Here is a 576,716-nt window from a genome sequence, read left to right as displayed (position 1 = left end):
GCTTCCAGCAGGTTTCTCAACCTTCTTTCTTCCCAGATTTTAAAGGAGGGCAGGGAAGCACGGGGGAAGGCCAATAAACTGGCGTTCGAGATACCCATGCCCAAGTCATTTTCCTGCCCCATGAGAGCATGGTGCAATATGGCACCCAGCTTGGCATCTCAAATGGTGACAACCAGCCCCACCCAAGCCCCTTGCTCTTTGCACTGGATTTGCTCTGTATTATATGGCTGCACCCCCAGTTCTGACCAGAAAGAGACCTTCCTAATTAGGTGTCCTGGAGACCAGTGGTAACTGAGTTTCTTATCTGTCTTTCCCACCTCCCATGCTCCTAGGGTCCATTAACAGCCATGGTCTAGAATTGTGAAGGAGAGGGGCTAAAGCCAACCAACAAAGTGTGTCAACATCCCTCCCAATTAGCCCCAATTCAGAAATCCAGAACAACCCGCATGTGAAAACCACGTGGCTGACTTTCTACTTGTAAAGCTGACCTGACGATTCAGTCTTGACTTGATCCAGACTCTCTCTCCCCGTTCTTACTCCTCCCAAGTCCATGCAGACACGTTGTAAAGAGAGAAAGGCAGCTCTTTAGATACAACGAATGAGATGCTCAGGAAAGATCTAGCCAAAAAAGATGATACTGTATTTAACAGGGATTATTTGGGGAATGTTATGTGGGGTCACTCCTCCAGCTGTATGTGTCTCTTAAGGTGTAATTCTGAAGTGCATGACATGCCTTAAAAAGAAAGCAGGAAAATACATAGGCCAGGGGTGTTTATGACCTGTGCGGTCACGCCAGAGACTCTTTGAAAAATGAGGTTTTCCGAAGACCTTTACTCTAATGGCAAGAATAAAAGAGCTTTCTTTTTTCTGGAAACCTCAAACAACAGAATAGTTCTTTTGAGGTTTGTGGTTAGCCCAGCTCGTGGTCCTTCATGGGCACACGAGAAGCCTGTTATTAGGAGCAACCTGGCTTTATGGGAGCTTATCAAAAATTAGCACACACACAAAGCACTTCAACGCTTGGTCTGGCCACGCAGTTGACAACCAAGCCCAGAGCAAGCAGTCTGGAGATTAGTCTTAATTTTACGGCCAAGTCGGAGGGCCGTAGGTCTTTGAACACTCCTTAGCGGACCGTTTATGACACGGGAACAAAGGGTATCTTACCTTGTGTAACGACTGCAGTGACTTAAAACACATCTCGGGAGCCATCCAATTTCTACAGTTGAGACTTTTTTTTCCCAGGGAGGCTGGCTGCACCTGCCCGCTGCCAAGACCGCCCACTGCATAGAGGTAGAAAACCACCTCCCTCCCCTGGAACCGTGCCCATTCCGGATGAAGGAGGCCTTAGGTTGGCATGTCTTAGCTTGAAGAACCAGGGACAGGGCTATTTCTGGAGCCGTCCCCTTCCTAAGATCAGAAACCAGTTGGGGGAAGCTTTGGGCATGGGTATTACTCAAGGTCTCCTCCAGAGAAAAGGGAACTTTGTGGGTGCGAGGGGCGGTGGGGAGGGGAAAACACACATAAGCAAAATTTTCCATTCTAACCATTTTTCAGTGTACAGTTCAAGAGCATTAAATATATTCACCTTATTATACAACCATGACGACATCCATTCCCAGAACTTCTTCATCTTCCCCAACCCCAGCTTCTTGTGCATTAAACATGAGCTCCCCACTTCCCCTTCCCCAGTCCCTGGGACCTGCCATTCTTTCTCTTTCTTTTTTAACTTATTTTATTTTTAATTTTATTTATTTATTTATTTATTTATTGTCTTTTTAGGGCCACACCCGCAGCATATGGAGGTTCCCAGGCTAGGGATCAAGTTGGAGCTATAGCTGCCGGCCTACACCACAGCCACAGCAATGCAGGACCCTTAATTCACTGAGCAAGGCCAGGGATCGAACCTGTGTCTTCATGGATGCTAGTCAGAGTCATTTCTGCTGAGCCACGACGGGAACTCCTATTCTATTTTTTTAATTAATTTTTTTTCTTTTATTTTTAGAGCTGCACCTGCGGCCTATGAAAGTTTCTGGGCTAGGGGTTGAATCCCAGAGCTGCAGTTGAGGCCTACGCCACAGCCACAGCAACACCAGATCCAAGCCATGTCTGTGACCTACACTGCAGCTCATGGAATACTGGATTCTGAACTCACTGAGTGAGACCAGGGATCGAACCCACATCCTCAAGGACAGTATATCAGGTTCTTAGCCTGCTGTGCCTCAGTGGGAACTCCCCGCTATTCTACTTTCTGTCTCAGTGAATTTGACTATTAATTCAGAGCAATGAAATTATATACTATTTGTCTTTCTTTTTTTTTGTCTTTTGTCATTTTAGGTCCCTACCCGTGGCATGTGGAGGTTCCTAGGCTAGGAGTCTTATCAGAGCTACAGCTGCTGGCCTACACCACAGCCACAGCCACACGGGATCCAAGCTGTATCTTCGACCTACACCACAGCTCATGGCAACGCCAGATCCTTAACCCACTGAGCAAGGCTAGGGATCGAATCTGCATCCTCATGGTTACTAGTTGGGTTTGTTAACCCCTGAGCCATGATGGGAACGCCACTATTTGTCATTTTGTGACTGGCTTCTTTCATTTTCGTAATGCCCTAAAATTCATCCACGTTGTGTCAGAATTTCACCCCTTTTTATGGCTGGATAAAACCTCATAGAGTCTATCTACTACATTTTGCTTATTTATTCATTCATCTGTCAATGGACATCCGCCAAAAAAAGAACTTTTCATATTATTAGTTTGTGCATGGGCATGACTTATTCTAAAGAGCATTATGCAACTTACCTAAATATTTGCCCAATCTCTTTAATCCGATGGAAAAAATAGACCATGAAAGACAAAAGTGAATAGGCAAATAGCACGTATTTAAGTAATACCAAGTATGTAAACAGGAGTGTTATTTTCCCCCATTTTTTTTTTTTTGTTCTGGAAGAATATTCAGGGTACAGAGTCTACATTTCAAAAATAGAATTTATGAGTCTAATCATATTAACTCAACAGGGAGCAGAGATGCCAAAACAGCTCTGTGAGTCATTCCTTGGATTCTAAAAGGAATTAGTTTCAGACAGGAGTTTTCTCTTCTTTGAGGTTTGTTTTAAGAAGTTCCAAAAGCAAACAGAAAAATAGCAAAATGCCTGGAGCCACAGATCTCAAAGCAGCTCTTCCAAAGAGCAGCCCTGATGCCTGAAACCAGGGGCTGGCTCTGGCCGCAGGGGAGTCCGTTCCTTGGGTGGTTCAGGCTTGTCAACCCTCTCCCCTGTGTTGTGGCTCATGAGAGACCTCTATTTGATTTAGGAAAGCATGATGCAGAGGGAGGTGGGGGTGGGTGGAGGAGGGGAGTATGAGAAAGGACACAAAAGGATCCAGTGGTTTTGAAAAGCCATCATCTTTTTTGAAAATAAGTCCCATTCAGTAGCACAAGATGATTTACTGATTTCCCTGTTTCTAGTTATCAGCCAAAGTCAAGAGCAAGCTTAAATTGAGGGCTTCAGTGTGTTGCTGCAGAATTACATCATGTAGCCACTGAGCGAGCCAGTGTTAGCTGCTAACTTCCTGGTCTCGGAGGCACCCTCCCCTTTTCCTTCCATGGGTGCCATCTTGGATTTTTGTCTTGTGTTTAAGCCATCGCTGAATTGTCTTAATGGCTCATCCTTACCCAATCCCTCTGCTGGGGGTACAAAACTCCTTTGTCAGGAATAAACAAGCCCATGTCTACACCACCACAAACACCCTGGTAAATCAGAGTGGATACACTTTGGGTTGTCCGAAACCTGCAAACAACAGAGAAGGTATGCTTTGGTGACCTCCATCTTCTAATCTGGGTAGGCCAAATGTGCTGCTAACTTTAGTGTCTTCTTTTTTCCATGATCAAGTGAGTTTAGTGATCAAATAAATTAGGGAAATATTGGGTTAACCAATGAGAAATATGCACATTTGCAGTAAGACTCACCAGAAATTTAACGTGCATTGGGAGTCTCCAAGAGACTGATAAGAGGTGACACATTTTCCAAATGTATTTAATTATTAAACCCCTGTTATCAAGGAACACCTGGAATAGTATTTCAGAACGCACTTAAGAAAACCCCAATTTGAAAAGAATCTGAAAAAGATGGCTGTGTGTACTTGTATAACTGAATCACTGTTGCACAGCAGAAATTATCACAACACTGTAAATCAACTATACTTCGAAAAACTCGAAAAAATGAAAAAAAAAAGAAAACCCCAAGGTAGATATCTGTTAAATTCAGTAATTTAATACCCTGTCTAACCCACAGTAGGTAATCAACGTAATACCAATAATGCTTCAGGAACCACATGTTCAAGGCATCAGTAATCCTGGATTCTCTTTCCCCACCCATCCTGAGGTCTCTCGATTTTGGAATTAAGCGTAGTCTTCATTTTTAGGTACAGGGAAAACAACAGAGAGGGAACGGGAGAAAATGGTGGACTTTTCAATGGGAAAGTTTGGGAACTCCTGTTGCATGAAAAAAAAGCAGAGGGAAAGCAATGAGCCATGAGGATGTCCTGGCAGAGGGGCAGATCTGGGCAGCAGAGAAAGGCTCAAAGAACTGAAAGGTGAGACCCTGAGAGAAGAATGGAGAAGGAGGGTGGGAAGAAGTAGTACTGTGTGTGGCAATGGAGTCTTTCTTTGGTCTGTCCAGAAGCTTCCTTTGCTCTTTGCTTTATTCTTTGCCTGCTGGGTTGTTTGATTTTTGAATCAGAAACTGTCCTAAGCCTGGCTGTGGGGTACCAGCAAATCAACCTGACTTACTGCGAGTTTCACTGAAAACAATACAGTTTACTATTATTCTTATCATCATCCATCCATAGGTAGGTCTTGCTTGCTCTTCCCAAGATTGGAATTAGAACAATTGATCTAAGTATTGGCTACCGTGATTGAGTCAAATGCCAAAGACCCGGAGTCCCTAATCTATAGTGAAGAACTGGCCAAGGAAAACCAAAGCCAGATAATCCAAGGGATTCCCTTTCCCAGGGTCTTAGGCAGCAAGATGAGTGTTTGTTTCTAGCAGGTAAACGTCACAGGTCTCCTCCAGTCACAGCCCAGGTATCTCGATGCAGGAACACCTCCAGGGTAGTCAGAGCAGACCCCAACCTGCACGGCTGTTTCTCCTCCCTTCCCCTACTGTGCAGACTGGTGCTTCAGCCATGGTTAGATTCCAAGAGTAAGTCTGAACCCAGGGGTTCCTCCCAACTTTTTGAACTCAAACAAGTGCATTTTGTTTCTTGCTTATAATTTCCGCCTAAAGCATCACTGCAGGTGACCCCAAGGCCTGCTTTGAAATCAGTCTCCAAAGCACAAAAGGATTCTTTTTGCACCTTTTTTCTTCAAGGGACTTACAAATCAAGATCTGATAAGCGCAGTTGATGATTAAACATAATGAGCTGGCTGCAGGGAGGGCTTTGATTTGCTTTGACAAAGGCTCTTTGAGCTCAGTTGAAAACCAGAATCTGGCTTTTTTTTTTTTTGTTTGTTTGCACGTCTCAGCCTTTTCAGTTGGAGACCTTGATTGAAGCCTTCAAAGGATGGAGGTTTGCTGGAAGGTTCTGTAAGTTGAGGCATCTGTCCTTGGTGCAGATGGCTGAGGGGTCTACATGAATGGTCATCTGGCCACCTTGGAGAGCACCTGGTGATGGCCTCGGTCAAGGGCGTTGGAGGAAATGATCTCTATATGATGTATCTTTCCATATTTTATTTTAAAAATTAGAATAGGTTTAAAAAAAAACAGAAGGGGTCCAAGAGGAGGAGGAATATCAGAGAAGTGACATTATGATGCTTTAATCCTGGAACAACCAGTTTCGAGTGGACTTTCTAGCAAAGGTGGTATCAGATAGATTTTTCCTTTCCTTATTTATCCGTGTGTCTATTTCTGTCATAACATTCCCTGGTGCTGACATGGGAGCTTTTTGAGATGCGCGGTCATGGGCACCCCTAACCAGAGAGGCTGACATAGCCAGCGCGGCGGGGGTGGGGGCAGAGGGCTCTTTAAACAAATCCTCCCTTTGTTTTGAAAGTGAGACATGGCAGGGGAAAAAGAAATCAACCAGCTTAGAAAGGATCATCTTAGAAAATAAGAGTTCGCTGCCCTCCCTCTCCACTGCGGTCTAGCGCCACAGAAATAACCATTTTAAACGCAATTTTCAACTCTTTCTGTTCCTAGTCCTTATGATAATTGCTGCCAGGTTGCTAAGTAAAATATGTGCACCAGTGGGAAAAAAGACCCGTTTTGGGCAATACCTATAGACTTGTTGTCATGGGAGATGAAAATGTCCTTCTCTCCCACCAGTGTAATTATTACACAATGTGGGTTTCTCAACTGGTTGACTTTGTAAGTTAAACTGATGGCGTTGTGGCCTCTTCAAGGGTCTCTTAGGTCCTCTGTTTGCAAGATTCTGGTGTGAGTGTGCCCTGACTTAGCTCTCCCCTCCCCCTCCTCCTTCTCCCCTCCCAGCCTCTCCCCACCCACCCTTCCCCCCGCCCTAGGTATCTCGCTGGCTTTGGAACCCTTGTCAGCTCTCACTTACCCCCTTTGTAGAAGCCAGACCTCTTGCCCTCCCTTCCAAAGAAGAAGTGAATTGCACAGCCTAACTTCTCTTTCGAGTTTCCTGGCTTAGGGCATTTGGAAAGGCCTAGAACATACCATTTCAGCAGATGGCGGTGATGCACGTGGCCTGAAAAATGCACTCCAAATCCTAGAGAACAGGTGACATGAAACAGCAGTTCCCAGCTGGACAAGGACGGCCCCAACCCAAGAAGATAACGTGTGGTGATCATTTTGCAGCCGAACTGACGGGAAGGGAAATCTCTTTTGTTCAAAGATAGTTAAGGGCTAGACGGCCGTCCTTCCCCAAATATTTACTGAGCTGGTTCTGACTGTGTAGAATGCATTTCCCTTTTTATTGTGAGCTTTTTTTTTCCCCCTAAAATTTTCAGATGCTTTTACATATTTCTAATTCCAGGAGTATTTATTCAGTGCACTGTTTCAAGATAAAGTTCTCCAGAAAGGGATGCAACAGGCCACGGCCTGTGTTGGGTGGGAGGCTGCTCGCAAGCACCTCTGGTGTTGAAGCAGAAGGCGGGGAAGGCCTTTGATTTCTTTCTGACTTCCATGTGGACCAACAGGCCAGGAAGACTGGGGGCAGCTTGGCTATAACATAAGCTCATCTTCCTTCAACCCTTCCTTTCCTTTCCTCCTCCCTTTTTTCTTTGATCAATCCTCTTTCGAACTAAAAGATCTAGAAAACAAAACCCAACTGTTAACAGCCTTGCAGGCATCCTTTTGAGTAGCTGCAGTAAATGAAATAACCAAGGCATCATGGTGTTTCCTCCCCGATGGTACATGTTTTTTCTCTTTGCTGACTTACGATCCATGTAGGCTTCTTTAGGGAGGTGCCTGTCAATGTCCTTGGCCCATTTTTGTAGTTGGGTTGTTTGTTTTCTTACTGTTGAGGTTGTGAGTTTCGCGTATAATTTGGCTAACAGTCCTTTCTCGAATGCGTCTTTTGCAAAGAGCGTCTCCCAGTCCAGGATGTGTCTTCTCTTTCTTTTGATGCTGCCTTTCACGGGAACAGAAGTTTTTCGTTTTACTGTAATCCAGTTGATCAGCGATGCCTCTCCTGGATCACGCCTTTGACGCTGTACCCAAAAAGGTCATCGCCCCCATACCCAAGGTCGCCTGGATTTTCTCTTATGTTTTCTTCTAGGGGTTTTATAGTTTTGTGTCTTTCATTTAGGCCTGTGGTCTAATTTGAGGTAATTTTTGTGAAGGCTCTAAGATCTGTGTCTAGATTCGTTTGTGTGCAAGTGGAGGTCCAGCTGTTCTGCACCATTTGTTGGAAAGACTGTCTTGGCCCCATTGTGTTGCCTTTGTTCCTTTTGTCAAGTCAGTTACTGTATGACATGGGTCTGTTTCTGGGCTCTGCATTCTGTTCCATTGACCTATCTGTCTGTTCTTTCTCCGATACCACACCATCTTCATTACTGTAGCTTTAGACTTGAAGTTGGGTTGGTTGAATCCATCCTCTAACTTTGTTCTCTTCAACCTTGTATTGCTTCACTCTGGATCTTTCTTTTATTGCTATTTTTTGCCTTTTTTTTTTTTTTTTTTTTTTTTTTTTGCTTTTTGCTTTTTAGGGCTGTACCTGCAGCATATGGAGGTTCCCAGGCTAGGGGTTAAAAAAATCGGAGCTCTAGCTGCCAGCCTGCACCACAGCCACAACAATGTGGGATCCAAGCCACAACTGCAACCTACACCTCAGTTCACAGCAATGCTGGATCCTTAGCCCACTGAGCGAGGCCAGGGATCAAACTGGAGTCCTCATGGATATTGGTTGATTCGCTACCACTGAGCTGCAAAGGGAACTCCTTACTCTGGATCTTTTGAGGTTTTCCTTTTGTTTTTTTCTTTTAGGTTTTATTGAAGTATAGTTGATTTACAATGTTGTGATAATTTCTGCTGTACAACAAAGTGATTCAGTTACACATATACACCCATCCATTCTTTTTCAGGTTCTTTTCCCAGATAGATGATCATAGGATATTGGGTAGAGTTTCCTGTGCTAAACAGCAGGGCCCCTCTGGCTAGTTATTCCATATACCTCCGTGTGCATATGTCAATCCCAACCCCCAGATGATCCTACCCCCTCCCTGTCCCCTTTGGTAACCAGAAGTTTGTTTTCAACGTCTGTGAGTTGGTTTCTGTTCTGCAAATAACTTCACCTGTATCCTTTCTTCAGATCCCACATATAGGCGATATCACATGATGTTTGTCTTTCTCTGTCTGAATGGGTCTTTTGACTCTCCACATAAAATTTATCATCATTTGATTTTTCGAAGGTGCATAAAAAAAAAAATCCAGGGGCAGAGAAAACTGCCTGTTAGAGCCAGAAGTTTGCACGTGACCGCTCGTTGAATCTTTACAACAGCCTACCAGGGAGGTATTCTCGTAGGTTTAGAGATGGTGGTGACAAACCTAGAAGAGGTTCACTAGCAAGAGAACAGCAGAGGCCGAATTTGAACCCTCGATACTACAACCAGTTGCCACTGAGAACACCCAACACATACCTTCACACAAGAACACGTAACTAACTCCACCTGGTTGTGCAAATAATATGAACTCCTTGCATCCATCTGCGTTCATTCAAGCTCACGTTCAAGTCACTTTGACCTAAATACAATGCACCTGTTAAATGGTGTCCTTGAAGGGACACCCTGCCTAGTACTGAAAATGCCCACAGCAGCATATGGAAAAGGGCATTAGTTCCTAATCCCTGTTGAGGAAAAATGAAAATGGGCATACATTTCCGGTGAAGGGCTCAGAATAATGTCCTGGGTAATACTCATTCTTTCTTCTGAAGCTCTTCTGCAGGCTGTGTCTAGCTGCTTCTCTTGCAGTGTCTCTTTCTGGGTTCAGAGTTCTTGATCTTCTCTTTAATGTTTTTTAAAAAAATAGGTGGGGAGTTCCCGTGGCTCAGCGGTTAACGAACCCGACTAGCATCCATGAGGACGTGGGTTCCATCCCTGGCCTCACTCAGTGGGTTAAGGTTCTGGCTTTGCCGTGAGCTGTGGTGTAGGTGGCAGATGCAGCTCGGATCCCACATTGCTGTGGCTGTGGTGTAGGCCAGCAGCTACAGCTCTGATTGGACCCCTAGCCGGGGAACCTCCATATGCCACCGGTGTGGCCCTAAATGACCAAAAAAAGGGGCGGGGTTGGTTTTCTGTGCTTCACTTAATATGCTAAAATAATCATTGAGCCCTAGGACCAGCAGCTAGCCCAAGCTACCAATAAAGAAGCCAGTCTCATTTGTGTTGCCCTTGGCTTTGAGTTGCAGGGTTTCTTCTTTTAAACTTCTTTGTAGATGTGTGGATCAGGAGAGGGATGGGGTCCCAGAAAGCTGCCTCTACCAAGTAAACATTCTTTTTAAAAAAGTTTTTTTCTGGTCTTACCTGAGGCATGCAAAAGTTCCTGAGCCAGGGATCAAATCTTCACAGCAGTAAGCAGAACCATAGGAATGACAATGCCAGATCCTTAACCCACTGAGCCACCAGGGAACTCCCTTCCTTTTTTTTAAATTTTATTTTTTTTAATTGACGTGTAGCTGATTTACAATGTTTATTAGTTTCAAGGGTACCTCAAAATGATTTTGTTATACGTATATAGAAATATATAATTTTTTCATTATCAGTTATTATAAGATATTGAGTAAAGTTCCCTGGGCTATACAGTAGGTCCTTGTTGCTTATCTGTATACAGTAGTGTGTATCTGTTAATCCCAAACTCCTAATTTGTCCCTCTCCTCATTTCCCCTTTGGTAACCATAAATTTGTTTTCTATGTCTGTGAGTCTATTTCTGTTTTGTAAATAAATTCATTTGTATTATTTTTTTTTAGATTGCACATATAGGCAATATCATATGATATATGATATTTGTCTTTCTCTGTGTGACTTCATTTAGTACAATAATCTCTAGATTAATCCATGTTGCTGCATATAATGTTCTTTTCCATAGTGAGACAGTGAGCTCCGTCGTCTTTCCAGTTCTACGGACCAGACCCGCTGAAGCCAAAGCCTGTTGTACATCACTCCTTTGGAGGGTGGAAGGGTGCCTGCTACTAAATAGGGGTTTAGACTAGGAAGATGTGGTATATACACAATGGAATACTACTCAGCTATTAAAAGAACAAAATAATGCCATTTGCAGCAACATGGATGGAGCTAGAGACCCTCATATTAAGTGAAGTAAGTCAGAAAGAGAAAGACAAAAACCATATGATATCACTTATATCTGGAATCTAATATATGGCACAAAGGAACCTTTCCACGAAAAGAAAATCATGGACTTGGAGAACAGACTTGGGGTTGCCAAGGGGGAGTGGGATGGACTGAGTGTCTGGGATTAATAGATGCAGACTCTTGCCTTTGGAATGGATGAGCAATGAGATCCTGCTGTATAGCAGTGGAAACTACGTCTAATCACTTCTGAGGGGTCTATACATGTATGTGTAACTGGGTCAACATGCTGTACAGTAGAAAATTGACAGAACACTGTCAACCAGCTATAATGAAAAAAAAAAAAGAACTTCCAATTTATGCGAGTTTTCCCAGTATTCTTCCCATCCATGTGAGCAATATAAATTTCCATTTTTTTTGCTTAAATAAATAAATAGGGGTTTAGGAGTTTCCATGGTGGCTCGGTGGATTAAGAACCTGACTAGTATCTATGAGGATGCCGGTTCGATCCCTGGCCTTGCTGAGTGGGTTAGGGATTCAGTGTTGCTGCAAGCAGTGGTGTAGGTTGCAAGTTTGGCTTGGATCTGGCTGTGGTATAGGCCGGCAGCTGCAGCTCTGATTTGACTCCTCACCTGGGAACCTCTATATGCCACAGGTGCAGCCCTAAAAATAAATAAATAAATACATACATACATAAATAGGGGTTTAAATTGGGGAAGAGGAACACTCAGAATCAGCCACCCAGAAAAAAATAACTACGTGGGAACGCAGGTCTTTGAGGGTCTTCCACGTGAGAAGATTCCTTTCTCTCCCACCAGCATCAAACCCACCCCCCAGTGGTGCGATCACGTGGTGGGTCTGGCTCTCAGGTGTGGACAGAGCCATCCGTGTGAGGAGCTGGCAGGCGCTCTCTGTCCCATGAATCACTCCTGCAATGACAAGTGGGTGGACTGAGGCCAGGAGCCCTGCCTCGGCCCCACAGGGGGAGCAGCAGAGCCCCCGCCCCCCGCGCCGCCATGCCCCGAGACCCTCGCCGTGGGGCCCCCTCCTCACAGAGGTGGAGGCCAGCCTGGCTCATGGCACTTGGCTGCAGGCAAGAGGCCAGCAGGCTGTGTCACCTGAGAGGTGACCTCACATGGGCAACCTCCAGTCCCTGCTTTTCCTCCTTCCTTAACCCCAGCATCCGAGGGCGGTGCCGGCCTTCTGACCTCACCTGACCTCCTTCCCCAGAGCCACGGGTCAGAGCCAGGGCTGCTGTCCCCGCGGCTGTGCCACTGGCCTCACCAGGGTGGGGTGGGGGTTGGGGAGGGTCATTAGTTAATGCGTGTGGAGCTCTCTGAAGATGCTGAGTGCTCCAGACATGCTGCTTCTCCCCGCCCCCGCGCTGAGAGAGGACAGGTGCTGGATGTCCCCGCAGACTGTGGCTCCCATGGTCCCTTCTTTTCTTTGCCGTGGACGCCTAATGGCCTGAATAAATCATACGGCTCCTCTCGTTCCTGACAGGTGGTGGGGGAGAGGGAGAGGGAGAGAAGCGGGTGTGTGTATGCGTGTGTATCGGTGTGTGTGTGCCTGGGTGTGTGTGTGTAGTCTGTATGTGTATAGTGTGTGTATGTAATATGTGTGTACGTGTGTGTGTGTGTATCTGCGTGTGTGATGTATGTGTGTGGTGCGTGTATATGTGCGTTTGGTGTGGGTGTGATGCGTGTGTCTGGTGTGTGGTATGTGTGTATCGGGCTGTACCTGTGTGTGGTGTGTATGTGGGGTGGAGCGTGTGTACTTGTGTGAGTGTGGTGTGTACGGATGCGTGCGTGTGTGATCTGCGTATGTGTGTGTATATGCGTCTGTATGTTTTTGTTGTGTGTGTGAGGATGTGTCTGGCGTGTGTGCACCTGTGTGGGGTGTGTGTGTGTGTCAGATTGCGATGTGTGTGTACCTGTGTATATATGTATCTGTGTGTGCTGTGTGTGCACCTGTGCTCTGGTATGTATGGGGGGGGGGTGCCCGCGTGTGTGGTGTGTGTGTGTGCGGTGCGCGCCCTCCAGGCACCTGCGTGTCCTGGTTGGGCGGCGGGGGAGGGCGGGATGCTGGTGGGAGCGGCGGCCCTGCTGTAGGTGCTGTGCTCCGCGCAGCCTTGAACTTTTGTTCCCAGAACGCCGCCCCCGCGGGGCCGCTGCCAGCGCTGCCGCCCACGCCGCTCAGTCAGGCCAAAGTGAAAGGAGTTAGCTTCCAACTGACAGGGAGTTCTGATTTATTATTTTTTTAAACAATCCCGAAGTGCTGCTGCTCTTGTCTTTCTCCCGATTTCTGCAGCCCTTTATCCGCATCCCCCTCCTGCCCCAGAAAGGGTCGCAGCCGCCCTGTGCTCCTCTGGCCACCCCGTGCGCAGGTGGGTGGCTGCTGTCACTTCCCACAGATGCTGCAGGGGCGGTGCCTGGAGTTTTTCCCCCCCCATGAAGCTCAGCCTCCGGAGGCTGGACTGCTCGGTAAATGGGGCCTTGGAGGGCAGAGGGCAGCGTGCTGCTGCCTTTCACACAAACCCAGAGCTGCTGCTGCAGAGCAGCGCTGGTGCCCCCCTTCCCCAACCCGACCTTTCCTGCACCCACCCACCCTCTGGAAAGCTTGGCTGGTGACTCCAGAGGCCAGGGCTGGCCCTTGACAGCCACCTTCTGCACCTCCTTTCTTTATTTTTTGTTAAATGTTATACTCCATTTATATTTATTATGAAGTATTGGTATTTTCCTTATATTGTATAATATATCCTTGTAGGTTATTTATTACATATATACAAGGGTTTTTAAATTATTACTCAATGAATTTTATTACATTTATAGGTGTACAACGATCATCACAACCCAGTTTTATCACATTTCCATCCCAAACCCTCAGTGCATCCCCCCAGTCCCCAACCTGTCTCATCAGGAAACCATAGGTTCTTCAAAGTCTGTGAGTCAGTATCTGTTCTGCAGAGAAGCTCATTGTGTCCTTTTTTTAGATCACACATGTAAGTCATAGCATTTGATGTTGGTGTCCCACTGTCTGACTTCATTTAGCATGATAATTTCTGGGTCCATCCATGTTGCTGCAAATGCCGTTATTTCTTTCCTTTTAATGGCTGAGTAATATTCCATTGTGTATATATGTACCACTTCTTCTTGATCCACTCCTCTGTCGATGGGCATTTAGATTATTTCCCTCTCTTGGCTGTTGTATACAGTGCTGCAATGAACACTGGAGTACATGTGTCTATTTAAGCCATGGCTTTCTCTGGATAGATGCCCAGGAGTGGGACTGCTGGATCAAATGGTAATTCTATTTTTAGTTTCCTGAGGAATCTCCATACTGTTTTCCACAGTGGTTGCACCAGTTTATAGTCCCACCAACGGTGTAATGAGGTTTCTTTTTCTTCACACCCAGCACGTACTGTTTGTAGACTTTTTGATGATGGCCCTTCTGGCCGGGGTGAGGTGGTACCTCATTGTGTGTACCTCCTTTCTGCTTCAGGGGCCACAAGTGCAAAGGCCCCCTGGGGCTTCTTTTCCAAAAATTCAGATATAATCTCCATGCCATAAAATTCACCATTGAAACCACTCGAAAATATACAATTCAGTAGTTTTGAGTATAATCACGAAGTCCTGCAGTCATCACCACTAATTGTGACAGCAGTTTCATGACCCCACCCACCCCCCAAACCCCAAAAAAAACCCTGTACCATTCATCAGCTGCCACTCTGGTCTCCCCCTCCATCTGCTGGCCCTGGCACGCACGCACTGCTTTCTCTCTCTGTGGGTTTGGCTATTGTGGATGTTTTGCATTAGAGGAATCACACAATACTTGTGATTGGCTTCTTTCACACACCAGAATATTGTCAAGAGCCACCCATGTTGCTGTGAGCCAATGCCTCATTTCTTTCCGGGGCTGCTGGATAACCTGCCTCGAAAAGGCCAGAGCACGTGGTGTTTATTCATCAGCTGATGGGCAGCTGTGGCTTTTAAGCCACCAAGCTCCTCCTCCCCAAGATTCTGTTGTCTGCTCTTGGAATCCTCCAGTAGACATGGTGCCATATGCCCATCATCTTTTTTTTGTTTGTTTTTCTGCACAAATATCCAAAGGATACCTGGGTTGGAATATTTGAGTCACAGCGCCTGGCTCTGCCACAGATCGGAGGTCTCCATGGTCCCTGGCACCCCTCTGCCTCAGTTCCCTCCTCCGTCAAATGAAGGAATTGAAGCACATGTCCTTAGCATCTCTTCCGGCGCTAACATTTTAAGATATTTTAGCAAAGCCATTAGCATATTGCCGTTTGAAAAAAGGTAGAGAAAAGCAAGCTGCTGACTGTAATGATTAACCGCATCCATAACAGAAAATGCTTTTTAAATAATAACCTGGGTCAAGCCACCGAAGGCGTTTGTAACAGGTTTCCAAATGGCAGAAAATTACTGTGAGTGACAGGGACGGAAGGACAGGTCAAATTAAAACGACAATATATAACAGGAATAGGGAGTTCCCGTTGTGGTGCAGTGGAAACGAATCTGACGAGGAACCATGACGTTGAGGGTTCGCTCCCTGGCCTCGCTCAGTGGGTTAAGGATCTGGCATTGCTATGACTGTGGTGTAGGCTGGCAGCTACAGCTCTGACTCGGCCCCTAGCCTGGGAGCCTCCATATGCCAAGGGTGTGGGCGTAAAAATACAAATACACACACACACACACACACATACACAGAAATAAATATTAAGTGTAGTATTTAGCTCCAAACCTCAACAGAACAGCTACCAGCTGGGAGAAAGGAGGCCAAACAGTGCCCATTTTACAAAGGGCGTGTTTAGTTAACTCTAAATCTTATTACGAGACACCATGCGGTTGAGCTGTCCAAAAGGCCAGGTCATATTAATAGGAGTACAGTGGCTGAAACAAGGGAGGTGATACTGGTGAGCCCACCCCTGGTATGGCTGCCACATTCTCAGAGGAAGGCTGTAAGGAAAGGAAGCCTGGAGGAGGCTGACCAGATGGTGGAGCGTTCCAGAACCCTGCTGTATTAGGAAGTCCAGGGCTTTGGTCTGCACAGAGAAGCCAGGGAACACTTCAAACGCATGAAGGAACATCCCAGGACAAAGCCAGTTGACCTGGAGGGTGACTGGAGCCATGATGGTGGATCGCTACCCAGGGCAAGAAAGAATTTGGTTGCAGCAAAAGTCACGGAAATGTGGAGAGACAGACCACCTGCTGAGGGGCATTGCGGTGGAGCACCCACTTATCAGGGGCAGTGGCTGGGGACCATGGCCGGACTTCAAGGATGCTTTTCACGTATGGGATATGGATAGGTGGGTGGGGTCCAGAATCATGGGAGTCCTCTGTCACCAGGAGCTGCCAGTCAGAGAACCGGCTGGCTGCCTGGACTCTGAGTTTAGTCTATTTATGCAAATGCCTTGTTCTTCTTAGTCCCTGAAACTCCCAGAAGTAAATTACCTGCCGAGGCAACTGTGGATTAATCTGAGGCAATCAGCTATCTCCGAGTCTACCCAAGCCCACATTTGCATCAGATAGGGTGATTCATAGCAATTTGAAGTCAACTTTGAAGGCTGGGTTCTTCCTGAAACACCAGCTGGGTTGCCCTTGATGACGGATCAGGCACAGGGCTGGGCTCAGCATGGGATTGGCCAGGCCGGTTGGCGAGGCTGCCTTTTGCACCCTGAGAACTTTGGTTGGAGGGAAGGAAGCCTTGTGGCTGCTTCCTGGTCCCAGGTCTGGAAACCCTATAATGTCACACAGCTGGCCATGTCTCCACCCAAGTTGCCTTGGGCGTCCTTCTGCAGGCAACGCCTGTGGCCCATCAGCAGATGGCCTTGTCATATTGGAGCTGGCCCATGGTGGTCGCAAGGTCTGTGGTCACTTCATACTGACCCCGGTGGATTCCGTGATCCTGGGGCCCGGGTCTGGTTCTGCAGGTGCAAATGTTCCAAAGAGGGGTGCCTTTCTTCTGACACAGAAGTCCTTAAGTTCCAGAGTCACACATGGCCAAGGCGAGGTGACACTCCTTACCCTTTGGGTACCACACTCCCCACGGCATCCCAGATGCAAGTAACAGACACAGCCTGCGTGGGCTTGGGGGACAAGCCCGGCTGCTTTTCCTAAGGCGGGAGGCTGGCTATGGGGCAGATGTGCATTTCAGGAAGCAGAGGACCCCCTGCTGTCGGTTCTGTACAGCCCAGGGCTGCCTCGGCTCTTAGCTGGGACTGACTCAGCCACCTGGAGGCCAGAATCACACATGCCTTCCTGTTTAGCAGACAAGGACGCCTTGAACCCTGGAAACAAAGCAACAGGCATGAGAGGACTCATTAGGCAAACACGGAGAGAACCTAAACGGGTGGCAGCACAAAGATCAGGGAAGCCCAGGCTCTCCTGGGAGCTCCCTGGGATCCTTGAGAGCAAGTGAGACCCGGAGATTTGTGTCTGGCCCGCGTCTGCGAAGTAAACGCTGTCGCAGGCTGTCTGGGGGCGTGGCCGAGATGAGGGGACGGACGGGGCGGATTCAGCTCCATCACCCGTGACCGAGACCTCCTCCGGCCTGGAGCATCTTGCTCAGAGGTGCAGTTCCCGCTAGCTCCGGACACACGGTTCCCAGTTCCTGGCACCGAACTGGCTTTGGGACGCGTCCAGGAACATTCCTGCTCTCCGTGGGCCTGAGTCTTACTTACCATCGAGCAGTGCTGGTCCACAGCAAGCCTGTTCCTTGTTGGTTCCCGGGGACCCGCCCCGCTGCAGGTGGACCTGGGAGGAGAGGTGCTCGCTCTGAAATGTGAACCCTGTGGACGCAGGGCCAACCGCCACCGCCCTGCACGGCACACGTTCTCATCTAAACGGACCTCGGCTGCAGGGTTTGGGAGCGGGAAGTGAGGGGTGATTCTGACAACCTTCCGCTCCCTCCTCAGGAGCCCGACCGCTGCGTCCTCTTCCCTCAACTCTCCCAGAGACAGAGCCCGCGGAAGGGAGGGCAGCAGGCAGGTCCCAGGACCCAGGGGGCTGGCTCGGAACCTCTGCCCCAGACACCCTATCTTCCTGCCTCCACCCCTCCCAGGTCTTCCTCCGCCACTTTCCAGGCTCCGTCCCTGCCCCCACCTTTCTAGTTCCCCTTGCCTTTGCTTTCCTGCTGAGAAAGAGAAAATCCAGGAATCTGGACTCAGACCCACGTTGCCTCCCCTCCTGGGGGATCCATGTGGCCTGTTGCCAATAGGGGGTTACCAGGTCGGAGAGTTTCAGTGCTAAAACCAGGACAGACCCTGGCAAATCAGACGGTTGCATCCCCCCTTATCAGTTACTCCCTTGGGGTCTAGAAGAGTGATTCTTACAGTCTCTTTGGTCCTGGATCTCCTGAGAATCTAAAGGCCATGGGTTTCTCTTCCATAAAACATATAGAGGCCCTTAGACCCCATACCGCACATACATCTTCAGGGATGCTGAGGTCCCCTTCACAATTCAAGGGGGAATTTGGGGACCCAGGGACCTGTTCAGAGGCCCAGAGTAAAGATGCAGCACCGGGGAAGGGGGTTGGGTGCTGTGGCCAATTGTCTGGGCTCTGGGGACAGACAGATCACGTGTCGGGCCAGGCTCTGCCTTGTGAGCTGTGAAACCATATTTAAGTGTCCTAACCTCCCCAAGCCTCCCTCTTGCGTCTGTAAGACTGGAATTAGACCTGCTTCATGGGGGTGGAAAAGACTGTTAATAATACACAAGCAGTGTGGAATCCAGTGTCTGGCACACACGGATTCATGCACGCACCAATCTGTCCAGCACACACTGATTGAGACTTAGAGGTTATCTTACTAAGTAAGCCTGATGGAGAAAGGCCAACAGCGTATGACAGCACTCGTATGTAGAATCTAAAACGTTATACAAATGAACGCAGTTACAAAGCAGAAAGAGACTCACAGACACAGCAAACAAACTTGTAGGTACCCAAGGGGAAAAACTGGAAGGGATAAATTAGGATTTGGGGATTAACAGAGGCACACCGCTATATATAAAATAGACACCAACAAGGACCTACTTTGTAACAGGGACACCTGTGCGAATAGGTTATAGGAATAACCTATAATGGATGAGAATGTAAAAAAAATATTTATATAGTATAGGTGTAATTGAGTCACTTTACTGTACTCCTGAAACTAACATCCCATTGTAAGTCAACTCTATTTCCATAAAAATTTCTAAAAAACATATGGAGCTGCTATGTGCCAAGAACGCTTTGGGGTTAGAGATCCTGCAGGGAACAAGACAAAGTCCTTGCCTTGGACAGCTGACATTCGAGTAGGTTAAGTCTTAATCAATAGTAGATGTTTTGATTCCTCTCATTATTAGCAACAGCTGGATTCAGAACTTAAGCAAATACATCCACTTTTAAGTGTACTCATGGCTGGGAAAAGCCTCCTGCCTACCTTTATTAAAACACCGTAATGGCCTTTTTTCCCCCAATTTAATTTAATTTTTGTTTTATATTGGAGTAGAGTTAATTTACAATGCTATATTAGTTTCAGGTGTACAGCAAAATGATTCAGTCATCCATAGACCTATGTCCATTCTTTTTCAGATTTCTTTTCCCATATAGATTACCACTTAGTGGCCTTCGCACTTTTATATCATATTTTTTTTTTCCTACTGTTATTTGAAAGTAGCCAATCGGAGCCCTCACTGTCACATTTGTAATGAGGAGATTTCACTTCTTTCTTCCCATAGGTTACTTTAGGCCTCCCGTGACCTCTTGCTAAACTGTGATTTGAATCAGCAAACAGTTCTCATTCATCAAGAATTGACAAGGAGACCCACTGGGTCACTGAGGCCCTAAATAAATGCTGTAGGCACCAGCCCACCGACCCAGGCAATTCAGTCTAGGGTCTTAATAATCTGATCATTTTCTGTATTCTGGAAAATGATCAGATTATTTCCTGCTTTTCCTGCTCAGCTGAATGCTGTGGCCCAGAGAACAATTCCCACGGTTCTAATTTCAAGCTTGGCTCCATTTCCTCCAGGAATTCTGGGTGCTCCAGAAGCCAGCAAGGGAGGGGACAGTCCTGCCAGGCACTGGCCAATGTCCTCCTGCAAACGTGGGCAGGCGAGGCTGGCCTGAGGGCAGGATGGCAGCTGGAGAGGGTCTGGCCTGAGGCCCTGGCTCGCCTTTGTTGACGTCGGAGCCTCAGAGCTGGGCTGTTGACGTGTGCTGACTGGGCTGGCTGTTTACTAGATTGTTTTTTAACAGCTGCACTTCCAGTAAGACCTGAGAACACGCCACGACACCCTCATTTACAGCACTGAGCATGTCACTCAGGCAGCGTGTGGGCCAAGAAAGGGAGAGTCCAGGAAAGGTGAGGTTAGCTGGCAGTCAGGAAAGTCACCTGACATGGGGTAAACCAGACGGCTGTGTCAGCGCTGCCCGGGGATGCGCTGGGGGACTGTACCTTGGAGATGGTCCATTCAAGCAGAATTTCTTCTTGAGAAGGTCCACGTTGCCAAGCACCTTGGACTGGTTGTAAGAACTGGCCTGCGGTGGGCTGGCTTCCAGAGTGACACGGGCAGGTCCTTTCTTGTCCCTACCTAGCCTGAAGGCTGTTCAAGTCACTGATGCCTTGGAGGGCAGAGGCACAGCCCAGGGGTGACGTGGGGGCTCCTGGGTTCTCGTCCTCCGTCTTCCTGGCCTTGGGACTGTGCGAAAGGCCTTCCCTTGTGAAGACGCAGGCTTGTCACGTGTTAAGCTGAGTCATTTGTGTCCCTGTCAGCTCTCGGTGCTGTTCTGAGCATTTGTGTGATAAAGCACGCAGAACGCTTAGCAGAGCAGCAGGTGCCTGTGAGCCCTCAGTCCCCAGGAGCCCTTATCAACATCAGCTCCAGTGAAGAGCCTCGTGGAGGACTCGGTGTACACGGAGCACTGAGCGCTGGCCCGGGAGGTTCTGAGGTCCCGTCTGGCTGGAACATTCCATACCTGTGATCTAATTAAAAAAAAAAAAAAAAAAAAAAAAAAAAGCCACTAACTCTCTTTCTTCTTCATGTTGGAAGTTAGCAAAGCTCCATTTCCATGTCACTAAGATTCCACAAACATAGTCACCTTTTATTTATTTATTTATTTATTTATTATTTATTTATTTATTTATTTATTTTAGGGCCGCACCCGAGGCATATGGAGGATCCCAGGCTAGGGGTTGAATCAGAGCTACAGCTGCTGGCCTACGCCACAGCCACAGCAATGCCACATTCGAGCCATGTCTGCAACCTACACCACAGTTCACGGCAACGCTGGATCCTTAACGCACTGAGCGAGGCCAGGGATCGAACCTGCAACCTCATGGTCCCTAGTCAGATTCATTTCCCTTTCGCCACAACGGGAACTCCTAACTCTTTATTTAACACCATCTCCCTAAGGCAAAGGTCAAGCTGTCCATTTGGGAGGAAAGATGAGGACGATGATAATACCAAAAAAATAATATAAACTCCTCTCTTCTAGGCATTATCAGCTTGAAAAGCATTTTCTTTTAAAAAAGTGCTCGTTAATATCTGCAGTTTTTGTTTTGTTTTGTTTTTTGTCTTTTTAGGGCCGCACCTGTGGCGTATGGAAGTTCCCAGGCTAGGGGTTGAATCGGAGCTGCTGGCTTATACCACAGTCACAGCAGCTCAGGATCTGAGCCGCGTCTGTGACCTGTGCTGCAGCTTGAGGCAATGCCAGGTCCTTAACCACTGAGCGAGGCCAGGGATCGAACCTGCAGCCTCGTGAATACTGCTTGGGTTCTTAACCTGCTGAGCTACAGCAAGAACGCCAATGTCTGTGTTTTTTTTTTAATTGAATACTTTAAGTTATTTATTTTTGGCGCACCCGCCGCATGCGGAAGTTCCAGGGCCAGGGATTGAGCCTGGGCCACAGCAGTGGCAAACGGGATCTTTAGTCCAGGAGGCCACCAGGAAATTCCTTGAAAAGCGTTTTCACGTGCTTTGTGTCATTTGGATTCTCCCGACAGCCCTGTGAATGTGAAAGGGACAAGTATTCCCAGGAGTTGCTGGTGAAGAAACAGGCTCAGAGCCACTAACTATAGTAATGTGGATAATCGGGGCAGAGGAGGGGACGAGACAGCATGTCCTTTGCCCCCAAATCCCGCGTCTTTCTACAGCAAAATGGTATGTATAGTGGTTGGCTTTTCTCAACCTGGAAAAAAACACAAAGGGGTTTATGATTTGTCTTTTCCCGTGGTTGCTTGGGAGGCTCTGGACACCCAGTCCAGGTGCACTATTTGGGGGTGTGCCTGTCACCCCCGGCAGGGGACCCACTCCAAGGCTGGGGCTGCCCTTTCCAGGTGCCCTCCTCCAGGAAGCCCTCTGCAGCAGCTGCCTCCCAGGGAGGGGGTCCTGCTTCAGGTGTCAGCATTTCATTCCCTTCGGGGCCAGGCTGGCGGAGTCCTTCAGGAGACAAGAAATCCATGCGGAGGCCAGAGGTGCATCCAACCCAATTCTGCAAGGAGCCAGGGAGCTATCAAGCTCGGCCACTGGAGAAGCGCGATGTGGTTACAAAGGCATCTGTGGCCAAGGGGACCTATAGAACCACCCAGACATTTCTTTTAACTGGAAATGACCAAGCCAGGAACGACAGGGGCAGAGACCACGGGACAGGGATGCGCTGCCGTGAGGCCTTTGCGGAAGCGCCCTGCCACGCCCTCCTGCGCAGATCCAGGACCTGGGAGGGAAGAGACGCAGGGACAAGTTCTATCAGGCGGCAGGGGGCCCTTCCCGGACGCGGTTGGCGTCCTGGACCCGCAGCCTCCGCCTCCTCCTCGCTCACACGTAGCAGCTTATCTTGGGTCTTGCTTTGGCTTAGAAAGCCTTTAATCTCCCAGGATCGTTTTAATGGATCAGCCTCTATTTTTATTCTTGGATGGCAAAGTGAATTGGAGACTCAGCCGCCGACTCCGCTGGACTTGTGGAGGCCTGTCCCCAAGCACTAAATTCCTTGCAGCTTCCAGCAAGTTAGGACAGAGCGGAGAGGCTGAAATGAGAACACCAATAGGGGGGGGGGCTGCTCTTAGCCGCGAGTCTGGTGCATAGTAGGCATGTGGCCTATATTTGCTGAAAACAAACCTTGAGGGGGCCCCTTCATTTGGGTTTTCTTGCCCTGCTGCACAGCATGAGGAACCCACGGCCCCGCCAGGTCGATTTCTGCATTGAGGGGCCCAATGCCTATGATTTTCCCAAAGTGAAATATTTCTGGATGTGGCTAGGCTAGACGCCATGGAACTTTCTAGGCGTCATGCTTTTCTTTCCTGTGTGTGGTCACTCTCCAAAGGGAGCCCTGGAGGATGTAGCTATTCTGTTGAGTTTATGTGTCCTTTTTGCCTTCTTTTAAAATATTTAATGTGTTTATTTTATTGTCTTATTGAAGTGTAGTTGGTTTCTAATGTTATGTTGGTTTATAATGTTGTGTTAACGTCTATAGCTGAATTACAGCAAAGTGATTCAGATAGACAGACAGACAGAATATAAATATAGAATATACAAGAATATACATACATATATGTGTGTATATATATTCTTTTTTCAAATTCTTTTCCCTTATAATTTATTGCAGAATATTGAATAGACTTCCCTGTGCTATACAGTAGGTCGCTGTCAGGCATCTATTTTATACATAGTAGTATCTGTTAATCCCAATCTCCTAATTTATCCCAGCCCCCCCCCCCCCATTTCCCCTTCGGTAACCATAGACTGTTTTCTGTTTTTTTTTTTTTTGTCTTTTTGCTATTTCTTTGGGGCCACTCCCACGGCACATGGAGGTTCCCAGGCGAGGGGTCGAATCGGAGCTGTAGCCACTAGCCTACACCAGAGCCACAGCAACGCAGGATCCGAGCCGCGTCTGCAACCTACACCACAGCTCACGGCAACGCCGGATCGTTAACCCACTGAGCAAGGCCAGGGACCGAACACGCAACCTCATGGTTCCTAGTCGGATTCGTCAACCACTGCACCACGACGGGAACTCCCATAGACTGTTTTCTATGTCAGTCTCTCTCTTTTGTAAATAAATTCCTTTGTATCTTTTTTTAGGTTCCACAAGTGATATCATATGATAGGTATGTCTTTTTCTATTTGCCTTCTTCTTGATGCTTATCAAAATCCATTCTGGACCCTGGAGAAATGGGATGTGGGTTGTTTCGGCTGCCAGAGTGCGGGAGCTGGGGAGTTACTGGAAACCCGTGGGGTTGCGAGTGGGGAGGCGCTTCTGTTTTAAGCTGTCAACACCCTCTTCAAACTGAAGCCTGGCGAGTCAGACTGTTGGGAAGGGGAGCGAAAGCAATGTGTCTTGAGTGGGGGCTGAAGACTCAGAGTCTGGGGCCCTGGGCATGTGGGGTGGTGTAGACAGGTCACCATAATCCCAGAGGTCCTGCAGAGAATGGCTGGCCATAGCTGTGGTCAAACACAGAAGCCCACGGTCCCTGTCTGGCTCACGCAGTCCTGTGACAGTGCTGAGGCTTGACTCACACACCTGCCACGGCTGCCCCTTCTGAAGGCAAATGCTCGCCCGTCGCTGAGCAGAGGGAAGCCTCTTTCACCTGTCCTTGGTCATGGATGACCATGCCTCTGTGAGTCAGGATTTTCCAGAAAACAATGAGATATGTATGTATATCCATATATGTGTAAAGAGGTTTTTTAAGCGCATTCACTCATGCAGTTAGGGAGGGCTGAAAAGTCCCAAGACCTGTGGCCTGCAAGCCACAGACTCCAGAAGAACTGGTGTTTCAGTCTGAGCGTGAAGGTTGAAAAAGGCCAAAGTTCTAGCTCACACAGTCGAGCAGAAGGGGCTCCCTTTTTTTTTTTTCGGTCTTTTTGCCTTTTTCTAGGGCTGTACCCACGGCATATGGAGGTTCCCAGGCTAGGGTCGAATTGGAGCTGTAGCCGCCAGCCTACGCCACAGCCACAGCAACGCAGGATCCGAGCCGTGTCTGCAACCTACACCACAGCTCACGGCAACGCTGGATCCCTAACCCACTGAGCAAGGCCAGGGATCGAACCTGCAACCTCATGGTTCCTAGTCGGATTCGTTAACCACTGCGCCACAATGGGAACTCCTGAAGGGGCTCCCTCTTATTCCATGTTTTTATTCCACTTAAGCCTTCAGTGCTTTGCATGAGGGTTACCCATAGCAGGAAGTGCGATCTGCTTTACTCAGTCCACTGATTTCTTTTCTTTTCCTTTTTTCTTTCCTTTTTCTTTTTAGGGTCACACCTGTGGCATATGGAAGTTCCCAAGCAAGCGGTGGAACTGGAGCTATAGCTGAGGCCTACGCCACAGCCACGCAACACCAGATCCCAGCTGCATCTGCGACCGACGCTACAACCATGGCAACGCTTGCTTCTTGACCCACTGAGTGAGGCCAGGGATTGAACCTGCATCCTCATGGATACTATGTCGGTTCTTAACCCAGTGAGCCACAATGGAGCTCCAATCAACTGATTTAAATGTTAATCACATCCGGAAACATTCAGAATAATATTTAAGCAAATATCCAGGCACCCCAGGACCCCATCAAGTTGACACATAAAATTAACCAAAGACCTATACAACTCCCATCCTCGGAGAGACTGAGTTCTTGGAGGTTCCTGCCCAAACCCAGGGCGGCTGTTGTGTGGGCTCAGTGGTGCCCTCTGAGTGGTCATAGAACTAAAACTCTAAGCAGGGACCGTAGCCATTAGCAAGGGGGGGTGGGGGTTATGGCCTCTTTTGTGGAGACATAGATGGAATCAGTTAGTTGGTACCACAAGGAGAAGCAGGAAGACATCCAGAGAGAAGTGGAGACCAATCAACAGTAGGGGATCCAGGCTAACGGGAGTGCCATGGGGGAGATCCAGGGGTGCCTGGTGCCAATGGAGCAGTAAGACCACACAGAACCCGGAGCTGCCTTCCCTTGTTCATCCTCTGTGGGGCCAGGAGCACCTTCGAGTCCGTTCCCCACACGTGTCCTTTAGCACCAAATGGTTCCTGGAATAAACCACAAAAGCCCAGTTCTCAAGGTGAGCGGCGTGAGTCTTTCCATCACCATAAAATGAGATGATGCTTTATCCACCACACTCGACCATTGCACGCCAGTGACATGATTCTGTTCGACTTTTCAGATTGATTGGAGTCCAGGTTTAAGAAGAGCCTCACTCACACCCTTTCTGCTCCGCTTCCTTCTTTTGATGCTGGGTAAGAGAAGCAGAGGGGGGAGGAGGTACAGGATGGAGCTGGAGATCCATGCACCTGCTCACAGATTTCATGGGATGGAGACACGCGGGATCAGGGCTGCTTTCGGCGGCATTGGTTTCCCATTTGCTTTCACAGGCGCTCCCACCACCGAGCTCCCTGATCTGGTCTGTGATATTCTGCACAGCACTTACTGGTCTCCCCCGAGTGGTGGATGAGTGGGTGGGAAAGATGACCTAAATGCTTACAAGGACAATATTATAGTCATTAGTTATGTTAGCTAGAGGAGCATAGAAATACATACTCTTATGCACTTGATACATATTTTTCAAGCACCTGCTCTGTGACAGGCAGGGTCCTAAGAGCTTGGAAGATGCCAGTTGAAGGAAACAAAGATTCCTGCCACGGGGCCCTTACCTTGTCAGAGGGGAATAGGCAACAAACAATAAATATAAGAGGTAACAATATGATAAATAGTAAGTGTAATACAGTAAGGTAAGAAATAAAATAAAATGAGTAATTATCAAGGTATGTTGACGATCTGAGTGCGCTGGAAAGAGCAAATCTAGAACAAAGGAGAGGGCATAGACCTGGTCGGTGGCAGGCAGATTGCAATTTCAAATAAGAATGCAAGGTCAAGGAGTTCCTGTCGTTGCACAGCAGTAACAGCCCAACTAGGATCCATGAGGAGTGTGGTTCAATCCCTGGCCTCCTTGAGGATCTGGCATGACCGTGAGCTGCGGTGGAGGTCGCAGACGCAGTTCAGATCCCCCATGGCTGCGACTGTGGTGTTAGCTGGTGGCTGCAGCTCCGATAGGACCCCTAGCTTGGGAACCTCCGTATGCTGAGGGTGCAGCCCTAAAAAGACAAAAAGACAAAAAAAAAAAAGATGCAAGGTCAAGGTCAGCCCCACTAAGAGCATGACCTTCAGGAGAAGGTTTGCACATGGTGAAGGAGGGCATCTAGGTAGAACAGCCACTGCCAAGGTCTAAGGCAGGAGCAGCTGGTATGTTAAAAGAATCACAAGGTGGCCAGTGTGCCTGGAAGCTGGAGGGGAGGGAGGAGGTGGGATACTGGGACAAAGGGGAGAGGGGTCTGACCATACTGGGTGTTGGGGAGAAAGAGAACAGTCAAGGATGGGGATGAGCCAAAATAACCCATAAGAGGTGATGGTGCTGCATTAGTCTCACCCGGATGGAGTCAGTGACTCTCCTGGTGGGGGAGGGGAGCTGTACGTCATTACACCCCCCACCCCCAGAAGGTCTTAGCAAGCAGGGCTCCCCTCTTTAGAACATCACTCTCTGAAGGAGGCAGCAGTGCTGAGGGGCAGTGCAGTGTCTTACAAAGGCAGGAAAGGCTTGAGGACCAATGCTGTAAACACATGGAAATTAACGAATGAATATCTCTTCTTCCCTGCTGGGTGCAGCTCCCTTCCAAATTCTTTATTTGTATCATTTATGTTCTATCAAAGTATCCTTTCCAGAAATACACTAGACAACAGTGGTACAATGTGTTTTAAGGCTTTTAAAGGGTGTATCTTAACAAAGCCAGGTATGAAGTATTCCAGTATTTTCCCTGTGTTGGTTTCAGAGCAAGGAACTAGTGGAGATTTCACCGCTTTCAGGTGGAGCTGGCCTCTGAGGAGCGGTGACTATGTGATGGGTAAGTATCTTAGTTAATGTGGTTTTATTCCTCCGGGGGTAGGATTATGCGGTCATTTCAAAACTCACTGAGAACATTCTCTGGGGCTTCATCTGGTGGTTCTAGTGTTCTATCTTGCACACTAATTACATTTTTGGATTTAAAATGCTCCTCTTTCGAGCATTTGCCAGCAGCTGTTGAGGTTCATGATGGGTGGTGAGTTATAACGGTTCTGAGGCCCTCTGGCCTCATTGTGGCTTCATCGTCCAGGGCTGGCTCCTGGCCCCCTCGAGGGACCAAGGGGACATTTTATGAGTGAGGTTGTGCACCATGGTGATATTAACATGTTATGCATGAAATGTTGTGTGTCCCCCTCCCCCAAATCCATGCCCCAACCCCCAATGTGATGGTATGAGGAGGTGGGGCCTTTGGGAGGGATCAGGGTTAGAGGAGGTTCTGAGGGTGGGGTCGCCAGATTAGTGATGGGATTAGTGCCCTTAGAAGAGCCGGGAGAGGCACCAGACCTCTCCTCCTTGGGAGCACACGGCACGGCGGCTGTCTGCAGACTCCTGTTATCCTCACCAAGAATGGAATCTGTTGGCACTTGGATCTGTGCTTCCGGCCTCCAGAACCGTAAGAGATAAATGTTAAATAATAAGCCACTCAGTCCACGGTATTTTGTCACAGCAGGCTGAGCTCACGACGACAGCAAGCATGAGGCTTTTTGTTGTCTTTGCTATGAAAACTCACAAAGCTTGACTGTTTCTTTTTTTTTTTTTTTTTTTTGGTCTTTTTAGGGCCACCCTTGCAGCATACGGAAGTTCCCAGGCTAGGGGTTGAATCAGAGCTACAGCTGCCAGCCTACCCCTACACCACAGCCACAGCCACGCCAGGTCCGAGGCAAATCTTCGACCTACTCCACAGCTCACGGCAATGCCAGATCCTTAACCCTCTGAGCGAGGCCAGGGATCGAACCTGAGTCCTCACTCATGGGTACTAGTCAGGTGTGTTACCACTGAGACATAACGGGAACGCCCAAGATTGACTATTTCTCTGTTTACCTTTTCTGACCATTTTTTAAAAATCGAAGTATAATTGCAGTATCATGAGATGGACCGCTCTCAAATGTCTAGTTGGATCAGTTTGGACTATTGTCCACCCATGCGGCCATTACCTCTATCAGTGTCTAGAGCACTGCCACCATCCCAGCATGGTCCCCTCTCCTCCTTTCCAGTTTGCTACTGGCCCTCTCTCATGACCTCGTTGGCAACCACTCTCCGGCTTCCAGCACCATAGATTAGTTTTGCCTGTTCTAGAATTTCAAATGAATGGATTCCTCCAGCATGTGTCCTTTGGGTCTGTGACTCTGTCACTCAATGCGATGTTTTTGAGATACGTTCACAGCGTTGCATCCATCAGTGCCTTACTCCCTTTTATCGCTGAGTGGTATTTAATGTTATAAATCGCCACAGTTTATTCCTCCTCCTGTTGATGGGCCTTTTGGGGTTGTTATTGTAAATAAACCATTTTGCATCTATCTTTCTGCAGACATGCTCTTATTTTTCTTGGGGAAGTACCTGGAAATGAAATTGCTGCGTCGGAGGAGATGAGGGCTCAACTTCAAACAAACTGCCAAACAGATCTCTCCCGCGGTTGTGCCGTTGCCTTCCCTCCTAGCAATGGATGGAGTTCCAGTTGCTCTACCTCCTGGCCAACATTTGTTGCTGTCCGTCTTCGTTAACTTTAGCTGTTCTCGTGGGTGTGAAATGGCATCACACCGTAGTTTTAATTTTCATTTCTCTGATGACTCATACAGTTGAGCAGCTTTTCATATGCTTACCAACCTTTCATATATCTTTTTTTTGGTGAAATGTCTGTTCAGCTCTTTTGGCCCTGCTTAAATTTAAGTTATTTGGGTTTTCATGTCATTTTGTAGGAGTTTGGCTATTTATTTCCGTAAGTGTCTTTTTCCCTGGTTACTGTCTAAATTCCTGAAGCTAGTTTACCAAATTTCTCTGCAGTGCTCACCACAATTCTTTGTCCCAATAACAGGTACTTAATATTTTTTGGATTGTTGGCAAGGATTAGGCTCTGCCTGTACAGTGGCACAACCTGTTGATTTTATGAAAACAATTCAGTCAAGTCGACATGTTTAATTTTTTTTTTGTCTTTTTAGGGCGGCACTGCAGCATTTGGGGGTTCCTAGGCTAGGGGTCCAATCAGAGCTGTAGCTGCTGGCCTACACCACAGCCACAGCAATGCCAGATCCTTAACCGACTAAGCAAAGCCAGGGATCAAACCCTTGTCCTCATGGATACCAGTCAGGATCATTAACCGCTGAGCCACGGTGGGAACGCTGATGTATTTAATTATTTGACTGCATCTTTTACTTTTGAGGTTTTTTTAAAAAAATTTAAATATCATTGATTTACAATATCATGCTAGTTTCTGGTGTGATTTATATGATATATATATTCTCTTCATATTATTTTCCATTATGGCTTATTCAATGATATTGAATATAGTTCCCTGTGTTAGAGAGTAGGTCCTTGCTGTTTATCTATGTTGCAATTTTCAGATTTTGAATTTGACATTACTCTTCTCTAGTATCTTGACCTTTGGCAAACATTCAGTATACTTATTTCCAAATGTTTAAAGCCAATCTGGCATCTACTTCTTGAGTTTGGAAACTATAATAAACTTTATAGTTAAAGACTTAGGAAGAGCTGAAGTTTTCATGATAGGTGGTCTCTTCCAGAAGTTAAAATATTTATAGTCTTGAAAAATAGAACATTATGTACTATCATTGTATGCTTTTCTCCTCTTCTGAAGTTTGTGAGTCATTTCTTAACCAAGACCCAGAGCCTAAGGGGCAGAAGGAAAAAATATAAATACTTTTATTTGAACACAGAGGAGGAGAGTATCAACAAAGAGGCTATCTGAAGCTTTTAAAGTCTTGTCTCCCTTCCAGTTTTGTCAGCCAGAACATTATAAATGCCTGTACTACTTTGAAAGAACACCTGCAATGATGTCATCTTCATCTTCTTAAATTAGTTTCTAGGCAGCCTGGCCAGCTCGGGAAAGCCGGAGAAATATTTCCACTCCCATCCATTTGAACTTTGTCCCAGTCTCTTTGCCCTTGGGTATTAGCTCGTGTTTTAGAGAAGCTCCTCAGACTGATTTGCAGAAGCACAATCTTCATTCTCAAAAATTATAAACAAGCCAACAAATGTATGATATTTCACTGATTGATTTTAAACTCAAGTCCATTCAACACATCAAGACATTTTGGATCTCAAAAGTCCTATTTGCTTGTTGTGGATAATATAGCATAAATGTATAAATGTATTTCATTTTCTTTATCAAAATGAAAATGATCTGATAATCCATCTCCATAAAAATAATTATTATTAAAATCTCTTAGGTTTACTTGGAATCTTTCTTATTTTTATTTTCCTGGAATTTTATATCATCTCTATTCTATAAAAATGAATCATCGTGAATATACTCTTATGGTTTTTTCAGAATGATTTTCACACATCATTACAGATTTTTAATGGCTGTGCTTGTCTGTTTTTAATGTGCTTCTGTCCATGATGTTTGTGTTGCATCTCCATCAAGCTTCATTGTTTTCTTCATGTTGTTAATAACTCTTTTCCATCCGTGAGAGTGCATTTTCTGTTTGCTTCATGTTGGTATATGGAGAAGCTGTTGACTGAGGTACATTTATTGCTTTTAAAATCTGACTCTTTCGCCAAGCTTTCTTTTAAATTCCAAGTATTTCGGAGTTGATTCTCTTAGGCGTGTAGGTTACCTAATAATATCGTTGATAGAGAATACATTTTTGGCCTCCTCTTTTCCAACAATTATAGCTCCTAGTTCGCTTTCAGATCTTATTACGTGAGTCAGAGCCTCTTAAGCAACATGAAATACTAATGCTTGAAACAGACACGCCTGCCCTGGTTCTGATTTTAATTGGAATATCTTCAGTGATTCACTAGCAAGGAAGATGTTGGCTGTTTGGTTATATAATTATTATGGTGTGAAAGAAGAATCTTTTCATCTCAGTTTTCCCTAAGGATTTTTTTAAAATTCGGGAACGTGTTTTGGGTGTTATTTAATGCCCTTAAAGCCACTATTTAAAGTGAGTGCTCCTGACGTAAAGTATTGTAACGTCAGATCTCCTAACATTGAACCCTTTTGCAATCCCTGGTTAAGAAAGGCTTTCCTTGATTATGATAGAAAATTCCTTTGAGATGCTATTTATGGAGTTCCCATGGTGGCCCAGCGGAAAGAAACCCAACCAGTATCCATGAGGATGCCAGTTCGATCCCTGGCCTTGATCAGTGGGTTGGGAATCCAGTGCTGCTCTGAGCTGTGGTGTAGGTCACAGATGCGGCTCAGATCCAGTGTTGTTGTGGTTGTGGCACAGGCCAGTGGCTGCAGCCCCAATTTGACCCCTGTCCTGGGAATTTCCATATGCTGCAGGTGCAGCCCTAAAAAGCCCGCGCCCCCCCCCCAAAAAAAAGAAAGAAAAGAAAAAGGAAAGAAGAAAAAAAATTAACACTATTTACTTTTACTTTAATTAGGATTTTTAAATTACTCCTGTGTGAGGCTGGTTTATAGGTTTTTGGATTTGGGTTTTGGTTTTTGTTTTTTGTATGATCTTTGTTAGTTGCTGGAATCAGGGTTAATGTACCTTCATGAAATATATTGTGTTTGAGATTGGTAGATGCAAACTACTACACTTAAAATGGATAAGAAATGAGGTCCTGCTGTACAGCACAGGGAACTCTATCCAGTCTCTTGGGATAGACCAGGATGGAAGATAATATGAGAAAAAGAATGTATATGTATGTATGACTGGGTCACGTTGCTGTGCAGCAGAAATCAACTATACTTTAAAAAAAGAAATAGATTGTGTAGCTGTCCATCTTCTTCTATGCTTTGGAACACTTGATATAACCTAGTACCTGAAAACTTTCAAAGAAACTTTTGAGACACATTACTTGTGTTTTTGTGTGTATTTTCTTCCATGGTTAGAACTCTATTGACAGTTTAAGTTTCTTCACAAGGTCAGTTTGGTGATAAGCCCAGAAAATTATGCCACCATCCCCCTCCCTTTAAAGATTTACAATTATATTTTGGTCTTTTTGGTTTGGGTCTTTTTACGGCCAAACCCTCAGCATATGGAGATTCCCAGGCTAGGGGTCGAACCAGAGCTGCAACCGCCAGCCTAACACCACAGCCACAGCAACGCAGGATCCAAGCTACGCCTGCAACCAACACCACAGCTCACAGCAATGCCAGATCTTTAACCCCTGAGCGAGTCCAGGGATCAAACCTGCGTCCTCATGGATAGTAGGCAGGTTCAGTAACTGCTAAGCCACGATGGGAACTCCTCCAATTATATTTCGCATGGAATAAATAGAATGTCACATTTTCTATCAGCTTCCTTGTCACCTCCATTGAATCTTTTATTATTATTATTATTACTCAATGAATTTATCACATTTGTAGCTGTATAATGATCATCACAATCCAATTTCACAGGATTTCCATCCCACAGCCCAAGCACATCCCTCCACCCTCCAAACTGTCTCCTCCAGAGACCTTAAGTTTTTCAGTGTCTGTGAGTCAGCATCTGTTCTGCAAAGAAGTTCAGTCTGTCCTTTTTTCAGATTCCGCATGTCAGCGAAAGCATTTGATGTTGGTGTCTCGTTGTATGGCTGACTTCACTTAGCATGATAGTTTCTAGGTCCATCCATGTTGCTAAAAATACTGGTATTTCATTCATTTTAATAGCTGAGTAATATTCCACTGTGCATATGTACCACATCTTCTGGATCCACTCCTCTGTGCATTTAGGTTGCTTCTATGTCTTGGCTATTGAAAATAGTGCTGCAATGAACATCAGAGTACATGTGTCATTGCAAGTCATGGTTTTCTCTGGATAGATGCCCAGAAGTGGGGTTGCTGGATCAAATGGTAGTTCTATGTTTAGTTTTCTGAGGAATCTCCATACTGTTTTACACAGTGGTTGCACCAGTTTACATTCCCACCGACAGTGTACTAGGGTTCCTTTTTCTCCACACCCTCTCCAGCACTTATTGTGTGTAGACTTTTGGATGATGGCCCTTCTGGCTGGTGTCAGGTGGTACCACACAGTGGTTTTGATCTGCATTTCTCTAATAATGAGCGATGTTGAACATCTTTTCATGTGGTTTTTTTTGCCATCTGTATGTCTTAAAAAGCTTTTTATTAAACAAATTTGGAGAGGATAGTAGAGTTTACTCCTGTTTCCTGTCCTCTGGCTTCAGTATTGATCAGCTTTATTCTATCTGTACCCTCATTTTTTCGCTCCCTCACTGCCACCCTTCCTCCATTATTTTGAACAAATCCCATCATCATCATTTTATCTATAGCTTTTCCAGCATTTCCCTCTAAAATATACTCTGAAAAACAATGAGAATATTACTACTTACCTAAAGCATTAACAATAACTTCTTACTATCCTCAAATATTCTTTCAGTGCTCACATGTCCGCAGTGAACTTCAGTATTTTTATGATTTGCATGAGTCCCTATCTTACCATCGGTTATGTTTCCTACCTTTTTTGATTCTATGTTTTTCTCTCCCATTCTTTTTCTTGACATTTCTCACCTCGAATTTCATATTTGCCTTCTCTTGATTATATTTGCTTGAAAGTTATTTATTGTTTTGCTCATTGCTATGTTTGCTTATTTCCCCCTCTTTTCTTGATGATATTTACCTAGAATTTCTCTGTTGCATTTTTCATTTATTTTTAATTTTTTTGTCTTTTTTGTCTTTTGGCATATGGAGGTTCCCAGGCTAGGGGTCCAATTGGAGCTGTAGCCACCGGCCTACGCCAGAGCCACAGCAACACAGAATCCGAGCCACATCTGCAACCTGCACCATAACTCAGGGCAACGCCAGATCCTTAACCCACTGAGCAAGGCTAGGGATTGAACCTGCAACCTCATGGTTCCTAGTCACGTTCGTTAACCACTGAGCCATGACGGGAACTCCCTGTTGTATTTTTTTAAAGAAGCAAGTACACATTTCATTATGTTAGATCTAACACTATAAACTTTGCCTCCTCCTGCAAGAGATATTTATATTATTGCAATTTTAGTTTGTTTCATTTCCTTTTCTCACCAAACCTGTTTATCTCTTTATTGCCTCATCTTATAATCTTGGCTCATCTTTACATTGTTGGGTTTTTTTTGTTTGTTTTTTTAAGAAACCGATGTTTATTTTATTATTATTGTTGTTTTTTCTTTTTATAGCCACACCTGTAGCATATGGAAGTTCCTGGGCCAGAGGTTTTAATCAGAGCTACAGCTAAGGCCTATGCCACAGCCATAGCAACACCAGATCCAAGCCACATCTGTGACCCACACTGCAACTTGCAGCAACGCTGGATCCTTCACCCACTGAGCGAGGCCAGGGATTGAATCCACATCCTCATGGATAGTAGCTGGGTTCTTAGCCTGCCGAGCCACAACCAGAATTCCTAATGTTTATTTTTCATCAACCTGATTTCTGTTGCCTGTGGAAGGGCAATGAGGAACACTCAATGGTTTTTCCTACTCATTCGGTGGCTTGGACTGCTGGGGCAGGCTGGGCATTCCCAGCCAGGGAACTGCTGGATGGGCTCAGAGGCACCCAGGTACCTTCAGACCAGCCTGGGACCTTGGGTGGAGGAGCAGTAACCTTGGGAGCTGGACAGTCCATCCAACCTTTTCAACAGAGGCCTCCCCCCCTCTTTCCACCTCTCCATGATCTCTGTAGAAGAAGAGATCTGGTATGACCTTCCATGGGTGCTCCAGGGAGATGGTGCCACATGTGTACAGAACACCTTGGGCCAGGGTCCACCCTTTGGACCCACTGAATGAGCTCCAGGCCATTTTCCACACATTTTAATCCCTTCTCAAAGCTCTCATACATTAAAATTACTCCTCTCCTGACCCCTCCTCCCCACCCCTGCTGTGTCACTGTGTCAGAGACTCCTGTCGAGTTAGTGAAAAAATTTGCCCCTCACACAGTATCCTACCTACCATCTTTCTGTTTTTTGTTTTTTGTTTTTTTTTCCTTCTTTTCTTTTTTCTTAGGGTGTAACTGCAACACATGGAAGTTCCCAGGCTAGGGGTGCAGCACTTGTCAACACCCACTGAGCAGGGCCGGGGATCAAACTTGCATCCTCATGGATACTAGTTGGGTTCATTTCTGCTGAGCCACAATGTAACTCTATCTTTCTGTTCTTAATGCTTATTATTTCTCTTTGACCACAGCCTGTTCCTAGATTTTTGGTTTTCTGATCTTCTTTTGTGGAGGTACTGCCTTGTTTCCTACCAAGGATGGAAAACCATTTCCAAGATAACTTATTTGTTTTGTCTGTAGGAAATCGTTTTTAGAAGTTTCTTCGTCTTCTTCTGAGTCTTCAGGATAGTTGTTTCCTTCAGTTTTTTCAAATATGTTTATTCTAATTGGTACCATATGGTTTTTTTCCCTTTTAGAAATGAAGTATGCTTCTGGGAAGAAACATTTATCTAGACTTAAGGATGGAGAGCAGAGAAACCTGTTACCTGCCCTTTCTTTGTTGATGAGATCTCAAGTCTCGGAGTGGCGGGTAACAGAGGCATTCCCTTTAGTTTAAGAAGAAAGCGGTGTATCAGATGGTTTTACGAGGCTTACAGAATCTCAGTGTGACCCAGAGCATGAGACTTGATTGCTACACAGTCAGAAATAACGGCAGCCAAGGGAAATGCCCAACAGTGTATGGAACTTGCTCAGTGGAAACCCCGCTGCTGTCCCCACTTACTGCTCAGGACCTGCACTGTTAGGAACTAGGCTTCAGAAACTGCTAGAGCTGCCCCAGAAAAACCAATGTGCCCCTCCCCTTGCTTGCAAAGAGCTGAGTTCTCTGAGCTGGCCACTGCCTGACATTGCTTGCATCCTCCTAGTATCATGCAGGTATTTATTATCAGAATTTAAGTCACATACAGAATTTAAGTCTTGGCTCCTACAAGTGAGGTTTTTTAGTTTCGTAGCATCTGTTATCCTCAGCAAAGGAACGTAGGAATGTCATTGGAGTGAGCCTATGAAAAATTTACTGCACTAAACAAGTTTAGTGATAGATACAGTGGGTCTGTTCACAATCCCAGATCCAAAAGGTCTTCATTGACGGTGGCTTTGCTGCATAGGAGCTGGTCTTCATAATACGCTGCTGATTTCCTAGGACACTGCACCAAAGAGGAATATAAAAAACCCACAGTTTTTTCTCACACTGACTCTAGGACTTCTCCTGCCTGAACCCTCTTCCACCAAACTTTATTTTCTCAAAAGAAAATATTTTACCAGCAATTTCTCCCCAAGCCCTCCATGCCATAAACCTCCAAACCCACTAGTTTTTTTGAGACTTTCAGTTTCTGGGAGGAAATATAAATATGTGGGGATTAAAAAAAAAAAGGAGAAATTAAGTCTGACCACAGCAGGGTAGAGGACCAGCTGCACCATTTGTGGTTGAGTATAGATCCCGGATGCGTGAGGAGGAAACAGAACTGGCACAAGGATTGCCTTGGGTAAATCAGTTGATTTGTTTGAAGGCATTTGGACTAAATTACCTCTTAGTGTATTTCTAGGGATAATGTCCTATGACTATACGAAATTAGTAAGTCATTCATCTACATGTTAGAAGAGGTTTTTTTTTCTTTCTGGACAAAAATGATGTGTAACTTTCAACACGTGGTGCTAAAACAACTAGGTATCTACCCGAGAAAGAGTAAAATTGGAACCCCATCTCACAACATACACAAAAATTAACTCAGGAGTTCCCTGATGGTCACTGGGTTAAGAATCCGGTATTGTCACTGCTGTGGTTCAGGTCACTGCTGTGGCACAGGCTTGATCCCTGAGACCTTCTGCATGCTGTGGGTTCAGCCAAAAAAAAAAAAAAAAAAAAAGCATGAGATTTGAATTTATTCATGATATGCTCATGGCATAACATATAGTCTTAGCTTCAGTTAAAAAAATTAATTAAAAAAAGAAAATAAGAAATTGTATTTCTAAGTTAAAAGAATTTTAAAGAGCAAGCCAAAAGAAAGCAGAAGAAAGGAAATAATAAAGACAAAAGCACTAATGAATGAGCTAGAAATAAAACAAGATAGTAGACATAGTAATTCAACTATAGTACGTGGGGGAAAAAAACAAAGAACAAAGTAGACAACCTGATTTAAGGAAAAGAGAAACTATAAACACACACATGACAAGGGGGAAATAATGAATAAAGCAAAGGAAGTCAAAAAAATAATGAGAACTACCACTGGCCACGAGGAAAAACAAAGCTCAGACGGACCGTTCCCTGTGAACAATTTGAAAACTGGACATGATAGATTTGAAAACTGTTTCCAGACTTTAGACGATAGATAGCAAGGTACTATGATCCCTACTAGTAGAAAAACAAAAGAGATTGCCTCAACTTTCTACCTCCAGGCATTTTTCAGATGGTAGGTGTGGGGGAGGGGCAACCGAGACAAAGCCTGGTGGCCTCAGGAGTTGAAGAGATAGAGTTCAGGGAGGCTATGGCGACAGGAAGTCAAAGGGCAGAGTTCCAAACAGGAGGGATCTACCCAGAAAAAAAAATGCTGCAGAAATCTGCACAGGGACTCTCTGAGCGTTTGCTGAGTATTAGGCTGCTTCTGGGTACAGTGAACATTGACAGAAATGGGCAGAGAATGCCCAGGTGTGGCAAGCTGACTGAGTACCAGAGCCACACAGGAAAGGAAAGGAATATTTGCATTCTGATCATCAGAGTGGAGGGTCCTTGGTAACCACTGGGTGCATTCACGGAAGACCCCAGAGCAGTCACACCACGTTGTTAGGACTGAACCCTTGGTGAAGTTACTCTAGACCTTGCCTAGCAAAGCTTAAAATGTCCAGGCTTCACAGGGCTCAGTCTGCTGTTCGAGTAAATTTGCTCTTTCTAAAACAACGTCTACCTCTCCATACAGGAAGACAATAAAATCTCGATACTAAAACATAAGTCCTGTAACTAGGAGAAATAATCTTTAGCAGGAAATCAGAGTTACATTAGGAGCGATAACTATATTTCAATATTTCAAGGAAAATATAATGGAGAGAGTAATAAAGACATTTAAAAAAACTAAATGGAAATTAAGGAGCTGAAGCATACAATAAAGTAAATTTTAAAAGCATTAGTGGAATGAATTATAGTATATTAGATACTTCAGAAGAAAAGATTAATGAACTTGTAGATATGACAATGGAATTTATACAAATGAAGCATCAAGAGAAAAAAGACTGAGAAAATAATGAACTGAGCTTCCACGAGCTGTGCACGAATTTCAAGCTAACATGATGGTAAATGAAATTCCTCAAAGAAAGGAAGGCAGAAAATTATTTGAAGAAATACTGTCTCCAAATTTGATGAAAATTAAATCAGAGAAGCTCAACAAATCCAAAGTAGGATAAACACACACACACACTCAATGCACACAAAACACCATAAAACATCACAATAAGTAGCTGAAAACCAGTGATAGAAAAATTCTTAAAAGCAGAGAGAGGAAATGGACATATGTACAAAGGAACAAAGGAAGAAGATGACCGATTTCTTGTCAGGATCTATGCAGCCCAGAAGACAAAGGAATCGTATATTAAAGGAAGAGAGAGAGAGAATAAATTCTGTCAACCTGTAATTCTATGTTCAGGGAAAATAATCTTTCTGAAAATGGAAATATAATAAAAATCTTTTTCAGACAAACATAAGCTGTAATAATTCACTTCCAGGAGATCTGCTCTACAATAAATTAAGCCAAGTTCTTTGTATTACAGGAATGTGACACCTGTGACCACATGAAAGTTTGAAGCTATATAAAGAAATAGAGAGTGCAAAAAAAAAAAAAAAAAAAAAAAAACCCCGCAAATATGTGGTAAATATAACTTTTTTGCCTCATTTAAAAATGCTTTTAAAAGATAACTGAATATTTAAAGCAAACTATATTATAGGTTTAATATTATGTGAGAAATAAAAGGTGAAAAATAGCACAAATAGCAAGGAAAAGTAGAAGCAGAATATTTTAAGAATTGTACATTATACATGACAGGGTATAATATTATTTCTATATAGATTGTGTTAAGTTAAATATTGTGAACCTTAGAGCAATCACTTCAAAATAAGAAAACACAAAAAGTTATAGCTTATCAGGCAATAGTGCATATAAAAGGAATAGTAAAATATATATATATATATATTTAATCCAAAAGAAAGTAGGAAGAGAGGGAAAAAGAAACAAGACAGGGATCAGACAAATTAAAAAAGTAGCAAGGTGGCGTTCCCGTCGTGGCGCAGCAGAAACGAATCCGACTAGGAAACATGAAGTTGCGAGTTTGATCCCTTGCCTCGCTCAGCCAGTTAAGGATCCGGTGTTGCTGTGAGCTGTGGTGTAGGTCGCAGGGGTGGCTCAGATCTGGCATTGCTGTGGCTGTGGTGTAGGCGGCAGCTGCAGCTCTGATTAGACCCCTAGCCTGGGAACCTCCATATGCCGAATGGCCCAAAAAAAAAGGCAAAAAGACAAAAAAGTAGCAAGGTGATAAATTTAAATTTATGGTAATGGTAACACATGTAATAACACTCCAAAGGCAGAGCTTCTACGATAAAAAAAAGAAACATGAAGCTATGTGTGGTCTATGAAACACCTACTTTAAATGTGATAACAGGAGTTCCCATTGTGGCTCAGTGGTTAATGCATCCGACTAGGAACCATGAGGTTGCAGGTTTGATCCCTGGCCTCGCTCAGTGGGTTAAGAATCTGGCATTGCTGTGAGCTGTGACTTAAACAGATGTGGTTTGGATCCTGAGTTGCTGTGGCTGTGGCGTAGGCCAGTGGCTATAGCTCTGGTTAGACCCCTAGCCTGGCAACATCCATATGCCATGTGTACAGCCCTAGAAAAGACAAAAAAAAAAAAAAAAGTAATAACAGTATGTAAAAGGATGGAAATACACTCACCATGAAAACAATAATCAAAATAAAGTAAGAGTGGCTCTATTAACATAAGAGAAAATAGACTTCAGAAGAAGAATTATTAATATGGACAAAGAAGAATATTTCATACTGATGGAGGTCAATCTGCCTTAAGAACTAATCTTTAATGTGGACAGATACAATAAATAAAGCAAAAACTAAGCACTAGGCAAATCAACAATTTTAGTTGTAAATTTTAGCATTCCTTTCTTAACAATTTATAAAACAAGTAAACAGAAACTCAGTAAGGATATTATTCACCAACTTGACCTGTCATAAAAATGTCTACTCACACTGCAAAATATCCATTCTTTTCAAATGTACATTGAACATAACCCAAGATAGTTCATGTGCTGGGTCACAGAATAAGCTTCAACAAATTTTAAAAGGATTGAAATCATTCAAAGTTTATGCTTTGCTTACCGAAACAATTTAATAAGAGGTCAGGGATCTGGCATTGCTGTGGCTATGGTGTAGGCCAGCAACTGTAGCTCCAATTTGACCCCTAGCCTGGGAACTTCCATATGCCAAAGTGCAGCCTTAAAAAGCAAAAGAAAAAAGAAAAACAAATCAGCAACAGAAGAATATCTGGAAAACCTTCAAATATTTGGAAATTAAACAGCATACTTCTAAAATAACCCAGGGGTCAAAGCAGAAACCACAAGAGAGATTAGGAATATTTGAACTAAATAAGAATTAAAATACAACATAGCAAAATTTGTAAGATATAGCTTTAAAAAATGAATTAAGGACTTCCTTTCGTGGCTCAGCCATTAACGAACCTGACTAGGATCTATAAGGATGTGGGTTCCATCCCTGTCCTCTCTCAGTGGGTTAAGGAGCTGTGGTGTAGATCACAGACAGGGCTTGGATCCCATGTTGCTGTGGCTGTGGGGTAGGCTCCAAGTCGACTCCTAGCCTGGGAACTTCATATGCCTCAGGTGTGGCCCTAAAAAGAAAAAAAAAAAAAAAAAGAGAATTAAGCTTCCATCTTAAAATGCAGGAGAAGGAAAAAAGAAAAATAAATACAAAAATAGGAAATAAACATAAAAGTAGAAATCAATGAAATAAAAAAACAATAAATAACCACATGAGCGAAAACCACGTCTCATCTTTGAAAAAAAAAATTACTCAGTGGAAATACAGTATTTCTGATGTTTTAAATGTTATTTTTAACAAGCAAGAAAAAACCCAAGCATGATTCTAATATGTAGAGAAAATTACGTGATACTTCGGTATGTATTCTTCCAGGAATTTTTTTCAATGCTTAAATTTATATTTTTTCCTAAAACAAATATTGAACATGTGCTTTGTAAACTATTTGTTTCACTTAAATGTATGTGATAACCAGATTTTTGTGCCATGAAATACACCTATTCTTACTTATTAATTTCATGAAAGAATTGAATTTAATAAATATTTATTCAAATTTCTTCTTACAGATTAAAAAAATAATGAAATTCATAAAACTTCAACTAGACTTACTCAGAAAAAAAAGAGAGAAGACACAAATTACCACTTCAGGAATGAAATGGAGGCATCACTACAGATACTATAGCTTTTAACATGATAATAGAAAATAAGAGCAATATGACTCCAACTACTTCGATAATGTAAATGAAATGATAAAGTATTTGTCCCACTATTACTTTGGTTGGATTTAAGATAGTCCTTATTTTTAAGATAAACATGCAGAAATATCTGCCATTTCAAATACTCAAATGGTTCCGCACAACTTTGACAACTGGCGAGTTGAACTTTTGAATCTAATTGGTGGCTGTGAGAATGTTCACCCTTTTCTTCTTTGGTCTTGTCTGCGTATTCGAACATGTTCGTAACACAAAGTTGGGAAAAAGAGATCAGGCATCAAAGCTTTCAGCAGAAAAGCTCTCACACCAGATTCTGCATTTGAAATCGGCCCATGGTAGGAAGGGCAGAGTTTTGCCCAGAGGGCGGTGTTGTGAACCTTCCCTCTGTGTCAGGAAGAAGCTTCTTGATGGGGATGCTGGTGGACCCTGGAACATTTTGCAAGAGGAACACGGAGAAAAGGACCTAAATCACTGGGCGACCAGTCTTGCCCTTTCCCCAGGAGCAAAAGCCAACAAAAATATGTAGTAGCTTAATCTAGAGGTCCAGCTACCAACAACAACCTTTAAAGAGCCTCGGGGGCAGTCAGCCATGGGCCTTGCTCTGTAAACAGAGGCCTGACATACTTGATCCCTCCCAGAGGTTGGAAAAAGAGGGCTTGGCTCACACAGACATGAAACTTAGCCTAATTGGATACTAATTACTCATAAGAGCCTTGTTTACCCAAACGTCCCGTAAACCAGTTTGGTATGAAATAAGAGCAGGCAGAAGGAAGCAGAATCACTGCTAGGAAAATGACACCAATAGGCTTATTCAATCCCGAAAGTCCTTTTTTTTTTTCCAGAAATGTGATTGCTAATTGCACAAGAATAAACAATACATGAGTTGATAAATGCCGTGTTAAGGGCTGAGAACAACTTTTCTCCATTCCAAAGGAGCTGTGTGTTTACAGTGAGTGAAACTGAAAGTCAGAATAGTTGGCCTTCCAGAGTCACAAGGGATGAGACAGGCAGAATTCCCCGTGTTTCCATCTTACCGCTTTACGAGGAGAGGATCTGTCAAGGAACCGGACTATCGCTTGGTTACCATTTTCGTCAAGTATAAGGAAGAGGCCTGGTGATGTGAGTTTCCTCTTGGCCTTGGGTCCTGGCTGATGTTTGGGCATCCAGCCACCCTCTCCATCTGGGCCCAAACCTGCGAGGGAGCCACGGGGAGGAACAGCATCAAGACTCTCTTGCGGGATGAAATTGAACCACTTTCTCCCCTTTTTCTCATGAGGACTTTGTTCAAGAAGTAGAGCATCTCTGTCATCGATGCTGTTATAGACACCAGGTGCAGTGAAAAGAAGGCAAAATAGATCACTACTTTTATGCAGCTCACTTTGTGATCGATGGCATAAAATCAAAAATACTTATTATTATTATTATTATTTTGGCTGCACTCACGGCATGCAGAAGTTCAGAAGTTCGCCAGCCAGGAATCGAACCCACACCACAGCAGCAACCTGAGCCATAGCCATGACAAGGCCAGGTCCTCAACCTGATGAGCCACCAGGGAACTCCCAAAATTATTTAAATAAGAAAAGAAAGATGTGAGGAAGGCTTTGGACTTAGAAACTGTGGGCTTTCATCCCAGTTTTGTAGCTTGCTTGCTGAATCATGAGACCTTTGCACCCCCCCACCCCCTTTAGACCTCAAGGTCTCATTCATTGGAGTGAAAACTTGACCAAATTCCCAGTAACAACCCTTCCAGCCTGACCTTTGTAAGGGAGATCTGAGTACGGCCCAGTGGAAAGAATGTGGGCTTTGGAGTAAAACACTTGTGTTGCTCACTTATTAAATCTCTGATTTTTTTTTTTTTTTTTTCTGTCCATACCCATGGCATGTGCAAATTCCCGGGCCAGGGATCATTGAAAGCCGAGCCACTGTTGTAACCAGAGCCACAGCAGTGACAACACCATATCCTTACCCTGCTCGCCACAAGGGAACTCCTTAAATCTCTGACCTTAAGTCATTTAACCTGTCTGAGTTTCAGTTTTCTTGCTGCAAAATGAGATGACGTGTGCTCACATGAGCTCCACCTCCGCTCCTGATACTCCCTCCTACCTGGCTGGTCCCCGCCAGGAGTTTACGTGTGCACAAGGTTTTGCAGTGTGAAGACAATGATAGTTTTGGTTGAAGTAACTAAGAAAGTGGGCAATGTCCCCCCCAGCCTCACTGTCAGCCGACGCCCAGCTCAAGAAGGTTCACCACCGAAAAGGCAGCTCACACCCCTCCCTCACTCTGACCGTCTTTGGTCCGAAGAACTGGAAAACATCCTTCAAATGAACAAAATTTCTGCTGGCACACACATTCACTATCCACGCTCAGTTCACGGTCCTTTTGGAAAATGCGTCCATCTGAACCAGTCAGGGCCACTGGCACGCCGCCCGTCCTGGCTCGGAGAGATGTAGCAAGAGGTGCAGAGGCAGGGCAGCGGTTGCCCCTCGAGGTGGGCATGGCAAAGGCCGGCCCCTGGGGCCACGTGTCAGGGGATGGCTCCCTGCGACCACAGTCAGCTCATCCCTCGGGCCTTAAGGTGCGCCTTCGAGGGCAAAGCTGGAGCAGTGGTCCAGCGGAACACAAAATTTCTCGTCAATGCCAGAGCATGCTCAGTGTTTAACCACGCAAGACTGGGATCCAGAACTTACCGAGAATCTGCACAAATCACTAAGAAAAAGACAAACCAACCAATGGTAAAATGGGCAGACGTCCCAAGCTGATGCTTCACAATAGAGTGTATTGTTGCGGGGGTTGGAGGGGGGGTGCTCCGCAAACGGAGGCCCCGCAGGCCGAATCCCACCCCCGCCCCGCCCCGCCCCGCCCATTTTATAAATAGTTTTCTTAGCACACAGCCCTGCCCATCCACCCCCCTACAGTCAATGGCTGATTTTCTCCACAGTGGGCTGAGTAGTTGGGGCAGGACCATGTGGCCTGTAAACCAAGGCTATTTACTCTCAGCCCCTTCCAGAAAAATCTGCAGATCCCTGTAGGAGAAGAAATCCGAGAGCCCAGTAATCATGTGAAAAGTGCCAGCATCATCAGCCAAGAGCAACGTGCAAACCGAACCCACAGTAAGACACCCTCGCACACCCGTTAGGGTGACATTCAAAAGACTGATGGGTGTGACCGTGACCTGAGCAGCAGGGGCTCTCAGACATGGATGGCCGACGTGCAGAGGGCACCACCTTGGAAACCAGGTCTGCTGTGTCCTCTGCAGCTAAACCCACGTGTCTCCACGACCAGTGGTTCCTGGGCGCATGCGCTCCAGAGAAATGAGGGCTCTGGCCACCAGGAGACCCGTGTGAGTTTGTTTCTAGCACTTTCACGTGTGACAGCAAGAAGCGGTCTTCAGTTGAGGGACAGAGTGAATAAATGGTGGTGTGATCACGCAGTGGGACAGTACACAGCGGTCAACAAGGGTTGCCCCAGGCAAGGACGCGTCACAGACACAACCCTGAGGGAGAGGGGCAAGTCCCAGCCTGCCTGCTGCGGTTGATTCCATCTGCAGGAAGTTCGGGAACACGTGGTGCTGGAGTCCGGCCAGGAGCTGCCCCCAGGTCTCAGGACAGGGAGTTGATGGGGGGCTGGTGATTGACAAGGGGCTGCTGATGGGGCCTGGAATGTTCTGCATTTGCTTGGGGAGGTGTCACATGCTGGAGACATACATTAAAGCTCACTGAGTGGGGCTCCTAAGGTTTGTGCATCTGCTGTGTGTGCATCTGCTGCATCTGAATAAAAAAGAAAAATACGAAAGACAAAAAGACCAGAGATCCTTTGGAATGTAACTCTTAACCCCAGCATTGGATGCTACAGAGCGAAGTTTTAACTAGAATTCAAGCTGTGACATCCCCTAAGGTGTGCCGTAAAAAGAAGGAACATTTCAGAAGGTACTAAGTTCCTCCCCATCCCCTCTCACCAAAGCTGAGGACACTGACTGTAAGTTCACCTGGCCTCGGCCTGATACCTGATGCAGACGGGTTTGAGGTGACCCCTGTGGGGTGTGTGACTCATACTGAGGAACTATATATTTGCACATGTATATATGTATACATATACATCGTCATATATATATATGTCTTTTATCTGCCTTCTGTTTTTTTGTTTTTGTTTTTAAGAGCTACACCTGCGGCATATGGAGGTTCCCAGGCTAGGGGTCGAATCGGAGCTGCAGCTGCCAGCCTATGCCACAGCCACAGCCACGCCAGATCCGAGCCACATCTATGACCTACACCACAGCTTGCAGCAACACTGGATCCTTAACCCACTGATCGGGGCCAGAGATCGAACCCGCATCCTCCTGGACACTATGTTGGCTTCTTAATCTGCTGAGCCACAGCGGAAACTCCTCTGCCATCTATTTTTAATCAATCTTGATTGATAGACGGGCTAAGAGCTGTCTTATTGTCTCATTCCCTTAAGAGAGACAAAGGTGGGTAGGGATTTTATTTTGGCTTGCAAGTTCTGTGTGACGCCTGAAATATTTAGGAGGCATGGGAAATAGACTTTGCCCACTAGTTCCAGTCTTAGAACTGCTGGAATCTACCAGGTTTTTTTCATCCTGACCTCGTGATTCAGACTGGAAATTTCATCAGCAGTGGGAACAGGAGAGAATATTCAAATAGAAAAACCAGCTGCAAATTGGCCCATCATTGAAACTAATGACAGAATCGTATGGGTGCGTATTTGCCAAGGTTGACATCAGATGCTGATATGGGATGAAATGGCAGAAAAATGGAGCTGGCAGGTGACACGAGAGCTCCCTGGACCTGTCTAATTAGGCAGCTTTTCTTCCAGCATTGCTGATAACTTCTGGGGCTGAGGATGGGGCTTGCATCAGGACCAACTCCTGCCTTTTCCCTGGGCAAGGTTGCCCGGGCAGCTGTAGGCTATGTTCGGGCAGCTGCTGCAGCCTCAGCCCTGTGGATGCTCAGGAAGATGTGGCCTCAGGTCTGGGTTTCCAAGGTCCAGGAACAACCCTCAGTCCGAAATCCAGACAGCACGTGTTGGGGACAGAAAAGCCTGGGTCTCACCCCTCATGACCCTTCTCCCCCCCGCCCCAGGGAGTGGCGACGCCTCCCCAGAAGCGAGATGCTTCCTATACACACAGGGTGGGAGTCCCGGCCCCAGCCCTGCTCCCAGGATGTGAGCCTGATGGATCATTGGCCAAGGCTGAGCCTTGCAGTGTTCCCTGGGGGGTTTAGAGGCCAGATCAAAAAGAGTGCCCCTCCCCCAGGGCCCCCAGGGAGGGTGCAACAGTGGTGGACAGAGAGGATATTTCGAAACGGGGACACTTGTCACCGCTCTTACACTTGTAAAGTATGAGCTCAAGTGTTGCCAACAGCTCCTGTGAGCTGTCACCTCATCTGTTCTGAGGGACTCTTTGATTCTGAAGAGTGTTCTACTTAAGACCGAATTTGCTATCAGCCAATTATTACAAAATATGACCAGCAGGATTCATTCATCTACAGTGACAGAAACTCAGCTCTATCTGGCATAAGCCTCAAAGAGGACTCAATGGCTCAAGGCACTTAGGAGACTAGGATACGAGGCATCAGGAACAGTGGGATCCAGGATCCAGCTCCCAGGACTCTGGCTCTCTCCGGCTTTTGGCTTCACTGCTCTGTCTGCTGTAGCTTGTTCTCAAACAGGAAATCTCTAGAAGGGACGAGATGGCCTTCGGTGCCCCGAGATTTCAGGATTCTTGGTGCTCAGGATTTCGGACTGAGAGAAGTCCCTTCTTTCTTGGCATCTGTATTAATCTGTGAAAGAGGCAGAGGTCTCATGTCTGCCCTGTGCATCAGGCATGGAGGTTGTTCCCAGGCTGAGGAGGGCAGGGAACGGGGCGGAGATGCAGGGGGCTGCCCAGCATCTGGCTTCCACTGTGATGCTCAGAGACCAGCCTCCCAGAGGAGGGGATGTGTTCCTGGTTGCCTGGTGAGACCTGGGAGACTGTGAGCAGCAGAGGCTGGAGGAGACCAAGAGCCTCTCAAATCCCCTGCAGGCTGACCACCTTGCAACTCTGAAAACCCAAGAATGTCACCTCAATAGCCCGGAGAACGGGCTGCCAGTCACCCTGGCCATCCCTAGGGGACAGGCACTGTGCATGGGCACAAGCTCCCTCCAGGCTATGCCCACGGGTCCAATGGATTAAAAAATTATAACATGTTCCCCCCCCCAGGGGTCCTTTGTAAGACAAGAGCATCTCTGCACTGAATATTCCGGTCAATCAAGAGAAGGCTTGGTCGGGAGCAGATCTCCTCCTCCCTCAGCATCTGTTTCTCAGGAGGAGCGCGGGGAGGGGCAGGACCAGGGCTCCTCAGTGACGCTGCACCTTCCTCGGGTCCAGGCTCGGAACCAGGGTGAGTTCTTTCCAGTCCTGACTCTGCCGCCCCCGGCTTGGCGATCACGGGAGGACCCAGAGACACGATTCTTCAGAGTCCATGAATGATCTTGAATAGACAAAAAACCCCATGATGGTTTATTTTCACTAGCTGACAACCAAAATTGCAGCGTTTTGTCGGATAGAGGCTACCCATGACAATGGCATTAGCAAGACTGGAAACCTCACCGCCAGCTGCAATCACAGGTATTTCATATGTGTTGAGGTCGTTGAGAAATCTTGAAATAACCACTTCTGCGCATTACCGCTTCGAAATCACTTAATTTACTAGACGTGCTACTTATTCTGCAACATGTTCATGCAGAAGCAGGTCAATTGCAACTATATTTCGAGATGTGTTTCACCGTATTTGGTTTTATTTGTCAACCTGCAAATGGTATTTTATGTATGGGAGCCCAGGACACTCTCTGTGCCAGCACGGTGCCATGAGTTTTACAAGTGTTATTAAGAGAATTCCTGCAACCACACTCTGAGGTGGGATGAAGAACTCGCCCATTTAACAGATGCAAAGGTTGAGGCTCAGAGAGTGGATGCATTCCCCCAGGACTCAGAGCCGGAAAGAGGCAGAGTTGGAATTCAAATCCAGCAAGTCTAGCCGGGAGCCTAGCTCCCCTCTTTGACTGTGAGGTGACAATCAAGCTCTGGTCCAATGGCGGGGGCAGGTGTCAGACTTGTTCCCACAGCCGGTGCATCCCCCAACTGAGTTTACAGAAAGGTGTGAAGAGGGCAGATTTTGAGGGAACCCGAGTGCCTTGATGGGGGATGGGCAGGAACAAGGGAATCTGCCTCAGGCTGTGCCCAGGGACCCTTGCCGTGTTTCCCAAACCTTCACCATCTGTGATTATTGGACTCCCCTTAGACATCTGATATTTGGTATTTTTTTAAGTAAGTCATCAGACACTTGAAAATGGAGTTCCCTGGTGGCTCAGAGGGTTAAGAACCTAGCATTGTCAATTCCTGGCCTGGGAGCTTCCGATGATGCACGTGTGGCCAAAAAAATAAATAAATATTTTAAATATAACAATACGGAAGAGATGCAATGTTTCAGGTTGGTAATAATCTGAGTTTCTAGTCGGTGAAAGAGGTGATAGTTTCACTCTTCCACTGTCATCTCTCCATCCCAGTTGTTGATAATTTGACCTCTTCAGAGATTTCTTTCCTCTTTATTTTTTTTTCCTTGTGATTAGAATGCTTCAGGGGTTTTTATTTTTATTTTTATTTTTTTTATTTTTTATTTTTTGTCTTTTTGCTGTATCTTGGGCCGCTCCCGCGGCATATGGAGTTCCCAGGCTAGGGGTCGAATCAGAGCTGTAGCCACCGGCCTACGCCAGAGCCACAGCAACTCGGGATCCGAGCCGCGTCTGCAACCTACACCACAGCTCACAGCAACGCCGGATCGTTAACCCACTGAGCAAGGGCAGGGATCGAACCCGCAACCTCATGGTTCCTAGTCGGATTCGTTAACCACTGCGCCACCACGGGAACTCCAAGGGGTTTTTAAAATTTATTTTTATTTTCGTTGATTTACAATGTTCTGTCAATTTCTGTTGTATCTTTTCTGACTCTTTAAACCGAAAAATTCTAGCCCACAGTTAAAGGTGCATATTGAAAGGCAGTTCTTCTCATTTCACTGGCCTCACGGCCTTGACCCCAAACTCCACCCGCTCCATCTCCTGCCATTGTTTCCTGGCTTCCGCACTGTCACAGCTTAGAAACCGTAAATGACAAGTTTCTTTTCCAGACATCCTTGGGCCATGGAAACCAGGCCTTGCCATCTTCCACGTGGGAGCACCAGGAAAAAGGCTACCCCGCTTTCCCCCTTCTTCTTCCTTTTTTTTCTTTTTTTTTTTTTTTGCTATTTTTGGGGCCACAACCCCCAAAATATGGAAGTTCCCAGGCTAGGGGCCAAATCAGAGTTACAGCTGCCGGCCTAAGCCAGAGTCACAGCAACACAGGATCTGAGCAGCATCTGCGACCTACAACACAGCTCACAGCAACACCAGATCCTTAACCCGCTGAGCAAGGCTGGGGGTCGAACCTGCATCCTCCTAGATCCTTGTCAGGTTTGTTAACCGCTGAACCATGAAGGGAACTCCATCCCCCCTTCTTAATAACTCTTTTTCTACGTATAGATTTAGAAATCTTTTCTCCGTGTACACAACTCGTACATACATGATTTTTATTTTTTTAACGAAATTTTCTCTTTTTTGGGTATTTTCCTTAGCTACTGAAGTAATGAAATTGACTTGTCCCTTGTAATTGTAGTCTTTGTATATGTGTGTATATGTTGTGTGTGTGTGTGTGTGTGCATGTGTGCGGGTGCACATGTGACTGCCATCAACAGAAAACTTTTATTTCTGAAGTTCTCAGTGTGGTGCAGGGTTAAGGATCCAGAGTTGCCACAGCTGTGCGTAGGCCACAGTTGCAGCTCAGATTCAGTCCTTGGCCTGGGAACATCCATACGTCTCAGGTGTGGAGGAAAGAAGAGAGCATCTTTATTTTTCCTTCATGAAATTGAAAAGTGTCAGAGTTCCTATTGTGGCTCAGTGGCTTACGAACCCGACTGGTATCCATAAGGATGTGGGTTGGATCCCTCACCTTGCTCAGTGGGTTAAGAATCTGGCTTTGCCACAAGCCATGGCACAGGCCACAGATGTGGCTCCAATCCTGTGCCGTTGCTGTGGTTGTGGTGTAGGCCGGCAGCTGTAGGTCCAGTTCGACCCCTAGCCTGGGAACTTCCATATGTCACAGGTGCGGCCCTAAAAAAGAAAAAAAAAGAAGAAGAAAAGTGTTTAAACATCAAACAGTATTTTAAACAAAATAACAAAGTTTAAAAATATAATGAGGAGTTCCCGTCGTGGCGCAGTGGTTAACAAATCCAGCTAGGAACCGTGAGGCTGCAGGTTGGATCCCTGGCCTCGCTCAGTGGGTTAAGGATCCGGCGTTGCCGTGAGCTGTGGTGTAGGTCACAGATGCGTCTCGGATCTCGTGTCGCTGTGTCTCTGGTATAGGCTGGTGGTTTACGGAAGTATTGTGACCTGACCTGTGTGGACACCTGCAAAAAAAAAGGATCTTATGCCAAGAAGTTTGCAACAACCAGTCACGTCCCTTTAAGAGAGCTTTGCGGGAGTTCCCTTAGTGGCGCAGTGGAAACGAATCTGACTAGTATCCATGAGGAGGCGGGTTTGATCCCTGGCCTTGGTCAGTGGGTCAGGGTTGGCATTTCAGTGAGCTCTGGCGTAGGTCGTAGATGTGGCTCGGATCTTGTGTTGCTGATGCGACCCCTAGCCTGGGAACTTCCATATGCTGTGGGTGCGGTTCTAAGAGGCAAAAAAATAAAAAATAAAAGTAAAAGGGCTTTGCTGAAAACTTTCAGGGAGGTCGGGGTTTTTTAGCATGAGCCACCCATCTCCTTGCACGGCACTGCAGTGAACATTTCTCTGCTCCAAACTCCAATGTTTTGGGATTTGTTTGGCCTCCATGGGCATCAGGCACACGAACTTGGAATTAGTAACACTTGGAAGGGAGTGACCCTTCTCTGGGGTGACTCAGCGCCCTCATGAAACCCTATGTCTTCGGCTCAGTTGTCTCGAGGTGGCCCCTGAAAGAGTCCAAATCCATTAGGTCATCTCAGAGGTGGACATCTGGGGAGGGGGGGAGTCCTCTTCTGGCTCAGCTTTCCATCTTTTATTCCATTCAGCCTAGCATCTCCCCTAACATCTTTCCTAGCATGTCTCCTAGCATGTCTCCTAGCATCTCCTCTAGCATCTCTCCTAGCATCTCCCCTAGCATCTCTCCTAGCATCTCTCCTAACATCTCCCCTAGCATCTCTCCTAGCATCTCCCCTAGCATCTCTCCTAGCATCTCCCCTAGCATCTCTCCTAGCATCTCTCCTAGCATCTCCCCTAGCATCTCCTCTAGCATGTCTCCTAGCATCTCTCCTAGCATCTCCTCTAGCATGTCTCCTAGCATCTCTCCTAGCATCTCCCCTAGCATCTCCCCTAGCATGTCCCCTAGCATCTCCCCTAGCATGTCTCCTAGCATCTCCCCTAGCATCTCCTCTAGCATGTCTCCTAGCATCTCTCCTAGCATCTCCCCTAGCATCTCCCCTAGCATGTCCCCTAGCATCTCTCCTAGCATCTCCCCTAGCATGTCTCCTAGCATCTTCCCTAGCATGTCTCCTAGCATCTCCCCTAGCATGTCTCCTAGCATGTCTCCTAGCATCTCCCCTAGCATCTCTCCTAGCATCTCTTCTAGCATCTCCCCTAGCATCTCTCCTAGCATCTTCCCTAGCATCTCTCCTAGCATCTTCCCTAGCATCTCTCCTAGCATGTCTCTTAGCATCTCCCCTAGCATGTCTCCTAGCATCTCCCCTAGCATCCCCTAGCATCTCTCCTAGCATCTCCCCTAGCATCTCTCCTAGCATCTTCCCTAGCATCTCTCCTAGCATGTCTCTTAGCATCTCCCCTAGCATGTCTCCTAGCATCTCCCCTAGCATCTCCTAGCATCTCCCCTAGCATCTCCCCTAGCATCTCTCCTAGCATCCCTTCTAGCATCTCCCCTAGCATCTCTCCTAGCATCTCCCCTAGCATCTCTCCTAGCATGTCTCTTAGCATCTCCCCTAGCATCTCTCCTAGCATCTCCCCTAGCATCTCTCCTAGCATCTCCCCTAGCATCTCCCCTAGCATCTCCCCTAGCGTCTCTCCTAGCGTCTCTTCTAGCGTCTCTCCTAGCATCTTCCCTAGCATGTCTCCTAGCATCTCCCCTAGCATCTCCCCTAGTATCTCTCCTAGTATCTCTCCTAGTATCTCTCTGGCTCAGAGCCTCCTTGTCCTTCCCCTGGAATGCTGCCATGACAGGCTGGTCCCAGTCCCTTATCCAAGAGGGATAGGAGACAGCAGGCAGCCAAGGCCAGTGTAGGGGTGCTGTGGGGGTGCCAGGGCTCCAGCTGCAGGGGCCCCTCAGATAGGGAGAACAGAGGCTTGGTGGTCAGGGGAGGAGGTGGCCTCCTCGGGCTGAAGTGAGAGTTGTTTCCTTTTTTCTTCTTAATTAGACCTTTTAAAAGAGCAATTTTAGGTTGAAAGGAAAACTGAGTACAAAGTACAGAGAGTTCACTTCTACCCCCTTGTCTCCCCCATGAATAGCCCTTCTGCTGACATCTAGCTTTAGTCTGGTTCATCCACTATAACCAATGCATTATATTTTTTTAAAAATTTTAAATTATAGTTGATTAACAATGTTCTGTCAATTTCTGCTGTACAGCAAAGTGACCCAGTTATACATATGTATGCATTCTTTTTCTCATATTATCTTCTATCATGTTCTGTCCCAGGAGATTGGATATAATTCCCTGTGCTGTACAGCAGGACCTCATTGCTTATCCATTCTAAATGGAATAGTTTGCATCTACGAACCCCAAAATCCCAGTCCACCCCACTCCCTCCCCCTTCCTGTTGGCAACTACAAGTCTGTTCTCTATGTCCATGAATTTGTTTCTGTTCTGTGAATGGGTTCATTTGTGCCATATTTTAGATTCCACATACAAGTGATATCATATGGTATTTGTCTTTCTCTTTCTGACTTAACTTCCCTTAATATATGAATCTCTAGTTGCATCCATGTTGCTGCAAAGGCCATTATTTCATTTTTTATGGCTGAGTAGTATTCCACTCTGTGTATGTGTGTGTGTGTGTGTGTGTGTGTGTGTGTGTGTGTGTGTGTGTGTGTATACCCCATCTTTTTGTTTATTTTGTTTTGTTTTTTGTTTTTTTAGTGCCGCACCTGCAGCATGCAGAGGTTTCCATGCTAAGGGTCAAATCGGAGCTGTAGCCTCTGGTCGACGCCACAGCAATGATGGATCTTTAACCCACTGAGCGAGGCCAGGGATTGAACCTGTGTCCTCGTAGATACCACTCAGATTCATTTCCGCTGAGCCACGGCAGGAACTCCTGTACCACATCTTCAGAATCCATTCATCTGTCAATGGAATTATTGGTGCATGATTTACACTAGGTTACATTTGTGTTGTACAATCGGTGGGTTTTGACAAAAGCCTAATGTCCTGTATGTACCTGCCACTGTAGCGCTGGACAGAATCATTTCACTGCCCTAAAAATCCCTCAGTGCTCCTCCCTTGCACCCCTCCCTCCCCCGAGCCCTGGGATCATTTTCTTTGCTCTGTGCTCTGCTTTCTTAATATAGTGATTTCAACTTTTCAATATTAATGTGAACAAGGTATATCTGTCTCCATTGTTATACTCTTAATCTATCCGTGCTTTTATAGTTAAAATGGGGTTTTTTGTAGACAACACAAAATCGAGTCCTTTTTAATCCACTCAGTCTCTTTTAATTCACATATTTAGACCATTGACATTTAAAGTGATTACTGACATATCTGAATTAATATCTACCACTTTTATTACTGTTTTTTCTTTGTTGCCCTTGCTTTTTTGTCTTTAATTTGTTTTTTCTGCAAGTTACAGGAATAGTTTCTATTTTATCTTCTCCCTTAGCCTATCAATCATACATCTTTTACAAACTTTTAATAGTTTCCCTTGAGTTTGCTGTGTACATATACACCCGATCCAAGTCCACTTTCATGACTCGTGTCCTCGGGATCCACTTTTGCTGCTTTTTTTTTCTTGTCCTGCTTTTTAGGGCCGAACCTGTGGTGTATGGAGGTTCCCCGGCCAGGGGTCCAGTCGGAGCTACAGCTGCCAGCGTATGCCACAGCCACAGCAATGCAGGATCTGAGCTGCATCTGCATCTACACCAGAGCTCACAGCAATGATAATTTTTTTTTTTTTTATCTTTTGTCCTTTTAGGGCCACACCTTCAGCATATGGAGGTTCTCAGGTAAGGGGTCTGATCGGAGCTGTAGCCTCAGGCCGACGCCAGAGCCACAGCAACGCTAGATCCAAGCTGCATCTGTGACCTACACTACAGCTCATGGCAATGCTGGATCCTTAACCCACTGAGTGAGGCCAGGGATCGAACCCACATCCTCATGGTTCCTAGTCAGATTTGTTTCCACTGCGCCACAACAGGAACTCCAGCAATGATAATTATTAATTACCTATTTGCATTGTGATGAAAGATGTTTTCAATACCCAGTTTGGTGGCATTTAGTGAATAGTGAAAATGTTTCTGAAGGGCTTTACATGGAGATGGATCGTGGCTGATACACAATATTTTTGTTCATTTTCTGTTTACCATTGGTCCTCCATTTCTCTCTCCATCCTCCAGCCAACCCAGGCCATGGCCCCCTTGAATCAGCATTTCTGGCCCCATGCCGGGCAAACACACATGCGCGTGCTGAGCCCTGGTTACATGCACTTGGAGTATGAAGCCATAGGCGTGGAAACAACGGACGAGGACTTGATGTGGCAATCCTGGGCTGTTTTGCTATCTGAACATGCATTTGGTAGACGAGGAGGCATCAGTTACTCATCGCACATGGGCAGAGGTCATACCAATTCCAGTTGCAAAGGTGTCAACACACCAGCTCTTACCAAAAATGGTCTTTCCTCACATGTTAGGTTTCAAGCAGCATCACATGTTCTAACCCTGCCCAGATGATTCAAAAGAGTTACACAATAAGGGGTTTCCTCCTTCCCTGCCTGAGTCTTACCCTCTGCTCTGCTCTGCTCTTAGAGAAAAGGCAGATGAATCTCTGGTCCAGGCTCTGGATGAGAGAGCCGAGCCACTGCCAGCTGCTGATCAAACAAATAAGGACAGTGTGTTCTCTGGTGGGAGGTTCCCAGATCATTAAAATTTAAGCCAAGAGCAGTCACGGAAGCCTGGGAGAGCCCCTGGGTAGTAGTTATAAGGACATCAACAAAATGTGGGTGGTCACCTCGGCAAGAGAACACCAGGAAACCGAAGACCCGGGTTTGAATCCTGGGTGGGTCACCAAAGGACCAGCTGTTTCTCAGGGCTTCTTCTGGAAAAAGAGCCGTGACCGTCAGGAGCCATCTGTCCTTGGCAGAACCCTTCCTGGAAGGCTTGGTCATGACTTAAATGGAGCCCAAGCCACTGACACCCAACAGTCTGACACCAACAGCAGGTGCATCCACCCACTGCCATCCGGGAAACAGAGGCACAGAGTAAGTCACGTGCCCACGGTCATACACAAGTGCACCACAGCTGGGTGAGATCTAAAACCCAAGGTCTGGTTCCGAAGCACAGTAAATCCTCCTGCCAATTAGATGTTTCCAAAAGCGGTGATGAAACAGTTTGCTCCCCTCCCCGCCCCTCTCCTTGGACCCTGCCCACCTCCGCTGGCCCCACACCCTATACTTCACGCACCCAACCCAACAGCCCCATCAGGCTCCCGGTCACTAGGTGCTGTGGGTGCCCACCGTTGGTGGCTCTCCGGTCACCAATATGAGGAGTGGCCAGGACGTGGGGAGGAGGGCAGGGGCTAAAGGCAAATTAGTTCTGCTTTTTTTCCACCATGTGAAAAAGCTGTAAGACAAGAACCTCATCTCATTTTGACCTCATATTGACTATTTAGGAAAATATTTTTTTTTTTTTAAATAGTAGTGTTTAAAATACTTTTTTTTTTTTTTTTTTTTTGCAGGGGTGGGAAGGAATTTCCCTTTATGGCTCAGTGGAAGCAAATCTGACTGGTATCCCCGAGGATGCAGGTTTGATCCCTGGCCTCACTCACTGGGTTAAGGATCAACCATTGCCATGAGCTGTGGTGTAGGTCACAAATGCGACCTGGGCCCCATGTTGCTGTGGCTGTGACCTAGACCAGCAGCTACAGCTCCCATTTGATCCCTAGCCTGGGAACTTCCATATGCCTCAGGTGCAGCCCTAAAAAAAAAAAAAATGAAGAATAAATAATAAATAAAATATACATGTTTAACAAGGCTTGGAATTTGAGTGGAACATGGAGAAGGACAGAGTGAGGCTGGAAAGACATTGACAGGGTCCCCTTTAGCCTGTGTGAAGGAAACTTATCACAGAGACACTAAAAAATTCTTTGGAGGGTGGAGGCACGCCCACCGCATGTAGAAGTTCTCAGACCAGGGATCAGACCTGTACCATAGCAGTGACCTGAGCCACAGCAGTGACAACACTGGATCCTTAACCCACTGAGCCACAAGGGAACACCTCTCCTTTTTTTATGGCAGACTTCTTTATTATTTTATAAATTTTTAAATTTTTATTTATTTATTTATTTATTTTTGTCTTTTTAGGGCGACTAGGGGAAGTTCCCAGACTAGGGGTCAAATCGGAGCTACAGTTGCTGGCCTGCGCCACAGCCACAGCAACACAGGATCTGGGCAGCGTCTGTGACCTATACCACAGTTCACTGTAACGCCAGATCCTTAACCCACTGATCGAGGCCAAGGATCGAACCCACATCCTCATGGATACTAGTTGGGATTGTTACCACTGAACCACAACAGGAACTCCTCATTACTTTTTTAAAAGTGTCGTTGATTTATAATATTGTGTTAGTTTCAGATGTACAGCGTAGTAATCCAGTATATTTGCAGATTATATTCCACTCTAGGTTATTATAAGATAATGAGTACAATTCCCTGTGCTATACAGCATATCCTTGTTGCCTCTCTGTTTTATGTATGGTAGAGTGTATCTGTTAACCCCATACCCCTCCCCTTGTAACCCCCCCTTTACCCCTCCCCCAACCGCAAGTTTGTATTCTCTATCTGAAAGTCTGTTTCTGTCTTGCATATACATTAGATTGTATTATTCTTCAGACACCACATAGGTTACAGCATATGGTATTTGGAGAATTATTTTTTTGCTTTAAATAAAAAGTGCTTCCTCTCAACTGGCTCTGAAAGGGTAATATTGGAAATACAGACACTGGATTAGTGAGACAAAGGGAAAATGTTTATCTTCCCACCTCCCTGCCCCGCTTCGACTCCTGTTGTTCTTGGTGAGAGTCTCTGATTTCTAGAACAGTCCTCAAAGTGAAGTCCAAAGACAACACCCTTTCAGGGGGTATCCTCAATGTCAAAATATTTTTATAACAATTAAATATTTGCTTTTTAAACTTTGTTGATGTCTGCACTGATGGTGCAAAATCAAAGGCGGGTAAAACTGCACTGGATCATAATGCATTTTTTGCCAGGTACTCGCAGGGGAAAAAAATACCAGTTTTCTTTAAAACTATCCCTGAGGAAGTAGTAAAAATTAAGTTTCTTAATAAGTAAATACACATCTTTTTCATTTCTGGGTAATAATATGGAAGGTACACAGTTCTAGTGCTACTGAAGTAGACTGGTTGTCCCGGAAAATGCAGTGGTGTGTTTGAGTTGCAAGCTAAACTAACCACCTCATTCATAAGCACCATTTGTATTTGAAAGAACTGATGAATTACATTTATTCAGACTTGTGTATTTGACAGGTATTTCAAAAAGTAAATGAAATACCTTTTGGAAAAGGTATTTAAAAAAAAAAATGGAGTTCCTGTCATGGTGCAGCAAAAGCGAATCCGACTAGGAGCCGCAAGGTTGTCAGTTCGATTTCTGGCCTGGCTCAGTGGGTTAAGGATCTGGCATTGCTGTGAGCTGTGGTGTAGGTTGCAGACACAGCTCAGTTCTAATGTTGCTGTGGCTGTGTATAGGTCAGCAGCTGTAGCTCTGACTGCACTCCTAGCCTGGAAACCTCCATATGCCACGGGTGTGGCCTTAAAAAGCAAAAAAAACCAAAACCCAAAAACCAACCAAACAAAAAACCCTTAGAATATCTGTTGCCCATGATAAAATTTGAGCTTTCAAGTGAAATTTTGAATTTTTTGAAAACTTGCATCTGCCACTGTGAGCTTGATAGCTTCTCAGGGATTTTTTCTGGTGAAATTAGTGGTGGTAGTAACTACTGTGATAGTTTGATAGTGTATGTTGAAATGGGTCAACATTTTGAAGCAATATTTTCCGATGACTAATGCGTGTTACAAAATCACACACGGGTAAAAGATCCACTCAAAGTGCAAGACGGATCAACGTAATTTATTGCAATCATAGGCAAGTTTATTGATACGGTTTCATATTCTAACAGCAATTAACCTTTAAGAAACTATCATTTGTCGGTTTAGGTGTACTATAAAACAATATGCCATTATCAGCTCATAAACACTCCTCCCTCTTCCAATCACAGATCTGTGTGAGGCCTCATTTCCCTCAAAATGTATCACAACAGACTGATGCAGAAGCCAGTATCAGAATCCAGCTCTTTGCTATTAAACCAGACATCAGAGATTTGAAAACATGTGAAACAATGCCATTCTCACTTTGGGGGAAAAATTATTTCTCCGAAAAATGTGAATGTGGACATGTTATTTTAAAAAGGAGCCATATTTTAAAGTTTGTTTTAATTTCTAACATTGATGACCAGTGGTGAGCTGGTAAAACCAGCTCCCTGAGAAGGGTTGGGGGTGGGGGAGCCCCGAGTTGGAGTGTTTGCCAGTTTCCATGGTGTAAATACTCATTCCGACCAAGTTCAAGCTACCAACACCTCACTGAGGCAAAGTGGGGAAGAGGCCTGCACCATTAGCCTGTGGCCAGTGGGTGCCAGGACGCCAATGATATAATCCACCTAGTTTTTGGAATCCTCAGATTTTGGAGCGTGAAAAGGAGGCCCAAGAATGAATGTGAGCACAGGTGTCCTGGGGCCATCGCCTTTGTCTTTGGCAAGTCACCTTGGCAACGTCAGCGCTCTAGGAGTCCTGGCCTCAATTACAAAAGTTCCTGAACTCCACATCCTCATGTTCTTAATAGAAACATCCTAAAATCTACCTCTGCCAAACTTTGAGCAAAGACAAGCTGCCTGCAGCTTTCTACTCTAATCTCTCCTGGAAAGAATTTTTTGCTTTAAGAAACACTTTTGGGGAATTCCCTCAGGAAGGGCTCACATTTGGCTCCAGCCTGATCCCGATTTACCAGGCGATGGGTATGACCAGTTCCAGGGAGATGTGACGCTGAGCGACAGAACTGCTGAGTGGCCAGAGGCTCTGGCCCCAGCACCCCCACTCCATGTTGGGATGGGGACAAAGCATGAGGACCCTTACGAGGAGGAGTTTATATAAACAAAATACTTTATTATTGGAGAGAGAAAAAGCCAAATTACAAAATTTTTATACTTAAGTTCTGTTCTTTACCACGCCAAAGGTTGACAAGGGACTTTTAATGTCCCATAACTCTTTGAGTTGAACCACATGAAACTGCCAACCCTGTAGATAAAACAGACAAATATTGGCAGTTTCACAGGGTCCAACCCCACGTAAAACAAGCTGATGGCTGAGATTTCTTTCAGCAGCAAGATATTCCAGTCACATGTCTGTTGATGTTTTAAACAGATGTCCGAGAGATAAACAGGTCCTGCGTGAGAAAAACATCCTGTGCTTAAAGACATGGGAAGGGATCTTGGGTCAGGACTGAGACCGAGTCACCCCCGTGCTGGTTCTGTCCTTCTCGCTTGCCCCACCACCCAATGCCCCGTTCCCGCTCATCGCATGGATGGTTCGATCCTTCTTTGCAGATGTCACTGCTGGCCCACTTGTCCCTCATGCTGCTAGGGAAGGCCGTCTGACTTTGAAGTCAACTCGACTTGATCATTCGCCAAAGCCAGGAGCACATACTGACCCAGGGGTTCCTCTGGAACGACTACAAAAGTCTCCACCCTGTTCAAGGCTGAATGATCCCAATGCCTTTTCTTCCCCATCTGCTTACCCTCTCTTTGCCTCCGGGCATTCTGTGTCTGAGAAAATAAGAAAACAAACAAGCAAGAAACTGCAGACTCGAAACAGAAAGCAGCAGCTGGGTATCCAGAAAGCCCAAGACGCGACAGGTGAACAGGATGGGACAAATCATGCTTCGCTCACATCCAAGAGGTTTAATAAAGACTCCCCCCCACATCCCGAACCTTCAGCTCTGTACAATAGGTTAACTTTACATGGCGCTGAGATAAAAATAAAACTTTCTTACAAATTCCATTTTTTTTCCCCAGTGAATTACTTTTGCAGTAAAAATAGCTGCTACATAAATCCCTCCTGATCTCTGAAAAGGAGTCGCCGGTTTCCAAAAATAGTATTCCTATTTTAATCGTACAGAAGACGTTGGGGTGCGGGGGTGGGGCGCTGAGAGGAAATGGCTGTGATTGGGGGAGGTTAGTCGTTGGGAAAACAGAACCGAACTAAAAACGAAGTTTTGTGTAGAAACCGATTTAAAGGCATGCATAGAAATGGAGAACATGTGCCAAGTGTCAAGAAAAATACTGCTTTATAGCTTTTACTTTACAATTGAAGGAGAGGAGAGAGGCCGGACGGGCCCCCAGACAATAACATTAAGTTTCTTATAAAAATTCCCAAATGTACAAAGTCCTTGCCATAGATAATAACCCAGGCAAGCCAAAAAAACAGAACACAGGAATAGTAACCCTCTTAGACCTTATTCCTGTACATATAATAACTGTTAATCATACACACTGTACAACCTGCCTCAGCCCGCCCTTGGCGGGTTAAATGTTTGCAAAATGCCATCTGTGCTCTTGAAAAATGGAATACACACGGGATGTCTGCCTTCTTCGTTCACATACAGTTATATAATTATTTTAAATTACAATATACAATTTCTGTTAAATAGGACTGTTAGGGGGGGTTTGGATACCAACGGTAAGATGACCGTCCTATATACAAACTAACTTCTGAAATGGAATGAGTGGTCCTGGCACCTTCTCCCCCTCTGAACCACAGAGACCTCTTTTGCGTTTGCGATTCCCGGCGGCCACAGCAAAAGAAAATCCAAAGAAGCATGTGCGTCCACGACCCGCTCGCTCCTTGGAGAAGCCCCACCAGCCCCAGGGATCCTGTTACAACGCAGTCTGCTGGAGCCAGGCCGGCGGCCCAGCGTGTCCTTCGAGGCCACTCTAAGGTAAGAGCATCATAAATACTGTGTCCCTGTCAGCAGGCTTTAGAAGCGAGAACCCGCGCTGCTTTCGGCGAAGGACCGCCGTTTCGGATGAAATAAGGCCACTGCTTCTTGGAGACCTTGCCGGACGCATCGATCCCGCCGTTTAGGGTCCGTGTGAGATGGGTGAGGACCGCCCCGGGCGGCCTCAGTCCTCCGTGTCCGGCTGGACGCCCAGGATGGCGTGCAGCTCCTCGGGCGTGAACCCCAGCAGGTTCTGGAGGTCGCACACGAAGCGGTACACGTAGCGCTTGCCCGAGGTCTTGTGGATGATGTTTTTGTCGTAGTAATAGCGCAGACCTCGGCTCAGCTTCTCGTAGTTCATCTTGGGCTTGTTTTTCCTCTTGCCCCACCGGCGGGCCACCTGTGGGGAGGATGAAGATGGGTTCCATCACTGTGGCAACAAGACGAAGTGAATGACCTTCCCCCAAGAGGCCTTTTTTTTGGCCTATGAACGTTCCCAGGTGAGGGGCTGAATCGGAGCTGCAGCCGATGGTCTACACATACAGCCATGGCAACACGGGATCCCTAACCCACCGAGCGAGGCCAGGGATCGAACCTGCATCCTCATGGGGACTAGTCAGGTTTGCACCCTCTGAGACACAACGGGACCCCACGATGATTCTGATGCATCAGCCTTGAGGCCTCGACTGCTACAAAAGCTCCACAGAGGGACTGTCTGCACTGGTGCACCTGCTGCGGCTCTGTGTTCCCCGCTGTTGCTCCCAGGATGGACGGAGGTGAGCCCAGCCACAGCTGCGTCTGCTAAGGCCTCTCCCTCAGCAAAACCTCCAAGAGCCAAGGGTTCAGAATCCGGAAGATGCTGTCAGGTCCTCCCCCCCTACCCCCCGGGTTTGCATGGCGATCACCAGCTGCTGAGTGCAATGGGGACCCTGAGACACTGCCTCCCTTAGCTTCCGCTGCCCCAGGGAATCCGGGAGGTGACAGACGGTGCACTCTTGGTGCCAGAGACCAAGGGCTCCCCGTATGCTGTCTTGGAGGGACCTGTATGGGACCTGTCCACAGCTTTCTCCTCCAGACGCGGCTTGTGAAGCCCTGCCCAGCTCAGCTGAGGAGCTGAGCCCAGCCCTCGGGCTGGCACAGAGTTACTAGGGGCTCAGGCCTCCCAGAAAAAAGGACACATTTCCTAGGACATTTTCAGAGGGTCAGGCAAGAGCCTCGATTTATACCTTTCACCTTTAATCAGATGATGGAGCAAGACGGTGAAGCCTGCCCGGTGCTGTGTGCATCACTGGGGGACCCTACACTGTTTATCACCGAAACAAAAGACCGCACTTCATGTTTCCCAGCAGCCAGGAATGCATCCTGTAGAAGTGTTCTCATCTGGACCCTGGTGAACCCTTTCTAAGGGCCAGAGAGTTGAATCTGGGAAGCCCCAGTGATGCAATCAGGTGTGCGAGCCCGGAGGCCAATTTCCCAAGCTCTGGACCTACCTCATCTGGGTCAGCGAGCTTAAACTCCCATCCGTCCCCCGTCCAGCTGATGAAAGACTGGCAGGATTTGTCGGAGAGCAATTCTAGGAGGAACTGCCACAACTGGATAGGTCCACTTCCTGCAGAGAAGGGGGTGGGCTAGATGTTTATCTCTAGATTTAAAATACAGCCTGGCTTTCGTCCTCCTACTGAAATAAGGGATGAGAGGCCTGGCTCTGGACTGGGTGCCAACCTCAAGGGGTCATTCTGGGTGCTGGCGACGGTCTCAGGTGCTTGAAGGGGAGGAGGTCAGACCCCTCCCTGAGGCAAGGGTTTCCTCCACCTGGAAAAGAGGTCACTAGGCCTTCGATTGCTGGGTTTGGTCTTTCTGGGGAAAAAAAAAATTCTGAGCCACCAACTCTAGGCATCAAAATTCCTCACCCTGTTTAATTGCTTCTTATGTAATAACTGTCCAGGTTTACTACTTGAAACTAGCCGAGGGACAGGGTGGGGGAGGTTGAAGGGGCCTTTCAACACAGAACAAGGCATGTCACTTCTGGAATCTCATGCTGGGCTCTCCTGCCAGATGATGGCGGCCAAATTGCTTAAGCCGAGACTTGGTTTGCTCAGCAGTCATGTGGGCATGTGGGCTGGTAGCTACAGCCTCACCACCTCTGTCTGGTGAGGTATATGCTCTGCCACGGGCTCTTCATATATTTTTTTTGGCTCTATCCTGTGGCAGGAAGAGGTTCCCAGGCCAGGTATTGAACCTGTGCTGCAGCAGCAACCCACTGGATCCTTAACCCACTACACCACCGGGGAACTCCTATCTTTTCCCGATTAGCATTTAGAATGGCCGCCGCCTAATGAAGTGAGTACGGCTGTATGGACATTTTAAACATACGAATAAGGTGGGGACTTCCCACTGGTAACGAATCTGACTAGTATCCATGAGGTTGCAGGTTCAATCCCTGGCCCTGCTCAGTGGGTTACGGATCCAGCATTGCCATGAGCTGTGGTGCAGGTCACAGATGTGGCGTAGGCCGCAGACGTAGCTCGGATCCGGCATTGCTGTGGCTGTGGTGTAGACTGGCAGCTGCAGTTTGGATTGGACCCTTAGCCTGGGAACTTCCATATGCCGCAGGTGTGGCCCTAAAGAAAAAAGACTACAATGGGCTTAGTGGCTAGTGAGTGCCTCGTCCTGGATCACAGGCCTGTCCAAGAGCCGTTCTCCAAGTCACAGAGGCTATATCATCAATACGTCAGTGTGGGAGTTTCTTCCTGAGCCTACGTTAAAATGGGTTAATACCACTCACGCCAGGCTGTTCTGGGGTCTACTGACCATCCGCCCAGTTAACCAAAAAGAGCTGGCAAGCAACAAATGGTAACTAAGAGTGAAATGAAAAACACGACCACCACGGCTGTTTCTTTCCTTATCAGGCTCTGACGCCCACGCAGAAAAATTCCAGCAGTTTCCACACGCTGAGCATTTTAACGCCATTTCCATGGCTGTTTGTTTTCCATGACAGAAAAAAAAAAAAAAAAAAAAAAAAAGCAGGCCCCCTATTCTTATTTTAACCTACTGGATTTTTTTTAAAGTAGATTTTTTTCTTAATCCCCAGTGGCTCCATTTGGTCCAAATATGGAAGAAAAAAAAAAAAAGCACATTTAAGGACACAAGAAGCAATGAAAAAAATTTTCTAATATTTTCGCTTAAGTACTGAAAATATCTGGCTCTAAAAACAGCTTTCATATTTGTCCCTGGCCTCGAATAGCCCGTACCCAAACCTTCAGGACGAGACGGACTGGAGAAGCGAGAAGAGGTAAGCAGTGGCTGTGTTATGTGAGGCGGGCTCTGCCTCCCTCCCCGAGCCAGTCAACATTCTCAGAAATTCCTGGCATGGCTGAGTCAGAGCTTAAGCCTCCGAGGCCTGTGGCTCCTCGGGAGCACTTACATTCCAGGTGAGGGAGCAGCCTGGGGGTTCTCGAACACCCTCCCCCCAAGACAGACCGGAGTCATGTCTCTCTTGGATTCAGTATCGGATGCCCACACATACAACAAGGGGGAACAACACAAGGTGGGCCAATGAGCAACGAGCATCGCCCTGGGTACACAAGGCATGGGGCTGGGCAGGTGCAGGGAGGGGGCGGGGACCTGGGGCAGCGTGCTCACCTGTGAAGCCGGCCAGCACGGCCGCAGGTATAACTGGTTTGCCTTGTTCCACCGGGTCGCTCCTCTCCTGGATGTAATCCTTGAAAGACATGGTCGGCTTGTTGAGGCAGAGGGACTGGCTGCAGTCGTCCTCGAAGCTCTCGAAGGAAGGGACCCGCTGCACGTCCAGCAGAGATGACTGGCTGGTCCAGGACTGCAGCAGCGACTCGGAGCTCTCGAAGCTGTCCGCACCGTTCTCGGGGGCATCGTGGTCTCCGGGCTTCCCTGAGAGAGAGAACCACAGGCTCTGACCCTCCAGGCCCCCGGGATGCCCGGCGCCACCACTTAGTGATGATGGTGGCTTCGTGGCCACCAGCCCCTTTCAAGCTGGTGTGGAATCTCCTAGACTTTGCATGAGGCCCTTAAGCTGAGCTGCCTATTCCTGAGGACGCACAGACCACCCAAGTGCATCTTCCATCAACCGTAGGATGGAGGCACTAGTGTCGCTCCAGAGTGGGGTGCTTGACTGCAAGAAGGGGCCACTGGCCACCACGTCCAGCCACGTGATGGTTCTCAGACATGACAGTGAGCAGAAGACAAACACAGGAGGAAAGAGAAGGTGCGACTGCACTTACACCAGGTTCAAGGACGGGACACACCACGGTGATAAAAGTCAGGTCAATGGCACGACCTTGGGGTGAGGCTGCTTCTGCCTGGGAGGGGGTGCGAGGGAGCCTTGTGGGGTGCGGGCTCCCTCTCCATGACAATCTGGGCGGCTGTCACACAGGTGTGTTGTGGATAAAGTCTACCTGGGCTTTGCGCATGGCATACGTGCATCTCCCTAAAAAGAGATCTGTCACCTTCCAACCCTGTCTCCCCCCGTGTTCCCCTGGGTGGAGGAATCTGGCTGCAGGAGCAGAGACTGTGTCGTTTACCCGACACCCACAGCCCAGCCTGGGGCCCGAAGCCTGTGAGGGGTGCGCTGGCTCTGACAGTGACCAGACAGAAAGGTCCCTGACCTCCAGTGGCTCAACACGGGAAGACTGGTTAAGAAGCTCATGCCGCCGCCCAAGCATGGCTCTGGGAATTAAACCAATGGCCCTGTTGAGAGGGGCGCTTGGAAGCCTGGATCTTACCAGCACTGCTGGAGAGCAGGTTCAGGCTGCTGCCGGCGAAGTCCTGGCTGACGGAGCAGTAGTTGACACTGACGGTGCTGAGCCGGGCCTTGGGGAACATCTGAAAGTCCTGCTCGGGACCGAGTGTGCTGGGCGCGGAGGATGCTGGACACAGGCTGTCCAGGAGGCTGCCTTTGGGGTAGTTCTGCGTCTGCACCCCATACGGGGTCTGCTCCACCCCAAAACCTGGAACAGAACCACCGACGGCAGTGCTATTAGGTGACATGACGTGAGGACCAGAGACACCTCCACACACCCAGCCATGCAGCCCTGCCCACTCCTGCCTTCCCTCTGCAAGACCTTGCTGGAAATGGGGGTTTCAGTGGGCAGGCTTCCCACGAAGCCCTCCTCTTCTCAAACTCCTCATCCTCTTAGGCAATGAGGCTTTTCCCAAAATGCCTGCAGCATTTCTGGACCCTGGGGGCATGGCTCGCGTGACTATCCCTACATTTCTCATTTATCAAGGGCTTCCGAGTGAGCCCCAGGATCACAGGGGCACCACCACGTTCAGCTCCCCAAGAACCTGAGGCTCAGGCAGGCTGAGTGACTTGCCATCCGGTACGTGATTCGTAAGGGGACATCTCCAGCCACCTGCCCACACCGGCTGGGGACCACAGTCACCTACACTCGCCAGGGTCCACCACCAGCAGGAAAGACCTGAATTCCACGACGCCTCTTTACATGCCAAAGTTCAGAGCAAGTTGGGTTTTGCTGTCCACACACTTCCCGTATCTGCCACCTTTGTTTGTTATGCTCATCCGACCACAGGAATCAGTTCCCTCCACTCTGCCCGATTAGTTATAGATTCCTGAGACCAATGCTGCCCAACACAAAGATAACCCAAGCCACCAAGGCCAGGTTTCTAGTAACCACATTAAACAAAACCAAAAAAGAGGAGTTCCCATTGTAGTGCCGTGGAAACAAATCCGACCAGGAACCATGAGGTTGCGGGTTCGGGTTCGATCCCTGGCCTCGCTCAGTGGGTTAAGGATCCCGTGTTGCTGTGGCTGTGGTGGAGGCTGGCAGCTGTAGCTCTGATACGACTCCTACCCTGGGAACCTCCATAGGCCAAAAAAAAAAAAAAAGAAAGAAACAGGTGAAATGAATTTGAACCTTTTACTTGACCTCAGCGATCCATTATCATTTCACCATGTAACCAGAATTTTGAAAATTATTAAGGAGCTGCCTGCGTCCTTTGTCCAATACTGAGACTTTCAGATCCGAGGGTGTGTGTTATATTTTCAAGGTGGACCAGCTACACTTCACTTGTTTAGTGTCTGGATTTATGGGCACCGTATGGGCAGGTGAAGGTGCCCTTGGACTTGCCATCAACCTGACAGGAAGACCTAGAACCAAGCTCCTAAGGGCAGAATTGATTCCACTGACCTAATGAATTGCTATTAATCCACTGAGGCACGGAGTTGAGGGGTGAATTTTCTTCATACTGCTCTTCTGTCTTTTCTTGGTTTTCTGAAAAAGAAACCCAGGAGACATAAGACTGGGGAAGAAAGTTCCTTTCTGGATTACTGTTCTACAGGAGTTTCAGCATAACCGAAGGCATTGAGCACTTGACACTTCATCGGATAGCGTTCCACGTCATCGGGTTATTTACAAACACAAGAGACAGAGACGGGCTTTCCTGTAATGAGAGTAAGTCTTCCCAAATTCACGCGGCCATCAGCCAAGGAGAATGTTCTATCGCCTCATGTGAGAGATCCAGATGGTGCCATCAACAAAGGGTTAAATGCTTGGGAAGTGCACCTGAACCTGGAGCTGGACTCCAGGTTAGTCCCAAGGACGGGGTCCTGTCCTGCTGAGGCTCATGACCCACTGGCTCGAACCCTGACAGTGTGTCCAGGGTGGTGAGCGCGACAGAAAGAGAAGTCAAAGCAGTGCCATGGGGGTCTGAACGGGGACCACCTGCCCAGGAACTTGAAAAGGGAAAAGGGTAGCACCCCCACCTGTCTGCTTACTTCCTCCACACACACAACCACACACACACACACACACACACACACACACGCACACAAAGACTCCCACACTGAGAAATGGCAAAAAGAGTCCAACCTGCCTGCTGAAAAACAGATTCACCAGAAACTTGTCCCATCAATCAGTCTTGTCCAAATTCAGGAAAAATTTGAGTCTTTAAAAATAACAGAAGCCAGAACTAAAAAAAGCTGGCAAATGACCCTAAGGTCGTTTTAAGAGTCTCAGTCTGTTATGATCATTGAAACGCGGAGTTTAAAATCAATTAAATAAGAAATAATTTCCTGAACCCTTCTAATGGACTTATTTTCCTGTATTTTTGCCTTGAATGACCCCTCACGATAATGTTTTTTTGGTTTTCCTTTTAAACTCAATGAACTTTCAACATCGCTCTCTTAAGGTCTAAATCAAGACTTTCTATATGATGAGAGTTCCTTCCTCAAAGGCCAGTTTCTGCATATCGGTGTGTAAATCTGTATCAATTCCTTCTACATTTGTTTATGAAAATAAAAGAAATTCTTGGTCTTAGGAACAGTTACTAGAAGAGTCAAGGGCTATCTGAAGAAAGGCTCCCTTTCACTGAGGCTGACTTATCTCTTAAGGCTCCATAAAGTGACCACAAAACACAAGCACCCTTGCCGCCTCCACAATCTGAGCCACACGTTCACCTCTGATGCGTGACATCTGGCAACAACGAGCACCTGGTGACTCAGGCTCCTGCCTTGTGGCTAATGCTCCCCACACACGTACTTAAATGGATCAGAATCTGGAATCACCACCACGAAGCTGACTCACTCCAATGGCACCTGCAGACAGCTTTGCCCCACATCACTGGAAAGGCTGACCACCCCCCCCCGCAAAGCTGGAGAGCACCGAGCGCCCCCCCCACCCTTTCCCTGCCACGCTCATCCCACCAGGGAGCCCAGTCGCTGGGCAGATACCTTTGATCATCTGCTCCAGATGCTCCCAGAGAATGTCACCCACAAAGTCAGGGGCCAGCTCCAGAAAGCGCTCCTTGCCAAGGTTACACAACACCTGGCCGGTCATGCCAAACCTCTGCAGGTTGACGTCCACCAGACTGAACTCGTTGGTGGCCCAGAGAAGCCACTGGCACACCTGCTGTTCGGTCCACAGCCAGGGATCTACCGGAGAAGGAAGAACAAAAGGAGACAGTGAGACCAGACGCACTCCTGGTTTACCTGCAGAGCCCAGATGGGCACCAGGGTCCAAGGAAACGAGTGAAACACCCAGGAAGAGTCTGAGGCGCTGAGAGCATGGCTGGATGAAGTGTTCAATTGGATGGGTGGTGAAATGAAGCACTGGCTCAAAGGACAGACATCTCTGTTCCTCTTTGCAAGATGCCCTACACAAATGCTTGAAATCAAGTCATCCCAAGCCATGGGGGTCTCGGGGCGTCCGCAGAGCACAAGGCAGGTGCAGAAAGCAGCACAGGAGGCAGCACTTACTCTTTGGGATGCCGAGGCGGCACTGCTCCTTTTTGAAGCCACTGAAGGTAGCTTTTAAGGCTTGACTCATCACAGCCTTGCTGCATGGGGTCAACAGGGGCAACTCACAGTTGGTCGAGTCTGCAAAAGAAACCCCACGGGGACGTTAGTTCAAGCTGGCAACACAGGCAGGACTGAAGGCAGAATATCCTTGTTTTTCAGGAAGCACAATTCTGATCTCCAATCTTCAGCATCATTTTGAACTTAATTTTTTCTTTTTAGGGTTGCACCTGCTAGCCTACATCACAGCCACAGCAACTCAGGATCTGAGCCGCATCGGTGACCTACGCTGCAGCTTGGGGCAATGACAGATCCTTAACCCACTGAGCGTGGCCAGAGATGGAACCTGCCTCCTCACGGACCCTGTGTGGTATTCATAACCCACTGAGCCACAACGGGAACTGCAAGCATCATGTTTTACAAGAGTATAAATATGAACAAAAAATGCTTTTGACTTAAATTGAGACAACATTATACATCTCATAACCACACATTAAAAAAAAAAATCTAAAAACTCGAGTTTGATTTTGCCAAACTTCATAAAGCAGTGATGGCTAGGTAACATTCCTATTTAAGATGCTTCTTAAATTTTAGACAATGGAAGAAACTGCGTAGGTTTTGGCCAAAAGGCTTAGGGGCTTGTAAGCGGCTAATCTGGAAGTGACTTCCATTAAACTCAGCCGCCAGCAAAGGGACCTCGGGCATCACACTTAGCACCCGGGAAGGTGACACACCTTCCGTTTTTACTGAAAAACAATCTCCTCTGGATTCCCTCGGCAGTTTCGAGAAGGATACATGATCATCACATGAGGGCACGCTTACGTAAGCGTGTGTTTTAATTAATTTTCTGGGCTGTTTTTCTAGCACCTAACTTCACGTGTCCAAATAATCTCTGGAATGCTTCCAACTAATAACCCCATCGCAGTGATGGCAGAGGCATTCGCGGATGTGCGAGTCCTTTAAAAAGAATAAACAACGACATGAAGAAGTACAGAAGCCGATACAGACGGGTCAAGATGAGCAGGAATCATTTGTCGTCCCCAGGCTCGGAGTGGGGGAGGGGCAGATCTGGGAACCCAGGATGGAAAGCTGGGGTGCAGTGTAATGCCCACTGGTCTGCTTTGCAGGGTGGACTGGGAGGTGAGGATGGGCTGGCTGCTGTGTTGAAACACCCCAAGGGCAAGCTCAGGGGCTCCCCTGTCCCTTTGCTCCCAGCAGGGAACTCGCTCTCCTTGGGGGGGGCGTCTGGCAGGTGACACCCACCACAGGCATTAAAAAGGAAAACTGCCTTCTCCCGGATCCAGAGCCTCTCCCTGACTTTCCCTACAAAGATTCAAGACACCAACTGTCATCTCTCTATTAACTGAACCGCTAAGGGACATCACGCTCAATTTGTCAAGTCCCGAGGAACAAATTACCGTGAGAAATTGAATCCAAGCCTGTTGGCACTTCTTGGAGCGTTTGTTCTTCATTTAGTGGGGGGAAAACGGAGAGCAGGGACCCATCCAAGGTGTCAAAGGCAGGCTGGCGCTGCAAAGACAGAGGCAAAGAAGGCTGACACATGACGGTTCAACTCAGTTAATGACCTGTCTGAAAAGCGGTCCATGCTTTTGAGAGGGTCAAATCAATCCAAAGGATTCTATCTTCCTCTAGGTGACTTACGGGCATGTCTTCGAGATTCTGCAGGCTCGGTGCCAGACCACCAAAATAAAGTGAGTATCGCAGTAAGGCAAGTCATACAAATATTTTAGTTTCCCAGTGTATAGAGACGTTATCTTTATTAAGGCATCCTTGTATCTAAATTATGTCAGAAGAATATCCTTATGTTTCAAAAACAATGCACATAGATAATTTGAAAAAGTCCTCCCTTGCTAGAAAATGCTACCATCGACTGAGTCTACAGAGAGTCAACCTTTTTGCTGGTGAAGGGTTTGAAACATTGTGAGAATCACCGAAAAGATGACACACACAGAGACACAAAGTGGGCAAACGCTGTTGAAAAATGGTGCCAGTGACTTGTGGACGGCAAGGTTGTCACCAACCTTCAATTTGCAAAAGATGCGGCAAAGCCAGGTGCAGTCTAACACTTTGGTACCCCTGTAATCACCTGCAGCATCAGAATGACGGAAATTTCTTTGTAATGGTCTCACCAACTTAAATGAATACATTCCGTCAACAAACCTAAACACAAGGAATCTTCCAACAGGGCCGGGAGGGACCTCGAAGACCCCCATGGGAGAGAAGCTCCGTCTGGTTGTGTGTATCAGAAAAACGACCCTTGGGGAGACAGTTTCAGCCCACCGCAGCTAAAAAGAAAGCCAAGTGACCAAAACTCAAGAAGCAAAGGACAAAATACATTACTTTATCTGTGGAAGCATTTACTCTGAGATGTTGACCGTAAAACACGAGCACAGAGACTAAAGTTCTCCCTGATCTATTTCAATGGTGCAGAAAACTGTAGGACAATTGAGAAGAGTCCTGAAGGTTTAATTTTATACAAGTCAAGTCTGATGAAAAGGACCGCCCCACCCCCACCAATCAAAAGGGGACAATTTCCAAAGAATGTCAGTTGAAAGTAAACCCACCTCCAATTCAGGGGCAAGAGAAGCACACAGAGAAAGAGAAGCCTGGAGCTGAGAGGATTTCAAACAATCTCACAGCCAGGAAAATTAAAAAGCCAGGGCAGAGTTCCCGTCATGGCTCAGTGGTTAATGCATCCAACGAGGAACCATGAGGTTGCAGGTTCAATCCCTGGCCTCGATCAGTGTTGGTTAAGGATCCGGCGTTGCCGTGAGCTGCGGTGTAGGTCACAGATACAGCTCAGATCCGGCATTGCTGTGGCTCTGGCGTAGGCCAGTGGCTACAGCTCCGATTTAAACCCCTAGCCTGGGAACCTCCATATGCTGCAGGCGAGGCCCTAGAAAAGGCAAAAAGACAAAAACAAACAAAAAAAAAGCCAGGGCCAGCACCGGGCTTCTGGAAGCCAGACCATTGTTTTTAATCCTAGACATTGAGTTTTCTAACTTTTTTTTTTTTTCGTTTTAATTAGCATTTATCAATGAAATAGCCTTTAACACAAGACGGATTTTTAAATAACAGATAAAGGCCTGATTCATTGTTGCCTAACTTGTGGAAGAAAAACGTGAAGAAAGGTTAAATTTTTCCAATATAAGCTAGAAATCCCATGTCATGTGTCATGCAGTGACCCATCCGTTGAGTCATCAATTAAAAAATGGGTAACACATTTACCAAAAAAATGGTCTGTGTGCTCTCCTTTTAGCAATGCAGAACAATGAATGAAACATTACATAAGAAGAGCCCGCAGAAGCTGGGGCTCCTCCCAAGCCCTGGAGACAAGGATGTCCCAACGGGCAGGAGCCCAGCCCCCAAACCCAAGGCCAGGATGTCCCCTTGCTCAAGACCCCATCAAACAAGTGCAGAAACACTCCCAACCCAGATTTTCAAAGTAGCTTAGAGCAGCGCTAATCTTGGTGAAAGAGCCCACAGATTTTTTAAATTCCCACGAGCATCGCCCAGGTGACTAAGAAATGCCTTTCCTTTCCCGCCTGTACACCTGACAGTTCTTATTTGAAAACCAGGAAGCCGAAAGTCAAGGCCAACTCCTGCTGCGTATTTCAACCCATCCATTTCAGCAAAGGGTGTCTTCTCCAAACCCAGAAATCACACGGGTATCGTCAACCTCTTCTCATTCAGAGGAGACATTTTTCTCTCTCGAGGTGTCATTTCCAACTTCCTACCGTATGGTTTCTGCCACACTCCAACCAGCTGATCAGATTACAGCAAAAAAACCCTCACGAGCCTCAAGTTTGATAAACGTTAGGACACCTGCACCAATGTCTTGCCTCTTTGGGCAAATCGGCCAAATAAAGACACGCAGAGAAAAAGACAACATATACCAGAGATATGTGATTGCACAAAACACTAAGCTGGGGAGAGACCATCAAAAATGACCATGTTGGCTACACCACACTCAACAAAACCATCACGTCTCACTGGCACCTTTGGAGAAGGCACATGGGAAGTTATCAGTTGGTGCTGCTAAAAGAATGTTCCTCAGAGGAACGGAGATAGAAGCTCCAAAAACTCTGTTGATTATGCGGCGGAGAAGGTGCTTTCATGTTTAATCTGTTCATTGGTTTACATAAACGGGACAGGGCCCGCCTGCCTCTTCGAAGCGATTTCATGTCAGCCCTTCAACAGCCCTTCTTCCGCCACCCAAGGAAACTTCTGGGTGGAGAGAACGGAGAGCTTCTCCAGCTTTGTTCTCTGGGGCATCCATACCCTCTGTCGCCGGATGGGAGCCTGAGAAATAAACTTCAAAAGCCTCACCATCTACAAATTAAATGGTTTCCTATCTCCAAGGCCAAGGCAAACAAGCATCAGGCCGCCCATTTTACAGACCTGAAAACTGAGACCCAGAGAGATTAAGCCAACCGTCTGGAGGCACACAGCCAGGACATTACAAAGCCAGGGCTAGCGCCGGGCTTCTGGGAGCCAGCTCATTCTTTTTTCTCCTAGAGACTGAGTCTTCTAACTTCTTTTTTTCTTAAGTGTTAATTAAGACTTGGTCACTCACCTTGAGTGTCGCTCTATAACTGTTAGACACTGGGGCCACCTGGTCCATGTTCTTGATGCCAAAATCATTCATCTTAGAAAAGAAAAGAAAAAAGAAATACAGGCGTGTCAAAGAGGCAACACATCAGGTCCATTTTTAGGAAGCTGCAAGGGCCACATCACATTCACAACGAATTATGGATGGCTTGAGTCCGTCAACCTCTAGGCCCTCACAGGCCTTTCAAAACTGAATGCCAGGAATTCTTCTCACAAAGGGGATGCTATTTAAGTCATTAAATTATAATGCAGAGACTCCACTGAATGCCACTTAGATTTGAGGCACACAGATAAGGTTGCCTCCTGGAAGGCAGGTGAGCGAGCCCAGGGAAGGGGGTGGACCTGCTTTTCACGGCCAAGGCCAAGGTCAGCTCAGGGTATGGGCCTGGAGGGCCGCCTGGGGGTGGAGAGGCGGGCCGTGGGCCACCTCCCCTCGGCACCAGGGGCAGTCAGCTCCATCTGGGAGCGTGAGGGCAAGCGGCAGGGAACACCTGCCACCAGCAGCAGCTCTGGGGGCAGATCCGGATCCAGGAAGGCCTGCTGGGAGACCCGCCTCGGGAGGCCCCTTCCCCTCTCCACGCTGGGAGGAAGCACAGGCCCAGGAAGCAGATAAAAGGGAAAACCACTGCCTGAGACCAAACCCTCTCGCCGGGTCCCACATCCTCCTGCGCTGAGTACACAAGCTCAAAATATGTCTCTTTGACGTGCTGCTTAGCTGTGCATTTCTGCAGGAGGAAGTAATACCCCTCATGGATCTGGGTTGATCCGAGACCTGCGCTGACCCGTGGGGTAGCCGCCAGACACACGGGGCTACTGAGCCCTTGGCACAGGGCTCGGGCCAGCTCAGGTGTGCTGGGCGTGGAAGACACAGCCTGGATTTCAAAGACCGCGTAGCAAGAAGGAAAAGATCTCGGTGCTAACTTTAGCTTTGTTGCATGTTTATGTAATATTTTGAAAGTGCTAGTATATCAGTGTTAATATTTCACCTGTTTCACTGTGTTTAACGTGGCTCTCAGCAGCCTTAAGAGCTACATGTGCAATTCACAATTGGACAGTTCCCCTACGTGACTTGCGATTGCTGTAATCGACAAAAAACTTATTTGGGGCCCTAAAATGTAATTGTGTGGCCAGGTAAGTTAAATATTAATGAGTGAGAAATGTACCTAGGTAATCCCGCCGGAGTGTTAGATCAAAAAAAAAAAAAAAAACAAAAAAACAAAAAAAACCAGAGCAACTAAGCTGATTTTCAAATAACCTGGGAAATCGCAGGAAATCCATCCGGTTTCAGGGTCATGAGGGGTCTACGGTAAAGACTTACAGGGTACCCCTAACTGCCCACCCTGTGGTCCCCACTGGGTGGTTCCCACCTGCTCTAAGAACCTTGAGTAATTAAAATATTGTGCAATGGAAGAGCTGACAGGCGGAGGCAAAGAGCATACTTTTCCCATAACTACTTCATTCGAGTTTGTACGTTCTTGTTTTCTCTTTACGGTCAACATTATGGCTAAACCAGACCTCCCAACAACTCAGCACACACACACACACACACACACACACACACACACACACACACACACACACACACACACACACACACACACACACCCCTTGGCTAGACAAGCCCCATGGGAGGAGGACAGCACAGTGACAGCCACCGGGGAGGCCCGAGGCGCTGGGGGCAGCTGTTACAGCCCTCAGAACGCAGGGGAATTTTCGTGGTTGCCAGTGGAGGCTGGAAGCTTAGACAATAAATAAGAGTGGGGGGTGAGGGTGGGGGTTGGGAGGAGGGATGGTCCTGGATCAAAAGGGATCAGGTTTGCTTAGAATCTCCCCTTGATGGATCGGACGGTGTCCTCCACAGGCCCTTAAGATCAGTACTCACTACGGATGATCGCTGCCCTGGCTAAGGGCTCAGCCTGAGCTGGACGATCCCACCAGCCCAGCTGGCTGAAAGGCCTGAGCCCTGAGAGGTAGATGTAACCTCTCACCGCGAGGCAACAAAGATCCAGAGACCTCAGGTGCCTGGCGCAGGAGGACGCAGCGACAGCAGGGGCATCGAAGGGGCACTGCGCAGACCCAGTCCCAGGCCGGTGATGGCCTTCCCTCCTTCGCTCCTCCAGGAGCCCAATTAACCCGAGGGATGCGGCCGGGGCCCTTCTCCCAGCTCATCAAAAAAAAAAAAAAGCAGCGATGGCACCCAAGTCTCATTAGACAAGGTTCCTGCTCGTGAGACTTTACTACCTGAAATGCTCCTTAAGGTTCATGGAACTTTCTGCCATTTATCTGGGTCGACTACGTCCTGTCACCTGCTGATGACATTCACAAGCTTCAAACAGGAGCCGAATGAAAGGATGTGGACAGTTATCCATCTTCTTCGTCCAGTTTTATCCCACACTTCAGCTTCGCAGAGAATGGACGTGGAGGGCAATGGACTAAGCCTCGCCTGGTTTTTGTGTACAAACACCAGGAGGAAAGGCAGTCTACCCCTCCCACACAGAGAGCTGTAATTACTAGCTACAGAATAGAATTCTTTTGTTGTCCAGCTTTTAATTTGTTTTGTAAAAACCATGTAGAATCAAAGCGCGCTACCAATGGTTTCTGGCAGACACATAACTAATCAAATTTAAGTTCCCGTCTTTGACTCCACGAGGCCAGTCAAGGTGGCAGACAGGCCAAGTTTCTCCACATCCTAAGTCAATTTCACATTTAGGTCTTTTGGGGGGGGGGTGCCCTCCTGATTGTTGCCTTTGAACTACAACAACACAAACGGGAAATGGCAGCCACGAAAGGGCTGAGAAGGATAACATTTTTAAACAAGCAAAACTTGCCGGCCAACGGTACCCTCGGGGGACAAGTGATTCCTTCTGCGAGATTAGAACACGGGTTTGTATTTCGGTAAATTTGAGGAGAAAAGAAAAGAAAAAGAAAACCTCAAAACGCACTTTCGAAGATTGATTTGCTTTTTCCTTTGAAGGTTATCAATTTATAGAGTCAGGAATGACTAATTCCCGAAATGAGTGTTCAGCTATTTTCCTGCAGGACCCAGAGCGCTAACATTTATTGTACTGTGATATTATTCAGAATTTTAATAAACCTTAACTGGGAGATTTCTCTCTCTGATCGGCGGTGGTGTGGGCAGGCACAGGGCGCACAGGCGCTTCCACTGTGCGGAACAAACATCATCTCTCAGTGGTAAATTAAAATAAATTACCTCTCAATCCAAAGGGGGGACTGGCTCACTTCTTTACTTTCTAAATAAGTCGCACGTCAACTACTATTTTAGGATACCCTATAATTGAATACAGGATAATATAAAAAAATCTCTTGTGCTTTAAAAAACACACACGCACAATCGCTGTTACCTCTTCATCTAAAATGCTGTAAGAACCGGGAAAGGCAGCTTGGCGCACCTACATCCCCACTTCCGACTGGCTCCCCAGGTTCGCCTAGCAGGACCGAGGGCCCGAGATATAGAGGACCTGGGGCGCCCACGGGGGTCTCGCTCGAGCGCCAGGACCCTCCCGGCGCCTCCCTCGCCCGCCGCCCCGGCCGGGCCCTGGACGTGGCGGAGCAGGTGACCGGGGGGTTGGGATCCGCCTGTTTTCGGGGATCCGTAGCTTCCAAGGTGTTTCATGCGCCCCTAGACCCCGATCTGCCCGGGCCCGGCGCCCTCCAGTAAGTCACCCACAAACCCGGGCGCGCCGGGGCCCCTCCGACACCCTCTCCGGCGTCCCCCAGCCCCTTCGCGATATCAGGTCTCCCAGGCGCCCACTGGCAAGGGCCCCCCACCACGCCCGCGTTTCCTTTTAAGACAAAAGCAAGTGAAACAAGTCGGCGCGCCCCGCCCGCCCCAGCCGGCTCGGCGACCCCAGAACCGCGGCCCAAGTTCGCAGCCGGCTCCGCGCGTCATCGCCGGGCCCACTCCGCGCCCCACTTGCCGCCCCCAAAGCCACTGGGCCATCCATACCACGAGCTGAGCGGATCGGATCTCAGAAGCGCGACCCCTGGATCCTAGGAATAGCCGCCACCCCTCCGGGACCCCGGCTGCGCCCTGGGATCCGGCTCTCCGCGCCACCCACGTCCTCCACGCCGTTTCTGGATCCCTCGGCAGAGGAACCGGGGCCCGGAGGGCGCTCCCCGCCGGACCTGCCGGACCCTGGCCGCCCACCCGGCCCGACCCTGCTCTTACCGCGCCGCTTCGGGCAGGGCGGCCGGCGACTCGGGGCCCGGACTCCTCGGTGCGCGCCGGGGAGGGCGCGGGCGGCGGGGCCGGGACGCGGGGAGGGCGCTCGGCAGGCCTGAGCCGGCAGGGAGCGGCGGGCGGCGGGCTCCGGGAGCTCAGGGCTGGGGCGATACCGCGCTCCGCGCCGCCGCTGGAGGAAGTAACTGGCCGGTCCCCTTCGCTGCGCGCTCTTCAGGAGCCGGGGGAGGACGGAGGAGGGAGGGGAGGCGACCGCGGGGAGGGGAGGAGGGGGGCGGGGGAGGGGAAAGGCGAGAGGGGAGGGGAGAGGGGAGGAGATCGGGAGGGGAGGGGTGGGGGTGGAGAAGGGAGCAAAGTCGCGAGAGGGCGGGAGCAGGGGAGGGGGGAAGCCGAGGGGAGGGGAGCGGAGTGGAGGCGGGGGGAGGAGAAGAGCAGGGGGCGGAGCCAGTCCTTCCAAGCCCGGCCTCGCTCGGCGCCCGCTGTCACTGGGCTCTGTCCCTTGCCTGCGGTTCGGGGGGCCGTGGTGGGCCGGGGACCCCGAGGACTCGAGCCCTGTGTGTGTCCCGGGAGCTCAGAAGGAGAGTCTTTCTTTGGTTTCTTCCGCTGGTGCGGAGACTTTAACACCAAAACCTGTCCTGGCAGGACTGGAGCAGTGCTGGTGCCACCGAGCGGCCACAGGGCTTGGGTCATAAGGGACTATTTCTGGCCCAATTCTTGGACCTCTTCGTGGACTTCTGACTCTTCTGTCCTGAAAAGACACTAAAAGACATGATAGACGTACAAGGTGGGCCCTTTTCTGGGTCACAGAGCGCCCCTCTGCTCCGGGAAGCCCTGTTCCTACCGCCTCCGAGGAAGTGGCGCCCCCTAGAGTTGAGCGGTGTCTTAGTAGGAACCAGCCTTTGAAAGAGCTTCCCTGGGCTCATTCTCAGGATAATTGTCCTCACATTAAACATGAGGGAATGGGCCCTTTGGGTAAATAACTTGCCGAGTCATAGGACGTGTGAGTGGGAAATTCAGGGTTGAAACTCCAGGCTATCTGACTTCCAACTATGGTCAAAACCGTCACCCTTCCCCCCCAGAGTTTCCATTTTTAGCAGGAGATACTTGAGTCCATGGCTAGAAATGCACACATTTCCTATTCAGATTCCGGTCACATTCTCAGTATTTATTTATCTATTTATTTATTTGTCTTTTCTCTCTTTTTCACGGCACCGGCGGCATATGGAGATTCCCAGGCTAGGGGTCCAATCGGAGCTGTAGCTGCCAGCCTATGCCAGGGCCACAGCAACACTGGATCCGAGCCGTGTCTATGACCTACACCACAGCTCAGGGCAATGCCGGATCCTCAACCCACTGATCGAGGTCAGGGATGGAACCTGCGCCCTCATGGATGCCAGTCAGGTTCGTTAACTGCTGAGCCACGACGGGAACTCCTTGGAGAAATATTTAGATGCCCAGGGGTGGATAGAAAATACAATAGCTCAGCTTAGGCAAGGCCAGGGACTGCAGTGCTGTGAAGGGAGAGAGGAGCAGCCTCCCTTCTCTGTTACCAAGGTTCCCGGTTTCCATGGCAACCCTAACTCCGGAGTCATCTGGATAATTGAGATACTATTGTGCCTTAATGTTTCCAGGTACCTGAGGGTCTCCAGGTATCATCATTACGTGGGTGAGACAGGGTCTGTGGAGGCTCAAAAAACCCGGTGCTGAGAGGGTTTGTATTTACAGCAGGTTGAATTGATTCTGATGGTCTCTCTGTGTATATTCAGGCCTGGATCAGAAACCACTGATAGGTCAAGAAGGAGGTTCATAAATGGAATACAGATCCATAGTAAGTTACCATGGAGATGCAAAGAGTATGCTACTTTTTTTTTTTTTTTTTAATGGTAGCAGAAAATACTGACTCATCTGGGCTGCAGTTTCAGCTAATAGAGGGTCTTTTCCCCCAGGCTACTCATGCAGCCCTTGAGAGCCGCTTAGGAGCTTGTTGCAGACAGCCATTGGGTCAAGTTCAGTTGCCTAGAGTGGGGCTGGCTGCCTTGTCCATAGCACCTGCCCCCATACCCATGTGTGTCCAGTGCTCAGAGTTCGGGGCCCCTGAGTCCCTGAGGTCCACTAACCCTTTAGGAAGGCATCTTTCTTTCTTTAGGGGCTGACAGTGGGGGGTGGGCACAGAAGGGGCGTTACCATCACATCTGAGCTGAAAGATGTCAAAAGAAGGGGCACAGGGAGTGTCCGTTGTGGCTCAGTGGGTTAAGGACCAGACATAGTGTCTGCAAGTGTATGGGTTCGATCCCTGGCCTCTCCCAGTGGGTTAAGGATCCGGCATTGCCTCAAGCTGCCCATATAGGTCACAGATGCAGGGCTTGGATCCAGCGTTGTTGTGGCCGTGGTGTAGGCCAGCAGCTGCAGCTCTGATTCAATCCCTAGCCCGGGAACTTCCATATGCCACAGGTGCGGCCCTAAAAAAGGAAAAAAAAAAAAAGGGGCACAGGAGTTTGGAGACAGTCTGCTCCTGAAAAACTACCTTTCTCTGCTCTAACTCGCTAAACCTTGAATCAGTTCCCTCCTCTGGAAACAAGGCTGTTTACGAGACCTGAGACCTACGTCATCTGGCCATAATGGCCATTCGACATAGAACCAAAAATGGAAAGAACTTGTTCAGCATAGGGTCAAAAGAGGCTCGAAATGATATAACTACTAAGGGACTTTTTCTAAGCTCCCCCCTGGGAGAATATTATGAAAAGTCCTTTAAAAAAACATATAGGAGGGAGTTCCCACTGTGGCTCAGCAAGTTATGAACCTGACTGTATCCATGAGGATGCAGGTTCCATCCCTGGCCTCGTTCAGTGGGTTAATGATTGGGTGTTGCCACAAGCTGTGGTGTGGGTCGCAGACGAGGCTCAGATTCTGAGTTGCTGTGGCTGTGATGTAGGTAGCAGCTGCAGCCCCTATTTGATTCAACCCCTAGCCTGGGAACATCCATGTGCTTGCAGATGAGGCTCCAAAAAACAAAGAAAATAGTTTCTGTCGTGGCACAGTGGAAATGAATCTGACTAGGAACCATAAGGTTGCGGGTTCGATCCCTGGCCTCGATCAGTGGGTTAAGGATCCAGTATTGCCATGGGCTGTGGTGTAGGTCGCAGACGTGGCTCAGATCTAGCGTTGCTGCGCCTCTGGTGTAGGCCGACAGCAACAGCTCCAATTCAACCCCTAGCCTGGGAACCTCCATATGCCCTGGGTTCGGACATACAAGGAAAAACAAAACAAAACAAAGAAAATAAAAAGAAAGAAAGAAAAGCAAAAAAACCCCATCCTTTCCTTCTCAGATGGAAATATGTGAAACCCTGCGGAAAACAATCTAACCAGGAGCACAAATGGCAGAGCTGAAAAAGATGCAGAGGCTGGAAGGAGGAAGCCAGGGTCCCACACAGGCCTGGACCCTTGACTCCCATCCAGGCCTCTGCCATTCCCTACTTCCCCTTCCGAGGAGCCCTGGGCTCATCCAAGCAGCCCCCTTGTCCTGGGTCCTAGGTGGGGACCTACCCCCCCTCCCCATGCTTGGGCAGTCATGTGCTCTTAATAAAATGGCTTATCCTAGTTCTGGGGCCATATCAGGGTGCCTAACAGTTTCCACCTTCCTGTTACAAGTCAGTTTCCTTGCTATTCGGCAGAACTAAAACCTGGCCTGGCTGCAGCCTGAGATTATTCATTGACTATTATGGCTTGATTCACAAGGAACATTGGGTTTTCCAGTAAATTAAACCTAATAAAAGTATGGCCCTTGTGGTTCAAGATCAAAAGTCGAAGGTGTTAGAAGGAAATTCAAAGTTGGAAGGCACACGAGGTGAAATGATCAGATGCACCACGTCAAGCCTCGTGTAAGAAGAGTCTCTTTTTCTTTCTTTCTTCCTTCCTTCCTTCCTTCCTTCCTTCCTTCCTTCCTTCCTTCCTTCCTTCCTTCCTTCCTTCCTTTCTTTCTTTCTTTCTTTCTTTCTTTCTTTCTTTCTTTCTTTCTTTCTTTCTTTCTTTCTTTCTTTCTTTCTTTCTTTTTCTAGGGCCACACCCGCAGCATGTGGAGGTTCCCAGGCTAGGGCTCTAATCGGAGCTGTAGCCACCGGCCTACACCACAGCCACAGCAATGTGGGATCTGAGCTGTGTCTTCGACCTACACCACAGCTCACGGCAATGCCAGATCCTTAACCCACTGAGCGAGGCCAGGGTTTGAACCTGCGTCCTCATGGATATTAGTCGGGTTCGTTAACCACCGAGCCACAGTGGGAACTCCAAGAGGAGTCTTAACTCTCCTTGCATAGAAGAGAGAGAAGAGGAAAGAGGAAATTACAATAGCACCTATGTGTTATAAATACTTAATGTCTCGAGAGTAAAATGCAGGGAAAGTGTTCTTTAGAATCCAGCTGTAATTATTAAAAATGATTAGCTTGCCAAGTCGTCCTGTTAAAAACAAACAAACAACAAAAATGTTTCCTTAGAAACATGTCTGTATTTACCTTGAAATACAAATCAGTAGACAACATACAGTTGGAGGTGGTTTCCAGTTGCAAGCTAAACAGACGTCATGTGGTCAGCAGTGTATCATTTATTCATTCAGCAAACACAGTGTCAGCTGCTGAGAAGACAGATGAGTAAGGGCTTAGTCCCTGCCCTGGAAGAAGTAAAAATGAAGTCGACGGTTCTGCAAAATTACACACAAATGCGAGACAGGCAGTGGAGGAGAAAATGTAGTTAGAGACAGAAATAATGCAATTCATGCAGATTCTGGCACCGAGGTTTCCTTTGCTGGCCATTCATCCTGCAGTCACTGGGTGATGTTATTCCAGTTATTATAGTTATCATCGTCGTCGTGCCACTGATGCATGTTGGGGTCAAGGAAGAGATGAAATCAAGCTTTATAACCTTCCAACCCCCACCACCACACACAACAAATACGCACCCAACACAGATACCATCCAGCTGCCCTCTCTCCCTGCCCATCTACAGGCTGGCACGGGTACCTGGAATCCAGACCAACCTGGGGTCATCCAGCAGCTTCCCAACCGCACCCCCCAGGTGGTCCCATACTATGCAAGAGCCGGCAGTTTCTTTCTTTTTTAAAATTCAATGAATTTTATTATATTTATTGTCGTACAACCATCACCACAACCTAGTTTTAGGCATTCCCATGGTGATGCAGCAGAAACGAATCTGACTAGTATCCATGAGGATGTGGATTCAATCCCTGGCCTCGCTCAGTGGGTGAAGGATCCAGTGATGTGGTGAGCTGACATGTAGGTGGCAGATGCAGCTCGGATCCCACGTTGCTGTGGCTGTGCTCTAGGCCAGCAGTTACAGCTCCAATTCAACCCCTAGCTTGGGAACCTCCATCTGCTGCAGATGTGGCCCTAAAAAGCAAAAACAAAACAAAACAAATAAACAAAAAACAAAAACAAACAAAACCCTAATTTTAGAACATTTCTATCCCAGACCCCCTAGTCCACCCTTCTCTCCCCACAACCTGTCCCTTTGGTAACCATAAGTTTTTCAAAGTTCATGAGTCTGTTTCTGTTCTGCAAAGTTCATTTGTGTCCTTTTTTTTAAGATTCCACGTATGAGTGATAGCATATGATGTTTGTCCCTCACTGTCTAACCTCATTTAGTATGATAATTTCTAGGTCCACCCATGATTCTGCGAATGCCATTATTTCATTCTTTTTTATGGCTGAGTAATATTCCATTGTATGCATGTACCCCATCTTCTTTATCCTGTCCTCTGCTGATGGACACTTAGGGTGTTTCCATGTCTTGGCTATTGTAAATAGTGCTGCAATGAACACTGGGGTGAAAGTATCTTTTCGAGTCATGGTTTTCTCTGGATAGATGCCCAGGAGTAGAATTGCTGGATCTTATGATAACCCTCTTCTTTAAGATTCCCCCAGAACAGGCAACATGGGTCTAGCCATGGGAGGTCCAAAGCTTCTCCAAATGTCCTGTTCTCTGCTTTGGGCACCTCATTTGTCCCTTGTGTTCCCTGTGGGCTGGGGGGCAAGACAACGAGACAGAGCTTGTGATCTTATTCTCTTAAGGGCAGGCTGTGGGCTCACACGCCCTGGGTTCAAATCCCAGGTCAGCCTTTACTAGCTTTCCAACTCTGGCCCTGACATCTCTGGGTCTCAGATTCCTTCTCTGTCAAGGTTGCCTAATAGCCAGGCTTTTTCTGCTAGGGCAGCTTGATGATGAACCACGTTCATATTTTTTAAAGTACCTAGAATAATGCTTGGCGCATAAGGTCTATGATTGTGATAAACAAGCAGGGAGGGTCGATCCTGCCAACGCTTTCAGCTGCCCCTGATTGCAGCCTTCTTCTGGGCTCTAAGCAGGATTTTGACTCAAACCAGGAATAAGACCAAGACCCATGTCATCCTTGGCGCTCACAGACTCAATGGTGGTTCTCTCGCCTTGTGGGTCGAGAGACCAGGGAATGAAACACCGAACCTTGACGTTGGAACAAAACCTCTGTTAATAAATGAGATCGACTCCTGTTTTTATAAGGAAACTGAGACCCAGGGAAGATCGATTCCTGGCTGATGCTTCTAGGACGATTTCCTGGTAGACCTGGGGCCTCGGTCTGCCTCGGGATGCAGTCATTTTCCCTTATAAGGCAGTGCTCTTGGAGGGTGTACACCACCTTCCAACTCCACTGCGATATCAAACTGCATGATGACAGGCTTTAGGCAAGTCTCAACAACGAAAATAGGAAGAGGGACCCGTTGTGTTCTGTAGAGTTGATAATCCTTAAATAAATGTGTCTGAAATGTGAGTCAGACAGGTACAGATAGATGATTTTGGAGTCGTGTGTGTGTTTTTTCTGATTTGCAGGACGATTCCCACAGCATATGCGCTGGACTGAAGAGCGCTCTGATTGCCCGCATGATTATTTATCGGGCAAACTGGACCCCGCACCCCTTGGTCTTCACACAGACGAAGACTTAGGCACTACGGTGCCAGCAAATGATTCAGGAAGGCTAATCCTCCTGCCACTTTTCGTGACGACATGAATCCCGGATTAGGGTTTTAAAGCTCAATCACGTAACCCCCGGAGCCGCCAGTGAATAGATCCACTAAAATGGGGTATTTGTTTCATCCATTCTTTTGAGGAACAGCTCTGCAATCGCTGCAAGATTCCCCCCCCCCTTGCTTCTTAATTTTTGTGAATTTTGGTATCAAGGTCTATTTCAGACCCACTGGCTGTTGGCACCTCTCGTTTAGAGCCATTATGTAAATCACCTCTTCTCATTAAAGCTAATGAGAAGCTTGGCTTGCTCTACCTCTCAAGGCCAGACTTCTCACCCTTGAAGGTGCCTCTTTGGTTTGGGTTGAGGGTAGAGAGGACAGCCCAGCCCCCACACTCAGCTGTCAAGGTGAAGAACCAGCAACTCTCACCTTCCAGAAAGTTCTCGAAGAATGCCACAGGAGTCGCCCCAGCTCTCCCAGCAAAGAAACCTCGCTTTTCTTGTCCCCTTCGTCAAAACCAAACAGGGCTGACTGGCAAGGACACTCTGTCAGAACACTGAGTAGGGACACCCACCCCCCCCAGGCCTGGGGGGAACCACAAAGGAGGGACCAGGTCCCAGGCGCCATCTTGAAATTTTGAACACTTTCAATACTTCATACTTTTTTTTTTTCAAAATAAGAGGCTCTTTTCCGCTGTGCAGTGGGGTCTGAGAATGTAGTCAGTCCCAAGTAGGACATTTCTCCCAGGCCTTTCCCCACATGCAGGGAGCCAGCAGGCACTTCTGTTAAAGGATCACACAGCAGACTCTCAGTCTGCTTCCAAGGCAGGTCCCAGCCCCTGTGTCAGTCTAACTTGGTCTCTTCAAACTAGTCTCTGCTCGCGACATAAACCCAAAAACACCTTTATTGAACTATGATTCACATACTATAAAACCAACCTATTTAACGTATCTAGGTCAATGGTTTTGTTTGTTTGTTTGTCTTTTTAGGGCCGCACCTGCGGCATATGAAGGTTTCCAGGCTAGGGGTCTTATTAGAGCTACAGCAGACAGCCTACACCACAGCCACAGCCACGCCAGATTCGAGCCGCATCTGCGACCTACACCACAGCTCACGGCAATGCCGGATCCTGAACCCACTGAGCAAGGCCCAGGGATCGAACCCATGTCCTGATGGATCCTAGTCAGTTTCATTACCACTGAGCCATGATGGGAACGCTTCAGTGGTTTTTAGAATAGTCACAAAAACGTGCCTCCATCTCTGGAGTTAATTTTAGAACATTTTCATCACCTCACAAAGAGGCCTGTTCCCATTAGCTGTGCCCACATTGGCCCTTCTACCCCCTCCATCCCTAATAACCATTGATCTGCTTTCTGTCGGCCTATTCTGGGCATTTCCGTGGAACGGATTGTGCAGTGTACGGTCTTTTGTGATTGGCTTCTTTCTGTCAGCACACTGTCCACAAAGGTCGGTAGGCTGGTCAGCATTTCACTTTTCTTTTTTTTTAATTTAAAAAATGTATTATTATTATTATTATTATTATTATTATTTTCTTTCTGTTTTTGGCTGCCCCGTGGCCTACGGAGTTGCCAGGCCAGCGATCAGATCTGAGGCATCATTGCCACCTAAGCCACAGCTGCAGCAATGTTGGGTCCATAACCCACTGTGCAGGATTGGGGATCGAACCCACGTCCCATCGCTCCCATGATGCCGCTGATCCCATTGCACCACAGTGGCAACTCCCGTTCTTCAATTTTTTTTTAATAAAAGTATGGTTGATTTATGATGTTCTGTCAATTTCTGTTGCACCGCAAACGGATCCAGTCATGCATATACACACTTTTTTTCTCATCTTATCTTCCATCGTGTTCTATCACAAAAGACTGGATATAGTTCCCTGTGCTGTACAGCAGGACCTCATTGCTTATCCATTCTGTGTAATAGTTTGCATCTACGAACCCCAAACCCCTTGTCCATCCCACCCCCTCCCCCTCCCCCTTGACAACCACAAGTCTATTCTCTGTGTTTCTTTCTTTTTTTTTTTCCTTTATTTTTTGGCAACACCCACAGCATATGGATCCTGCACCAGCAATCAAATCCGAGCCACAGCTGGGACCTACCACACAGCTTGAGGCACGGCGCTCAGCCGGGGATTGAACATGTGCTGCCTTGGAGACAATGCAGGACCTTTAACCTACTGTGCTACAGTGGGAACTCCACATTTCATTTTTCTTTATGGCCGATATCTGTATGTTATTACATCCAGTTGTCTGGTGTCTGCCGGCAGATGGTACCTGTGAAACCGCTGGCCTATCAGTGAGTCTTATGGCATCTTTAACATCCAGAGGGCAGTGATCCCTGATGCTCTTTTCCTGGACCAGCCTCAGCCTGGGCAGCAGAGAAGAGGTGATGCCAGTCCAGGCAGGAGGTCCTTCCCCCTCTGAGCTCAAGTACCTGTGTTTCTTGGAAACAATGGAGAAGAATGCTTGATGACACGTAGGGAGGTGTGGCTTCTTGTTTTTTTATTACCCCCCCTCCACATTTTGGTGTTTTTATAGAAAAATGAGTGAACTATTTCCCTGCAAGAACCACCGGATCTAGTTCGAGAAAAAAAAGTAAGCATTTATTCACTCATTCATCCATCCATTCATTCCAGTTTTACTGAGACAGAATTTGGCATCATTTGACATTTTAAGAATGACTTTTCCGTGGGTCTCGCGAATTTGAATACTTCTTTCTTTTTTTTTTTACTTTTTCTTTTTAGGACCGCATGTGTGGCATATGGAAGTTCCCAGGCTAGGGGTCAAATGACAGCTACAGCTGCCGGCCTCCACCACAGCCACAGCAATGCCGGATCCTTAACCCACTGAGTGAGGCCAGGAATTGAACCTGCATCCTCATGGATACTGGCTCGTTACCACCGAGCCACAACAGGAGCTTCCTGATTTCTTAGGTCTGCAGACTTCTGGTTTATTCTCAATACAGCCGTCAGACCTGTGCCTCCTCATCTAAAACCCTCCAAAGGCCTCGCGTGACTCCGAGGAAAAACAGGAGGCCCCCCCAGGCCCCTGAGGTTCTGTGACCTGGCCTCCCTCTGTCTCTGCGTCCTCACCTCTTTCCCCAGTCCTGCTCCTCCTTGGGGCACCAGCCAGCCTCCCCCAAACACCAGGCAGAAGTCTTTCTTTCCTGCGAAAGCACTTCCCCCATCGAAAATTGCAACCATTCCTCATCAGACACGGCATGACTTTTTTTTTTTTCTAAAACCCTGCTTGGGACTTCATGTTCTTTTGACATTTCACTTTCTTCACCCTGTTAACTCTCTGTCTCCCCAGCATGAATTTGACTCCATTAGGAAGGGGGTTGGATCCATTTGGGACACCCCTTTTCTGCAGTGCTCAGAACATTCCTGACCCAGCACTCAAATCTGTGTTAGGAAAAGAATGCTCGTGAGTCCCAAGGATGAATTTTTGTCGCCTGTCTGAGGAACGCGTAAAATGCTGGTTGGTAAATGTGGATACAGATAGTAAAAGTTTTACCAACAAAAAGAGGTTAAAACGTCATGCGATGGCTTGTGGAATACGTTGCTGAAATAATAAAAACAAAAAATAGTGACAAACCTTGCATTTGTATAGTACTTTTTATTTTCCTAAGCTTATCTGCCAGGACATTACTTATTTTGTAAGGTTTTTCTGGTTTGGGGGTGGTTTTTTTGTTTTTTGTTTTTTTTGTGTGTGTTTTTTTGGCCATGCCTGTGGCATGAGGAAGTGCCAGAACCAGGGATCAAACCCAAGCCACAGCTGTGCAGTGTCAATGCCAGATCCCTAACCTGCTGCCAACATTACTCATTTTAGATAGCGTTACTATTTCCAGTTTAAATGACTTGCCCAAAGTCACAGAGCAAACTTCAAGGTGATTCAGGGAGCTCCCCTGTGGCTTAGCGGGTTATGGATCCTGCATGGTCACCACTGCGGCTTGGGTCCCTGCTGTGGTGTGGGGTTTTTTTGTTTGTTTGTGTGTTTCAGGGCCACACCCACAGCATATGGAGGTTCCCAGGCTAGGGGTCCAATCGGAGCTACAGCTGCCAGGCTACATGACAGCCACAGCAACACCAGATCTGAGCCGCATCTGTGACCTGCACCACAGCTCACGGCGATGCCAGATCCTCAACCCACTGATGAAGGCCGGGGGTTGAACCTACAACCTCATAGTTCCTCGTCGGATTTGTTTCCGCTGCACCTCGACAAGAACTCCTGCGATGTGGGTTTGATCCCTGGCCTGGGGGTCTTCCGCATGCTGCAGGTGTGGCCAAAAAGGTGATTCAGAGGCAAAATCTCCCAAATTTTGCATGGAGAATACCTTCCTACTAAAGGAAATAGAACAGTCCTTCATATGACGTAGCCCTTGACAATTTACAGACTGTTTCACAGACATCGGCTGCTCTGTCCCTGGCTCAGTGGTGAGCAGAACATGCCCCGTTATCCCCGGTTAACCGGCAGAGACACCATGACTCAGCTCGGCCAGCTTCTTGCCCCGAGGCCAGCTGGCTAAGCTGAAGGCCAAGACCAGGCCTCCGCTCTTGTATTGACCTGAGGACAGACAAGGCCATCCTTGTGCTTTGCAGAATGAGGTGCACTTGACCCTTGGCATTCAAGGCTGTCGTCTTGGTCAGTTCCATCCTGGGAAGGCAGCCTGAAGACCCCTGGGGGGCTGGGTTTTGAAACGTGGCTGAGACACGTGTCTCAACAGCTCCGGCCATGTGGCTTTGGGGGTGGGGCGACCTCCCCCACGGCCCAAGGTGCATTTCACCTTGACTAGGGTTCCAGGTGGGTTCCCCTTCTCTTGGCCTGTGCTGTAACTCTCCACGAGGTGGAAGAATCATGTCCCTGAAGTGGACTGAATGGTGGCCCCCCAAAGTTATGACTCCATATTAACCCTTTACATACATGACCTTACGGAGTTCCCGTTGTGGCTCAGTGGTAATGAACCTGACTAACATCCATGAGGACGTGGAGTCTGATCCCTGGCCTCATTCAGTGGGGTTAAGGATCCAGCATTGTTGTGAGCTGCAGTGTAGGTCTCAGACGAGGCTCGGATCCTGAGTTGCTGTGGCTGTGGTGTAGGCCGGCAGCTGCAGCTCTGATTCAACCCCTAGCCTGGGAACCTCCGCATGCCACAGGTTCAGCCCTGAAAAGCGAAATCAAACAAACAAACATATGTGAACTTATCTGGAAATAAAACTTTTTGCACATGATCTTAGCGAAGACTCTGAAGATGAAATCATGCAGGGTTATCTTGGCAGGCCCTCAGTTACACGATAATTGTTGGAGTTCCCACTGTAGCGCAGTGGGTTAAGAAGCTGACTGCAGAAGCTCAAGGTGCTGTGGTGGTGCAGGTGTGATCCCTGGCCTGGTGCAGTGCATTAAAGAATCTGATGTGGTCACAGCTGCCGCAGGTCGAAGCTGAGGCTGGGAGACAGTCCCTGGCCTGGGATCTTCCACATGCCCCGGGTACAGCTATTACATTTTTTTTTTTTTAATGATAAGGATTGAGGTGAGACACATGGAGGACAGGAGGAGCCCAGGTAAAGATGGAGCAGGGATTGGAGTGACATGACCACAAGCTGAGGAAAAGCTGGAGCTGCCAGAAGCTGGAGCTGCCAGAAGCTGGAGGAGGCAGGAAGGGTTCTCCCCCAAAGGGAGCCAAGCCCTACCAACACCTTAGTTTTGAACTTCTGGCCGCCAGACCTGTGAGAGAATTCACGTCTGTTTTTTTTTTTTTTTCAGCCACCGCATTTGTGGTGGGTTGTTATAGCAGCCACAGGAAACTCATATAATCCCTTCGTGAGACAAGCCCTGAAAGGGCAGCAGGATAAGAGGCACCGGGATAAAGTCAAAAGACAGGGAGCTTTCTCAGAAAGTGAGCGATCTTGGAGTTCCTGTTGCGGCTCCGTGGTTAACGAATCCGACTAGGAACCGTGACGTTGCGGGTTCGCTTCCTGGCCTTGCTCAGTGGGTTCAGGATCCGGCATTGCCGTGAGCTGTGGTGTAGGTTGCAGACATGGCTCAGATCCTGAGTTGCTATGGCTGTGGTGTAGGCTGGCAGCTACAGCTCCGATTAGACCCCGAGCCTGGGAACCTCCATGTGCCTCGGAAGCAGCCCTAGAAAAGGCAAAAAGACAAAAAAAAAAAAAAAAAAGAAAGAAAGAAAAAAGAAAAGTGAGGGATCTTAACAAGAGGAAGCAAATTTGAAATACATTGAAAAAATAAAGGGTAAAAAGGTACATTAGGCAGTGAGTGTCCTCTTTGACATTCTCTGCAGGAAAAGGAGCAAAAGGGACTCATGAACCTGCTTTATTGAAGGCTCCAGCCAGTGGCCGCCACGTGTGTTTATGGTGGCAATTATATGTTGGAAGCTTAAGTGCAATCTCAGGGGTGAGTCACCCGCTGAAATTCATGTGAAAAAAATTATTAAAATAAAAAAAGAACTTGGAATTCAGATCAATTACATGTTAATAACGGTGTGAAGTGGTCAGTGGACAGAAGATTAGAAGAAACCAGAGGTTGTTTTAAGAGCTCCTGTTACCATACCCCCTGCTAATTTCTCCTAGTTGAGCTCCCCGGAGCTCCTCAACTTTGGGATCTGATCCAGGCCCTGTTCTTAGTTGAGAAGAGAACTGGGCTGGCCCCGTGGACTTCTGGACAGGGACCAAAAGTCCACCAATAGGCAGCACTGTGGGCTGGCGGGGATGGGAACCAGGCTTGCTGATGGGTCCCCAGAGGTCCCCTGGTTTCTGCTCTTCTGTGCCCCAAAATCTCATCCCCTCATCTCTGGTCTCCAGGGTGGAGCTTCTGCTTTTGTGTTTTTTTGTTCATTTGTTTGGCCGAGCCCGTGGCACGCGCAAGTTCCCAGGCCAGGGATCAAACCCAAGCCACAGCAGGGATAACGCTGGATCCTTAGCTGCTAAGCCACCAGGGATATTTAAATTAATTTTAATTTCATGCAAATGCCACCTGTTTCCACCTTCTCGGAAACGGTCGTTTCCTCTTAATTAAGGACATGGAAACTAGTATGACTTAGGTGTTCATTCCATGCTATGTGTGTGTGGAGAGGTTCAGGCAGACAGCAAAGATTCAGAAGTCCTACCACCAAACTCACAGCACTGAGAAAATGCTAAAGCGTTTCTTTTCTCTTTTTTTTGTCTTTTTTTTTTTGCCATTTCTAGGGCTGCTTCTGCGGCATATGGAGGTTCCCAGGCGAAGGGTCTAATGGGAGCTGTAGCCACAGGCCTACGCCAGAGCCACAGCCACATGGGATCCAAGCCGCATCTGCAACCTACACCACAGCTCACGGCAATGCCGGATCCTGAACCCACTGAGCAAGGGCAGGGATCGAACCCGCAACCTCATGGTTCCTAGTCGGATTCGTTAACCACTGATAAAGTTTTTCTTTAATTCCATCTTCTCCCCTTGGTGTCCTCAATCCCCTCTCTGGCCAAGCTCTGCCATCAAAGGACCCTTCTCTACAGTGACCACCTGTCTACCTCTCCTCTGCGCATGAACCACACTGGAGTTTCCTTCCAACCTGTTAGAATATGCGAGTGTTCATGTGGGACCCAGGGACTGATCTCAACATACTCCGTTAGAGGGAGTATGACTGGGGGACGGCAGGAAAGCCAGCCAGGCGACTGCCCTGTGAGTAGAGGGAGGGGACCAGGGTGCATTGACCATAAACCTCAGCCCCATAAACCTCAGCCAATCCTGTGCTCTCCACTCCCATCACGTATCTCAGATCTAACCGTGTCTCCATGTTTCTGCTTCTGTACTCGTGTCACCTTTTTGCTCTCCTTGACCGAGTGTGCCTTGGTCTCCTAACACGGGAGGACCCTCCACTCCTTTCCTCTTATGATTCATCCTCACACAGCAGTTAACCCAGGCTTGAAAAAGCAAATCCCATAATGCTTACCTCTCTCCTCGGAATCCCTGGAACCCTTCTCATCCCCTGTAGAGTAGAATCCCAACTTGGCCCAGTGCCCTAGAACGCTAGCCCTGCCTCCTTCCCCATCACTGATGCTCCAGCACGCCAATCTCTGGCTATTCCAACTGCTCCCACCCCAGGGCCTTTGCACTTGCTCTTCCCCAGAATTCTCTTTGCCTTGTCTCTGCATCTGAGATCAATGTCACTGGCTTACCGCAGGCCTTTCTGACCCCCGATCAGAGAGAACCTCGCGTTCCCTTCTCTGTCACATCATGCTTGTCACATCTCAGCACTTAGCACTTCAAAATCTATCTTAAAATATCTGGAGTTCCTGTTGTGGATCAGCAGAAATGAATCTGATCGGCATCCATGAGAATGCAGGTTCAATCCCTGGTCTCACTCCATGGGTTAAGGATCCGGCATGGCCGTGAGCTGTAGTGCAGGTCGCAGACACAGCTCGGATCTGGCATAGGCCAGCAGCTACACCTCCAATTAGACCCCGAGCCTGGGAACCCCCATGTGCCTTGAAAGTGGCCCTAGAAAAGGCAAAAAGACAAAAAAAAAAAAAATCCACCTGTGTATTTTAAGGTGTTGTCTTTCTGCTGCATCCTAAACCATGAACTCAGTAAGAGCCAAACCCTGTCCAACTTGCTCATTGTTGTGCCCAGCACCTGCAAAAGCATCTGGTATGTTCTAGGTGTCGATGAATAAGCCTTCAGTGAATGAAGGAATGACCCGGCTGGAGGCGGTGCACCACTCCTGTCTCTCAGCTCTTTACAACCCCTGAGTTTTGTTATCCAAAGGATCTTCCATTACTAACCACTCTGACTCACCTAGAACCTTGATAAGCAAGTCACTGAGCAAAGAGTGACTAAGATAGAGACGCTAGTATGTCACCAGGACTCTCCCTCTGGATGACAATAACCTGGGGATGATTAACTCTTTTTCTATAACTGCCCTTGGAGATAGGAGACATGGGCGAAATATCCTGCTGAAGAACAAGTAACATCTGTCACATTCATATTTTCTGTTCACCAATAAGCCTATCAGGTCCCACTGATATGACTTGTTTTTATGAAATCTTGGTGAGCCTGACACCCAGGTTCAGCCCAGTGCATTTTCTGGCTCAGTCTTGCCAGAGCAGCTGTGAAGTGTCCCCCACTGCCTGGACGCCTGCTGCAGACCCTAGAAGCCTCTGTGCCCGGGCTGGCACGGGCCATGGATGCCTCACAGGTGCTCTGCACACTACAGATCAATGCAGAGCCTGTGGGCAGAGGGATGGTTGGCTCTGAGAGGCTTTGGGACAGAGATGCATTTCTCAATCTATTGATCCCTTGAAATACCACGAAAGCAAGTGGGTCTGCTCTTCACGTAGAAGGGCACATAAACACGACACGTCAGAAACCAGACACCACAAGTAGAGGGGCTTAAATGAGATAGAGGTTTGCTGGTCACCGGCGTAACTTGAGGGCAAGGTGGCCCAAGGCCAGTTTTGGTGGCTTGGTGATGCTGGGACCTAGGCTCCTCCCATCTTGCCCAGCCTTCGTCCGCCTGGAGGAAGATGGCTCATTGCCACAGCCAGGTTCCTTCCTGGGACAGGAGGGAAAAGAAGCTAAGATACTGCCCTTAGGGGCACTTGGGATTACATGAGTTCCCTTGTGGAGCAGCAGGTTAAGGATCTGGCATTGTCACTGTAGCAGTCTGGGTCTCTGCTGTGTCATGTGTTCTATCCCTGGCCTGGCAACTTCCATGTGCCAAAGGGCATGGTCAAAAAAAAAATCAAATCAATTAACTAATTTATAAAAGAAGACGAGGCGTTCCCCTTGTGGCTCAGTGGAAACAAACCTGACTAGTATCCATGAGGATGTGAGTTCAATTCCTGGCCCCACTCAGTGGGTTAAGGATCTGGCATTGCCATGAGCTGTGGTGTAGGTCGTAGACACGGCTCAGACCTGGCATTGCTGTGGCTATGGTGTAGGCTGATTGGACTCCTAGCCTGGGAACTTCCACATGCCACACCTGTACCCCTCCCAAAAATTCTTTTTCTTAAAATTAAAAAAAAAGAAGCTGTAGATTTAGCTGGGAGTTCCCGCCGTGGTGCAGTGGTTAACAAATCCGACTAGGAACCATGAGGTTGTGGGTTCGATCCCTGGCCTTGCTCAGTGGGTTAGGGATCCTGCGTTGCCATGAGTTGTGGTGTAGGTTGCAGACGTGGCTCGGATCCTGCGTTGCTGTGGCTCTGGCATAGGCTGGTGGCTACAGCTCCAATTAGACCCCAGCCGGGGAACCTCCATATGCTGCGGGAGCTGCCCAAGAAATGGCAAAAAGACAAAAAAAAAAAAATTTGCATAGCTGTCCTGCTCATTCCCACTGGTCTGGATTGAGTCACATGACTTCATCTAGCTGCAAGGGAGGCTGGGAAGCGTAGTCTTCAGTTGGGTGAGCCTGTGATAAGGATGGATAACCACAGGGCATGCAGAGTCCTTGAGATATGCCCCATCCCTGAGATATGCCCCTTCCCCCTGGGTTAGTTCCCTGTGGACCAGTTAGTTCCTCAGGCTCTTCTATCTCTTTTCCTCGCCTAATCAATCTGGAACTGGCACTGTGGATTCTGCTCTTGTTTCCCTAGCAGTCAACCTTTTCTTCCTATTCTTATTGATCTAAGAGGGACAGACCCAGGAGTGCCCGGCACTTTTCCAATCAGTTGCCCTCCCTCTGACATCTTCCATGTAGTCACTACTATACCAGGCAGCCCAATACGACTCCTGATCCATTGCTCTGATGGTGTGATTCCCCTCAGAAACATTTGCTGACTCTGCACTGCCTTTAAAATGAAAGGGAAGCAGCTTGGCATGGCTTCCATCTGCATTGCCAGCCTCGTCTCCCACTCCTCCTCCCCAGCCTCAAGATCCAGCCAAGGGAAGGGGACTAGAGTGAGGAGAAAAGAGACCAGAAATGGAAGGAGGGCTTATTGAGTAATCGCGGCAATGGTCTGACTGTTTGTTTAGCCCCCAGTTCTCATGCTGAACCCTAACCCCCACTGAGATGGTGCTGGGGGGTGAGGGATTTAAGAGGTGATCAAGTCACGAGGGCTCCTTTCTGTTTGGCACATGGTCTTTGGAGTAACCTCACTGGCTCTCCGAGCAGAATCCTGGCTCCTAACTCCTGGGCTGTAACGATCAGTTTTGCCTGTTTCTCCCTAGAAACACTCAGCTTCCTAATTTCCCTTGAGCATCCCCGGGTCTTTTAGGGAAGTTGTAGGGTTACTTCCAGACTGGAGGGGCTGAGATGGAACGAGACTCCACAAGCTCAGTCAGTGTCAGGATCCGGGCTGGCTGATGGCAATGTGACCCTTCATTCCGAGAGCTTTCCAGAAGAGGTGGCAAGGCTTGGTCTGTGCTTATGGTTACTGAATCAGGGACTGGCCAGGAGCAAAAGTGACAGGTGGCCCCTAGCAGTCTCATGCACCATAGCTGGTGAACAGCGCCTGACCTGTGCTGCTGCACTGAACATGAAAGGCTCTCAGCGGAGTCCAAGGTCCGGGTCGGCCCCTAGACCCAGAGCTCTCACACCAGCCGGGTGGATCTGAGGCTTCCTGCTGAGATCCTCCAAAGGGCTCTGAGTTGTTTTACTGGAACCCTATGCATCTTTCAGGGTCAACTGGACACAGGTTCGCTATTAACACCTACTCCGGGGGACTTGGATACCCCTGGGCTCTGCTGGAGCCGGAGCAGCTCTGTGGGGTTGGACAATAGAGCCATGGGACAGAGGAAGCCACAGCAGGAAGTTTGGGCTTTGTTTCCATCATGGGATCTTGAACGGGGCCCCTGTCTTCTGATGCCTTGGTTTTGTTCCCATGCAGGGTTCTTGGCCTCTTTGATTAATAGAAATGGATAAGAGATCAGACAGGAAAATTCAGGCACAGCTTTATTGGGGTCCCTGCTGCAGCGGGAGGAGTAAAACCCAACACTAGGTTCGCTTCCTTGCTTGTTTGCTGGGAGGGGTGTGTGTGAGCTGGTTTCTCATGTGGGGTGAAGCTGGTGGTGGGTCCAGGGTTTTCAACACCTTGCTTTTTCTCTCAACTCTTGAGAAGTGGCAGGTGGTTTTGTAGTTTTTTTTGTATCTTGTTGTCTATAATTTGCCCCAACTGCACATGGATACAGTAATTTTATTTTTATTTATTTATTTGTTTGTTTGCTTGTTTTACCTTTTTTGGCTGCACCTGCGGCATATGGAGGTGCCCAGGCTAGGGGTTGAATAATCAGAGCTGTAGCTGCCGGTCTATACCACAGCCATAGCAACGCTGGATCTGAGCCCCGTCTGCTACCTATACCACAGCTCACGGCAACGCTGGATCCTTAACCCACTGAGCAAGGCCAGGGATCGAACCCTTGTCCCCATGGATACAAGTTGGGCTCATAACCCACGGAGCCACAACGGGAACTCCTGTATGCAGCTGTTTTGGCCACTTATAGTTTCTTTGTATTTTATTGCTTGAGGATATGTTTGTCCAGCTGCAAGCCTTGCAGCCACAGCAGTAAAGGATCCCAGGTCCTAGCCTGTCTCAATTTTTCCCATAAAACAGAGGTAATGCAACCCGCTTTGTCAATTATACTGATACTGGAGGAGCTATGCCCCTTCCTCCATCCCCCTCCACTCCCCGCCCCCATCCACAAACATGAATCAAAGGCCTTCCACATGCAAACCCCAGTTCTAGGCAGCCTGAGACACATCAATGAACAAAATAGACAATTATATCAGCCCCCGTGGAGTTTACATAAGAGCAGAGGAATATACATGACAAATAAGAAGCACAAAAAAGTAAGTAAAGTATTGAGTAATTACAATAATAAGTGCCTAAGGGGTAAAAAGAGAAAAAAAAAATGAGAATAAGGCAAAGAAATCTAACTTAGGAAAAACAGGATGCTTACGAGGATCTAGCTCCCAGGGAATTTTGTCTCAGGATTCCTTTACATCCTGAAAAGTTCTTGTTGATGTGGGTTCTATCCATTGTTACCTTGTTAGAAATCAAACTTGAAAAATATGGAAAAAATGTATCTGTTTAAACATACTGATAATACCCTCATAGGTGTTCACATGAGTAACATTTCATAATGAAAAGTAACTACATGTTCTAGAACAACAAAAAATGCATGCGAAACAGGAATCGTTTTACATTTTTTGTGAACCTTCATGTCTGACTTCCTGGGAGGTAGCTGGATTCTCCTCTCTGCTCCTGAGTTCAATCCCCTGTAATATCGCACATCGGGAAGCCTCTGAAAAGCCCCACTGGACACTCGTGAGAAAGTGAGAGTGAAAACACAGCAAATCCTCCAGAAAGTTTTAATCGCACAGATGCTGGCGGAGGGGAAAAAGCTTAGGGACCCCTAGGTGCCCCGGAACACACTTTGAGAACCACTGCCTGGGTCTATTCCAATCTCCTCCTTTTTCAGATGAGAAAACAGAGGTCCTGGGTGCAACAGTGTGAGTTTCTGGGGTCTCTCAGCTGAGCAGGAGCACGTCCTGAGGTCCAGAGGCACAACATCTCACTGTCACCCAAGAATCTCTCCCCAGCATGATGCTTATTTGTTGCTTGGCTATCATTATTATTATTATTATTTTTATGGCACCAGCTACAACCTACACTGCAGCTGCGGCCACATCGGGTCCTTCAACCCACTGCACCAGACCGAATCTGAACCCTTGCCTCCGCAGCAGCCTGAGCCGCTCAGTCTTGTGCCAAAGTAGGAATTCCCGTTGGCTTGGTTTTTTCACTTTAGTTTATTTATTTATTTTGCTTTTTAGGGCCACATCTGCAGCATATGGAAGTTCCCAGACAAGGGGTCAAATGGGAGCAACAGTTGCAGGCCTACACCACAGCCATGGCGACACTGGACCTATGTTGCAGCTTACACTGGATCCTTAACCCACTGAGTGAGGCCAGGGATTGAACCCACATCCTCATGGATACTAGTCTGCTCATCCGCATGGATACTAACCTGCTGAGCTACAAGGAACTCCCAGTGCTTTGTTATTTCAATGCAAAGCAAGGGCTGAGTTATTTCCTTATGCTTAAAACGAAGGCCCAACTTTTGAAGTAAATACGGTAGCAACCCAATGGCCACCCAGCCCTCCAGCACAGCTGTCAAAGGCGTGTTTACCACTCCATCCATCTCCCTGGGCTGTGGTTTGCACAATGCCCCTTTGTGTTTTCTGAAAGACCTGTGTGTTTTAGGTGCAGCCTTGAGTATAGTGAGGGGAGTCATTACCATAACAGTAAATATTCCCTTTGATGAATGGAACAAAGGTGCTTTAAGCTGAATCTTGAAGGAAGGAGAGGGAACGAGCTGCCCTGTGTTAGCTGGTCACACTCGGAAGAGCATCCTACCTTCTGGACAGGTGTATTGGACACACCTTGACTTCAGTCCCAGGAGGCCCCAGGTCGGCTTAATCACAGCCACCTAGTGTGAATGGGTCAACTGCTCTGGTTCGGGACCCTGGGGATGCAGCCGCCCAGGGTCACCAGTTGATTTTGATTCCTGGAAGGACAGGCCTTGGAGTGAGTGTGTTCTGAACAAACAGTGCGTTCACCCAGCTCCCCAGGTGTTGTGGGCATGAGTCATCGAGGTGTTATCAAGATGAAGAAAGTCCTGACTGGGTTGGGAGTGAGTCACTGGGCCCATCAAAGACCAATGAGACAAACAGAAAGGAAGCAGGAAAATCAATATGGCACCCTTCACCTGATGGGCCTGGCGGGGATTGTGCAAGAAAGGATTTCACCACCCAGAAGCGTGGTGGTGCCCCCGCAGCCCCCCAGCCCCCTGCCCCCAGCTGCCGGGGCCCAGAGAACTGGGAGTATCTCTAAGTTGGTGCCCAGGACCTGTAACACTTGTGCACTCTCTCTCTGATATTGCACAGGGGTCCGTCCCCCTTTTAGGGTGTAAAAAAACCAAACCAGCACCATGGGGTTGAGGTAGAGGGGCTTCTGGAGAGGAAGAAGGAGAAGGGGGCTTTGAAGTGAAAGAAACAGGCTGTTATTAGGATTAGGAAGACCAACCTCTGGGTGTTAAAGTTTATTCTTTTAATAAACGGCTTTCATTAAGAGCCTATATTTTAAGATTTTAGTTTCTCATTTTTTCTTTCTCCCAGCCTTTCTTTCTTTCTTTTTTTGTTTTTGGCTGTGCCCACAGCATGCAAAATTTCCTGGGCCAGGGTTCACACCTGCATCATAGCTGTAATCAGAGCCACAGCAGTGACAAGGCCAGGTTCTCAACACTCTGAGCCAACAGGGAACTCCTCTCAGATTTTTTTTTTTTTTTTTTTTTTTTTTTTTGCTTTTTAGGGCTGCACGTGCAGCATATGGAAGTTCTCTGGCTAGGAATCAGAGCTAGAGCTGCCAGCCTGCACCACAGCCAGTGTAACACGGGATTTGAGCAGAATCTTCCACCTATACCACAGTTCACGGCAACGCCCAATCCCTGACCCACGGAGTGAGGCCAGGGATTAAGATCACATCCCCACCGATACTAGTCAGATTCGTTTCTGCTGCGCCACAACAGGAACTCCCGCTTCAGATGTTTTTGATATCATAAAATAATTTGGTTGATAAGGCTTTTATAACCATTCTAAATTTGAGTTATTAAATATTTGCCATGTTTACTGAGACTCTGGAGAAAGTTTAAGGTGATGTTTAAATGAACTATACTCTAAAATAATTCATTTTCATGTTTCCCTTTTCAATGTCCAACTCTTTGTTTGTAAAGCTGTATTATAATTAAGCATAGATGGAAAACATCTGGGGAGTTCCCGTCGTGGCGCAGTGGTTAACGAATCCGACTAGGAACCTTGAGGTTGCAGGTTCGATCCCTGGCCTTGCTCAGTGGGTTAAGGATCTGGCGTTGCCATGAGCTGTGGTGTAGGTTGCAGATGTGGCTTGGATCCCGCGTTGCTGTGGCTCTGGTGCAGGCCAGCAGCTACAGCTCCGATTGGACCCCCAGCCTGGGGACCTCCATGTGCCGAGGGAGCGGCCCTAGAAAAGGCAAAAAAAAAAAAAAAAAAAAAAAGAAAGAAAAAAGAAAACATCTGGGCCTGTAAATACTGGCTCCGAGAGGATTCAATGCCCATGCCAACTTAAAAAGAAGTCATTGCTTTAAAATCTAGAAACATCACCTGGACAAAAGTTAGAATATAAAACTAATTTTACCCCATATTTAATGCGAAAATGTCGAATAGTTGAAACAACTATTGACTTATTTCTCGTGAAATGGCATTTAAATACCCTCATCTCTCTCCCTACAGGAACTGGACTTTCTTGCTGGTGGCTTCACTCCTTTGTGTCACTTATGACTGGTGACGGCCAGTCACCTGCCCGTTAGGCTCTCTGCCTTGGTCAGTGTTGTGGGGGTGTGTAAGGTGAGAAAGCTTGGCTTTTGCTTTTGTCTGACAAAGTTAATGCCACCTCATCATGGATCCCAAGGACTTGGACCTCTTCCTCAACTTAGCCTGTTCATAAGAGCATGCCAAGCCTACTGGAACCAGAGGCGCTGTTTTTCCCAGGGGTGCAGTATAGTGAATGAGAAAATGCAGGCTTCCTATCAACAGATGAAAGGGGAAGGAAGACAGAGCCTATTAATCATGAAAAAAAGACCATGGATGGACCCAGGGATTTTCACACTAAGTGAAATAAGCCTGACAGAGAAAGACGAATATCGTGTGACATCACATATATGAAATCTTAAAAAAAGGATGATGCAAATAAACGTATATGCAAACTTATATGAAATAGACCCACAGACATAGAAAACAAACTAACAGTTATCACATGGGAAGGGGGCAGGGATAAATCAGGAGTTTGGGATTAACATATACACTATAACATATATGTAACACATACTCTTATATATAAAGTGGAAAACCAACAAGGACCTACTGTAAGCACAGGGAACTATATTCGCTATTTTGTAATAACCTATAGGGGAAAAGAATATGAAAAAAAAATGTGTGTAACTGAATCATTTTGCTGTACATCTGAAACTAAAGCAACATTGTAAATCAACTATTCTTTTTTTTTGTCTTTTGTCTTTTTAGGGCCACACCTGCGGCATATGGAGGTTCCCAGGCTACGGGTCCAATCGGAGCTGTAGCCACTAGCCTACGGCCACAGCCACAGCAATGCCAGGTCCAAGCCACATCGGTGACCTATACCAGAGCTCACGGCAATGCGGGATCCTTAACCCACTGAGCGAGGCCAGGGATCCAACCCACAACCTCATGATTCCTAGTCGGATTCGTTTCCGCTGAGCCACAAGGGCAACGCCCACTGCCATTTTAAAAAATGGAGAAAAAAATGCAGGCTTCTCAATGATGCAGGTCCCTGGTTCTCATTACATCAATTTACTCAGCAGTGAGTAGGTGCTCAATAAATATTTGCGAAATAAATCAGTGCCAAGAACAGACTGCCTAAGAAAATAATGTATATTATGATGTTATTAAACCATACATTTAACAAGAAAATTCCCATCTTGATTTAAAATAAAAATCTTTAAAAGATGCTTGCTCAGTGGTGGATATACTGGATATGCAGGAATTGCAAGAGAAACTTGAGAAGTTGGGCAGTCAAGATGCAAACACAAGGTTTATAACCGAACAGTGCTCCCAGGCTTTCTGGCTCCACCCTCACGGAAAAAGATAATATAATTCCCCTGAGAGTTCCTGTTGTGGCTCGGTAGTAATGAACCGGACTAGTATCTATGAGGACGTGTACTCTGTCCCTGGCCTCACTCAGCGGGTGAAGGATTCAGCATTGCTGCTCTCTGCAGCTTGGATCTGGCATTGCTGTGGCTGTGGTGCAGGCCTGCAGCTGCAGCTCTAATTGGACCCCTAGCTTGGGAGCTTCCATGTGCCACAGGTATGGCCCTGAAAAAGCTATATATACACCTGGAAGCTCCCCTGCTCTGGCCCAAAGGTGCCACATCTGCAAACAAATCAGATGACTTTTGTGTCCCTGTAAATGCTTTGCTTGCCTGGAAATGCAGAATCTCCTATGAGCCAGTCCCCCAAGGCCAAGGCCACTCGGGACAGCACTCCCGGTTTTTTTTCTTCTTTATTCTGTAAAAGCCTCCTGGCTTCTGCCCCATTTTGCAGTTCTCCTAATGGAGACGGTCTGCCTCACGATGGGGGAAATAAAATTTGTTCGTATCACCTAAGGTGTCTTCTTAAATCATTTTGCAATGGTTACTTTGGGGGCCTGTTAAAAGAGGAACAAAGGCACAGTGCAATTTTTTTTTTGAGTTTCCGCAGACTTAGAGAACACACTTGTGGTTGCCAAGGGGGAGGGGGCCGGAGGAGGGATGGCCTGGGAGTTGGAGAATTTGGGAGTTTGGGATTAGCAAATGCAAACCATTAAGACAGACGATAGATAAACGACAAAGTCCTACGGTAGGGCACAGGGATTCTATTCAGCACCCTGAAATAAATCATAATGGAAAAGAATATTAGGACAGGATCTATGTGTGTGTGTGTGTGTGTGTGTGTGTGTGTGTGTGTGTGTATCTACATCTGAATCACTTTGCCGTTCAACAGAAATTAACACATTTTCAATCAACTACACTTCCAAAAAAAAATTTTTTTTTTAATTTCTTTGAGCAAAACTCTATCCAGATTGCCTGCACCCACTGGAAATGACACTCCAATGCACAGACCCCAGGGGAGAGAGCGTGGAGCAAAGACAGGAAAGGCCTGATTGTCAGCAGAAGGCCTACAGGACTGTTTACGACTGGTCGTCTTTAGCTTTTGATTTCAGACCCTTGAGGCATTTACGGGCTTAAGTTCTGGCCGGTTTATGAAGCTGCCGTGGCCTTAAGCCACATCAGGCTAATGGCATCCTTGTTTAATTACTTTAACAGGCCTAAATGGCCCAATTTGGGATTAGAAACCTATAAAGACTGAATTTTAGGACACAACCTTCAAAGAAATAGTTGGCTCCAGAGCAGCCACATGCAGTATATTATGTAGGCTAATATACAGTATGCCGGTCTATTTTTTTAACTTTTATTTTCTTGAGATGGGATATTTTAATTTGTAGTTCGATTTAGTAGCAACCCAGTAGAATGAATTGCTCACACCATGTATAGGGTGAGTTCTGTTTTGGATGTATCTTTTTTTGTGTGTGGGGGTGGGGGGCCACACCTGCAGCATAGGGAGGTTCCCAGGCTAGGGGTCCAATCAGAGCTGCAGCTGCCGGCCTACACCACAGCCACAGCAATCCGGGATCCGAGCCGCATCTGCAACCTGTACCACAGCTCACAGCAATGGTGAATCCTGAATGAGGCCAGGAATCGAACCCATGTCCTCATGGATACTAGTTGGATTCATTTCCACTGCGCCATGACGGGAACACCTGTTTTGGATGTATCTTGAGAGGCAGCCTGACAGTGTGGATTAGACCCTGGTTTATGGATTAGCTCTTGGTTCTGCTTTTCACTAGCTGTGTGACTTTGGGCTAGATGCTGACCCTCTCTGGGCCACAGCTGAAACGTGGCGATCATAGCACCTACCTCAGTGGTATTGTGAGGGTCAGTAGCCACTCTGATGACTGATTGATCTATCTCTGTATCTATCTTCTATCTCTGTATCTATCTTCTATATACCTACTCATCACACAGTCTGCAGACCAGGCCACAGTGTTTCAACACAATCTGTATAGGAAATACAGTTGCTGTCATTAATTATACTACATCAAAAATGATTCAACCTTATTCTCTACCACACGCACCCTCCCCTCTCTTCTAAATTGAAGGATAGTTGACTTCTGTGTTGTGTTAGTTTCAGGTGTACAGTTAAGTGACTCAGTTATATGTATAAGAATCAGGTGTACAGTTAAGTGACTCAGTTATATGTACAAGAATCTTTTTCACATTCTTTTCCTTTATGGGTTATTACAAGATACTGAATACAGTTCCTGGGCTACACCGTAGATCCTTGTTGTTTATCTAGTTGGTAGTGTGTACACGTTAAACCCAAACTCTTAATTTATTCCCCCCCTTTCCCCTTTGGTAACCGTAAGTTTGTTTTCTATGTCTGTGAGTCTCTTTCTGTTTTGTAATAAGTTCATTTGTATCATTTTTTAGACTCTACATATAAGCAACATCATATGCTGTTTGTCTTTCTGCTTCTGACTCACTTCACTTAGTATGAGACTCTCTAGTTCTATCCATTGTTGCTGCAGATGGCATTATTTCACTCTTTTATAACTGAGTAGTATTTCGTTGTATATATGTACCACATCTTCTTTATCCATTCATCTGTCCATGGATATTTAGGTTGCTTCACGTCTTGGCTATTGTATTTTCTTCAAATTATAGTTTTGTCTGGATATATGCCCAGAAGTGGGGTTGCTGGATTATATGGTAACTCCAGTTTTAGTTTTTTAAGGAACTGCCATACTGTTTTCCATAGTGGTTATACCAATTCACAGTCCCACTGACAGTGTGGAAGGGTTCCCTTTTCCCCACACCCTCTCCAGCATTCGTTACTTGTAGACGTTTCGAGGATGGTCATTCTGGCCAGAGGGAAGTGATCTATCATGGTGATTCTACGCTTTGGTGGAAAGTTGTGAAACGGACGTGCATTTATGCCCTGAACCAAGCCGGAACCCAGATTGGAACTTGAACCCATGTGCCGGGACTTGAACCCAGACGAAACCCAGATTGGAACTTGAACCCACAGTTTTTAAATGAGGGTCATTCACCCAGTGTCTGGACTTATTGAGGTTCAGGATCTTTGTACCTCTGCACAGAAGGAATTCGGCGAGAGACGTAGTGATAGGCAAGAAAGAGCTTGATTAAGACAGGATGCTTGTGAGAGATGCAAGCAGGCAGGCAAGGAGACTTTGCCCCAAGGATCCGATGGACTACATTTTTATCATCCACGGGGAGTGGGGGTGGGAAAAGACCGCCTTTTCCTCTTTCTTCACCTAGTAGCTCCTCCTTGGTATCCGGTAAGAGAGTATTTGACTCTATAAGGTCAAACTAAGACTGTCATGGTGCTTCTTCAAATCAGCAGAAGGGGGGGTCCTTAAACTTCTGCCCTGAATCTGAACCCAATTGCAGGCCTCTCCATCCCCCACCCAGTGACCTGAGGCCTATCTCCCGCCTCCACTAGTCCACCAAGCCTGCCTCATTCTGAGGGCTTTCCTGAGCAATGATTAACTTACAGTGAGTGGCCTCCCCACGGTCCCTAGGTTTCCCTCTCTATCCGGGGTCCCTTACTGGGGTGTCTACAACCACCTGGGTAACTATCCTACTCCATCCCTACCTGTGGGACTGCTTGCTTCTCTAATTTGAGAACTAGTAGTTTGAGAATCTAGTAGAATATAGTAAAAATGGAAAACGGAGAAGACGCTGTAAGGTACTATTTTCTGGTCTTTGTTCTGTCCCACTGCTGTGTATAGAGCAGAAATGATTTTAGAAAATTTCCGTGTAATTGTACCAGACAATGGTGTGAATCCACCTTTTGTTTTAAGGAAGACATTATGGCCCCGAGGCTGTGGGGAGCCAGCCCCTGGGCTACAGAGCCTGTTTCTTCCTCTGTAAGATGGAACGCTGAACCTCCCTCCGGTTGTACCGAAGATTAATGAGGCAATGTTTGCTCAGAGCTGGGTTGGAGCCAATACTGTCAGCAAAGCCTGTTTCTTCCTTCTCCAAATCCCTTCTTTAAGCAATGTAAATAGAAACTATTTTGATTTAAATAGAGCCTGATACTGGGTTAGCAATGAGCGATGTTTCTGGCACGAGCAAAGTAAACCACTGGATGAAAACGAATGAGTCTTAACTGTCCATCTACAGTCTTGAAGATGAAAGCCTTCTTCTTTGATAAGGACTTGATTGAGACCTTCCAGAGAGAAAGTTCTCTCTCCTTTTCCTGAAGAACCCAATTGGACTAATGCATGCTCAGGTTAAGATGCCAAAGGAGGGAGTTCCCGTCGTGGCTCAGCAGAAACGAATCTGACGATCATCCATGAGGACACAGGTTCCATTCCTGGTCTTGCTCAGTGGGTTAAGGATTCCGGCATTGCTATGAGCTGTGGAGTAGGTCGCAGGCATGGCTTGAATCTGATGTTGCTGTGGCTGTGGGATAGGCCGGCAGCTGTAGCTCCGATTCGACCCCTAGCCTGGGAACCTCCATAAGCCACAGTTAAAGACAAAAAAAAAAAAAAAAAAAAAAAAAAAAAAAAAAAAAAAAAACCAAAGGAATCCTTTACATTTAAATATTTTCCATCTAAGATTTCAGACTTAAACTGGTAGACCAGCTCCCTGCAGCCATTCCGTCAGTAGAGCTGGAAATTCTGGGCACCAGTTTTCCCTTCTAGGGGGACCCTTCCTGCAGCTCTCATTCTAAGGGTCACCTTACAGGGAGGCCCTTCCTGACCTCAGGCTAGGTTCTATTTTGAGCAGAGTGATACTAGAAAGCTTCTGGCAGTGGGTGTAGAACAGAAACTCAGGGCAGAAAGGAACTTCCGCAGATTTCCAGGCCACCCCGCCACACTCTCCCTTTCCCTCCCCCTCCTCCTTCTCTCTTCCCTCCCCCCTCCTCTCCTCTCCTCCCTCTTCTCCCTTCTTCTCTCTCCACCCTCTCCCCTACCAAGGTAATTGCCATTGGGATGTTCGCATATGAGTTTCTCCTCCTACAGGCAGATTCTTCATCTTGGCTTTTTTCCCAGAGCGATGAGCGATGCCCATCCACAAGCCACCTTCCCACTGAGGTCCCGCCTCAGTTATTTGCAACATCTTTCTTCCAGTTCCCAACCATGTCAGACTCTGAGAGCCGGGGAGGCGAATCCCAAACTCCAGCACTTCACCCAGGGCTCCTGGCTTCAGATGCCCACTACCAACTCTTGCGTGAAACCGGGCGAGCCACGACCGTGTTCATTTCACCATTTGTGAGGATCTCACTTTTCTCAGGAAGAATTGTGCAGATTTCTACACAGCACGATGAGCTGGGGGGGGGGGTTGCGCCTCCTTGAGTTTACATTAGGGGTTTGGAGGTAGAGGCTGGGCTGGAGGTGGTGGATCGCAGCAGTGAGGTGAGCAGATGCTCATTCTAGAAGGTGTCTGGCCACCGTGTGGAGAACAGATAAAGAGAGGAAGCCTGTTGCCTCAAGGGCAGTTTAGGAGAGACCTGGGAGGCCAGGGGAGCGGGAGACACAGAGGAGCGTTGCTGAGTCCACGTTCAGAGCAAGCTCTTCATTGTAGAAATTTCGGCGGGGGGGGGGGGAGCCCATCCATTGAGAAGTACCAAACCACATTATAGGTTAATGAACAACTGAAAATGGTGGTTAAAATAACCAAAACAGGGACTTCCCATTGTGGCACAATGGAAATGAACCCGATGAGGAAACTTGAGGTTGCAGGTTTGATCCCTGGCCGCGCTCAGTGGGTTAAGGATCTGGCATTGCTGTGAGCTGTGGTGTAGGTTGCAGACGTGGCTCAGATCTGGTGTTGCTGTGGCGGTGGTGTAGGCCAGCAGCTGTAGCTCCAATTGGATCCCTAGCCTGGGAACTTCCATATGCCATGGGTGCAGCCCTAAAAAAAAAAATAAATAAATAAATAAAATAAAATAAAATAACCCAAACAGCTAAATATGTGTGGAAATAAACAAGGACCACCCAAGGCTTTTTATTTCTAGCTGGCTGGAGCGAGGGAGTTGGCCACTGTCACTTGCCTCTCTTGAGCTTTCTTGCCTGACCCAACAGATGTAGAAGGACCACAGAGCCATGACTATAGATTCACCTTCTTGTCTAGCACTCAGAGAATATTCACCTACAGTGTGCACACACTGGGCTAGAAGACAGGCCTCAACTAATTTCAAATGAATGGTAAATTGTGCCATCTTCTTTGGTCCCATTGCCACACTGGAAATCAATAACAAAAAGGGAACTAGAAGAAAACCCTTGTGGCTGCTGTTGAAGAAACACAGATGCATAAATCATGGATGTACAGTTTGAAGATGGAGTCTTTGTCTATATCGTTCCCATCACAAAGTACCACAAACCACCAGGTGGCTCAATCAACAAAAATTTGCCCTTTCCCACATCCTTCCATTGGTTAGTTAGTTTTATCCATATTCAGTTAACTTATTTCCCTTTATTGGCATAATTTTATGTGTCAACTGGACTGGGCAAAGGAATGCCTGGATAGCTGATAAAACATTATTTCTGAGTGTGTCTGTGGGGGATGTTTTTGGAAGAGATTATCAGTGATTCAGTAGAGTGCTCCAAAATTCGCCCTCGCCAATATGGGTGGGCACCATCCAAACCATTAAGGGCCTGACTAGAACAAAAAGGCATGGGAAGGGCAAATTCTCTCAGTCTTCCTGAGCTGGGACATCCATCTCTAGTGTGCTCAGACATCAGAATTTCTGGACTTCACCGTGAGTTACTTCACAGGCTTCTCTAGGGGTTCAGCTTGTAGATGAATATTGTGGGACTTCTCCACCCAATTATAGGGAATATGGGAATTGTGTGAGCCAATTTCCATAATACATCTCTTCTTATATCTTATATATCTACATATCCCATCGGTTCTGTCCCTGCAGAAAGCCCTGACTACTACACATACTATTTCACTTGAGATACCCAGTGTTGGTTTTGCTCCTGGCAATCCTTGAGCCCCAACTCAGTTGAACCTTCACCTCTGCTCTACTACTGAATGAGCATATGCCCCTGTATTAATCATTTAAGCTCCCTGAGCTTTACACTCTTCACCTGCAAAAGAAGCACAAAAATAAAACAAATCATGCAAAAATGGTGAGAAGGTTACATTTGATGAAACATATATGGAGAAGATCCATCCTTATGTCTCAAAAGGGAGCTAGCTGTAGGTCAATACAGCTGAGGAATAATTATTATTATGCAGAATGAGCACAATGATGCTAAGCTAGATTTCATGTTGAATATTAATAAAAATAGCTGGCTATATGTTCCTTTAGAATTTCTGGAAAGGAGAGACAATGAATACTCTTGGCATAAATTCAAGGAATTCACAGCCTTTCTTCCTAGAAGCTAGATCGTGTAACCCAATTTCTAGAAGAACAAAGTCATTAGTCACTGCTACTACTCAGTTAAAATCCTGGATATATTTGCATACATGGGAAAAAAAGTCCTTACCTTAACATGCACGTCACCAGTTCTTTTTAAACTTTTGAATGTCGCTCTCATGATGCCATCTTTGTTAGCTGTTCTCTCTGTATCAATTATTAGAACTATATTTATAAACACTTGATGGGAGGGTGATAGTATGTTTCAGAATATCAAGGTTTATTGATACTATGATTTCCATTGTTAGAACTGCTTTCTATGCAACTGGTGTTACTTTTCTCATTGGTGTTGTCTCAATGTTATTTCTAAAAGTGACATATATATATATATATAAACCCAATAGCAATACCAATACAGCAAATAACAAGAGTTACTTTTCTCACAGCTCTGGAGGTCAGAAGTCCAACATCAAGCTGTTGGTGGGTTTGGTTTCTCCTGAGGCTCCTTCCCTTGGCTGGCAGGTAGTTGCCTGTGTCCTCACTTGGTCACCTCTTCATCTGTATGTCCATGTCCTCATCTCCTCTTCTTATAAAGACATCAGTCATATTGGATTATGGACTATCCTAATGACCCCATTTTAATCCAATGGTATCTTTAAGGAGTCTATCTCAAAACATGTCACATTTTGAGGTACTAGGGGTTATGCTTTCAACGTATTTTGAGAGGATGCAATTCTGCCCAAATAGAAGACCAGAAATTCCGTGCCACTTCTCCCATCTGGCCGAAGTGGTGCTGTGCCAGTTTCCAGGTCTTAACCTTAGACAGGCAGCACCATTCCTCTTGGAGCACTCTGGCTGGGGACCCTGAGTCACTTTGAATTAGTTCACTTATTTTTAGTCTACTGTGTAGTGGATGACATGTGGGGAAACACCAACCAATAGCCTCATCTGAGCCTACCCATCTCTCTCAAGATGCCAAACACGTGGGAAGGGCTATCTAAGACCCTCCAGATGAGCCCATTTACCAGCTGAATATCACCAATTACTTCAGTCAACACTTAGGGGAGTGAAAGAATCATCCAGCTGAAAGTTGCCCAGATTCATGACCCAAAAACTCCTGAAGGAAAATAAAATAATTGCTGTTTTAAGCTGCTATGTTTTTTTTTTTTTCAATGCAGCAGTAGATCACCAAACCAAAAAGTCAAGAACAAATTATAGTGGAAATTAGAAAGTATTTACAAATGAATGACTAGGGATATACTAAATATTAAAACCTGGATGATGCAGCTAAAGCAGAACTTAGAAGTACATTCATAGCTTTAAATGCTTATATTGAGGTGGAAAAGGCTGAAAATGAATGAGAAGTATCCATCTTAGTATATAAGAGAAAGAACAGCAAAGTAAGTAAACTTGGGCTCCCAGTCTACAGATGAGAGATCTCAAGAAGTCAGTGGGATATCTCAAGTAGATCTCAAGAAGTCAGCAGGAGCTGTGAAATTGTAAAATTTTGTGTGCATATGGGAGAGGGTCCACACATCTCAACAGATTTGCAAAGTTTCTCTGGGCTAGTCCCACAGATTTCTCTGATTTCTCTGTTTAGTTTCCTTAATTGCCGCTGCTGTGGCTGTGAGGGTTACTCTTGCTCTTTTTTATGTGTGTCTCTGTGTTCGCACTGTTGTTCATTTCTCTCCCCCACCAAGAGGTGGTGACTCTTAATCTAATTGGAAAATAGTCCAAGTTGCCTGCTTATTTTGCTTAGGTCTGTCCCTGGCATGGGCTCTCAAACCTGGCCCACTCCCGGCCACCGCTATTACCTAGTTCTCTAAAGGGCCCTATGGTACATCCTGGACCAACTGGTCCTCAAAGCCAATTTACTTCCAGCTACCTTATTTGGGCTACCATCCTGATGCTGAGCACTCTCCAGGATCTGGGCCCCATCCACCTTCACTGTCCTCCATTCAGGATGCACCTGGGCACATCACATACTTGCTAGTCTTTCTTCCTGTCATGCCCTGCACATGGCCCATGAGTTCCCTCACTAAACACTATCTCCTGTGCACCGATAAGGAGGACTCTCAAGGGAGTGGAAGGACAGGGGCTCTAGACTCAGACTGACTTAAGTTTAAATTATGGCTCTCCATCTTACTGGAGTGTCACCTTGGGCACGGGATCATGCCTAGGTCCAATCCCTCCGATTGCTATTGCGAAGGTGAAAGGAACTTTCCTCAAAAAGTTAAACGTAGAGTTACCATATCACCCAGCAATTCCACTCCTAGGAATGTACCCAAGAGAAATGAAAATGTATGTCCCTACCAAGACTTGAACACCAGTGGCATGCTTCATAATACTCAAAAGGTGGAACCAAATCAATTGCCCCTTCACAGACAAATGGACAACATATTAAATTGTGATATATGCATACAATGGAACATCATTCAGTCATAAAAAGGCAGTAAGTACTACAGCATAGATGAACTCTGAAAATATTATAAGTGAAAGAAGCCAGTCACAAAAGATCCCTTATTCTATGATTTTATTCATGTGAAATGTCCAGAATAAGAAAGCATAGGGGTTGTAGCTCAGGGGTAGAGCATTTGCCTGCAGAATAAGCGCGTTTATAGAGGCAGAGAGTAGATTAGTGGCTGCTTAGGATTGGGGGGATTGGCGGGATAATGGGGTGAGAGATAATGGGAACTGGATTTTTCTGAGGTGTTGAAGATAGCAATGACCGTTGAACCATGCAGGGGTTGGGGTGCTGACCCTCTGTGGAGTTGAAAATCCGAGTATAATTTCTATGCAGTTACTCTTATCTAGTTCCTCCCTTACCCACAGTTCCACATCTGAGGATTCAACCAACATAGAACTCTAGCATTTACTGTTGAAAAAAATCCTTGTATACACGGACCTACACAGTTCAAACCCGTGTTGTGCAAGGGTCGACTTTATTCTAAAAAAGGAACCATTATAGCTGGTTTACAGTGTTCTGTCAATTTTCTACTGTACAGCATGGTGACCCAGTTACACATACATGTATACATTCTTTCTTCTCGCATTATCACGTCTCATCATAAGTGACTAGATATAGTTCCCAGTGAAAATTGACAGAACACTGTAAACCAGCTATAATGAAAAATAAAATAAAAATCATTATATAAAAAAACTTCAGATCCTTCAGATGATCTATTGCAATGTGAAAATAAAAGTCTAAGGTGCAAAATTAAAAAAGGAATAATAAAACATAAAAATAAAAAAATAAAAAAGGAGCCAGACACAAGAGGTTGCATAGGGCATGATTTCCTTCCTTTGAAAGGTCTGCAAGAGTCGCGTCCCCAGAGAAAAAGCAGATCAGTGGTTACTAGGCCACGGGGGGAGGGGCGGATGGGAAGTTACTGTTGGATGTGGATGGGGTATCTTCCTGGGGCCATGAAAAAGCCTCAGAACTAGGGAGGCGTAGTGGTTCCACACCACCACGAAGGCACAAAACGCCACTGAAGTGTAGACTTTAAAATGGCTAATTTGTGTTATGTGAATTTCACCTCAATTTTTTTTTTTAAAGATGAAAGGAATCACGGTACATGATAAGTGACTCTGACCGTAAACCACAGCTGTTGCTACCAGCATCCTTATCGCTCTGCAAGCCATGCGGGCCTTCCTTTCTGCCCCATGAGCAGCAACCCTGTTTTAAGAATCTCTCTCAGGTTTGGAGGAACCAAAACGCATGTTATCACACATGTTAAAATGCACCCACTTCCCATTTTTAAACATTTCCGAAATGCAAAATGAGAAAATTTTAAAAAAATAACGTCGCTTTCAAAATGAGTTGACTACAAGCAGCTAATTTAATCTATTATGTGTTCTTGAGAATTCTGAATTCTAGTGAATGGAGAAAATCAAGCTTACATATTGTTTTCAAGGGTAGTGGAATTTGTATCTATTCAAAATCCAACAATTCATGAATTGAGATGGAGTTATATGATATGTAGACATTTGATAAGCAATTTTTCTGGCCTCACCCCAGGGAATAGGAAGTTCCAAGGGCAGGGATGGAACACTTGCCACAGTGGTGACACGAGCCACAAGCAGTGACAATGCCAGATCGTCAACCCACTGGGCCACCAAGGGAACTCCTTGATAAACAGTTTTGAGGGAGTTCCCGTTGTGGCTCAGTGGAAACAAATCCGACTAGTATCTATGAGGATGTGAGTTTGATCCCTGGCCTTGCTCATGGGTCAGGAATCTGGCGTTGCCGTGAGCTGTGGTGTAGATTGCAGATGCAGCTCGGATCCTGCGTTGCTGTTACTGTGGTGTAGGCTGGCAGCTGTGGCTCCTATTCGACCTCTAGCCTGGAAACTTCCATGTGCCACAGGTGAGGCCCTAAAAGGCAAAGCCAAACCAAACCAAACCAAAACAAAACAACACACTAAAAGCAAAAACAAACAATTTTGATTTTGTAATTCCCCTTCTCATCTAGGCTTTCAAAACTTTTCATAAGCCCCTCAAAAAGTTATAGACTAAAATTATGCGCCTAGGATGCCCAGTGGATAGATAAATCAGCCCTGGAGGCAAGTTCCCTTTTAGTTTCTGTTCTATACTTTGCAAAAAAAAAAAAAAAAAAAAATCCTGACAGAAGCCAAGCAGTGGTTTTGAAGGATAAGGCCAAGGTGAGATGTCTATAAGATTTCAGAGGTTTTTTTGTTTTGTTTTGTTTGTTGGCTGAACCCCTGCATACAGAAGGTCCCAGGCCAAGGACTGAATCTGAGCTGCAGTCGAAACCCATGCCACAGCTGCAGCAACATCAGATCCTTAAACCACTGCTCTGGGCTGGGGATCAAATCTGCACCTTAGCAGTTTCCCCACGCTTCTTCAGAAATGACGCCAGATACTTAATCTACCATGCCACAGTGAGAACTCCAAGATTTCAGGGTATTTCAGTGTGGAAGGATGGAAGAATAATAGTATAACGGTTAGGATTGATAATAAACAGCAAGGTCATAAAAACAGAAATACAGATCAGTGGAATAGGATAGAAAGCTCAGAATTAAACCCACACACCTGGAGTTCCCGTCAGTGGCAAAGCAGAAACGAATCCGACTAGGAACCATGAGGTTGCAGGTTCGATCCCTGGCCTCTCCCAGTGGGTTAAGGATCCGACGTTGCCATGAGCTGTGGTGTAGGTCGCAGACATGGCTCGGATATGGTGTTGCTGTGGCTCCGGCGTAGGCCGGCAGCTATAGCTCTGATTAGACCCCTAGTCTGGGAACCTCCATATGTCTTGGGTGTGGCCCTAAAAAGGACAAAAAGATAAAACAAAACAAAACAAAACCCACACACCTACAGTCAACTAATCTATTACAAAGGACGCAAGAATACACAATGAAGAAAAGACAGTCCCTTAAATAAAGTGGTGCTGGAAAAATTGGATAACCTCATGCAAAAGAATGAAATTAGAACACTCCCTAACACCATACACAAAAATAAACTCAAACATAAGACCAGACGCTATAAAACTCTCAGAGGAAAACATAGGCTGAACCTCTCTGACATAAACAACAGCAACATCTTCTCAGGTCCACCTCCTAGAGTCATGACAGTAAAAACAAAAATAAACAAATGGGACCTAGTTAAACTTAAAAGTTTCTGCACAGCAAAGGAAAGCCTAAACCAAATGAAAAGTCAACCCACAGAATGGGAGAAAATATTTGCAAAGGAAGCGACTAACAAGGGATTAAGCTCCAAATTTTATAAATACCTCCTGTAGCTCAATATCAAGAAAACAAACAACCCTCCCAAAAAAATGGGCAGAAGATCTAAACAGACAGTTCTCCAAAGAAGACATACAGATGGCCAAAAAACACTTGAAAAGATGTTCAACATCACTCATTATTAGAGAAATGCAAATCAAAAATACTATTAGGTACCACCATACACTGGCCAGAATGGCTGTCATCAAAAAGTCTACAAAAAATAAATGCTAGAGAGGGCGTGGAGAAAAAGGAACCCTATTATACTGTTGGTGGGAATATAAACTGGTGCAACCACTGTGGAAAACAGTATGCAGATTCCTCAGAAAACTAAAAGTAGAACTACCATTTGATCCAGCAATCCCACTCCTGGGCATCTATCCAGAGAAAACCATGACTCGAAAAGACACATGTACTCCAGTGTTCATTGCAGCACTATTTGCAATAGCCAAGACATGGAAACAACTTAAATGTCCATCAACAGAGGCGTGGATCAAGAAGATGTGGTACATATACACAAGGGAATATTACTCAGCCATTAAAAGGAAAGAAATAATGGCATTTGCAGCAACATGGATGGACCCGGAAATTATACTAAGTGAAGTCAGTCAGACAGTGAGACATCACCGTCACATGCTTTCACTGACATATGGAATCTTAAAAAAAAGACAGACTGAACTTCTTTGCAGAACAGATGCTGACTCACAGACATTGAAAAACTTATGGTTTCCAAAGGAGACAGGTTGGGTGGTGGGAGGATGGGCTGGGGGTTTGGGATGGGAATGCTGTAAAATTGGATTGTGATGATTGCTGTACAAGGGTAAATGTAATAAAATCCATTGAGCTAAAAAACATAAACAGCAAGGTAAGGGTTTTTTTTTTGGGGGGGGGTGTTGTTTGGTTGTCTTGTTTTGTTTTGGCCAAGCCATAGGCATGCAGAAGTCCCCGGGCCAGGATCATACCCAAACCAGAGTGGTAACCAGAGCCACAGGAGTGACAATGCTGAATCCTTAACCCACTGAGCCACCAGGAAACTCCAAGATGAGAGTTTTAAAGTGGAATTCTCAAAAGAGTCTCAGAGAATAAACAATCCTTAAGACCATCTATTGAAGAGTCAAATAGTTTAAGGTTTATTTAAATGGATTTTTCTGGGAAGCTCCTGAAATCAACCATAAAGTTAGCAATTTACCTTGCAGGGCCCAGGGGAATGGTAGAGTCACGTTAGGGAGGGCAGCTGAACAGTGAGGCCATGTCACTACAAACAGGAAACCATGTGTACACATGCTGCTGCTCCGGGAAATAACCCGAGGCCATCTTGCCCACAGAGCACTTTAAATCAGAGTAGAAGGATTTAAAATCGTATTTGAATGAAAATGTCAGAACTAGAACTTGGACTGGCAACAGGCTGGGATGGAGACAAGAGCGAAGGCGGCAAGGTGGATAGTGGGATATTTCAGGCGTGAGGGCGTGAGAACTTCCTAGAGATCCTCTAGCCTTTCCTACCCATGTTGTCATCTATCCAGAAAACACGCCACTGGGTTTCACCTGTGTGGCGGCCACTGTTCTCCACCCAAGACCTGTTTTTGTAGGGCTTACAGAGACCTCCCACAATGCACACGGGCAGGATGAGTGACGTCATGACTTTCGTCCAAGACTCTGATTGTCTTATGGGTTAAAAATCTTACCCATCTCAAATTCAAGTCCTGGGCATTCGTTTCCTATGACTGGTATCACAGATTACTGCAGACTTAGTGCTTAAGATGTCACACACTGAAGTTCTTGCTATGGCGCACTGGGTTAAGAATGTGACTGTTGCAGCTCAGGTCACTGCAGAGGCTCCGGTTCAATGCCAGGGCCCAGCACAGAGGGTTAAGGATCCACCATTGCTGTAGCTTTGGCTCAGATTTGGTCCCTGGACCCATAAAATTCCATATGCCATGAAATCAACAACAACCAAAAACCCGCATTTATTTTTTTACAGTTCTGGAGGTCAGAAGGCCAAAGATCCAGGTGTCAGCAGGGCTGTATTCCTAGTGGGGACTCTAGTGGAGAGTCCGTTTCTTGGCCTTTTCCAGCACTTACAGATCAATGGCATTCCTTGGCCAATGGCCCCTCCTCTGTCTACAAGGCTCAGCTTGGAAACATAGCACCTAGAAATCTCTCTCTCTCTCTCTCTCTCTCTGACTTGGCTTCCATTGTGAGTCAGAATCTCCTGCCTCCCTCTGCTGAAGACTTTCATGATTACATTTAGGTCCCATCTGGATAATCCATCCCCCATCTCCAGGTCCTTAGCTTAATCACATCTATAAAGGTCCCTATTGTCATGTAAGGAAACATTCTCAGGTTTAGGGGTCAGGACCTGGACACCCTTGGGAAGCATCCTTCTTCCAGCCACGCCGTCCAAGACTAGAGCTCATTCTCTTTTCCCAGGAACGCGCTTCCCTCTGCTTCCCAGTGGAGGTTTCCACTCCGGCCAAGCCCATTATCGAGGGGTTCTCACTGTCTTGCCCCATTATCCTGGCCTCCAGGTTTTCTCACAATGTCCTTGCCCCTCTCTTGACTTTTCCACGTTCTCCTCATCTTTTAGGGCCTCTAGAAACCCACTAGGAAGCCCTCCTTGGAGACTGCAGCTCATCTCTTCTTCCTTAATCCCTCCTATACACCGCAAACGCAGTAAGATCCTGGAGTTCCCCGGTTAAGGATCTGGGGTTGTCACTGCTGTGGCTGGGGTCCCTGCTGTGGTGCAGGTTCGATCCCTGGCCCAGGAACTTCCGCATGCCTTGGACACAGCCAAAAGATAATAATAAAATAAAAGAAACATGATAAGATTCTGTTAGCTTTTTTTGTCTCTGTCTTATCTCTTCAAAGGCAGAGACTGAGCCTCAGGCATTTCTGGTTGTGCATTAAATAAATATCAGAGCAATGGATTATTTTACCTGGTGAGGAAGGAGTGATGAGGAAATCGTATGATGTCAGTAACCAAATAAATGAGGACATACAGTGTGGAAACTCTGAGCAACAGTCTGCCCCCCACTGAGTGGAATGAATGGGTGCAAAGTGTGACTTGCCAAGGGGCTTGGGTTGGTTCTTTAAAAGAAGGCCAGCTTCCTGAGTTTTGAGCCATGGGGATTAGTAGGGTGGGCTGTGGAATCTCACACTCCGGCTGCCTTTAGGCAGAGGGAACAGATGGCCTCCACCCCAAGGATAACCCGGGTAAGCTGGGGTTAGCACAGGGGTTGAACTGACTCACTCTTTTGCTCCAGGAATCTATGTGAGTGGAGTCCAGGGCGAACACGGCCACACGCCTTTCATTCCCTGCTACTCTTTCTCTTCCCAGTGATGATCCTTGGGGACTGATTTTGAATGACGCACCTGATCAGGAAAAGCAAATTGGAAAAAGAAGTTACTCGAAAGCACCCTGCGTGGCAGTATCCATCTATACGTCCCAGAACTATATGCATCCGTCAGGACAATAAATGCTGGCTGCTGTAATTGTCTCCGGATCTCAGTGTTAGCATCACAAAGAACGGCTGTCCCTTCTCCACTGTCTGAAGCAGCCTGGGCCACTCTTCTGGGCTCTCCTCCATACAGTAACCCAGGGATCTAGTCTCCTTACCTTTTGGGAAGCCATCAACTTCACCATGACCTCCAGGGTCATGAGGGAAGAAGGGCGTGCAGCAGAGGTCATGCAGGGAGCTTCATGGCCAAGCCTACAGGTACCTCCCAGGCCTTGTGCCCACTTTCTATCGGCCAGAACCTAGTGAAATGGACTATGAACCCCCTGCCTTGTCCATCTCTGCTACAGAAACATCCCCATGTACCAAGCATCACCCGTGCCTTCATCTGAATGTTTGATTAATACATTTTTGTCCCAATTCTCTCAGAGGTCTTGGGGCAAGGAGACTGAACCTTCGGGTCACTGACCGGTGATGGCATTATCCCGACAGAATAGAGTTGCTTCTGGAACTCCTGAGAGCGTGTACAGACCAGGCATCCAGTCCAGTGGTGATTTCCTGTAAATGATAAGGTAAGAGGCATCCTACAGTGATTTGCAATTGGGGATTTTGCTTTGACTTCCTCCCTTCCTTCCTCCTTCCCTCCCTCTTTCTTTCTTTCTTTCTTTTTTTTTTTTTTTTTTTTTTTTGGTCATTTTAGGGCCACACCTGCAGCATATGGAAGTTCCCAGGCTCGGGGTTGAATCAGAGTTGCAGCTGCCGGCCTGAACCACAGCCACAGCAACGCCAGATCCATGCCTCTTTTGTGATCCACACTACAGCTCACAGCAATGCCAGATCCTTAACCCACTGAGCGAGGCCAGGGATTGAACTCCCATCCTCATGGATACTAGTCAAGTTCTTAACTCTCTGAGCCACAACAGGAACTCCATATGGTTTGAGATAGAACCACATTCCAAGTCATTTGGCTTCACGAAAAAAAGAAAGGAAAGTGGGGTTTTTCTACCTTCAGCCTCAGCCAGCATGTGTGTGCACACCTGTGGGGGGGGTCAGCAAGCCTGCCATACCCTTGAGGCCAAGGGCACCAGCCCTCGCTCCCGTGTGCATTGGCTGGACAGGGAGGGGATTGCCCAAGACCAGCCCTGGGTGGCTTTCCAGCCTGTGCCATTCCCCAGCTCCGGAACCCCTGCCCCCGCCCTCAGCCCTCTCCAAAGCAGCTACTTTCCTTCTGGGGAAATTTCCCTGCAAGGACCATGATCTTTGCCGTCCTCCTGGAAGGAAGGGGACCTGCTTTGCAGTGGCTGGTAGAATTTTTTTACCATATCAAGGGTAGTGTGGTCAAAATCCATACTTGTCTTCGTCTCTTCAAATTAGTTTTAAGTTTTGCACAGCATCACTCACATTCGGCAAGGGAATGCATGTGAAAATGCCTCCTAGCACAGTGCCTGACATGCAAAAAAATGTGGATTGCTCTATTTATAAATGACCTTTCTGTCTGGCTCTAGTTTTCTTAATAATCTCACTGAGAGTGTTTTGCCTTCCCCCGCCCCCGCCCGACACCCCGCAAAGCATATTCGTCTAGCAACATTTTTTTTTTAATGGCCACACCTATGGCATATGGAAGTTCCCAGGCCAGGGACTGAATCCCAGCACCAGCTGTGACCTAGGCTGCAGCTGCAGCAAAGCTGGATCCTTTAACCCACTGCGCCAGGTGGGGGATCAAACCCGCACCGCCACAGCAAACTGAGCTGCTGCAGTTGGAGTCTTTTCTTTTTCTCCTATGTTTTGGGTTTTATCTTTTGTTGTTTTATTAATCCAAGGCGCCACATCGGGAACTCCCGTTCAGCAACTTTCCCATCTCGGGTTCTTGAACCTAGAAAATGAGACACAGGCTGGTTGCCGGTGAGGACCGCAGTCCACTGGCTCCTCTCACTCCAGAATCTTGCTGACTTCTAGCTGCTTCTCCCACTGACGTCAGCACAACCGACCCCCAAATGCCAGTGACTTATTTCCCAACGCCTCCCCCTTAGTGCTCCCTGAAATCATATTCCGAGGCAGTCTGAGTACAGAAGTCTTCTGGAATGTTCTTTGGATAAATCAATGAATACCATGAGAGTGTGTGAGTAAGAGAATATATCACAACAAAAGCCAGTGGATGCTCTTTCTCAACTGGGGGGGGGGCGGGGGGGCTGCTCCGGGGCACAACTGTCATTGTGTTGGGAAACAAAACAAAATATCCTCTCTTCCACCCCCTCCCTGTCATATCCCAGTGAAAATTCACCCATGGGGGGGTGCGCAGGGGGGAATGGACGCCAAGATGTCTTTGAACTTAACTGTTTTATGTGTTTTCTTAACATTTTGCTCTGGGACATCTGTCTTGGCTTAAAAGCACATCTATTTATATCAACAACCGTTTACCCGGAGTCCTTGGAGACTGATTCACACAGATGTTGCACGCTGTGGGTTTCTAATAAAATTCACTTGGAAAAAATGTGGCATTCATCTCTCTTCCCCTCCTCCCCCCAGTCGATTTAAATCTTAGAAATGTGCGGAGTTCTCTTCGAGGCTCAGCAGTAGAAAAAACTCCACTAGTATCCATGAGGAGGCATGTTCAATCCCTGGCCTCGCTCAGTGGGTTAAGGATCCGGCATGGCTTTGGGGGTGGGTTACAGATGTGGCTCAGACCCTGCATTGCTGTGGCTGTGGCATGGGCTGGCAGCTACAGCTCCTATTCAACCCCTAGCCTGAGAACTTCCATATGCCACACATGCGGCCCTAAAAAGCGGAAATACATAAATCTTGGAAATTCGAAAACCTTAGGTTTCTGTGTACGCAACACACATCCTTTTGGCTTTTATAACACGTGACTCAGTCCTGTAGTGATGGGTGGAATGATGAGTCATTTTCATCCTATGAAGCCTGGAAAACAGTGCTCTTGGAGGACCTGGCTTGCTTAGAAGACCAGTGATGGGATTACTCATCCAAACAGAGACCAGCCCCCAGGCTGGAGGCTGGGAGCTGTACTCCGGGTGATGTTTATTCAACCACTGCCTTGGCACCCACCACGGTGGAAGTGGGTAGGGAAAGCTGAAGGTGGCATTACAGAGTACACTCTTGCCAGCGAGCAGACCCTGATGGAGAGCTGGAGGAGGAGAGAAACGAGGGTGAAACGAGACTCGTCGACCTTGGAAAGCCATGGGCTCGTAGTGCGATTTCTTATGCACAGCAGACTCTTTGAGTCCACTCTCCTCGGGTCCCACTGACTCCAGGTGGGAGAGTTCTCTGCTTTCAGGGCCCCCAGCAGGTCTGTACTGCCTTTCGCACACAGCAGATTCAGTTCTATTCAACACGTGTTGGTCTGGGATTTGTGCCCAAAGCCAGATCTTTTTTTCGTTTTTTTTTTTTTTTTTTTTCTTTTTTTTTTTCTTTTTAGGGCTACAGTCTCCGCATATGGAGGTTCCCAGGCTAGGGGTCGAATCAGAGCTATAGCTGCCAGCCACAGCCACAGCCACAGCAACGCCAGATCCGAGCCACATCTGCTACCTACACCAAAGCATAAGGCAACGCCAGATCCTTGACCCACTAAGCAAGGCCAGGGATCCAACCCACAACCTCATGGTTCCTAGTCGGATTTGTTTGTGCTGCGCCACAACGCCACAACGGGAACTCCCAAAGCGAGGTCTTACCGATAGAAGGTAATTTGTGAAGCCACGTTTTCCTTATTCCTTGAAATGGCACATGTACGTGTATACAGACAAGGGCCTTTTTCTCTTGGAAAATACTGTCTCCTGAATCAAGCCACTTAAAGTAAACTTAAGTAAGGTGGGAACCATGTCATAGAACCAGTGGGAGGAAGGCGACAACAGGACAGCATCTTGAAAATAAAACTTTAAAAAATGATGAATACAGCACAGACTTTGAAAAACGTATGGTTTCCACATGAGACAGGTTGGGGGGTGGGGGATGCACTGAGGGTTTGGGATGGACATGCTATAAAATTTGGTGGTGATGATGGTTGTACAACAATAAATGTAATAAAATCCATTGAGTAATTTAAAAAGAATTTAAAAATGATGAATGTAAATATTTTGGGGTTTTTTGGGACACCCCCATGGCAATGGGAAGTTCCTGGGCCAGGGATCGAACCCACAGCAGTAACTTGAGCCATAGCAATGATAATATCGAATCCTTAACCACTAGGCCACAGGGAACTCCTTTTTTAAATAAAAATTAATACATTTTAAGTTGTAACTGCAACTCCAGCCTTCATGACACACTGAGTGATTCCAGTGGTTCCTTGAACATGTCTTTTATCTTCAAGAAACCTGTTCTCCCAGGTGAGAGTTGAAGTTCTAGTTTGTCATCAGTTTGCATTGTTTTTGCACTTTGTTTTCTGATCATTTCTTTTTTCTTTCTTTCTTTCTTTCTTTCTTTCTTTTGGGTCCTTTTAGGGCTGCACCTGCCGCATATGGAAGTTCCCAGGCTAGGGGTTGAATCAGAGCTGTAGTTGCCAGCCTACACCACAGCCACAGCAATGCCAGATCAGAGCTGCATCTGCGACCTATGCTACAGCTTGCAGCAATGCCCGATCTTTAACCCACTGAGTGGGGCCAGGGATCGAACCCGCAGCCTCATGGATACCAGTCAGGTATGGATACTAATCAACTCTCCAATGATTTCAATATTTACCTGTTTGTAAGATTGGTATAGACCCTGACTCCAATAATTTGCAATCAAGATTGGTGCTGGGGGGAGTTCTCATTGTGGCTCAGCGGATTATGAACCTGACCAGTACCCATGAGGATGTGAGTTCGATCCCTGACCTTGCTCAGTGGGTTAAGGATCTGGCACTGACCCAAGCTACGACAAAGGTCCCAGATGCAGCTCAGAGCCAGTGTTGCCGTGCCTGTGGCCTAGGCCAGTAGCTAGCTCTAATTCGACTCCTAGCCTGGGAACTTTCACATGCCTCAGGTATGGCCCAAAAGAGCCAAAAAAAAAAAAAAAAAAAAAAAAAGACTGGGGTTGGATGTGGCAGGGTTTGAGTGTCAGCTACTTCTCTAAGTGATCAGTTCATTGCAGAATATTTAAGAATTATGCTTATTTTGGCTTTGCTTTGTAACACTGTCATAATTCTACATTCCAGAGGAATACCCTGATTAAAAAGACTTCTCTTTGGAGATCCCAACGTGGCGCAGCAGAAATGAATCCAACTAGGAACCATGAGGTTGTGGGTTCGATCTCTGGCCTCGCTCAGTGGGTTAAGGATCTGGCGTTGCTGTGAGCTATGGTGTAGGTCGCAGACGTGGCTTTGATCTGATGTTGCTGTGTCTGTGGTGTAGGCCGGCAGCGGTAGCTCTGACTGTACCCCTAGCCTGGGAACCTCCATATGCCTTGGGTGTAGCCCTAAAAAGCAAAAACAAAACGAAACCAAAAAAACCCACAAACCTCTTTGATACATATTGATGTTTATAATGAACAAGGCCCTTTATCCCCACTGATTGATTTGAACCTCACAATGACTCAGTTATCTCAGGATGATTGCCCAGTTCTATAGATGCAAAAATCAGAGGCTCAGAGAGGTTTAGCAATGTGCCTGACATCACACAGTGGATAACAGAGGAGCTGGGATCCATAATGAAGTCTGCCTGATTTCAACGCGTGTAGCACTAACCTCTCTAAACACTTCATCCAAGTCAGCTGCCCTGGGTGGTCCACAGTCTGAAAGTCAGATCTACCCATTGCCAGTAATCAGGCCACACTTTTCCAAACCTCCCAACCTCTGACCTGGCCCAAAAGGAACGTCTCCCAATTCAGTTGAAAGGTGGTGGAAGCTTAGGACATCATTTTAATTCTATGCGCCTCCGATTATCTGCCAGGGAGCATCTTAGTCTGTACTTCTGAGCATCGGAAACACATTCTCACAAGGAATAACTTGCTAAAAGCAATAGAAACCCTGCCTGGCAGTCATGGTCTCCGTAGTTCATGCGTATTTTGTTGCTGGACTTCAACGAGTTGACATCTACTCTGACAAAATCACTTCAAGAACATCACAGCTCTGATGGTTTTCAGATGAAATTTCCAACAATATTTTGTAGCGTCTTTGTTGTCAACCAATGGATCAGGTGGTCTGCAGCCCACTATGAAGATTGGTTTTTCACTTGCTCTTACTGTGATTTGTGAAGGACCCTGGTAAAAATGACAATGCCTTTGAGGATGCTGAATATACTATGTGGACTCTGTGCAGGTGGAGGGGAGCTGAGTCACCGGGTGTTTGTTATGGCAGCCCGTGATTGGCTGCTGGACTGGATGGCCCGCCCACCAGGAGTTCTGCTGTATGAGGTGATGGTTTTTTTTGTTTTTGTGTGTGTGGTTTTGTTTTGTTGTGTTTTTTGTTGTGGTTTTTTTTTTGTTTTTTGTTTGTTTGTTTGTTTTTGGTTTTTAGGGCTGCACCTGTGGCATATGGAAGTTCCCAGGCTAGGGGTTGAATCACAGTCACAGCCACAGCAACATGAGATCCTGAGCCATGGCTGTGACATACACCACAGCTCATGGCAGGCGGGCTCCCTGACCCAGTGAGTGAGGCCACGGATAGAACCGGCATCCTCATGGATACTAGTCGGAGTCCTTTCTGCTGTGACACAATAGGAACTCTGATGGTTTTGACCAACGAAATCAGGTCTCTGGGACAAATCGGATCCTTGCAGGTGAATTCTTCAGCAGGTGACCCTAACGGCCAGCTTGAGGAGACCTTGTAGTGGCCAGATCACCATCCTGAGCTTCAATTTCCTTACTTCTAACATATAAACGATAACAGCAGGCTTCTGAAAGCATTCTAGAGTTGAGGGAGGTTTAGTTAGATAAAGCGTCTGAGAGTGTGTTGTCAGTGATGAAAAGCTGACTTCTAGGGAAGGGCTGAAGGGATCCATTCGGCTTTGCACACAAGTGAATTGTTTAAAAATTTAGGATTCGTGTTTCTTTAATAATATGTTGCTATATTTGAAAGCATCCCTTTGGAAGAATCATCTGGGCATACAATTCCAAAAGAAAATCAAAACTAATGCATTCCAACTTAGAGCTGCAAGGAAACAAAGCTGCCATGATCTTGGCTGCTGAGTACCGAACTTCTGAGACTGGTGCTGAGCTGTATCCTAAATGACTCTGCTTTAATCAACAACCCTCTCACCACCATAGTTATCGGAAAGGTAATTTATAGGATGCATTTACGTTTGAGGTATACCATCATGCCATTGCAAACCCCTACATTAATGAACTAAATTCCAAGCCCTGTTAATCATTCATGTAGGGTGTGTATTTGGATCTGACGTATCTGCAATTAGGCTTAATTAAAACCACCCACTTAGAGCATGCTGAAAGACCAGCATTTAAAAATAGGAGCTGAATAATTAGGGTCATTAATAGGAACAGATTATTTTGTTTATGATAGCTTAAAAATAAACAGAGATCAGCAGTTTGCTCGTTTCTAATGGAAACATAGAGGGCAGAGCAAAGCTACTTGGAAGGGAACCCCTTATTATGAGTCCAGGAGTGGCTTTCGTTCTGCATTCTCCTCCAAAGCATCTTCATCTTCAGGCTGCTGCAAGTGGAGGTTCTGCCCTGTGGGGGTTAGAGGAAAGCCCCTCATCTGGGGTGGAGCAAGCCAGCCAGGTGGGGACTAGAGTCAGCTTCCCTGGACCCCTGGTCGGGGGGCCTTAGAGCCAGGTCTGAACTGTACAGCCCCAGGTGGCTGCCCTCATGGCCACAGAGGCCTCCCAGAGCCCATTCGCTGTCATCACTGGTCCTGTGGTTACCCCGTGGCTTTTTCTAAGGCCACTGTGAACCTGTTGATGAAACGCCTGGCTCACCCACAGTCTGTTATTCCCTGCCCTGAAGTAAGCAGTTCACGTACATGTTGTGGCCCTCGTCTGAGATGTTCCCCAATCTTCTGCCTTGCTGGGGGGCTTAAAGAGCCTCCGATGACTTTCCAAGACAGTGGTGACTGTGGAAGCAGGTGTGAGGCCGTGGCATACGCAACCTAACTACCAGCACCCGAGCGGACCTCAGGAGTGCAAAGTCCACAGCTGTGCCTGGGTGGGGTGGGGGTGGCATGGTGACAAGCTGAACTCACACAGGGCACCAGAGGCAAATATTTATTGGCTGGTACCCAGTGGACAAAAGGAAGATTTTACTGGCCATGATGGTTTCCTAGGCTTGAGCCAGACTTTCTTCACAAAAATCTAGAGTAAGTATAAGTAGTGTGTGTGTGTGTGTGTGTGTGTGTGTGTGTGGTGGTGGGGGGTTCTGGGGCCAGGGATCGAACCCACGCCACAGCAGTGACCCACGCCACAGCAGTGACCCACGCCACAGCAGCGGCAACACTGGATCGTGAATCCACTGAGCCACCAGGGAACTCCCAGTTTTAAACCTCGTTCTTCAGGCTCAGAGTCATTCCAAGCCATGAGTAGGTTTGTGGTGAGGTTCACACTGTCGCCTGGATCAGCTGTGGGACAGTCAGCCTTCGCCTCCAGTGTCTGAGGTCAGGTCTTGCCCACCTAGAAATTCTATTCTGTGTTTTGGGTACTCCTGTTTACCTTTATTTCATAGTTTTACTGGCGGAGTAAACCTCATTCAACATTTTCATTCCGGCATTTTTTGAAGGTGGGGTTGGGGTGAGTTGGGTAGTCGAGTTTAGATTGGTTCAGATTCACCAGGAAATGATGCGAATCTGTTTTCGTGTGTTGATGAAATTGGTTAAATTGAATTTTGTTTCTATTATGAAGCAAAAAGTAATCCCTCTAGCAAAGATAAAATATGGGGTTTCTCAGTCTCATCAGTACTGATACTTTGGGCTGGATCTTTTTTTTTTTCTTTTTTTTTTTCTCTTTAGGGCCACACCTGCGGCATATGGAGGTTCCCAGGCTATGGGTCAAATCGGAGCTGCAGCTGCCGGCCTATGCCACAGCCAAAGCAACGTCAGATCTGAGCCACATCTGCTACCTATACCACAGTTCATGGCAATGCCGGATCCTTAACCCACTGAGCAAGGCCGGGGATTGAACCCTCATCCTCATGGAGACATGGACACTCCTGGGTCATTGTTGTTGTGAGGGGTTGTCCTGCACATTGTAGGGTGTCAGGCAGCATCCACAGCCTCTGCCCACCAGTGCTAGTAGCACTCTCTCCCCCACCCCCTCAGAGGGACAATCCAGCTGTTTCCAGCCACTGCCACATGTCCCCTGGGGGTAGGGGACAGAATTAGCCCAGTTGAGGAAGTTCCATTGTGGCTTAGTGATAACGAACTTGTCTAATGACCATGAGGACTCAGGTTTGATACCTGGCCTCGTTCAGTGGGTTAAGGATCCAGCATTGCCATGAGCTGTGGTGTAGGTCGCAGACACGGCTCGGATCGTGTGTTGCCGTGGCCTTGGTGTAGGCCAGTGGCTATGGCTCCAATTTAACCCCTAGCCTGGAAACTTCCATATGCCATGGGTACAGCCGAAAGAAAGAAAGAAAGAAAGAAAGAAAGAAAGAAAGAAAGAAAGGAAGGAAGGAAGGAAGGAAGGAAGGAAGGAAGGAAGGAAGAAAGGAAGGAAGAAAGGAAGGAAGAAAGGAAGAAAGAAAGAAAGAAAGAAAGAAAGGAAGGAAGGAAGGAAGAAAGGAAGAAAGAAAGGAAGGAAGGAAGAAAGAAAGAAAGGAAGGAAGGAAGGAAGGAAGGGAGGGAAAGAGAAAGAAAGAGAGAAAGAGAGAGAGAGAAAGAAAGAAAGAAATTGGCTCAGTTGAGAATCTGATATAACATAATAATCAGGGTGGGGAAAGTTCCTTCTGCCCTTCTCAATATCTAAAATATCTTGAACAAATTTTATTTTTCTAAGGTTCTCAAGGAATTACTGAATCTCAAGATTGTTTATTCTCTTCAAGAAGATAAAGTCTTCTACCCTCTTAAACATTTTTTTTTTTTGGTTTGTACTTCTGTTTCTCTATGCAATTTATCTCCTCCAATTTTCAGATTAGAAATGAAACTGTACATTAGTCATCCTTGCACTGTGTAAATTAGATCTACCCTCTACTTGCCCCCAAGATAAAAATACATCTTTTTTCCTAGCTTCTCAACTCCTTTCTACATTGACAAAATGTCAAACCATCCATAACTCTTGACTGTTGGGGGAGTTTTTCCATGGTTTTCTTCCAAGTTCAAACCATGGAAGAAAAACTTCACACATATATGGTGGGAAGCCTTCATCTTAAAACTGGTTGATGAATTTTTTCCCACGACTCCTGATCTCCTTCAAATCCAAATTCCCCCAGGCTTTGTGGCGTGCCACACCCGGGTGCTGCAAGTTGCAAATTGTGCGACCTGCGGTGCACTTCCCCGAGGAGCAGTGTAAATCGGTGATCACCCCTACATCTTACAGAGCTACCCCAGGACGGATGCACCGTTACTTTCTGAGCTTTGTCTCTCTTGGCTGATGTGGAAAGATGTGGATAATGGCCCGAAAGTGAAAAAGGAAGTTGTCGCTGTGGTTTTCAAATAAAATGAAGCAAAGCAGTGTTAGAGCAGGTCTGGCGGCGCCGACTCAGCGCTTGTCAAAAAAAGTAGTTCCTGGGGGGGTCAGAGGTGGAGAACAGGTTCCGGGATGAAGATGGCAGCAGAGGCGCTTCTGTTTCGATTTTCTGCGCTTCGAGGTGGTTTTAATTTTTTGAATCACTATGTTCTGACTTCATAATTTCCATCAGTGAAACACTTTCTCTTTCACTAGACAAGTGGCACTTTTGTATTTTCACGTCTGACTTTTCTTCCTCCCACTAGGAGATGATGGTCCAGTTACAGTTTGAATAAGGGCATCATTTTTCACTGGCCGAGGGTACCAGTCAAGGATACTCTGCAGCCAAGGACACCAGTGGGCAGTGTCACCGGACCTCAGCTTCCCCCCCCCACCCCCCTGTGTGTAATTGCATTTGGGGGGTGAAATTTGATATCATTTTCTTTTTTGTCTTTTTTTTTTTTCTGGCCAAACCATGGCATATGGAAATTCCCAGGCTAGGGATCAAATCAGCACTGTAGCTGCCATCCTACGCCGCAGCCGTGGCAATGCCAGATTCAAGCCGCTTCTACCCTGCTGTTCATGGCAACACCAGAATCCTTAACCCACTGAGCGAGGCCAGAGATTGAACCCACATCCTCAGGAGTACTAGTCAGGTTCTTAACCCTCTGAGCCACAACAGGAACTCTGAAATCATTGTGTAAATATGTCCAGCATCCCTTTTACACGGCAGCAGGAGCATTGGGCACAGCAGGCTTGGCCAGTCTTCCCCCCATCTCCCCCCTGGTCCCCATGGCCCCCAAACTTCAGAGCTAAGATGTTCACAGGAAGATGCCTGCTCAGAGGGTTAAGGGTCCAGCATTGGGCTGTGGTATAGGTCGCAGAGGTGACTTGGATCTGGTGTTGCTGTGGCTGTGGCATAGGCTGGCAGCTGTAACTCTGATTGAACCTAGCCTGGGAACTTCCATATGCTACACATGCAGTTATAAAAATTTTTTAAAAAATTGGACCCCTAGCCTGGGAACTTCCATATGCCATGGGTATGGCCCTAAAAAGACCCCCCCCCCAAAAAAAAAGAAAAAAAGAAGAAGAAGAAGAAGGACAAAATGCTGAAGGAGAGCAGCAGCCAAACCCCAGCCCTACCCTGTGACTTGGGTGCCATGTGAATGTCCTGGGGGTATGGGGACTAAGTCCCACAAACTGAGAAGCCTTTTTTTCCCCAGAGTTCCCCACTTTTTTTCATTTTTTAAAGTTTTACTGAAGGATAGCTGATTTAATGTTGTGGTAATTTCTGCTACACAATGCAGTGATTCAGGTATCCATGCCCACACATCCATTCTCTGTCAGATTCTGTTCTCACATAGGGTGTCAGGGAATACTGGGTAGAGTTCTCTGTGCTGTACAGCAGGTTCCTGTGGGCCCATCCTTCCATATACCTCAGTGTGCATAGGCCAGTCCCAAACCCCCACTCCGTCCCTTCGGTAACCGTGAATTCGTTTTCAAAGTCTATGAGTCTGTTTCTGTTCTGCAAGTAAGTTCATTTTTATCCATTTTTTAGATTCCACATATAAGTGATATCGTATCTTTGTCTTTCACTGTCTGACTAACCTCACTTGGTATGGTAATCTCTAGGTCCATTCATGTTGCTATAAATGGCATTATTTCATTCCTTTTAATGGCTGAGTAATATTCCATTGTGTATATGTACCACATCTTCTTTATTCACTCCTCTGTCAGTGGACATTCAGGTTGTCTCCATGTCTTGGCTATTGTGAATAGTCCTGCAATGAACATAGGGGTGAATCTATTTTTTCAAATTATGGTTTTCTCCAGATGGATGCCCAGGAGTGGGATTGCTGGATCATAGGGTAGTTCTATATTTATTTTTTTGAGAAACCTCCATACTGTTTTCCATATTGATTATGCCAATTTACATTCCCACCAACAGTTTAAGAGGGTTCCTTTTTCTCTGCACCCTCTCCAGCATTTATTGTTCATAGACTTTTTGATGATGGCCTTGCTGCCTGGTATAAGGTGGTACCTCGTAGTAGTTTTGAATTGCATTTCTGTAATAACGAAGGCTGTTAATCATCTTTTCCTGTTGCGTGGTTTTTGTTGTTTTTTTTTTTTTTGCCATCTGTGTGTTTTCTTTGGATAAATTTCTGTTGAGATCTTCTGCCCATTTTTTGATGGGGTTGTTTGCCTTTTTGATACTGAGCTATGAGTTTGTATATTTTGGAGATTAATCCTTTGTCAGTCACTTCATTTGCAGATATCTTCTCCATTCTGTGGGTAGTCTTTTTGTTTCGTTTATGATTTCTTTTTTCTGAGAAAGAACTTTTAAGTTTAATTAGGCCCCATTTGTTTATTTTTGTTTTTATTTTCATTAGTCTAGGAGGTGGATCTGGGAAGATATTGCTGCAGTTTATGTCAGAGAATGTTCTGTTCTGCTTATGTTTTCCCCTAAAAGTTTTATAGTATCCGGTTTCATATTTAGGTCTTTTAATCCATTTTGGTTTGGGGTATGGTGTTCTAATTTCATTCTTTTTCCAGTTGCTGTCCAGTTTTCCCAGCATCACTGATTGAGGAGACGGTCTTTCTTCACTGTATCTTCTTGGACAAACTGGGAAACTTAATAGAAAGCTATTCTCACAGTTTTGGAGGCCATCAGGGTGTCATGGGCGGGGGGGTTGCTCTCTCTAAAACCCAAAGGGAAGGATCCTTCCTTGCCTCACCCAGCTTCTGATGGTTTCTAGCCTGGCCCTTCTTGGCTTATAGACTCATCACTTCCACCTCTGCCTCCATCTTCACCAGGCCTTCTCCCGGCATCTCTATCTCAGAGCCTCCTCTTTTATAGGGACAACAGTCATGTTGGATCAGGGGTCCACCTTAATCCAAAGTGACCTCTTCTTAAAACTGCAGGTAATCCAAATAAGGTCCTGTTCCAGGACACGAGAGAGTAAGCCTTCAACATATCATTTTGGGGGACAGTTCAACCCATAACAGAGTCCTCCACAGGCTTTGTGGGTTTTGGGGGTTTTTGTTTGTTTGTCTTGGGTTTTTTTTTTAAACTTTTATTACAGTTTATTTACAATGTTCTGTCAATTTCTGCTGTATAGCAAAGTGACCCAATTACACACACACACACACACACACACACACACACACATATTCTTTTTTCACATTATCCTCCATCATGTTCCATCACAAGTGATTAGATATGGTTCCCCATGCTACAGCAAGACCTCACTGCCTATCCACTCCACATGCAATCGTTTGCATCTACCAATCCCAAACTCTGTCCATCCCACTCCCTCCACCTCCCCCTTGGCAACCACAAGTCTGAGCTCCACATCCGTGAGTTTGTTTCTTTTCTGCAGATAGGTTCATTTGTGCCATGTGTTAGGTTCCAGATATAAGTGATATTATATGGTATTTGTCTTTCTCTTTCTTACTTCACTTAGTATGAGAGTCATTTTTGTGTCTTCCTGGTCAGACCTAGGATCTGGGACTGGGGGAGGGGTGCTGAGCCCCTTGGTGAGTTCTCTCTGCCCGGGGTGCTGGCATTTTGCTCCCCTTTTCCTGGTCCTCCTTCAGATGCTTGAGCCATCTTCTCCCACACCTTCCTCTGGTCTCTGAGGAAGGGATGCTGGACCTGCTGCTCACCTGCCGGGCCCCTTGGGTTCCCAATTGGCTTCTTTGAATTTCTCCATGAGAAACATGAGGATGTTGGTCTAGAAGGTGTCCAAGTTCCCTTCCTGAATTTGCTAACAAGGATGATTAATAGAAAAACCTATCCATTATCTCTGGAAGCAATTTGGCTCTGAATTGTTCTAGAGAGGGCATTGCAACCAAAGGGGCCTAAGACATTGATTCAACACAAGTCACCTATGATTCCAGTTTAATGAAATGTCCCCAGTAGACAAATCTATAGATCCAAGAAGGAGATTAAAGGTTGCACAATTCTGTGAGTATATTTTAAAAACTCCTCTGTATTGTGTACTTTATTTCTTCTTTTTTTTTTCTTTTCTTTTCCTTCTTTCTTTCTTTCTTTTTTTTTTTTTTTTTGGCCACCCTGCAGCATATGGAGTTCCTGGCCCAGAGATCAGATCCAAGTTGCAACTATGCTGCAGTTGTGGTGACACTGGATCCTTAACTCACTGGGTAGGGCCAGGGATCAAACCTGCATCCTAGCACTGCAGAGACATGGATTGTGTACTTTAAAAGGCTGAATGTTATGGTGTGCTGCTTGGATCTCAATGAAAAAAAAAAAATCTAAATCCCGGAGGAAACAAAGACTGTGCCTGCTGTTAACATCTTCGGAGGGATGAGATTTTAAACTGAATCAAGAATGATGGCGTTCCCCTTGTGGCGCAGTGGTTAACAAATCTGACTAGGAACCATGAGGTTGCCGGTTCAATCCCTGGACTTGCTCAGTGCGTTAAGAATCCGGCATTGCCGTGAGCTGTGGTGTAGGTCGCAGATGTGGCTTGGATCCCGCGTTGCTGTGGCTCTGGCGTAGGCCAGTGGCTACAGCTCTGATTGGACCCCTATCCTGGGAAACTCCATATGCCCCGGGAGCAGCCCTAGAAAAGACAAAAAGGCAAAAAAAAGAATGAGATATTATTGTTTAAAAAGTGACATTTTGAAAACAACAGCACCCAAAGGAGCTTCGGGAAAGTAACCACATGATGGCAGGCATAGATGACCCAGTGGAAGGGTTGAAAGTCATGGTTGAGGAATTCTATCAGAAAATAGAGCAAAATGACAAAAAGCGAAGAAAGGGAGAAAATGTAAGAAAGTTGAGGCCCAGTCCAAGAGGTGCAATGTCCAGAGAGAAGGAGTTCCAGGAGGAGGGAATAGGAAAGAACATGAGAAGTCTTGAAAACACAACTCAAGAAGCTTCCAGGAAGGAAAGGTACCAGCTTGCAGGTTGAAAGGGCCCAGTACAATGGGTAAAAGTAGACCCCCCATTCAGGCCAAGTGTTGTGAAATTTCAGAACAACCAAGGCAAAAGAAGATTCTACAAGCTTCCAGGGAGTGAGAAAAAAAAACAAAAAAAGGCATCATGTAAAGAATCGAGGCTGAGAATGGCTTCAGGCTTCCCAGCAGATCATAGAATGTTCTGGAGGAAGATGTTCTTGGACCAGGAATTCTATACCCACTGAAACTACCAATCAAGGGCAAGGGCAGAATAAAGATTATTTTCAGAAATTTGGGGCCGCCATCACACATCATGAATTAAATATTCCTCCTGGAATAAGGGTAGAGCTTAAAGATGGTCCTGAAGGAAAAGAGTGAGAAACACAGTGAAGCCAATAACACCAGGAGCCAGGGTTGACACAGCACACAAGGTGCCTCTTTCAGATGGTCGGCAAATGTCAAGCCCACTGCGGAGGAGGCAGACGAGAAGAGGGTGGAAATGGGAGGGCAGGTGAGAGGAGCAGGCAGTGAGCAGCAGATGTGAGGACCTCTGCGCCTTCCCCAACGTCATCTCAGGATGGGACCCCAGCTCTGCAGAATCCGAAGAGCTTTCAGCAGGAGCCCCCTCTGGCCCTGGGAGACCTTATGTGGGTGTCTTCTTCTGTTCCAGCCACCACGGCAAAACACCACGGGATAGGTGGTTTGAACAACGCAAGTGTATTTTCTCCGTTCTAAAGGCTGGGTTCCTAGATCAAGGTGTTGGGGGCTTTGGTGTCTCCTGAGACCCCTGTCCTTGGCTTATGATTGCTCTCTTCTCCTTGTATCCTCACTTAGTCATCCCTTTGTGTATGTCTGTGTCCTAAGCACCTTTTCTTTTTTTTTCTATTTTTAGTTTTTATTTATTTTTTAATAGTAATTTCCCCAATACAATTTTTTTTCTACTGTACAGCATCATGACCCAGTTACACATACTTGTACACATTCTATTTTCTCACATTATATTTTTAGTTTTTAAAGGAAACTCCATACTGTTTTCCCCAGTGGCTGCACCAATTCACATTCCCACCAACAGTGTATGAAGGTTCCCTTTTCTCCACACCCTCTCCAACAATTATTATTTGTTGGCTTTTAAATGATGGCTATTCCGACTGGTGTGAGGTGATACTTCATTATAATTTTTTTTTCCCACTGTAAAGCAAGGGGATCAAGTTATCCTTACATGTATACATTACAATTACATTTTTCCCCCACCCTTTGTTCATTGCAACATGAGTATCTAGACAAAGTTCTCACTGCTTTTCAGCAGAATCTCCTTATAAATCTATTCTAAGTTGTGTCTGATAAGCCCAAGCTCCCGATCCCTCCCACTCCCTCCCCCTCCCATCAGGCAGCCACAAGTCTCTTCTCCAAGTCCATGATTTTCTTTTCTGAGGAGATGTTCATTTGTGCTGGATATTAGATTCCAGTTATAAGTGATATCATATGGTATTTGTCTTGTCTTTCTGGCTCATTTCACTCAGGATGAGATTCTCTAGTTCCACCCATGTTACTGCAAATGGCATTATGTCATTCTTTTTTATGGCTGAGTAGTATTCCATTGTGTATATATACCACATCTTCCGAATCCAGTCATCTGTCGATGGACATTGGGGTTGTTTCCATGTCCTGGCTATTGTGAATAGTGCTGCTAAGCACTTTTTCTAATAGAGACTCCGCCATGTTAAATTAGGACACACTCGAATGGCCTCGTTTTAATGTCTTCACGTCTTTGCAGATCCTATCTTCAAATAAGGTCAGTTCTGAGGACTGGGGGTTAGGACTTCAGTGCATGAATTTCGAAGAGATAAAATTGAGGCTGGGCAGACAACCTTCACACCCTCAATTCCTCCCACTAATGTGGACAAAATAACAATGCCAAGTGCTCAGAGATCTTGGAGAATCCATTGGATAAAATGTGTAAAATACATTGTTCAAAGTTAAAGCACCAAACACACCTCAAGTATTATTTCTGTAAGTCGAGGACCCATTTTATGTGTTGCTTAATCTTATTAAAGATAAATTGCTAGAACTGCTCCCCACTTTTCATCAAAACCCACATGAGCAGGGTTTTATCTCAAACTGTTTTTCCATCACGCCATCTCATGGTTTGTTGCTTCGATCTGATAGAGCCAGATCGTTCAGAGCAGCAGTTTCCCTCGAATGGCTGGCTGGGGTCTGGCCGGGTTCCGTCCAGCACAGAGTAAGAAGCAGACTTTCCGCCCCATAGTTCCTTCTCCTCGCTACTCTCCCAGGAGCTTCTCTCCCTTGAAAAATGGGCTTCTTGTTTAATATAAACAGAAGTACACATGAACGTGTGAGTTTTATTGCAGTTTTGAAACAAGGTTCCTGTTTTTGTTTTGGTCCAACTTGCCACTTTATTGTGGACGATGAAAGGGGACCCCTTTGCTTAGAAGTAAAGCGGCCGCCCTGTCTCGCCTCCAGGGACTCCTGCATAACGTGGTGTTTAAGGATGAGTTATTAGAGTCAGAAGCATTTGTGGGACAGTGTGGGTGGAAAGATCACCTTCTAATGAGAAAGAGAGTCTAAGCTGGTTGGCATTGGTGGGAGCTGTTTACATGCAAACCTGACACCCAACCAAACGGATGGAGTGAAACCTTCCAAACCCTCAAATATCATTTTACAGAGCTGCAGTCAGTAAATATCAGATAAGCACGGACACCTGTGGGAAGGCCCTGGAAACTCCTGACTGGGCAGACAGAGGTTGCTGAAGGGTATGTATGGGAGGGGGAGGTGCTCCAGAAAATTCCAGAAACTTCCAGAAATTGCTGGTCAGTCAGGTTAAAGGAATGGCGGCATCCTGAAAAGGTTTTCTATGGTTTAACAAAACTGTATCAGTCAGGCCTAAGAGCTGCTGAGGGCACTCCGACGTGAGACAGACACTGTCACTGCTGTCAGGGGGTTGCCAGGGTGTGTGTGTGTGTGTGTGTGTGTGTGTGTGGCCTCAGAAAGAAAGCACAGTCATGATGCTTCTTCTGATCATAAAACAGGGCACGGTGGAACGTGTAATTTTGTTCAAGGTTGTTCTTACTACCCCTTTCTCCTGGTCAATCTTTACCTCCTTGAACTGTCTTTTTTTCTTCAGAGCAAATGGAACATTATGTTACATTACACATCCATTTGTTTATCATACTGGGCGTCTCTGTCTCTCTCCAGGCTGTAAATTCCACCAGGACCTGCTCTTTCCTTTATTCCCAGCACTTGGGATGGCACCTGGTCTATTTAGGCATCATAAATGCATGTTGAGTGAACAAATGCTAAACAGATGGACAAGCACGAGGTGGGAGGGAGAGACTGAAGCCCCTCGAAGGCAGAGGACACGAGTTTCCGGGATCCCCCACCCACAAGGGTGAGGGAACTGGGGATTCTAGCTCCACTAAATGGTGGAAGGCTGGGGCTGAAAAATGAAGCCCTGCATCTTTATTTCACACTATGGTAGATAAAATATTGTATAAATATCCTCATGTATAAAATATTGTGATGTATAAAATATCATAAAATTGTTTTCCATCTTTTTGTTGGCTAAGTGATACACTGAAACCCCATGGGACTGGGAATGGGGTGTGAACAACAGAGCAAGTCCAATGAGCACGTAGTTTATAAGAAATAGTCCCTTGTAAACCAGCTATAATGGAAAAAATAAAAATATTTCTAAAAAGAGAAATAGTACCACGAGCAATTGAGGAAATGGGTATTGAAGGGAAAAAACTAGCTTTTCACCTGTGACATTCACAAGAAAAACAAACAAAAAAAGTCATGCTATTCCTCAATCCTGGAGAGGATATGAGGATATGGAAGACAAAATATTCAGAGTCAGATAATAGTACTCAAGTATTAATGTTGGTTGCTTTATGGTGATGGGATTATGGGTGACACGTCTCTTTGTTTAGCCTTTTAAAATTGTTTCATTTATTTGTTTGTTTATTTATTTATTTATGGCCACACTGCGGCACATAGAAGTTCCCAGACCATGGATTGAATGTAAGCTACAGCTGCAACCTATGTCACAGCTGCGGCAATGCCAGATCCTTTAACCCACTATACTGAGCTGGGGATTGAACCTGTGTCCTGGTGCTGCAGAGACACTGCCAATCCTGTTGCACCCCAGCAGTCAGATTCTTAACCCACTGCAGCACAGCGGGAACTCCAGAACTGTTTTATTTTATAGACACACGCACATATTCATAAACACATACAACTTCACTGCCTTATAGGAATTCCAGCAGGGTCTGTGGCAGGGCAAGGGGTTGGCTGTCCACACAGGTGAACATAGATGGTTTAAAGGAAGAATGGAGGTGGGAGGGCATCAGAAAATTTCCCATTGCTTCTACCTCCTTAAAAGCAATGTGGTTAGGATATGATGATGAAAGAATGAGAAGATTTCTGTGGCTTGTGGAACCTGTCATTATTCTGTGGGAACTCTCGGAACTTGGGCTTCTTGAGAGTTCATGAACTTGTCGGAACATTCATGGAGGGAGATATTATCCCATAATTAAGAAAGATACCATGAATGTAAGCTGGTACAGCCACTATGGAGAACAGTATGGAGGTACCTTAGAACTACTTATACATAGAACTACTCTTGGGCAATATGACCCATGACTACTCTTGGGCAATATGACCCTTATACATAGAACTACTCTTGGGCAATATGACCCAGTAATCCCACTCTTGGGCATATATCCAGACAAAACTTTCCTTAAAAAAGTCACATGCACCTGCATGTTCATTGCAGCACCATTCACAATAGCCAAGACATGGAAACAACCCAAATGTCCATTGACAGATGAGTGGATTAGGAAGATGTGGTATATATACACAATGGAATACTATTCAGCCATAAAAAGAATGACATAATGCCATTTGCAGCAACATGGATGGATCTAGAGACTCTCATACTGAGTGAAATAAGTCAGAAAGAGAAAGACAAAAAACTGGAATCTAATATACAGCACAAATGAACCTTTTCACAGAAAAGAAAATCATAGACTTGGAGAATAGACTTGTGGCTGCCTGAGGGGAGAGGGAGGGAGTGGGAGGGATAGGGAACTTGGGGGTAACAGATGCAAACTATTGCTCTTGGAATGGATTTACAATGAGATCCTGCTGTGTAGCATTGAGAACTATGTCTAGACACTTAGATCACAACAAAACAATGGGAGGAAAAAGTATGTATACATGTATGTGTAACTTGGTCCCCATGCTGTACAGCAGAAAAACAAACAAATACACCAAAAAATAATAAATAAATAAATAAATAAATAAATAAAAATTTACTCAGGTCTGTTGGAACAATATATCCCAGCTCATAGTTTAAGGTCAAGAGAGAAACTTGATTTCGCTTTTTTCTAGCGCGATTCTTTTTCTCATGTAATACTATAGGACTTTTATCTGCCTATGTTTTCTACAGGCCTCTCGTCCCATCTCTTTGTAGATTACCCAAATATTTAAAAAAGATATTATGTTTGAGGTTACTGGAAAAAATCAATAACTTTATTCATGTAATAGTCTTTGCATCTTTGAACGTTGAGCTAATGAAAACAAATTATTTTATACAATTAAAAAAAAAGAAAGAAAGATACCATGAAAGCGCCACCTGACAGTAATACGAGCTGTAGGGAAAGCAGCATAACGCCTGTAAATACGGATAAAAGGGTTAAAGATCAGATCCTAAGGAACAGAGTGGCAGAAGATGGGCAGGAGGTAGGGGAACGTTGCAGAATGCTCATGTTTCTGGACACTTGGGGAAACCCATTTTCAGACTAGCTCCCAACTCAGAAGTGTCTTTTTTAAGCCAAAAGCGTGGATTGGAGAACCTTCCTCTTGCTATTGAATTCTAACAAAGACTAGGCTCAGGATTTCTCTATCCAAAGACAAGCCCTTTCTCTTACTCTAAGCCTGTATGGAAAAGAGCAAACTTTCACGAATATCAATTAATAAAGTCTTTGGAGTGAATTATGAGCAATTACATTAGCATAATCTAGACAAATCTGTAAACCTTTAAGTAGAAAGGTAAGCAATACCATGCAGAAAAGCATAGGACCAGAAGGATCTAGGGAAAGCCAAAAAAAAAAAAAAAAAAGCCAAAGATAGTGGGGAAAAAAGATCTCTATAACCTGGAAAAAGCAGAATCTGGGTTGGATCAATGTTAGTCTCATAATCTCACTAGCAAAGACTTCCTGTGAGTCCCTTAGAAAGCAGGGCCTGTAAGGGTCCATCTCAATCCAACAACACAATTTTACAGTTATCGTAGCTGCTTATCCTCAAGTTGATGCACAGGAAAATGTACGTAACTCTTCAGAACATAGAGTCTATCATCAACACATTATTGTGCCACTAAAACAAGCAGTCCCCCCCCCAACACACACGCATGGGGTTAAGTTTAGAAGACTAATAGTATGTCGTAATGCTTGGCTAGTTTAATTCCAGATAGCAAGAAATCCTGAAAGCAATTTTTAAAAAATCTTCTTGAGAGCATCAAAAAGCCAACAAAATAGTCAGGGCTTACCAGGCTGGGGTGCAGGGGAGGATGAAATCCCAAGATGGTAGCCTGGGTCTCAGGCTGCCTTTTTTTTTTTTTTTTCTGATTCTTGCAATGGCATCAGAAAGGCAGAGAGGCTGAGCCTCATGGGGATGAAATTATGGAAGCCAGGGTTTGGCAAGAGAGGAAAGGAAGTACTAAAATTAAGAAGGAATGAGTCACATGTCTGTATAATAAACACTTAATAGAATAAATTAACAAAGTCAAAGTTCTTTAGAAAAAATTATGAAATTGATAAATCTCTGGCAAGACAGATTAAGGGGAAAGAAAATGCAGAAGAGAAAATACCAGTTCTAAGAATTAGAAAGGCATTAGCACTACAATGTACAGTATAGTAAATGGATATAATGGCTAACTTTCCTGCAAAAAATTTAAAAATTAAGGTAATAATATAGACAAATTCAGAGTTCCCATTGTGGCTCAGAAGGTTAAGAATCCGACTAGTATCCATGAGGATGTGGGTTTGATCCCTGGTCTCACTCAGTGGGTTAAGGATGTGGCGTTGCTGCGAGCTGTGGTGTAAGTTGCAGATGTGGCTCGGGTCCCGAGCTGCTGTGGTTGTGGGGTGGGCTGGCAGCTGCAGCTCCTATTTGAACTCTAGCCTCGGAACTTCCATATGCTTCAGGTGGGGGCCTCTAAAAAGAAAAAAAAAAATGACAAATCCCTGGAAAATACAATCTACCAAAATAGCATTTAAAATAAGAAAAGGAGGTCCTGTCATGGCTCAGTGGTAATGAATCCAACTAGTATCCATGAGGGCGTGGGTTCGATCCCTGGCCTTGCTCAGTGGGTTTAGGGTCCGGCGTTGCTGTGAGCTGTGGTGTAGTTTGCAGCTGTGGCATAGGTTGCAGATGTGGCGTAGGCTGTGGCTGTGGTGTAGGCTGGCGGCTATAGCTCTGATTCGACCCCTAACCTGGGAACTTCCATATGCCACAGGTGCGGCCCTAAAAAAAAGACAAAAAAATTAAAAAAAATAAAAGTAAAAGAAGAAACGTCAAATAGTCTAACAACTATTAAAATAATTGAATCCAGAATTTAATGCTGGCTACCTATCCCCTGCTCCACCAAACACACACACACATACAAATCCTTAGGATCAAAGGGCTTCACTGGAATCTAAAAAATATTTAAGAAAGGAATATCCCTAAAATTACAAAAACTCTTCCAAAAAGTAGAAAAAAACAAAACCATTTCTCAACCATTCACAAGAGCAGAAAACCTGACAAAGACATTACAGGAAAGAAAAATTACAGGCCAACCTCATGACTGCAATATAGATGCAAAAATCCAAAACCAAATCTTAACGAGTCAAATTCAATAATATAAAAATAAGATAGTACATGATGACCAAGTTGGGTTTAATAAAGGAATATAAGATGGGAAAGAAACACTTGAAAAAAACTTCATTGTAAATTTACCACATAAACAAAATAAAGGAGAAAATAATAAGATCTCAGTAGATGCAGGGAAAGCATTTTATAGAATCCAACATCCATTCATGAGAACAAATCTTAACCTACCAGGAATAGATAGGAACTTCCTTAATTTGTCCATTGATATCTATAGGAAACCTATAAAGAAATCTCATGTTATGTTACGGCATTGAAAGCTTTACCTTGAAAGCATCAACAAGGCAATCTGCTATTACTACTTCTATTCTCCACTCACTGGAGGTCGTAGCCTGTGCAGTAAGACAAGAAAAAGAAACACAAGACAAAAGGTTAGTAAGGGAATAAATCAAATGGTCACTATTCCCAAATAATATAATTATCCACATAGAGAATCAAAAAATGAATTAGAATTTAGACATATCGTTAGCAACACTGCCTGATATGAAGTATATATATAAAACTCAAGTTACCCAGTTGAAAAATGAACACGATTTGAAGCTGCTTGTGCAGAAAGGATATTCAAATGTCCAGTAAATATAGAAAAAGATGCTCAAGTTCATTAGTTTTTTTTTTTTTGTTTTTTTTTGTTTTGTTTTTTTGTCTTTTTAAGGCCATGCAGCATACAGAGGTTCCCAGGCCAAGGGTCCAATCAGAGCTGTAGCTGCCAGCCTACACCACAGCCACAGCAACGCCAGATCCAAGGTGTATCTGCAACCTATACCACAGCTCCTGGCAACACCAGATCCTTAACCCACCGAGGGAGGCCAGGGATGGAACCTGCATCCTCATGGATAACAGTAAGATTAGTTTCCGCTAAGCCACGATAGGAACATCCTCAAGTTCATTAGTAATAAAAAATACAAGTTACAAACACATTGAAATTTGCAACATGCTCCATCAGCGTGGCCAAAATTAAAGAGAGGGACCACATCAAGAATTTGTGAAGATGGAGTTCCCATCGTGGCGCAGTGGTTAATGAATCCGACTAGGAACCATGAGGTTGCGGGTTAGTTCCCTGGCCTCGCTCAGTGGGTTAAGGATCCGGTGTTGCTGTGAGCTGTGGTATAGGTCACAGATGTGGCTCAGATCCCGCATTGCTGTGGCTCTGGCGTAGGCTGGTGGCTACAGCTCTGACTGGACCCCTAGCCTGGGAACCTCCACATGCTGCGGGAGCAGCCCTAGAAAAGACCAAAAAAAAAAAAAAAAAGAATTGGTGAAGATGGGGAACAAAGGAAACCCTCTTTCATACACTGCAGTGCAGATAACCAACAAAGCAGTCTGATGTCGGCTGCCAAAGTGAACACGTACATATGCCTTCTTTTTTAGCAGTTCTACTCCTAGGTGGATGCCCAGAAGAAAAACCTGTCTATCTATACCAAAAAACTCAACCATAGTACTATTTGTGCTATCTTTAGATTGGAAGCAACCCAACTGTCCACCAACAATAGAATGGATTCACAAAAATGTTATTTTCATATGATCAGCTGCTATATAGCAGTGAGAATAACTAAACTACAGTTATAAGAACATGAATAGCTCTCACAAACATAATGACAAGCAAAAGAAGTCAGGTGCTCGTGAAAATAGACGGTAGAATTCCACTGACCAAGAGTATAAAAAACAGGCAGACGTTAACTGCAGTGTTGAAGGAGCCTTGCTTAGGTGGTAAAACTGTAGAAGAGCAAGAAAATGTTTAGCAAGAGTCAGGAAAGGGTAATGGTAGCCATTGGTGGGCAGGAGGGGATGCTACATCTACTGAGTGCTCCCAATGCCTTTTCTTGACCTTGGCATTGTTAACAGGTGTGTGTGTGTGCGTGTGTGTTTATGACACTCATTGAGCTGTTCGTTTCTTATTTGCACACTTTGCTGTATGTGTAGTGTATTTAACATGAAAAACCATAGCGCAATCTCTCTATGTTTTAAAAATACAAAGTTAAGTGGCAGGGGGAGGGATGGATTGGGGGTTTGGGACTGGTATATGCACACTGAGGTACAGGTAGTGATTGCCCAACAGGCACCTGTCATATAGCACAGAGAACTCTACCCAATATTCTGTGATAATCTTTGTGGGAAAAGAATACGAAAGAGAATGGATGTGTGAACCTATACAACTGAGTCACTTTGTTGTATATCAGAAATGATTACAACATTGTAAATCAACTATACTGCAATCAAACTTTCAAAACAAAGTGAATAAAAATACAAAGTTATTTGGGTCTATTATTGGCAATGTTTAGGTATCCTAGTGAAGATAACCAGATAATCTATACCTAGGTGCCGTGGTGAGGCTCGATTCCACCTGTGTGTGCTAGTTACTATGTAACCATGGTGAGAACGGGGGAGAGTGCTCATTGGTCAGAAGAAGGGAGGATAACCAATCATGATGATTCTTATGTTCTCAGAGCAATGCTTTTTTGCACTAAACAAAACAGGAACGTCAGAGATAAAACGCTTCCCACATGCCTTAACATTTCGCCTGGTCTCAAGAAACAGCGGTGCTTCTGTAAGCCAGTACTGCCACAGCTCAGAGGGCCCTTGAGAGAGATTTTGAGGGCTAGTCACTGCGTCCAAGGCTAACGGACAAAAGATACACATTCTATGAGTCACTGAATCCATTCAGCAGGAACCCAGTATACAGCCTCTTTGGCAAATGGAGATTCAATATTCAGAGCAAATCTCTGTGGGGTTCTCTTGCATGTGGAGGTGACAGACCCCAGGAGAGGAGAGCCCTCTCACTGCAGTGTTGGCGATGATAGACTCAGACTATGGTGATTGAGCGGACTAACAATGCTGGCATCGCAATCCAGATCTTGGACCAATGGTTCATTATGATAAACTTGCATGTGATGAAGCTACATCGGTGTGGTACTTTGTAGCCTATGCAATGTGTTTTCAACCCTGCTGGGTAGATACATCTGCTGTTATTTCTCGCATCGGCCACACAAGGAAACCAAAACTTGGGGAGATTAACTGGTTTGCCCAGGGTTACCTAGCTGGTACTGGGATCAAGTCCTCAGCATTTCAAGTTAGCACTGGCCCCCTTGGATCAGTGCATCTGAATGGATGATCTTTGAAGTTACTCCTAGGGAATGAGAAATCTGTAACAGTGGGAAAATAATAACTCATACACATACCACCATTTTTGTGTGTATGTGTTTACTGCCTGGAATAAAAGACGCAATCTTTTAATGCTGCTAATGAATTCACAGTGCCTTTTGCCATTCTGCTTCTTCATTAATTAAGTAGCTTCACAAATATTGACTGAGCACCTTCAGTGTGTCAGGTGTTTTTCTAGAAGCTGAGGATACAGACGTGAATAAGACAGAAAAAGTTCCTGTCCACTTAAAAGAGTTTATTTTCCTGTGAGAAAGACCACGCACGAATCAAGAAGTCATGTAGCTGAGGGCGTATGAAGTGTTGTGAAGAAAATAAAGCAGCGTGAAGGGGCGAGCATGATGGTGGTGGAGGGGAGGCTGCGGGGACGCCCCCCTCCAGAAAGCTGAGAAGGCCCCAGGGCTCCACAAAGCCTGTCCCAGCAGCAGCAGCAGCAAGAAGCGTGGGAAGATCACTTTATAAAGTCAACTCCACTCACAAGATGTTGGATCTCCACAAGTCCTAGATGTTGGGGGGGAGGGCTCACTGGGGAAGCAGTTTTTGCCAAAGGAAGGTGACCATTGTCTTTCAGAGAGAAAGACAAAGGTCATATGACAGGCCTTAATGTGAGATCTGAAAAAAAATACAAAGGAGCTTATATACAAAACAGAAATAGACACACAGACAAAGAAAACAAATTCATGTTACCAAGGGCGGGAGGGGTAAACTAGGAGTTTGAGATTAACATACACTATTACCACATGTAAAACAGATAAACAACAAAGACCTACTCCACAGCACAGGGAGCTGTACTCAATATGTTGTGGGAGTTCCCAACTCGGCTCAGTGGTAATGAACCTGACTGGTATCCCTGAGGACATGGGTTTGATCCCTGGCCTCGCTCAGTGGGTAAAGGATCCTGCATTGCTGTGGCTGTGCTGTAGGACGGCAGCTATAGCTCTCCTTCAACCCCTAGGCTGGGGCCTTCCACATGACTCAGGTGCGGCCCTAAAAAGATTAAAAAAAAAAAAAAGGTAATAACCTATAATGGAAAATAATCTGAAAATAATACATATATGTATAACGGAAGCACTTTGCTATACACCTGAAACTAACATGACATTGTAAATCAACTATATTTGAATTTTTTTAAAAAAGGAAAAAAAGGCAGGTGGTAAAAAGCAATTAAGAGCATTTTTTTTTCCATTGATCTAACTGAAATTATTTTACGGCTTGAAGAGCCTGTGATATGCATTTAGTAAAACAGAGGGCAGTATATGGAATAAAATGACAGTATTTTTAAAGCACAGAAAGTTCTCAAAGAAAATTATCTTGTCTGGCCTTGTCACTGCCATGGCTCAGGTCGCATGTATGGAGTGGGTTTGATTCCTGGCCCCAGAACTTTTGCATGCTGTGGGCACAGCCAAAAACCAAAACCAAAAACAAACCCAAAACACCCCAAACCCCAAAACAAACCAAAAAATCCTGGGACTGGAAAATCAAGGTGCAACACAAGCATAACACCTCCTGGGAAAGGAAACACAATATTGAAAACAGAAACAAGAACTAAAACCAAAAAGAAAAAAAAGAAACTTATCTTGGATGCTGTTAACAATTACTGATTCGGGGGACACCACGTCATAGTTCTAAATTTAAGACTCCGTGTGTGCTGAAACCCCAAACCAACAACAACAAAAATCCTGCCTAACAAAAGGTCAACACTTGAAATATTTGCCTTTCTTGCCCAGAGAACTCTCACTTGGCCACGACATTGATGATGCCTGCGACACCCAACGGGGCTTGGCAGGTTTCACGTGGCTTGGCAGGTTTCACATGGCAGAGGCCAAAAGAGGAACTGCCCTCCCCCAAGATGTTATCAAAGCAACAGATACATTTTAATCTTGTTTAGGAACAATCAAGGATGGGTCATCTTTGCTTTCTGCAAAAGATTTCTCCCAGCCAGAATTTTCTCCAATTCCATAATAAACAACGGATGTCTCATACTTCAGATTATTTCCACATTTGTTGTACAAGTTATAGCTTGCCTTCGAACTTAAAGCACATGCAGCTGGAAACTGGAAACAGAATGTTCTTGAGATTTGGGAACTCTGTGTACCTTGCCTTCTTCTTCTTCTTTTTAATGTTATAGAGCTTGCCTAAATGAATTTAGCCCAGACCTTAACCAATTTAAGAAAATGATAAGGTGAGCATAGCATTAAAAAGACTTGAGCAAGAGAATTAAGGGGATGAGATGATATTACACTTGTAGGAAGATCAACTTGATTTCCAACCACCCCCAACAAAGTTTTCGGAAACTGTCTGCTGTGGTGAAGGCAGAGACGGGCCATCTCCATTTTCCGCAGATGTGATGCGAGCTGCCTGCGTGGTCGTGAGCCCAGCCGGCAGGTCCCCAAGGGGGTCACCTGCTCCTTCTCCTCTGTCAGCTTTCCTCCCTGGCCAGAATGGCCCTGCCAAATCCACTGCCCAGCAGCTTGCCCCAAAATGAAGTAAATTCTTTTTTCCCAGAGATATTAGCACCAGAATTGCCGTGGAAAACACTGAGTCCCCTGTGGGCCACTGCGAGTTGAATACTGGGTGTGGTTTCCCACTTTGCCCAGGAGGCCAAGCTATCCCTGGGGGCCTCTCAGAAAGCAGCCTCTTCCTGGGGGAGGTGGAGGTTTGTCCAGGCCTGATCTCTCCAGGCCAGCGGTGTCCTGTACCCCATCTAGCCTTTCCGACTTGCTGGGGTGACAGCACAGACGTGGAGGACATCGTCCTGAGACAGGCTGGGACCTGGGATCCTTTGCTGCAGGGACCTGGACAAACAAGTGCTTGTCTCCTGGACCATCAAAATACAAAGACACTATGAGGGACTTAAAACAACAACAATAGCAAACCTGTGTGCACGCACACTTGGGACAAGTTATGGATGAACGAGAAAACCCCCAACTGCCACGTCTGCAGAGCCAGGAGCAAAAAAAGCGGACTACTACGCATGCCCTCTGCACACAGCACCGCCAAAGGGGTGGACAAACCACCTAAGCCATCCCTCTGGCCCGCCCCCTGGACCCGTTTCCCCCCCCCAAACACTCTCACCCCACACAAGGAACCAGCTCACCCTCCCCTTGAGGAGAGAGCAAGGGAAAGTGTTCCTTGTTTTCCTGCCTGCTGCTGCAGCAGGGCCCTAGTAAAAGCCTTGCCTGCATCTCTGGTCTGGCCTTGTACCAATTTCTATTAATTACAGAAGACAAGGACCCCTTAGTCAGTAACAATGGTGGGCGTAAGGAGAGCCCCCTTGAGAAAAGCACTTCTCCGCTTCAGGGCGGGCCTTGCGGGGCAGGAGTGGGGTGGGGGTGGTTATCTGTGTGAGCATCACCTGAGGAAGCCCAGACTGGGGGAGGGGGAGGAGGGAAGTGGCCACCCAACTGTGGGAGAGGAAAGGGATGCTGCAGAGCCTGTCGCAGTCCACAGCCCAAGGTCACTTACGTGATGTCTCAGATGCTGAGTGGGCGCCCTGTCCCTGCCCTCAACCCTCGGACCCACCACGGTGCCCAGCCCACGGAAGATGCAATAAAATCCAAGTTCCTACCCTCCCTACCTTCCCTAATACCACTCCTTTGGCTTGGCGGGGTCTGAAGTGGCCCCCAACAAGGATCGCTTTCCCTCCCCATTGGGGAGGAGGTTGGAAAGAGGAACCGCATGGCAACTTAATTCTCGCCAGGTTGTCAGTATTGAATCTGGTGGCTTGCCTTCCAAGAGTCATTTTCTTTTCTTTCTTTCTTTTCTTTTTTTTTGGTCTTTTTGCCTTTTCTAGGGTCGTTCCCACGGCATATGGAGGTTCCCAGGCTAGCGGTCGAATCAGATCTGTAGCCGCAGTACAGCCACAGCAGCGTGGGATCCGAGCAGCGGCTGCGACCTACACCACAGCTCACGGCCACGCCGGATCCTTAACCCACTGAGCAAGGCCAGGGATCAAACCCGCAACCTCATGGCTCCTAGTCGGATTCGTTAACCATTGAGCCACCACGGGAACTCCCAAGAGTCATTTTCAAAGACGGCTCAGTGGATGCGCAGATGCCATTCTGCTAACGCGCAGGACAAGGCTTGGCAGACAGCGGGGGAAGCACGGAGCAGAGAGGAGCCGTGACGGCCAAGGGCAGTGTGGGCTCCCAACACACCACCTTCCTTTCTGAGATTCTTGGAGACGGACTCCCTCCCAGAGTGGCGGTGTGGGTGGGATGCTGCTCACAGAGATGCTGTGCTGTGAGATGCTCCCGTTCAGGTGGAGGCGGAGCGATACTGGCACAGATGGACAAGGGAGATGTAAGTGGGGTCCCTGCTCTGCTGCTGCTGCTGCTGCTGCTGCTGCTGCAGTGAAAATCCCCCCAACTGGCTTGAATCCCAATGGATGTGCATTAGTGTCGCCCCCTCCCCACCACCACCACCAGGGACTTACAGATGCTCGGTGCCAGCCTCCTGTGGGACAGATCAAGATTGCGCCTAGTCAGGAGACATCAGTTGCCATTTCCCTGCGGATGGATTTGCTTGGGTCTGGCGTTTGCGGCCATGGTTGCCACCGTCCGGCTCCTGGGAGAATCAGCAAACGGCTCTTGCAAAGGAGATGGAGGGAGAGTGGGATGCAAGGATCTGGCCGAGGAGAACTGAGTTTGGAATTGATGCGATGGGCTGGACGGATTTTGAGGAGACCGATGGCAAGCATGATGGGAGCAGGGGAAAGATGAGAGAGAGGTGGAAGGAATAATTCGAAAGATTTGGAGAGGAAGGAGCAGCAGGACCCAAGTGGTACCTTGCAGGCTTTCAAGAAATTTGATGAAAGGAAAACAGGTCTAGAAAGAGATGAGAGAAACACAGAGCAAGGATAATAGGCAGATGCTTGAAAAAGTGCTCTTGGCTCGGTACCCTCATCTGGTTCTCACCCATCCAGCACTTAGTCCCACACGGAGTTTCTTCACTGGTTAAGTCTGCAGATACGAAAGCTCAGATTGAGTCTATGAGCACATGTCCTTGGACTCACGGCTCCAGTGGCCCCCACGTGGCTCATGGTTCCCCTGAGAGCAGGGGACGGTCCTGTGTGTTTCTGAGGGTCTTCCTTGAGGCCCATCCCATGTTCTTACCTGTGTGACTCACCTACCGTCGTTCCTGATCCAAGCCTCTGTATTCTCAGACACGTCTAATAAGTTCCCCTCTGTGTTGGCCTGAATTCTGTCCCTGCGCCCCACTGCCGCCATCCACATGCTGATGCCCTCACCTCCAGGACCTCCAGATGTGCCTGCATTTGGAGACATGGTCTTGAAAGGAGTAAACGAGGTCATTACAGTGGCCCTGACCCAGTCCTTATGAAAAGAGGAGATGGGGTATTCCTGCTGTGGCACAACAGGATTGGGTGTCATCTCTGGAGCGCTGGGATGCAGGTTCAATTTCTGGCCCAGCACAGTGGGTTAAGGATCCAGCATTGTTGCAGCTGCAGCATAGTTCCCAACTGTGGCTCAGATCTGATCCCTGGCCTAGGAATTCCATATGTTTTGAGGTGACCAAAAAAAAAAAAAAAAAACAAACAAACAAAAAAAAAGATGGGACACACACAAGCCCATGTGAAGACATAGGAAGAAGATGGCACCTACTAACCAAGGAGAAAGGGCTCAAAAGAAACTAACCCTGCTGACCATGATCTTGGACTTCCAGCCTCCAGAACGGTGAGAAAGTAATGTCTGTTGTGTGAGCCTCCCTGTCCGTGTACTTAGTTGTGACAGTCCTCGAAGACTTCCGCAACCTGCTTCATTTTGCCCCAGCTACAGTGGCTTCTTTGCTGCTCCTCAGAAGTAGTGATTCTCCTGCCTCAGGACCTTGGCACTGGCTGTTCCCTGTGCCCATAACCCTCTCCACCCAGACTCCCCCTGGCTGACCTGCTTCCGGTTCTCACCCAGAGATCACCTTCCACGACACTTCTAATTGAATCTGGAGCCCCCAACTGTCCTGATGCCTTCCCCACCTAACTTCTTCCCTAGCACGGATCCCCTGGACACCTGCGCCTTCTGCTTCTTCCATTTATCATCCATCCCCCTCCCACCTTCCATTTATCACCCAGGTGAGCTCCCTAAAGACAGGCCTCTTCCTCTTTTGTCTGCTGCTGTGTCAGTGCCTAGAACAGTTCTCAACACCTGCTCATTGCTGCATATTTTCTTTGGATGAATGATTGAATGTATTGAGTGCTCCCCACGTGCCATGGATCAGCTCAATCTCCACAAACAACGCCTGGAAGTAGGCATTTTTGTCATCTCCATTTGAGAGCAGAAAGTTAAGCAGCCCACCTGAGGTTGCATTTCGTGTGCACAGAAGAATGGGAATTCGAACCCCTGCAGCCTAGCTCCCGTACCTTGGCTCCCAAACCTTTGGATCTTGGCCAAAGGTGCCTGAGCCTGTTCCACACTTCGGCATGCAGAGGTACAGCTGGTGGTTCCAGGCAGGGAGCTGGTAATGCAGACCCAGAGCCCTGGAGGGAGGCAATTGGGGGCCATTTACAAAAGAGTGATGTTTGAAATCAGGGTCCAAGGTAAGACAAGACCATGCTGAAGCTCTGAGCACTCTCTTTTTTTGAAGAAGGAGACCCCTGCCTACATCAAGTCACACGTTTTTTTCTATTTCTTTTTACGGCTGCACCCACTGCATATGGAAGTTCGTGGCCCAGGAACTTCTGAGCCCAGGAACTTCTGGGGAATCATTGGGTTTGGTTCTCTAATTTGATTTAGAAAAGGCCATGTACATTTGATTCAAATTTCACTTCAACATTATCAATTAATTTTCCCTCGATGTGCAACGCCAGATCCTTTAACCCATTGCACCACAGCGGGAACTCCAAATCACACATTTTCAAATGCGGGCCCATCTCATCTCACATACATATGTATTTGGCTATAAAATAGTTTGAAAGACTTTTTATACCTTTGTGTACAAAACGAATTGTTTTATGCTTGGCTAAGCTGTCTAGGCAGTCACTCTGTATGCTTCGGAATGCTTTCAAGTCAGAAAATCAAACCTATGTATTATTTTAAAAGGTAAAGGAGTTCCCATCATGGCTCAGTGGTTAACAAACTGACTAGGGACCATGAGGTCACGGGTTCGATCCCTGGCCTTGCTCAGTGGGTTAAGGATCCAGCGTTGCCGTGAGCTGTGGTGTGGGTCACAGACACAGCTCGGATCCCACATTGCTGTGGCTGTGGTGTAGGCTGGTGGCTACAGCTCCAATTGGACCCCTAGCCTGGAAACCTCCATATGCCTCAGGTGTGGCTCTAGAAAAGGCAAAAAAAAAAAAAAAAAAAAAAAAAACAAAAAACGGTAAAGGAGATGTTTGAACACCAAATGTAGTTATTTTTAAAGTTGATAATGCTGTATTGTGTGCAAACTTAATTAAGTGGATTGTTTTGTTTCTATGGTTTTCATATTCTGGAGACTGTATGTATATATATATTTTTTTCACCAAATTTTAAATATTTTTTGTAGTCTGCGAGAAGCTTGAGACTAGGGGCCCCATGGCCAAGTTGGCTCTGAGTGAGGACCACCCGGGAGGAGCCAGACCGAGAGGTCAAGACCGCAGTTTCTGAAGCCAGACCACCTGGCTTTCTGATGACCTTTCGCAAGTTACCCACCGTCTCTGTGCCTCCTTCTGCTAAGTGGAAACAATGCTAAAATCACCAGGCTTGTGAGGGCTTGTGAGGGTGAGGATGAAATGACTTGTAAGTAAGCGTGCATGCAACAAACATTGTGGTTTTGTGTTTTTTTAAAGAGTTTTCTTTTTTTTTTTTTTTTTGTCTTTTTCTTTGCTTTTTAGGATCATTCCTGTGGCATATGGAGGTTCCCAGGCTAGGGGGTCAAATCAGAGCTACTGCTGTCAGCCTACACCACAGCCACAACAACGCCAGATCCAAGGTACATCTGCGACCTACACCATAGCTCAGGGCAATGCCAGATCCTTAACTCACTGAGTGAGGTGAGGGATCGAACCTATATCCTTATGGATACGAGTCAGGTTTGTTTCCACTGAACCACAATGGGAACTCCCGACAGATTTTTAATTCATGTTTTGCTCTTCTCTTCTTTCCTCGTATGTGTTTTTAATCTCTTCCAGCATCTTTTCTTTCTGACCCTGCTGACCCATTCTATTTTTTATTCCACTGAACCTTCAGACATGAAACAACTTCCAATCCAAAGAGAGCCTGCCTTGGAGAATTTGAAATAGGTATTAACAAATGTGAGTTCTTGCTGTCGTGAGATGGAAGGGCGCTGGGGATAGCCTGGAAGGGGGCCATGTGTCAGGGGCTTCGGGGGGAAGTTGAGGCAGGAAGAGGGGACGGCGGGGGTGGGGGAGCCACATGAGAGGGGGTGCAAAGAAGGAGAGGTGATGATACAGGAAGGATCTCTTCTGAAGATGGGAGCCAGTCCGGGCACAGTGACAGGTGGAAACCACAAGGTCCAAAGAGCGTGGGAGGTACGCTTTTCACAGCGCTGGGATCCATTCAGGAAGAAATGGACCCCTTGGCGTATACAGACATTTAGCATATACAGCATTTGTGCATTAGTTCAGGGCCAGAAGAAAGATCACAAGCTGTACAAAGTGATCTTAAGACTCAATGGGGAAAATTACAAATTCTCTTAGGACCTTAAAAAGATTTTGTCAGAAATGCCATATGATATCACTTATATATGGAATCTAAAATTTGGCACAAAGGAACCTATCTACAAAACAGAAACAGACTTACAGATCTGGAGAACAGACTTGGAGTTGCCAAAGGGGAGGGAGAGGGAGTGGGATGGACGAGGAGTTTGGGATGAGTAGATGCAAACTATTCCACTTAGAATGGATAAACATTGAGGTCCTACTGTACAGCACAGGGAACTATATCCAGTCTCCTGGGACAGAACATGATGGAAGATAGTTGGGAAAAAGAATGTATATATATGTATGACGGAGTCACTTTGCTATACAGTAAAAATAGGCACAACATTGTAAATCAACTATATATATTTTTTATTTTAGGGCTGCTCCCGAGTCATATGGAAGTTCCCAGGCTAGGGGTCTAATCAGAGCTATAGTTGCTGTCCCACGCCACAGCCACAGAAATGCCAGATCCAAGATACATCTGCGACCTACACCACAGCCAGGGCAATGCCGGATTCTTAACCCACTGAGAGAGGTCAGGGATCAAACCCGCATCCTCATGGATCCTAGTCGGGATCGTTACTGCCGGGCCATGATGAGAACTCCTAAAGCAACTACAATTTAAAAAACATTTTTAGAATATTTTGTCAGAAATTAAAAGTTGTCTTATAAATATTAGCTGTAAATATATAGGGAAAAATTTTAATGGAAAACTAATGTTTTGATTTATTTATTTACTTATATATTTTTATGGTTGCATCTACCTGTGGCATGTGGAAGTTCCTGGGCTAGGGGTCCAATCGGAGCTGCAGCTGAGGCCTACACCACAGCCACAGCAACACCGGGTCCTTAACCGACTGAGCCACAATGGGAACCCCCAAGTGTTTATTTCACGCAGTGTAATTTAAACATCAGAAACACTGAGAATCAAAACGCGTTATTTCTTTGTCAAGAACTCAAGGAGAGGCCTCTTTCTTCTCAGCATGGAGTTTATGACACCGAGTGAGCCTCCTTTCTTTGCCTTGGCAAATCGCCAGCCTCCATGCTAAGTTTGGATCAGTTTCCCATAATTTCTCTCTTGTGTTTTTATTTATTTATTTATTATTATTTATTTATTTATTTATTTATTTATTTTTTGTCTCTTTGCCATTTCTTGGGCCGCTCCCGCGGCATATGGCGGTTCACAGGCTAGGGGTCTAATCGGAGCTGTAGCCACCGGCCTACGTGAGAGCCACAGCAATGCAGGATCTGAGCTGCGTCTGCAACCCACACCACAGGTCACCGCAACGCTGGATCCTTAACCCACTGAGCAAGGGCAGGGATCGGACCCACAACCTCATGGTTCCTAGTCAGATTCGTTAACCACTGAGCCACGATGGGAACTCCTCTCTTGCGTTTTTCATGTTGTGAAATATCTCCGAGAGTTCCTTTAATGAGAAGATTTTTTTTACTTCCTCTTGGCATCGTCATTCTTTCTATCACAATCATTTTGTTCATTCATGTTATTAAGTGTCTTTTGCTCAATTCCTCTGGCTGCATATCTAGAAGTTTCTGGAATGGCAATATTGACATTCCATGATCAGCTATTTCTTCTCTAAGGCCATGTACATTTGATTCAAATTTCACTTCAACATTATCAATTAATTCTCCCTCGATGTGCTCTCATTTCATTGGGCCAATTCCCTTTTCCAATCATCCATGCTTATCAAATGCCATGTGAGTTTATCAATAGGCTATAAGGAAGCAACACAACTACACACTTTGCAGTCAGTGTGTGAACTGAATCACAGATGGGCAGGGACCTGTCACCCACACACTGAGAGAAGTGACATGATTATTGTTTAGACAGTCATCTGTGGAGTGAAGAGCTAGCCTTGTACTTTATGCGATGACTTGCCGTTAATGTACCCTGGTAGCCAAAATTTGAATCATGTTAGGGAACTGGTATTATTTAGCGAAATTTGTATGCATAGTAACAAAATGAGGAACACATGCTGTAACTTTTTAACATCAAAGACACTGCTTTTTGAAGTGCAGTGATCAACTGGAGTTCCTAGTGCAGCTTCCTTGCTCTGGAGATGGACTTTTCCTTCTACTGAAGGTGATCAGCCTTCCTGTAACATACTTCTGGAGTGAAGGGTTTGACTCCAGACTCAGCTAGCTCACTAACTCTTGGCTGTATGATTTGGGCAAGTACCCAAACCCTCTGTGCTTCTGTTTCCTCTTTTATGACATAGGGATGGAATTAACAATAGCTACTCACAGAGTTAAGGAAGGTAACATACATAAAATATTTATGACAGAGCCTGGATGATATGGTGAGCTATAAAAGTGTCAACTGTAATTTTAGTCTTTAAAAAAGCTCACATTGGGCATTTCTTGAGTTCAGGGGACACGCCAGGAAAACTACAGGCATTGCTTTGTTGACTCCCCAAAATAGTACTAAAAGAAGTTTCTAGACTCCCCATTTTATGGATGAGGAGACTGAGGTTTGGAGAGATAGTTAACGTTTCCATGGCCACAGGGACTCAAATCTGTCTGACTCCAAAAGCCAAGCTTTTAAGCACTTTCTTATATTTGTCCAGTCATCAAAACTCTGAGGACCTCTCCCATAACCTTTCCCACATATGCAGTTAACATGCACATACGTTAGGCCAATATAATACCCACATTATTTATTGTGCAATCAGTCAGGTCATAGCCATTCTACCTGTCCTTATGTGTTACCATGGTCACAAGAACTTTTTTGTCTGTAGCCAGAAAAGTAGATGTCTGCCTCTAGGTTTATTCTTTAAGGTTTATACAAATTCAGGTCCTAGACGAGATCTACTGGTCACAAAATCCTGAGTGTCCCACCCTGAAACGATGGAAATAACTTAGTTCTGTAATAATTTCCGGGCAGCCTCAGATTAAATTGCTTTCAATCGACTTTGAGGTGTAAATATTTCTCCTGGGGAATCATTGGGTTTGGTTCTCTAATTTGATTTAGAAAAAAAACGGAAGTGGAATCTCTCTGTTTCGTAGAGAGTAAGGCATTTCAGTGCATTGGGGAGATATTCAGATATCTGTGTAGGTGTTTTTAATAAGTTAGTTCACCTAATTGTATTTCCTCTCCACTAAATAAGAAATGTCCTACCCTAATGGGTTTAATCTTTCTAAATTATTTTCTGGTTTTAATTGTGCTGTTTTCCACAAGCACCTAATTTCATTATAATATTGTAATGCTTTTTTGTGAAAAGCTGGCTTGCACATGAGGAATGTTGGGATTCAAATGTTTGGAGGGGATAAAAAAGCCTGCTTACTCACTTTCTTAAGAGTGAACAGAAAAACACCCAAATACCCACCTACCCCAATCCTCCAAGTCTTTGGAAGATGTAGAATGTGAGGGGCCTGACCTAGTCAGGGGCCGAAGAAGATCGCCCCCCACCTGTCCCAAGACCAATCCAGGTGTCAGTAAAGACTCACCGTCCAAAGGCTGGAATGATGGTCCATCACCCGGAACAGCCTCACTTCAAAAGTCATTTGCTTTGGCTGAAATAACAGCAAAGCAACTGACCTCTAACCCCGCAAGGGATTCAGGAAACAGGTGTCCCACTGAACAATTAGTGTCTGGAATGACAAAGCGAGCAGTTATTTGGTGACATCTTTGAAAGATATTATGTTACATGCCAAATAAAGAAAGAAGCAGAGGAAAAGGAAGCACGTTTTTGCAGCAGTGGGACAAAGTTGCATCTTTTTCCAGTGGGAAGGTTTTGGTTGCAGAAGAGACTTCCAGCCTGTGAGATACTGAGCTGGCCCTGTGTTTGCCTATCTAAGTATCCCCTGCCAGCTCTATCATCCTCCAAAGGCAGCAGGGTCCAGAAGGACGTCCTTCTGCCCTCATACCCCAACAGAGGGCTTGAAAGAAAGCGCTGGAGCTGCTCAGAGCTTAGGCCAGTACGGGAGGCCAAAACACCCTGGGGGTCAAGGCAGGTGCTTAAGAGGGTACCTGTCGCGGCCACCAGCAGCTGACACTTTGGCCAATGCCCACTACAGGGAAGCAGGGGAGGGCCATGCAGAGGAGGCAGATGACGCCCCTTGCTGATTCTGCCCCAGTGATGCCTGTGGGTCTTGAGCTGGTGAAGCAGCGTGGAGTCCTGTATCCAGGTACTCAGACACCATTTCTATTTTCTGGGTAAACTACTCCATATAAAATAGATAAACACCAAGGTCCTACTGTGTAGCACAGGGAACTATAGTCAACATCCTGTAAAAACAATAATGGAAAAAGACTATGAAAAACTATATGTGTGTGTGTGTGTGTGTGTATGTAGATATAAAACTGAATCACTATGCTGTACACATGAAACTAACACATCAGTGTAACTATACTTTAATACAAAAAATAAAAAAAAAGAAAGAAAAAAGGGGCTAGAGGAAAGAAAGATGCCAAAATCTTAACTGTGGTGGGATTATCAATTTTTTTCTCAGTGTTTTATTTATTTATTTATTTTTTTATTTTTTTATCTTTTGTTGTTGTTGTTGTTGCTATTTCTTGGGCCGCTCCCACGACATATGGAGGTTCCCAGGCTAGGGGTTGAATCAGAGCTGTAGCCACCGGCCTACGCCAGAGCCACAGCAACGCGGGATCCAAGCCGCGTCTGCAACCTACACCACAGCTCACGGCAACGCCAGATCGTTAACCCACTGAGCAAGGGCAGGGACCGAACCCGCAACCTCATGGTTCCTAGTCGGATTCGTTAACCACTGCGCCACGATGGGAACTCCAGTGTTTTATTTTTTTAAAATGTTTTATTATAGTTGGTTTACAATGTTCTGTCAAAAGTGACCCAGTTATACATATATATATATATTTCTTTTTTACATTATCCTCTATCACGTTCCATCGTAAGTGACTAGATAACAGTTCCCTGTGCTATACAGCAGAATTTCATTGCTTATCCACTGCAGATGCAATAGTTTGCATCTATGAACCCCAAACTCCCAGTCCATCCCACTCCATCCCCCTCCCTCTTGGCAACCGCAAGTCTGTTCTCTATGTCCATGAGTTTGTTTCTGTTCTGTAGATAGGTTCATTTGTGCCATATTTTAGATTCCACATATAAGTGATATCATATGGTATGATATCATATGACTTTCTCTTTCTGACTTCACTTAGTGTGAGAATCTCTAGTTCCAACCACATTGGTGCAAACGGCATTATTTTGTTCTTTTTAATGGCTGAGTAGTATTCCATTGTGTATATGTACCTCATCTTCTTAATCCATTCATTTGTTGATGGACGTTGAGGTTGCTTCTATGTCTTGGCTATTGTAAACAGTGCTGCAGTGAACATAGGGGTGCACGTATCTTTCTGAATGAAAGTTTTGTCTGGATATACGCCCAGGAGTGGTATTGCTGAATCTCAAATAATTTGTAATGCTGGTGACCATGCATCATTGCATATTTGCACGAGAGAGAGGGAGAGAGAAGAGGTGTTACAGCAACATAGCTATTTTGACTGATGATGATGATGATGATATTTTTAGTTGAAGTAAATATTAGACAGAACAAGTCTGTCTTCCAAGAATGTGTTCCAAGAAAAAAATGATTCCAGGGTTAGATGAGTTTGGGAAATGGCCATCTGTTGGTGAATCCTTTATTTATTTAACAAGTATTTACTATGTTTGAGAGAAGAGACACTGTCCAAGACACAGACTATTTAAGAAGACACAGTCTTTGTCTTCCTGGTTCTTATACTATAGATACAGAAGGAAAGCAGAGCACCCAGGGGTAGGACCTGTATAGTTGTTATGGTAACACAGACACCCTCCCTGCAGTTCCAGGTAAAGGGCTCTGACAAGTCCCTTGGTCAAGAAATCTACTTAATTTTCCTTCATTCCATCTTGCCAAACCTTTCCATATAATATAGTTTGACGTCTCTTGAAATATCCACAGTCCACATAAGGGGAAATACTGCCTTTTAATAAACCCAACAATCCAGTCCGGTTGACCACCGGCTTCTCTAAAACAACTGCTAGGAAGCTCCTATAATCGGACCATATGGGACCACAGTGGCTTTTTGCATAAATGAGGTAGGGCAGCTGGGAAAGCTACCCTGTTTCCTCTTCCTCCTCCTTCCCTCAAGCGACTGGACTCTTGATTTTTTATTGCAGAGGCCAAACCTTTCTGTGCTACAGTGGAAGATAAGACATAATGAACAAGTCCCATATGTGACTGAAATACACGCAGTGGAAGATACCGGAAGTGGTGCCGGGAGCGCTTCTCTGTCGAGGGAGGAGGGTGTGCCCGGCCCTGAGAGCCTGCATATTTGTAGGTGGAAGCTGCACTAGACTTGTTTGCATAAGGCTGATCTTTGCACTCAGAATAAAACCCACACTTGCTGCCCATCATTCAAGGCCCTGCAGGAACTGGCCCTTCCGGTCTAGGGATGACATCACCTTGTGTTCCGTCCCCTAAGCTTCCTCCCCACTGACCTTTCCCTTCTCGGACTCACCAACCAGGTTCTCTGGGCCTTTGGCCCTGCACCCTTATCCCCCCAGGGGATGCCTTCATTCCCTCAGCTGTCTTCTTTACCGTCCTCCCTTAAGGCGTCCAGTTCCTCAGAGCCCTTCCCCTTCCTCCCTGGAACCATGAGACTATGGAGTAATCTGTGAATCTGCATGCCCTTTTGTTTCCTACTTGTTCCCTGCTTCAGAGAGTCACCTCCCTGGGAGCAGGGCTCCGTCTGTTCTGTCCCCACTGGAGAGTCAGTCTTCACAGTGCCAGCCACACAAGAGGGCAATGAAATATTTGGCTGATTGGCTTTCATCTGGTTCCTGGAAGGACGAAAGGGTTGGTATGCATTAGGTGATTATGAAATAGTTGTTCATTCATTCCCAATACTCTTTACATGTGTGGATTAATATTAGATTCTTTCTCTGGTTGCCCTGGCTCTAAGAGGATACTGAGAAACCCAAGGGGAGGAGCAGAGCTACGGATGGCTGGAGACTTAGAGTCCCACTCCTCAGGGAAGGCATCCTTGGCCCAAGGATGATCAAGAAGAGCCCTGAGCAGAGGCATCCAGAGTGTCAAGTACCGTCCAGCAGGGTGGAAAGAAGGAAGGTCTTCCACTGTCCCCGGCATTTCATTGTTCTAGAGCCACATGTGCAAACCAGGAAGAGCCTTGGGAAACTCTGGTTCCATCTCTTTTTTTTTCAAGTGTGGAATTAAAGGCTTGAGAAGAGAAGGGTCTCTCACCATGAGCTTCCTTGAGCCTTGAAATTTCAAATCCCAGGGGGCACATCAATCACTCTTTGTTTCTTGGGGATCTAGGCACTTCTGCTAAAACCTTTCTTTTTTTAATTTATATATTTATTTTTAGGGCCTCACTTGAGGCATATGGAAGTTCCTGGGCTAGGGATTGAATCAGAGCTACAGCTGCCAGCCTACACCACAGCTCACGGCAATGCCGGATCCTTAACCCACTGAGAGAGACCAGGGATCGAACCCACATCCTCCCCAGACACCATGTCGGGTTCTTAACCTGCTGAGCCGCACCAGGAGCTCCTAAAACCCTTTCTTGGACACAAATTGTGCTCAAACCTGTGGCATCACATCAGGTTTAATGTTACATCTTAAAAACAAAGAAGCAGAGACTTCACGACTCGCCGCAACCACTTTTGATCCGCAGAACTGGAATATTTTACAATAGAGCTGCAGCTTCCTGGACAGAGCCCTCTGTGCAGACTGCTTACACAGACATGAAGTGGTTCCACTTTCATATTCCCTCAGAGACGGGGAGGCAAAAGCCATCCCTTGGTTTAATTTGAAAGGCTAGAGGGAAGTTAGTTTTAAGGGGAGGAAAGCTTTGATTGATGCAAATGGAATGAACTTCAATGGTTTCCTTTGAGAAATCACTCTATTATGCAATTGTAGGAAGGTCAGAGTAATATGATTAAGCAAACAGGCAAACAGAAAGGGGAAAGGCAGGAGGGCATGGTTTTATATCAGGTTGAGCCAACGAGGGTGTGTCCTGCTTTCAGAGTCTCACAGTTTTAATTCTCCAAAGTTCACCGCTTGAATGATGCGCTTATTTGAGGGTTACGACTGGCGCGTTGATGAATAAAGCTTTCCCAGAATCTCTCATAAGTTCAGTTGCTGGGTTCCACCTCCCATCACCATCCAAGCCCTCCCATCACCACCCACCTTTTTCATCGTCTACCAACACACTTTCAAGGAGAAGTCTTTATATTTATTTGTTTGAAAGGAAGGTTTGTCCAGAGTTGACGTTGGATGGTTTAACAGATCCCTGATGTTCTGTTTCCTGACATGCAAACATCTGTGGCTCCTTTTTTTTTTTTTTTTTAACCTCAAACCCCTGGCATTTCAAAAAGGATTTGCTGAATGCTTTAAATCTTAGAAATGCAGTTGGCACAATGAAAGATATCCAGTAAGTATTTGTTGAATGCAATATTGGAATGTCAATTGACGGGGTGAATGGCCTTCGGCATTGCAAGCTGCTGCCTCCCATAATGCCGGGGTTTTGAACCAGCAATCCTTTTTTTTTTTTTTTTTGCGTTTTAGGGCCGCATCTGTGGCACATGGAGGTTCCCAGACTAGGGATTGAATCAGAGCTGCAGCTGCTGGCCTCCACCCCAGCCACAGCAACACCAGATCTGAGCCTCATCTGCGACCTACACCACAGGTCACAGCAACACCAGATCCTTAACCCACTGAGTGAGGCCAGGGATCGAACTTCTTTCGAAGTAGGATTGCTAGATTATATGGTACTTTTATATTTAGTTTTCTGAGGAACATCCATACTGTTTTTCATGGTGGTGGTACCAACTTACATTCCCACCAATAGTGTAAGTGTGTTCCTTTTTCCCCACATCCTCTCCGGCATTTATTGTTTGTAGGCTTTTTGATGATGGCATGATGTGACCCCTCACTGTATTTTTGATGTGCATTTCTCCAGTGATTGGCAATATTGAGCATCTCTTCACCGACTTTTTGGCCATCCGTGTAAATTCTTTTAAAATGATTTTTTTCCTCCACTGATTTTAAAGTGATGTATGCATGAAGAGGCCATGTAGTGTGATGGTTAAGGCCCTCTGGCGTCAGGAGCTGGCTTTAGATCCTGGCTCCCCTATGTAGTAGGAGTGTAGCCACAAGCAGTTTATTTAGTCTCACTCTTGCTTCCTTTCTTTCCGTCTGTAAAATGGGAACAATAGTCCACCTAAGTAAAATGGCTTTTGTGAGAGTAAATGAATGAATACACATTAAATATTTAGAGATGTCCTTAGCACAAAGTAAATGCTCAGTTAACCTGGTGAAAATTTGACAAGTTTGGAAAAGTCTGATGAAGAAAATACAGTCACCCATTTTCCACCACTCCCAGAACCAGGTAAATAACATTTTGCTTTGATCCTTCCCTATCCATTTTATAACCTATTTGGGGGTGTGCTGTTTATGAAAATGCTCATGGCTTTGTTTCACTTAACATGTCACCAGGACTTATTTTTATTATTTAAATTATTGGTAAGCATTCCGTGCCCCGTACTATGAACCATTTCCCTGTTGTTGGATACTTGGGTTTTTTCCCCAAATATCAAAAAACATTTAAAACAACTTATTTCTACCTTTATTATTTGGAATTATCTCTTGACTATAGAGCTGTTTTATCCTGTTAGTGAAGTAACGAGCATTTTTAAAAACCTTTCAGAACACAATGTATTAGACACGGGAGTGTCGAAACATGGTGGGGATGAAGCTTTTTTATCCCCGTCTTGGGAGGAATGTGATGAGGTATGAGACACGGTAATGGAGTAATAGACATTGAGCACATGTTCTTGGCCCAGAATCTGTCCCAAGTGCTTTACATGTATTAACCTGCAGCTTGACGCCTCCTGGAGAGTGACCGTTACTTTGATTTAAGCGATGCAAAAACTGAGGCACTGAAGAGGTTAGATGACCTGCCCTCGGTCACCCCTCTAATAATCTGCAGTGATGGGATTTGATCCCAGGAAATCTACTTGCAGAAATTGTATTCCCAGCTGGTTAATATACATGGTCTTTATATAGACAGATAAACAGACAGACAGACAGATAGGGAGATAGATGATAGATAGATAGATAGATAGATAGATAGAAAGATAGATAGATAGATAGAAAGAAATACATTTTTTTTTTTTTATGGCCGCACCCACCACATACGAGAGTTCTTGGGCCAGGAATTGAATCCGAGCCTCAGCTGTGACCTACGCCGCAGCTGTGGCAAATGCTAGATCCTTTAACTTGCTGCTCTGGGCCGGGGATCAAAGCCCCGCCTCCACAGTGATCCAAGCTGCTGTGGTCAGATTTTTAACCCACTCTGCCACAGGGGGAACTCCTCTACATGGTCTTTTCATGGGGGGTTTTATTCTAGGTATTTAATCAGGCACATGATTGCTGCTTCCCTTCCCTTCTTTATCTGGAAGAAAATAGGTCAAGCAAATTTTGGTAAACTGATACCTTTTCTGAACCTAGTGGCCAAAGTTTAGACAGGCTTTCATGTAACGAACAATTTAGGCATTTGGTTTTCTGAACGCTAATTTAGAGCTGGATCAGGATATCAGCAGGTTGCTTCCCACCCTATTTTAAATTGGATCATGGTATAACTTTGAGAAAATGACTACATTGTTTTCAAATAAGTCTTTTTTTTTTTTTTTTTCCAACCAACCAAGATCCTGTCCTTCCCAGACGTGAACACATTTGAGCAGCAGGCTTTCCTTCCATGTCTCTGCCTCCTTCTCCAAACTGCACAACAATAGATAACAACCCCACATCTGGATGCACCCTTGGGGGGCCACAGGAGAGTTGAGTTTGGGAGGAGAATCCAAGGGCACAGACATTCCAAGGGTGTTTCCTGGAAAAAAGGTCTTGGTTTTTCCTTCTTACAGAACCCAGCTCCTCCTGGAATGGAGGGCCCCTGTGGGTTGGAAAAAGAAGTTAGAGAAAATTTTTAAGGAACAAGGGACAAAGTGAAATAGAAAATTAGGAAATGATAGAGGATCTGGCTCTCTTTTCTGACTGCAAAATCTGTCTTGAACTTGCGAGTTTCTGGAAGAGGTGCGGGCTATTCCGCTCAATTTGTATCGTGGCTCAGCCTCCTCAAGAGTGGTTATTGCCCTGGAGGATGCTGGCCTTTTTTTTCATTCTTTTTTTTTTTTTTTTTTTATCATTATTCTTGCTTATTGCATCACTGTGAGCCACAGGCCTCTTTGCCCTTCCCTAGGTTTTCTAAGAATTGAAAGAAGTTTTTATAATTATGACATCAATTAGAGGTTATTCAGAAATTGGAAAGGAATCCAAATGTACACATCTCCGGATAGTTTAGTTTATTCTTATAAAGGGCAGGGATGCAGAAAATGCTTTGTTTATTGAGAAAATTCCAGGTTTGGGCAACATTCCATTTTAGAAGTCTTTTCTTGAAAAATATGCAGACTTAAGCTAAATGTACAATCCTAGCTTTTAGGAGCACTTCCTTCCTTAAATTGAACATTCGCCAGCTGCATAGATCACAACTACGGCTGGGATCTGATCCCTGGCCCAGTAACTTCATATGCCACGGGGTGGCCAAAATTTTTTTTTTTAAAAGCGCTTCTGCCTATGTGGCTCTTTTTTCAGGTTTATTTAAATAGAGACGAGAATTAACTGTATTTCAACAGTGATCAGAAAGACAGATTTTTTTTACTTGCAAAAGACAATCATAATTATGTAAGGTAATAAGTCACAGGAAAAATTATCCCCTTGAGTTCATTTGCATATGAAAGGCACACACATTCATTTGAAAAGGCCTCTCATTACACTTGAAAGGCAGAAATGGGGGTTAATGCTAAAATACTGAATTCTAATGACGCTCTCTCCGGCTTTTGTTCCTGGCTTTTACTGCACAGCGGGCCCCAGGCCGCACGCTGGGCCAGAAGCAAGCCAAGCCTCTTACTCCCAAGTCAGGGCCTGGCATTCCTGCCGCCAAGGGGCAGTCGTTTTCATGCAAGCGGTTTCTTTTCCCGCCGCTGCCCCAGCCGCTGGGCTAGGTCCTGGCTGCTCTGGCGTCTCCTTGTATCCAATTGCCAGGTCTCCCTCTGAAGCGCCCACTCAACGTGGGCCCTTTTATTCTCCTTTTTGCAGAGTCCTGTCTTCGCAGCAGCGGAGGCTCACCCAGCATGGCTTCCAGATGCTTCTCCCTTTCGCCCCATCGAGACGTTTCTCACCATCTCAAGTCCGCACCTTCAGGATGCCAGTTTAGAAGCACCATTTGCCTCGCGCGCCACCGTCTGGCCTAAAGGGGAACGACCTCTGCCCGTGGCTGAGGATCAGCTTTGAAAAGGGCTAATGTGGCATTTCTAGTTTTTGTCCAATATCTGTCCTTACCCATTTTCTGTAAAGTGACTGTGATGGATATTCTCGCTTACTAATGAAGGCAGTTTTCCTCTATACATTCCTCTTGCAATAGTTTGGGTTTAGAGATACTGAAATAAGAACCTATACCGTCAACTAAAAATCATATAAATTGCATCATTTATAAAGCAATTTGTGGGCAGGATACAATATGCTTTGGTGTCTTAAAAATGCAGTAACACAATCATGCAGGCAATACTCTTTTCTCACCCATAGTCTCATAGATTGTGTCTACGGCAGGGTAGGTATAAAGGGAAATAGTTCACCCTTCCCGTGGCTCCTGGCATCCCAGCTCCTTGGTGGCCAGGTCACAGTGCTGATTCTACAGACCCAGGTTCCAGAATGAACTGGATTGGAAGGTTTTAAAAAGTGTGTACACCGGATGGCATGTGTGTTTGTGTGTGTGTGCACATGCTTTGTGAGCTGACCCCCTGGGCTGCTAAAAGGAAATTTAGGAATTCTATTTATACTTTTTTTTAATCTCATACTTCAACATTTACATTTTATAATGTACATAAACTTATTAGAACAGTTGTCCTATATCATTTACAAATTAGTATTTTAATTTGGGGGAGGGTCTTTTTTTAGGGGCACACCCATGGGCACATGGAGATTCCCAGGCTAGGGGTCAAATCTGAGCTGCAGTCACCGCCCTATGCCCACAGCCACAGCAACATCAGATCTTAGCCGTGTCTGCAGCCTACATCACAGCCCATGGTAACACAGGATCCCCAACCCACTGAGCAAAGCCAGGGATTGAACCTGCATCCTCATGGATGTTAGTCAGATTTGTTTCGGCCGAGCCACAACAGGAACTCCACAAATTAGTATTTTAAAAGGTATTAAGCACAGCAAAGAAAATCATGGACTTGGAGAATAGACTTGTGGTTGCCAAGGGGAAGGGGGAGGGAGGGGGGTGGTTGGGGAGCTTGGGGTTAATTGATGCAGACTGTTGCCTTTGGAATGGATGAGCAATGAGATCCTGCTGTGTAGCCCTGGGAACTATGTCTAGTCACTTAGGATGGAGCCTGATAATGTGAGAAAATAGAATGTGTACATGTATGTGTAACTCAGTCACCATGCTATACAGTAGAAAAAAAAATGTATTGGGGAAATTAAAAAAATTAAAAGATATTAAAAATACAGAGTAAGAAATGCTTAATTGGAGTTTCCATTGTGGCTCAGGAGGTTAAGAACCTGACATAGTGTCCTTGAGGATGTGGGTTCGATCCCTGGCCTCGATCAGTGGCTGAAGAATCCAGCACTGCCGCAAGCTGCAGCATAGGCCACGGATGCAGCTCTGAGCCAGCGTTGCTGTGGCTGTGATGTAAGCCTCAGCTGCAGCTCCACGTTGACCCCTTCTATGTGCCTTAGGCAGCGCTGAAAAGGAGAGAAGAAAAGTAAAGAGGAAGAAATGATTTGTGGATAAAAGTTTGTGACTAAAATGCATTCACATTTTAAATGCCTAAAAGCGCATTGAACTTAAAGATGGTCTCGGCATGGCCCTAACTGGCACTGCAAGGCAGCATAACAGATGCCCAGGCAGCTGGAATAGGGTCTGGGCTGCAGATGGTTAACCAGCCTCTCCCTCTAGGTGGGGGACCAGAGTGAGGTTAGACTCAAAGGAGATTCGGAATCGGCTTCTGTCAGGCTCATTATGAAACCTGAACGTCATTTCACATCTGTGAGGTTTCTCTTCTGCTAAACTAGTGTGGAAGGAGAATTAGCTCAGCCTTGGACACCAGGTGGGGTGGGTGTGTTGAGAATAATCAGTGATCGGGAGCTTGGGCTCAGCTTAAGGTGTTCACAGTTAAGTCCAACGTTCACTTGAACTGAAGAATGATGTAAAAGTTCAAAATACAAGAGTAAATGGAAAAGATCTGTGGACTAAAAAAAAAACTACAACCTGAAAGTTGAGAGTTAAATTTTGTTTTTTGTGTTTTTTGTGTGTGTGGGTTTTTTTTTTTTTTTTTTTTTTTTTTACCTGTTTAGGGCTGCACCTGTGGCATATGCAGGTTCCCAGGCCGGTCTATACCACAGCCACAGCAACCCTGGATCCGAGCCTTGTTTGTGACCTACACCAAGTCGCAGCTCACGGCAACAACGGATCCTTAATCCACTGAGTGAGGCCAGGTATCAAACCCGCATCGTCATGGATGCCAGTTGGGTTCGTTAACCGCTGAGCCACGACGGGAACTCTGAGAGTTAAGTGTTATTTGGGGTGAAATTAGGACTTAAGCCCGGGAGACAGCATCTCAGGTAGCCCTGAGAAACTGCTCCCAGGAGGCGCGGGGGGAGCTAGGATATAGGAATTTTTGCAACAACGGGGAGATAGTAGGAACAAAAGATTTACAGATACCTGGAGTTGCAGAAGAAGATTTATAGAAAACTGTTTCTCTGGGAAGACACAAAAGTCTGGGCTTATTGGAATCACTCCTTTGATATGCTTTCCCGAGTTCCCTCAGGGCTCCCTGGCCCATCCTTGGGAGTGGCTGTTCGCCAGGTGACCGTGACATCTTTTGTTTTGCCCACGCACCACAGCCCAGGAGGCAGCACCTCAGATAGCTTGGAAATACTTCCCCAAAGAGGAAAGGGGAAAATCAAGATTGAAGTCATAAAGGTGAAGGGGGAGGTGCCTGCAGCCAGGCACACACATTTTGCAGAAGTTTGCTGCTGGCATGGAGGTGACTACGTACGAGTCAAAAGCATCAGTCATCATTGATGGTTTTCGTGTTTTTCTAGATAGGAGGTGATGCAAGAATCGGGCTCATAAAATCTTCTCTTGAAAATATCTGACTCTCTGAAGACCTGTTCTTTCAGTTTCCCCAGAGCACAGAGAGCCTCCTTCCGGGTCCCCACCCTGAGACTGGCTCAGGGGGCGCTGCGGGTCGGCAGCTGCAGTGGCTCGTGTTCTACTCCATGGAGAGGCTGATGGCAAGTGCCCAACTTCAGTTCATAGATCTAAAGTACCTAAAAGGAGTTGAATTATAGGCAGCTCTCAAGCTCTCAAAGACCCTGTGTGCTTACAGAAGCTTGGTGGCCTGGCCATTACTGTTTTGGAGTTGTTGGCGCTGTGGCTCAGGTTCAAGCCCTGGCCTGGGAATTTCCAAACAAAATCAGAACCTTGTGATAAATCTGCATTATATTAATCATTGAATATATCTTTTTTCAACATGGACGGAGAAAACAGAATCAATGATTCAAGGGCTAAATTGCCATTTTTTTTAACAATCATTTTAACATGTCTTTAAACAAAGAAACTAGAAGTTCCCCTTCTAAACAGAGAAGTGGGAATATTTGAGTATGCAGCCCTGGTTTTGGAATGGTGATATAAATTGCTCTTCAAGTGACAGTTTCGACTGAAATCTAAAACCAGTGCCATCTCACTGGTGTGACCCAAAGCTCTGTAGTGGGCAGAAATCATGTCTTGCTTTAAGAGGAAGGCAAAAGACAAAAGACCTGTGTTGGCCGTTTACCTATGACTTGCTGACAGCTGTCAAATTTACTATTATTTTTGTTTTAGATTTTCAAACAGAGGCTTTCTTTTGAACAGTCTGAGGCCAGAACATTTTATTGGTGTTGGATCTTGTCTGCAGTGAATAGCAAATTCCTCTTCACATGGGTCATTTGGTGACTGTGTGGGTGAGAGAAATCATAATTTGACCGGGATTTGGAAATGTTCTGGCAGTTTCCAAGAGGTACAGTCTTCTGGAACCACTGGAGATGCAGTATGTTCTTTGTAAGAGTCTGTGGTGGCAGCCGTTGAAGGGTAGAGCTGTAACATCCTAGGCTGAGGAATCTCTGCGTGGTGGGTGTCACCTGGCTATTGGTCAACCTTCTCCTGTGTCTCAGGAAATGCTCTTTGTGTTCCCACGTGGTTTTGCCACTAATCTTGGGCCAGGCATCCAGCCAGCCTGGACACTCTTTCTTTGTTTGTAAAATCCGGGTGCACTGGGAGGGCAGTATGAAGGAGCCAAGACACCTCTAGCAAAGGAGCTCTGGGGTCTGATGGGGGTGAATATGAGTCAAGCCTTTGGGGAGCCCCATTTGGAAGCATGAATCACAAGCAGTAACGACGCTCTCTGACCCAGCAGTTCTGCCTCTAGGAATCCGTCCTAAGGAAATAGTCCAGCGATGGAGAGAGAGGTTCATGTTCATGCTCATTTCCTCCAAAACTGTGAAACCGAATGTTTAGGAGTTAGGGCATTTCTAAATAAATTAAGGCAATTTGTTCAACGGAATATGGTGCAGACATTACACATTATGTTTTCAGAGCCTATTAGCACAACAGATGTTCCTTGTATAATATCGAGATTGTAAAAAAGTACGACAAAATGTCGAAGTGCATGATAGTAATTTTGCATCAACTCTGTGAGACATGCATTTGCAGGGAAAAAGCCTGGAATAAAAACCACCACATTTGAACAGTGCCTGTAGGTGGTTTTATGTTCTTATTTTTTTCTCTGAATTTCAAGATTTTCTTCAGCTCATATATATATATATATATATATATATATATATATATATATATATATATATATTTTAACAATTGGAGAAAGCATAATGTAAAACTCCATACCCCAAACAACCTGGAGGTTGTGGTCTGAACTCCTTTGTGTCCAGTACATGCGTGGACATTTCTGGGACTCAAAGGGAAGGTAGGAAAGTGCTAAAGATCATGGACCGTAGAACCTGATGACTTGGGTTCAAGTTCTGGCTGCTCTTCATCTTGTTTGGGGCTGGAGTGATCCCCTTAGCCTCTCTGGGCCTCAGTTTCTTCAATGGGAAGTGCGGATAGCGGTAATACCTGTTGAGAGCATTAAAGGTCAACATATACTCAACGAATGTTAGTTATTATCATTTATGTCTGTCCCATGGGAAAACCAATATGAACTCAATCAAAGTTTATTGAGCACCTGCTCTGCACCAGGCACTGTCCTAGGTGCTGGGTATGTAGCAGCCCAAGAGTGATCAGGGCAGGCAATGTCTCTGCCCTCATGGAGCTGTGTTTTGGTGGGGGAGGCAGATGACAACGCCTAGGAGGGTTGAAGTGTTAAGAAAGAATGAAGAGGTGAGCTGGTCAGAGAGGCATCGGATAAAGTAACACTGGAATAGAGACCCAGTGAGCAAGGGGGTGAGCCAATCAGATGTATGGAGAAGAGCATTAGCGGTAGAGTGAAAGGTCAGAGCAAAAGTCCTGAGGTAGGCCTGGCATGTTTGAGGAACAGTAAAGAAACTATATAAGATTGGGTTTCCCCCAAGGCAGATGCTGAGACAGGGATTCAAGTGCAAGTAGACTGCTTGGAAAGTGATCCCAGGAAGCACAGAGGAGTGGGGAAGTAGGATAGAGAAAGGAAAGAAGCAAATCTGAGAGGCATCAAGGAGTGAGCTGTCACTATGGACAGCTGTGGTTCAATCCTGCCCAGGCCCCAGGGAGTGTCAAGGAAGCCCTCAGTGTTGTCCCTTCTGAGGGATGAGGAAACAGAAATATTGACCCTCCAGGTCCAGTCTGTCATTATTCCAGCACTGTGGTTTTTGCTGAGTTTGGTCCCAAACATCAGAGAGAGCACTCAAGGTGAGTTTCAGGTTCTTACAGCAGAAAGTCAAAACCTGGGCTGAGGAGGTGTGAACATGGAGGGACAGAGACTAGCGGTGCCAGCATCTGCCACAAAAGCCAGTGTGGCTAGAGTGGAACCAGCAAGGGGGACTCTGGTAGGAGTTCCATTCAAAGAGGTGAGGGGCAGGGGTGTGGATCACTTAGGGTGCTGTGGGTCATTGTAAGGAATTGTATTCTGAGTAATATGAGAGTCATTGTAAAGTTGTGAGCAAAAGAACGGCCTGGTCTGACTTGTTCTAGAAGGACACTGTGGGTACTGTGTGGAGAATGGCATACTGGGGGCAAGTGGAGCCCCAGTCAGGGGGCAGTAGTCCAAGTCCAGGCCAGGGGTGATTGTGACTTCAAGTTGGGTAATAGGAATGAGGTATGCTTTTGGATTCTGAATATATTTTATAGGAAGAGCCAAGGGAATTTGCTGATGTGCTGCACAAGAGCTTCTGCCTTTTGATTCTGTGCACATAAGTGTCTTTTTCTATCCTGTTCACATTGTTCTTTTGCTCTTGTTTGTTTGCTTGTTACAGTTTATTTTTATTTTATATGTATATACATACATATATATATATTTTTTGCTTTTGCTTTTTGGGGCCACAGGTGCAGCATATGGAAGTTCCCAGGCTAAAAGTTGAATCAGAGCTACGCTGCTGGCCTTTACCACAGCCACAGCAATGATAGCTATGAGCCATGTCTATGACCTACATCACAGTTCCTGGCAATGCTGGATCCTTGACCCACTGAGCCAGGCCAGGGATTAAACTGACGTCCTCATGGATACCAGTTGGGTTCATTTTCACTGAGCCACAATGGGAACTCCTTGTTACAATTTTGTATTAGTGCACTGACTCTTAAATTATTCTTGGTTGGTTCACTTGATAATTGTATGAAAAGTGAAAGAAAGACAGAAATCAAGGAGACTCTAAGGTTATGACCTGAGCCCCTGGAAGAACAAAGTAGCCCTCTTTCAAGACAGTGAAGAAGTGAAGATGGTGAGAAGTGGTGAAGATGAGAGAGAGTAGAAGACAGGAGACTGGCTTTCATTTTATTCAATTGGAGACATCTATTAGGACTCAATCTCATCTTTTTTTTTCTGGGAATTAAAAGAATTAATATAATGTCATGAGCTCTCAGTAAGGATTCTTTTTCCAACCCTATTCACTTTCTTAAGGCTCTTTATAGCTTACTTGTTGTATAGGTGTCCTATGGCCACAACAATGTTGTGTCACAAACACACACACACACACACACAATCTCAGCTTCATACAACAGAGTGTTTATTTTGCATCAAGTGTCCGGGGATCAGATGGCTTAATCAAGGCTCATCCAGTCGTGGCTGGGCTTGCTCATGTAATCTAGGAATTGGCTGGAGGTCAGTTAATCCACACTGGGCTCAGCCATACCCCGGCAACTCTCATCTTCCTTGTACAAGTAAGTTGGCCTGGGCTTGTTTAGTCAAGAAGGCGAGTGGAAACGCATGAAGCCTCAGAGAACTAGGCTCAGACTTGATACATCATCAATATCATGTTTTTTCTGTTGGCCAAAGCAAGTCACATGGTTATCCCTAAAGCCAAGAGACAGCAAAACATACTCTGCCTTAGGGTGTGTGTGTGTGTGTGTGTGTGTGTGTGTGTGTGTGTGTGTGTGTGTGTGTGTGTGTGTGTGTGCGTGTGTGAATATTTGTGAACAATAATCTAATTTATAGTCACCCTCTTGTTGATGACTATTAATTACTTTTGAACATACAAAATATGTTAACTCCCACCTAAAGATCCCTAAAGTTTCATCCAATCACGGTCAATACTTGAAGGTCAAGACATCATGAGCTACATCAGGGCCGGATGTAACTCCTCTGTACTGGAGGCCTTAGAGAACAAGTGGATCCCTCTTCTCCACGCATGTGCAAAATAATACAGTGAAACAGGTAGCATAAGCACAGTAAACACACCAACCTAAAAGAGGGAAGAATGGCAGTCGTTGGTCCATAGCAATTTTGAAATCTTGCTGGCAGTTGTTTCTAGGTCTTCTAACATTGGGATTGGTGAATTTTCCCCATTTAGTGCAAGTTCAGTTCCCTGGGTGTGGTTCCTCATTCCATTGCTATGGCTCGTGGCTATGCTCTCTGAGCTGTCCTCCTTGTCCTCTCTTTTCTGGGACACTTTTGAAGAAGACTTTGGAAATATGCTATTCTTGGTGACTCAGAAACTTTCTTGGTCTACTTTATGTTTGCAGAAGGTTGGAGGCTGAGATGGTTAAATATTTTTCCCTTGCTTTTTAGTGCCAAACCTGCAGCAGATGGAAGTTCCCAGGCTAGGGGTTGAATAGGAGTTGCAGCTGCCAGCCTACACCACAGCCATAGCAACACAGGAACCGAGCTGAGTCTATACCACAGCTCACAGCAATGCCAGATCCTTAACCCACTAAGTGAGACCAGGGATTGAACCTGTGTCCTCATGGATAATAGCTGGGTTCGTTACCACTAAGTCACAATGGAAACTCCCTGAACCTCAGCTTTAAGAAACAACATGTGCTTCTACTCACCCTCTTTTGTTTGCACTGAGCCACAATGAGAACTCCTGAGATGGCTAATTTTATAGGTCAACTTGGCTAGGTCATGGTATCCAGATATTTGGTCAAACATTATTCTAGATGCTTCTGTGAAGATACTCTTCAGATGAGATTAACATTTAAATCAGTAGACTTCGAGTGAAGCAGATAGTACTACATAATGTAGGGCAATAACTCATCCAGCTAGTTCCTTAATAGAAAAAAGACTTACTTCCTCCAGAGAAGGGGGAATTCTGCCACTGGATGGTCTTCAGACTTAAGCCACAACACCAGCTTTTCCCTGGGTCTCCAGCCTGCTGGCTTACCATGAAATTTTGGACTGTCCACCTTCCACAATTATGTGAGCCAATTCCTTAAAATAAATGATCTATCTATCTATCTATCTATCCATCTATCACCTACCAAGAGATCCTATTCATTCTGTTTTTTTCTTTTGAGAACCTTGACTGATACAGGGTCCCAGAGATCTTTCTGTATCTTTTTTCTTTTTTCTTTCTGTATCTTGAACCATCTTTTTTCACTCCTGGCTGCCAACATTTTGCCTATATGCTTGCCTCAAAAACTTGTGTGTTTATCTGGAGGTTCGCTGGTGAGCAGCCACCCTCTGATTGGTTCAGTTCTGCTCCGTGTGGCTCTCATCCTCCCCCTCAAACCAACAGTCCAGTATAGCAGGCTGGTCTCCTGCAAATGGCAGAAGTAAAAGAGGGTAAGTGGAAGCATGTGAAGTCTCTTAAAGTTCAGGTTCAGGATTGGTACCTATCTCTCCTGGTTCCCCTGGCAAAGCAAAGCACATGAGTAAACTTAGAGCCAAAGGATAGGAAATGTGCTCCACCCTTTACAATAAGGCTGCAGAGGGAATACATCTGATCAATAATTTTATCTTTCTTCCCTCCAGTCATTCCTATAATGCTATGTTTCAATAAAATGTTTTACCAGAATCTTCAGTTGAATGGTCCTATGTGGATCTGAGTTAGAGTTAGCCAAAAGTGAAAACTGTGTGATATTTGAGAGGCAGTGAAGCAGTGGCATTACTCTCTGAGATCTTGAGATCTTCTGGAAGGGCTGGTGGGTAGACTCAGAGGTCTGGTGTGTTGCCATCATCTTCTCCCTTTCTCTGCTCCTCCCTGTTCTCGATTCTGACCCCTGGCCCTCTTGGGCTCTTGGCTGAAGACCTTTGGAGGTGACAGCAGCCTTCCTTTCCCCAAATCTACCTCTGGGCTCTCATTTTAGCAGCTTGAAATGATTGACTCTCAAGTTGACAGACTGGGATCTCCAACACTGATCCTCTCCCCCCACTTCTGGACGTTGGCTTCCTCAGCTCCTTACACGATTCTAATTCCCAGACATCCTCCCTCCTGTGACACTCCCCTTGACCTTGTTTCCCTGCCTGAGCCCTGCCTGATGGAAGCAGCCCCCAAGCTGTCCTCAACCCTATGCCCCCTGCACTCCCATGACTCAGCTGTGGACCCTGTGTCCTTGTTCCACCTCTTAACTCCCAAGAGCTCAACGCCTAACTCTCAAATGCTTCCTCCTTTCCTGAAACAATCCTCTTCCCACGTCTTTATTTTTTTAATCAAGTTAAACATTTTACTGAAGTATAGTTAATTTATAACGTTGCGTTATTTTCACATGTATGGCAAAAGTGATGCAATTATAAATACATATATACCTGTTTTTTTAACTCTTCTCCCTTACAGGCTATTACAACATATTGAATATAGTTCCCTGAATTATATAGTAGGTCCTTGTTGGTTATGTCTTCTATGTATAATGGTGGGTATGGTAGGAAAAATTCCTAATTTTTCCCTCCTCTTTTCCCTTCCCATGTCCCTTTAAATAGGCTTCTGCCCTCTGGACCCCACAGTTCATCTAACCAAAATAGTACCTGGTTCCTAGTGGATTCCAAAGTGGTACCAGGTCACGTCATCATCTTACATCTATATCTTTCAGCAGGACCCATGGGCACAATGACAAGCCAGAGCAGGGATGGTGTGAGTTTCAGACTCTGCGGCAGTCTCTAGGAAGCCATTTGGGCACCAGTTAGGGCCTCGCAGCGTCCCCTGGGGAACAAGTGGCTTTTGGTTCCTAGAAAACTGGGCTGGGGCTGGATTACACTCACCTCATACTTCTCTGCCTACATAAGTTCTGCTTTTCCTTTGAAGAACAGAGATATTTTGACACAAATAGGTGGGATTATAAAATACAGGTTCTTTTTTCTTTTTTGCTTTTTAAGGCCACACTTGTGGCATATGGAGATTCCCAGGCTAGGGGTTGAATCAGAGCTGCAGCTGCTAGCCTACACCACAGCCACAGCAACATCGTATCCCAGTGCATCTTCGACCCACACCACAGCTCACGGCAATGCCGGATCCTTAACCTCCTGAGCCAGGCCAGAGATTGAACCCGAAACCTTGTGGTTCCTACTCAGATTCGTTTCTGCCGCGCCACGACGGGAGCTCCAAAATACAAGTACTTTAAAAACAAGTCAGTGGGCATTTCCACTGGGGCACAGTGGAATGGGCGGCATCTCTGCAGCTCCAGGACGCAGGTTCAATTCCTGGCCTGGCTCAGTGGGTAAAAGGATCCAGTGTTGCCACAGCTGCCATAGAGGTCGCAACTGCAGCTCGGATCTGATCCCTGGCGTGGGATCCCTGGGCCCTGGCCCAGAAAGAAGGAAAAACAAAACTAAAAAACAAATCGGTGAATGAGAACTTAAATTTATAAATCAAAACAGACCTTTTCTAAGCAGCTACCTTGTGAGCTTACACACTTATAAAACTTTGCAGCAAATCCCACTCGTTTTTTACAGGCCTCATTTGGAATCTAATATCCGGTGAAAACTCATCCCACGTAAAGATGAGCTCAATCTTTTGAAACAACAGGAAGCCGGTTAGTGAGTAACTTGATGAATAAAGTGAGCTGTCAAGGTGAGTGACATTACTCTCTAAATAAAAAGGTGATTCTGAAAAGTCACATCAAAGAGGGTCTTGAGGGATGTTTTGACCCCTCACGTTAACCCTGGAGAAAGGTCACAGTCTTTCTGAGACAGCTTTAAAGACAGATGCATTCATTTAGAGGTTATTTTCTTATTCTTTTTAGGGCCGCACCTGCGGCATATGGAGGTTCCCAGGCTAGGGGTCGAATCGGAGCTACAGCTGCCAGCCTACACCACAGCCACAGCAACGCAGGATCTGAGGCGTGTCTGTGACCTACACCACAGCTCACAGCAACACCGGATCCTTAACCCACTGAGTGAGGCCAGGGATGGAACCTGCATCCTCATGGATGCTAGTCAGATGCGTTAACCGCTGAGCCACGGCAGGAACTCCCTAATTCAGATATTGAATCTTGGTATTTAAAATAGAATCATGGTAGTTGAGATTTTCTCAAGCCTAAGACCTTTATGGTGTTTTTATTAGGAGGTATTATTGATTAAAAATGATTATTGGGGAGTTCCCGTCGTGGCGGAATGGTTAACGAATCAGACTAGGAACCATGAGGTTGCGGGTTCGGTCCCTGCCCTTGCTCAGTGGGTTAATGATCCGGCGTTGCCGTGAGCTGTGGTGTAGGTCGCAGACGCGGCTCGGATCCCGCGTTGCTGTGGCTCTGGCGTAGGCCAGTGGCTACAGCTCCGATTCGACCCCTAGCCTGGGAACCTCCATATGCCGCGGGAGCGGCCCAAGAAATGGCAAAAAGACCAAAAAAAAAAAAAAATTGGAAATTCTTATACCTCAAACTAAGAGTTCCCTCACGTCTGTACTAACATACTGCTTCTGACAGGTATGATAGCCTTTCCCAGCAGAGTTGAAGCAAGGCTGCTTTGTCCTGGAGGGAATGAAAGGACAGGATCAACAAAGTAGCACAGGCTGAATGAAAGATGGATGGTTTGGCTCCTTGCAGCTTCGGAGGTGACTTAGGGCTTCACCAGCTTCTCTCCAGCAAGGCTGATGTTTTTGCAGGTGAGCGCGGTCGGTCAGTCAGTGCAGAGCCTAATCAGCAAGACAGAAACGATTAGAAGTTGATAGGAAATTGCCTTTGCAGGTCCCACAGAGACCTGCAAATACGGGTGATTTAATATGGTTGACCTAACAGTTCCACCAGTTTCCTACCAGTGCTTCCCACCCACCCCAGGCAAAGCCAACTGGAAAGTAGCTGGCAGGAGGGCCCAACGTGCAGAGCTGAGCAGGAGAGAAGGCTTTTGGGGGTCCATGGAGAGGCATACAACTTGGAAGAAATATCCAGAGCATTCCCACTGGAGGACGGGAGAGGCTTCACCAGAACAAGCGTCTCCAAAAGATAGGACCTCGACCTGGTCAAAGCATCATAGCGAGTAGCTTCCTTCCCTCACCTCCAGCTTCTCTAAGTCATTCTTCTCAGACCTGGTGGCTTCAGGCATGTCCCCTGGGGCCACGAGGCTCTGGGGAGCACAGTGGGTGCACTCTGGACACAGCAGTAGGGAGGGACCTTTTGTTATTTTCACACCTTTGCTCCATTGTTTGCCATCGCAAGCATAATTTGAAACGTTTCTTATGTCTGAGATGTATGACTGGAGGAGGTGGTTAGGGTTGAATTGTGTCCACGAGAAAGATACCTTGGGAGTTCCTATTGTGGCTCAGTGGGCTAAGAACCCGACTACCTCCGAGAGCATTCAGCCTCTTTCAGTGGGTTAAGGATCCAGGCTGCTCTGTAGGTCGCAGATGCAGCTTGCATGCCACATTGCTGTGGCTATGGAGTAGGCCAGCACCTGCTACTCTGATTCAGCCCCTAGCCTGGAGATTTCCATATACGGCAGAAGCAGCCGTAAAAAAGAGGGGAATAAAAGGATACACTGAGGCTCTAAGCTCCTCTTCCCCCCATATCTGTGAAGTTTACCTGATTTAGAAACAGGGTCTTGGAGTTGCCCTTGTGACTCAGTGGCCACAAACCCGACTAGGATCCATGAGGGTGTGGGTTTGATCCTTGGCCTTGCTCAGTGGGTTAAGGATCCCGCATTGCTGTGAGCTGTGGTGTAGGTCACAGACATGGCTCAGATCCTGTGCTGCAGTGGCTGTGGTGTAGGCCGGCACCTGTAGCTCCGATTTGACTCCTAGCCTGGGAACTTCCATATGCCACAGGTGCAGCCCTAAAAAAGCAAAAGGAAGGAAGGAAGGAAGGAAGGAAGGAAGGAAGGAAGGAAGGAAGGAAGGAGAAAGAAAGAAAGAAGGAAGGAAGGAAGGAAGGAAAGAAAGAAAAGAAAGAAACAAAATTAAAAAAAAAGAAACAGGGTCTTTGCAGATGTCATCATACTAAGATGAGGTGATCCTGGGTGTCCTTATAAGAAGAGGGAAATCTGGACACAGAGACACAGACACACAGGAGACGCCACATAATGACAGAGGCAGAGGTCGGGGGACGTGTCTACAAGTCAAGGACTCTTGAGGACCCGTGACAACCACCAGAAGCTGGAAGAGGCAGGAAGGACCCTCCCCCGACTCTGGAGAGGGAGCCCAGCCCAGCCGACACCTTCATGTGGGACTTCCAGCGTCCAAAGCCGTGAGGGACCCCATCCCAGTTTGCACGGGGTCATTCATCACGGCGACCTTGAAGAGGGTCATGCACGAGGGGCCCTGAAACGCTAACGAAGGTGGCTGGCAGAGAGCACCTGCTCCCCGACGTCCAGATTCCTCCCTCTGCGCCTTTCTTCCAGGGTCGCCCGTCTCTGAAACAAGCGCTACGAGGGCGCCTTTGCATCTCGGAGCGCAAGCCGAAGGCCCATAGCATCGCTTGTGTGGTCCAAAACCCCACAGGGTATTTTAAAGAAAGACAAGAAAGGAAATATGCGGCCCCCTTCCTTCTGTAAACGTCTCCTCGTCCTGCTCCCTTACCTGCGGTTGTTTGTTGACAGGGCTGATAGACTCCCATCAAGAAGCAGGTTGTCCAGGCTCTTGCTTGATCCTTCAGCGCTGACTGGTTTATGGTATGTGTGCCTTTGGGGAGAAGGAACGCGCCGTGTAATCCCCTTTCCTTCCTTTTGGAATGTGTCTCTGTTACTTTATGACAGAAGGTTCTGACTGGGCTGGGCTGGTTTTATGCTCCTTTCAACACTGTACCCAAAGCATGAAGAATGGATGCATCCCAGCTGGTACGAATTATTGGCTGTCTTTCTGTTTTCTTCAGAAAGCTGTTGTTGGGCAGTTTTTTGTTTCTTTCTTTTTTTTTTTTTTGTTTTTTTTGTTTTTACGAAAAGCAGCACCTAGATCTTTCTATATATCTCGGTCTGTCTCTGTCATCTTATGTGTATCACTCTAGGGCCTTGGGCCACATAAAGAGAAACTTGTTCCAAATTAGCCCATCAGAGAAGAAATAACCAGCTAGTCAGATGGGATGGCCGAGGAGTAGAAGCTGGTTGGTCCCAGCCTAGAATTTCCTAAGGGGCCCTTCTGCACGCTGGGTGAGACAGTTCTTGGTGAGGCAGAATCATCCCAAGCTTGGCCTTGACCAGTAAACACAGGTAGGAACCCCCAGTTGTGACAGGTAAAACCCATCCTCCATCATACACACACCATTTATCTTCGAAGGTTGTATGCGGCAGGTGCTGGTGGTGTCCCTTGGCTGTCACCTCTGACACAGAAGGTGGTTTGTTGCAAACACCTGCCCGCAGGCTTGTTGCTGGACGACTACAGAGCCCACTCAGATGCACAGGACAACCGGAAACGCTAGAGGGTTCTCCCTGCTGGCCGTGGATGGTGGGGGTGGGGGGCAGCTCCTTGACTTTGGTAGGGCAACGCGGAAGCATGCTGTCCACCACCTTCCAGAAGTCCTCAGGGCGCCTGGGCTCCAGGTGTCCACGTGGTAGCCGACCCCTAAGGCCCTAGTGATAGGGATGGAGTAGGCACAGGTGGTGGTAGAAGTCCCAGTTGGGGATCACAGATGAAGAGGGAAACCTGGGTGGTGTTGGGAGACCACTGTGGGTTCAAGAAATCCATCGGCACAAGGCAGGCTTGCTTGACGAGTGGAGGTGCGACCATTGCTTCAGGTCATTGGGCGGGGGATGGGGTGAGGCCTGAACTCAGATTCAGACCAAGGGCAAGAGTTTGAGGAGCGACCTTCCGCTGATTTGAATACACACCTTATCGGATACTAAGGAGGAGCTACTACTCCCAGAAAGGAAGAGGCAGCTTTCCAACCCCCACATAATGATAAAACTGCGGCCACCGCACCTCGGGCAGAGCTGCCCTGTCTGCCGACTTGCCCCTCTCACAAGCGTCCAATCCTGATAAATCTGTTTCTTGCCTATCGCTTTGTCTCTCACTGAATTCCTTCTGCGCAGAGGCATAAAGAACCTGAATCTTAGTGAGTCCAGACACAGGGTAATTCAAATTTAAACTATGGGTTTAAGACCCAGTCTGGGTTTAGGCTGGGTTCAAGTCCTGGCACATGGGTTCAAGTCTTGGGTTTAAGCTGGGTTCAAGTCCTGGCACATGGGTTCAAGTCCTGGCACATGGGTTCAAGTCCCAATCTCTGTTCTGGCTGGGTTCAAGCCATCAGTGAGGTCAGTTTCACTAGGATGAGTTTCCTATTGCTGCTGCGACAAATTATCACGTCTTGGAGATTAAAACAACACGTTTAGGGAGTTACTGTCATGGCTCAGTGGTTAATGAACCCAACCAGTAACCATGAGGATGTGGGTTTGATCCCCGGCCTCACTCAGTGGGTTAGGGATCTGGCATTGCCGTGAGCTCTGGTGCAGGTTGAAGACATGGCTTGGATCCTGTGTTGCTGTGGCTGTGGTGTAGGCTGGCACCTGCAGCTCTGATTCTACCCCTAGCTTGGGAGCTTCCATATGCCATGGGTGCATCCTCCCCTCCCCCCAAAAAAACCACATTTGTCATTTTACGGTTTGGGAGGTGAATTAAAAGTCAGAAATGAGCTAAGGGTTAAGGGGCTGGCGGGGTGCATCTGGAGGCTCTGGGGGACGCTTTCCCACCTCTAGAGGCTGCCCACAGTCCTCGGCTAGTGGCCTCTCCCTCTACCTTCAAAGCCAGCAACCTCGGGCTGCGCCCTTCTTCAGCTACCTTCTCTCTGGGTCTCTCTTCTGTTCTCTCTTCTACTTTTAAAGACCTTTGTGATTACACTGGGTCCACCCAAATAATGCACAGAACTCTCCTTACCTAATGTCAGCTGATTAACAGACTTCGTTCCATCTGCAACTTTAACTCTGCTTTGCCCATAATCCAACCTAGGGACAGATGGCAGGAGCAGACATCTTTGGGGGCCATTCTTCTTCCTACGCAGCATCCTTTGCTGGCTTCCTCCCCCCTCAGTCTCACTATCCCACTTCCCAGCTGGTCTTTCTTGGGACCGTTTCCCAAGTAAACCACATGCACTAGACCTTGTAACTAAAATCCTGCTTATGCAGAAACCCAAGTCCACATACTGTCTCAAAGGGAATTTTAGTCACTCGAACCCCTGGCCTGGGACTCCAGTGAGGCATCAGGACTCAGTTTCTCTGTCTCTTGGCTCTTCTTTTCATCTCTTTTCCCACTGGTGCCACAATGGCTAAGGCAACCCTAACTAAGTCAACACCCTCTCAGATTCAATTCCACTGGGAAAGAGTAGCATCTGTTGACATTGAGATAAATTCTAATTTGACTACTTTAGCTCATGTGTTTGTCCCTCTCCTGATCCTTAAGGCTGGAGACCTACAGCGTTTTACCTGGCTAAGCCTGAATTACACCCTCCACTCCTGGAAATGAGCGTTGAGCCTCACCCAGGCTTCGTGGGCGCAGCGTGGAAGAGGGGTGGATTTGCAATTAAAAAAATCAGGAGCTACTACTCCAGGAGGCAGCCGTGAACACTGGGAAGGCCAGTGACAAATGTCAGTGACATGGTCTTTCTTCTTCTGCATCTCTCCCTCTCCGAGCCCTGCACACGTGGGTGAGCACACTTATGCTTCTGTAACACCGGATGCCTGAGCGGATCCTAGGGAATGTCCAGGGAACACTGCCATGTCACAGGTTGCAAAACCAAGGGCAGAAAAAAGCAACACATGGAGTTCCCATCGTGGCTGAGCAGTTAACGAATCTGACTAGCATCCATGAGCACGCAGGTTGGATCCCTGGCCTTGCTCAGTGGGTTAAGGATCTGGCATTGCCATGAGCTGTGATGTAGGTGGTAGACAGGGCTCGGATCCCGTGTTGCTATGGCTGTGGTGTAGGCCAAGGCTTCAGCTCTAATTGGACCCCTAACCTGGAAACCTCCATATGCCACAGGTGCAGCCCTAGCAAAGACCACAAAAAAAAAAAAAAAAAAAAAAAAACCACAGCACAAGGATTTGCTGTTGGCTATACACCAGCATCGTCAGAATCTCCCCGAGATTATGGACTCTAGGGTCTGGATCTCCAGATTCTGGACCCCGGGACCTGCCTACCACAGTCTGATGTCCTCCAGACCAGAGCCTTTTGCAGCTCGGGTCAATTTCATATTGAAAATGGATACATTTGGGATGGTATTAGGAGTTATCTCCCTGTTAATAAGTCATGTTTGCAGTTGCTGCTGTGGTGCAGTGGGTTAAAAATCTGACTGCACTGGCTTGGGTCACTGCAGAGGTGCAGGTTCGATCCCCAGCCGGGTGCAGTGAGTTAAAGATCTGGCGTTGCTGCAACAGCAGCTCAGGTCGATTTCATCTTTGGCCCAGGAACTTCCATATGCCACCATCGGTGTGGCAATAATAATAATAACAATAATAATAATAATACTTCATCTTTGTGTTTGTTTGCTTTTATCCCTGCCCCCAATACACTTTTCTCACAGGGCACGCACGCCAGTGACATGATGTGGAAGCAAATTGAAGCAGGCACTCAACAGACCCCATTAAAGATAGTCAATGTGCTTTGTGATAAGGATGGGCTGCTCCATTCATGTGACACTCAAGAAACGTGGCTTTTATTATGATGATGGTGGTGGTGGCAGTGATGAATGCTAAATGATTTTAACAAGAAATATGTCTTGCATCTTCAGAAAAGGCCAACAGATATTCATGTGGAGAGACCACGTCTCCTTTGGCACCCTTAGAAGATCCATCTTTTCCAAAAATTAAAACCAGGAAATAGAGATCCGTTCCCTCCTTGCATCATTTATGATAGGCTTCACAAATTCATGAAGCATCGTTCTGCGAGGAACAGTATTCCTCCCTCTGAAATATGTTAGTTAGATCAGCTGTAAATCAACCTGGTATTTCGTGGGCTTAATTCTGTGTAGACGTCTCTCCCTCCTTGAGTGTTTTCTAGAATCTCTACTCCTTGCTTATCTCCTTTCAGTCACTTCTCGTGTCCTTCTTAATTTTATTTATTGATTGATTTTTGTCTTTTTAGGGCCGCACCCACGGCATATAGAAGTTCCCCGGGCTCAGGTTTGAACCGGAGCTACAGTTGCCAGCCTAAATCATAGCCACAGCAACACCAGATCCTTAACTCACTGAGGCCAGGGATCAAACCTGCATTCTCATGGATCCTAGTCAGATTTGTTTCCACCGAGCCACAAGGGGAAATCCTTTCTGGCTTAATTTTAGGTGAGACCTTTAGCCACCTGCTCCAGGACCAGTCTTCTTTAAAACCAAATTAAAAATAGAAACCAAGGAGTTCCTGTTGTGGCTCAGCAGGTTAAGGACATGACATAGAGCCTGTATGGATTCAGGTTCGAGCCCTGGCCTCGCTCAGTAGGTTAAGGATCTGTCGTTGCCATGAGCTGTGGTGTAGGTCACAGATGCAGCTTGGATCTGGCATGGCTGTGGCTGTGGCGTTAGCTCCAATTCTACCCCTCGCCTGGGAACCTCCATATGCCACAGCTGCAGCCCTAAAAAGAAAAAAAAAGGAACCCAAACCAGACACAGCTTCATCCAGCCTTTTCAGAGTAACTGGCAGGAGCACAGGGAGGGTGGGCGAGGGTGAAATTGATAGATGTGCTTTCAGCGGCTGGTGTGAACGTGCACAAACACTTACAGGATGCCTGCAAGTCAAAATTTCTCTAAGCTTTCCCCACCCCTCTTGCAAATGACAAACACCACCATGGGGGTAGAGAGAGCTTTGCACTAAGAGCGGGCAGAGTGAAGGTGTGTGGAGACAGAGCTTGGACCTGGGGCTGGACTTGGGGGTTGGGCGGTGGTGATGGAGGGGCAGGCAGGGGGCCAAGTGGGAGAAAATTTTACTTTGATCTTCTTTTCTCTCTGTTTTAGTATCTTTAGGTTGGTTGAGCATAGAATACATACAAGCACCATAGTATTTTTTTTTTTTTTAATTTTTAACAAGGATCTGCGACCATACCAGATCCTTAACCCACAGTACCGGGCTGGGGATCAAACCTGCATCTCAGTGCTCCAGAGATGCTGCAGATCCCATTGCGCCACAGCGGGAACTCCCATACCATTTTTTTTTCTTTTGTCTTATTAGGGCCGCACCCGTGGCATATGGAGGTTCCCAGTCGAATCGGAGCAGTAGGATCCGAGCTGTGTCCGTGACCTACACCACAGCTCACGGCAACACCAGACCCTTAACCCACTGAGCAAAGCCAGGGATCGAACCGGCAACCTCGTGGTTCCTAGTCAGATTTGTTTCTGCTGCGCCACAATGGGAACTCCAGCTCTAGCATTTTAGAATTCCTTGACATAGGTCACTATGTGACTACTCTCAGAAACTTCTGCCTCCGGTGATGCTGGATTTTTGCTGGGATTCCCAACCAACGCCCTGAAGGTGGCTCCTTAGGAGGTGATGGGAAGAACAGTTTTGTGTGGAGGTGGGACACGCCCACCTGTGTCCAAGAATCGTACTTCATTCTGCACCTGTTTTCATTTGTACATTTGGCCACCCTCGAGAAATGAAGTCATCGGCAGGCTTGAAATATAGACGCCTTATAGTGATTAATCTTCTCCACATCCATAATTCATAACATTGAAAAGTACAGGGGGGGGGACATTTGGAAAGGGTAATGCTTTCATGAAGGAGGCTTTGTTGAGTTTACTTAAAGATTACACATATTTGGTTTGGTTTTTATGCTGCTAAAATATTCAGGGAAGGAACCATTTAAGAAATACCTGGCAGAACTCCCTGGTTCAAAGGACAAACCATTCTGAAATCAAAAGTGGTCCTGCTAGGTGAGTCAAAATTATAGGTGCAAAGGAGGAAGCTTCATGTCTGCATTTTGGGACTTTGTTTTTTTTTTCTTTGGTCTTTTTAAAGCTGTACCCATAGCCTATGGAAGTTCCCAGGCTAGGGGTTGAATCAGAGCTGCAGCTGCCAGCCTACACCACAGACACAGTGAAGCCAGATCCGAGCCAAGTCTGTAACCTACACCACAGCTCATGGCAAAGCCAGATCTGGCCAGGGATTGAAACCGCATCCTCGTGGGTCCTAGTCAGGTTGTTACCGCTGAGCCACAACGTGAACTCCCAAATGGGTACAAAGTTTCTCAAAAGATGTGAATGAATTTATGAAGAGTCTTCAAATAGTCTCTACCCTTTGACAGAGTGTTTTCACTCTTGAGAACCTATCCAAAGGATATAGTTACAGGAACCCATATTTACATGCATCATGATGCAAATTTTGTATGAAAATATATTTTCACAGATATGGACTGTTACATAAGAATACAAGAATGTTATATCTTAAAGACAATGTGGTAGATATACACGACGGAATATTACTCAGTCATATAAAATGAAATAATGCCATTTGCAGCCACATGAATGGACCTAGGGGTTATTATACTAATTGAAATCAGATAAAGACATGTCATATGATATCACGTATATGTGGAATCTAATAAAAATGATACAAAATAACTTATTTTTAAAACAGAAACAAACTCACAGATTTCGAAATCAAACCTATGGTCACAGTCAGCAAAGGGGAAGTCATGGGGGGAGGGAGAAATCAGCAGGAAGGAATGAATAGGTCATATAGATAACTAACAAAGACCTACCCAGAGCACAGGAAAATCTACTTAATATTCTGTAATAACCTATATGGGAAAAAAGAATGTGTTGCGGCGGCTGTCAGCAGCCCAAGGCCGGAGCATCTCAGCCCTGGTGGCAGCCCTATGGCCAGTGTACCAGCTCCAGCAGCTCTGTGGCCGCAGTGTACCAGCTCTGGCTCTCTTTCGCCCGGCAAGAAACCAAGCACTCGGAGAGTTGGAGAACTCAGGGTTATTACACCGGCGGGCTCAGAGGAGATCGCGCTCTGGAGTCTGAGCCCCAAAGAGGGGGTTCACAAGGCTTTTATGGGCTGGTTCTTCTGGGTCCGTGCTTGGCGGACCAGAGTGAGAACTGGCAAAGTAATAGATGAGGGAACAAGTTTACAGAAGCAGATGTGTGGGAGAGGGATGGTTGGGGCAGTTGGCTGGACTTTGCTTAGTCATCATGGCCAGGGTCTCTCCTTTCTACCTTTTTTTTTTTTTTTTTTTTTTTGTCTTTTTGATATCTCTTTGGGCTGCTCCCGCGGCATATGGAGGTTCCCAGGTTAGGGGTTGAATCGGAGCTGTAGTCACCGGCCTACGCCAGAGCCACCGCAACACGGGATCCGAGCCATGTCTGCAACCTACACCATAGCTCACGGCAACGCCGGATCTTTAACCCACTGAGCAAGGGCAGGGACCGACCTACAACCTCATGGTTCCTAGTCGGATTCATTAACCACTGCGCCACCAAGGGAACTCCTCTCCTTTCTACCTTTTTATCAGGACATTTTCTCCTACAAATGAAGATATATATATATATATATATATATATATATATATAAAAAATATAACTATATGTATGACTAATTCACTTTGTTGTACACTTGAAACTAACCCAACATTGTAAGTCAACCGTACTCCAAAAAAGTTTCTGCGCAAATAAGAAAAAAAAGAATGTTGTCTCTTGTGTTAAGTGATATTTTCAGGATTTCCTTCACCTTTTTTAGAAAGGACACGTTTTCATTTGGAATTCATAGTGTACCACAGGAATCGTCTGAAAGAATCCTACCACTGCATGCTCAAGTCCCTTTCCTTGAATTCTACTGCTTTTGTGGGATTGTTGCCGAAACTCAGCCTCTGTCCGCAGTTGCCGAATAGAAACACAGAGACAGAGTTCTGGGTGAAGGAGAAAGAGAGCTTTATTGCTTTGCCATGCAAAGGGGGCCACACAGGCTAATGCCTTAAAGACTGTACCCCCCTTGGAAGGGATTAGCAGGTGGTTTTATAATTTGGGGAGTGGAAAATAGGGCGGCAAACAAGGATCAGGGTAGAGAAGCTGGTGTGTAGTGGTCCCAGGACTGGTTCTGGGAGACCTCCTTCTTCCCGGAATGAAGATGCTTCACCAAGTAGTTCTTGCATTTGTTGGGGGTTTTAGTTCTGCAGAAAGGCTTAAAGATATTTTTATGTGTATTCCTTGAAGAGGCACCAGGACCTGCCCCAAGGCTCCTGCCTGGTCTCTGCATCCCCTCCCTTCCCTGATTAGCAAGAGTTTTAGGCTGACCTTTGGAACTCAGGGAAGGTCATGGAGGCTGAGACTTACTCCCTAAAAACAAGCCATGGAGGACACAGGAAGGCTTGTGTGGCCCGGAGCCCCACAGGGCACTAGTTTGTTTACAGGCATAACAGTGCAGCACCTTCACTGATCTTGGATTGTATGAGTCCTTTTTTCATTTATGTGTAAATTCGTCACTGAGAGACTGAATTCACTAAAGGAGCTCTCATGTAAAAACACTCCTGCATGATTGCAGGTACTCGGCCACTCCCTTGAACTTGACGACGGTTCTGGGAGTTATGTAAGGATGTGATAATCCCCATTTTCCTGTTTGGAAAGAGAAGGAAAGGAACCCAGAGTCTTCGTCAAGGTCAGTCTGGCAGAGCCAGGACCTGACCCAGGTCGGCTGATGGCAAGTCCCGAGCGCCCGTTTTGACACCAGGAATTTCTATCCTGCGTGGCTCAAACACACAGCCAGGGAGACCCAGAGCCGAAATTCCCCGTAATTGCAAAAGAGACCGAGGAGAGAAGCTGGTTTTGTGTCCAGACAGGAAAAGGGTGAGGGAGGCAAATGCAAACCACACAGATTATACACAGCGCAAGGCTTATTTACACAAAACTCTCCACCCACATCTGCAAGGCAACCAATACGCAAAAAAGAAAATCTATTTCGGAGCTAAGTGCCAAATCACTCATTCTTAAAAGAGCATAAACTCTAAGTACATTAACTTGTTTGGGCTCCATCAGGGGATTTGGGAGAGAGGGAATCGGAATTGTGTGTAAACCTGAAGACCCGCAGAATTAATTCAAGTGGCTCTGTTCCCAGGAATTTCCATTCTCTCCATGTACACGGGGTGCCACAAACAAACTGTTCATCTTGAAAATTAATTTTTCCGGAGTTCCCCTTGCAGCTCAGTGGTAACGAACCCAACTAGTATCTATGATGACACAGGATCAATCCCTGGCCTTGCTCAGTGGGTTAAGGATCCGGTTTTGCCATGAGCTGCAGTGTAGGTCGAAGATGTGGCTCAGATCTGGCGTTGCTGTGGCTGTGGTGTAGGCCAGCAGCGAGAGCTCTGATTTGATTCCTACCCTAGGTACTTCCACATGCTGCGAGTACAGCCCCCAAAAGACAATAATAATAATAATAATAATAAACTTTTCCTTTCCAGATAGGTATGACTGAAAAGACTGTGGGTTAGAATATTCTTAATAATGCGTGTAAGAAAAAGATGGTTAAACTGCGAGGGACCACATAATGTTACCTAATTTTTAAGAGAGATGAAAATAAAGATCAAAGTGTGAAGCAGTAATAATAGTTGCTAATTACGAGCAACAGTTAATAGGGTTCTTTAAAATGGAACTAGTCATGATAGAAAACTGGCAAATACCTGCTCAAAGTAACTATGTACACATTTGTAGCCACATGGATGGACCCAAAGATTATCATACTAAGTGAAGTAAGACAGAGAAAGACAAATATCACATGATATCACCTTTATGTGGAATCTAATAAAAAATGATAGAGGGAGTTCCCTGGTGGCTCAGTGGGTTAAGGACCTGATGTCACTGCTGTGACATGGATTTGATCCCTGGCCACAGGCATGGCCAAAAAAAAAAAAAAAAAAAAAGGAAACAAATGAACTTATTTACAATGCCAAAACAGATTCACAAATTTAAAAAACAAACTTATGGTTACCAAAGTGGAAATGTGGTGGGAAGGGACAAATTAGAAGTTTGGGATGAACCTAGGCACACAACTACATATAAAATAGATAATCAACAAGGACCTCTTGTACAGTACAGGGACCTCTACTCAATATCCTATAATAACCTATATGGGAAAAGAATCTGAAAAAAGAATAGATATATGTATAAAGGAATGCCTTTGCTGTACACCTGAAACCAACACTGCATTGTAAATCAATGATACTCCAATACAATTAAAAAAATAAATAAACCAGAGACAATAAACTTATCTTCAGTGTTGCGATGCCCCAGCCCACTTCCTGCACAGCACAGCCCTGCAGGAACTCGGGCTCCTGGACCCACTCCTGCCCTAACTAGCTCGGCGACCTCCTACTCTCAGTAAAAGCCAATGCAAAGCAAACTCACAGCAATCAGAGGAGGCAAGACTATTACATCTCTTTATGGACCACTGCCTGATTTTCGTTAAGCGCATTCTGATTTATATTACACGCTGGACAGCTGAGTTAGTGCTTATTTTTAAGTTGTCAAGAGGTACCTTCAGAAATGAAGAAAGATGGCTTCTTTATTTATATAGAGCTTTTCGTCCTCGGCTCACTCTCAGGTCCCTTTGCCCCTGTTTTTAATTTATGGCTTTTTAAGTATCCTTTAAGTAGCCGATCTTGAAATACTTTTTAATCGGGGGAACTGCAAAGTGTAATTGCTGGGTTTGGCAGGCAGCCGTCTGGGAGCCCCTGGCCAGCTGATAAGCGCGTCCTGCCGGCAATGCCATCTCCCCACAGAAGCAGCAAGACCATATCACAGCCGCCAGACATCTTTAGTCAGGTCTGGGCGGAGTTCCTCAATTAATCAGTCGAATTGGCTTCAGTCGAAGGGACGTGTCAGGAAAACCTCAGTCCTTACTGTCACAGGAGGGAAGGGTGTAGTCGGCTGTGTGTTTCCCCAGTGAAAATAAAGACTCTTAAGGAGTTCGTGTTGTGGCTCAGCGGGTTATGAACCCGACTAGGATCCATGAGGATGCGGGTTCCATCCCCGGCTTTGCTCAGTGGGTTCAGGATTTGGAGTGGCCGTGAGCGGTGGTGCAGGTGGCAGACATGGCTCGGACCCTGTGTTGCTATGGCTGTGGCGTAGGCTGGCAGCTGCAGCTCCAGTTGGAACCCTAGCCTGGGAACCTCCATATGCTGCAGGTATAAAAATTAAATTAAAATAAGATAAAAATAAAATAAAATAAAATGACTTTTAGTCCAAAGAGAGTTTGGGGTTAGTAGATGCGAACTATTGCATTTAAAATGGATAAGCAATGAGGTCCTGCTATACAGCACAGGGAACTCTATTCAGTCTCTTGTGATAGAACGTGATGGAAGATAATAAGAGAGAAAGAATGTGACTGGCTATGTATGACTGGGTCACTTTGCTGTACAGCAGAAATTGACACAACAGTTTAAATTAACTGTACTTTAATAAAATAAAATAAAGACTGACAGCTAAAAAGCAGGGAGTTCCTGCTCTGGCGCAGCGGGTTAATGACCCAGCATTGCCTCTGTGGAGGCACCAGTTCGATCCTCAGCCCTGCACAGTGGGTTAAATATCTGGTGTCACCATAGCTATGGCGTGGGTCTCACCTGCGGCTCGGATTTGATCCCTGGTTCAGGAACTTCCTTATGCACAGGTGCAGCCAGAAAAGGGGGAAAAGAAAGTGTGTTTGTCTGCTGGCTTGAATGAAAAACAAAGATGGAATCAATTAAGCCACCACAAACCATGTGTCTCAACTGGGAAGCATCACGTGTGTGTATCTTTGCTCTGGCCTGTGCGCCTGCACAGAGCAGTCAAGAGAGGCAGTGTGGAGGGAAATGAATGCCAGTTCTCTGCTCTTGTCATTTGTTCCTTCCAGAGTCTTAGGGAGGAGTGACTATTTTAAAATGAACGCAGTGATTAGATAGAGCTGCATATATATAAAACTGGGTCGCTTTGCTGTACAGCAGAAATTGACAGAACATTGTAAATCAACTATAATAAAAAATTTTTAAACAACAACAACAACAAAAAACCCAAAATGAACACAGTAAGACACCGGCTTTCTTTCAGAAGGATTACTCAAAGGGCAAAACATCGTGAGCTGGCCGCCCAGGAACTCATTCACTTTCCATGTTTTCTGCTCCCCGCTTTTGTCCCTAAACATGTATTCTGGTACCTACCTCTGTCCCCGGATGGATCCACAGCAGCGTGTCTGGATGTGGTCCAGCAGAGACTCATTCACGCTCTTCTCCAGGGCACAGGGGACAGTGATGTGGTTCTTACTGGGCATGGGGAGGGGGCAGAGGGGGCGACAGAGGGGGGGGGACCAGAGACCAGGGATCCGTAGTGGTGGGATCCAGGACTGGCCGTTTAGGCTGGCTGTGTTCCCTCTCCTGCTTCCTGTAACAAGACTAATGAAGCTTCCCACCCCGACCCCCACCTGATACTCCCTGAGAATCTTAAGGGGTATTTATTAGAAAAGCAAAGTCTGGGAGTTCCCGTTGTGGCTCAGCAGTAGTGAACCTGATGTGAGGGTGCGGGTTTGATCCCTGGCCTCGCTCAGTGGGTTCAGGATCCGGTGTTGCTGTGAGCTGTAGTTCACAGACAAGGCTTGGATGCCAAGATGCTGTGGCTTTGGAGTAGGCTGGCACCTGCAGCTCCGATTCGACGCCTAGCCCGGGAACTTCCAAATGCCATGGGTATGGACATAAAGAGAGAAAGCGAGAGAGAGAGCAAAGGACTGACTAGGGTCCCTCTCCATCCTCTCCCCTCCGGTCCCATCACAAACACAGATGGACCAGGATGGTGCCGGGGGTGAGATGCTAGGTCGTGGGTGTATCAGCATGACGCGGAGCTGACACTTCTGGAAAAGGAACATCATCTGAAGAGACCCACGGTGTGTCTCGCCTGAAGTCCAGGGGCGAATGCCTGTCCTCCATGTGGCTGGCGGGGTAGGGTGGGGACAGCAGCGCGGCTTCCCGGCTTCCCCACGGCCTGTTGCACCCACGACATCGGGCTCCTCTTCACTGGCGTTGCCTCCTTTTCACTGACTGCTGTACCTTGTCCTCTTAAAAATAGCATTTTATTGATTTTTCTTTTCCAAACAATAATTTATGTGCGTGGGGGGAAATTTTAGAAAGCAGAGGCAAGCAAAAGTGAACGTCTTAAAGCTTCATACGTGGTAACCCTTCCTTTCCAAGGACTGTTGTCCCCAACTTCTCTCCTTGCCTCCAGCCCTACCTTCCTTAAATCAACTCCATCTCTACAATTAAACCATTGAGCCTTCTATTTTACTTTTTATTTTTAATGCTTATTTTTTTATTTTAATTTTTTCTGATGCTGTTTTTGGTTTTTGTTTTGTTTTTTTGTTTTTTTTGGTTTTTTATCTTTTGTCTTTTTAGGGCCACACCTGCGGCATATGGAGGTTCCCAGGCTAGGGGTCTAATGGGAGCTGTAGCCATTGGCCTACACCACAGCCATAGCAACACCGGATCCTTAACCCGCTGGCGAGGCCAGGGATCCAACCCTCAACCTCATGGTTCTTAGTCGGATTTGTTTCTGCTGCGCCACGATGGGAACTCCCTGATTCTATTTTTAAAGTATAAACGATTTCCAATATTGGGCTAATATCTACTGTACCACAAACTGATGTATTATACACATGTACACATTCATTTTTTCAGTATTCCTTTCCATCATGGAAAGGAGATTGGATGTAGTTTCCTGCGCTATACAGTAGGACCTTGTTGTCTATCCATTCTAAACGTAGGAGATATACTTTAAAAAAAAAAATTCAAATGCAGTATTTTTTAAATTTTTTATTATTTATTTATTTATTTTTTTTGGCCTTGCCTACAATTTGCAGACACCACCGGGCTTAGGGATCTAACCCACACCACAGCAGTGACAACTCAGGATCCTTAACCCACTGAGCCACCAGGGAACTCCAAGCCATTGATCCCTTTATTTTTATTTATTTTATTATTATTTTTTGTCTTTTGAGGGCCACACCCAAGGCATATGGAGGTTCCCATGTTAGGCGTCAAATCAGAGCTATAGCTGCCAGCCTACACCACAGCCACAGCAACGCAGGATCCAAACCGCGTCTGTGACCTACATTACAGCTCACAGCAACACCAGATCCTTAACCCACAACCCGCAAGGAACCTAGTCGGATTTGCTTCCGTTGCGCTACGATGGGAACTCCGATTGATCCTTTTAAAGTGCAAATCTGACCCCATTCTCTCTCCCTCCAAAAGCCCTAAGTCACAGCCCTGACTCCTGGCCTTGACTACCTCCTTTTAGAGGCACATACCACCTGACACCAGCCAGAAGGGCCATCATCAAAAAGTCTACAAACAACAAATGCTGGAGAGGGTGTGGCGAAAAGGGAACCCTATTACACTTGTTGGTGGGAATGTAAACTGGTGCAACCACTGTGGAAAACAGTATGGATATTCCTCAGAAAACTAAAATAGAACTACCATTTGATCCAACAATCCCACTCCTGGGCATCTATCCAGAGAAAACCATGACTTGAAAAGATATATGTAGTCCAGCGTTCATTGCGGCACTGTATACAATAGTCAAGACAGGGAAACAACTTAAATGCCCATTGACAGAGGAGTGGATCCAGAAGATGTGGTACATATACACAATGGAATATTACTTAGCCATAAAAAGGAAAGAAATAACAGCATTTGCAGCAACATGGATGGACCTAGAAATTACCATGCTAAATGAAGTTAGACAGTGAGACACCAACGTCATATGCTCTCACTGACATGTGGAATCTAAAAAAAGGACACAATGAACTTCTTTGCAGAACAGATACTGACTCACAGACTTTGAAAAACTTATGGTTTCCAAATGAAACAGGTTGGGGGTGGAGGATGGGCTGGGGGTTTGGGATGGAAATGCTATAAAATTGGGCTGTGATGATCACTGTACCACTAGGAATGTAATAAAATGCATTGAGTAATAATAAAAAAAAAAGACTCACGGGTCTCTGAACTTCTTTCTCTGATCTTTGTGCTCTGCTCCCTTTGCCTGGAAGACCACCCTCTGCACCCTTGCCCACCACCCCAGGGCCAGCCTCATCACCCTCCAGGTCTCAGCGTGAATGCCACTTCTGTGATCCCCACTGGCTGACAATGGGGGCTTCCCGTCTGCATCTCGACTCCCTGAGCCCCCCCTCCCTCAACGTAATAAAATTAGTGTCCACTCTGCGTCCTGCTCCACTTCACTGCGGGGAATGTCTCTGGTCTGATTTTAAGAGAAGCCACTGGCAGCACTTAGAGGAAGACCCAGACTCAGGCCCCCGCCTTTTTCTGACCTCTAAGGGTTCAAGTGCCCGGGGACCACGTCTGAGGTCTCTTTTCTTCTCCATCAACACACTTTTCCCAGCTAATATTCTTCTTTTTCAGGGCTTTAACCTCGCAGGGGTGACCAGCCACCCCAGTTTGCTCTGGACTGAAGGGGTTCATGGAATGTGGGACTTTGAGTGCTGAAAACCAGGAAAGTTCAGGGGCAAACTGGGATGAACTGGTCTCCCTAAGTCCCATGCAATGCAGGGAACTCCCCAAATTTACATCTGTGGCCCCCATCTCTCCCCTGAGCTCCAGGCATGCCACTCTAATACCTAATTCCATTCTGATGCATCAGTGGTTTTGAGGTGGTCCAGACAAGGCTGCTGTGGTCTAGACTCTGCCTCACTTCCCATCACACCCTGTCCCACTCTCGCCCTAACTTATTGGACTCCGCCCCCAACACATGCCAACTCACCCCAGGACCTTTGCACCTGCTGTCCTCCTGCAGGGAACACCCTTCTCTCCTCTGCTGCCTGTTGCATTTCCCTCCAGTTCCTTCCTAACAATTACCCCTTCACCGAGCCCTTTCCAGATCTAAAGCAGCCCCTTCCTTCCTATTTTCCCCATCACATCTCCTGTCTTGTGTCTCTCATGACACTCACGACAACTGGAAATCAGCTCGTTCATACATTGCTTGCCAGTTTACTGCCATGCCCTCTCCTTCCTCCTGACTGTCCTCACTCGGATGTAAGCCCACAACGGTAGGGATTTTGTCCTGCTCATCTACAGCAGCACATACTGGGCTCATCTTAGGCTCAAAAATCCTGATGAATGAAAGAATTAATCAATATATTGGAATAAGAAGGTGCTTGGGAGGCAGAACTGTGCACTTCTCCTAAAACAGGTTCTGAGTCAGAGTCTAACATGCACAAATAAAGTGTGAGTTTTTTCTTCCCTTTTATTTATGTGTCCTCTCTCTGCATTGTCTTGATAGGCAGTGGATGATGGCAAAGAGTGTTTCCCACCAGAGTTTGGATGCAGAGAGCATGTTGGGAGAAAATTTGCCTTTAGCCCTGGAAAATACCAATGAACATTTTAACTTGACGGCTTGGAGGAAAGATTCATCCATTTTTTGAAGACCTTTTTTTTTTTTTTTTTTTTTTTAATGTCTTTTTAGGTCCACACCCTCAGCGTATGGAAGTTCCCAGGTCGAATCGGAGCTGCAGCTGCCGGCCTATATCACAGCCACAGCCACGCCGGATCCTTAACCCCCTGAGCGAGGCCAGAGATTGAACTCAAATCCTCAAGGATACTAGTCAGATTTTGTTAACTGGCTGAGCTACAACAGGAATTCCTATTTTGTTTTTTAATTTTTTAAATGGTTTTTTTTTGGGTTTTTTTGTTTTTTTTTTTTGTTTTTTTTTTTGCTAGTTCCACAGCATGTGGAAGTTCCTGGGCCAGGGATCAAACCCTTGCCACAGCCATAACAATGCCAGATCCTTAAACCTCTGAGCTACCAGGGAATTCCTTGTACATTGTTTTTGAGTTTTTTTGTTTTTTTTTAAAGACATAATGTCATTGCACACTTAATAGTCTGCAGGATACTGTAAGCATAACTTTTATAGGCACTGGGAAACTAAGTCTGCTTTATTTGGAGGTTCTGGAACCAAACACACAATATGTCTGAGGTATGCCTGTAGATGTATTCTGATTTTCACAAAACTGGTTTAAGAGGGTGTGTTTTGTTTGGTAGTGGCTTTAATTTATTTTATAATATGCTATGGTAATTTTTATGCATTTCTTTTACTATCTGCGTGATAGTGCATACATCTTTATTTATTTAACCAATTCCCGATTTTTGGAAAATTAGATTATTTACAAATTTTTACTTTTTTTTTTTAGGCAAGAAACAAATTTATTAGGAGAGGATGCCTGAAGAGATGCAAGCAGGCAGGCAAGGAAGCTCTGCCAAATTTTTCTATTATAGACAAAGTTGAAACAAACATGCCAGTGAATACATTTTGCACACAGATTTTTTTTTTTTTTTTTTTTTTGGTTATTCTCTCAATAAATTCCTTGAAGTAGAATCCAGGGGGCTACGAAAACTTTTAAAATGTTGATATTTACAACCCAATAGCTCTATGGAAAATTTATTTATTTTGTAATTTATTTATTTTTCCTTTTTCAGCCGTTTCCAGGCATATGGAAGTTCCTGGGCCAGGGACTGAATCCAAGCCACAGCTGCGAACTTTGCCAGCCCTGGATCCTTAACCCACTGCACCACAGTGGGAACTTTATGGAAAGTTTAAATGAGTTTATATTTCTGACATAGGAGAGTATATACTTCAAACTTCACCAATATTAAGTTGGTGAGTTTCTTTTCTTGATCTTTGCCCATTTGCATCACATGTTGCTATGGCTGAATGTTCGCCTCGATGAGAATGGGAGACATGGTTTTGGGGATCAGTTTCTGGAAGACAGAGCAGGATTTTTTCTGTAGACGCCCCTGGCTGTCACGAAGGAGGGTGCATCCCGGGAGATGGTTGGTAAAGAGGAGACGAGGGGTGGGTGGCACAGCCAGTGCTGATGGTGGCCGTCTGGAAGAGGTCAAGGCCACTGCTCCTGCTGCTCCTTCATTTCAAGGCAGTGGGACAGAGACGGGTCCTGAAGTTCCAGGGAGTCCGAGAGAGATGTTCATTTCACCCTAACTTTTAGCATCGTGCCTCACATCTAGCACAGCCCTTGGGGCAGAGAGCCTGCCATGGGGTGCCTAAGGCTTTGGGGCAGGACCGTTTCTCTGAGTCTTTGAGGACTTTCCATGAGCATGAGGTCCACCCCTGGGGTCAGATCAGATGGCGCGCCACAGGGGCCCGTTCAGCCAGCGCTTTGCCAAAAGGGTCTGGGTATTTGCTGACAGGGAAGTAAGAGTTTTCACTGGAGAAACACACAACAGCCCCCCAGCTGAAGAGGCAGCTACATGCCTGTTAGCAGCTCTGCTCAGCCACATATTGCACTTCCTGTCATCTTGTAGCAACGTTGTGCCTTATGTCTTTGCTAGCAGCCCTGCAAACCGAGCTCCAAGCATCGCTTATCAGTTTCACTCTTGTAATCTTACTTGCTCAGCTTCTTAGGCAGGAACTCTGTCTGCTCGGGGAAGGGGGCGGGCAGGGAAAAAACAAGACCTGGGAGTCTGTGTTGTATAAAAGCTACCCAGAACCGAGACCTGGTGCTCAGACTTTGGAGGTGATGCCTCTGAGCCCGCACCGGCGCTGAAAACACCTGGCTATTCTGCATCTCTGAGTCCACTTGTCTCTTTCGGCTGCACGGTTTCTGCCACAACAGCACCTCCAGCTACAGAAGGTGGACCGAGAACTTCCAGTGGCGCTTTCTGCTGGGATGGAGCCAGACGGGCTGAGGCTGACAGTGGAGGCAACTGGGGGTGGGGGTGGGCAAACAGCTGTGCTCCCATCAGGGTGGGGACACAGGGAGAGGGCTGTCTCTGTGGCAGGGGGCAGATAACAGGGAACACAAACCTCCCCTGTCATCATTCCATTCTCGTACCCCAGTGGCTTGCCAGGGGCACCCCATCATTAATCTAAAAGCTGAGGTTTATAAATGTTTTAACTTCCTGCCCTTCTGGAAGGTACCAGGTCTCTCGGAGGCTCCTGCGTACTCCTTGGTGGAGCACCCCATGCTGTTTAAAGTGTCTTCACAAAGAGGACCATTATCTGTAAAGGTCTATTGTATTTATTTCATTTTTTGTTTTGTTTTGTGTTTTAGGGCCACACCCATGGTATATGGAAATTCCCAGGCTAGGGGTCCAATTGGAGCTACAGCCGTAACGCCAGAACCTTAACCCACTCTGCAAGGCCAGGGATGGAACCCGCATCCTCAGGGATACTAGTCAGGTTCATTTACGGCTGTGCCACAACGGGAACTCCCTGTAACAGTCTATTTTTAAACAAGGAAAAGGAGAACAATTCTGTCAACATTTTTCTTTGGAATGTTCACAGACTGCAATGTTGTGTCTACTTTGAGTTGTCCGTTGTTCTTTTGGGTTCGAAATTATGGGAGGTGCATGGAAACGCCGTCTGTCAGACTCTCAAAACTGGACTTTCCAAATGTTTGATGCAGGACTTTGCCAAATGGCTTGCACACCCAGAATCTATTTCCAGAACTCTGGAGAGGTTTGTGCCTCTTTTCCTATTTGTCTGGGTGTAGAAACCTAGCAAGTGGTGGCCGATCATGTGCACCCCAGACAAGAGGAAATTTTCTTTTGTTTTTTTCTTTTCTAGGGCCACACTCGCTGCATATGGAAGTTCCCGGGCTATGGGTTGAATCGGAGCTGCAGGTACCGGCCTACACCACAGCCACTGCAATACCAGATCCAAGCCATGCTGCCACCTACACCACAGCTCACAGCAATGCTGGATCCTTAACCCACTGAGCGAGGCCAGGGATCCAACCCAATTCCTCATGGATACCAGTCAGATTTGTTTCCACTGTGCCGCAACAGGAACTCCCGAAAAGCAAATTTTCTAAGTGGGTCGGACCATGAGTGCCGGCCCAGAGGCACATTGATGTCACTTTCTTTTTTTATTGTTCGTCCTCACAGAATCCTAAAAACACAGGTGATGGATGTTTGGTACCCAAACAGAAGCCGATGGACCAGTAGCCTTTCTAGGAAGGTGTTCTTATGCAGGTGTGCTGAATGAATCTGATCTGAAGGTGTGAAATGCTGCTTTTGCTTGGATGTTCTTCTAGCAGCAGAGTGTTGAAACAGATGTATTTTTTGAACCAGGCAGAGCACAGAAAGAGTTTCCTTTCATGCTCATGGATAACGGCTTAATGTGAACAAATTTTTTTTTTTTTTTGCTTTTTAGAGCCGCACTGGTGGCATATGGAAGTCCCCAGGCTAGGGGTCCAATCAGAGCTGTAGCCGCCGGCCTACCCCACAGCCACAGCAACGTCAGATCCAAGCCATGTCTGCAACCGACACCATAGCTCATGGCAACGCCGGATCTTAACCCACCGAGTGAGGCCAGGGATCGAACCCTCAACCTCATGGTTCCTAGTCGGATTCGTTTCCACCGTGCCACGGCCGGAACTCCGTGTGAACAAATTTTAATCTTCCTGGATTTTCGTCATGGCATCTCCTCAAGAAAGTGGGGCAACGTTGGGCGAGGGGCTGACCACTCCCGTCACTTTTCTAGATGATTAATACTTTCATTCAATTATTTATTCATCAAATATTGATTTAACGCCATCTGCGCATGGGGCCCGGGCTTATTGGTAAGGAGAAGATAAACAGGGCAAAACCAAAAGAAATGCAGAGGCAACCTTTTTTAAACATCTTGTGAAGGCCAAGAAGGCTTCCTAGAGGAGGAGACTTTAGAAAAAAAATTTTTTGCATTGAAGTATGATTGATTTACTGTGCTGTATTAGTTTCAGGTTACAGCAAAGTAATTCAGTTACACACACACATACATATACATATATATTCTTTGTCAGATTCTTTTCCATTATGGGTCATTACAAGATATTAGCTCGCTTGCTCTAAAGTTGGTCCTCGTTGGTTTTCTATTTTATATATAATATTGTGTATCTGTTACTCCCAAACCCCTAATTTATCCTTCCCCAACCCCTAGCCCCTTGGGTAATCAGAAGTTTGTTTTCGATGTCTGTGAGTCTGCATTTTGCAAGTACGTTTATTTGCATCATTTTAAAAATTAGATTGCAGATTAAGTGATATCCTGTGATACTGGCCTTACTCTTTCTGACTTACTCCACTCAGTTTGATCATCTCTAGGTCTATCCACGTTGCTGCAAAAGGAAGCGACTTTGACTTGGGTCTTGCAGGAGGCATTGAGGCCCAGTGGTACCTGATGTAGGGCCAAGGGATGCTTATTGCTTCAATATCTCAATACCTTCTTTGAAGGGTAACTTCTGACTGAGAATCTTTTCAACATGTATGGTTGATAGTCTCCCTAGTGGAGACACGAGAATGACACAAAAACACTGCCTACCCTTCCCACACCCTATTCAGAGAGTCAGGAAACCTTAAAAAGCTGTGTTGAAAAATAGACCTGCAGAGGACAAAGGAGTGGTTACCAGGGGGGAGAGGGGAGAGGGGAGGGGCAAGATTGTGTAAAGACTTAGAAATACAGAGTTCCTGTCATGGTTCAGTGGTTAACAAATCTGACTAGGAACCACGAGGTTGCAGGTTCGATCCCTGGCCTTGCTCAGTGGGTTAAGGATCCAGCGTTGCCGTGAGCTGTGGTGTAGCTTGCAGATGCGGCTTGGATCCCGAGTTGCTATGGCTCTGGTGTAGGCTGGTGGCTATAGCTCTGATTCAACCGCTAGTCTGGGAACCTCCATATGCCACGGGAGCGGCCCAAGAAACGGCAAAAAGACAAAAAAAAAAAAAAAAAGACTTAGAAATACAATACGTATAAAATAAATAAGCTACAAGGATGTATTTTACAGCACAGGCAATAGAGCCAATATTCTACAATAACTTTAAACAGACTATACTCTCTATAAATATTGAATGCCTACGTTGCACACCTGAAACTAATATAATATTTTAAATCAACTATAATTCGATTTAAAAGGATAATTATGTAAGGTGATCGAGGCACTTATTACGCTACGATGGCAATGATATTACAATACATAAATTAACATATTACCATGTTGTACTTCGTAAATTTACATAATGTTATATGTCAAATATATTTCAATTAATATATTTAATTGATTTAAATATTGGTCTCCCTGTGGAGAAACGAGAATGACAAGTTGATTTAAAGACAGGTTGATTTAAACACTGTTGAGAGTATTTACTTTTTTTTTTTAAGTTTGCACCTAGAGCATATAGAAGTTCCTAGGCTAGGGGTTGAATTGGAGCTTCAGCTGCAGGCCTACACCACAGCCACAGCAACTCAGGATCTGAGCCGTATCTGCCTCGCCACAGCTCACGGCAATGCTGGATCTTTAGCCCACTGAACAAGGCCAGGGATCAAACCTGCAACCTTGAGGACACAATGTCAGGTTCTTTACCCACTGAAACACAATGGGGACTTGGAGCATGTCTGCTGTTTGCTTTTACCCAGTGATCTGCTGTTATACTGTTTTCCTTTAAAGATAAAGCATGTTGCAGAGTTAATTGATATTCTTTTTAGATAGGATATGTATTGCTTTATCTTTTTCTCTTCAAATGTTTTTTTCCGCTTTGATTTTTTAGCAGTGATGAAACCGTAGTAATACTGCATGGTTTAAAGCACATGAAATGCATATGCTTAGCTGCACTTTAGATGGGGGTTAAAAACATTCATGTTCCCTCTTGTGGAATCTGGAGTGTGTAGTGGGAGTCAGGCAATTCCAGGTATAAAGGGAAGCCTCTTGGGGGGTTCCTAGCATTTCTATTTATGTCTGGGAGCAATCAGGAGGCAGAGACCAGTGAGGAGGCCCTTTGAGTCGTGCAGGAAGAGGTCAGATTCAGGATGTGTTTTAAAGGTGAGGGTAACAGGATCCGTTGACAGATTGGAAAGGAGCATGAGAGGAAGAAAAGAAATAGGGAGAACATCTAATTTCTGCACTGGGCAGCGGGGCAAAGGTGCAGTCTAAGGCTATGAAGATCCACAGGTGGCAGCGGACAGGAGATCAGAGCACTGTTTGGGCTGTCAAGGGAGAAACGCCACTCTTAGATTGGGTTTCCTAGAAGCAGAGCCGGAGCTGGGGATTGGTGTGCAAGTGAATTTTGGGGAGCTCTCCAGAAAAATCGGTGCGGGATGGGGCAAGAGAATTCGCGGGGCAAAGGCTACATAGCTGCAGCCTGATCTCACCTCCGCGGGATCCCACACGAGGACTCTGGGGCGTGAACGGCTCCGTGCAGTTTTCCCTCCTGGATACACGGAGGCGGGGCTTCCGTGTCCCTGTAACAGCCAATCATTGGCTGGGGCGCCTGCTCAGCCCTTCGGGGGTATAATCTGGGGGAGCGGTTTTTCAGTACTCCAGTGCACCCTCCCCCAGCTCAAGCAACACTGCAGAAAGGATGCGGCTGTGTGCTATTTATTAGCAGCCAACAACCCCTGGGGAGGGGCGCCCTGGCAGGGTGAAGGTCTAGGACACCACGTAGCAGACAAGCAACTGGAAGTGGAGAGCAGGCAGCGGGAGCTCAGAAAGGAAGCTGGAGGTGGGGTATCGAGTCAGGGGATGGGAGGTGTACCCGTGGCAATTAAAGCCATGAAACCAGCTGGGATCAAGGCAGGAGGTCATGTGGGTAAAGATGAGAAGAGCTTCAAGAACTGGGGCCTCGGGGACCTCAACTTTCAGGGGTCGGAAGAGGAGGCAGAAAAAGGATACGGTTCCCAGAACACCTAGGAAGGAGAGTGGCCAAGTAAGAGGGGGATGAAGAAAGGACCACATATTTGGGCAAAAGGGAGACTCTGGTGGCCTCGATGAGAAAATCAGAGGAGGGATGAGAACCAAAGCCCCAGGTCCAGTGGGCTCTACAGAGAAGGCACAACAGAGCTGATGTGGGGAACTGGGAATTGTTTGCTCTTGCTGGAATAAACCGTGTCAGGGGGAGGGAAGAATGGTTGCGATGATGGCAGGTGGGTGGGGCCAAGACCTCACTCGTCAAGTCTTTGGGTGCCACGCGGAAAGACTGGAGTTTCAGGCCATGGGAAGAAGACCCTGGAGGACTTTAAGGAGAGAGCACATGCGGTGGGTGACATTTGTGTCTAGTTCTGAAAAGTTTTATGCTCTGGTATGGAGGTTTGCATGCCTTCACTGCACACCCTTTGTACCTCTATGGGAAATCAACACAAGGATGTGTCTTTATAACTGTGATTCCTTTGGGTTTTCCTGCAGCTTAAAAAAGATTTCACCTTTCTAAGTCTCCAGCCAGTTTGGATGCTCACTTTCAATTTCAACTTTTTTTTTTTTTTTAAGCTAATGATGCTCAAAAATGATGTATCAGAGAAAAACTGGAAAAATGATTAAACATTTATCCCAGGAGTTTTAAAATCTTCAGCAGTATTTTCTTCCTGATGTACCCAAGGAAATTCTTCTTTGCAAAATAGGTTAAGCATTGTTGTCACACAGCCCTGAGAGTTTGACATGTGCAATTTTACCCAGATTTGGGCCAGCTGAGTTCCAAACAAGAACCATGATTTCCTGGAAACATCTGGTTCCATAACCACCATCTGGCACAAACTTGGTAACTCTTAACTGTTAATGTCGTGCCATTTTATCAACCTTTATTTATTTTGCATTATTCATTCATCTTGGAAAGGAGTCCTAAATGCTTATCTGAACACACTTCTCTCTAGCCTCCTTCCTTTTAAAAACAGTACAGCAAAACTCTTACTTTTGTTCTAAGAAAGCAAAAAGTGCTTGATACTTAACCTCTCAGGTTACACTGAATTGGTAGAGAAGAGATTTCTTCAGGATATGTTTACTGCCTAAGGGAGTATTGGAGTTTTTCCTTAACCAAATCTTATTGACTATCTGACTGCTGGTGGGAATACAAATTTGTGCAACTGCTTTGGAAAGCTACTTGGCAGAACGTATGACATAGGATAGTTTGCAAACCCTCTAACCTAGCCGTTCCATTCCTAGGTGTATGCCAAATAGGAAGGCAGGCCTATGGTCACAAAAAGACAAGTACCAGAATATCCACAGTAGTGCTGGGCATCATGGCCCCCAACAGGACCCTGACCAGTGCTCTTCAGCTATAGGATGGACACACTGCGTGTGGTATATTTACACAATGAAATGCAACCATGTGCAACCTTAGCTTTGACTCTCTTAAGCATGATATCGGGCAAGGTTTGTACGATTCCATTTATACAGAGTTCAGAAATAGGCAGAATGAACCTATGGAATTAGAAGTCAGGTTAGGGGTCACTTTGGTGAGAATTAATGGCTGCAAGGGTTCCCAGGGGGAGATTCTTAGGTGCTCATCATGTTCCCTTTCTCCATCTGGGCGCTGGTCCCTCAGGCAGGTGAATGCTATGAAAATCCCTCAAATGTACATTTTTGATTTGTTTACATTTCTGTAATTATGCCTCAATTCAAGATCAAAAAACAACCCCCCAAAGCATTAAAAACATTCAAAAATAGAACCTAATTCAAAACACCCTAATAAAAGTCAATGGGATACATTTATCCATAAAAGGAAAACACTTAAAAAACCAAAACAGGTGATTGTGCTTGAATATCAGCCAAAGCTGGACTTTCTCCCTGGCTTCATACCCATGCGAAGGGTATTAGGTTTCACAAATCCTGTTATATTGTCATCCTTGCTTTAGGCCCAAAGCATAGGTCTCCCCAATCCTCCCCCCTTTTTTTGAAGATGCTCCTTTAAGAGATGTGTCGGAGAAGCGGGGCACATTATCATCAACTTTGAACACTGATCAGCTTTGCTCCTGCATGACGTCTTCCCAGACCTCCAGGTCTTCATCGGTTGCCATCTTTTTCTTCATTCTCAGCACACCAGGTCCACACGTCACACCCGGCCACTCATCATAGCCTGTTTCCTTGCATCCTTGCTCTGTGCCTGTCCATTCCACATGGCTTCAGGGACCGTGTCGGTGTAGCTCCTGCATGAGAGGGCAAACCCCTGGAAGACCAGAGTCATTGCTCCTTCGGCTGTGTGACCATTGGCCCCACAGCCAAGTTCTGGAGGGATCCTTGGCACATAGTTATTGGGGGTTTCTCTGCGGATTGTCAGATGACAGTCCCTGGATGGCAGTGTTGTGGGTGACTGTTGAATACCTCCTAGCCCTTCAGAGCATCTTTCTAAAACAGAATCTGTACAACGTGCATGCTCATCACTCTGATGAGTTCTATGCGTAGACACAGCAGTTTGGGTTTGGGGTTGGTTTCCTATTTGCACTTTCAAAACTTCTGTCCTTTGATTACCTGGAAAGCTTTCCACCGTGGAGAACTGTAACTGCAGCTCAGACACTCTCCGCTTCCCCTTGATCGCAGTCAGAGGGACTAGATTTGAGTGAGGATGTATGTCCTTCACTAAAACGTGTCGTATCCTTTTTCTCTTTAACCGTCAAACTCTCAACTACTCATGACAAGAGTGACTCGTTCTCAGCGTCCACCCAAAGGAGACCATCTCACATCTTCTCATTTCGTATTTCGGGCTTCATTTTCCACCTAGAATCCAGTTTTTCTGAACATTAGCTTTTATAAACCTGCCATAGGCTACCCATTCAGGATGTTTAGCCCATTGTTACCAAACTCTCTGAGGCAAGAAGATTGAATCCTTTTCTGGTTTAGGGAAGGTTTTATTTTCCTATGGCGCCCCTCAATTTGACTGGCTTCCTTGCAGATGTTGGAGGACGCAGAGTTCACCATTGGCACAATGATGCTTCATCCAGAAGAGTTTTCCAGGTGACTGGAAGGCTGAGGGGCAATATTTGGGACACCAGGAAGAATTCCCAGAATATAATTGATTGGCAATGCCCATTCAGTCATTTTTTTTTGGGGGGGGTCTGTTTTTCACAATACCCTTTTCTGCTTCCACCTTTGTCCCATTCTGTGTTTTCTGAATCTTCTCTTCATGGGGTCTAGACCCCTGCCTTGGAAACAACTTTTAATTCTGTTTATGGCTGGGGAACAGTCTCCTAAGACAGCTTGTATATTATATAGAATCATCAAATTGACATTTTTGTAGGTCAAAATCATCACATAGAGATTTCTTAGGGCTTAATCTAAATAAACGTTGGTTCTTGTCATCGTATTCTTCCATTCATCAAGTAGCTCTTCAGCACTTATCCCACGTTTGACACAGTGCTGGGTTGTGAAGATACAGCAAGGAATAAGGCTCGGCCCTTGCCCTCCAAGACCTTGCCAGAGAGCAGCTGTACAAACATGCAGTACCAGTAAAGGAGTCATGGTGTGGCACTTAAGTCAGTGCAGGGGTGACCCTTAGGGAGAGCAGTGACCCTGGCAGAATGAGTGGAAGTTGGCCAACCCAAGGGGGAGCAGAAATTGTAAGAATAACAGTCCTGCTCTGGAATGTTCCAAGGCCTGAGGTGGTTTACAGGAAACAGGACCTAATTGGCTATGGTGGAAATAGGTTAATGGGGGCGTTAGGAAATTCTGAGGCCATGCAGATGGGTGGGAGTTTGTAAACCCTGCTGTGGTCTTGGAAATGATTCCAGGGGTCAGAGGGAAGAGAGTTTTAAGCTGAGGATGGTTTGCACCACTCAGTACCCATGCTGAGGGCTAGAAGGAGGGGCATGAGTTGAACCAGGGAGAACCACTGGGATGGAAGCCTGGGCCTCTTTTCCTTTGTTCCACTGATTGACTTTTTGTTTGTTCTTGCAAGAGTCACTTATTTAATTTTGGTGTGAAAGAAAAAAAAAAAAAATATATATATATATATATATATATATATATATATATATATATAGAGAGAGAGAGAGAGAGAGAGAGAGAGAGAAAATCTGATCATGTTCATGAGTCAGTTTAGGAAGGGAGTTGTTCCAGGGCAGTTGTGGATTAAAAAGGCAGAAGAAATGGCCTCAGAGCTTCAGGTGACCCAGCCCATTGCCTGTGTAGAGGCACAGACCAGCCAGGGCTAGCAAGAGGCAAGACCACAGACAGGCAGCACAGCTTCCTGGAGTAGCAGGGAGCTGTGGGTCAGCTTGTCCAGCCACCAGCCAAGGTACCTGGCACATGTTCAGAGCATGGCAAGAATGGTCATTGCCCTGGGCTTGGAACACACACAAAAATACCAAGACACAGGCCAGTGCCCCTGAGGCAGAGTCCTTCTTAACTACATAAAAGAGCCTTAGAAGTACACAAAAATGTAAATGGGAAAGAATTCTGCGTAGATGTAGAGAACACCTTAGACTGGAAAACTGTCCCAATCTTTTGGGGAGAGGAAGACTAGGGCATAGGCAGAGAGACCTGCTTAAACGCTTAGACTGAGTGTTGCTTTCGTTTATAATTTAATATTAAAATTTGAGTCTCTAAAGCACATAAATTTATCTGATCCTGTACAGTGCTTTGGCTACCTCCCCGAGCCCCCTGTTATTTTTCCAAGCTGGTCTAAATTTTCCAAGTTGTTGGAAACACTGGTTATCCTGTGGCCTTCAAGAACATCTTACATTAAAGCCAGTCACACTGAGTTATGGTTTTTCCATCAACTAAACCTTTTCACCAAATTGCCCACGGCTGAAACTATTTTCTGATAGATAAATATTTTCAAAATTCCACTGTCAAACCCAGTTTAGAAATGTCAAGTTTGTAATGACTGTACCCACTGGTGACTCTTCTTTCACATGGCACTTTTTTTCTTTTTCCAGAGCAACAAATCAAGGGGAAAATGTAGAGATGGACACATTAAAATGATATTAGTGAAAAAAGAAACAATGGCTCCTTTGTGATCATTTATAGTTATTCAGAGGAGAAATATCTTCATCCTCTTATTTTAAAAATCATGCCCACTCTTCTGCTCAAACCCAGCTCCTGTGGCCATGACTGTTATGACTTATTATGAACAACACAGAGCAATGAGAGATATTGTTTAAATTCTGCAAAGAGAAGAGGCGTGTAGTCTAAAAAGTCTGAGGATATCACTGCCCCCAAATTGGAAGATACTCTTCCTGTTTGGCAAAGTTTAAAGAAAGGTTAAGGATGGGCTTTCTATCAAGAACCACAAGCCAGATGGTTTCAGAACTGGTGTAAAGTTGAGCACAAATGAAACACAACTTATTCTCCTTGTGGGACGTATCAGGTGATTTTTCTTGCTTCTTTTTGGGTTTATTCATCAGATCCCTGATCCAGGATGGCAGCTCCTCAATGGGCAGCTGCTTGCTTGCACTATAATCCCAGCACCCATGCGTGGAAACGTCAGTGAACAAACACATCAATGAATGAAGAGTGAAAGTGGTCCAGGAAAGTGGTTTCTTTAATATACCTGTTGTCAGAGACTGAGCATTTGTGTCGCCCCCAACCCACAATTCATATGTTAAAGCTCCAACCCCAAGTGTGGCTGTATTTGACATTGGAGCCTTGAAGAGAGTAACTAAGGTTCAAGGGGATCAAAGCATGACCCTTGACACAATAGGGTCAGTGTCCTTGCAAGAAGAGGTACAGAGAGCTCGCCCCTGTCTCTCTGTGATAAAAGGCCATGTGTGGACATGGTGAGAAGACGGCATCTGCAAGGCAGGAAGAGAGCCGTCACCAGGAACCCAACCCTGCTGCCACCTTGAAGCAGGACTTTGCCGTCTCCAGAAGCACATGCTCCCATTGTTTATGGCACCCCCGCCTAGGGTGTTTTGTTATGGCAGCCAAAGCAAACTATATATAGCCTGGAAATTGGTTGTAATGTTGCCTCTAGAGTCAGCTCTCTTTGGTCTGTATCAGCTGGTTGATTAGCACCTGGTGAGAACTCTTCAGGTCATTTTATCCGTAAACCATGAGACCCTTCTTTCTCTCTTTTGAAATTGTTTTTATTAAAGTATAATTGATTTATAGTGTTGTGCCATTTCTGTACAGCAGTGACCCCATCATACATTTATATACACTCTTTTTCTTATATTATCTTCTGGTCATGGTCTATCCCAAGAGACTGGATAGAGTTCCCTGTGCCAGACTGTAGCTCACCCACTCTTAAGTAATAGTTTGCATCTGCCAACCCCAAACACCTTGTCCATCCCCCTCCTTCCCCCTCCCCCTTGAAGCACTATTCACAACAGCCAGAACCAGGACATGGAAACAACCTAAATGTCCATTGACAGATGAATAGATTAAGAAGATGTGGTGCATATATACAAAAGAATGTTACTCAGATATAAAAACGAAGGATGTAATGACATTGGCAGCAACATGGATGCAACTAGAAATTCTCATACTAAGTGAAGTATGTCAGAAAGAGAAAGACAAATACCATATGACAACACTTATATGAGAAACTTCTCTCTTAATGGCAAAGCTGATGAGCTAGGCAGAGAGCTGTGGCATCGGGGCTGGAGCAAAGGGGGCCACGCCCTTCCCTGAGATAAGGTCAAGCTTAGGATCTGCACTTGGCAGAAAACTGCTAGGTAACTCAGGAAAACTAATCTCTCCTTTCAGTCCGTGGTCTCAGAACAATAGCATTTCACACAGCCCTCTTGGGGGGGCTGCGCCCAAGTTCCATCATGAGCAGTTTACTACCCTGGGAGCAGCAGCACTGAATATTATTCATCTTTTAAAAATTAAGGAAGTCATGGGGGGTGGGGGGATGTGCCTGGGCTGTGGGATGGAAATCCTGTGAAATCAGATTGTTATGATCATTATACAACTACAGATGTGATAAATTCATTTGCGTTACAAAAAAAAAGAATAAAAAATATAAATATTAGTAGAGTAAAAAAAAATTAAGGAAGTCGGAGGCGAGGATGAGAGTTGCATGGGAACAATGATGATATTCTCAGAATGAAAATATCTTAGCCCCTAGGCAAATTGGAGTTTTGCCAGTCCGTACAGTTTCTTCTTTAACAGGTCCCTCTTGGTCTCTTTCTCTGATGGAAAAGCTCTGTGACCCATGCTGACCAGCTGGGGCTGTTCTCAAGTGCGGGGTGTGAAAGCAGACATGGCCTTGGCTGCAGGGGGATAGGGAGGGGTCGGATTCCTACAGGTCACATCAGCTTCCCCTCTTTTTGCTCCTATATCTGTGGTCTGGCTCCTCATGGTGTCTCAGAGCATGGAATTCTCTGGAAACTCAGGGCTTCAAAGCCAGTTCTGAGCTCCACTTATGTCCTAGCCTGGGAAAGGAGAGAGCAGTGACAGGCAGCCCCCAGGCGGCTGCGAGATGCCAGGCACACTGGACGCGGGGAGAACAAAGCAGCATTTCACGGCCATGTCCGGAGAACCTGGCTGCTCTTTGACCCATGACTTAGTGATGAAAGTTGTGATCCAGTTACAAAGTTATCTGGGGAACTCAAGCCAGCAAACGGAGGACGTGTGATGCTGCCAGCAAGCAATACTAAGGTTCACCGCAGGCTTGTGGCCAGGGCAGACCCCTGCGGCGCTGTGCACACCTGCCCAGGACAGGTGCCAAACTTGATTCCCAGGCTAGGAGGGCTGTCATGCCCCATCACGGCATCTGCTGACTTGGGTGCCCCAACAAGCTCTTCAGCCCACAGCCCTTGCCCTCAAAGATTTTTCAATCCAAGATGAAGCTGAAACAATGACTTGTCTGTGGTCGGAGCCAACACACTGGGTCTGAGCAGCATCAGACAGGATCTCCTTGCCACTGGACTTAGTACTTGGGGAAAATAGTCCATGATATGCCTTCATTTTTCAAGTATGGGCAGACTCTATGAGTACGATCAAAACATCATGAAGGAGTTCCTGTTGTGGCTCAGTGGGTTATGAACCCAACTAGAATCTATGAGGATGCGGGTTCGATCCCTGGCCTCGCTCAGTGGATTACTCATCTGGAGTTGCCATGCGCTGTGGTGGAGGTCACAGGTGCAGCTCAGATCTGGCGTTGCTGTGGCTCTGGGGCAGGCCGGCAGCTGTAGCTCTGATTCTACCCCTAGCTTGGGAACTTCAGTATGCCTCAGGTGCAGCCCTGGAAAAAAAAGAAAAAGAAAAAAAAAAACAAACCCCATCATTAGTGCTGTGATTAAAGATGAATGGGGACAAGGAGAATTTTAGCATCCAAGTCCAAGTTTCTAATGCTCTTTGGCAATTCCTTATCATGGGACAAACCACAAGAACAATCTGTAACTTACTCCGAAACAAGGGTTTCATGATTCCTTATGCTTTTTCTGAAAGTGTATTTACCAGAGGGCAAATATTCTTGCATGTATTTACCAGAGGGGCGCTTGCTGACCAATTAATTACTAGAATGAAAAACAGGAGTTCCCGTCGTGGCGCAGTGGTTAACGACTCCGACTAGGAACCATGAGGTTGCAGGTTCAATCCCTGGCCTTGCTCAGTGGGTAGAGGATCTGGCGTTGCTGTGAGATGTGGTGTGGGTCGCAGATGCGGCTCGGATCTGGCATTGCTATGGCTCTGGCATAGGCCGGTGGCTACGGCTCCGATTGGACCCCTAGTCTGGGAAACCTCCATATGCTGTGGAAGCAGCCCTAGAAAAGGCAAAAAGACAAAAAAAAAAAAAGAAAAGAAAAGAAAAAGAAGGACACCAGGGTCTGTGTTTGTTGCTTGCAAATCTGAGCCATCCTTCTGAGCTAAGAGATTTCCATAACTGTTGTTCATCAGGCAGAGGATGGGCTGTGCCTTCAGCACAGAGATCAGGGGAACGAGTTGTTTGGGAAGCGGTTTTTGCCGTAAAGAGATATCACCACGCTATGGGTTTTCCACCCCGACTCTGGCAACGTTCAGGGAATGTTTGCTGGGTACTGCCAGGGGCTCAACGAAACTGGAAAATCCGCGACCTGATTTTGAGCCTGAAATGGCTAAAGAGGAATGCCCGGGGCTGCTGCTGGAAGGGGCCAGGCGGTGGCAGGAAGACTCGGAGGCTGTTTAATCGGAAGTGGTGCGGTGTTCGTGTTTTGGCCCCATTGGAGAGCTGCTCTCAGCGCCTCTCAAAGTAATGAGTGACCCTGCAGCCAGCGGTTTCAACTCTCACCACCAGGCCCCGGCCAGAGCAAGGAAAAATCCTGACCCAAAAGGAGGCTCTGATCAAGGGGGGGGGCAAGACTTGGAAAAGATGATGCCCGCTTCCCTCCCCCTCCCCCTCCCTGGAGCTGTCATCTCCCAGGAGGTATCTGGAACAAGACCTTTCTGCAAATCAGTCGAAAAGGATGCTGGGCTGTGTTGTGACAAGCTGATCAATATGGACCAAAAAAATCAGGACCTGAAGGGAAGAAACGGACATAAGGTGAAGATGACTGGGGTTCACCAGCGGCAAAAAGGGATAGGACTGGTCCACTAAGACCCCCAGCGAAGTTCAACCCACTGCGGTTTTGAATGGCTTGTGAGCTCAGAAGGATTTTACATTGTTAAAAGGTTGGGAGAGAATCAGATGAGGAATCTGACATGTTCAGAGTGCATACAAGTCAAATTCCAGCGTTTATTTAAAAAAAAAAAGTGTTACTGAAACACAGCCCCACTCATTCATATGTATAGCACTGCTTTCATGGGACAGTGACAGAGTGGACAGAAAGACCCCCAAAGCTTAGAGTATCTGCCACCTGGCGCCTTAGAGGAGATGTTTGCTGACCCCTGTTCTAGAACATTACTGAAGAGGGTGGCTGGCAACCCCAGTTCATGGCTTTTATAGTATGTTGTATAATTTGAATCAGAAATAGTCCCAGGAGGATTTGCCTTCATGGCGCAGCAGAAATGAATCCGACTAGGAACCGTGAGGTTGTGGGTTCAATCCCTGGCCTCGATCAGTGGGTTACAGATCTGGCATTGCCGCGAACTGTGGTGTAGGTTGCAGATGCAGCTCGGATCTGATGTTGCTGTGGCGGTGATATAGGCCAGCAGCTGTAGCTCTGATTGGACCCCTAGCCTGGGAACCTCTATATGCTGGGGGTGTGGGCCTAAAAAATGCAAAAAAAAAAAAAAAAAAAAAAGGAAAAGAAAGAGTACCAGAGTGCAGTGTGCCATCTTTCTGGAGTAGTGTTGGGAGCATCTGAGAATTAATAGGGAAGAATAAACCTGACTCCTTACTGGATCTGTTCTTTGTTTTTTACTGTAACATTTGAATTCCATTGCATTTGCTACAAGTTAAGATTGTGGCCTAGAGCCTGAAATATACGGGAGAGCCCTAGCTCAAGGCTATGACTATTAAGGGCAGAACAGTTTTCCATTCATACAGAGATAAAAAGTTGCAGAACAGAGAGCAACATTTGCCTCTGTGGAGGTTTACAAGACCTACCTGGAGAACTGCAAGAACAAAGGATTCCCACACCACGAAGTTTGCAGTAAGGAACCATAACCCCTCCTTCACCTGGCCTTTAAAAATACTTTACTGAAACCATTCTGGGAATTTAGGGTTCTGGGGGGCATAAGCCACCCATTCTCCTTGCATGGCCCTGCAAAAACCCTTCTCTGCTCCCAACTCTGATGTTTCATTATTACTTGGCCTCACAGTGCATCAGGTACAGGAACTTGCTTTTGGTAACAAGAGGAGCACCCGGTCTCTGAGTAACAGTGTCTGCAATAGGCAGGACCAAGGAAGTGCACCCTTTTCTGAATTCCTATTGGTTTACCTCTCTCTACATCTACCTGGGGGGTAAACCTGGAAGAGAGCCTAGAGGGGTTAGACAGAATTTAATGACTAAGACCACTGGGTGCATGTGTTGAAATTAGTGTAACAGAGACATTTAACTCTTACTTGGACTTTCTGTCTGTTATGGGCTGGATGGTGTCTTCCTTGTCCCTGAATTCATATACTGAAGTCCTAACCCCAGTACCTCAGAATCTGACCTTATTAGGAGACGGGGCCTTTACAGAGGTAATTAAGTTACAATGATGTCATTGGGGTGGGTCCTAGTCCACTAAGTGGGTGTCCTTCTAAGAAGACACAGAGAGAAAGACAGCATTGGCAGGCTAAGGAGAGATGCCTGGTACAGATTCTCCCTCACAGCTTGAGAAGGAACCAGCCTTGCCCACACCTTGGTCTTGGATTTCTGAGCTCTTGAGATGTCAGGAAATAAGTTTGGGTTGTTTCAAGCTCCCCATCCGTGGTACTTCGCTGCCCCAGCCCTAGCACACTAACACAGCACTTTATTCAATGTTACATTGAAGCTGTCCTTTTAATATGCAAACATTTCTTCATGAATCCTTTCACATTTCTTGTCTAATTATTCACAGCTTTTTGTATAAGTGATGATACATATTTGAAGTGAAGGAAGGGCAGGGGGACTTTCAAAAGTCATCCTGGCTGGTCGCTGGAATATTTTGAGTAATTTACAATAGACACTGTGAAAGTTGGGCAGCTGTTTTGCTTTAGACATTAGTTTCTTCCATAGGGAGTGGAAAATTACTCCAAGAAGTGATTCTAAAAAGCTGATTCTTGGTCTTTGTGCCAAGTTTTCTAAAAGAAGTTACAAAAAAGATTGTCTTTATCTGAGGGAATTTTCTGAACTGCCGCCTCCTCACTGGCTCGATTCTGCCCATTTTTGTCTCCACCCCCCACCTCATCTTATTATTTGTTAAACAAATAATATACACACCCAGGGTTGGATTTATGATTTTTATGCGGATTGTTAAAAATAGCGCAACTGTGGGCAGAGGAATGACCACAGGAAGTGATTCACTTCCTCTGGTCAGTTTCTCTGACACCTACAAAGACCAGAGAACTAGAAATAATGGAGGAATTCATGTTGGAGAGTCATGGCTCCATATTTTGATTCCTATTTCTGCCAGTGACTAACTCAATGTAGGATGCGTTTCTGCTTGCCACCAAGACTATATGTCTTTGAAGTCTGGGATCATGCCTAATGTCCACTCCATGAGCCTGATTCTTCACACATGTAGGTGTATGGCCCAGCTGATAAAAGGAGTCTTTACCGTAGTAACAGCAGAGACACTTTCCCTTCTGCTTTTGAGGAGATAATGGGGCTGGTGTTGGTGGTATATGTTCCTATCCGTAGTCCTTGGTCTACCTCAATCCGGTTTCAGTAGACCCTTTGCAATGGTCCAAATCACTTCACCTGGTGTGGTCTTAGACCACGTTTGCTTTTCAGACGATGGTATACCCAAACGGGTATAAGTTTGACCATCTTGGGTCTCATCTGGTGTTTACAGATTGTGTTTTCTCCAACCTGGTCTTGTGGGTGTGTGTCAATTCTGGAGGGTCGTTGACACCCTTCATTCTGTTTGATATCTGGTCAATGGAAAAGGGTTCAAAGCCCCCCCACAGGCTGACAGTGAACCTTCCTTGGGGGCCACGCAGCCTGAGAAATGGGGAAATGTGCTTTTACCCAGGGTGTTAAAAGTAGATGAGTGGGATTTCTGGTCGTGACTCAGCAGTAATGAATCCAGCTAGTATCCATGAAGACACAGGTTTCATCCCTGGCCTTGCTCAGTGGGTTAAGCATCTGGCATTGCCATGAGCTGTGGTATAGGTCACAGATGCAGCTCGGGCCTGGCATTGCTGTGGCTGTGATGTAGGCTGGTGGCTGCAGCTCTGATTTGACCCCTAGTGTGGGAATTTCCATATGCTGTGGGTGTGGCCCTAAAGAGACAAAAGAAAAAAAGTAGGTGAGCTGCAGATGGAAAGGGTAGGTCTGGGTTCTTGGGACCCTTGGTTTCTCCTTTCTTACTCTCAGTAAAGGGTGTCACACATTATTGTTCTAATAGTTAAGTCTTTAGTGAAGAGCAGTTTTTTTTTGAAAGATGTAAATATAGATTTTTTTTAAAAATCACCTGATGAAGATTTTAGAACAAAGTGGACTAAAAACAAAGAAACAAATGAAATGAGCAATCATATCACAACAGGTATAAAAAAAAATCCATCAAGGATTTTTCCCATGAGGAAAAAGAATTAAGTCACTAAGATGGTATACCAGCCAGAATGGACATCATCAGAAAGTCTACAAATAGCAAAGCCTGGAGAGGGTGTGGAGAAAAGGGAACCCTCCTACACTGTTGGTGGGAATGTAAATTGGTACAACCACTATGGAAAACAGTATGGAGGTTCCTGAACAAACTAGAAATAGAACTACCATAAAATCCAGCAACCCCACTCCTGGGCATATATCCAGAGAAAAATTTAATTCAAAAACATACATGCACCCCAATGTTCACTGCAGCACTATTCACAATAGCCAAGACTTGAAAGCAACTTAAACGTCCATTGACAGATGACTAAATTAAGAAGATGGGGTATATATACACAGTGGAATATTACTCAGCCATAAAAGGATGAAATAATACCATTGCAGCAACATGGATGGACCTGGAAACTATCATAGTTAGTCAGACAGTGAAAGACAAACATCATATGATATCACCTACATGTGGAGTCTAAATCTAAAAAAGGGACACAAATGAGCTTATTTGCAAAACAGGAACAGACTCACGGACTTTGGAAAACTTATGGTTACCAAAGGGACAGATGTGGGGGGTGGTGAACAGGGGGTTTGGGTTGGCATATGCACATTGTGGTGCATGAAATGACTGGCCTGCAGAGACCTGCTGTCCAGCAGAGAACTCTACCTGGTATTCTGTGATCATCAGTGTGGGAAAAGAATATGAACGAGAACGGATATGAGTATATGTATGACTGAGTCACCTTGTTGTACAGCAGAAACGATCACAGCCTTGTAAATCAACAGTAGGTCAATAAAACTTTACAAAGAGTTGAAAAATCAAAAGAATTATTTTAAACCCAATGTACAAAACCCAGTGCTTTCATTCCACATTCTGGTTAGTAAAGCGCTTGGGAAGCGAGATAAAATGGAAAAAAGGGAGAGAGATAAGGGGTGTGAGAGATACAGCGTGGAGGAAGTGGGGGACAGGACACACGTACAGACAGGCTGGATGACTGGTAAAGACAAGAGCCGCAGGATGCACAGGTTAAGTCAAGAGAGGCTTAGTGTGGAGAAGCAGGGCAGAGCTAAAAGCCCAGGGATGCTCTAATTGTGGGCTTGTCCCCCACCCTGCATGCCTTCCCTTGCTCCGTTATATATGTATGCCTGCCATTCCAAGGGCAGATTCGACAGTCACGCATCACTTGGAGGTCTTCTTCCTTCCTTCTTTTTTCTTTCTTTCTCTTTCTTTTTCTTTCTTTCTTTCTTTCTTTCTTTCTTTCTTTCTTTCTTTCTTTCTTTCTTTCTTTCTTTCTTTCCTTCCTTCCTTCCTTCCTTCCTTCCTTCCTTCCTTCCTTCCTTCCTTCCTTCCTTCTTTCTTTCTTTCTTTCTTTCCTTCCTTCCTTCCTTCCTTCCTTTCTTTCTTTCATCTGCACCCACGGCATGCAGAAGTTCCTGGGCTAGGGATCAAACCCGTGTCATAGCAATGACCAGTGCCACAGCAGTGGCCACACTGGACCCTTAACCCCCCAGGCCACCAGGAAACTCCTGGAAGTTTTCCATTGCTCTCAATCTACAGGCAAGCCAAAGTGGCCTTGGAAATGGGTGGTTTCAGCCCGTGTGGAAAAGGATGCCCTCCAGCGGGTCAGAGCAACCCCACCCCCGTCAATGTTTGGAAGAAGAGGGACAGAGGGCCCTTCAGCATGCAGTGTGAACTGGAGCTGGGCACTTGCCACCTGCTTCCTCACAGACTGAATCATGGTCCACTGCAGCTGCCGACCCTCAACACGTCCTGAAAGGAGCTCAGGGTGGAGTGAGGCCCTCTGTGCTCTGGGAAAACTGGCAGAACAGATCTCTGGATACTTAGACGTTTTCAAGAGAAAATATTATGAGCCTTTTTTTTTTTTTTTTTTTTTTTTTTGGTCTTTTTAGGGCCACACCCACAGGATATGGAGTTTCCCAGGCTAGGGGTGGAATCGAAGCTGTAGCCGCTGGCCTATGCCACAGCCACAGCAACGCCACAGCTCGCAGCAACACCGGCTCCTTAAGCCATGGAGCGAGGCCAGGGGCTGTGTTCTCGCAGGCAGGACATCAGCTCAGCCAGTGAGCCCTCTGACCCCCCCGCTTTTGTGATGTTTTTTCCTCTTTTCTGTGTGAGCCCAAGTGGTCCCGTCTCTGACGCTCTTGGGTGTAAAAACCCACTTGAGGGAAAGGTCTGAATGTCGGCTCACTTTCCCTGTGTCTTCCTGTAAGTGACAAGCGTGGAAACCCCAATTCTGGCCCTTGGACAGCGCAGAGTAGGATGGAACACGGGGTGTGAATTTTCCACCATGATCCCAAAGGCTGCTCTCGAGGAAGGCTTATGGCTATCAGGGCGTTTTACTTCTTATCACTTCTGATTTTCAGAAACCCTAAGAGGAAGGTATTAGTATCTCCATTTCATAGAAAAGGAGAATAAAGCCCAGAGAGGTTAAGGAACTTGTCCCAGGCTCCACAGCATCATGGTAGAGGCAGGATTCTCTTTGGGGTCCTCCCACTCTCACCGTACCCATCACACTGCACCTTGCCAACCTGGGGAAAGAGGCACGGGACTCTGAAGTCACATCATGTGGCCTTAAGGCAGCTGCCTGGCCAGAGCCAAGCCTCCCAGCGGTCTCTTAGAAAGTGGAGCTGCCCACCAGGGTGGAAGGCTGGGAGGCCTTGGGTTCTCCTGGAGACTCCAAGGGGCCGTGACCTCCAAAACCATCACAAACCTCAACCCACTTCCCTGGCCCTCTGGACTACTGGACCTCTGGCCTCAGAAAGGAAGTATTTCCTCATTGGTGTCTTAAACACTGGGAGTCTACATCTGGCATCTGAGCCGGAGTTTGGGGACCACCTATGCCACCCTGGTTGTCAAAATCCTCTGATAACCTGGTCTGTCCATTGCAAATCTTACTGCATCTTTCATTACAAACTCTTTCGAAATTTCTTTGAAGGTAAAGAGCATCCAAAAAAAATGGAGAGGTGTGCAGGAAAATCAAATAGAAATTCAGTTAAACAGAAATTCAGAAAAGAGCAAAATAATGACGACGGATGGAAAACAGGCTCTTGGGACCAGGGATTCCGGTCATCGTTCATTTCCAGAGGAAAAGGGGGTGGCCGTCATTCTGACCCCTCAATGGCGATTTCTAACTCCATGGAAAAACAGGCTCAGAGGCTTCTTTAGGGCACCTGCGGCCCCGATGTGGTCACCACAGGCCGGTCCAGGCTCCTGGCCCTCTTCAGAGTCCTTTGGTATTGGCTCCTCATTTCGTTATTGGAATTGCTTTGTGAGGAAGGGCGAGGATGCTTATGGCTCTGCCACTCCTTAGCTCCACCAGACAGTGGCTGAATCTCCAGAACTTTCTTTGCCTCTGCATCCTCACCGGTAACATGAAGATATTAATTGTTTCTATTTGTTAGCATGGTGGCGATTAACTGCCCACATCCAGGCAAACGTTCAGAGCGGCGCTGCTCGCATGGCACATGCGATGCAAATATTGGCTGTCTCTGTTGTTGAGATCCGAAACAGAGGACTGGAAATTCGGAGGTTTTGCACGAGGCTTGGACTAGACTGAATTTTTTAAATTAAGCAGTTTGCTGTTTATTAGTGGGGCATGATGTGTATGGACAAAAAGGAAGTGTGTACAGCTGGATGAATTTTGGCCAGGGCGTCACCTGGGTGGGGACTACTCCAGGACTGCCTGGCACACAGTCAACCATCCTTACTGAAGGGCACACAGACTCTACGGTTAGAAGGGGCTCCTCCTCTTTGGTGTTTTGCCCCTGGGTCCTGGTGGGATGGCAGTCGGCCTTGAGTTGGAGTCAAGGAAGTGGTTCTCGACCTGCCCTCCTCTCTTCCTCCAGACTCATTCACTCGACCAGCACTACAGCTGCAACCTCCCCTCCCTCCATGCCACCCCTGGTACCCTACGGTCCCTGCCCCTGTAGGGAGCCTTCCCCCAAAGGACCCAGCCCCAAGGCTCATAGCACCTAGTGTGCTGATCACTGCCCATGATGCTCCGCCCTCCCTGGATCCTGAATGTTCTCCAAACCTGCCACGGGAGATCTCTCCTCAAATATCTCCCTGCTACCCTCCCTCCATTCCTTTGGTTTCTGTGCAGCAGTGGCTTTATTCAAAACCTTCCCTCATCTCTGCCCCCCATGGCCTTGCTACCCCGTCACCTGCTGGCACGCGGGAGGGTGCTTACCTCAGCGTTCATCACCAGCTGGCACCTCTGCATTTATTTACACTTATTTCTGGCTTTGTGGTCTACCTCCCCCTCCATCCAACATCAATGCATGCTCTGCAAGAGCCAAGACTTGTCTTCCCCATTGCTGGTTACCAATGGGGGAAGGATGGTGGAAAGATTTGTAGGAATTTGGGATTAATAGGTAAACACTATTGTATATAAAATAGATAAACAACAAGGACCTACTGCACAGCACAGGGAACTGTACTCAATACCTTGTAATAGCCTATGATGAAAAGGTGTCTAAAAGTATCTGAAAAAGAGCATTTATATATATGTATATATATATTTACAACTGAATCAGTTGTAAATCAAAGATACTTCAATTAAAAATAGGCTGCCCAGGGAGTTCCCTTTGTGGTGCAAGAGAAAGGAATCTGACTAGTATCCATGAGGATGTGTGTTTGACCCCCGGCCTCGCTTGGGGTAAAGGATCTGGTGTTGCTGTGAGCCGCGGTATAGGTCACAGACGGCAGCTCAGATGCTGCATTGCGGTGGTTGTGGCATAGGCTGCAGCTGCAGCTCCCATTCAAGACCTAGTCTGGGAACCTCCATATGCTGTGGGTGCAGCTCCAATAAGACCAAAAAAAAAAAAAAAAAAAAAAAGGCTATTCATGCCTGAGGCTGGAAATGAGGGTGTTCTCTTGGGCCCCCAGGGCAGAGGAGGAGGCTGTGGGCCATGACTCTCTGCTGCCCCCTCCTGGTGGGGGGTACAGGGGTGGGGGCAACTACTGTTCAGATTATTTTTAGAAGCTCTTTCCTAAGACTTGGATTAGTAACCTGATGTTGGTGAACTTGGGTGAGAAAAAAAATCACCCCCATTTTCACTACTGCATCACTGAGATTTGGCACGAGGTAAGAGTTCTCTGTGATTACTAGCAGTACTCGTGTTTTGTCACCAATACCATTCACACGTATTTTCCATGGCACATTTCAGTCTCTGCAGACATCTGGTTTTTGCTCACCATGACACTGATATTATAACCATCAGAGGCACCAATAGATCATTTTATTAATGAGTTAATGGAGTTCCCTGGTGGCCTAGAGGGTTAAGGAGCCTGCATTGTCACTGCTATGACTTGGGTTGCTGCTATGGCTTGGGTTCAATCCCTGTCCTGGGATCTTCTGCACGCTGCAGGCGCCACCAAAAATATATTTAACCAGTTAATAAAAAAGCATGTAGATCACAAGTTTATTTTTGTAGTACTTTGATATCCGATGTCAATATCATTGATTTGCTTTGATATCCCATGTATTCTATTTTATGAATTAAGAACTCTTTCCTGAGAAGCCATCCACAGGTGCCACCAGGGAGCTGAGGGGACCCATGGCACATGAAGGAAGGGGTCCTTGTCTATGGGGTTGAGAGTCCCATTGAGGAAGAAGATGGAACCTTGGTTGTGGGGTGGGGAAGGCCTCCCGCACACCAGGAGCCCCAGCCTCTCGCACTCAACCTCCTCCGGGACTTGGGCCAAGGGTGATCACGACCTCAGCAGGAGGAAGCCAAGCCCTCCCTCTATACGGGCCTTTCTGTCAGCGTTCCCACCCCCTCCCTTCAATTCTCTTCCTCTTCTAGTCCCAACTCTTTCCACTAAACACCATGAAGCCCCCACACCCTTCCAAGATTTGCTGCTGGCCCAGAGCGAGACACATTGGCCCTTCCCTTCCCTGGTGGTCAAGGTGAGGACACCGGCGCAAAAATGGTTACAAAGCCAGCTTCCCCTCCTGGGCATTTACATCTCTGATCTAGACAGAGCCTTCTATCTTGGATAAACCCTAAATTCAAAAAGACGGATGGTCAAATTTTCCTAGCAGGTTCAAACCGAGCTTTGAACTGTAGGGTGGAATGAGTTTCTATGACCAAAGCAAAGATTTGCAGGAAGGATGCTGGTTGGCAGGGAAAAAAAATGTAGGGCTAGTAAAGAGAAGTTGTATCTGTCAGCAGTTCATACATCTTATTATTCTTATGAAATCCTTTCTTCTGTTGAGCTTCCTTAGTGAAGGCTAGAGAATATAAAGGAGATGATGGGAATTACCTTCTTTTGGTCTCAGTCATAAAGGCCACCGTGAGAATTTGAGCAAGTCATGAACACATATTTCATGTCTCATTTTATAAGCCAGGTCATTGTATTCAAAATGATACACGCACCTGTATATTCCATAGCATCACTACTCACAATAGCCAAACCACGGAAGCGATCTAGATGTGCTTCAACAGATGAATGGATTAAGATGTGGTGCATACACACAATGGAATACTACGCGGCCATAAAAAAGAACAAAATAATGCCACTGGCAGCAACCTGGATGCAACTAGAGATTCTCACACTATGTGAAGTAAGTCAGAAAGAGAACGAAAGATAACATATGAGATCACTGAAACGTGGAATCTAAAATACAACACAGATGAACCTATCTACAAAACAGAAATAGACTCAGACAAAGAGAACAGACTTGTGGTTGCCAAGGGGGAGGGGAGAGGGAGTGGGATGAATTGGGAGTTTGGGGTTAGTAGATGCAAACGATCACATTTAGAATGGACTGACAATAAGATCCTACTGCATAGCACAGGGAACTATATCCAATCTCTTGGGATAGAACATGATGGAAGATAACATAAGAAAGAGAATGTATATATATATATGTGTGTGTGTGTGTGTGTGTACACATATATATTCATGACTAAGTCACTTTGCTATATAGCAGAAATTGGCACCACATTGTAAATAAACTACACTTTAATTTTAAAAATGCTTAAAAAATAAACCAAGTCATTTTTTTCTCTTTTTCTCTGTTTCTGCCTTTGTTACTCTGTCTCTGTCACTGTCCCTCTGTCTGTGTCTCTGTCTCCCTTTCTCTCTCTCACACGTTAAGGAGAGGATATAAATTTCTCCTCCCCTTTCATTTCTCAGCATGAAGAGTCTCCACAGCATCAAAGCCGGCACACGGCACCCTCTGCAGATTCAGTTCTTGGCTAACGCCTCATCTCCTTCCTTAGGCTCCAGGAATATTATGTGACCAAGTGTTAATATCTGAAAAATGCTTTGAAGTCTTGGGAAAAGACACTGTCTTAAAAGATTCTTAAAAAGAAAAAAAAAAAAATCATTATCCTGCCTAAAATGTAGAACCAGGCCTAGCAAGCAGGCTGTGATTGCGTGAGCAAGCCAAGCGAATGATTTAGACTTTATCATTGTAACAACAAATCCACTCCAACTATCAATTAGATCCTAAAACAAAAAGGGGGGGGGCTTGGGGTCTTCTTCCTCTTGAGCAAGTCTCCACAACAGAAATGTGTCTAATTACATCACACACATAACCTACCTTAACATTTAAATGTTCTTCCTACAAGGTGACCATTTGCCAAATTTAGAACATACTCAACATTTTTTTTTAAATTTTTTCGAGGGCTCAGAGGGATCCAGACGTCCTCCCCCCACCCCACGACCAAAAAAAAAGCCACATTGCACAATGCAGAGAGTAAGACATATCCCAAGTCCAGAATATAGGGCTGCCTCAGTCGCCACAGTCCAAAAGCCCCATCTGAGCATCTATTTTTCCAAGCAGTTGAGAGAAATGATGTGTACATTTTTCATGTGTAATTAGGCAGTGTAAGGCGATCCTGCTGCCGACCGGCTGCCGCTGCCCTCGCCCGCCCGGTGAATGGTTTCCAGATTTCACCCCCATCTCCGCTGTCTAGACTCTACGTTGCTACTTTTTTTCCTCCTCGCTTAAAACAGGCTCCAATATAAAATGCCAAAAACAGAAGTTTGGTCCCTCTTTCTCATAAAGATGTGGGACAGAGCTCGCTCTGCCAGACGAGCCGGGGCCCCAGACTTTCATAAGACACGTGTCGTCTGAAGCTGGCATTAAAGATTGTCCAGGCGTTTCAGCGGGTCATGCAATCCCCCCTCCCCCCCCCTTTTTTTCAAATATGGTTTTCATTAAGAACTCGAGTATTTCTAGAGAGGTGTGGTTCAGTTTGGAGGCGGGGGAGGACTGGGGGGGGAGGCGGGGGAGGACTGGGGAGGGAGCGAGGCAGGACGGTGGCCGCCACTTGAGTTTTCAAACAACGCTGTTATTGATGCTGCTGCTGAAAATGTGCATTGTCTTATAAAATGGCTTTTGGGAAGTGAAAAAAAATTAAGTCATTCTATTACAGGGGCATGTATTGTTGAGTGTGCTGATAATTCAGGTAAAAATAGAGTCACTGCATAGAAGAAAATGGAGAAATTCTTATGACACTAATGCCTTAATATTAACTGTAAGAATTTTTATAGATCCCTTTCTTGGGAAGGTCAAGCGTCATTTCTTTTTCTTAGACATAAAAAAAAAAAATGATCACAAGTGACTTTATTTAAGAAGATAAGATGCTAAAGAGATGAGACAGGACGTCGTAGGACGTGATTTGACCAGCAAGGGCTGGGGTAGGTTCATTGTTTTGGTTGTTTAAAGCTGCCTCATTTAATCTCATCCCAAACTTCTGCAGTTTCCATGAGAGGACGCTCACATACTTCTGTTTAACAAGTTATCCCAAATGCGATTAACAAAGATAATAATACCAGAGTCATTTTTAAAGAAAAGGATAAAATAGTGCTGTTTATTGAGTATGAAAAATAATATTTTCTGAGAAAGTTGAAGATGAGCTTCAGTTTTCATTGAAACAAAGCAAAACAGGAGTCATGAACACACAATATGCAAATAAGCTCCAGAAGTTCCCGTCATGGCTCAGTGGTTAACGAATCCAACTAGGAACCATGAGGTTGCGGTTTCGATCCCTGGCCTCCATCAGTGGGTTAAGGATCTGGCGTTGCCGTGAGCTGTGGTGTAGGTCAGCTCTGATCCCAAGTTGCTGTGGCTCTGGTGTAGGCCGGCAGCTACAGCCGTGATTAGACCCCTAGCCTGGGAACCTCCATATGCCACAGGTGTGGCCCTAGAAAAGACAAAAAGACAAAAAATTAAAATAAAATAAGCTCCAAATAAGTAAATGATAAGAAAATTCAAATATTCCTGTATATTGTCTTTTTCTGTCTCCTTCTCGAGTCTATATTAAAATATACTCTGCCAAGTAGTACCCATGTGCCTGTTAACTAAAGCTTTAAAACCCGAGAACCTAGTCGTAGTTTGTATAAGCTCTTTAGGGGCTATGGCTAGCCTTTTACTAAGAATATGCAAAATCATCTTTATATTATAGAACTGGGATAGAATTCTTAATTTTTCAGAACCAAGTCATCACCCACAACTTTTCTTCATCTGCTTTATCCATTGGTACAGTGTGACCTACAGAAAATCATTTTAATTGTTCCAAAGACAATGCAACAACAACTGAGCTGAAGCAAATGACCCAATAATACTTGGGTATGAAATTCCTACATTTGACTAATGTTCCAGAAAATTTGAGAGCTAGAAAAGGAAGGAGAACTGACTCTTGATTTTGAAAAATCCTCAACCTCAGTGAACTGACCAGGAGTCCTTACAGCAGAGAAATGATTCATGTAAAGAGGTAATGAAATGCTGACTGTAGGAAGCAGAAAGAGACAAGCATGAGAGAAGGGGGTTTCTGACACCTTAAATAAGAGATTTTGTGGGCCCAGGTGGTCTGGGAAGACCCCACAGCATAATTTCACTTTCGACTTTATGACCAATTTTCTTAATAGCATCAGTCAGACCCCAGCGCTAAATGTCTCCTTGAAAACCTCACAAACTCTTCAGGAAGCCTTGCTAGCCTTTTCCGGAAGATATGCAAAGTCATGCTTATGTTATAGAACTTGGGTTGAATTACTAACTCTTGAATCAATAAACACAATAAAAATCCACATATGTGCCAAACACATTGTGTCAAGTACCTTTTATTCTTTTCCTCCTGATTTCAATGTGCATGTTTGGATTTTATCTGATTAGGATAATCACATGCCTGTAAAGCAGGGTTTAACTTAATCTCTGCCATTTGTATTCCAAGATTTATCTGCTTTCAATCCTGCTCATTCACCAAACTGGTTTTATTTGTAATGTTGGGGTCAGTGTTGGTGTCAAGTCCTCTGCCTTGCTGAGATTTTACTGGGACATCTAGGGACAGCTTCCTCGGTGGATACAGTTTGCGTGGACAGAATATTAAATGGCTCTGCTGGACGAATGAGATCTTCCTAATCCGTATCGCATCTGGGTTCACCAGAATGAATCTCGGGCACCAAGGCGATTTCTCTCCCTTGTCCCAGCCCTCTGTAAGGGCGTGTTGGCACTACCTTCTGGCCCCATGAGCACACACTAGGTGCTCCATATATGTGTTCTGAATGCATGTATGGATGCGTGCTTCTCTGGGAGGTGCCAGACGCACTTTCAGGAAAATGAAGAAATCCCGGTAGGAGCCACCTGCAGGAAGACCCCCCTTGGTTTCCCACGTCAGAAAAGATTTCGGCTGCAGCTACGCTTGGTACTAGTACTCTGCTCTACGTCTAGAGCCCTGGTCTTGCATATCGCCTTGGAAGATTCTTGTGTGGGGGCCTTAACGTCCTTCTGAGGAATTAAGCTTGGGGAAACTGGGGCCCCGTGGGTCCACATCTTTGGGTGTCTCATTGCACCAGGCTTGGGAAAGCATAGTGTGGGTGCTGAATAAGAACCTCTCACACTCTCCTTTACATCTGCCCAGAGCATCACGAGTGGATGAGAAGCGAGTCTTCATGTTCGGGGTTGCTTTATGCAGTGGTGCTCATGGTCCCGGGAGAACGGCGATTTCTCTGCCGTCGATTTATTTTTCTTCGGAAAATGTCTAAATGCTCTCCCCACCTCAGTCCTTACCTGTCAAGTGACCACCACAGATTCTGTTGGAAGTGAGGACATCTTGGCCAAACTGAGGACGAGGAACCAGCTCCTGGCTAAGACTCAGATACATCCATGTACTATGAGGAGAAACAAAACCCCAGGAAAATCCAATGATGATTTAACTGCAATAGAAGTTCAAGTTCTCTCCACAGCAAGACCCGAGGCCCAGGTTGCCAACCGGGCGGGCACGGAACCCTCCGCAGAGCCAGTCACAGGAACACTTCTGCCAAAACAGGAACAAGAGCCTATGGTGTAAAACATGCCATCTGCACGGGCTCAAATTCTGCACGTTGATGCATAAATTTTTATTTTTTTCTGTTCACATCGGAGAACACAGGGTTGGAGTTGTTTTCAGAGGACTTAAGTAGCTCTCGTTTAAATTATTCAGAAGTTGTATTTGGCTGAATGTTGAGTTTCATTCCTTCTTAAACTGGGATCATTTCCAAGGATTGTTTAAAAAAAAAGTCTCAGAGATTTTAGTAGTGAAAGAATGTAACGACTTTGGTGACAGACCCCATAGAAACAGCTCGACAGACGTGGTCTGGTCTGGGGCGCTGTGGCCCGTGGAGGGCCATGGGGACTCTGCTGGAACTCGTGAAAGGGGCTCAGTCCTAGGAGCAGCCACAGAGGTGCTGGGAAATGGCAGGAGAGAGGCGAAGCCGCCACGGCTTACACGGGGTGGGGGGTATCGTAAAAAGCATGTCACTTTAATCTCAATCGCCAAGAGGCTGCCTATTCATTAGCAATTTGGCTCTCATTGGCCGGCCCAGAAACAATCCGCACAAGGAAAACCACTCTTTAGAACTGGACGCCTTGGAGACAAAGTTCGTGTTTTCTTTTCTTTGTGACTGGGCTGTGAGGCTTTGGGTTGTGGGGCTGTCTTTCCACGAGGATGACTTGGAATCACCTGTTGAAACTCTTTCACAATTAAGAGAATTCTGGATGTGACTGATCAATGAAATGAACATAAATTTGTCTGCCTCAGCTCAGACCCATTTGGAGGAGAGAGTGTTTATTTACTTACACATAAATATATACTCTGTCTACCTGCCTGTCTGTCTATCACTTGTCTATTATCTATCTGTCATCTATCACCTATCTATCTGTCTGTCTGTCTGTCTGTCTATCTATGTATCTGTCATGTATCATCTATTTATCATCTCTCTTCCTATCTACCTATCCAGCTACCTAAGAACAACTCACACAAACTACATTATGCTTCGTTCTTAGCTCCAACGTATTTTAATCCAAGCCAAAGCAGATCTAATTTAATTCCTTTCATCCCAACTTAGAAAACATTTATTCAATATCTCCTGTGTGCCAGGCTCTGAGAATACTAAGATAAATAGGACAAAACCAACCATCAGGCACTGCACAGGCTGGCAGGAGGCAGAGACAGGTGTCATTGGCGTCCTGGGCTGAGCTCCCTAGTGGAAGAGTGGATGAAGCAGAATGGACACTGAGCAGCCTAGCCTACCTGCGAGGAGTGGTGTGGGAAATAGGCACCCCTGCCCCAGGCGATGCTCCCTCCCAAGTTCTCCCTGACATCGGCAGACAGATGTGCAGCTGTGTTATCACTACCCGGGTGGGGGGGGTCTGTGCTGCCCTGGGAGTTGTGCTCTACTGGGTGGAGCTTGGTTCCTCTGACACCATCGGCTATGCCATCCGGGTCACCCATGGGTGACGCAGGTGACACTATGTATATTTCACTCTGACCTCCCCGGACTTCTTTCTGTGTGGGCAGAGGGCTGTTTCATTGGCTTCTGTGACGGTGGGTAGAAGGGGGAGGTTCTCCTGGATAGCAGGGAGCATTGAGCATTTTTAGACAGTGACAAACTTCTGCTTCTTGGCCACCAGCTGCCTTCCCCATCAGCTAGCAAGAGGGCGAGTCCCCAGATCTCTCAAGGTCTGATTCTCCACAGAGGTGGCCTTTAATGTCATCCTGGGTTCTAAAACCTGGTGCCAGCTGTACCACCTGGGCCTCAGTCCACTCCTGGCCCCAGTCCATAGGTCCAGAATGCCTGACACAGGCAGGATGAGGGTCAGGGCGTATGTGGACAACAAATGGCCCCTTGCGGTGGTGTTTTGTGTGGTAGAGTTTGGGTTCAGACAGTTTTTTCTGGACAGTGATCCCAGCAAGCAAGAGTGAGGAGTGGGGAAGAGGGGCGAGGGGAGCAACGGGATGAAAAGAACGTGTTTGGGGCTGGTCACACCAGGGGCAGAGGGAGCCCCATCCTCTGGGACCCGTTCAAGGAGCCATGCAGGAGATGCTTCAGAGCTGTGTCCCTGTGTCTCTGTGGACGGGGACATTAGCCCACCCCCTCGTGGCTGAGAGTTGGACCTTTGAATCCCTGGTACTCCTGGGCTGCCTTCTTCACACAAGGGCTGAGCGAGCTCTGGGCGGGCCCAGAGAAGGCTTCTCCAAGCAGCCAGAGATGCTCAGGTGTAGACACGTGAGGAAACGGTCCACCACACTGCGGAAGAGCTCGGAGGGGCTGGTGGGGTCCAGGCAGGGCACTGACCATGTTGATCACATTTAGCTTCTAGGAGGTGAGTTAAGTCACAACTAGTGCTTTTAGAATGTGACACTCGAGACCCACACATCAATAGACATTTGTAAGATGGATTATCTTTCCAACACGGCTTGATGCTACAAAAATGAAAGTGGGGAGTTCCCACTGTGGCTCAGCGGGTTACGAACCTGACTAGTATCCATGAGGATGAGGGTTCAATTCCTGGCCTCCCTCTGTGGATTACGGATCCTGAGTTGCATGAGCTGTGGTGTAGGTGGCAGACGCGGCTCAGATCTGGCATTGCTGTGGCTGTGGTATAGGCCAGCAGCTGTAGCTCGATTCGACCCCTAGCCTGGGAAATTCCATAGACCACAGGTGCTAGCATAAAAAGAAGAAAAAGAAGAGAAAGAAAGCGGTAGGTTGTGGATGGTTAAAAAGAAATGGGAGGAGTCTAGGTATATGAGATTCATGTAAAAAAGTGATGGGTGTTAAATAAGAAAGAAAACCTGGACCCAGGTTGTAGGGGACCCAAATACCTATGCTACGGAGTCGCAACTTTTTTTTTTTTTTTTTTTTTTTTTTTTTTTAATGGCTGCACCTGCAGCATATGGATGTTCCCTCTGAGCTGCAGCTGCAACCTACACTGCATCGGCAACCCCAGATCCTTTAACCCATGCGATAGGCCAGGGATTGAGCTTGCACCTCCACGGTAACCTGAGCGGCTGCAATGGGATTCTTAACTTACTGCACCACAGTGGGAACTCCAGGGCATCACAAATCTTAAACCACACACAATTCACACGTTCAGGGAAAGGTGATTTCTTCCGTAACTCTGGGCATTCTCTTTTGCTTCACCCGATGCTTAGCAGAACAATATTTGCTTTATGAGCAGGTCTGGTTGAGAACTTTAAGTCTGGCCCAAGAAGTTAAACAGTTTCTCTAGGCAGGGCTAAGCCTCCCTTGCCTTCCCCAAATGATGTCCAGGTATGCGGTGTTGGGGTATTCTACGGCAGCATTTCTCAAACTCTCCATGGTTAAACATCAGTTTCATTTTATTTTATTTAAACATTTTCCAATATATTGTTATGGGTACTTGGTAAAATATGAGACAAATAAGTTACTAGGAAAATGAAATGAAAGACATATAAAATCCAAGCTTAAAATGTTCTTTTCTTTTCCTTTTTTTTTTTCTTTTTAGGGCCGCACCTGCAGCATATGGAGGTTCCCAGGCTAGAGGTCTAATCTGAGCTGTAGCCACCAGCCTACACCACAGCCACAGCCACATAGGCTCCGAGCCGAATCTGCGAACTACACCACAGCTCACAGCAACGCCAGATCCTTGAGTCACTGAGCGAGGCCAGGGATCGAACCCACAACCTCATGGTTCCTAATCGGATTCGTTTCCCCTGCGCCATGATGGGGACTCTTCAAATTTCTCTAATTAGATTGAGAAGACATGAAATTACTTGGTCCCATTGCTATAGAAGTTTTTATGCGTTTACTCTCAATTTCCGAGCTTATCATGATGGTCAGAGATTTCACAGACTGGTACCCACCCGGGGACTACACTTGGTGCTTGGAGTAGCACAGTCTTCCAGAAGGGATGGGGTTCTTGGACACACATCCTCAGACTTGGGGTGAAAGTCCTTTATCCTCCTGGTTGCAGGAAGCCTTGTGACCAGAGCCTGTGACTGTTCAGACCCATTTTTCAGACTCCTCCTCCTGGGCACCTCCAAGGCTTGGCCACACCTTCCGCCCAGCCCTCGAGCCCAGAGTTGGCTTCTAGTACAGACAGTGGCATTACCTCACCATTGCGGTCTCCGGATCTCAACTCAGAATCCACCATACAGTGGGACACATGAGCCTGCCCTCCCGCCGCTGTCACCCCAGAGCCTGGGGTGTGGGAGCTTCCAGGACCTTTGGTAGGGATTGGGGTGCAAGACCCCATCTCCCTTGCTGTTGGTCTTACTTCCCTGCATCTCTGTGCAGAAGCAGGAAAGGCAGTGGGGACTTTCTCACTCAGGACTCCTCTCTTTATCTCGTCACCAATCCAGGGACCCCTTAAGAGAGCTTTCCCCTGTACGGTGTGCTCTTCTCCTGAATCCACCATCCCCTTCTTGATGGCGAAGGGGACTCTGATCTCCGATGTTGCAGGAGGACTCCCTGGGGCGGGGGTGGGGGGCACTCTGGGCCTGGGCGTTTCTGATTAGGGCTGAGGGTCTTCGAGAAAGGGGCTCTCCTCCTGTCCTGCTCCATAATCCTACTTGCAAGTCAGAATCTCTCACCTTTCCTTTTTTCTGCAACAAATCCTAACCTCCTTCCGGCTCCATGCAGGTAGGTGGACACAGGGCAAAGAGCTTGAGGAACAAGGTGTGTTCGTGATTTCTGAATTGTCACCTGGTGACACCTAGAAAGACATCTAGAACCTACTCAATGGCAAGACGTGCTCACAAAGGCTTCTGGAGCTGGCTGTGGTGTGATGAAGTGAGGGCTCTTGGGCAAGACAGTGGTTGGTATGGTGCTGGGGGAGGGGGGTTGGGCAGGTAGGGGACCCCTATGGCCAGAGGCTATAAAACTTTGAGTGAGAGACCTAGGCCCTGAGAACAGACAAAATAGGGGTCCATGGGAGTAATGGTGGTGAGTCAGAATGGCCCATGGTGACCATTTAGCTATAGATCAAGTGACGGGCAGGTTCAAAGATCAACACTTATTGGGTATTTGTTATTGAGTCCCAATGTATGAATGATGTACAAGAAATTGGTGATGTCCCTGGGCTGGGAAGGTGCTGGATGGCAGGTGTTAAATTAGGCTCAGCTCTGGCAAAGAGGGGTCCAGAAGGAGACTTTGAATAAGGAAGGATGGCAGTCTGGCCACACAGAGAAAACTCCCAAGATCTGGCTCTGAGTCTTGACACCCTTTGGAGACCATTGAACTTGGAGCCTCTCTGGCCTTGTTACTAAGTTACTGGAGGGTGGCTGAAAGGCGCCCACATGATAACATGCCTGCGAGTGCTTTGCAAATGGTAGACCACAATGCAGATGGGAAGGACATTCTGGGAAAGGGGGGGAAATGAGGAAGACGTGCCAAGTGTCCTGGATTTTGTGATTGAGCAAAGAGTGACACCAAACCCAGAAAGAGGAGAGTCTGGCCAGGCAGCTGTTTTGGGGGAAGGAGTTCATCTTTAGAGTGTCTGTTCTAGAATTATTTTGTTACACAGAGATTCTGGATTCTTTCGCTATTCATTTAACGACTATAACGTCAATGGCTGTGATCATCCCCCTGGAAGTCCATGCCAACGACCTGGGGCATTTCAAACATCTATGTTGTGCCATAGAGCCTTCTCTGCCCCTTCCCCTGGGATTCTGATTCACTGAGTCTGAGATGGGGCCCAGAGAACGGCATTAGTTTTGAAGCTGCCAGGTGATTTCACTGTGGAGACAGGGCTCTGATCACTGCTGTAGAGACTTCAGGTCTTTACCCACATCAAGATGCAGAGGTAAGGGAACCACTGCCCAGAGGGTGCTGTTCTCCGTGCATGGATGTCGGGAAGGGAAGCAACGCATGGGTGCTCAGGGCTTATTGAAGAGCGGGGTAATTTCTAATAGGCGCTCTCGATTAATCAATCACAATGCCACATATTGGGGAGATAAAGATGAATAACCCAAGTTCTCCTCTGGGAGGTCCTGGGTTTAGCATCTTTGAGCTTACCCATATGCAAGAGCTTCAGTTAATAGATAAGAAAATTGAGGCTTCAATCAAGAGTCTGTGACTTGCCCGCAGTTATAAGGCTCCTGAGCACTGGATTCCTGAACTCGTGTGCTGCTCATCAATTGTCTGTACACTTTATCTGAAATAAGACTTTTCAGTCATTTAAACTATACCAGGTCCTCCTTCATCATAAAACACTAATTCACTATTCTAGGATACAAAAGAAAGTTATTAAGATACTGACTTCATTGGCATTGATGCACTGTTATGCCAATGCCTTATCAAGGCAAAAAAAAAAAAATTGTGGAGAAGAAACTGTCTCAATTTGCTAAGAATGCAACTAGTTTCACCCTCATGGATAATTACACTGACGAAAACGTACACGACAAAAATTGTTCGTTGATAGGATTAGTGTCATAGTACGTACTCGACGCTCACAAGCAAATTGCCTAAGCGTAATCGTCAGAAGAGCTGCTGCAAATCCCCTGATGTGCTCTATGTAATTCCATTTTAAAAATACAAAATGCAGTCTCCTGATCCCTTTTATATAACCTTTGTCACCAAAGCTCACTGACAGATGTACAATGTGTTTCATATCAACCCATTGTGTGCATTATACAAGTTGAGAGGAATTATGCATTATGCAATTTTGCGGAGCCGTTTGTGGTCACCACGTGTTATTAAGAACTGCTGCATATGCTGCAGACTTAAACGGCCTCTGACGTCGATTGAAAGAGTGCTTCAGAGGATAAGAGTGTTGCGTGAAATTAGTTGGTCTGGAAGGGGAAAGAACCCATAAAACTGACTTTTTAGCAGCTGACGATAAAAGATAATGGTAATGCTTTTGCAGTGGTGTTAAAGAGAAACTACATCTCTGACCTCTGTGTTCATTTACAATCAATGACCAGTCAGGGAATGAGATGGCCATGTTGGTGGGGAGAGGGGGGCTTGGGGAAGCTTCATGGAGGACCCCAACTCTAGAGTTGGAATCCCTATTCTTCTCCCTTCCCTGTCTTGGATTGCCCTGAGGGAAGATGGAGCTTGGATGGGAAAAGCCCCATCTGTCCCACCTCTTGGATGGAAAGGAGGTCCCGAATGATTGATTGAGTGGAGGCTTGGGGGGGGTGGCGTGGGCTCAGGAGGCCCTTCAGAAACACTGAAGATGTCTTTCACTGTTTGTCTAATTTCCCTTAGTATGATAATCTCCAGGTTCATCCATGTTCCATTATTTCATTCTTTTTAATGGCCAAGTAATATTCCATTGCATACATACCAGATTTTCTTTATACAAAGACAAACATCATAAGGTATCACTTATTTGTGGAAGCTAAAAAACAGATAAAAATGAACTTATTTGCAGAGCAGAAACTGATTCACAGATTTCTGAAGACCAACTTCTGGTTACCAAAGGAGACAGGTAGAGGGGAGGGATGGACTGGGGATTTGGGATTGGCATAGGCACCCTGAGGTGTAGGGAATGACTGGCCAGTGGGGACCTGCTGTTTAGCACAGGGAACTCTACCCAATATTTTGTAATAATCCATATGGGAAAAGAATCTGAAAAAGGATGGCTGTATACATGTATAACTGAATCACTTTGTTGTACAAAAGGAATTATCACATCAACTATACTGCAGTAAAACTTTAAAAAATGAAAAAAAAAAAGAGTTCTCATTGTGGCTCTGATGGTTGAGAACCCAACTAATATCCATAAGGATGTGCATTCAATCCCTGGCATTGCTCAGTGGGTTAAGGCTCCAGCGGAGCCGCAAGCTGCGTGTAGGTCACAGATGGTGACTCCGATCTATTGTTGCTGTGACTGTGATGCAGGCTGGCAAATCTGACCCCTAGCCTGGGAACTTTCATATGCCGCAGATGCTGTCCTCAAAAGAAGAAAAGAAATGACCAAAGAAACACTGACGATGCTCGTGGCTGGCGTGAACAAGAGGAAATGGCCAGTGGCCGAGGGACACACACCGTCTCTTCTCTCAAACCAGTGAGGTCCTCTGAGCTCATCAAAGACGTGCAATGTGTCAGTAAAGGGACCGTCCCTCCGGTACCTTGACTCTGACACTTCCTCCCGTGCGAGCGTTTACGGCGGAGGGACACACGGTTCTTTCCATACTGGACACATGCGCACGCACAACTGCTAAGCTATAAAGTGACCTCAAAGACTCTCTCTTAGAAGAACTACAAAGACCAGACTCTACAAAATGATAACCAGGAGTTTATAACTCATAACGCCATGCATGTGATATTAACGTGGAAGGCTTTTTGAACTGCACCCTCTACATACCAATCCAATAGTTCGCTCAGCTTTGAAATCTCCACAATCTGAATTTTATAGGGATTATTTTTTATTATAGGTAAGGCAATTAAATCTCCATATTGAAGGATGTAAACCTTTTAAGGCCCTTCTCAGAATATCAAAAGAAAAGGAGGCTTATATTTAACAGGTGTGACAACCCAGCTCAGGCCATTTCATTGAACAAGAGCCTGACATTATCCAGCAACAAATACTTAAATTAATCCAAAACATCTTTTGGATCAAAGAGATTGCCAAAAGAATTAAGTTGACCCCAGAAGTTTATAGAGAAAGATCATCTCACGTATGAGATGCTTAAAACACTAATTCTCACGGAATGTGTTAAGTGGTATTTTTATAAAATCTTTCCTTTTAAATTACATTTTATTCACTTCAAATCACCAGATTTCTTATCTGTCCTGTAGCACAGATAGTGAATGTGACTCCATTGCTTGTGTTCTGCTGGCCTCTCAAATTAACACAATGGATTTAAGTAGTTGAAACTGACTTCCTCCTATCTGAGCTTGACTGTGGACCAGACTGAAGGGAAAGCTGTGGTAGGTCAGACAACAGAAAGAACTTCCTAACTGCAACTGCGAGATACAATCAGTTGGAGGAGACTGTGTCCTAAACTGGCAAAACTCTGGGATTCTGGGTTCTAAGTTTTCTCAACCTTAATAACTTCAGCTTTGTGAGTGGGCTTAGTATATGCTTAAGAAATTCTCTCTCCCCCCCTTCCCTTCCCCCCGCCCCGCCCCTTCCTCCTCTCTGTGCAGTGTATTTTGAGGAACAGGAGAAAAGTAGCAAAATGGAGTCACAAATGACATTGTGACTTTTCCGAATTCTTTTTTCTTTTCTGTTCTTGATAGCGGAAGCTCGCATTGGGGGAATCATGTTCTACCCTTAAAGTACAGTTCTTTATTCTTAAAATGTGCTCCTTTGTCAGTTAGCCCCCATAATATTACTTTCAGCCTTGTTTTATATTATTAGACTATTTGGGACTGTGATGACGTGGAGGGAACTTTGCGAGGGTAAGGTAGTATTAGAAAGCAGAATCATTGCCCGGTGAATGGCTGATCTCATTGAACAGGCTGAGAAGCTATCTACTTTAAAGCACTCCCGAAATGATAAAGGCTCCCTGTGGTGAGGTTTGGACAGGAGTGGCCAAGAGGAAGATTTAAAAATACCGTGCTGTTTCTTGGATCTGGAATATCTATAGAATAGTTCTAAAGAAGAGGAACTGAAATGTGCAGTTGATAGATAAGGGGAGAGGCAAGTTAAATGTTTTTTAAGACCTTGTGAATGACGATATTTTGACTTCTGTGTTACTCGTGAGCAATGCAAAGGAGTCAATCGATTTTGGAAATGATTCTTAGCACAGATTGTAAAAACTGACATGGCCCTATTACTAAATATGCACATTTTAATATGCATTCTGCTTTCTGTACCAGGACCTCAGAGAGAAAGGGTTGCGTGCTTCTCAGAAACTTAATCTGTTTTCAATATTTATTTTTATTAGTATCTTCTCCTGGCCACCTATGGAGAGGTGGGCTTGCATTCCATCTACCATGGCGTGCCTGTTTGTTCAAGAAATTTCCCAGGAATGCATGTGTAGTTTGCAACGGTTATCCACTTAAAAGAGAAACACTTCCTTGGAGAGTCTGTAATGGTAGATTCTTCTATCAGTGATTTCAGTTTGGCATCTTTGGGGTTAAAAAACCCCTCAGAATCTATAGGTCCTGGAGAAGGCAGTTTCTAAACTCAGCTGCTGCAAGAACCATCCTATTTTTTCCCCCAGCAAACAGGAAATGGAGCCCTGCGAGGCTTTTTTTTTTTTTTTTTTAAACTGGAAAGTGTGTGGGGCGGAGGCGTACTCACTATGCCCACTTGCAACCCTGAGCCTGACCCAGACTTGGGGGTCTCTGTGTTTTTTCTTTCCTCTCTCTCTCTTTTTTTCTATTATTTTGGCAGACTTTTTGGAATGTCTGGGAGCTAAGGGCTTTGCTTCATGGAGCAGAATTCTGAAGCAAGAAAAAGAGAAAGTTATAGACTAAACCACAGAAATGTAAACACGTCTGCAGCTAAAATAACTCCACTTTCATTGAAAACACTCCTCCTTCACAATCAGACTTCTGTGTGCTATGGTCAATAAAACTGCATGTTAATAGCGACCAATTAATAGATTATGTGGCCCGGCCTTAAAAGTTGAGGGAGTTTTAATTATTATTTTTCAAATTAAAGGAGTGCTTATTCCCTCCCTTCTCTTGGGGTGGGGGTGGGGGGATTTAGCTTTCTTTCTGGCTGTTTGCTGAAATTCTTGGCTGTTAAAGTTTGGAAGAGGGAGGGACGCAAGTAGTTTTCACTTGCGCTGGAAGGGGAAAGTCTCTAAAAGGACGCTCTGGGATGGGTTCCTAGCGATCACGCAGGGACGGTGGTGACGGTCCCCGAGGGACATGACTGAAGAGCAGCAGCTATCAGGTAAGCGCGATTTCGATGTCAGAACTCACTTATAAAACTAAAACATCCAGAGGGGCTTAGCGCAGAGGCCCCAGGCTGATGAACCGAACCTCGCGGCTCCCCCTTTTGAAGGCAGTATCTTGCGGACGTCATTCTCATGAGGGCTGCTGTCACCGCATCTGTCCATCAGGTCAGGGTGTCTCCTGGACATCCTGGCATCCTCGCGACCGCATCCCGCGCTCCTCCTGCGCCTCCTCCATCCGGTTCCAAAGCTCGACCCTCCGCCGGCCGGGCAGGTAGCGACTCCAGATCTTACTAAAGCGGGCGGCACCTGGCACCGCATCTTCTCCTTACTCTGAGGGCGACGTCGTCCGAATTCTGAACAGCATCCAAGGCGGTGGATGGGCATTTTAAACTTCTCCCCAAACAACCACTTTCACCTGGTATTGTTTTTAATGTGTGTAACGGCTGAGGTTGGGGGAAAAAAATGACTTCGAAGTTCCGAGGAGCGAGCACCTCCTCCCAGCCCTCCCCTCCCTCGCCTGTTCTCCGGTCCTCGCTCCTCTCCCCTCCCGAGGCGCGTCCTGGGTTCTTCTCCTGCCCCGGCCGGGACTCTGGCTCGCTCGGTCCCAGGCTCCGCTCCTCCTCCATCTCCTCCTCCCCTTCTTCCTCCTCCTCTTCCTCCTCGGGGCTGCCCGCTGAGTCCTAAAGCCTAGCGGCGTCCAGCCCTGCCCCCGCCGCCCGCGTTCCCCGACCCGAGGGCGCGCTCACGGGCACGCGCGCTCGCACGCCCACGCGCGCTCGCACGCCCACGCGCCCTGGGACCCCAGCGCGCACGAATATCCCCGCGCACCTGGGTCCGCGCGTGCACTCGCACCCACGCGCACTAGGACCCGCGCGCTCCCGCCCCGCCCCGCCCCCGACGCGCACTCCCGGATCTCCGGTCGCGCGTCGGGGCGGCCGCCCTGCTCGGCGATTGGCGGGAGCTGGAGCCTCCCGGAGGCCGGCGCCCACACCATGGGCTGAGCCCGTCGGCGCCCGGGACTCAGTGCCGCCCGGTTCGGCGCCCACGGGCAGGCACGCGCGCGGGCACACGCGGGCGCGGACCCGCGCGGACACACACGTGCGGGACACGCCCTCCCCGACGGCGGCGCTCGCCTCTGGGTAAGTCCCGGGCCGTCGCGCGCCCTGCCAGGCTCCCGCACTGGCGGTGGCGGCGGCGGCGGGGATGGTGTCGACTGGGTGGCCTGGCTCTTCCGACGGCGCGGGGACGGGTGGGCTCTGCGACGCCCAGAGGGACGACTTGTCATGCCCGGGTCTTGGGCATGGCGCGGGGTCGAAACGGATGGAGAGGAGCCGAGACCCCCGCCATGGGCAAGGGCTGGGAAGGTCAACCGCGAGGGCCTCATCTGGGGCACGGAGCGAGAGGTTATTCGTTGTTGACTGTAGTGGAAATAAGGCTTGAATTAAAGCCCACGCCTGGCTGAAGGTGGAGACCAGGTGTGGGCTTGGCTGTCACTGCCGGGTCGGTGCTTTCTGTGCGTTGAATCGCACTCCGACGGCGGTCTCCTGTCTCTGCACCCTTCGCTCCGTGTTTTCACCTTCTGCCACCTCCCCATTTACCTTACCTTAACTGGAAAACTGGCCTGTTTAAAAAGGTAGGGGGTGTGTGAGTGTGTGTGTACGGGTTTTAAAATCAGTTAGCCGTCTTGGTTTCTGTCGGAAATCCATCATCCCTGTGTCGCTCTTGTGTGCTGTAGAGATGGCTTACAAGAGGTCCTGGAGAGAGGTACTTTGAACATTTTAAAGCATAGGACTAAGATGTATTATTAGTAGCAAACTAAACTGCCCAATGAAATGGATAAGCAGTTTTAATGCAGATGTGAACTTAACTGTCATTCTTCGTTGGTAATAAAGGTAATTTCGTTTATCCTTCAAAAGAACGCATGCCTATGTGCCTCAGATTTCCTGCTGCGCGTGTTTCTGGAGCTTCTGTAGTTCAGAAAACTTTCAGTGTGATGTGTAAAAGCGTCAGTTTTCCCTGCATGGCAGACACAGAGTTTATTTACCATTGGGACTCTTTTTGAGTATTTTTAATTCTCTCTGAATAGTTTAGAGCCCTTGACTGGCCTCAGCTCCCTGTCACCTTATCACCAGGAGAACTGTCACATTCCTGGGGTTAACCCTTGCTCTGCTGGCAGAGTGGGAAGACCAGGCAATAGAAGATACGTAAAGACCCACCGGAGATAATGAACCTGACGAGCTCAGATTATGAATGATGTAACCGTACCATTGAAATGACAATTCCAGCAAAAACAGGCTGCGCTGTGCACACTTGTGGCTTCAAGCAGAACTGTATCCTTCTGAGGAAGGGGTTTATGAGTGCGACATACATCACAAATGCTGTTTGTGGTTTGGTAAGCCCAGCTTCCATGTGAGTCAGTGATGTTTGGAAATGGCACTAAACTAGCAAATGGGTGTTATATCTTTTTGAGTTCTTTGTTTAAGAATGTATAATTCCAGTTACACAAAATTTCAGTTTCTGCTCTTTCCTAACAGTTTATAATGACTTCATTTTACTGTTAGAAATTCAGGGTAGAAGTGTGTTGTGTTATTTTCCCATGTGTCTGTTATTTCATGATGAGTTCTAGGTGGTTTCATCAGCTGTGCCTTTTTTTTTTTTTTTTTTTTTTGGGCTGTGCCTTTAGCTAAATTTTTGAAAATTCTTGTTTACCATTGACTGGCTTATGGAATGGGACTACAAGGACACATGCTTATAAACATTCCCCCCCACTGCTTCTTATGTTTTATTTTGACATTAAAGAAGACTTGTTGAATTTCTTATCTCATAAAATCAGATATTTTACTGGTGCCAAAGGCTGAGATCCCGGTGGAATGCCGGATAGAGAAGGAAAGCCTCTCTGTAAGATGTCAGCAATGATTTTCAACTTACCTACTGTCCTAAAATGTTATCCGTCGTGCGTGTATGGGATATATCATACTTTGTAAGTAGGTCATAGGAAACTTTCAGCTTTTTTTCTAAAATTTTTATTAGCTCTGATTTTTCTTGTTAGCCGTCCTTAAACAAGAACAAATAATAAAGCGGGGGAGGGGGGGATTCATTTCTTCTCAAGACAGAGGAGATCATGTTTCTAAGATCTTTTCTTATTCCCCAGTGAAAAGCCAGAGCAGGTCAGAGTCCATCGTATGATATGCAGTCACGTTGAATCAGTGTTAGCGCTGCCTGCTCCTTCACAGAACCCCACTCAAGGGTGTCCACATGGAGGCACCTACCTGCCTGTTAAAGCCTGGGAAGCAGGATGTGGTCCAGGTCACTTAGGTCAGCAGGAAGTCATGATGAGCAGCGTCCAGCTTCTGGATGCTGGGAGTCAGTCAGTTCTCGGTTGGAGCTGGGGGTTGATCTCTCGCAACTCGGGTCCCTTTGTCACCTCCTGATTTTATCACTCTGTGCTTCCCTGGTGGGCTTTTCCAGCAAGGGGGAGAATGCCACAGGGGTCCCATTTTCTTCCCCCAGTGGGGAAGGATTCTTGGGCATTCATGGGGTGTACTGTCCTGCAAAACACAGCTTTTGTTTATCATCTGCACCTTGACTTTGAAACATCTGGAGTTGCGTTTGTAAGAAGAACACGCTGACTCGATAGGGGTCTTCAAATTTGTGGACACCGTTTCACAACCTTTTGATACTTGGGAGTAGCGGTTCCAGTTGCAGCGGTTTGAGTTGTAGTTTGGGGGGGGGGCGCCTTTAAAAGTCCATGCAGTAGCTCACACACGCACACACACACACACACACACACACACGAGGTCTCTCAGCCGCCCGTACGTGTATTGTTGCTGTCACGATGGCATCTTTTTACCTGTTTGCACCCTCGCTTGGCAACCTAGCAGCAGTTACTTAGCTGTACGTTATGCATTGTCAACATACACCTTCTCATTTATGGATTCAAAGCCCTTATGTGGAAGATAAAGACAGCAGACGTTCCCAGGGGCTGGGTGACCACTTTGAGCCAGTTTTTCAAAGTAGCCAGGGGAAAGTGTTGCCCTCTTAACTTTTTCTCTTTTATTTTCAACATGTTCATATTTGAAAGACCGAGCACTTGGCTCTTCATGATTGGAACGTTGCAAATCTAGCGAAGGTAGTGAAGGCGAGCGAACTAAAATTACTTGGCTAAATTTAAGTGTAAGTACCACCAAGTAATGAAAGGGTGCATCTGAAAACAGAGCCCTGGGTCTGGGTTTTAGAGTTACCCTGACTTTGAAGCCCTGCTATTTTTGCAGTGGCATGTCATCATCTGGAAGTCCCTGATTGCGTATGAGAAACAGTAATCTAACAATGAGAGTCAAGGGTTCGGTTACCCTGACCCAGTGCCCCAGAGCAAAGGAAGCTTAGTTAGGTGACTCTTTCCCATCTCGGAATAGCCGTGGCTGAACCCTGAAATAGCCTTAAAAGTCTGTACAAGAGGCCTTTGGAATTCATGTATCACTTTTGAACATCATAAGCCTGGACAGCTCGACGAGAGATCTGATCTCAGATGAACCGTGGGCATGCCCACAGGTTTTGAAAACCCAGATCTGCGGCTGCCTCTTCTTATAATTTAGACCTGTTTTAGCGGGAAGGAGAGTTTTCACATGTTGGTGTCTTATGCGGGACTCCTTTCAGTACTGATGCTCTTTCAGTAATGATCCCCCCCCTCCCCAGGAAAACCTGCTCCAGCGGGGAGAAAAGCATCCTTTCAGGGAATGGGCAAGAAAACAGGCACATCGGTGGTGATTTTTCAAAACCAGGAAACCCGAACTTTGGCTTGCTGAAGGGTCTGACAGAGGGTCCTCCATCTTCATCGAAAAGTACAAAAGAGCGTTTGCCCCTCGGGTTGAGTGCGGGGGAGCAGAGCGCTCAGCCTTGTGTGATCTTGCGCTCGCATCACCCGTTCCCCACGAGGGATTCTCCATCCTTAGTGGGGAGCTTCGTTTTCTCTGTGACTGAGCAGAGATGCGGGTTACCGATTCTGATTCCGGGGGCTTGACAAAAGCCGTTAAGTTGCAGAGTAAAAGGAAGTCGAAATTGGAGCCTGCATGTTTTTTTTCTCGGCTCACCACTTAGAGGAAAGACCCGTTTGTGAAAAGCCACAAGCTGTACTGTGGAAACGGGTTAGCTGGTGGGAGCCCCTTTCTGTCCCAGCCAAGCCAGATGGACATCAGGCTCTGAAGGGCAGGAGAAGCCCAAGATCTTGCCATGTCTGTTAACTAGCTGTGGCCTTAACAGAATCAATGGATTGGAAGAGGCAACGGGAAAGTGCTGCTCCTTCCTCTCGGTGCCACGGATGCTTGGAATCTGCTTGTGCTGGAGCAAATGAGGAGCGCAGGCTTTGGGGAAGAGTCTGGAGGAAGCTGTTACAGGAGGCTGGCTGGAGGGAAGGGATCCAGGCGACACTGCACAGGCAGGTATAACTTGGGGCCCCAGGAGTAAACAAAGCCGATCTCAAGATTCTTCTTACATGGGACATACTGAGAACTGAGCCGAATGTACAGAATAGCTGGAGGCTCTGCCAGTAAAATGAAATGTTTGGAAACCCAAACCACGCACACTTGCCATCTCACCATAAAACTCGAAATTAAGTATGTTAGAAAGTTGAGATTTCTTTTATTGGGAAACTAGGTAAAACATTGAGACAAGAAACCGGTTGGTGCCTTAGAAACGTTTTCAGATGATCTCCTTCCCCGAAAGGATTCTCATTAAAATTGTATCTGGTCCTCTCACCCCCACTGTGCTGATGCGAGCCCGCTGCCAGATTTACAAATCTGGGTCCATAATGGCACAAACTTGGAACATGTCTTGTGCAAGCCTTGCTCGTTTTGGAGTGCAAGTCACAGCGGCGAGATGACGGAATAAGCCAAAGTGGAGGAAAAATTTGCTTTTTCGGTCTCGGAAAGTACTTTCTAATCTGTTTGACCCTGGCAGGAAAAGGTAACTCACTCCAGAGCTTTAAAACAGAAATAGGGAGTTCCCGTTGTGGAACGAACCTGACCAGTATCCATGAGGAGGTGGGTTTGATCCCTGGATACAGCGTTGCTGGTGAGCTGTGGTGTAGGCTGGCAGCTGAGGCTTTGTATGAACTGGGAACTTCCACATGCCACTAAAAAGCAAAAAAAAAAAAAAAAAATCCCAAAAAAGCAAATAACATAGACATAATGACAATGAAGATCAAATCCAGGGACTGTGTGGTGTTTTCTCGAGGAGGGGTGTTAAGTCAGTGTATTACTGGTATTTAAGTTCTGAAACCCACCCAAAGCCCTGCCATTGAAGCAGAAGAAGCGATTATTGCTTGCAGCTTGCAGAGTCAAAGGAGAGGGTTTTACAGCTGAAATACTATCAGTTCTGAAGTGGCTTCTAATCCTATCTTATGGTAAGATTTAAATGATTTGGGGAGTTCCCGTCATGGCTCTGCAGTTAATGACATACCTGACTAGTATCCCTGAGGATGCGTGTTTGATCCCTGGCCTCACTCAGTGGGTTAAGGTGGTGTAGATTGCAGACACTGGCCTTGCTGTGAGTTGTGGTGTAGATTGCAGACACTGCTCGGATCCCAAGTTGCTGTGGCTGTGGTATAGGCCAGTGGCTACAGCTCCGATTCGACCCCTAGCCTGGGAACCTCCATATGTGGAAGGTGTGGTCCTTAAAAAAAATTTTTTTTAAAATGATTTGTGCAGTTTTCTAAGACTTGTAAATAGAGGTAATTAAGCAGAACATTCCACAAGAACAGTTTTGCCTACGTACTCCATACCAAGTTGGGAAACTAGAGGAAGGCCAAGAAAATCTTTCCATTATGTAGACTCCACAGTAAACTGCCAGGGGGCAGGAAAGGGGTTACATCTGCGTAAATATTAAGATCCCACATATAACTATGTTTTGCATCCATGTCAATGTTTCTTTGCAAACATGAAGCATTAAATCACATTGTTTTGTTTTTGGTTTTGGTTTTGATTTTTTTTTTTTTTTTGGTCTTTTTGCCTTTTCTAGGGCCACACCTGCGGCATATGGAGGTTCCCAGCCTAGGGGTCCATTCGAAGCTGTAGCTGCCGGCCTATGCCAGAGCCACAGCAACTCGGGATCTGAGCCACGTCTTTGACCTACTCCACAGCTTATGGCAATGCCAGATCCCCAACCCACTGAGCGAGGCCAGGGATCGAACCCGCAACCTCATGGTTCTCAGTTGGATTCGCTAACCACTGAGCCATGACGGGAACTCCACACTGACTTTTTAACAGTTAAATTTAAGCAACCTGGAAACACATTTCTCAGTGAAAATTTATTGATCACTGATTAAATGAGAGCACTGTTCTCAAAGAGAGGTGGGGACGTGGATCCCACAGGGACTGTTACGACCCTGGACGCATCTAGAGATTCGAAAAGCAACTGCAATGGTCATGGAAAAGCCAGAACATTCCAGTGTGGAGCTCGCCTGTCCTTCCGCCTGCCTGAATTATTCTTGGCTCAACTAGTTGCGTGGACAACGTGTAAGCGAACAAGGGCCTTTTCCACTCCAGATCGCTAATAGCGTTCACTCTGAATGCAGTGTCCTTGGAATAAACACCCGAAGGTGGGAGTTCAGAAAGTGGGCGGGGGCTGAGCAGACAGAGACTGGTCTGCAGTCAGATGTGACCCAGGCTTGGAAGGCTCAGGACTCCAGCAGAGGAGGGGCGATCTGAGTCACAGAAAGGCGAGCGCCAGGAAGAGACTTGGAGTGCAAACTGTATTGCAAGGACAAGCTGACCTTTTGGTGCAAGGCGATGTGCGAAGGCCTCAGGCCTTCCGGAGTTGAGATCTAGAAAGGGAGTGAGTGCGTGGGCTGGGAATCTAGAAGGGGGAAAAAAGCACATGCCATGCAATTTAGAAAGGGGCTGCATGCACAGACCATGGGATCTAGAAAGGGGTGGCTGCGCAGGCCATGGGATCTAGAAAGGGGTGGCTGCACAGGCCGTGGGGTCTAGAAAGGGGTGGCTGGGCAGGCCGTGGGGTCTAGAAAGGGGTGGTGGAGCAGGCCGTGGGGTCTAGAAAGGGGTGGCTGGGCAGGCCGTGGGATCTAGAAAGGGGTGGCTGGGCAGGCCGTGGGGTCTAGAAAGGGGTGGCGGTGCAGGCCGTGGGATCTAGAAAGGGGTGGCTGCGCAGGCCATCATAAACGGTACATTTGGCAGCGCCACCTGCTTGAACGAGGCCAGTGTGACAATGAGCCCAAGTGTCATCACTTCAAGTGTCATCAGTATAAAAACACTGAGGCTCTGTTTTACATTTTTTTCTATATTAAATCCTCAAAATCCAGCATGTGGTACATTTTTTTCTATATTAAATCCTCAAAAGCCATCTCAACTTGGACTGGCTGCATTTTGCATGCTCAGTAGCCCCATGTGGCTCCAATATTGTGCAGTGCCGATTGAGAAAGTTCAGCATAGGAGTTCAGATTTCATATAATTAGTATCCATGAAGTTTATTACATAACTTGGTCACAAGAGCAGAATTTTTGTGACTTCGCGTCTCCCTTAGCCATTGACCCACTATATCATGTGGGACCAGATATGATAGCAATAAAACAGTGAATGCTCGTGTGGTGTGTTCACTGTCACATCTGCAGTTTTCAAGTTGGAGGGATGGAGTCTGTGCGATTTCCCATTGACTCACTTCATGGGTTTTTTTTGGTTGTTTTAGGGCCCCACCCTTGGCATATGGAGGTTTCCAGGCTAGGGGTCTAATCGGAGCTATAGACTCTGGTCTACACCACAGCCACAGCCATGTCAGATCCAAGCCTCGTCTCTGACCTACACCACAACTCACAGCAATCCTTAGCCCATTAAGTGGGCCACAGATCGAACCTGTGTCCTCATGGATGCTAGTCAGATTCGTTTCCGCTGAGCTACGACGGGAGCTCCATCACTTCATGTTTTTAAAAGGCAAAACCAGAATGCATGTATGAGTATGTATAAGTGATTCACTTTGCTGTACACCTGAAACTACTACATTGTAAGTCAGCTTTACGCCAGTAAAAAAAAAAAAATTTTTTTTTAAAGCAAAACCAGGAGTTCCCGTCATGGCTCTGTGATTAACGAATCCGACTAGGAACCATGAGGTTTCGGGTTTGAGCCCTGGCCTCGCTCAGTGGGTTAAGGATCCGGCATTGCTGTGGCTGTGGTGTAGGCCGGCGTCTACGGTTCTGATTAGACCCCTAGGCTGGGAACCTCCACATGCTGCAGGTGCAGCCCTAGGAAAGACCAAAAAAAAAAAAAAGCAAAACCGAAAATCTGCCTTGGATGCCTCATAGCAAATAGTGCTGCTTTTGTGGCTTTTTCCTGCTCTGATAACTTCCTGCATAGACATCTTGTTTGAGTATCTCTGTTGAGCTGTGATCCTGGCAGGATGACATATTTCTTTCTCATCTTACACGTGGACAGTATCTCGAGGAAAATACAATTGATCATTTTGAGGGGGCAGCGTTCTTGGGGTGCTGGAATCCCAGAGAAAGCAAGGATGATGGTCAGGTGGATTACTGCAGAGTTAACCTCTCAGAGCAGGCATCCACAGGATTTGCGGGTGCCAGATTCCATCTAAAGATTTCCGGCCTTTCCGTCTCCCTGTAATGCTGATATTCACAACCAGGTCTTGCAAAGTCAGTAACGTGGCTCACAGGCTGCTTGTTATCACAAACGTTTTAAGTATCATGCGCCATAGGATACCTTAGCCCTTTTACCATATGTGTGTATGAGGGTTTTTTTTTTTGTCTTTTTTCCTTTTCTAGGGCCGCACCTGCAGCAGCATATGGAGGTTCCTAGGCTAGGGGTCGAATCGGAGCTGTAGCCACCAGCCTATGCCAGAGCCACAGCAACACGGGATCCGAGCCGTGTCTGCAACCTATACCACAGCTCACGGCAACAAGGATCCTTAACCTACCCAGCAAGGCTAGGGATCGAACCTGCAACCTCATGGTTCCTCGTCAGATTCGGTAACCACTGAGCCAGCCATGACGGGAACTCTGATTTAATGTAATTTTTATGCGAAGTCGAAACCTTCCCTCGGAATTCTTATTCATTCCCACCCATCCCTGGAATAAGAAGTTTGTCTCTCTTGCCTGGTCTGCAGCAAACTCCTGGTGCTTGTAGATAGTTTGGGTTCCTTACCACCCCCACCCCCACCCCCACCCCCGGCAGGTGGGGATTTCACTCCCTTGTTCTGGTTTTTCCTGGTGGGCAGTGCTTACCATAAAAACAAACAGAACTGCATTCAATAAAATACGTGTGCCTTTTCTCAACTCTCATTTGCTGTACAGAATCTAACACCTTAGTCAGGGCAGTTCCTGGCTGCTGAACACCGAGGGAGAAAGAATATTGTGATTTATTAAAAAACCCAGAAGACTCAAAACTAACAAACGTGGCTTTGGGTTCTAGTCTATACAGGAGGCGTCTGTCATTGTCAGGATGCTTCATTTTAGGTCAGCCAGGGCTCAACCTTACAGCGAGGATGGAGGATGCTTTTGTTGTGGATCTTATGGTGGGAGCTCTGCCGCTTTCAAATGCAGACAGCAACTTAAATCCCTGTTTTCTTTCAAAATGAGCTTCAAGGAGTTCCCATTGTGGCTTATGAACCCAACGGGTATCCATGAGGATGCGGGTTCAATCCCTTGCCTTGCTTAGTGGCATTGACAGGAGCTGCGGTGTCGGTTGCATATGTGGCTTGGATCCTGCATTGCTGTGGCTGTGGTGTAGACTGGCAGCTGCAGCTCTGATTCGACCCCTAGCCTGGGAACTTCCATATGCTGTGGGTGCGGTCCTAAAATGAAAAAAAAAAAAAAAAGAAAGAAAGAAAGAAAGAAAAACAGAAAGAGCATCGGCCACCAGGTGAGATCCTGTCAAGGTAACCACTTCTTTTCCAAGACCTGCTGCGTGGCCGTTCGATGCTGGATGCTGGCTGCTTTCAACGCAGCGCTTTCCTGGGGCAGGGGTGGGTCCCACATTTCATTTGAAGTCTGAATTATATTCGAGAAGTCTGAAGCACATTAAGCCTTCTTAAATAATTCACTCGGGGTTACATTCAGTGAACATGTGTAAATATGAGAATGTGCGAGGCAAGTGGTCTAAACACAGAACGAACCCGAGACCACGTTGATGGGAGCCACATGTGCTCGGCATCCCGGAGGAAAATCCGTGTCACCACCGGCACCCAGCGCCCTCGACTGGCTGCGCGGCTCGGAAGGGAAGGTCGAGGTCCAGTTGCTTCTGCGTGCGGTCCTTTTTATCAGCCACATCCTCAAGTAAGACCTTGGCTGAAGGACTCTGACAACTGGTGGCTTCAGCTCTGGGCTGTGGCACAGAGAAGGTGACAGGAGCCCAGCAGGGCTGCCTGCCCCAGCCCCACACGGATTCCCCGCCAGCTACTCAGGGCGGGTGTTTGTGGATGTGAAATGGGCAGAATTGCTCTTGGAAACTGCTCTGTTTAGTTAAACTTGGATGAATAAGGTCAGCGGCAGAGGGTTTCATTCCCCCTTCGGGCTGAACGACTTTTCTGTGCCACAGGGATGTGTGGGCGGATTCGGTGACAGGACCAGTACTGCCCGGTAGACTCACCCTGTAAAGGCATTGCTCAGTGTTCCCTCTAAACTTAGAGGACCCCCCCCCCACCCCGCGCAGCAGTGGCCCCTGTCCCCTCCTGCACTGGTCTTATTTGCTTACATGTCTGGACGGCGCGGTTTAGTTTTGCATCATGTCAGTGTCAGCGAAGTGTCACCTGCAGTGGACAGGGGCACAGAGAGAGGCTAATGAAACCAGGCTGCAGATCGGAAGTGATGTTGGAATGTCCCGTCCCTGGTTTCTGCCATGTGTCTGGTTTTCATGGAAATTTGTGTCTGGGAATGAGGGAGAATCGGACTGGATTTGCTGGAGGCAGGTGCCTGCGTTCTTTGGCCCTGGCCGGCAGGACTCAGGTTCAGGCACCTCCGTGCAGGGGAGAGAGGCAGAGAGGCCTTAGGAGATTCGCTGAGCAGCATGCAATCTTCATAAGACAGGGAGGATTTTCGCAGACTTCCTGATTTTTGAATATTATTCATAAATCTGCCCTCGTCTGGGCGTTTTAGGACAGAAAACATACCCCGCTTACTGTCTATGCTCCGTAAATTACCCTTTGAGGTCATCACAGAGTTATTTCTGTGTTCTCTGCCCCTGGCATACATTACCTATGAGATATCATGGAAAGGACTCCCTTTCTCTCTCCAGCAAGGGCTCAGCCAGCCCAGGTCAGGAAAACGTAGCAGCGCCGTGGATGGTCCTGTTAGAAATACAAGGCCAGTGCTCCAGAAAGCTGGGGATAAATTCTGGCCCATCCCAGATTAAAGAAGATTCAAGAAGTAGAAATGATGAGACGCAGCTGCATTGGCAGTAGCAGATGAAGCAAGATTAAATACTGTTTTTAGGTCTTCACTCCAAGCAAGCAAAAAGAATTGTACATCATATATTTGAGAAATTAAATGCATGCTTCCTTTTTGGGGAAAGCCAGATTTCTTTTTCTTTTTTTTTTTTCTTTTTAGGGCCACACCCGCGGCATATGGAGGGTCCCATGCTAGGGGTTGAATTGGAGCTGTAGCTGCAGGCTTACACCACAGCCACAGCCACGCCAGATCCGAGCTGCATCTGTGACCTACACCACAGCTCGTGGCAACGCCGTATCCTTAACCCACTGATCGAGGCCAGGGATCGAACCTGTGTCCTCACAGATACTAGTCGGGTTCGTTAACCACTGAGCCACGACAAGAACTCCAGGAAAAAGCCAGATTTCTCATAGACTGAGGCAGGGCAGAGATTGTGTGCTCTGTTGGGTGCGTAACATGGAATGAAAAGATGTCCTGAGAAAATCTTGAGTTTGTGGATGTTTAAAAAACAGGTCACTGTTTTCAAATAAGTACAACATCTGCTTTAATTCCATGGGAATATGAGCTCTTTCTTTTTCTAGGTTTTGGGTTTTCTTTGGTTTTGTTTCCTGCACGCAACACCCACTGGCTCCCAAAACAAGAAGAGACGTGTCTGGGAGTTGTTGGTTGATCACTCTTTCAATTTCCAACTTATAGAAATAAAGGTGGGAACATCCTAACCATACCCTAGTAAGTGCAGACGGGATTTATTTGTCCCTGAAGCATTGGTTCTAAACATAGCAGGAACTAACTCTGTTTTGTGATGCAGTTACTCTTAGGCTCGAATTAGTCTCTTGCAACCTTTTTCACGACCAACCCCCCTAAGGAGTCTTTTCAGACATTTTTCCCCCTAAGGACCCCTCTCCCACATGAACGTTTAATAGCACAGATAATGCTGCATGTCCGTTTGGGAATTTTACAGTGGGGACCTGCTGTACAGCCCAGAGAACCCTACCCAGTATTCTGTGCTAATCTCTGTGGGAAAAGGATCTCAGAGAGAATGGATGTGTGGACATGTGTGACTGGGGCACTGTGTTGTACAGCAGAAATGATCACAACATGGGAGTTCCCGTCGTGGCGCAGCGGAAGCAATCCGACTAGGAACCATGAGGTTGCGGGTTCGATCCCTGGCCCGGATCAGTGGGTTAAGGATCTGGTGTTGCTGTGGCTGTGGTGTAGGTCACAGACGTGGCTCGGATCCCGCATTGCTGTGGCTGTGGTGTAGGCCTGCAGCTGTAGCTTTGATTCGACCCCTAGTCTGGGAACCTCCATATGCCACAGGTGTGACCCTTAAAAGCAAAAAAAAAAAAAGAAAAAAAAAGAAAGAAATTATCACAACCATGTAAATTAACTCTACTTCAATCAAACTTAAAAAATTTAAAACAAAGGAATTTTGCATTATACCTATGTGTGTATCTCTACATTGAGGTATATCTATGTTTTCTACATAAAAGAGTAAGACTTTTTTTTCATCCTCCAAGAATAGGTTTTAGCCTCCTTGGGAACTTATGGCTTAACTTTGAGAGATGCTGAGTGTTTAAAAGGTGGCAGATGCCAGTCCATGATCTTGGGGGTGAAAGAGGAGAGAAGCCCCGAAGGGAGTCAGGACATTATGTGGGGAGTTAGTTCCTGCTTGTACCCAGCATGATCTGAAAACGGACAGTAGCAAAGCAAAGGCATTTGACAGCTCCAGATGTATTTCCTCCTTCCTTCCTTCCTTCCTTCCTTCCTTTTTGTCTTTTTTAGGGCTGTACCTGCGGCACATGGAGGTTCCCAGGCTCGGGGTCGAATCGGAGCTGTAGCTACCAGCCACAGCCACAGCCACATGGCATCCGAGCTGCGTCTGCGACGCAGCTCACGGCAACGACGGATCCTTAACCCACTGAGTGAGGCCAGGGATTGAACCTGCATCCTCATGGATGCTAATCAGATTCGTTTCCGCTGAGCCATGATGGGAGTTCCCAGATATATTTCTCAAAGGGCTGTGTTGAATGTGCACTGCTGCTGACCACATGCCCTCTGCATGCGAAGCGGGGATGGGGTGCCTCTCAGACACTGGGTGCACAAGATCAGCAGGTCCACAGAAACGCTCAAGTTGCAAACACACATCCCCGGGAGGGGAGTCATAAGACCTCCATGAGACTAGTGGTCCCTAAGGTGTCTGTGGCCGGGGAGGCAGCCTTTCCTCCCCAATCTGGGCAGGAGCAGCCCTGCCTGGTGTCTGTGGACAACGCTTCCCCATCGTCTGGGATACAGAAACGCAGGTCACGTGACTGATTTGATGCAGCTGGATCCCATGGATGCTAATGATTCCCCTCCAGTAAAAATGGAAAAATCTATTAAAAAATAAACCACCCCCAAAGACACGCCGCGTTGAAGCCCAAAATCAATCCGAAGAGAAAAACACTTGGGCCAGTGTCAAGAGCAACAAAACTGCGCCAGCACAAATTTTTATGAAAATGATCACTGAATAGTATTTCCATGACGGGGCAGCTGACTCAGAGGTGGAGGCTGAGTGGTCTTTGAGGCAGGTCAGAGCAGCCCGCCCACACCCGGAGCTGACGGGACACTTACTAGAAGGGACCCAGTGATACTGAAGATAGGAAAAAACTGCACCGTGGAAAAAAAACCATATTTTTAGGGAGAGTGTGTGCTGTGAAACCAGAGCAGTTTGCTAAGAAGCTGACGTCGTATTTGAGTTTCCCCCTCATCACCAGCAGTCCTGAGGAAGCCTCTGGTTCTCAAAGTCAGTAACAGTATCCAGAATTCCTTCTCTTCTGGAAAAGTCAAATTAATAACATCACTTGTGAGTGCAGAAGGCACAGGGGCTAAGTTTAAAAAAAAAAAAAAAGTTTCCCTCCAGCTCATGGCATAGGGGGCGGTATGTTATTTTCTGGTAGTATGCTTCTTTTTGGAATCTCTCAAGGACAGTGGCTTCTATGGAGGTAGGAGATTCAGGTGGGTGGCCCTGAGGATATCTGAGCCTGGGATGCAGAGCCTGGCTGCTCCTCTTACCTCTCCCCTGATGCTGGCTGTGGATTTGGAAGGGTTGGAAGGTAAAAGGTACACTTTCACAGATTCTTGGTGTCTTTGCTGTCTGCATTTTAAGAGGTGCTTAACTCCAGCCAAGTACAAATTAATTATGAAAGCTCTGTCTCCTCTTCCTCTTGACATGTGGCTTCTTTTAAATTCCTTACGGGTAGAGGCTAGTTGGAGTCAGCAGTGATCCACAGTTAGAATCTTGGGAACCCAACAGGAGAATTGACCAAGTGCCGTGTGCTGTGGTCACATGGAAAACAGATTTGGGAGTTGATGAGTGTTTGCCCCTAAAAATCACTAAAAATGCCTCTTCAAACTATGACTGCTCTCACAGTGCCTGCCGTGGTAAAATCACATTAGATGACACACCGCAGTGTAGACCTAAGCATGTGTTTATATTACAAGCTATATGTTATAGCTGATCTTAGGCAGCTAGAGGTGACACTTAGTTCATGCTGCCTTTTCCGGGGAATTGCCTTTGGATTCCTAAATGGGATTGTTGACTCTAAAAGGGCCTGGAGAATTTAGAAAACATTGAAGATCATAGTCCAACAGTTAACGAACATTAAGAATTCCAGGCAGCCTTCATGATGACTTGAAGTCCACGTCTGCATTCAGAAAAAGTAAACATCAAATACCTTTTGGTTTCTTAGGCCATGGCAGCATTGTTTTGGTGCTTGGCTGAATTTTATTTAATACAATTTTTTGCATGACATCCCCCCCCATTTTAATCTTTTAATAGCTATAAGATATTATACACACATGCACATATATAACCCAGTACATGTGTACTGTTCATATAATCTATTGCAGGCGCATTACAATATTACAATAATCCTGTAAATACGGTAATAACCTCGTCACCAGAGCCTAGAATTCAGGATAAGTTGTCTCTTCTTAGACCACATTCAAAGACGCCCAAGGAGGACCCCAGGCTTACTGAATTTCCCTCTGTTGCTAAAATTCTTCAGGTAGAAAAAGACTGTGTCCTATGCTGATCTCCTTCTGTGGGTTTCCTATAAGCTGGAGCACCTGCTGCTTGTATCTGGGAAGGCTCCACACCTGAACAGAAGCCTTCACGAGGCTCTTGGGACCTGGGAAAAGTGCTTTTAATAGTGAGAGTTGAATCGTCTTTAAGAATATATGTTTTTTTAAAAGATGTCTTCCCATCATGATATGTAGTATTTTGTGATAGGTAGAAGATTGTTTAAAAAGGGATTCCTTTACTCAGTAAAAGTAACGTCGCATTGGTTTGCACACAGAATGCCACCCTCATAGACGGAGCCCTGAGTTTCCCTGGAGTCAGAAAGGCAGTCAGCACCCCTGTCTTTTCCCTTCACCTCCCTGCCTTGGCTTCGATTCAGGCTGGTGTCTCCGAGTCCATCCATGATGGATCCACGCTGCCACATGGAAAGGGTGGGAGTGTGGCTGGAAAGTTCCTTCTGGGGAGCACAGCCGACTCGTGTGTGTTGAGCCGATGGGACGGACAGGGAGAAGGTGACTGAAGGGACTGTGGTGGTCACGCTGGTCCCCAGGGACCCCAGCTTTCCGCAGTGGCTGGTTCTGTGGGTGCTGGCATGTGAGTCACCCCGGGCAGGGCAGGGAGCGTTTGTCACCTGCCCCACATCACCAGCCAACTTGCTCCTCAAGGCCTTTGCATTTTTCTTTTCTCATACTTATTTGAAGTCTTTCTGAACACACGGAATTTGCAGGACATACCATGTACAGTGACCAAAAATGAACCTGGGAACATTTTCACACGAGCCTGCCAGCAGTGAACATGAACTTTCAGGGTTGAGTCAAACTGTCCTTCGACCTTTTGAGGGCTGTCCTTGGTTATTTCAGGAGAGGACTGATGGAAGGTTCTGCACAGCACCTGAGCTTCAGTGTGTGGTCTAAAGACTTATTCTATCATAAGAGAGCATTTTGCTTCTCAAATAAAAGACCAGGGACTGCCGTGCTGTTGGCTCTGGGATGTGTCAGGGTTCGAGCAAGGAAGAGCTGTGTCCTTGCTCTGTCCCCCCTGCAGACTTGCAGGTCCACGGGCTGTAGGCGAGGTTCATGGAGGGCATGCGGGCTCCCTAGGTGTGTCCAGAAGGATGTTTTTGTTCTCCCGGTTGGGGTTTTAGTCCCGAGACTACCAATTAAACCATCCCATAAATCCTCCATTATAGGTAGTAAAACCTAATTTTAGATTTCCTGCTTGCTCCAGTGTCCTGCTTGATGGCTACTAGTTGACGAGAGGCTGGGCCTGGGGTGCAGACAGTTCATCCTGAGCCACATGCTCAAGCCTTTTTTTTTTCACGTATTTGGGGTTTGGTCTTAATTCCCTGATTGCTTTTATCTTCTGTGTCAAAATCTCATGAAGATAGTGATTTGTAGAACCCTGCAGCTTCCTTGGTTCTTTTTAGTGGACAACTTCAATGTTAAGAACGAGGGAAGGGGACCCGGGGAAGGGAGTGGATGTTGGGGCGGGTGAAGTGAAGGATGAGGGCTTTGCCCATATTTGCTTTGAAGATGAGGGTTTGCGCCTTGTGGGCGTTTCACTCTGTGATCCATAACTCAGCCCCTTTCTCCTGCTGGAAACTTCTTAGGGAGACTCATGCATGTTCTGAATGCCTGTTAGAACCAATCCTTCCTTCCTGCCTCTCCCAACGCCTTCCACCAGTGATCCTAAGTGTTAGTAGGTCCAAACTTGTAGTGCCTGCCCCATGACAGGCCAGTAAATCAAGTCCATGAAGAATATAGACTTTATTTGGAAAGCCACCTGATGGAGAAGCCTCCCAAAGAACCATCTCACTCCAGTTATAAGTCAGGCTTCTTTTATAGTATTAGGGGTGGAGGTGTGGCTGGTGGTTGCCAGCATCTTGGTGTTTGACTCCTTTGTTCTTGCACCTGTTCCAGTAGCTCAGGTCATGATGTTCCAAGCAGCCTCCCACAAGACAAATGTTATTTTCCATTCTGCAACTTTGTATCTCTGTATGAATGGAAGCATGTTACACCTTAAAAGATCAGAGCCTTGAAAATGGGCTGTCCTATATATTTCAGGCTCTAGGCTACATTCTGAACTTCAAGCAAAAACAAAGGTTAAAGTAAAAGAAACAGATCCCATCTGGAGTCCGATTTGTTCTTCCCTATTACAGATAAGGTTTGGGGGGGCTAGAATGTGGGGGGCTGGGGGTGTGTGACTTCCTCATCTTTCTCAGAGTCACAGATCCAGTCTTTGGTTTCCTGATTTTATTACAGTAGTAACAGCTCTTCTCCCATTCCCTGAATTTAGAAGGTCAGTGGGTGTAAGGAAGTTAACAAGGATATTCTGAGATGGAGGCAGCCAAATTTTGTTCCCTATAGAGGAGAGAGGAAACTCCTGGGAAAGTTGATCTTTCATACTGGAGACTTGGCAGGGAGCAGTGTGCCCCGAAAGACTGGGGTGGGAGGGTGGGTGTGTTGGTGTATATAGATTTATTGGTTGGGCAGGAGTGGGGTGTGATGTGAAATCTATGTGAGTAGTGTTAACATGTGTAAAACTTACAAATGATGTGTCTGAGCATTTTTGAACTTTGGAAGGCAGCATCTATAAAACGCAGTCTCTGTAATGCTTTCTTCATTGCGGAAATATTAGAATATATTGACAAACAAAATTGTTTAAATAAAATCGTTCCACACTCAGACATTATGGCTGTGATGCATTTAATTCCAGAATAGTGGCAATTCTTCTGTGTGCACGTTTGCCCAGAAGTGGATCATATCACATATACTTTTTCCTTTTTTGGGTTGGGGGGCATGCTCATGGCATGAGGAAGTTCCTGGGCCAGGGATCAAACCTTCACTACAGCAGCTACCGAGCCACAGCAGCAACAACACCAGATCCTTAACCTGATAGGCCACCAGGGAACTCCTATGTATACTTTTATGAAACGTGTTTTTACTTAACATTGGAAGTATCTGTCCATGTCAATAAATATGCTTCATGAAATATCTTTTTTCTTTTTCTGCCACATTATTTTAAGACAGCCTAGGATTTCATTGTATGGCTCTATTTATTTATTTATTTATTTTGTCCTTTGTTCTTTTAGGGCTGCACTTGTGGCATATGGAGGTTCCCAGGATAGGGATGTAATTGGAGCTGTTGCTGCCATCCTATGCCAGAGCCACAGCAACACCAGATCCGAGCTGCGTCTGCGACCTACACCACAGCTCATGGCAATGCCAGATCCTTAACCCGCTGAGGGAGGCCAGGAATCAAACCCGCAACCTCATGGTTCCTAGTTGGATTCGTTTCTGCTGCAGCTCGACGGGAATTCCAGTATAGCTCTATTTGGATGGATTTAACCAGGCCTCTCTGTTGAGTATTTGGGCTGTTTCCAGTTTTCTTTATTATAAACCAAGAGTTGTCCATCTTAGCTGCCAAATACAGATGCCCAGACCCCATCACAGACCAATTAAATCAGGCTCACTTGGGGTGAGGCCAAGGAATCTGTATTCTCAGCTGCTGATAGGGTTTAAGATCATTGTTGCAAACTATGCCTTACCAAAGACTGGGATATATTCTTGGAGGTGGAATTGTGGGGTTAAGGGTGTGTGTCTTCAATCTGTTGATGCGTATGTACTTCCAAATTACCATTCGGAAGTTCTTTTTTTAAACTTATTTTCACTTTAAGCTTTAAAGGTTTTAAAAGCTGAGGATGAAAATCTTTTGAGTGTAGATTTAGGGAAGAGGTTTGTACCCCACCAAAGAATTACACTGAACCCTTTGCCTTTTGCTAGCTTTTTGTATCGTAACATGACCTAAATAAACAACAGAGCATGTTTCTAAAATCATGAAGAGGGGCATGTTTGCTGCCTCTTTCTCCCTGTGGAGCTTTGGTCAGACCACCTGGCAGACACAGCGTTGACCTGAGTGTGTGACGGTCCTGCAGGATGAGCTTTGTCGCACCTCTGGGCTCCTGATCCCTCCTCGGATGGGTCTTCCCCACACCCGTCCACTTTTTAGTTTATTCACTCTGAATGTCCCTTCATATTTGATCACTTTCCTAATGCAGTTATTTTTTGCAAAATAATACACATATATTATATATGTACATGCATATGTTATATATAACATAAGTTTAAAAGTCCAATAGTATTTTTGAGCTTTTTTTGGGTCTTTTTTGCCATTTCTTGGGCCGCTCCCACAGCATATGGAGGTTCCCAGGCTACGGGTCTAATCGGAGCTGTAGCCACCAGCCTACACCAGAGCCACAGCAATGTCAGATCCGAGCTGTGTCTGCAACCTACACCACAGCTCATGGCAACACCGGCTCCTTACCCCACTGAGCAAGGCCAGGGATCGAACCTGCAACCTCATGGTTCCTAGTCGGATTAGTCAACCACAGAGCCACGACGGGAACGCCGTATTTTTGAGCTTATAATGAAAAGTAGCTGTTCTCTGCCTGATGCCTCCCAGAGGTGAACTCCTGTCCCAGCTACTCTTCTGTCATTTGCCTCCATGTTTATAAATCATGGGCTTCTGCTGCTCCTTTATGAGTTTTCATTTTGGGCACCCTTGATTTTCTATTAAGGAAGATGAGAATTTGCTCAGGCCCCGACCCCAGCATCCCCTATTCCTCCATCCTTCCAAGTAGTGAAGCAATGTTGTCGGTTACTTTAATGTTCACTTCTGTGTTTTTTTTTTTAATTTCACTTCACATGTCACAAGCATTTATTTATATTATTTAAATCATTTGTAAGCATTCTGTGCCCCTTCGATAATTTTCTCCACTGTTTCCCTATGGTTGAATACTTAGGTTGTTTCTTAAAACATCAAACACATTAAAAAAAAAACTTACGATGTTGTACTATACTCTAATAGAATTCAATAAAAAAGGAACTTATTTATATTTTTACTATATGGCACTGTCTCTAAACTACACAGCTGTTACACCCTCTCTCCTGGTGAAGTAACATGCTTTTTTTCCTTTTTAGGGCTGTACCCATGGCATATGGAAGTTCCCAGAGTAGGGGTCAAATTGGAGCTGTAGCTGCTGGGCTACACCACAGCCACAGCAGCACAGAATCCGAGCCACGTCTATGACTTACACCACAGCTCACTGCAATGCCGGATCCTTAAGCCAGTGAGCAAGCCCAGGGATTGAACCCGAGTCCTCGTGGATACTAGTTGCGTTCGTTACTGAGCCATGATGGGAACTCTGTTTTCTTAGTTTTTCTATGGGCTTATCAAGAAGACACCAGTCAGCATCTTATTGCCAGGCCGGGAGGGTGCATTTGGAAATCTGGCAGGTTTTTGGAGCCTGGGGAGCAGATGACCTTGGGAGCCCTGTTTTCTCAGGTTACGGCTGAATCAGCTGCTTTCAGGTATTTCTTGTACTGGACTCCCGGCCCCTCATTTTTTCATCTTTCTCATTCTTGGAGTGGCTGCTACCTGGATGTTTGGCCAGGCATTCGTTTCTCTTTAAAAAAACATTTCCCTCACGATTTGGAAAGCAATGCTTCTTTCACCACTGGTGCCTCTTTTTGTGTTTTAAAGTATAGTCGACATACAATATTGTGTAAGTTACAGGTGTTCAGAAGTGTAGTGATTAATGATTTTTAAACCTCATGTGGTTCCTGTGACTTCTCTCTGAATGCTTTCAGATTTTTCTCCTTATTCCTGGTGAGGCATAGCGCTGTGAATGATGTGAGAGTTTGCTTTCTTATATTGTGTTGGGTGCTCAGGGGTCCCTTTCTGTTTAGAAGTTCACACCTTTCAGTTATAGGAAGTTTTCTTGTCTTATTTCTTTGATCATTTTCCTTCTGTTTTTTAATGTGCTCTGTTCTTGGAAGCTTTATTAGTTGGGATTTGAATCTCTTTTCTTTTTTTTTTTGTTTTATTTTGAGCATCTTTTTCTTTTCTTTTGTTTTGTTTTTCAATGGAGCCAGCATTTGTTCTTATCTCTAGCATCTTAATGATAGTTTTTATAAGTTGAAATACTTTACTTTTTTTTCTGCTTGCTGTCATCTCTTTTTGCTTTAGTTTTTCTTTGTTTTTGTTTGTTGGTTTTTAGCCGCTGTCTCTTATGTTGGAGGTTTTTCTCCGGAATAGTGGTCCTTGAATATTTGTTCTGATTAAGAGTGGGTCACCAGGACAGTGACTGTGTGCCCAGATGGGGTTACTGGCCGATGTGTGTGCCACGATGGGGGTGGGGGGTGACCTTAGCAATGGGGGACAAGTGGCCATGTTGGAGTGTTTTCTTTGGGGTTGTTACTATCTCTGGGGGGGTCCTGCTTCCTGGGAAGAGCAGCAAAGTGAGGCTGGGGCTTGGGAGCGCCTGGCTGCAGTGTGCTGAGGGTCAGGTCGAGAGAAGGTCCTTGGCGGGCATATCTTACATGCATTTAATTCTTTCCAGTGCAATGCCTCATCTCCACACTCTGCACTGCTTGGAGTCCTTGTGACCTCTGGAGAGGGACGTCCAGTTACCTCCCAGTGCAGGGATCAACACTTACCTGACTGCAGGGGGGTTGGAAAGGAAACCAGGAGGGGCCCTCGAATTGCTCCTTACACCACCTTTCATATATTCACCTTCTCACCCATCCCCCTCCCGTCCCACGTGCTGGGCCTCAGATGTGTGAACCTCTCTGGCCTTCTGTGGTACGAATTGTCTTTCCTTTTACTGGCCCCCTCTTTCGCTGCCACAGAGGTCCCCTCCTTCAGTGGCCGCTTAACCATTTGCTTCTCACCTTCCAGTCTCTGTGGACCTCTCCCATAGGCCAATGTTTCCTCTTTCCTTTCTCTCTCTGTCGGGGTTTCTACTTTTTGTGTTATTATCCTAACGTAAGCTCATGGGTTCAATGTGCCATTTCTTTTTTACTTTTTAGGACCTCACAGGCAGCATATGGAGGCTCCCAGGCTAGGGGTCCAATTGGAGCTGTAGCTGCTGGCCTATGCCAGAGCCATAGCAATGCCAGATCCGAGCCGTGTCTGTGACCTACACCGCAGCTCACAGCAAGGACAGATCCTTAACCCACTGAGGGAGGCCAGGGATCGAACCCATGTCCTCATGGATGCTGAACCCACGAGTCAGATTCGCTTCTGCTGACCCACGAGGGGAACTCCCAACATGCCATTTTTTAAAGGGCCTTGCTGTGTTTTACGGTTGAAATAAGTTGCAAGTGTTCATGGATGAGGGCTGTATTTTACTGTGGACTGCAGCGGCTGTGAGTGGGAATGGCTAGATCCGTGGAACATGATTTGTGATCCTAACAAAGCCAACATTTATGGAGTGTTGGTTGTGACAGGCGTTACCTGTATTAACTTGTGCAGTCCTCCCAGCCCAATGGGGGAAGACCACTCTCCTCGACTCACAGAGGAGACCCTGGGCCTTAGAATCACTGAGTGACGTGCCCAGGATCCCATGGGGAGAAGGGGCTGAGCTGGACGTTGGGCCCAGGCTGGCTTATCCAGAGGCTGAGATGTGCACCACGGCAGCATCCTTAAGGAGGGTGGGGGGGATCTTTCCTGCACCCTCTCAGAACTCTCCTCCCAGTGTTGGGGAAAGCCTCAGTTTCCACATGAGGTCTTCTGTCTGAAGAGTCCTATGAGCAAACCTCCCTCCCCTGGATCCCACCCCATCCTCAACTTTTATTTCCAAAGTCCTGTGTCCCCTAGCATTTTGGTCTTTGTTTTCTCTGACAATGCCCAGGCTCTTCTTGGGTATGAACATCATGAGAGCTCTCCTGTCTTGGATCCATTCAGCTGGTATTTCACAGTCCTGAGTGCCTTGCGTTATGATACAGGCTTCAGAGGAAAACTCCTAGTGGGCCAATGGGAACTCCTGTCGGAACAGATTCCTGTGCAAATATATATACACATACCCGCAGACGCGGAACCTGTGAAGAGACTCGATGCGAAGCTGACAAATAACACTGCAGATTTTAAAAAGACACGCAGGAGTTCCCTGGTGGCCTAGCGGTAAGGACTTGATATTGCCGCTGCTTGGTGTGGGTTTGACCTCTGGGCTAGGAACGTCCACATGCTGCAGGCATGGCCCCCCCCCCAAAAAAAAGGAGACATGCAGAATATGTAGCTGAGCACAAAACGAGTCAGTAAGATACTCCATTAGGTGGCTCGTACAGTGGAATTATTTAAAACTCTTCATCATTGTTAACCTTCATGAAGTTGTTAATATCAACGTAATGGTAGCTGCCACTTCTTGGGTCCCTGCATACTCGAGTTCATTGTCACAACACTTTTGAAAAATGGAATTTTAATCCCTGTTTTCTTTTATTTTACTTTATTTGATTTTTCTTTTTTCTCTCTCTCTCTTTTTTTTTTGGTTGCAGGCATGGCATGTGAAAGTTCCTGGTCCAGGGACCAGCTCCATGGCAGTGACCCGAGCGGCTGCAGTAGCAATGCTGGACCTTTGATCCATTGGGCCGCAAGGGAACTCTTAATCCTCATTTTAAATTGAGAAACTAAAGCCCAGAGATGTTAGGTAATTTCCTGTGGACATCTAATTAGTGATGCAGGGTCTGTTCCAGTGTTCAGGTTCTTTCCACGACTCTGTGATATCTTTCAAAACATCGAGTCCACATATATAAAGACTACTTCGCATGTTCACGTTTGATCATAGTAAAAAAATCCAAATGGTTGTTTCTTAAGCTCTTAATCAAGTCTTTCTTCATTCACTTGGGGTCCCTTTGCTAGTTTGCTGGCAGGTCACCTTTTTTTGTGAGCTCCAGCAGAAAGGCACACACGTACCCAGTGACACACAGATGTGAACACACAGATGTGCACAGGTGTCTCTCAGGAGACTGTGAAGTCTGGGAAGGCAAAACCATTGAGGTGCTTTTTTTTTTTTAGGGGGGCATATGGAGGTTTCCAGGCTCGGGGGCCAATCGGAGCTGTAGCCGCCGGCCTATACCACATCCGCAGCAACGTGGGAGCTGAGCTTCGTCTGCGACCTACACAGCTCACAGCAACGCTGGATCCTTAACCCACTGAGTGAGGCCAGGGATCAAACCCGCATCCTCATGGATACTAGTCAGGCTCATTACCGCTGAACCACACTGGGAACTCCCATTTGAGATGCTTTTTTTGCCACAGGGCAGATGCAGAGAAGCTGACACCTGAGCAGCAGGATGTTCATGTAAATCTTCACTTAAGTAGATGGTCACTGGCAGGACCAGCTTTGGATCCCAGATTTACCTCCTATTATGTAACCTTTCACCGCATTTCTCTGCTCTGTGGCTCTATTTCCCTCCTCAGTTCAAGTCTGTTAGAACTTGGGATTCTGTGGTTCTTTGTATGTAAACTCTAAGGGGTATTGGCCTCTCCCCTGGTTGATAGTTTGTTTTATTATTGAACACATGCTTTGGAACCAACGTTTTGCTTCCTTCTACGTAGAATGAATACTCAGATAGTGCTCGCCCATCCCTTGAACCGTGGGCTCCAGTATTTCAGGTAGAATCTTTCCCCCTTGAGGCTGTTGGAATGGAGGGGAGCTCGGGATAGCATCCTGCTGAACTGCGGAGCGGGCCAAGGTGGGAGGTGAGATACTGGATGGGTTTAGAGGAGCCAAAGAACATTCTGCCTTCGATAATCCCCTTCGAAATGAAAAGATGGTTCCCTCAAGTTTTTATATTTCCAGCTTTCATCTCCTCACCCACAGGTGCTTCATTCCTTGGCGTGAGCAAATACCTTCAGGGAAGAGGAACCAGATGTCTCTTTTCATTTTTTTTTTTTTTTTAAGCCGGGAGGCCTTTGTTCCAATAAAATTGTACATAAAAGCCCAGCCCAGTAAATAAAATCTTCCCGAAAAAAGTGGACCTCTTTTGCTGGAAGCCATTCCCCTCCTGCCCCTCCTTATCCTGTCACCCCCCCTGTACCCAAACCCTCTCTGTCACTGGAGACCAAGGTCAAAGCTGCTGCCTGGTCTGTTCTGTTCATTTCTTGTCTGAGAAAATCGACACCGGTCAAAGTCGGTTGCCCAGTACTGCAGTACTAGTGATTGGCAAAGCGGGGACCCTGCCCAATAATATCTTATTTCCTGCGTCTCATTCCAGCCTTAATCACGCCGGGGTCAAGCACGTTTGAACATGTGCGGTAATAGCCAGAGGGGATCTCTGCTGCTGTGACCCCAAACCGCTGTGGCTCAGCTTTCAGCTCTGCAGTTGCCCTTCCATACACGCAGAAAGGCTACTGCCATGTGGCGGGGTGTCACGTTGTATGTTACACTCAATAATTATGCTTTAAAAATATCACACTGAATTCTTTTGTAATAGTTGTGGGGTTTTAGCAATGCAACCTTTCTTTCCCTTAAAGGAAGGCATGCTAATGAAATTTCCTGATTTTTTTCCATTTCTTTACTTGCTATTTACTCATCTATGAATCTACAGACTTTTTCTTTTTGCTCAGGGCCTTTTTTTTTTTTTTTTTTTTTTTTTTTTTTTTTTTTTTTACAGCGTGGTGCCTTTGTCACTGATGAGCCAACGCCGATGCGTTGTTATTAACGGAGGTCTGTCGTTTACATTAGGGTTCATTTTTGTGTTGGGCTTATCTGTGGGTTCCGGCTAATGTTTGAAGCCATATATGTACCATTACAGTACCGTGCTGAACAGTTGCTCTCTTGCCCTAAAAGCCCCTGTGCTCCATCAGCTCATCTTTTCTTTCCTTCCTCCCTCCCTTTGAGCCCGTGGCAAACACCGGGACCTCTTTGCTCGCTCCGTAGTTGGCCTTTTCCAGAACGTTGTATAGTCGGATGCACACAGTATTGTGATGTGGCTGAGAGGGCGCTTCTTTCTCTTCCGTTATATGCTTCTCAGGCGTCTCCGTATCTTTTGGGGCTTGAGAGCTCATGTGTTTTTATTGCCAATTACTCTTCCACAGTATGGGTGCACCCTAGCTGTTGTATCCATCCAGCTCTGGAAGGGCACCTTGGTTGCTTTCCAGTTTGAGCAGTTTCCTTCATGATTTTTTTTTCGAAGGTGGAACAGAATTTGTAGATGAGCGGCTGTGCTCTTGTAATTAACACTGAGATGCTAAGAATGGGTCATCAGGACGCCCCCATGCACAGAGAGATGGTCATGTTTGACCCAAGATGCAAGACCCACGGTATACGTCTGCAACATTTATCACATCAAACATAACCATCTCCCTGTGCGTGGGGGCGTCCTGATGATCCATTGTTTTTAATGCTTTTTAGGGCTGTACCCACGGCATATGGAGGTTCCCAGGCTAGGGGTCTAATCAGAGCTGTAGCTGCCAGCCTACACCACAGCCACAGCAACTCAGGATCCGAGCCACATCTGCAACCGACACCACAGGTCACAACAACGCAGGCTCCTTAACCCATTGAGCGAGGCCAGGGATCGAACCTGAAACCTTATGGTTCCTAGTCAGATTCGTTTCCACCGCGCCACCATGGGAACTCCTACTCAGTATGTTTTATTTTATTTTATTTAAAAATTTTTATTTATTTATTTATTTATTTTTGTCTTTTTAGGGCTGTACCTGCAGCATATGGAGGCTCCCAGGCTAGGGGTCCAATTGGAGCTGTAGCTGTCAATTTACACACAGCCACAGCAACATGGGATCTGAGCCACATCTGTGACCTACACCACAGCTCACGGCAACACTGGATCCTTAACCCACTGAGCAAGGCCAGGGATCGAACCTGCAACCTCATGGTTTCTAGTTGGATTTGTTAACCACAGAGCCACGACGGGAACTCCTCAGTGTGTGTTAAAACTGGACTTCATAGAGTTTCTAGCTGGAGGGAAGGTGGTTTGTTACTCTCACTACGTCTGTTTAGAACTCAGGGCAGAAGTTTCTTCTCCAATTGGTCATGCTCGTAGCCTCTCCCTGCATCCCCCCCGGGAACGGGGACCTCACTCCCTTAGTAGCTCTTTCTGCTGCAAGACAGCTGCTTCTGCGGGTCAGTATGTGCTTTTTTTAGACTGACCTCAAATTATCTCCTTCACACTGCCTACTTTTACCTTCTAGAAAAACACAGTAAAGCGGCTCAGTAAAGTTTTTGCTCACAGTTGGTGCCATGAACGCCCAGCATAGTGCTTGGTTCTTACAAATCTTACAATGAGTATTTATCAAGTAATCTCAAGATTGAACAAATGAATGAAGGAATGTTTGACCTGCATAGATTTCAAATGAGTATTTCCTTAAATTTCGGATAAAACACACCTAGTTTTTTGAAACCCCTATTTCATATACTGTGCTTTTTAAGAACTGTCACATACTGGTTTTATTTTTCTGGATTTTTTTCAAATCAATGTTCTTAGAAGTTCATGTCCAAAATAGTCCCTCAGATATCTGAGACCATTATATTTTGTGATCTGGGCTTTACCTGTGGTAGCCCCGTGACTGCCCCATCATACTGTCTTGAAAAACAACCATGAATCTCTCTTTTTTCTTTCTGGCCGCACCTGCAGCATGTGGAAGTTCCCTGGCCAGAGACTGAACCCATGTCATGGCTGCAGCCTGTACCCCAGCTGCAGCGATGCTGGATCCTTAACTCACTGTGCCACACGGGGACATCCAGGTGTGTCTCTTTTTGACATCAACTGCTGCCAAGTTAACAGTGAATAGGAAGACCCTCAAAAAGCTTAAGCAAATAAAATAATCCAAACTTAAAATCGTATCTTATGAGGGAGTTCCTGTTGTGGCTCAGTGGAAACAAAACCCATGAGAACGTAGGTTCAGTCCCTGGCCTTGCTCAGTGGGTTAAGGATCTGGCATTGCTATGAGCTGTGGTGCAGGTCGCAGACACGGCTTGGATCCCATGTGGCTGTGGCTGTGGTGTAGGCAGCTGTAGCTCTGATTCAACCCCTAGACTGGGAACTCCCACATGCTGTGGATGCAGCCCTAAAAAGACGAAGTTCGCAGTTGATTTTTTTTTTCTTAAAAATTCATTTAACAGTTTTTATTGTGATTCTTTTAGTGAACATTTTAAAATAGAATGTGGAAAGCTTCTAAAAAATTGGCCTTAGAGAGCAAGACGTAATATGGAAAATTGAGAAGATGAAAATAAAGAGAAAACACAACTCCAAACAAATAAAAATATACCAAACCAAATGCAAAATAATTCACACACGTTGCTGTAGTCTGGAACAAACTATGGGGATTCACTGATAAAGATGACATTTATAAAACATTCGCTCTGTGCCAGCCAGTGTTCTGTGCGTTCCATGTATGAACTGATTTAATCCACACAACAGCCTTATGGAGAGGCATGCTTTTAATGATATTTTTTTGGTCCGTGTGGTAAAAAACATATAAAATCGACCATTTTGACCATTTTTAAGTGTACCATCGGTAGTATTGAGTATATTCACATTGTTGCAAAGTGGATCTCCAGAGCTTTTTCATCTTGCATATTTAAAACTCTGTCCCCTTGGCATTCCCGTCGTGGCTCAGTGGTTAAGGAATCCAACTAAGAACCATGAGGCTGTGGGTTCGATCCCTGGCCTTGCTCAGTGGGTTAAGGATCTGGCTTTGCCGTGAGCTGTGGTGTAGGTTGCAGACGAGGCTCGGATCCCACGTTGCTGTGGCTCTGGCGTAGGCCGGCGGCTACAGCTCCAATTTGACCCCTAGCCTGGGAACCTTCATATGCCGTGGGAGTGGCCCTAGAAATGGCAAAAAGACAAAAAAATAAAAAGAAAAAATAAAAAGAATAAACGTCTGTCCCCATTAAACACTAACTCCCCATCCTCGCTCATTCCAGTCCCTGGTAGCCGCCGTCACGCTACACACTTAACTGTTTTAAATGCCTCCTGTAAGTAGAATCATACAGTATTTGTCCTTCTGTGACTGCCTTATTTCACGGAGCATAATGTCATCAGGGATCATCCGAGTGATGGAATTTCTTTCCTTTTTAAGGCTGAGTAATATTCCATTGTATGTACATACCAGATTTTTTAACATAGTCATCTGTTGATGGACAGTTGGGTTGCTTCCACCTCTTGACTAGTGAAAAAGGCTGCTGTGAACAAGAGAGTGCAACTGTCTCTTTAAGACTCTGCTTTCCGTTCTTTTGAGTAAATACCCAGACGTGGAATTGCTGGGTCATATGGTTATTTTATGTTTATTTCTGGGGTACCTCCACATTGTTTTCTATAGCAGTTGCATCATTTTAGAGTATTCCACCCCCGACAATGTGCGAGGGTGCCGATATCTTCATATCCTGGCCAACTCATGTTCTTTTCTTTCTTTCTTTTAAAATTTCATAGTAGTTCATCCTAATGAGAGGGTAGTGGAATCTCTTGGTGGCTTTGGACTTGCATTTGTCTGATGATGAGTGATATTGAGCATCTTTTCATGTGTTTGCTGGCCATTTGTGTGTGTGTGGGGGGGTCACTTTTACACCCATCTTAGGGATTAGAAAATGGAGGCAAAGAAAGGTTGGTCAGCTTTTGTTCAAAATCGTGTTGATAGTAAATTATTGAATCGGAATTTCAGTCAGAGTCTTTCTTCCTTGTTTTCTTTTTAAGACCACACCTGCGGCATATGGAGATTCCCAGGTAGGGGTCCCATAGGAGCTGCAGCTGCCAGCCTGTGCCACAGCTGCAGCAACACCAGATCTAAGCATGCTGCAGCTTGTGGATGCACTGGATCCTGAACCCCATGGAGAAAGGCCAGGGGGCGAACCTGCATCCTCATGGACACTAGGTCGGGTTTTTAGCAGGCTGAGCCACAATGAGAACTCCTCAAGGCTTCCTTGCTTACACTGTTTATAAACCTCCTTAAGAGGGGAGAATGCTACTCTTTCAAGTAATTTTTGTTTCTTCTAACTCTCTTTCTTATATTGGGCTCATGACTGCATTTTGAGGACGAGGAGAGAGTCCTTCATTTTTTTCTTCCCTCCTTCCCATCTTCCTTCCTTCCTTTCAGCAAATGCTTAACTTGTACCTACTGTGTTACTGAATGCGGAGTGAGGCCAGACAAATGGAAATGTCCCGAGTTTGGCGCACGGGCAGGTTTATTGCATGGCTCTGCCAGGGGGCTGGTGGCTGGTGCCACCCTGATGGCTTTCAGTCACGCACCTTTGAAGGCAAGGTGAGGGAGGGGCACGGTGGGTATGGAAAAGTGTTATACCCTTACAGGTCAGAGCCTTGACCATGGGCTCTCCTGTATATTTCAGACAAGAGGCAACATTCTTTTACAAAAAGTGCAAGGCCAGCCTGACTAAGCACAGGTCACAGAGCACAAGGGTTAGGGCTAGAGGAATGGATCGGATATGGAGTCAGCTTTGTTCTCTTCTTTACAGATGCTGTGTGTGTGTGTGTGGGGGGGTTCCTTGGAGAGTGGAAAGGTTACCGGGACCCAGGGTCTTCTGTTATCAAGGAGGTTACATGCACGTTAGAGAGATGAGTTGAGGGCCCATACCATTTTCCTTCCAAACTCGAAGCAATGCACCTGACAACAGGCTAAGCTAGAACAGTCGTGGACAAACCAGAATGTGTGAGTCCCTTAGCGATAAGACAGCTATGAAAAGCTGTAATACGAGCTGGGTAATAAATGCTTCGAACAAGAGAGGGTTTAAAGCTTTGTAAAATCTAAGCCATGACTGACTCTCCGTAGTGGTGAGGCTGATGGGGTGATGATTCAAGCAGAAGCCATGTAAGCTGGGTTTCCTCAGCCAAGCACATCTTCTAGAACTGTCTGTGGGATTCTGTTTGCAGGCCCGGGGTCTGAAGAGCTTCCTGGCTTGAGGCTGTGGATCTGGCAGCAGACAGGTGGCTGTGGCTGCTGGAGGGTCAGAACAAGGGCGTCGGTGAAGGCCTTTTCCCTCCAGGTACCCACAGATCTCTGCCAAAATTGGGGGCAGAGGAGGCCTGGGAGTCAGGTGTGCGCACGCGTTCACCCGGCGTTGTTCCAGCGCTACTGCGGATTACCTGGATTTTGTCCAACGGAACGTAGTAAAAGGAAGGTCAAAATTGGGACCAGGCCATCCCTTAAAAAGGATGAGAAGGCTATAAAAGTCTTCCCAGGCTGCTAGTTACTTCGTCTCTGCCGAAGATGACATATATAGCAGCAGCAGAATGTTAGGTTACCACTAAAAGCAAAATTTCCCCCATTGCGCTTTAAAGAGACGAGACGTGTGGGCGTTTAGTGTTACTGATTCTTCCTGAAGCCGTTTTTTTTTTTTTTTTTAAACCCCAAACTTCTGTGACTCATAAGAGCTCCCTTTCTCTCTCTTAACTGCATGAATATGTGAAACTCTGTGCTTGGCCTCCAGAATGTTCAACCAAAGACAGCCTGAGTGCCCAACCCAGCATGGGCCAGGGGGCACTTTGAAGGGTCAGGATGCATCAGAGTTGAGGGAGGTGGGTGCCCTGGAGACAGCAAGTAGCTGTTACCAACCTGAGTGTCATGACTATGCCAAGCTGAATGCAGCCCAGGTTATAAATGTGCTTTTTGCATTCAGTGATTCCAGGCATTTGAAATTCTCCCAAAAGGATGCGGTAAGGCATTGGGAAAGTAACCCTATCTTCATCTTTTTGTTTTTAAACTTCTTTCTTTAACTTCTTTTCTCCTTCCCTCCCTCCAACCCTCCCTCTTTCCTTTCCTCTCTCTCCCTCTCTCCCTCCATCCCTCCCTCCCTCCATCCCTCTCTCTTGCTTTCGTTTGCTCTCTTGCCTTCTTTCTTTAATTGTTTCTCGGTCTAACTGTACTTATTCCTGGGTGGACACGGTGAGGAACAGCCCCTGTATGTACACCCCTATAAGGGTCTGGATTTCGTGTATGTTGCCACGTGAGCTTAGCAAAGAAAGTCGTCACTTGGTCCCAGCTGTTTCTTAAAGCTCCCCCTTTCTGCATGTGAGCCTAGGAAGCCTTGAAGATGTGCATTCTTGTGCTAAACAAAGAGTGCAAGGTGATTTACAGCCTGTGCAGCGAGGGCTTGTGGTCCTAGTTCCTCCCTTCTTCCTCAGGAGCAGAACTCCTGAAGGTCCGCTGAGCAGGCAGGTGTCCCGAACAAAGATCACGTTTTCTAGCTTCCATGTTGCTCCCGAGTGCAGCCATGGGATGACGTTCCGGTCACCTGAACAGGAGCCAAAGGACTACGTGCAACGTCTAGGACGTTGACCTTCCAGGTAGAATCTGTAATGGGAAAGGGGTGTCCTTCTCCTTTTTTCTCCCCATCCTACTTGCTGGATTGCTGATGTGATGACTGGAGTTGGAGCAGCTATCTTATGCCAAGGAGAAAGCTGTATGTTGAGGTAGTAGAACCTCAAAACAGGAGGAGTTGGGTCCCTGATAACCATACCGGTCTTCATCTGTCTATTTTGATAGGATTTAAGCCACCATTTTTTCAAAAAAATTATATTCTGGTGAAATGTAGCAAAATTTACTATTGTAACCATTTTACACGCACAGGTGGTGTGAAATGTATTCACGATGTTGTGTCACCATCACCACTATCCATTTCCAGAACTTTTTCATCATCACAAATAGAAACTTTGTATCCATTACACTAATTCCCTGTCTTAGCTCAGGATTCTGTAAGAAAATTGCAGACTGGATGGCTTAAGCAACATTGATTTCTTACAGTTCTCCAGTTTGGGAAGTCTAAGATCAGGGTGGGAAGTCTAAGATCAGGGTTCCAGTGTGGTCAGTTTTTGCTGAGAGCACTCTTCCTGCTCACTGTGTCCTCACAGGGCAGAGAAAGAGAGAAGCAATCTTTCCCTGTCTCTTCTCATAAGGGCACTAATCCAATCACAGAGGCTCCACCCTCATGTCCTAATTACCTCCAAAAAGCTCTGTCTCCCGATAGCATCACATCACATTGGCAGCTAGGGCTTCAACATATGACTTTCAGGGCAACACAGACATTCAGTCCGTAATACGTCCCATTCTTCCATCTCCTCAGCCACTCCCGCGGCCTACCCCACAGCCACAGCAACGCGGGATCCGAGCTGAGTCTGCGACCTACACCACAGCTCACGGCAATGCCGGATCCTTAACCCACAGAGCAAGGCCAGGGATCGAACCCGCAACCTCATGGTTCCTAGTCGGATTTGTTAACCACTGTGCCATGACGGGAACTCCCTACTTTCCATCTTTATGAATTTGACTACTCTAAGAACCTTATATAGGTGGAATCGTACAATTATTTGTCCTTTTGTGCCTGGCCTATTTCACTGGGCATCATGTCTTCAAGGTTCATCCATGTTGTAGCATGTTTCTTAGTTTCACTCCTTTTTAAGGCTGGATAATTGGGAATTTTGTTTGTATCCATTCATTTGTTGATGGACACTTGGGTCGTTTCTACCTACTGGCTCTTGTGTGTTGTGCTGCTGTGAACATGGCGTGCAAGCATCTGATTCTCTGCTCTTGGTTCTTCTGCGTCTACACGCAGAAGTGAAATTAATGGGTCATATGGTAATTTTATGCTTAACTTTCTGAGGAACTGCCAGACACTCTGGCATAGCGGCTGCCCCATTTTCTCTCCCCCTCAGATATGCACAAAGGTTCCAATTTTTCCATGCTCCCACACTAGTTACTTTCTGTGGCTTCGATAGCAGCCATTCTGAGGGATGTGAATTGGTATCTTTTGGTGGTTTTGTTGGATTTCCTTAATGATTGGAGGTGTTGACTACCTCTCCATGCACTTAATGACCATCTGCATATCTTCGTTGGAGAGACGTCTGAGTCTTTTGCCTCTTTGAGAGTTGGGTTGCTTGTTTTGAAAAGCCGCCTCATTTTTTTAGTCCATGTCCTTTCTGACACTTACAACTAAAATGAATCCCGACTGAAAAACTGTCTGTTGCTTTGGTGGTGATGAGAACCTCCTGGGAGGAGGGGGTCGTAGGGTCCTGGTGTATCCTTTCTGAAAGTCGGTCATAATTGCCTTGGTCTAGGGCAGAGAGAATGGTGTGATCTGCCTCAGGTTATGTGCTTGGAGCTTGAGCTGGCATGGAGGGACTTAGGTTTCCTTCCTCCTATTCCAGGGCTTTACACCTCCCTGGCTCCTACTGGAGGAATCCACAAGCAGGCATCTCTGAGCTTTCAGTATCCCTGTATCTGCAGATCCAGCCCCTGTATCCCAGGGCTGCAGGATGTTGTGAATTGTTCATTCAGCATGGGAAACCTTACTGTGGAATTGTATGTTATATACCTAGAAACAGTCATTTCTAAGCATTAATTGAAGTAAGAGTCTTAACTAGAGGACCCCCCCCCCACCGCCCCACAGAGGAGGCAGCTACCTGCCTGACAGAAGCTCTCCTGGCCCCATAACACCCCTCTTGTCATTTTGTAGCAACCTACGTGCCTTATGTCCTTGCTAGCAGCTCTGCTAGCCCTGCTCCAAACATTGCTTATCAGTTTCATTTTTGTAATCTTGTTTACTTAGCTTCTTAGGCAGGAACCTCTCTGCTCAGGGGAAGGGGGTGGGGGGCTCTTGTGTGGTGGGGGTGCTTGCGGGGGGGGGGTTGGGGGTGGGGGAGAACAAGACCTGGAAGTCTGTGTTGTATAAAAGCTACCCAGAACAAAGACCTGGTGCTCAGACTCTGGCGGTGACTCCTCTGAGCCGGCACCGGTGCTGAATAAACCTGGCTATTCCGCATCTCTGAGTGCCGCTGGTCTCTTTCTGCTGCCATGGTTTCTGCAACGTAATAATAGCAGTGATAGTCACAACCACCGCCACATTAGTAATGATGATATTAACTAGAGGAAGGTGCTTCGGTGGAAGAGGGACACTTTGAATGACCCTAGTTATTTATAAAGAAAAGCTGGAGTTCCTGTTGTGGCACAGTGGTTAACGAATCCGACTAGGAACCATGAGGTTGCGGGTTCGGTCCCTGCCCTTGCTCAGTGGGTTAACGATCCGGCGTTTCTGTGAGCTGTGGTGTAGGTTGCAGACGCGGCTCGGATCCCGCATTGCTGTGGCTCTGGCATAGACCAGTGGCTACAGCTTCAATTTGACCCCTAGCCTGGGAACCTCCATATGCCGCGGGAGCGGCCTGAAGAAATAGCAAAAAGACAAAAAAAAAAAAAAAAAAAAAAAAAAAAGCTGTGTTTTGCCACTCTTTTTTTTTTTTTTTTAAATTATTGATGCTCTGTTTACTCTCTTGATATGGTGAAAAAAAGTTAGTAATGCAGATAATCACGAACAGTGATTGTTTATGAGAAGTTGAGTAAAAATGCTTGACTTAGCCTGATTGACTCTGAGCAAGATGGGGGTTATTCTGAGAGCTTGCAGCACACGGAGGGATGAGGTGGGGCGTTTGATGGGAAGGGAAGAGGGGCAGGGGGTTGGAGGGGCCCCACGTGCATGGGAAGCAAGGATCTGGGAAGGAGGCGGCCAGGTCCTTTGAGCTGCCTGACCGGCACACTCTGCTGTATCCCTAGTAACTCTGCTGTAGATGCATCCTAGAACCTAGATTGCATGCTCGAAACTCTTTGCTTGGCCCTGTAGCTGGGGGTGGGATGTTTGTTGAAATTGACTCTTCCTCCTCCTGAGGTCATCTTGTTCACACTTGATGTATTTGTGGTTCTGGGCAGAGTGTGGGGCCCAGCAGTGATTGACGGCTCACGTGAGCCCTTAAACAGGCAAAGTTCCTGAGGCCTTTTTTTAAGTGGCTGAATTCATATCACCGTCTTATGACTCTGTGGTCTTTGTTTCTTACGGCATAAGTGGAATTCAGTGTTGAAAAAGAAGCAAAAGGAAGAAAAATGTCCCTATAGAGTTAACCACTGTTACTGTTTTGTTTTATATAGTTCCAGACTCTTCTATGCATAGTTATATAAAGACATACATTGAAAAAACACTGCATCCTTCCTTGCCTGCGAGTATTTAAACCTACTGATATCAGAGGAATAAACAAGTATGTCTTATTCACATCTTTAAAAAGTTGGGAACACACTAATTTCTTAGAGAAATACTGGAGTTCAGTTTTGCTTTATTTTGGGGCCGCAGGTGCGGCATATGGAGGTTCCCAGGCTAGGGGTCTAATCGGAGGTAGGGCTGCCAGCCTACACCACAGCCACAGCCACACCAGATCTGAGCCCTCTGTGACCTGCACCACACAGCTCATGGCAACGCCAGATCCTTAACCCACTGAGCAAGGCCAGGAATTGAGCCTGCATCCTCATGGATGCTAGTTGGATTCGTTTCCGCTGCGCCACAACGGGAACTCCCTATTTCTGCCCATTTTCCACAGTTGCACATCATGAACATATAAATAGTGAACATAGTGCATGTTACCTTTCACATGCTAGTATCATTAAGTGTGTTATGCAGCGGACACTTTTTCCTTGTAGCATAAGACTTTCTCAAGAGGGGAAGCCGTTTAGTGAATCATATTGGGGTGTATGCGCCTTCCGCTGGGTACCCCTTTCACACGATGTCCCTGCCATCGAAGCTGCGCTCTCTGCCCAGTCTTGAAAATATTAAGTTCAATATCGTTGGGAAGTGGTAGTTGAATTTTTTTTTTTAAATCCGTCACAGATTCATCTAACATTCCCAGGTAGACTTCTTTGATATAGTTTTACATGAATGTCTTGACAGTTTTATATTTTTGCTTTTAGTTTTTGCACCTCAAGCACTGCTTCATAAGAAACTTGACAAACATTGGTTTCATATATGAAATATTGAACATTATCTTCTGTTGCTTTCTCAATTAATGCTCTTTCTTGAAATCAATATATTTTTGTTTAGGTTTGAGCTTTTGAAAAAGTCTGGGAGTTCCTTGGTGGCTCTGTGGGTTAAGGATCCAGGGTTGTCACTGTGTGGCTTGGGTCATTGCTGTGGTGCAGTTTTGATCCCTGGTCTAGGAACTTCCACACACTGTGGGCATGGCCAAAAAAAAAAGTCTTGAATGTAAAATGGTGCCTAAGTTTTGATGGTTTCATTGTTTCATTTGACAGATGGTCTCTCCAAATGACACACAAAGGTTGGTTTGTTTGTTGTTTTTTTGCCGCACCTGTAGCTTATGGAAGTTCCTGGTGGCCAGGGATAGAATCTGAGCTGCAGCTGTGACCTACGCCACAGCTACAGCAATGCCGAATCACTTCACCCCCTGTCCTGGGCCAGGGATTGAACCTACACCTCTGCAGAGGCAGCATGGGATCTGTAACTCTAGGCACCACAGTGGGAACTCTGACATACAACACTTCACCATTAATCATCGCTGCAAAACTGAGTTTGGTTGGTTTACGAAGGATACCACTGTGCATAGCTGGGCAGTGGTGGAGCTGAGAGTCAAACCCATCCGCCACGAGGATGGATGGAGACGGGTGTTCTTAGGAAGATCCACCGAAGTGCTGTTCCGCCAGGAATACTGGGGGTCCAGGGTGGCTTTTCAGAAGAGCTGGAGTGTGCCCTGGGTTTAAAGGGCAAACACAGGTTAGCCGGATTGAGGCGGGAGGAGGCTTCTAGGAAGCAGATGCCCAAACATATCGCCTGGTGCTTGTGCCTTCTGGAGACGGTCAGTGGTTCACTGAGGCAGGACCATGCTGGGCAGCGAGGAGTGGCCAGAGGTGACCCAGAAGGTCGGAGGGAGGCCCTCTAAGTCCCACGGATAGCTTAGCTCAGAGCTTTGCTCTAAGGCTTCCCATCTACCCTGAAGGATGAAGAAAGCTGCATTTCACTCTTCAAAACGAAAACCATCTCAAGAATGTTTTTATTTGAAATGTGATTACTATGACTCTGAGAGCCTTAAAACTATTTTACAAAAATATCACTGGGGAGAAAGGACTCACTTGAACTGTGTTTTAGAGAAGATAGAGCAGAGGTGTCCTTTAAGAAACCTGGTGGCAGAATGTTACGAATTGCATTATTTGGTTGCCTTATTTCTTTATGTGTCACAGGCAAGGGGCCCAAAGCCATGGATTCATTTCAAGGTCAGTTCCTCCCCAGCAGGTAATAATCTATGCCTCCGTCCTAGGTTTGCTGTTACTGCAAAGCAACTCGTGTGCTTCGTTTCTTAAGGGGGGAACACATCTGCGTCCGGGACCTCCATTCTCAGCTGCACTGAGGGATACAGGAGCTGACACACGCAAAAGCTCCGTTGCACTGAAATACTACACAATGTGTTGTCACTGTTCAGGTGACAAAACCCCCAGATACTCCCTGACAGGTGAAGCAATAGATGAAAGCATATTTTGAGCATGACACACATTTCGGAGATGGTGTCTAAAGATCTTAAATTTGACTAGCCTTCTCTAAATTTCAGTCTAATCTGCTCTGCAAGAAAAATGCATGTGTTTTCATTTCGTTGTTGTTTATGTCATGCAAGCTGTGTGTGTGTGTGTGTGTGTGTGTGTGTGTGTCTGTGTGTGTTAGATACTTGGTATTGAAGAAGTCCTAGAAACCTTTCATTCTGGAGTGGTGGAGTCAGAGTTCCCGTTGTAGCTCAGCAGGTCAAGGACCCGAAGTTGTCTCTGTGAGGATGCAGGTTTGATCCTTGGCCTGGCCCAGTGGGTTAGGGCTCTGGTGTCGCCGTGGCTGTGGCAAAGGCCATGGCTGTGATGTGGGTCGCAGCTGCAGCTCCTATTCAACCTCTGGCCCAGGAATTCTATATGCTGCACGTGCAGCTGTAAAAAGAAAAAAAAAAAAAAAAGGAATAGCAGAGTCTCATTTTCCTGGAGGTCACTCAGCCTTCAATCTCCTCCATTGATTTGGCTGAGGATGCGAAAAAGGATGCTATTTGGTGAGTTGCTTTTACCTGTGGAGAGAGAAAAGCCCAGATTATGGTGAAAATGAAGGCATGTCCAGTGCCCCTTCTGAACAGAAGGCCTGTGACAGGTGTGTCCTCATGCACGGGATGTCAGCACCTGAAGTGGTGACTGCCAGGGCATGCCCATCCTTCCTTCCTATGGTTCAGCACACCTGAGGCTGCACCTGAACAGTGCGGGCGTGACCAGGGTCCCACAGGTACAGGGTGGGGCTGCCCGACAGAGCCGTGGCTTGTCTGCTTGAGATCTTGCTTGAATCTGCCTTCTGTCGATTTCCCTGTCCTTTGCCCTCAGCGAGTAGACTCAGGTTAGCCCACCGAGGCCAAGATTGTCTCGTGTTCATCTTTCTACGTAAGCAGCTCTACTGGCTCATCAAACTCGTAAATGTTTATTGAATTGAGCTACACACCGACTCACATCATGATCCTTCTTCAGGGCAGATTTGCGCTGCGGGAGAGACACCGTGGGGAGTGGAGTGGCGAGCACCGTGGGGGTCTCGACTTTCTGATTTGTTGTCTTGCCTTGGGCTGACCTTGCACAGCTCCCTGGAACACTCTTGGACTTGCAGGGCCTGGTTGATGTAGACTAACTCTGCTCTTTTGGAGGTAGCCACTGGCGGGGGGATAAGTTTCATTTATGTATCAGTTAGCTTTTGCTGCAGTAACAAACAGCCCTAAAATGCTCAGTGCCTTATCACAACAGATATTTCTTGTCTTGTTTTTCTGTCTGTCTTTTTCTTTTCTTTCCTTTCTTTTTTCTTTTCTTTCTTTTCTTTACTTTCTTCTTTTTAGGGCCACACCAGAGACATAAGGAAGATCCCAGGCTAGGGGTTGAATGGGAGCTGCAGCTGCCAGCCTACACCACAGCCATAGCAATGTGAGATCTGAGCCACATCTGTGACCAACACCTTAACTCACGGCCACACTGGATCCTTAACCCACCGTGTGAGGCCAGGGATTGAACCCATGTCCTCGTGGATACTAGTCAGGTTCATTACTGCTGAGCCACCATGGAAACTCCACAACACATACTTCTCTCTCATTCAGAAGACTACAGGTCTGCGGTGCTCTCTTGGGCTCCATTCCGGGTCCCAGGTGGAAGTGGTAACAGGTCTCCGGTGAGCAGAATCTTGTGATTCCTTTGGAAGGTGCCCCCTGGATGGGGTGTGCTTTCACTTATGCCCACATGTGTTGGTCAAAGCAAGGTGCATGGGCCAGCTCCCAGTTAATGGGGAGGCAAGGATCCTGTACCCAGGCAAAAGCTTGGGCAAATCGCAGACAGGAAGTGAGGCCCATGACCCTATGCAGGAGGGACAGAGCCACGAGTGGGAACAATGATCCACAGGAATCTGTCCTAATTCCTTTATCACAGGAGGGGCTAGTCTGCTACTCCCTGAGTGACCTCATCCAGTCCCCCAGGCTGCCAGCACCGCTCACGGGCCACTGATGCCCAAACATCTCCAGCCCTGCTGGTCCCTCCACTCTCGAATGGCTGTATCCAGTTGCGGACTTGATGTCTTACCTGAATGCCTAATGAGCCTCTTTAAAATCGTTCCTCCAGTCGTCTGTGCTCTTTTGATAGTCCGTGTTCTCTTAAGAAGGGGTAAAAACCCTTGGCATCAACCTCGGCTCTTTCCCTGGAGGCCGGTGTAAGGCACGTGAATCCTGTCCAAGGCCCTTCTGACCCCATCAGTCCATGTAGATGAGTGTATGTGGCTTTCAGAGATTCCGCCTCAAGGTCTTCAGACCACATTTACCAGCTGCTACTTGCTGCCCCTCCTTCCGCCTCTGCAGTGGGACACTCAACTTAGCTCTGGATGGGAGGGCAGGAAGACGTGGCTTGGATAATAGCGAATGGGGGCCCCCATATTTGAATCCGCAGCTTTCTGTCTCCTATATCTGTACTTTCCCCACTACACAGATGCTAATGATAAAGGCAGATGCTTGTGCCATCCTGAAAACCTTGGTGATGGGAACATTTTTTTTTGTCTTTTGTCTTTTTAGGGCCGCACCTGTGGCATATGGAGGTTCCCAGGCTAGGGGTCGAATCAGAGCTGTTGCCACCGGCCTACACCATAGCCACAGCAACACCAGATCCAAGACAAGTTTGGAACCTACACCACAGCTCACGACAACGCCGGATCCTTAACCCACTGATGGAGGTCAGGGACCGAACTCTTAGCTTCATGGTTCCTGGTTGGATTCGTTTCCGCTGAGCCATGATGGGAACTCCAGGAGCATCTTAATGGCTCAGCATCTCTGTTTTGTAATTGACTGAAAAAAAAAAAATCTCTTCCTTACCCTTGAGGCAGTGTAAACCTGTATTTTCCAATAAATGAAACCAGAGTTCTCTTTCATTGGTCATCTTCAAATTATTGTTCCTTCCTAAGCAGACAAGCTGGCTTCAGAGTTGCCCAGTGCATGGAGGATTTTGCAGCCAGAAGGCAAAGTTCATTTTGGCTGTCATGCATGGAGAGTTGACCTGGCATTTTTCCTCATCCTGTGAGACATGAATAAGAACGAAAGAACAAGCCATAGCTTTTCTGCTATAGACCCTCTCCCCCCAATCCCCATCCCCCGCGACAGACCCCATAAAACTGGATGAGACCATACAGCCAAATCGCAGAAGATCCTGGCTGAGGACAGCAGATCCTGCTGAAGGAACATAAACCCTGATTTATGGAGTCTCTTTATCTAACACTTAAAATGCTGATGTACGGCGGGAGCCCAGCCCAGATATTGCAACAGAGCGTGACACTTCTGCTTGGCTGGCGCTCTGCGGGTTGTCAGTGGGCTCTTCACCACGCCTTTTCCCATTCAAGTGTGTACAGCTTTTCAGACTTGGAATAGCACGGGGCACATTCAGAAACCATCCAAGGGCTGCAGACTTTGTCAACTTATCTCCTTTCCTTTGGGGATGGATTCAGGCAATTAGACCGCAACCTACATGTTTTTCTTCCTCTTTTGTTTATGCCGGGATTCTCATAATAGCTGTGATGAATGGTATCCCAGCATAAAATTAATGCCCACAGTACTGGTAAGTGATGGCAGCGATGCTGTGAGAAGCCAGAGTACCATCAATTCACAGATACAACGGCACGCGGAGATGGGGCAGTGGTTTGACTAGTTAATTTATGAAGCCTGAAGGCTTGTAATAAATTCTGGCCCAATAAATGGTGTCAGGCAGTGTAGACTGAAATAGAATAGGTCCACCTTGTACATTGGGCAGGGCCTCCCGAGCGGTTCCCGTTAGTGAGGATCTCAGAACTGTGATGCTCTGAGGTCTGCTGGCAGGGCTCGTGTGCCATTGGGTTTCTTTCCAGGAAGACAGAGGGCCAGGGTCTGAAAGTGGAGCCAGGGAGTGAGTTGGGCTGGGGTTGCAGTGCCATGGCGTGGGGGCGAGAGGCAGAGGGAGGGAGGCAGAGAAGGAGGGGGGAGAATGAGGAAATGTTGCCTCTCGGGGTGACATTTATAGGTGCCCAAGGGGCTTCTCGGCTTCTCCGCATACCTGGTCTGCCAGCCACAGTTCCAGGCCTCATGGGCTCATAAGACGGGGGACCTCGAAATGCTTCCAGCCCAGTATCTGCGGGGAGGATGGACGGGGTCTGCAGATGGAGTTGTCATGGACACCGTCTTGGACCGGCTGCGCGGCGGCAGACGCGAGGGAATTCGATTTGATTTGAAGTGCCTGGCAGACCCGGTCGTCTTCCTACGTGACCCACCTTCCCACGACCCCTTCGAAGGACCTCTGTTTACTGTTCCAGGTTCCTCTTCAGTTCTGTGCTTAGTCCCTAACTTTGTTTTATTAAGCCCTCGCTGCGTTCTCAGAACTGGTCACTCACTTCGTGGGCCCAGCCATCCAGGGCGCTTGGGATAATTTAATTCTTACTTGATCGTTGGCAAACCGGAGGGACAGAGAAGGGACTTGACTGGTGTCACGCGGCCAGTGAGGGCGGAGGGTCAGCGGGCTTAACCCTCACGTGCTCTGGCCCCCCTCTCAGGGAGGGACACACTTTTCTCAGGGCAGGAGGCCTGCTGGCTGGTCCTGCCCATCCCCAGTGTTGTGGAGGCGTCACTGTGTCCTACGGATAGAACAGCTGCATCCCCCAAAGGCCAGGTCCCTTCCCTGGAAGAATCTTCTAAAGGATTCAGTGTTATCCATTTTATCAAGTTATGATTTTTTTAAAGCTAATTTTTTTTTCCTTTTCTTCCTCCCAAATGGGGGAAATTTGATCATTCTTGCTAACCTTACAGTTACAACTGTTTAAAAATGTTGCCATTCAAGCGTCTTGCTTTGCCGGCCAAAGATTGGAGAGTCTATCTGATTTTAGAGGATTCTCACTTTGTGTTACTTTTTCTTTGATGATTTTTATTTTTTCCATGATAGTTGGTTTAACAGTGTTTTGTCACTTTCTGCTGTACAGCAAAGTGACCCAGCCGTGTGTGTGTGTGTGTGTGTGTGTGTGTGTGTGTGTGTGTACATTCTTTTTCTTACGTCATTCTCCATCATGTTCCATCACAAGTGACTGGATATAGGAGTTCCCATTGTGGTGCAGTGGAACCATGAGGTTGCGGGTTTGACCCCTGGCCTCACTCAGTGGGTTAAGGATCCCGTGTTGCCGTGAGCTGAGGTGTAGGTCACAGGCTTGGCTCGGATCTGGTGTTGCTGTGGCTGTGGTGTAGGCCGGCAGCTGTAGCTCTGATTAGACCCCTAGCCTGGGAACTTCCATATGGCACGGGTGTGGTCCTAAAAAGACTAAAAAGACAAAACAAACCAAAAAAAAAAAAAAAAGTGCCTGGATATAGTTCCCTGTTGTGTTACTTTTTCATTGTCCGTGTGATTTCTATGGGATCTGCATATAAATCCCTACCAATTTATAGCCCAGTGTTTGCTGTTCCTAGCATCTCCTGAATGAATCTGTTCATCTAAGCCACTCTTTTGGCCCCGATTGTGCCCAGGCTACAAGGCCACTTTCTCTCCTCAAAGCGTCTTACCCGATGGGGTCTCCAGGCTTGGCTTCCGGTTTCTGAGGCGCTGAGTTCTTGCACTTGGCTCTGCCAGTTTCCCACATGTGGCTTTGCCTTGATTTGCTCTGTCCTCTTACTTTCGCACCTGCCTGCTGATGGTCTGGACGCCTCTGTCCCCCCATCCTGCCAGGAAGTGAGCAGAAGTGGTACATGACACCTGTGGCCTCATGCCCAACCCTCCATCATCCCTTCAGCTGATGCTCGGGGCGGACTCAGTGCCGCTCACCCCTCCCGTCCCCCTTGCTGTCACCTGTGAGGGTGTCCCCACAGGGTACATAGTAAGGCTTTCTTGGCTTCTCCACTCTGGAGACCAAGCCTTTCTGGTGCTTCCTCTGCAGTGGACTCTCAACAAACCATGTAGGAAACATATGACATTCAGTTTCAGTCTGAACAAGTCCTGTCAAGAGTTTACGATAAGTTCCCATCGTGGCTCAGCAGTAATGAATCCAACTAGTATCCATGAGGATGTGAGTTCAAACCCTGGCCTCACTCAGTGGGTTAAGGATCCAGTGTTGCTGTGAGCTGTGGTGTAGGTTGCAGATGTGGCTCAGATCTGGTGTGGCTGTGGCTGTGGCGTAGGCTGGCAGCTACAGCTCCAACTGGGCCCCTAGCCTGGGAACCTCCATATGCTGTGTGTTTGGCCCTAAAAAGACAAAAAAAAAAGTGTTTACAATGAAATGGAAATAATACAGAAACTAAAGGAAATCTCTGTAGCACCTGCGTGAAATAGATACTATCAGTGGCTTGAGTCACTGTGTGGAATAGAACTGAGTTCAGAACATGATGGAAGAGAATGTGAGAAAAATAATGTGTATATCTGTATGACTGGGGCATTTTGCTGTACTGCAAAAATTGACGGAACATGGTAAATCACCTACACTTAAAAAAAAGAAAAAAAAGGAAATGAGTTCAGGCCTTGCCCCGTCTCCTCTTCTGTAAATGTTATCATGAGCCAAAGAGGTGAGGAAGGCGGTGAAGCAAGCCGTGTGCCCCACGGTGCCTACTTCTTCTTTAAAAATCCATCAAAGCCACTCTGAGTGAAGGCACAGGCATGGTTCTCAAGGCAGCTCTAAATTTCTTAAATGACGCGTTCTCCTGGATGTCAGCGGCGGCTGATGGCGTGTGGAGAATTCCCAGCACTGGGCAGCTTGTCCACCGGCCCTTTGCTTTTGGTTTGGGGAGAGGCTGCACACGGGCCTGTGTGCAGGACCCTCCTGGAAGATGGGGTTCCAGATCTGCGGTGGTTGGAGGAAGGGACTGGCAAAGAACACATGCCCACGGTTTGCCATCAACAGTTCTTTCATTAAATGTTTTTACTTAAGACATATTTATGGTGCTGTCGGGTCTCAGAATTGGAAGAACCTTGCAGTCCTCTCTGCCCCAATCCAGGAGGGAACAAGTGACATTTACCCAGACCCAGCAGTGTCATTAAATGCAGCTCTGTCAGCTCCAGGTGGAGGTCATCCAGGACTTGGGTTTGAAGACGTCGGATGTGATGTGACCCCGATCCAGGCAAATAATTTGGTGTGAGGCTTTCTCTATTAGTGTGTATATATATATATTTTTTTTTGGAACTTTTTCAGATTTAGTTGTGTTCATTAGGAATTTATTGAGCACCTAGTATAATCCAGATATTCTGCTATGTTCAGTGATACACCTTTATTTTTTATTTATTTTTTTAAAATTCTGTCGCATGGATTGACATTAAGTGGAAGGTGTATGTCGTTGTTTTCTTGGGGAATGAATCTCCAAGGAATTTCTGGGTTTTCTGAGTAGTGACATTTTGGGACTCCTTTGGCTCCAAGGACATTTCAGAAATCAGGGTATGTATCCATGTGAACGTGGATGAACAGAGGTGGAGGGAGAAGCCGGGCTTCCCTCTCAGAGGGCTCACAGTTGAGTTTGGGCAGCGACTTACCCCTTCCGTGTATGCTTTTCCTATTCTAACATTCATAAAACATCTTTTTCTTTCTGAGTCCCAGTTCCAATGTAGCCAAATGGCGAAGAGCTGAAAATAGCTCAGTGCCTGAATGAGAAAAATCAAGCACCTGTTCATTCACTCAGTGATGCTTCGCGCCCACGTGCCTGATGTTATGCCCCCCCCTCGCCGGAACCCACAATGAACAGCAGGCATCACTATGGGCTCAGACCCGTGGTGAGGTGCTGCCAGCTCTGACTGGCTCATCAGAGCTGATAACATACTTAGATCTTCCTAAGTCTGCGTTCAGTGACGTCGCCCTGGAAGCTGGAAGTTCCCACAGTAGAAGTATCTGCCCCGTAGAGATTGCCGGTGGCTACAAATAGGGGCTCCCTCCCCCGCCCCGCAAGAAACAAGCGACACTGACCCGCACCGCCTGCCTCATGCTCAGGTCCTGATAATCAGCTCTCGTGTCGTCTGAGTATTATCGCAGGCAGACGTCATTGTATTGCACTTCATTGTCTTGTGCTTTATGGAAAGTGCCTTTGTTGGTTTACTTTTTTCCGTTTCAGTTCAGCATGTATGTAGTGAATATAAACACGCACTGGTTTTGCAGGGATGAAACTGACATGGTTCTTGAGCTCCAGGGAGTGATGACAGCAGAAGAAAGATGCGCAGACTGCCTAGCGAACTGTGTGTTCTGCACTTAGTAACAAGGGGAAAAGAGATCCTGGAGAGTCTTGAGGAAGCCGGTTCCTTTTGCTCCAGCCTCTGGGTTTCAGAGAGGAGATGGCCTCAGGGTTAGAGTTTACTTCTTATCTTTTATTTCTTCTTTGTATCACTTCTACTTCCATCTCTCTTTCTCTCCCTCCCCCTGAATTTACATTTTCTTTTTTTCTATTTTTTTCTTTTTTACTTTCAGTACTGCATTTCTTTTTTTTTTTCTTTGTCTTTCTTTCTTTTTGTTTTCCTTTTAAAATGAGGGTTTGTGGCAACCCTGAGTCAATCAAGGCTCTTGGTGCCATTTTTCCGACAGCATGGGCTCACTTTGCGTCTCTGTGTCGCATGTTGGTAATTCTCGCCATCCTTCAAACTTCTCCATTCTTAGGATATTTGATATGGTGATCTGGGGTCAACGACCTTGGAAGCACCCCCAAGATGCACCCCAATTGCTTGGGGGAACCCCCCCCCAGAGAGGATGGCAGCCTTCATCAATCAATGTGCGAGTTCTGACTGCTCCACCCATCAGCCGTTCTGGCGTCTCCCCCTCTCCTCCCACCTCCCTGTCCCCTGAGACACAACAGTATTGAAATGAGGCCAAAGAACAGCCCTGCAAGTGAAAGGAAGACTCCCTGGGTACAGCGGACTTCTGGTTGTCTGAAGAAATTACAGTTGTCTCCCCGACCTTCACAACCACCACCCTGATGAGTCAGCCCCCAGCAGCCCTGAGGCAGGAGCCTCCGCCAGCAAGAAGTCGACCACTTGCAGAATGCTACAAAAAAAAAAAAAAAGACATTTTTCAGCAGCAAATGCTTTTTAATTAAGGCATGTCCATTTTTTTAGGCATCAGGCTACTGCATAGTTAATAGACTACCCTATCTTGTAAATATCTTTTATATGCACCGAGAACCCCCCAAATTGGTGTAACTCACTTTATGGTAGTGGCCTGGACCCAAACCCACCATACCTCTGAGCTGTGCCTCTGTTTAATACAATTATTATTTTTTATATGGTATAAAGCACTTATTTATCTTGCTTTCCACGGGCCCGGTGCTTTCCAAACCTTGTCGCAGTTTCTTTACAACTACCTCTAAGACGGTTTCTATTGATTTGAAAACCCAGGCTCAGGGAGGGTTAGGAGTTTGACTAAAGTCCTACCCATAGTAAACATCAGAGCCAGAGTTGGAGTTGACCTTGACCTCCAAGCCCGTGCATCCCATCGTCTGTGCCCTGTTGCCTCCTTCCGGAAGACCTTTCCGAAGGACGTTATGGGCATTTTAACAGGTGCAATGGCTTCACCTAAGGGTGAAACTTAGGGAGTTTTAAGCCCTATGTCAAATCCATTCAGACAATGTTTTATTCAGCGAATTATTTCCCTCAGCTGGATAACTCAGCGCCTCTCCAATTTTATTTACATCACCCAGCATTTTATCTATCAGGGGGTGGGGGTGGGGGAGCAGTGGGTTGTGTGGGCAGCCCTGCCTTTGCCACTTACATCTGTAAGGAGTTTGTTTGCTTTTTCGAAGTGCAAAATTAACCAGCAGGTATCTTGAATTTCACGATCCTTCCCCACTTCTGTTGGGCTGGGTCGTCTCATCTCTGAAAATGCATTTGCTTTAGGATGGGATTTCATGAATTCCTCCAACAGCTCTGATGACAATATGATTGTCGGGTTTTATACGATGGTCCCTCCTTAGAGAACACAGGTCAGTCATAGATGAAAGTAGCTGCTTGTGCTAATTTGTTTATTTGTTTTGTTTTCCTTTTCAGGGCAGCGCTTGTGGCATATGGAAGTTCCCAGGCTAGAGGTTGAATCAGAGCTTATACCACAGCCACGGCAAGGCCAGATCCGAGCTGCAGATTGCGGCAGTGCTACATCCTTAACCAGGGAGTGAGGCCAGGGATCAAACCCGCATCCTCAGGGATACTAGTTGGGGTCTTAACCCGCTGAGCCACAGTGGGAACTCCTGCTTGTGTGAATTTTTATTTTAGAAACTAAATCTGATGAAAGGCTGCAATTTCTTCTATAAGCTGATGGCAGTTTCGCAGCTTGGCCTCATTTGTGAGTTTACTAAACAGGCTTAAGTGACATGATCTGTGTGTCCCCGGCTCCCGGCGTGGACATATCCAGTGATCCTGCTACACTGATCTGATGGACGAATATTTTACTTATGCTGATAAGAACCGGCCTGTAGGAGTTCCTGCTATAGTGTGGTGGGTTAAGGATCTGATGTTGCCGCAGCTGTGGCGAAGGTGGAAACTGCAGCTTGGAATTCGATCCCTGGTCCAGGAACTTCCATATGACTCTGTGAGTCCAGGGGAAAAAAAAAAAGAACCATCAAATTAAAATGAATTAGGGAGTTCCTGTCGTGGCTCGGTGGAAACGAATCTGACTGGGATCCATGAGGATGCAGGTCCAATCCCTGGCCTCAATCAGTGGGTTAAAGATCTGGTGTTGCCGTGAGCTGTGGTGTAGGTGGCAGATGTGGCTTGGATCTGACCTTGCTGTGGCTGTGGCGTAGGCCAGTGGCTACAGCTCTGATTCGACCCCTAGCCTGGGAACCTCCATGTGCCAGGAGTGCAGCCCTAAAAAGACAAAAACAAATAAATAAATAAGTAAATAATGAGAAAAATAAAATGAATTGGGACTTTGAGTTTTGGGTTTAGACTTGGACGTCTTCTGCAAAGGGTAAATGTGGTTCGCACATATAATCTGCTCCTTGGAGATGGCAAAGCAAGTAACTGTAACGGTACCTACGTGCTGTGTTTTACTTCTTCACTTTTTTACTCATGAGGATTTAACTACTTCTCCAGTTGAAATGGAAGATGGAAGAAGGCACGGGGACATTTCTAAAAGGAACGTGTAGGACTTAATATATGCAAATGCTCTTACCGGAAATGGAATCTTCCTACTGCAGGTGATTTTAGCCTCCTGAAAAGTCAGCATCCGGTTAAGGAGCCACCATGTATGAGGATAGAAAATGGAAAATATTTTGCACCTAAACAAAGTATCCAAGTTTTTACTCATATGCTTTAATCACAGTGCTATTCCTATTGTTATTTCTTTTTTTTTTTTTTTTTTTTAAGGGAAAAAAATGAGGAATTGATCCAGATCAATCCCATTTTCAGGAAACTATTTTTGAGCAACATGTTAAGGTTTCACTTACATAGTGCTTTAAACTTTTCTAAACCTTTTTCTGACTACGATTTGGTAAAGTGGAATTCGGTCCAGCAGGACGTGTTGTATGTTTTTTCCTCGGCTGGTGTTTGCCACAGTCTTGGAAATGTCAGCCGCATTCTCCCTCCTGTTGATGAGCTGAAGTATGTATAACTCACTTGACAAAAAAGATTTAAAATGTCTGCAACTAAATTTAGTTGTTTTTTTTTTTTTAAAATCAAAGATATTAACGATTTGACTCAGGACAAAAGACTCACACAAAATGCTTTGTTTCTCCTCTTTCGTGTGAATTTCCTACACCAGAAAATGCCCTCCTCTCCTCTATGCTTTGTCACAATGGAGTGAACAGGTGTGTATTTCCTGCTGCCCAGGGGCTCTGGGTTCTGAGGCTACAGCAAGCATGCTAAGGACCCTGCCCTCAGGCGCAGCCCCTCTCCCCGGGGGATGCCCGTCGAAGACAGAAACAGCAAAAAGGCCCCGCTTGGGTAGAAATGACTGCTCCGGAGAAAAACAAAGCAGGAACAGAGAATAAAGAAGGTAGGGGGTTAGGACTTTATGGTGACCCGTAATAGGAGGAGTGACGTTCGAGCAGCGAATGGCCTGCAGGAGGTGAGGGGGATGGTAGCAGCTACATGGGGGAAGACTGTTCTAGAAGAGGGGACAGCCAGTGTTTCTGAGCTTGAGGAGCAGTGAAGAGGCTAGTGGCTGGGGGAGGGGGAGAGGTGGGGGGGAGGGGGAGAGGTAGGGGAGGGGGAGAAGGGGGCGGCGAGGGCCGAGGGGTGGGGAGGAGTGGAGATGAGCCTCGAGAAGCCAGGCAGATTGATCTCGAAGGATGCTGGCAGGTCACTGTAAGGACTTGACTCTTTGGTTTTTCATGGATGTGAGGTGGGAAGCCCACATTGAGGGTTGTGAGCAACGGGGGGGGGGTGACATGCTACCTTGTATGTTTTTATGAGATCACTGAATTTGCTGTGTGGACAATAGGTTTCTGGCTCCAAGCAGAAAACACAGGCAGCTAGGGGGATAATCTGGGTGAAAAATGACGGTGGCTTGGCCCCAGCTGGTTTCCCTGGAGATGGAAGCGGGTATGTCTTATCTGGGTGTGGCTTGGCTGTGTCCATCAGAGGAGCAGAGGAAGCGGGTGTGAAGCTGATGTTTCTGAGTCTGAGCAGCCCGGTGGAGCCTGGGTGATGGGAGCTTTGAGGGCGGCACAGTGGGGAACAGTGCTTAGGGCTTTTTCTTCCTTTTTAAAACACTTGTGGGGATATAGTTGATTGACAGTGTTGTATTAGCTTCAGGTTTATGCGGAGTGAGTCAGCTGTACGTGTACACATATCCGTTCTTTTTTCCCAGATAGGTTATTACACAACACTGTGTAGACCTCCCTGTGCTGTACCTTGGGTCCTTGTTAGCTATTTTACATGTTCTAGTGTGCATGTGTTAATCCTATCTTCCCAATTTATCCCTCCCCACAACCGTTTCCCCTTGGGTCACCCTACGTGTGATTTCAAAATCTGTGGGTTTGTTTTATAAATAAGTTCTTTTGCATTACTTTTTATTAGATTCCATGAGTAAGTGATATCATATGATCTGTTTTTCTCTGACTTCATTAGTATGATGATCTCTCAGTCTGTCCATGTTGCTGCAAATGGCATTATTTGATTCTTTTTCATGGCTGAGTAATATTCCATTGTATGTATGCACCACAGCTTCTTTATCCACTTCTCTGTCAGTGGACATTTAGGCACGTCCATGTCTTGGCTATTGTAAAGAGTGCTGCAGTGAATATTGGGGTGCATGTGTCTTTTCAAATTATGGTTTTATCCAGAGAGATGCCCAGGAGTGGGACTGCTGGATCCATGCTTGTTCTATTTTTTGTTTTTGTGGAACCTCCATGCTGTTTTCCGCAGTGGTTGCACCAGTTTACATTCCCACCAACAGTGTGGCAGGGTTCCTTTTCCTCCACACCCTCTGCAGCATTTATTGTTTGTAGACTTTTGGGTGAGGGCCATTCTGGCTGGTGTGAAGTGAAGGCTTTTTCTTTGAGGCATCTTACCCGAAAGCTTCTCTCCCCCTTCATGGGAAGCACTTTCATCCTCTTTTTCAACCTCTCCATGGACCTCCTCCTCCTGCCGGCCCCTGGTTTGTGCGCAGGACCAGGCTCTGGATGGGAGAGGCTGCCCGGATGCAGGCTGCTGTGTGGTCACAGGGAGGCGGGTTTCATTCCTGAGGTTTCCTTTCTCACACCACAAAGCGGAATGATCGCTCGGATCAAAAGTTCATTGTCCTCCAGTGCTGGTACAACTGCAATTCAATAGCTCCCGCTTCAGTCTGCATGCTGTGTTTTCATCGAAACTCCGAGGAATCCAGCCCTCTCCTGCTGGCGCTCACACTGATGGCCGGGATCAGGTGTGTGATAGGAAGCTGGAAGGTTCAGACGTGAGTGGACGTGGGCCGGGTGTGGAGACCGGCCACCAGTGGGCTGCTTCGGGGTCGTGGCTGAAGCAGGCATGGTCCGGAGCTGCCAGCAGCTTCGAAGGTGTGCCCTTCACCCCGCCAGGGTCCGAGCTTGGGTCTGACTCATCCACATCCAGCCATGTTTAGGAAATCTTCTTAGTTCTCATTCCTTGCTGGGAAGCTTTGCTTTTAAGGGGATGGAGAAGGCAGAGCCTCAGCTGTGCTCGGGGACTTGCCTGTGTTTGCACAATAATGGCAGTGCTAAATCACACCCCAGGTCTCCCACATCCTCCATCCTTCTTGGAGGGCTGCAGCCAGAACCTCCTTAGAGAAGCAGAAGCCACCTTAGAAATGATGTGGGTTTGAGAGGCTTCTTAAAATTGTGTGCATTTGAAATACACAAAAGGCTGATCATGAAAAAACCAAACACTTTGTACTCACGGACTCAATTTAACATTTGCTAAAGCTTAGCTGTATTTTCTTCAGATTCTTTTGAATGAAATACTTAAAACTAGAGACACTGATTCATGTACGCCCCTCCCAGACCTGCCTCCTCTGTGTCCATTCGGTAGCCAGAAATGGATGTGTATTCTTCCTCTCTCTGTGCATCTCACATGCAGGTGTACAAGCACCTAGTCTATAAATGCATTAATTTTTTTTAACATAAACAGTATTACTTTATATACTTCTGCAATTTGCTTTTCCACTCAACAGTATTTTTTTTTTTTGTCTTTTTTTTGCCATTTCTAGGGCCGCTCCTGCTGCATTATGGAGGTTCCCAGGCTAGGGGTCAAATCAGAGCTGTAGCTGTCAGCCTACGCCAGAACCGCAGCAACTTGGGATCTGAGTCTTGTCTGCAATCTACACCACAGCTCATGGCAACGCCGGATCCTTAACCTACTGAACAAGGTCAGGGATCGAACCCACAACCTCATGGTTCCTAGTCAGATTCGTTAACCACTGAGCCACGATGGGAACTCCTCAACAGTATATTTTAAGGCTTATCCATATTGGTATCTTCACCTAGTTCATATTCCTGTTTTTCTGGTGGGTTCAGTCCTAACTTTTTCGTAATTTCCTTTGACTCATAATTAGATGATTTCTTAGTTTAAAAGTATTTTTTTTGAGGAGTTCCCATTTTGGCACAGCAGAAACAAACCCGACTAGAAACCACGAGGTTGCGGGATCGATCCCTGGCCTTGCTCAGTGGGTTAAGGATTTGGTGTTGCTGGGAGCTGTGGTGTAGATCGAAGACATGGCTCAGATCTGGTGTTGCTGTGGCTGTGGGTAGGCTGGCAGCAACAGCTCCGATTGGACCTCTAGCCTGGGGACCTTCATATGCCACGGGTGCAGCCCTAAAAAGACAAAAAAATGAAGTATCTTTTAAAGATGTGTGTTTGTTAAATTTCTAATCTTTTTCATTGGGATGAGAAAGTGGGAATTTATGGATTATTTAGTTGAGACCTGCTACCTAATCAGTTTGTATATGTTTTTCACACAGGCGTGAAAAGAGGGTTTTTTAAAATATTTGATGCAGGATCCTTTGCATGCCTGTTAGATTCAGCTGTCTGTCATGGGATCCTTCAGTGATTTTGTTTTGTTTTGTTTTTTGCTTTTTTGCCATTTCTAGGGCCGCCCACAGCATATGGAGGTTCCCAGGCTAGGGGTCCAATCAGAGCTGTAGCCACTGGCCTACGCCAGAGCCACAGCAACGTGGGATCCAAGCCACATCTGCGACCTACACCACAGCTCACGGCAATACCGGATCCTTAACCCACTGAGCAAGGCCAGGGATCAAACCTGCAACCTCATGGTTCCTAGTCAGATTCGTTAACCACTGCGCCACGACGGGAACTCCAGGATCCTTTAGTGATTTTTTTTTCCCCCTCTCTGCTTTTATTCGTGTGCAGACGAATCTCTTTCACAACCTTCCTGCTGACTTGCTGGTAGAGTTGGGAACTTTCCAGCCTCCTCTCACCATTTATAAAAGCCTGGTCTAGTCTAATGAAAAACTCTTACATGATTTGACCCCTCCCTTTCTAAATGCCCTCCAAAGCATGAGGGGCGGGGCCATGGGGGTACAGGGGGGAGGTCTGTCCCTACCTGGTTCTGGGTCCTCAGTATGCAGGGTGGGTCTAGGGTGAAGTGAGTTGTCTGGCTGCTTCTATAGGAGAAGCTTGACTGTCGCCGTCGTTCTGACACTGTCCTGCTCAAGTCCTCTGGGTGGCAGCCCACGTGTGAGGGTGTCAGGGGGTCTGGAAGGTGCCCTGAGTGGGAGACCCCTTCAGCCTGATGGCTTCCAGGCACCCCCTCTGCTTGCCTCCCTCCTGCTGGGCGAGTAGCCCTTACTGAGTCCCAGGCTCATCTCTGTATCAGCAGGCATAGCATCCACAGAGAGCATCTTTTATTTTTGTCTTTTTAGGGCTGCACCTGTGGCACAGGGACGTTCCCAGGCTAGGGAGTTCAATTGGAGCTGTAGCTGCCGGCCTGCGCCACAGACACAGTAACGCCAGATCCAAGCCACATCTGTGACCTACACCACAGCTCACGGCAATGCTGGATCCTTAACCCACCAAGGAAGGCCAGGGATCGAAGCCGCTTCCTTAGGGATACCAGTCAGATCCATTCCCACCAAGCCACGACGGGAACTCCAGGAAGCATCCTTTGATCAGCACCATTCCATGTATAAACTGGCTGGGGCGCTCGAGCCACCTCTTAGTAATAAGCCCGAACTCCTCATGTCTCTTTTCAGGATGTGGGGTACCAGACTCCTCCATGATCTCGGTTTTAGCCGCTGAATATCACAGGACAGGCTCACAAAACATCCTCTGAGAACGGTCCTTACTAAATTTTCTATCTGTGTGATATAGCAGTTTTGAAAAAAGTGACAGTTTCTCTCTATAACTGTTACCAAGTACAAGTTGGTGTGCAGGATACACAGTGGGGCCAAACACGCTGAAACTTCAGAGTTGGGAGCAAAGAAAGATAAATTGCAGGGCGATGCAAGGAGCTGGGGGGCTTGTATCCCCCAAATCTTGAACTCCCCAGAGTTTTCAGCAAGGCGTTTTTAGAGGCAAGATGAGGGAGGGGTATGGTTGGTGGTTGCAAAACTTCTTGGTGCCAGAAACCTTTGTTCTTGCAGCTGTCCAGGTAGGTCCGGTCACCATGGTCTTTGTCCTCCAAGGAGACAAATGTTATTCTCTGTTCAGCAACTTTTTATCTCTATGTAAATGCGAAAACTGTCCTACCCTTAAAGGTCAGAACCTTGAGAATGGGCTCTTCTGTATCTTGCAGGCTATAGGCAACATTCTTAACTCAAAGCAAAAGCAGTAGAAAACCATGGTTACAGTAAAGGAAACATCCAGGATGGGGTCAGGTTTGTTCTTCCCTGTTACATAGTGTATAATAGATTAGTCTATTTCTCCTAGTAATTCTGATAATATTTGCTTATCTATATTGAGGCTCCTGTTAGGTGCATAGGGTGTCTGGATTTTTGCATCTTTTTATAAATCACCCCTTTTGTCATGAAACATTGCCCACTTTGCCCCAAGTAACTTTGGTCTTAAAATTTACCTTTTCCTGATTTTAAAATTGCTACCTCAGCTTGCTTTTTGTGAGTAGCGGAACACATTCTTGATAGACCGGGTATAACTTTTTCAACAAGTTTATCTTAAACTTTTTATGATTTAGATTTGTCTATCCTAAGCAATATAACTTCAATTTAAAAAAATAATCTCCGGGAGTTCCCGTCGTGGCGCAGTGGTTAACGAATCCGACTAGGAACCATGAGGTTGTGGGTTCCATCCCTGCCCTTGCTCAGTGGGTTAACGAGCTGGCGTTGCCGTGAGCTGCAGTGTAGGTTGCAGTCGCGGTTCGGATCCTGCGTTGCTGTGGCTCTGGCGTAGGTCAGTGGCTACAGCTCCGATTTGACCCCTAGCCTGGGAACCTCCATATGCCGCTGGAGCGGCCCAAGAAATGGCAAAAAGACAAAATAAATAAATAAATAAATAAATAAATAAATAAATAAATAATCTCCGGAATTCCGTTGTGGCTCAGTGGTTACCGAATCTGACTAGGAACCATGAGGTTGCAGGTTCGATCCCTGACCTCGCTCAGTGGGTTAAGGATCCGGCATTGCTGTGAACTGTGGTGTGGGTTGCAGATGTGGCTCGGATCCCGCGTGGCTGAGGCTCTGGCGTAGGCCAGAGGCTACAGCTCCGATTCGACCCCTAGCCTGGGAACCTCCATATGCCGTGGGAGCGGCCCAAGAAATGGCAAAAAGACAAAAAACAAAACAAACCTCCAAAGAGGATCTTTATGTTTTGACAAGCGATGTTTAATCTAGGTAATGTATATTTATAATGTAATTACCATATATTCTGTATGTATTAGTGTTATAGCTTATTTGGAGCTTCCCATTTTTATACCTTTCTCTCACTTTATCAAATGTATTTATTCCTCCTCTCCCCACCTGTTTTTGGAATGTATACCTTCTAATTTTAGTCAATTTTAGGCTACTCCCGCAATTTTACAAGTAGCTCTTACCTAACAAAGTCCAAAGTTAAGCAGTGACCACTCGCCGCTTCCTCCCAGCTCTCATGCTATTGTTGCCAAGTTCTTAGTTCTAGTCTGCTTTAAAATCCTTCTAGGAGTTCCTTTTGTGGCTCTGCAGTCAACGAACCCGACTGGGATCCATGAGGATGCGGGTTTGATCCCTGGCCTCGCTCAGTGGGTTAAGGATCCACCACTGCCATGAGCTGTGGTGTAGGTCTTAGATGCGGCTCGCGTCCCGGGTGGCTGTGGCTGTGGTGGAGGCCAGCAGCTGCAGCTCCAATTTGACCCCTAGCTGGGAACCTCCATATGTGGCAGGTGTGGATCTAAAAAGCAAAAAATAAATAAGTAAATAAATAAATAAAATCCCTCTAAAATTGATCATGTTGCTGTAGTTGTGATTGTGTCACCTCTATCTGGACTTGTCACCTGCCTGCTAATTTACTTTGTGTGCCTTTGCTTCCTGAACTTATTTTTTTTCCCTTCCTGGCTGTAATCTCCTTGTGACTGAGGACATACTGTGGTCGTTCTGTAACTGAATGACTGTGCGTGGTTAAAGCTTCCAGTCTTTTCCCACAGTAGTTCTTCAACTCCGCTTGGTTCTGGAATGACCATTTTGCCTGACGCTTGTTTAGGTGACACGTTCTTTTCCCTCAGGACTTGGAAGATCCTGTTTCGTGGGGTTCTGGCATCTGCAGGCGCTGATGAGAAGTCTTGTATTCCATCACACTGGCTTCTGTGTCATAATCTCTTTTCTGGTCTCTGCTCACTTTTAATACTTCCTCTTTGTCTTCTATGTTTCATCAGGCTATGACTAGATACAGATTTAACTATATTTATTTTGCATAGGGCTTCTTTTTCTTTCTTCCTTTCTTCCTTCCTTCCTTTCTTTCTTTCCTGCAGCATATGGAGTTCCTGGGCCAGGGATCAGAATCCAGCTGCACTTGCCACACAGCTATGGCAACGCCAGATCCTCAACCCGCTATGTCAGGGAGCCGAGGATGGAACCTGCCTCCCACTGCTTCAGAGACGCTGCTGATCGCATGGTGCCACAGCAGGAACTCTTTCTTTTTTATTCTGAAGTCTCCTTTATGTCCTCAAATCTGGTTTTTATTTCTCCCCAAGTATCTCATTGGAATTTCTTTTCTTTTCTTTTTTTTTTTTTTTTTTTTTTTTTGCTTTTTAGGGCTGCACTTGCAGCACATGGAGGCTCCCAGGCCAGGGGTCTAATGGGAGCTACAGCTGCCTGCCTACCTCACAGCCACAGCAACACCAGAGCTGAGCTGCATCTGCGACCCACACCACAGCTCATGGCAACGCCAGATCGTAACTCACTGAGCGAGGCCAGGGATCGAACCCGCCACCTCATAGCTCCTAGTCAGATTTGTTCCCGCTGAGCCACGATGGGAACTCCTCTTTGGGACATTTTTTATCCCCCATTTTCACTATTTACTCATCATGGAAATCCTGGGAGGCCCAGCACATTGCTTCTTTCACTTCTCTTTCTGCCTCCCTTTGTCTCTCTTTTCCTACTTTCTAGGCAGTTCGCTCATTTTTCCATCACTTGTGAATAATCACTTTAAAAATGATCTCTGACGTATTTCATTTCTGGAAGTGTCTTCAGTTATTTCAGCTCTACTTATTATTGGTTTGATATTGTCCTTCTTTTCCCATTATGGTTTTAGATATTTTTTTGAGAAAGTTATTTTACATGTATTTCATCTTTTATCCACAGTGTTTGGGGTGGTACTCTTCCTTCTTTTTGCATCTGCTGCATCCACTAAAATCTATTCTTTTTAGGCTTCTCCTGATACACTTTGTAATATTTGCTTGTGAGCTCATCTCCAGTGGGAATTCATTTTGCTTTGTAAATTCACTGTTATCTAAGATGGGAAAGTGTCCCTATAGAGTGGGGATCAGTTATGGATCAGCTATTTATCTATCTATCTACCTATCTCTCTGTCTAACTGCCAATGCTGGTATGCACTCTCCAGATAACAGAAATGAGTTTTGCTCTCTTATACATAACTTTTTCTCCGCTGCAGGTGGCCTTGGGCACAATGCAAGCTTTCTTGCTAGAGGGAGTCCCAATTCTAGTTCTGCTTTCCCTGGGCCATAAGCCATGCTTTTTGTCCCTGCTTGGGCCAGAATGCCCCCCTCCAGAGTTTTTAGGACCTGTATTTGTGGCCCAAATTCCTATGAGTTACTGCAATTTCAGCAAGCACTTACCACCCTTGCTTTAATTTTTCTCTTTGATTCCAGAGCTTAGGAATTTGCTCTTGGCTATTATATAAATTCTTTTCCTAGGTGGTGGGTGTTGGAATTTATTCTTGCTACATCATTTCAATGTATGTATCATGGATTAGAGCCTTGACTGTCTCTGGTGAGTCTGACATGTGTTTGCTTTTTAGGAAAAATATATGTTGCATTTCTAGTTAAGCCCAGGGACAGAATGGGAATTCAATAAGAGAACAATTTTTTTTTTTTCCTGCTCTGAGACATATGGAGTTCCTGGGCCGGGGATCAGAGCCAAGCTGCAGTTGCAGCCTTCACTACAGCTATGGCAACACCGGATCCTTAAGCCACTGTGCTGGGCCAGGGATTGAACCTGCATTGCAGCTCTCTAGAGACACTGCTGATCCTATTGCACCACAGCGGGAACTCCGAGAGAACCATTTTTAAAAAAAAACTCATTGGATGGCAGTGAATAGCGTCCTACTCAAAGACGATTTTCTTTACATAATTTTCTGGGTTTGGTGCTGAACACATCGGAGTCGTACAGACAGCTTTTCGATAGGTTATAATGTAGGTAGAGGTGAGGAAGAAGGAAGGAAAAATCAACCCTTCATCTGGTAGGAAAAACTGAGGGTTTGGCAAGAAAGTACACATTCAACAGTGGGAAGAGGAGATTGGAAGAGAAGGAAAACGGAGAAAATAATTTCCTCTATTAAGCACTGAAGACGTTATTATTAAACTATTTAACATGAGGTCTGCGCTCTTAACAGCTTTTTAAGTGCACAGTACGGGATTGTTAACTGTAGGTACAATGTAAAGATTATTTTCAGGGGAATCAAAGAGACTCTTTAGTTAGAATTGGGAAAGAAACAGGGAAGATAGACACATGACACTCCCTGGTTTAACAATTCAGACGTCCAGTAGGAGAGCAGATGAATTATGAATCTTGCTACTGGCATGAAGCTAATAGAAATTTTATGGAGATTTAGAAATTGCTCCTGTTCACACGGACCCCGTCAGAGAAGGGTCTTTGAACGTGGCTCCGACTCTTCTGCAGGACCCAACATGGACTTGAAGATTGGATTAATACTTATCTAGGATACAATAAATAATACGGGTAATGCACACATTATAAAAGGGATAATACAACTTTGTAAGTCAACTCTATGCCAATAAAATTAAAAAAATAAAATTAGAGATAATAAAAAAGTGATAAAAGAACGAACATTTATGTGAATACTTTTGGAAGGACACAGTCCAGTGGCTACAGAGAGAACTGTGTATGCTGTCATAGGTAGCATATATGCACTCAAAACGTCTTCTTTTTTTTTTTGCTTTTTAGGGCCGAACCTGCAGCACATAGAAGTTCCCAGGCTGGGGGTCAAATCGGAGCTGCAGCTGCCAGCCTCCACCACAGCCACAGCCGTGCGGGATCTGAGCCTCGTCTGTGACCTACACCACAGCTCACGGCAACGCCAGATCCTTAACCCACTGAGCGAAGCCAGGGATCGATCCCGAAACCTCATGGTTCCTAATCGGATTCGTTTCCACTGTGCCACGATGGGAACTCCTCCAATTTATCTTGTTAAATAAGAACATTAAAAGCAAAAAAAAAACCAAGAAGAATTATATATCAGATAGATAAACAACAAGGTCCTACTGGGAACTATATTCAATATCTTTTTTTTTTTTTTTTTTTGTCTTTTTGCTATTTCTTGGGCCGCTGCCGCGGCATATGGAGGTTCCCAGGCTAGGGGTCTAATCAGACCTGTAGCCGCCAGCCTATGCCAGAGCCACAGCAATGCCAGATCAGAGCTGCATCTGCAACCTACACCACAACTCATGGCAACGCCGGATCCTCGACCCACTGAGCAAGGCCAGGGATTGAACCCGCAACCTCATGGTTCCTAGTCGGATTTGTTAACCACTGCGCCACAACGGGAACTCCTATATTCAATATCCTTTGATAAACCATCATGGAAAAGAATATGAAAAAGTATGTATATGTGTACCTGAATCACTTTGCCGTACATCAGAAATTAACACACCATTGTAAATCAACTGTACTTCAATAAAATTTTTGAGAAATAATAAAAAAACCCTATTCTGTAATTTCACAGGATTTCTGCAAGTAAAGGACAGTTTGACACCCCAAAAAGAAGGATATTAATATAAACAGAAAGGAAAATACTTGCAGTTTGTTTTTTTATTTGTAATTTTTTTCATGTTTTAGAGTTGTATGGAAATATAGTTGAATTACAATGTCGTGTTGGTTCCTGCTGTACAACCGAGTGATGCATTTATACGTGTATCACACATCCATTCTTTTTCAGATGCTTTAGTTACTTTAATTTAGCTTTATGAATACAATTCCTCTTCATCCACCTCTCCCCCTGTTTCTCTAAGAATGGTTGAAAACCTCCTTGGGGAACTTTCCTGATCCAAGAACAGGGTCAAGGAGTCCCTGGACCAGGTGATGTGTGGAGACACTTACTGATGTCTGAGTTTGTGGCTTTGCTTTGGATGTTTTGCTTTAATTTTCAAATCAGGTATCCACTAATTTAATATTCAGAATACGTAGAGAACTCTTACAACGCAAAGAGGCAGATGACCCAAGTTTTCAGACGGGCCCAAGACTCAAACAGACCTTTTTCCAAAGAAGATACACAAATGGCCAGTAAGCACAGGAAAAAAATGTTCAACATCAGTCATTTGGGAGACGTTCCCGTCGTGGCTCAGCGGAAACGAATCTGACTAGCATCCCTGAGGACGAAGGTTCGATCCCTCGCCCTGCTTGGTGGGTTAAGAATCTGGCATTGCTGTGAGCTGTGGTGTAGGTTGCAGATACGGCTCGGATCCTGCGTGGCTGTGGCTGTGGTGTCGGCTGGCAGCTGCAGCTCCAATTCAGCCCTGAGCCTGGGAACCTCCATGTATGCTGCAGGTGCAGGGCTAAAAAAACAAAAAAAGCCAAAAAAAAAAAAATCATTAGGGAAATGCAGATCAAACCACAAGATACTGCTTCAGACCTTGTCGGATGGATAAACTCAAAATGACAGACAGTAACAGGCATTTGCAGGGAAGCAGAGTGACTGGAACACTGGTATATTTGTAATGGGAGTGGAGATGCTGCAGTTTGACATTCCTCAAAAACTTAAACACAGCATTACTGTGGGATCCAGTATTTTCCCTTCTGGGTACATACTCAGATCTGAAAACAGGGACCCAAAGCAGATACTTGTATACCAGCGTTCACTGATACTGTTCACCAGTATTCAAAGTAGCTGATTCATTCAGCAGAACCAGTGAGAAAGCTGCATGTTTCACCTGGCGGGCCCCCAGTCCACTGCTCCCATCAGATGGTGCTTCCCTGGTGCAGCCCTGGAACAAGGAGCCCCCAAGGATGGCTCTGGGGTTTGCCATCTGTTTTCATACAATTTTGTCTGAACATCCTGAGACGTGTTCCAGTAAGGCCCCTTATGGAGACATTGACCTCTTTCTCTTACATGCCTGTTTGATGACAAAGGGTCTGCTGGGGACCCACTTCAGATCTCTTCCTGGGGCGCAGATACACCTTCTCAAAGAAATTTCTTCACGAGCAAAGGATGTCAGTTTCAAGTGCCACATTTTTGAACCGGCTCAGTTTGATATCCGTGCATGTTCCCGGTGCCCCGGGCTGGACAGGTGTTCAGTGTCACCTGTGCTCCTGGCTGAAAGAAGTCTGAGCTCACTCTGCCTCAGTGGCACAGCGAGGCTCCCCCATCCTCAGCAGAGGCAGAAAGCGCCTCAATAACCTTTTTGATGTGGTTTATCTTTCACTTCTCAGGAGGAAATTCATTCTGACTGCATCATAACTTTTTGAGGACTTTCCCCAGATCTTAGCGTTTCAGGAATGAAAGGCTCGTGTGTTTCATTCAGGAAACTTCCAGCTGCTGGAAGGAGAGGATTGTTCAGCATCGAGTCACTGTTAGGGGTTCAAAGATATTCTTCAAAAGGGCTTGAGGAAGAAAAAAGACGAGAGCAATGGCAAAGCCCACACGTGATGTGGTATCAAGCCCAGTGGCGGTGCTCTGTGCTGCTCTTACCACACGCAGAAGCATTTTTCATGAGCCTTTGTTTGGTAAATAATGATTTAATGAGGCATTCTAATGATATAGGTGGATTTGAATTACTATAAATATATCAGTTGCTGCTTTTCCAGTCCTCGCCCCCCCTCCCCATTTCAAGTCAATATTTATCAAAAATCGTTTGATTTTCGACTGTCTGCTGTTTGTACAGCTGTTTTGGTTTCTTTACGTTCCTGAATTTGCAGTGAAAGTGTCAAAAGTTAAAGGCCGACATGAAACCAAGACGTAGGCAGTTTATGCCAAGTGCAAATAACAGGATGAAACGCAGTCAAGAAAGACAATGGAAATGGCTCCAAGGACCTTCAAAGCCTTCCCAAGTTCAAAACGCTTTTCATAAAATAACTTCCTTTTTAAAAAGTGCTTGTTAAGCTCTGACTTCTGCTCATTTTGATTTTTTTTTTTTTTTTTTTTTTTTTTTTGCCTGTGGCTTTCTTTGAAAGTTGCTTCTAGTATTATTCTGGGAGAAAACTGTTATCCACCCTCCTTCAAGAGGTGGCCAGAAATGCTTGCAGACAGAAATCGCAAGATCAGGAAAAATAGCCATGGGCGTAAGATGCTCAGGGAACAGGTCAAGAGGAGGAGTCAAGGCATCTGAGCAGTGAAGTGGGGGGGATTCCTCCGGTACGGGGCCCGTGTTCAGTTGTGGTTCTGAGCGCCCCCTACCCTGTAACCCCCCTGAGTTCTCGGTTTGCCTCTGGCCGTTAAAACTCAGAGAAACATCACTATCTGTCTATCACATGTCTGTATCTGTCTGCCTATCTGTCATCTATCTGTCTGTCTGTCTATTATCTATCGTCTATCTATCATCTGTTATCTATCTACCTATTATCTATCATCTATTACCTCTTATCTATCATCTATTATCTGTCTATTATCTATCATCTGTTATCTATTATCTATCCAACTATCATCCGTTATCTATCTGTTTATCACCTGTTATCTATCTATTATCTGTCATCTATTATCTATCTATCATCTATTATCTGTCATCTATTATCTATCATCTGTTATCTGTTATCTATCATCTGTTATCTATCTGGGACTTAAAAGGGGGGGGTTAGCCCCTTGGTCAGGATGGAATCCAGGGCTGCCTTGCATTTTCGGTGAGCTCTGTCAGAGTTTAGGAAGTGCCTGAAGGCTCAGATTGACATCTTGAGACTCACCTATAGAAAATCCTCAATATTAGTTATTAGCCATCTAAAAAATTTAGAACAGGAGTTCCCGTTGTGGCTCAGTGGTAACGAACCTGACTAGTATTCATGAGGACGCAGGTTTGATCCCTGGCCTCGCTCAGTGGGTTAAGGATCTGGGGTTGCCGTGAGCTGTGGTGTAGGTCACAGACGCAGCCCAGATCTGCCATTGCTGTGGCTGTGGCATAGGCCAGCGGCTGTAGCTCCAGTTCAACTCCTGGCCTGGGAACTTCCATATGCTGTGCATGCGCACAGGGGCGGCCCTAAAATAAACTAAATAAATATTAAAAATTTAAAATATAAAGAAACAAAACAACAACAAAAAACCTCTTGGCATATTTCAGCCAGGAATATCTGTTAATTGTTTAATTCTGGTTTCACCCGGTGCTATGGTTTCATCCTTATTAAGGTTTATTATTGGAGTTCCCTTGTGGCTCAGCTGGTTAAGGATCCAGTGTTGTCACTGAAGCAGCTCAGGTCCTTGCTGTGGTTCGGGCTCTGTCCCTAGCCCGGGAACTTCCGTGCTGTGTGTATGGTCAAAAATTTTTTACATTGCTTGGTCAAATAAAATAGAACTTCTCTGACCTGCGCTTACTGCTCTCAAGAGCGGGGATAGTTGATAGGATTGATGACATCCCATAGTCCTGGCACTAGACAGGTGGCCACCTTGGGGGGGTTCTCCAGTGCTCCCTTTGGACCCCTTCATTGCCCCCTGCAGGGGGCTGCCTACCGCGGAGCCAGGGAGAGGGGTCTCTGTGCACTGGCTCTGTTCTGAGTCCTGCCCTTTGGGGACGTTTTCTGTCTCATCCGCCCTTCCCTGTGGGAACAGGCGAACCCAGCCCAGTGAACTTTATTTTTTAGTTTTTAAATTAATTAATTAATTTGCGTGTGTGTATTCTTCTTGGAAGTTTTGTCTTTTTTTTTTTTTTTTGAGTTGAAGTAGGGTTGAATGACAATGTTTCAGGTGTAGAGCAAAGCGATTCACGTATTTGACACTCTATCCCTGTGGTCCCCAGTGTGTTCTGGTTGGTTATCGATTTTATATATAGGGGTGTGTCTCTGTAAATCCCAAATTCCTAACGTGTCCCTCCCCCCCCCGCCCCCTTTGGTAACCATACGTCTGTTTTCTCTGTCTGTGACTGTATTTCTGTTTCACAGATAAGGTCATTTGTATCATGATTTTAGACTCTGCGTATAAGTGATCTCATACGATCTTTGTCTTTCTCCAAACGTTGAAAGTCTACATTGTGGGACTTTTCTTCCAGCCACTGGCCTACAGGCAGGTGCTTCTGATCCCCATGTAGTCAGAGCTCTCGGCCATTCCCCCAGCCGGGCGTTCTCCTCACGACCTGTGCAGTCCCAGCTGAGCCGAAGCCTGGCTGGGGCGGGGCTCCAGGTACGGGTTTGCCGCCAGCCTGCATCACTCGCCCTCCCTAGCCCGTTCTTCCTCTTGACGTTTGTCCAGGTTCCGGCCCTGTCCCTTCGGTTGGCCCCCACTGCACCCTGATTTCACCTCTTCCTGTTTCCCCATCTCTCGCAGAGACCAGGTAGGCTGATGCTTGCTCTAGGCTCGCCTACCTACTCCCACCTGGCTTGCACAGAGGTTTTGCTCCAGGGCACCCCCTGCACCTGTGGGCATCTTTCGAATGTGCAGGACGCAGTAGGATGCCAGCAGGATGAACTTTATATCCCCCACACTCAGGCTCCCATTGAAAGCATCTTCCACCCCCTCTTCCCAGTCTCCTAGGTGCTGGATTTGCCCCCGCACTTCCGGGGGGTCGGTAACAGTCTGATTTTCAAGTATGAGAAGCCCACATAAGTCTCATAAATACAAGTCTGGTTCTCAGTGCATGTCCAGATCCTTTGTATGCTGCGCCCGTCGTAGAATCAGAAAGGCCTCTGGGGCCCCTGTCCCCGCCCTGCTCCTCCTCTCCTCCCTCCCCGCTGCCCCGCCTCTGGTCAGGGAGGAGGGCAAGGGGCGGTGCCCTTGGTGTCCAGGGCATCGTGATATGTGAAGCTGAGCTCCGAAGCCGGCTTTCTCCCATGGGGTGTGTTGGAAGGTTCCCAAATCCCTTTCTAGGGACTACAGGTCTCCTGGGCCTGGTGATGCCCCTGGGCTTGTCTGCTTGATGTCCTCCTCCTCCTCCTCGCTCCTTCCCCCGGGACACCTCCAGCCTCCTTCTCTCTGGCCTGACTTGGCCCCCGAAGTCCGGCAACCTCCCATGGCACCGCGGGGCACCAGAGGAGGCTCAGGCCGTGGGTGACAGCTCAGGCCCTGGGTGACAGCTCAGCCCGCTCCCACCACGGCCCATCTACCTACCTGTTCCCAGGTGGCTCCAGCTGCCTCTCTGAGCGAGTCTTCACCTAGGAGTCAGGCGCCAGTCCCTGTGCCCCCGCAGCTTAGAATCTTGGGGTCCCTGTGGCTCCCCAAAAGATCCTCCTGAAGCCACTCTCACCTGCTTTGAGCTGTGTGTGTGTGTGTGTGTGTGTGTGTGTGTGTGTGTGTGTACGTACTTAGGCAGTTTCACCAAGTCCCCTTTCCCTTGGAGCTGGGGAGGTGCTGCACGAATGCAGACAATACTCCAGCTCAAGAAATACCGGACCTCTGCCCTCCGCTCCCAGTGCCCCCTCCCCTGTGAGAGCTGTGAGGACCCCTGTGCCTTCCCCCCCCTCCTCGCCTTGGCAGATGGGATCCGGAGTGGGGGACAGTCACAGCACCCAGACATCGCAAACCCTGCAGACCCCCTTCCCGCTCTAACCCTGGATTTTAGTGAGGCTCCCTTCTGCCATGCTCCGGGAAGGGTCGGGCTCCGTCCTTGCTGTGGGGAAGTCCTGGGTCACCTATCTCACAGGTCCATAACCTCACGTGCGGAGCCCTGAGGACCCCGGTCCGCAGAGGTTGGCCTCGAGGTGCCATGAACATCTGATGCAGTCCATTTGTACTGGTGTATTTCACACCTAATTAGTGATGTCTAAGGTTCCTCCCCCCAACTCTAAATTGTGTGATTTTATTATCCTGGGTTTTACCTGACCCTTCTGGTCCTTTACTTTGTATCTATTTAGTTTCTCTGGTTGGCATGGACTCTGGAATGTGCTGCCCCCTTCAGGACTGGAGGACTTACTGCCTCAGGTGCTGGGCCTGTGGCGGGAAGATGTCTCTTAGCTGTCAGCCCCCCTTGGGGAGTGCCAGCTGCAGGGGACCATCCTACCCAAGGCCATGCCTCCTTCCTGGGCAGCCAGCGCCTATTCAGCACAGGGCTACCAGTCAGGTTCTCCAGAGAAGCAGATCCAGTAGGATGGATCTAGATAATTTTATAAAAATATCTATCTATATCTACGTGTGTTTATATCATCTCTATCTATATTTATACATATTTTAATGAGATTTATTTTAAGGAATTGATCTGCACAATGGTGGGGGGTTGGCCAGTCCAAAATCTATGGGATAGACCAGCAGGCTGGAAAAAATATAGATATTTTCAGATTCTTTTCCATTATGGATGTTACAAGATACTGAATATTTTCCCTGTGCCATACCATAAATCTTTGTTGCTTATCTATTTTATGTTTAGTAGTTTGTATCTATTAATCCCATACTCTCAATTTGCCCCTCTCCTCCTCTTTCTGCTTTGGTAACCATAATTTTGTTTTCTGTCTGTTGAGTCTGAGCCTGTTTCTGTTTTGTAAGTTCATTTCTGTGACTTTTTTTTTAGATTCCACATATAAATGATATTATTTCATATTTGTCTTTCTCTGTCTGACTTACTCCAGGTCTGATGTTCCAGTCTTGATTCTGAAATTTGTAGGGCAGGCTGGCGAGCTGGCTACCCAGACAGAATTTATGTGTGACTTTTGGGAGGTTTCTTCCCCCCAAACCTGGTTTTTCCTTGGTAAGGCCTTCACCTGATTGGGTGAGGCCCACCCACAGCAGGGAGGGCTGTCTGCTTTGCTTAGTCAACTGACTGTAAATGTTCACCACCTCTGCCAAAGGCCAGCACAGCAGCATTCAGACTAGTGTTTGACCAGAGAGCTGGGCACCAGAGCCTAGCCAAGTTGACTTATAGGGTTAGCCACACAGCAGAGGTGAAAGGCCTGGCCCCTTGCCCCTGATTCCCAGCTGTGAAGGGTTAGATCCCTTGAGCACCCCATGGGGTTTCCTGAGCCTTGTCCGAGGGCTGCCTCACAGCTCCCCGCCACCCCACTCAGGCCTGCTTCCTCCTGCTGCATCCATGGGTGTTGATGACAAGAGCACACTCTATCTAATGCCCTGTACATTTATCTCTGACTCAGATTTCGCTTCCTGGAGCTCCCATCCTCCCAAACCAGTTAATTGGCAAAGCTGAGCGATGGGAGCCAAAGTCCTGCCTTTACTACCCTGGGTGTGTAATTCACACTCACCTTCAAATGACCTCCAGGAGTTCCCATTGTGGCTCAGTGGGTTAAGGACCTGTCATTGTCTCTCTGAGGATACGGGTTCGATCCCTGGCCTTGCGCGGTAGGTTAAGGATCCAGTGTTTCCACAAGCTGCGGTGTAGGTCACAGATGTGGCTCCGACCTGGTGTTGCTGTGGCTGTGGTGAAGGCCTCAGCTGTAACTCCCATTTGACCTCTAGCCCAGGATCTTCCATATGCCACAGATGCAGCCCTAAAAAGAAAACAAAAATGACCTCTACTAGGTAACGAGTAGTATGACTCTAATGGACTGAATATTTACGGGTCATTAGTAATTCCCGCAAACTTGTCAAAACATATCCATAAACTATTTTATGTAACTAATGCAATAGTTAGCACTTGCTACATTCCAGGAACTCTTCTAAACTCATTAAATGTATTAGCTCATTGAATGCCCACAACAGATGAATAAGTATATATTACTATGGTATCCATTTTATAGATGTGCAAATGGCGGCACAGAGAGGTTAAGTGACTTGCCCAGGGTCACACAGCTTCTCCTCTCACTCATGAAGGTGTAACCATGAAGCAGGGGTAGATGGGAGGCAGTGATGGGGTTGTCCCGGGTTCACTCATCCTGCTCAGCACCAAGGGCAGGTGGCCTGTTTCTCAGGCCCCAGGGAGACTGAGAGCACTGAGTTGAGTGTGACCAGGGCTCCATTCTCAGCTTCGGAGGAACGTTCTCCAGAGCAGGTAGCAGGTCCCAGGGAGAAAAAAGACGATGATGACGTTACAGCAGCGGAGCTCTCCTCCCAGACCTGAGAAATCACTGAATGCTCAGCTTTCCTCTGCAAGGGCCCTGGGCCTTTTTCCCTGGCTGCCTTTTGTTTTAGGTAAATGGGGATGGACAGGATGGGGTGGAGAGTGGGTGGTGTGATGGCCAGGTCCACGCCACGTCTGGAACACCAGTGAGGGGAGCACCATCAGAGAGAGCCCAGCCCAGCCTGCGGTGACCCTTCTGAGCCTTCCCCAGAAGGCCACCATGGCTGGATGAGATTTTAGGAGGTTGGTTCAGAGGATCCTTTGCATTTCGGAGACACCTAGTAAACGGAGGGATTCTCCAGGGAAACTGGAAGGCATTCAGGCCAAGACTGGCTTGCATGTATCCAACCTTGTGGATGTCGCCCTTGGGGTGTGAGTTCGTTCTGAGTGATCCGTCCAGGAAGTGTGTCAGCGTTGAGCTTCCTGGGGGACGTCTTCCCACTCATCCTGGATTTTAACCCTAGAGGAGCCCAGCTCTTGGGAGGGCTGCCTGCGGTGGAAATGACTCAGAAAGGGCTCAGCCAAGCTGGCCTCGTGTCTGTCTTCTCTGTGCCTGACCCAGCGTGTGGCTTTTCCTCCATGGAAGAGACAGCAAGATTCACGGAATAAATAGAGGCTGGGGGGTCCAGTCCTGAGTTCCAACCCCCTGCTCATCCACTTACCCATCTGTGGGCTTCACGGGCCTCAACTTCCTTGTCAGAGAAAGGAGGAGTAATAGGCACCCTCTAGGCTCTCGATAAACTCCTCATGACTAGTGTCACCAAAGGTCCCCAGTTTGGATGATGAACGAGGATGTTACCACCACCCAGAAAAACAGCCGCAGCCTTGCTGGGCTCCCTGGATCCTGGTGCGTTTGGGGTTTTTTTTTTCTCCGTCATTTTTAAAATGGAAATATAGTTGATTTATAGTGTTGTGTTAGTTTTGGCTGTACAGTACAGCAATTCAGTTCTACTGTCTTTCTATCTATTCTTTTGTAGATTCTTTTCCCTTATAGGTTACTACAAAATACTGAGTATAGTTCCCTGTGCTATACAGTAGATCCTTGTGGTTTATTTTATATATAGTAATGAGTATATGTTTTTTTTTTTTTTTTTTTTTTTTTTTTTTTTTTTTTTTTTTTTTTGTCTTTTTGCTATCTCTTGGGCCGCTCCCGCGGCATATGGAGTTTCCCAGGCTAGGGGTCCAATCGGAGCTGTAGCCACCGGCCTACGCCAGAGCCACAGCAACGCGGGATCCGAGCCGCGTCTGCAACCTACACCACAGCTCACGGCAACGCCGGATCGTTAACCCACTGAGCAAGGGCAGGGATCGAACCCGCAACCTCATGGTTCTTAGTCGGATTCGTTAACCACTGCGCCACGACGGGAACTCCAGTAATGAGTATATGTTAATCCCAAACTCCTAATTTGTCCTTCCCCCACCTTTCTCCTTTGGTAACTAACCATAAATTTTTTTTTTTTATGTCTCAGAGTCTCTTTCTGTTTTATAAATACATTTATTTGTATATTTGTATCTTTTTTTCTTAGATTCCACAGGAGAGTGATAGCATATGAGATTTGTCTTTTCCTGTCTGACTAACTTTGCTTATAATCTCTAGGTCCGCCTATGTTTCTGCAAATGGCATTATTTCATTCTTTTTTATGGCTGACTAATATTCCATTGTATATGTACCATAGCTTCTTTATCCACTCATCTGTCGGTGGATATTTAGGTTTTTTCCTTGACTTAGCTGTTGTAAAGAGGGCTGCAGTGAACTGATGTATTTGGGTTTTTTACACAAAGGTCAAGATATTCTGGAGTTCCTGTTGTGGCTCAGTGGTAACAGACCTGACTAGTAACCATGAGGACGTGGGTTCGATCCCTGGCCTCGCTCAGTGGATTAAAGATCTGGCGTTGCTGTGAACTGTGGTGTAGGTCGAGGCCTGGATCCTGTCTTGTTGTGGCTGTGGTGTAGGCTGGCAGCTGCAGCTCTGATTTGACTCCCAGCCTGGGAACTTCTGTATGCCTTGGATGCATCCCTAAAAAGACAAAAAAAAAAAAATATTTTCTATCTCCCATAAACTCAGAAGGGAGAAGGGCCTCCATCGTCTTTTTTTTTATAGCACTAGAGCCAGCCTCTAAGATCTGGTTTTCAAGTTCACACCGTCTGGTCCCATTTCAGAGGGTTAGGCCGGCAAAAATAAGTCCAAGGGCTTGATCGTTCTTTTCCCAGCGAGAAAAAAAAAAAAAGAAAAAAAAAAAGTGCTGAATACACGTTGTCATTGTATGTCATGAATGCTGCCAATGGATAACTCAGAGAAACTTCAGGCGAGAAAAGAATCCCCCAGCAGAGCAGGGTGTAGGTTCCGGGGGGTGTGAGGCCGAGGGTCAGGTTCCGCCCTGCAGGAGGGCGCCCTCCGCCCATTGGCTTAGAAGCCTTTTCCCGCCTCCCTGCAGCCCCTCTCACATCTCTTGGCGCCGCCCCCCACCCCGAAACTTTATCGCCCCTGCCTGGACCAAGCTCCAGAGCTCCTGTTTGCCACGTGCAGCTCCTCGGGCTGGGGCCGCATTCTTGGGCTGGAACTGCATGCCCCGTCTTCATCAAAACCCCACCTTCCATGCCTCTCCTTCCCTCGGCCCCCTCTCCTTCTCGATGGCCGATGGGCATTTCCTCTCACCTCTGCCCTGCCTCCTCACTCTCTCCTCCCTGCCATCAGCTGCCTCCCAATCTTCCCAAAGCCACTTTGGGAAGCTCTGTTCTCCAGATGCTCAAAGAATGCCCAGCTGCTCCTTTCAGAGGAGGGGCTGCCCTTAGTAGCCTGCAGCTCCGGGCTCTCCCGATGGCTCTGTCTTGCCCTCCGTGATCCACACGCAGTCCCCCAAGGTGCCCACGGCCCCTCCTCGGGTGCTCCCCACTTCTCTGCTTTTCCAGAACACCTGCTCGCGGGACCAGCTCAGCTTCTCTCCACACTCTCTGTCCGATGCCATTGTTCTACTTTGAAAAGCGCCCCTCAGCCCCCGGGAGACGGCAGAGACGCTTTCAGTGTTACCAAGCTGTCGGCAGAGGCTCCCGCGATACGGTCTGGTTCAGTCCTCACAGGCGGAGGTGGCTGCATTGCGCCCTCTATTTAAACGCGTCCCGTGCACCCGTGTCGTACTTGGCCGGTCTCCTGCCTGGACTGCCCTCCTCTCTCTCTCTCTCTCTTTCTTTTTTTTTTTTTTTAATTGATGGTTATTGTGAGCTTTTTTTTTTCCCTTTTTTTTGTTACTCAAATGAATTTATCACATCTGTAGCTGTGCAATGATCAGAACAATCTGATTTCACAGGATTTCCATTGCCCTCCTCTCTCCTATCCCTATGCATTCTTCGTCGTTTTCATCCTCTAATTTAAATCCTACCGCCCAAAGCTGAAGCCCCCCTTTCCTCTTCCCTGAACTGGCCCGGCCCTTATGGGAGCTGCTAAATTGCCCCTTATTCCACATGGTAAACAGTTGGACCACAGGCTCACTCTCCTACAAAGCACGAACTTTCTCATCGTTCATCATCCCTGGATACAGGTCTGTGCGTGGTGTCTCAGTTAATACTTATAGAAAGACTCACTGGTGATGGATTTCGCGGCGGAATCTCTCTGGACGGAAGGCGCAGCTGTGCAGCCAGAGGCACGCGGTAAACCTCACGTCCTGAGTATCTGCGAGGGGCATGTGTGGGGAGGCTCGTGATTTCTGTTTGAATATAGGAGAGGGCTTCAAAGTCTTCATTTCCAAGTGCGACGATCTTGGCGCAGTTCTCTTAAACTAGTCAAAAGTCAGCAGAAGTGGAAAAGCTGCTTTCCGTGCTTCTGGTGGTGAAAGACCCATTACCAGAGAGGGTTCTGGCCAAGCCAGTGGGCATGGAACTGCTCTCATGATGAGTTCAAGGTTCTTTGAGAGTCCTCACTCGTCAAGCGCCCAAGGGCACCTTTCCCAGTTGGTATTCTGTAGGTGTCTGACAGTTGGTTTGCTTTTTAAACAAAAGAGCAATAACAGCAGATGATGGAGTGGATTATCTGCATTCTTGGATTTTTTTTTTTCTCAGTATCTTTTCTTTCAACTTTTATTCCAGTTAATTTTCCATAGGGAAGCTTCTGACTCTCCCTGTCTTGCTCCTGCATACTCTGTTCAAGATAAAAACATCAAAGTGATGCTGAAAGAAGGAATTTCATCTGAAAACGATACTCGTAATAGTCTTTGGGTCCCTTACATGGGCTCTATTTCTGTAAGTTATTTTCGTTGTTGCTCTGGTATAGACCATTCTTGCTGCACAGGAATTTTGCATTTCTTATTGAGATAATGGTACACTATCAACTAATTTAACTGGCAATGTTATTTTATATGCAGTGTCTAAAGCAATTATGCTTTAACAATGTTTTAGTTTTTTATGCCCAATGTTGTTAATTGAAAAATATGAGGGAGTTCCCCTGTGGCTCAGTAGGTTAAGAACCTGACTGTTAGAACCGTGAGGAAGAAGGAGGAGGCAGAGACTGGAGTCATGAGATCTCAAGCAGGTTTATTGACCAACACAGTGGCTGGGAGCACTGAGCAGAGAGAACTCAGCCTCCAGTCTTTGCCTCCTTCTTCCCCGCTGTTCTAGCATAATTGGTGCCAAGACCCGGGAGGGTTACCTGGCCCTCCTTTTCCATTCCTCGGCCTCCACGAATGCTCTCAGGCTTGAAGGGACAACGGAAGAGACCAGCCAGAGCTACTCTCTGGGGTGTTCTGAAGGTCCAAGTCGGGGCAAGTAGTATCAGCCCGAAAGGGGGGAAGCCTCCCCTCCCCACCCTAAGCGAGCCTGTGTGTGCATGAGACGTGTCCTGGACACGAAGTGAGGGCAGAGTTGGAACCGAGGTGACCTCATATATGGCATAAGGCAGTCGTTTTGGACCCAGTCGGGCCGAGAGATCTAGTCGGGGATTTATATTCACCTGCCAGCAGCTAAGAAGCATCAGCTGGGGCTTCCTATGAGGGCGATGGCTGGAGACAGACGAAGCGATTCTATAAGGAGTGACTGACTCCCTCTTCCTCCCCTTGAGACAAAGGGTCTGAGATCTTCTCCTCCAGCCTCTGCCTCCTGCTTCCCTCACCATTTCTAACACCGACTAGTATCCATGAGGCTGTGGGTTCGCACCCTGGCCTAGCTCAGTGAGTTGAGGATCTGGCATTTTCACAAGCTATGGCCTAGGTTGCAGACACGGATTGGATCTGGCGTTGCTGTGGCTGTGGTGTAGGCCAGCAGCTGCAGCTCCGATGGACCCCTAGCCCAGGAACTTCCGTATGCCACAGGTGTGGCCCTAAACACACACACACACACACACACACACACACACACACACACACACATGAAAAAAAAGAAAGAAACAGATCTCACTGTTTGCAGAGATGGCTGTTGCTGTCATTAGAATATGGCTCTGTGATTACATCAAGACAGAATTCATTTCCAAGGCCAAATTTGTTTCAAAACAGACTTTGGGATTCTGTCCTCAAAGATATATTTTGTTTGATGAACTTTCTTAGAAATACATAATGTTCCTTTAATCTGTGGCCTGCTTGTCAGTTGTCTGCTGTTACGAAATGACTAAATATTTATGTTTTTCCAGTTGAGCTTGGGGAAGAAAAAAACAAAAAACCAGACCGCTCTGGTAAAATGTGTTTCCTTTAACAGAAGGCTCAGTGTAAATCGGGAGAGAAGTAGTATTTATAGTTGTTTTCCCATTCTTGATGTCACCCGCCCTTTGAACGCAGCCTGCTTTCCTTCAAATGTTGGTCTCACGTTCAGCGGGACCTCGAGGCACACCACGGTCCCCGGACCCGGGGCTCTGGGGCTGTGGGGCGACTGGGTTTCGTTCTGGGGAAGGGGTCAGCCGCCCCTCGCAGCTTGGTCAGGATGAGGCCGAGAGGGAGCGAAAGCTCCAGTGTTTACCTTTCCAGGAACGTCTCGGGCTCCAAAGGTGCATTCGGGTCCAGCTTGATTTTGCGCACGCCCCTTGGCAGAAGCACGAGAGAGCGGGTATTAAAGATGGAGGCTGATCCTTAATCAAAATGAAATGAAACCAGACAGCGACAGAGCCAAACAGAACTGACAAGCGGCTTCCAGGCCGGGCCACGCGGTGGCTCAGACGTGATTCATGGGGCCTCTTGCCATTTTCTTCCGGCTAAGCTGCCCTGGTATATTTTTACAGCATTTCTCTATGATGGAGAGGAAAAAGAGCCCCTTCGGGCACTTGGAAACGATGCCAAGAATTGCCTCATGGAGTTCTGAGTGAGAGCGGATAACGCAGTGCTGTGCCTTACACGTGGAAACGTACACACGTGTGTGCACGGAAAGCGTCAGATCCAGGGACCGTAACGTGCCGTAGCTGTGGGGCTCCGTCTCCCTCGTTTCTGCCCTCCCCACCAGGGCCCTGTCACCGCAACTCGCCTGCCGGGAGGGGCGGTTTTGTTGGGTCTTCATGGAGTCCTTTCCCCATCGCCTCTTCACCTCGCAGTGGTTTCAGGGTCCTTTGCCACTGCTCAGCTTCTGGGGCACAGGGATGCCAGGGCTGGCACTTGTGGACTTGCTAGAAAGATCACCAGGACCTCTCTATTCAACTCTGCACTCAGGGACTTCTCTACAGGTTTCTTGAAATTGCCATGATAGGAATAGTTACAGAAATTGCCAAATGCTTTGAATCAGAGATTTTTCCCCTGGAGAGCTGGTTGCTAAACCTCCAGTAACACATCACTTCTGAGGCCCCTCGGTCCCTCCCACCTGCCAGAGCTGACCTCATGCCCTGGCCTTTCCTCTGCCTCTGCCAGACTGGACCGTCCCTGTTCCTCTGTCTCTACTGCTGCACCTTCCCTTCCATCCTACCTACCCATGTATCCGCCTTTCTCAGCCTTAAAAAACCAACTAGGCAGATAAGATAAACCTTCTTCCTAGTTGGATGGTACGACTGAGTCTTGGACTTCTTCTTGGACTGAGTCTTGTGCACAGTGGCAGCCCCAGCTGGGAAGTTTCTGAAGCACAGTAGGCACACCACAGTTGCTGGCTAAGTGAACGCGTTACTGCTTTTTATCCGTGAACCACTCTCCCCTTTCATTTCTCTGTTGCTCAGAGCCTTCCCTGAATAGCGTGTGTTGATCTTCACATAGCCTCCCAACCATCCGCTACTAGACCTTTGGAAACTGGTAACATTGAAGTCACCGAGCAGTTTTGGCTTGCCGAATCTAGTACCTTTTTATCAACACGTGTGATTGGTTGATTGCAGTTCTCATTCTTCTCAGCTCTCTGTAGGTCGGTATTCTGCACCGTTTCTGCCTTACTAAATGTCCCTCTTTGGCATCCAGGACTTGGATCTTTTCTAGCTTTCTCCTAATTCTCTAACTGCTCCCCCCTGTGTTCTTGGCTGTCTAATTTTCCTCCTCCAGTCTCTCAAATAGTTCAGGTGCTGTCCTCAATTGTATTCTGCCTAAAGGACTCCCTCAAGGGAGTTATTCTGTAGCTGGAGATTCAGACAAGGCAATGAAGGAGTTGGTATTTGTGATTGTTACACAGCCTTGTCTTTCCCACTAGACTCTGAACTCATGGAAAATCACTCTAGTCCAGTGATTGCATCTGGAGGAAACTGACTTAGTGCATGTTGGATAGATGGGTGGATGGATGGATAGATTGATGGATGAATGGGTGGATAATAGATGATAGATAAAGGATGATGGATGGTTGGATAATGGATGGGCGAATGGATGAATAGATAATGGGTGGATGATAGGTAGATAGATTGATGGAGATGGATGGATGATGGATGGATAGATGGATGGCTGAATGGATGGATGATGGATGACGGATAATGGATGGATAGATGGAGGCGCAGTGGAATAAATGAATGGATTTGAAGAGCAAGTTGAGTTTAGACCATGGAAAGAGACAAATATCAACATAATTTCTCAATGTCGGGGATAAGTCAGTCAACATTTCTGAGCTGTGTTCTGAGAGCAGAAGATCCCCTACAGTGTGCCTCTCCTGCTCGCCCTTTCACGTTCATCCTTCTGCTCATTTATTGCCTCTGCTTGCACACTTTCCTTCCCATTCATGTTGAAGACTAGGGGCCCCTGGTGTAGTGGTTACTTTGAAGAGGCAGTATCACTCCGTGCTGCCTGATGGAATCGCCGCCTCTTTCGTATTTCTCTGATGACCCTCATCACATTCCGCCTCCAATCAGTCATTAACTAGAAGGGTAATCCCCCCATCAAACCCTTTGTTTATTGAGGGCACCGTTCTGTGTCACCTTTAGTGACTGCACACTCAATGCATGTGTAGACTGAGGTAGATCAGTTATCTTGATAACAGTTATTTGTTTCCCAAGTCTTAGATATAATTTTGTAAGTAACCACAGCCATAGAAAACAAACTTACGGCTACGAAAGGGAAAAGGGGGTTGGGGAGGGATAAATTAGGAATCTGGGATTAACATATACACACTACTGCACTACTGTATGTAAAACAGATAAGCAACAAGGACCTACCGTATAGCACAGGGAACATAATCAGTATTTCGTAATAACATATAAGCAGAAAGAATCTGTAAAAGAAAAGCAATATGTGTATGTGGATATAAATATACATATATATGTATAACTGGATCACTGTGCTAACGTGATGGTGTAGATCAATTACACGTCAATAAAAAATAAAATAAAATAAATGTAAATAGGGAGATTTATGGGCTGGGATAATTTCCAGCAGATCCTTTTATTTAAAAATTAGAACAGAAAAGCGTATTCAGCATGTTTGTCGGAGTTGATACGGGGGTTAAAGAGAGGAAGGTGACTCTCTTGCACAGGCCTGCAGGGCACATGATGCTTTGTGCCTTTAGGGTTGATGAATTCTGCTCTTCCCCGCCTGGAGCAGAATCCAGGGGTTGCCTTCGCTTCTTCCCTGACATCTCAGCATATTGGTTTTATCCTCAGGCTCCCTCCTCTTGTGGTCCTAGGATGACTGTCCCAGTTCCAAGTATCACGCAGATAGTACGATATCATAGGACCTTGCTTAGTCGGCAGAGAGCCTTTCTCCAGGAGTCTCCTAGTCACTCCGCTCCGTGTTGAGGTGTATCCCGTGCTCATCCCTAAGCCAGCCAGAAGCAGGGGGTGCCCTGATAGGATTTGCCGCTGAAGCTGGGGCAGGGTCAGCCTTCCCCAGGCATGTCAGAGGTGGGCTGCACACCCAAGCAAGGTTGGGTTTCCTGTCAGGAGAAGGGGGCAGCCAGTGTGTCGGCTGCATTTGCCCCCTGTGGGGAGAGGGCTCTAAGTGAAAGAATGGGCTCCTCCATGGCTGTTCCCCATCACATTCCCTGGCATTGCTGGGGCGAGTGGAACCTCACCAAAGATGGCTCCTGTTCACTCAAGGGCCAGGGTGTTTTCTGTCCAGAGGGCAGCTCTCTGGGGCAGTCTGGGACAGCTCATTTTCCATCCTCCAAGGAGCTGACCTCAGCTAATGCACCATTCGCTGTTGCTGACACATGGTGGCCAGGAAAATCTGTGTGTGGGAGCAGCTTCTTGTTGGCTTCTTGTGGGGAACGAGAGGTTGCAAGTTCCCGGTCGTATGATGCCCTGCGGCTGTCCCCTTAGCGCTGCCACAAACACTGTCTCATCAGACGTGTACCATCTCTCTCTAACCCATGCTGGCAGATGGGCAAACTGAGGTCAAGAGCAGCCTGCTGGGTGCTGGTGGTCACCACTCACCTGGCTTTGAGCCCTGGCCTCTCTGAGCACCACAGGTGCTTTGCAAATTAAACTTGCCTGTGGGATGCTCAGGTATACTTGGCTTGACCGTCGTTTCCAGTGAGAATTTTCCAGCAATCACGATTATGTGGGTTCTCCTACCGTGTAGAACATGGGGCTCATGGGATCCGGGGGTGATGGGCTTCGGAGCCCTTGACTGGGGTGGGGCTGGGTGCCACGTTCCTTGTCCTCTGCTTCCTGCAGGACCAGGGGCTCTTCAGTGGGCTTGAGCAGTTGGCTTTCATACGAAAGTTCTCAGATGGCTGTGTTTTTTGAGTTCTTGAGTCTGGTTTGCATAATTTTCTGACTTTTCTGCTTTGATGGGGCCGGCTGTTACCTCACGCGGCTGGTAGCGTGCCTTTCTCTGGCAAATCTTCCTTCTCCCCAGACTATGTGACATCTTTTTGGATCCTTTGTGGCTTCTCAGCCGGGTTACGGATAATTTATGTTGTCAGATAAATGCCCTCTGGATAAATGAAATTAATGACATTATAATGCTAATTTAAAAGAACTCATTGCATATATTTAATAGAATCTTCTCTGGGATTTGCTCTTGTCTTTAAATCAGCTCCAACAATCTTCCATCATAAATCAAGTTATTCTTTTGGCATAGAAGAGGTTTTGGCACAGAAGTGAACTATAGGATGACACAGTGCAAGGAAATTTTAGCCCAGGCTTTTAAAACTTGTGTTCCCTTTGCAGCCGTTGGAAACTACATTATATTTTAACCACGTGTCCACGGAGAGCATTTAACCAAGTCATAATCAATATTGGCTCTTGGATTTAGAGAAAAAGAAATTTGGAAACGCCTTCATTAACTCAAGATCTTTGCAGCCATGCAAAGCATGACCTCATTCGCTGCTGTGTCCCCCGCCCCTTTCCTGCTAAGCAGCCTGTCACTGAGCACGGGAGGCCCTGGGCTCCATGAGGCTGGAAGCTTCTCCTACATCCCCATGAAGGAAGCACTTGGCAATGTGTTTAGGATTATACGGTGCTTATTCTTAGTTCCCTTCTCTTCATCAAGATGAACATTCTTGGTTCTGAAAAGGTGGAAAAGGCCCACAATTATAAAGAAGAAAATACGGCATCCCGCAATCCACACTGGAAACTCAAAGACCACTTCCGGGATCAATTTCACGCACTTCCTCAGAGCTTTTCTCCTGTGCTTCCTGTCTCCCCATTGCTTTTCATTCATTGTTTTTTTTTTTTTTTTTTACAGTGTTGGAATCAGACTATATATGGTTTCGTACTGTAATTTCCCCCCGAGAATTTGAAATTTCCATACCCCGCAAACACTTTGCCTGCCAGTTGGGCCCTTTGGATTAAAGGTCCCAGTGCACAGACCCACAGCCTTCAGGTGGTGCTGGCTGGGGGCCCTTTTGGGTGGAGTGGGAGGCTGTGGAACCGTTTATAAATAATATCGCCCATTGCAAATATTGATTTTGATGCACTTCTTAAGGCATTTTCTAATTTGGAAACATTTTTCAACCGAAAAAGCTGCCATTTGCAATTTGTCATGTTGTGGGGATGCTATTAAATGTACTGCATATTTTGGGATTGGATATTTTACTTGGAAAGTTGCATAAGCACGGAAATTCCTGTATCTCCAAAAAAAGAGATTGGATTTTCGAGCTGTGCCAACAGGCATATTCTAAAAAAAAATTTTTTTTCTTTTGGTATGGTAGTGCTCTAATCTTTTTTTAAAAATATGGATTCTTATAGCATCTACAAATTAAAAAGGACTGTTTCTTTCCTGGGACTAAAGCAGTTGTCTAATTATACTTCTCAGGATGTTGAATAAACCCCAAGCTCTTTGTTTTGAGCAGAGAAAAGTGGTCAGATAGTGATCTGGGGAAACCGTTGTTACTAAAGTTGGGGGCTATAAGGAAAGGAAAACATTTTCAGAACATTTGCTTTGGAGAAGTATAGGTGGGCTTCAGTAGGTCAGTTCAGCCTTGGTCTTCATTTCATTCCTAATTTTTGCTTCTTAATGCTGAATTTCTCTTGGAGCACCATTGCCCCCAATGCCGCCCCCCGCTTTTTTTTTTTTAAAGGGAAGGATTTTAAGTTCATCCCCCTTTTAGGATATTTTATTTTATTTTATTTTTTGCTTTTTATGGTAGCATCCGTGGCATGTGAAAGTTCCCAGGCTAGGGGTTGAATCAGAGCTGCAGCTGCTGGCCTACACCACAGCCACAGCAAAACAGGATCCAAGCTGTGTCTGAGACCTACACCACAGCTCAGGGCAACACCGAATCCTTAACCCACTGAGCAAGGCCAGGGATTGAACTTGAATCCTCATGGATACTAGTAGGGTTGGAAACTGCTGAGCCACCATGGGAACTCTGAGGATATTTTAAAATAATGTTTTAGAAATGGGTTCTGTTGCAAAATGTCCAGTGGATCCTTGGTTTTAATCTTTGGGAAAAAAACCCCAAGGTTTAATATATTGAAATTCTCTTTCAGGTTGTTCCAAGATCTCTGAAGATCCAGGAAAAGCCGTGTTGACCAGAAGCAAGACAAATGACTCACAGAGAAAAAAGATGGAGAAGTCAAGAATAATTAAAGGTGAAAAAAAAAAAATCCCATAACTCTACCCCTTCCTAGTCAATAATTTTTTATAAAAAACATGTGACTATGTAAAGATTTTGTATCTTTATTATTTGATATCTGTGGTCCCCACACTCCAAAGACCTTCCCTTGGGTCGTTTGCTGTACTTTGAGGGGCGATATTGGTTCCATTGTTTTCCCCCACAAATAAGAGGACCTCACCCAGCCATGACCTGTTCCTGCCCCCAACATTGTAGCTTTTTAAAAAATCACTGCTTTCAGGAGTTCATGTTGTGGCTCAGCGGGTTATAAACCCAACTAGTATCCATGAGGATGCAGGTTCAAACCCTGGCCTCCCTCGGTGGGTTAAGGATCCAGTGTTGCTGTGCGGTGCAGTGTAGGTTGCAGATGTGGCTTGGATCTGGTGTTGCCGTGGCTGTGGTGTAGGCTGGCAGCTGCCGCTCCAATTTGACCCCAACCTGGGAAATTCCATATGCTTCAGGTAAGGCCCTAAAAAGCAATCAATAAATCAATAAATTAATTAATTTAATTAAATAAAAATCACTGCTTTCCAAGCACTTTAGTCACCACGGCTCCTCCTTTCTTCACTGCCTTCCACTTTCTCCCATTCCTTCTAGAAGAATCGAAGTGCCACCAACAAGGTCTATGGACCGGTGCTCTTATGATGGCCGTAGATGTATCTTTCTGTCCCATTACTAGCTTTACTTTGTAGCTAGTTTATAGTTGTTTCACCTGAATTCAATCGAAACCTCATTTCAAGTGGCACACGCAAGGAATGAGTCTCTGCCTTCAGTAACTCTGCAAAAAAGAAGATAAAATAAAGGTGGAGGATTTCAGCGCTTTATCTACAAAACCCTCCCCTTCGTTTGGGACTGTCAGGCTTCCCTTAAAAAAGCATTCCAGACACGGAGAGCAGACCTGTGGCTGCCAAGGGGGAGGGGGAGGGGGAGGGAGAGGGATGGACTGGGAGGTTGGGATTGGTAGATGCAAACTATTGCATTTAGAATGGATAAGCAGTGAGGTCCTGCTGTACAGCACAGGGACCTCTATCTAGTCTCTTGGGATGGACCATGATAGAAGATAATGAGAAAAAGAATGGGTAAGTACGTGCTTCTGTATGTGCCTTGGGTCACTTTGCTCAACAGCAGAGATTGGCACAGCATTATAAATCAGCCATACTTTAATTTAAAAAAGAAAAAGGCCTTGCAGGGGTTGGAAGAGGTTATGGTGGGGCCCTAAGCTCTCAGGGTTTGTAAAACCCTCCCTTAGGCCACAGAACGTGTCTCTCTCCTCTGCCTACATTCAACCTGAGCAGAGCTGGTGTCCAGGTGAGTCTGGATGTGGTTCCTGCTGCCATGCCCCCATCTCAGGACCTGTCATCTTCATCAGTTAAGATACTGCAGTTAAAATATTGACCATCAAAGGGTATTAGTCTGCAGGGCGGCTCTATAACAAAGCATCACTGACTGGGGGGCTTAGACCCCAGAGATTTCTTTGCTCCCAGCTCTGGAAGCCAGATGTATGAGGTCAAGGTGGGGTCAAGGTTGGTCTCGTCTGAGGGTTGGTGGAAGCCTCTCTTTCGGGCCTCTCTCCTTGGCTTCTTGGTGGTCATCTTCTCTCTGCATCTTCACATTGTCTTCCCAATATTCAGGTCCCCACGTCCACATTTCCCTTTTGTGTAAGACAAAAATGACCGCTGTCTTATTGGGTTACAGCCCACCCTAGGGACCCCACTTTCACCTCATGACCTCTAGAAAGACCCTCTCTCCTCATAAGGTCACGTTCTGAGCTGCTGGGGGTTTGGACTCCAACGTGTCAAGGGTTGTGTGATGGATGCAGTTCAACCCGTTGCAATAGTGACTTGTGTTCACGTGGGAAGATCAGCCGTCCTCTACTGATGGGCTTCAGTTTCTCATTTTTTAGGCAAACCTAAGGTGCCTTTGGTTTCTCAGACTCCCATCCCCCTCTGGTCTCTCCTGCGGGCGCCAGGCCTGGGAGGGGGGTAAGCCAAGCAAGACGCAGAGTTTAAGGGGGTATCCCCTCTTATTTTTTTTTTTTAAATAGAATCTTATTGGACTCTAGTTGACTGGCAGTGTTGTATTAGCTTCAGGTGTACAGCGGAGTGAGGCAGTCATACATGTAAATACAGCCATTCTTTCTTCCCACGTAGGTTATTGAGTAGGTTTTCCTGCGCTCTGCAGTAGGTTCTCGTTAATCATCTGTTTTAAACACTCCATGTTTTTCCTTCCCAGGGGGGTGCTCCCTCTTAGCTGCTGGCTGTGCACTGCAGGAGCCTGGGAGGGGGCACCTCCTTAAATCATAGGCCCTCGGCGGGGGGCGTCTCCCTTACCTCCCGCTCCTCCCAGTACTCAGCGTAGGTTTTGCTGGTAGAAGGCTGACCTGCCTGATACCCACTCATCTAGAACGAGTGTGCCTGATGACGGGTCCATGCAGTGAATGGATCCATTATCCTGAGTTTGCTTAGAGCCATTTTGCCTAAATGTCTTCACTTAATGACTAGTGAGCCTGAAATTAAAAAAAACTCTGTTTTAAAACGAAGGACAAAGGGCCCTTATGAAAAACTGGCCATTTAGTTCTTGAGAACGAGGCCCCTCAAAGTTGCAAGATTTTATACACTATCAGCATCTTTGCTTTCTCCCTTCCCCCCCTCTGCCCCCCCCTCACACCCCCGGCCATGATCAGCACTTTGCTCAGTGCTCACTATGGGCCCAGCCCTGTGAGAGGTTTTGGAGGTATCGTTCAATCTATTACCCACCAAGGCCTGAGGGAGTACGTGGGGGAGATCGGCCAAGCAGGGGTTCAACCCAGGTGCTAACCAGCTGGAGCAGAGCCCGGCCAGATCTTGTGTTTACACCTGTGTGAACCACTGAACCTTAATTTGGAGGTGGTAATTGAGGCTCTTTCCCCCTCCTGACATCAAATAGGTGGTGTCTTTCCTAACACCGTCGGCCAGTTTTTCCAGCTCCTCGATGCCAACTGAGTATCCGACCATTTGAGTCCATTCTGAGACTCTTTCGAGTTAGTGCCTGACACCGCAGGCTAAAGGCTCCCACGAACCCGCCCCCCACGTCAGAGGCCCGTGGAAAGGGTCTGGTCCCCAGGCTACCCACCTTTCTGTGCACCTTGGCTGTAGCCCTGGGGGCCCGCACAATCCCCCTGCTTAGGGATCCCCAGAACTCAGGGCAGCGCTGTACCTCCTATTCCAGCCGATTATAAAGGGCACAGATGAGCCCAAAGTGGAGGTTCAGAGGGCAAGATCCAGAAAGGTTCCGGGCACAGGAGCCTTGGTCTCTGCGGAGTTGGGGGGCACCCCTCTCTTAGCACGTGGATGCCCTCAACTAGGAAGCTCTCCGGATCCTGTCCTTCAGGGGTTTTTATGAAGATTTCCTCCCCCAGGCGAGATGGATCACGAATTCAGACTCCAGTCCTGCCTCCTTCTCCAAAGGAGGGGATCGGGCTCAATGGTCCAGGTCCTGGTCCAGGCTTGGTGGTTCTGAGACGGTCCTGAAGCTCTTGAGGGGTTCCCTGAGAGTCACCGCATCAGAACAAAACATGCTCCTGTCACCTTGATCACCCAGGAGGTTCCCAGGGTTTAAGACCTCTGTGCCAGGACCTGGCAACAAAGGCAAAGTATGATTTTTATTATACTCCGTCCTACGATCCCCATTTGACTGATGTGTCACTAAAGCCCATCCAAGGTGGAGCGACCTTTTCTAGATCTGAAGAGGAAAACCAGGGCTGGGTTCCATCCGCCCTCTGATGCTGGGCCTCTGCTGGGAGATGCTGCCCTCCACGAGAGCCCTGTCCCCCAAGCTTCCAGGGCCTTCCCTTGCCCATCCCCCCTCCACACTGCCCTTGAGGTGCCTGCGAACCCAGAGCCCCTGCCCAGACTGGCGTGAGCATCTTTCCAGCCCTTGCAGGCCCCTTTCGTGAAGTCCCTGTCCTTGGGAAGGTCCTGTGTGTGTTTCTCCAGATCCGAAGGATGACCGGTAGGGCCACCCTCTGACCCAGTGTTGCCACGTGGACTGGAGTGTCCCCATGACTGTGTGGGGGCCTCGCAAACAGGACAGAACTGGGCTGGAAAGAGAAGAGGGGTCTCTCCCCAGCCCTGCAGATAGTCAAGTCTTCTCTTAAGCATTTTGCAGCTTTGATCCCCTAACTATAAAATGCCCATTTTCCTTGGGGTCCTGCGTGCCAGTCCACACTGAAGGCAATTATAGCTAAGACAATGCAGATCAAATGTTTGTTTCTGTTTAGGGCCATTGGCATTTCAGAAACAAGAATGAAGAAGGGAGTGTTTCCTTTTTCAAGCTACGCCGTCATAAAACAATACTGGATTGTGAAATCCAAAGTCATAAGCATACACGTCACCAAAGGAATGTCTTGCAAGAAATACCTATTAAAGAAAGGATTTTTAGACAACATGAATTCAAGTTCCCCAAGGGTTCAAGGGCAAGCGAAATAGAAAATAAAAGGCTCCCATGGTGATATAAAAGCACCAGGTCATTCATCATCGACTAAATATTTGAGAAATGATCATTAGAAACACAAAAGTGGACTGGAAGTGCTCTTAAAAAAGGCCATAAAATGCCTCTCAATGGGCAAAAAAGAGCATGCGCAGAACGACTGCAGAACGAGTCGAGGGAGGGAGGAGGCATGAGAAAGATGCCAAGACCTTCATCCTCCTGGGCTTTGGGTGCATTGCTTGTTGGCTGCTCCAGTTTGGAAGATGCAGCCTCGTTCACAGCGAGTGTTGAGAAACCCCTGGATTGATGCTTGATGATGCTGATACTGGTGGTGATGGGTGTTAGAGTAGCGTCCTCAGGCTCCCTGAGCCGGGGGGAGCTGGGAGGAAATTTGATCCCTGCTTCCATGCCTTCCTGCCAATCCATGTGCCTCTCGTTCTTCAATGCTCCTTGGAGGCACCTTCTTGACCATCCACGTGTCAGCTCTCGTCTTCCTCTCGGTATCAGCCTTGCCCTGCTGGGCACCGCCAGGGGCTGCCTGCCCTCAGGACTGACGTCTTCGTATCTTTGTGCCTGGTTCCCCCATCTCCATCCCTTGTGGGACTCTGTGGCATCTGGAATCTCTATGTCCTCTTGCCCACAGTTTCATCTTTATGCGTTGCAAGTACCCAGCATTTCCCCATAAAAGACACCAGATATAAACACTCGTTAAGTTGATATCTTGCGTGGTTACAGATCAAATGGCCTTTGTAACTTTTATGCCATTTCTGTGGTCTTGGATATCCAGTGTGTCGATCCCATTTCATTGGTGTTTGGAATCCCCAGCAGGCTGGCAGGGTCCCATCGTGTGAAGTGAGAAGTCACTTGCTCCTGGGAAGGGCTCGGGAAGCCCACAGAATCTTCTGGTAGAAGCTTCTTGGTTCCTCTTCAGTTTCCAAACTCGTTTTTGCTTGCTTGGTTTGTTGTTTTTCTTTTTAGGGCCGCACCCGCAGCAAATGGAGGTTCCCAGGCTAGGGGTCTAATGGGAGCTGTAGCTGCCAGCCTACAGCACAGCCACAGCAACGCCAGATCCGAGCCGCGTCTGCCACCTACACCACAGCTCAAGGCAACGCCGGATCCTTAACCCACTGATCTAGGCCAGGGATTGGACCCGCATCCTCATGGATACTAGTCAGGTTCTTAATCCCCTGAGCTACACAGGGGACTCTGACAGTTCTCCTTCTTTAATGTGGGCAGGCGCTGCTCTCATCTGAGAGATGACCGTTCTGGAACACGCGGATGGCTTCCTTGGGGGCCTGGTATCTGGTGCAGGGCTCACCTGGGCACCCACCTGGGGCCTTTACCACCTGGCTGTGCTGCCCTGGAGCCAGGGAATGGGGTTCCCAGAGGCAGGAAGGGAAAGCTTCTGTTTCTGTTTGGCTGAGGACGCCAAAGCAACCCTGTTCTCTGGATCACAGGCAGCCCTTGAGGCAGCTGAGCGTGGTGGGCAGGGGACAAGTTTGGGCTCGTGGACTTGAGTGGCAGCATGGGGGAGGGGCGGGGATTATGCTGAGTGAGCGACCCCAGAGAGATGCTGAAATCTGCGGCCAGAGCGGTCCCCCAGAGCCTAAGGTCCTTTTGTCAGGAGGCGGCTGGATGGACCTGTGCTGGGCCGAATGACCCTCAGAGAAGACGGGTGTTTTCCGGGGGTGACTTCTGCCCCCCTGGGAGGGCGTCTTGGGGGACTCGAAGGCTTCCTGACAAGAGGACCCAACCCCAAGAGACCTTGGCAAGGCCCCCCCACCTCTCAGCCTCTCCTCTCCCTCTGGGCCAGGAGTGTGGGTTACCTTCCACAGCTGCCCATTCCAATTTCATGACAGTGCTTCATTCCTTTTGCATTTTTAGCATCTCTTATCCCCCAAAAGGATTTGCTTTAGACTTAGGGGAAAAACTAGCATAGTTTCCCAGATCACGAAATTTGGCTGTAGTGAAAAATAGCATCTGAGGTTCCCCAACTGTCAGCTTCTTGGATGGCCAGGCTCCCCTGATCTTTTGGGGGGACGGACCCCCAGCACACGGATCTGGAGCTGAGGGCTTCTCAGGAGAAGCCCGTCTGTGCTGGAAGTGAGTGTGTTTGCACCTCGAGAGGTTCAGAAAGCTGGAAATGCAGATTTCTTGGCTCCTGGCGTATCCCTGGAATCGGGTGTTCAGTAGCAAACTGCAAGGTCAGCCTTTGAGCCTGTTGTCCTGCAATCAAGCTAGTTGTATTTATTTTGTGGTTTACTACTGCTAAGAGTTATAGGCCCGATTTACAAAGAAGAAAACACACAAAAGTAACAGTTAATTTAAAAAAAATCGTGGTACCAAAAACCATAAATTAGAAAAGGCATTTTCGGGAGTTCCCATCGTGGTGCAGCAGAAACGAGTCCAACTAGGAGTCCCTGGCCTCGCTCAGTGGGTTAAGGATCTGGCGTTGTGTGAGCTGTGGTACAGGTCGCAGACACGGCTTGAATCTGGCATTGCTGTGGCATCGACTGGCAGCTGTAGCTCTGATGAGACCCCTAGCCTGGAAACTTCCATATGCCATGGGTGCAGCCCTAAAAAGCAAAAAAAAAAAAAAAAAAAAAGAAAAAAAAAAGAGAAAGAAAAAGAAAAAAGTGCCAGAAGACAACTGATGGATGAGACCTACAGAGAAGCAAAGATTGGTTGGGGAAAGGTTCCTGGAGCCTGGAACCTTGGGGGAGCGTCCCGAGGATGGGAGAGGTCACCTTGGGGTCCAGCTCTGGCCAGAGTGTGGAGGGAGCCTGGGGTGGGTGTGGGGAAGAAGTACCCTATTCTTCTCACCTCCCATCCCCTGGTCTCTAGATGGTGTCCCACTGATCAAACTTGATGATGCCAGAAGGTGAGGGAGCCCTGCTGGGCCGTCTGTAGGGGTCAGCCCTCAGGGTGGGATGGGGCAGGGCGGAGGTGGGGCATGTGGAGAGCAGCTCTGGGATGCAGAGGGGCAAGCTCACAAGAACCAGAAATGGTTTATCATCTGAAAAAAGGAATATATGGGATGAAGTATGTATCTCTAGACTACAGGCATCTTAAAATTTGTTAAAAGGTTTTATGGTATAGGTGTTTGTTTTTTGTTTTTTTCTTTTTAGGGCTACACCTGCAGCATATAGAAGTTTCCAGGCTAGAGGTCAAATCAGAGCTGCAGCTGCCGGCCTACACCAAGGCCATAGCAACACAGGACCCTTAACACACTGATGGAGGCCAGGGATAGAACCCTCATCCTCATGGGTACTAGTCGGGTTCATTACTGCTGAGCCACAAGGGGAACTCCTGTTAAAATATAGTTCATTTTCCATGTTGTGCCAATTTCTGCTGCACAACAAAGTGATCCGATCATACATTTACGTACATTCCCTTTCTCATGCTAACTTCCAACAGGGTCTCTCCCAAGGGGTTGGATAGAGGTCCCTGTGCCGCGCAGCAGGAGCTCATCGCTTATCCATTCTAAGTGGAATAGTTTGCATCTACTCACCCCAAACTCCCCCTCCCTCCCTCTCCCTCCCCCTCCCCCTTGGCAACCACAAGTCTGTTCTCTATGTCTGTGAGTCTTTCTGCTTTCTAGACAGGTTCATTTATGCCTTATTTTAGATTCCACATATAAGTGATACCATACTGGATTTGTCTTTCTTTTTCTGACTTACTTCACTTAGTATGATAATATCTAGTTGAATCCATGTTGCTAAAAATGGCATTATTTTGTTCTTTTTATTTTTATTTTATTTTATTTATTTATTTATTTATTTATTTATTTATTTATTTATTTGTCTTTTTGCCATTTCTAGGGCTGCTCCCACGGCATATGGAGGTTCCCAGGCTAGGGGTCCAATTGCAGCTGTAGCCACCAGCCTATGCCAGAGCCACAGCAACGCGGGATCCGAGCCGCGTCTGCAACCTACACCACAGCTCACGGCAACGCCGGATCCTTAACCCACTGAGCAAGGCCAGGGATCGAACCCGCAACCTCATAGTTCCTAGTCGGATTCGTTAACCACTGAGCCATGACGGGGAACTCCTATTTTGTTCTTTTTATGGCTGAGTATTATTCTGTTGTATATCTGTACCACATCTTCTTGATCCATTCATCTGTCAGTGGACATTTAGGTTGTTTCCATGCCTTGGCTATTGAGAATAGTGCTGCAGTGAACATACGGGTGCATGTGTCTTTTTGAATTATAGTTTTGTCTGGATATATGCCCAGGAGTAGGATTGCTGGGTCATGTGGTTGTTCTATACTTAGTTTTCTGAGGAACCTCCATACTGTTTTCCATAGTGGTTGTACCAGTTTACATTCCCATAAACAGCGTGAGGGTTCTGTTTTCTCCGCACCCTCTTCAGCATTTGTTATTTGGAGATGTATTAATGTTGGCCATTCTGACCGGCATGAGGTGGTCCCTCATAGTTTTGATTTGCATTTCTCTGATAATTCCTAATGCTGAGCATCTTTTCATGTGCCTACTGACCATATCCATATGTCTTCTTTGGAGAAATGTCTATTTAGGTCTTCTGCCCATTTTTCAATTGGGCTATTTTTTTTGTTGTTATTGAGTTGTATGAGTTGTTTGTATATTTTAAAGATTAAGCTCTTGTTGGTTGCATCTTTTATAACTATTTCTTCCCATTCTGTAGGTTGTCTTTTCACTTTTTTTAATGGTTTCCTTTGCTGTGCAAAAGCTTGTAAGTTTGATTCGGTCCCATTTGTTTATTTTTGGTTTTATTTCTTTTTCTTTTTTTTTTCTTTTGTCTTTTTAGGGCCACATCCATGGCATATGGAGGTTCCCAGGCTAGGGGTCAAATCGGAGCTACAGCTGCCGGCTTATACCACAGCCACAGCAATACAGGATCTGAGCAGCATCTGCCACTTACACTCCATCTCACAGCAATGCCAGATCCTTAACCCACTGAGCAAGGCCAGGGATCGAACCTGCAACCTTGTGGTTCCTAGTCGGATTAGTTTCCATTGTGCCATGACAGGAACTCCCTATTTTTGTTTTTATTTCTATTGCCTTGGGAGACTGACTAAGAAAATATTTGTATGATTTCTGTCAGAGAATATTTTGCCTATGTTCTCTTCTAGGAGTTTTATGTGTCATGTTTTATGCTTAAGTTTTGAAACCATTTTGTGCATGGTGTGAGGGTGTGTTCCAGCTTCATTGATTTACTTGCAGCTTGCTGAAGAGTCTCTTCTTTTCTCATTTTATTTTATTTTATTTTATTTTATTTTTGCTTTTTAGGACCACACCTGCAGCACATGGAGATTTCCAGGCTAGGGATCGAATTGGTGCTGTAGCTGCCAGCCTACACCACAGCTCACGGCAATGCCAGATCCTTAACCCACTGGGTGAGGCCAGAGATTAAACCTGCATCTTCATGGATGCTAGTCAGATTTGTTAACCGCTGAGCCACGACAGGAACTCCTCTTTTCTCATTTTATATTCTTGCCTTCTTTGTTGAATATTAATTGATTGTCATTGTCTGGGTTTATTTCTGGGCTTTTTTGTTCCATTGGTCCGTATATCTGTTTTTGTAGCAGTACCACACTGTCTGGATTACTGTAGCTTTGTAATATTGTCTGAAGTCTGGAAAAGTTATGCTTTCTGCTTTTTTTTTTTTTTCCTTCAGGATTCTTTGGTGATTCTGGGTCTTTTATGGTTCTGTATAAATTTGGGAGTTGTTTGTTCTAGTTCTTTGAAAAATGTTAAAGGTAATTTGATAGGGATTGCATTGAATCTGTAGATGGCTTTGGGTGGTATGGCCATTTTAACAATATTAATTCTTCCAATCCAGGAGCATGGGATATCTTTCCATTTCTTTGAATCCTCTTTAATTACCTTTATTAATCTTTATAGTTCCCAGGGTATAAATCTTTCACCTTCTTGGTCAGATTTAGTCCTAGATACTTAGTTTTTTGATGCAATTTGTAAAAAATTTTTTTTAAATCACTCAGTGAATTTTATTACATTTATAGGTGTACAGTGATCATCACAACCCAATTTTATAGCATTTCCATCCCAAACTCCCAGCCCGTCCCCCACCGCCCAACCTGTCTCATTTGGAAACCATAAGTTTTTCAAAGTCTGTGAGTCAGTATCTGTTCTGCAAAGAAGTGCATTGTGTCCTTTTTTTAGATTCCACGTGTAAGTGATAGCATATGACGTTGGTGTCTCACTGTCTAACTTCATTTAGCATGGTAATTTCTAGGTCCATCCATGTTGCTGCAAATGCTGTTACTTCTTTCCTTTAATGGCTGAGGAATATTCCATTGTGCATATGTACCACCTCTTCTTTATCCACTCCTCTGTTAGTGGACATTTATGTCGTTTCCATATCTTAGCTATTATATATAGTACTCCAATGAACACTGGAGTACATGTGTCTTCTCAAGTCATGGTTTTCTCTGGATAGATGCCCAGGAGTGGGATTGCTGGATCAAATGGTAGTTCTATTTTAGTTTTCTGAGGAATCTCCATACTGTTTTCCACAGTGGTTGCACCAATTTACATTCCCACCAACAGTGCAATAAGGTTCCCTTTTCGCCACACCCTCTCTGGCATTTAAGTTTGTGCACAGCAAAGGAAACACTAAATAAAGCAAAAAGGCAACCCATAGAATGGGAGAAAATATTTGCAAATGAAGTGACTGACAAGGGATTAATTTCCAAAATTTATAAACACCTCCTGTAGCTCAATAGCAAAAAACCAAACAATCCCATCAAAAAATGGGCAGAAGATCTAAACAGACAGTTTTCCAAAGAAGACACACAGATGGCTAAATAACACATGAAAAGATGTTCCACATCACTAATATTAGAGAAACGCAAATCAAAACAGCTATGAGGTACCACCTTCCCCTATCCAGAATGGCCATCATCAAAAAGTCTACTAACAGTAAATGATGCGATTTTAAAAGATACTGTCTATACTCCTTTTCTGCTGTTTCATTGTTGGTATGCAGAAATGCACCCGATTTCTCAATGTTAATCTTAGATCTTGCTCCTTTGCTGAATTTGTCAGTTTGAGTAGTTTCTGTGTGGAGTCCTTAGGGTTTTCTATGTGCATCTTAAAATTTCATTTATTTAAATTTAAATTAAAATTTTAAAAGAATTAAAGTATCTTCAAAATACAGAGTGAAACCTGTTAACTTACATCAAATCAAAACTTTTGTGGACCTTGGAGTCAGGCCAGTCTGACTTGAATCCTGGCTCTGTTGCTTATTAACCAGGGGGTCCTGGATGAATCAGTGACTTTCCTGGGTGTCCATGTGCCCAACTGGACAGTGGGAACGTGAGCTCTGAGTGGTAATCAGGATTAAATGAGAAATTCGTGTGGTGTCCTTAGCCCTGGGGCTGCCGCTTCAGCACTTAGTGGACAGTAGCTATGCTCTTTATTAAGGGCTTAATCATGAAACTTAAAGATGTGTAGCTGGCATTCATCTCACTAGAAACTCCAAAAGTCTGATTCTCTAATACAATAGAACATGTCTCATTTCATCCTTTAAGCCATCACTCATAGATGCTGTCCAAGTGAAGTGCTGTGTGTGAATGGAATTGAACTTGGGTTTGGAGGGACCTGTCGTATTAGGGTTGGGGGGCAGGAGCTAAAAGTCAGTGATAGTCCCAACAGAAGAGAAGTGGGTATTCTAGTCATTTACTGCGTGTGTCTAAAGGCGCATGTTTAAGGCAGAGCTGGGTCATTTTTCTATGGCTGTGCTGAGTCCAGCCCTAACGGAGAACAAAACACAGAAACGTGGTTATTTACTGCTGTTTGTGTGGCCTCTTGTGTCTCCTGGCTGTCTCAGGTTCTGCACGGATGGTACCTGAGCTGGCTTCCGGAAGGACATGATTCAGACTGTTCCAGACCCAGCAGCTCACATCAAGGTAGGTCCCATCTCAGCCGGGAAGCTGCCCTGGCTTCGCCTTGGCTGATGTTCCGCAGGTGCCTGCCCACCCATAACTGAACACTGAGGTCAGGAACCTGCAGCCATGGGCCACCCCAGCCCACCCAAGGAGCAAAGAAAATGCGTCTCATGTTTTTCTTTTCTTTTCTTTTTTTTTTTTTTTTTTTTTTTTTGCGGGGCGTGGGGGGTTGCAATTTCTCAGTGAGTGTTTAAGACATGTTTACTCTGTAATACCAACTCTTTTATAAAGGGTACTTGCCAGGGTTTGCACATTTTTCAGCGGTTGAAAAAAATCAAAAGAAGGATCCTGCTGCAGGATGCACGTACATTAGGTGGCATTTAGATTTCATTGTCCAGAAGGAATGTCGTACGGAGCCATGGCCCCACTCGCATCCCCATCACGTCTAGCGCTGCTCTCACGCTGCTGCTGCAGAGTCGGGTCCTTCCCACACAGACCCTGCGAGCTGCAAAACTGACAGTATTTACTGTCGGGCTCTTCGCAGGAAAAGACTGCTGACCCCTGAGTTAACGTCGAAAACCACATCCCAAGTTGTCTAACTCCTGCTCAGATCCCATCTCCTCCACACTTGCTGGGGTTGCCTAGGGAGAGACGAGGGGCTGAGGGCTTGGGTTTCCAACACTCGGCCGTCCTTTTATGTAAGCTGCTGACACGTCAGCAGCTTGTCACCCTGCACCTGCTCCTCCACCCCCAGCCCCACGTCACCTCCTCATTGACAGCTCTTCCTGGGGCGCTGGAGGTGAGAACAGGGAACTGAGGTTCGAGCCAAGGCGAGTCCCCAAAGGAAACTGGCCCACTCCTTTCAATACTATGCGTACACGTGGTTATAGCCACCAGGAGGAAATGAGATGATGGTTTTCATACACTTGATCCAAATAAAAGTTATAGCAAAAGTTTGGGCTCGAGCTACATTCTCCAGATAGGCTGTCTACACCTGGGCTGACTGGTTCACCTGTCTACATTGGCCCACCTGGCTCACTACCTTGCCAGTTCTTGACTTTCCTCATATAAATTCATTTCCGCTAATGGCCCCGTCGATGTTACTAATTTATCCTCCACCTAAAACATTTATTGCAAATGAAAAGTGGCTTATAAGGGGAAGGAAGTTTTATGGTATTGAAAATTGACTTTTTTTTTTTTTTTTTTTTTTTGCACTGCAACAAAATGCCCTCCAAAGTGACATGCACACACACATGTGAACACACACACACACACACACACACTTTAAAGGCAGTATATTTGGGAGAGTGTTATGTACCATGTGTGCAACTCACATTCATAAATATTTGATTTCTTTGAAAATGGAATTAGAGGAATTCTCGTTGTGGCTCAGCAGGTTAAGGACCCAACATAGTGCCTGTGAGGATGCGGGTTCGATCCCTGGCCTCACTCAGCAGGTTAAGGATCTGGCATTGCTGTGAGCTGTGGCATAGGTCACAGACAAGGCTCGGATCTGGCATTGCTGTGGCTATGGTGTAGGCTGGCAGCTGCAGCTCCGATTCGACCCCTAGCCTGGGAACTTTCATATGCCGCAGGTGCAGACCTAAAAAGAAAAGGTAAAAAACAAGTCGCAACTGGAAGTAATGAGTGTAAATGCATTCTCTGAGCTTCGCAGGTGCTCCTGCAGTGTCAGGACTATGGGGAATCCAGGGGTGTGGAGGACTCTGAATTTATCCCAGGACAGGGAGGAGCAGAACCCCTGGAAGACACCGTCATTTGATTTCTGTGTCATAGTTTATTGGGGCATGGCTGTTATGTCTACAGAAACGCAAGTGGGAAATCTGGTGGATGTGATACTGGTTTCTTCAGAAATATCAGGAACACGTTTGGTACGTGTGTCTATGCTACATACACATGGGGGGAGAGGACTTTTTTCTCTTCGTCTCTGTTGACCACGAAGCTGCAGGAAGCCAACAAAAGCTCTCAGGAAAGAAAAGTGATATAAGAAAATACCTTCTAGAGTTCAGGGTAGGAACAGTAACAACTGAAATCCATTCGGACTGGTATTTTTTCCCCTAACCAACCAGAGGGAGGGATGAGGTCGGCAAGAAATTATTGCAGGTTTTCGAAAGTTAATTCTTAGAGCGCAAATAGAACAGAGCTGGCAGAAGTGTTCTGTATTTGATCTCAGGAATGGGCTCTGTTTTCAGCTCTGATCATCCTATTATCATGTCGACCCATGTACATACAAATGAAGGATAATTATGAGAAATGGTGACCCCAAGAGTTTCTTAAAAACAGATTTCAACTCAAATTGCTTCTGTGTCTTTTGAAGATATGTGGTAACTGAGAGTTGCAGAGATTAATTGCTGCTGTTGTATTAACGACTCTTCCTTGTGGACCTGTCAAATTTTACCTGTTGGAATTTGAATAATTATTCCTGGACGACTTTTTTTTTTTCTCCCCATATATGAAATTGGTGTCCTCGATGACGAGGTCAGGAAAGTAGATTGCCTTCCACTGTTTCCTTAAAATACCCGATTTGGGAAATTTATTCAGCACAGTTTTCTGTGCTGAGAATTTTCTGGTTCTGGGCTGAGGAAGGCGGCTCTTATGTCCAGGAGAGGAAGTTCTTACAAATGATACGTGATAGGTTCCACTTGATAGGTTAATGTTGGTAGTGGAAGATTTTTCTCTTTGGCTCATTGCTGCAGAAATGTTTTTCTCATCTGGGGAGGACTTGAATTCTCCATAGAATTGACTGCACATGGCAGGTGTGCAGGGAGACAGCCATGAAGATTTTATGTGCTCTTCACATTCATCCATAGGCTGATTTGCAGGAAAGAAAGCCTCCTTTTGTATTTAAGAAATGTATTCTGCCTAATTTCCTATAGTTCTTTTCTGCTGGAGCAAATTACCTTCACTCTTTCTTATGTTTCAAGATCTAGAAGTCGTTTTTAAAAAAGAGGGATGATGAATAATTATGAAATATGAGATATTCTTGATTTCAGTAATATAACAACTGTGGCAATTGATTTAAAAAGAAAACGAACAGAAATTTAAAAGCATTTTTCGCTTGTTTTTATTGCTAAGAATACTGAGTCATTAAGCACATTTGGTTTTGTCTTGCTTTGCTGGCCCTTCTAAGCACTTCCTTATAATAAAAATTATGGTAAGTGTCACACCAGTGCATTCCTAGCTGGTTAGGTCATGTGACCATGCCTCTACTCTGCTGAGGGGGAGTGCCTTTCACAACTGACCAAAGATGGACCCATATTCTTATCTCTGTTACCAAATCTAAGCTCCACCTGCTCCACATGGCAGGACAACAAATTTAAAGACGAGTTGTTGGGGCAAGGAATAGCGACTTTATTTGGAAAACCAGCCAACCGAGAAGATGGTGGACTAGTGTCCCAAAGACCCATCTTACCTGAGTTAGAACTCAGGCTTCTTTATGACTGGTTGTTGCAAACTTAGCACCAGCATCCTTTGTTCTTGCAGCTGCCCACATGGTCTGGTCACAATGTCCCTGTAAACCTCTAGGAAGACTCTTGTTACTTTCTCCTCTGCAACTTTTTATCTCTGTATGAATGGAAAAGTGTTACATTTTTAAAGGTCAGAGCCTTGAGGATGGGCTGTCCATATATTTCAGGCTCTAGGCAGTCTTCTTTTCCCCAACCTCAAGAGCCAGCCTGACTAAGTCCAGGCAACAGAGCACAAGGATTAGAGCGGAAGGAATAGATCCGACATGGAGTCCGGTCTGTTCTTCTCTGTTATAGCCCAAGCAGGGGAAAAAGGCTAGAAAATCCATTTTATTAGGAATTGACAAATATCTTGGTCATGAATTCTCATTCTGATCAAGGAATTCTCAATTTCTGTCATTGCATTTTCTCCTGAGAGCTCCGTTTTGATGTCTTCATTTACTGCCACTAGATGAACAGGAGCAGCAGCATAGTCAGGTTTATAGCTTTAGAGAGACCTATGATAGGTACATTTTGTAATCGTTCACTCTCTTGTTCACAAACAACCCACTTGGAGTTCGGTACGTTTTGGAACTGACCAAAGGAAGACAGGACTGAGAGGGGAAGGGTCTGAATTTTAGTGCTACCCCCTAGACCACTGGCTCTGTGACCTAGAGATGCTGGTTCCCAAACTCTCTGAGCTGTGTGTTCTTAGCTAAGTTCATGTCATGGTTAAGGGTGAGGGTCCTGGTGTCCTAGGACTCGATTCAGATCCTGCTCTATCATTAACCACCTCGGTGATGCCCTACAACTTCCTTGATCTCTCTTGGCTCCTTGCTTTTTAGGGCCACCCCTGTGGCACATGGAGGTTCCCAGGCTAGAGGTCAAATCAGAGCTGTAGCTGCAGGCCTCCGCCACAGCCACAGCCACACCAGATCTGAGCCGTGTCTGCGACCTCCACCACAGCTCACAGCAGCACGGGATCCTTAACCCACTGAGCGAGGCCAAGGGTCAAACCCACAACCTCATGGTTCCCAGTCAGATTCATTTCCACTGAGCCACAGCGGGAACTCCTTGCTTTTCCTCTTGTGTGAACTAGAAGTGCCTGCTTTGTGGGTTTAGTATTAGGATTCAATGAGTTCTTAAGGTTACTTACCAAGACCCCACGGAGTGTCCAACTGTCGTGAGCTATTATGGCCTGTGAAATGGGGGTAACCCATCCACCTCAAGGACATGATAGCAGCATGTCCAGTATACACAGAGCAGCGCAGGTGTGTGTTAACAAATACTGAGTTAAGTGAAAAGAAATCTGAAACAGCATATGCTCTCTGGCACAAAGCTACTTATGTATAGGAAAACATGTGCTTCCCGAACAGCATCTTGTCCTTGTCATGGATGTGTACATATCTGAGACATATGGTGACCACACCAGAGGGGATAAGGACATATATGGGACATGTTGGCGGGTTGCTTAAGACATGGTTAGAGGATAAGGGAAACAATACTAATAATATACAGAAAATGTCAGTTTCTAGCCTTCAGGTTTGAATGTGGCACAGAGGGTCCTCTCCTCCACCATGGTGGTAAGTAGGTACAATACCAGTTGTGCCTTGGTACCAGTTTGGCGATACCTCCTAACAGTAACAATGGGCCGGCCCTCGTGCCCCAGCAGTTCACCCTTGGGTAGAAGTCTTACTGCATACCAGTGCCAGGAAACATACATAAGCTGAAAACTAGAACCACCCAAATGGCCACCAAGAGAACAGAGAAGTAACTTGGGGGCCTAGTCCTGCAATGGAATACTATACAGCACTGAAAAATAAAGTACAAGCTTCTACAGTGTCTGTGCCTCAATGTGCATGATTCTCAAGGTTGAGTGAAGAAAAGGTCACAGAAGAATAAATAACAGTATGATTCTGCATATAAAGATCAAAAAGAGGCAAAACTACAAAACATATGTTTTTCAGAGACACATCTGCGGCACGAAGAAGAACAAAGGCACAATATGTATATAATTCAGATAGAAATTGCTTTATAGGGGGGAGCTTTGGGGAGGGATGGGAGGCTTCTGAGGTCCTGTTGTGGGCTGAGGAGTGCCTGCAAGAGCATTTGCTTCTTCTGCCTTAAATTACACAGTATCACGTACCCTGTTTTTGTGAAGAGTGGTGTTTACAGTAAAGACGTTAAGATCCTGAAAGAAGAGAAAGGGAAGGTAGTGTTGGCATCAGCTCAAGGTGGTGTCGTATTCGGGAAGACACTTTCTCACTGGGAACCCTTCTGCACTGTAGCAAGTCATTAATGTTAGAGATGGCTCGTTCCAGTGCTGGTCTAGCTGCTGGGAGGGTGGGAGACAGCTCTGGTCAAGAGATGGTTGATGGTGGTGAGAGGCTGTGTCTGCACCCAAGCTGGACACGAGGCTTTTCCACCAGTTCCGGTCATTTCTATGTGGAGTAACTCCACTGCCTTTGTCTCTGTGGGTGGCTCCACTGCATCCTTTTGCAATAAGGGGCATGTATCTGATGCACTCATTCATTCATTCAATCAACAAACATTTATCAAAGCCTTGCATGTACTCACAATGGGTTGGGAGTGTGGGTGTGGGAATAAGAGACCATAAAGTGACAGCACCCATCATCCAGGACACAGGTCACATGTTCCCGAACACGTGTCCTCGGAGGCTGGGTCTCCCCTGCTCCTCTCCACCAGCTTCCAACTCACCGCCCCCATCCTGCTCATAGCTCAGTGCTCCACCAGCACTGCTTTTGCCTGGAGACAGCCAGGAAGTCTCCAGGGTCTTTCTGGGGGGTCTCACCTTGCTGCTTATTTTAGGCAGAGCGTGCAGGTGATTTAGAGCATGTGCCTTGGACCAGATGGCTCATGGGTCCAGCTCACGTGCCACTGCATCCAAAAATGCCTGGAGTTGGTCACTGTCCTGCCGACCCTTTGTTCCCCAGGAGAGGGGACCCAGCCCAGTTCTGGTGTTCGCTTCTAGCTCATCTCTGGCTCCTGTTCCCCTTGGTTTCCTGGGAGGATCAGTCCCAAACAGTGGAGCGTGGGGTCAACAGTTTCTCTGTTCTGGCTTCTAGTTGCTTCCACATGTGGAGAAGGACTAAAAAATCAGCTTACTCAGGATTTGTTTCTAATTATGATTTTTTTTTTCCTTCCTGCTCCATTTCCCTTTAACTTTTATACGTCTTGTTCGCTTTTATACGTGGGTCGGGGCCAGATGGTCTAGGTTTAAAGCTGGGCACCGTACTCTTCAGTTGTCTCAGTTTCTTTAGCTGTAAAATGGGGTGAATAGTGCACCTACCTCATAGGATCATGAGGGTTAAGTTAGTTAATGCTAATGGTTTTAAAGCACCCAGAGCAGTGCCTGGCTCACGTTAAACATTTTTTATAACATTTTATGTTCTTAGCATTATAATGCCATTAGTATCATATTAATTACATAGTGCATTATTAATATATAATGTAATGGATTAAGTATTGGATATTTGGGTTTATTGTAATGGATTAAGCTTTGTTATATTTTATGTTACACTAATTTTATAATATATTACTTTTATAATTATTTTATAATACCTTACATACATATAATGTATGTTACTGACAATGTATTATTGGCATTTTATGTATATATTACTTACATTATATATGTATGACACACCCATGGCATATGCAAGTTTCTGGACCAGGGATCCAATCTGACTGCAGCTGTGGTCAGAGCTCCTCCAGACAATGCTGGATCCTTAACCTGCTGTGCGACAGTGGGAACTCCAACATTTTCTATTTTAACATATATAATTAATAATTATCAACATGTTATATATTACTATATTGTTAGTATTACTGTTAATAATATAGCAATGTATTATTATTAAAAATTAAACGGTATGATGTATCATTATATTATTAATATACAATATGTATTTTCATACTCTTACATAATAGTGGTAGAAGGGGAGAAGAATAAAGAGAATATAATGGAAAGAATTGGAAAGGGCGTTCCCGTCGTGGCACAGCAGAAGTGAATCCGACTAGGAACCATGAGGTTGCGGGTTGGATCCCTGGCCTTGCTCAGTGGGTTAAGGATCTGGCGTTGCCGTGAGCTGTGGTGTAGGTCGCAGACGTGGCTCGGGTCTGGCTTTGCTGTGGCTGTGATGTAGGCTGGCAGCTGCGGCTCCGATTCGACCCCTTGCCTGGGAACCTCCATATGCCATGGGCACGGCCCTAGAAAAAAAGACAAAAAAAAAAAAAAAAAAAGAAAAAAGAAATGGAAAGATAATAGGGTCAATAGTTGCCAAGAAGTAAACTGCTGAACTGACCTCTTTCCCATGTGCTTCCATGGCTGCCTCTCTGAAAGTAAAGCTACATGTTTCTGACGATGAAAGATGCTAAACCAAACCTCTGCCTTTCATAGAAGGAAGGGTCTGGATGAGATTAAGGAAGCGGCCAGCGTTAAGTGCATGGTCACTGGGAGGCTTGAGAACCAACCCAAGAGCAGGATGCTTTTAAAGTAACACGGAGCAGATGCAAAGTGTGCCCATCTGCATCCCCAGGCAGGGCGTAGGCGGCTTCTGTGTCTGGTGGTGACTTAGCCCGTCGCCGCCACCACAGAGGAGCGTGGACAGAGGAGGTCAGACCCGACGGACAAAGGACCCATTGACCGTCAGCAGTTTGCACATCTTGCAGACCTGAATTATAGTAACTTTGCTTCCCAGGAAGGTGGCAAGTTTATCCTTTAGAGGCTACACCCAACAGCAGCCAGAATTTTCCTCCCCAAATCGGTGTACTGTGAAGATGATGGAAGCCTTTGATGCGCTGCCTGTTTTTTCCTCAATAAATCAGCTTTGATCCGATTCCAGTGGGGTTAGCACATCCCAACAAGCCTGGCAACGGGCTCTTTGCAGCTGCGAGCTCATTCTTTGCACTTTCATTTTTCTGCGGGATGGTGGCCCTTCATTAAACCCAGAAGCACAAAGTTGCTAAAATTCCCACAGTGAGTGCCTATTACTTTTATAATCAGAAAGTAACATTGTTGAAAAAATCAAGCTATTTGGTGGGACGGAACGGTGGAGACCCCAAACACCCCAAACATCTGAGTGTCTTGCCCCCAGGTTGAGGTTTGCTGTTTCTCCCCGCTGATGTCCTGTTCCCCTCGGGTCTAAGCTCCGTCACCTGCAGGGGGCTGTGCTCAGAGTGCATGCTGGGGGCTTAATGGTGTGTCACCCCTCCCCAACTGGCAACTCCTTGTTAAGATTTAGGGACCCTGCTCCTCAGGGAGGTAACCAGCTGTATTACCAGGAGGCGTAAACAGGTTGGAGGAGATTCTGATCACCTTGGGGAGAACGGTGGAGAATGGTTAGAAGGTATTTGTGTTTGCCTTGGAGGCTGCCCGGGGCACTGTCCTCCAGAGGTGGTTCCAGCAGGCAGCCTGGAACTCTGATCAAAACCCAGGTTCCTAGGCTCTCCTCCAAAGCTGCTTCTCCAGTACGTTTGAGTTGCACTCAGTGATCTGCATTTTAACAAGTGCCGGAGATGCTTCTGTGGACCCCGCTTTAAATAGTGAATAATTATTAATTATTAACCTAGCCTTACAGAGGCTGGAGATGTGGTGAGCTAAAATATATATGGTATTTTACCAGTGTTATAACATTACAACCAGCATATAGATAAGTATGTATATATATTACTGATATTATTGATATATATCATATATTCACACATGTATGTGTATATGTTATGTTTATGTATTTCTGTACCTATTGGAATGCTGGCTGGTATTCTCTAGAACAAAAGTAATGTACACAAGAGCTCCTTGAGGGAGAGCGGTGGGGGGGAGGAGGGTGTCATTCTGCCCAGGAGCTTAAGGAATATTGTTGGGAGGAGCTGAAATTCAAAGAGAGACCTAAAGAAGTGCCGATCAGATGGGACAATTGTGTCGTGTCCCTGACTGAGGGGACAGCACCGGCAAAGGCCATCAGCCTGGAGCCTGCTTGTCATGTTTAAGGAACAGCAGGGGGACTGGGGGCTGGAGTGCAGTGAGGGTGAGGCCGCACACTGAGTTGTCATACAGAAGGACAGGGACTTCACTTCTTTTTTTCTTTTTACGGCTGCACTTCTGGCACATGGAGGGTCCCAGGTTAGGCGTGGAGTCAGAGCCGTAGCTGCCTGGCCTATGCCACAGCCACAGCAACACCGATCCTTAACCCACCGAGCGAGGCCAGGGATTGAACCCACATCCTCACGGACACCATGTTGGCTTCCTAACCCGCTGAGCCACAACCGGAACTCTGGACTTTGACATTTGATTCTGCCTGTCGGTGGGGGTGGAAGTACAGGGGACAATGGGGGGTTTTATGCAGAAGGGGTGACAGGAGCTGACTGATGTTGTTCCTTTGTTGATTTATTTTGGCCAGGCCCAAAGTTGGCGGAAGTTCCTGGACCAGGAATTGAACCCCGACCACAGTAGTGAAAGTGCTGAATCCTAACCACTAGGCCACCAGGGAACTCCCTAGTTTTTTGGTTTTTTTCAACAGCTTCATTGAGGTTTAATCTATGTCGGTGGAGTCACTTATATCATGCGTCATCAGCCTGTATTTGAGGCTGGGTGACTAGATGAGCTCACCTGGGGACCGAGGGACAGAAGAGCCTTAGGGCTGAGCTTTGAGCTCTTCCAGCACAGAGAAGTGGGGAAGAGGGGGAGGGACCCACAGAGGCTGAGAGGGAGGAGGAGCCCCAGGGGTCGAGGAAGAGCAGAGAGCGTGCCAGGCCCTTAGGGGAGAACCATCAGCTTTGGCAGCATAAAGTCCTTGGTGGAAGAGGGATTTGCATGAGGTGGACAAATGCCTCGATGGAGTGGCTTCACACCCAAAAGGGAGAGTGGATAAGGGTAGCCAGGTCATGCGGGAAACTCTTTTCAGTTGCACTTGAGAAGGCTTGGTGCTTTTCTCAACAACCTGTATGCATTATGTATTTTTAAGAATGTTAACCCCAAACTGCATCATATTAATCACACAGATTGGTTTTTTGTGTGTTTGTTTGTTTGTCTTTTTAGGGCCAAACACGCAGCATATGGACGTTCCCACGCTAGGGATCCAATCAGAGCTGTAGCTGCCGGCCTCCACCACAGCCACAGCAACGCCGGATCCGAGCCATGTTTGCAGCCTACACCACAACTCACGGCAACTCTGGACCCTTAACCTGCTGAGTGAGGCTGGGGATCAAACCCGCATGCCCACGGTTACTAGTCAGGTGCGTTATAGCTGAGCCACGATGGACACTCCCCGTACCGGTTGGTTCTGATGTTGATTTGTGCCTTTTATTTTTACTTCCGTGAGAGAAATATTTCTACCTGCTTGTACCTCTTGATGTTCTTCTTTGCTGTTACCTTAGCGTTTCAACTTGGAAAGTTCTTGTCTATTTTTCTTGCTTTGACCGTTGTGTATTTCCCAGTTTTCTATATAGCTTGTCTAATAGAAATAAAAGAAAATCTAGATTATCTTAAAAACCACCAAGAATGTCCATCGGTGTTCACAGAAGACATGCAGGATTGTTGCCAGCATCAAATCCAGGGTCTTTCTTTCACCTGGAGTTCTGCGTTCTGTCCAGAATGAACCCAGCCTAACTTTGCAGCAATTTTTTTTTTTTGGCCAGTTCAGATAATTAAACTATTGACAACTAGCACAGGCCCACCAGGCAGAGGGGGGGCAGACCAACCAGAAGAGATCTCGGCTGGAATGAGCTGGTGCCTCTGTCAAAGTGTTTCTCTTCTGAGCGTCCACTCGCCAGGGCCAGGATCTCTTCCTGCAGGTTCTTCTGACTTCTTGCGTTCGCTTCCCGTCCTCCGCATCTCCATGTTTGCTCCTTGCCATTTGGAGAGAGGAGTGGGTATTTACCACATTGCGATTGTTTTTGTGCCTGTTTTCTCTGCTTGTTAGATTACATAGGACCGAAAGGGATCCTGCGGTCATTTGCGTCTCTCACGGTGCTTTGTGCCTAGCAGATCTTTCACGTACGGGGGTTGCCTGAACTGAATAAAGCAGTGGTCACAGGAAAGCAGGCGTGACCCAGGGACTTTGTTCTGTTCTGGACCCGCGGGCCTCGCTCAGGGCTCATCTGCCTTTTTGCCTCCTCTCTCCTCCTTGGTAGATGTGCTTGTAACTACACAGCTCATTTGCAGAAGGGTGAGTGTGTTCCAAGGACAGTGTGTCTTGACATCTGTGTAGTATCTGTGGCTTTAAATATATATGATACAAGTTATGTTTTTTTTAGAACTGTGTGTATTAGGCTCCATGTATATGTTAAGGTTTTTTTAGACTGGATTTAGGTTCGCAGCAAAACTGAGCAGAAGTACAGAGGTTTCGCATCTACACTCTGTCCCAACACACCCATGACGCCTCCCCCTGTCAGCGTCCCCCACTGTTGTGGTCCGTTTGTTTACAGCTGGTGACCCTCCAGGGACACGACATGTCATCGTCACCCAGAGGTCATCGTTCACATCAGGGTTCACCCTCTGTGGATTCTGCGTATTCGGAGGCTTTGGGCCGATGCCTAATGACACGTTGCTCTCACTGATGTAGCATAATGGCTCATATGCTGCTATTTCACGGCTCTAAAAATCCTTCGTGCTCTGCCTGGTCATTCCCGGCAAACACCACACTTTTCACTGTTGCCATAGTTTGGTGGTTTCCAGAGTTGGAATCACACGGTTTATAACCTTTTCAGATTGGCTGTTTTTTCACTGAATGATGTGCATTTAAGTTTCCTCATCTTCACTTTGCTGAATCTTAGAAGGCTTTAAAAATTTGGCAAAGGCTATCTTCCTCCTACCACCACCATAACCCCCACTCTGCTGGCGCACACATGTGTGCACATGAGGGCACACACACACACACACACACAGATACACACACTTTTGTTGTTGTTGTTGTTGTTCTTTTTAGGGCTGCATCTGCAGCATATGGAAGTTCCCAGGCCAGGGGGTCAAAAAAGAGCTGCAGCTGCCGGCCTACACCACAGCCACAGCAATGCCAGATCTGAGCTGTGTCTGTGACCTACCCCACAGCTCCAGGCAACACCGGATCCTTAACCCACTGAGCGAGGCCAGGGATTGAACCCTCGTCTTCACGGATGCTAGTCGGGTTCTTTACCGATGAGCCACCATGGGAACTTCCACACACACTCTCACATGCTCACAGATCCCCTGCAGCCGCCTCGGCTCCCTCACTGTCCCCCAGGCCCCAGAGGCCCAGGGGTCCCAGGTTAGGAAGCCTGTGCTGGTGATGGAGACCCCACTGGATGGATGCATGGGATGAAAGTGAAAATACGTTTTCATTGGCACCTAAGTTTCCTTCCAGAAAATGTGCTGCCTCTTGAAGTCAGTGGAAAGATGGCGCTTCTTTGAACACACATTCTTGGTCTAAGTTCAGTTCAGATGACAGATACTGGTTCTGCAGTTTTGTGTCCTAGAGCAAAGCATCTCAGCCGTCAGGTGCCTGTGAATCACCTGGGCACTAGGACAGACAGACGGATGGGCCTCGCGATTCTGCACGTCCAACAAGGGCCCTGCTGGGGCCGCTGGCACGAGGACCGGCCTTTTTACAGCAAGGCCCTGAAGCCCTGGTTTTCAAACTACAGGTCACGACCCATTTGTGGAAGTGAGTTAAGGGCGGTATCAGCAAAAGGAAATGGAATGGGATGAGGTGGAAACTCTCGGGTGTGTTACATGTAGAAGAGTCTTAGTTTGTAACACACGTTACACGTGTGTAGGTGTGTATATCGGGTTGTGTGACCTAACAGGATTTCTTACTCAGGGTACCTCTGGAAAATGCACCTTAAGGTTTTGGGGGAGGAAGAAAGGAGGGAGGAGCACCTTGCTAATGTTTTTACCCAAGAAACAGTGGCTTCGCAGGCATCGTACTGCCCATGCGTCTCCATGGATTTTGCTGCTCTGATTCTGGTGTCGGAGATGTTGGGAGTTATCCCAAAGCAGGAACTGTAAACAGCAGAGAAAGTTTTCTTTTTCTTTTCTTTTCTTTTTTTTTTTTAATTTTAAAGATCGAATTCCAGGGTAAAATTAAAATCCAGGTTGTGTTTGGCTTAACTGAGAAGACGTGTTGCTTCTGAGGATGTCTTTTAAAAAATAAACAAATTGCTCTGAAGCATGGCTATCAATTTTTTGGTGATTCTTTGTGGACTTTCTGGAAAGGACTGTTCATTTGCATTATACATGAATTGCTAATATGCTGCTATTGTCAATATCCCAAAGTAAACAGTAATACCAGTTTATATGGACCTTCAAATTAGCCCCATAAAATTTTATGACAGTGGTATTATTGCGCCACCTGAGTTTGAGGCTGACAGAAATGTATATAACTCTAACCATATGAGTCTCACATCCTTTGTTTTCAAACCCTAGTTTAAAATATATCTATGTTTAAATTTTATCATCACAAATTGAAAGGGCTGCCCTAAAGTAAGTCACAAATAAGTCACATTTCTCATGATGTTTGTTCTTTCAAAAAGCCTGCAATTCCCATTCTTACTTTGCATTATTGTTTGAAAAAAGTTATATAAATTTATGTATTTCGTTACACATTATAAAAGGATCTGGACCCTGTAGGTGAGACTACAGGTGATAGGAGGGGTTCCTATTTAGCCTTCAGGGGAGGTTACCCTGGAAGAATTCTATATAAAATAGGCTATATTTGCAATGAACAAAGCCATCGATGAGCAGTACGGCTCATTGGGTTAAGGATCCAGTGTTGTCACTGCAGTGGCTTGGGTCACTGCTGTGTTGTTGGTTCGATCCCTGGCCTGGGACCTTCCACATGCCACAAATGTGGCAAAAGAAAAAAAAAAGCAGGCATCAAGAAAGAAAACAGACCCAAAGAGAGGAGATATTTTTATATTCTGAATAATTTAAACAATATGCCACTGTTCTTATTCTTTAGTCTTTAGGGATGGAAAATTCACTGAAAGTCAATAAAAGGACTTAAAAAAGACCCATTACTTTGTTCCTCAAAAATGAAATAAAAAATATAGGAAACAACAAGAATTTACTATATATACCCCAAGGAATTGTATTCAATATCTCTTAATAACCTATAATGGGAAAGAATGTGAAGTATATGTACGTATAACGGAGTCACTTTGCTCTGTACTTGCAACTAACCCAGGATTATAAATCAGCTCTGCTTCGATTAAAAAAAAACAAACTAGGGCAGAGCAACTACTTTATTGGGTTTAGAGTCCTTCTTGCAAAGTGATTCTGATCTCAGGACTCTTCCAATGAAATGGATAGATCATCAATGAAAACCAAACCAAACCAAAAAACTCCCAGGTGACATAGGATCTCTCTGGTGAAGAAATCTGGCAACGAATAAGAACAAATGACACTTTTTTTCTTGTTTATTTGTTTTTGTGTTCTCCCTGGCTTTATTGAGCTACAACCGCTATTTAACGTTGCGTAAGTTCAAGATGATTTGTTCCATGTGGTGTAGTGATTACTATAATAGGGTTAGTTGGCATCGCCCTCACCTCACGTCATTATCTCTCTTTTCTTTGTGGCGAGAACATTGAAGATCTACTCTCTTAAGACAAAAAAAGAAAAACGGAGTTCTGTTGTGGCTCAGTGGTCACGAACCCAACAAGTATCCATGGGGACATGGGTTCGATCCCCGGCTTTGTGAGTGGGTTAGGGATCTGGCATTGCCGTGAGCTGTGGTATAGGTCGGTGGCCACAGCTCCGATTCCACCCCTAGCCTGGGATCTACTCTCTTAGCAACTCGTAAGTATACAATACAGAATTATTAACTATGGCCATCATGCTTGCTGATGGTTAGATCCCAGCATTTCCCCATTTCCCTACCCTGAGCCCGTGGCAGACAGCATTTTACTCTCTGTTTCTATGAGTCTGGCTTTTTTTTTTTTTTTTTTTGTTATTTTTTGGCCTCACCACAGCATATAGAGTTCCCACGCCAGGAATCAGATCTGAGCTGCAGTTGTGACCTACACCACAGTGATGGCAAAGCAGGATCCTTAACCCACGGTGCCAGGCTGGGGATTGACCCTGCATCCTGGTGCTGCAGAGATGCCACTGATCCTGCTGCACCACAGTGGGAACGTCAAGTTTGGCTTTTTTTTTTAGATTCTGCATGCAAGTGAAATCATACAGTATTTGCTTTTCTCTGATGTATTTCACTTAGCATAATGCCTTCGCAGGTTTTTTTTTCTTTTAAATTCGTTTTACGGTATTAAAATATGTATGTCTTAGAAAACCTTTTGACTGACATGATATAAATCACTTGAGGGATTTATTAAGTAGCTGCCATTATTTTTGCATTCACTTAAAGTATTTAGATGCACCTGAACTTGGAAAAGTAGCATGTTAGCTGCAACCGTCATTATTTTGTGTCATCACGACGCTAATGCTGTTTCAGTCATCTGTTCCCTGAGTGAGGATTAAAATCTGTGCCGGTCGTCGTTTCTTCCCTTTGAAATGGCCAAATAGCATGGGTGATGGGAATTGCGTGGAATTTTAACATCTAGAACGTTGCTCTTCGTACCAGGGCATGGAAAGTCACTTTTCGCTTGTGTCGCTTTTAGGAGTAGCCTGTGAGATGCATTCCCTGGGAAGCAGATGTTGAGACAGAATTAGGAACTCACGAAATTTATTTGAGGGGGAGGGGTGCTGCTGGTGGCGGTAAAATGAGGATGAAGCAGGAGTTGGCGGGGAGAGCCTCAGCTGGGATGCAGATTGGACAGTTTGACCAGCCCTTGCGGGGGCCCAGTGATGGGCAGATAGGCAGGCGCTCACACCCTGCTGGGTTCCATTATTGGTCCCAGTGGCTAAGGCGAGGCAGGGGGTTGTGAGCAGCTGGAAGCCCTTCAAGCGAGTGCTGGGTTCTTTTTTGAAGGAAGGTATGAGGGGCACACCTCTGGGGCTGCCACCAGCATCTGCAGAAGCAAGAACAGAAGGCTCCTTTGAAGAGCCGGCAGGGCCATCCTTGGCGTGATATTGCTGCTCTGTACTTTTTTTTGGTGGGGGTGCAAATTTACTGTTTGCGGGATTATCTTCTGCTGAGTCGTAGATGCCCTTTGTTCCCCAAATCTATGTGACTTTTCACAGCATGAATAACCTCTTGTCTTTAGTTCTTGAATTGGGAAACTCCACCGCTGAAAAGTTGCACCATTATTCAGTGCCACCATGATGGAAAATTGGAATGCTTAAAAAAAAATAGATGATTAAAAAAAATTCTTTTAGACTCAGACTCCTAATGCTATTTTTAGATGTTTCTTGGGTTTAGAGCCCTGGATAAATTTTTTTTTTTTTTTTTTTTTTTTTACGTTCACAGGCTAGGGGTCGAATCAGAGCTGCAGCTGCTGGCCTACACCACAGCCACAGCAATACGGGATCTGAGCCGAGTCTGTGACCTACACGACAGCAATGCCAGATCCTTAACCCACTGAGCAAGGCCAGGGATCAAACCCAAATCCTCATGGACACCAGTCTGATTCGTTTCCACTGCACCACCATGGAAACTCCTGGATAAACATTTTTTACTCTATTTGTGGTATTATCTGCCTCTTCAATTATAGTTCAGAATTGACGTTACATTTCTCTTGGGGCTTTTGGTCAAGTCTTTTATCGTTTCATCAGATCCCAAGTCTAAACACGCAAACCATGTTGGTCATTACACCAGCCTTTGCCCAACCGCATTGGAGTCCAGAATTTGGGCTTAATTCTACCGCTGCCTTGGGTCTGGGTGGCACCCCTGTGAGCCTTAGTGCTTGCAAAAAAATGAGATTCAAGGAGAGAGAATTGATTTCCCACCAAGGACTGTTCTAGAAGGCAGGAAGTTCCCCTCAGGGGTGGGTCACCAGGAGGCAGTTCTGCTCATGCTCCTGCTGTGCTCCTGCTCCAGCCCTTTGCTTCTACCAGATTCGGGAATTGGGGGACCAGAAAAGAAAGTGGGGGAGGCTCCCCGGGTGAGCTTCCCTGTTCTACTCCTGCTGTTTCCACACCAGGCGCCTTCTAGGCGCCCTCAAGCAGGGTCTGTGCTCCGGTGCTGGGTGAAGCTCTCCGGCTCCCCAGTGGAACATCTCCAGACATCCGTCACACCTGTGGCACTTCTGTTTGCCCCGTGTCCCCAAAGGAGGTGAAATCGTAATCCCTTTTCTCTTTCTTGGCTCTCCGAAATTTTTTTTACATTCTGAGGATCCACTCGGTCATTTGGTATTATTTTTGTATGTTTCCCTTCATTTCTTTTTTCTGGGCATACCCACAGCACGCAGAGGTACCTGGGCCCGGGAATGAACCCGCACCGCAGCGGTGACCCGAGCTGCCGTAGTGACGGTGCCAGACCCTTAACCTGCTGTGCCACCAGGGAACTCCCGTTTCCTTCCATCTTGATGGAGGACCTTGTACCTTTCTCACCCTTCTCTGTGTGGATGATTAACCTGTTTACAAATACGGACAACATGACTTTATTTCTTTTCAACTTCCCTACAAGTGTTTGGTCTGTTCGTTGGAATCCTTGCCCCCTCATTTTGCGGTGTAATTTTTTTGTCCCCTCTGTGTGTGGTGCGTGTATCTGGGAGGGGTCTTCGTCTCTTACTTTTGGCGTAATTAAAGCCACCTTCTTTATTGATCGATGATGGAAAAGCAAGCTCCCAGGGAAGAGATATTCCAGACGGTCAGAATGTTGTGGTGCCATGAAACACAGCTCCGTGCAGTATTTCCATGCCTTTTCTCTTTACTCTTTGAGCATATGGAGCGTGATGGAAAATGATGTCTTCTTTGAAGCACGCTCATGGTAATCTTTGCCTTTGGATGAGACGTTTTTAAAGCCTTCGCAAAACATAGAATGTCTAATAGAATCCGATAGGAGGGGTGATGATTTAGTCTTTCTGGAAGAGTGAAATTGACACCTGTTCCCAGTATGATATTTAAAAAAAGTCATTCTCATTTATTAGCCAACCAGCATACAAAGATGCAGTCGTTCTCTTGATTGAGCTGGACTCGGGAAAGGGCACATAAAACCTCAATTTTCTCCCCATGGCTGCTTCCCATCTGCTTAGAGGAATATCCTCTTCTTCCCTCAAACCCTGGTCCATTGTCACGTGTGGTCACTTGTGATTGTTATGGCCACTTGTGATTGCTAATGTGCAATATTATTTTCAGGTAATGAGAAATCCAGTTAATTTTTTTTTTTTTTTTGCCAGCCCGTGGCCTGTGGAGCTCCTACCTCAGTAGTCCGGTCCTTCTGTTTAGAATGAGTCCAAAACTCTAGGTTCCGTCAGGGAGTGAATATCCTGCTCCAGTTAAAAAAAAAAAAAAAAGGCAAAATTAAATATAAAAGGTCAGTTACCAATAGCACGTGTCATGCAATTGCAAGCCCTAAGGGATTTTTTAAAATTTCGTTAGTGGGGTTCCCATGATGGCTCAGCTGTCACCAGCCTGACTAGGCTAGCATCCGTGAGGATGCAGGCTCGATCCCTGGCCTCGCTCAGTGAGTTAAGGATCTGGCATTGCTGTGAGGTATGGTGTAGGTCACAGATGTGGCTCAGATCCTGCGTTGCTCTGGCTGTGGTGTAGGCTGGTGGCTACAGCTCCAATTTGACCTCTAGCCTGGGAACTCCATATGCCATGGGTTTGGCCCTAAAAAGAAAAAAGAAATAAAGAGAACAAAGAAGAAAGGTAAATACCCAGGTGTGTGGTGGGTGGAGGTGTGCATCTTTATGGACCAGTCACCCCCAAAGACCTACTCTAGAACCTTCTGAGGGTCCTCCGAGGAATCAAGACACACTGTTTTTCCATGTGGTTAGGATTTAGTCTGTATCTTGAAGAGCTTTTCCATTTAAAGTGTCACGTTGCTCATTAGTTTAAAGCCCTAAGACTTCTTCTAAGTTGTCAAACATTTAATAGCTCTTATTTTTCTTTTCTTAAGGGCTGTACCTGCAGCATATGGAAGTTCCCAGGTTAGGAGTTGAATCGGAGCTGCAGCTGCCAGCCTACACCACAGCCACAGCCACGCAGGATCCTTAACCCACTGAGCGATGCCAGGGATCGAAGCCAAATCCTCATGGATACTAGTCGGGGGTTTGTTAACCTCCAAGCCACAACGGGAACCCCTGCTATTCTTTTAAAGATATATTGGATTTTTATTAAGCTAGTGTCTCTTGGGTTATTGATCTTCACAGAGCCCTTAAGAAGTCTGGGAGATGTCACCTAACAGTCATCTAAAGTCTTGCCGGTGCACTTCTGATGTGCAGCCTGGAGGCGCGCCTTCAGCGTGAACACCGGGGGATTATGTAACTTCACAGATCTTTATGTACTGGATCTTTTCATTTTATTCTAAAGCAGCATCTTGCACTATTGAAATTCAATATGGAAAGATTTCCTTTGCTTTTAAATAAGATATTTAGAATTGCATATATTAACAACCAAAGATAGAGAAAGCCCCAAATTTCTCATTTTTTTCCATAGTTATGGGTGAGATGTAACGCTTTTCCAGAAATGTAATCCATGATGTCCCTGGTACCAGAAATAGAACTTTCTCTTCAGGAGCACCTGTCGCTTTGAGTGGCTGAATGGCGGTGCCTCGTGGGAGGTTAAGTGCAGAGTCTCATGGGATGGGGTTGATGGCAGATGTAGGAAGCTTTTGTAATTCTAAGTGCTGGCTACTGCATGTTAGACTTCTCTTGTCTGCTGGGTAACTTCTGCTGCCTGGCGAGGCTCTGCCGGGGTGCTGGGCAGGAACGAGGGGCAACCTCAGAGTTAATCAGGGAAGATGAGCATCTCCAAGAAACTCAGAGATTTCTGTGGTCCAGCAAAATAAGTTTATTCCTCACTGCTGACTTAAAAAAAATGTACAACCTGAAGGTTGAGAGGTAAGTTTTATTTGGGGCAACATGAAGCCTGAAGCCCAGGAGACAGCTTCTCAGGTAGCCCTGAGAAACTGCTAGGAGGTGAGGGAGGAGCGAGGGTATATAGGAGTTTTTGCAACCAAGGGCAGGGAGCAGGTACCAAAGATGCCTGGGCTCACGGAAATCATTCCTTTGATGTGCACTTGCGTTATCAGAGCCAGGATTCTGAGTTTTCACAGCCTGTAGGACTCAAGGGCTCTCACCGTGGAGGTGGCTGCATTCACAGATGGCCCTGACATTCTTTGTTTGATCCTCCACTACAGCCCAGGTGGGGGACTCTCAGGCCGTGACAAAGACGAAGGGGGGGTGTACGCAGCACACATCTTACACAAGTTTGTCGTGATCTCCTGCGGGATCCTCCTAGTCCCAAGGAGCAGCCGTCCCCATGAAGGATTTTCGTGTTTTTCTAGATAGGAGACGATGCAAGAATTGGGCACACACCATCTTCTCCTAAAATATCTGACTCTCTGAAGACCTGCTGTCCCAGTTTTCCCAGAGCCCAGAGGGCTTCCCTCTTGATTCTCACCCTAAGCTGGGTTCAGGGTGCTGTGGGTCAGCAGCTGCCTTGGCGCGTGATTTAATCCATGTAGAGGCGGATGGCAAGAGCCAAACTTCAGTGTACATCCCTCAGTCCAATGCAGGGGTTCCTGGTGTGGTAGCTCTGCTGGGGAGCTCTCTTGTCAGCAGTGACTCAGGGATCCAGCTTCCTCCCAGCCTCTGCCTAGACTCTGCCCTCCGCTGCATCCCCAGAGCCCTTCCCTGAAGCCCCCGGGTGGGAAGGACTGGATGTGGGAGTGTTTCATGTGCCAGGCTTCCGCCCACTTCCCATTGGCCAGAATTCAGTCACATGACCACACCTGACTGCAAAAGAGGCTGGGAATTAGTCTCCCTGGGTACCCAGGAGGAAAGGGGCCGTTGGCAGATGCTTAGCCAGTTTCTGAAACCTGCCTGCATCATAGAGGAAGAGCCGCAGGTCGTCGTTTCACGTTCTTCTCTCCAGACTTGACTTTCTTCTCTTCTCGCTCACCTTCTGTGGCTACAAAAGACAAGGTTTTTTTTTTTTTGTTCTTTTCTCTCTTGATAAAATTCTGTATGTCACTGGGAGCAGCTTATCAACATAAGATAATTGCATACAACCCCGCCAACTCAGCACCCACCGTTAATGTTTCAGTGTTGTTGGTTTTGCTGCATCCATGGCATATAGAAGTTCGTGGGCCACAGGATCGAATCCAAGCTGCATCTGTGACCTACACTACAGCTGTGGCAACGCTGGATCCTTTAACATGCTGTGCTGGGCCAGGGATTGAACCTGTGCTGCCACAGAGACAGCACTGGATCTTTAACCTGCTGCACCACAGTGGGAGCTCCCCAATTAATATTTTGGTGGACATCTTTGTAGTCTATTTTTTCCTGGACAAAGATGTGTATATAATTGTTTATGCCAAAAAGGGGCTGTAGTAAACATTTTTGGAAACTGTTCTTTTATCATCCATAAATATTGCGTTGGTGTTTCTCCTTGTCCTAAAAACTGTTTAGTGATCTCAGGGAATTTCATCCTAAGCATATTCCATGAATGTTGAACTAAGTATTTATTGGCGCATTTGTAGGTGGCTTCAAATTTTGCCTATCACACATACTGTGTTGAATATGCTGTATCTTTGCTTAGACTGCTGGTAACTTCTTAAAGTTGTAATCATAGAAGTGGCATTGCTAGGTCAAAAAATAGGCAAAATCCTAATATTTTACATGAATTTCCATTGAAGACTTAACTCAGCTTAAGCATGACCCAGCATATGACTCCTTTTCCCCCCAAACACTTGCCAATACTTATTATTATATCTTTCTAATTGCACAGTGTAAATAGCAAAAAAAAAAATGGATATGTCATTTTGTTTGCACTTTCCATTAATTTTCTAAAAAGCTCTTTGGCCACTCATACTTCTTCGTATCCTTTGCCTATTTTTTTCCCATGTGGCTTGATTGTCTCTGCTTCATTTCCTCAAATGTCTTGCCACAGAGCTTCCTAGGCAGTAGATAGTCGATAAACATTTGTTAAATGAGGAAAGGAAAGTGGGAAGGTTTTTTTTATATGGTAAGGATGTTAAAACGCTGTCCAAGGTAATTCAAATATTTTTTCTAGATTGTTGCACATTTTCTAATTTTTTTACAAGGATATCTGTGTAGATATATTTGTCATCAAACACGAACAAAACTCTTTGCTTTTTAATTTTGTTTGGAGTCTTTGTTTAACGTACAGAGGGTCTTAATTTTTTTGAAGTGTAGTTTAATCACTATTAGCTGTTTTTTCTTTTGTGGTTCTGTTAGTTCATCCTGACAGAGGCTGTACCTACCTGAAATTATGCAAATATTTATCTTTTAAAAATTTCTTTTTTATGGCTTAATTTTTAATATTTATCTCTCTCAATTAGGAGATACATATATATATATATGATATTATATATGATATATAAGCTAGCTCTTTATAAAAAAAGAGCTCCTGTTTTGGCTCAGAGGGTTAAGAACCTGACTATATCCATGAGGATGCGAGTTCGATCCCTGGCCTCACTTAGTGGGTTAAGGATCTGGTGTTGCCGCAAGCTGTGGAGTAGGTCACAGATACGGCTTGGGACTTCCATATGCTGCAAGTGCGGTCGTAAAAATAAAAAATAATCATCTCAGTGCTATTTATTGAATAACTCATTTTAACTTAACTGATGTGCAAAAGTCACCTTTCCTCCTAAATTCCTGTCTCTAACTCGCACTAAACAGAGCTTTGCTCCTGCTGTCTCATCCGTCGGCTAATTGTTAATTCCTGATGGCTGCTCTTGCCCACTCATCAGCCTCCCCCTTCTTGTGTCGCAAACCGTGTGTGACACTGAGTCCCATCTCTGGCTGATTGTAGTTAGTCTCTGCTTCCTCCCTTGTCTGGAAGGCCGCTGCTCCCACAGTGGGTGGTGGACAGAGTATGTGCTCCAGCATGTCCGTGGCCTCCGCCCACTCTTGCCTTGGAGGCCTCAGCTGCTCACTCTGCCTCCGCTGCCCCATCAGCTGACCAAGTCCTCCCAGTTCACCTGCCTGGAGCTGGCCGGGCACCTGCCCTGGAAGGGCTGAGCCTTCCTCCCCATGGCTGAGCAACCAGGTGGAAGGATTTCTGGATCCACTTGCCATTTCTGCACTTGCACCCCACACAGGCTATAGAATCTGACTTTGGGAGTGGTCATCTCTGGGGCCAGATGACATCACCCAGAAGCACAGGATAACTCTGACCCACAGCAATGAGGATGTGGGAATAACACAGGCAATGAAAGCTCCTCTTCTCCCTCCCTCCCTTTGAAAGCACATTAGAATTACCTGGAAGCACTATTTTTAAGACAGACAAGCCCATATCTGACCAATTAAATCAGAATCTCTGGAGATAATGCCAGGCATAGGCATTTTTTTCTAAATACCGTTAGTTTGATTTATTTCCTTCCTTCCTTCTTTATTTTATGGCTGCACCTGTGGCATGTGGACCGTCTGGGGCCAGGGTTTGAATCCAGGATGCAGTTGTGACCTACACTGCAGTTGCAACCTGCACTGCAGCTGCAGCAATACTGGATCCTTTAACCCACTACGCTGGGCTAGGGACTGAACCTGAACTTGAGCAGCGGCCCGAGCCTGCTGCCATCTGATTCTTAACACTCTGTATCATGGCAGGAAATCCAATTTATTTATTTTTACTTGCAGTACAGTGGGTTTACAATATTAGGTTGGTTTCTGGTGCCCAGCAAAGTAATTCTGTGTCTATAAACAGCAGTACAGTCTTAACAAATGCTGGCTGGGGTAACAGGCTCTGGCATTGGGCTGTTCTTGGTCTGTTGAATTGATGGAAATATCTCCATGGCCAAGAGTGTAGGAGAATGGGCTGAGGGCACATCTTGTCTTTCTTTTGTAGATCTCTGTGCTGATAACCGTGTTTATTTTGCCAGTGGAAGGCAAACCAGTTTGCAAAGAATCAATCAAACAAAGCAAAACAGAAAGCATCCAGGAGCCAGCACAATCTGGGTGGTATGCTGGCGCTAAGGGCAGGCGTTGCCTGGGATCTGGCTGCCCTGCCTTTCGGAGGTCAAAAAGCTCACTGCTCCCCTTTGCTTCTCTCTTGTTCACTGTTAGGAGGGCCACCTGCAGGTGCCCCAGATGGTGGCTCCAGTCCCACGTGGAAGAAGCATTCCCTCTTATTTTGTGAGCAGAAATTAGATGCTGTTTTCATTTTCCTGCATTGATAGTGGGGCTTGTATGTGGTACATATGGTCAGACATGGACGGACAGTCAGCTGGGCTGATCTTACTGGGCATTGAGAACCCTCTTCCATCACTAACCCGATTCCAAATATTTTAGCAAGAATAAACCCATAGCTGCATACCAGGGAAGATGGATGTTAATGCTGAGTCAGGACATCTGAGGTCAAGAAGATGGCAGAAAATTGGTGTCTCTTCATTTAACCTGTGAGCTGACTCAGAAGTCATCCAGGACAGACTTGACCAAAGAGATGGGCACTTCTCTGTGTCTCCCTTAGACTCTTCTTTTTTTTTTTTTTTTTTAACACTGTAGTTCATGCTCCACCTTCAAGAAATGATGAGAACCCTCCCACACTGTGGGAATGTAAATCGGTGCCCTGAGTGTGGAGGTTCCTTTGAAAACCAAAAACAGTTACCATGTGATCCTGCAGTTCCACTCCTGGGCTTCCTTCCGGAGGAAAGCTAAGATCCAAGCACCCCATGTGCATTGAGGCACTAGTTACAGTAGCCAAGACATGGAAACAACCTAAATGTCCAACACCAGAGGAGTGGATGAAGACAATGGAATATTACTCAGCCCTAAAAAATGACACATGCCGTTTGTAGCAGCATGGAGGGGCCTAGAGATGATCACACTTGGTGAAATAAGCCAGACAAAGATAATTATCATAGGATATCACTTATATGTGGAATCTAACAAAATGATACAAATGAGCTTATTTCAGAAACAGAAATTGACTCAGGACAGACATAGAAAACAAATGGTTACCGAAGGGGCTAGTGGGGGTTGGGGGGAACATAAATGAGGAGACTGAGTTTAATAAATACACACTGCTGTGTGTAAGATAGGTGAACAACACAGACCCACTGTCTAGCACAGGGAATGCTACTTAATATGATAACTTCCAATGGAAAAGGATCTGAAAAAGAGTATATGTGTGTGTGTGTGTGTGTGTGTATAACCGAATCACTTTGCTGTACCCTTGGAACACAATAATGTCACACACAATATTTTCAGTTAACTGTATTCCAATACAATTAATAATAAAAAGAAGCAGTTCTACAGACAGGCAGACCACCTGCAGACAGGTAAAATCCCCTTCCAGGCCTAGGAGTGGAATGCTCTTCCTGATGATTGTCACTTGGGTTGAGAACCACGACCTGCATCCACCTGCACCAAGAAATAAGTCCTCACTGATGCCCAGACATGAGACATAGGTGGGTGGACCCCATTCTTACTCTCCAGAGATGTCCAGCTGAGGGAGGGAGCTGGGCAAGGAGACAGAGGGAAGCTCGGCCTTCGCATTGGCACCGCCCACTCGATAAGTTTCCCCAGAAGATGTATGGTTGTATCTGGGGAGTTGAGTCCAGGAGCAGATACCTAGAACAAGCGTTTTCCAGGCATCTCTCTGGTGGCTTTGGCTGGGGCTGGACCAGGTTATTTCTTTGTGTTCCCCCCCCCCGCCCCGGGCTCTTCCTCATTGTGTTTCTTTTTTCTTTTTTTGTCTTTTTTAGGGCCACACCTGTGGCATATGGAGGTTTCCAGGCTAGGGGTTGAATTGGAGCTGCAGCTGCCGACCTATGCCAGAACCATAGCCGCAGCTGTGCTCGGGATCCGAGCTGCTTCTGTGACTTACACCGTAACTCACAGCAATGCCGATCCTTAACCCACTGAGCAAGGCCAGGGATCGAACCTGCAACCTCATGGTTCCTAGTCGGATCCATTAACCACTGCACCACGACGGGAACTCCCTCATTGTGTTTCTTTTGATGTAGACATAGAGATTAGTAAGAAGAAAGTGTTGGCCCCAGAGCATAGCTGTTGAAAATTGCCCATCACCAAAAGGGGTGTAGGCACGAGTGCCAACACCAGAAAATGAGCTCCTATCTCAATCCTGTGATGGTGGCAGGAAGCGTTGCATGGTAAGCAGTGCCTGTGATGCTATCACAGGACCCTACACACGGATGAGGAAGGACCTGCCAAACCAAGACTAGGGGAACATAGGACTGTCCTTGGTGCACATGGCTCCCTGCTGGACAGGAAAAGGGTCAGAACAGGGTCCCTGTCCCTGGAGCACTTCCGTGTGAGCAGGGGAAGGTCAGACATAGCATAAAAAGGTCTAATATGGAGTTCCCATTGTGGCTCAATGGGTTACGAACCCAACTAGTATCCATGAGGGTGCAGGTTCAATCCCTGGCTCCGCTCTGTGGGTGAAGGAGCCGGTGTTGCCGTGAGCTGCGGTGTAGGTTGCAGACATAGCTAGGATTCTGCGTTGCTGTGGCTATGGTGTTGGCTGGCAGCTGAAACTCCAATTCGACCCCTTGCCTGGGAACCTCCATATGCCTTGGATGTGGCCCTAAAATGAAAAAAAAAAAAAAAGTCCTGATATGACTGGATGGGGTAACAGACAACAATCAAAACTTCTATGGGATTTTAAACATCTGGAGTAGACGAAGGCTCTACAGACCAAGGGACAGGATGCGAACTTGGGAGGTAGGGTTGGGCATTGGTGATAAGGTCCTCCAGGCTGGGGAGGGCACGTGGTAACTGCCTGGGTCCGAGGATGCGGGAGGGGAGAGCTAGAGATGGACCCGCAGGCCGGGAGGGCGGGATGCCATGTCTCAGAATGGGAAGGTTCGTGAAGAGGAGGCTGGCACTTCATGGGAAGGGGAAGGGAGGAGAAGTTTGGAGAGCGTGGCTTTGCAGAGCTGGGGAGAGCTGTTGGGCAGGAAGTGAGTTGGAGTCAGTGGGCCAGTGTGGAGCTGGAGGGTTTCGAAGCTCCCTGTGGAGGGGGGAAGCGAGTTCCCCCCTTGGGGATGGGTGTGGTCAGGGCAGGAAAGTTGTTTTTTTTTTTTTTGTCTTGCCTTTTCTAGGGCCGCTGCTGCTGCATATGGAGGTTCCCAGGCTAGGGGTCTAATTGGAGCTGTAGCCACTGGCCTTCGCCAGAGCCACAGCAGCACAGGATCTGAGCCGCATCTGCGACCTACACCACAGCTCACGGGCAACGCCAGATCCTTCACCCACTGAGCAAGGCCAGGGATCGAACCTGCAACATCATGGTTCCTAGTCAGATGCGTTAACCACTGCACCACGATGGGAACTCCAGAGTGGGAAAGCTCTCTCTGTGGCCTTCTCTGCGAGTAATTCAAGAGAAAGCAGGCGAAGTGGCAAGAAGTGTTGACGGTTCCTTTTTTGGAGAAATAAGGTGGCGAAAGCCCGCACCCCATCACGTGTGTGTCTGAGAATGGTAGCGCCTTACCAGCTTAATGAGCGTTTGTGGAAACAAGGCATCGTGCGATATTGACTGTTGGCTTAAGTGGATTCAAGAGATGTTTGGGATTGTTCGTTTTAGGAGAGCAAGAAGTTTCTCTCGTGCAGGCAAAATATCTGTTGCAGAAAGATGGAAGAGACAACAGGGAAAAGAGAGGGAGTGACACAGCATCCTAGGAAACCTTGGCGGGTCTGTTCAAGGGTGCAGCAGGAGGGGTTACATTTGCAAAGGCGCAAGGGAGGTTTCTTGCCTGAGTCCAGAGACAAGGAGGAGAATATGGGTGAAGCTACTGAGAAACGTGGAGAGCAGGAGGCTCCTGTTGGAAAGCGCTTATTTTGGGAGGCTTCCTTCTCCTCACAGAATAACAAGCATGATCTTCTTCGAGGGAAGCGAGAGCAGGTGTTAGGGTAAGAGGCAAAAAACGAGGAGCTTTCCAATAGCTGTGCTGGCTATTATGTTGGAGGGGAATTAGAAAGGAGAAAAGAAACGTTAAGGAGTAGACACATTCCAACTGAGTTTGCTAAATGAAGGGGCTTGCAGGAGACCCAGCCCATCTGGTTGCGTGGTTTCTCCAGCCATGCTTAGAGGTCCGTCTGGGATGGGGTTGGAGCAGGAAGAGGGGGTGTCCGGGTGTTCTGCGTCTCCGCGGGTTGTCACTGCAGTGCCGTGGGTTCGATTCCTGGCCGGGGACCTTCCACATGCTGTGGGCGTGGCCAAAAAAGAGGGAGCATCTAGCCTCCTGGTTCATAGGGAGATGAGAGATTTCCGGGGACCAGTAAGAGGCTAATGAGCTGAGGGAAAACAGGAGTGGAGAAAGAATCTGCGAAAACGGAGACCGGACCAGGGTATGGGGACATCACGGGGATGCAGGGAGTGTCAGAAACGGAAGGAGAGAAGGCTGTGGGTAGTGCGAGGAGTGCGGTTCCGAGCTCACCTTCCCCCCCCACCCCCCGCAGGTCAGAGCCCGCACGGGCTGGGGGCCTTCCATAATCCTTTGCATCATGCTGGCTGGCTCGTCCTGAGGGTTGCCGTGTTTGTGAGAACAGGATACCCTGGGAAAAGAGATGGAAAGTCGTCTCTCTCGTCTGCCGTGGGAAGACCACATTTGCAGGGTTGGGTTTCGTTCCAGACATTTCTTTTCACTCTGTTTGCTCCACACATCCTGTTGGCTGGGAACCTTGGCCACCAGAATAGGCCAGCTTCTCTGGTCTGGGCCACGGGTACCCTCTGTGTTTGTCTTCTCACCAGCCTCCCTTCTGCTCTAACCTTTCCTGGGCCTGTTCTCCCGGCAGCCAAAGTGGCCGGTTAAGACCCTAGGTCAGCCCCTGTCGCTCCAGTTCCACACACACACCTTCCAGGGCCTTCCGCCGCCTGCCCTGGGGTTGAGACCCGAGTCTCCGCGCTGGTCTGTGCGGCTCTGCACCATCTCATCGGCTCCTTCCGCTGCCTCATCTCCCGAAGGCTGGCCCTTTGTTCCCGCAGCTCCACCCGCTGGGGCTTTCTGGGTGTTCCTCACGCATTCCAGGCGTGTTTCCACCCCAGGGCCTTTGCACAGGTGCTGTTCCTTCAGTCTGGAATGTTCTGCCCACGGAGGGCGGATTAGTCCCTCCCTTCCGTTCGGCCTGTGCCACCTTCGTAGGAAGGCCTTCCCTGCCCATCCTGCTTGGCAGTGCTCTGCTCCCCTCACCCCTGGAAATAGAAAACCCCCCTGTCGATGTTCTGTCACCTTTTACATGCGATTATTCATTTCATTCTTTTTATTTTTTTTTCTTTATAAACCACGTGTCTCCTCCAGTGAGAAGTTATGTTCACAAGGTTTTCATTTCCCTTGTTTCTGGCTGCAGCTGAGTGACGATGGGAACTCCTGGGGATTTCTTATAGTCTTGTGGGTTTTCTTCCTTTTCTGTAAAATACCCTGATTGTTTCTTGTATGGTAATACCTTGTGTCAAATACCTAGTTAGTGTTTATACTCACCTTTCTGTGCTGAACCCCTTTGTACTCGCAGTGGGAAGGGTGTTCATTAGTTCTGCATAATGAGATGAGACGAGTCATTGATTTTCTAGTAACAAAACGCTTTCTCTATTTTTAGAACTCTGTTGCTCCAGAAACATCAGGAACACATTAGGCGACGTAATAACTAAGATTTTAAAGCTCTGTTTTGAAGACCCTCAAAAGCCAATGGGTATAAACACAGTTAAGCTTGGCATAGTGATGTCACTTGTCCTATAAACATCTCTTCGCCTCTGGGACTCCTAGCAGACCTATCAGCAGAATTCATAAACAAACCTTTCGGAAATACATACAAAAGAGGAGTCGGTAACTTGAGGAATTTAATTTGAAAAATCCCAGGGCATCTTGATGAATTTATAAATGAGGTGAGAGAGCTAACAGTGTATAGTGTTTTGACTTTGAAGCTGTTGAGATTTTCAGATTATCTATTTTGAAGAAATGACTTGAATTCTACTTGGCCTGCTCTGTTAAGCACGTTAATTCCTGCATGCTGGCATTCCATATGTATTTTAAACCAGTTTGAAATAAAATGTTTTCTGCAGTGGATTGGATGGCGTTTTAATTTTATTCACGAAATCAATTTTCAGTTGTTTTAAGGTTCTGTTGAAGCCCGATTTACTGCCTTCCAAAGCATGTCATCGATTTTTTCTTTTTTTTTTTTATTTCAGTTAGTACGAGTGATAGGTCCGCTGTTTAAGGCTTGGGTGAGACTATCGCAAGTGACAGTTTCTGGCATAAAACAAGGCCTTCCTGTTATGATAAATGAAGTGTAATTAAGTGTATTAGAATAATGTAAAGCGAAACGGGAGACAAAGCGTTTCTTAGCCAGAGTATCCAGACAGCCCACCTTCCTGCTCAGAATGGATTTGGATTAGCACAGCGATGGAGGGATTTTTTCCCCTCAGGTCATTATTATTGGGTAATTTGGACTTTTCTTCAAATTTCACTTGAATGAAGCGCCTTAAGCAGAAACAGCTGGGCACGTAAAAGCCAGCATCCGAACTCTTACCAAGCAATAAAAAGAAGAATAAGAATTTATAATTGGATGGCATCTTTCATCCAGATGGGTTTGACAGCATGTAAAGTCCTCGTATGGAAAAGGTAGCAGATGTATGGCGGGGTGCTTAGCGATCGCGGCTGTGGTCCAGTTACATTTGAAGTGGACACCCCCACAACCCCCAGAACCTTTCACCACCACCAAAGTGCTGAAGGGGCAGCAAAGGAGAGGCGCTCGGGCCCCGACCCTCTCCCCGTGGCTTCTGCTGGACCACACTGGCCCCGTCTTTCTCCCCAGTGTGCCTCCCGCCACGAGCATCATGAAATGTCCTCTGACTTAGATCGTGGGGCTGCTTAGGCAGCTGACATGTGGCCAATATTTTACAGAGGCAGACTGAAAAGTTCTAACACTCACGAGAGCCTCATTCCTCGGAAAGATTAGATTGAGATGACAGGGAACCTTGGGAAGGTCCCCAAGGCAGGGTCTGGTGCTTGCCAGTGTGTTGATGAGCAGCGGGGTGATGGAGCCTAACCAGTGATCCCCAGATCTGACCCCTGCCTGGGCCTCGCTCGGAGGAGGGGGGCTTCGTCCCCTGGATGGGGAGAGGGAGATGTATGTTCTTATCGGGGTCTTTTATTGCGTTTGAGGGAAATCGTTCTGTGTCAGGATGTCGAGAGAGATGAAATAATCCACTCACTGTGGACTTGTCGTTCATTCGTTTTGTTTATATTTTAACATAATAGCTGAGGGAAAATCCAAACAATAAGGCTGCTGGAGTTCCCGTTGTGGCTCAGCGGGTTAAGGACCTGACATTGTCTCCGTGAATATGCAGGTTCGAGGATTTCCTGGCCTCGCTCAGTGGGCTCAGGATTTGGTGTCGCTGTGGCTGTGGCACAGGTCGCAGATGCAGCTCCGATTCAAACCCTAGCCTGGAAACTTCCATATGCTGCAGGTGCGGCTGTAAAAACAAAACCAAACAACAAAACCCCAGTATGGCTGGTGGGGACTGGGGGCGGATTAGGGAGTAGGTTTCTTTGGGGAGTGATGAGAATGTTCTGGAGGAGTTCCCGTCGTGGCTCAGTGGTTAACGAATCCGACTAGGAACCATGAGGTTGTGGGTTCGATCCCTGGCCTTGCTCAGTGGGTTAAGGACGTCATTGCTGTGAGCTGTGGTGTAGGTCGCAGACTCGGCTCAGATCTGGCATGGCTGTGGCTGTGGTGTAGACCAGCAGCGACAGCTCCAATTAGAATGAGAATGTTTTGGACCTGGGTGGAAATGGTGGCTACACAACGTTGTGGGTACGTTCAGTGCTGCTGACTTGTGGCCTTTATTTTTTTATTTTTATTTTTATTTTTTTTGCCATTTCTTGGGCCGCTGCCATGGCATATGGAGGTTCCCAGGCTAGGGGTCAAATCAGAGCTGTAGCCGGCCTACACCACAGCCACAGCAACTCGGGATCCGAGCTGCATCTGTAACCTACACCACAGCTCATAGCCACACCGGATCCTCAACCCACTGAGCAAGGCCAGGGATCGAACCTGCACATTCAGCAGGTTCTAGGGCTTTGCTGCCTGAGTGAGCGTGCAGAGGAGCCGGGCTTCTTAGCAAAAAAACCAAAAAGTCAGAAAGGAGGAGTCAGGGAATCGGTGGCTTCAATGGTCAGGAAGTTACTGCTCCAAAAAATTGTCATAATGGCTAATCTGTCTCTAAGTTTTAAGCTTTGGCTTTATTCATTGATGTCTTCCTACCCTCCCATGCTTAAAAATAACTCAGAAGTTATATCCATTAGTTTAGAGCAGCGCTGTCCAATAGAAATAAGAATCTGAGCCATCTATGGAATTTTACATTTTCCAGTAGCCGTATTTTTAAAAAGGCGAAAGTAAAAAGAAATACATGAAATTAATTTTAATCACAAACTTACTTTTTTTTTCTTTCTTTCTTTCTTTTTTCTTTTCTTTTTTTTTTTTTTTTTGTCTTTTGTCATTTTAGGGCCACAACCTGGGTGTATGGAGATTCCCAGGCTAGAGGTCTAATCGGAGCTGTAGCCGCCGGCCTACGCCACAGCCACAGCAACACTGGATCCTCAATCCACTGAGCAAGGCCAGGGATCGAACCTTCGTCCTCATGGATGCTCGTCAGGTTCGTTTCTGCTGAGCCGCAACGGGAACCCCTAATCACAAACTTTCTTTAAATACTTTCCTTAAATACTGTGTCAGTATCAGCCTAGAGAGTCCAGTATGTCCAAAACAGAATCCTTTCAACATGTAATCAGTGTAAAAATGATTCCTGAGATCTTTCCTTTTCCTTTTTTTTGGTACAACGTCTTCAAAATCCAGTGTGTCTTTTACGCTTAACGGTGCATCTCAGTCTGGACTCGTTGCCTTAAGTGCTCAAAAGCCACAAGGGGCTAGTGGCCATGGTGGGGGGTGGGGGGTGCAGATCTAGAAGTTACTGTTCTGGTCAGACCCTGAGCATCAGAGAGAGACGCTCTGTCGTGGAAGTAAGGACCCTCCCCCCCGCACGTTAGAATATCAGCAACAGCATCAGTCAGGTGCCCTTACAGAGATGTCAGTGCCTGACCTCACGATTTGGTGAAGGTCAAAGAAGCATGAGTCTTTTCCGTTGTGTGGCTGAGAAACCTGAGCTTCTTATGGCCTAAGGACGCTGGTTTATTCCTGTCGAGGAAGGCTGCTGAACTGCCGTTCTGCTTCCCACTTGTCCCAGATAGACCCTGGGAGGTCTCTGATCCGGGGGAAGGATTCATGCCGCTGCGAAAGGAACCCCGTCTCCTTTTATACACTAGAGAGTGAGGCTCGGAGCGGTAAGTTACTCCTTAACTCTCCTGGCTGCTTCAGCTGTCTCGGCGGTCACAGGAAAGTCAACAGTGGCCCTTGAACAAGAGCCACGCGAGCAGAGAGCTCCTTTGACATGCAGATTACAACCAGCAATGGGGGGCTCTTCCTGTTCCCATCTCCTGATCTGTATCAGATCTGTATCAGCCGTGCCTGGCCATGTGGTTGAACGCAGAGGGCTGGGGTACCACGTGACATGGCATCCCTCCCTTGAAACCATGGAAACGGACAGACTGGTTCACCAGCTTAGCCGCTCAGCCCCAGGACAAGCTCTGGCCAGACACCAATTCCAGAAATGTGGAATTGCCCCCAGCCAGTGTCTCTCCCGCCGCAGCTCACTTGGGTAGTAAAGTGAGTGGTGACCGGATGGGAGCCCAGTTTTCATTAGACCCCTTCGTCACTTTGGACGTGTTTCTGTCTTCGGTCCAAGAGCTGTGAAGGAAGGAGGACCTACGGATCCAGGAACCCTCAAGGACACGCTTAATTTGCTTTTCCTTCCATAGCACTAACTCTATAGGTGGTATGGACAAGAAAACAAAACAAAGCAAAAGTGCACCTGAGGAGTTCCCATTGTGGCGCAGCAGAAACAAATCCACTTGGGAACCATGAGGTTGCGGGTTTGATCCCTGGGCTCGCTCAGTGGGTTAAGGATCTGGCGTTGCTGTGGCTCAGGTGTAGGCCTGCGGATAGAGCTCTGATTGGACCCCTAGCCTGGGAACCTCCATAATGCCATGGGTCTGGCGCTGAAAAGACAAAAGACAAAAAAAAAAAAGGTGCATCTGGGAGTCCTGTCCTGGCTCAGCAGAAACGAATTCAATTGGCATCCATGAGGACGCAGGTTCCATCCCTGGCCTTGTTCAGGGGGTTAAGGATCCAGCGTTGCTGTGCTGTGGTTGTGGTGTAGGTCACAGACATGGCTCAGATCCCACATGGCTGTGGCTGTGGTGTAAGGCATCGGCTATAGCTCCGATTGGACCCCTAGCCCGGGAACCTCCATATGCAGAGGGTATGGCCCAAAAAAGATTAAAAAAACAAAAAAAGCCAAATTTTTTTTTTTTTTAATTTTAGTGAGGTAAAAACTTCACTTGCAAAAACAACTATTTGCATTGAAACAATTTCAGGCAAACCAATTTGGCATTTCTAGGCACAGACGGATCGTGACTAATTGCACAACGTTTAGCTGGCGTTTTAAAATAGGAATATTGATGAGACCCCATTGTCTTGTCCACGTAGCCTTTTATCCACGCAGAGTCTGAGGCTGTGGTCGGTTCTGACTTTCACACGCGTAGCCTGTGACCCCCAAATGCCATGGTGGCTACAGCTGCACAAACGGGAGCTTTGACAGGGTGTGCAAAATACTGGGGACACGGGAGTGGGAGCAGCCTTCCAGAAAAGGCTTCACTAAGGGGAGGCCAGGTCTGGGAGGGAAGAGGGGAGAGGCCTTCCCAAAGTAGATTTAAAAGAAGGAAGAGTATTTGAGGCTTGGGAGAGAAAACCACAATTATTGGCTGTGGGCTGCTCTCCCCACGGCTCATGCTTGGTGTTAGCGGACCCGCTTTCTAGTTTGAACCCTGGATGGAGATGTCTCCGCACAGCTTTGGTGGCTCCCAGAGGCCCGGTGTGTAGGTCAAGGTTGGTTGGAGACAAGCTCAGTGTCCCCCTGGAGACCCCGGTTTCTAACTTACCAGCAAGATATTTCATAAATGTGTCCTTCCGTGATCTGATGGATGTCCTTGCGGGAGCTCTGTTCCGGGGAGGGGGGGGTAGCGAGCTGATGGTTCTTGGCCCGTGCAGTGCTCGTCGTCGGATATGATAACTTGGGACAAGGTCCAGAGACAGCAGGTGTGAGCAGGGCAGAGCAGCAGACAGGACGAGATGTGCAAACGCACCCAGGAGATGGTGCTCATAAAAGAATAACTTGGGTGTGTGTGTTTCTTCAGGATGGAAGATGTGGATTTAACAGGAAGTTTTTCCCATCCTTGGCATCCCGGAGTGTTTTATCTGTATCCTCCTGGCGAAAAGGGAAGCTGTGTCAAATTCTAGCCCATTTGAGTTCCCTGGCGGCCTAGGGGTTAAGAATTCAGCAATGTCACTGCCGTGGCTTGAGTTCAGTCCCTGGCCTGGGAACGTTCACATGCTGTGGGCATGGCCAAAATTTTTTTTTTTTAAAAAAACCAAGCACATGAGTTTTAAACATTGGTGCGTGAATGGGGCCAATGTGGTAGGATATTTGAATTGTGATGGAATTGAAAAAACCTAGGAAATAGGAGCTTTCAGAAGTGAACACCTTCTGCTTCGGATGGCTCTCCTTCCACGTCTTGACATGGAGGAAACACCCCGGCCTTGTCTTTGGGCTTCTGGGTTATACAGCTGACAGGTGTACACACTGTGCCATTTAGACATACCTGCCATGTAGAGGAATGAGCAATGGAATGGGAAAGTGTTCTGAAAATCATGGAAGCGTTACCAGTGGAAGAGAGCAAATGGTTTTTGTCCATAATCATTGCGAAGAATCTTTTTTTTTTTTTTACACTTTTAATTTTAGTAAAAGACACACAATAGAAAGTTTGCCACGTTAAGCAGTTTTAAGTGTACGTTCCGTCCCATCACGTCTGTTCACACCGCGGTGCCGTCACCTTCAGAACTTGTTCGTCTTAGAAAAGGAAACTCTGCAGCTGTTGATCGACAGCTTCCCGTGTCCTTCTCCCTCAAGCCTCTGGCAGCGGCCATTTCACTTTCTGTGTCTGTGAATTTGATGGTTCTAGGGGCCTCATCGAAGTGGAATCATGCCGCATTTGTCTTTTTGTGCCTGGCTCATTGCGCTGAACATAGTTTAGGATCCACGCCTGATGTGATGTGTCACAGTGTGCTTCCTTTTTAAGGCCGAGTCGTATTCCATTGTGTGGCTATACCACATTTGTTTATTTGTTCATCTGTTGATGGACGTGTGGGCTGCTTCTCCCTTTTGGCTGTAGCGAATAATGATATGAACATGCATGGACAGATACCTCTTCAGGGGCCTGCTTTCCATTTTTTTTGGCGGGGGGAGGTATATATATCCAGAAGTGGAATTGTTGGATCATAGGGTAATTCTATTTGTAATTGTTTGAGAACCTGCCATGCCTTTCTTCTGGCAGCTGTGTCATTTTATGCTTCCATGAGCAGGACCTGAGAGTTCCAATGTCTCCACATCCTTGCCAATATTTGCTGTTTTCTGTTTTTGTTTTCATAGTAGCCATCCTTAGAGGTTTAAGGTGCAAACCTTTTTTTTTAAGATTAATGGACAAAGCCATTGAGTGCCATTTGTTTGTCATAAGTCAGTGCCTTTTAAGAAACTATTCTTTTGGAGTTCCCCAGTGGCTCAGTGGGTTACGGATATGGTGTTGTTACTGCTGGGGTGAGGGTTCAATTCCTGGCACAAGAATTTCTGCATGCCATGGGCATGGCTTAAAAAAAAATCTTTCTTCAAAGCAGACTTTTTTTTTTTTGGCCGCACCTGCAGCATATGGAAGTTCCCAGGCTAGGGGTTGCACTGGAGCTGGTAGCTGCTGGTCTGCACCACAGCCACAGCAACGCAGGATCTGAGCTGCATCTGAAACCTACCCTGCACCTCGTGGCAAAGCTGGATCCTTAACCCACTGAGCAAGGGAGGCCAGTGATGGAACCCTCATTCTCATGGATACGAGTCAGGGTCCTAACTCACAGAACCACAGTGGGAACTCCCAATGCATTTTGATGTCATAGACTTCCTCTGTGTGGCTTTTGAGAACTTTTCGAATCAACTATTGTTTAGGCAACCACAGCTTTGATGGAACATCTCAAAAAACCTCTTCTCCCAAACCTTAAAAATTGTAGAAATTGTCTTTGAAAAAAATTACACATTGTTCTTCTGTCACCAGTGAGTTTTGGGCTCAGGCACAGGTGACAGTCAACAGGTAAGTCATTTCAGGATGGTAGGCAGACAATGAAGATAGTAGTGGACTCTATGGTATTGTCTATTTTGGAAATGTGTGAGCGAAGGAGCTGTCCAGCAGGAGAGAGGCAATTATAAAAGCTTTGTTTGCACATAATGTACCATAATTCTTTGTTACAGTGTAAGTAGAAGTGAAGCGTTTGGTGTGTGCTCTTGTGCACTCGTGTGTGTGTGTGTGTGTGTGTGTGTGTGTGTGTGTGTGTGTGAGAGAGAGAGAGAGAGAGAGAGACTGGGGGGTGTTTCTTGGGTAGGACAAACCTGGCTCTGTTTACCCCTGAAACTCCCTTGCTTACGGTACAAGAAAAAATACATACTTGCCGACGGCAGGCGGTTTTAAGAGCTGGGATAGTGTGACATCATCCAGCAGAGTTAAATATCAGTTGAGCAGCTGGTATGGGAGCGGTTTGCAATGAGTTACGAGGCTCTGAAACGTTCCGAGTGGGTTTACGTACGCCCTTTGTGGCGATGGTATGAAGACTTTCGTTTAGCCTAAGTGTTTGTTTTAATGAGGTATTGCCATGTAGCACACACGCAAATGAAAAACACATGATGGACCCCAGGCAAGAGAGAAGCAATAACTCTACAGATTTTTGAAGAAGACCAGTCATAGCACAGGCTACCATTATAACAGAAAAAATAACAAGAATTTTAATGCAGTTGTCTGGCCAACTATATTAATTTAAACTGAATGCCTTTTAAAAAATATTATAGCTGTGAGGCAGGACGTTCCATGGGCCAAGCATCTTCAAAACCTTCATTTTTAGAGGATTCATTGAAAATTATTGAAGTGGGGGCACTGCTTGCCCGTATGTGCATTTGGAGGAACTGCTGAAAAGTCTTTGATCCTTCATGTGAGGCTTCTTTGACACGAAGAAGCTAAAATAAGCAGGTGGACTTCTTTGCATTTATATCAGGGCACGGCCGATGGATTGACCGATGGCAGACACGCGATGGAGAATTCTAGAATCAGAACCCCGGGCGGTGCCTTCCTGGCAGCTCTTCCATTGCCTGGACCACGTGTGACTTGAGTTCACGTTCGGTGATGTGTCGCATCTCCCTTGCTCTCATTTGGAAATATTTCTTAGGAAAGGGCCTCTGTGACCTCACTTGGGTACTCCTCTTGGATTCTAATAATTCTCGCGGGGCGGGGGAGGATAGCACATTTTTGTGTATATCCTTTAATTTAGAAATCTGAAATCTCAAGGACTCTTCTTCATCTTCATCCAAAAAGCAGAAGGAAACCCAGAGATAAAAAGGAAGCTGTGCCTTCAGGAAGCTCGGAGCTTACCAAGCAGTTAAGTTTTACCAAAAGTCTCTAGTCCGTTGAGGGAGTTCCCGTCGTGGCTCAGTGGTTAACGAATCCGACTAGGAACCGTGAGGTTGTGGGTTCGATCCCTGCCCTTGCTCAGTGGGTTAAGGATCCGGCGTTGCCGTGAGCTGTGGTGTGAGTTGCAGACATGGCTTGGATCCCGTGTTGCTGTGGCTCTGGCGTAGGCCAGCGGCTACAGCTCTGATTCGACCCCTAGCCTAGGAACCTCAATATACCAAGGTTGTGGCCTTAAAAAGCAAAAAAAAAAAAAAAAAAAAAAGACGAAAGTCTCTAGTCCATTGAGAAGCTGACATAAAATGTCGAGTCCTTTGAGAAGCTGACATAACATTGGGAAGCTTGATGGGGCAAGGGATGTAATTTTATCATTTGATTTTTTAGCATATTTCTTTTGAGTTTGCCTCACACAAAACCACCGATGAAAATGTCAGGGAGATCCTGCCTTCTCTGTGGAGAGACCCTTGAATTCCAGGAACGTGGAGCTGGGAGGGAGCTGCAAGTGTGTGTAAAGGCCTGGTCCTCAAAGCTTCCTTCTCGTCAAAATATCTGAGGTGACACATGGTCTGTTCTGAATCTGCACACACCCAGCGACTGACAACCAGAAACCCTCGCTTTCAGCCCTTCTCCTCCCTCCAGAACCTGAAGCTTCTCCTGACACCCCAGCCTTGTCCATAAAGCGGCCCCTTTCGAATCTTCTACAAAGAATCACCTTTTCCAGTTGTTTCAGCTGAAGGATAACACAGGCTCTGGAGGCTTCTTTCAGTTCTGAGAAATCACCTCTAGGAGCAACTTGAGAAATCATTTTCCATCAGTTGAAAAGCAGCCCACAGACACGTTTCCCCCCTAAAGAGTCTCTTCATCTCCAGCCCCTGGGTCTTTATTACGTGAAAAAAAAAATCAATATTTTTTTCCCCTGCAGCAGAAATGAGCATCTTGGACTCACATATTAACAGTTCAGGAGTTCCCGTCGTCGCGCAGCGGGAATGAATCTGACTGGGAACCATGAGGTAGTAGGTTCGATCCCTGGCCTTGCTCAGTGGGTTAAGGATCTGGCGTTGTCATGAGCTGTGGTATAGGTGGCAGATGCGGCTCAGATCCGGCCTTGCTGTGGCTGTGGTGTAGGCTGGTAGCTGTAGCTCCAATTCGACCCCTAGCCTGGGAACCTCCACATGCTGCTTAGTGCGGCCCTAAAAAGAAAAAACAAACAAACAAACAAACAAGCAAAAAACCACAAAAAAACCCAGTTCATCCTGTCAAAACTTACATGCTTCCTGCTATTGTCATTTGTCCCTCTGTGTCTGTGAATAATGGGGAAAGGTCTCCCCAGTGTTAGATCGGTCTGGGTAAGAATTGAGCTCTCTCGCAAGCTTATTCCCTTTGCTGCTTCCTGGCCTCAGAATAACCAAGAAAATACAAAATACTGGTTATACTGGCATGACTTGGTTTTGCGTTGAGAGGCCAGAGAGAGGAGTGGTATGATAATATTTTTCTTTTTTTACATTTTGTTTTCTCTGATGAAGTGAATTGTCTATGGGGTGGGTACCAGTGAAAGTGTGCCTTTGTGGAGCTCTTTCTGGACCGGGTTCTGCCCGACCCCCCGCGCTTCGGTTCTGTGGAACGTGTTTCCTGAGCTGTGATGTGTAATTGGAAACAGCCATGTTCCCAGCAGCCCTGGACTCTGAAGCATGGTCCGGACTTTTTTTTCCCAGCTTTGTTCATTCTTCATTTGTCCCTGTGCCATGCGTTTTTAAAAATTGAATTCAAATTTGCAGCTTTTAAAAGAAAACCACAAGAACATGCTTTTTAATCTCTTGAGGTTTGGTTGCCCCTGTTCTGCATATAAATTCACAATTGCTTTAATAGAGCCAAGCCAGGCTTCTAAAACAATTAAAAGGGGCATTTCTTTCTTCATTTCGGTTTGAAAAAGCAAGCCTTTGACTGGTTAAGGAAGAGCGTGCCTGACCGGAGCAAAGCAGAGGTTCTCGCCCCCGGGGCGAGTCGGAGGGGTAAGGGTGGCTCTGAATGCGGATCCCTCCTCAAAGTGTCAGGGCAGGGTCAACCCTTGTTTTCAGTGGTAACTTTAGCCTGCAGTCAGAGTCCAACCTTGGGGGGGTTGGACAATCAAGTCCTGGAAAAACTGTGTGGCCACATGTCGAGTGATGTCACCAGTGGCGGGGGGCGGGGGGGGGGGAAGGTTACGGAGCGAAGATGAAGACTCCTAGGGCTTATTTTAGTTGTGACCTGTTTGTGATTATCCCACTGGGGGGGGGGTCACTTTGAATAATGATGCCTTGACATCCCTTCCCTGGGGGATCCACACCACTGGTCTCCAGATGTGTGAGGGCAGGCGCTTCGAGCCGTCCCCTGTGACCTACACGTGGGCAGACTCTGCGTCCATGTGTCCCTGCCGAGGGACAGCCAGACCCGAAACCCACTCTCCCCAGGAAACAAAGGCTCCATCCCGATGACTCCTAACTATCAGTCATGTCCCCGGGGCCCCGTCCGTGTTCCTGGAGCATCAGGGCGGGGCATGGGCTGTCGCTTAGCAACAGACAAGTAGGAACTCTCTTGGTCCTTTCGAGCTAAATACTCAACATAGGAGCAGTTTCCGAGATGGGGGTTTTTGTATTTACGTGTGTTAACGACAAAGCCCCAGATGGGGCTTTGGAGATCATTGCCCTTGCGAATCGTTCCATTTTCACCTTAATAGGGATTCTTTTATTTTTCTTTATTTTTCTTTTATTTTATTTTGCTTTTTAGGGCGGCACCTGCAGCATATGGAGGTTCCCAGGCTAGGGGTCACATTGGAGCCGTAGCTGCCAGGCTACACCACAGCCATAGCCACGCCAGATCCAAGCCACGTCTGCAACCTACACTGCAGCTCACAGCAACGCCAGATCCTTAACCCACTGAGCAAGGCCGGGGATTGAACCCACAACCTCATGGTTCCTGGTCAGATTGGTTTCTCCTACGCTACGACGGGAACTCCCTTAATGAGGATTCGAATAAGGATTTCTAATAAGAATCCGAAAACTATGCAAAACTACTGAGGTCAAATCCACTCTGTAGAAGAAACTTGCTTTCCAGGCTCTGTCGCTGTCATCAGGAACGGCGGGAACAGCCGTGTGCTAGTTGAATATGTGACAGTCCGTGTCTGAGAGGTTTAGGGCGATGAAGACGTTGGCTCCTCTCGAAGAACCCTAACAGTGTAGACCATGGATGGAGCGAAACTCAGATTTCTGCCTGCCCAGCCCTCACCCAGTGGAAGCATCTTCCCTGAAGCATCCCGGCAGGTGGTATGCGACCTTTTCTTGACGCTTTCTTCTGCTGGAGAAACCTTTTGGCCTTTCTGTGAAGTTCACCCCTTGGTCTTAGAGAGACTTTTCCCGAACTAAAACCCAAAGCAGATTTTAAAATGATAGACGTTAAAAAAAATAATAAAATGATATACGTAGGAAATCCCACTGTTTTTTGGCTGAACCATTTACCCACGCTTTTCATAAACATTTACATAGAAAACTGTCTGAAAAAATATTACTCAAAAGGTTGACAGTGCTTTTCTTATTTCCTTTATCCCTGAAACATTTGCTCTGAATTAACTGAAAGGCAACCTTGGGATCTTTTCATATAGTTAAAAGACCATCCTATGATTAGGCCAATCTCATGTACTCTAAATGAAGCTCCGTGTTTTAGCTAGATTTTGTCAAGAAAGAGATTTAAATGTTAATGATACCAAGCTCAATAAACAGTCGTTTTTGAAAAGTTTGCTCTAGCTTCCTAGTACTAACCCGGCGACCCATTATGGGTTGATTTGTGTCCCCACAAAACTGGTTTGTTGAAGTTCCAGCCCTCAGCGTCTCGGAATGTGACCCTGTATAGAAATGGGGTCATCGCAGATGCAGTTAGTTAAGAATAAGTCATCGTGGGGTTCCTGTTGTCAGTTAGCAGGTTAAGAACCGGACCTTGTCTCTGTGAGGATGTGGGATTGATCCCTGGCCTCGCTCAGTGGGTTAAGGATCTGGCGTTGCCACAAGCTGCGACGTAGGTCACAAATGTGGCTTGGATCTGGTGTTGCTGTGGCTGTGGCATAGGGCCTCAGCTGCAGCTCCAATGTGACCCCTAGCCTGGGAACTTCCATATGCTGCAGATACAGCCCTACAAAGAAAAAAGAAAAAAAAAGAGAAGGAATTGGTCTCTGTGAGGTCAGGGTGGGCCCTCATCCAAGATGACTGGTGTCCTTATCAAAAGGGGAGGTTTGGAGGCAGACACACACACACACACACACACACACACACAGAATGCCATGTAACGAAGGCAGAGATCAGGGTGAGGCATGTGTCTATAAGCCAGGGAACCCTGAAGATGGCCAGCAAACCCCAGAAGCTGGGAGAGAGGCCTGGATCAGAGCCATCTTCACAGCCTCAGAAAGACCCACCCTGCTGACACCTTGACTTCTGGCTCCACCCTGAGACAGTACATTTCTGGTGTTTAAGCCCCCTCAGTCTGGGGAACTTTGTCACAGCAGCCATAGGATGCTCGTACACGCTCATGGACGTGAAGTCACTTATCTGGAGCTCCCCACCGTGCCTAACGCGTTGGCCTGTTGGACACAACGCCACAAGATCCCACCTGTTGGACAAACAGGGTTGTTTAGCAACCCCTGACCTGAGAGCTTTTCTGGGCAAGACCATTCACACAATTTTGGGTCACCCTTTGGTCTTTAACAGGCCTGGCCCTTTATGGAACATTCCAGCTCTTTCTTTGGCTTCTCTCCAAAGAGAAGTGGGCTGGAGGGGGTTCCATTAATGAGGAGCAGAGGCAGAAAATACTGTGGGTTGGCAGTGAGCCATGTAACCTCTTGGGATCCTCACTTGTGACCATGGTCCTGGGTGGCATCAGCTGTGAGGCATCCTGGCCGGGAATTCCATGTTTTGAGGGATGATGTGGGGTGTTACCCATCAGCGTTCTCGGAGCATTATCCCGCTACTCATTGAGCAGAAGGCTCTCTGCCCCTAGGGATTTAAGACTGGAGGGCGCGTTAAAGCCCCGTTGCCTGGGCTTCCTCAGAAATGCTGACTTGGGGCTCTGGGGAGGGGCTCCTGCCTTCCATCTCCACCTGTCCCCAGGGATGCTGATGCTGCGGGTCCAGAGAGCACGTTTTAGAGCGGCTCTGACCTCCTGGGTCTGGACTATGGTCTTGACTCCAGTCCAGGGGGGATGTTTTCTTCTCACCGCTTGAGTTGGATATTATGTCCTGGAAGGTCACCCAGGACCGGTGAGAGACAGACCCGGCTGGTGGTGTCCAGGGCCATGTCACGGAAGTCCTCCTTTTCCCACCGGGTGTCCCTCCTGGGAAATTACCTTCCCACTGACTCTCTTCTTATAAATTGGTGGGCTTCTGGAGTTCCCGTCGTGGCTCAGTGTTAACAAACCCGACTAGTATCCATGAGGACGTGGGTTCCATCCCTGGCCCTGCTCAGTGGGTTAAGGATCCAGCATTGCCATGAGCTGTGGTGTAGGTCACAGATGTGGCTTGGATCTGGCGTTGCTGTGGCTGTGGCACAGGCTGGTGGCTACAGCTCCGACTGGACCCCTACCTTGGGAAACTCCATATGGCGTACGTGTGGCCCTAAAAAGACAAAAGACAAAAAAAATTTTTTTTAATTTAAAAAAATAAATAAATTCTCAGTAGATGGAAAAACTTCTGTGAGTCATCCTGTTTTTCTTAGCGCTTTGTCTAGTAAGATGCTCAGGATGCAGATTTTTCTCGACTGCTACAGCTTCACTCAGAATTCCTGACATGATTTTCCAATTCTTAAGATAATTTTTTGGAGGGAGGGGTGCTGCTTAGTTTTGTTCTTTCATATGTTCTAATAATATTTGTATAGCTGTATTTCTTACTCTTTTTTTTTATGGAAAGGTAACATTTTCTTTTCTTTTTATTTTTTTTCATTTTTAATGGCCACACCTGCAAATATGGAAGTTCCTGGGCCAGGACGTTCCGAGCTACAGCTTCCACCTATGTCACAGCTGCAGCAACACAGCTTCCTTAACCCACTGCGCAAGGCCAGGGCTCAAACCTGTGCCTCTGCAGCAACCTGCGCCATTGTAGGCAGGTTCTTAGCCCATTGTGCCACAGCAGGAACTCCTGGAGAAGTAACATTTTCTTTGTTTTTTTTATATAATGATTTTTATTTGTTTTTCATTATAGCTGGTTTACAGTGTTCTGTCAATTTTCTACTATATAGCATGGGGACCCAATTAGACATACATATGTAGATTTTTTTTCCTCACATTTTCATGCTCCATCATAAGTGACTAAATACAGTTCCAGGTGCTACCCAGCAGGATCTCATTGCTTATCCATTCCAAAGGCAATAGTTTGCATCTATTAACCCTAAGTTTCCAATCCATCCTACTCTCTCCTCCTCCCCCTTGGCAACCAGGAGTCTGTGATTTTCTTTTCTGTGGAAAGGTTCATTTATGCCATATATTAGATTCCCGATATAAGTGATATCATATGGTATTTGTCTTTCTCTAGTTCCATCCATGTTGCTGCAAATGGCATTATTTTGTTCTTTTTTATGGCTGAGTAGTATTCCATTGTGTATATGTACCATATCTTCTTAATCCATTCTTTTGTCAAAGGATATTTAGGTTTGTTTCCCATGTCTTGGCTATTGTGAATAGTGCTGCAGTGAACATGCAGGTGCATGTGTCTTTTTCAAGGGAAGTTTTGTCCAGATATATGCCCAAGAGTGGGATTGCTGGGTTATAGGGTAGTTCTATATATAGATTTCTAAGTTACCTCCATACTGTTTTCCATAGTAGTTGTACCAGTTTACATTCCCACCAGCAGTGCAGGAGGGTTCCCTTTTCTCCACACCCACTCCAGCATTTTTTATTTGCGGACTTATTGATGATGGCCATTCTGACTGGCGTGAGGTGGTATCTCATGGTAGTCTTGATTTGCATTTCTCTAATAATTAGTGATGTTGAGCATTTTTTCATGTGCTTGTTGGCCATCTATATGTCTTCTTTGGAGAAATGTATATTCAAAATGTTTATTTTGCCCATTTTTCCATTGGGTTGTTGGCTTTTTTGGTGTTGAGCTGTATAAGTTGCTTGTATATTCTAGAGATTAAGCCCTTGTCAGTTGCATCATTTGAAACTATTTTCTCCCATTCTGTAAGTTGTCTTTTTGGTTTCTGTTTGGTTTCCTTTGCTGTGCAAAAGCTTGTCAGTTTGATTAGGTCCCATTGGTTTATTTTTGCTCTTATTTCTGTTGCTTTGGGAGACTGACCTGAGAAAACATTTGTAAGGTTGATGTCTGAGAAAGTTTGGCCTATGTTCTCTTCCAGGAGTTTGATGGTGTCTAGTCTTACGTTTGAGTCTTTAAGCCATTTTGAGTTTATTTTTGTGCATGGTGTGAGGGTGTGTTCTAGTTTTATTGATTTGCATGCAGCTGTCCAGGTTTCCCAGCAATGCTTGCTGAAAAGACTCTCTCTTCCCCATTTTATATTCTTGCCTCCTTTGTCAAAGATTAATTGACCATAGGTGTCTGGGTTTATTTCTGGGTTCTCTAGAAGTACCATTTTCATCACAAAGTTAATAATCGAAATATTTTAGTAAATATTGTTAGGAAAAAGAAAAAGAAAACCTTTCTAGCCCCATCACCTCATAAGTAATATCTGTTCTTTTTAGGTATTAGTCTTCTAGTTATTTAAATTTAATGAAACACATTTATATAAGGATATTAACACATTTATTTTAAAAAATAAAATTAAAATTTTTGAAATTACTAAACTTGAAAACATTTCGCTTAGAATTTTATGAAATGCTCTATATGTTTATCAACAAAATCATGAGTATCTTGTCTGTTGTGACCTAGTTTCCTATGACATGGTAAAGATGCTGTATATTCTTAGAGTCCTACTTTGACTCTTTTAGTTTCTAGTTTTTCTCTATCATGAACAAAATCGTGATTAATATTACAGTAAATGCATTTAATTTGTCTATTATAAATTTCCAGAAAAGGATTTATTTGGTGTGAGAGACAGAGACAGAGAGAGAGACAGAGACAGGGAGAGACAGAGAGAGAGACAGAGAGGGAGAGGGGCAGAGAGACAGAGACAGAGAGACAGAGAGAGTCAGAGACCGAGACAGAGAGGGGGCGAGACAGAGTGATGCAGAGTGGAGCTTACATCTCTCCCCTGGCCACCTCTGCCTCTTTCCCTGCTTCCGGGCTTGTGGTCCACTCGTGGCTGCTTATACTTTCCTTGACGTTTAATCCCTGTCCTCCACCACGGCTCGGAGCAGAGAGATCCTTGAGTTCCTTTCCTTGACTTTCCCCGGCACCGCCCTCAGGCGCAGCATCCGTGCGGGTAACAGACCGCAGCCTTTGCTCTCCAGGACCCTTTTACAATCCTGCCTGTCTTTGAGTTCACTCCCCGGCATTCTAGAGTTACCCTTCCCCCACTGTAGTCCAAATAGAATTCTATTTTTTTTTTTTAATGGATTCCTGGAGTTCCCACCTTGGTGCAGCAGGTCATTGCAGCGGCTCGGGTTGCTGGGGAGGTGAGGGTTCCATCCCTGCCCCGGTGCAGTGGGTTAAGGATGCCTCATTACCACAGCTGGGGCATAGAGTGCAGCTGTGGCTTGGACTCGATCCCTTGCTCGGGAGCCTCCATATGGCTCGGGTGTGGCCGAAAAAAAGAATGGATTCCTAAGGTATCCCTGTTAACCTCATTGCCTTAAGAGAAAAAACAAGCTTTTTTTTTTGCTTTTTTAGGGCTGCACTCAGTGGCATATGGAAGTTCTAGGGGGTCAAATCAGAGCTATAGATGCAGCCAGCAGCCTTTGCAACAGCCACAGCAACGCCAGATGGGAGCCTCATCTGCCACCTACACCACAGCTCACGGCAGCACCGGATCCTCAACCCCTTGAGCGAGGTTAGGGATCGAACCCACATCCTCGTGGGTACTAGTTGGATTGATTTCTGCTGTGAGACAAGGGCAACTCCCAAAAAACAAGCTTGATGTTTGACTCAGCCCCGCATGGGCTTGTGGTCTATCTTTTCATACCCACAGATGGATCGTAGCCCAAACGACAGGTGAAGGCTGCAGCTCTAGGCTTCCTTTCTCCCTCCTCTTGGCCAGTTCTAGGATCCGATGGGAGATCAGGTTTCTCCCGGTAGAAATATGCCTCTCCTTCCGGGGTAAGGAGCCATCCTGGCTGAAGTAGCAACACAGAGGAGGGAAAAGGCAGTGGCAGCTTGGGAGTGAATTGGATAGTGGGGCTGAGGCAGCAAGAGGGCGCTCAGACTGCTGGCCCCTGGCATCTTGGCCTTGGAGGGCTGGGAAGGGAGCAGAGAGCCCTGGACAGAAAGCCGGGGAGGCCTCTACGTTGGGTTGGAATCGTGTTTCATTGAAGGGCTCGTGTTCGCTCAGGTGAGGCTTCTGGGTGGCACGTGGCTGCACAGATCCATGTCTAGAGGCGGGTAGAGCAGAACTGAGAGGGCATCTGTCTAAGAGGTGGGTGTGAACGTGGCCTTTCACAGAGAATGTGGGCAGCAGGGGCCTGATAGAAGGGGTAGGATGGCAGCCAGGAAAGGAGATGTGAGTGGTATCACCTCCTCTGCCACCAGCCTTAGGTCCCACCAGCAGAGATGGGTCTTGAGACTCCTCCTACATTTTTACTCATTTTCTTGAAATAGCGGAAATTTTCCTTTGGCTGCGCAAACTCCTTTTCTGATCTCTTCCTGGGAGAACACATGCTGTGCATTCTGCATCAAGCTCTACTCCTTGCAACAGTGGTTCCATGTCGAAGGCAGCACGCATGTCTTCTACGCTGGCGCTGGCGTCTTCATGTAGGACTGTTGGTCTCATTGTCTGGAATTAGCCTGCGCACTTGCGTTTTGCATGAATGCCGTATGTTCTTTAGGAAGAATTTCAGAGGAGTCTTGAGAATTCTCTTGCAGGAGCAGTTTCAGGAGTTATTTTCAGAAGTGCTCAGGTTGAACCAGGAGACCATTCTTTGGGCGTTTAAATATTTCCAAATAAAGGTTGCTGTTTCTGGCTCTGGAATGTCTTGCTTCGGGGGACTTTGGCCATTGGGAAGTTCCTGTCTCCTCCACTTCACTAAAGAAAACCTAACCTCTCCTTATTTCTTCTGCGTTTTGTAGTTTCTAATAAGGAATGTTTTGTTATCAAGGATTGGTTTTCAATGATGCAGACATGCAAGGATGTTTCTAAAAATGCCCTGATAGAGAAATGCAAGTAAAAGCTACCATAAAGAATCACCTCACCCTGGTCAGGATGGCATCATCAAAAAGCCTAGAAATAACAAACGATGGAGAAGGTGTGGAGAAAAAGGAACCCTCCTACACTACTGGTGGAAATATGAATTGGTGCAGTCACTATGGAGAACAGTATGGAGGTTCCTTAAAAAACCAAAAACAAAACTACCCCATGATCCAGCGATCCCACTCCTGGGCATATATCTGGAGAAAACTGTAATTCACAAAGATACATGCACCCCCGTTTTCATTGCAGGACTGTGTACAGTAGCCAAGACATGGAAGCACCCTAGATGTCCATTGATGGATGGATATAGAGGACGTGGTTCATGCATACAATGGAATATCACTTAGCCATAAAAAAGAATGAAATAATGCCATTTGCTACAGCATAGGTGGACCTAGAGATTATTCTAGTAAGTGCTGTACATCGGCAGAGAAAGATAGATATCACAGGTATTGCTTATATGTGAAATCTTTAACGATCATGCAAATGAACTTATTTGCAACATAAAGATAGACCTACAGACATGGAAAACAAACTTGTGATAACTAAAGGGGAAGAGGAGGGAAGGCTAAATCAGGAGTTTGGGATTAACAGATACTCATATTGTATATAAAATAGATAATCAACAAGGGTCTACTGTATTTAGCACAGGGAATTATACTCAATTTTTTCTTTGTCTTTTCTAGAGCCACACCCGCAGCATATGGAGGTTCCCAGGCTAGGAATCTATGCCGCCACCACAGCCACAGCCACAGCAACGCGGGATCCTTAACCCACTGAGTGAGGCTGAGGATCGAACCCGCAACCTCATGGTTCCTAGTCGGATTCGTTAACCACTGAGCCACGACGGGAACTCCTATACTTAATACTTGGTAATAAGCTATGAGGAAAAAGTTTCTGAAAAAGGACAGATGGATAGATGATAGATAGATCATTGAATCACTGTGCTATACACCTGAAACTAAGACAACATTGTAAATCAACTCCACTTCAATGAAAAAAACAAAAAAAAAATGTAAATGCTCTGAAATGAAGTGGGCTCTGCCCGTTTGGGTGGCTGAGGCCGGTCCTTCAGGGCAGCAGCTCTCTTGCTTTTGTGCTGGTTCCATGATGCGTCACTTGAACTGACCAGCGAAGAGTCATGTATATGAAGGTGTTGACTCTCTTCCCAACCATCCGTGGTTGTGTAACTCTTCCTAGTCCCGCGGCCAACAAGTTGCTGCCCCTTTGTGACATATTTGGATTTATTCTTTGTTTATAGAAATCCAAGCCAGAAAGACTCACAGTTTTGGCAGTTGATTAAAGCCACTGAAGGTAGATTTTTGACACCCATAATTAAATATGAGCACATGTCAAAGAGAGCTTCCATATTCCTTATGGTGGGAGGGCTCTGAGGCTGGCAGAGCGTCACGGTCTAGCTTGGGTTAGGCATCCAGGATTCCAAAGAAAGCTTTGATTTGCAAACGGTTGGGTTGAACGGTGCCTTCCAAAATAGATCTTCCAGAGGTTCTGAACTAACAAAATAAATGAACGAAAATTGGATTAATTTGAATAAGTCTCCCGCTTTGAGTCCAAAGCCTTAAACACCTACAAAAACAGAGTGCCTCTTAAAAGCGCAGCTCTGCCTGTGGATACTGGGACTCTGTTTCTGTTTATGAGCAGGAGAAGCCAGACGTGTATTTTTAGATGTGTGGAGGCATCCAGAGGGGAGTGAAGGTAGCCGAGGAGCCGGATCCAGGATGCTGGTCCGAGATCACTGGGCTTCTTGGAGCTCTCAGGGCGAATTCCTTTCAAATTATGTTTTTGAAACCAGATCCAGGCCCTTTCTGTTATTGATTGTTTTCACATGAAATAACACTGAAATCCAGTAGCAAATTGGGCTAGATGTAGATGAGGATTCCACATGGGTAACCGGGGATGTTTTTGAGAATTACCAGAGTGAATGGAGCAAGACTCAGACCCCGAACATTAACTGGGCTGAAAGCCCAGGGCTGCCTCTTCCTTTCTGACTGTGGATAAAGGACTTACCCTGTCTCAGCCTTAGGTGCTTCACCTGCAAGATGGGAAGAATAGCATCTGACTCACAGGATTGTGGTGAGAATTCTTGTACACGAAGCATCGCCTCGGATTCCTGGCCTGCGACGAATTAATAGTGTTTTTAGCACGGTGGTAATCACCACTGCCACTCTTGAGATGAAGTCGAGAAGAGGTCTTTTCTTAGAATTTTTTTTTTTTTGTGAGCATTTTTGGGGACCCTTAGTGACAGGTACTCTTTGGAATGTTCTTTATAAATACAGACTTAGTGTTATATAAGATACAGCGACAGTGACACCCCTCTCTGGAATCTACGAAATGGTACAAGGAGCACATGATGGATTGTTTATTTGCAGTAGATAACCAACTATCTCATAACTCTTTTTATTTTATTTATTTATTTTCCTTTTCTTTTTGGGTGGGGGTGGTGCCTCTGTGGCATATAGAAGTTCCTGGGCTAGGAGTGGAATTGGAGCTGCAGCGGCAGGCCTGTCCCACAGCCACGGCAACACTGGTTCTGAGCTGAATCTGCGACCTGTGCCACAGCTGCAGCAACACCAAATCCTTTACCCACTGAGCAAGGCCAGGGATGGCACGTGCATCCCCAAGGACACTATGGCCAGTTCTTAATGCTCAGAGCCAGAGTGGGAACTCCTGATAGCTTGTTTAAAAATATCCAATGCGGGAGTTCCTGTCGTGGCGCAGCAGACATGAATCCGACCAGGAACCATGAGGTTGCAGGTTCGATTCCTGGCTTCGCTCAGTGGGTTAAGGATCTGGCATTGCCATGAGCTGTGGTGTAGGTCACAGAGGTGGCTCAGATCCCATGTTGCTGTGGCTCTGGCATAGGCCGTCAGCTACAGCTCCGATTAGACCCCTTGCCTGGGAACCTTCATATGCTGCGGGTGTGGCCCTAGAAAAATGACAAAATAAAATATAATATCAAATGCTCAGGCAGGAGCTACTTGGGAAACAGGATGTAAACATTAACCCACATTATTTTTCACCGCCCCCCCCCCGCCACCTATGTGTGTTTTTTAAGAACTGTAGGCCCTGCTTCAGGGAGGGAGGCTGGACGCGTGGGATCCAATGGCACCGAATGAAGTGATTCTGAGTGGAAAGCTGGGTCCCCCTGAACACAAAGCCTCCTTTGATAAACCGTTTTGTGCAGCCAGCGTTACTCCCATGTAAGAAATAACTACTCTGGCTCATATGGAACAACTCATTTCTTCCCCAAACACATTTTATGTCCAAGAGAAATAGGCTACTAGAGCTTGCACCTTCTTTTCGTTGTTGTTTTATTTCCATCATATCGCATCTAAACAGATGGTTAAGGGCGAGATTGCTTAGATTTTTCTTTTTTTACTGGAAACTCACATAAGAATAACAGCTCTGTCTTTGGGATCTGGCTTGGAAAATACTGAAACAAACAAGAATTTGCGTATTCCTTTTGTCTCGTCTGAAATTGATTTATGAGACAGGACCGCCATTGAACTTTGATAAATACCTTGGAAATATCTGATCGAACTTTCACATTGCCACATGGAGCCACCTCTAGGTAATTGCTTGATTAAAATGAAATATTTTGGCATGCTTGATCTGCACTAGAAATTGATAATTAAAAATAGTTGGAGTGTTTGAACATCGCCAGTAGAGCAGTTATAAAGTTATCCACTTTATAACTTTCAAACGGCTTTTATTGATTGTGACGTAACATAATCGTTTGTCATACTGCAAGGAAGAGAATGCAGTTCGTGTATGGATTTCTAATTTATGATGGCCTCTTCTTGCAATACCAATATAATCCATCTTTTCAAATGTTACTAAGTCAAAACAGAACCTTTTATTCGTAAATTTATAGATACTAAGAAAAAGGAAACCCAAAATGCACAGTTTGTAAAGACCATTACTTCAGAAGTAAATCATTCCTTACATTTGAGAAAAAGTGTGTATCTTATTTTATATCTTTAATTAATTTCATTTAAATATATGTGGCCAAAATTTATATACGAAACAGGCCACACTTAAACCACTTCTTAAAAGCAAACCTTTTTTCCCCCACTGCTTATCATAGAGAGGGGGCCACATATGATGAAAAATTATTAATGCTACTTAGGTTTAGATTTACGCAATTCTTTCTGTAATAGAAAACGCTCCATTTTCCTATGGTAGGATGTGTAGCTATGGCACATCACCTGAATCAGAGCCCTTTGTACTGAGAACCTCAGCTGATGAGAGGATTAATTTTCAAATTTACCCAGAAGTAAATGAATTTCACTCGCATCATATTTTTCATATTCAAACCACACATTGCAAATATCAGATCTAAACACCACAGATAAGAGTGCCTGGATCTGAAAATGTAGTCCTGTTGCCGACATCTCGGCCGCCTCTGTACACCAGTGTCAAATAGACATGCAGAGACTGAGTTAGAGGAAACAGAAAAAGTAACTTTAATTGCCAGCCAAAGAGGGGACACAGCAGGCTAGTGCCTCAAGGACTGTGCCCCTTCTTGGAGGAGATTGTGAAGAATCTTATATACAGTGTTTGAGGAGCAGGGCGTGGTCAGCTCATGGACTCTTTCCTGATTGGCTGGTGATGAGGTCATCGGGCGTCAGCGTCATCTCAACCTTCTGGTTCCAACTGGTCTGGGGTCTAGGTGCTTGTGGGCAGCACACAGTTGCCTTCTTCCACTGGTGGGAGCTTCAGCACCTGCCAGACAGCTCCAAGGACATGGCTCGGACTATTCTCTATAGTCTTTGAGGAACTGAATTTTCTCACTTTGCTGATTAAATTGGTTCTTTGACTAAAGTTTTTCTCTAGATGAAAAGGCAGGGGGAGGACATGTGTGGGGGTCCATTCTGGGCAGGCCTCCCAGGGGCCTGCTGGGTAACACCCCTTAAATGCTTATCTGATCACGTAGCCAGGTTGAGCTCGCTTGGAGCTCCAGGAAGTCTGTCTCCCTTTGCCTGCTCAGAGGAGCTTTGTTATGTTGTGTCTTATAATTTGGACTGCAAATTTCTTTCTTTCTTTTTCTTTTTTTCCTTTTTTTTTTTTTTTTTGTCTTTTTAGGACTGCAGCCACAGCATATGGAGGTTCCCAGGTTAGGGGTCCAATCGGAGCTGTAGCCGCCGGCCTACACCACAGCCACAGCCACGCCAGATCCGAGCCGCATCTGCAAACTACATCACAGCTCACAGCAATGCCGGATCCTTAACCCATTGAGCAAGGCCAGGGATCAAACCCGTAACCTTATGGTTCCTAGTCGGATTCATTTCTGCTGAAGCTGGATGGTAACTCCTGGCTGCAAATTTCTAAAACATTTCCTAAGCGGGGTCCCCATTTTATTTTAGTTTCCAAAACTCAAAACCCGAATTTTGGTTTCTTGCAAACGAATTCAGCAAACTTCATTTGCATCACTTTCCTCTTTCATTTTCTTCATCACACTGCGATGACCCGTATTGCATGCTTATGGCGGATACTTTTCCCAGGAACCCTTGATATCCTTCAGAAGTACCACACTTTGTCTCTTTTTGGATATTTCCTTTTTGTGAGCTTCATTTGTCCCAGAATCCCTTTCTCTTCTCTTCTTTGGAGGCTGCATTAGAACAGTGTTGAAAGCTAGGAAATATGGGAGTTCCTATTATGGCGCAGTGGAAAGGAACCTGGCTAGTATCCATGAGGATGCACGTTCAATCCCTGGCTTTGCTCAGTGGAGTTGTGGTGTAGGTCACAGACATGGCTCAGATCTGGCGTGGCTGTGGCTGTGGCGTAGACCAGCAGCTGCAGTTCCTATTTGACTGCTAGCTTGAGAACTTCCTTATGCCACAGGTGTGGCCCTAAAAAGCAAAAAAGAAAAAAAAAAAAGATGAAATATGGAACAAGAAAGACTTTTCTTCAAATTGGATGAGTCCTATTCTTAACCTCCCTGATGAGAATCATCCCCTAATTAACATCCCAATTTGCTGTGACTGTGGGCACGTTACTTAACTTCTCTGGGCCTCTGTACCTTCAGCTGTAAAATCGGGCTAATAATAGACACCTCTGGTCAGGTTTTGTGATGACTGGCCCTGGGCTTGGCTCACTATATAGTAACTGCACTTTGAATTGCTAAATGTTGCCTGAGAAAACATACAGAACTCTGCGGGCTGCTCTCACTCTAAGTTGGTGACCGCAAATCTCAGACGGGCACTCAAGGCTGCGTGGAAATCCTTCTGTGCTGCCCAGAGTCCCAGGCTGGCTCTTCTTTCTCTGCTCAGCTTCTGAGTGATGGAGGGTCCCAAGGCTTGGCTTTAATTGCTTTGCCTGTGCTCACTTCCCCAGCCCCCAAATGTGATCCGATCACATGGCTTAATCCCTCCCCCCAATTTCAATGATTCCCAATCCTATCTCATTGTTAATAACGATCTCTTAATTGATATCTCAACACGGCCATCCATAAATAACTGCCTTTAAGTGCAAATGTGGATCTGCCTTCCCCAAGCTTGTATTCTCCCAGTCTCCCCCATCCCTGGAAAGTGGAAACAGTATCTTCCTATAGCTAAGGACTTGCAATAAAACAAAACAACCTCCTCCAACCACAAGTCATCTCTGATTCTTTTCTTTACCCTCTGCCTACCTTGTATCAGCTCACTCTTCCTCCAGAGGCTCCTGGTCCATCATTCTTCACCTGCATTGATGCAGTAGCATCTTAGCTGGCTTCTCCCAGCTTCCCTTTGTACATGTGGACAGACCTCTCCTTTACACAGCAGCCGGAGAGCTCTTAGGGCATGTCCTGTGGAGCCTACAATCTCTATTTCACCTTCAGCCCCAGTGGCTTCCCGCCCATATCGGGGAAAAGCCCAAACGCCTCAGCGTGATCTGGATCTTTTGCAGACACCAGATGAAATGACTGTGCCCTGGCTCCTGGTGCTCCAGGATGCTGTCTGTTTCTCTTATGTGCCAGAGGTACACCTGCCTGTGGAATATCGAATGAGCTGGTCTCTCACCTGGAGGCTGCTTCTCTGCATCCGTAAATGGATCCTATCCATTGGGTAGGTTTTTAACTTAATGCCACATCCTCCGTGAGGGCTGCTTATCACCGAGGGCCACTCCCTCGAGTTCCTGGACCCTCATGGAGGAGGTGCCCCTCACTGAGGAGTGGTGAGGGTCAGATGTATTTATCATCCTTCCTATTGCTGATCTCCGCCTCCTCCCACCTGGAAAAGGTGGCATTGATACATTACTGCAAGTGTCCCCTTTTCACTGCCCAAACCCCGTGTTCATCCGGCTGCCGGTAAAGTAGGTGTAAAGTTTTGATCTGCTGACCCGAGGAGAAAATGTAGCCCTGGAGGTTCTCCTCCTCCCTTCCCCCTCCCTCCATCTCCCTTCCCCCTCCCTCCATTTCCCTTCCCCCTCCCTCCTCCTCCCTCCCCCTCTCTCTCCCCTCCCTTCCTTCCTTCCCTCCCTCCCTCCCTTCCTTCTTTTCCTCCCTGTCTTGCTTTTTCCCTTCCTTGTTGATGGGGGATTTGGCAGAAGGTATTTTATACAACATGTTATCTGTAACCCGCTCTGAGTGTCTCTTACTTGGAAGCTAATTGGATGGCAAAACACTTCTCAACTGCTCCTCTCTCCCAGTTCAGGGGCTCCATCCTCATTTACCTCATGCCAGATGTAGTGTTTAACTGAGCCGACAGCAGAATGCATCCCTAACATCTCCTATTTTGTGGTTACACACACCTTTTCATTACTCGTTAAGAGTTTGAAGCATCATACCCAGAGAAGCGCCTGGAAGATGAACGTGTGCCTTGATTAGTTCTAATACCAGGAACAGCCCCACCCCGGCCCCTGCCAGATCATAACTCCTCTCCTCCAGCCTCTAAAGGTAAATACTATCCGAACTTTAGATCATTGCTTCTTTGCTGTTCTCTGTGGTTTTCTCCTCCAACTGTGCACACCTCGTCGTCGCTACAATGTAGCTTTGCCTCCTTTGCTGTTTTCATATCCATGTGATCAGGCGTTGTGTTCCTTTGTGCAGGGCTTTGACCTACCATGACATTGGTGACACTTATTCACATTGTTTTGTGTCGTTTCTTCGTTTTCCTTGCTCTAGCGTGTCCAGAGTCCCACACTATGCTATGTACGTCATTGAGGCATTCTCCCCCTGCAGGACATTGGAGCTCTTCCCAGCACCTGGCTGTGGTAGGAATTGCTGCTGAGAACACTGCTGTGTGTGTCTTTGGTGCACGTATGCATGCCTTTCCCTGTGTATGTATTAAGCCGTGGAATTGCAGAGTCTTTGTGAGAATTAACATCTGTCTTTTCTATCAGAGGACGTCTTGGTTACTCCATTTTGTTCCTGCTTCATCTGAGACATCCTCCTCCCACCCCCGCCCTTCTCCCAGTAACAATTTGCTTCAAATGAGCCAACTGAGAAGAACGTGCGCCCTGCCCTGACCCATGGGAAGGGGACAGATGTCCCGCCTGCGTTAGGGATAAATGGGGCGGGGGGGCTTCCCTCTTTCTTGCCTTTTGAGCACTCACACCCTTCTGCAGAAGTGAAGAGCCTTGGCGAGATCTCCCCAAGTTCATGGGTCTCCCTTTCCGACACGGACGATCTGAGCCAGACTCACTTTCCCCCCAACATCTTTAATGGTACAGACATGCTGGATTTTCTCTATTTGCTTGTGCAGCCCTCTCTCTCCCTTCTTCTCTGCCCGACTCCTTACCTGGGAGTTGACACCTGTAGACCACATCCGATGTGCTCCCTGGTCCTCTGTCCGCCACCGAGTTCAGCTCACGAGAAACACCAAAAGGCAGTCAGAGGGGAGGAGGAGAGAGGGAGGTCAGGTCCTTATTTCCCCAACTTTCTCTTTGGTCACAGGTTGGCAGTGGCCTTTTCTCCCTAGGGAAAGCCACAGCTTCTGTTGTTTGTCCCTGCCTGTAGTGACACCTATAGCTGCATCTGTTTCTAGGTGCTCATAGCCACCTCCTCCCTTGCTCTTTTGAGCCTGAGGATCAAAGTGCCTTCCCGTTGTTGGTGCCAGCCCTCAGAACTTTGTCACCCTTTAGTGTTCACTGGGTTCTGCCCTTATCTTTGTAAGTTCCTTCTTTAAACTGCCTTTAGTTACACCTCTTTGAATATGCTGTTTCCTATAAGAACCCTGATTCATGAGGATATTTTCCAAACTCTGGCTGTGTGTGAAAGTACTTGTCTTTCGTGTCTTTGCCAAAAAGCATTGTCATTCCTCTTCCTTTCAGACGTTCTGATATATATGTTCTGTTAGCTCGTTGTGGTTTTAATTTGCATTTCCTGCATGGCTAACAAGGTGGAGGATTTTTATATATATATATCCAATGGGCATGTGATAGCTTCTTTTATGAATGCCTGTTTAGCTCTCTTCCCTGTTTTTCCGCTGAGTTGTGTGTCTTACCGACTTAAAGGAGTTCTTGATGTATTCTGGATGTGAATATAAGTTCCTGTCGTCTGCCCCATGGCGTCTTCGACTCCTTGGCTTGCGTTTTTATTCTTTTAATCATCTTTTCATGAAAAGACGTTCTTAACGTTTTTCTTAATTTTAATGTTCAATTTATCAGTCTGTCCCTTTATAGTTAGTGGGTTTTTTTTGTGCCTTATTTACATCTTCCGCATCCCAAAGTCATGGAGATATTCATCTGTATTATTTTCCAGAAACCTGATTGTTTTTCCTGTGACATTTATATGTACGGTTCACCTGGAATTGATTTTTGCGATGGTGAATTAGCCGTCACGTTTCTTTTTCCTATATGGACTATCCCATTTCCTTAGCACTATTTTTTTTTTTTTTTTTTTTTTTTGTCTTTTTGCTATTTCTTTGGGCCGCTCCCGCGGCATGTGGAGGTTCCCAGGCTAGGGGTCAAATCAGAGCTGTAGCCCCCGGCCTACGCCAGAGCCACAGCAACGCAGGATCTGAGCCACGTTTGCAACCTACACCACAGCTCACGGCAATGCCGGATCCTTAACCCACTGAGAAAGGGCAGGGATCAAACCGGCAGCCTCACGGCTCCCAGTCGGATTCGTTAACCACTGCGCCACGACGGGAACTCCCCCTTAGCACTATTTTCTAAGAATTCCTTCCTTTCTGCACTGCTCTGCATGCCACCTTTTTCAAAAATCAAGTGTGTTCATATATGCATGAATCTGTTTCTGGGCTCTCTGCTTTTCCATTGTTTCGTTTGTTTATTCCTGTATGAATACCACTCTGAAGCAAGTTGTCTCACCTTACTTTTCTTTAAGAGAATGGCCTTTGCATTTTCACACAAATTTTAGAATCCATTGCCAAGTACTACAAAAATCTTGTTGCAATTTTGGTTGGAGCTGCATTTAATCTGTTGATTAGTTTGGAGAAACTCAACATCATTACAGTTATTAAGTCTTTCAATCCATGAATATGGTATAGCTGTCTGTTTATTTACGTCTTCTTTCAATAATATTTTATAGTTTTCTATGTAGAGTTCTTGTACATCTTGAATAGAGTTATTCCCAGATTTTTAGAGGGTTTTGTTTTTGTTTTTGTTTTGTCTTTTTGCCTTTTCTAGGGCCTCACCCATGGTGTATGGAACTTCCCAGGCTGGGCGTTTAATTGGAGCTGTAGCCGCCGGCCTGCGCGAGAGCCACAGCAACATGGGATCCGAGCTGCGTCACATGGGATCCGAGCTGCGTCTGTGACCTACACCACAGCTCATGGCAACACCGGATCCTTAACCCACTGAATGAGGCCAGGGCTTGAACCTGCAACCTCATGGTTCCTACCTAATAGGATTTGTTAACCACTGAGCCATGATGGGAACCAAGATTTTTTGAGTTTTTGATGCTAATGAAAAAAGTGTCATTTAAAAATTTTATTTTCTATTGTTGCTGATACATAGAAATAAAATTGTTTTATATATTGAACTAACTAGTAAAATTTTTGAACTTATTAGTTCTAGTGATTCGTTTCTAAATTCTCTTGGATTTTCTGTGTAAAAAGAAAATCCATAAAAATCCAGATTTTTATACCATCTGTAAATAAAGTTTTATTTATTTTTCATTTCCTTGCCTTGTGTACTGTTGAGGACCTCCAACATAATTTGTGACATGTGTGGTGGTACTGGGCCTCTTCATCTTTTTTCCCCACTTAAAAAACATTAGATTTCAGTGTTTTACCATGAAAATAGGTGGTTTACTGTAGGGTTTGATTGATGCCCTTTATGAGGTTGTTAAAGTTCCCTTTTATTTCTGATTTACTAGGAAATTTTCCTCATGAATTGATAGCAAATTTTATCAAATGCGTTTTCCCCTTTTGAGGATATCATATGATTTTTCTTGATTATAATGTGAATTTGATAATTTATAGTGTTTGAAATAATCTTACATTCTTAGAATAAACCCAACTTGGTCATAGTACATATTACTCTGTTTTATATACTGTTGATTTGGTTTTCTGAGGGTTTTTTTTCCCCCCAGGTTTTTTGCATCTGTATGTATGTGTGAGCTCAGTCTATAATTTTCTTTTCTCATAACGTCCTAGTCACATTTTGACATCAGGTTTTTCTCTTTTTCTATTTTCTGGACACGTTTGTGTAAGATTGATGTTAATTCCTGCTTAGGTATATGTTGGAATTCCTGGCCAGTCAGCCTAGGCTTGGAATTTTCCCTCTTCATTTTCCTGAAGATTTCTTTTGAGAAGGTTTTAGATGATTTAATCCGTGTCTTAAATAGTTATAGGAGTTCACATTTTGTATTTCTCCTTTGGAAATCTTGGTAAACTATATTTTTCAAGAATTTTATCAATTTTAGCTCCATTTTCACATTTATTGATAGGAAATTGTTTGTAATGTATTCCTATAATTCTCTGAATATCTATGAGATCTGTAGTGATGGCCCCTTTTTTCATTCTTAACTTTGGTTATTTCAACTTTCCCTCTTTTTTTCTTATTTATACTTATCAAGGATGTATAAATAATTAATCTTATCAGAGAACCAGACTGGGCTTTGTTCATCTTCTTCACTATGCTCATTATCTACGTTTTAAATATTGTCCATATCTTTTGAAACTTTTCTCCCTTTTTCTTTGTTTTTTTTCCCCTAACTTCTTAAGAGTAATACCTTTGCCTGTTTCCCATGAGGGGGTAACCACAGAAAGAGTAAAATTATCGTCTGATCCATTTCGTATTTACTCTTTTTTACTTGCAGAACCCAGTTAGAATTAGGATATAAATAATCTCTTCATGCCGTCTCTTCATGCCATGTCCTTGAAATGTGTTCTAATCAGAAGCATTTTATGTCGTGTCCTTTAAATTATGCCTGTAAATCCTTGCTGCCCAACTGAATCAATACCAAATATCTATTTGCGGATGCCAGGATAGCTCCTCATTTTGATGCATTTCTTGGAATTATCTTATCTGCAGTTTCTTTGTTCCTTTCATGTTGAACCAACCCCTTTACCTGAGTTTTTAAATTTCTCAGTCCTAAAATATCTTGACATGTTTTTTTCTGCTACAATCTGAACATACTCTAATCCCATGGGACTCAATTAAAATTTTCCCCAGGAGTCTTTTATTAATGAGTCTCACTGTTTTACTAGCATTAATTTAACAAGATGGATGCTCAAATATGTGTGGGATAAATGAATAAGCCTCTGCATCTTTGTATCTACATGACTATGTGTTTATGTTATTTATACATTTTGTAAAGTCTGCTCCATGGTCCGTTATGTTTTTATTAATATATTTAAATTTTCTGACATTTAAAAATTCCCATATTCAGAGTACAAATTCAGTTTTTTTCCTGATTGCAAAAGTAATACATACTTGTTATAGCTGAGCTTTCCCCCAAAGTTTGACTTAAAAAGAAGCAGTTACCCCATGATCCCAACTTATATGCTAAGCTTTACATCTCAGGCTGTTTTCTCAGTACTTACTGGCATGTATCTGATAATTTTTAAAACTTATTATACCTTGAACATTTGCTATTCAGGAGTTAGTTCTCAGAGTTCCTGCCATGGCTCAGCAGAAACGAATCTGACTGGCATCCATGAGGACACAGATTTGATCCCTGGCTTCGCTCAGTGGGTTAAGGGTCTGGCGTTGCCATGAGCTGTAGTGTAGGTCACAGATGCTGCTTAGACTGACATTGCTGTGGCTGTGGTGTAGGCTGGAAGCTGCAGCTCCAATTAGATCCCTAACCTGGGAACCTCCACATGCCATGGGTGCAGCCCTAAAAAGACTAAATAAATAAATACATAAATAAATAAAAATTAAAAAAAAGAAGTTAGCAATCTCATTATTCTTAATACCGTGTTGTCTATTTATCTAGTCTCTGATAACATCCAGTTTAGTCTCATTTTTTGACGTTTGCTAAACAGGTGAGCATTCTTGCACCTGCTGTGAATATTTCCAAAAGGTGGCTTTCTAGAATAGAAGTGGCTAAATCCCAGAATAAATTGCTTTCTGATAAGGTGTTCATTTATATTCCTAATAAACACGAATGAGTGCTCTGTCCCCCACATTATTGCCAGTGTTGCAAAAACTTGGTTTCACTTTGAAAATGTTAAATATGGATAGACCTAAAATACTGGTTTTTAAATTTTCTTTAAGTTCTTCTTCATTTTGACTTTAATTTCTTTTCATGTTTATCGGGTAGTTTACAAATAGTGAAATCTTGTGATAATGACTTGCCTCATTCACATTATTTAATTTCTTTATATATTTTTTTTCTTTCTCTAGGCCTGCACCTGTGGCATATGCATGGAGGTTCCCAGGCTAGGAGTTGAATTGGAGCTATAGCTGCTGGCCTAAGGCACAGCCACAGGACAACACTGGATCTGAGCTGCGTCTTTGACCTACACCACAACTCATGGCGACTCTGGATCCTTAACCCACTGAGCAAGGCCAGGGATTGAACCCACATCTTCAGGAATACTAATCGGGTTCGTTTCTGCTGAGCCACAATGGGAACTCCCAATGTTTTAATTAAAAAAAAATATTGACATATAATTGACATGTAACATGGATTAGTTTTAGATATACAACATAAGGATTTGATGTATTTATATATTATGAAGTGATGACTGCACATCTAGTTAGCATCCGTCACCACACAGAGTTACATGTATTTTTTTCTTGTGATGAGAACTTTTAAGATGTAGTCTTTTAGCAGCTTTCAGATATACGACATAGACAAAACGTTTTGACTACTGTGAAGAGGGCTGCACTGAACGTGAGGGTGCAGATGGCTTTTTGAGAGAGTGACTTTGTTTCCTGGGGATGAATATCCAGAAGCAGAACTGCTGAATCATATACTCGTTCTCTTTTTCCTTCTGTTCCGATTCCCCCAGTGGCTTCACCCATTTCCACTCCCACCAACGATGCACAAAGGCTCCTTGTCCCCACCTCCTCACCAGCCCTTGCTCTTGTCTTTTTCTGCTTTTGTTTCTGATCATAGTGATTCTGACAGGTGTGAGGGACACCTCATTCTGATTTTGATCTGCGTTGCCCTAGTGATTGGTGCTGTGGGTCACTTTGTTTTCCTTCTTTTTTTGGCTGCCCCATGGCGTATGGAGTTCCTGGGACGGGGATCAGATTCCAGCTGCAGTTGTGACCTATGTGGCAGCGCCAGAGCCTTTAACCCACGATGCCGGGCTGGGGATGGAACCTGCATCCTGGTGTGGCAGAGTCGCCGCTGATCCTATTGCACCATAGCGGGACCACCTGTTGACCCCTTTTCATAGTTCTTTTATGTCCTGTTGATTGGGATGGCCAGCATGCACTCTTATGTCTGCACCAAATACTTGTTTATGTAGGGTTTTTTTGGGGTCAATACAACTCATCTAACAATGGCTTTCCAGCTTGTCGTTTATACACAGACTAAATTACATCGTGAAATTGATCAATTTGAATTGCTCTGTTCCAGTGTTTCCCAATTGGGGTGACTTTGCCTCCCCGCTCAGGGACATTTGGCAGTGTCTGAAGACAGTTTGGGTGTCATAACTGGGGGTAGGGAAGGTGCTCCTGGCATCTAGTGGGTAAGGCCAGGGATGCTAACAAACATCCCCAAATGCTCAGGGCAGCCCCCCACCACAAGAAGTTATCCAGCTCCAAATGTGCATAGTGTGAAAGTTGAGAAACTGTACAGTCTATTCCAGATAGCGTTTTAGTGCTTTCGTGATTGGTACTTCTGTAAGCATACCTTTGTGTCTATTCTAAGGCACATGTTGGTTTTCAAAAATTGGGATGTGTCTACATTTATTTATTTATTTTTTTAGGGCTGCTCCTGTGGCATATGGAGGTTCCCAGGCTAGGGGTCGAATCAGAGCTACAGCTCCCGGCCTCCACCAGAGCCACAACAACGCCAGATCCGAGCTGCGTCTGCAACCTACACCACAGCTCACGGCAACGCCAGATCCTTCACCCACTGAGCGAGGCCAGGGACCAGACCCACATCCTCATGGATATTAGTCAGGGTCATGACCCCTGGGCTGCAATGGGAACTCTGGGATGTGTCTACAGTAGATGGATAAGGAAGTGTTACAGCTAATTTTATTTGGTTGAATTGTTTTTTTTTTTTTTTTCCTTTTCCCAGTGATACATTCAGTCATGGCATGCCTTACCTCTTATCATCCAGCCTTCCATTGATGAAATATCATAAGTTGTCTTATCCTTTCTCTTATGTATCTGTATGCACCAGTCTTATTTCAGTCCAGGTCGAGAAGTCCCCTGTAGTGTGACAGTGTCATTGCCATAGTTACAGGCATTAAAAATCAATGTCTAGCCTGGGATCTAGAGTCATTTCATTAGTACTATTTGCCTGCTTTAAGGTAAACGGCAATGTTCCATGTCCGACACAATTGTATATTTGATTTTATATTAAAATAGTTCCTCTTGGGTATAGTAAATAGACATAATATTGATAGAAGGTTCAGATTTAGTGCAGAATGATTGATTTCTTCATTTGGGAGCTTCCGAATCATTCCTGTATCAATTGATTTTGCTCCCTCCCTGACATTCATTACTTTTCCAAGTCAGGAAAATAATTGGCAATGAAAATGGTGTCCTAAACCATTTTAGGTTGCTAGATTCCTTGCCCTAAACCTCTCTGTTTTCTTGCATTTGTAAGCATTCTGCCTAATTCCAGGAACACTGCACCTACCAAGTCTTGGGAAAAGGTCACAGCGGAAATATCTAATATTCAGTATAAATTCTCTCCTTTCAGATCTCGTTTTGTTAAAGGCAATGATTTCCTAAACCAGCGCCTCGTCAGAGAACAGTCACACCCGTTAATGGAGGGAGCTTTTGTTTCTGGCTCTTTATCAGAGAAAATCTCTGTGTTCAGAGGGAAATGGATTTGATTGTGCACTGTCAATTCTTTTTGTTTTTTTGGTTTTTTTTTTTTTTGCATTCGTACGTGAGAAAAAAAATGAGATGGTTAAAGGGTGGCAGTCTTGAGTTATTAAGAATGATCTGGATTAGCCTCACCCTCCCTAGGTCAGTACAAGGTAGCCGCTGATAGTTCACATCTGGTTTTGGTTGGCAGTAACTAACAAGGAATCACAAGGTATGTGTAGCCTCTTTGTTAGGGGTCCCCGGGCTCCTTTAAAGACAAGGCGCTTCCCCACTCCAAAGGTCCTGAAATACTTTTAACTCCAATTTACAGATTAGGCAAAACCTCTTAGGTTAAGGGTCACTTAAGGCAGTTGAACAATTCCTTTGTGAACTTCCCAGTGTTCTGGCTGCTAAAGAAAATAATGAAAGCAAAAGAGCTCCCCAGTGCAAGAATTCCATAAAACAGAGAGTGGCGTGCGAGACACAGTAATGGTTTCCATTCCTGATGAAAAGCTCGCAATGGCTTTCAGGGACATGGAGTCAGATGTCTCGGATCCTAGCTCCGTCTGGGAGGCGAGGTTTGGGTGCTCTGGCTGTCCTGGAGGCGGGGAGAAACAGCCACGCCGGGGCTGCAAGCAGGCAACACGGGCATTTCAAAGCAAGATCATGGACCTTCTTTTAAGGATGCCTCAGCTGCTCAGGGAGAATTCCCCTCAAGACTGCACCTTTTCCCCTAAGCTCTTTCTGGAGATAAGCATGCAAGACGCTGGTTCTTGGAAACACAGACCCGCTGTGTGTACCTCCAACCACAGTAAAGCTCTCATCAAGTGCTTGGCCAGGCCCACCACCGCTGTCTTCCAGATGGCTCTCATTAGCGTCACAATTGACCGATGGAAGCCCCCCAGGGCTCCTGGAAACCTTCAAGATGGCAGCGGAGACAGAGCCCCTGATTTCCAGGAGCTAATGTTTCAGAGAAAATACTAACACCACCTTCTCAACACTAGGGCTTTTCTTTTTCGTAACTCCGGGTCATGGATCCTCTCCTTTCCCTCTGCTTCTCATTCCCCAGCCTCTTTTCTGGGAAGTCACGGGCGGGGGGGTGGAATTCAAGTGTTCCCACCTCTCCCTTAGAGAGGAATCTGGGGTTGATGGGCAGAGATGTTTCTGGAAAATGGGAATGAAAGGGGGTGGGCCACCTGCTATATGAAACAACCGGGGTTCCACCCCCGCGAGGTCAGGTGACCCTGGGGGCACGTGTACAGTTAATGAGCAGAGAGAAAAAGAGTTGTTACATTCACAGCGTGTATCCTTTCTCTTAAGATGCTGGGGTGATTTTGGCATATTTTTTTTTCTCTCCAACGCATGCGTCAGATTTTTGGTTCGTTTGTTGGGCCCAGGACTGCTTCTCTCCCTTTCCTCCATCTCCAGTGGCTGACCCAAAGCTGGGGGTCTAGTGGGTGCCACTAAAGGCTTGATGAACGGATGAATGATCACATAGGAAGAATATTTTCTGCTGTCACAATGGTACCCAAAAAAAGGATCTTCCGAGGCATCTCCATTCCTCATTGCTGCATCACCAATCACTCCGAAACGTAGTGGCTGCAAGTCCCAGTAATCACTTTATGGCTTATTATTTCTCCCGGCGCCAGGGGTTGACTGGGATGTGTCAGGCAGCTTTGGCTCAGGGTCTCTTAGGTGGTGGCAGTCAAGTGGCACTTGGAGTTGGAGTCCTCTTGAAAGTGGCCTCTTTTACACTTCTGGGGGTTGGTGCTGGCTGCTGGCTGGACTGATGACCCACAAATGGCCTCTCCATGTGCCTTGGGCTTCCTCTTGGTAAGGTGGTTGTGGTTTAAGGGCGGCTGTTTCCAGGAAAACCAGGTGGCAGCTGTATAGTCTTTACAGGAAGCACTGGCAGACACGGAGCTGAACTAACACTCTAGTCACAAGCCCACCAGCTTGGATGGGAGCAGGGTCCATGTCACCTTGTAAGATGGGCATGGGTGACAGGACATCTTACGGGACCATCTTGGGAAATATAATGGCTGTGGGTGATACAGCACATGCCTGGAAATGCAGTGCCTCTCTCATTCAGCCCACGTGAAGCCAACCTGGTTGCTGAATGAGTTTAGCTGGAAATCATTTCTGTTGGAGTTGCTTTGGAAGATGGCCAGGGCTGTGGAGCATACAAATGGGAGCCATTATTTTATTCTGCAATTCAGGTAAATCTGCTGTAAAGACAATGTGGATGCCGGCAAAAGAGAAGGCATGCACTTACTCACTCAGTCTGTTTTTTTCATTTTTTCAAGTTTTATGGAAGTAGAGTTGATGTACAATGTGGCGATAATTTCTGCTGTACAACCAAGTGATTCGGTTCGACGGATGCACTTGTCTGTTCCTTCTCAGATTCTTTTCCCATATAGGGGATCACCTATGCCAGATAGCAGAGTGTTTCACTTGTTCATTCACTCAGTATTTATCCACTTATTCCTGCAGCCCCGTTCACGGCCAGGCATGGCGAGGTCAGCTATTGAGGTGGAAATCCCAGCCTTGCAGAGCTGGAAGCTCTCTCAGAGATCGCGTGCTGCCGTCACGTCCCAGTGCCTTGATCTGGGGGAATTGCTCAAGAATGTCTCCTCTTCTGAAGTTACCCAGGGCATGTGGCCTGGAAGCTTGGGAGAGGAGCTGGCAGACTGTTGGGGGAAGGGGCACCAGAGCAGGGGGGGGCGGCAGACAGCTTCTCTCTGTCTGTCTCTCTCTGTGCATCTGTCTGCTGTGTGTCTGTCTGAATATCTGTGTATCTATCATCTATCTATCTATTACTTATCTATCATCTATTACTTATCTATCTACTATTTTCTATCATCTGTCTTCTACCTATCATTTATCATCTCTCTTCTATCATTAATTTATCCATCTACTATCTATCTTTCTATCATCGGTCAGCTCTTCTTATATCATCTGTCTATCTTCTTCGTCGTTATCCTCCTCGGCCGTGTAGGATATGTGTGTGCGTGCGGGTGAGAGAGAGAAAGAGAGAGAGAAGTGGGGGGGGCACAGGTGGCTCACAACTTGAGCAGCAGCTTTCATCTTCATTTTGAGGGAAAATCTTTTTAGGAATCAGCCATCAAGCAGTAGAAAAGCAGATGACGTGCCCAGATGCCGGGCACGCTCTGTTTAGACTGGAGGGGAGAGATGGTCTGGCCACGCCCCTTCAGATGAGCCGCGGTGGCTGGGCCTCTCACTGCCAGAACCCCTCACCTCTCCAGGTGGAGTCTCAAATTCAAGTCAAACTCTGGTCCCTTGAGGGCCCCTCCTGGGCTGCCCGCTAGCACAGCCCATGCTGCCCTTGTCAGGGCTCCTGGGTCTGTAGCTGTTCTCATTCACGCATTCATTCTCTCATTCGTTCAGCAAATGCTTGCCGATCGCCAGCAGCCTCTGGAGTACGGGGAGGGTGGCCCCTGAACAGCATTCTTAATGCGTGCTAATTCCTCCTCTGAAGGAGCCGGCAGGGCTTCTAACTGATGTACAGATGGAAAATTTAGTGCAGGTGCACTAAATAAATGACTCCTTGAGTCACTGAACAGGTAAGGATGACATCAGGGTGAGGCCTCGCTGCCCTGAGCCCCGGCCCCTGGGACCAGGGTATGGCACTGGGCTCGAGCCTCCAGCATGTGCGTGTCTATGTCGCCTGCTGACCTGGAAGACCGCCCTGCGTCCATGTCCTCAGTTTCCACTGAAGCCAGCGCATCGTGGGCAGGAAGCGCTGTGGGTGTTGCTCTGCCCTCCTCTGCTGCCCGTGTCCTTTATCCAGAGCGTGTCTCCGTGAAGCCAGGCGAGGAGTCCACGGCTCTTAGAGTTCTCAACGCCTCGTCCCATCCACCCTGTGCCACTTATGTGCCCAAGTCTGTTTCCCTTTAAAAATCGCAGACCAACAGGTGAAAGACTGCCTTAAGAGTCCTCCCATAGAGCACAATCAACAGGAGCCTGTGCTCCCTGGCGGACGCAGAGGAAAACCATCCTTCACCGCAGTTCCTGGTGCCTCTTGGGATGCATAGCCCCACCTCCGGACCGCTGGCAGTACCAACCGCCATCACCCACCGACCTCACTGTCCTTTGGTACAGGATCCAGAGTGGAAGGGAGAAAAGGAAACAGATGAATTTATGTACAAGTGAGGACACAAAAGAGGAAAGCTGCAGAATCAGTTAACTTCTTTTGTTTTGCGAATGTTTCCAAGACACTGCATTTGGCTTTAACTGGGCAGCTTTTTGATGACCTATAAGTCAGTGTGATTGCAGAATAGGATTATTTTCAAGAAAACCCTGGTATTTAGTTTTAAAGCTTATTTTATTTCATGTATGTTTATATATACTTTCATAATGCATATCATTTTATAAGTGATGCATTATAAGCATATCCTAAGGTGCTACAGGTGGTTTATTTATTTTTTTCTTCTTTTTATGACTCCACCTGAGGCGTATGGAAATTCCCAGGTTTGGGATGGAATCAGACTTGCAGCTGCCGGCCTAGGCCACAGCCACAGCAACATTGGATCTAAGCTGCGTCTGAGACCCATCCTGAAACTTGTAGCAACGCCAGATCCTTAACCCACTGAGCGAGATAAGGGATCAAACCTGCATCCGCATGGACACTATGTCGGGTTCTTAACCCACTGAGCCACTATGGCAACTCCAGTTTTTATTATTATTATTTTTTAATAAAGGAAGGGACCACAAAGTATCTCCCACATATGACAGTGTAATCTGTAGCCTTTCCAGCGTTCTCATGTCTGGAAAGGATATACTGGTATCTGGATTTAGGCAAAGTGCTAGTAGCCCTGAAGCCAGAAAATAATGCCCTCCACATTTACTGTTTCGGCGATGAAACTTGCACTGGGAACATATCGAACCGCTTAGAATTACTGTGAAATAGACTACTTTTCAGGCTTTGAAATGATGAAGAGTGAGGTGGTAGAACAATGACAGTTTCCATGGTCAGATCTCACTTAAAAGAATGATGTGTTCAGTCTTGGGTGCAGCGCTATAATTCATATGTCTTTATGTCCCATGACAAAAAAAATATACGTTATGAATGATGGACTTTAATTTTAATGGATAAAATGAGATAACTCTGTAGGCGAATAATATCCCTTCAAGGAGTGTAAAGGCAAGAACTAGGCAAACTACCTCTTAGGGTCCTTAGAATCCCTCTAAGGACCTGTTAGAGGTACCTTTAGCGCCCTCTAGTGACAACACTCCAAGCCGTTCAACAGGAAATTCCTTGCAAAGCTGAAGGTCTGGTTTCCAGCTAGCAAATAAACAAAGCAGTGGAGTTCTTTGGCCAATAGGTGGTTGCTTCCTAAAATTCTTAAGGCGGTATTATTTTTGTGGCTGTAAATAAAGGATAAAATAGGATCCATGAGGCACACTGCGGCTTGCTTTTCTGGCCTGTCACTGACAGTTCTTTGAGAAAGAACATTTTCTCGTCCTTGGATACAGCACCTACCCCCACATTATGTGCTGAGGTTTGAATTGAGAGCTGATGAAAACTATGAATTAGTCTCCATCATAGGTTTTTTTTTTTTTTTGTATTTTTAGGGCTGCACCTACTGCATATGGAGGTTCCCAGGCTAGGGGTGCCATCGGAGCTATAGCCGCCGGCCTACACCACAACCACAGCCACACCAGATCTGAGCCATCATAGTTTTGATTCCGTGCAGCGCCTTTACATAGAATTAACAACTTTTCTTTGCACGAGGGTGAATAGGAACCAAACGGGCCTACACTCTGTATTTCTAAGAAGGAAAGGGGCTTTGCCTCGCTTTGCAGAGGGAGTGGATGCCATGCAGAGAGCTCACAGTGCACAGAAAGGACACGGAGCAGAGAGGGTCGCAGGTGGGGAAAATACGCCTGGCAGTGGGGGCGCTGCCGCCGTGCGACCGAGCCTGTTCACACGCCCGCCTTCCGGGGGGCCCAGGGCTCAGTGAGGTCTTCAGCTTGCCTGATGACACTCATGCACATGGACATGCATGGTGCGTGGCACACATCGTGTTCCCTGGCTTCCTTTCTGATTCCCTTGGTGGTAGAAAGAAGTCAGCAAATACATCAACAGGGTAAGGGAGGTGGAAGGAAAGGCCACCCCCACCTAAGACTCGGCAGCCTTTCTCAGCAGGGGGAGGAACTGCGGAATGCAGGCTTCTCTGTCACTTTTCATTAATTGGGTGACATTCTGGTGCCATTTTTTTTTTTTTTTTTGTCTTTGTCTTTTCTAGGGCCACACCCGTGGCACATGGAGGTTTCCAGGCTAGGGGTCCAATTGGAGTGCACCTGCCTGCCTAGGCCACAGCCACAGCAACTTGGGATCCGAGCCACCTGTGACCTACACCACAGCTCGCAGCCACGCCAGATCCTTAACCCACTGAGCAAGGCCAGGGATGGAACCTGCAACCTCGTGATTCCTAGTCGGGACGGGAACTCCCTCTGGTGCTCTTTGAATCTGATCTTTCTTTAAGAAATGGTCTGTAAGTTTTTGAAGAAACAGCGTGATTCCAGATCAAGGGAAAAATCAATGCTGATGTCCAGTATTTTCTAAGTGAGACAGACAGACACACAAACAAACCAACAATACTTAAAAGTCTAGCTAGTGATCAAAATCTGAGTTAATTTCAACAGCCCCAGATAAATTCTCAGGGTGGCCAGGGTGATGGCTGAGGACAGTGACTAGGACACAAGACCTTAGATCTGAGTAGTGGGCAGAGGAGCAGCTCAGCTTTGAGGTGAATGGCCACGGCCTTTGTGTGCCCTCTGGTTATGTGACATGGCTACTGGACTGCCCTGTGGTGACCAGTGGCGGTTGGGTGACTGGAACATTTATAGTCATTTCTTCCCCAGTGATATCATTAAAGACCTTGAAATACATTTAATGCTTCACAACTTGTATATAGGAAAACGATCATTGAAACAGGAAACTTCAGTGTCCCTTTAAATTATTACTGTTATTATTATTGGTATTATTTTGTCTTTGGTCTTTTAGGGCCATACCTGCGGCATATGGAAGTTCCCAGGCTAGGGCTCGAATTGGAGCTGTAGCTGCCAGCCTACACCACAGCCATAGGCAATTCAGGATCTGAGCCGTGTCCGAGACCTACACCACAGCTCACAGCAGCGCTAGATCCTGAACCCACTGAGCGAGGCCAGGGATCGAACCTGTGTCCTCATGGATGTTAGGTTTGTTTCCACTGAGCCACGACAGGAACGCCTCCTTTAAATTATTGTGATTATCAAAATACTTACTCTTGTTTCTTTTGTTTCTACTTTTTAATGAAATTTTTTTTTAAATTTTTTAGCCACGAGTCATAAATTGACCTATTTAGGGTTCCTGATAGTAGTTTTAATACTCCTGCCTCTTTAGAACCAATGGAGGTGGGTAAGACGCAAAGTTGGCAAAATGTGAGGATAGAGGGGAGATGGTTGTGAAAGGGTGTCCCCTGAAATCATTGCTCCATTTGAGCCTATGGAACTGAACTTGACACAGGCTTCAAAATTAAGGAAATTGCAGCTTGGTGTTGAGAAGTTGAGGATTCAGAGTGTGATAACAATTTCCTTGGTTTCGATTAGTTCCAATCGACCAAGACGCTGGAGAATATATTAACCACTTAGTGAAGGTGTTGAAACAATAGGTATTTAAATTGTAATTGGATTGTTTCTTCATGTGTGGCTGGCGGGTGCACCTCCCACACACAGTCTTACTCAATGGGTTGAAACCAAACTCCTGAGGTCGGCTTTGCCTTTGCGTAGAAAAATTGACCTTCCCTGGGATAAGGTGGGTGACCTTGGGGACCAAGAATGCCTTAAGCTGCCTGTGTTCCGAGGCAAATCCTCCCACTGCCAGAGACGGAAAAGTTGCACTGAGTAATGTAGTTTTCCATTGTGGGGGCTGCTCCAGAGGCTTGATCCTTATCTGCAGTCTCAGGCAGGTCCCTGCCAAAAATTCTCGGGACATCCTTTTTGCCCGGCTCTGGGGAATAATCCATACACTACACATTTTAAGATTCATGTGTCACCTTCGGGACAATACAGCCCTTTGGTCCTATTGTTTTGCCCTTAAGAGAGTCTGCGTTTCATGGGTTGGCCCCAGGCTCTGCAGTTTTGTGTGTGTGTGGAATTTGAGTCACAGAACACAGACTTCCTGAAGGCTGGGACACCCAGGCACTGGACAGACCCCCCCCCCATCCTTGTTCCCTCGTGCCCACCAGCGTGCCGGGCACGGAAGAGGCACTCATGGACGGGGTGGGAGAATGCTGGCTGGGTAGTGACCATCACAACCCACACGAGCGTCTCCTGGATTTCTTACTGTATTAATCAAAAAGAGTGACTATTCTTTAGACAAAAATCTGTTTGCATTTTGGTACACACACATAGCTGAACAACAGAGGTATGGGTGTGCTGCATGCTGTTCAGCTGTTCACCAGGAGAAAGGCAACATTGCATGTTACTTAAAAAGCTTTGTTGTTAAAAGGCATTTTAAGTTTCGTCTAACTTTTTTTAAGAGAGAAAGTCTGGGCGACATTTTTATTTAATACTATGCTATAAAAATGTTAGAACTCAAAAAAAAAGTAGAGCAGATAATACAGTGAACAATCATATAGTTATTCTTGAGATCTGATAGTTGTACAGTTTGGTCCTATGTGCATTGTAGTATTTCTCATGAATTCTTTTAGGCAAATTACAGGAATTATGACATTGTCAACTTCCATCCTTCAGCATGCAGCTCTCAACAGTAAGGACTTTTTCCTAAGAAGGCATTCCTAGAGCTATAAGTAGTTAACTATAAATCTATAATGTGAAGTAACAACCATTATATATTCAGATTTCTCTAGCTGCCCCGGAAAGGTCTTTGCTTTCTAATTTGCTCATATCAGTGTCTAATCAAAGACCACGACTTGCATTTGGGCTTTTGGTTTCTTTTCTTTTTCTTTTTTCTTTTTTCAAAATGTAATGCTTTTTATTTTTTTCCACTGGGCTTTGTGTTTCTTAAGTTCTATTTAATCTAGAACTCTCCTCCCCTTTCCCCACTTTTTTATTTTCGTGATATTGGCTTGCTGAACATTTGAAGCAAAACACTCCACGTGTCATCCTGTAGAATAGGTGAGCAACTCTCATTTTCTTTTCTTATTTATTTATACGTATATATTTATTGAAGTTATTGTAAGTGTCTTGAAAATACAGATGAATCAGAAGAGAAAGGGAGAAAAATTCAGAACAAGATTCTCTACCATTGGTATCATACTACCTACTAATACTTCTACTTTGCCTTTTTGTTTTTGACAAAATGAGTCTGTGATATAATTCCCCTTTATAACCTGATTTTTAACTTACTGGACGTCATTCTGTGATTTTTCTCCATCACTCAGCATTCACCTACCACGTCATTTTCCTGCAGTATTTTCCGTGAGAAGTATTTCACTGTCTGGGCGTTGAGCACAGGGGTCAATCAGTCAATCCTGAATGAATCTTCTACTGTGTCTCCAGCTAAGATTCCGGCTCATTCTCTCTGCTGCATCCAGACTTCGTTTTTAGAATATGTTGCCCTCGTCCTGTGTGTTCTCAACTCTTGACGTTCCTCTGTGGATCCTACCCAGAGGAGTTAGTAGGAGAACAAGGATGAAAATTTGTTGAGTCTTTAGAACATGGGAATACGTGATGTGGGGACAGATGAATGGAGGTGGCCCTTTTATGGTCACAACGATTGTATGGTCCCTCTTACATTCTTCGGTTTTCATCTGGAGTGAGATATGACCAGGCTTATGAAGGGCTTATGCGACATTGATGGGTAATGGATCCATGATGGATGAGAACAGAATGAAAATGTGGCATCTGTCACACCGATCAATGCTGGTTGCTGATGCTTTCCTGCTGCAGAGAACAAGTAAGAGGCTGGATCTAGAAACCAGGTTGCAGTGGTGAGATGGGACCACCCAGAACTTTCTTCCATGCTTTTTAAAAATTTTTTAATTTTTATTTATTAATTTTTAGCACAGGGGTCATCCTGTTTAAGGCTGCTCTTTGGGAAATCCCGAGTAGAACACTGCTTATTGGGGTACCGCAGGTAACATGTAACATGGATGCTTCCTGGGAGAGCAGAAAACAGGGGATCTCAGTGGAGCCGAGAGCACATTTTTCCCAGCACTTAGTGGAAGCTGCCCAGGTGAAACAGCTCAGGACTTTGAAATTTTAGGGGAAACACAATTTTAATCAGCCTGCCATCTCATTTATTGTTCTGAGATGAAAAGAGCGGAAATCAACATCCCCTCAAAATGTAGATGCCGAGAACTTGTCAGGTTCTGATTTTACACGAGATTTCTTGTATTTTCTCTTTCATCCTTTTTTCTTTTTTGGTCTTTTTTCTTTCCCTTTGTTTCTTTCTCTTTGTTTCTTTTTGTTTATTTCTCTCCTTCTTTCTTTCTTAATTCCACTTTCTTTCTTTCTTTCTCTTTTATTTCTTTTTATCTCTTTATTTTCTTCCTTCCTTCCTTTCTCTTTCTTTCTCTTTCTTTTTCTTTCTCTTTCTTCTCTTTTTCTCTTTCCCTCTTTCTCTTCTCCTCCTCCTCCCCGTCCTCCTCTTCATCTTTCCTCCTTCTGTCCTAATACAAGAGGGAAATCATGGGATCAGTAAAAGATACAGAACCTTGGGCTCCTTCCTAGAGCTCTGACGTGGGCAGGCGTGAAATCGATTCCCTGACTGTCCTGCCTCTGAAACCGGGAGGAGCTGGATGACTCAGGGTTTGGTCTATTGTGTTCTGCGGGTCCCCTTTGGAGACCACACCTCTTCACTGGCCCAGCTTTCGTGTAGCTAAATTCAAAGCAAAATGTTGTTTCTTCCAGAGAACAAGTAATTTCCTGAAAATGAGTAATTAAAAGGCCTGCCATCCTCTCAGGAATGTTCAGGCCTCCATGAGCTGCATTTCCTCCGTCCGAGGGGCAAACAGACGTGTGGCCCTGAACTTAACGGCTCAGATTTTAAAACACTGAACTGGAGGATGTGGCATCTCTGTGTAGCCAGGAGTTCTGTTGGGGTCCGTCTGGAACATGGACCTTTGTCAGAGGGGGGCCAGCTCGCTGCCATTAGAACGTGTTTGTGTCACTTCGAGTCTTGGGATTTTCAACGGATATTTGAAAACAAGGATTCGACAGGTTTATTCTCCCCTTTCCTTCTAGTTCCTTGCATTCTAGAGTCTGTGCATTTTCTCCTGGCTTTTGTGGACCCAGGAGCAACTACCTGTGTTGCAAGGAGAAAATGAAACTGCTCTGGAACACTCGCTGGAGGTGGTGAAGGGATAAACGTCCTCAAAAATCCGCAGGCGAATGGCGGCGACTAAGCGGGGTCCCCCCTGAACATGAACTAAGTACCGCCTGCAAAGTTTCCTTTTAAGAGAAGAGAAGCCGGGAGTGGGATGGGGGGTGTGGGGGGCTCAAGTCCCGGGTCCCAGGCGTGTGGCGGGTCTTCTGGCGAGACACAGGCGAGAGGGCCCGTCTGTCACCCGGCTGCAGGGTGCCCTCCACGCCCAGGGCAGAGGTGCTCGCCGCCCACGCGAAGCCACACCGAGTCCCGCCACATCTCACATCTGCATCCTGCCTGGGGTGGCGTGTCACACGGCGGCACACCGGGTCACACCTGCTGTGGCCATCCCGGGCCCAGGCAATTGATGTCTTTTTTTTTTTTTTTTAATTAAAAAAAAAAATCTCCTGGCTGCATATCATCAAGAAAAACAACATTGTTTTCGGGGCCTCTTATCTCTCCACTCCCAAATATCCTGTTTCTTCGGGCTGGGCCGCCAGGACCAATAGAAACCTCTTCCTGCCATTGGCTGACTTCATTTCCCAGACTTAGCACAATCTCATCCGCTCTAAACAACCTCATCAAAACTACTTTCTGGTCAGAGAGAAGCAATAATTATCATTAACATTTATTAACGATCAATAAACTTGATCGCATTATGGCCAGCACTATTAAGGTAAGGAGAGGGTTCCTTTTCATTTGACAAAATCTCGTGCTTGTTACCCTTTTCTTTGGTTTCCTTTATCAAGGCAGATAAGTCAGGGTTGGGCAACACCCCCACTGCCACAATAGAGGACAACAAGATTTCCTTTGCACTGCCTAGTAAATTTCCTTTTTCCTACTCCAACCATCCGCAAGGCTTAAAAACTTCAAACTCGGAAAAAAATTGGGGTTTCTAAATTCCCTGTTGAGGGCTGTGGATGACTTTTGCAAAAGCTGTACAGGGCGCGTCTGAATTTTCATTTTCTTTACCTGTCTCGAGCGGGGCCGCGCGCGTGTCCGCTGGAAGGGAGTGGACTCGGAGCGGCTGGAGGGCCGGGTCCGAGGCAGAGCTGGGCTTGGAGATGCTGCCCTGGCGCACGTTCTCGAAGGCCTCCCTTAGCTTCAGGGGGGTCCGCCGGGTCCCGGTGGACGCGAAGAAAGATGCTGGGCAAGTGGCCGTCGGTCGTGGCACATGCCAGTGTTGACTTGGATTTTTTTTTTTTTTGGAACCTGCATGCCGAGAGCGGAGGGTTCGCGTATAACCCAGATGGTGGTGATTCGGTGTGTTCGGTTCTGTATTTCTGTTTAATAAAGTCCCTTCTCCTCGGTGCACTGTGAGTAGACTTTCTTCCTCGCGGTGGTGACGGCTGCTTGGTGGGAACCGGGAAGCAGTGGCTGGCAGGTGCTCTGTGCTCTGGGGTCTGTGGTCCGATGTGATGTTTTTCTCACAAATGTTTCTGGTAAATAACATGGCGAGACTCAGGTGGAGGTGAATCCAGGTAGGTAGAAATGTAAACACGGCCTGATTCCTGAAAGTGAAGCCGACTTGATGATTCCTGTAACTCGGTGGCATGGGATCCATGAAGGGGTCTGTTACCATATTTTTCAAGGCCCCCGTGCCTTGGTGACCTTTGGAGAAAATGCGAAAAAGGCAGCAGCAGAAACAGATCCTGAAAAGAGGATAAAGGAGGGTTTTATTGGTGGCGTGCCTAGAGTGTGGCTGCGTGTAGGTGAGAGGCATTTGATTGTGGTTTCATCAAGGGCTTCTGTTAATTAGAAAGCTCAGGAATATGAGGTTTGTCCGGAATGGGGCCAAAACAATTTCAGAAATCCTCCTTGGTTGGGTATTTGAAAGGTTTGTTTGAAAGGATTTAATTACTACCTATGGTATAAACTGTATTTCAGAAATTCTCTTCAGTTTCCGTTTTATTTCAAGATGTGATCAGTGATGTATATTAAAAAATCCATGTATCCAAGACTGTAATGTTACAGAGATTTTTCTTTTCTTTGGCTACAAGGATTGAGGTCTGCTGAAATATAAGGTCATAGGCATTTTGCAGGGGAGGGTTTGATGTGCCCCCTTTTCAGCTCTGAGCAGAAATGATTCGCTTTTATAACCCCTCATGCTGCCCTTTTAATTATTTTTTCGCCCTTATTTATGTCCATATTTCACAGCAGTTGAGACTAATAGTCTTCGTAAATTTTGAGTAGTGCGAGTACAGTTGTGTGCGTGTGTTTCAAAAAATCAGCATATTAAAGGACATGGAAATAGCAGACCATTCCTTAGAGCGTGGGGTGCATTTTGCATAGCACACAGACGTGTCCTGCTGTTCGAAGTACACATTTCTGAAGATAGGAGGGTAGGTTTTGAAGTCTGACTGTTTTGTCCTTTCAGAATGAGTTTTGGCAAACCGTTTATGTTGGTCCAGGATTCTCTACTTGCCGTAGCATTTGATTCCCCTGCATCATCTGTATAGTGTATATATCTCATGTGAACTTTCGAAATGACTTCAAGTGGATGCTTTTTAATCCGCTGTTCAAATAAAATCGCCCCTCTTTATAGGTAACTTCCTTTAAGACATGTTCTGCTGGGCTTCCTGGGTAAAGTAATGAGATGATTTCACAGACTTGTTTATAGAGTGGAAAAAAAAGAGGCCCAGGTCTGTGGACTACAGTTTTAATTATGTTAGTGCAAAGCTCAAATTAGCAGAGGGAAAATTACAGCTGTCCGTTGGAATTAGAAAACAGTCTGTCATACAGGCAGTTTCCAGTCTCAGATGCACTCTGTTTTTTGTTGTTTCAGTAAATAAATCAATTAGTCCATCACGTGTCAGAGGCACTGAGTTTGTTAAGTTGGTACTCCCCTCCTGAGTGGATTTTTTGGAGGGTGGGGGCGTTAATAGCTCTAAGACCCTATTAACACATGAGATGTTTTTATTCCAAGTTTTATGATTCTCACCATCATTTTTTCTTGGTATTTTGGAAATGGGAACAGAGTGTTTCCATGGGAAGAAATAAAGGGATTTTAGGAACTTATGTACGGTGCCCGTTTATCTTTAAAAGTCTGTGGATTTTAAGGTCAGGTTAAGAGGTCTAAAAAAACACGTATGCATCAAAGGTGATGTTCCCACATGCGATTCACGAGTCTGCTTTGGTGTTTCTACCTGCCTCTGGACCACCTGACATTCCTCCCCCCGCCCCCCAACCGCCGCACCTTTCTTCGCGGCAAAACAGCGCTGCCTTTGCTTCCAGACTCCAAGGAGCCAGCTGTGAGCCTTGGACCTTGATTTTGCTCCGGTTAGGATTTTTAATGCAATCCCCCAAAGACTGTCCTGATCCTTTTTTACGCCTGGAGCCACCTGGGAAGTCTAATGAAGCCTGCAGTACCTTCTGAGGAGCATGCTTTTAAATGCAGGAAAGGAAGGCAGTGCCTGGGGAAACTAGCTCTGCAGAAATCCGGGTCTGTGCTTGGACTCCTTGGGTGGTCTGTGAAGCCCAGGTCACATCCCTCGATCCTGGAGTTTATAGGTCTTTCGCCTTTAGGATGGAATTGTGGGGATTTTCCTTGATCACAGCCCTGGCACTGAAGGGCTGGCAAGAGAGCAAGCTGCAGCCAGCAGCAGAGCCGGGAGCATCTTAGAATCAGACAGGATATGGAAAGTTACTAACAAGGTTAGCCAGGGAGAACACCGTTGCTGTTCCCATTAGTTGTTTAAAAAAGTTACTTTCTTTGATGTGGCAGAGGTTGGAGGATTTTGAGGATCAGTGTGATAGCACTTTGAGGCGGAATCTAAACAATACAACAGCTAGTGTGTGTAACCAAAAAAGAAGCAGACGCACAGACCTAAAGAACCAACTAGCGGTTACCAGTGGGGAGAGAGGAGGGGGAGGGGCAGTGCAGGGTTCAGGGTCGAAGAAGAGAACAAACTTATGAATAAAACAAACTGCAAAGTTATATTGTGCAACACAGGGAACACAGCCAATATTTTAAGATAACTAGAAATGGAGAAGAACCTTTAAAATTGGGGAATCACGATATGGTGCACCTGTAACTTAATATTGTACCTTAATGATACTTGAGTAAAAAAAAAAAATAATTTTAAAACATAAAGCTTCTTTTATGTATTTCCCTGCCTTTCACGGAGCAGGCACTCGCTGACAATTTGCTATCATGTGTGAAGCAAACGTATTTAAAAGGCAGGGTTATAGGAAGGAAGTCCATCTCCTCGTAAGATTTTCATGGATGTGATTTTTTGAAACAAATTTTTATGGGCTTAGAAAGTTGTGTGAATTTTAGGCAAAGGCAGCAAAGTCGGTCAGTTCTACACATCCCTGTATCCAAGGCTTTTCAGCTTCTTTTCCCATCGAGGTTATTACATAGTATTGAATATATTTTCCTCCGTGCTCTACAATTGGCCCCTGTCAACCTGTCTGTTTGTGTATATTTCAAACCCTGATGGATGTGATTTTTGATGAATGGACTTCCTAGCTCGAGGGCATTTGCACTTTCAACAACCCATGGGCTTAGGTGGAATTTAAATTGTCTTGTCTCTCGTTGATTCAGGAGACTCTGTGGCAGTGGAACGAATAGAAAATGTACAATACCACGGCCCCCCTATGTCAGGGTTGTCTCCAAAGCAGGTCTGGATCTTCTGGCCTGGAAGTGGCCTTTTGGGCCATTATCGTCTTCAGATTTTTTTTTTTTATTTAAATGTAAATTTTATCGGCGTGCCGTTGACTTACAGTGTTGGGTTAGTTTCAGGTGTACAGCAGAATGAGTCAGCCCTCCATACACCTGTATATCCATCCTTTTCCAGATGTTTTCCCACACAGGCCATCACAGAGCAGATGTGCTGTTTGCATCTGTGGCTGGCTCTGGGCACAGCCTGCCCTCTCCAGGCACAGCACGGTCCTCCCCGGCTCTCTCCAAGCCTGGGCACGCTGACTCAGTGACCATGGAAAGAAGACTTGGAAAGGGTGGAGGTTGGGGGTCATTTTCCCCATGACATACGCTTATGTAGGACCGTGAGGCTCGAGAGAATGTTCTGGAAGCCTGAACTGCTCCTTAATTATCTATATAGAGTGATTCTTTAGAGTGATTCTATCACTGCTTTTTTTTTTTTTTAAGCAAAACAGATCTTTGTTAAAATTTCCCCAGCCCTGCCCTTGATATATGCAGATACATGCTGTTAACGTCTCTTGAAAAAGCACACATAAGATTAAAAGAGATAAGTGAAATGACATGACAGATGCCTTCGGGGAAGTATGACTTCTGTGTTTAGAGGCCCAGAAGGAGGTCTCCCCTGCGGGAGGGGAGACCCCAAACAGAACGACCCTCGTTGATACCAGTAACTTGGCAGACAGATGGGTTTGCCAGCTGACCCAAGAGCCCTGCGGGGCGGGAGGCCGTGGGAAAGGCAGGACTAGAGTTTCTCGGAAGCCTCAGGTCTTCCGAGAAGAAGCATGTGTGAGCGAGACAGTCCCCGGGCCTCTGCAGGGTTGGTGGCATGTCTGCCGTGCCAGGATCTTCCCTTTAGGGCTCAGGGGACACCTCAGATGCAGCAGGGCAACCATCCCCTCCTTTGATCCCGACAGGATGGAGTCAGATGGCCCCAGAGATTTCTTTCCTGATGTGGCCTGGCCACAGACACACCTGCCGTGGAACCCTGGGCAAGGGCCCTAATGTGTCTGCCCTCCGCTTCCCCACCTGCACGGTGGAATTGAATGGCTGTCCTGTGTGGGGCAGATACAGTTCAGGGCTGTGGAGCCTCTGGTGGGTGCTACCCCCGAGACACCCCCACATCTGACCCCTCCTAGTGAGGCACCTTGCTTTCTCGGCCCCGCGCTGAGTTCTCTGTGTGTTCCACTACCCGGCCTCAGCTGTGCAGCCCAGAGGCACAGACTCTGTGTTAAGGCTTTTTTTTTTTTTTTAAACATTTTTAATGTATTTGTTATTTTTTTAAACATTGGCATATAGTGGACTTACAATGTTGTCATCCTCATACTATTTTTTTCCTTCCCATTTTTAAAAATTGAATTGAGGAGTTCCCGTCGTGGCTCAGTGGTTAACGAATCCGACTAGGAACCATGAGGTTGCGGGTTCGATCCCTGCCCTTGCTCAGTGGGTTAAGGATCCGGCGTTGCCGTGAGCTGTGGTGTAGGTCGCAGACGCGGCTCGGATCCTGCGTTGCTGTGGCTCTGGCGTAGGCTGGGGGCTACAGCTCCGATTGGACCCCTAGCCTGGGAACCTCCATATGCCGCGGGAGCAGCCCAAGAAACGGCAAAAAGACCAAAAAAAAAAAAAAAAATTGAATTGAAGTGTGGGTGGTTTACGAGGTTGTGATCCTCTCTGCTGGGCGGCACAGGGATTCCGTTTTACGTGTCCACCCATCCACTCTCATTCAGCTGCTTCTCCCACAGAGAAGATTGCAGAATATTGAGTAGAGCTCTGTGCTGTACAGCAGGGCCCCACTGGCCAGGCGTTCTGTAGACCCAGTGTGCCTCTGCCCACCCCAAACCCCCAGTCCATCCCCCCTAGAGGTCAGGTTTTCAATTCGTAAATTGAACTCTGTGTCTGTTCTGCCAGCAAGCTCCTTTGTATCCTTTTGAAAGATTCTACACGGACGCGATGTCACGTGGTGTTGGTCTTTCACTATCTTCACTTAGTCTGAAGAGACAGGGAGAATAACAGGTCACTTTGACATGTCATTATTCCAGCCTCCCAGCTAAGACAGGGCACAGGGAGTCAGGAGGAGTCAGGATGGGGTGTTTGCAGGGGTCCCTGGATAATGGTGTGGCAGGGCAGGGACCAAACACACGGGCAGGTGCAGCATCCTGCGGGTCCCTGAAGGCCTGGCCGGCTGGTCAGGGGTTGGTTTAGTCCTGTTCTGAAGGTGGAGGCTGTTAGTTTGCTGATGGAAGAAGGCAGAGGCTTGCAGTGCATGTTGCTGCTGATGAAGGCAGGCCCTGGGTTACTAGATTACCACTGTCCTCCAGCCTTGTTAATTTTGAAAAATGCATCTCGTTGTTTGGTACAAATTACAGTCATAAAACATTCTCTCTGTAGATAACACGAGAGAAAGGAATTATTACAAAGTCAGTATCAATGGCTCCTCGTCTCAGCCCGTCAGAGAAAATTCCCAACACTTTGTGTGTGTCTTCCGACTGTGTGTGTGTTTGTCTGTCCTTCTGTCTCCCTGACTGTCCTGCTTTTCTGAGTTAACCTTCTTTTGTACTCATTTCCCCCATGTCTCTAAAAGATGTGGATAAGCAGAAGTTTTATGCTTAATTGTATTCCATCTGAAATAAGTAGCATGCTTTATAGAACCAATTTCCTGTTGGAAGTAATATTGCATTCCATTTTCCACTAATTACAATACATGCTCTGTGTAATTTTTTTTAAAAAATTCATGTTATTGGTCTTAGGGCTTAGAAGAGGCATTATTGGACCACTGGGTATATATATATTTTTAAGGTCTCTGCTACATTTAAATATATGCCCGTTTTAAAAAATGGCCAGTTTACTTTCTAAGAAGGCTTGTGCCTGTCCCATTTCTAGGCATAGATAAGGCCAGTCCCACTGCACTCATAACAGCTCTGAATATTTTAATTTGAATCTTTGCCATTGTGAAGGTCTAAAGTGGAATCTTATTTTTTTTTTTTTTGTATTTTCATCATTATAGTATTTCATTACACCTTTTGTCGTTGTTGTTGTGAACTTATTTCCACTGTGACCTCTGGATCTTTTTCTTATTCATATTTTTGTTCCCTGTTTGATCAAACTTATTTGCTACTATTTCCCCTGGCTGAGGCATGTTGTATAAAGTCTAGGATCATTTCTCAGTCTGTCCACACTTTTTGACGTGTCAGCAATGCCCCCAGCTTTGCTTGTGTTTGTGGCTCTGTGTTTACCCGCGGAAACCATATAACCTGTTTCTTGGGGATGGTCTGTCCATCTCTTTTGTATCATCGACAGAGATGGACAGAGGGTCGGGGTTCAATAGATATTTGTTGAAAAAAATCAATTTTGATTAAAATCCTTTCCGATCCTAAAGAGAAAGTTAAGCTCAGTAATATAAACATTATTGCAGATTTTAAAAAGATATATTTCTTTAGAGATATTGCTCCTAGTTTATATACAAAGTAACTAAATAGAATGAAGGTTCTGTTGAAAAGAGCATGGAAAAACATTTTAAAAAGGTGGGGTTGTGTCTTGAATTCATGTCCAAATTAACATCATTCTGGAAACAGCTTGTTTCACGCCTGGGCCGGTGCTGGATGCTCACTGCAGCCTGGATCCTGGTGCTGCTTTTTGTCCAGATAAGGACTAGGGGATTAGAAAGGCTAGGAAACTTACTCAGGGCACACAAATCTGTTTCCCCTTAGCTTATCGTCATATAATCTCTGTTTTTCCTGCTGTTTGCCCAAGCTCCAAATATTAAATGACTCTGCGGGGGAGAGGGCGGGGGGGATACTCTATTAAATGATATACTGCTACATGAAATAAAGAAAATGGTTATAACTGGCTACCTTACGTGAGAACTCCCAGAGGCAGCCATCATTATACTCTCAGTGGCTAATTAAGATAAAGAACTAGAACATTCACGTGCTAAATAAAACTTTAGAACCCAGTTCTCCATTTGCTTGGCGGCAAGAATACTTTCCATATATGACAATCTCCAAGGGGGCCAGTGGTTCCAGATTCCAGATCAGCTGCTGATTTAAGTTTCCTCAACCCAAGTAGCAACTTCCTCGCCCTCGCCTCCGAGTTTTCCATCAGGCCTTCCCCAGCCTTTCAGCAGGAGTGTTCATGGAATTAAACACGGCAAAGAACGGTCACCTGCTGTGGGGCGTAGATAAGTGCGGAGCCATTTCGCAAAGAAATGCCAAGGCCGAGCAAAATTATTTATTTTGAAAGCCGCAGCACAATCCAATCATAACATTAACATCAGGGCTTTACTTCAAACCGTTTTGTTCAAGACAATGCATGTCAGAATCTGGAGCGTGTAACAAAGAACATTTCTGGGGGGGGCAGGCAAACAACGCGCCCCCCTGAATTGAGCGCAGTGACCTTTAAATCATGCTACCTCGATGATTTAACACCTCTCTTTCCATTATAAAATTCGATATAGCAAATTGATGGGTTTGGTGTTTTTGGTTTTTTTCCCTAAGCAAGCATCGACACGGGGTCAGCCTTGAACAGACATTCCCGCCCCTCCCCCACCGTGCCCCCAGGTCCCTTAATTCCAGCCGTCAGCCAATCGTGACTTTACCCTCCTGTTCCCTTTGGCTCCCATTGGCTCCGTGGCGAGTTTTATTTTTTAAACTTAACCGTATGCCTGTGATGCTACCTTAGAGGAAGAGGAAACTGTTGAAACGACACTTCGGAATTTGTCAACACAATTAGTTTGTGTCTCAATTTGGGGTAGATTTCCCAAGACGTTGCTCCAAGTTTAAAACAAAAAATAAGCAAGTGTGTGGTTTTATATTGCGACGTCCCCTTGGGATCTGTGTTGGAGGTAGGTCCGGGGCCACCTGACATTCCTGAGAGCATCAAGAAGCAGGAAGGTGCCAGAGAGCGAGGCCAGCCTGGGTTTATCTTATGCCCAGGGAGGCACTTGGTACTCTGTTTCTTCATGGCATCCTTAAAATAGCCTCTGTGGGGAAAGGATTGGTCTTATCTTGCTCACAAGGAAAGGGAGGCGTCAAGGGGGGGTGCTGGGCAGGGGAAGTGGAAAGGGGCTGGCCTGAGAGATGGCGGCTGGGCTGCTGGTGGATGCCGTGGGGCCTCAGCAGGTGAAGGCATCTCTCGCATCCTTAGTTCCTTCTTGGGCAAATAGAAGCTGTCTTCCTGGCATCTCACCCTGCACAGGGGGCGCACCTCCTGGGTATCTGGGTCCTTCCATCTGTGAAAGGGCCTAACAGTGGTGCCAGCTTCACAGGGCTGGTGAGATTAAGCCGGGCGGAGCTTGGAGGGGGCACATCTGATGCACTTAATCCATGTGAGCTAATTTAACTATTCATTCGAGTCAAATGTGTTTTCCTTCTAGGACTAAAATCAGGAAAGCTGTAAAAGGCTTTTTTTTTTTTTTCTTTTCCCAATTTCTACAACGGCTTGTGAATGCTTTATTTTTTCAAGTTCGCCAATTTTCTTCTAATGAACGTGTTCTTTTCTCTTTATTAAGAGAGAAAACTACTAAGAGAATGGGGCATTCTCAGTTATCCACAGTACTGTCTGCCTTGGAGCTGACCTGAAACAGTGCCGAGAGATGCTTGCTGTGGAGTTTGCCTGAGCCCGGGTGTGGCCAGCCCTGGAAAAGACTCTGGGGACTTGTTCTTCACTCCATCTCTTTTTACATCTCACTCTCACATCCTTCCCTCCTCTTTCTTCTCTCTGCAGTCTCCTAGGAGGCGTTCCTGTTGTGGCTTAGCGGGAATGAACCTGACCAGCATCCGTGAGGATGTGGGTTTGATCCCTGACCTCACGCAGTGGGTTAAGGATCCAGTGTTGCTGCAAGCCGCAGCATAGGTTGAAGATGTGGCTCAGATCTGGCATGGCTGTGGCTGTGGCATAGGCTACAGCTGCAGCTCCCTTTCGACCCCTAGCCTGGGGACCTCCATATGCCTCAGGGGCAGCGCTAAAGAGCAAACAAGCAAAAAAACTGAAACAAAACAAAAAACCAATCCCCCAGGAGCTTTTAAAAACTTGACGGGCAGCAGTAAGGCTGCTCAGGACTTTCCCAAACATCTCCAGTGCTCAGGGATTCTCCTTGGACCTGCTTCCATTCAGCCCATGCTGGCTCTCGCAGATACTCCATGCCTTCTTGTCCAAGGATGTCTGGGATGGTGTAGGCTTGCAAGCTTTTCACTTGCAGTAAAGAAAGAAAGGGAAGAGTGACCAGGTAAAAGTCACCAAAAGCAGTGGCCCCGCCTCTGTGTTTGAGTTCTGTCTTTAATTTCTTCTTGAGTGAACTCCTGGAGCTAGAGGCATATTTATATCCACATATAAAAAAGAATATTTCCCAAGGTCAAACACAGGTGACTTGGTGATGGATTAATCCAGTGCACCGGTTTAAGTTACCGTGGAAAGTCTTATTGACTTGACCTGCTCAGCCAAAGGCCCTGCCTTCACTGCCTGCCCTAAACTCAGAAGAAGAGAAATCAAACTCACTCTGCTAGTGGAGCTACCTCGCCGAAGGAAACCAGGCTTTGTTTCCTGGGCATCGCCGAGAGAACATTCTCGTCTACCCCCAAAGCTGCGCCCATTGACTCACTCACGCTCGAAGAGTCATATTGCCCACAGGTTTGATAAGAAGTGAGTTATAAAACAGGCCCGTGTGTATTTTTTTAAGCCTTGTTCTTTGGAGATGGAAAACAGCTTTTTTTAGATCCCATGTTTACTGCTTTGGTAAACAGTAAAATGCTGCTGTAGCAATTACCTTGAGGATAAAGGGTTTATAGACAGACACTTCCTGCGTCCACTTCCTACACAGATAGCCAGCCCCACCAGAGACGCACCGATGCAGGAAGGGCTCCCAGTGGAAACTTCCTCTGCCAATCGGGGCTTGTTATGCTCCATCTCCCCTCCAAGGAAAATGAGCCTGTTGCCACCAATTTTCTGGCAGAATTCACTCTCTCGAAGGAGGTGACAGGATGATGTTTCTAAGGTAATAGCTTTAGCCCCTTGGTCCCATCCTTAGCCTTGTCTGCTTGCTGGTTACTCGGGCGACAAGTGTAGCTTGATTAGCTACGTCTGTGAGGAAGACTTGTGCCCGATGGGCTCCCCAGTCATCTTTGAATCATGGAGAAAGATGCGTGAGCCTGCTTCTATTTGTTGAAAACTAAACCCCTTTGAGATTCAATGAGAAGTTTTCTTTGCTGTGGTTATTTAGGGTAAAGGTCCCTTTAGATTTTGCTTTTTTTGGTCAAGCAGAGATCCCTCGATCTGGGTCCAAAACCCTCAGCCCACGGATTGTTCTCTGTGCTGATCCTACACCAGTTATTAAATTCCAATGACTGCATTGTTTAGGTCCTTTGAACCACAGCAAATAAAGCAGCAACACACAAACACCAAACAATAGAGAATCATCAATTTTCCATCTACAGGATGTGTCCTTACCGACTGGCCCCTTTGTAGGGGAAAAAAAAATACATCAAGTCAACAAACAGTAACGCTGAACAATAAACGTAACAAAATAAATAGCACCTGAAAGCCACTCAACTCAAGCACTGGCAAAACTCCAAAGAGTGATGTTTACATACTCGAAGCAGGGAAACCTAGGGCTCCACCCGGATCTGCTATGAGTCCCTGAACTCATCAGAAAACGGAGCCGCTGTGCAGTATCGGGTCAGTTCAGGTACCTTTCTGGTGATCAGAAGGCGCCTGTGAGCTTTGAGTTGCAGTGGACAGTGTGTCATAAAGATTCTCCCTCCGCTGTGAATTTTTAGGTGGTCAGATTGTCCTGGGGGAAGCAGAGATGATAACTGGCCCTGAGAAGCCACCCGGGGTGGTTGGAGGTAGTCCTGTCTCATGAAGGTGCCAGTGCGGGAAGGTGCTCCAGTGGTTTTATTTACACAATCACTTGATCCACGTGTGCTGGTTGAATGGATCAGAGTGCAGTTTCTCTTTTCAAGACTCGTGTGTGTGTGTGTGTGTGTGTGTGTGTGTGTGTGCACGTTAGTTCAGCTTTTCTTTCTTTTTTTTTTTAAAGTAGCGTTGATTTACAGTGTTGTAATGCTTTTGCTCATCTTATTGGAAGATGCTGTCACATCTCAGGAGCTTCTAGGTTGTGTGAAAATCGTTCTTCTTCTGCATGTGTCTCTTGTGTAGTTTTGTTACCTTTTAGTGAAACTCCAGAGCTGCCTCCCACGAGGCTTCCTTCCAGATGCTGCCTCTGCCACTTCTGCTCTTTTGCAAAGAGACTTCTCTGGTCTTCTGGGTCTGTTGGTTTGAGTGCCATGGGAGTCGCTGTCGTGTGATGCTGGTGCAGGACCTTGGAGATGATAGGTTCATCCTTGACACCTGATGCCCTGATCCTCTCTCATCTCAGTCACTGCCTGTCTAAGGGCGGTGGTGGGTTTTTTGGTTTTGTTGTGTTTTGTTTTGTTTTCTTCAGTCTGTGAATCCAGGCACAGTATGTCTACTGGATAACATATCTCTCTTTTTTTTCTTTTTTTTTTATTTTCCCACTGTACAGCAAGGGGGTCAGGTTATCCTTACATGTATACATTACAATTACATTTTTCCCCCAGCCTTTCTTCTGTTGCAACATGAGTATCTAGACAAAGTTCTCAATGCTATTCAGCAGGATCTCCTTGTAAATCTATTCTAAGTTGTGTCTGATAAGCCCAAGCTCCCAATCCCTCCCAGTCCCTCCCCCTCCCATCAGGCAGCCACAAGTCTCTTCTCCAAGTCCATGATTTTCTTTTCTGAGGAGATGTTCATTTGTGCTGGATGTTAGATTCCAATTATAAGTGATATCATATGGTATTTGTCTTTGTCTTTCTGGCTCAGTTCACTCAGTATGAGATTCTCTAGCTCCATCCATGTTGCTGCAAATGGCATTATGTCATTCTTTTTTTTGGCTGAGTAGTATTCCATTGTGTATATATACCACATCTTCCGAATCCAATCCTCTGTCGATGGACATTTGGGTTGTTTCCATGTCTTGGCTATTGTGAATAGTGCTGCAATGAACATGCAGGTGCACGTGTCTCTTTTAAGTAGAGTTTTGTCCGGATAGATGCCCAAGAGTGGGATTGCGGGGTCATATGGAAGTTCTATGTATAGATTTCTAAGGTATCTCCAAACTGTTCTCCATAGTGGCTGTACCAGTTTACATTCCCACCAACAGTGCAGGAGGGTTCCCTCTTCTCCACACCCCCTCCAGCACTTGTGGATAACATATCTCTTAAATGACAAAATAATAATAAAGACCCTTCCCCCATTTCTCACACAATTATCGTAGGAGTTTAGAAAATAATTTAGAAAAGGAAGTCAAATTTGTCAATATTATACCATCGAGGGTTGGTTAAAACTGGATTCTTTGGGGATTCTTTTGTCTTTTTTCCAGGCACACAGGCATATTCTTTAAAAATAATAATAGAATTGGAGAAATCAAGCTCATTATCATAGTCCTTCTCCACTCCTTTTTTTTTCCCAGGATAGTGAAGAGGAGTGAGGGCTGAACTTTTTTTGTATTTTTTCTTGGGTTTTGAAAAAATGTTATTACTGCTTTTTTATGAAATTATTTTTTCTCTTTTTTCCTTTTTAGTTAAAGATTTTTAAAATTAAAGTATGGTTGATTTACAATGTGGTGCCAATTTCTGCTGTAGAGCAAAGTGATCCAGTCATATATATATATATATATATATATATACATACATACATACACACACATGTTCCCTTTCTTATATTATCATCCACCATGGTCTATCCCAAGAGCATGGATAGAGTTCCCTGTGCTGTACAGCAGGACCTCATTGCTTATCCATTCAAAAGGTAATAGTTTGTACCCACTAACCTCAAGCTCCAGTCCATCCAACTGCTCTGAAATTAATTATTATTATTTTTTTTGTCTTTTTGCCATTTCTTGGGCCACTTCCACGGCAAATGGAAGCTCCCAGGCTAGGGGTCTAATTGGAGCTGTAGCCGCCGGCCTACACCAGAGCCACAGCAACGCCAGATCCGAGCTGCATCTGCAACCTACACCACAGCTCAGGGCAACACCGGTCCCTTAACCCACTGAGTGAGGCCACAGATCCAACCTGCAACCTCATGGTTCTTAGTCGGATTCGTTAACCACTGAGCCACAATGGGGACTCCTGAAATTAATTTTTAAGAGGCGTTTTAGGTTCATAGCGAAATTGAGACAGTACAGAGGTTTCTTACCTACCCCCCTGCCCACATGTATGCAGAGCGCCCCCAGTTACCAACATGCCCCACCAGAGTGGTGCCTTTGTTACCGTTGCTGAGCTACTACACTGACACATTATAATCATTTAGAGGCCATTGTTTACATGGCTCTTCACTCTGATGTTGTACATGCTATGAGCTTGGACAAATGTATACTGACGTATATTCATCATTACAGACGGAGCTTTTTTTTTTTTTTTATCATGGAGTTGGGGCAGAGATCTGAAACAAAGCAGGAGGATAGACGCTGAGCATTTATCTTCCTTTATGCCCCCTAGACTCCCCTGTGCACCTGACCAGGCGAGAAAAATCTAGATGAAAGTGGGGGAAAATGGACTGAAGTATCAGGCAATAGGAGGAGAAGTGGCCAAGGGGGAGAAGGTTTCTGGGAGTCAGGTTTGCTTGGCAGGGTTGGAAGGCCATCAACCGCCTATCGAGCTCCTCGTCGTTCCTGAGAGATGGATGTGGGCCTTTTGCAGTCTGTGATGAAAAGCTCATATCCAGGGGCACTGGCCAAGGGGCAAGCACAGTGTCGAGCGTTTTGTAGGATTTATTTCAATCTCTCCACTCAACAACCTGATTGCAGAAGCTGCTTTTATTAGCAACGCTCTGCAGATGAAGGGTCTGTAACTCCCGAGAAGCAGAGCTTCGATTCTAACACAGGGCCTGATGACAGGATGAACTCGAAGGCCTCCTGACTTAGGGCTGAACTTTAAAAAAAAATTTTTTTTAATAATTATTTCCCCAATACAGTTTTTGTTTTTTTTTTTGTACTATACAGCATGGTGACCCAGTTACACCTACATGTACACATTCTATTTTCGCACATTCTCAGGCTCCATCCTAAGTGACTAGACATAGTTCCCAGGGCTACACAGCAGAATCTCATTGCTCATCCATTCCAAAGGCAATCGTTTGCGTCTATTAACCCCAAGCTCCCCAACCACTCCCCTCTCGCCCCCTCCCCCTCGACAACCACAAGTCTGTTCGGCAAGTGCATGACTGTCTTTTCTGTGGAAAGGTTCATTTGTAGGGCTGAACTTTTTATGGTCCCTCTAGAGATAAAGATCCTATATCCCAGGCATGAAATGTCCTGTCAAGGTTCCTGCACTTTTCTGAGCCTCAGTTTCTCATCTGTAGAATAGACTCAATAGTGATAACAAGACCTGCTTCTTGGTGGAGATACAGGTGTCACACAGCCTAAAATGTGCCTGCATAGCAAATGTCATTTCATGTGCAAAAAAACCATTCTCTGGTGTGAGCTCTTTCTGGTGCCCAAGCGCAGCCTCCTTCTTCTTGCTTCATTTATTCCCTTATCTAATTTGCTTTTTCTGAACGCATCGGGACTCTTGATTGTGTTTGTTTCTCTCGTCCATCTTTTGAATGGATTCTTCCAGTACCCTTGGGACACTTGCAGCTTCCTCTGAAGAGATGAACGTATTTCCTTCGAAGGGCTTGGTTTCTTTCTCAGGCTCTGCCTTTGAGGATAGTAAACCTAAGAGAGTCACCAGTATCAGTCCATTGAGGAGGTCAAGCGAGCTGCTCACCAGATGTTCAGCAGCTGAACTCAGCTGCATTTTGATGAGCCCAGAAAATCAATAGTTTTGAGGATCCCTAAAGAAAACCAGGAGGGAAGGCTATAAGATGCTCCCTGTCTCCTTCCTAGCCTTTTCTCCGGCAGGTGCCAATGACTGATTGAAGGAATGAACGAGTCTCTGCAGTGGGGAGCCATGGCTGGTCTCCAGAGGGGTCCTGGTCAAGTCTCCAGAGTCAAATGCTATTTTGAACTAACTTCATTAGCTGGCACATTTTTTTCCCTGTCTTTTTAGGGCTGCACCTTTGGTATATGGAGGGTCCCAGGCTAGGGGTTGGATCGGAGCTGTAGCTGCCGGCCTACACCACAGCCACAGCAACAGCAAAGCTAGATCCGAGCTGTGTCTGTGACCTACACCACAGCTCACAACAATGCTGGATCCTTAACCCACTGAGCGAGGCCAGGGATCAAACCTGCGTCCTCATGGATACTAGTCAGGTTCATTTCCGCTGAGCTCCTGGCATATTCTTTAGAGGAGGGCAGGCATCTGCTGAATTATATTCCTAGTTAGAGTCCATGATTAGGAATCTCTGGAGCCTCATCGAAGAACAGAAACTCCCAAAACACTGCTTGTTACCTTCTATGGCCTGAGTTATGTGGCTGGTGTCATGGAATTTTTTTATCTGTGCTGGCCATACCTGGTAAGCAGCAGGCCTTTCATAAATGTCTATTCAATAAGTAAATGAATATCTGTCTGGATGATAAATGCACGAATGAGAGCATTAATTAGCTAGGTGGTACCCGATAATATCATAGAGGATTAAATCATTTAATTCGGTGAGCAGTGATTGACTCCCTGTGTGCAAAGCATCGAGTTAGTCGCCCCCTAGAGGTTAGGAGAGAAGTTGTACTTCTTGATCAGAAGACTGAATGATGACGCCGTCTTGGGACCAGCGTCTGGCGTGCATGCCCCTGTGTCTCATTTGAATGCCTCGTGTTAGACGTCAGCGTGTGTAGCCTGAAGAACCGGCCTGTGTTTGGGAAGGGGGATGACTGTGAGCCTGCCCACAACCTAACAGGGTTTTGAACATTTGTGAACACGTGCCTGATAAACGCACATGTCTGGGCTGGACCACGGTTGTAGACGCTTCCACGTGAAAACTAATGCAGAAAAACAGTTCTCCGGGTGTCCTGCATTTTGTTACAGGACACTTGTCTGGATGAAGCCAAGCCAAGCAGCACGTTCTTTCTTACTGACTGGGCACACCTACCCGTGTTTATCCCAGATTCGCGCTCGGTCACATCAGTGGTTGGTTGTGATAGTTCACTCTGCAAAAAATCCTCCTGGGCACAAAGTAATGAAACGTTGCGTCTAATGAATTATGATGGGCAATGTTTGGTTTTCTTCTTTTGTTATTGCAGTCACTCCTTAGAAATTTCAGCGGCGCTGTCACTTGATGTCTGAACATTGGTATCCCACGGGCTGGTTCACACTGTGGGTTTCCATGTTAATTGGCGCGACGTCAGGGGACTCTTCCCGTCCTGTAATGATTATGTACATGACGTCTGCGATGAATGTGATATAGCAGAACACTTTCACAGAGAGCCAAGTGCTCTGCATTCAATTGCAAGATACTCTGCTTTATGAGGGGTAACTTTAATAGCAATTAACCAGTTTCTCTAAGCCAGAGAATAACACTGGATTCTCTATGGACATGTTCGGTTTAGCAAGCATATTATTAACGTAAAGGAGCCTTGTTGGTCCAAGTAGCATATATGTAAGCCAAGGAAAATGCAGTGTTTCATAAAACCTATAGAATTTGGTTGTCTTGGTCAGGTTTTTAAAATGAACTTCCAGTTTCACCCTAATAATTTAAGAATCTGGCTCACCGCTCTTTCTCCAGTGCTTCACCCATAAAGTGCTGCTTCATAAATATTTTCTGAATGAATGAACACAAAACTCAATGACCAAATGTGTATCAAGATCTTTCCCTTACGGAAGCATGTCTTTGGCAGTGTATGTGCTAGAGAAGCTCTGACCCGATGCCTCTTGTAGCACACGCTACAATCTAGTTTTTAAAGGGCTGAAGAGAGGCAAACCGCTTTTATTGGAGAGTTAAAAAGTTGGAAGACACTTGATTGGTTATGGAGGGAGTCCCACATTTCTCAACCCAGTCATCCTTTGGGTCAGGAAACTAAACTTGCTTTGAGGATAATGAGAAGGAACTCCTGAGAGAACTGGGATTTTGTTAGGGAAAGAATATACATGAAGCGGGGGTGGGGGGGTATAAATTTGGGATTCTGAGATGAGTAAATATACACTACTGTATATAAGATAGGTGAACAATAAGGACCTACTGGGTAGCACAGGGAACTACATTCGATATCTTGTAATAACCTATAAGGGAAAAGAATCAAGAAAAGAATGGAATGGGTATTTATGTGTAACTGAATGACTGTGGTGTACACCTGAAACTAACACAACATTGTAAATCAATTATACTTAATTATATTATATATAATCATGTAATTATACAGGCAATCATAATTTGACTCATTTACTCATAACATGTTGGTTGGAAAGACATTCTTAAGAAATTAGGTTTTAATTTCCATTGGCTTTTTTTTTTTAACTTCTAACATTCTTTTCAAATGAATACTGAGAGATTATAAAGTTTTTATTTTTTATTTTTTTTGTGTGTGTGTGTCTTTTGAGGGCTGCTCCTGTGGCATATGGAAGTTCCCAGGCTAAAGGTCGAATTAGAGGTGTAGCTACTGGCCTATACCACGGCCAGAGCAATGCAGGATCCAAGCTGTGTCTGTGACCTACACCACAGCTCATGGCAACACTGGATCCTTAACCCACTGAGTGAGGCCAAGGATCGAACCTGCATCCTCAAGGATAATAGTCAGATTCGTTTCCACTGAGCCACAATGGGAACTCCAAGAAGTTTGTTAAAATACTTCCCACATGATGCTGACTTTCATTAGAATGTGAGACAGACATTTTTCACCCAGTGGTACAAGAACCGTTATTTTTCTAAGCAGGACAATCAGGGCACGCCCAAAGGAGTTTACATGAAAAAGTTTTGTAAAATTAGTATTATTCTGGAAAATTCAGGCTCTCCGGTTACTGTAACCTGGAAATTACCTCCAAGCACTGGAAGAAACTGTCCTAAGTCTGTAAGGCAATCAGTGGGCCAGAAAGTGCCCTGAAATGGTACAATCTTCACTAAAAACGGCAGGTAGTGTGTTCGTGCTCTAGGGTTGCTGTGAAAATAACCGCAGACTAGGTAATAATAAAAGAAATTCATTTGGTCACAATTTAGAAGGGCCGACATCCAAAATCAAAGTGTCACGGGGCTGGTTCTGGTTGGTTCTGGTTGGTTCTGGTTTGTTCTCCACGCCTCTCTTCCAGCTTCGGGTGGTCCTTGCATTCCTGGGACTGTAGCTGCTCACTTCCGTCTCTGCCTCGGTCTTCACATCGCTGTCAGAGTTCTCTGAGTCCCTCTCGGTCCTTCTTAGTCGCTTATAAGGATGCTCTCCTTGGATTTAGAGTCCATTCTAAGCTGATACAATCTCACCTGAATTCTTACCTTAGTTACAGCCACAGAGACCCTATTTCTCAATCAGGATGTTTTCTGAGGAGTCAGGTGGACTTGGGGGCCAGTCTTCAGGTAGAACGGAGACAAAGCAGGTTTCAAGGTGCAACTTCGCTTTTGCACGTTGCTTGTCCGAGAGAAGAACAGGGCGTGGCTCACTGATAAAACCTCACGACGGGGTGCTGATGCCGCAGTGCTTACATCCATGCATAGGTGGAAAGCGCTCATGTCAGTACCATTTTGGAATGTGTACATGCAATTTGTTTCGCTGAAAAAAACAACAACAACTTCACAGCATGGATGTCAACTCATACATGGTTCCATCCAGTGTGATGATTGAAACAGAAATCACTGTCAAAATGTTTACTCTGCAGCCAGTTCAGTTTCACAAGATACTGAGTTTGATGGTGTGGTTTCCCTTATCTCATCGTCTTACTTGGTAAGTGTCAAGAAGTGCGACAAGCTTGGGGCAGCCCGCGCCAGCTCATCAGAGTCACGTGGGGACGTCAGCAGCCAACTGCTGGTACCCTTTCTGCCCAGTCTAGACTCATGGATGAGCCTGCTGTTTACATCGTATAGAAAATGACTCATGTGGCTTATTTCATAATGTCCTCAAGTGGAACCTGCAAGGTTCTAAGACCTAAGATGGTGTCATAAACTGTGTGACAGTCAGGCACCAGGGTTTCGTTTTTGTCTTCCTCTGTATGATCTGCTGAGGTTATAGACATGGAAGAGTTGGAACCAGCAACGTGATCTGAACTGCCCCGTTTTGTTCTGTGAGATGGATTTGACTCTAAGTAAAAAAAAAGAAGAAGAAGAAGAACTTCATCTTATCACCGACAATGAAGGCTCCGTGCAAGATACTGTTGGGAAAGAAATGCAAATTTACACGAAGAGCCAGGAGGGGACTTTGGTCATGTTTGTGTCTGCCCTTGTCTCCTTGAAGGACACTGGATGGTCTCCCTGGGATGGAAAGTGGGTGACTTTCCAGCGCCAGTGACTAGCCCATCCCACCTTGACCTCAGGCTAAGATCCCAAGAAGCTCCCAGGGTGACTGGGAGGGCTGGACCAGTGGAGTCCCTTGCTGGCATCAGCTTGGGTGTCAGTACAGAGATAGTCTCCATTCCTGCAAGTGACGCAGGGGTCTGTCCACCTGCTGTCCTCGCCCAGCTCCTGCTCTGGAGGGTAGGGACATTCTGACCCACTCATGGTGGTAGAAGGTACCATATGAGGCAGATAAATGCAAACCGGGAAAACAAGACCCCCAAGGCCAGGGTATTTGCCCCACACTTCCCCATATGATGGGGACCCACTACCATGTCCTCCCTCATGCTAAAGGCCAGCCCAGAGGCCAGTACGGGCGAGATAGACCGTGGCAACCCAGCCTTGCTGGGTACGCACCGCCACAGCCCTGAGGCTTTGTGCATCGTGACTTTGCCACTGGAAAAAGAGAAATTCAATGCCAAGGAGAGATAAGACTGTGTTAAGATGGACTATTTGGAGAGCTGTCTTGGCTCATTATGCAGATTGGATTAAAATCTTGGGAGAGAGAAATTTATTTAGAAGGTGCTTGATAAATGTTTTCCTTTTTTTTTTTTTACCCTCTTTTTCTTTTTCTCATACTTTTAAAAAATCTGAGTTACAGTTATACTAGCAGAGAGGTCAGTTACATAGAACATCTGTTCCTCGTATTATTCTGTATAGGTACTGAAGTATTTTTCTTGTTTAAATGGTATATGTGGGGTATATTATAAACCCACATTGGTTTGCAGCCTGAGGCCTTATCCTTTACCTGTTTATTCTTCTTTTTAAAAAAATATCATAATTAATTTACAATGTTCTGTCTATTTTTGTCGTACTGCAAAGTGACCCAGTTATACATATATATGCATTCTTTTTCCTCATATTATCTTCCGTCATGGTCTATCCCAAGAGACTGGATAGAGTTCCCTGTGCTGTACAGCAGGACCTCACTGCTTATCCATCCTAAATGGAATAGTTTGCATCTACTAACCCCAAATTCCCAGTCCATCTCACTCCCTCCCCTCTCTCCCCTCTCCCTTTTGGCAGCCACAAGTCTGTTCTCGATGCTTGTGGGTCTGTTTCTGTTCTGTAGATAGGTTCATCTATGCTGTATTTTAGATTCTAATTTATTCTTAATATTCTGTATATAAACAACCCAGTGGCCCAGTATAAACTGATGCTAAAGAAAGCTGCTGCCTGGCCGATAGGTCAGATGATCTCAGAGATTTCTCTTTGGTGTTGTAAAAAAGTTAATTTCAACTGTAGGTAATAGATTTCCTAACCACTCAGCAGTTTACGTGGGCCAGCTTGGTTAGTTCACTTGGTGACAGCATATGCTGATAAAGGCAAGATCACAGGTCTGCTCCCCATGAAAGCTTAATAAGTTCTTAGAGATTAAAAAAAAAAAAATCTCCCTTCTGTGACCATAAGTGCATCACTCATGCAAATGCCCAATGTGGTTGGAAGAGAGGAATTGGGTGTAAGCGAGAGGCCAGCTCAGGGCACGTGTTCCTCATAGTGGACAAAAGAAATCGAAAAGGGAAGGAAAAAAACCACTCAAGTGGGGTTTCTGCTAGCAGACGTGCCTTGTTGCATGGAAGCACCCATGCCCAGCTCCCCTAAAGCTAGTGATTTCATTTAAAACATGAAATTCGCATTTCATTTACAATGGTTCACACTCATAAGCTCAACTTGCTCCAGCTGAGGCCAGCGTGACCAGAGTTACCAGCGCAGCCCCGTGACCCACCTGCCCCCTGGACTTTGTCATCACGGCGCATCTGCACAAAGAGGCCGTTTACGTGGAATTCAAATCTGGTTGTTTAGTCTACATGGAGGGGGGAAGGCTTCTGTCTCTTTAATGTTTATAGCGGTTGGACAGAGCTTGTGGGGTGAGGGTTAATTGGTCTCTAGTTGGAGCAGTTGTGTGCCCAGATGGGTTATCAGGGCTGAACACTCGTTACAAGATTAATCTCATTTCCGACAAGACTTCCCTTTCCTTCAACTGATTTTTGCCCAGCCATTGGAGCTGTCATCGGCCGTTAAAAGAAGGGTGGATTGCTCTGGGATATTAAGGCTGGTATGCAGCGAAACAATGCCGAGCGGTGTCCTATCTCGGGGAACATCTTTAGGAGAACACGTTTCAGGGGTGTCACGAAGGCTGAGGCTCATAAACAGCAGGGACAGTGGGACCCCTCAACCAACGCTCTAGTGAAAAGGCGCCAAGCCAGCACAGCTGCCCCCTCCCTTGCTCCTACGATGGATGCAGAGTGACACTTAGGGCTTTGTTCACTGCTGCAGATTTAAAGACAATTGTGTTGCGATCGGATCTTCATTCCTAAGGCCCCCACCTAAGCGGCGAGGAGGTCTCTTTGCTGCATCCACACTGAACTCACTGGCCGTGGACACTTCAGTTAGTTCCTGTGCATATTTCAGGCTTTCCGTTTATGGTATGCATTTATTTGTTCTTTTCAGGGCCGCACCCTCGCCATATGGAAGTTCCTAGATGCAGGGGCGAATCTGAGCTGCAGCCACCGGCCTACACCACAGCCACAGCCACGCAGGATCCCAGGGTCGTCTTCGACTTGTGCTGCAGCTTTGTGGCAACACCGGATCCTTAACCCCCTGAGTGAGGCCAGGGATCAAACCCACATCCTCGTGGATACTAGTTGTCTTCTTAACGCGCTGAGCCACAACGGGGACTCCAGACTTCCCTTTAATTTCAGGGACCTTAGGGGTGTTGTCTTCAGCTGCGTGCCTCGAAGCAGTAGGCAGATTTTTATTATGACAAGCGGCTTCATTCCTTTTGTTTCCAGATTCTTCCAAGAGTATGATAAAGGACAGTGCCGTCTTATCCCTTTGGGCTTAGCCTGTGGGAATCAACTCATCTGTGTATTTGCTGGTGATCTGTTGGGCACCCACTGTGGCTGGGGGTGCTGGGGGTGCTAGGGGTGCATACATCAGAAAGACAGGCTCCCAGGGGGCTCCCCCTCCAGTGGGGATGGGGACGTCTGACAAATAGAACACAGTGGATCAGGGATGATCCGTCAGGAGGTAGGGAGTGTGGGCAGCAAACAAGAGAGAGGGTGCCAGCAAGGGTTACAGGGACTCCAGGCGAGATTTAGGTGGTCAGGGAGTCAGTCAGGCAGAAACCTGAAAGGAGCGTGAGAACAAGGGTTGGGTCCTGGAAGAGGGTTGGGGGCCAAGCGGAGCAGCACAGGCCAAGGCCCTGGGGCAGGGGTGGGCTTGGGTGTCTGAGGGCTGGTGCAGCTGCAAGGGGGATGCCGAGTGCAGGCAGTGGGCATCACGGCTTCTCGTAAACGGATGTCTCAGAGGAATCAGTAAGAAGAGCATCTTGCCTAAAGAAGGGGTCCACTTGCTTCAGCTGTAGTCAGGGTACCAGGTCTGTCTCCGTTAGGTGTGAAGAGATGGGACTGCCTTGGCTGTGAGGTACTAGTGAGACCGGGGGGCACTTTCCAGGAGCCTAGAGTTAAAGGCGAGGAAAAAAGCTTAAAAGATGTAAGTTACTTTCCTTTCTTCTTACATCACATGGCAGATACATGGCCTCTTTTCATGGACTGGGCTAGTGTTCGGTGTTCTGTTTCCTACCTTTCCAAGTGCTTTAGCAGCTGTGTCAGTTCTGGGCTATTTGATGCAGTGTATCCACTGGTTAAGCAATGCTCTTTGGAATCCAGCAGCTGGATTAGAATTCTGGTGTTTACCAGCCGTCGTGTGCTCTAGCCAGCTTGTTTAATTAGCTGAGCCTCGGTTTCCACATCTTTAAAATGCGGCAGCCCCTACTTTACAGGGTTAAGGTTGAGGTTAGAGACATGAATTCATACACAGACATTTGACCTAGAGCCTGCCAGCTTCTGACCATGCCATTAAAGTTACAGAGATTCTACCATGTCTATAAAAAGGGAGTATAAATTATTGCTAAGTCTAGAAATAGCTTTGTTGATTGGAGACTTCTTGTCACAACATTTTCTCCAAAAAAAAAAAAACAAAACACAAAAGTAGTTGAGCTAAGTTTTTCTTTTCACCCTGTTTTGATTTCGTTTTGTTTTTTAATTCTGAAAATAAAGGATACATAGTGTGCGCCTTCTCCACAGACAGAGATCTCATTCTAAAATAAAATAAAATAAAAATGATACAAATGAACTTGTTTATAAAACAGAAACAGACTCACAGACTTTGAAAACAAATATACAGCTACCAAAGGAGAAAGGTGGGGGAGGGACAAATTAGGAGTTTGGGATTAGCATATGCAAACTACTATATGTAAAAGAGATAAACAATAAGGACCTGCTATATAGCACAGGGAGCTCTACTCAATATTCTGTAATAACCTGTATGGGGAAGAATCTGGAAAAGGGTGGATATATGTGTGAATATATGAATATATATGATATATGAATGACATATGTATGACATATGAATGACTTTGCTGTCCAGCTGAAACTAACACGACACCGTAAAGCACCTCTACTCCAGTATAAAATTAAAAAGAGTAAGGAAGCTTTATCTGTCCCACACCATCACATGGCTCAGCGAGATTTTTAAACCCACAAGAAGCACGTGGTTTTCAGGGCAAAAAGCTGACAAAGAGAAGAGAGGCAGGATGACATTCGAGGGGTTGGGGCAGTGTCTCTTTGGAGCCTCTGACAGGCGGTGGTCCTGAGGGCAGGGGGCGGTCCCCCACCCCACCCCAGACCCATCAGCTCTGATGCTGGAGGTCCCCCAAGGCAGATGGGAGATGGTGTAGCCAGGGCTTGTGGTGCCAGCACGCTGGCTCTGCTGTGCTGAACCTCTGTGAAGGTGGCATGGGATGGGATTCGAGTCTGCACGTGCTGCCACATTTCTCGCCTTTCCTCCTGGGAAACGTCCCATTCGGGAGCCCTTCTAAGGACCACACAGGCCGTGAGTGCCATGGAGAGGGTGGGGTTGAGAGGACTGGTAGGAAATTCTCAGGCATGACCATTTTTGTCAGTGGATTCCAGGACCAACAATGGGTCTTATTACCACTTACAGTTAGTCGGTGGGTGACTCATACATCGGCAAGAACTGCCCCTCCCAGATTTCGCTGCTGTTTATGGGAAGGAAATAGCCCTTAGAAGATAGATTTACTCATGTGCCAACCTTTAACCATTTTTCTTTAGGCCTGCTCTCATGCCAGTCTGAGGACAAAAATAAAAATTCAGTTGTCTCCCTTTTCCAACTTACTTCCTCCTTCGATGCCACGTATATACATCATGACACACTATGTGTATGTGTGTATATGCATGTATGTATACATACAATATTTATACCTGTTTTAGATCTAAACTCACCCACTTGGCATAAGTGGAACATCAAAACTTTAAAATAATATCTGCACCTGTACGCTGAAACATGACTTCATTTCCCAAAGTCACAGGATCCCCAAACGCCATCTCTGTCACCCACCTCGACTCTTTTCTCTTGGTCACACAGTGAAAGGTATTTCCTCCATGGCATTTATAAATGCTTCTGAATTGTAGACACTCCCAAATTTGAGTCTGTTTCCCATCCGTCAAGCTTGGGTTAAGTTTGACTCATTACCATTTCTCCACCCCTCTGGTATCTAAACTCGTGCTTTTATTATTTGAAATAGTCTTCAAAAAAAGAGAGCGAGAACTGTTTTATATATAGAATGAAATGTAGGATCACGTTAATACTTTAAAAAAATACAGGCTCAGGGTCCCAAAGAACAACAAGAAGCTGAACAAGACAAACCAAGAGGTTTACTAAGATAAAGGATTTCATCCAATCCTCATCTGTCTGGACAGTGCGAGTGCTGTCAGGATGGGATTGAGCGATTGGAAATCAGATTTAGGAAAGTGCTCCACGTGGCTTGGAATGTTCTCATGGTGCTTGCGCTGTGCCTGCGACATGTGAAATCTGAGTCATAAGCCTACATTTTAGAGGCAAATAGCATCTCCTTCCTCAGCCTCAGCAGCCCAGGATGCATGTGAAGGAAGAAAATTCAGCTTCCTGGAGACACGGCTGCCGTTAAAGCCCCGGGTCAGGACCTCCACCCTTCCCTCTAAGAAGGTCTAAGAGCTGTATCTCCTGCCCAGGCTCCTGGAGCCCCAGGATGGGTTCACGGACATGGCGGGTGCCCCGCTGAGCATCTGCTTCCTTTTTTGGTGTCCTCTTTCCAAAACATAGGCCACTCAGCTGTGGGAGAACTTCCCATCACAAGGGACAAAGGCCACGCCACTCAGCCTGGCAGACAGGTCCATTCGCGTCTCAGCCCGAGGACCCTCTGTGTCCCACCCCTTGCCACCCTGGGGCCACGTTTGAGGTTCTCCAGTGTGGTTGGGACTCTTGGGCCCTGCTCAAGTGTGCAGGTGATGCCCTGCACATCCTCTGAGGCCCAGCCCTTGGTTGTGAGGCTGCTTGACTTCTGCTAAGAACGTGCTTAAAGAAAGGATGCCGTTGACTCTAGGATGGTTTTAATGCCACCTCTGCAGAAGCAGGCGTGCCCGCAGGTATGACTTCCAGTCCTAATCATCCTCCCTGTTGCCCGTGGCAAAGCATGTCTCATCTTTATTAGGAGGGGTTTGGGGTGGAAGAGGGGAGCCTAGTGAGTTTGCTATTCTGGGCTTTTGCATAGGGCACTGTACCCTAGTTTTCAACGGGGTCTGTCCAGCTATTTTTTAATAAAGTCTTATTAAAGTATAGTTAATTGACAGGGCTGTGATAATTTCTGCTGCACAGCAAAGTGACCCTGTCAGACATTCACACATATCCATTCTCTCTCTCAGATTCCTTTTTTTTTTTTTTTGTCTTTTTGTCCTTTTTAGGGCTGTACCTGCAGCATATGGAGGTTCCCAGGCTAGGGGTCCAATTGGAGCTGTAGCTGCAGGCCTACACCACAGCCACAGCAATGCCGGATCCTCAACCCACTGAGCGAGGCCAGGGATCGAACCTGCAACCTCATGGTTCCTAGTTGGATTCATTTCCACTGCGCCATGACGGGAACTTCTCAGATTCCTTTTCCATGGAGTATTATCACAGAATACTGGGTAGCTTCTCTGTGTACAGCAGGTCCCCAGAGGCCAATCATTTCAAACACCTCAGTGTGCTTATGCCAGTTCAAAACCCTCAGCCCATACCCGCCCCCCCAGCCCCACTACTCCCCTTTGGTAACCATAAGTTTTTCAAAGTGTGTGAGTCTGTTTCTATTCTGCAAATAAGTTCATTTGTATCCCCTTTTTCCCCCCTAGATTCCATATTAGGTGATATCATATGATGTTTGTCTTTCACTTGTCTAACTTTGCTTAGTGTGATAGGTCCATCCATGTTGCTGCAAATGGCATGATTTCATTCTTTTTTATGACTGGGTAATATTCCATTGTGCTATGTACCCCATCTTCTCTATCCACTCCTCAGTGGACATTTAGGTTGCTTGCATGTCTTGGTTATCGTAAACAGTGCTGCAATAAACATTGGGGTGCGTGTGTCTTTTCGAATCATGGCTTTCTCTGGATAGATGCTCAGAAATGGGATTGGTGGATCGTGTCCAGCCTTTTTTTTTTTGTGATCAGAGGCTCAGTGGGGCTATTGTGGTTCAGTCACCCTTCTCAGCCCCCTTTGGGGATCCATTCTGGGGCCTAGTCCCATTTCAAGAGTACCTGCTACTGCTGCTTCCAGCACTCATATGTGGTGTCATTGGCCTGCTGTCACTCCTCCTGTGCAGAGCAGACACAGGCAAGTTCATAGAATCGGCCAATATTCTGGCATGAGATCTGTATATCTGACCACTTCTTGAATCAATACAGTCATCAGGGCAAGAAGGTACAGAGAAAGGCTAGCAAAGACCATTTAAAAATGGCACAGCGGAAACGAATCCGACAAGGAACCATGAGGTTGCAGGTTCGATCCCTGGCCTCGCCCAGTGGGTTAAGGATCCGGTGTTGCTGTGGCTCTGGAGTAGGCTGGCGGCTACAGCTCCGATTCGACCCCTAGCCTGGGAATCTCTATATGCTGCGGGTGTGGCCCTAAAAAGACCAAAAAATAAAAAAAATTTTTAAAAAGTGACACCTGGTCCCCATGGTATGGCCACCATATTAAAAAAGTTTTTTGAGATAATTCTAAATTTACAGAAGAGTTGTCAAGATAGTACAGAGAGTTCTCACAGCCTTTTCACCCCGTGCCCCCTGTTTTAACATCCTGGGTACAATGGTCAAAACTAAGAAATTCACTTTGGGACCATATTTTTTTGTCCAGAGTCAGCCAACTCAGTTTACATGGCAAACCCAGCCCTCTGCCTGTTTTTGCCCATAAGTTTTATTGGAATATAGCCACGCCCATTCACCTTCATGTTGTCCTTGACCATTTGGCACTCTAGGGACAGGGGTAAATAGTTTTAACATTGAGCATGTGGCCTCCAAAAGAGAAAAACTTTCACTGTCTTCCTCTTTATAGAAAAAAAAAAATCACTACCTCCTCCTTTTGAATAAACTACAGACTTTATCCAAATTCTGTTTTCCATTGATGTTCTTTTTCTGATCCAGGAAGCTTCATTGCATTTAGTTGTCATATCTTCTTCTTCTTCTTATTTTTTTTCTTGTCTTTTTGCCATTTCTAGGGCTGCTCCCTCGGCATATGGAGGCTCCCAGGCTAGGGGTCTAATCGGAGCTGTAGCCACCGGCCTACGCCAGAGCCACAGCAACACCAGATCTGAGCCATGTCTGTAACCTACAACCTACACCACAGCTCACGGCAACGCTGGATCCTTAACCCACCGAGTGAGGCCAGGGATCGAACCTGCAACCTCATGGTTCCTAGTCGGATTCGTTAACCACTGCACCAGGACGGGAACTCCTAGTTGTCATATCTTCTTAAATGAGGCAGGGTCCTGTTCTTTCCTTGCCTCTCATGACCTTGACTTTGTGAAGAGCACTTCCCAGATGTTCTGTACCTTGCCCCTCCTTTGGGGTTTGTGATGCCAAGTAGAGGTTCTAGGTGCTTAGGAGGAAAATAATGCAGAGGTGACAGTTCATCTCATTGCATCGTAGCAGGTGGTTCGTGACAGTGCTGTGTCTTCTCTCTGGTGATGCTGACCTTGGATGAAGGTGGGTCTACCAGTTTTCTTTACCACAGAGTCACTGCTTTCCCACTTTCCATATTTTACTCCTTAGAAGTTGCTAAGTTCAACCCACACTCAAGGCGGGTGGGACTTAAGCTCCATCTCTTGGAGGGGGGGTAGCAAAGATTTGGGGGATGTGGGTTAACGGAGGGGGGGTAGCAAAGATTTGGGGGATGTGGGTTAGCATCACAGCAGTTAGGAAGGAGGTATTTGAGGTGATTGGAATACCTTGCCTCTCTTTAAAACGTTGCCCACTCATTTGAGCCCCCCACGAGTACGTCCTGCCTACAGCAGTTAGGACTGTGGGACTCTGAGGGTGATTTCCTGTTTCCCTCACGCCTGCATCTAGTATTTGAGATTCTTCTGTAAAGAAGAGTTGCCTCTTCTTTCCCATGTGCCCACTTACTTCACTTCTTTATATCAGTAGAGGCATTTGGTACATTTATCTTCTTCTTTGGGTTATAGTCCAGTGCTCTCATTATTGATTTGGTTACTGCCTCTGTCCAAGCTTTGGTCGTGGAGAGATTGAGAGCCACCCCACTTCTCTCTCTCTCAGTTGTGAGCTCATTGGTTCCTCTGTCCTTTTGACACATCTCTGCCTCTTTCCTTTTTTTTTTTTTTTTTGTCTTTTCACCTTTTCCAGGTCTGCTTCTGTGGCATATGGAGGTTCCCAGGCTTGGGGTCTAATTGGAGCTGTAGCCACCAGCCTATGCCACAGCCACAGCAATGCCAGATCCGAGCCATGTCTGTGACCTACACCACAGCTCACGACAATGCTGGATCCTTAACCCACTAAGCAAGGCCAGGGATCAAACCTACAACCTCATGGTTCCTAGTCAGATGTGTTTAACCACTGCACCATAATGGAAACTCCTGCCTCTTTCTTTTTACTTTTTTGACCACGTTCTCCATTCATTTTGCTGTACATTTTGGTAAATGGTTCTGTGTTCTGAAAACACGCTGCGCTTCAGAAGCCCACCTGAGATGGGAGTAGACAGGTGTGCAGGTCGGGAGCAGTCCCGCTCTCCTGTGGCTGCCACCTGCTTCATGCTGGGTCTGCAGGTAGGGAGCTGAGGGTCAGCCTGAGGAGCCAAGTTCAAGTGTGGAGATGGTGCTGCACAGCGTATTTCCTTTGGGTCCAGCTGGGGCTCTTCAACGTGGAAACACAGAAGAGGTGACCTTGGGGAACACGCAGACCCGGCAGAGAGACTCACATAGTCTTGCAGGTCGGGGCTCAAAACCGGCCTGGGTGCAGTCATTTCCTCTTTCGTAAAAAAGAGAAATGCACTTGGGAGCTGTGACTTCTTTCCTCCCAAGGCCCCTGCAGTTTAGGGATGCCTTTTCAAAACATTCATTTTCTTTCTTTTTCCTCCTGGGTCTCAGAGCTCCCTTTGCCACATCTTAGGCCCTGGCTCTCTGAGGAGCCCTGCCAGTTTGCTTAGCTCAGAGCGGGCACCAGACCTCAGCATCTTACATGGGAGCCTCGCCAAACTCACTGCTAAGGTGACACTTTCCTGGCGGAGGAGAGTCAGCACGTTAGATGCTGCAGATAACGAGACTCACAAGCAAACTTTTGCAGTGCATCCCATTTATTTATCTATGAACTGATACCTCTGTCTAATATGGAGTGATGAAGAGGATCAAATGAGATGATGGAAAGCCTTTAGCATAAAATCCAGTACAGGACAGTGCATCACGGCGAATCTAACATCCAGTTCATGATGTGCTGGAGTCATTATTCCGTGAGCCCTGGCAGGTGGCCTATAAGAGCCTGGGATGTGACCGGCATTGTTCAGGTTCTGGGAAACCAGTCTCTGCTCTCCTGGGTTTTACCTCCTTGTGTACCTGGTGTTTCAGATAGTCATCAACCAAACAAATGTGTGTAGATGCTAATCATACATGCTATGCAATCGGAGAAGGCAGGCAAAGAGAGCGACAGGGAGAGGGCTGGTTTTGCCGGGAGAGCCACAGCATCTGTTGTGAGCCTGTTAGGTCTGAGGTGCTTTTTGTTATTTTATTTATGTTTCTTTTTTAAAAAATTGCAGTATGGCTGACTGACACTGTCATTAGTTGCAGGTATATAGCACAGTGATTCAGATATATTTGTGCACATGTGCAGATAGCTATAATTCTTAATATATATAGTATATACATACATAAATTCTTTTGTATGTATTATACATATAAATTATATATAACACTTTTATACATATAAATTATATATAACATTTTACATATAATATATATAATTCTTTTTTCACAATCTTTTTTTAGGCTATTCCAAAAGATTGAGTGTAGTTCCCTGTGTTGTATAGTAGGACATCTATCTGGAGAAAACTCTAATACAAAAAGATACATGTACTCCAATGTTCACGGCAGCCCTATTTGCAATAGCTAAGACATGGAAGCAACCTAAATGTCCATCAACAGAGGAGTAGATAAAGGAGATGTGATACATGTAGACAATGGAATATTACTCAGCTATGAAGAAGAATGAAATAAAGCCATTTGCGACCACATAGGTGGCCTTAGGGATTATCATAACAAGTGAAGTTAGGGAAAGACAAATATCATATGATATAGCTTATAATGAAGTACTTTTTAGACATTGCAAAAACTAGCCTGATCCCTCTTTTTCACAACAGGTTTACTGAATGCTAATATTTCCAAGTGTAATCAGAAAAAGAATGGCTTTTCTCATTTAACAGGTAGATGGGGCTTTGAGTCATAGTTTTTTAAGCTCATGAAGTCTCAGATTTTTTTTTTAATCTTACTGTTCAATTTTAGGAAAGAGAGGAGTTAAGTAAAATTAAATAATCAATGATGCTAAACTTTTAACTTGTAGAAAACTAATTAGAGTTTGGTCATTGAGTAACTTCGTTATCAGCTTCAGATATTTAATTAGGTTTAATGCTTATGTGTTGTCAATTTACTTGGAGAAGCAGAGACAGGGTAAAACAGAAATCCTTAGTGTGATTGGATCTATCCAGAAAGAATGAGACTTTGCTTTCTAACAATTCTTGAAATATGTCGTTCTTTGATGAGCTGTGTAGACCCTGCTCTTCCCAACAGGAGGCACTGTTGGAGTTTTGGGCCAACAGTCTTCAAAGATTATGTAGAACTAAACCATTCCTTAAAGGGGCCCATGGCTTTGCCCACTGATTGCTAGATGTCCCCTCCATGGTCATGACAACCTCAAAGGCCCCAATAGTCCCAAACGCCCTTTGCCTGGGAGACAGGAGGCATTTGTCTTTAGTTAACAACCAAGATGTAGTCATTTCTGGAAGAGCTTTCTGGATGTTCCCATGGTTTAATATTTAAATCAAGTGACAGAACGGCTTACCCACTTTCATCACTGAATTTCATAATCTAACTTTAGTCTTCATCCAAATTAACATATTTTTAAAAACTCTAATGTTTATGTATTGTTCACTGGCATCCACTGTGGTGAACTCAGCCATAATATATAAAGCAGAATACATATGCCGATTATAAGCTTCAAATGTATACTGAATTTATACTGAAATAGACAAGGCGGAGAGCTGCTGTGGTGTGGATTACCTGGAGCATACGGAAGCCAGCATCAATCGCTGCAGGGTTGCCCATAGCATCACTTGACCCTTGACGTTGCTTGTGGTCCAATCTTATGAAACCATTTCCAAAGTGTCTTCCATGTCGGCCTTTCTTGTTAGCACTTGGGGTGGCCTCAACAAGCCCATCTTGTGCTGTCACTCACTCTTCTACTGTCCTGTGGGGGATTTTAATAGACTCTTAGTAAAAGAAAGAAATAGAATTTAAGGGCGCTGGCCTTCATTGTATTTCTAGTTTTCCCTTTTTTATATTCTGGAAGCTGAGTCCGTTTCATTGGGTTCTCTGTACACGGTTTTGCTTATGAAGCTGTTTGACACGTGTAGTTATGAGATGCAAAGGTGGGAGAAAAGAGACACCACTGCAGAGTGAGGTCGGGTTTTACTGCTTCTGGATCCCCTCAGCTACCCAGTGTGTGCTGGGTTAGGGCATTGGGATTCTGGGAGGAGAAGAAACACAGATAATCCTTACAGAAAATTATTATTATTATTTTTTAACTACATGAATGGAAATCATCTTGAAACAAAATCCTTTTTTGAAACAAAATTACTGTGTCTGGCAGACTAGGTAGACAAAGCCGTGGACCAGAATATAGAACCCCCAATATTCCCTTTTTTTTTTTTTTTCTTCTGCCAGTTATCCATCACGATCCTTGTACAAGTTAGCTCCCCTAGGGGAGTTTTCATTCACTCGGCTCTAAATAACCACCACAGTAATAACAGAGAGTAATAGAGAGTAGTTAGTACCTGTTATATGCCAGACATTGTATTAAGCATTTTGTTGATCAGAACAGATATGACAAGTGCCATCATTATCCACTTTTCACAGGTAAGGACACAGAGCTACAGAAACGTTAAATAATCAAGTAGGGCTATATTCGTTTAGTGCCTGGGGACACGGAAGAGAATTTTTAAATTTGCTGCCCTCCTGGACATTACAGGTTAATGGCCTGAGATAGACCAATAAACCATGGGGCATGCAGTGAAGCTGTACATGCCTTGTAAACATCTGTATGCAAAAAGAAAAAAAATCTGTATGCAATACAGTTAATAAAATTAAAAACAAATTACTGGGGAAATCTTTGTAACAAATATTCCAAATATGAATATCCATAAGGTATTAGATCCAATATTATGTTAGATCCAAATGAGCTTGTGTATATACACATACTCCGTGAGCCGTACAACAGGCGAGAATACGCAGGGTTGTAATTCCTGCCTTAGTATCACCCCCTAACACAGACAGTGAGTCTGTACACTTCCTTTCCCAGTAAAAGCAAGTCATGGTTACAAGCTGCCTATAAATTCAGCTTTTCACTCAGTTTATCTGAAAATAAATATGAAAAAGAATTTGTCAGATACAGACACCTAAAATGCTATCTCTTGCAAATGAATATCACCTACAAGAAAATAAAAGGAAGCATTTCACAAGATATGCTAAGAGGAACGAGAATAGCCCAAAGCCCTAAAATAAAATTATTCTTGGGGAGGGGATGCCATTAATTGTGTCTGCAGGCACTGATTCCTTTTTCGAAGACAGTAGGAGCTCTCAAAGCCATAGAACCCAGCTCACAAGGAGGAAGTGTATGAGCATGTGTGGCTGAATTTTTATAAGACAATGGCCTACAAATGGCAGGGTAGAGCCCTCGGATCTTCTTGTAAGAGATGTTGAAATTGTATCACAGTGCCCGGCACAAAGGAATGAGTCAGTGCGTGTTTAATAAGCGAATCAGTTAGTTAGTTCGTGATGAATAAATATAACATGAAAAACAAGCCTCAAGAGAAGGTTGAACTACAGCACCAATTTCTTTTCTTTTCTTCTTTTTTTTTTTGCCTTTTCTAGGGCCGAACCCACAGCATATGGAGGTTCCCAGGCTAGGGGTCCAACTGGAGCTGTAGCCGCCGGCCTACACCACAGCCACAGCAACGCGGGATCTGAGCTGCATCTGCGACCCACACCACAGCTCACGGCAATGCTGGATCCTTAACCCTCTGAGCAAGGCCAGGGATCGAACCCACAACCTCATGGTTCCTAGTTGGATTCGATAACCACTGAGCCACAACGGGAACTCCAGCACCAATTTCTTAGCTTCTCTGACTATTCTTGGTGGAAATTCTTCTCTCATGGAAATTTCAGTTCCTTCGGGGGGGGGGGGTCTCGAGAGCTACGATCTGATTGGACGAGGGGCTGGAAGCGCGGTCTTGGTCTTCAAGTCACGTTTTCCTTGGGTGCACACTGCTTTTGCTGAGATAGCTGTTATATATGAGCTGACGTTATGGGGTCTGGGGTGAACCAGAGACTCTGCAAGGCTCCCTTTTGAGTTGTAGTTGCCAAAGGGGGATTTAGAATGTCTTGTTCCTGCTTCTACTGTATCGTATGTTTTAGCATCACTAACTGTGCCCATTGGGGCAGCCAGAGCTTTAAAGTCATTCCATGATTCTGCCCCCCACCTCCTGCCAAAAACAAAGAGCAAAATAATGCCTTGCCATTTGCAACAACCTAGGGTTGATGGACCTAGAGTTGGGCATACTAAGTGGAGGAAGTCAGACAGAGAAAGACAAATATCATGATATCACTTGTAATGTGGACTCTAATAAAAAGATGATACAAATGAACTTATTTATCAGACAGAATCAGACTCACAGATCTAGAAATCAAATTACCAAAGGGGAAAGGTGAGGGCGGGGAATAAATGAGGAGGTTGGGATTAACAGATACACATTATTGTATATAAAATAGATAATTAAGAAGGACCTACTGTCGAGCACAGGGAACTCAACTCAATGTCTTGTAATAACATCTGTGGGAAAAGAATCTGAAAAAGAACGGACATGTGCACATGTACAACTGAATCACTTTGTGGTACAGCAGGAATGATCACAACCTTGAAAAGGCTTCCAACACACTTTAAAAAATGGAACAAAAATGGATACATATACATATATCCATATACATACATCTCATCTGTTATATATAAAACTAGTCAGTTTCATATATAAATATATAACTCATTTTATATATAAATGTATAAAACTAATTTACTTTGCTGTACACTCGAAAATAACACAACGCTGTAAATCAGCTACACGCCAGGAGGATTAAAAAAAAAAAGAACCCTTGGGCACTGAGGCCATTGCTATGGGGATTTTGCAAACTTTTGCTTGTCTCAAGTTCAATTTTTGCTTTGAGAAAACCATTCAGTTCACAGCATCCTTTGGCCACGTTAACCCCGGCTTCCTCCTCCTTTCTGGGGAAGGGCACATGTGTCCCATTGTCCAGCGCATTGGAGCAGCTTCACGGGCCAACGGGAGAGAAGGAGTTGGGCCCGGCCAGTCAGGAGAGAGGCCTCGTGTTGGGTGGAAGGTGCAGGTCTGTGTAAAGCACAAACTGCGGCCGCAGACAGGCCCTCGCTGGCTCTCTGCCTCGGCCTTTCCCGGGAGGAGCCAGGTCCCCACGTGGATGGAGAGGCCTTCACCTTTCCCCCCTTTTCCGCACCCAGCTTCGGATCGTTGGCTGCGGGCCTGTAAGATGCTTTAAGAACGCAGGAAGCTGGAGGGAGGAAAACAAAGGCTGGATTAATTCCCAGAGGGGGTGACAGGCCACAGGGCGACTGGCCCCTTTTGGGAGTGCACTTGGCCCGTAGTCATGGATCACACACACACACACACACACACACACACACACACACACACTCTGCAAGTGTGCTTTACATTTTGTTAACCAGGCTGATTTCTACATCACCCGTCGGACAGGTATCCTTTTTTTTTGGTATGTAGATTTCACTTGGAATTAACCAGTGGATAGTATGATATGCCTGCGGACGGCTTTTCTGCTCTTTGAGCCCTGAGATGTCCCCACGGAGTCATTCTTGGAAGCCGCAGAGTCAGGGTGAAAAATGAGTGGGTTTCTCTCTGGCCTCACATCCAAGTCCTTTGAAATTGGCGATGCGATGAGAGCACGTGGATGGCTGCTGAACCCTTCTCTGTGTGCGCGTTGGGGTTCCTTCGTCTTACTTTCCTGTCTCAAATCTCCACACACTTGCTCCTGACCTCCTTCCTCTCCTGCTCCTCCAACCCTGCAGACACACCTGCCCTGCACTGCACCTAACTTTTTAGTATAATGCACTTCTTCTTTGAAAATGTGTGTTTCTGATTTCATGCGTTGGTGTCCGAGTGCTTTTTGCGAAATGGTATCACATATGGAAGATTTGGGGCCAGCTAGGAGGAGAATGGGTTGTTGGAACAACAGCACAAGAAGCCAGTTTATTCCCTCTGGTATGCATGCAGGGAGTGTGCATATTTCTTTGGAAACGTTTGCAGCACAAGAATTTTACAGCGATGGGCATTGCTTCTGAACTTGAGCTGTGGCATATTGTTTCTGCTCGCGTTTATTGGCTCTTTCTTTGCGCTACGAGCTGGGACCTCATCCGGATAAAGGATGAGGACAAGGTCCTTACCTCGGTGACTTGAATCCCAAGACTGAGTCCTGATTCCCAGCATCAGGTCCCAACGGTTCTTGGATTCACAGAATAGGAGGATTTTCCCACAAAGTCAGCATGCAGTAGGTTACACTCTGCCAAGTTCACCTGCCTCTTCTCGTTGATTGGAAGTTCTCTTCATGACTCAGGTCACTGACAAGTGACTGCAAAAATAATCAATGAGATTAACAAGCTCAAGACCTCTCTTTGTAGGATTTGTGGGTCTCTAGGGGCCAGAACTTATCGGGAAATTGGGTTTTATTTTAGGGCAGGGGGGTGACATAGTAGGATTATCATTCCTTGGGGACGGATGACTGTTCCTCCCTTCCTCCCTCCTCTCTTCCTTCTCTCCATCTTCCTTCCATCATCCAAGCATCATCCAAACTTAGCGCTACACTTAGCACCTGCACACTAAGAATATACGCAATAGATATTCACTGTGTGTGAGTCATGTGTGGGCACTTTTCCAGACACTGACTGGAAAACCTTGCTGACAAAACCCCCTGCCTTCATGGAACCTACATTTTCCCAGTCCTGACGAAGCATCTCTCTCTCTTTTTTTTCCTCCCAGGTGTTTTATCCTTCTATGAAAGTGATTGCAGTCTGTCTCAAATAATAGACTTTGAGGATAAATTATCTTTGTATCACTGCCACCAGTGCCTTCCGTAGTGGCTGTGTCCATGGCGGGTGTCCAGCCACTTGTCCTTTGAGTCAGACACCTTTGAGAATCTGTTCTGTAATGAGACACCTACACGCGGTCCCTAGCAAGGATGGAAACGGAAGGATCTTTCATGTGTAAGAGACAAGTTTAACAAATCAAAACAACCTGGTCATTAAAAAAAAAAGAGTGGTCCTTAGCATGAATTGGAGCGTGCCATCTGCTGATCCAGAGATGGCCAGGTGTACCAAAATGGGCATCCAGGGGATGGGCAGGGGGTCTGTGCCTGGGCCCTGCAGCCTCTTGGTCCCAGGACCAGTGTCTCAAGCTGGCTCAGATCTAAAGCACAGACAGCTTGGCAGCACAGAGGTGGTCTGTAGCCTCCACTCACTTCCTGCTGGTCTGGGGTCCCTCTTGCACCTCCTCCTGTTCTGCCAAAAGGCACTTTCAAGGCTTAGCTGGAAACAGATGTTTGGAGGTAGTTTGTAGTGGGGATGGATAGGCAGCCTGCTTCATGAGTAGATTTTACTCAGTGCTAGGGTGTCGGGCGGCCAGCACTCAGCAGAGCAGTTGGGATACTATACAAAAAATACATAAAGGAGTTCCCATCATGGCTCAGTGGTTAACAAACCCGACTAGCATCCATGAGGAGGTGGGTTCGATCCCTGGCCTCGCTCAGTGGGTTGAGGATCTGGCATTGCCTTGGGCTGTGGTGTAGGTCGCAGGTGTGGCTGGGATCTGGTGTTGCTGTGGCTATGGTGTAGGGCAGCAGCTACAGCTCCAATTCATCTCCTAGCCTGGGAACCTTCATAGGCCAAGAGTGTGGCCCTAAAAAGACAAAAGACAAAAAACAAAACAAAACAAAACAAAAAAACCATAAAAATACCAGTCCCCTGACTCGTGGTGTTTTAAGTTCTTACGTGCCAAATGTAACATATCACTAAGTGCTGTCTTGGGACACTTGGGATTGGCTTTTTTTTCTCTTAATGAGAACTCTCTGTTGTCAACCTAAGGGAATGCCAACAAACTTCCTTTCTTAGCTACGAAAAATAGGTTCTTCACAGAGCATCTTATCCCACCAAGATGCTGGGGTTGCTTCTGAGGAGGTAGACTGGGTCCTGGCCAGTTTCCATCCCTATAGCAGCGGTCCTCAAACCTGTGGCCTCGGGACCCTTGACACCCTGAAAAATGCCTGAGGCTGCTAATGGGCCATGGTTGATAGGGGTTATATCCATTGACGTGTATTGAATTAGAAATGAAAATTGAGACATTACTGAAACATTTACTTATGAATTCATTTTAAAATAACCATCCTATGGAGTTCCCCTTGTGGCTTATGAGGTTAGAGACCCAGGGTTGTTTCCATGAGGATGTGGGTTAAATCCCTGGCCTCGCTCCATGGGTTAAGGATCCAGCCTTGCCACAACTGCCGTGTAGGTCGCAGATGAAGCTCAGATCTGGTGTTGCTATGGCTGGAGCATAGGCTGGCAGCGGAAGCTCCAGTTTGACCCCGAGCCTGGGAACCTCCATATGCTGCAGGTACAGCTGTAAAAGTAAAATAAAATAAAATAACCATAATAAACCCATTATATGTTAATTTAAATAACATGTGTCTGTGAAAAATAACCATATTTTCCAAGAAGATATTTAGTGAGAAGAGTTTGCACAACTCTTCCATGTCTGGCTTCATAACCAACAGCTGGATTCTCATATCTGCCCCACAGTCAATCTGTCCTGCTAGCCCATGTCCCCTGGCCTCTGGAAAACATCACTGTATCCCTGCGAGAGGATGCACGGGGAAGATGCAGATATCCTCCTAGTATATCATGCAAACTGTTGAGCAGCAGGTGCCCTGGAAAGGTCTAGGAACCCCAAGGGATTCCTGGAACACAGTTTGAGAAGCACTGACTTAGCGCGTTTAATCTGGTACCCGACGCTGCACTAGGCCGGGGTGGCGGGGGATGGACAGAGTCGTGAATTAAATGAATACATTCCCTGCTCTGTTAGGGGTTGAGCTGTGTCCCCCTCAATTCGTATGTTGGACCGAACCTATAATTAAGATTACGTGCTTGTGATAGACTCTCAGAATGTGATTCTCAGAGTGTGATTCTGTTTGGAGGTTGGGTCTTTACAAAGGTAATCAGGTTAAGATGAGGTCATGATGGGGGGGGGGCCTGCATCCATGGTGGCTGTGTCTTTATAAAAAGGGGAAATTTGGCTGCATGGAGGCCCTGGGAGAAGAGAGCTATCTACACGCCCAGGAGGGGGACCTGTGAGCCTTGCCTCATGGCCTCAGAAGGAACCAGCCCTGCCTGTATGTCAATTTAGGATTTCTGGCCTCTAGAACCGTGAGAGTGTGAGTCTCTGTTGGTTAAGCCCCCCAAGTCTGTGGTCCTTTGTTTCACAGCCCTAGGAAATGAATACACAGATGATACACTGAATGTTGAACTTGGGTTCAGAGGTGGCTACGAGGCCTGCATTGATGCCTGGAGGACAATTCAGCAGCAGAGGCTGGGGTGGGGGTGGGGGTCGCCCTTTTTTAATGAGAAGGCCTGTTCTACCAGATAGAGCTTGGAGAATTCGGGTTCTCCTTCAGCAAGCACAATAAACTGTGCTTCTAAACGCCTTCTTCCTGAGGCAAGCTTATCAGTTTGTTTAAAGAGGAAATAGCTGGTCATCTGCATCACTGCTCAAGCACTGAAATTTTCACCCAGCACAGGGTGGGCAGCAGGAAGTGATGCTCAGGCCTGCCACTTGCCCCGAGAGCCACCCCAACCTGTGGGCCTCACACCAGCTGACTTGGGGCAGGGGATCCCTTGGGAGCGATGCTTCCTTTTGCTTCCAGAGATGGGTCTCCCTGAGGCTGTCTTGTAGAGGGGCTGGAGCAGGGGAGCCTCTGTGAGGTATGTCCTGTCTGTGCAAAACCTCTTAACAGCGGTCATGGCCATGTACAGACGTTCTCAATTAAAAGGCACATATTCTGAATTCCCACCGTTCCTGTGTATGATGCCCAACAGGACTTCTCGTTGCTTAAGAGGCGAAGGGCGGCTGTGACGTTTTGTGAGGTGTGGCTTTTGGTGTACGCAGGGTGATTAATACATATGTTTATGGTCACCTTTAGTTGTGAAAATAATGAAGCGCAAAAGATGGAAGGTATTTTCTTCGCAGAGCCCTTTGGAGGTGGAAAATACTCGTACGTCTCAGGAACGAAGACAATTCCTGGGCTTTTAGCCAAGACATCCAGAGAGGCCCCCATTTCACTCCCAGAACCACCCAGGTCCTGCGATGGCCCCCAGCCTCAACTGGCTCCCCTCCCTGTCCATGGCCACTGCTGCCACGTCCTGTCCCTCCTCTCCTGTGACAGCGCTTCCTCCCTGGCTGTTCTTGATCCCTCCGCCACACTCTCAAGCCCCGGTGCCCACCCCTGGCCTTGTTTTGCTGTTGCCGTGGCCTGGAAGGCTCACTCCATCACCTCCTTCAAGTCTGCTCAGGCCTCGCCTCCTCCAGGAAGACCTCCGTGACCACTCTGATTAAAAGCAGTAGCCTTCCCTCTCCTCCTGCCCTCCTCACCCAGCCCTGTCTTTTCTTTCTCTTCGTCTTCTAACCCACTTCTCAACACTTAAGGCTCCTGTGATTCACCTTGCTAATCTTGTTCAATCAGGTTCTGGTTTAGGAGTTCCGGGACAGGGCCTGGGATTCTGCCCAGGAGACAACATCCCAGGCGGTGCTGATGCTGAGGTCCCAAGACCAGACTTGGAGAAGCAAGGTTCTTTTTTAAATTTTTTATTAAGGTAGCGTGGATTTACAGTGTTGTGCCAATTTCTGCTGTTCAGCAAAGTGACCTAGTTATATATATATATATATACACATTCCCTTTCTTATTTTATGTTCCATCATAGCCTATCCCAAGAAACTGGATAGAGTTCCCTAGGCTATACAGTAGAACCTCATTGCCATCCATTCTAAATGTAATAGTTGACAAGCAAAGCTCTAGTTCTTTACACCTAGTTTTGATTTGTAAATTAAAGTGTCCCTGTGCCTACACAGAGTGACCTATTCAAGTCTACCAGACTGGAAGACAGGAGGGCAGGTCATCTTTTGTACTGAGTAAGTGGCCCTTTTAAGTAGACCTGGCCCCCTTAAGTAGACGTGGCCCCCTTAAGTAGACGTGGCCCCATGTGATCCCGCCCCCATGAGCCTTGTTATGCAAATTAGGTGGGTAGGTGACTGGGGAAACTCCACCCCCTCAGAAAGGCTCTGCAAGGACCCACAGGGCCTCATTGGCTAGGGGTCCTCCGTTCACCTGTCCCGCAGGTCTCTGTGCCTGCTCTGGGGATACAACAGTGCACACAGTTCTGAGCCCTGGACACTTCCTCTTTCTCATGGAAAAGGTGGGTAGACATGGAGCCGTGGCTCTGCTTCCTCTCTGGGGTTTAACGAATTAAGTAGAGAGGCCCCAAGTAAGGAAGCAATCTAAAAAGCCTTGAGCAGACAGCATTAAGATATTCCGGCCACCCAGCTGTTCTGCGGCTATGGTAGTTTTGGTGGGAATGGCTCCACAGATTTTTAAAAAGACCGATTTAGAGCCGTGTTCAGGAGAGCCTTGTTGGGTATGATATACGTATGTGTGGTTGGCAATTGTTGGACGAGTTTACAAGGAATCATTCAAATGTATCAGGTTTTGAGATCAACACTCCCAGCATCGTAAAGATTAAGTCTTACTGGCAACTAGCTTGTAGGTGCATGAAAAGTTCCAGTGACGGGGTCCTCCATGGTCCCCTGAGCCCCATCACGTCCTGTGCTTGGGCGGGAGGGGAGGATGAGCTTAGCGTAGAGTCGGAACAAAGGTTATGATACCCTGGCTCCTTGGTCCCCTCCCCGTGCAGCCACTAGGACAGATTTATGTGCTGGAAAATCTGGTGCAACGCACAGGCTCAGCCTCCCAGCGCCGGGGGCGGAGGCGTCATTACTCACGGGGCCGACGTGAGAGCTTGGCAGGGCTGGACCCTCACAGTGGGTCTGTCCCCCTCGGCTGTGTCCACAGGGGGCGTCGGCGGCATCTAAGAGAAAGAAGACATCCATGTTCGGCCCATGGCAATAGTTATTGGGGGATGAGGATGGAAAGGACAGTAAATGAAAGACGTCCCTGGAACATCTCGGGAAAAGTGGGGGCTCCCTTCGCCCGCTCCTGCCCACTTCGCCCGCTCCTGCCCGACCCCACCCTGAGATCCCCAGTCTCAGTAGGATTTTTGGTTAGTAGAACCGTATGTTACTGTTACTGATGTGTTTTACGTGCGGAATAGCCCCAGAGTTCCTGCGTAGATTAGGTCCTAACCGCGCTTGAACTTGGAAGACACGAAGTGAGCTCTTACTGTGTCCGCTCCCTGTCGCCCGCATCCTCCTCCCCTTCCCTCCCCCCTCCCCCAACACCCCCTCCCAACCCCCTTCCCCGGCCCATGAGCCCGGAAGTTATCTCCAAGACTCGGAGATTAAAATCCCGGGCAGTATGGAAAGGGCCCACAGGCCACTTTTAACCTGGACTCGTGGGAACTCTTGGCCCCTCTCCGGGTAATGAAGTTCTCAGTGATGTTCAGATGGGCTCAGGGATGGCGGAGGTGCGGCCTGCAGTCTGGCCATGGCAGGAAGAGAATGTCACTAGTTATATAAAATAGATTTTATTTCAGGGCGAGGGGGGGCTTGGGGGTGTCTCAGGAAACCCGAGTAGACCAGACCTTCAGTTAATACATGAGGAGGTCCTGACCCCAGGGCATGGGCTGAGCTCAGGGGGCAGCTGCATCTCAAACTGGGGACCCTGTGTTCCTGTTGTCCTTTTAAATTCCCGGCTGCTCATCCTGACATTGAGATTGAATCTGGTATTTTGCCCCCTTTGGGGGGAAGTGCAGCCCTGAAAAAAAATTAGCTCTGGAGTTCCTGCTGTGGCACAGTGGGTTCAGAATCTGACTGCTGCGGCTGGAGTTGCTGGGGAGGTAGGTGTGGGTTTGATCCCTGGCCCAGTGCCGTGGGTCAAAGGATCCGGTGTTGTTGCATTTGCATCATAGGCTGCAGGCGTGGCTCAGCTTCAGTCCCTGGCCCAGGAATTGCCATATGCTATGGGTGAGGCCATTAGAAAATATATATTTTTGTTTTTAACCCCCTTCCATGGGGAATTTTGGATTGGAATTTGAGGGCAGGAGATAGATACTTGCTGGAAATGAGGAGGCCAGGACATCTGGTACTGCTCTCATGAGCTTGCCAGCGTTTCCCATTGTGCCAGAATTTTCTCATGAATAAAATTCTTGGAATTTTATTGAAAACAATGAATCCATGTGTCAGAGATTCGTGGGTGAGACACACTCCAGATGTGCAGTGCACTGTATTTTTAGCGTACGGCTGTGTCTTTTGCAAAGGCCTGTTTTCATGGAGCATCTTCTGAAGATGAGAGGAAATATCCCTCCCTTAGTGTCAGAGAAGGGTTGTTCCCGTAAAGGAAACAGATAGCTCTGTCACCCTGTGGGTCAGGGGTGTGCCCTTCTGTGGTTCCTCTGTGCCAGCCTGAATCACCTGCAGCCCAACCTGGGCAGGTAGGCGTCTGAAATCAGAAGGGTAAAATAGTCCTGTGAGCTTCTTAGCGAGACTGCCATAGAACCTCTTCCTTGTCCAAGTTTATTAAAACCCCATGAGATTGTAGGGAATGTTGAAATGGAAAGCATCACGGAGAGTTCCCGACATGGCTCATCAGAAACAAATCTGACTAGCATCTGTGAGGATGCGGTTTGATCCCTGGCCTCGCTCAGTGGGTTAAGGATCCGGCGTTGCCGTGAGCTGTGGTGTAGGTCACAGATGCAGCTCAGATCTGGCGGTACTGTGGCTGTGGTGTAGCCTGGCAGCTGCAGCTCTGATTTGACCTTTAGCCTGGGAACCTCCATGTACCACGAGTCGGTCTTAAAAGACGAGAGAAGGCTTTTGGGGGGAGTTGGAGGAACACCAGCTGTGTGCCATGTGCAATTCTAGGGAAAGGAACGGGAATTATAGAACATGGTCTGTTCATCCATCCATCCACCATCCACCACTCATTTTACAGAGGATGCCAACAGCATGCCAGGGAATGTTCCAACTGTCGAAGAGGCAGTTTTCAGCAGGGGGTCCATGTCCCTTCCCACACAAAATTTGTGTTTAATTGACATCAGACCAACTAGTGTAGAATTATAACTGAAAACCCATGTAGGAGCTGGACCAGGGACTGTAGTAAAGCCTAAATCAGTGGAACTAAGTGCTCTCTACAATAAGAGAAAATATGCCAGTTCATCTTCCTCCCTATGGTAGATAAAGATATCTGGCTTTATTTTATGTTTGCTTTTCAGGGCCGTGCCTGTGGCCTATGGAGGTTCCCAGGCCAGGGGTCGAATCAGAGCTATAGCTGCTGGCCTATGCCACAGCCACAGCAATACAGGATCCAAGCCGCATCTGCAACCTATGCCACAGCTCGCGGCAACACTGGATCCTTAACCCACTGAGCGAGGCCAGGGATTGAACCTGCGTCCTCATGGATGCTGGTCAGATTCGTTAACCTCTGAGCCACGACGGGAACTCCAAAGATCTCTGACTTTTAAAAAAATTGTCTCTTTTTTATTAAAGTATAGTTGATTTAAAATGTTGTACCAATTTCTGCTGTACAGCAAAGTGATTTCTTATATTATCTTCCATCCTGTTCTATCCCAGGAGACTAGAGCGAATTCCCTATGTTATACAGTGGGACCTCATTTCTTATTCTTCCTAAATGTAATAGTTTGTATCTACTAACCCCAAATTCCCAGTCCATCCCACTCCCTCCCCCCACCCCTTGGCAACCACAAGTGTATTCTCTATGTCTGTGAGTCTGTTTCTGTTTTCAGGTTCATTTGTGCCATATTTTAGATTCTGCATATAAGTGATATCGTATGGTATTTGTCTTTTTCTTTGTGACTTACTTCGCTGAGTATGAGAATCTCTAGGTGCATCCCCGTTGCTGCAAATGGCATTATTTTGTTCTTTTTTATGGCTGGGTAGTATTCCATTGTATATATGTACCACATCATCTTAGTCCATTCATCTCTCAGCAGACATTGAGGTGGTCTCCATGCCTTGGCTCTTGTGAATGGTGCTGCAATGAACATAGGGGTGCATGTATCTTTTTGAATGAAAGTTTTGTCTGGATATATGCCCAGGAGTGGGATTGCTGGAAAAGATATCTGACTTTTAAATTTAGTACTTAAAACAAAGAATGAGTGACTAATGGCTTACAGAGATGAGGCACTTGTTCTGGCATCTGGCTTCTTAGAAGAATATGACTTAAAACGGATAGTCCAAACCACTGCCTTGAACCATGCGGCGAATTTGCGTATGCTGCATCAGCTTTCGTTGATGTGATAATAGTTGAAATGCAACATTAAGGTTTTTAAAACCTTTTGCTTTTTTGAGAAGAATGTATATTCTGATTTTTTGGATGTAATGTCCTGAAAATGTGGATGAAGTCTTAACTTTTCTATTGTGTCCTTTAGGCTCTCTGTTGCCTTACTGGTTTTCTGTCTAGAGGAGCTGTCCTTTGGTGTGAATTGGGGAAATAACAATTAAACCAAACAAAAAAACCCCTTTTGCTGACACTATTTTATTTGGGCCACTGGGAGCCCTGCGTGGGAGCTGGGCGGCTGTTATCAACACCACCTTTGTTGTTGAAGAAATCGAGGCCCAAGCAAGGATATGAGGCAGCACAATTTGAACTTGGCTATGCAAGTATACCTTATACTGGTTCACCCGGGGCTGGTGTTGTAAAGTGGATTCTGACTCAGCAAGGTTGGGGACACAGACTCTGTGTTTGTAACAAGCCCTCAGCATCTCCTTGTGGGACAAAACCTTGGAGCAGGAAGAGGTTGGGGCCGTTCCCTAGGGAGACACAGCAACCAAGGGTGTCTTCCAGCTCAGGGCTTCTGATCCCAAATCCAGGGCGCCCGGGCTCTGCCATGCTGGCTTTAACTTTTGGTGGCTCTCCATTGTTTCTCCTAAATTTGGTGATAAAGCAGTGACAAGAAAAGCATCTTTTCCTCTTGAATGAATTATTTCCAATGACGTACACATAAGATGCTGGCGTTTGAGGAAGGGTCTCTGAGTGTCACGTGATGACAGTGATGAGAAAAACAAAAACAAGTATCGAATAGTATCGAATATCAGGAGTGGAATCAGCCCCACCTAAAACCAAGAAGACACAGGAGGGAGTTCCCTGGTGGCTCGGCAGTTTAAGTATCCGACCTTGTCACTGCGGAGGCTCCGGTCATTGCTGTGGTGCGGGTTGAATCCCTGGCCCAGGAACTTCTGCATGCTGAGAGCATACCTCCCCCTGCAAAAAACCCCAGAAAACCAACCAGGAGGGCACAGAAGGATCTGAAGGGGGTGGTGATTGCATTCTTTGCACTGGATCTGACTTAAAACATACAAACAGGATGTTTCCACACATGTTTTTACACTTTTTATTCATCTCTAAAGAAGGAAGAAGCCTGTAGGGAAAAAAATGTGTTTCTTTGTAGGAGAACAAAGAAGCTATTAACATCACTGACACGTTGTTTCTTGTGCTTTTTTTTTTTTTTAAACAACTTCGCTAAGACTTGATTGTCGTACCAAAGCTGTGCATGTTTAATGCGTACGACTTACTGAGTCTGGAAATACGTATCTCCCCATGAAACCACCACCACATTCAATGCTATCGACATACCCATTTCCTGGAGAAGTTCCCTTCTTCCCTCTTTATTTAGTTTATATGTTTGTTGTGCTAAGAACCCTTCACATCAGATCCAGCCTCTTGATACAGTATCGTGAGCGGTGCAGGAAGAGCCCTGGGACTTACTCAGCTTGCCTACTGCAAACCTTATACCCGCCGAGGGCCAGGTAAATTGTCCCATCTCATTCCCTCTCCAAACGTGTCAAAGAGCATCCGCGTAGAGCTGAGAAAGTAAACAGAAGAGTTGTTTAAAAATACGCGGGTTGGGTTTCTTGTTTCTTTTTTTCCTTCATTTGTTTGTTCATTCATTTTTATTAACATATTCTTGACTTAGTGTTAGTTTCTGGTGTGTAGCAGAGTGATTCGGTTATACATATGTATATTCTTTTCCATAGGTTTTCCATTACAGCTCATTATGGGATATTGAGTATAGTTCCCTGTGCTATACAGTTGGTCCTTGTTGGCTGTCTCTTCTTTTGTGTGTGTGTGCGTGTGTGTGTTTAGCGCCATACCCATGGCACATGGAGGTTCCCAGGCTAGGGGTCGAATTGGGGCTATAGCTGCCGGCCTACACCACAGCTCACAGCAATGCCAGATCTTTAACCCCTTGAGCTGGGCCAGGGATGCTAGTCAGATGCTGAGCCGTGATGGGAACTCCTGACTATCTATTTTATGTATAGGGGTGTGTACCCATTCATTCTAAATGACTATTTTTTTCCCTCCCTGATACTGCCTCCTGTTTAGAAACCATTAAGTATGGTCTCTGTATCTCTGAATCTATTTCGGTTTCATAGATACGTTCATTTGTGTCATGTTTTAGATTCCACGTGTTAGTGACATCCCATGGTATTTGTCTTTCTCTTTCTGATTTCACTTGGCGTGATCATCTCTAGGTCCACCCATATTGCTGCAGATGGCATGATTTCATTCTTTTTTTTATGGCTGATTAATATGCCATTGGGCATATACCGCATCTTCTATCCATTCATCTGTTGGTAGACGTTTAGGCTGCTTTCATGTCTTGGCTATTGTAAATAGCATTGCTGTGAACATAGGGGTGCATGTATCTTTAAAATTTTTTTTAATTTTCTTTTTTTATTAAAGTATAGTTGACTTACAGTGCTGTGTCAGTTTCTGCTGTACAGCAAAGTCTTTTCTGAAGGGCAATATATATATATAGTCTTTTTCTCATATTATCTTCCATCATGGTCTATCCCAGTTGATTGGATAGAGATCCCTGTGCTGTACAGCAGGACCTCATTGCTTATCCATTCTAAATGGAATCGTTTGCATCTACTAACCCCAAACTCCCCATCCATCCCGCTCTAATTTCTTCAGGTTCATTTAAATCTAGTTTTCAATTATGTGGAATTTAACTATTCTCTCCTTGAAATTTTTCTGCAAAGCGCCAATTTGCCAATAGCTGTAGGATTTCAGCTTCCCAGTTGAGGGTGTTGCTTTGGTAGTGTGCATCTTGTGTAGGTTCCCTTGCTGTATAGAGTCCCTACTTTAAACCTACATAGATTTAAGGTCAAACCCTGCAATAATGTGCTCCATGATCACATGACTGAGGACATAGTGCCAGTAGTGATTAGCTTCCAAGCTCCTGGCAGTGGCTGCACAGAGCACCTCGCAAATATATAGTCCCTTGTTTTGACATGAAGAAGTTTTTGGATTTACAGCATTATGATGGGGCTTTCATGTGATTCATGACTTAGTTCTTTGGTTAATACAAGCATCAACAAACATGTAATGTTACGAAGCTATTGGGATGCTAGGAATACACACACACACACACACACACACACACACACACACACACACACACACACACAGGATCCTGCCCTGAAAATACTCATAACTTAGTAAAGGCAGGAGTTGGGGGAAGAAGTATGTGAGCAAAGAGAATTCCCAGGGCTGGTGAGGCTTGTCAGCGTCAAGGAGAAATAATGGTGAGTTCAGAGCAGGGAAATGTGACTGAAGGTCGTGGAGGGACTGGTTTCCAGCTCACTCTTTTCTGAGAGGAGGGAAAACACCTTCGAGTTTGAGAAAGAACCAAGTCAAGGTGAAAAGGGAAGAGTCCTGCTTCTCTAACTCATTTAGGCAGCATCTGCCCAAGTGGGTCTGCTGACTGATAGGGACCATGTACAGGTGCTCTAAAGTGCTCACTTAGCAAAGGCAGTAAGGATGGATGGACGGGTGGATGGATGGATGGATGGATGGATGGATGGATGGGTGGATGGATGGGTGCATATATATACATGTGTATGAATATGTAGTGCATGGATATATGTGTGTGTATTCACATGTCAGGCTGTATGTGTGTGTATGGGTAGACATGTATGTGTATGAATGCAGATATGCATGGATAAATATATGTGTCTGAATATGTATGTGTACAAATATGTATATGAATACACATGTACGTGTGCATGCATATATTCATGTATTGTCTATGCATATGTGTGTATGTATATGAATATATTTGTATGCATGTATATATGCAAATGTATAGGTGTATGAATGTGTATGTATGTGCGCATAAATGTTTATGTGTGAATACATGTATGCATGTGCGTGTGGATGTGTATATATGTATGCCTATGTATATAAATATGCATGCATGTGTGTGTGTATGAATGGATATGTACATGAATATGTGTAAATGTGTATTGTATGTTTGAATATGTATGTGTATGAATGTATGTATGCATGTGTATATGTGTGAATATGTGTATATATGATGACTACATGTATATAAATATGTATGCCTGTGTGTGCATGTGTACATACATGAATAGATGTATGTGTGTATTGTGTATGTGTGAATGCATGTATGTGTGTATGCGTATGAATCACCTTGTACACGTGTGTCTCCACAGCAGTCCTGGGGTCTTTTCCTTAGCGCTGGGCTGGTACTGCAGTTGCAAATGTGTTTGATACTGAAGCGATGCCACATTGGTGAGAAATACGCTCTTTAGATGGACTTCATTTGCCTATGTAGATTTTTCCTTTGAGGTCAATCCAAGATTTTTTTATGTTTTTGAAGGATTAAAAGAGCAGTGTGTTAAATGAGAAAAACGTGAGACCAAAGCTAGATGCTGCGTTTAATACATGACTTTAATGTTTCCTCCACTGAAGAATTAAGAAAATAATGATGCCTGCTGAGATGTCTTTAACTCACAATGTTTGGCTTTTTTGTGTTGTAATCAAAAGGCAACTGGTCAGATGAAGTTTCCAGTCACATGAGATGTTGGCAATATCTGAATGCAAAACACACACACCGAGAGTAAGATGCCCGAAGCTTTAGCCTGTTGATGTGCAGGTGGGGTGGAGGCCTCCCCCGGCCCATTGCCTCTTTTGTCTGTGTTCCCTTTTCTCTTCTAAGTGTGATTAAGAGCAGACATTCCAGAAGCATCTACCGCACGCACACTGACTTAAAGAGAAGCTATAAACACTTGGGCTTGAAACAACCTAGTACATAGCTTTCCAGTGTCATTAGGGCTACAGATGTCCATTTAAGGCTGCCAAGTGGCACTGGTTCTAGTGTATTTATTTTGCTTTTTTTGTCGGGGGGGGGCACCCATGGAATATGGAGGGTCCCAGGCTAGGGGTCAAATCAGAGCTGTAGCCGCCAGCCTACACCACAGCCATAGCAACTCCGGATCCGAGCCATGTCTGCCACATACAGCACAGCTCATGGGAGTGTAGGATCCTTAACCCAATGAGCAAGGCCAGGGATCAAACCCACATCCTCAGGGGTCCTAGTCCAGATTCGTTTCCACTGAGCCACAGCGGGAATTCCTCTAGTGTTTATAAATGGTCTTCCTGCCTGCCCCATTCTTCCATTGCAGTGAAGACACCCCAATACACGGCCATCATTCTGAGTCTGAATACTGATTAACCAATGAAAAGAACAGATTGTTGTTTTAAACTATCGGGTAAGAGATACGTAAAGGCCTTAAATGCATATTGAATGTACCTGGCACTCAATGTCAGGCTCCCTGGAGAATGTCTTGTGCTTAGACTTTTCCTTCCTAGTTCCCAGCAAGCTTTCCTCTTACTCCCCTGACCCTTCGATTCCATCCTAAGTCCGGGTATTCTGGGCATTGTCTCCCCTCACCCTTCCCTCCCCCGCCTCTGTCTTTCTCTGTGGTTCCGTCTCTTATCTCTGCTGTCAGCTCTGCTCTTTGCACAGCAGTGACGTGTGATGGTGGGGAAACGCAGCCCCACCTCTTTCTCCTGGTAACACCCACAGAGTGGTGAGTGGCCAGCCTCGGGGAGTGATTGGTCTCCTCCGTACAAACCCTGCTGCACCCCATCCTCACCTGGACCCCGCTCTTCTTCTCAATCTCACTTTCTCATCTTTGGGCCGAAATGACACCTGACCTGATAGGACTCTTGTCAGGGCAGAATGACCATATTTCATCAAAGATGTCATTGATGATAAAACAATCCACGATCTTACCTGCCATCAAAGGAGAAGAAGTGCCACCAGTCACCTGTGACATGACATCAACTGTGAGAGGCAGCCAGCCTTCAGAGCAGGTGACATGTGAACATGGTATATCCTAAAATCAGTGAAATAGGATTTAAGGGGATACTCTGTGAAAAATGCTTACCAAGGTAACCTGGCTTCTTATGCCATGGACCAGTGGTTTATGAGTCAAGAGAAAGTGGCTAAAAGATGTCTCACGGCATGAGCAGGTATGTGATGAAGCAGATTCTGCTTGGTTAGGTGGGAGAGAAAAGGCAGAATGTTGATTTAAGATGACCTTGGCTTCCTGAAATGGACAGTGTAGTATGGGAGCAAGTTCTTCTCTAAGGATTTTTTTTCCTAAAGCCTGACCATGGTCTTCACATGCTTGTGGCACTGAGTTTTTCCCATTTATTCTCTGTAAGTGTTGGAGGCATATAAGACTTGAGGAAACCGAAGATCGAGTTGGGAATCCTGTTTTCTGGACATCTCTTTCTGGCCATCTTGTGGATTTTAGAAAACTATTTAAGGATCATTTGCCTCCGTAGGCTTCACTGGCTCCAGCTATGAAAGAGAGCCGAGCGTTCTTTAAGATTGCCTTAGTTTCAACACATAACCACGCCCAGCCCAGATTTTCATGCAGATTTAAGTATGTTCTCTGTATTGACATTTCAGTATTCTTCATGAACCATGGGATCAAAAGTTAGAGGCAAAATTGAGCCCAGACCCTTATTTTGTAATTCTTTCGCTTGAAACATAGGAGCCTCTCAAAAGAGTCATCTGTTACGGAAAAAAAAAGTCATCTGTTTCAAGATCGCTGAAATCTTTTGCGGTATGCTTACAAAGTGCATTTGACTTTTAATTTTTTTTTTTTTAAATCTAAGCATTTTGGATCCTTCATTGTACCCAAATCTTGTTGCTTAAAAACAGAATCATATTTTAGTCTCGCAGCATGAAATTTAATCGAGTTGAGTTCTGACTTTCTGAAAATCTCGGTCGGCCGTTACCCCTGGACCCACATCCAGAGGAATTATCCTCATCCGCTATTGGTGCATTCAGTATTCAGATGAAATAATAAACACCATATATTAACACAACAGTCCCTTTTGTTTGGGGGCAATTTGCTTAGAATTTATGTGTTTTTCAAAAGTTCATAAAAAAACGGCGTTGGGAGCCTGCCACTTGCCACATCAGAATATCCAAACTTTCCTGGAGCTACAGAACAAACACCCCCACACACTAGCACACACCAATCTAAAGTTCAGATCTTTTTATAGTAACATAGAGGCAGGCATATTAAATTATTATGCCGTGTTTCTGCCAGGTTTAGACTTTTTTTGACTTCTCTGTTATAAAGCAACCAAAGCCTTCCCTAAGTCCTGCGGCTGGCTGGAGGTTCTCAGGGAATAAGCCATGCAGGTTACCTAAGGCCTCTGCCGACACCTTTGGCAGGTAGGCAGGTAGGTAGGTGAGATGGCCAGGGATGAGGAGGGAAGCCAGGCGGCAGGGCCAGGAAAAGTCACTGGCAGAGCTGGAGTTGTTCTGGTTACCAGCCTGCATGCACGCCGCTCTCCGTTCTGCTTTTAATCCTCCTGGGTTTGATCCGTCTCCGCTCTGACGTCCCAGGGCGGCTGGGACCAGAGGATGCTCTGCATCAGCCTTTGTCATTCACGCCCCAGCCAAAGAGATGATGACACCTGCATGTAATATGCAGAGTCAGGGGGTGAACACAGTCATGTTGCTGGTATCTAGTGTTTATTTTCTTCCAAAGAACAGAAGTTAAGTTGACTGGTCATCCTTGTTCCAAGCAAATCTCTGAAAACCACGTCTTTGGCTTCATTTTACTCCTCCAGTATTCATATTGCTAAGATGGTGCGTGCGTGTGTGTGTGTGTGTGTGTGTGTGTGTGTGTGTGTGTGTGAGAGAGAGAGAGAGAGAGCTTGAAAGAGAGAGAGAGAGATTTCATTTATTTATTTGTTGCCTTTTTTCCTGACTGTACTTAACTCTAGGTGCTTGGCCATCTTGTTTTAATTAGCATCCCCCTGGGGTATGCTCTGTCTTTCCAGAATATGGACTGAATTTCTTCACTGCTTTTGAAATGAAATGTTTATCCCGAACCCTCCTTATTTTTAGCCTGCTTCTCTTCTAGTGCACAAAAGCAGCTTTTAATACTCTGAAGTGTGTGGCCTGTGTCGTTTGTACCCAGTATGAACCTGGAGGAGAATTTTAAGATAGGAAGGCGAGATGTGTGCTCCCCCTTATCTCTAGCTTTTGTAATTTTTTTTTTTTTCTAAATCGATCTCAATTAACTTTGATTTCTTTCTTTAGAAAAACCATGTGGTGAAATAATGCTTTGCCAGATGTGAGAATGGGTTCCTCCCCTTTCAAACACACGCTGAAGCCTCGTTTCAGTTCTCGTATTTGGGTCCAGTTTTTAAATCTTAATGCTCCATGTATTTGGTCATTGGATATGTTTGCAGGAAAATGCTACTTGATCTTGGGAAGATACTGACATTTTAACCTTGTGACTCTTTTTGTTGGGAAAGCCATTTTCTTTCTCGTTTGTAATTTAAAGCCTAGCCTGTCTCTTACACGTAACCTGTTTCTGCCAATTTCTGATACAAGTCGCCCATTTATTCCCGTTTCTCTTCCTTGGTGAGCCAACGCTAACATTACACGCATAGCGTGTTATTCCCCTCTGAGGCTCGGTCGCTCTGTGGGACCAGGCGGGAGAAGGGGGGGGCAGCCTTCAGCCTGGTTTTTTGTCCTGAGAACTTAGAACCGTTCCTTCCAGCGTGGCTGGAGGAAGGGAGACCCCGTCATGTAACATGTATTGAAGAAGCTCTAATGTTGCCTTTCTTAGTTAGCAGGACCACGCTAAGTCCGTGGTGCCGATTGGACTTTTCAGCCCACCTATGAGTTTAGACTCTTTCTGTCCCCTCACTCCGTTTGCGACCAGAAGAGAGAGCCACGCAGTCCAGACCCCCTTGACATCTATCCTGCCCGCTTCTCAGATGATTGCTATCTCTCGGGTGGTGTGTTTATTTTTGCTAGGTCTTCAAGATGCCTCACTTTTTTTCCCTTTCTTGTACCTGATTCTGGCTCTCTGACTGGCTTAATTGATCCTTTTGTGCATTTTTTTTTTTTCTTTATAGGGCCACACCCGTGGCCTATGGAAGTCCCCAGGCTAGGGGTCAAATTGGAGTTGCCACTGTTGGCCTACACCACAGCCACAGCAACACTGGATCCAAGCTACATCTGTGACCTACATCATAGCTCATGGGACCCCCCAGATCCTTAACCCACTGAGGGAGGCCAGGGATCGAACCCTCATCCTCATGGATCCTAGTCAGGTTTGTTATCGATGAGCCACAATAGGAACTCCTTTTGCGCATTTTGTGTTTTTAACACTCCCCGCCCCCCAGCTTCCTCTTTCCCAAAGTTGTCACAGGGCTGCGATTCTAAGGGATTTTAGAGACACTGGAGGTAGAGGGGGAGGGGAGTGTAATCCATGCTCAGACACCTGACCACCCTGAGAGCCAGCGCTTTGAACTTGATCTTTGTGAGTCTCCCTGCTCAGGGATTCATAGCAGAGTGTGCCCGGCAGTGAAGTTCACGTGGGCAACCCTAAGGAGGTTGGTCCCCGGGGAGGTGGGGGTGGAGGGATGGTGTATGAGCTGGGTTGTGGGGGGAGCGCTTTGTGAACTTGCACGTGTTCTCGAAAGCTTCTGATAGGTCTGGGTGGGAAGTGGAGGGGGTGGCTTCCCTTAGAAAGGCTGCTTCGTGAGGCTGTCTTATGGAAGGGGACCATCCTTGCTTATTTAAATATCAACTCAAAGAATGAGAAGGGAGGGCTACTATGTAGACACATATCCCAGACCAAGACCTGTAAGAGGAGCATCTTGGGCTGTGCGGACAGGAGGGAGCAATGATAAAACTCGGTCAGGTCATCCGTAAGTCCCCTGGGCAGCTCACTTCAAGGCGAGGTCCAGACCTTTCTGGATCTTAGGTTTTCCCATCGGGGGGATGAGAAGTTTGAACTAGAAGGTCCCCAGTGGCTCCAGAGTCTTCATTAAAAAAAAAAAAAGTGACCCACGAGATCCACCTAGCAGCTTGAGGATCCAGCGTTGTCACTGCTTTGGTGTGGGTTTGATCCCTGGCACAGGAGCTTTTGAATAGCATGGACGCAGCCAAAAAAAAAAATTGCTACCCAAAGAGCATTTGGTTCTCATCAGCTGAGGTGCCCAAGGACTGAGGCAAACATGAGCCACTGCTTTTAATTTTTGTTTTCTGTTATAAAAAGCAAAATCGGATTGTCCCATAGTTAGTCTGTGTAGCTGCTGCATGGTATATCACTCAAGTAGCTGCATTTCCAAATCCAATTTACCTTTGCTGATCTGGCTGTAGAATGTCAGCCTAGCCATTGGCTAACCCCTGCTTTGACTTAAAACCACAGAGGAATGCTCCCACAATGACACATTTCTTTTTCTTCTCATCAAATCATGCCAAAAGAGCAAAGATAGGAGTTGCAAGTAAGGGAAAAAAGAGCTCCTCAGTGATCCAGATATTTTAAAGATCCTGGTATTTGGAGGCATCTGGCTAATTCACAGCTTTTTTTTTTTTTTTTTTTGGTTCATTTATCATCCAGATGTTTGCCATCATGGAACATCATGGAAACCCCACTTGAAACTCGATTTCAACTAATATCGTAGATGTGGAAAAATTCGTATCTTGCTCCGTTTGTCTTCTGGTACTTCATTTCCCCCTCACTTCTTCTAAGTAGCTCTTCCCTAAAATCTCCTGGGCATGTGGCAGTTTTGCCAGATGCTTAGGTGTCAGCCGTCACACGTCTTTTTTTAATCTTCATGACCATTCTGTACCCTGCCTGCTTGAATTATAGATTGCATTTGTCAAATAATGACACATGCAATTGGATGTCTTCTAAGACCTTTGAAATTCAACTTCCTTGAGTCGAGATTAAAGTGGATATTATCGGCACGGCTGCAGTCTAGCCTGGGCTGTTGGGAGACCTGCAGAAAAGTTTTTCGAGGCCGGCCACTTCCACCTCTTCAGGTCTAGGGGCAAGAACGCCAGCTACTTTTTCTCTTCTGCACGGTAGAGATGGGTGCCATGGAAACTCTCTAAAACGGGGTCCCAGTTAGAGATGACTCTAAGGTCGCCCACTCTCGGAAACATGACTGTCCCTTGGAGCGTCCTGAATGTACGTTTCTTTGGCTGTTCAGGAAGCGTTATCTGTTGTGAGCGAGGACCAGTCCCTGTTTGAGTGCGCCTACGGCACCCCACATCTGGTGGCCAAGACAGACATGACCGCGTCCTCCTCCGGCGACTATGGACAGACATCCAAGATGAGCCCACGCGTCCCTCAGCAGGACTGGCTGTCTCAACCCCCAGCCAGGGTCACCATCAAGATGGAATGTAACCCTAACCAGGTGAATGGCTCAAGGTAAGGAGACCGCCGCCAGCTCTTGTTGTCCCGAACCTTTGGGTTTCTTTTTATGTTTTGTCTTTTTAGGGTCCCACCCTCGGCATATGGAAATTCCCAAGCCTAGGGGTCAACGTGGAGCTGTGGTCGCCAGCCTACACCACAGCCACAGCAGCGTGGGATCCCAGCCGCATCTGCAGCCTACATCACAGCTCACGGCAACGCCAGATCCTTAACCCACGGAGAGAGGCCAGGGACTGAACCCGCGTCCTCATGGATCCTAGTCGGGTTCGTTACCACGGCGCCATAAGGGGAACTCCACCTCTGGGTGTCTGTCCCTCGAAAAGGCAAGGTGGATATCAGATCCCGTTTCCCCCAAGGATGGTCCCAGAAAACCAGGCCGTGCACGGTAACGCTGGACGATGCTGTGACAATGTGTCCTGTGGTTTTGTGCTGAGGATTGAAGTTGTAAAACCAGTAGTGTATTTACCGAGCCCTCGCTTTGAAGATGTGAAGTTCAATTCCACTTCCCAGCTGGGAGAGCTTTGAGGGAGGGGTCTGGCCCACATATGGCAGAATTCATCTCTGAGGTTTTTATTGCCCGGGAAGGCAAGCTGTCTTACGTTTTTACGGAGGGAGAGTGTCAAGACAGACAGCACCGCCGATGTCCCAGCCAAATGGCTTTGCTAATGGACTGATGGACTGTGTCCTGCAGTGTGCCCCCTGCCCCCAAAGCCGTCTCTCCTCTGTCACCTTCTCTGAATGCTCCCTTCTTCTTCTCATGTTTACTCACACCTAAAACCAGTATCACCCATAGGTATGAACTCTGCTTAATTTGTCACTATAATGCTGCTGCCACATCGAATGTATCAGTGAATTATCAAAGGTATTGTCCCTGGCATTTCACAAGCATTTCATCTGTAGTTTTTGCTTTGATTCTTTTTGCGGCTGCACCTGCAGCGCATGGGAATTCCCAGGCTAGGGGATGAATGGGCGCTGCAGCTGAGGCCTACACCTCAGCCACAGCAACGTGGGATCCGAGCCTCATCTGTGACCTACACCACAGCTGGCAGCAACATGGGGTCCTGGGATCAAACTGCATCCTCATGGATACTAGTTGGGTTCTTAACCTGCTGAGCCACAAGCAGAACTCCTCATCTGATGTCATATTGAAAAGAAAAGTCAATTTCAGTTATGATATAATCCCCCATATGTGTGCAAGAAGAATAATATAAATCTCAGGACAAAGGAAGAATCATTGTGTTTAAATGTTGCGTGGTCTTTCTAGAGTCACAAGAAGAGCTCACCACTTTTTTTTGAATGTGTTACTGTGTATAAAGCCCCTTTTACACCCAGTGGCCTATCAGAGTTCTAAGCTGCCCTGGGAGGAGAGCTTATCCCCTCTTTGATGGATGAAAAATCTTAGACTTGGATCCAGGCATTTTGTGGCCAACCCAGATCATCATTTAAGACATCTCAGGGTTTGGAGTCAAACCAGGGGCGTTTGACTCCACACCCAGTGTGTTTTTCCAGCCTCTGGAAGCTATAATAGGCCCCCTTTTTTTTGCTACCTATATATTTGAATGCTAATATGTTTTTTATAAGTGTCATGTTTTATATGCCCTGGAAACCATTGCGTCAACTTCTAGTGTGGTGTCGACGAAGGGGCCAAGTCACAGACCTCGGAGGGAATGTCAACAGTGAGGCTGGATGTGCCAGGCAGAGAGGTGGGAGGTGCCAGGGCTTACCTTGGCTCTGAGACGTCAGTTCACCTCTGCGCGTCGGGTTTCTTTTGGAAAGTGGGGTTCTGATGGTGCATATCTGCTACTGACACTGGTCCTTTAAATGGGAATCAGGCCAAGGCAGGCCCGTCCTAGATCTCATCAGGGGACTCATCCCTGGTCTTCTGAAAGGACCATGGCAGAAAAATGCAATCATAGGGTCCAAGATACAGAGCCCCCAGGGCAAGTTTATCGTTGCATATAAATATCTGACAGGTGACTCCTATCCATTGAGGACAGAATGGTTCCACTGACCATTAATGGTGTCTCTTTCTGAGACTTGAGGAAGGCAGGGTGATCCTGTTCTGAAGAATGGGGCAGTGTTTCTATGGATGGGTAGTTGCGGGACCAGCCCTGGGAATGTGGATGGATTCTGGTTTTTGATGGTGTCACGTGATCCCACACATGCCAGGGAAGGCACGATGGGGCGCGAAGAGCGAGATGCATTTCTGAAGTGTTCTTCTTCCGAGGCTCGTTTCTACAGGAAATTCATCAGCCTGTGTGTGTGTGTGTGGGTGTGGGTGTGTAAGGGGGAGGGAGATTGTGTGTGCGAAGGAGAGTTTGTGAGAGAGCTAGAGATGGAGATGGTGGGAAGAGGGAGATGGAGAAGGAGGAGGAGGAAGGAGGAGCAGGAGAGAGAACACTTTGGGCAAAGGGCACGGAGCTGGTTGCCAGCTGGCAGTTCGAGTGAGCCATGCCCTGGCCCTTCTCTGCAGAGTCTGGCCCACGACCAGCTCTAGGAATGCCAGCCTGGATTTAGCAAACCTCAGAAAGGAGACTGAGGAGGTGAGAACCGTGTTGCAGAAACAAAACTCTCTCTCCTTCTCACTGTATTTAAATAAATGAATAAATAACGATAAGGGAGATGTGCCTACTGTTTCCTTCGCTGGCCTGTGTTTCCTCCGGTAGCTGCTGTGCACTTGTCTTCCTGGCCAAGCCCTGGGCCGCCCTCCCAGCCTGAGGTGGTCACCACAAGGATTCGGGGATGGGGTCGGGGGGCTTGAGGCAACCCGGAGCCTGGCCGGGGCGGGGGCCAGGGGGCGCTTCAGTGTCTAAGAAAGACATGGGCCTCCTCCGGGACGTTTCTCCCACATCCCTCGCTGGCCGACCGGGGAAGGCTCCTTGGTCGTTCCTCTCGGGCAGGTGCAAAGCCGAGGGCTCAGCTGAGGGCCTCTTTCCTGGGACATGGAAGCATTTCGGGAGGAGGTGGGCAGTGTTCTCGCAAGGGGACGATGGAAGCATCAGTAACTTCTGCTCTCAGGCTCTCACGAATTCTAAGATTGCTCAGAACTCCCATCATAGGATCCTTAAAGGCAGTTGTAGCTTTTGGAGCAAATGCATCCAGGATGTGTTTTGGAGTCAGATACCCAGGGGCATCAACCCTGTCCTAATGCCCTTTATTTTACTTAATTTTGTTTTAATTTTATTCTTTTACAGTGGGACCCCATCTATCATTCTAGATGTAATAGTTTGCATCTACCAACCCACAACTCCCAGTCCATCCCACTCCCCTTCCCCCCTTTCCCCCCCCACCCCCTGCCCAGGAGTGTCATGGTCCCTTTCTTCCTCCTGGATGCTCCGTGGTGCCAGCCTGGCTGGGGATGCCAGGAGGAGAGCTCTGGTGCCCCATCTACCTGGGAACCAGAGCCATACGCTTCCTCGACAGAAAACTGTGGGCCTGGAGTGGAATAGGGAGCAGGGAGCATGGCTTGGTAGAACTGAGCCATGTTATAGATGCCAGCTGGTCACCAAGTGCCATCCTTGCCCCACCCCGCCAGGGATGTTCTGGGGAGACAGGAGGGTGACATGTATTGAGCCTCTTTGTAGAAGAGGCTTCTGCCTTTTCTTCCTGAGCTCAGTGTCTGCTGGAGACCAGCGTGGGACCAGGCCTGGGGTGTCCTTCAGGGGTCTCCAGAGAAGTAGAACCAATGGGATACACATTAAAGGGATTTATTTTAAGGAACTGGCTCACACAGCTGTGGAGGCAGTCAAGTCTGAGATCTGTAGGCCATGCTGGCAGGCTGGAAACTCAAGCAGGAGGAGATGCAACATTTCTTGAGGCAGAATTCCTTCTTCCTTAGGGAAATCTCAGGTTTTGCCCTTTAGACCATCAACTGATGAGACGGGGCCCACCTGTGTTATCAAGGATTCCTTTATTTAACATCCATGGATTATAGATGTTAACCACATCATGACATACCTTCAGTGCCTCAGTTGGCATTGCGTTAAGTCACTGAGTGTGATGGCCTGGACAGACGGGCACCAGAAACTGACCACACCTGGTGCTCCTGGCCCTCCCCATGCTGGCCAGGGGTTCGTGGAGCCGTTTCTTTTGAATTTCTGAACCAGCATTTCCTGGGGTGGCCAGTTCCTTGTCTGAAGGGGCTCAGCCTGGCTGGCTGCGTAGTGGTCGAGGGGGTCGTAGGTCAGACTGATGGATCACCAGACCAGGTCTTCAGGCTGTGACCTTGAGAAATATTGCAGGGTGGGTGGTGAGGTTAATCTGCTCTTCAGAATGTAATGGGCTGCCTGAAGGAGGGTGGAGGAAGGAAAAACTCAAAATTCATCAGTGAAGCTAAGGCCCATTTCATCTTGAGGGTTAGAAGAAGTGGGCAGGCAGATGGAGGTCGGCCAGGATCAAATCCACAGATTTGGCCACCTCCTGCATGCTCTTCACACGTGGCAGCTCCAGCTCCATAAAGGGGAGCACAGACCTGCGTTGACTCTGTTTTCATTCTGGAGACCAGCCGACCCCGAGATGTCAGGGGGCGGAGGCCGACGTCATGGAGACCCGCCTCCTGCCCTGAAGGGGCTCCTGCTGAGACACCACCGAGGAGGGCGTGGTTCTCCTGCGCATGCGCCCCAGGGACCCTGCGGCAGCTCCGGACCGCGCTGCTTTTCTGCATCTTCCGGGAGATGGTGGCTGCTTCGCTCAGCACCTGGGAGCCCCAGGCCAGGGCTGCCAGGGAGTGAGGGACTAAAGCAAGAAAAGAAGAGCAAGTCCTGGCCCTTAGCCCCTAGCTTCTTCTAATTGCTCTTGCTTTGTGCTTTTGTGAGCTGGACTTCCATGCAATAAACTTTGCTCTTGAAGTCAAGTCAACTTTACATAAATCAGAAAATGGACTTTGGTTGGAACAGGCGGCGCCTACTTTTGCGGTCCCTCATCGCTCCACTGCAGATGCCTCCCTGGGAAAGAGTTCTCTCTACAGCCTGGGTTGTGCCAGAACACGACCCAGATCCTGCCGCGTAGGATACGGTACCTGGGAATGGACCCCAAGGTCCCAATCGTCCATTGCCCTCGGAGGAAAAGGCCAAGGCTTTGGGAGGAGGGAGGCGCTGTGTTTCTCAACCAAGTGATGGAATTCCACAAAACCTCAGCCCCGATGTGCACACAAGCTTCTGAAATGAAATACCAGTGGTGAATTGAGATCTGGGGCCGTTACAATAAAGTGCTATAAAAATAATAAAAGGAAAACGGGAGCGAAAGGAACCATGCCCTGTGAGCCAACGGGGATGTAACTGTGGGTTTGGCTTGGCAGCTGCCATATCAAGGACACACTTCTGGCAGACACTCATCAAATTGCACGTGGTGTAGACACAGGACATCATTGCTCGGCCTCAGCGGTCCACGGCCACCTCGCCTTTCTTCTTTCTTCACTCCAGCCTCACACACAAGAAACCCCCAAGTGTTTGTGCAGTGGAGACATGTCATCGAAGCCCAAGTGGAACAGCTGTTTCCCTGTGCAATCCTAAGGCTCGAGCCGTGGTAGACAGGACCGCTAAGCCAAGAGACACACAGGGTCCCATCCCAAGCAGGCAGTATCACATGCAGGGTAGGCTGACATACTCTATCTCAGCATCCTTGTCTCAGAGACTCTGCTGGATCTCAGGCATGTTGCCTTGGGCATCCTTCATCCTTCCACAGGCAATGAAAAATCCTGGTAGCCCACCAGGAGGCCGGGGCAGTTCCATGCTGTCCACCTGGAGGCTCCCTGCCACTGGAACAGGATGAATTTTTGGGCCGCATCCTGAGTCCTGCTCCCAGTCCAGTGCCCAGGCCGCCTGGAGTCATGTACTTATTGTTTGAGTCTGTTGGGCGAGGGGTCCCCCAGAGTGGGCTGATGCTCAAAGTGGGGCCCTGAGATCTGCAGCATCTGCACCACCTGGGAGCTTGTTAAAGATGCAGATGCTCAAGCCCCACCCAGACTTGCTGAATCAGAAACTCTGGGGGTTGGGTCCAGCACTCCATATTTTAAAGAGATTCTAAGGCCAACTGATCTGAGAACCACTGCCTGGTTGCAGAGCCCAGGGAGATGAAAACTGAGAAACCCCAGCGCTGGATAAAGGTGGCCTGTGGAGTGGAATGGGAGGAGTTCTTGCCTGCTTGCCTAAGTTCAAGGCCATCCCGATCATTAAACCAGTGCTCTCAAGGTGGAGAAACTCCGCAGGACCATTTTTTTGGTGTTTATGCTTCATCATGGACTGTGTTAATTCCTGTGAAGATGGGTTAAGAGAAGTTCAAGGTCCAACAAAGGTGAAAAACATTCCAAGGGATGAGGGCAGGAACGAGACTCCCAGAGGAGTGATAGTAATATTACTATGACACATGGTGATTTATTAATAGATTTTAGGATGTAGTACATTACCCAATGCCTCATTAAATCTGTGAGGTGCATTAAGATTATACCCATTTTGGAGTTCCCTGGTGGCTCAGCAGGTTAAGGATCTGGCCTTGTCACTACTGTGCCGTGGGTTTGATCCTGGCCCTGGAACTTCTGCATGCTGCAGGCATGGCCAAGGGAAAAAAAAAAAAAAAGAAAAAGATTATACCCATTTTATGGGTGAGGACTGTTGAGTCAACAAAGTTTCCGTAACTTGTTTAAGTTCACATATCATGGGCCAATAAGCCAGGCCTGTGCAACTTTCCTCCCTCAGGGCTGTTTTCTTAGCCAGACTCATCCTCTGTGTTGGAGTTTCCTCCAGGTGACGGATCAGTCAGATAGCTGTTTTTCTGTGTTCTGAGAGGTATTAAATCCAAACACCAACCATATATATATGTGTGTGTGTGTGTGTGTGTGTGTATTTTTTTTCTTTTTTTGGGATGGTACTGGTAGCATATGGAAGTTCCTGGGCCAAGGATTGAATCTGAGCCACAGCTGCGACCTATGCCACAGCTGCAGCAACACCAGATCCTTAATCCACTGTGCCAGGCCAGTGATCCAACCCGCACCTCCAGACAATGCCGGATCCTTAACACGCTTCACCACAATGGGAACTCTCTGACCCATCTTTTGATTTCTTGTGTGTATATATATATATATTTAAAATATACACACATTAAAAAATTATATATATACACACATTAAAAAATTTACTTGGGAGGTCTTATCATGACTCGGTGGTAATAAATGTAACTAGGATCCATGAGGACACGGGTTTGGACCCTGACCTCGCTCAGTGGGTCAGGGATCTGGTGTTGCCATGAGCTGCGGTGTAGGTTGCAGACGCAGCTTGGCCGAGTTGCTGTGGCTGTGGTGTAGGCTGGCAGCTGTAACTCTGGCTCGACCCCTAGCCTGGGAACTTCCATATGCTGCGTGGGTGCGGCCATAAAAAACAAACAAAAATTCATGTCATTTTATTTGATGACACCAGATCAGTTAATCTGCATTCATCTTTATTTTCCCTTCACGAGGTGACCCCAGATAGAACCACATGTTAAAAACAATTAGAGAGACCCATGGTCTGAGCCCAGAGGTGGCTGTTAGTAAACATTTGTTGGGTCGAAATTAAAATAAAAAATTCTCAGTTTTAGGACAGTGACGGTTCAAATGCCCTATGGGTTACGTGTTGGAAGAGTTGCTTTGCCCAGCCACTGCCTACAGAATAGGATCTTGGCCGAGGATCTTGTAGCATCAGGTTTTCTCATTTTCCGTGGAACACTCAACGTTTGACGCTTGAAAGTGGCTCCCTGAGCCTGGCGCCTCTCACACCTTTCTACTTTGATGCATTGAGATTTGACTTGCTGTGTATTTTCCTGCTTTTTCGGTCAGACTTTATGTCTTCTTCCAGGACAGGGAACTTTGCCGCTGTCATTACATTTGTTCCTTTCCTCCTCAGGGGTCTCAGTCTGATTGGCCTGAAAGATGTCTCCTAGTTAAGCTCGGCCACGGGCAGCACAGTTTTGGAGACTTGAAAACTAGTGGTTTTCCCTGCTGTGCTCGTGAGGTCGGGTAGTAAAAGCGTGTCCTACTTGTAAGGGGGGGCTTGAGTCTTCACAAACATCAGTTCATAGGGCTGCAGACTGAGGCGTGGGTGCGGACTCAGAGGGCCTCACTCTGGGAAAAGTTAGTGGGAAAGACAAGTTCTCTGCTGCAGCCATCCTGTCCGGAGCAGTTTTCCTCATCCTTCCTTCTCAGCATCATTCGGGACGGTCTCTGCCATTTCTTGGGTGGCTAATGGATGGGCGCCATCTTGCAGAAGACGTGCCCAAGAGCCATGCTCTTCCTTATTGATGTAGTTACTGTGGGTATTGACAAGTGGGGACAAGGGGACCGCTCAGCATTTTCTGTCTTGACAGTAAACTCATCTTTTTTTTTTTTTTTTTTTTTTTTTTTTTGTCTATTGCCATTTCTTGGGCTGCTCCTGTGGCATATGCAAGTTCCCAGGCTAGGGGTCCAATCGGAGCTGTAGCCACCAGCCTACGCCAGAGCCACAGCCACTTGGGATCCGAGCCACGTCTGCAACCTACACCACAGCTCACGGCAACGCCGGATCCTTAACCCACTAAGCAAGGCCAGGGATCGAACCCGCAACCTCACGGTTCCTCGTTGGATTCGTTAACCACTGAGCCACGACGGGAACTCCGACAGTAAACTCATCTTGAGGAACCAGAATTTCCATATCCTGTTAGGAAAACAAAACCCCGAAGCACCGTGACACTGTGGGGCTCCATGCTTTCCTTTCTGAAACATGAAAGTGTTTCAAAAGAAAAACCTCACACAATAGAAGAGATGCCACATCTTTGTCATATGAATAAGAGCACGCTCTTATTCTACGTGCTCTTTTACTTCCAAATGAGACTCCGCAAAGGATGGCTTTCCTCCCCCGTTTTTAGGGTCTAAATGGGACATGGTCTGACAGACACCCGTTTTCAAGTTGTTAGGAGAAATATATGCTTAAAATGATGAAGCTTTCTCAGGGAACCTTCAGATCCCTTCTGGGGACAAAGACCGGACTGTCGGTGGTGACTTTGTAATTAGTTTAGTCTTCAACCGCCTTGGAGGAGGGGGAAGGGAATCGGACCGGTGGGAAGAGGCTGCCATTCCAGGTGTAAGAGAATATTTAGAAAAGGGTAAAAATAACACACAGCTGTGAAGACAAACATCTCCAGTTTCAGTTTGAGCCCACAGTACTACATGAATCACTGCCGAGCTCCACCCGCTGCTCGGGCCATGGGGTCTGAAGCAGCTTTTCCACTGCCTCTGATTCAGAAATAAAACAGACCCACAAATTACCCTGGAGCTCCCCAGACAATCCCCTCCTTGTCTGGGGTCCTAAAAATACCTTTTGTGGTGACTACCTCAATTCATGCCATGAAACTTGATTAGGAGTTTGCTCGGTCGATTAGGACGAAGTATGAGCTTTTAGGATTCTTAGCAGGAAAACCACTACACCCAGGGAGGGATTTATTCCTCGTCAGGCTTGAGACAGACTTGGGGTGCGTTCTGCCAGCCAGTGTCCCGAGGGCTCTCTCGTGGAATGGACCCCATTAGATTCTTGGGGTAGAGCTGCCAAAGAAAGCCTTCGTAGTTCTCCCAAGTAGCTGCACCACGCAGTTCTTAACGTTGAAATCACCTAATGTGCTAAAAAGGACATGCGGGAAGACAGAGGCATTTTTATTTTTTTTATTTATTTTTTGTCTTTTTGCCATTTCTTGAGCCGCTCCCGCGGCATATGGAGGTTCCCAGGCTAGGGGTTGAATCGGAGCTGTAGCCACCGGCCTACGCCAGAGCCACAGCAACGCGGGATCCGAGCCGCGTCTGCAACCTACACCACAGCTCACGGCAACGCTGGATCCTTAACCCACTGAGCAAGGGCAGGGACCGAACCCGCAACCTCATGGTTCCTCGTCGGATTCGTTAACCACTGCGCCACGACGGGAACTCCAACAGAGGCATTTTTAATAGAATGAGCTGAAGACTGCAGTAAACATTGGTTTGCTCACCCGCATGAGGGTGGGGGCTGATGTGGGACACGGGCTTCGAGGGAAGGGGATGTGGAGCTGGGGAGGGGCTTCAGCCCCCTGAAATGCGGGCACCCTGAGAACAGCCTAGCACCTGGGACGGAGCCCTGCTTCGAGACCTGCTCCACAAATATTTGTCAAAGGGCTAAACTGCTAAAGATCGGGAGGATGGGATTCGCACACACACACCACTGTCTATAAACTAGATGACTAACCAGGCCCTACTGTGTAGCACAGAGACATCTACTCGATATGCTGTAATAATCTGGGATAATCCGTATGGGAAGAAAGAACGGACAGATGTGTGTGAGTAACTGCTTCACTTTGCTGGACACCCGAAAATAAAACAACACTGTAAGTCAACTCTACTTCACTAAAAGTGTTTTAAAAAGAAAATATCCATCCATAAGATATGGAATGTTGCCCATTAAAGACAATGAAATAATGCCATTTGCAGCAGCATAGATGGGCCTAGGGATTATCACGCTAAGTCAAGTAAGTCAGGAAGAGAAATATCCTTTGCGATCACTTACACGTGGCATCTAAAAAAAAAAAGATGCAAATGAACTTTTTTACGAAAAACAGAAATAGAGGAGTTCCCATCGTGGCTCAGTGGTTAACGAATCCAACGAGGAACCACAAGTTTGTGGGTTCAATCCCTGGCCTTGCTCAGTGGGTTAAAGATCTGGCGTTGCCGTGAGCTGTGGTGTAGGTCGCAGACACAGCTTGGATCCTGCATTGCTGCGGCTGTGGTGTAGGCCGGTGGCTACAGCTCCGATTTGACCCCTAGCCTGGGAACCTCCATATACCGCCGGAACGGCCCCAGAAATGACAAAAAGACAAGAAAAAAAAAGCGGAAATAGACCCATAGGCATGGAAAACAAATTTATGGTTATGACAGGGAAAAGGATGGGGAGGGACAAATTAGGAGTTCAGGATTAACAGATACACACCACTGTGTATAAGACAGATAATCAGCAAGGTCCTACTGCGTAGCACGGGGAACTATACTCAATATTCGTTTTTGTCTTTTGTCTTTTTAGGGCCACACCTGTGGCATATGGAGGTTCTCAGGTTAGAGGTCTAATCAGAGCTACAGCTGCCAGCCTACACCACAGCCACAGCAGTGCCGGATCCAAGCCACATCTGAGACCTACACTGCCGCTCATGGCAACACCAGATCCCTAACCCACTGAGCGAGGCCAGGGATCAAACCCACAACCTCATGGTTCCTAGTCTGATTCGTTTCCACTGTGCCATGTTGGGAACTCCTATACTCAGTATTTTGTAATAACCTATAAGGGAAAAGAATCTGAACGAGAATATATGCATATTTAATATATATATTGTATATATGTGTATATGTATTATATATAGTATGTGTGTATATATACTATATGTAATACATATGCACATAATACCATAATACACATACATACATATATATATGTATGTATCTGAATCACTTTGCTGTACACCTGAAACTAACACAACACTGTAAATCAATTATACTTCAATAAAAATGAAGTGAATTTTTAAATGAATGAATTGGGAGTTCCTGTCGTGGCTCATCAGAAACGAATCTGACTTGTATCAATGAGGACGCAGGTTCGATCCCTGGCCTCCCTCAGGGGGTTAAGGATCCAGCATTGCCGTGAGCTGTGGTGTAGGTTGCAGACACAGCTTGGGTCCATTGTTGCTGTGGCTGTGGTGTAGGCCTCAGCTTCAGCTCCGATTGGATCCCTAGCCTGGGAGCTCCCATAGGCCATGGGTGCGGCCCCCAAAAGACAAAAATAAAGTAAAATAAAATGAAATGAACGCATTGCGTGGGGCCAGATGCGGAGGAGAAGGTAGGGCATGTGTGTTTGCTGGAAGGTGCTGTGGGCCGAGGAGGGCCTTGGGGGACAGTGGTCACTCTGGGAGCAGGAGGGGGCTCTGGAAGTGAAGCAGGACTAGGCCATGAGCATCCGATGCAGAGCAGGGCGGGGGACAGTACTCTCCCGGTACGAGAGGACTTCTGGAACGGGAAGGAGGCTGGGGCTTGAAGAATCGGTACCTTTGTGAGAGGCTGTGCGGGTTGGCTTCCTCCCACTAGAAGAAGTTATGGCGATGGTCCACCTGCTATTGTGACTTGCCTTGGCCTTGCTCTAAGGCCTTGCTCATGTGTCAAGAGCAGGGGAATCACAGATGCAGTGTGGCTGTCCCCCGGGGGGCTGCGTTCAGCCACATTCCTGGGTAAGTGAGGTCCGTTTACCCTGAGCCCCGGGGACAGCACCTCCTTGTCAAGCTCATGGCCACATCTGGGCCGCTTCACCGCGGGCTTTTTCTGTGATGGCACCTGCACTGCTGTGAGTAGGCTCTGATGGGAGCAAACCAGTGTCAGATGCCAAGTTTATTTTGTTTTTCAAAACCCAAAGCCCTAATTTAAATGTCGCAGTACATTTTACAGGCACATTACTTCTTTTCAAAACAAGGAGGGGGAATGAGGTAGGGAAAAGAGCTGAAAGAAGCTTTTGTCTCGGGCTGGGCTTAATCTTTAAAACATTAGACAGACAACTGTCCTGATAGTCTAAGCTCCGTTTTCTCTTACTAGGCCCACAGTCTGAGTCACGCCGTTCCCCCTCCGCCCTCTGAAAACAGAAACTTCTCATTTTGAACAGATTTCCTCACTCTCATGAATGTTCGCCCATCATCTCTGTAGGGGCTACACCATGCTGAGGGCCTCAAGGAAATTTGGGGGAGGAAAATAGGACGTTCAACTGGAAATTGAGGTGGCCAACATTAAAAAAACAAAAACAAAAACAGACTTGTCAAAATTCCTATCTATGAGAGTTCCCCTTGTGGTGCAGCAGCATCAGATCCAATTAGTGTTCAGGAGGATGTGGGCTCGATCCCTGGCCTCACTTAGTGGGTCGGGGATCTGGTGTTGCCGTGAGCTGTGGTGTAGGTCGCAGATGTGGCTTGGATCCCAGGTTGCTGTGGCTGCGATGTAGGCTGGGAGCTAGAGCTCTGACTCAACCCCTAGCCTGGGAACTTCCATGTGCTGTGGGTGCAGCCTTAAAAAAATAAAAACGAAAACAAAAAGACACACACACACATCCTATGTATGTCCAAATAAACATTGCCATCCTTAGCATCTCCCAAGAGACTCTGCCTTTGTTGGCAGGGGGTTGCCCCTATTTATTTATTTCACATCTGCCACCCTCTCCGTGAACTATCAGGACTACTCCCAGGTAATTCTCCTGAAAATACCCAATAGTGATGAAGCTGAGTGCTCTGAGGCTCCATTCCGCTGTGCTTTATGTCTGTGAAAGAGACCACTTGTTGGAGTCACCGGGTGGGGTCCTGTGGCTTGGTGGTTGAGGATTTGCACTGAGGCCCACAGCTATCTAGGTTCGCGTTGCAGCTCCTTCACTGCTGGTTGCTTAGCCTTGGGCATAACCTGCGTCCAGCTTCTCTGCCCATCACCTGTAACGTGGAGGTTACTTATTCATGTCTGACCTCGTGGAGTTGCATGGATGAGATGAATACTAACAGCTAACACATAGCCCTTGTCCTGTGTTAGGCGCCGTGTTGGATGTTTCCCCCAGGTGGGTACTGTAACCTAAATACATGAAACGAGCGTGGAGCCATCCCCAGCCTGGGTACACTGCAAATACAGGGTAGAAGATGCATTAACAGAGGACTGCAAACAGGTGGTTTCCCACCACGCATTGGGTGTTCCCAGAGGCAAATTTGAATTTAAAGCATATAAATTAGAAGGTGGTGGAAACTGGAATATAGCGCATCCCACCTCTCAAGAGCTTTTCGTTGGTTAATCGTTCATTGATTGTGTTATATTTTGGGCACGCATTTTTCTGGTTGGCCAGTTCTCTCCAAAAGCAGTGTCAGGAAATGATAAGTAGGGAGCAGTGACTGAGGACACCTTGCATTACCACGGGCCCCTCCCAGGGCCGTGTGACATGTTCTCGGATCTGTCATGGGTTGTGGGGGAAGAGGAATGTCTGTGCATCACGGAGTTCTCTTCAAGAGAAGCCAGGAAAGAAGCTTCTCTCAAGGCTCAGCCAGGAGAAGCATTGCTGCCGCTGAATAATTGGTTCATTTGTATCTTTTGGACACCTTGAATTGTCACAGGATTTACTTCCCCCTTTGCCTTGGCGACTAGAACATTCAGAGATAAATTGATGATCTCCCTCTAGTTACTATAAATAGTAAGCTTACTCAATGTGCTGACTTTCTCTCTTGATTAATGACTTTTCTGCTCTTATATAAGGTGCCCTTCCATTCCTATGATCACTTATGGTATCATTTTTGTCTTGTGTGCATTTTTTGTAGTCCACCTCGAATGTCACATAGTTTGAGGAAGGGGAGGGGAATAAATCATATTCAGAGCCACCACAGGTACACATAAATATAACTCTGGAGTTGCAGTGGAAAATTATGGACTCTCCTCCTTAGAAAGCTGGTAACGTAAGCTTAACCCTTGTTTATCCAGTGGCTTCTGGAGAACTCTGCCTGGGGGCCTGGGAGGGGAGTTTCTTCCAGCCCTCTGATTCTGTAACCCTATGAGAACCCAGTCAGGTTTGGTAGTATGTCTGACTTCTCATCTTAATTTAAATTTAGTGAAGTTTCCATTTTATTTGCTATTCTTTGCCATGTTCTTTCACCATTAATTCATAATAATAGTATGTTTTAAGAAGTCAGCGCTCATGTCCTCCACTCATCTTAATTCTCCAAACGCTACTTAGGAATGATTGGTTAATTGATGGAGTTCCTATTGTGGCTCAGTGGATTAAGAACCTGGCATAGCATCCGTGAGGATGCGGGTTTGATCCCTGGCCTCGCTCACTGGGTTAAGGATCCAGCATTGTTGCAAGCTGCTGCATAGGTCACAGATGTGGCTCAGATCCAGTGTTGCTGTGGCTGTGGTGTAGGCCAGTAGCTGCAGCTCCAATTTGACCCCTAGCCAGGGAACTTCCGTATGCTGTAGGTGCGGCTGTAAAAACAAAGACAAAAACGACAAAAAAAGAGTGATTAGTTTTGGAGGCTCAACAGGCCAGCTGAGGTGGGCATATGTCTCCAGTTACCAGAGGAAAGACATCAACAGCCCCATTTTGTTCATCATGAAGGCTGAGGGCATCTTTCTGCATTATTTTGCATTCCCTAGAATGACCACAGTTGTGCCCAAGTGGCACAGAAACCTGTGAGAACGCTGCAGAGTTTAAACCCCCAAAGTTGTGTGGCCCCCAAGGATGTTTCAAAGGACGTAGGGGGTGACATACCCTGCTTTTTGACACCCCAGCTGTTGTCCAGCGCCTTCATGAAATTCTTTAGTCTGAGCCAGCCTTCCCCGCTCGGGGTGACCCCAGCCCGATGTGGAATTTCTCCTGCTGTGAGCAGAGGAAACCAGCTGTCTTCCTGCCTCCTGTTCCCTCTCACTGGTGCACATATTGTACGGGATTGTCAAGCCCAGTGTTTTGGAGGGTATAAATAGAACCCAGACCTGAAAAAGTGAACTCGAGGATATGGTCAAGACGCCAGAATTTTTTATTTATTGCGGTAAGAACACTTCACACGAGATCTACCCTTTAAACACATTTTCGAGCGTGGATCGTTGTTGATGAAAGGCACAAAGTGGGACGGCAGGTCTCTACAGCCTTTTCATTCTATTTGACTAAACTTTATGCTTGTCGGTTCATAATAATAATAATAAAGAGTAACTTCTCCCTCACCCAGCTCCTGGAAGCCAGCATTTCAGTCTTTAAGTCTCTGAATTTTACTTTTTTAGATACATCGTGTCAAGGGGAATTATGCAGTGTTTGTCTTTTTATGACCACTTTTTTTCCCACTTAATATAATGTCCTCAAGGAGTGTAGTATATTCTATGGTAGGTATGTGTCACATTTTCTTTTTCTGTGCACTCATCCAAGGATATTTAGGTTGTTTCCAACATCTGTTGACTCTTGGGAATGGTGCTGCAGTGAACATGAAGTACTCATGTCTCTCTGAGATCCTGGCTTTAGTTCTTTTGAATAAATATGCATAAGTGGGGCTGCTGGATCATATGGTGGTTACTTTAAAAATTTCTCAGGGAACCGCTATATTGTTTTCCAGTGCAGCCTTGCCATTTTGCTTTCCCACCAGTGGTCCACAAAGGTTCAGCTTTCTCTACCTCGTCACCAACACTCGTTACCTTTTGGGTGTCGTTTTTATAATAGCCATCTGGACAGGTATGATATGACATCTCAGGTGGTCTGACTTGCATAATACCTTTTCTGCACCCTTGAAAGATAGAGGCTTGGAGCGAAATATCTTGAACCGTGCTTATTTGCAATAACACAATTTTTGCCCCAAATAATAGTACAGAGAAATTCCATATTCACCAACTGATTAGCCCATTTAACAAGCATCTAATACATTGCCTTTGAGCTTGCACGGGAACCGGTGAACAACACTCAGGCGAATACTGAAACTATCATGTGTAAAGGAATGCTCTTGGCTAAGTCATTTCAAAAGGAATGCAGTGAATGTTCAGATCCTCACTGTGCTAGAGAAAGTGGCTTGGTGCAGGTGGATGACCACGCTGTTTGTGGGCAGTTTCTCCCTGTGACGTCTCGCGAGGCAGAGTGAAGGTGTAGCTGCTGTGCAGTAAGCAAGGGGCAGAGATTGAGTGTGGATCTTGTCTTTTCACAGCCGGACAAAGAGCTGAAAAATGCATATATTGGGAGACTTTGCAAAATACACTTCTCAATTCTCTGGATCATACCAAGTTTGCTTTTTCTCTGAAAAGCTGTGTCTAAGTGGATGCCCCCAAAGAACTCCCCCCGAGGAATTCCCTGTCTTTCTCACTTACATCCCTTCAGATACGGTCTGGTTGGGCTACACGCTCGCTGTGCTGGGGAACCAGCAGTCCAGGGACAAGGATGGTGGCCTAGAATAGGAATCGTGCATGTGTTGCAGTGCACACCTTAAGTCAGGGTACCACGTGGGCAGGGTGTCCTTGATGCCTTTTTTTTTGCATATGTTAAAGTTTTACTGGTGTGTGGTTGATTTACAAGGCTGTGATCATTTCTGCTGTACCACGAAGTGACTTCGCCATACATGTCCACACATCCATTCCCTCCCACACAGACCATCACAGAACACTGGGTAGAGCTCTCTGTGCTGCACAGCAGGTCCCTGTTGGCCCATCATTCCATATACCTCCAGGTGCATATGCCAACCCCAAACCCATCCCTCCCCCACCCTGACCCCTTGGGTAACCCTAAGTTTGTTTGCAAAGTCTGTGAATCTGTTTCTCTTCTGCAAATAAGTTCTTTTGTATCCTTTTTTAAGATTCCACATATTAGTGATACATGATGTTTGTCTTTTACTGTCTGACAGACTTCACTTAGTATGATAATCTCTAGGTCCATCCGTATTGCTGCAGAAGGCATCGTTTCATTCTTTTTTATGGCTGAGTAATATTCCAGTGTGTGTATGTACCCCATCTTCTCTAGCCACTCCTCTGTCGGTGGACATTTAGGTTGTTTCCATGTTTTGGCTATTGTGAAGAGTGCTGCAGTGAGCATTGTGGTGCATGTGTCTTTTCAAAGTATGGTTTTCTCTGGATAGAAAGGAAGGCTTTACCTTTTTAAAGGATGTTACCTTTTAAAGGGCAGTCATCCTAGCCATCTTGGTGGCGTCTGGGCAGGGGCTCAAAGCATGGGCAGTGAGTAGAAGCTGCCCAGCTTCAAGCCTCAGTTCTACCTCCTCCTGACTCTGAGATCTGGGGCTATTCCCTTTTCTCCCATGTCCTTGGTTTACCCCTCTGAGAAATGGAGCTGAGGCCAATGCCTGCCACACCAGGCTGTCGTGAGGATTGATACCTGGTAAGCTCTCAGAATATGGCAATACATAGATCATATATACCACTTTTTTCTATTAAAATTTTCAAGAAAATGAACAAGGGGCTATGACCAAACAGTGAGAATGGAGCAATGGGAGTCCTTTAACCAATATTTGTTGAATACCTGCCTTGAGTGCTGCCATGTCACTGATCTTATGGGGAGACCCTCTCCCCTCTTTGGGCATAGAGTTCCCTTAGATTTATTACCAAAACTATTTGAAAAGATCATAAAATTATTCCCTTTTTTCTTCAACTGAAGATAAAACAAGATATACTGGGAAAAAGACTCTTTGAAAACTGTCTTGAAGATACGGTTTTTGAAAATAGGGTCTGTTGGTTTCATGTTGCTGGTTTTTTGGTTTTTTTGTTTTTGCAGCAAAAGCTGGGCTGGAAAAGCTTAATGAGATGAATTATGTCTTGTAGTTATAGAATGTAAACAAAGGAACCTTATTGAAAAAATTGCCCCTGTTTTAAATACTGACGCATCTTTGGGATGGCTCTGGTAAAATGCAGTTGAAGAACTCATTGCGTTCTGTGTTTGATGGGGGATTCATTTTCATGCCATGGGAAAACGGTGGTGATTTGCTCCTAGAGCTGTAGTCCTCAGAGATGGACGTTAAACAGTAGAATTCTACGAAAATGAAAAAATTAGTCTGAAGGGGCCATAATCCCCAGGGACCCCGATTTTTATAAGGCTCTGCCTCACCTTGACCCTAAACTTTTTCGATGGTTAACGGCCTTGCTGGAGAGGAAAGAATTTGTGGTGCCTGGTATACAGCAGGCACTCAATAAGAAAACGGTCTACATGGAGGTGCGAATGCGTGAATCTGAACAGGACGCGTCTTAGATGGTCCAGTTGTTCCCTCTGTTCCAACGCATCACCTGAGTAGCACCCGAAGTCCTTTTCCTAAAGAACCAAACGGCTTTAACCCGCTTCCCTGGTAACTTCTCTCCTTGAGACAAATAGACCCAAACACAGCCTCTCCCCTCAACCGATGGAATTTTCCAGCGGGATAGGAAACTACGTCTCCAGTGAAGACACAGTGTTTTGATATTAGGATGGCTCCTTTAGAGATAACTGTTGGGAGCCAGGAAAAATAGCATCAGGAGGAAATAATGGCTGTGTAGGCAGCGCTGGAAACGTGGAGGCGCCACGCCATGGGAACGCTGACCATGCTTATTTTAAAACTTTCTTCATGTTAGCACAGCTGTGAGCATGGCATTGGCAGGGGTATGTGTTTCCACGCCCGGGCTAGGGCCTCAGTCCCCGGTGACCCCAACTCTAGCCTGTATCCACAGACCCACTGCCCCTCCTCATGGTCAGCCCTCTGCTCCCATCAGGACCTGACATGTGCAGGTGATGCTGGGAGCAAGTCAGTATCTTCTGAGTTTCCAAACACTGAGTGGACTTTCCGGGGACCTTGCTCTGCCTTTCTGTCCACACCCCTGCCACGGCCTCTGGGTCTGGAGTGGCCTCCTCCAGCCCATCTCCTGCCCCACCCAGCGCGTGCCCTCCTGCCTCAGACCTTCTCAGACCCCAAGGCAATGTCCAGGCTGGACCTCTAGTTGCAGGACTCTGTGAGTTGGCTGCAGAGTTGCAGCCAGCAGGGTGTGGAAGAGATAAGGCTCATGGCAGTGGAATCCACCACCGTCAAGGCTTTAGACATCGGGGTGGGAATTGAAAATCCAGTGGCGATGTGGCGATTCCCAAGAGTATGAAAAATCCTGTGTTGGGCAGTACTGGAGAAGAAGTTTCCAGAAACCCACCTTGGAAGACATAGCCCAGTTTCCCAGATCCCTCAGCTACGGGGATCCTGGGTTTGTGATCTGTGTCCTAACCTCCTAAGGAGGCATTGACCCAATTTTCTGTTTCCTAGTAAAAAACCTGGATTTTCTCTTTGGAGTGGAGTTCCCCTATTTACATATGATTTCACGGTGTCCATTACTCTCCATTTTTTTTCTTAAAAAATATATATCCCTCTTTTTTCTTAAAATATATTCCCTTTTTTCTTATATATTACATGTGATTTCACTGTGACCAGTACTCCAGGGAAAATACATATATTTCCTTTTTCTTAAAATATATTTTCCTCTTTTTTAAAAAACATATACAATCCCTTTTCTCTTTTTCCAGAAAGGCAGGTTCGTCCTTATCCAAGTGGCCTTGTGGCTGTCTTAACTAACAGCAGCCCGTGAGCTGTCCCCCGAGGCCTGGCAGCTGCCTCCGTCCTGCAGCCACGCAGCTGGTTTCACACCCCGATCCCAGTCCCACGGGACTGCTAGGGTCCCCAGTTCTGCTCCCTTCTCTGCCCGTCCTGCCAGTCCCTTGGCCAGGAACACCGGGAGACTTCAAACTGGACCTAAGGCGTCGCTGCAGGGATTTGAAATTCAACACAAGGATTCCGTTCTGAGGTTTTGAAGAGGGCTGTCACTCTAGGATCAACCTTGCAAGTGCCCCGGGGTCGCCTGCCAGCATCTGTGTGCCAGTCACGCCGGGAGAACGAACACCAGTTCCCTGTTCCCTGCGAGTGGTTCCAGTCAGTGGTCACAGAGGGGCTCTTGACGTGACCGTTTCAGAGGGAGCTGGCTGGAGCAAGAGAAGCTGGGAGGCCGCTTCACTGCCCCCGTGCCTGCCCTCTGCCTCTGCCCAGCATGGGCACTGGCTTAGTCTGCGCTGCTGCGGCTGCTCTTGTCCCATAGACTGGGCGGGAGGCCAGGCAGGGGAGGGGTGGGGGGCTGGGCTTCAGCAGCAGGGATTTATTTATTTGGAGACTGCAAGTCCAAGATCGGGGTGCCGGTGGGGATGGTGTCTGGGGAGAGCCTTCTCCTAGGGTGGAGGATGGCCGCCTTCTCACTGTGAACTCAGTGGGGGGAGGGGGAAGAAGAGGGAGGAGAGGAGGGGGAGAGAAAGGGAGGTGGGAGGAGACAGTAGGGGGAGGGGGAGGGGATGGAGGAGGGTGAAGGGGAGGGGTGGGGGGAGGAGGGGAGAGGGGAGGAAAGGAAGGGGGGAGGAGGAGGAGGAAGGGGGAGAGGGGAGGGAAGGAAGGGGGGAGGGGAGGGGGGACATCTCTTGTCGCTTCCTCTTCTTATAAGGACACTAATACCATGATGGGGGCCCCACCCTCGTGACCGTGTCTAAACTTAATCTTCCCCCCAAACTTCTAACCTTCACATGCGGTTAGATGGGGATTAGGGCTTCACCGCATGGATTTTCGGGGGAGGGGAGGCACAGTCAGGTCATAGTGGACCCTGGACTTGTCTTCTCACACGTCTCCACTCCCCGACCCCCTTCTGTGCATCAGAAGCAGGCGGGGAGGCTGGCGAGGAGCGGCCGCAGTAACGGACAGTGTGTCTTCTTCCCGTCCAGGAGCTCCCCCGAGGAGTGCAGCATGGCCAAGGGCGGGAAGATGGTGGGCAGCCCGGACGCCGTGGGCATGAGTTACGGCAGCTACATGGAGGAGAAGCACGTGCCGCCCCCAAACATGACCACCAGCGAGCGCCGGGTCATCGTCCCAGCAGGTCAGAGCAAGTCCGCCAGCGTGCTGGAGCGCCACGCAGCTTTCTGTCCTTGCCCGTGGTGACACGGGTCACCTGCTGCTGCCTGGGGCAGTGGATGCGGAGGGGCGTCAGCAGAGGTTCGGCCCACCTGTGGCGAAAGGTTCCCAATCTGTGTGTGTGTGTGTGTGTGTGTGTGTGTGTGTGAGAGAGAGAGAGAGACAGAGACAGAGACAGAGACAGAGAGGCAGAGAGATGGAGAGTGGAAGAGAAAAAGAGAGAAACAGAGAAAGAGACAGAGTGAGAGAAACAGACAAAGAGAAGGAGAGAGAGACAGAGAGAGAGACAGAAAGAGAGGGAGAGAGAGAGACAGAGACAGGGAGAGAAACAGACTGAGAGATAGAGAGAGACAGGGGAGGGGGGATCCATAAAAAGCGACCTTTCTCAGAAGGAGTTGCCTTGTCTCTGAGATTCTTTGCTGTTAAATATCCTTCCTTTTATGCAGTGCTATTTATGCTAGAAGTTAGGTTTCGATTTTTTCCTTATCTGGCAAAATACAAAGTTGGGGGTCCTCTGTCGTCGGAGCTCATCTGCAGTCCCAGCCTAACTGTCCAGTGAGGTGGACTCTGTTCCAGAAGCCAGTCTAAACCCCGCCCGAACGGGAGGAAAACGCCAGGAATGTGTTTATTTAGCAAATGAAAGGCAATAGGAAGGCCGACTTAAAACTCCACAGAGGAGATGCACCACCTAAAAAAAACCCCAAACCCAAATATCACAACAGCAAGAGCAGCAGTGACAACTGTCGCTGCTCGGTGGGTCACTGCTCCTGACTCTCCCTTAGGAGTTTGGTAAGTGATTTGGGTCACAGTCTTGGTGTCACAAAGTCTTGGGAAATGTATGGTATCCTTGTCCCAGGTTCCCTGATGAGGAAGAGGAAGCTCAGGGAGGTCAGCATCGAATTCATTAGAAGCCGGGATAGAACGCAACCCAGGACACCTTCCCGCTCTTTCTTGGGGGTTGGGGTGACGCTCAACCCCTCATGGCAGCCCCCCAACGCCCCAGGCTCCCTCCCATCACTCCCCGAAGCACCTGGTTCCCCTCTGGTTCTGCCCTCGCAGCCCCCGTCCTTCACCCGGGCTCTTCAGGGACCTTTCCTGACCGCCCCGTCTAGAGCAGCCCCTCCCCACCCCACCCAGTGGCTCTCAACCCCCCCATCTTCCTTTATTGCATTTATATTTATTGCCATCTGTCACTATAGTGGACATTGATGTGCAAGTTATTATATAATATTATGTTAATTATCTTCCTCTCTCAGTAGAGTGGAAGCCCCACAAGGGCCCCAAGTCCATGGCCAAGTTCAATGCCTGGTGTGGAGTGGGTGCTCGGAGGGTATGAACCGAGGGAAGGGTGGATGAGGCGTGCCTAGCCTCTGGGCAGCAGCCCTGGGCTGCTCCTTGCTGTGGGAGTAACAGAAGGCGTGGGAGGGAGTGGATTTGGTGCAGACCTGAATCCCTCTGGCTCTGGGGGTCATCCCACTTCTCTCCGTGATGGCAAAGGAAGCTCCAATCCCCCTCTACCCCCCCTCCCCGTGACCTGCTCCCCACCCTCACCCCTCATTCTGCGTGAGCTCACCTGCAGGGACTCCATTTCCATCACCTTCCAAACAGGAGAGTGCAGAATGCAGGGTACTTGGCAGAACATCTGACTTGGGCTCGTGGACTGCATTTCTTCTCCGGGTGGCTCAGCTGCATGAAGTGGATTCCGTGCAGTTAAGTCCGAAGGGATCCCTAGCCCCGATCTTGAATCACGTGGTGGGACTTTTATAGGAGACAGTGGGGTCTGGCTGGTTTTGATGATTCTTGCAAGGCCATTGGCATTTATACAGAAGGCATGTATTTGGTTTGATCTTGGCAATGAAGACATTCTGAGACCCGTCACCTGTGCCTGTGACTTAGAACAGGCATCTCTCCTGGTGAACAGGAAAAAATATGGATGTGCAGATGTCTGAGAAGCCAATCCCGGATGCAGGGTACCTGAAAATGGCTTGAGAATAGATGGATGCCTGGGGAGGGGGAGGGGGCAGAGATGCTGTTGCCATGGACACGGGCTGGAGACTAACAGGATGAGGAAACAGCCCAGGATGTCCACCCAAGCCCATCGCATCCTTTGCCTTCCTCCTTAAGAATGTAATTTCTGGGAGTTCCCATTGTGGCTCAGCAGGTTAAGAACCTGACTCGTATCCATGAGGATGTGTGTTCAAGCCCTGGCCTCACTCAGTGGGTTAAGGATCCGGTGTTGTGGCAAAATGCAGTGTAGGTTGCAGATGTGGCTCAGATCCCGCATTACTGTGGCTGTGGTGTAGGTTGGCAGCTGCAGCTCCAGTGGGACCCCTAGCCTGGGAGCTTTCATATGCCACGGAGTGGCCCTATAAAGAGGAACAAAAGGAATATAATTTCTTCACTTTAGGCAAAGCACAGTTTTTAGTTCTCTAAGATGAGAGAATCAATCTGAGGAAAGGCCTGCCTTGAAGATGCTTATTCTGGTTCCTCATGAAATCACAGACCCAGGAGGTGAAGCCTGGTGCCATCACGTCCTTTTGACTGATGAGGTCCTGTTTCTGTCACACCATCCGTGTGCTTTGGTGTCATCAATATCCTTTCCTCTAGGGCCAGGCTTGCGGCTTCCTGTGTTAAATAAAATATTTAGAAAACAGGAGAGAGATTTACACGGGGAAGAGGCCAGGCAACAATTTATTTACTTATTTATTTGTCTTTTTGCCTTTTCTAGGGCTGCTCCTCTGGCATATGGAGGTTCCCAGGCTAGGGGTCCAATCGGCGCTGTAACTGCTGGCCTACACCACGGCTCACGGCAACGCCAGATCCTCGTCCCACTGAGCAAGGCCAGGGATCGAACCCGAAGCCTCATGGGCAGGCACCAATTTAATCAAGTCTGAGCCGCCACCATTTCTGATCCACGTAGCAGGTGCTTATTAAATAGGTGGGTGGCTGGAAGGGTGGTTACACAGATTGGCTCACCTTGAGTCTTTGTGTAAAGGCCGGTTTCATCTCCTGAAGAAAGTCCTCTTTCTGCTGTTCCCTCCTTTGGTTGCTTCATGCCAATGCAGGGGCAGTTAGTCGGTTAATAGGGTTTGTAAGAGAGCTGATTGTGGCTGATTTTGCAAGTTGTGAGTCTTTCGGTTATTGGTCAAGCCTCATGTATGTGTGCTCGCTCTCTCTCTCTCTCTCTCTCTCTCTCTCTCTCTCTCACACACACACACACACACACACACACACAGCAGCAGCAGCAGCAGTATTGTACAATCCAGAAGATTCCCCAGTGTGGAGCCTGTAGGACATGGGTGCAGATCTGTCCACGGCCACCTCTGTATCCTCTAGGATCCAGGCGCCTGACTCCACCACACTTGGGGCCTAGAGAGCTCTGCATGCATAGGTAGATTTCTCCACACCTGGTTCTGACTGACTCATACAGTTCCCACATTGGTAGACGCATTGGTTGGCACTTGTCAGTGCAAATCAAAAAGGTAAGCACACTGGTTGGCACTTGGTTGGCACATTTGTTGGCACTCGTCAGTGCACATCAAAAAGGTAGCTGCAAAGGAATCCATTGATTATTGCTAAGCATTTGCACCATCAGTCAGCTCCATACTGGCATTCATGTCCCAGACCTAAAAAGAGTCACGATGCACCTTGACCACCAAGTTGACGTGCAGGCAGAGGGGAGCGAGAACAGGACCTCGGACCATTGTCTGCCCTCAGACTGGGTCTTGTACTTCAGTCCCTCACTTCTCAAAGTCCCTGGTTTTTAGTTATTTTTTAATTTTTTTGTCTTTTGTCCTTTTAGGGCTGTATCTGCGGCATATGGTGGTTCCCAGGCTAAGGATCTAATTGGAGCTGGAGCCACTAGCCTATGCCACAGCTACAGCCATGCCAGATCTGAACCACGTCTGTGACCTATACCACAGCTCATGGCAACACCGGATCCTGAACCCACTGAGCGAGGTCAGGGATCAAACCCGCCACCTCATGACTCCTAGTTGGATTCGTTTCCTCCGCACCACGATGGGAACTCCTCAAAGTCCCTGGTTTTTAGACTCACTGCCTGTAATTCACACCAGAGCTTTAGTGAAACACAGAAAATATCACTATGAACTAAATGTATACCTTCATGGAATACATTTACACTGTGTCTTTGTATCAGAACGCTTTTGAGAAAGCCCACGCAAATCTAAATCAAAGAACAAGATGGAATCAGTTTTCACAGTAAATGGATAAAGCGCATGGGCTAGTGTTAAGAACTTAACAGACAGTGAAACCAGGAGGGAACCTTTTATGTTTCTGTATATATGCATGTATATATTTGAATGCAAACTTTAAAATCCTGCACAGTTGCAAAATGTAGGTGTTAATTTGGCTCCAGAGTGTCAGCCAGCTGTGTGAAGGGGTTGCCTCCATCACTACCTGCTTCAGTGTTCCCAGGATAAGAAGAAAATTCATGGGAAGGAGGGACCAGCTGTTCATTCTGGAGAAAAATGTGTTCCTTGGTTTGTTGTAGGAGGGTAACAGGGAAGGCGCGGGAAAACACTCCATCGGTGGGGCCACCAGGCATTCTGGGAAGCTCTGGCTTATACCTGTTGGCCTGGCAGGTTGGTGGTTGTGCCTCATCCTTCAAAGCATAGCAATTAGAAAATATATCACACCTGTACTATCCATCTACCTCTCTGCCTCTCTCCATCATCTCTCTCTTTTTCTCATCTGTCTTCTATCTCTCTCTACTTCTATCTATCCATCTATCTATCCACCTCTCTCTTTCTTCTATTTTTCTATCTACCTGTTTATCTTTCTGTCTATCTAGCTATATGAATATCTCTATATCTAGGTCTACATCTCACGGGATTGGGCTCTTATGTTCATGGCTGTAGATCAATGGATCATTCAGTGAAATCAGTCTTCATAAGAGGAGCCCCAGACCTGTGACCCAGGTAAATGGCTCTTTGTTGGCTCAGCTTAACGTGGAGGCTGATTGGGAAATGTTGCTGCGAGTGGGATCAGAACCACTTGCGTTGGGATTATCTGGGAGACTTAGGATTTAAAAATGCGTGTGTCCATGTTTTCTGAATTTGGGTGTGGGGTTGAGGAATCCACCCTGTTAACACCTTCCTGGATGATTTTCATGGATAGTAAGGTTTGAGAAGTTCTCATCTAGGTAGAAAACACTAAATACGTTTTACTTTAATCGAGCTTTTATTGTTTTAAATAGAGACATGATTTAGAAAAGGGAGCTGGCAAAAAGGAAGGATAGAAAATATTGTTTGAAAGCGTCTCCCTTCAGGTGTATCTTGGGGGCTGGCATTGGTTGGCACAGTGAATTCTGTAAAGGCCACGTGTCTAGGCATCCGCAGGAAGATCCAGGGCCATCAAAGGCACAACATACAGTGCAAGAGCTGAGGACGAAGCCTGAAGCTCCATTGGTGGTGTCAGCACGGAGCTCCATTCAGACAGATGGGATCAAGCACAACACTTGGCCTGTGTGCATTTTGTTATATTCTGATCAATGGCCACAACAGCTTGGGAACAACACAGGAATCTGACTTCTGGGTGTTTCCAATTCTGCTTCACCAAGGCTGCGAACACAGACTGATGTTTGGAAACAGTGGGTCCCCGTTGTACAGTGGGGCCAACGCGTTCTAGAGAATGTAAGTTTCACAGTATCTCGTGGAGCCTCTGCATCCGTGATGCTGTCCCTCCGTGTAGCTGGTGGCCTCTGGCAGCCACTGTTACTTTTCAGGCCTTGACAGTGAACTTGGCTATGTGCTGAGAGGGCTAGCAAAGAGGAAGGCGTGGCCTTCATGCACTTGCCTTCCAAGTTGCAAAATGCTGACCACCATGCAACAGCACCTCTGGTTTCAGCAGCTTACATCATTTTGAAAAGACACTTCTTTTTCTTTGTTTTTATTCCAGACGATGGATGCTAAGTCTTGGGGCTTTTACAACACTTCTTTTTTGTTTTCTAAATATCCACCCTGAGCGCAGACCCCCATCGGAGCCAGAAGTCTCAGGGATGAAGAGCTGCCCGCTCACCTCTTCACTGGTTCATTCATTCATCCATTCATTCATTCACTGAGCGCTTAGGCTAGTCCAGTCACCAAGAATAAAAGCTCTTGTGAGATTTTATACCCCCTGTTCTTGGCACCCCCAAACACGCCTGGCTGGAAGTATTTTTCTTGTGTCTTACTCAGGCCCTCCTCACCGGGTAACTTCTACCCAACCCATGCAGGATTCACCGAGTCCTTGTTACTCCTCTGCTAGTCACAGAGGAAATGACCAAAGCCTGCGAGAAGCAGATAAGACTCAGCCACATGAAGTAAGGAGTGCGTGACGGGAGCGAGCATGATTAAGAGCCCAAATGAGTGATTCAGACAAGTGTTTCAAAATATCCGAGGAACAAGATGACTAGCAAAGAAAAGCTTCCTTTGTCCCTCTCATGACGTGATTTTAAATTCCTTTGCAGCCTCTGCCATTTGCCTCTGCCTTGTCTGGCCTCCCATTTCCATCATTCTACTCCTAGGCTGCATTGTCACTGCTCAGTGTCTTTGTCCATGCTGTTCCCCCTGCTAGAATGCCCTTCCTCCTTCCTCACTTTTCAGGGCATCTTTGAAATCCACCCTAAGAAGCCAGCCCTCATCTTTGGGCACCCTCATTGCTTGTCTGACAACTTCCTTCAAATTCTTTCACCACCAGACTTGATTTTGTTTTCTGTTATATTCTTTGAGGCATCTATATAAAGGTTGCAGTATTTAATTCCATGAAGGATTTGAGATACCTTGTGAACTAAACTACTGCTAATCACATGAACCAACCTACTGATCAAATAGGCACTCGGAGTCAATACCAAGGCAGTTACAAATGTTAATGGAAAGCCAAGATCACGTGAAGGAAGAGTGGCGCCATTTTGGCCACAAGCTTCTCCAGGATGCTGTAGCTGAACTTCCAGGATGACTTAGAGCTTCCTGACGGCCAGTGTAAAGAGAGGCATTTGGAAAAATAATCCCTGTTTTCAAAAAGAAGTTTCACAGGGAAGGCAGTGTTTTTCTTCATACAGAATCCTGAAAGCAGGATCCCTGGCATTCATATGTGGGGTTCGCCCAGGCTGTAGACCCCCTTCCTGCCACAGTTGCAGCCTCTTTCCTGTGACATCAACATGGACAGAGCAAGTTACACTAGCCAGCAGCTCATGCAGACAGAGAGCACATGCTGAGTCTTTACTGGTCTGGTTTATTAGGAAGTCAGGCTTTTGAGTTCTCAGAGTGGCACAAGCCTCACATAGCCCGCACATCAGCCTTCCTGAATATGACATGTCTAAGCTGGACTTGAAGCCAGATGCATAACAAGTAATAGAAGAATATACTATCCAAGCAAGTCCAGATGGCCAGCATATTACGATTTAATCTTATTAGAGGTGGTTGTTTATAAGTCTGTCTGTTCTCTTAGATTGTAAGCTTCGTGAGTTGCTGATTTTGTCTTTTGCATTCTTAAGCCCCAGGAAGAAGCCCATGTGTGGAGGTGGCCTGGGTGTGGAGGTCACTAAACATGCATTTTTTTTTTTTTTTTGGCTTTTTAGGGACGCACTGTGGCATATGGAGGTTCCCACACTAGGAGTCGAATCAGAGCTACAGCTGCCCTCCTACACCACAGCCACAGCAATGCAGGATCTGAGCCGCGTCTGTGACCTACACCACAGCTCATGGCAACGCCAGGTCCTTCATCCACTGAGCAAAGCCAGGGATCAAACCCACAACCTCATGGTTCCTAGTCGGATTCCTTTCTGCTGCACCATGACGGGAACTCCTAAACATGCATGTATTGAGTTAATGGGAATCCAGATTTCGTGAGTCTATGAAACCCAGAATCACAGGAGTTGGAGTTGCAAGATTTTTGGAGACTCTTGTTCAACTTTGTATTAGGGTTCTTTGAAGAAACAGAGCCAATATCCCTCGCTCCTTCTCTCTCTCCCTCTCTCCTTGTCTTTGCTCCACTCAGTCTACCAATTAGAATGCTGGTATCTTCTGGAAACACTCTCAGAGACACACCTGGAATAATGTTTGACCAAATATCTAGGCATCTTATGATCTAGTCAAGTGGGCATGCAAAATTAACTATCACAGATCTCTTAACATGAGAAAACGAGCCCTAAAGAGTAGAAAGGCTTTCCATGGCAAATATGCATACATGCTTGAAACCAGCACCAATTCCCCAGGTCGGCGGTCATTTATAGGTAAAGGATTTGTTGGTAAAACTGAATGTTTCTTTTTAAAATTTGAAGTAGAGTTGGGGTTCCAACTGTGGCACAGTTGGTTAAGAGCCCAACTGCACTGGCGTGGGTTGATGCAGAGGCATGGGTTGATCCCCAGCCCTGGCGCAGTGGGGTGAAGGATCTGGCATTGCTGCAGCTGCAGTGTAGGTCATAGCTGTGGCTCAGATTCCGTCCCTGGACCGGAAGTTCCATATGCCACGGATGTGGCCATACGATTGAAAATGTTAGAGTTGTTTTCTAATATTGCGGTAGTTTTCAGTGTGCTTTTGAAGAGTATCCTCCATGATAGGTGGTGACAAGATAATGGCTATAATTCCCCTGGCTATAGGATAAATCCTTGTTGCTTAACTACCTTAGACATAATAGTTTGTATCTGTTACTCCCATACCCCTAATTTGCCCTCCCGTGCCCCTCTCCTCTTTGGCAATCACAGGTTTGTTTCCTACAAGTGACTCGTTTCTTTATTTTGCTTCGTCTTGCGAAGCTCTCACCCATCATGTCTGCATTACGGGATGTGTTCCTCTAAGCTCCTCTTGACATTTTTTTATGCAAAGTCAAGCAACTGAACAACCACGGCAACGACAACCCAGGTCCAAAAGTCACAACTCATTATATTTTAAAGCTGTGAGCTGAGTAGTGATTGAGGAAACTGCCATTATGTTGCATGTGTGACTAAAATAATAAAAACAGGAGTTCCCATCGTAGCTCAGGGGTAACGAGCCTAACTTGTATCCATGAGGATGAGGGTTTGATCCCTGGCCTTGCTCAGTGGGTTAAGGATCTGGTGCTGCCATGAGCTGTGGTGTAGTTCGCAGATGAGGCTTGGATCCCTCATTGCTGTGGGTGGTGTAGGCTGGTAGCTATAGCTATAGTTCCCTAGCCTGGGAACTTCCATATGCTGTGGGTTCCGCCCCCCCCCCAAAAAAAAAAGTCAAATAAAATAATAAAAGCAGAAATGGCAGCAGCCACCATTTGTTGAGTGTACTTGGCCATGCACTTTGTTTCAAAGGTATTATCATTTAAATCCTGCAATTACCTTATGCTATAGATCCTCTTTATTATTCTCACTTTACAGATAAAGGAACTAAAACTAGGGAAACCAAGATAGTTGGCCTAGATGTCTTAGCCAGTGATGTGGAGAGCCAGAATTCTAATCCAGTTCTGCCAGAACCCAGAGTCTGGGCTCTTATTCCAACATAACCCTGTCAAAAATGTCCCAGAAGAACATAAGAAAATAGAAGGATGGAATCAATTTGTTAAGTTGCTGTAGAGATTCTGAAGCAGTCTTTCCCAAGGGGACATTAGTAACAGGGGAGACGAGATATCCAGAATCGTCCACCGTGTTGCTCAGCCTTTAACCTCTACATTTCCATGATGATAGTGACTTTTCTGTTTTTCTTGAAACCAAGAGAAGAATCAAATTAAAAATAGCTTTGGACAACCTAAATGTCCATCAACAGATGACTGAATTAAGAAGAAGTGGAATATATACACAATGGAATACTACTCAGCCATAAAAAAGAATAAAATAATGCCATTTGCAGCAACATGGATGGAACTAGAAACTCTCATACTAAGTGAAGTAAATCAGAAAGAGAGAGACAAATACCATATGATCTGGGATCTAATATATGGCACAAATGAACCTTTCCACAGAAAGGAAAATCATGGACTTGGAGAATAGGCTTGTGGTTGCCAAGGAGGAAGGGGAGGGAGTGGGATGGACTGGGAATTTTGGGTTAATAGATGCAAACTATTGCCTTTGGAGTGGATAAGCAATGAGATCCTGCTATATAGCACTGGGAACTATATCTAGTCACTTACGATGGAGCATGATAATCTGGGAAAAAAAGAATGTATACATGTATATGTACCTGGGTCACCTTGCTGGACAGTAGACAATTGACAGGACACTGTAAACTAGCTGTAATAGAAAAAATACACATCATTATATTAAAAAAAAAAGAAAATAGCTTTGAAATTCCCATTGTGGCTCAGTCGGTTAAGAACCTGACGTAGGGTCTGTGACGATGCAGGTTCAATCCCTGGCCTCCCTCCGTGGGTTAAGGATCTGGTGTTGCCGCAAGCTGCAGTGTACGTCACAGATGTGGCTCGGATCCGGTGTTTCCATGGCTGTGGTGTAGGCCAGCAGCTGCAGCTGCAATTTGACCCCTAGCCTGAGAATGTCTATAAGCCGCAGATGTACCCTACAAAAAAAAATAGCTTTAATTTAGTAAGAGTGTCTGGGTGGATCTTAGTAAACATAGAAAAAAAATTAAGATAGGTGATTCTGGTGTGGTTCATCCTGTACTTAAGACACCTGGGGGATACTCCCAAGGCAGTTTATGGCCCTGCGTAGACTATAGGCTTAAAACCTTTTTCACGGTCAGCACACAAGTTCTAACCTCTGCTCTGGGAAGCCACTTAATCTTGCCGATCCTTAGTTTTCTTGCCACCAAAGTGAGAATGACAGTGATGCCTACTTTATCTAGTGCTGCGTGGGTTAAAGAAGACAGGATATGTGAAGGGCATTAACAGTGCCTGGCGTGTAGTAACACCTCCCCAAATCGCAGCTCTTCTTTTCATGTTGGGCCAGGCATTTGGGAGAGAGCCCTAGACTCAAACGGTAAGCATGCGTTACACGTGGAATTGTGCCACCGATCAAAAGATAGGTTGAAGTGTTAACTTCCAGTGCCTTGGGATGTGACCTGATTTGGAACTGGAGTATTTTCAGATTTGAGGACACAAGGGCGGGTGTAATGAAATGACGGGTGCCCTTGTCCAAAGGAGGAGTTTGGACGCAGACATACAAGGAGGGGAGATGATGTGAAGATGCAGTGAGAAGGCCATGGTAAGATGGAGCAGAAGTTGGAAGGATGCAGCCACAAGCCAAGAACCCTGAGGATGGCTGGCCATCCCCAGATGGCAGAAGAGGATAGGGAGGATTCTACCCAGGGTCCTAGAGGGAGACCAGCTCTCCCAACACCTTGATTTCAGGCTTGTCACCTCCAGAACAGTGAGGCAGTAAATTTCTGCGGTTTTAAGCCTTTTTGTCTGTAGTACTCTGTTATGGCTGTCCTGGAAACCCCACACAGCATAAGCTTGTTGTAGTTAGAACATGGGAGTGTAGGATGCCCAGGGGTATTGGTGGAGTGAGGAGAGTGGGGGACCAAAGACACCCACATTTAAAGAGGGGCAAAGAAAACCCAAGCAGGGAGAAACGTTTAAGTGGAACAAGTCATTCCATTTCTAAAACAGGATGCACGTAAGCCGTGTTGGCATGGAATAACTAAGGGGAGGCAGTAGGGGAAAAACATAAAAACAAAATCCCCAAACCAGATAATTCACTCAGGGAGAGTTGCAAATGACTCCATCCAGTGAAATATTCTGGCATGTCCGAATGTCTGAGGTATCTTTAGAGCCCAACAAAAATAATTTAGTCATGTATTTTTTGAATAAAATCAATAACGGAATTGTTGATTCTCAGCGCGTTGAAAGTAGGCACACTTTTAAAAATAGTGTTTGTGCTCTTTCATGGGCTATTGAACTGTTCACATATACATTTAAATTTATGATAATTGATTAGTACCTGAATGAAGTAGAACATGGCATGAGCTAGGTTGATGGCTGCGTTGAAGATGGAAAAGTTTCAAAGTAAATGAGTAAAAAATATGAAGAGAAGACTCTTGGTTCTAGTAAAGTATTGAACCTGAAAGGGTCTTTTGCAGAACACCTGCCAGTGATGAATGGAGGCGAACATCCTTTTAAATGCACAGCTGAGGCGTTCCCGTCGTGGTGCAGTGGTTAACGAATCCGACTAGGAACCATGAGGTTGCAGGTTTGATCCCTGGCCTTGCTCAGTGGGTTAAGGATCCGGCGTCGCCGTGAGCTGTGATGTAGGTCACAGACATGGCTCGGATCCCATGTTGCTGTGGCTCTGGTTTAGGCTGGCAGCTGCAGCTCCGATTGGACCCCCCTAGCCTGGGAACCTCCATATGCCTTGGGAGCGGCCCTAGAAAAGACAAAAATAAAAAATACATGCACAGCTGAGCTGGGGAGAACGTCAGATCGTCAGATCAGGTGAATTCCTTAAGGATGAAAAACAAGGTGAGGGAATGGAGACAAGGCAGCCTGTTCTCGTGCTGTTACTGGTCCCTTAGATGGCTTGGATCGGGTGGGGTTCCAAAGTCTGTAATACAGAGATTCGGGTTTTAAAGGTTAACTGGGGCGGGATATGTGATCTTGGGCTTGTGCAAAGCAGGAGTTGGACCTGATCCTTGCCCTTCCCCTTCCCCCCCATGCACACAGCTGCGTGTTCCAGCAGTCTCCAGGCTGAGCAATTAACCACTGAAAAGTGATCATGCTCTAGTGATAACCTTGGGTACCTGGCAGAAGTAAATGTAAGATCTTCCTGGAGAGGGAGTTCCCGTCATGGCTCAGCGGAGACGAACCTGACCAGCATCCATGAAGATGCAGGTTCGATCCCAGGCCTCGTTCAGTGGGTTAAGGATCCGGCATTGCCATGGCCTGTGGTTGCAGACGTGGCTCAGATCCCATGTTGCTGTGGCTCTAACATAGGCTGGAGGCTGCAGCTCCACTTGGACCCCTGGCCTGGGAACCTCCCTATGCCGCGGGTGAGGCCCTAAAAAAAAAGACACACACACAAAAATATTCCTGGAGAAGCTTGTCTCCAATCTAAGCTTTACAGAATTCCTACAGATAAAGGCCTGCAGAAGATGACCGTGCAACCCCAAATTATGAAAACAGGAAGAAACAATCTACCAAGACCAAGATTCCGCAGAAACAATAGACAGCGTGATTAAATCCTCGAGAATGTCAGATAATTAAGTAGTGACATAGAGAATATAAAGTAAATGGATTTTAAAATGACCAGATACATAAAAGAAGGAATAAAAAAAGAGGGGAAGAGGGCATTACAGAAGAGAACAGATAATCTTGAAGAAAAATGATAGACTATCTATAAACACAAAAATGTATTTAAAACTTGGTGTCAAAAAATATCAAAAAGCTCAGTAGGTAGATGAAACAGTTGCTTTGAAAACACTGAAGAGTGATTTAAAGAAGGGAGACTTGAAGAGTGCCCATTGTGGCTCATTGAGTTAAGAGCCCAACTAGTGTCCATGAGGATGTGGGTTTGATCCCTGGCGTCGCTGAGCGGGTTAAGGATCTGGCATTGCCATGAGCTGTGGTGTAGGCCGCAGATTGGCTTGGATCCTACATTGCTGTGGTTGTGGCTGTGAATGGCAGCTGCAGCTCCTATTCGACCCCTAGCCTGGGAACTTCCATACGTTGCAGGTGTGGCCCTAAAGAAAAGGGGCAGGGGGAGGAGAAGGGAGACTTGAGGTTGTTGTCAGCAGAGTGCAGCACAGTGACAAAGAGGTGGAAAATACAGGAAAAAAAGTCAACAGTTGGAAAGGACTCATAGTGATGTCCTATACAGATCCAATAGAAGTTCCAGGAAGGAGGAAATCCAGAGAAATGGAAGAGATGAAATATTTGAAGGGATAAAATCCAAGACTATTCCAAAATTGATTGGAAAAAAAAAAAAAAAACCATTCTCCAAATACTGGAAGTACCAGGCAGAGGATAAATACGAATCTCTTTCTCTCATCACGTTACAGTAAGACTGTGAAACACCAAAGACAAAGTACTTCAGAGCCAACTAAAGCAAAAAAACCAGACTATTTGAACATAACGGGTTATGAGGACAGAAAACTTGTCAACAAGAAAACAGGGCACAGAGGGCAGTAGGAAAAAAACTCCATTGAACAGAGAGAAACTGACAAAACTCTAGTTATCTTCTGGTCTCTCAACTTTTTTTTTTCCTTCCACAGACTCAAATAATGTGGAATAAAAATATTGGCCAATATTTTCCTATAAGATGAATGGTGAAAGACTAATGTTGAAGGTTCCTAAATTCCTCCCATTCTTTAGGGTGATTAAATCTAGGTTTTGTTTAAAGATTAACCGGTAAAGAAATCAAAGTTGAATGTGAAATAGCCAATCAGTAGAGAGACAAACAAACAAACAAACAGAAGCCAAAAAGATCAATCCACTCAGACATTTGGAAAGGAGACATAAAGAAGAACAGACGACAATAATAGAAAGCACAAAGAAGTAGAAAGCAGATACATCAGTAACAATAAATACAAGTAGACCGAGCGTGTCATCAAGACAGAAAGTGATAAAGTAGATTTTTAAAAATAAAAAGCTGTGTGCTGTTTACAGAGCTGTCTAACACAGAAAAGGAATGACAGCAAAGAGGTGGGATAAGATATTCTAGTCAAATTTCAATCAAAATAAAGCTGACAAGAATGGAAACAGAAAGCAGAATGTATCACTGGGGAAAATGAAAGGTTATTACATAATGGAAAAAGTTTACATTTATGAAGACTGTATAACAATGATAAAATTATATGTACCTAATCACATAGCTTCAAAATACGTGAAGAACTATGAGGAGAGATAGACCGATCCACTTTAGTGAGAGGGTTTAATTTGCCTTCCTCAGCATTTGATAAATTGATGACATGAAAATTATGTATACATTACTAATTTTGATCAAGTGGTTATTTGTGGAAGGATGTACTTAAAAGTTAGAGGATATGCCTTCTTTTTAAGCACTCCAAGGACATTTGTAGAAATTGACCATGCCACAGGCTACAAAAATGTTAATGACCAATACTGAAAAAATCAGTATCATATAGACCTCATTCACTGGCCAAGGTGCAATAAAATTAGACGTAAGTAATTATCAAACAGTAACTGAGCCCCATTCATAGTTTGGAAATAAAAAGATTCAGAAATAATATTGAGTGTAGTCTCTTTGCTTGAGATCACATTTCAGTTCCTGGTGGAGTGAAGCTCAAATCTGAGCCAGTTCTTTCTTTTTGGGAGGCTGCACCTGTGGCATTCCCAAGTTCCCAGGCCAGGAAATGATCCTGCAGCACAGTTGCAACCGAGCCGCAGCAGCAACAATGCCAGATCCTTAACTGCTGCGCCACCAGTCATCTCCTGAGCCGGTTCTCTTTATTGGATTTCTTTGTAAATGTAAATAAGTCTATTCCTAGAAGGAGGCAAAATGCTACATCTTATTTTTTTAGGCTTCTGAGTGTCTTGAGCCGCAGACTGGCCTGGCAGACTCACCAGTGTCTGGTTTGATAAAGACCTCATAGGATTGTGATATGGCTTAGAGGTACATTTTTTTGGATTTTTTTTTTTTTCATTACCAAGCGTGGTTGTTCTATTTAGAAGCCAATATTTTATGTTGGTATTGTTAGGAAAATGACACTCGGGGCTTAGATGACCGCCGGTTTGGTTCTTGTTTAAATTTTCTTTTCTTCATTCCTGTGGTGGGGGTGTGGGTGGTCTCTGAAACAGGATGTTTGCCTGTATGAGACCTTTGGTTTCATGAGGTGCAGTATGTCTTCAGCAATGCAATATCCTTTTGCTTAATTTAAATATCCACTTGATATTTTCCTGGCGGCAGTGGAACTCTACTAGGGCAAATCCAGTTTCAGGGAAATGTAAAAAAAAAAAAAAATGTAACCTTCCTGCCACCCACTGCTTGTCCACCTGCCCATCCCCCACAACCTTAAACAGTGCAACTCCAGAACTCTGCTGGGCTTTTTATTTATTTTTAACCCCAGTGTACTGGAATAGCATTCATAAACCTTTGGGATATTAACCGTGCCATCTAAGATCCGAATAAGAGGCTTCAGAGAGAGAGAGAGATGGCTTCTTTTTTCTTTTACCCTATACCACTGGGGTTTACTGTTTTGATGTCCATGAAATGCGATGTGATGACACAGTTGTTTTCAAAACATTTGGCGGACTGCAAACAACACAACTAATCTTGAGTGACTCGTGGTTCATCTGACAGAAGCACCTTTGAAAGCATCTTAAAGTGATAAATCAGACTTTCGTGTTCAACGAAAGAGGCTCCCCCTGTGATAATAGACTGTTTATTTCATTTTAGCAGCGTTTGCAACGTGGAATCCAGCGTGCGGATGCATTACTGCTCTGCAGTATGTTACTGTTGGCAAAGTGCTTTCACATAGATTATCATATTCACTTGTCTGCCCTCCCAGCAGTTCACTTAATTATCCACAGAAAAAAGAGAAACAAACTCCAGAGAGGTAAACTTTTACATCTAAGGAATGGTTGAGTCAGAACCCAACTACAAATGTTCCGGCTGCCAATAAAGCCTTTTATTTTATTACCAAGCTTACTGGGCTTGATGTAATTTAGGACATGCTTTGATTCCACAGACATTTTCAGTGACTCTGACATTCCTAGATCATAAAGTCCAGCCTTCTTAGCAAGATAGTCAAGGCTCTCCTTGACCTGACCCCAGCTTTCATTTCCATCCTCGTTAGGTCTGTGCGTTCCCTCTTAAACCCTCCACTCCAGCCGCACCGAATGTCTCACATGTCCCTCAAAACCATTAGCTGTTTTGCTCCTCCATGGGTACGAAGCTGGGTGCAAGCTCTGTCCCTAAACTAAAGGTCGTCTCTGCTTCTGTCACCCTGCTTCTGTCCAAAGTCCTTCTTGGTGACGCAGGCTCAAGCCAAACCCTTCTGGTGAAAACATTCCCTCTTTTTCTGATTGGGATCACTCGCTACTTCTCTGTACTCCCTCGTCCTGCTCAGAAAAACACAGCTTTCATTCTCTCTGTGGGTTGTCTTCACAGCCGCCTCCCTCTGTGGATTCTCGGCATCTCTCTCTCTTGGCCTCCTCGGAATCCCAGAAATGGTTGCAAACCTAGTAAATGCTCCATCCAATGCCAAATTCAGCTCCATCCTTATCCTGTCGGTTCTTGGATCTATGTATTTGTTTTAGAGAAGAGGCAAACCCGGCTCAGTTGTGAGGTTTGGTGGCAGGTTCTGGGCTGCACCGCTACCGGGGGGCAGAGGGAGTGGGACCCCGCCCCTAAAGAAGCCAGGGTCGGGGCTCATCGCTCTGTTCACCCTTATGGGACCGTGGGAATCCATCCCCTGTCCATCCCTCTTCCTCCCACCCTTCCCTTTGGTAACCATACGTTTGTTTTCAAAGTCTGAGTCTGTTTCTGCTTTGTTTTGTTTTGTTTGCTTTTTAGGGCTGTGCCTGCAGCATATGGAAGTTCCCAGGCTTGGGGTCAAATCAGAGCTGGAGCTGCCAGCCACAGCCACAGCCACGCAGGACCTGAGTTACATCTGTGACCTACACCACCGCTCATGGCAACACCAGATCCTTAACCCGCTGAGTGGGGCCAGGGATCGAACCTGTGTCCTCATGGATCCTAGTCGGGTTCATTACCACTGCACCGTGACAGGAACTCCTGTTTCTGTTTTATAAATACATTCATTTGTACCTTTTTAAAAATTCCACATATAAGTGATGATATACGATATTGCGTCCTTTCATTCTTTCCAGTGAAGCAGTTCTGATTATTGAACTGCATGAGTGAGTAATATTACATTTTTATACCCTTGAAATTTTATAAAAACACTTTATATATATATATATGTATATATAAAACCATTTGTTTTAGTTTTGAAACATGGAGAATACATTTTTCATAAGTAACTTTTTAACCTAGTATTATCTGGTTCTTGTAGAAAAAAGAAAAGATAAAGTTCAGTGAAAAAAAAAATCTAAAAATCTCCTTGCTTTTTCCTCAGACACAGTAGCTGCCATTCTGTTGCCTATCTCTTCAAAATTCTTTCTGTAGATGTAGTTCTTGGCAAAATATAATTATGCTACCACAGTGTTTTCCACTTCGACTCTTCAATTTAGTCTGTTTGGAACATTTTTTTCCCCCCGCATCCACAAATCCACTCAGCAGTGTCAATTTAGTCTATTTGGAACATTTTTTTGCACATCAGTAAATACACTCAGCAGTGTCATTTTTAGTTTCTAAACATCACAGGGACTCTTCCGAAATGTCCAAGGACTTAACTAGTTGTCTTTTTGTGGGACATTTAGGGTGTTTCCAGGGTTTTGCTCTGATAAACAACATTACAAAGAACATCCTTGAAAATAATTCAATGCGCACTTCCTCTATTACTTCCTTGGGATAAATGTCTAGAAATGGAATTTTTAGAGACTCCGCACACGTCTTTTTTTCAGAGGCATCTGAGATGTCTTGCCGAATTGCTCCTTGGAAAGGTTGTAGCAGTTGACGCTCACGCCAGCCATCCAAGAGACTGGCCGCTGGACCAATCTGAAGCAGGAATTTAGAGATAACAGTGTGGGGAAAAAGAGCAATTGGTCCCTGGGGTCTTACGCATGATTCCCTTCAAGGAAAATGGAACGAGCCACTGGCACCTTGGGCCCAGCCGGGGAAATCAGGTTCCAGGCAAGGGGTGGTGGTGAGATTGGAGTTTGGGTTTTTTTTTTTTTTGGAGGGGGCTGTCTTCCTAAGATGTCATTTGGCCACGTCCGCAGGCGCCCGGGACTTCCAGGAAGATGTTTATATATCCTCTTTAGACTGTCTGGTCCCCCATTAGGAGAAGAACATGCATTCCCAGAATGAACTGATTTCCAGGAAGTTATACCAGCACCAGTCCTCCCATGGTGCTAAAGGCAAAACGGAACCAAAAGGAGGGTTTGGCTAATCCCTGGTGGTGGATTTTATCAGAAATGACTCGGGGAGCCGTGTGGAAGGGAGGGCCTTCTTCTGAGAGGGCTGTTGAAGGGTCCTCAGCATAGAAGCAGAGAGAGAGGATGGGAGTGACAGGCGTCGCGAGGCCAGCCGGGGACCTGTCCCTGTGTCACCAGGAGTCCGCGTGTCCGATGGGGGAGGGGAGACAACGACCTTCCATGGAAACAGTCTGTGCTTTTAAACTTTTTTCCTCCCTGAAAGCAGAATCCTGACCCCGTGGCAAAAGAGCCATCTGAACTTTAATGAGTTGGACAAAGTTAACCCTCCGGATACACACACGGTTTTCAGAAACTCGCAAAACGTTTCCATGTGTTTGGATTACAAAGGGATAGGCACGCCTTTCTGTCATCAGTGCCGTGCGAGCTTTCGGGGATGTTCTTGGCTTCGCAGCAGAAGCAGCGTTTGTAGTTTTCAGATCCCCCATAGGGGCCCTGTGAGCATCGAATCTAATCTGGGTACTCACCTGTGGCCAGCGCTTCCCCAGGCTCAGCCTGCATTTGGGTCAGCTGAAAGACAGACTTGGGAGTTCCCTGGTGGCCTAGTGGTTAAGGATCTGGTGTTGTCACTGCTGTGGCTCTGGTCACAGCTATGGTGTGGGTTCGATCCCTGGCCTGGGAACTCCTGCATGCCTCAGGTACAGCCAAAAAACAAAAAAATAAATGAATTAATTAAAATGGAAAAGAGCCTTTGATCCAGCAGGACAGCAGTGGCACCTGAGATTCTGCATTTCTTTCTTTCCTTTTTTTTTTTTTCTTTTAATGGCTGCACCCACAACATATGGAAGTTCCCGGGCTAGGGGTCAGATTGGCGCTGCAGCTGCTGGTCTTCGTCACAGCCATGGCAGCGCCAGATCCGAACCACATCTGTGACCTACACTGCAGTGTGTGGCAACGCTGGATCCTTAACTCGTTGAGCGAGGCCAGGGATTTAACCTGCATCCTCATGGATACTAGTCAGGTTCTGAGCCACGATGGGAACTCCATCCGCTCTGTTGGGTTCCTAACCCGCTGAGGCTGAGCTGCGATGGGGAAATCGGATGCTGCATTTCCAGTTGGCTCCCAGGGGGTGTCCGTGCTGCCAGGACCCACGACCACACTCCAAGGAATGAAGCCCGGGGTAGGTGGTCTGAAGCACGTGAGGATCCCCTGACAGCTTGTAACAGCTCTGATTCCCTGGGCTGCCCTCTAGCAGAAGTAGTTCCCAGTCTTTGTGGGTGAGATGTGGCATCCATGGCTTTTCATCTCCCCGTGATTCTAATGTGGAGCCCGGACTGTGGACCATTGAGGGTTCCTTCCCAGGTGAGCCAGGAGAGAGACACAGGGGGGTTCATTGATAAGGTAACTGGGTGTATGCATGGGATGGGGCCCAGGAGCTGCTTAAATGATGCACTAGGCTCCAGGATTGTCTTGGACACATCTTGGAAATACAGTGATGAGCATCAAGGGGAAATCAGAGGCTTTCGTGTTCATTTTAAAGTCACAGTATATACAGTGGATATGGTAAGAGAATTCGGATAGGTATCAGGATGGTGCATGAATCTGGATAGGGGGTACTTTGGGAGTGTCCGAAGGGAGGGGGGAGGAATAGGGTGGAGGTGGCATCTATTTATAATTTCTTTCCCTTAAAAAAAGATACATGGGAGTTCCTATCGTGGTTCAGTGGAAATGAACCTGGCTAGTATCCACGAGGATGCGGGTTCCATCCCTGGCCTCACTCTGTGGTTAAGGATCCAGTGTTGCCCTGAGCTGCAGTGTAGGTCGCAGATGTGGCTTGGATCCTGCATTGCTGTGGCTGTGGTGTAGGTCGGCAGCTGCAGCTCCAGTTTGACCCCTAGCCTGGGAACTTCCATATGCCCCAGGTATGGCCCTAAAAAGCAAAAAGAAAAAAAAGGGGGGGATATGATGTATCAGGGCAAGAACAAAAGAAGGAGAAGGGGAGACAGAGAAAAAGGAAAAGAAAGGAAAGAAGGAAGAGGGGGAGGGAGGCAGAAAGGGAGGAGAATTCAGGCGCCGTGCCTGGCTGGCAGCTTCTCACCCTTACTGTTGTTGACTCTGAGCTGATAACGTGGTCCAGCAGCACCGCACATGCCCATTCTTGAGCAGCCTGTGGCATTAGTAAGACCAAACAAGCTTCTGAAACTGTCAGCTAGAAAGTGATTCAAAGAATGAGGATGATTTATCCCTGCAGTCAGTGTCCTCCCACGTGGTGAGCAGAGCATGGTGGCCCATGCCTGTCCCCTTCCACCCTGTCCGAGGCTTTCATCGCACACGTGAAACAGACACAGACAGGAGAGCAGCCTAGGGAGGTTGCAGTGTGGAGAGACCCTGGGGTTAGAACTCTGGGCCCCTGCTCCTTGCCCAGGTGTGTCTCAACACTCAGAGACCCTAGGAGGAGCCCTGGCGAGGTGACCCGTGCAGCCCTCCACTCAGGCGGTTTGCATGGAGTGGTCTTGCTTGGGTTTCCGTTGGGAGTCACCTGCTCCTTTTCCCTGGGGCCCTGCCCCAACCCCCCCAGTCCTCCTGGGGTCCCCTCTCATACATGGCAGCGGAGCGTGACGACACTGCCTGCATCCTGTAGGGTGTTTGTGCCCCAGCTGTGGAATGTGACAGCCCCTCCCTCCCCCCAGCCAGCCCCCTCCTGCAGGTGTGAGTTAGTTGCAAAACCAAGTTCTCTGCAGGAAAAGCGTGTAACTGACGGCTCTCTGAGAAGCACTAGCTCATGGGAAGTGCTGAGGTTCTGGCTCACCTACACTTCATTTCCAATTCTGTGCTCAATGTTTTTCACTATTTCACCAAAATACTGGGTTTTTTTGGTAATCTGTGAATAGCATCTTCTTATTATATTCATATAGAGATACTCAGAGTTTTCTAAGGAAAGAGAATTTTCCTTTATTCTTATTTTTTTTCCTCCAAGCCCACGGCATGTGGAAGTTCCTGGGCCAGGGATCAAACCTGTACCACAGCAGTGACAATTCCAAATCCTTAACCATTAAGCCACCAGGGAACTCCAGGTTTCATGTATTTTTATTCATTTTCTCCCATTCTTTTTTTAAGTTGACGTATAGTTGATTTACAATTTTGCGTTAGTTACAGGTGTACAGCACAGTGATTCAGTCATAGATACATTATATATATATATATCTGAAAAAGAATATACATATTCAGATGAGGATGTATAAATGAATAAATAAAAATGAAAATAAATGAATAAAAAGAAAACCCCATCCCCAGAGGAAACTTTAGATTATCTGAGTAACAAAAGGGCGGCTAGTGTGAATAATCCTAAACTAACAGAACAATTCACTTTAAAGACAATGGTTGGAGTTCCCATTGCGGCTCAGCAGAAATAAACCTGACTAGCGTCCATGAGGATGCAGGTTCGATCCCTGGTCCTGCTCAGTGGGTTAAGGATCTGGTATTGCCACAAGCTGTGGTGTAGGTCACAGATGTGACTCTGATCTGGTGTTACCATGGCTGTGGCATAGGCTTAAGCTATAGCTCTTATTTGATTCCTAGCCTGGGACCTTCCATATGCTACAGATGCAGCCCTAAAAGGAAAACCCAAAATTAAAGGCAGTGATCTCAGACCATGAGTCAGTTGGTTCTCCCAAGACATTCTCCTTGGACTGATCACTGTGCCTGGCTTGAGGCGGTGCTTCTGGAAGATCAGGAGGGGATGCTCCTGAAAGCTGTGGCTGGTGGGAGATCCCGCCTGGGATGGGGCTCTGCCCTGGGCATTTGCCTGCAGGAGTTGATCACATATGCTTCCATCCCCTTTCAGATCCTACGCTATGGAGTACGGATCATGTCCGGCAGTGGCTGGAGTGGGCAGTGAAAGAATACGGCCTTCCAGACGTCGACATCTTATTGTTCCAGAATATCGATGGGAAGGAGCTGTGCAAGATGACCAAAGATGACTTTCAGAGGCTCACCCCGAGCTACAATGCTGACATCCTTCTGTCACATCTCCACTACCTCCGAGAGAGTAAGGCGTTCCCCAGCCACACAGAGAGCGCTGTCCAGAGGTCCTTGGTCACCTGAGATGCAGAGGGTTCAGTCCAGTTGCCCACAGCATCTTTTTGCTCTAACCCGATGCCCATTTAGGCTTAGAAGATTATGACTGAGGGTGAACACATAGTGAGAAGTAGTTGGTGCTTTTATAAGAAGCCACAAAGTTAGCCTAGCCTTCAGCTGCCTCCTCTAGGGTCCCCAGACCAAGAAGCTCACATGTCAGAGGGAAACAGAGCTTTAGCTGGTCACATGTGATTTCAGTTCCATGATGGTCACACAGAGATGGAAACCTTATGGAAAGGCTCCTATTTGATGGGGATTCTGGAACTTATCTTCCTTAAAGGCAGACCGAGCCAAACACAAAAGGGAAATTTTTACGGGTATCTTGAGAATGTGGCTTAGCCTGCCAGGATAGCAATGGCATATTGGCGATGAAAGGCATGAATCCACAGAGTCCGCTGCATGCTTTAATATGTCAAGTGTCAAACATGATCAGAAGGAGATGGTAGACGCAGTGCAACCGTGGGGTGGTGTGAACTCCTTGGTGTACATGCTTTGCCTGGCATCCCAACCACTTTTTGCCTGAATTCAGCCTGGGCCCCCATCTAGGTTTTAACACGCTAACAAGAAGCAGGGCCATGGAGAGATTTCCAAGCTGCTCATGATACTAGGGTGGGGAGTGGAGGGGGTGGGTATTTTCTTTCTTCTTTTTTTTTTTTTTAAAGGCAGGCAATTCTCTCTCTTTTCTTTCATGTGGATGTTGCCTTTTGTTTTGTTTTGTAGCACCTCTTCCACATTTGACTTCAGATGATGTTGATAAAGCCTTACAAAACTCTCCACGGTTAATGCATGCTAGAAACACAGGTAATGCTGGCCCTGCCCCTTCTCCCCAGAACAAGCCGAGGGTCTTGTCTACAGGTTGCATGCTTTACAGGTGGAATATGGACAGTCAATGCCTCAGGAAGGCAGAAGGCTCAGGTGGATGATTGAGTGGTCCTTGGTAGGTCAGAGGCTCTGTGTTGGCAGTACCACAGCCTCCAAGTGGGGGGCACCCTTTGGTCTCTGAACATGTCCCTGCTCTCCTTGCTGGTCAGAGGATTTCTTTCAACCAGGAGATGGCCAGAATTAGCCTTTAGCCAGAGCCTTAGCTCCCATCTGCTGGGTTCCAGTTTGCTGCAATTAGTTCTGAAATGCGCTGTGCTGACTGTAAAAACTAAAAGCATGCTCCATATGAAGGGGCCTTAACATGCTCCTTTTTGGTTTCCCTTTTAAATTTTTATTCTTTTTTTTTTTTAATTAATGACTGTACTCACAGCTGCTGCAACACCAGATCCTTTAACCTTTTAACCCACTGCGTGGGGCCAGGGAACAAACCTGTGCCTCCGTAGCAACCCAAGTCACTGCAATCCTATTCCTAACCCACTGTGCCATAGCAGGAACTCCCTACATTTTTATCCCTGAAGGAAGGTTCACTAGGACAAGCAGAAGTTGTGTCTTTCCCTTTTCAGTAAAGTTTTAGGCCATTTGACTTGACTTGAAATTTTCTTGCACAGACTTTGTACATTTGCAAAAATCAGTTACTTTGGGGGAGCGTTTGTTGAGAGGGAAACTGGGGTATAATTTTGGTGGATATGAAATTAGAGACTAACCAAATACCTGCCCTTCTGTGTCTAACCACGGATTCTGCGTTTTCTTGATTTAGCTATGTTTTTTAATTTGCCTGTGCGTGATAGAGTTTAACGTGATGCTTCTTCCTGGCTAATCCTCCTCCCTGCCCTCCCAAGAGAGGCTGGGTTTTCTGCGGATGAATGTGCTCCTGGTGGCATCTGTTTCCTCTCTCCTGATGGAGACACTACAGAAATGTGGCTGCAGGCTGCGCACCCCACTGTATATTAACCTTCGGGGACCCCCTGCCACCCCCAGGCGAGGGAGAAAACCATCAAGTGTTGGAAAGACTTAAGCAACTGCTCAGAAGCCAGCCAGCCAATTCCTAGTCATCCTTCATGGAGAAACACAGCCGTTTTCCAAGTACTTGCCATGTTTATTTCGAAATGTATAATGTGAGTGAGTCCAGGCCTGAGTATCACAAAGAGATTGCTCGTTGAGCTTGGTCCTCAATATTCAGAACATCATGCTTTTAATCTAAAGCTTAAAAAAATTGCTTTGAGGAGTTCCCGTCATGGCTCAGTGGTTAACAAATCTGACGAGGAACCATAGGTTGCCGGTTTGATCCCCGGCCTCGCTCAGTGGGTTAAGGATCCAGCGTTGCCGTGAGCTGTGGTGTAGGTCGCAGGTGCAGCTCGGATCCTGCATTGCTGTGGCTGTGGTGTAGGCTGGCAGCAACAGCCCTGATTAGACCCCTAGCCCAGGAACCTCCGTATGCTGCAGGTGCGGCCCTAGAAAAGACAAAAAAGAAAAAAAAATTGCTTTGAGGGGATAGTACACTTTCTGGATGTAGACTGCACAGGCCAGGCTGCTAATGACCTTGTGGCCAGAAATAACCAGCACTTTAGACAGACTCATTCCTCCCCACCCTTAGGAAACACTTTGGAGATACACTGTGCTAATTTCATAGTCATTTAAAAAAATTTGTAACCGTGAGTGCAAATCTCAAGAAAGCTCTGATTTCATTATTTTTGTGATTGTTTCACATAGAGAAGGTATTGAAAAGCGGAACAACAATTCCAAGTGGACTGAACTGCGGAAAGGAAAATATTTTTTTTCTGTTCACAGTTTGAGCCTTGATTGAGAGCGAGAAAGGAAAAATATGCATTTGAGCAGAGATGTGGATTAATTTGCAATAAGATCTATATATTCTCGGGCAAGATATGTATAATTCTTGGGTACGGCTTCCCAAGGGCTCTGTAAAATATTTTCTGGGTTTTTATACAATTTGGGAAGTAAAACCCCCGCCATAGAATTGTTTTCGTAAGATGAGTTTGCTGGCAGTGGAGGGGGAGGCGGGATGAGGGGTTGGGGAGACACATAGATGAGCTTTAGGAGGAAGCGGCAGAACCAGAACATAAGCTGCCTTATGCCAAGTGGGACACAGACAGCGTCACGTCCCCTCGCCTTTTGAGCACCTGTTTCTGACCCTTGTGCATGTCCCCTTCCTGCAAAGTCCCACACGGCTGGCTCCAGGAGGCCCCCCCCCTCCAGGAGGCCCCCCCCCCCGGCTGTCACGGGGCAGAGTAGACGAGGCACTGTTGCTGAGACTGACAACCACAGCAAGAGATCCTCATGTGTTTTGTCTTTCCTTTTGTCTGCAGGGGGTGCAGCTTTTATTTTCCCAAATACTTCAGTATATCCTGAAGCTACGCAAAGAATTACAACTAGGCCAGGTACGAAAATGCCCCTGTGTAATCTCTGTATTGAGAGACATCCCCGGATGTCCTGTAAGATCCGTGACCTAAGTCACATGACCCCCCAAGACAGCTGATCGTGGATCTGAGTCCTAAATAGTCTTATCCTGCCTCTGTGGATCTGGAGCCTAGAATCCGCCAGATCTTTCCATTCGGAGATCATGCTAACCATCCCTGAGCTGTGGCATTAAAGCCAACTAGCTCCGGAGTTCCCATTGTGACACAGTGGGTGGCAAACCTGACCAGTATCCATGAGGATGCGGGTTCGATCCCTGGCCTCACTCAGTGGGTTAAGGATCCGGTGTTGCCATGAGCTGTGGTGTAGGTCACAGATGCGGCTCGGATCTGGCGTTGCTGTGGCTGTGGTGTAGGCCAGTAGTTGTAGCTCCAATTCGATCCCTAGCCTGGGAACTTTCATATGCTGTGGGTGCAGCCCTAAAAAGCAAAAAAAAAAAAAAAAGAGGAACCAGCTCCTTACTTAGCTGATGGGCCATGAAGGCGTCCTGGGCGCCTGACAGTCAGGAATCTGTCCGATTTCAAGTTTACAGAACGGGTCCCCTGTGCTCCTTCAGGGGACAGCACAGGGGCAGAGTGGTCCCCATGCACTAGTGACCGGTTCCCAGCTGTCACGGGAGCCAGTCTCTCAGAGCCGAAGTGTGTTGTCCATCGCATGGACATCTGATTCTTACTTTACGTCCTCCCCTCTCACTCGGGTTATTCATTTAGGTGTCAGTCATGAAAGGGAAAATCAGTATTTATCAGGTGTCTATTAGTGCCAAGTGCAGTGTTAGATTCTGGGAATTTCGACATGAAGCAGACCTCAGAAAGTGCCCTGGCCTCGGAAAGCTGGCCTTGCCCATTCCTGCAGAGGTCCGTGCAGCCTCCCGAGGGCTGTGGTAGAGAAGGAGCCCATGGGTGCTCAGTCTGAAGTTCTAGATGTTTCAGCGGAGGCACCTAGAGCCGAAACAGACTCACCCCTGTAAACACCTCCCCCTAAGGAGGAGCATCCCAGAGCTGGAGAGCAGACGTGGCTGTTGCGGCTAAAGCTCTGATCGTGCAGTGGAGGCTCGGCCTCTAATGAGGCCCTGGGCCCGAGGAGGATTAGGTGTGGCGAGTGGAGGAGGGGGGGGTGGCTCTGGGCGAGCTTGGCTTAAACACCTGTCCCCTCACCGGGACGTGCAGTGCTGAGAGCCAGATGCCATGTGCCAACCTCAGAGCCGAGGAATCGTTCAGGGAGGGATGGCTTTTCCATATTCACGTGTGGATTTAGAACTCACACCCCCTTAGACTCACGCTCTTACCCTTTGACCACTGTCTGGGTCCAGGCTGCCCGAGGCTCATTTTGAACTGGTCCAAGGCACTCACGTGGGCACTGCTGTTTCTTCCCAGTGGAAAAGACAGAGGCCGGTAAGCTAAATAGCCTTGGTATTTAGTGATGCTGCTGCTTGGGGTTGGTCTCACTCCAACAAGGCCCTGGGACTGGGTAGGGACTTCAGGCCGGAAATTTCATTAAGTTTGCAGAGTAGAAAGGCCCAAGGTGCGTAGTTACCTTTGTCACAGGCCATTTAATTGAGGGCAAGACCCTGGGTCTGGAGTGAACAAGACTGGCCCTAAAGAAACCCACCTTGGGAGTTCCCGTTGTGGCTCAGCAGAAATGAACCAGACTAGGATCCATGAGGACGCAGGTTCGATCCCTGGCCTTGCTCAGTGAGTTACGGATACAGCGTTGCTGAGAGCTGTGGTATACATTGCCGAAGTGGCTCAGATCCTGTGTTGCCATGGCCATGGTGTAGGCTGGCAGCTGCAGCTCTGCCTCGACCCCTGGCTTGGGAACTTCCATATGCCTCAGGTGTGAGCCTAAAAAAAAAGAAAGAAAGAAAGAAAAGACAAGCAAAAAGCAAAAAAAAAAAAAAAACCCACTTTGAGTATTGAAAAAGGAAAATTGAAGTATACACATCACATTAGTTCTAGAAATTCCCGAGTTTACCTCCCGGAAACGCACCCTGGGGAGGACAGGAGAAGCGTAGGAAAATCACGATAATCTCGTGAGCGTTTTTTTAAACGACTGTCCATCCACGCGCATAAAAATAAAAGCTGTCTATAAAACATTTGGCCAGGGATTGTTTATTTGATTGCTGGTTTGAAGCACTCTTATAGATTCCTCTGACTGAGATGTGAAAGCCAGGGACTGTGAGCTGGTGTCAGGGTTGTGTTGAAAGGTCACCACTCTGGCCACGCGAGTCAGTTCAGCACGGTGATCAGAGCAGCCGGCTGGCTGCTTATTGCTTCAGGGGCAGAACAGTGGAGCCCCTTTTTTCATACTGTAGGATATGGTGGATTGGGAATATGACCTGTCCAGGCATCAGAGGGGAGAGTGGCCAGGAGGGTGATGGCTGCGATGCTTCCGCCCAGGGAGAGACAAGGGTGGCAAACTCAGGTCACCTGGCAGAGTTCTGATGATGCTCTTCCTCAGGGCTGCCACTGAGTGTGACTTGGAAGAGACTCAGTTTGTACCAGAGACACCTGTTTTGATGATGCTGCCGTGATCATGAAAAGAGATACAAGTATTGGTGTCTGAGCTACAAAGAATTGAAATCAGAGTGAACTAGCCTGAGAACTGTTTGTTCCTGGCCAAATTCAGGGATTTGACCTTGGGGCAGAGATGTATCTGTATACCTTGGGTGGACCAGTGGCCAACCTTGAATGAATGGTCTTGGTGTGAAAGCGGGTAATGGTACCGTTGGAGACCTTTGGGATGGCTTGGGGGGAGGGGGGTGCATGAGTCATTGGGGCGGGGGTCCCTGGGGATCTGACTGTGTCTTGGTCAGTGGGTGACTGCTCTCAGGAGGTGGTGCTGACTCTTCTTGGGAGAGGCCCTTGGGGCCTTGAGGGTAGAGACCCCAGTTCCCGTACCCCTGCACTCTTGGTTTGCCGTGTCCATCCATTGCTCTAATCCCGTGTCCTTGGAAACAGAGGACCTTCCTCCCACCTGTGTCTTCGTGCCCAGTCCTCCCTCCCAGTGTCCACTGCCCAGCTCCTGCCTTTCCTTCCTGCCTTGAGTACCCTCCCTGGGCCGCCTCTTCGCATCTACCTTTCCTTCTTGTCGTGGCCCAACTTCCCCTAAAGATTAGTTATTCCAGAGTCACCTGACTTCGTCCGCTGTCCAGTGGCTGTGTCATTTCAATCCCCCCCCCCACAACTGTCGGGACTATTCAGGGACCTTAACAGGTAACACCTGATGGCCATTATATTCCTTCGTTTATGCCTCATCAGTTCTTTTCCCATGCTTGTTCTTATTTGTTTTCCCCAAACTTTCCTGATTGAAAAGGCACCCTCTTTCATGACCCTTTGTTGAAGTAGCATTTAGATCAGTCTCTTTTCATAGAAAGTGCTAACACCTAGGCTGATCAGTTTACTTTCTATGTTTTCTCATTGTATTTTATGGTGTCATATGTGTTCCTTGGGTAGTGTCTGCAATTCCTACCAGCAGCCCTTTGCCCATCTCCCCTTAAGCACTCTCCTTTGCTGAACACATGCCTTTTGGGACCATGGGCCCTGGGGACCTCAGGTGGCATAATAGAGACAGATGTGACTCAGAGGCACTTGCAAGCTGGTTTTCTGACCTCATGATGTGAACTCTGCCTGACATCCTGGGAGCAGAGTATGGGAAAGCTCTGGTATGTGCCAAGGATGTTCTGTGACCCCGTCTTCCCCTCCTCCATCACCATGGCAACCCATGCACCATGATATGCATCTAGGATGTTATTAGAAGAGACTTGGATCTGCAAGTGCAGCCTTGACTTTCACTTTTCAGCTGGTGCTCCTCCAGGGTGTCTCAGAATCCGAAATGATTCTTCCTTTGGCATTTGTACCTTAGTGCAATTCAGCATCTCCAGTAATAGCAGGAGAACCCGGCTCATGTGCTTTCTCCTCAGTTAAGTAAAGCAAATGACTGTATCACAGCAAAGGACTAGAGAAGCATTCTTTGCTTTGCCCTGGCTATGCCGTCACCACAGAGACCTGCAAACCAAGATGAAAAGGGGAGGCAAAATGCCCTCTGATCACCACGGTTTTGACAGAGGATTTTAGAAGACTGTGGAGAGATCTGGAGGAAAACAGGAGAGACTGATATAGTTATCTTAGCAGACTTGACTCTAGAAATTCCTTGCATTGAATAATGGTTTATAGATTGGTTTGGGGCAATAGCTCTCTGTCTTTCTGTCTTTGCCATCAGCGTGTAAGTTCATTGAGATGAAAATTGCCAAATTTCATCCTTTCCCATCCAGTGCAGCCAGGGACTTCCAGAGTTACTATGTAACTGTAGCATGGACCCTACAGAATGAGGATCAGCTTTGCCATGATCCCAAGTTTTGGCCTTTTAAAAATAAAGTGGTGCATGGAAGTCAGGATGGCTAGTGGGCTGTTTTTCCATAAACTTGAAAGGAGGATCTCTACGTTGGTGAACCTAATCCTACAGGAAGGGCAGCAAGGATGCTGTCTTAAATCATTGATGTCTAGGGAAGGGGATTGGATGGGGGCTCTCATTCAGAATCAGGAACTGATCTTACCTCCCAGAAAATAAACAGAGGTGCTGGGATGGAGGGAGCCAGCATCAATCACACTCCCTATTTGTATTTAATGATTTCTGGTCTAGATCATGGCATACATCATACTTCCTTGGAATTCTAGGCTGCCTGTGAAGTGGCTTTTATAAAGTTCAGTTTTAAAACACAGCCCCTTACAGAAAAAAAAATAGCAGAAGCAATGCCAGAAAGCAGCCTTCCCTGGTACAGGACCTTCTGGCAAGTGTGTGAGCCAACAACCTTGAAGGTCAAAGTTGAAGAGAAATGGAAAATGGGTGGCAATGACCACCCAAAAATTAAATATAAACTGGGTTCTCACTAGAAGTCCTGTGATCTATGACCTATAAGGGGCAAAGAGAAAATGTACATGGAGTAATAATTTTTGCTCAAACTGGCTCTGCTTGGAGCTGGTATAGCTGCAGGCAAGGTCACTGAGATAGTGTCTCCCATTTCTGCAGGGCTTAGTTCAACATTCCCCAATGTCATGGGCGGGGGAGGGGGGTGGCGCTTGGTGCCCATGGCATGGGACCAGTAGCTGATAAGAGATAATTGGACCAGAATTTCATGAACAAAAACAAAAGCCTACTTATCTTCCATGGTAATATGTTTATGAACACATGAATCATTCTTCATATAAACATCTCAACCTCTTGGCTAAAAATCAGACTTGGAGTTGTTTAGGTTCTGACTGATTTTCAAGGGACATGGTCTTACACCCTAAAAAAGACTTGATGAAGAAAGTTTCAAAATGTATTTCCGTTGGTAGTTTGGTGTTTTTTATTTTTTCCACTCACATTTCCTGGGAGTATTTTTATGTTTAAAGTGGTAGCGGACTAACCTCCTGACGTTTGCTGTTAATTCCATTTGTGTTCTTATACTTCAAGTAAAAGCATTCAATCTAGAACTCTTTCCACACGTTGACTTATTTGTATTAACACACTCAGAGAGCATTTCTGAAATATTTAACCGTAGGAACACAAGTTTCTAGAAAAGAACAATGGAAATTGTCTAGAACAGGCTTTCTCAAACTGTAATGTATGATCACACCAACTGGGATCTTGTTAAAATGCAGTTTTTTTAATGGAAGTACAGTTTTTACAGTCTTGTGTTAGTTTCAGCTGTATAGCAAAGTTATTCATATATGTATTCGTTTTCCAATTCTTTTCCCTTATGGATGATTACAAAATATCGAGTATAGTTCCCTGTGCTATGCATTAGGTCCTTGTTGGTGACCTATTTTATATACAGTAGTGTATATATATTAATCCCCAACTCCTGATTTATCCTTTCCCCATTCCTCTCCCTTTTGGTAACCATAAGTTTGTTTTCCTTGTCTGTGGGTCTATTTCTATTTTGTATATAAGTTTATTTGTATCATTTAAAAAAATATTCCACATATGAGATATATGATTTTTGTCTGGCTTCCTTCACTTAATATGATAATCTCTAAGTCCATCCGTGTTGCTGCAGGTGGCATTATTTCATTCTTTTTTATGGCTGAGTAGTATTCCATTGTGTATATGTACCGCATCTTCTTTATCCATTCTTCTGTTAATGGACATTTAGGTTCCTTCCATGTCTTGGCTATTGTGAATAGTGTTGCTATCAACCCTGGGATGCATATATCATCAAATTATGGTTTCTTCCATATAGATGCCCAGGAGTGGGATTGCAGAATCATATAACTTGATCTGTAGCTCTGTTTTTGTTTGTTTTTTACCAGAATCTGGTAAAAGCAAATTCTGATTCAGTAGAACTTGAGTGAGATTCTGCGCTTTTCACAGGCTCCCAGGTGTTGCCAATATTGCTGGTCTGTGGAGGAACAAAGATCTAGAACATATTTCTGGATTCACCTGCTTTTCATTTGATAGACAGAAGCCCCTTGTTGATGTGCCTCTTGGCTCCTGCGGTAGGCTAGCTGCTGTTTCGATTGCTCTGCTGGTGGATTTTTCTCGGACAGTTTTTAGATTGAGACTCTGGCTAACCATTTTGTAGACAAAATGCAACTAGATGAGAATCCATGTGTAAATGTTCCCAGAGACTTAAGTTGAAATTTAGTTGTAAATCGATAGCAGCTGCAGATTTAATTCCCATGTGTAACCCCAACACCAGAAAAGTGAGAATCTGAGGAACTGGGTGGGAAAGGCTTACAGCCCAAAAATACAAAAATGCCAGCTGAGAAGGTCTGGTGAGCAATAGCAGAGTTTCAAAAGAAAAATGATCGAACTCAACCCAAGCTCTGGAGGATAGGATTTCACAGACCACACTAGTCGAGATGCTTGTTGCCAAACAGACCAAATCAATTACAGCAATTCTGTGTTGGATTTCACATTGCATTTCATTGCTGTTCTCTCTGGGATATGAAAATAAGAAGAGACACATCTTTTGCAATACAGTCAAGTGTTTTGAAGATTGACCCACCAATCTGCCAAATTTAAATAAGGTTTAAACATTGGTCTGCTCTCCAAGTGAGGTTTTATAGCCATCTCTAGGTGCCTGGCAGCAGAATACCTGCTTCAGTCCTTGGCAGTGGCTTTCAGCTGGCCCAGGGTGACATATAGCATTGAACTGAAACCCATCAATCCAAGAATAAACAGTTTTGAAATGGTTCTAAAGTAAGAGTGCATATAGAAATAGCTTTATAGGCACAGTTAGTAAGAGCATGCCTACTAGTGTTTCTGGAAAACACACACACACACACACACACACACACACACACACATATTTTGCTTTTTTAGGGCCATGCCTACAGTACATGGAGGTTCCCAGGCTGGGGGTCGAATCAGAGCTACAGCTGCAGGCCTATGCCACAGCCACAGCAATGTGGGATCCGAGCTGCATCTGTAACCTACATCCACAGCTCATGGCAATGCCAGATCCCCAATCCACTTAGCGAGGCCAGGGGTCAAACCCACATCCTCACGGATCCTAATCAGATTCATTAACCACTGAGCCACAAAGGGAACTCCTCTGGAACATATTTTTAAAAGAAACTCGAAACGGCTTAGAATCATAGTCATTAATAGAACTCTCACTGAGGATACAGAAGTATAATTAGTCAATTTGCATATGCAAAGTATAACGACCTATGGCATAAATACAAAAAAAATCATTGACTTATACTTAAGCTCTGCAGTCGTTGCTGATATGTTGTGAGGACAATACTGTTTCAGTCTTTTTTTTAAAAATTTTATTTTATGACTGCACCTGTGGCAAATGGAAGTTCCCCAACTGGGGATTGAATCCAAGCCGCAGCTGCAACCCATGCCACAGCTTAAAAGAATGCCGGGTTCTTTTAACCCACTGTGCTGTGCCAGGGATTGAACTCATGCCTCTGCAGTGACCTGAGTGACTGCAGTTCAATTCTTGACTCACTGCACCACGGTGGGAATCCCAATACTATTTCAGTCTTGCCGTTGATTTCTTGCAGTTCATTTTAAACAAATTCTGAATTCATTTAGGGAAGGTATAAGCATAGACATTTGCAAAGAAAAATAACCAGGCCTTTAAGACGGATTTAATAGAAGTGGATGAGATTATAAAGGGACAATGAAGAGTGGCTGAGGGGGGCAGCTGGCAAATAAGAGATAACAAGGCAGTGCTTACATCCAAGGAAGAAGAAGAAGGACAGTGAATGTCATTTGCTGAATTTAGGATCAAGATCCATCAACCAGCGTGTGGGCTCTGTTTCGGGCAGGTCATGCAGATAATACAGGGGTGGTTTTAGGTGAGTGCCTGCTGGATGCAGGACAGATTAGATTGCAAGAAACTTTTGATGTGGCCCTGATGTATGTTTATAAAAAATTACCTTACCAGCTCTGAGAGAATCTGTCCATGAGCGTTTTCAGATTAATGGATAAAAATATGAATTCAATAAAATAAACAAAATATAATTTGAAAATAAAATCCAAATCTCATGGAATCTAGGTTCTTTCTTTTTTGGATAACTCCATTTTCTTGCGCAGTATTTATTCCAATAAACACAAAACATAAAGCATGCGAAATAATCTCCCACCAAGTTGCGCTATGGATCTTATAGTCAATGGACTTGTCTTCACAGATTTACCTTATGAGGCACCCAGGAGATCGGCCTGGACCAGCCACGGCCACCCAACCCCCCAGTCAAAAGGTACAGTGTTGGCTCCTACTGCCTTGAATCTTTGCATCACAGGGCAGTGGGTACCTACTGATGGAGTAAATGATAATTTTTGTAACCAGTCTGCTTTTTCAGCACATAAAGTGGTTGTCCCTTGGCACTGAAGCACAACTGATCTTTAAATGCAGTGATCCTTTCTCTATTGTGATTATACCTCTTTCTATAAGAAAAAGAAATGAATGATGTAATCTATTTCAACACGGACAAATGTGTGTTTCATGGGATGTTTGAGCACAGATTAAATACCAGGTGATTTCCTAATCTTGGCCATGTTTAAAGTATTCCTTGCTTTATTTTAGTTTCCTGAGGGTTTCCCTTTATTTTAGAGTGCAAACATTCTAATCTGTTTTGTGTACCATCTTAATCTTTTTTTTAAATTTGCATTTTGGAAAAAGGTAAAAATACATTTTTTTTAGGGCTCCACCACAGCGTATGGAAGTTCCCAGGCTAGGGATCAGATCAGAGCTGCAGCTGCAGGCCTATGCCATAGCCACAGCAATGCCAGATCCAAACCGATTCTTTGACCTACATCATGGCTCATGGCAATGACAGACATTTAACTCACTGAATGAGGCCAGGGATCAAATGCACATCCTCATGGATACTAGTCAGGTTCTTCACCTACTGAGCCATAGTGGGAACTCCATACAAATACATGTTTTGAATTGATTAAAGGGCTGTCTTTTGCTACAACATTTATATTTGGTTTCTTTAGAAAGGAAGCATTTTCCTTCCCATAAGATGCTTCTTATTATAAGAGTAAGTCTGGGAGTTCCCGTCGTGGCGCAGTGGTTGACGAATCCGACTAGGAACCATGAGGTTGCGGGTTCGATCCCTGCCCTTGCTCAGTGGGTTGAGGATTCGGCGTTGCCGTGAGCTGTGGTGTAGGTTGCAGACACGGCTTGGATCCTGCATTGCTGTGGCTTTGGCATAGGCTGGCAGCTACAACTCCAATTAGACCCCTAGCCTGGGAACCTCCATATGCCGTGGGAGCGGCCCAAGAAATGGAAAAAAGACCAAAAAAAAAAAAAAAAAAAGAGTAAGTCTGTTATTTTTAATAGCTAGGATAATTGATAGAATGGTGATATAACAGCATCAAAGACTAGTAGCCAAATACTGGTTATAGCTAATTGTCTCCAATTTTGGATTTTCAGCTGCTCAACCATCTCCTTCCACAATGCCCAAGACTGAAGACCAGCGTCCCCAACTAGGTAGGTTTCAGGGAGCATCTTGATGGCCGTAAAAGAAGAAACAGGTTTAGCAGCATCTATCTGAAATGTGTCACTTTCTAAATGAAATTAGTGTTACTTCGTCTTCTCTATGATGGCTCCAGGTGTAAAACAGGGACCAAATTATCAGTCTCCTCAATTGGGATGACTTGAGATTTTGCTAAAGCATTTCCAGAATCTATGCAATCTGTATGGACAAAAACCATTTCACCTGCACACAGGCAGCCTCTTTGTGACCTGGGAATTCTTTTTACTTCCACTTTCCAGGTCATGTTACAGCAACATCAGCATTTGTGCCAAACCCATTGCGGAAATGCAGTGAAAAGTTGCTGTTGCCTGTGTGCTGAGCAGCACGGCCAACGTGGCCCTGGGGCTGGCCAGGGACTGAATACATTTGTCCTGTCTCTATCCTGGGCTAGAGGACACACGGGCTGGGTGTCTGGAACCTTGGGCCACATCTGAGCTCAGCCAGCAGCTGGGACACCTTTACCAAGAGGCTTCTCTCAGATCCCACGTGTTATCTTTTCTAAAACAGGAAGTGGTGCTGGGGGACTTTGGTGGGGGGACATTTTCAGCTCTGAAATCTGGAAACACCTGTGGGTCAGCATTATCTCTGCTCACAACCATAACTTTGGAATCTGACTTCTTTTTTTTTTGCCATAGATCCTTATCAGATTCTTGGACCGACAAGTAGCCGCCTTGCAAACCCAGGTGAGGTACTCTGATGAGTTTACTCTTACAAAGTTATCTTTTTTGGCAATAGCTATTTTGGAGGTGAAACTGGAAATCTTTTCAGCAGAACAAATTTCACTTGTAGGTCTTACTGGATTATCCACCTAAGTGGAAAAAAGTGGATCGGGTTATATATTCAAGAGTCAACTTCAGGATGTTTCCGTTGTGGCTCAGCGCTAACAGACCCAATTAGTAGCCATGAGGATACAGGTTTAATCCCTGGCCTCGCTCAGTGGGTTAAGGATCTGGTATTGCCGTGAGCAGTGGTGTAGGTTGCAGACACAGCTCAGATCTGGTGTTGCCTTGGCTGTGGTGTAGGCCAGCAGGTGCAACTCTGATTCGACCCCCTAGCCTGGGTACCTCCATATGCCATAGATGTGGCCCTAAAAAGAAAAAAAAAGAAAAAGAAGAGTTAACTTCAGCACAGAGGACATCGCTACACAGTCAAAGCTGTATCAGTTTTCTAGGGCTGCTCTAACAAAGTGCCACAGAGCAGGGCCCTAGGCAACAGACATTTATTGTCTCCTGGTTCTAGAGGACAAACATCCAAAATCAAGATGTCAGGATTCCACTTAGGTGGATGATCCAGTAAGACCTACAACTGAAATTTGTTCTGCTGAAAAGATTTCCAGATGGTTTCCTCTGTGGTCTGGCAAGGAAGGATCTACTCCGTATCTCCCTCCTGGGCTTGTAGCTGGCCGTCTCCTACCTGTGTCTCTACCATCGTCCCTCTCTGTGTGTCTCTTTGTCCAAACTTCCCGTTTTATAAGGACACAGTCATGTTGGAGTAGTGCCCACTCAGATGACATTGCTTTAACTTGATGGCCTCTCTAAAGACCCTATTTCTAAATAATGTCCCATTCGGAGGTCCTGGGCAGACCCAACACATGAACTTGGGGGGAGGCCAGGGACATATTGCAGCCCATCACACAAGCAGATAAAACCATATCTTAAAAAGAAGAACCTTAATGACAAACAGGGGACTTCAGATCGAGGGCCATCTTCAATGAATGGTCTGTTTCTGAACTTAGCAGCCAGAAGAAAGTTCAGATTCTTAATGGGCCATGTGTAACCCGTCCCTTGCCAAGGATCGTCACCTGTCATTATGCCTCAGTGCCAACCCAATTGACTGATTTGTTTGTATTCAGATCAGAACCAGCTGTGCTGGCATCAGCTTCAGAAATTCACAGCATATGCTGCATATTCTCAACGGCCGATTCAGATGCCAAGATGTCATAGGCCGATTGCACATGCAAGCTGGAATGTCTGTTTCCTAAACATTGAGGCCAAAATGGGGTTGGAAATGGGAATATTTGGATTCAATTCGTGTACATCCCCACAGGGGACTCTATACTCTCGAAAACATAAAGTATCATCATTATCGAGTATCCACATTGCTGACATCACATTTGACTTAATGTTAACTAATTCAGCAGGTCTTTTGTAAGCAGCTGAGCAGTGAGAAGGGTCTGTGTTGTTTATGGCTCTACAGCCCAGACCCCCTGGCCTAGACCAGGTGCTCAGTAATTATTTGTTGAATAAATGAACACAAGGAGTAATGAGATATCAGCCTTGACGTTCAAGGAGCTTCCACTGGGGTGGAGAAATGGACGCAGGTTTTCCTCAGGATCCACCTGGTGGCAGCGTCTCCTGGGTCACCGGCCCCTCCCCTCCCTGTGCTCAGCTTTCCATGTCCAGCCTCCTCCATAACCATTCACATGAAAACGATGACTGTGTTGTGAGATGATTATTATCAGTCGGGCTTCAGGAAGAGTGATCTGTCAGCAGTGCTCAGGATAGACTAGGAAAGGGAAAAAGAACAGCAGCTGCAACACTCTGGGAGAGTTAATACAATAATGTGAAATAATACCCCCGATAGCTCCCAAGCCTGGGCATGTGCTCGCGTCTGTGGTCCCCTCTCAGAAGAGCCCCGGGAGGTCGCTATCTTTATCCTACAGAAGAGACATCAGGAGTTCCCATTGTGGCTCAGCAGTAGCGAGCCCGACTAGCATCCATGAGGATGCGGGTTCCATCCCTGGCCTCGCTCAGTGGGTTAAGGATCCAGTTGCCATGGGCTGTGGTGCAGGTCACAGATGCAGCTTGGATCTGGTGTTGCTATGGCTGTGGTGTAAGCTGGCAGCTGTGGCTCCAGTTTCACCCCTAGCCTGAGAACTTCCATGTGGACCTAAAAAAAAGAAAGAAAGAAAAAAAAGAGGCATCAGAGGTCCAGACAATTAGGTAATTTTCCGTGGTCACACAGCCAATAAAAAGGGGGCTGATTTGAACCCCCACTCTGTCTCCAAAGTCCACTCGTAGTTTCTTGCCCTCAATTGCCAATGGAGTAAGAGTGAGGGAAGAGGAAGGCGTCAGAGAAAGAGGAGCAAGAGAATAGAAAGGAAGCAAACTATTATATTAGAGTAAGCAATAGGCTAAGCATTTAGGATAAGCAACAAGGTCCCATGGTATAGCACAGAGAACTATATCCAGTCTCTCCCTCCGGATAGACAATGATGGAAGATAATATAAGAAAGGGAATGTATATATATATGTATGACTGGGTCACCTTGCTGTACAGCAGAAATTGTAAATCAACTATACTTCAATTTAAAAAAAGTAAAAGAGAAGAAATGTATACACACATACAGGTATTTATAGTCATATGTATATGACTGGGCGACTTTTCTGTGTAACATTGTAAGTCAACGTTACTTTAATTTTAATTTTTGTTATTATTATTTTTTGTATTTTTAGGGCTGCACCCACAGCATATGGAGGTTCCCAGGCTAGGGGTCAAATCAGAGCTGCAGCTGCTGGCCTGCGCCACAGCCATAGCAACACCAGATCCAAGCTGCCTCTGTGACCTACACCACAGCTCATGGCAATGCCAGATCCTTAACCCACTGAGCGAGGCCAGGGATGGAACCTACATCCTCATGGACGCTATTCAGATTCACGTCCACTGAGCCATGATGGGAACTCCTAAATCAACTACACTTTAATTTTTTTTTAAAAGTAGAAAAAAAATGTATATACACACACATGTGTATATATATGACTTAGTGACTTCTGTACAATATTGTAAATCAACTCTAACTTTTAAAAAGTTAAGAAATACACACACACACACACACACACACACACACGCACATATATGGGTCACTTTTCTGTACAGCAGAAACTGGCACAACATTTTAAATCAATGATACTTTAATAAAAATGATTTAAATTTTTTAAAAAAGAAACGAAGGATTTCCACTCAGTTTAACACCTATTTCAGTGCTCAGGATGGGTCCGAGGCAAGGTTGGTGATGAAGAGGAGAGAGGTGTCAATCTGTCCCAAAGGAAATAGACTAGCCCTTTCACTCGCACAAGGTGGCTAAAGCAAATACAAATCCATGCTGTGCTGTCACAGCTCAAGGCTTGGTTGGTGGTTCAGGGCCCAAGAAAGTTGCTGGCCCCTAAGCAGAAGGTTTCGTGTCTCCTTGCACTGTGCCCAGCAGCCCTGGGATGCCCACAGCAGTCAGAAGGACCTGAGGCAGAGCAGGGAGGAGACTGCAGCTCCATCACTGGCTGGAAGAATAAGTCTTGGTACCTAACAGGGCAGCAGACTGGTCCTGTGTGCGAAGATTGTACTTTCTGCCACGAAGACTGTGCCCACTGGGTCCAGGGAAAACGGCAACCTCCAATGTTAGATTGGAAGATCAAGATTTATTTTACTTAGTTTATTTATCTTTCAGCATTTTTAATTGAAGTGTATAGTTGATTTACAATGTTGTATTATTCTCAGATATACAGCAAAGTGATTCAGTGAGGTACCCACATACATATATGTAGACATATGTTCAGTTATATACATATATTTTCAGATTCTTTCCCATATAGGTTATTACAAAATATTGAGTATAGTTCCCTATACTACCTAGTATATCCTTGTTGCTTATCTATTTTATTTTATTTTTTTGTCCTTTTTTTTTTTTTTAAGGGATGCCCCCGTGGAATAAGGAGGTTCTCAGGCTAGGGGTTGAATTGGAGCTATAGCCTCTGGCCCCTGCCACAGCCACAGGAACGCCAGATCCAAGCTGCATCTGTGACCTACATCACAGCTCATGGCAACACTGGATCCTTAACTCACTGAGCAAGGCCAGGGATTGAACCTGTGTCTTCATGGATTCTAGTTGGATTCGTTTCTGCTGAGCCATGATGGGAACTCTGGCTATCTATTTTATATATATAATAGTGTGTATATATTAATCCCAAACTCCTAATTTATTCCTCCTTCCCACCTTGCCCCTTTGGTTACCATAAGTTTGTTTTCTATGTCTGTGAATCTGTTTCCTTTGTGTATATATGTTCATTTGTATTATATTTTTAAAGTCCACATGTAATTGATATCATATGGCATTTGTCTTTCTCAGTCTGACTTATTTCACTTAGTATGACAATCTCTAGGTCCATCCATGTTGCTGCAAGTGGCATTCTTTCATTCTTTTTTATGGCTGAGTAGTATTCCATCATGCATATGTACCACATCTTCTTTATCCATTCTTCTTTCAGTGGACATTGAGGTTGTTTCCATGTGTTAGCTATTGTAAAGACTGCTGCTATGAACATTACTGTGCATGTATCTTTTTTTTTTTTTAATCCAGATGCCCAGGAGTGGGATTATAGGATCATATTTTTAGTAGTAGCTTTATTTTTAGCTTTTTTTTAAAGGAACCTCCCTGTTATTCTCCAGAGTGACTGAACCAGTTTACAGTCCCACCAACTGTATAAGAGGGTTTGCTGTTCTTCACACCCTCTCCAGCATTTATTATTTGTAGACTTTTGGTGATGGCCATTCTGACTGGCCTCATTGTCATTTTGATGTGCATTTCTCTAATAATAAGTGATTAGTTGAGCATCTTGTCATGTGCCTTTTGGTCAACCATGTGTCTTCTTTGGAGAAATGTCTATTTAGATCTTTTGCCCGTTTGTGAATTCGGCCCTCTCGCCATCTCTCCTTGGCTGTGTGTCAGTTATAACCATGTGGCCTTTCTACCCTGAAACCAGACTATCTTTTATCTCTCTGTTAATGAGAAAGCTTCTTCCTGTTTGATTTTAGTGTCCCAATCTCTGATAAATAAATCCTTCACCACTTCAAATTGCTGCCTCTGCCCTTTACACAACACACACCTGTTATAAATGTTTTAAATGGAAAGATGACATCATATGGTGTGAAAGCCCAGAGGTGATAACAGCATGGCCACACCTCCATCCCAGAATGTCATTTGGGGTACCCTTTGGACCGTATTTCTCCCACTGAGAAGAGTGTGTCCCCGTATGATTGTGTCCTGGATCAGATATAAGCGACACAAACTCTGTAATCCCACCGGGACGGGCTCAACATTTAATGTGGCTCCTCTAATGAGTGGAAATTGCCTTTCTGCGAAAGAGCTTTCTTGGGAACAAGAGTTGGGCGACTCCCTTCCTGCTCACTGGATAGTTTTCATGGTGGGCATGAAAGTGTAACCTGCTTCATGCAGAACCAAAGACCAGTTAGGGATGTTTCGCCATTTGTTAGGAAGTGGGAGCGTCCAGTCTTCTGGGAACTTCCCAAGCTCCAGCCCAGGGAGGGGACAAAGGACTGGAGGGCGTTGTGGAGGGGTGTGCAGAAACCAAGCCTGAAAGTGGTGGCATGCTGTGATTCGGCGCCAAGGCCTAGAGTCTGGGTTCCAACCCTTGCTGACCTTAGCGAGACAAGTCACTCTACCTCTTTGAACCCTAATGTGTCGTCTCTACAGTGGACTATCACAGGGTTCTGGGGGGGATTCAGTAAACACTGGGGAAGTGTTCAGAATGGTGCCTGGCCCAAGTCAACTTGCCATGATACCAAGATCACCCTGAGATTTCGTAGCTTCTGCATAGTCAGCATGGGGTTGGTGGGGGGCAGTAGGTGTCTTCCTTTGGCATCTCCTGGCTGTAGGCAAGCAGTGTACCTATTTTTTTAGGGGTGCACCTGTGGCATATGGAGGCTCCAGGCTAAGGGTCGAATTGGAGCTGCGGCTGCCAGCCTGCCTACACCACAGCCACAGCAATGCCAGATCCGAGCTGCACCCGCAACCTACACCACAGCTCACAGTAACGCCGGATTCTTAACCCACTGAGCAAGGCCAGGGATCGAACCCGCGTCCTCATGGATACTAGTTGGGTTCATTTCTGCTGAGTCACGACAGGAACTCCTGGGATGTACCTGTTTTTAAACTCTGGTTTTCAGCTCAAACAAATCGTGATAAGAGCATTCATGTGCCAAGTTCACCCTCATGGTGGCCAGCAAGATGGTATTACCATGGCCCCATTTTGCTCAGGGATACTGAGCACAGAGAGCTGGATAAGCTGCACAAAGTCTGGTAAGGGGCAGAGCCAGGATTCAGCTGAGACAGTGCCAACTCCGAAAGGGTGCTTCCAGCCACCAGGCTGTCCTGCCCCTGTGAGGAGTCCTGTCTGAGTCATACTGGGCCTGGGTAAAGCCTTCCATCTGGGACTTAGGCCCTCAGCCTTGATCTTGACCTGGTTAGAGGGTAGGGGGTCCAGGCTGTGCACAGGGGTTTTTCTGCAGCACCCCCAGCTACTGCAGAAAGTAGCTGAAATGACTGCCACTCTGGTGCTCTCTGGGCTCCTCTCTGCTTTATTCAAAGCTCTGTCCCTCTGTCAGCTGGCAGCCGAGTGCCCTGCCCGGGGGAGGGGGCACCCCTCCTCCTTGACCCACAGCTGTGGAGTCGCTCCAGACTCTGCTTTTCTCTGTGGTTTATAAACCGTTTAGAGGCTTTGCCCTTTTTTTTTTGACTCTGTCTGTACCTCTTTGCTTCTGAATTTCTCTTCTTTTCTTTTAATTGCTTTCGGAGACCACGTTGCTCCTGAAATTGACAGATTGCCTTCTGCCTTTTTTGAACCATTGCTCCTGAAATTGACAGATTGCCTTCTGCCTTTTTTGAAGCCACACCCCACACCCCTTCTTCCCATCGGGTCCTCCTGTAGGTGGGCAGCCTGCATCTTTGGGTTCCCTGCTGCCCCCATCCCTGCCTTTTTCACTAGTTACCCTGGACCAAACTAGAACAAAAGTAGCAGCTCCTTCCTGATTGTTTTCAGGGATGTTGTCAGGAGAGAGCCAGAAAATAGATGTGAGGCATTTTCCCAATAAAGGTAATTCATGAGATGTAGGAGGTGATGCCTTTTGATGGACAATCCTGTCTTCTAAGAACTCCCCCTTTTACTGGGTTTGGCCAGTGAGATGGTCAAGCCTCTCTTAGGCTGCCTAAATTGTAGGTATTTGTGTCGGGGAATCTCTATTCTATATTCTAAAACGCACCTTTAGCGCATAGTAAATGTTACTGTTTTGAGAGTAAGATAAAAATTTAGTAAATTGCCTTCGAAATTCTGTGGCCATGAGTAATTCGTTTTATTTACCTGTGGCTGTGACTTCTCCACGACCGCTGTGCATCCTTGAGAATTCGTGCACAGTGAGAAAATCGGCTCTTGACGGTGAAGAAAACGGATTTTGTTCTATTAAATTTAACAATAGGAGCTCCCGTTGTGGCTCAGTGGCTTAAGAACCCGACTAGTATCCTTGAGGATTCAATCTCTGGCCTTGCTCCCTGGATGAAGGTGTTGCCACAGGCTGCAGTGTAGGTCACAGATGTGGCTCTCAGATCCGGCATTGCCATGGCTCTGGCTGTGGTGTAGGCCGGCAGCTGCAGCTCAGATTTGACCCCTCGCCTGGGAACCTCCATAGGCTGCAGGGGCAGCCCTAAAAAAGAAAACATAAATACATTTAACAGTTAATTAGCTTGACCTAATGTTACATTTTGTAGCATCTACTTAAACATTCGTTGATTGACCTTTATGGTTTTATTCTCAGGTTTGCGAGCTGATGAATTTTATTTACAGATGTCTTATGCCCACCGGCTCTTGACATCCTGAAAACGCTCTGTGTCTAAAGGGCTGATGCATTAAATCCTCTAGGAAGAATTCCCTCGTCCCTCCTTTGAGGTTTAAGTTTCTAGCCATGAATTTCAGTCCCTGACATACTAGTTCTTCAGAAGCCAGAGAGACAGGAAGCCGCTCTCACCTGCTGGTTCTCTCTGGTACACAGTTACAAAGGAAGTGGCAGGGACAGATTCCCAAGAGACAGTGCCAAGGTTTGAATAGATGCCAAGTGTAATTTGGGCTGTGTAGGAAGATCTGTGTATTTATACAAAATCTGTGGGGTTGCTTTCTCCATGGGAGGAGGTTGACAGTGAATATTTATTTTCAAACGCTATGTGTTTATATCAAAACACGTTAGACTCGTCAGTCAAAAATCCATGTTTTTCCCTATTCCCAGGTCATATATGGAATTTTTTTTTTCAAGTAGTAATCCTTTGGTTACAATACATAGACTGAAACCATATGGTTTTCTCAAACTCTTCTTTGTATTTTAAAAACATGCATATTAATGAAATGTTGGGGGCAGCAAACCTTGATTGAGAACAGTTTGAAAATGTGGTTCCGAAAAAGCAAAGGCTTCCACTGCGATGAACTACAAGCTGTTAATGCATTTCAAATGTGTGGCTAGACCGAAAATGATCATTTTCCAGAACGTGTTCAGAAAAGGCTGACCTTTCTCACGATGCTGTGGCATGGATGAATTCACAGACATGTCCCTCTCTATGCAGCCAACGTGGAAACAAGGCTTTCTGAGTTGGATGGTGCTTCTGGGGAGCTAGTGGGATGCATTTAGAGAAAGCATATTTTTAATTGATTTTTACGTTTCATCAGTTCCTTGCGTCATAGCAGGTTTTTTTTTTTTTTTTTTTTTTTTTGGTAATGAGCCCAAGGCGGTGTTCTAGCTGGAGTTTGGGAGGAAAGACTTGCCCCCTGTCCCTTTTCAGAGCTTTTAAAATATGCTTAACACAGCTTAACTTCTCCTGGTATTCAGTGGCTATTGGCATGCTTCTCCACTTCAAGGATCCATCGTCTTTTAAAATATTGTAGCACTGTAGAGGCTAGAATGATTTGCTTGGATTTTTCTCTGAATTTAATAAAACATGAAAGCCACAGCTCTAGGCTTCCACTGGAATCGAGAGAGTCCTGACTCTTTGCACCCAATCAGATGGGATCCCATTGACACGGAGTCATATCCAGCTCCCCAGAGGTCTTGCAGTCACTCCGTGTTGCAGCTTTTTTCTGTTGGAAACTATGTTTAACACAATTGGCATTGCAAAGGCAGGGGCAACACATGGATTTCCGTTAAGATGCATTTGCCTAAATACTGGAAAGGGGTGATCTGGTTTGAAACAGAGCCAACTTTTTTCTAAACTTCCTCATTTCGAGTGGGTTAATTCTGTTCTAGGAAAAGTTTTGACAGAATGGCTTTCTGAGCGCCGGCCAAATGTTAGGTTAGAAATAACGGTGTTTACTTCCATTCTCTATTTTTTTTCCATACGCTTTTCGAAGTTCATTTCCTAAATCTGACTTTTGTTATTGTACGTGACCTCGCCAGTATAAACGGTATTAAGTCATTATTGCCAGCCGCATAACAGCACTTTCGGCCTCACAAAAATAGGAAAAATAAGCCCTTCCACCCCCCAAATACAAGAGTTGACCTGACTGCTCTTCTGAGGAAGTCAGAAATGCATGGGAGCAACTTGACCTCTGCCCCATGGGAATTCTTTGCATTCCATCAAGGACTTGGGTCTGTAGGTCAGCCTGAGAGTCACCAAGGAGCCTCATCTTAGACCAGCTTCCTTCGACACAGAGCTTGGGCGAAGGTTACCTGTGCAAGTGATGAATGAAGCCCATGTTGTCGGGAGAGAGGGCGTGAGGATGCAGCATAGGGCAGGGGAGAATTAAAGACGCTTGGGGTCTTAGCTGGAACCTTGCTTCGGCCTGATTTCTGGGGGGCTCTGGGCGTGAACAGCATCACAGAATTGGTCCCTCTTTGAAGCAAGGGGCTGGCCCTGGTACCCTGTGTCAGTCCGCTGGGCTGTGGGCTGCCAGGGGTGCGAGAGGCAGCTCCTGTTCAGCCAAGGGCAGTGCTCTGGAGCAGAGGGGGTGCTGGAAGGCCAGAGCAGCTGCAGGATGGGTGCACAGCCTGGAAAAGGAGACGTGGGTGCAGAGATGCAGGACCCACTTCTCTCCCTGAAGGAAGATGCCTTTAGCGCAGAGCCTGTTCTCACTGGCATTTTAAAAAATAATTCAGCGAATCTTACTATATTTATAGTTGTACAACCATCACCACCATCTAATTTTATTTACTTATTTATTTAAAATGAGGGCACCTGGGCTTTATTTGGCAGGTAATGAGGAGCTGTTGATGTTTCTTGAGTACCTGACAGACATGGAACATGTGTTTTTCGATCGGAAGAGGCTTTAGATGATAAGAGCCAAGTTATCACTCTGTACACTTTGAGGTATTTGACACAGCGTTAGCCTGTAATCAATGTATGACAATATTTTCCATTTTTTCTTTCTTTCCTTTTTTTTTTTTAGGGCTGCACCTGCAACATAGAGAGGTTCCCAGGCTGGGGGTCAACTCGGAGCTGCCCCAGCAACACTGGATCTAAGCCACATTGGCAGCCTGCACCGCAGCTTGTGGCAATGCTGGATCTTTAACCCACTGAGCCAGGCCAGGGATTGAAGCCAAATCCTTATGGATACTAGTCGGGTTCCTAACCCCCTGAGCCACAACGGGAATGCCTACAACCTAATTTCAGAACGTGTCCATCCCAAACCCCAGTCCAGTCCTCTTTTCCCCCCATCCTGTGCCCTTGGGTAACCCTAAGTTTTTCAAAGTCTTCTAACTGGTATGTCTCCCCCCCACCCCTCACCCCCCCCGCCCCGCCCCCTCAGGGAGTGGACAGATCCAGCTGTGGCAGTTTCTCCTGGAGCTCCTGTCGGACAGCTCCAACTCCAGCTGCATCACCTGGGAAGGCACCAACGGGGAGTTCAAGATGACGGATCCGGATGAGGTGGCCCGGCGCTGGGGAGAACGGAAAAGCAAACCCAACATGAACTATGACAAACTCAGCCGTGCCCTCCGTTACTACTATGACAAAAACATCATGACCAAAGTCCACGGGAAGCGCTACGCCTACAAGTTTGACTTCCACGGCATCGCCCAGGCCCTCCAGCCCCACCCTCCCGAGTCGTCTCTGTACAAGTACCCCTCGGACCTCCCGTACATGGGCTCCTATCACGCCCACCCGCAGAAGATGAACTTTGTGGGCCCGCACCCTCCGGCCCTCCCCGTGACGTCATCCAGTTTCTTCGCTGCGCCCAACCCCTACTGGAATTCACCCACGGGGGGCATCTACCCTAACACTAGGCTGCCAGCCAGTCATATGCCTTCCCACCTGGGCACTTACTACTAAGGACCAGAGAGAGGGCGTTCCCAGCAACACACAGTCACCAGTCAATTGCCACCAACTCTGTCAGAGACCATGAATCAAAAGTGCCTCAACAGGAATGACAACACTTGGCCGGGGGGCCCGGGGTAAGAAGCCAGGGGAGCAAATCCAAAGACATAGTGGGAGGGAGTGACTAAAGTATTAACGACAGATGAAGAGGATGCTACAGATATAAGGGGACATGGACATTTAATCCGGACCAACCTTGCAAAAGACATTGTAAGTAGAAGCATGAAGCCATCAGGACAACGTGCCAAAGAACATGCTCGGAACAAGTGGATAAACGTTAGAGCAGCCGCGGAGATCCTGCGCGTGCCAACTGGGATTAAACTCGAGCAACAGCGATCACACAGTCTGAACCTAACACGCCCTTTCTAATGTCATTTTAAGAAAAACTACCTGTATTTAAAGAGAGAAACATATCAGAAAACAGAAAAAAAAGAAAAGAAAAGAGAAACCGTAGCCCGTCAACGACGTTGACCTGGAACTCATTGGCACTTGGTGTTTTGGGTGACCTGAGATGCGTTCCATTTGATGGAGAGCTGTCAGCTCTCTCCAACTGTGAAGACAACCCAACGCTTCCAGCTCCTTTGCAATAGGACAGGACTCTGAGCCGAACGGTGGGGTGGGGCTGCGGTCGTGGACGGAGGGCGAGCCTGCGGATGTAGACAGAGGGCTGGAGCAGGTGGCAGAGGCGGAGAAGGAGGAGGCAAGGCCTGGGACTGGGAGAGAAACTTCTCGAGCAGTGAAGACTGGACTTAGGATGGGTTGGGACCACGGAGAAGGCATGAGGGAAATTTAAGGCTTAAGGAGGTCCGTGTGATGCCAAATCCAGGGTTAGGAGGAAGGACACAGCGTCACGGGGCAGGGCAGGTGGTAGATCTCAGAAACAAAATCAAGCATCTCTTTTTTTTTTTATCAAAAGAAAAATTGTAACTGGAATTGTATGATATATTTTTAAAAAAAAACATTCAGGACCTCATCCTTAGGTGGGGGCTCTGCTCTCCACGGGGTCAAGTAAGAGCTGGCCCTCTGGGCTACCACAATCTGAAATCAGCGAGGCATCGGGGTTAGGCGGGCTCGTTTTCCTTTTGAGTCGCGAACGCTGTGCGTTTGTCAGAGTGAAGTATACAAGTCAATGGGTTTTTTTTTCCTTTTTATATAATAATTATATAACTTATGCATTTATACACTACGAGTTGATCTCGGCCAGCCAAAGATACACGACAAAAAGAGACAATCAATGATATAATGTGGCCTTGAACTTTAACTCTGTATGCTTAATGTTTACAATATGAAGTTATTAGTTCTTAGAATGCAGAATGTATGTAATAAAATAAGCTTGGCCTAGCATGGCAAATCAGATTTATCCAGGAGTCTGCATTTGCACTTTTTTAGTGACTAAAGTTGCCTAATAGAAACTTGTGCTGAACCAGGGTGGGTTCGGGGTTATAGTTTTACTTTGTCCAGGAACTTGTGCAAGAAAGAGCCAAACAAATGGCACGTTTGGCACCCAAACAGTGTTGGCCTCTGGAGGGGCCTTCTGGCCAGCCCCTTCTTATTCCTGGCCCCATCTGGAGCAGAAGGACCAGAGGTTTCACATGGGAACCTCCAGAAAGAGGCTTCTAAACCAGGGGTTGTCGTTGAGAAATTCCAGATCCACACCCAGCCACAAATCAGCCATGATCATACAACATCCCCTGGGTGGTGAGCAAGCTGTTACTCTCAATGTAACTGTATTACAGTTGGCAAATAAAGCATCATGGAGAGCTGCATTGTCCCCCTTTAATGAGACAAGGGACAGCTTCTAAATTTGCCACTTGGCTTCTCCATCAAGAGGATCCCACCAGGTGGATGGTGGCCTGGACCTTCCCACGCCAGGAGAATCTGGGTACCAGGGTTTGGGATTCACCAGCCCTGAGCCTGACATATTATCAGACACTGTTTATTTCTCTGATCTGAAATCAACTCCCTTGACATCTTTTCTGTCCTGTGTGCCACCAATGATGCCAGCCTTGGCCAAGGTGAAGGCAGTTTGGGAGGTGGGAGGCAGGGCCGTGTGAGTGGCTTTGCAAGACTGAGCAGCCTCTAGGCCTGAGTCCGTTTCTGAATTGGCCCATCTCCTAGCTGCTTGAGGGCTTGTTTTGCACTCTGTAATCCTTCTGTGATGATTAAATGACGTTGCCAAACCTCTGTGCTCTGGGTATTTCGGCAGTGGTCTTTAAAAGCTGGTAGGATCCAATTACCAAAGCTGCAGACACTCGGCATTACTTGGATTAAAAGAAGTCCAACCATCAATCAATTACGGCAGCTTGGGAAAGATATGCAAAGTGCCTGTAACTCCTTAGGGAAGATAAATAAGTAAAAGCGTAAAAGCTGACCCCGCTGGGGTGACAGTGTTTTTGGATGGAAAAGATCCAGTCATCTTTGTTTTGGAATGCAAAGTTGAAGCACACCTACATTCTGTATGCAAAGAGACATTTACTCAGATAGTCACACAATTCCCCACTTTCAGGATTGTATCATGAGCAAAGTCATAAAGACAAGACACAATTCTCATATTCGATTTTAACAGATGTTTTCAGTTAGCGTCCCCAGCCTCCCCCCATCCCCCCTCCCGATTATTAGCAAACTTTATGACAAGCATGAGCAACTGGGATCATTTTGGATAACATGATAATGCTGAGTTCTCCCCAATAAGTGATTCAATTATATCTTAAAATAACATTCACTGTCTGCTCCTGCAGAATCAAATTCCAAAGCAGTCTCCAATTCGTATTCATAATTACATCAAGCACCGTTCCCTCACTGCTTCTCCCATCTCTCGGTCTGCCCTGATGGACACGCATGATCCTGCAGGGCCTCACTTCTGCTGGCAAGAGATGTGCTCTTGCTTTTTTTTGTTTTAAATGGACTTTTGGGATTTGTATGTGGTGGGGTCTCTGAGGATTCCCAAATCTCAGTCAAGACTTCATTTTTGCTCCTGGCTTGATGGCCTTGCTGCATGTCAAGGGGGCCATGATGGAGTGATTTGTCAGGACTCCTGCAGGTAGAGGACTTTCTGCTTCTACAGAGCACCTCTGTAGGGCTGTAGCACCTGCCACTTGGGAACAAGGGCCTGCAGGGGCTTCCATAGCAGGGAGGTGCAGCAGAGACCAGACCACTAACACGTGGCTAAAGAGAACAACATTGTTTTTAGAAAGTGTGGTTTAATTGGTCTTCCATCATTCCACCCAAGTAGAAGTTCTGAGATAACTACTCAGAGGATGAAAAACACTTTGGACTACTCAAAGGTATGTTAAGTCCTGGTCCTTCTTTCTATGGTTGGTTTAAAAAATCTTGGTGAAATGTTTTCATGTCGAATGGGGAAAGAGTTGGCTATGGACATCAACTATTTAAAATATCTAGCATTCCTTCATTAATCATAAAGCATCAGTTCTCAAAGTGGGATCCCAGGGTCAGCAGCAGCCTCACCTGGGGACTTGTTAAATATGCAGATTCTCAGGCCCCATCTCAGAGCTGCTGGGTCAGAGGTCAGGAACTCTGGAGGTGAGGCTCAGCCATCAGACATGTTGAAATTTAGGAACCACTGCAACAGAGGAAAAGATAATTTGTGTCTATGTGTGGAATGTCCTGTGTGAAATTGTAATTCCATAACACTTTTTTTTCCTGTGGCCACATGAAAATCAACCATCAGGGAGGCCAGTTTACTCTGGGATATGATCCCGACTTATGCCCCTTCTGAACAGCTCTCCTTCCCATTGTTAACTCATCTCTGTGTATTAGTCATCTACCACTGAGTAACAAATTACTGCAAACTCAGTGACTAGAAACAGCATACATCTACAATCCAACTGTTTCTGTGGCTCAGGAGTGCCAGCTTATCTGGTCTTCTGCTCAGGGTCTCCCCAGGCTAAAATCAGGGAATCAGCTAGAACTGTGATCTTCTCTGAGGATGGGGTCCTTCCTTTTTCAAGCTTACTGCTTGTTAGCATCTTTATTTCCTTGTGGTTGCAGGACTGAAGTCCTATTTCCTTACTGGCCATCACCAGGAACCACTCTCAAGTCTTAGAGGCCACTTGAGGTCTTTGCCTCATGGATGTCTCCACAACAAGGCAGTTGTCCTTCAGGGCCAGTAGGAGAACCTCTCTCATTTCAAATCTCTGACTTCTTTTACGTACTCACCTGATTAGGTCAGGCCCACCCAGGAGCATTTTCTTTTTTTATTAATGCAGAGTCTACTGATGAGGGGCATTAATTTTATCTGAAAAATTCCTTTTGGCACAAAAGTAACCTAATTATGGAAGTAATAACCCATCGTGTTCACAGGTCGTGTTTACACTCAAGTAGAGAGGATTCTATGGGGCATGTATATCAAAGGATGGGAATCTAAGGAGTCATCTTGGAATTCTGCCTATACAGTACAGACACCATGGATATACTGCCTGTTTTCTAGCATCTTCTAAAATCCTTTAGCCATCAAACATTTTATTTCTTTTTTCTTTTTTTTCAGGGCCACACCTGTGACATATGGAAGTTCCCAGGCTAGGGGTTGAATCAGAACTGCAGCTTTGGGCTTATGCAATGCCACAGCAACACCAGATCTGAGCCACATCTGTGATCTACATCACAGTTCACAGCAATGCCAGATCCTTAACCCACGGAGCAAGTCCAGGGATCGAACCTGCATCCTCATGGACACTATGTGGGGTTCCTAACCCACGGAGCCACAACAGGAACTCCAAACCTTTTAAACACACATTGCTCAAGAGTCAGCCTCAACTCGGCAGCACTATATACCTGAAGCCCTGGGCTCCAGGGCTGCGTTTCCATGCGCAGTGTGGACTTCTTTGAACAAGTCTATTGGTCTTAATCTGACGAGTCTGGAAACATTTATGTTGACAATGTAAAGACTAATGCTCACTTTTTCATAGGGTTTACATATTCTTTTGATTCTATTGAAAAGGCAGCCCAACTTCATTCCATAAAGAAATTGCTACACAAACTCTTCTAGCTTATAGGTTTTATTTTCAATTAATTTATAAAGTGAAATGGTTTCATTTGTTTTCTCATAAAAAGTTGTGGTTTTTTTGCAAGATATTCTGTCAAGTCAAGCCTTGATATTATTTAATTGTCATCTGTGTCAGAATATGTTGAATTACAGATATATGCAGGGAGCATGCTAAAGGTAAGAACTTTATGAAAAAAAGAAAGAGGAGTTTTTTGTGGTTCATAGACACATAGCATGTTGTCTAAAGAGAATAATACAAAAATGGTAGTGAGTATTTTATTCTAAGAGGACTTCATAAAACAATTTTGAGATTTTACAAGGTCATGACTGGTTGAGTGAGCATGGCCAGAGAAGTGATTAAAAGATCAATTACCCATCTGGAAGAGAGGTCCTGGATCAGACTTCAGACCTCTGCCCTTGACCTTACTTATTCCTTACTAGGGTAAAGACAGAGGGTGTCTTCATATACACTGAAGGCAACTCCAGATGCTGTGGGCTGAAAGGAAAATAGGTTAGCTGACAATTTCAGGATCCTGAAGAGTAAGCTGAAGGGGTGGCCAAGTTTAATAGACTTAACTGGAGCTTAATGATGGTAGCATGTGCCTCACATTCAAAACATCTGAGAGGTGGAGGGACCAAAAGCGCACGTGAAAAGCACTTCCGTGTTTTGGAAAAGACACCAGTGCTATGGAGAATACACAATATTTAATGAGCTAAGGGGCAGGGGCAGACACGGTGCTAAGCACTTCAAGTGCATTGTCTCATTACTCTTTCTAATTGTCCTCACGATACCAATTGAAAATAAAAAATCCTGACACTCAGATTGAACAATTTACTTAGCTCCCCCCGAGGTAAGAGAGTGAACTAATGCTTGTCCCAGTACTGACTCCCACGCCTCTATTCTTTTGTTGTTGTTGTTATTGTGTCCATGGCCTGTGGAAGCTCCTGCGCCAAGGATGGAACCTGTGCCACAGCAGTGACTTGAGCCACAGCTGTGACAATGCTAGATCCTTAACTGCTAGGCCACCAGGAAACTCTCTAAATCTCTAGTTTTAATCTTAAACTCTGTTGTCTCACATTGAGAGGACATGGGAGTGTGACATGACTGCCCAATCATAGGTTGTATTTTATATAAAGATCGTGCAAGTGAACTTATTTATGCTCTTTTGACTGGATTCAACATCACTTCTGGACACACACTTGCCGAGGCACATGGGTTAGCTAGAACAAGCCTAATAGAGATGAGAGGAATGAAGGAGCCCAAGGTTATGCCATGGAAGAGTAGCTGAAGGGACTGTCCAGTGTTTCTTCTGTGAGCAGGATTACATTTATGGTCTATCATTCCAGGATCCAACATGGTACATGGTCATATTTAGCTGTGAGCACAGATGAATATTCAGAAAGTAACTACGTGGATCAAATGTGGAAGGAAGGCCCACTGGCCGGAGGAAAGGGAGAACTTTTTAACGGTCAGAGGAGCGCCATATGGAATGGTCAACCCTTTGCCCAGGAGTTGCTGGATGTGGGTGTTCAGGTGTGATGACAATTTGCCCGATATTTAGAAGCACTTAGTAGGTGCACTACTTGACTGTTTAGGGCCTTTTCGGTTCTATGCATTTCAGGTTCTGCAAAATGGTGAAATGTCCTGTGTGTACATGGATGATCCCGGGAAAGGGTATGAAGTGCATGGTATCTTGGAAGCCTCCCCCTTGGTATCACCTAGTCCCAGGGGCAGGAGCACAGGTGGGGGTTAAACATTATGTAGGCACTGGAATCCCCCCAGATTTGCTTGTCTTGCGGTTTTCTGTCTCCAGTTGACTCGAGCCCACTTTGCTCAATAGTTAAAATGTCATATCTGTTCAACACTGCAGAGCCCTGGTGAATGGGGAGAGGCAGCCAGCTGGTGGGACCGATGACCTTCCCGTCCACACTTTCTGACTTAAGAGGAAGGCAGCCCCACTGCAACACTCTTCCATAAAAGCACACATCGTGGGGGCTGGTCACAGCCTGCTCAGCATTAGTCGTGGCTCTGCTAAAAGAGCATAGGGCTGCCCCAGGGGGCCTCCACTCAGCTCCAGACTGACCGTTTCCACCTCCCAGCAGGCACTGGGGGCTGGGAGCCAAGGCTGGCTTTCCACTTAAGCTTCTAAAGAGGGGGTGGGAGCAAAGGTTAAATATGTAAGAAAGAATTTGTGCTAGAAGTTATAAATCCATTTGGAAAGGTCTCTTGACCAGAAGACCAGGATATTCAAAGCAGCAGAAAGTGATCGGGGCTTAGAGTCCTTCCTTCCTTCTGAGAGGGTGATACCCATGGAGACAGGAACCAATTTCCTGCAGGGTACGTCCCGCCTCTTCCTGTGAGGGAGCAGGAGTGGGGAGGAGCCGGCGTAACTGTGGGAAAGGACCACAGTGTGGGAAATACATACGCATCGTGGGGAAACATGCATAGTGGGAGATAATGGTTCCATTCTAACAACGGGACCTATCTCAGCTTGATCAATCCCACAGGTAATTCTCTAATTCTGAGGAAATCTCTGCTCTCATCATATTTTCGAACTTGAGATTCTGCATCTATCCATGCCTCCTTCTGTTTACAATTAAGTGGCACATTTCAAAGTGGGATTGTGCAGTGGTCACTGGGTTTCAAACACACCGTCTGGTCATGCTCACTGGATAGCTGCCTAGTTCCAGTTAAGAAAACCCTAACAGGTATTCTGTACCATTGACTCAGTGAAGACTAAGCACTGGTTAAGCTACTTTTATCCAAGTTCACATGGCTGTTGATTGGCAAGGGCAGGATGTGAAGCAGAACTGACTCCAAAGTTTCTATTTCTAGTTGCTGTGCTGCTCTACATTTCAGAGAAAGCTGAACTAAGAGTAAGACCATAGAGGGAGTTCCCTGTGGTGCAGTGGGTTAAGGATCCAGTGATGCTGCAGCTCCACAGCTGCATAGTCCATCGCAGCTGTGCTCAGATTCCATCCCCAGCCCAGGAACTTCCATGCGCCGTGTGTGTGGCCAAAAAAGAGTAAGATCATAAATGGGCAAATAAATAATTACTCATATGATGGTGGGAATCTGAGTAAGGCAGGAAGAAACTATTAGGAGGGGAGGAGAGTTGGAGAAAGGCTGAACTCTAAGTTAGTGTGTGATGGCCAGTTGTATGTGTGTGTGCCGGGGGGGAGGGGTCAGCAAGAGACTGAACTATAGTGATTACTGGTGGCAAAGACATATGAATCATTTATAAAAATCTTCATTGATAGGCTTATTAGGCAAATTTCAGCACATTTAAGGATTAAAATGCTAAAGTACCAACTCTGACCAAAAGCAGTTATGCTAGATATCAATTAAAAAGTTAAATAGAAAAATTCTACTCAAGAAACACACCAGTGTTTCCAAAAAATTATAATAATAAATTATAATGGAAACTGGAAAATATTTATAACCTAATAGAATAAAAATACATATCAAAACTTGTGAGATGTAACTAAAGCACAATGCAGAAAGAAATTTATAGTCAAATATTTATATCAAAATAGAAAAGTTAATAACAATTAATCAAATATCCATTTTTAAAAGTTAGTATGAGAACAACAAAACAAACAAAAAGCAAAATTAGCCAAAAAGAGAGAGAAGGCACACATAAATAACATTAATAATGAAAAGAGAAGTGAAAGTGGTTGAAGAGACTTTTTTTTTTTTTTTTTGTCTTGTCTTTTTGCTATTTCTTGGGCTGCTCCCACGGCATATGGAGGTTCCCAGGCTAGGGGTCTAATCAGAGCTGTAGCCACCAGCCTACGCCAGAGCCACAGCAACGCGGGATCCGAGCCGCGTCTGCAACCTATACCACAGCTCACGGCAATGCCGGATCGTTAACCCACTGAGCAAGGGCAGGGACCAAACCCGCAACCTCATGGTTCCTAGTCGGATTCGTTAACCACTGTGCCATGATGGGAACTCCTGAAGAGACTTTTTAAAAACTTAGGGGGTATTGCAAACCAATTTATGCCTATTCATTTGAAAATTAGATTGAGCTGACAAATTCTTGTAAAAAAAAAAGCGTACCACTCAAAAAGAAGCAGAAAGTGTAAATAGTCTTACAGCCATTAAAGACATTGAATTAGTAGTTAAAAAAACTTCCCATGAAGAAACCTACCATAAGTCAGATGGCTTCATCAATGCAGTTGACCACATATTCAAGGTACAAATAATTCCAAAATTCCCAAAGTATTGTGGGTGATATAGAAAGAAGAAACACTTCCCAATACAATTTGTAATGCTGACATAACAGTAATAACAAAAGTTGACAGAGATAGTACAAAAAGGACAATCACACTTGTGACTAAGATGCAAAAATATTAAACCAAATGTTAGCTGATGGAATTCAGCCATGTGTAACAAAACACATTATAACCAGGTTGGGCTTATCAAAATAATGCAAAGAAAATCAATTAACGTAACTGCCACATGAGCACATTATAGAAGCAAAACATGATCATTTGATAAAGACAATATATTTAATATAATCAAACATCTGTATATTATCTTTCAGCAAACTGAGAATAGAATGTGACTTCTTTAACCTGTTAATAATATCTATAGAAACATACAGCAAAGGTCACAAAGGTTTAACATTGAAAGCATTTTCATTAATGTCAAACATAAGACAAAGATGCTTACTATTTTTCCTTTTTAATTTATATTTTAAAATTTTATTAAAGTATAGTTGATTTACAATATTGTGTTAATTTCTGCTCTAGAGCAGCATAATTCAGTTATACCTGCATATATAGCATATATTTTTGTTCATGTTCTTTTTCATGATGGTTCATCACAGAATATTGAAGACACTTCCCAATGCTTTACAGTAGGACCTTGTTGTTTATCCACCTGGTACATAAAAGTCTGCCTCTTCTAATCTCCCAATCCTTCCCTCCCCTACCCACCTTCCCTCTTGGCAACCAAAAGTCTGTTCTCTATATCTGTGAGTCTGTTTTTGTCTCATAGATACGTTAATTTGTATATTTTCCTCTTTTTGTGTGTCCTTTTTAGGGCTGCACCACAGCATATGGAGGTTCCCAGGCTAGGGATTAAATTGGAGCTGTAGCTGCTGGCCTACACCACAGCCACAGCAATGCAGGATCTGAGCCGCATCTTCGATCTACACCACAGCTCAGGGCAACACCATGTCCTTAATCTACTGAGCGGGGCCAGGGATCGAACCCATGTCATCATGGATCTAGTCGGGTTTGTTAACCACTGAGCCACAACAGGAGCTCCGATTTAAATATTTTCTATTCCACATATAAGTGATATTAATTATATTTGTCTTTCTCTGATTTACTTCACTTAGTATGGTAATCTCTAGGTCCATCCATGCTGCTACAAATGACATTATTTCATTCTTCTTGATGACTGGAGATATGTATATCCCACACCTTTTTCCATTCATCCGTCAATGGACACATAGGTTGTCTCCATATCTTGGCTATTGTAAGTAGTGTTGCTGTGAACATAGAGGAGCATGTACCTTTTCAAATTATAGCTTTACCTATGTACATGCCCAGGACTGGGATTGCTGGATCATGTGCAAAGATGCCTACTATTAGCATTCTTATGCAACATAATTTCAGAAGTTCTCACCAGAACACTAGAGAAAAACACAAGAAAAAAGGAAACAAAAACAGAATTATTGGAAAGAAGGAAACAGATATTTCATTATTCAGAAAAAAAAACTATGGCTGTGCATGTAGAAAATCCAAACTAATCCTTAGGTTAATTTTTTAAATTGATAAGAGTCTTAGCAAAATCACTGAAATAAAAATTCAATTGTATTTCTACATACTTAACACCTAAGTTTAGAAATGTAAACTTAAATATTATTTTATTAAATATAAAATATTATTTATAAAAACATAAAATTATTCTTAGTACCTAACAATAAGTCTAATAAATGTATGCAAGGTTTCGACAGGGAAAATAATAAACCTTCACTGAGAGACATAGGAGAAAATTTAAATAAGAGATGGCTCATGTTCATGGAGTGGGTGGTTTGGTATTTTAAGGATGTTCATTATTTGCAAATTCTGGAAATTCACTGAAATTCCCATCAAAAACTCCCAACAGTTTTTTTTTTTTTCTTTTAACTGTTCTGGCTGATTTTAGAATTTACACAGGGAGCCAGATTAGCCAAGACCCCGTTGAAGAGAATGCAGTCTATATTTTGTGGATTTTGTACTTCCAGACACTAAATCTTACGAAGCTGTAGTAATTAAGGATCACAGTGTGAGGTGGCTGAAAAAGAGGCAGATGAGTGGAATGGAAGAAAAGTCCATAAGCAAACACAACATATATGAACACCTGATAGAATCAGAAATGATCCTGAAGATCAGGGCAGAAAGAAGAATGGAGCTGAAACAACTGGAAATCTATACTGGCAAAAACATGATGGAGTTTTACTTAATACCACACAAAAAAATCAATCACGTGTGGTTAAGGACGGGAATTTAAAATGCAAAAGTACAAAGTTTCAAAGATCCTCCAGAAAAAAATATCTTCATAACCTTGAGTTACCCAAGAATTCTTTAAACAGGACAAAAAATAAAAATAAAAAAAAAATAAAAGAAATAGAACAAAACTTGATTTTCATTAATGAAATATCTGTCTAGAGATATCATAACAGCACACTCTGGGAGAAGATACTTCTAACACATACAACTTGCCAAGCACTGCAGCCAGGGGATGCATAGCTGTTATAAATCAAGAAGAAAAAACAATATAAAACTATGTGAAAGAATTGAATAGCTCCTTCCTCAAGAGTGGAAACTTAAGGACAATAAATATAGGGACAGTGATACCAGCTCTTGGTAATCAATGACATGTAAATTAAAACCGAAATGATACTCATTTTATACCCACTATATTGGCATACCTTTAAAAGTCCAATCGAGAGCGATGATGGTGGGGGTGTGAAACGGGACAGCTCGCATCCACTCCGAGCAGGTGTGCGATTGGTACCATCTCTTTGAAAAGAACTTGCTGTTCTTTGGCACTCGCTGTAGAACAAATGAAGTGTATACTCAAAATCCAGGTAGGGAAATTCCAAAGGAAACCAGGAACATGTCACAAGTCCACTAGGACGCATGGACCTCAGCATCCCTGCAAGCAAGCTTGTCATAAGAACAACTGGAAACAACCCAAGAATCCATCCACGTAAGATCAGATAAGCCAAGTTTTAGTTCATCCACATAATGGAAATGGAGAAAGCAACGAGTGCAACTTGCCAGTTTAATTCTGAAAGTGATGAGGCAAATAGCAGGAAAACATCCATAGTATGGCTTCCTTTATCTAGATTTCAAAAGCAGGCAAAGACAAACCATAGATTTTTCAGAGATCATGCAGAGATGTTCAAAACGAGGAATAAAGCAAGGGACTGATTATTTCAAAGTCAAGATAGTTATTACCTCTCAGTGGGAAGAGAGAGATGAGGTCAAGGAGGGAAACAGGTATTTTAAAAGCCTAGTAAGGTTCTTTTTTTCCATTGTGGGAGTTATTTCTTTATTTGCTATGTATATTCATTCTAATTGCTATTCAATGCATATTGTGTATCTGCTAATTTAATTTTTTTTAAACCTTTTTAGCACCGCACCCAGGGCATATAGAAGTTCCCAAGCCAGGGGGTCAAATCAGAGCTGCAGCTGCCGGCCTACACCGCGGCCACAGTAATGCCAGATCTGAACCCTGTCCGTGACCTACACCACCGCTCAGGCCAAAACCAGATCCCCAGCCCTCTGAGCGAGGCCAGGGATTGAACCTGCATCCACATGGATACTAGTCAGGTTCATTTCTGCTGGGCCACAACGGAAACTCCCTATGCAAATGTTTTTTTAAACTTGATGACAGAAAAAAGATAAACACACACAGAGGCATAGTTTCACAGCCCCCAGCAGCGCGCTGTTGGAGCAGCGTTGCGAAATGCACTGCCCTCTGACTGCTCCTTGCAGAGGATGCTCTGTTTCCGCTCATGAGGAGGCTGGGAGTTCACTTCCAGTTCAGTGGGTTTCGGTGTTCCCAGAGGTTTTGCTTCCTCTGTCAAGCGCTCTCGGTGGGTTACTTATCATTGATGGATGTCTGTGTATCATTCTGTCTCTCTCCAAGTCCCCGTGAGTTCTCTCCCTTCAACAGATAGAGCTTAATTCGCCATCCTTTGAATGCAGGCTGGACTCAATGACCTGGACCTAATAATTAGAAAGTGGTATGGGTGACAGTATGGGACGTCTCTATCAGGGGGTACAAGGCACTGGGAGCTTCTCCTGGCTTTCTCTCTTGGGTAACTCATTCTGGGGAAAACCAGCTGCCATGTCATGAAGACACTCACGCAGCCCAATGGTAGGGCCATGGGATGAGGAAGCAAGACCTCCTGCCAACAGCCAGTCCTCCAGCCCCAATCAAGCCTTCAGATGACCTCATTCTCGGTTAACCTTTTGACTCAAATCTCACCAGAGACCCTGAGTCAGAACCATCAAACTAAGCTGCTTCTGAGTTCCAGAGCCACAGAAACTGTGAGATAATACATTTTGTTGTACGCCACTAAGTTTTGGGGAAATTGATTACATTGCCAGTAGGTAAAAAATACAATATTATTTCTCAGCATTGCTGCCTATAAGTTCTGCCAGGTTTAGCATATGGCTTTAGACTTTAAGAGTGGCTGAATTGATAGAAACTGAATTGACCTTGCACTGGTGAACTCCCTGCTCCCGAAATATCTTCGGATGATTCCTCTCTCATTCCATTGACAAATTATGTGTCAACTGGCAGGTTTACTGATCCTAAAGCCTATTGCTTAAAGAAATACTTTCCCTACAGAAGTAAAAGGGGTATTGCAAGAGCTTAACACCCCAAAATTCTGGGTTTTGCAAATTGTAGTTGAAATAATGTGGGTTTCTAAACACTGAGGGGGTGGGGTGTGTTGAGTGCTACCATCTGCTGGTTATTTGAACTTGGTTATAGCATTTAGCTTCTCAGAATTTCTCTTTCCTTCTCTGGTGGTCAAATAATCATTACTTAGGATTAAGTTTGGCTATGGAAGAAGGAAAACAATGGTTTAATCAAGATAAGAGTTTGTGTCTCTTCCATGTCAAAATCCAAAAGTCGATAGGTGGTCTAGGGCTGGTGTGGCTCCATGATGTCAGGAAATCCAGGATCTTTGTGTCTTATTTTCCCTACCATGTTGGTTTTCTGGTCAAAGGTGGATACTCCAACTCCAACATATTCACTGAAAAGCTAAAGTTGAACTATGTACCAGTTAGGGTTCTACCAGAAAAGCAGAACTGGTGGGATATGACTGTGTGTGTGTGTATGTGTGTATGTATGTATGTTTGTGTTGGATTCTATGATTGTGGCTTCTGGCTGGCAAGTCTGAGATCTGGTGGGTTAAGCAGCTGGATGGAAGCTCTCAGGCAGGAGTGGATACTGAAGGCAGAATTTCTTCTGAATTTTGCTCCTAAGAGCTTTCAACTGAGAGGATGAGGTCCACCGGGATTTTTAAGGATAACCTCCTTTACTTAAAGTGAACAGTGATGGATGTTGACCACATCTGCAAGACACCTTAGGGTCACACCTAGATTAGTATTTGAGTAACTTCCAAGAGCACATGAAACTGACCGTCCCAAGCTACAGATCCAGTCTATGACTGACCTCCCCCAAGGTGGGGCCTGCTGCAAGCCTCCCTGAGAAGCAGCAGCAGGTGGAGGTGGCAAGTGAGGTTCCTTCTGTTCCATCATAGAAACTGCACCTGCCAGGCTTGCACTTTAAAGTCCTGGTTCACCAGAAAATGGACCCGTGCTCCTCAAATGTGAACCTGAGCTGTTGGGCTCGAGAGAGAGAGTCCTGCCACCCACCCCTGCTGCTGTTGGATCCCAGTTACCAGTCTTGCTGGAAGAGGCAAACTTAGAGGGCTCTAAGGTTAGGGGTCCTTCTCCTGCAGACAGAATATTGTGTCTATAGGTGACCTATGCACCCACTTCCGCTTCTGGCTCCCTCAGTTTTCTCCAATTAGTGCTTCCCAGCAGGCTCTGTGTGTGTGTGTTGGGGGAGTGCTGGCCATGCATTCTTGGTTGGATAACATTTGCAAGCTAGCTAGACCAATGAGGGCAGGAAAAAGAAGAGGGACGAAAAGCCCATGGCAAGTGCTTCCTTCCCACTGACCACACCTGGCTGCAGGGAGTCTGAAGAATGTATCCACTGCTCTACTAACACGGAGAAAGAGAGTGCAGAGACTGAGTGGCTATCCACTTTTGCCAGAAGGGCCCCTTGGTGCAAGTTAGAAAAGGCACTTGCTCTGGGCAGACCAACCCTCTGGGTGAACCACACACAGCTGCGTGGCCCTGTCTTTGTGCTGGTGGCGCCACCAAGCAAGTTGTACCGTCAAGTACACGGTCAATAGGATGGGGGAGTTTCCTCGGCAAGGGGCAGCAGGTAAGGTCTTGGATGCCAATTGCTACAACAGTAAAGGGTCCATAGGCATCCCTCATGTCTCCTAACTTGCCTTCTTATTTTTATTATCCCCACCTGCTCTGCAATTTCAGCAGGTATACAAATTCCTTTTCAAATCTTCCCCCAAACGTATCACTCTTCTTTCCATCTTCTAACGGTGCCCGGTCCACTGGGACTAAGCGTAGAAGGTCACACCTAGATTAGTGTTTGAATAACTTCCAAGAGCACCTGAAACTGACCATCCCAGGCTACGATCTCACAGTGACCAGCATCCTCACAGTGACCACAATGGCCCCTTAGAATCAGACCACCAGTCTCTGGCCCCTTCTGAGACTTCACTCCCTATCCCCCATTCACTTGGTTCAGGGACACTGACCACTTCGCCTTCCCCCAAACCCATCCCTGACTCAGGGCCTTTGCACCCCCTGTTCTCTCTGTCCGAACATCTTCAAGGCTCAAGTTCCTCCCTCCCTTCAGGGTCCTGCTCAAATACCACTGCCTTCAGGTCCACCCTGCTGCAAACAGCACCTCCCTGGGCACCTGTCCCCAAATCCTGCTTCACTATTTCCTCCATCACACTTGTCACCACCACTAGGTTTACTCATTGACATGTTTATGGTGTCTCCCTTACTGAAGGCAGGTTTATCTCTAGGGAAGGGACCCTGACTGCTTGCGATTCACACCTGATGGGATGGGCAGAGCAACTTTCAGAGGTGCCTCTGCCTTGATTTCATGTTTGATTCATTTATTTTAACTTGTGCATAAGTAGCATGATCTCATGACTCAACGATTTGAAAATATAAAATAGCACTTGGTGAAAAAAAGTGATTCTTCTGCCCTGTTCTCCCTCCTCCCAGGCTCCCCTGGATGTATAACAAGGATTGTTCAACTCCTGTGGGTCTTTTTACAGCTTTTTTTTTCTTTTTTGTCTTTTGTCTTTTTGTTGTTGTTGTTGTTGCTATTTCTTGGGCCGCTCCTGTGGCATATGGAGGTTCCCAGGCTAGGGGTTGAATCGGAGCTGTAGCCACCGGCCTACGCCAGAGCCACAGCAACTCGGGATCCGAGCCGCGTCTGCAACCTACACCACAGCTCACGGCAACGCTGGATCCTTAACCCACTGAGCAAGGGCAGGGACCGAACCCACAACCTCATGGTTCCTAGTCGGATTTGTTAACCACTGCGCCACGGACTGGAACTCCTCTTTTTACAGCTTTTAAAATGCAAATGCAAGACAACGTGAATGCAAACCCTTGCCTCCTGCACTTTCTATGTGAAAGATGGTGGAACACGTACTCCGCACGATTCTTATCTTGCTCTCTTGTTTTTCCACTCAAAAATGTTCCCCAGAGACTTCCCGCATCAGCTCAGAGAAGGCTTCCCAGTTCACTCTCTTGGCTGCGTGGATCTGCCATTTTTATTTGGCTTGTCCCCCTCATGAAGGGATTTGGGGTTGTTCTCAACCCATAGATTACGGAAAGAACAGGGAAGTGATGGAGTTCCTGTCATGGCTCAGTGGTTAAGGAACCCGACTGGGATCCCTGAGGATGCCGGTTCGATCCCTGGCCTCGCTCAGTGGGTTAAGGATCCTGCGTTGCCATGAGCTGTGGTGTAGGTCGCAGACATGGCTCAGATCCTGGGTTGCTGTGGCTGCGGTGTAGGCTGGCACCTGTAGCTCCGATTTGACCCCAAGCCTGGGCACCTCCATATGCCGCGGGTGTGGCCCTGAAAAGATAAAAAGACACACACACAAACAGTGAAGTGAGAAATCATAGGCGCTCGGAGGAAAATTGACAGATCCAGAGGTGGTAAACTGTCCTTAAATTTTTTTTTTTTTTAAAGTAGAGGTGACTTACAATGTTGTGTCAATTTCTGCTGAACAGCAAAGTGACCCAGCCATATATAAATATCCTTTGTCTCATACTACCTTCCATCATGCTCTATCACACTCTACAGCACAGAAACTGTATCCAGTCTTTTGTGATGGAACGTGATGGTAAAAGTACATTTCAAATGAACCGTTTAAAAAATATTTAGAACAGCAATTTCTACCCTGAATGCAAATAAAATCACCTCAGAGCATCTAAATAGGACTGACACTCAGATCCAGCTTCCAGAAAGTCAGATTTCACTCCTCTGCAGTGGGGCCCCGGGCTTGGCCCTTTAGGAAGGTTTTGAGGTGCACATAACAGGCAGCCGGGGCTGGGAACCGTGAGTGTGAGGGACGGTGGGGCTACCTTGGCAAGGACAATGATATTTTCGGAGGAGATTTAGGGGGAGAGACTGGAGAGAGAAGAAGTTTGGCACTGCCGCCAGCTGCCAGGGACTTCGGGACATATCTTAGTGGGTAAAGCTTGGTGTATCAAGTGACAATTGATAAAGAGCCACACTGTTTTTCAAAGCCCTCGGATTCAATTCTGGGTCTTTTGCATATATTACCATGTAGGATGGCCTCCAGAGCTGCTTTTATCCAGGGAAACATGTATTATTGACTTGTTGGGTCTCCATCAGGAGACCTTCCTTTTGTGGGTGAGAAAGCTGGGCTCAGAGAGGTTAAGAGCCCTGCCCAAGGTCACACAGCTCAGAAGCCAGGCCTGAGAGCCGGGGTTTCCTGCCACGGGGAGCTGATTTCCTGCCCTGCAGTGTCAGGACTGCAGACATTTGGCACTTGCTGTTTGTTTGCTCCTTTCATCTTTTCTAAGTCCTCTCGCCCTGGCTGCTTGTGCCTGACTTTGTGAAGGTTCCTGCGGGATAAACCGTACAGACCATCTCTCACTTTCTTTTTCTCTCTGGGGAAGAGGCTGTGAGCCTCTCAGTTCTGTTTTCAGCCCCTCGATTCACCAGGAAGGTCTCCACGGCCTGATGGGCCAGCACACCGGACAGAGGGCGGGTGGTGGCGGTGGCCTTGTGATCTGATCCCTGAATTTTCTGTGGCCCTGCTGGGGGCCCGCTGGGCAGAGAGAGAGTGTGTGTGTGTGTGTGTGTGTGTGTGAGTGTGAACTGACAGCCATTTCTGCCCCCATGGAAGAGTCTGGGCTTGACCCACTGCTCCCTCTCCTGGGGCTGCCCAGACCTGCATCCCGAACTGGGGCAGAAAAGCAGACATTAAAACAAAAACAAAAACAAAAACAAAAACAAACCAGGGGCAGGACCTTGATAAGGCAGCTCTGGCCATCGGCGATTGCTGGGATGTGGCAGGATTAGGGGAGGCCGGTTTGATGCCCCCACGAGCCGGCGGGGCCTGGAGAGAGAGCTTGGCATTGAAGCTGTGGGCACACACTTCTTTTGAGTATGGTGTGTGTGTGTCCTTGTGTTTGTGACTATGTGTGCTTCTGTGTATGTGTGTGTGTGTGTGTGTGCATCTCTGTGTGTCCCTACGTGTGTCTGTGGGTGTGTCCCTGTGTGTTTGTGTGCTTCAATTCCTCTGAAACATCTTTTCAGTTCATAGCCCTCGAGACAAGTTTGCAGTTGCTCCTCTAGTTACTGGAGAAGCCCCGCCTCGCCCACGTTAGACGTATTCCTAGAACTAGTATTTCTAGAACACACCCTGTGGTCACCAAGCTCGGGAGAGCCTCAAGAGAGCTGAGAGGACCTCAAGTCAGGCGGGAGGTGGTGGGATGAGTGGGTGGGCTGATGCGAAATGCGGGATGAATCCCATCCGTCCACGAGGTGGCGCTAGAGCTGCGCGCACGGCCCCTGGGATCAAGGACTGGAGACCCAGCTCCTACCTCATCGCTTGTCTTCTCAACCTGGATCATTTTAGTTTTCAGGCATCACTCATCTTTCTGGAGTGAGTTAGAGGTCAGTTGATAGGCCACCTCCAGCGTGCTGCGGGCCGGCTTCCCCCCGTGAACTGGGTGGGGCTTGGAGCAAGATCTTGGGACTGAATTTGTGAGCACACACACACACACACACACACACACACACACACGTCTCGTTGAAAGTTTGTGTGTGTGTGTGTGTATGTGTGTCTGTCTGTCTAGGTTTTGTGGGCTGCAAATTCAGAGCTCTTCATACATCCTTTCAGTTCGTGTTGATGGGGAGAGGACTGGAGTGGGTCCCCCAGACAGAAGCCGCCGTTGGAAGATGTGGGTCAGCGGAGCTACTGCTGACCATTGCGGTGCCACAATCGCCATCAGTGAAAAGCCCCAGCCTCCTGAGGCTTCACGGTCAACAAAAGCCCAAACCTCCTGAGGATTTTGCCCTGGCGGTGATGTCCAGGACCCAGGCGTGGTCCTCTTGGGAGCATCTGAACCCTTGGAGCACGGGGGCTGTGTAGTCCACTGCATCCAAGGCAAGGTGCCAGGTGCCAAGGGCAGAGCCAGCGTCCCTGGGGGTGTCGGCTGAGGGCTGCAGCCATGTTTCCGAGTAAAAACAGCCAAGTGTGTTCCTTTGTGGCACTTTGGTAAGAGTCCAGATGTGACATCCTCCCTGTGAGTCCTTCACAGAAGGTGGTGAGTTGGCGACTCTGTGACATCCATCTGGGAAGGGTGGTTTTGCTTTCTCCTCCTCTCAAGCCAGTGTCTGTAAATTTAAAGAGGAACTTGGTCTGTTTGGTGGTTGACAGTGGTTGACGTAACAGGGCAACATCATTCCTTTGCAGAAGAACACGGTTAAATTCAGAGCCAGGATCCCTGTCACTCTCACCAGTCAGCTGCTTCCATATATTTGTGTCATGAGACGCTCACATATTATTTTGGCTCCTTTTCAGATAAAGTTCCTAAAACAGCTCAGCTCTAACAGGGAAAAAGGTGTGCATGTTAACGCATCTTAATGGGGAACAAGAGGGAGATTCGGACTGGAAGTTGCCCTGAGATGTCCTGTTGTTTTAACTTAATAGCCAGTGGGTCTGTCCTTTGTTCATTCAAAAACCATTTGGGGAGCTCCCGTTGTGGCTCAGCAGGTTAAGAACCCAATATAGTGTCTGTGAGGTTGTGGGTTCGATCCCAGGCTTCACTCAGTGGGTGAAGGATCCATGTTGCTGTGAGCTGCAGCTTAGGTTGCAGATGCAGCTCAGATCTGGCCTTGCTGTGGCTGTGGTGTAGGATGGCAGCTGCAGTTCCGATTCGCTCCCTAGCCTGGGAACTTCCATATGCTGCAGGTGCAGCTGTGAATAAAAGGAGAAAAAAAAAAGACAGAAAGAAAACATAAATCGTTTAGCAAAGGAGACGGAGAAGGAAACTGACAGCCGAGCCGTTCTAAGGGCCAGGTGCTTACTCTACACAGGTGTGCCGGAGGGGTGGGGCCGGTGGCCTCACAGGTGGGTGGAGCCTGCAGCCCACCTGCATCCAAATCCCCACGTCTGCGTGTTAACGATGTCCATTCCTGAGTGTGGCCCGGGCTTAACTTGCTTGTGTTACACACGCCGGGTAGATGAAATCACATCCCTGAAAAGCGGCGGTGGCAAAGCGCAGTTCTGCATCCGTCATGAACCCGGTCCTAAGTGCTTTAGGTATTAACTCATCTAATACCAGGGCAGGCATTCTGGGTGGTTTCTGCAGTCAGCCTCAATTCCCAGATAGGGACTGAGGCACAGAGAGGTTAAGTAAGTAGCCCAAGGGCGCAGGACGGAGGGCTGAGTGGAGGTGGGACCCTGACGCCCGCAGTCCAGCAGTGGACTTAGCTGCTGCCCCAGCACCTCTGCTCAGATGGGAGAAGGAAGGCCCTTTGTGTTAGGACGATAAACATAATCCTCTTAGGCAATTTGTCCTTTGCAGGTTTGGATGGAGAAATTTAGGAACTAGGATTGCAACATGGAGATTCTGGTCAAAGACCCAGTGAAACGGGATAAAAAGAATTATTTAGATGGAAGGGAGAAGAGCAACTGTATTCAAGATTCTTATAAGGAAATAATGAGGAACGTGTCTCCAGGAAGAAGCCCAAGGGTTTGAATTTGAAACCTTAGTTGAGGGAACAAGAGGACCCCTCAAACTCACCAGGGACTTGGGTCAATGCCACTTTCAGCCAGCAGATGGCGCCAGTGCTCCCTAAACGGGAGCCTCCTAATGAATCCCTGCGGCTCCTAGGCTCCTCGCAAGGCTCCCCCTCAGGTATTCAGCCTCCTATTTTGTTTGCACTGTTGCTCAAAACAGGGAAAACCTTTACTGGGATTCCTCACGGTGGGAAACGCCCGACTCTGCTGTTGTGAACGAGACCATAGTGGGCTGGCTAGGATCAGAGCTTTCTCAGCTTTGCGCAGGCCCTGGGCCCGCTGGGTCTCCATGGAGGGCAACTTTATGCAGGAATTAAGACAGAACTTTATTCCTGTTGAGAAGCGACCAAGGGAGCAGTTCCACAAACTCCTAATCCTCTTGACAATGACTCTCCTGAATAGATTCTTATTATTTTTTAATCCCCAAGGCATTGGCCAAGAAATTCAGGGAGGTGAGAGCTAGCTTGCCAAGCTGACGCAGGCCGTGCTGGGACAGAGCCTGCGTGGCCGTGCTGGGACAGAGCCTGCTGTCATTTCCAGCTCCCTTTCCACCGCGCCACCCTGCCTCGGAGGACTGGGGGGGGGGGGGGCTGCCTCTGCGCAGAACTACCAGCGGCTCGGAGATTCCACGAAAAGAGGATCAATCCCAGGTGCCAATTTGTTTTCTTAGTATTTGCTTTTCTCTTGAAGGTGGAAGCCAATCCCATTAATTGAGGGTTTCAATTAGCGGCATGCAGACTAACTCTAGGGTTTAATGTACTTCCTGCTCCAAAGGGGTGTGTGACGAATCAGCCATAATCCTCACGGCTTAATATCTCTTACAGGAACAGGGACTAAGGCCTCCCTTTCTACGAAGTGGAAGGGACACATCGGAGGTCTTTGATTTCAGGGTTCTTAAATTCCCCGGTCCCTGGTCCTACTTGGTATCAGCAAAACTTACATGATAAAAAAAAAAAAAAAAAAAAAAAAAAAAGATGTGTCCTGACCTTAGTCCTGACATGAGGACATTAAGAGGCCAGGTCAGTGATCCATCCTTCCTTCCTTTCTTCTTTCCTTCTTCTTTCCTTCCCCAAATAGACAGAGGATGGCAGACACACGACCCCACAAAGATGCACCAGAGAGAAAGAACTCATTCTGATGGTCAAACAATCAACATTAGCTGCTTTTTGGAATTCTTTCATGGGTTGCTTCAGCGCTACGGAAACTGTTCGTATAAGTGGGTAGGGTAGGGAGTCCCTGCAGAGAGAGAGAACCAGGCATGGGCTTCTTGACATACGAGCATCATTTTGGACCAAGCCATGTTGGGATCTAAGCCTGGCCGCGACGCTTGCTCTTGAACAGGTCTCGGGAAGTAACGATCTTAAAGGGACAAAGAAGGCAGCAACAGGGAAGAGTGGTCCGACCGTAGTGCAGGGATAAAGCAGAGTCCTGGTTCCTCCTCAGAGAGGCACGGAATAAACACCGGGGAGTCCTGCAGGCACGGAGGCCCCTCCCAAGTGGAGGGCAGAATGATGGTGTTCACGCTCCTGACTTCACGCAGCTCGAGTTTGGACTCTGTTGACTTTTGTCCCAATGCAACGTGCCTTCTCCTCTTCTCAACCCCCTCACGAATATGCCTGTACCCTTAGCTTAAAACTGCCTCCATCTTGGAGTTCCGATCGTGGCTCAGCGGTTAACAAACCCCAACTAGTATCCATGAGGATGCGGGTTCGATCCCAGACCTTGCTTGGTGGGTTAAGGATCCAGCGTTGCTGTGAGCTGTGGTGTAGGTCACAGAGGTGGCTCGGATCCTGCGTTTCTGTGGCTGTGGTGTAGGCTGGCAGCTACAGCCCCAATTGGACTCCTAGTCTGGGAACCTCCACATGCCACTAGTGCAGCCCTGAAAAAACCAAACCAAAAAAAAAAAAAGGAAAAAAACCTTCCTCAGTCTTACTGTTTGGGGAGACACTGCTTTAGAGAAGATCCCCAGTGTTCTCCTTATTTGCTACGAGTGATATCCTTCCTTCTCCTAATCTTTGGCTTGTTTGTGTCAATTGGCTCGACACCTGCCAAGAGGTGAACCCAGCTTTTGGGGTAACATGCGTGCATTTCTACTATGGGCTGTAACTGCCTAAAACCATCTCCAAGGTCAAGTCAAACAGTTTAGACTTTGGTTAAGGTTGAATAAACTGACCTTATTATTATTATTATTTTGTCTTTTGGGGGCTGTACCTGTGGCATAGGGAGGTTCCCAGGCTAGGGGTCCAATCGGAGCTACAGCTGCTGGCCCACGCCAGAGCCACAGCAACATGGGATCCAAGCCACCTCTGTGACCTACACCACAGCTCACAGCAACTCTGGATCCTTAACCCACTGAGGGAGGTCAGAGATCGAACCTGCATCCTCACGGATGCTAGTCAGATTCGTTTCTGCGGTGCCATGATGGGAACTCTAGACCGACCTTATTTAGGGAGCAGGAACATTGGTCCCTTGACAGTCATGATGGAAAGATGGCAGAGGCCTGAGCTGTGTCTCTTTTGGGGAGTGTGGGCAATGAATCAGACAAGGTAGATCCTCTTATTCCACTTCAAAGTCCAGCCAGGCTCCCACCTTCCACTGAAGGAAGGTCCGCGCTCCAGCTGTGGACTCTCCCTGATCACGGACACAGAAGATGCTTTCCTGGCTCCAGCCTTCTCCTTGTCTGTCCTGCTCACATTCCCTGGGTACTTTGCAAAGGCTGTTCCACTTTGGCCCCTGTAACTGCAGCCAGAGACGTGCAGGGCAGAGTTGAGAGGTATGGTTTCCACAAGCGTCCACAAGCAATTTTCTTACTTAAACCACATCTCTCCAACCCACCTCTCAGAAAATAACCCAAACCGAGGATGTGTTTGTTTTCTTAACCAACCTCAGTCAAATATCTTGGCTGCTTTGCCATTTTCTTTCCATAGATTCCAGGAACAGGGATGCAGGGGTGCTGTGGGAAGCCCCACCTTGTGAGGTTCCAGACTGGATCCTCTCATCCTGAAAAAGGGCAGCTAGGGGTCAAGTGTATCGGTTTTTTCTTTTTTTCTGCTTCCTCTTCCTAGTACACGAAAGTCTAAATGTAGGGATTTTTGTTTGTTTGTTTTTCTCTTCTTTCTTAAGAAAACTATTATTTTAAAAAAACGGGGCGGGGGGGCAAACTCATGGCATGCAGAAGTTCCTGGGACAGGGATCAAGCCCATGTCACAGGAGTGACCAGAGCCACAGCAGTAACAACTCTTGATTCTTAGCTCACTGAGCCACCAAGGAACTCCTAGAAAACTATTATTATTGCTTTTTAACCTGTGCTCACATAAATTTATCCTCTCTCAGTGAAGATGGTGAGAATTAACTGGGAAACTTAGCTGCTTTTTTTTTCTTTTTAGGGCTGCACCTGCCGCATGTGGAAGTTCCCCAGGCTAGGAGTCGAATTGGAGCTGCAGCTGCTGGCTTATGCCACGGCGACAGCAACTCAGGATCCCAGCCACATCTTTGACCTACACCACAACTCGTGGCAACCCTGGATCTTTAACCCACTGATCGAGGCCAGAGACCAAACCCTCATTCTCGTGGCTGCTACTAGTCAGGTAGTCAGGATACCACGAGTCAGGTTCTTAACCTACTGAGCCACGACTGGAACTCCCAGCTACTTATTTCTAATGCAGACAGTGATAGCATCTTAAGGCTTTTCAGCATCACACCACACTCTTCCCTGTGGATTGCTGGTGCCAGGTCCTGCAGAGAAGGGAGCGCGGCCTGTCTGTAAAAGTGTCCCTGCTCCTTGAAATCCTATCCCTGAGTCAGGCATGATTGTGCTCCACCAGGTTGCATAAGCAGAGACTTTTCCCTTCCAGGATCTGGGGTATCTATGGACCCTTTTTCCTCCAAACCATCAGACTATGAAACCAGAGTCTCGGGGGCTCAGCTGCCCCATTTCCTGTCCTACCCTGGAGGTGAGAGGTGGCCAGTGTCCTGAGCAGCTATGAAGGGTTGCCTGCTTTGGAATCACTCCTTGAGGAGTCACGGAAAATGGGACCTACCTCCTTCCGAGACAGGTTGTGTTTTGGGACATCGCCATGAGGAAAGCTCCTGAGTGGAGACGAGACACCACTTCTGCCTCTATCTCAGAAAAAAAAAAAAAAAAAAAAGAGTCACAGGAAGCCCTGTTTTTCCCTTGGAACGCATCGTGAGCCAAGGGAAGAATTCACAGCAAAGAGGATTGCTTGTGTGGAAAAGCCGCCCGAGTTTCTGAGACCGCCTTCAAGAAAATCCTTTTTCTCTCCCCTCACCTCTCGTTCTCACGAAGCACACCTCACAGGTGGGGCTTCCTTTCCGTGCAAGGAAGCAAAAGGTAAATGCTGTCGAGGCTGAACCAGGACTAAACATCTTTGTGGTGATGAGCATGTCTGGTTGCAAAGACAGATGAGCACTGATCCCATGGCTCACCACCACTGTCCTTGAAAGAGAGGCCACTGCAGAAAAGAGTAAGAAGGGAGCGCATCGGAAGGGATTCCCAGGGTTCCAGGGATCCACTCTGAAATGGACAGCCATCCGAGAGTGACCATCTACTGTGATCGCCCCCAGAGAGAATGACTGCTGCCAAAGCTCAGCCACCGCATGTCAGGCTCTGGGCTACCTAGATCTTGCATATAGTATCTCCTGGCCTCTTCTCAGTACCCATGCTTTATAGCTAGGAAACCTGAACTTTAGCAAGATTAATGAATGGTGTCAGGACATAACCTCAAAACTCATAAATGATAGGGCTTGGAATATATGCTGAAGTTCTGACCACCATCCCCGGGTGTGGAGACAGGGCCTTTGAGGAGGTCATTAAGGTTAAATGAGGTCTAAGGTTGGGACGCTAGTCCGACAGGACTTGTGTCCTCATAAGGAGAGACAGCAGAGATCTTCTTTCCATGATGCACACGGAGACTAGTCCACATGAGGACACATTGAGAAGGCAGCCGTCTGCAAGCCAGAAAGGGAGGCCTCACCAGGAACCAGCCATGAAGGCACCTTGATCTTGGGCTTATAGCCTCCAAAACTGTAAGAAAATAAATACGTGCCACCTGGACTTTGGTAGTATGCCATGGCAGGCTGAGCGGATTAATCTAGTATCAGACTTAAAATCTAGGCTGTTAGCCATCCCTCATACTCACCTGCCCTATAGTTGATGCGTTCATGCTTGATCGGGATAGTCTGGTGCTTATTTCCTGGGGTGAGCAGAGGTGGTGAACTTTGTTGCTGCTGGAAAGAGACTTTAAGGGAGATAGTGGCCCTTCCCTTGTGTGCACGCTAGATATGTTGTGTTAACAAATCCAGGAGTTCCCGTCGTGGCTCAGTGGTTAGTGAACCCGACTAGCATCCATGAGGAGGTGGGTTCAATCCCCGGCTCTGCTCAGTGGGTTAAGGATCTGGCATTGCTGTGAGCTGTGGTGTAGGTCACAGACGCGGCTCAGATACGAGTGTCTGTGGCTGTGGTGTAGGCTGGTGTTTACAGTTCTGATTGGACCCCTAGCCTGGGAACCTCCGTATGCTGTGGGTGTGGCCCTAAAACACAAAACAAAAACAAAAACAAAAAAATGCATATGCCAGGTGGATCAGAATCAGGCAGAAAGAGCTGCAATCTTATGGGGGGATAGAACAGTGCTCCCTTCAAATAATTCAGTACAACCAAATATGTCACTGAGGTCCCTCGGTGCTCTAGGTCCAAGTGTCCTCACACTGTCCCCAGCCTCCTGCCCCCGCCATGAAACACCGTGACCCTGGTTCCCTCCAATGCTCCCCTTCTCCGTGAGTGGCATCCCCTTTCTCGCTTCCATCCCAGCACCATCCCTGAGACCACTCCCCCCATGTCCCTGTGACCAATCTACAGCAAATTCTGCCTTATCTTTTAATCCCCTGCCCATCTTCAAAAGGCATGCACTTCCCCCCAACTTCCTGGCTTCCTCTTGGATTACTGAGGTAACCGTCCATCTGGTCTACCCGTAGTGTCGTGCATTTGCGAAGTAAGTGGCTCTGCAGCCAGACAGCTTGGAGGGCATCCTGGCTATTTATTTTCTCTGTGTTTTCATTTCTTCATGATTACAATGAGGGTCACAATAGCACCTGTTTCACTGGGTGCCTATGCTTCCTTTAAACCTATACATGTGCCAGGCAGGAAGTCAATCAGCCCCTGCAAGCTGTCATTAAGGCTGCTCACTCTGTCCTTCCTCCCACCAGGTTTCCCTCTGCAGCCAGAATAACCATCTGACTGCTCTACTTAAAGCCCATCCATGGCTCCCCATAGCCCTTAGAGAAAGACAATAGCCTTTGATTGGTCTACCAGGAATTGCTCAAAGTGGCCCTCACCCAGCTCTCAGCCCTCTCCCGCACCTCACTCCTTAGAGTCATGCTTCCAGGCTTCATGCTGACTGATCTTCTTACCACCGGGCTTCTTTGCACTTTCATTTTCTCAGATTTAGGAATCGTGGTCCCTTTCTTTTTGGGGGACACAACCCCTTGTCATCATGTACTTCTCAGTTCAAGCATCATTTCTGGGCGGTCTTTGCAGATTGCTCTTGCTTGGCTCGTTTCCCTGTAGGAGATCTTTTCTTTTTTAATTGGAGCATAGTTGATTTAGAGCATTGTGTCAATGTCTGCTGTACAGTGTAGTGACCCAGTCGTACATAGATATGCAGTCTTTTTCTCATACTGTCTTCCGTCATGATCTACCCCAAGAGATTGGAGATAGTTACCTGTGCTGTACGGTAGGACCTCATTGCTTATCCATTCTGAATCTGATAACTTGCATCTACCAACCCTAAACTCCCCTGGAAGATCTTATTTGTTTGTGGGATATTTGTTAATGCTCACGACCCCCCATGAGCCCCTTAGGGGCAGGGACTGGCATGGTGCCTGGTATGCAGTAGGCACACAATATTGCCTGCTGGGTGAGGGTTTAATGAGATAATATGCTCCCCTTTCCCATCATGTCTAGTCCCTAACTCGTCCCTGAATTGCTCTGGGAATTGAAGAGCAGAGAGGAAACCCTTCCTTTCAGGCTGTTGTTTTCCAGCTGCCACCAGCCCTCCAAGCTTTGGTGGGAGGGAGAGAAATGGTCACTCCCTGCACAATCACCTCCATTACCTTAACAGACCTTGACCCTGAATGACCCCCCAGGATCACGGGTCTCCCCCTTTGCCAATGAGCAAACAGAGTTCTCCTCCTCCTGGCTCTGCGGTGAGTTGGCGCCATGACCTTGAGACCAGATTGTTTCTCTCTTCTGGTTTTTAAGAAGGAGGTTGGTCACGAGGAGAGTATCCTTTTGTGCAATGGTTTCATTTTGGTGCAAATAGCTAGATTCCTTTTATGGTCCAATTGGATTCTTCAGGCTGTAAAACTTGAGAAAATTTGCTTTGCTTTGAGGGTCAGAAGGGCAAGAATCTATTTTTTGCCACATGGCTTCGGTGGACCTCAGGGGAGCCAGAAAGTGTCAACAGCAGCAGAAATGAGCAAATGATGCTGATTTAACGTGCTATCATGATACAAATAACCATAATTATAATAATAATTACTACTACTGCTACAATTATTTTTGCTGCTCTGCAAACATGGGCTCTAGTCTCAACTGAGAGAAGCTTTAAGTTGGCTTGTATTTTATTCCAGTTCCTGTGCACTCTCCTGGGCTCTATAAATCCATGGCATGGCCCATGGTTTTCAGATGGCCTGAAGATACAGAGAGACACAGCTCAGGTCAGCTGGGCAGCCTGGCAGCCCCTGTGACTTGGGGCTGTTCTCTGTGTCCTTTCCTTTCCTGTCAGCAGCCTCCTAATCTCTCCTGGAATCAGGACTCAGGCTCTTGCTGTAGGACCCGCACCAGTGGACACGGTTCAACCAAAGTGACCTTGAGACAGACTCAGCATAAACACCGTCCCTCGTGAGTCAAGCATTTGGGATGAGTGAAACCCCGCTGGGCTGAAACCTGGACTGGGGTGTTGTTCAAGAACTGTCACTGCCCGTGGGCTCTTTTTGTAGCCCGTGGGCCATCCTGGCTATGGCGCGCATGCCTGGCTCAGAACCACACAGAGGCCCACATTTTATCAGCACTTAATAGCCAAGTAAACACTTGATTCGCTTAACTTTTTCCTGGCTTCCCTCTACTTGATAACAGAGGAAGTGAGCTGGGGAGGGAGGGTGAGGGCCGGGTCAGCAAAAAGAACTGTTCTAGTGTCAGTGGTAGGTTTCCTGCTCTGCCCAGCAGAGCTTGCCTTCCTACCCGGACTGCTGTCACGCATGGGAAGGGCTATTTCCCACCCAAGTTGACGGTGGCATTCTGCACCGTGTGAAGCTGTTGCATCTGACACCACAAAGGTTGAGCAATGGACTGTTCGCCTATTATGAAGTGGGGAAGACTGAACGGAAGGATTATGTCACAGTCCAAGTTACTGGGACTGTGAGATGAAAGGGGCTGGTTCCTTAATCTTCAACAATCCCAGCCATGCTCAGAATACCGACCTCACAAGTGATGCTTTGGGGGCTTTTATGAGGTTGGCATCTCTGAAGATAATGCAAGGCCCAGACGCTATGGTTGTAAGATGATTATACACAGGTTGATGACAATGGGTTATAGGAGACAGCCAGGGTGCTTCAGAGACATTTTAATCCTGAATCGTGGTTGTATTTTATGATCATTTTGGGGAAGTGAGGAAGTCGAAGGGGGAAAAATTAAAAGGAATTTGAGAAGATGGTTGTGGAAGGGATTCCTTGCCAGCTTAGGAATTCCTGGGCTGACTCTCTCCCTATATTTCTTTTTTTATATAATAATTTTTATTTTTTCCATTATAGCTGGTTTACAGTGTTCTGTCAATTTTCTACTGTACAGCAAGGTGACCCAGTTACACATACATGTATACATTCTTTTTTCTCACACTTTCATGCTCCATCATAAGTGACTAGACAGAGTTCCCAGTGCTATAGAGCGGGATCTCATTTCTTTTCCATTCCAAAGGCAGTAGTTTGCACCTCTCCCTATATTTCTGATCACTTGGGATCCACTGGGGAAGTAAGATAATAGAAGAGTTCCAACCCATGTCCTCCAAGAGGGTGAGAGAGCGTGAGGCTGGTAATGAGGAATGTATTTGGAGCACGACCTTGGTAATAAGGAGCTGAAGTTTTCTGCTAGGGTGAAAACCTGACAACACTTGCTCTTGCAGATATTCTGAGGCTGGCCTGCCAGGTGGGGTCAGTTCAGGGAGAGAAACTGAGGATGAGAACAACTTTATCCTTTCATGACCCTGGCAGAAATGATCTCACTGGATAGAGTGTGGAATTTCCTAAGCCTTCTGGTCGACCTGGCTGTGGTTGGCAAAGGGTATCCTACTAGAAGCATTGGAGACTGAGTGCCTGGGATGAAAGGTCATACAAGTGAGCTGGATTGAAAGGACCTTCATGCCTGCTGGGGTGGTGATAAAGTCCTGCCAAGAAATCTTTGCAAACTCTGCAGAGGTAGAGCCAAAGGGGTGATAATAGATGATTTCCTGTGTTCAGTGGAGTAAAAGCTTGATAAATTCCCTTTCAAATCAGAGGGATTGTTCATCCCACCAATATGGGCTTAGCACTTCTTAAGTGTCAACAGTGTTCTATGCATCAGGGATAAACGATGGAATAAGACAGAGACGTTCCTGCCCTCAATGAGTTAACGTGTTCCCTCTTGAAGCAACGCGGCAGGAGTTAACTGAGGATGTGACTGCAACAGATGGTGGTGTGTGTTCTTCTGGAGCCCTTCCAGCTTCATGCCTTTTGGTGGAGAACATACTGGATCTGAGTGCGAGATGTCTCATGCTTAACTATTTGTAGAACCTGAAATCAAGATACAAGGGTGAAGACTCAACATCGAAAGTGTCCATTGAAGTCTCCAGACCTCCCCAAGGATGGAACACTTGGCTTTGCTCTATCAGGAGGATCTTGGTCACCCAGGGATGCCTCGGACTCCACTGGGAGTGTGTCTGGAGCCGTAGTCACTGGGGATGACATCATGTCTCTGTTTTCTCCTGGGCTTGTTGCCTTTGGCCTTCGTCTAGGCTCTGCCCACATGTATCCTCTGGCTGAAATTCCGATGATCACATGAGGAACATTTCATCAGAGGCAAAGACAGGGTTGTTGGTTCGGTAGCAGAGCAGGCTGATGACCTACTGGCAAGGATGCTGGCTGTGACTCAAAGGCACCAGAAATGGGCAAGGAAAACCCTCTTTTGTGAAAACAGATAGGGTCCTTGGGGAAAAAGAATGGAGACTTGCGGTGGGGAATCTGCAGCTCTGGGCAAAAATAGACCTGGAAGGAAAATGAAGGCGTGTAATTGCCAGGAACCAGGTCTTCTGGGAACTGCTGGGGAAAGGGCCAGCCACCTGGCCAGGAAGCCAAGGACACTGCAGCCTCTGGGCTTCAAGGTTGTGTAGGCTGGGCAAGAAGGTGTGTAGTCACAGGAACTGGGTTCCATCCCCCTCCCCCAAAGAGGACAAGTTATCTGACAGCCCTGTACGATCCTCTAAGGATAACAGATCAAGATATTGGAATCTGGGGGTCTATCCTGAACATCTATGTGCTGTTTGGGGGGAGGTGATACTTCTTTTCCAGCCCATTGGGAGGGGTGTCGGTTACATCCTTTGACCTCCAGTTTGCCTTACTCATTTCTTGATTTACTAAATGCTTGAGAAATGTATGAGTGGTATCATTTTTCTCTCTCCTCTCTCTCTCTTTTTTTTTTTTTTTTGTCTTTTTTCTAGGGCTGCTCCCATGGCACATGGAGATTCCCAGGCTAGGGGTCTAATTGGAGCTGTAGCTGCTGGCCTATGCCAGAGCCACAGCTACACAGGATCTGAGCTGCGTCTGCAACCTACACCACAGCTCACAGCAATGCCGGATCCTTAACTCACTGAACAAGACTAGGGATCGAACCCACAACCTCATGGTTCCTAGTCGGATTCATTAACCACTGAGCCATGATGGGAACTCCCATTTTTTCTCTTGATAGTCACACTTCATATCATTCACATGCACCTTAAAAGAATGATGTGCCCCATGTTCTTTACCCGTTCATCATTGTATGTGTCTGTATATGTGTATAAATATATACATATACATATATATGTGATGGAAAACTACTCAGCCATAAAAAAGAATGAAATAAGGCCACTTGCAACAATATGGATCATCTAGAGATTCTCATCCTAAGTGAAGTAAGTCAGACAGAGAAAGACAAATACCATATGATATCATTTATATGTGAAATCTAAAATGTGACACAGATGAACCTAAGTTGGGCTGCTGTGGTGTAAGAAGTGCCCCAGGGAACCAGGAGCTTCTGTGATGGAGAAAGAGCAGATATGGTGGTGAAGAGGACAGGAAATCTCCAGCTACAGGGGCAGCTGTTCCTCACCTTCACAGAGCCACAAGGAACCTTGAGGCTGTCAGGTCCTAACTGGCAAACATGAATGTGAACTTTCTCAAAAAAATTTTTTTTTTCTTTTTACAGCCATACCTGTGGCATGTGGAGGTTCCTGAGCTAAGATTTGAATCAGACCTACAGCTGAAGCCTATGTCACAGCCACAGCAACCCTAGATCCAAGCCGCTTCTGCACCCTACACTGTAGCTTGCCGCAATACTGGATCCTTAACTCATTAAAGGAGGCCAGGGATCGAACCTGCATCATCACAGAGACTCTGTTGGATTCTTAACCCACTGAGCCACAATGGGAACTAACTTTCTCAATTTTAAATGTTGGTTTAAAACACTGTAAGAAAACACATGCCTGCCACAACTGGAGCAAGACAGAGGGTCTTAACTGGCCCCCTCATTCTTAGAGACCCATAGGTAACTTCAGATTTCTGGAAATCTCCAAAGGACAGACATTCCTGAGAAATGGTGTGTCTTTTCTGGGAAGGTCCCTACAGATACATCAGGGTTCAGATACCCAAGATGTTAGAGGTCATTGCCTTACAGTGAGGTGTTGTTTTTTAATTTCGATGCTACAGGGAGTTTCCCTAGAAGATTTCCTGAACTTATGTGCAAATATCTCCTGGAAATTTTGCCTTCTAGTTGATATCAACTTAGGTGCATATTTCTTTAATTTAAGTCTCTGGCTTCCTGTGATTTTCCTAAGTGTGAACCAGAGAAGGTTCAAGACTAGTCAGTAAGGTAAATGCCTTACAACTATGCTCCCAAATTGGAGCATTTTTTACCCCCAGGGCACACTGCCCTGCATCCAAGACTACTTGAGCCACAGGAGAGGTGGGAGCTCAGCTTCCTGCGGTATCAATTTTTTTTTTTTTTGGAGGTTTCAGGCGATTGCTAATTTTATGTATAATACAAATAGACATAGCATATTTTGGAATGTAAAAATCTCATGAATTATTGGGATAAATGCAACACCTCAAAGCTGG

The 576,716-nt window shown here is 46.3% G+C and overlaps 2 protein-coding genes and 1 long non-coding RNA gene across 9 annotated transcripts; 1 reads left to right on the top strand and 2 right to left on the bottom strand.

The window, feature by feature from the left end:
- LOC110256489 lies at positions 13,568-20,734 on the bottom strand. Its single transcript, XR_002338072.1, has 3 exons — positions 20,213-20,734; positions 17,459-17,531; positions 13,568-17,065 (listed from the first exon to the last, which is right to left on the bottom strand). It is a non-coding gene; the product is annotated as an uncharacterized LOC110256489 (long non-coding RNA).
- On the bottom strand, positions 60,756-79,949 carry ETS2 (ETS proto-oncogene 2, transcription factor). 2 transcript variants are annotated; one of them, XM_021070986.1, is made up of 10 exons: positions 79,722-79,949; positions 75,498-75,569; positions 72,319-72,430; positions 70,862-70,981; positions 70,337-70,537; positions 68,796-68,879; positions 67,371-67,595; positions 66,256-66,519; positions 64,104-64,222; positions 60,756-63,013 (listed from the first exon to the last, which is right to left on the bottom strand). In XM_021070986.1, the coding sequence occupies exons 2-10, from the start codon at positions 75,567-75,569 to the stop codon at positions 62,798-62,800; spliced, it is 1,413 nt and encodes a 470-aa protein (XP_020926645.1). In that variant the 5' UTR covers positions 79,722-79,949; the 3' UTR covers positions 60,756-62,797. The 2 variants fall into 2 exon arrangements, with proteins under 2 accessions (XP_020926645.1, XP_020926646.1); XM_021070987.1 differs by lacking the exon at positions 79,722-79,949 and adding an exon at positions 79,500-79,518.
- Positions 241,718-545,053, top strand: ERG (ERG, ETS transcription factor). Of its 6 annotated transcripts, XM_021068468.1 has the most exons (12): positions 241,718-241,835; positions 324,831-324,932; positions 337,256-337,334; positions 472,767-472,987; positions 494,245-494,396; positions 517,150-517,353; positions 518,163-518,243; positions 520,649-520,720; positions 529,385-529,453; positions 530,635-530,691; positions 531,373-531,420; positions 542,308-545,053. In XM_021068468.1, the coding sequence occupies exons 3-12, from the start codon at positions 337,296-337,298 to the stop codon at positions 542,826-542,828; spliced, it is 1,464 nt and encodes a 487-aa protein (XP_020924127.1). In that variant the 5' UTR covers positions 241,718-241,835; positions 324,831-324,932; positions 337,256-337,295; the 3' UTR covers positions 542,829-545,053.

The sequence above is a fragment of the Sus scrofa genome, chromosome 13, assembly GCF_000003025.6.
Source record: "Sus scrofa isolate TJ Tabasco breed Duroc chromosome 13, Sscrofa11.1, whole genome shotgun sequence".
Classification (NCBI taxonomy): Eukaryota; Metazoa; Chordata; class Mammalia; order Artiodactyla; family Suidae; genus Sus; species Sus scrofa.
This window is presented reverse-complemented; position numbering and strand designations above follow the sequence as displayed.

Excerpts from the sequence above, each read along its gene's own strand:
- ETS2 (XM_021070986.1), bottom strand. The coding sequence starts at position 75,569 with ATGAATGATTTTGGCATCAAGAACATGGACCAGGTGGCCCCAGTGTCT. Across the intron at positions 72,431-75,497 it reads GTTATAGAGCGACACTCAAG|CGCCAGCCTGCCTTTGACAC; the intron begins GTGAGTGACCAA and ends CTGTCTTTGCAG. Across the intron at positions 64,223-66,255 it reads CGTGCTGGCCGGCTTCACAG|GAAGTGGACCTATCCAGTTG; the intron begins GTGAGCACGCTG and ends CCTTCTCTGCAG.
- ERG (XM_021068468.1), top strand. The coding sequence starts at position 337,296 with ATGATTCAGACTGTTCCAGACCCAGCAGCTCACATCAAG. Across the intron at positions 472,988-494,244 it reads AACCAGGTGAATGGCTCAAG|GAGCTCCCCCGAGGAGTGCA; the intron begins GTAAGGAGACCG and ends CTTCCCGTCCAG. Across the intron at positions 518,244-520,648 it reads AATGCATGCTAGAAACACAG|GGGGTGCAGCTTTTATTTTC; the intron begins GTAATGCTGGCC and ends TTTTGTCTGCAG.